The sequence below is a fragment of the Pipistrellus kuhlii genome, unplaced genomic scaffold (genome assembly GCF_014108245.1).
Source record: "Pipistrellus kuhlii isolate mPipKuh1 unplaced genomic scaffold, mPipKuh1.p scaffold_m20_p_9, whole genome shotgun sequence".
Taxonomy (NCBI): domain Eukaryota; kingdom Metazoa; phylum Chordata; class Mammalia; order Chiroptera; family Vespertilionidae; genus Pipistrellus; species Pipistrellus kuhlii.
This window is the reverse complement of record NW_023425595.1, coordinates 26,305,399-26,882,114: the sequence shown is the minus strand read 5'-3', so window position 1 is coordinate 26,882,114 and position 576,716 is coordinate 26,305,399. Positions and strand designations below refer to the sequence as shown.

The window sequence follows — 576,716 nt, the reverse complement described above, 5'->3', positions numbered from 1 at the left end:
ATCAGCCCGTACAGAAGAATGTAGTTTCTGAATTTGACTTTTCCTTTTTGTAGTTTCTTTCTTGAACTTCCTATTGAGCTTATTATGTTTTAATAAACTTCATTTTGAGAAAAAAATCATGAAAACCTCATATGTACTAATGACAAAGGAAATTACCTACTAGGTGCCAGATGTTGTGCAAAGGTACTGTAATGAAAAAGGCAAAAATAGTCTTTGCCTTCATGTAGCTAAAAGGTTTTTTTTGGAAGATAGAACTAAAAAAGAAATTAAGATGTGCTATATAATGAAAAAGAAAGTACAAGTTGCTATGGGTATTAGTGGAGAGAGCAATTAGACAGAAACAGAAGAGAAATTCTCTGGATAGAAATCAAAAGCCAAGATAAAAACTAAGAACTCTCAGGAATGAGTGGGAATAGACAGATATCATAAATCCATTTTATTTACTTAACTTCAAGATTTTATTTTAAATCCATTTTATTTACTTAACTTTAAGATTTTATTTACTTAACTTCAAGTGGGTTGAATATTTCAATTAGTTAAGAACTGTGTTCTTTTTCTTTCTTAGCCTTTGTCCAGAGAGTGGGAGCATTCTGTAAGATTTGGTCTGAATCCAGATTCTTTTATTATTTTTAGGAATTAATTTAAATTGTTATACACAACAGTGAGATGGAGCTATTGTCTTGAAGAGCTTATAGCCTGGTTGGAGACACAACATATAACCAGAAGAAATAAAAGAGGGCCGTTAAGAGATTAAAATTGAATAAAGCTTTATAGGAGGTACAGGAAGAAGTTGATATGACCAGGAATGATAAGGGATGACATCATGATGGAAATGTCTTATTTTGGAACTTATTGGTGAGTTACGGGCTGGGGTTTAAAATTAGACCAGGATTTATTAACACCATCACTATTGACATTTTGGGCCAAATAATTCTTTGTTGTTAGAGGGTGTCCTGTGCATGTTTAGCAGCATGCTTGGCCTCTCCCTGCTACACACTAGAGCAACATTCCCCCCATTGCGACAACCAAAAATGTTTCCTACCATTACTAAATGTCCCCTGGGAGGCAAGAATCCCCTTCAGTTGAGAACCACTGCATTAGACTCTGCCATCACATTAAGCCTGGCTGGTGGCAGAGGGAGGTTCAGCAATATAGGAAAGATTCAGTAGCCAAAGATGGGTCAATCTACAGTTATGATGAGATACATAGTTGGCATCAACATTACTATATATTCTGGTGTCTAGAAGGGGGTTCTTGAATTTCAGATTGCCAGGTGAAAACTTCCCTTTTAGCATAAGATATAGGGGTAGGTTGTTAAGACTAACTGTCCAATATTCAGGACTAGGACTAGATAGCTGTTTCTTGGACAACTGAACAGGGAAGATAATTCAATTCTATTCAAAGGGAACATAAAAATTTACCCAAAGAAGTATCTAATAGGAATCTAAGGTACAATTGTGTCAACATATAAAAGATGATCAGGTTAAGCCATGAAGAGCTGGGGTAGGTAAAACAGATGTGAAACTTCACTTTCTTTAGTTTTGGGCTTATTCATAGGCATTACAGAGCTGAACTAGATAATTCTTCTAACTCCAAAGTTATAGGTATAAGGGAAGACATTTTAATACTTTAATGAATACCACATATCCTAAACAGGAATACAATTTTGTCCCTGTTCTTAAAGAACTCTCACTCTAATATAGCAAATACAACTAAAATTTCTACAGTATAATAATAATATATATTTAAAAAAATTTAAATTAATATTAGAGAGAGGAATGGGGTGGGGAGAGAAAGAAACATTGATTTGTTGTTCCACTTATTTGTGCATTCTTTGGTTGCTTCTTGTATGTGCCCTGACTAGATGGAACTTGCTAGCTTGGTGTATTGAGACAATGCTCAAACCAACTGAGCTACCTGGCCACGACTACAGTGCAATAATAATATTTGATATAAACAAAATTATATAGGTGGTTGATGCTCAAACCCTTTCTAATCTGAAAAAGTTAAAAGGCTTATAAGTGATATTTCCCAGACTGCTTTTTAGTTAGGACTCCAGCTATAATTCAGTTTGATGAATATTGTGCTAAATTAGTAAAATGTAAGCCAGAGACCATATCTACTATCACATGGAGCCTCCCTGGGAATAAAGACAACAGAGGAAGGTAGAGCTAAGAGATGGCAAGGAATGGATTCTTATTTACATGGTTTGAGTCCGTGAATCCAGGTCTACCCATAGATTTTTCAGTTACATGAGAAAATATATCCCATTTTTGCTTTAAAAAATTATCATCTGGGGTAATCTGGAATAAAGTGCCTATTAAAAGTAAGGCTTTGATGAACCAACTAGTCGCTGAATTAGACCAGTATAAGAGGCACAAGGAATGAATAAAAGTGCAGGTATTGTACTGGTTGTTTCTAACTGTGCTAGAAAACTGAAGAAAATTAAAGGTTCCAAATTTTTAGCATAGGGCATGTTTAAGGAAAAGCAGGGGTTTTCTATTATTGCCCCCAAAACATATTTTTTGTAGCCGTAGGTCTAACACACCAAAAATTAGAAGCAGAGCCCTAACCGGTTTGGCTCAGGGATAAAGCGTCAGCCTACGGACTGAAGGGTCCCAGGTTCAATTCCAGTTGGGGGCATGTACCCAGGTTGCGCACTCAATCCCAGAAGGGGGCATGCAGGAGGCAGTTGATGGATGTTTCTAGCTCTATTCCTCTCTCTCTATATATAAAAAAATCAATAAAATTAAAAAAAAATTAGAAGCAGAATCTTCTTTAGTAAAACACTGAACTATTAGGTCTAGTAATAATTAATGTCGTTTTCTAATACTTTTTTAAAATGGAATTTATTTAAACAATACAACAAAATTTAATCAACAATATAGTTGCCGTTGTTTTCTACTACTTGTGCCCAACACTCAGGAAGCATTTTAATCCCTCTGTTGTAAAATTCTTGTGATTTTGATGCAAAAAATTCAGTCAATGGATTTTTGAGGCATTCTTCATTATTAAATTTTTTCCAAGAAGAAAGTTTTGCAAAGAACGAAACAAATGGTAATCGGAAGAGGCAATATCAGGAGAATATGCAGGTTGAGGGAGAACTTCCCATTCCAACTGGCGCAGTTTTTCAGCAGTGATTCTTGCAGTATGCGGTCGTGCGTTATCGTGGTGAAGAATTACGCCCTTCCGATTACGTAATCAGCGCGGGTTCTTTTTCTCTTAAAGCTTGGGCTAACCTTTCCAATTGGGCACTATACACTGCACTTGTAATGGTTTGGTTAGATGGTAAAAGTTCATAATGAAGAATTCCTTTAAAATTCCACCAAACACACAACATCACTTTTTTCCCATGCAAGTCAGGTTTTGGCGTGGGCTGCGGAGCCTCATTTTTGTCCAACCATTGAGGCCGCCTTTTCAAATTAACATACAGAACCCATTCTTCATCTCCGGTAACAATTTGCTCTAAAAACGGCAAACGGTTTTGACGAGAGAGGAGCAAACTGCAAATTGTGACTCTTTGATTACGGTTGTTGTCGGTCAACTCATGAGGAACCCATTTTCCAAACTTTTGGACTTTGCCAAGTGCATGCAATTGATTGGAAATTGTTTTTTGTGAACAATTTAAAGTTGTCGCAAATTCTTGTTGGGTAATTTGAGGATTTTGCACCAAAAGAGCTTGAAGAGCTTCTTGATCAAAATTGGACACACGGCCTCAACCACTCTTGTCATCTAATGAAAAATTTCCCTCGCGAAATTTCTCAAACCAACGCTGGCATTTTCTGGCGCTAACTGCATCTTGACCAAGAGCACTACAGATGTTTTTTGCAGCCTCACTTGCTTTTCTTCCTAATTGGAACTCGTAAAGCATGCAGTGCCGAATATGCTCTTCATCCGCCATCTTCTTAGCCCTAGTTTTGCAACAAAACCCAAACCAAACACAAACCTTTTCAAGCAAAACTTGTTAATTGCACTTCACACGTTCTGTAGATACCACGTGTTTGAAGGTTATGTCAATACAAGTCAACGCCAAGCAAGATTTTAAACGAATGTTTAAAAACAACATTAATTATTACTAGACCCGATATTAGAGGTAGAATTAACAGCCTCACTTGACCTCTGATGTGGAAATGAGGGTACTGACTGTAAAAGAATGATACAACAAAAATGGTACCCTGTGCTGCCAAACTCCAATGAATGGCCCTTGCCTGCAAAAGCAACTCCCTTCTTCCCCTAATGAGGCTGATCTCACCTTTCTTGAAAACACTATAGAAATCTTGTGGTAACCAATCTCTAAGAAGGCTCTTAGAAAACTAGTGATTTGCACCTCAGAGAACACTTACCAGATGTTTTGGACTTAGTGTATGAGTTTGGGTACCTAGGAGTGGTCTGATTACACTCACCTGGTGAATGGAGCTTTAATAAAGGTGGGTTACCATACATTTCTTGATACAATGTTGAAGACAAGCTCCAAAGGTTTGTGAGAAAAGCAATACTAAAGGGGGTTGTTATTCAGATTGAATTTTCCACCAAAAGGGCCTAGAGCACACTTTCCATCACCCTATAGCACGAAGAAATTTATTGGTGAGAACAGCACAGCGTGCCTAAATATTATGGTAATGGTTGTCTTCTGGGGACAGAGGTTGCATATGTTGCCATTGAAATGGGCTTTCTAATTTCAATGATGTTGAAGGATCCTGAGATGCCAGATAACAGAACAACTGCCAAGGACTCAGTGGGCACAATTTCCAAATGGTAATTGAAATGTTTGACCTACAGAGATTTTTGGTGGCTAATTGATCTTAAGAGTTTCCAGTACTAAAATAGATGGGTTGCTCACTAAACTTACATTTTTATGTAACTGAACAAATTCTAGGTTTGAAAAAGAGAGACACTATTAAGAACAGCCTTCACTCATTTCCTAATCCTGGGAAGTTTGCAGACTCAGAGGCTCTTGAAAAAAGAAAGCAAAACTTTTCTCTAGGTACCTTTGAGAAAAGACCATGTGATACCACCAAAAGTATGTATAAATTACCCAGACAGAGTGACTCAGTGGGTGAGCTTTGACCTATGAACTAGCAGGTCACGGTTTGATTCCCATTTCCAGTCAGGGCACATGCCTGGATTGCTGGCTGGATCCCCAGTAGGAGGCATGCAGAAGGTAGCCAATCAATGATTCTCTCTCATCATTGATGTTTCTATCTCCCTTCCTCTCTGAAATAAGAAATATATATTAATAGAAAAGTATGTGTAAATCTTTCTTTCAACCTTTCCCCAAAGGGATATACAGCTATTTATGAGTGTAAAACTATGTAGGCGGGTGGAGATAGGTGGTATCTTGACGTTAGGGATTATCAGGCAATGGTGTTAATCCCTGTTGACCCAGAAGCAAACAAGACTCACTGGTTTTACTGTATAACCCCATCATCCAGTAGCAGCTGGCTTTTAGAACTCTAGAATGGTCTTTTGAAGACTCCATCCCAGTGCCAGCAGAGAGGTAACACTTTGCAAAATTAGAGTTTTATCCTATAGCAGGGATTAGCAAATACAGTTTGAGGGCCAAACCTGGCCTATATCCTGTTTCTGTATAGCCTTTAAGAATGGCTTTTATGCTTTCTAAGCGTTGTGAACCAAAACAGAGTATGTGACAGATACCATATGTAGTCCTTAAAGACTGAAATATTTACTATCTGGCCCTTTACAGAAAAGTTGCCAACTCCTGTCTTATAGCATTACATACTGTGAAATAGCCACTAAAGTAAGAGTGCTGCTTCTCCTTTATTTACAATACTGGGGTAAGATAGAACTTCATTATACACAGAGATCTACCCCTAAAATGTTTTTGTTTTCTGTTTCCACAAGTTTGAGCTTTGCCAAATTAAACAGGGTGATCTACTCATAAAATGTTTTGCTTTCTAGTCTCACAGGTTTGAGCTTTGCCAATTTAAAGGTCCTAGTATCCTGCCGAAACCGGTTTGGCTCAGTGGATAGAGTGTCAGCTTGTAGACTGAAAGGTCCCGGGTTCGATTCCGGTCAAGGGCATGTACCTTGTTTGCGGGCACATCCCCAGTGGGAGGTGTGCAAGAGGCAGCTGATCGATGATTCTCTCTCATCCATGTTTCTAACTCTCTATCCCTCTTCCTTCCTCTCTGTGAAAAATCAATAAAATATATTTTTAAAGATCCCAGTATCCAAGGGAGGAATGCTCTTTCCAGAAAATCCAACAATGGTTCTATTTAACTGGAAGTTTATACTTTATTTTGGGCTCTTTGTAACATTGAAACCATAGGGAAAAAAGAGGTTACAGTGAAGGTTGGGAAGATTATTCCTTGATATCAAAGGAAAATCAGATTGCTGCCACATAATGGAGCAAGGACGAGAATGTCTGAACCCAGGGGATGCTTTGGATCACCTCATAGTATTGCCATATACACGTGAAAACCTCAACCAGCTGTAGATGCTGGCAAAATGAAGATGGAATTAGATGATGATGGAAGGATGTTTTTGTTAAAAATATATTTTATTGTTTTTTTTACAGAGAGGAAGGGAGAGGGATAGAGAGTTAGAAACATCAATGAAAGAGAAACATCGATCAGCTGCCTCCTGCACATTTCCTTCTGAGTATGTGCCCCCAACCAAGGTACATGCCCTTGACCGGAATCAAACCTGGGACCTTTCAGTCTATAGGCTGATGCTCTGTCCACTGAACCAAATTGGTTAGGGCTGGAAGAATATTTTAAATAGAGCCTCAAGACCAGTTGTTGAAATAAGGATGTATTCAATAGTAGCTACCCATCTCCTTTGTTCTGTTTTGTACATACAAAATGGGGCAAAAGTAGGTTTATAGCTCTTTGTATGGAAAATAATATAATCATTAATACTTTATAATTCAAGAATAAATCCTGTGTTTTGCATATTTACAAGTGTATGCCTAATTTAAAAAGATATATATTTTTATTTATTTTAGAGAGAAAGGGAAGGGGGAGGGAGAGAAAGAGAAACATTGATCTGCTGCCTCCTCCTTCAGTCTGCTATTGGGAATTGAACCTGAAACCTGGGTATGTGCCCAGACCAGGAATCAAACCAGAGACCTCTTGGTGTATGGGACAATGCTCAACCGAGTTACACCAGTCAGGGCTGTGAACCTACTTTTGCTCCACCCGGTATCATTCCCACTGACTTGTTTTTCCTTCTAGGTATATTCATAGTTTAGTTAATAATATTGTACTAAAGTTAATTTATTAATTTTCTATGGTTATATGAAAGATTAACATAGGAAGCTAGGTGAAGAGCATTTGTATTATTTTTGCAACTTTTCTGTGTCTAAATTTCAAAATTAAAAGCTATTTTAAATTAAAATTAGCATGAAAACATAAAAATATATAATTTAGAAATACATAAAATAAAGTGATGAAGTTTTAGATGCAACCAGACAATAAAAAATAAGATACATTTATATACTGTTTGATCTTTTTTTTAAAAATACAAATGACATTAAGAATTTTTTCTGAATTACACTAGTCCAGCAGTCAGCAAACTGCAGCTCTTGAGCCACATGCGGCTCTTTGGCCCCTTGAGTGTGGCTCTTCCACAAAATACCACGTGCGGGTGCACACGTACAGTACGATTGAAACTTTGTGGCCCATGCTCAGAAGTCGGTTTTCAGCTCTCAAAAGAAATTTCAATCGTTGTATTATTGATATTTGGCTCTGTTGACTAATGAGTTTGCTGACCACTGCATTAGTCATAACAGTAATTTTTCTTCTATCATTTTTTTTTCAATTTTGCTGCCCTAAAATTATCTCTTATCTCTTCTTTGGAACTATGAAAGAGATACTGAAATCTCTGAATTTATCTTGTTTCTTATATCACCCCCTCCCCCATATCTGTGTTCTTTTGGTATAATTCTTCAGTTTATTCTTCCAGTTTCACTAATTTGCTATTCATCGAAGTCCACTTGCTGTTTAGACCATCTTTTAATTTGAATAATCTTCAATTCATCCTTTTATATAAAAGTTAGATGCAACATTCTCTCATATTCCTCTGGAGAGATTCTGTATAAGAATTAAATTTAAAAAATACGTGTAAGATGCTTAGAACAATGCCTAACACTACACCCAATATGCACTAAATAAATATTATAATTATTATTTCCAATATCCTCCTCTGTTTACTCTAATAATTATTTGCTTGGGTATTCTTTCTTTTGTTGATTGGTACCACCCTTTCATGGTATTGGTCTTCCTTGGGTATTTAGTGGTTTTTAATTTTGTTCTCATCTTGGTATTACTTGTTCTGTGCATGATGCTATTTCTATTATCATAGTTTTCTCTGGTGATTGTGAGGGAGGGATAATATGTAATCTTGAATAGGGCATGCCAGTGGCTAATATTCTGGGTGTGAAATTAGGCTTCCTTTTCTAGATGTAATCACCTGAGGTACTGCCTGATGGGAAACTGCCCCAAGTTTCCAGAGTCACTATGTCAGCCTACGGACAAATATCATTCCAGGATACCCTTAGCTTTGAAGGGTGAGTGGAGGGAGAAGCTAACTCAACCAGAGGTTTCAAATTCCATTTCCAAGTTACCCTTTATGGTTGCTCTAAGTCTAAGACATTATGTCCTTCCCCTTCCCTGACTCTCCCAATTTCCTATATCCATTGCCTCTTAGTTTGAAATCTGATTCTTGCTCTGCTAATCTGATCCTATCTGCCTTCTCACTTTCAGGGATTCTCAGTTCCATATCTATTGGTAATCTTGGGCTCCAAAAATCTTGGGCCATGCTTTTAAAAACAAAACAAAACTCTGTGCCTAGGTCATCTGGTAAATTCAGATTCATGCTTCAAGACTCAAAGAGTATTTTTTCCTCTTCTTTGATTCATAAGTAATCATATTTTTCTATGAGTTTACATAGCTTCTGTGTATACCTTTATTGTTCATTTACAAATGGCTATGTTCTCCCCTACTAAACTGTGAATAAATTAACAAGTGAAAGATATGCTTTCCAGGTTATTAGTAACACTAACGTGTCTATCAGGTTATTTTTCTTATGGCCTTGCTGAGAGATAATTTACATTTTATATGCTTTTTATTTTATTATTTATTTGAGAGAGAGGAGAGAAGTTGGGAGGGAGGGAGAGAGGAGAAACATTGAATTGTTCTTCCATTCATCTATGCATTCATTGGTTGATTTAAAAAAAAAAGTTTATTTATTTATTTATTTATTTATTTATTTTTTATTTCAGAGGACAGGGAGAGAAAGAAACATCAATGATGAGAATTATTGATTGGCTGTCTCCTGCATGCTCCCTACTGGTAATTGAGTCCACAACCCAGGCATGTGTTCTGACTAGGAATCGAACGTGACCTTCTGGCTCATAGATTGATACTCAACCAGTGAACCAGACTGGCTGGGCCATCAATTGACCCTTACATGTGCCCTGACTGGGGCTGTATTCACAACCTTGGTATATTGGGACATTTTAACCAACTGAGTTACCTGTCCAGGGTAAATTTAAAAATAAAAATTCTGATATTAAAATTTGAAATTGATAGTACCATGGACCAAAAATGAAAAAGGTTTAACTTGTTCTATTGTTACCAGATAGGGGACCTGGCCCTAGGGTCAGGCCAGCCAGTAGTGTATGTGTAGGAAAGATTTCACAGCATGAATCCAGGTGATGGAGAGTACATTTACTAAAGCTGAGGGCAGTGAAACAAGGAAGAACTTAGCACAGAAGAAACAACAGGAGAGCTGATGCTGGGTTGCTTTAGCTCACTGGGAAGTCAGAGAAAAGAAAGCCTTGAAGACAGGTTCAGGGAATAGCCTGGGACAAGCTGCTGCTGCCCTTTGCTACCCTGGTTGCAAGTCTTGTGATGACCTTTAGAGTTTAGGATATGTGTGCTTGTTGGGGCAGAAGAGGGAGAAGGGGAAGGTCTGGGCTTGCTTCCCAGAGGGAAAGGGCATGAGCTGGCTCCTATATCTTGATGGTTTTTATATGCCAGGCAGGAATTTTAGGGAGGGCTTCAGCAGGATATTCATCAGTTTTCCAGGTGTATCCTTTCAGGGTGGTGGTGGTCTCTACTGATTGGTCAGTGCCAGGGCAGGGGCTATCTAGTCATTGTAGCTGGCCCACCTGGTTTTGCTGCTTTTCTGGGCCTGGAGCTGAAATACAACTGAAGCTTAGGAGGCTACATTCTGTATCTGGCTGTAAATTGCTTGATCAGTTTTTTCAGCTAGCTGTCTGTTTCCCTATTCCACTGGTACTGGCTTACTGGTCTGTCTCACTGTCATTACAAAAATGATTGGGACGAATGATCCTAGGAAAAACAATTAAGAAAGAGATGGCTTTATTCCATCCTAGAGAACAATTAAAAAAAAAATCCTTATCCAAGGATATGTTTATTGATTTTAGAGAGAAAGGGGGGAGGGGGAGAAAGAAACATCAATGCGAGAGAAATAATCAATTGGTTACCTTCCATACTCGCCCTGACTGGGCATCAAACCTGCAACCTAGGTATGTGCCCTGACTGGGAATCAAACCCACAATCTTTTTGGTGTATGGGCGATGCTCCAACCAACTCAGTCACCTAGCAGGACAAGAACAAAAAGGCTTTTAACACTAGATTTATTCCAGACAAGTTTATGCTAATTTGACATTATTTCTATGTATGCATTGGGAAAGAGTAATAGGTAAAAACACTGTGGGCTTTGTAAGTCAGGCAGATGTGATTTTGAATTTCGGTTTGCTACATATTAGCTTTGTAAAACTGGATAAGCAACTTGAACACTCTGAGACTGCAGGAGGCAGGCAGCCTTCTAAAATGGCTCACAGTGATGATCTCTGCTTCCTGGTATTCATGCCTTTGTATTATACCCTCTCCTCCTGAGTGTGGGCTGGATCTAGCTATCCTTAAAAAAAAAAAAAAAAATCAACAGTTTATTTCTCTGTTCTTTTGGAGACTGAGAAGTCCAAGATCAAGGTGCCAGAAGACTTGATGTCTAGTGAGAGCCTGAATCCTGGTTCACTTAAAGGGACCTGTTTTTATTTATTTATTTATTTATTTATTTATTTATTTATTTATTTATTTATTTAATGTTCTGTTATTTTATGTTAACAATTACTCATTTCTTTTTATTTTTTTATTTTATTTTTTAAAAAAATATATTTTATTGATTTTTGTACAGATTGGAAGGGAGAGAGATAGAGAGTTCGAAACATCAATGAGAGAGAGTCATTGATCAGTTGCTTCTTGCACACCCCCTACTGGGGATATGCCCGCAACCAAGGTACATGCCCTTGACCGGAATCGAACCCGGGACGTTTCAGGCTGACACTCTATCCACTGAGCCAAACCGGTTTCGGCAAGGGACCTGCTTTTAATTAACAGAACACAAGAAAACTGGTGGGATAATTCTTCCAAAATTAGGTTATAAAAGTTTGTGTCTTCTCTCTTACTGGCACTCTCTGACTTGCTCACTTTGCTAAAGCCAGCTACCATGTTGTAGGCAGCCTCATAGAGGTCAGATCTATAGCATCTCAGACAGAGTAGCATAGGTGACCTGAACTTGCTAATGTCATGTTAAGGAGGTAGAAGGAAGGTCACAGACACAACTTTATTCTCTTCTCAGTCTTGTAGGGCTGAGTCCTTAACCAGGTAGACAGTGTCAGAATTGAACTATAAATTGTAGGCCACCTGGTGATTGGAGGTGTTAAAAAAAACACCTACCCCCCTACTGGAAAAAGAGAATAAATTATTCCTCATTTACAGATGAAGAAACTGAGGGCCAGAGAACTTACATATTTGTCCAATATTTCACAACTAGAAAATGTCAGAGCCTATATTCAAACCCAGTTCCCCCCATTATGGCCATGTTAATAACAACCCTTATTTAATGAACAACTATTAGTTGCCAGGCATTACCCTAGGTCCTGAGAACACAAAGGTGGATAAATCAAGATCTCTGTTCTCATGGAGCTTATTCTCCCTCTTTCACTATAAAATCGGATATAAGAATTTAAACATTTTATTCTGGATTAATGTTTTTAATGTTTATTCTGGATTAATGTTTTTAATCTGACTGGGAAATGCAACATTTACTTTATCATCAACTTTGTCCTAATTTAAGTAAATTTCACTATCAGTGATATAATAAAAGGCAGAGGCATGGTTATGTGTTTCAGTATTTGACTGGCTACTAGATAAATGATACAAATAATTTTTCATTGATTTTCATAACAGGGTTTGTGTCTTGAACTTCAGGCCTTTGTTTCATAAACTCTATTCATTTCTCATATTTTGGTATAAAGTTTAGTTTATGAAAGCCTACTTTTTATCTTGACTACAAAATTAAGCAAAGATAGACTAGGTACAGTTTATTGCTGTTGCACAATTTAAGGAGTGCTGGACTTATTTGATGCTTGCAGGAATACTGTGAGAACCTAATTGGTTGTCAACTTATTGTGAAATTAGTAAGACTTAGAACTTCAAACCCACAACAGACCAGAACTCTATATTGTATCTGACTGAACACTGAAGCCATGAGAATAGCTTGTTTTATAGAACAAATATACATCTGACTGTCAGAAAAAAATGTTTCCAAAGTCCTCCTGAGAAGCGGTAGTGACTTAGTTCCTGATATAGCTGTGTGGTAGATTTATGGTGCATTGATATATTATTATACAGTAGTCCTCTTATCTGAGGTTTCACTTTCTGCAGTTTCAGTTACCCATGGCCAACCACGGTCCAAAAACATTAAATTTCTCCAACCATCAACATTGTCTGCTCCTGACATCTAACCATCAACATCAACCATGGCTCCATGATCCAAGATCACATGAAGATAATCTAATAATAATAGCCTAATGCTACATCACAATGCCAATGTCATTTACCTTACTTCATCACATATATGCGTTCTCTTTCTTTTTTTTTTTTTTTTAAGAATTGACTTTAAAAAACTATATATTTTATTGATTTTTTAAAGGAAGGGAGAGGGATAGAGAGCTAGAAACATCTATGAGAGAGAAACATGGACCAGCTGCCTCCTGCATACTCCCCACAGTGGATGTGCCCGCAACCAAGGTACATGCCCTTGACTGGAATTGAACCTGGGACCTTTCAGTCTGCAGACCGATGCCCTATCCACTGAGCCAAATTGGTTTAGGCTACATATGCGTTTTATCACTGCATATCATAAGGTGGGAATAGTACAGTATTTTGAATGAACACAATTAACTTTTCCTACCGTTGTTATAATTGTTCTACTTTATAGTTAACATCTTGTTATAATTGTTCTACTTTATTATATAGTTAACTTCTTGTTATGCCAAATTTATAAATTAAACTTTAACCAGTATATATAGGGTTCAGTGCTACATATAGGATTCCAGGTATCCTCTGGAATACTTAAAATGTATCTCCCTTGGATAAGGAGAGGGGGGACTATTGTATGGATATTTAATACAAGCTGTGACAGGTACTTGAAAAATGAATTGGTGTTAATATAGGTGTATTCTAAAGTGCTTCTTGAAATAGGTGCTAGGTTGAGAAAAAAATGGTGAGTGAATGTTGCTGAGTGAAACTGGGAGCCTTTTAAGAGCTCTAAAAGCATGTGAGGCTTTGACAATATACCAGGACATTTTACTTATTATAAGATAAGTCTAACCTTTTCATTTTTAGATGTAGAAAAACAAAAGTAACATTTTATATTTCAAAGGTCCTTTTCTAAACCCTAAGCAGTTCTTAAGAGTTAAGCAATTAATTCTTCCATAGCTGTGAACATGGTTATATAACCTACTGCAGAATTGACTGACACCTTCGCAGTGCTCTGGAAATGGACATCCACAGTGATTTTTAAGATACTGTTTTAGTAGCATGGAAAAAAGCCTTGGAATAAAAATCATTATCATTCTAAGTCAACTCAGTGTTGTAGTATTCAGACACTATTCTTACGTATTTAGGGCAGTGAGCTAGGGCTACTTCTTTACATGAAATCTTGAAATCACCTGGTGGAGGAAGTTGAAAAATTAAGTGAAAAAATAATTCCAACAGTGAAATTTCCCACTCACTAAGAATCAAGGGATTCTCTTTGTTGAGGGACAGGGGAAGGATGGGAAAAAGTTATGGCAGCAAAAAGAACATGGTGGAGCAGTCAACTGGAAGGGTTACTAAAAGAGGCTTGGAGACTCAACATTCACCCCTTTACTTAATAAAAACACACTGAAAGCCAAATCTGGGATTTTTATAAATCATGGGCCTTTGTTTAATTAATTAATGTAATAATTTCCTTATGTCAAAAGATAAATGCCATTAAATTTTTCCTGCTCCCAAATTGATTTTTTCTTTTCTTTCCTCCCAAATTTAAATGGTTGTCAAATTTGTGCAACAAAGCAGTGCCACAAGGAGTCTATCGTGGTGCTATATCAGATGAAAAAGGTCCAATGTATGTTCCCTGCTCTTAAAAATGTAGATGGAGGAGCTTTCAACCAATATGTACATTTTTAAGTGCAGTCTCTAAAGTTCCGGGTCTCCTCAGCAGTAACGAAGACCCCAATATCATCCAAACTTTGTGTTCTTCAAAGGAAAGGGCCCTATGTGGGTGGATATTCTGTTTGTACTAATTGATCTAAACCACCCTTATAACAGCTCTTCTCTCAATGCCCTCACACATTTATAAACACCTCTTGGAGGTGATAACCTAACCCACACCCCCTTCTTCCGTTTGAGATACACATTGCTTCCCATTGTACTTGAAGTAAAAGCCAAACTCCTTATGTTAGCCTCTAATAACCTAAGTAATCTGGTTCTTTCCTCGTTTCAGCTCAAATGTCACTTTTTTGAAGATACCTTCGCAGATTAACTCAGTTAACACTCTTCCTTACTGACATTAACCTGTTATATTTTCTACATAGCAATTAATAGTTTGTCTTTCCCATTTTGAGAGTTATAACACCTTTATTCCTCTTTGTTTTGTAGTATTGCTATGGATTTAATCTAAATTTGCCATTTCTTTCAGCATGTCAACAGAGTTTTTGGGAGGTAAGGTCAAATGTATGCCTTTAGATCACCACCTTAAACTTGAAGTCACAGATTGTTTGGGGAATGGTTTATTTTGCTCAAAGGTATTTGTAAAGAAAATCAATGTTAACTCCTTAGTGAGATTCTGAGAAGTTAAAATAATCCGTTAGGGAACTCATTTACCTCTTTGACAGAAAGCAACTTTTAAGATAGAGGACTACTCAAACTATTTCTGGCTGACTTTTTCTCCCACAAAGCATGTGATTTATTAAACCTTTAAAAATTCCATCATATTTACCACCAGGGTCGTTTACAAAAAGGGAAAAAACGAACAGATTTGTTTTCAAAGTTAATTAAAAAAAGTTATTAATTTCAGAGAGGAAGGGAAAGGAAGAGTGAGATAGAAACATCAATGATGAGAGAGAATCATTGATCGGCTCCCTCCTGCACGCCCCACATTGGGGATTGAGCCTGTGACCTGCACATGTACCCTGACCAGAAATCAAACCATGATACTTAACCACTGAGCCAAGAAGGCTGGGCTCAAGGTTAATTTCTAATTTGAATTATATAACTGATCCATAAGGAATCCATCCCAAGCTACTAAGTAAAATCCATATATTATCGCCGAAACCGGTTTGGCTCAGTGGTAGAGCGTCAGTCTGCGGACTGAAAGGTCCCAGGTTCGATTCCGGTCAAGGGCATGTATTGTACATTGGTTGCGGGCACATCACCGCTGGTTGGTTTCTCTCTCATCGACGTTTCTAGCTCTCTCTCTCCCTTCCTCCTCTCTGTAAAATATCAATAAAATATATTTTAAAAAATCCATATATTATCAAGTTGTTCCACTGAGAGAAATAAATGGCATTTGATATAAAAAAATGTCAAAGTGTGTGCTGATTTAGCTTCTGGTCTATAAGATATTACCAGTGACAGTGTTTTGATTGGTAACACTGTGGTAGATGGCTGAATAACTGGAAATCAGATAATCTCAGTTAAGGATGGAAGCCACCCTTTAAAAAAAATATTTTGCTAATACATGCTAGTTTACTAATATATTCTAGTTTTATAATGCTTTCATTTTAGACCACTATATTAGATGATTTTGCTTATGGTAATAGAAAATCCAATATAAAGCGTCTTAAACATAAAGGGCAGTCATTTGGCCTAGATAACAAAAAAATTAAAGGCAGAATAGTGATCAAGTGTTGTTCAATCAGAGTTCTGGTTTCATTTCTCACTAATTTTTTGGCTCTGTCCTCTTCTATATGTTGGCTTCACCCCCATTCTGGTAGCTAGAGAGCTGTAGCAATTCCAGGTCTTTAAAGTACACAGGACATTTATTTCTTCCTAAAGAGGGAGGACACATCTTTTCTCAAAGCCCCTACAATATTGCCCTTGCTTTTCATTAGCCTGTATTGGGTCACATACTATTTCTGGACCAATTCCTGTGGCCAGAGTAATACTATGTCTTAATAGGCTTAGACCCAAGTTCCTGAACAATTTTTGTAAGGGCAATGGCATTACATTCACCCATATTTTTCAAATGGTGGTGGATCACACAACCCAAGAATGGGTCATAAATTTAATCTTTGGGTCCTAATTATTTTTTAACAACTAGATTTGAGATTGCATTGCACATATGAAGTGTTAGTTTTATGACTTTGGTGTTCATACATATATTATACACACCTACATTATAATGTAAAATCTGTTTTTTAATGTGAATTGGAGTAAAAAAAAATTTGAAAGCTACTAGCTTAAGACAAAATTCCTCAAGCTGGAGAGGAGTTGGCTTTTGCTTACATACATGGATTATACTGGTATAGGGGAAGAATAGACACTTGAAAGAAAATGAGGGAATTGTTTGAGAGAGGAAAAGAGATGCTGGGGACATAGCAATTTCCACTGCAGCCTGTCTACCACTTTAATTATTATTTAATCTACATTGGATTTCAATATAGTCATAATCAAACATATTTTAGTTTTTCCAATGCTTTCTAAATTTCAAAGTGCATCTCCCTTCTGAAAAAGCACTTCATTCCTTCTGTATATTAAGTATTCATGAGGAGGCAATTTATACATCTTATAATTTGATTGTTGGAAAATATTATGGTAAAAAGAGTCACTGAAAAAGCTTGGCTTCCTCTTGGTCAGCAAGGCTTAGTGGCTGGCATGGTTGAGCATTGACCTATGAAACAGGACATCACAGTTCGATTTCCAGTCAAGGCACATGCTCAGGTTGTGGGCTCGATCCCCAGTGTGGGGTGTGCAGAAGGCAGCTGGAATGATTCTCATCATTGATATTGCTCTCTCTCTGAAATAAAAATATTTTTTAAAAAAGGTTGGCTTCCTAGAAAACCACCATGTATTTTAACTAACTGAGCACATCTTACCATTGTGCTAGCCTTTATTTAGGTTTAAATTATGATCTTATTTGACAAGAACTTAGGGCCCATTCTTATCCAATCCCTTTCATTTAATAAACGAAGAAACTAAGTTCTAGAGAGGATGAACTTATCTAAGGCAGTTAATTAGTTGCAGAACACAAGTCTCTTGATACCTGCTTAGAATTCTTTCCATTGTACTAATGAACTGTGCAATTACAGCAGCTTGAAAAGATGAAAGCAAATAAACATGCTATATTTCAGAGGCATCTAGATGTTTTTTCCCCCAAGAATTATAGGTAGCCCTAGCCAATTTGGCTCAGTGGATAGTGTCAGGACTTACACAGGAGGCAAGTAATCATTTAGTTTCTGTCTTTCCCCTCTCTCTAAAATTTAATGGAAAAATATCCTTGGGTGAGGATTAACAACAAAAAAACAAAACCAGGCTTGGGGCTGGGCGGGGTGCAGGGAGAGTCGTCAATCAGGGAAAAAGGAGGCATGTAAAACTTTACACAATAAAAAACCCCACAAAACAAATAAAAAAGCTGAGTTATATTTTGGGGAGTTAAAGTGCATTTTTTTTAAAGCAACAGGGGGACTTATTAAAGAAATGTTTTTGAAGTCTTCAAAAGGCAAATAGTTACTGCCTTATCTGTTTTAGTGAGGCTAAGGATTTTAAGGCTAATTTTCATGTTATAGTATGGATTGTATTTCTCATTAATACTTAACCCTTTAAGCTAGGGAATTCAATTCACCAAACACTTTTTGTATTAAAGTTCTGTGAATGATCCAAAAGAAGTCTTAGCTAAAAAAAGTATAACTTGTATATTTACATATGTACGGTAATAGCACAAAAATGACATAGGAAATAACCCTCATTAAGAAATGAAGACAATTACAACTACTAGAAATATAGATATTAAAAGTGGGAAAGTCCTTTTGGGTTGAACACATTAGGAAAATTTTACTGTTTCATGAACAAGCTTGGAAGGGTAGCTGTCATTTAAAGACAAGATGAAAATATGCAGCTCTTTGGCCCCTTGAATGTGGCTCTTCTACAAAATGCCATGTGCTGGCACACACATACAGTGCAATTGAAACTTTGTGGCCCATGCGCAGAAGTTGGTTTTCGGCTCTCAAAAGAAATTTCAACTGTTGTACTGTTGATATTTGGCTCTGTTGACTAATGAGTTTGCTGACCACTGGTCTATACTAATAAGAGTAATATGCTAATTAGAGTGGATGTTCTTTTGGACAAAGCCATGGTGGTGGGGCCGAGGCGGTTAGGGGTGATCAGGACGGCAGGGGAGAGCAGTTAGGAGGATCAGGTTGGCAGGCAGGTGAGCAGCTAGAAGCCAGTGGTCCTGGATCATGAGAGGGATGTCAGTCTGCCGGTTTAGGCCCAATCCATGTGGCAGTTGGATGTCTCCTGAGAGGTCATGGATTGGAGAGTATGCAGGCCAGACTTGGGCCTCTAGTATTATTATACAACAAGTGAGCAATTGGCTTCAAGAATAAGGTGACCAGACATCCTGATTTTTAACAATTTGTTCTGTGTCCCACAGCATCTTAAAAAAGTCCCTTTTTTTTTGAAAGAAATTGAGACTTTTTTAAAACCCGTGGGACAAATTGTTAAGAATTGGGACTGTCACCTTAATCAAGAACCAAGTTGGGGAGGATTGGGATTGAAGAGATTTAGTAGCAGATAGGAGGGTTCCAGTCAATAGATAAATTTAAATGCAGGAATCTAAAGTCTCAGAAGAGGTTAGGGGGAAAATTATAAAGCACAAGAGGTCTCATTTGTCAAGAGGCTGACATCCTGGACAGATGACATAATCAAGGGCTCTGGTTCAGCAATCATAGAAGGGGTCTAGTTATCAGACTTGAGGTATCCGTAAGATATAGACATTATGGCATCATACATGCTTCTCAAACTAGGGTAGATTTAATCCTGGGATAAGCAAACAAAAAGTATTGCATGTGTTATGACAATGAATCTTTTTGAAAAATAATTTTACTTGATAGCAATGTAATCCGTTTATATATATATATATATATATATATATATATATATATATATTTAAAATAAGCAGTAATACTTTGAAGTAGCTAATTTTGGACAAATCTAGAAAAAATAATACAAAATTTCAAAGAAATGTTCAGATTTTAGTAGGATGTTTTAGGTATCCAGTACTTCCAATTCACTCTTTGATGCTATTAGAAAAATGTGAAAGGTAGTAACTGCAAAAGTGCTGGTAGTGACATGGGAAGAGAAGCCTAGAGACAGGAATGTCAGAAAATTTTCATAGTATTCTAAGAATAAATTGATAGAGGTTTAGAGTCTCATCATCTTCAAGTACAGTCAAGTCTCATTAATTTAGATTACAGTGTATGGAATTTGCAAAACCAAGTTCTGGCCCAAACCGGTTTGGCTCAGTGGAAAGAGCGTCAGTCTGTGGACTGAAAGGTCCCAGGTTCAATTCCGGTCAAGGGCATGTACATTGGTTGCGGGCACATCCCCGTAAGGGGTGTGCAGGAGGCAGCTGGTCAATGTTTCTCTCTCATCGACATTTCTAGCACTCTATGCCTTTCCCTTTCTCTCTGTGGAAAATCAATAAAATATATTAAAAATAAATAAATTAAAAACAACAACAAAAAAACCAAATGCTGGCATTTATTGTGTGACCATGACCAAATTAAAAAATTGCCTAATCCTTTGGGATTGTTGTAAAGATCATAGGTAGGATACAAACATCTAGTAAGATACCTATATATAAACAGCTGCTTAATTATGTGACAAAGGGGAAAAAGCAGGGGCTAGAGATGCTTAATCTTGCCGCCGCAGATGAACTCAGTTCCTGTCACCTGAAGGGCTGTTTGCATAGAGAATAAAAACTCAAGACTAGAAGTGTGAGTGTGGAGTGAAATTTAACTGAGACATAGTTGTATATGCAAGGAACTAATATATGCTACATATCTATTCCTAATCACTCGGTTCTAAGTTTTTTATGCATTCTCATTTAATTTGAATAACCCTTCACAGAAGAAATAAATACCAGGGGTTCAGGAGGCCTCAATTGCCCAATGTTAAGTAGAGGAGTAGGAACCTAGATCTAGCGATTCTGCCACATCCTGCTCTGATGAGGGAAGTTACTCCTACTCCTCAAAATGGGAGACAGGTTTGAGTAAGTGAGATTAAATAAACAATGGTTATCTGCAGTAGTTCTTGATCATAGTAGCTCTTGAGTTGGTGATCTGTGTTGTGTGGTGTGACATGGGAAGAGAAGCCTAGAGACAGGAATGTCAGAAAATTTTCATAGTATTCTAAGAATAAATTGATAGAGGTTTAGAGTCTCATCATCTTCAAGTACAGTCAAGACTCATTAATTTAGACTACAGTGTATGGAATTTGCAAAAATGTATATAGGAACTGAGAAACAAGGTATCTGAAAATATTCTTCATATTTCCTCCCATCTTCCCCAATAGTTCAGAGCCATATCATTCTTAGTGACTTTTGCCTAAGAGCCATCCTGAATTCTAGGTAACAGAGCAACTGAGCTAAAATCACAAAGGGTAGCATTTTGTAAATATAATCCACCACACCCTATTCCATTTATTGTTGTTTACCTTCAACATTCCTTCCTTTATTGAGCATCACTTCAATAAGTCCTTTTGCCAATAATGAAGACACAGAGCTGGATAAGACCCTTTAAGAGCTCAGTCCAACTGGGAATCATGAGACTTTCAAACTATCACAGTTGAGACAGATATAAAAAATAAGGCCAAAATAGAAAGATAGAGAGAATGAGAGTACCTAAGATAAATTCAGTCATAGTGCTGAAAAGCAAATAGGAATTTGTCAGGAAGCAAGAAGGGGAAGGAATAGTTTTTTGAGACCTGACAGCATGAAACAATGTGATGTTTACGGAATGGCAAGAAATTCCATGAGACTGGTGGGCTGCAGGATAGACATGGCTTGAAAGATTAGACCCTAAAGAGGTATGTTATGTTAAGGAATTGGGACTTTATCTTGTGAGTCAAGATAAGAGTTATAACCATGAGACCCTTTGAAATTATGTGAAGAAGAAATACTCATAATACATATTTAAATTTTTGTTTCTTTTAGTTTTCTTAAAATCTAAGAAATATAAAAAACTTGAATAATTTTATTTAAAATTCCAAAATGCCAGATATAAAGTAAATCATCTTTTATTTTCATCTTATATTTGGTTATCATGAGACATGCAAAACCCTTCAATTTTAATGTGAACAGTGTTTTTGTGTCTTTTTATCACATATCCGCTTAATATTAGGTGAAATGTTGCTAAGTCGGATCCGCATGTGAGGTGCAGCATCAAGCCTTTTCCGATATTTTGTTTTTGTTGCAGCATAATATGAAAATCCTGTTTCACACAGGTGCATTGTAGCAAAAGGAAGAAGTACCCGAACTGCACGTGTTGCAATGCTTGGGTACTCTTGAATTAGGCTACTCCAAAAATCATTTAGGGAAAGTTCACTGAAATTTTGTTTCACTTGAGAATCAGATGTTAAATCAATCAGGCTCTCATAGTCCCGTGCACCTAATGAGGCTGGTTTAACAGATACTGTAAATGGATTTCTAACCCAAGCATTATTGTCATTTGTTACAGGAAAATATTTTAACAGAGTAGAGCGCAAACCCCGTAAGTGCTGCACAATGGCACTGCATATATCTTTATCAACTGTAGAATTAATTTCGGTCAAAAAGTCACTTAGTGTAGGAAAACAATCAAAGTTTTCTTCTTCTACAGATGAGGCCCAAAACGCCAATTTTCTTAACAATGATGACATTTTATCAAATACTGTAAACACTGTCACATTTTTTCCTTGCATTGACAGATTAACTTCATTTAATTTAGTAAAAATATCTGCAAGATATGCAAGTCTTAGGAGCCAAGATAAATTTGTTAAACAATCAGACAGTTGGAAAGCAGAATCCATGAAAACCAATAGTTCACGACGAAGCTCAAAAAGTCTTACAAGAACTTTACCTCGGGAAAGCCACCTCACCTCTGTATTTAGAAGAAGTGCTGTGTGCTGGGCACCCATTTCTTCACATAAAATTTTTAATAGTCTGGATTGATGTGGTCGAGCTTTAATATAATTGATGATTTGTACTGCTTGATCTAGCACATTCTTTAGAGATGTAGACATTATTTTAACTGCTAGAGCATGTCTATATAATAGGCAGTGACTACTGGTACTTTCCGGAGCCACATACTTTATCAAGGCAACAGCCTCAGCAATTTTTCCATCCATTGCCCTAGAAGCATCACTACAAATATCAACACATTTCCCCCATTCAATCTCATGTTTCTGCATAAAACTGTTGATGCAGTTGAAAATTTCTTTACCAGTAGCATTACTTTGCAGAGATTCACATAAGAATAGGTCTTCCTCAATAGACTTATTAAACCGGTAACGAACAAACACAAGTAGCACAGCAAGTCCTGAAACATCAGCTGATTCATCTAGCTGCAGCGAAAACCCATCACAAATTTTCAGTCTACAAACAAGCTCTTCTTCAATGTCAGCAGCTAGATCCTTAATTCGGCGTGCAATAGTGCTGTTTGATAGTTGCACAGCATCTATTTTTTTACTGTATTGTTCATCAAACATCCGCATCACAACATCTTTTGCGCAAGGCTTGATAAGCAATTCTCCAACAGTATGAGCCTCTCCACTCAGGGCTATGTGGTAACTTACATTGTACGATGCCTCTGTAGCACTTTCATTATCTGTATTGACAATTTTAGGTGGTAGGGGTTTGTTATTTTCAGGTGAATCAAGATGTTGCTTGAAAAAGCTTATGTCTTTGTCCTTATATGCAGCATGTTTAGTTTCCAAATGTCTTCGAAGCTTACTAGGGGCCAAAGAGCTATTTGATAAAATTTTCTTACATAACACACACTGAGCATGAGGTGCATCTCTATTTCCAAAGTAAGTAAATCCAAAAGACAAATAACTTTCATCATATTTTCTTCTTTTTGGTTTCTTACTAAATGTTATTTTGTTGGAATTGGACATAAATTGAACCCTGGAAAGCTCATCTTCTGATTTTTTAGAAACTGATGGCTGCAACTGTTCATCGTCACTTTGTAATATTCCAACTTTTTGATCATGTGATTCAGACACAATTTGATAAAATGATTCTACTTCTTGTTTAAGACTTCCTTGTTTCGGCAATAGATCCATAGATAATGTATTTGTGGTACAAAACATGGTTAGTTTAAAATAAACATTGAGTATGACAAATTTGTTGAAATTATAAGACAGGATATATAGAAGATGAGCAATCATCAAAGAGATGATATATAGCAACACATCAGTTAATTTGTAAATGCTGCCTATGCATCAATGCGCAGATGGAGCATCACACGTTCGTCTATCAGGTGATCTCTCATGCGAATTCCTGGTGCTCTCAGGTATGGCACACCTTTTCTTAAAGGTAGATTATCACATAAAAATAAAAGCTATAGAAATGAGTTTAGTAGTCTTAAACTTATATCTTAAGATGAACTATTAAAAAATCTACTGTTACCATTACCTTTTTTTCTCAGAATACTTATTAGAGAACATTAATATTCTATAAAACACAACTATTGGGTTAAGAAATAATAGAATTGATAAGCATGTTTTTAAAGGAACTTGAAGAATCTCCCATGCCATGGGTTGGCAAACTTTTTCTGTAAAGGGCCATATAATCAATATTTTTTACTTGTGAGCCATATAGACTCTGTTGTAACTCCTCAATTCTATACTTGTAACATGGCAGCACAATACATAAAAAATGGGCACAGTTGTGTTAAAAAAAACAGCATAGGGCATAATTTACCAACCCCTTTTCATGGTATCTTGGAATCTCTCTTAGCTTTCTGATGCCTGTTGCCATTAGATACATTCATTGTTGATACTATTATATATCTGAAGGCTCCTTTCAGGGCTAATAACTATGAAGCTGTATTAAAAACACACAAAGAGAATATAATAGAATCAGGGGCATAGAATGGGAGGGGACTGATAATTCTCAGGGGGAAAGGGGTGTCTGTATTGGGGGTACGAGAAGAGACTGGACAAAAATCATATACGTATCTATGGATGAGGACAGCAGGGGGTTGAAGGGGTGTGTGTGGGGGGTAAAGGCAGAGGGTGGAGTGGGGACCAGGGGGAGGGAAGCTATGGGGGGGGGGGACAAATGTAATAATCTGAACAATAAAGATTTATTAAAAAACACACACACAAAGAGTTCAAGTTTTGCAAGACATGGAATTCTGCTATATACTAAATACAGTGTTGAAATTGAAAAATAAACTATAGACCAAAAATTAGCTACTATTTCTCTGAACTTAAGATTACATATTTACATTATCCAAACCGACTCATTCAAAATGATGTATATTTTACTGATTACTCTGCATCCCGTTATATTATAGATGAATACTTAACCAAGACCTAAAAACATAAATTGTAATTTTATTAGGTTTATTCCTTATACTTTTTTAAAGCATAAATTAAAAGGGTAATACAAATTTTATGACCTCTAAAGAATAAAACTAGCTTCATAAGTTAAGATATAAGATTTTAGTATCTATCCAAATATAGCTACTCTTGATTTACACTTTATGACATGGCTACAGAGTAAGCTTTGTAGTCTCAATTAGATCTTAAATCAAAATGGTTTCCTATTAATAGCTAGAGGGTAAGATACCTGAAATGAGGAGTACTCCCCTTCTGGAATCACATTCTCCACCTTGGCAGCTTGAAATACAGACTCTTCAAAAGAATAAAATTAAGGGGTGGGATGGAAGGGGAATAATCAATAGCCTAGAATGAGAAAAATTTAAATTAGAGATTGTAAAAGCAGCATTAACTACATACCTCTGAATTGACCACCCATTACAATTTATTTTAGATCCTGGCAATGCAGATCTTAGACTGAAACATAAATGCCCATAATAAATATGCTAATATTTTTGTCCTATTTAATACCCTGGTAACTTCATTGTTTTGAGATGCTCTTCCATCCAGTGACTTCATAGAAATGTTCAAAAACTAAACCTAACTTTTAAAAGTATAGCCACACTTTAATTGTCTCTAAAACCAAGCACTAAGAGTCATCTAAAATGGAAGCAACCTATACATGGAAGTGTTACATGAAATATGCCTTTTTGCTATAACCATGGGTCCCCTCATTAACCAATCTCCAAGGTTACCAATGCATACTGAGTGGTCACTGTTCAGCCAGTAATTGCTAAATCCCTTACAGAACTCATTTCATCCTTAAAACAAACCTCAGAGCCAGGGACTATCAATAACGCCACTTTAGTGATGAACAGACACAGAGAAGTCACCTTTTAAGTGAAGAACTAACAAGAACCCCAAAAGTTTGAGTGCAGTACCTTACATGCCTCGCCATTACTTGTGTGTCCCTGAATAATCAAGCACTAAAATATCTGCTATCAGAAGTTGGGTGGTGCAGGGAGACACGGGTTACAACTGCCAGAAAGTTGAGGACCTCAAAAACTGGCAGCAGCAGAAAGCACCACTTCTCGATGAATGGGAGCAAAAGAGCAGATGTCCTTCCCATAGTCTCTTATTTGGATTTAGCAACAGAGAACTTCGGGGAGTTGCTGGCGGATCTAAAAGATCGGGATCCCTCTCCTCTGCTGCCGGAGGGCACAGCGGGGCAGGAAGCCTGCTTTCAGGAAAGTGGGCCTCAGCCCCACCTCCTCAGCGGTGCTTCCCCCACACTCTCGAGGACGGAGTCTGCACTCCCTAGAGAGCAAAGTTTCCATTCCGCTCTCAGAAAAGGGCGGCTCCCTCATTTTTGTTTTTTGTTTTGTTTGTTTCTTCCGGTTACACTGACAGGCAGCACCATCCCTTCACCACCGCCCTCAGGCGTTTGAACAATACCCTCAGGGACAGGAGGGCTCGGGAAGTGTGCAGGCCATTCAGAAAAAAGCCTGGGAAGGACACCCCTACCAACACCGAAATGCTTTCAGCAATGGTCCCCTCAGCTCTCCCCTGTCCTCGGTGTGCGAAGCTCGCAGGCCGCCACGTCTGGGGTCGCTCCCTGTCGGAGCCCACCCTCGCCTGCACACATCTCCTCTTGGGGCCCCGGACGGCCGCCTCGGCTCACTACCACATGGACGCGCCTGAGCACCCCATGACTAGCTTATCCTACTTCGTCCCCGCCAGGGATGGAGAGCACGGTCTAGCGCGGCCAGGCCGCAGGGCAGCAGAGCTCGCGGCCGCCATCTTAGACAGACAGCTCCTGGCGGCGGCCATTTCGGGGCGCACCACCAGCCGCCGCGGCCGCGCGGGTCCTCACCTTCACCGAGGCCTGGACAGGGTCAAGAGCCAGTCGTCGCGGACTGGGGGGTGGGGTGGGGGAAGGAGGCGAGAGGAGGGAAATGGAAAATAAAACAGGGAAGGAGGGTTGGGGACAGGGTGATGCTCTCGGTTCGGGGGTACCGCCTAGGCCACCTCCACAGAGATCCGGCTCGCGGCTGGCGCGGTCGCTCTTCAGAAGATAAATTTAGCACCCCGGAGCGCCCCAAATCACAGTCTCCCACGAGCGACGCCTCCGCTAGCCAATCAGCGCCGCCCTTGCTCCTCGTCACCAATCCGCGCTGAGCAGGGGGCGGGACTAAGGAAAAGGTCCCGGCGCGGTGGGCGTGGCCAAGCCGCCGCCGCCGCCGCCGCCGTGGTGCTGGGCGAGTCGTGTCAGTGAGGCCGAGGTGCTGTCAGGCTAGGGCGAAGGTTTTCAAACTCCCCAGGGCCCGCGTCAGCCCGGACGCTCGTTTGGCATGCAGATGCCCGGTGCTGCGGGACGGAGTCTATGGTCCTGCAGGCCCGGGCTGGGTTCGAGAATCCTCAAATTCTCAGCTCTGGGGACCCGATAGAATTCGCTGGACCGCGAGGCGCGCGCGGAGGAGCGGAGCGCCTCTGGGCTTCCACGGCCTCTTTGTTCTCCGAGCCACACCCCAGGCTTCGATTGCATTACCGCCCCCTCTTTTTCTGATTTTCCCACTGAGATCTGGGTCGAAAACGCCCTTCGCCTTCCCCGGCCATCGCCCCCCAACTCCCTACCCCGCTTCCCGGAGCTGGTGTGTCTGGGGCCCCCGCTGGCTCCGGCAGAGAGCTGAGCCTTGGGGCGCCCCTCTCACCAGAGCTCTTGGCTGGTGGTGACCCCAAATGGGACCGGAGAGGCGCCGTGTGGGATGGGTAAGGGATAGCGGCGTCTCCGCGGTGTCCACGGGAGAGATGAGAGTCGGCTCGCTGAGTCTCGGCATCTCTCGCCCGCTGAGCCCCTCCCCAAGGAGCGCCCGGCGTTCTCATCCGCCGGCCAGTCCCCAGAACTGTTTGCGAGCCGCAGCTTTCGGGTTTTTCAGCCGCAGCCCTACTCCCTCTCTTCTAAAAAACAACATCGCAAAAGCCTGCGGGTTGTGTATTTTCATTTTGTGTGAGATCCGTGCAGTTGGTTTTTCAAACTGGCACTTGGAAATATTTACATTTTCTTGGGGGAAGATTGTTAAAGTACATTAAACAGTAGGTCCCAAATGTTTGCGATAGTTTAGCCTTTCGAGGCCCGGTAGAAATAGCTAAATGAAAATTGGATCATGTTTACAGGCACTGCACCAATGACAGAAAGTATCCAACTGGTAGTCAAAAGCCAGGGCAGTTCTTATTTTTCTTAAATATGCTCCTTTGATATGTGAATAAATTTCATAGACATTGAAAAAAAAAGCTCAACCCTTAATTGAACACAATTTTCAGGACTGCTTGCATAGATGATTTCCTAGGATTGATAATAGAAGCAAACATTTGCTCCTAAATTAAAAAAAAAGTTTTTATTTATTTCAAGAGAGGAAGGGAGAGGGAGAGAAAAGTATCAATGATGAGAGAGAATCATGGGTCAGAAAATCATGGATAAGCTGTTTCTGTATGACCCCCACTGGGGTTCAAGCCCACAACCTGGGCATGTGCCCTGACTGAAACCCAAGGGTGACCTGGTTCATAGGTCCAGCTCAACCATAGCCACAGTGGCCAGGCTGGTCCTAAATGTTTGTATATTTCAGAGGAGAAGGGAGAGAGAAAGAAACATCAATGTGAAAAGGAAGCATCAATTGGCTGCCTCCTGCAGGATCCCTACCAGGACTCTGCACCTGGGGCGTGTGGCCTGACATGGGTTGAACTGGCAACCTTTTGGTGCACAGGACAATGCCCAGCCAACTGAGCCACACAAGCCAAGGCTGTTCTACACACATTTTAATGTAATAGCTCATTTACCCACCAGAAAACCCTAAGATACCTTGCCCAGGTACCCTAAGATACCTTGCCCAGGTTCCCAAAGGTAATTGGTGATGGAGCTTACCTAGACTAGATACAGTGCTGGTTGTGGGAACTTTAAGCCATGCATAAGTATCTGGGGTGTGTGTGTACATGCAAACTTAGGTAGAAAACTATTGTGGATAGGGCTACAGTAATATTTTGGCTAAGCAGGTAGGCCATTTAAAGAGTAACTTGACAGAAAGAATGTATGCTATGTTCATAGCAGCACAATTTACAATAGCTAAGATTTGGAAACAGCCTAAGTGACCATCAGCAGATGAGTGGATTAAAAACTGGTACATCTAGCCGAAACTGGTTTGGCTCAGTGGATAGAGTATTAGCCTGCGGACTGAAGGGTCCCAGGTTTGATTCTGGTCAAGGGCATGTACCTTGGTTGCAGGACATCCCCAGTAGGGGGGCGTGCAAGAGGCAGTTGATGGATGACTCTCATCGATGTTTCTAATTCTCTCTTTCTCTGTAAAGAAATCAATAAAATATATTAAAAACAAACAAACGAAAAACTGGTACATCTAACTCTAGCTGGTTTGGCTCAGTGGATAGAGCATCAGCTTGCAGACTGAAGTGTCCCAGGTTCAATTCCAATCAAGGGCACATGATTCTCTTCATTGATGTTTCTATCTCTCTCCCTCTCCCTCTCTCTTCCTCTTTCTGAAGTCAATAAGCATAAATATATATTAAACACAAAAAAATCTGGTACACCTACACAATGGAATACTATAAAGCTGTGAAAAAGAAAACTCACCATTTGCAGCAGCATGTAAAGACCTGGAACATATTATGCTAAGCAAAATAAGCCTGAAATAAGCCAGTCAGATAAAGATATTACATGATCTCATTCATCTGTGGAATCTAATGAACAAAAATAGATCCAAAGACATAGAAAGCACTTGATTAGACTGTCAAACCTCAGAGGGAAGGCAGGGGAGAGTGGGCAGATGGGAAGAGATCAACCAATGAACTTGAATTATATGCATAATCCAGGAACACAGATAATAGGGTAGTGAAGGTCTGGGGCAGAGGGTCGGGGTAATGCTGGCAGAGGTCAACGGAGCTGGAGGGGGAAGGGGCTTATGTAATATTTTCAAAAATAAAGAGTAATAAAAATATCCCTGAATAAAAATAAAAAGGAACTTGGTTTGTTTTCTCGGATTCAAGTAAAATTATCACTGGAAGTAGTGACAAGAATTTTGACTGATACTCCCCATTTGCAGCTTCAGTCAGTTGTAAGAGGTATGAGATGGTAATTCTGTTCATGTTGGTTGCATGAGTTCATTTGAGGTGCAATTAGGTTTGCCAGAGCAAATGATGAGACAGGGAGCTCTGGAGCTAGTATTGTAGGTCGGAGTGTCCCACAGCCACCCAGCCTTTATACTCCTCCCTTTGCTGGTTAGCATATATGGGCCCTGGGAGGGACAGGACTGCAGCTGAGGCAGACCAAAAGTGAGCTAACAGTTGGAGGCCATCTGCTGTGCACACTAGGCCCCCTGAATGGGACAGCAAGACCTTTTTTATTAAGTATATTTTTACTGATTTCAGAGAGGATGGAAGAGGGAGAGAGAGATAGAAACATCAATGATGAGGGAGAATCATTAATCAGCTGTCCCTTGCATGCCCCTACTGTGGATTGAGCCTGCAACCCAGGCATGTGCTTTGACTGGAATTGAACCATGGCCTTTTGGTTCATAGGTTGATGCTCAACCACTGAACCACACCAGTAGACCCCTTTCCCACATTTTAAAGGAAGAAAATAATGAATCCCAGAGCTATCACATGACTAGTGTCACATAGATAATTGGTGACAAAGTTGGAATAAATCTCAATGTGTATGGCACATCCCTTAAAATTCCTTTTTATCTCCCATTGTACTTGATGTTAAACTATTTATTTGATAGATAAACTGTAAATTTTTGTTGATATGTAAATTAAGCCATCTCGCAACTGTTTAAGAATTTGCCTGTAGAAACCTTAATTGTTTCTATAGTTACTAATTATTCTAGTGATATTTTAGTGCCCTATAGTTTCTACAGATTAATGATTTGGTCAACTGCCCAACTACCCACCTTTTAATTCAGCTCTGGCTCTGATTAGGAAAGATTATGTGAGAATCAGAAGCTGAAGGATGTGGTAATTCACTCAGAAAAGGACTGAGGCAGCCATTGCACTGAGTAACATTCTAGCATAATTCTATATAATAAAAGGCTAATATGCAAATCAACCGAATGGGCAAATGACCGGTTGCTATAATGCGCACTGACTACCAGGGGGCAGACACTCAATGCAGGAGCTATCTCCTGGTGGTCAGTATACTCCCACAGGGGATTGTTGCTCAGTCAGAAGCCAGGCTCACAGCTGGCAAACACAGTGTCAGTGACAGGACTTCTCCGGCCTCTGCAGTAGTGCTAAGGATGTCTGACTGCCAGCTAAGGCTCACTCCCTCCAGGGAGCGAGCAGGAAGTGAGCCTAAGCTGTCAGTCAGACATCCCCTGAGGGTTTCAGGATTGCGAGAGGGTGCAGGCTTGACTGAGCACCCCCCCTTGAGTGCATGAATTTCATGCACCGGGCCTCTAGTTCTCTTTATAAAAGGCCTAACTCACTGTCACTTTAAATTGTGACATATTGCACAAATAAATGCCACACATTCCTTTTCTAGACACTGCAGTTGAGAACTGTTGGTCTTGAAAAAAAATAGGCTTCTAATTGAGAGGCCTTGAATTTGGCAAATCAGATGTTTTCTCACATTGGGATGGGTGGGAGGCAGGAATTATACTTGTATAAAGAATTCAGGTTCCTGCCTGGCCAGTGTTGCCCAGTGGTTGAGCATTGACCTATGAATGATACCATTCAGGGCATATGCCTGGGGTGTTGATTGGATCCGCAGTGGGGGGCATGTAAGAGGTAGCTGATCAGTGATTGTCTCTCATCATTGAAGTTCTATCTCTCTTTCCCTTCCTCTGTGAAATCAATAAAAGGATATTTTAAAAAAGAATTCAGGTTTCATACATACATAATATTTTATCTGGAGCTTCAGACTTTATAAAGCACCTTCAATCTTTTATTTGAACCTCAAGACAATTCAATTAGTTAAGCTGGGAGGAATAAGAATACCTTACAAATAAGGAAGCTGAGGTTAGGGGAAGTTGATTCATGTCTTTTAAGCTTCCTTTTCTTTAGAAAGTTTTCATAATTAGGATAATGCATTTTAGAATATTCCTGCTAAATTAATGATTTTAGGCTAAATAGTATGATCAGAACTGTTATTTCAAAAAGCACAATATTCTTTTAGGGTTGTCTTTTTATAGAAGGTGAAAACTAGTATTATTCTCTGACTTTCCTAGGAAGGTTAATGTTAAACTTTTAAAAGTTATTCCTTTAAAAAGAATGCCAGACATAGACAATTTTTAAAGCCACAGTGAAGGTTTGCACATCATTTAAACACTCAATTACTTGGGGAGAGACTGAAATGCCAGGGATGGGGTTATTTATGGTGCCGTGCTGAGAGCCAGCACGTATATATTTATTCGTACAAGAGTGGAATCCTGGCCCTCTATCATTTCCCGACTTGTTCGAAAATCCGGGCAAGTCATTTATTATGTCTGTATTTTGGAATTATAGCCTTGCTTCAAAGGCGTGTTCTGTGAATAAATGAACCTCTATTTTGTAAATCTTGTTTAAATTTCTCTGATGAAAGGCGTATCAGTGTTGATAGTTATGAAAGGTAAGGATGCTGATAGTAACAACAATGTCTTGGATTAATGCCGTATCATTTCTCTGAGAAGCTTTGAATTGACTTGGGTGAAGCTAAATGTCCAGGTCTTTCTAAGCGAGCAGAAGCTCTCTCTTCTTATGACCTTTTCTTCTTGAAGGCTCTATAATCACCTTACTTAAGGCAGTTACTTACAAGGGGATGCTTATTCCCTTTAAGGCCCATATTAACTGTCCTTTATTTCCTAATCTAGATCTAAACTAGAGTTATATCTTAGCACCAGAGGCTTGGTGCATGAAAATTCGTGCACTCAGGGGTGGGGAGGTCCCTCAGCCCAGCCTGGTCCCTCTCGCAGTCTGGGAGCCATCAGTTGGACATCCTTGGTGCTGCTGAAAAGGCAGGAGAGGCTCCTGCCACTGCCGCTGCGCTCACAGCCATCAGCCCAGCTTGTGGCTGAGCAGAGCTCCCCCTGTGGGAGCGCACTGACTACCAGGGAGCACCTCTTGTTGTGTGTCTGTCCCCTGGTGGTCAGTGCACGTCATAGGGACTGGTCATTTCTGGTTGTTCCGCCGTTAGGGTCAATTTGCATATTACCCTTTTATTATATAGGATGCTCAAGGACAAATGAAGATTCTGACCTGGGAAGAAAACTGATTATATGTCAAAATAACTGCAGGAATTTGATAATTCATATAAGTAGAAACCCAGGAAATATGTGTGAGGATAGATTATAGGGTGTGCAAAAAGTACAGACTATAGTTTTGTAATATTGATATAGGTACACTTACCAGATATTTTGAATTTAATGTTTTAGCTAAATCTAGAAATGAGTCTCATAGCTTGAATGACTAAATTCTGGACTCAATGATGGCCTACATTCATTGAAATTTGGTGCCAGAACTTCCTTCACATAGCATATGGAAGGATTCAGAGTAGGTGGGAATGTTGCAATAGATTTTAATGTGTGACCTGCTGTGATAATTGTGATTTATAATGTAAGATATGTATCTGGTTTTCATTTTCATTTCTGGCATAGAATTTCCTAAATGATAAGAGCAATAAAGATATCTTAATATATAACAAAACTCTTCCAACCACACCTGAGTTTATGTTAGTCAGGTGACTTTTGGAAAGCAACTATGGATTATGCTAGTTGCCAGGGGAACCAAGAGTGTTATTAGAGGTTTGGAACTTTCAGTCTCACCCACAGATGTCTGAGTGAATGAATGACAGAGTGAGCCATTTTTTCTAGTTCTTTCAGGACTCATAACTCCATCAATAATGTGCTTTTTAAAATGTCAAATTAAATCACCAGAATAGGAATAGAAAAAGGAGCTAATTTTATAAGTCTTTAGAAAACTACATTGGATAATTTGGGAAGTGAAGTCATTTCATTGATAATTTTAATAGAATGATTTTTTTGTGTCCTCAGAATTATTGAAACATCAATTTACTGAACTACCTTATTACTGATTTAGTAATAATTTCCTCACTAGACTGAGAATAAGAAGTTACTTCTAAAAGGAAAAGAGAATGTATGCCAGTCTGAAAGAGAGTGGACTTTGTAGCAGATCCATTTATATTATAAGTTTACTCTAAAAACCTTTTCTTAGTGGTAAATGCACTAAGTCTTGGTGAATACACTTAACTCTTGCTGATTAAATACACAACTGAGTGCTTAACCATGATCATCTGTGAGGATCTGAATGCTTGTTTTGAGGCTTTGCCTGTGCCTTGAATCCCTGGATATCATCAATTCCTCATCTTTACAGCCAGGCCAGGGATAGATTATAGGGTGTGCAAACTTCCTAGAAGAAGAAACTGCCTGTTCCAATGTACAGACTCATAGTATGGCTGCCTAAGACAGGGGAGTCAAACTGAAACCAGATGTTTTTCTTTTCTTTTCATCACAGGTTATTTATTTGATCCTCTCACTTTTCTTCAAATACGTATGAGACCAGAGCAGCAACCCCAGGTATGAATGAGTTATATGGAAATCCATCCATTGGCCTTCCCTAACCTGTTCTCAAACTGCCACTTCTAGTCATTACTGATGTATGGCAGAGATATCCATGTTCCCTCCAGGACTTTAGTCTCATGAAAAATATGAGGAGATTTACCCCCATGACGCCCTGTGGTGTGTCTTCCTCCCTCCCATTTTCTGGTTGCAGTTGGGATACTATCAGTGTCCCTCCTCCATCCCCCATGCCCCTCCCCCCATCTTCTTTTTTACTCTGGAAGGTAGAAACCAACTATAACAAATGTGAAAGTAAATACAGCACCGAGTCTCCAAAATTTTGGTGTCAGGACTAATGTATACTTTTAGAAATAACTAAGGACTTCAAAGAGCTTTTGTGTGTGAGGGCTATCTATGGATAGCTCTTGTGTTAGAAATTAAAAATAGAGAAATGAAAACATATTTATATGTTTTAAATACAAATCCACAACATGTTAATGTAAATAACGTATTTCATTAAAAATTACGGTGTTTTTCAAAAAAATTTAGAAGAGTAGCATTGTTTTACATTTTTTACAAATTCCTTTGATAACTTCTTTCTCTCTTTCTTTCTCTCTCTCTCTCTCTCTCTCTCTCTCTCTCTCTCTCTCTCTCTCTCTTTCTTTTTCTTCTTCCTTTCTTTTTTATTTTTTAAATTCTCCCCTAAGGATATTTCCTCATAGATTTTTAGAGAGAGTGGATAGGAGAGGGAGAAACAGAGGGAAATATTGATGTGAGAGAAACACATTGATTGGTTGCCTCCTGCATGTAATCAACCAGGGCCTGGGCCAGGGAGAAGCCTGCAAGTGAGGTACATGCTCTTGACCGGAATCGAACCCGGAACCCTTTTGTCCACAGGCTGATGCTCTATCCACTGAGCCAAACTGGCTAGAGCCCTTTAATAACTGCTTAATAGAAGATAGGTTCCCACATCTGCTTCCGTAGTCAATCTTTTGTAATATAATATACTAGGGGTCCCTCAGCCCAGCCTGCACCCTCTCACAGTCTGGGAGCCCTCGGTGGATGTCTGACTGCCAGCTTAGTGTTGCTGTGGTAGTGGGAGTCTCTCCAGCCACAGCACTCACCAGCCATAAGCTTGGCTTCTGGCTGAGAGGTGCTCCCCCTGTGGGAGCAAACTGTTCACCAGGGTGCAGCTTCTGCATTGAGCGTCTACCCCAGAAGGTCAGTGCTTGTCATAGTGACCAGTCGTTCAGATGTTCAGTCAATTTACATATTAGTCTTTTATTATATAGGACTAGAAGCCCAAAGCGCGATTGAAATTGAAACCCCAGCCTCCCGCCATGTGAGGAGGCACCCCACGGGGTGCCAGGACCCATGCCTGACTTGTAGCGTTGGCCGCCGCATTGTGTACACTGGGGTGAGGGCAGCTGCTCCTGTGTGTTGTGCCTCTACTCTGGCCCGTCCCCTGCCTCAGCCTCCCCCTGGCCGTAGGGGCTGGGGTGGCACGCAGGCCCCTCCCACCCATCTGCATACACAGCTCCTTCTGAGTGATCCTGATGCAGCCTCCTCCTGAGCAGTCGTGACCCCTGGCTAATTAGCATATTCCCTGTTTATATATATATATATATATATATATATATATATATATATATATATATATATATATATATATAACTTTGGTTGAAGTATATGAATAAAATCCAGTATCACATAGCTATGTAATTGGAAAAAAAGAGGAGTACTTTAATAACTTGTTTAAATAAATATGAATAATCTTCTTTGATACTACACCAAAACTTGACAAATTTCTTAAAGGATGGTCAAATGTGGAATCTGAAATCTTAGAGATGAATTTTGTATTCTATTATGTTTAAATTGAGTCATCTATTTTGCACTTTAACATTTTTTGATTATCCATGCATGATTTTGTAACATCATACATTTGGAAAATATTGGCTCATTGCATTATGCAGATCTTTCAAATGTTGATACCTTTAATTATACAATATCAATAAATCAGACTTATTAATAGTGCTACTCATATAATCAAAAAAGTCTCAAGTAGCCGAAACCGGTTTGGCTCAGTGGAAAGAGCATCAGCCTGCGGACTGAAAGGTCCCGGGTTCGATTCCGGTCAAGGGCATGTATCTTGGTTGTGGACACATCCCCAGTAAGGGGGTTTGCAAGAGGCAGCTGATCGATGATTGTCTCTCATCGATGTTTCTAACTCTCTATCCTTCTCTCTTCCTCTCGGTAAAAAATCAATAATAATAAAAAACGTCTCAAGTATTAGGATGATGTCAGGCTTATGGAGGTGTGTACAAGTTTTCCAAAAATTTAATTTTCCCTTGAAAGCTAGAATGCTATCATTGGCAACAAATACTGCCAGCTATTTTCCTTGCAGTAACAGGCTCATTTCATTTATTTTTGAGAAAATATTTTCCAGATACCCAATTCTCAATTGCTATGGTTTGTCTGTTGTTCTTTCAAGAACAAATGGTATTCCATGAAAAAAAGTAACCAACTTAAATTAATTGTACACGTGCTTTTTTCTCCTTCAAGATAACCATCATATTTTGGTATTCAACAAAAATGCTTTATATGTACTTCCAATTTTTCACAATATTTTAATAACATAAATCATTTTTATGGCTTAATCAAGAGTATTCTCATGTAACCCCCACCTCCCAATGTCTGGTGATTAATAATACAATGACTACTTGTACCAGTTAGGTGCCTAAGTTACCCACAATTATTTTTGTTCCATCAGGACAAATGCCAACAAATAATATCTTCTTAATATTTTGAAAATAATTTTTATTTCACAGGCCTTACGCAATAACTGCTGGATTTTAAAATTACACATTGATTTATAGTTATCCTACCTGCTTCATATCTTCAGCAATTCATCAACATTTCTTTGGTGGTAATAGCATTCCTCTCGATTTTCCTAGTACCGCTATTTGTGTGTTCTTTTTCTTCTTTTTAAAAATATCTTTGTTTTTTTCAATGGCATTTATGGAAGGAGAAGTGGAAAAACTTTGGTTTCATTTGTCAATTTCTTAAATCCAGAGGTATTCCTTGTATTTGGAAATAATGGGATTGAGATTTTCCACCAATGGAATCTTTTCTCCACTAGGCTGTCTTGAATAGTGAGGTTTTGGGTGCTATATGACTTAGACATGTACTCTTTATCTTATTGTCAACTTTGGCTATGCTGCCTCAATCTAGAGTTCATTTCAAGGGCAGGGAGGTTATACAAGCTAGAAATGTTATGGTGTATCAGCCTTTCTAAGTTGGCTCAATCTCAGAACAATGTTCTGTTCTTCAAACAATTCTTCATTGCATTTGGCAACAGGCATTGGGCCTGGCTCTTAAGGTCCTGTTTAAAAAATATCTACCCTTTTCAGTATGCTTTCATGACTTCATATTTCCTGGCATGAAATTAAGATAAAAGTATATTTCTTTTCACCAAGTTGTTGTTGTTGTTGTTGTTGTTGTTGTTCTTCTTCTTCTTCTTCTTCTTCTTCTTCTTCTTCTTCTTCTTCTTCTTCTTCTTCTTCTGCTTCTTCTTCGGTGTAGCTTCTTCAATCCACCCTCAACACTTCTTAATGAAACAAATAGGATAGCAATCTGGGGGAGAGATATTTATTGAAAGAGGGGTCTTAGCACGAGAGAAGGCTATGTGTCATCAATTGACTGAGTGATGCAGAATTCAGAATAATGTTATCATTCGCAATCAGCTTTTTTATGTGAAAATATTAGCAAGATCTTATGAACTAGGGAAGATTAGACTTACTGTATTTATATAGGGTATTTTTTACTTCAACAGAGATAAAGTTCACTAAGATTCCTTCTGAGGGTTGAATTTTTCAACAATAAGTTAAAAATTCAGATGTCAGAGGGATTTTCCTTTTAGAAAGATTTTACAGAAAGGGTATATTAATTCATTTCCTATTGATAGTGCCAGATTTATTTTTTTGCTTTGACATATATACAGACATTTTAAAAAAAAATTCTATTTGGTACAAAAAGAAATTGTGTTGAAACAAAAATTCTTGAGGTGATAATGCTACTGAGTTAAGAATACATTAGTGCTGAAACCGGTTTGGCTCAGTGGTAGAGCATCGGTCTGCAGACTGAAAGGTCCCAGGTTCGATTCCGGTCAAGGGCATGTACGTTGGTTGCGGGCACATCCCCGGTAGGGGGTGTGCAAGAGGCAGCTGGTCGATGTTTCTCTCTCATTGACGTTTCTAGCTCTCTATCTCTCTCCCTTCCTCTCTGTAAAAAATCAATAAAATATATTAAAAAAAAAAAAAAGAATACATTAGTAAGTCAATGGTTATTGAATGTATCAGGTAAAGTAGTTTTGAAGAATTTAACATTTCTATATGGCTTTTAATAGTTACAAATACAGAAAGAAGATGAGTCTTAAACATTCATTTCTAATACAACCAACATCTATCTAATAATAGAGGAATATACAAATTAGCCAGGACACTGTAATGTCATGACTGAAAATAGGAACCTGAGGCTGTATGGCACCTGGCTGGGATGAGGGACCTCAGGTGCTGAGGTGGGGGGGAAAGGAAGGAAAAGGGGCTCAAGCTGTGCCCCCCCCCCCCCCCCCCCACCTGGCAGGCCTTGACAAGGGGACCTCAAGCCAAGCCCCTTGCCTGGCAGGGTTTGGCCGGGGGCCTGAGACCAGCGCTGGGCCAGGGACCTGAGGCTGAGGGGCTTGATAGGGGTGGGGGAGGCCAGGTCTAGGTCTCACTCAATGGGGTGGGGCTGGCCAGGTCTGGGTCTTTTGCATTTTTGAAGCACGTGCAGGTGGTGGGTGGGGACTTTACTCTAGGTCCCACGAGGCACTCCAGACTCTGACAGGAGGGAGATTTTCATATACATTTTACTAATTTTTTTTCATCTCTGGCACTTCTATTATAGAGAAAGGGCAATATTAAAATATTTCCTCTAATTAATTCTCTTTTAATGTGCACTCATTTCGTGCACCGATACACTAGTGGTAAATAAGAAGACATTATAATTCAGCATCCACAGTAATAATGCCAGCACCATTTTTCAAAGTTTTTCTCCAAGGGAGCTGAGGAAAAGTAGATTATTGTTCAGCAAATACTCATTCCTTTCCCTCCAATTATTATGGTAGGGGTAAGTATTCTTCCTGTTTTCACTGATGTTGGACTTGGTTGTGTGATTTGCTTGGGCCAATAGGTACATGGGCAGCAGTGATAATATACAACATGTAAACCTAGGCCAGTGGTAGACCAAACTCATTAGTCAACAGAGCCAAATATCAACTGTACAATGATTGAAATTTCGTTTGAAACCCAAATTTTTAAAACTTAAACTTCTTCTAATGCCACTTCTTTAAAATAGACTTGCCCAGGCCATGATATTTTGTGGAAGAGCCACACTCAAGGGGGCCAAAAAGTCGCATGTGGCTTGAGAGCCGCAGTTTGCCCACCACGGGCCTAAGGAATTATGTGCATCCCTTCATTGCTCTGGGAGCTTTTGTTCTCTTGTCATGAGAAGAAAAAGACCCAGGTAGCTGTTGCACCTTCAGTCTGAATATCTCAGCTTTCCCTTAGACCTGCAAAAGCAGGCTATTCTAGCCAACCTGAATACCTGTATGAAAATAAATGCTTATTGTTGCATGATAATTTTATGGTGGTTTGTTATTCAGCAAAAACTGATCTGTATAGAAATTCATAGCCTTTCTTATACATTAGACAATTGCTTCCTCTGAGATATTAAGAAACTGGCACTATAATTAATGGGATGCTAGGTGAGGCAGAATTTCCAAAATTTTTGCCTGGAACTTCTTTGACCCATTGATTGTTAGAGTGTGTTTAATTTCCATATATTGGTGAATTTTCCAGAATTCCTTCTGTTATTTATTTCTACTTCCATGCCACTGTGGTGGGAAAGAAGATACTTTGTTATTTCAAGCCTTTTAAATTTATTGAAACTTGTTTTGTTGCTTAGCATGTGGTCTCTCCTGGAGATCGTTCCATGTGTATTTGAGAAAATGTGTATTCTGCAGTTGTTGGGTGGAGTGTTTTATGTATGTCTGTTAGGTTTAGTTGGTTTATGGTGTTGTTCAAGTCCCCTATTTCCTGTTGATCTTCTGTCTAATTGTTCTATCCCATTCAAGTGGGGTGGTGAAATCTCCAACTAATATTGTAGAATTGTCTATTTTCCCCTTCTCCAATTCAATTCTTTTATCTCTCTCTTGCAGGCAGGAATCATGGGGGAGGACGCAGGGGAGAAACTCAATAGAATATTCATCGGTTTTCCAGGTGTGTCCTTTCAGGTTCATGGTCTTTACTGATTAGTTGGCACCAGGGCAGGGGGTATCTGGTCCAGAGACAGTCATGGTGTCGCTTGTCTGGTTTTGCTGCTTTTCTGGGCCTGGAGTTGTGCTCATGTTTGTCTAACGGTCCACCACAGATCTAGATAATTCCAGCAAGAAGTTTTTCTGTGGAAGGTTTGAGGAGTAGCTGGTAATGTTCTCCAGTAGCTGGCTGGAGAACGTTGTGGGATTTAAGGCAGTTTTTCTTTTTTTTTTGTCTTTTTAAAAATGTCTTTTTATTTTATTTTAGAGAGGGAGAGAGAGAGAGAGAGAGAGAGAGAGAGAGAGAGAGAGAGAGAGAGAGAGAGAGAGAGAGAGAGAAACATCAATGATGAGGATCATTGATCGGCTGCCTCCTACATACACCCTCTGGGGATCGAGCCCGAAATCCGGGCAAATGCCCTGATTGGAAATTGAACCGTGACCTCCGGGTTCATGGGTCGACAGTCAACCACTAAACCACTGGCCGGGCAAGGGAGTTTTTCTTTTTAAGTAAGATACAACACAATTAGCATCCCTGGCTCTCCCTTAATGCCAGTATTGTCCCTGGTCACTGTGGCAACTGAAATGCAATTTGTATTCCTTTCCAAATTCTTTTTAGAAAGGAAAATCTTGCTTTCCCCCATCCAGCTATAGTATGTTTGTGTAACTATGCAAATGACTCGGTAGGGAGTGAGAATTTGGGAGAGAAAAGGCTTAATTGTAGGAGTAAAGACAATGAAAAAGGGATGGGATCTAGATGGGGCATGTATTGCTTAGTGTAATAGAAAGGAAGCAAAAAAAAAAAATGTCTATTGAGTGGGTAGGCTGGTGTTATGTTGGTGGAAACAAAATATTGGTTGAGGGTGACCTGTTAGTTGCTTTAAAAAAAACACACCAACCTGTCTCTTTTGTTGTACCTGCAGCAGCTGGTATGGTACCTGATACCTAGTAGTTACTCAATAAATATTCAATTGTTTACTAATGCTCCCTGTTGAAGCTGTTCTCTTAGATGATACCTGTTTTTTTTTTTTTTTTTTTTTTTTTATAAGTGTCCCATATTCCTTGCCTTCCAGATATCTTTAACATTCGTTTAGTCAATCATTCACTCAATCACCTCTGTTCTAAGCCCTCTGTGCCTTCTGCAGGTCTTATGCTACCCAAGTGGCACAACCAGGACACCACCCCACTTGCTCATAAAATTGCTGTTGATGATTTTCTAAGGCTTCCACTGTGGATTACTTGTCATTTACTATGTTCCCTTGCCATCATCTCCTTTAAACTCACATATTTCCTAAAGAGCCCCCAGCTTTTTGAGTTCTTCCTCTCCCCCTACTTTCATTAGCATAGGCATCCTCCACTTTCCAGTTATCAGCTTGTTCTCTCCTGGGGGATTCCCAATATCCATAAGACACACGAGGATTTTACAACTTCTAATTTTTAAAATACAGGTATAGTACATGTGTAGTTTATTAAATAAGAAAAAAATAGACATGAAACCAGGGAAATGACCTTCAGGCTTAGCTGCCTGCCAATATAAAAGTCAAACTCATGAGACGAGTGCTTGTGAGAAGTAAAGTGATTTATTCAGGGGCCAGCAACCTGAGAAGATGGCAGGTTCATGCCTCCAAAACCATCTATTTAAAAAAAAAAAATTTTTTTTTTTATTGATTTCAGAGAGGAAGGGAAAGGGAGAGAGATAGAAATACCAATTATGAGAGCGAATCACTGATCAGCTGCCTCTTGCAAATTCCCTGCTGGGGATTGAGCCCAAAACCAGGGCATGTGCCCTGCCTGGAGTCAAACTGCAATTTCCTAGTTCATAGGTTGACACTCAACCACTGAGCCACACCAACGTGGCTCAAAAACCGTCTTAACATCTCAGGGCAGGCAGAAGTTTTTATAAGGAAAGAGGGAGGGTAGAACAAAGAGATCAGGGGAGGGGGGTCAGTGTAATTTCTGGCAATATGCAGTCTTTGCTCAGGCTCATTCTTTCTGTATCAAAGTTATTTTTCAATGTGTGTTACCTGGACATCTGTGGTTTAACTGTAGGCATTGGCATTCCTTGTTCCTGGGACAGGCTGTTAAACTGTAAGGAGAATTTGGCCAGAGGTGAACAAACTGGGTTTAACACTTACAAAGATTAATGTGGGTAGCTTTATATAAATTCCTTTTAAGTTTACTTGTTAGTACATTTTAATTTAAGTTTTATTCTATGGCTAGTCAGACTAGTATAAGTAGTATAGCATATTCATTCCCCATTACAGATACAGCATCTCAATTCCAAAAATATCTTTCTTAAAAACCATCTGGTAGATTGCATTGATTGCCATTTTCCCTAGGAAGATTATATATTCCTTCCCTATGGACTTTGGGCTTTGCCATATGGCTTGATTTGGCCAATGAAATGTGAATGATATAATTTATGCTATGTCTGAGCAGAAGTTTTAAATGTGATTGTCTGATTTGGCTTACCCATTGGAATTTCTGCTCTTTCCACAGCACAACATATCCCAAATGAAAGATAGTCCTTCTTCCTGGATCCTGGAATAAGAAGAAATGTGGAGGAGACCCAATCCAACCCACAGCCTGACTCTCTATGTGATAAGAAATAAGTGTTTATATTCATAAGCCACTGAAATTGTATTTGTGTTGTTTGTTATTGAAGCAAGAGCGAATACACATTACTTCCTTCAAGAATTGACTTTCAAGCTCAATTCTCTCAATCACTACAGCAGAGATGTTATGCCTGGTGCCAGATCCTCTTCTTGTGCCCATTGACGAGGGCATTCTTTTCCATTGAGCTCAGATAATGAGCCCAAATATGACCTCAGAATCCTTTTGAATATAGTGTTCCAGGGAAATATTACAAATCAAGCAGAAATGGCTGGTGAGATGAAATCTTTGTGGCATGCTTCCACTACTGTATTCTGTTCTCTAAGTTTATGATGACTTTTGCTTAGAAGGGTCCTTTAAAGTAGAAATGTCCTTGGAAATACTAATCAGAGGTACCTGGGCTCAGAACTTATTTTTATTTTTAATGCTTATCAAATCATTAGTGTCTTGGAAACAATAATACTAGATAAAACTTAGACTCATAAAGGTGTGACTTGCTCAAGGTTATATACTAGGACTTGAGCCTGATTTGTTTGCCACTAATGTTCACAGACTTTTCATTATACCCAATGGGCCCAAGTGTGGATTTCCTTAACTAGAGATTAGATTTCTTCTCTCTCTTGGATCCAAACTCTCTGTTTCCTAAACTCCAGAAGCACTGAAGCAAAGGGATCCTTTAGATCCCTCTTTTCTCCAAAGAGCTGATATTAAAGTGTCTTTATGGATTAAGAGAACTGTGGTGGAATCGTATCACAAAGGAGTTATTAGTGGGATGAGGAGAGACACACAAGTGGCTCAGGAGGCCTGTCCTCCAGGCAAATGCATATTTCTGAACTCCAACTAAAGCAGCATCTGAGGCTGCATTGAGAAAACCAACAAAGAAAGCCAAATAGCCTCAGCATGTCATTGAATGCTAATCTGCTCATTAAAAAGGCACATTGGAGCCTCCATCAAAACATGGTGTTGGGGATGAGGTAACTGACATCAGCACTAATATATATATTGATTTCAGAGATAAAGGGAGAGGGAGAGAGATATATAAACATCAATGATGAGAGAGAACCATTGATCGGCTATCTCCTGTACACCCCCACTGGGGATGGAGCCCACAACTGGGCATGTGCCCTTGACTGGAATCAAACCTGGGACCCTTCAGTCCGCAGGCCCATGCTCTATCCACTGAGCCAAACTGGCTAAGGCAGCAATGCTTTTCTGAGTAGTGGTAAAGGTCTGAGAGTCATTGAGGGTAGTGGTCCATGGTTTTACCTGCAAGGTGACTCATCCATCACAGTGCCAGTCATTATAATGGCAGCTAGCCATATATAAAAGGGATTCCTTGCTAAGATATAGGGGTTTTATGTGGCATCAGGCTAAATGTTCTTCTAAGCATTTACTGCTCTGTGATGAGGTTGCTATTTTCCCATTTTATGTTTATCCTTCAACTGATGTCATTTCCCCCCGAAGATTATGATTTTGGCCTTGTCGTTTCTGCTACTAGGCAGCTTCCAAATTATCCATTCTTGGCAAAGTTTAATGCCCTGTCCTCTGTCCTGCTGTCAGGGGCAGGTCATTTAAGTTGCCAAAGGGCCTGCTTTATTGCTCAGCCAGCTAAGGCCTATGCTGCTTTATGATATTTCAAAGTGAATCGATGATAGAATTTCAATTTGTTCCAGGAGAGAGTTGTCAACAGACCCAGAACTTGGAAAATGAGTGGCTATTGGTTTGCATGTACATGGATGAAAGGCTGTTTCAGCATGAATTTATTCCCTGAAATGTATCCTTATTTCCATTTGGTGCTGCTTCTGAAGAATGCTTGGGTTGTCTAACACAGATGATTAGAATTCCTCATTATCTACTTTGCTAAATGTAGTGATCATAGGTTGTTTTTGTCTGTCCGTTTGGGGAACTACTGCTCCTCTACCCTCAAGAACCGTGGCTTGGATGGAGCTGATTTCAGCCCTTTGTTTCAGGGGTAGGCATGTGACTCAGGACCGTCCAAGAAACATGGATTTTATTCAGGGATGGGCATGTTAGCTAGGATCCTGGAAACAGATTAAACTCTCAGATTGGGTTATCGACCTTCCCACAGAGGTATGGGCAGAGTATGGAAAAGCATAAGAGATAGTGCTATTCCTGAGGTTACTTATACCTGGTTCCATTGGGTCATTGGTACCACCCAGAGGTTGTAGAGGCAAGATTGAGGAGCCATTACTGGCACTAAAAGAGGGAAAGCTATGTGGAAAGAGCTGAGGCAGAACCTGTGATTATTGGCCATGAGACACAGCTAACTCTTCCAAAGGGATCTGGGTAAAATGAGCATCTTTATTTGTCTCTCTTCCTGCAGTCTTCTGCTGGTCTTCTCACTGAAAATGCCTAAAGGAAGGCATAAGGAAAGGGAACCATTGATGCATCAACGCAGGTCAGCCTCCTAGCTACAAAGGCGGGAAAAGGGTGGAAAGGAGTCAATTCAGGCTAATGGAGAGTCAGTTCTGGGACTTTTGATGGGACAACTGGGAAATACATAAAACCCACTAGGATTTCTGTGGAAAATAAGCCCAAAGCTTCTAGAGATTATCTTGTCATCACTCTGGAGAGAGGAAAGCAAAGAGATGGGAACACATTCCTGATGATTCCATTTAAACACTTTGATCAAATTACACTTGAAGAGTACCCTTAGAATGTCCAGCTAGGAGCCAATAAATTTCCCTGTGTTCCACCAGTCAGATTTCTGTTACTTTCATCCGAAAGAGGCTGATGTGTGCATGGTCTGCAGATCTCAGCTCACAGAGTCGTGCAGATGATCTCTGTCATACCCAGCAGGGGCTCCTAACTCATTCATTTCACTAAGTCTGGTCTCTTTGGTCTATGCAAGTTCCAACCCTTGTTTTTCCATAATTGCCTTCATCTGCAGCCTGTTCCTTGGTAGTTCTAACTAAGATATCCAGGATGTCAGTGGCCCATATATATATCATTAGGCAACATCTGGAATTTTATTAATTCAGTGTGTTTGAGAAAGACAATTTTCAAAATATGAAGGAAAAATAATACAGGACTCTTGGTAGGGAAAAAAGGTTAAACTATATTCTGAGATTAGATGATTTATTGAGATTTTGAAATGTGTGCAAAAGTTGGTAAATGTTGGGCCAGATCAAATAATGCCACGAGAGAGCTATTTTATTGTTATTTAAAATATATATACTTTTATTGACTTCAGAGAACAAGAGAGAGGGAGTGAGAGATAGAAACATCAAAGATGAGATAGAATTAATGATTGGCTGCCTCCTGCACAACCTCTATTGAGGATCGAGCTCGCAAAACGGGGCACTGGCTAGGGTGAGAGAGCTATTTTAACATAAGGACAGGACCAGTACATGTACTCAGGTTTCAGTAATATTTGTTCTGAGAGCTATTTAGCCTCAAGGGACATCTGATAAGTCCTTGATCATCATCTTTGATAATTGTGGGTACTTTATTTACAGAGAGCCCTCTCCTTGGAGAGAAAGAGAGAGAAAGAGAGAGAGAAAGAGAAAGAAAGAGTTTAATATTATGCTTTTCACCAGCAAGAAAGAAAAAAGAAATGGTGTATAGGCAGAGGGCGAGAAGGATCCAGTCGCCTTCAGAACAGACCTTCTCCTACCCCCATCTCCAGCATTCCCTTTATCCATAGAGAACTGAAGGTGAAAAATCTCATCTATAATTTCAGGGTTGGGGATTGGGGAAGGGGTGGAGCACTATGTGACAGAACAGATGGAGAATCAAGTTGGACCCAAATTTTTCTACTCATTAGCTGTGACCTTGGTTTAATCTCCCCAAGTTCCTGTTATCTCTATTGTAAAATGGGAATAATAATATTTCCTTCAGTGCATGCGTTGTGATGATTAAATTAGATTGAATGAACAAAGCTTCTAATGTACTGCTCGGTAAATGTCTTCATAAATGGCCAAAACAACATCAATGACGACAAATCTGGATCGCAGCACCTCAATGATTCAATACTAAGCCAGCATTATGCCTGATACTCAACAACAAATGCTAGTCCTTTCTCCCTCTTCCTGCCTTCCCCACAGTGTTCATCCCTCAAATGCATAGAATCCTCCACTAACTGAGGGGGGATGCATGCAATTATAGCTTCAAATAGCCTCTGTTTGCCTCCTGGGCCCAGTAACTGCATCTCTGAGAATTAGACTAAGAAATAATTTAAAGAAAGAAAAAGTTGCTTGTGCTGTGATGTTTACCACAGAGTTATTTATAATGGTAAAAATCCACCAATATCCAATAATGAATTCAATTCAATTATGGCAATTCAATTAAGTGGGTGCTATTCTGCAGTCATCAATGATCATTGTAAGGACTATCCAGCAACATGGAAGCTGCTTACTATTTAATATTAAGTCACAAGATTCATTCAGATTTGTGTCTATACTATGAGGCAGAATTAGGTTCAGAGAAAGGGTACTGTCAGGAGTCTCTGTTCCCTTAGTGTTTTATTTTTGTCATCTTCACACATTGGATTTGTGTTCAGATGGGAAATTCTCTAACCTTTTACAACTTTATTTATTTATTTATACATAACAGGTATGGATATTTATTAAACATAAACCTTACCAAGGCCAGCAGGGAGAGCACCACAAAAATAAAAACAATTAGATTCTTTGGAGTCACAGGAATTATGACGACTTGGTAACACCTTTTAACCACAGTTAATGAGCACAATAATCATTAATGATAATTTAAATTAAAATTATGGATTGATCCTTCTGCCCCTGTTTTACTTTGCCTAGGAAAAATGAATTATTGGAGGTAAAGTATTTGGAACAAGGCATAGAGTAGGGAATCCATAAATGAGTAGCATCAACATCTATTCCATGTGAAGTACCATTTTTGCACTCCTGAACTCATAATCCTCATAGCAATGCAGAGAGGGAGGAATTATTAGTATCCCAATTTCTAGAGAGGGAGAAACAGGCACAGAAACATAAATCACTTGTCTAGGGTCATGTGACAGAGCTGAAATGACTCTGGGGGCAAAGTCTTGCTGCTCACCTTTCCAATGTAGTGCATGCTCATTACAGCTGCTACCCAGAGGGCTGATGGAAAAGAGAACCAGGGGAGAATTAACAGAGAAGAGGTATTTGGGTCCCTGGGTCTCCAGGGAAAGGGCTGATGAGGGCTGGAGAGGAGGAAAAGGGGAGCAAGGGCTGGCTCTGGTCCTTGTTTTCACACCTTCTAGAGTGGAGGGAACAGAGGTGGGGGAATCCCAGGTGGGCTCATTTGCTCACTGGTGGAGGAAGAACGCCCATGACATGTCCCTAAAGTTAGACATGGAGTCTGGTAGGCAAGGAAGAGGGCCTGAGTCATAGGGGCCACTTTTAACTTCCAGGTTGTGTGAGGTATCATCTGGAACAAAATGCCCCCCCTTTAGAGAGTAGGAAATAAGGGCCTGAGATGGCAAATGCCTTGCCGCCTGCCCTCACTTAGGCTTTTCCTCATAAGTAACCCCCAAATCCCTATACAAATGTGATCGCAGAGTCAGGGGTCCACCTGAGGCAGGGTTTCCCTGTCCTCTCACACCCCCACTCCCTCAGAGGCCTGGCAGTCTTCCCTACTCTGGTCTCAATGAGACAGACGGGGGAGTGGGCCTGGTGTAACCTGGGCAAGGCCAGCATGAAACGGGGAACTGAGCCCAGGATAGAGCTGTCACAGGTGAGGGAGGGACTCTAGGGATCAGAACCCAAGTTGGATCAGGGAGCCCCCCACATGCTGGAACTGGAGGGCAAAGCAAGGCTGAGGGTCAGCAACAGGCAGAGACCATAGACACAATCCTCATTGCCTGATTCCAGCTGAGGGGGTGCCCTGGGTTGGGCTGAAACCTGGAGTCCTCACCTGAGCCTGAGCGGGAAGCCAGCACTGCAGGAGCGAGTTGAGTCAGAACCATGTGAGAAGCTCTGATCTAAAAAGGGAAGTCCAAAGGGTCACCAAAGGGAAGGGGCCAGAAGCAGTTATGGCAACGGATATGGAACCAGGAATCTGAGAACCCAGGGAGGGGAGAGCAAAAATAGTAGGTCAGGGTAAACAGAATTGGGTTAGAACAGGTGCTTCGGTGGCTCACTCCAGGGGGGCCAGCCGGGCCTGGTGGGAGTGTGGGTCTGTTAAATTTAAAGGGCCGGAACAGGCACAAGTGCCCGGGAACCTGAATTCAACCTGAGCCTCTTATAATGGCCCAGGCTGCATCTGAGATGGTCTGGGCCCAGTTTTCCCTGAACCTGGAACTGGTGGACCAGACTGAGTCTACGGGGCAGGGGAAGGCAATGTTGGAGATTTGGAGATCAGTCCTGATGGGCCTCTGAGCGCTAGGGCCTCAGCACGATGGGGCCTGCAGGAGATTGTAGGGCAGCGGGAGAGAATGGCTGATGAGTCACAAGCCCCAGATGTGGAGCAGATGCCGCAGACAGCTTTGGGCTGCTTGCCAGCCAAGTTGGCCATGCCTGGAGCCACTGTCAGGCCCACTGGCCTGTTCCGAGCACAGAGAAAGCCTGTGAACTTTCTGTGCGAGCATTCCCTCTTTGAACCGCGGCCTGGCCCCACAGAACCGCATTTGGGTGTGCACATGGATTCTCAGAGCCAGGATTGACAAGCTGACTTTATGACACATCTAGGCAGAAGGTGAACCATTCCAGTCATTAGCTCACTTCCCCTTGTGGGCGAATTCTGCAACGAGCTGTTCATCTGAGCCGCGGAGCGAGAGCCTCAGCACACACAGACCTGTCTGTCAGGGAACATTTGGCAATTCGGGCAAATCCCTGGCACCTCCGAGGCTGTCCCTGGCTCACCTCGGAGGCCATGTGCTTTCTCTTGGCAGCAACTTTGCCAGCTGCTTCCTGAAACAGGCCGGGGACACAGAGATGATGTTCCGTGGACAGGGCTGTGCTGTGTCAGACGGGGCCTAGAACACACATCTGGATGATGAATTCCCAGCGTGTGATGGCAGCCAGATGGCTTACTCCATCTTCTGCCATGTGTCTGTTCTTTTAAACGCTAGCCTAATGGCCATGTGTTTTAGGTGGCTTCTATCATCCTAAAATAGGGATCGGACCATGTGTCCAAAGGTGGGTTCCTGAACCAAGCATGGTGGGCTGGATGCCAAGGCTGGCAGAGGGAGGCACCGGACTTGAAATAAACGCAGGGCGTTCGCTTACAGATTCTCCGCCACCGCATCGCGGGTGAGTCAGATGCCTTCTCACCTCAGAGCCTCTTTTTACCACTTTCCTACTCAGAGGCGGGGGTGGCAGGATTTTATAAAGCTTAAAATACACCCCCAAATTATATCCGTTCAGTGTAGCCTAGGGATTCTTTCATTCTCTGACACATTCATTCTTGGGCTTTTTTCAGTTTCATTCTGTTTTAATTCATAGTTGGTTGTTGGAAAAGCAGTAGGTAGTGAGTCAAGAGAAAGGGTCAAGTCTCTGCTCTGCTTGTTGGGAACTGGGATTTGGGGCAAGTCAGTCCGTCTGTCTAAGCTTCAGTTTCCTGTCTGCACAATGGGGTGTCAGTTCCCCAAGGACACGGGGAGCATTCCTGGGGCAGGGCCAGTTCCCCCTTTCTCTGTAGCCTGGGAGTCTGGACTCCTGCTCTTTCCCATTCACCTCCCAGGCTTGTTACGACAGCGGGTTAGATCACTCCTGCAAGAGCTTTGAAAATGAACATGCTACGTTCCTGAGTGGGGTAACTATATTACTAAGCACCAGTGATTTTCAACCTTTTTCATCTCATGGCACACATAAACTAATTACTAACATTCTGCAGCACACACACACACACACAAAGTTATATTGTTTGCTGATTTGCCAAAAGTACAGATATAATTTTGATTCATTCACACTGGACTGCTTTTGTTGTGTTGGCTGTTGTCACTTCGTTATTTGACAACCTAAGGGAAAAGAAGCCAGTGCCCCTGATTAAAAGGTCAGGTATTGCATGTTTTAAAAATTCTTGTGGCACACTGGTTGGAAATTGCTGTCACCAAAAACCATGCAAAAAAAAAAAAAAAAAAAGTTTCTCTTCCTCTAAGCTTCTTCACCCTCAACTTAGCCTTCAGCAGAAGTACTTCTCCGGTATCTCAGGAAAATTGCTTCAATCTGGCCTCCCGAGGCGGGACAAACATCTTAACTCTTTCATTCCCAACACCTTTGTTGCCTTTTTTTTTGGGTGGGGTAGGGGGGAGAGTGCTCCGTAAGTTCTTGTATTTTTTTTTTTTGTAGTAAAATATACATAACGTGAACTTTACCTTTTAACCATTTTTAGGTGTATAGCTCAGTGGCATTAGTTATTGTGCAGCCGTCAGCACCGTCCATCTCCAGAGCTTTGTTCATCTTTCTATCATAAAACTCCGCGCACATGAAGCAGGAATTCCCCAGGGCCCTGCCCAGCCCCTGGCAGCCACCATTCTACTCTCTGTCTCTATGAATTTGACTACCGTAGGTACTTCATGTAAGTAGAATCATACAGTATTTGACTCTTTGTGTCTGACTCATTTCTCTCAGCATAGTTTCTTCATACATGTTTTCATCGAGCTAAAATTCCCAGAAATGTGTCAGCAATCGATTAAAAACAAACAAACAACAAACAACAACAAAACAGAACCAACGCTTCCTCCCAGAAACTACTTAGGGAAGGAAAGGCTGAATGGACATATCTACTTTTTGGTTTGTGTTGTGGTAGCTCTGAGGTTACAGATGTAAAGTTACAGTTCAAGTTGTGTAGTTGTTGTTGATAGCTCTATACTTACTTTATTAAGTAATAAATAAAATACATTGTGTATCTGTACCCGAGTCTCAGCTGGGCAGGAGCTGAGAGAGACTCCAACACCTGTTTCGTGTGATTGGGCAGCGACTCTTCCACCCAGTTGATCAATTAGATCTGATGATTTACCTGGTGTGCTGAGGAACTCCTCAGAGAGGACACTTAAAACCGTCTCTGCCAATGGGCTTCAAGCAGATAGCGTCATGGCTGGTACTTTGTGGGGTTCTGACTGAAGTCAAGCTTCAGGAAGGCTGTTTGTTTTCTTTTTGGATAATTCACTGAAAGGGAAAATGTACGGTGAGCCTGCGCATGCTCAGGGCACAGCAACAAGTCTCCTGAGCACCCTGGGAGGAAGGGCCAGGTGTAAAAATGGGAAGACCTGTTAGACTAAACTCTGTAAGGCTTTGGGGCACAAAGCACATCTGCCAAGGGAAGTAGTAGCGGCGGCAAGGTAGCCATTCTCCTCTTGCCCGTGGCAATGACGGGGGAGCAGAGTAGCACTGCTGTGAGCATCAGTGAGGGGGCCTCTGCCCAGCTCAGCAGAGTCAGTGCAGTGACAGTGGTGGGCCTTTAACCACTCCGATGATGTAAAAGGAATAGGAATCCCAGCTCTCTGGCTGGTGGAGGGCGCTTGATCAGCTCTAGTTTGCATGGACAGAGACCAGCAGCATGGGGATGCCTGAGTTGATTCACATCCATGTGCAAACCTCTTTCCCCCCCCCCCCCCCCACACACACACACTCTCCACCCCAAGATGGTTGGAAAATCCTAGGGGGAAATTTGTAAGATACTGTAATTATTATTTTTTAAATATGTTTTTTAATTGAATTAGAGAGAGGAAGGCAAAGGGAGAGACAGATGAAACATTGATGAGAGAAACATCTATCAGCTGTCTTCTGCACACCCCCTACTGAGGACTCAGCCTACAACTCGGGCATGTGCCTGACTGGGAATCTAACTGGTGACCTCTTGGTTCATGGGTTGATCCTCAACCACTGAGCCACACCAGCTGGGCGAGACTGTAATTCTTGACAGACTGGAATCAGAGGCTGGGCCAACGGGATACAGATACTAATGTGAATGTAACCCTAGTTGTAGCTATTGGCTGTTAAAGATCGGCAACCTTTGGATTTCTTAATTTGTTTGGACTTGTTAATAACATAGTTATTATCTGGTTTATTCTGATGATGACTAATTTATTAATATCCTTTAATTTAAAATCTTTGTTTCAAGCAGAGCTACAAATGCCAACATATAGGGACTATATAGCTCTTGCTTTTGTTTATGAAACTCAGGAACTTTGAAAATAAGTGGAGTCATCATTATTACCGTCTGTTTTGTGGCTTTAGCCACAAGTACAAGGGGTCAAGGGGTCAAGAATGAAGGGTGTACCTCAGCCTTCCTGGAGGAGATGAGCTAAGCCTGGAAGGATGAGCGACACCCACATGTCATGTGGTGAGAGAAGCCCTCCTGGCTTGTTCATTGTGGTATTCCTCGCATCTAGCACCTGGTGGGCACTTAAAACAGTGAATTTATAAAAGAAATCTCAGCCGAGGAAATGTTATAAGCACACACACACACACACACACACACACATATGGGAAACAATAAATAGTTCAGATTTGCCAGAAGATTAACCCCTACCATTTTGGGGATCATAGACTTCTTTGAAAAACTAACAGAAGCCATGAAACTTCTTCTAGTAAAATAACACACATTCAAAATTTTATGGATGATCGTGGAGGATATAGATATCTCTGATCCCCATCCACATTAAGTGACTCTGTTGTAGGGAATTGGGAGCATTGAGTTTTTAAAAACCTGTATTAATTTTATTTTGTTTCATTGTAATGAAGGGTAATGACATAACTGAAGATTACTTTGGATGCATTGTGAAGAACGCGTCCAAGGGAGATAATACTGGGGGTAGGGAGGTCACTGCAGAGGCTACTGAGATAATCTGGGCGTGTGAGTTAGCCTGAATGAAGGGCGAGGTGGCAGGGATGGAGAAAGAGAAGTGGGGTCAGGGAATGACTTAAGCGGTAAAACTGGCAATTGTTGGTGTGTGATTGGATTTGAGAGGGAGGAATAGGAAGCCGCTAAGGATAGTTTTTTTTTTTTTTTTTTTTAAAGACAAAGGTCTTAAAAAAAAAGTATTTTATTGATTTTTTACAGAGAGGAAGAGTGAGGGATAGAGAGTTAGAAACATAAATGAGAGAGAGACATCGATCAGCTGCCTCTTGCACACCCCCCACTGGGGATGTGCCCACAACCAAAGTACATGCCCTTGATGGGAATCGAACCCGGGACCTTTCAGTCCGCAGGCTGACGCTCTATCCACTGAGCCAAACCAGTTTCGGCTAAGGATAGTTTTTAAGCGTTTTGGATTACCTGGTGGATGGTGGTGCTACTGAGGCAGGAAACATAGAGAAACACGTTTGGGACAGAGTGTGAGGATGAAGGGGAGCTTCAGCAGGAATGTGAGATGCAGACAAAGAATGAGGACAGAGGCTTCAATTCTGACAGCTCTCTGGTTTCTACTTCTAGTCCTAACCACCCTTCTGCCCTTGAGTTCTGTGACACGCCACTACCATCTAATGCATCTAATAATAAATTTCCGCTTTGTGTTAGTGCCCGATAAAGTGGGTTTCACTGACTTGCAACTTGAAAAGCCTTAACCGAGCCACTAACAGCACATTATTATTTTAGCCCAGTAAACTTTTTTAGACTATGGAGAATGGACATGCAAACCAGGTTCCCAAGAGAATACTGACTTATTAATTTCCATGCAGAGTAACTGCCTGTGGGACCTGAATACTCTTGCCCACAGGTCAGCTTGTGTCTCCCAGGAGGGAAACCTACACGGGAAAGCCAAATTATAATGAGAAGGCAGCTTGGTGCGTGCATAGAGAACCAGGTAATTAGGGCATCTGAGCAGACTGTCTCCAGGCCAGGGTGGTCAGAGGTGCTTTTCTCCAGTGTCAGTATGTGCTGAACCTGCCACATGGCACACAGATGTGCGTATGTGAGGGCATGCTTGGAAAATAGGCCAACTCACTGAAACCAGTTCACCCTCAGCTCACGAGACATTCACCTACAATTAGCATCTGTCAAAAACATTTCATACGTGATGGGATGTTTTTTCACAGCTTTCTGAATACTTTCCCCTAAAACGACTGGTTTTATATTTTTGCCCTGGGTCTAAGATACACCTCCTCCCCTTTGCTCCCCACATCTCCTAGAGCCCAAGACTGGAAGTTGGGTCTTAAGAGATGAACTAATTAAAAGCAGATGTAGTGCCCAGTGGAGGAAATGGGTGGAGCAAATCTAAGCTAGAGGGTGGGGTGGGGCAAGTTGGAGGGGAAGTTGAAGGCCAAGAGCCAGATGCTTCAGGTGACTTGACTTACTTAAAAAAAATATATATTCATGTGAGAGAGACACATCGATTGGTTGCCTCCTGGTCAAAGCCTGCAACCGAGGTGTGTGCCCTTGATCGAAATTGAACCTGAGACCTGTTGGTCCATAGTCCGATGCTCTATACACTGAGCTATACTGGTTAGGGGTCCAGGAGACTTTAAACACCAAGACCAAAGCTACAGAAGCAGGATTGTCAACTTGAAATCAAACTTGGAGTCCGGATGGGATAGGAGACTAGATTGAGGGAAGACAGGCTGAAAGCGAGTGTGGAGATAATAATAGCTGTGTATTTTCATTGCCCATCAACTATCACATACTTTGCAGTTTCTTTAAAATTGTAGTATGTGGCTTTTGGAAAAGGTTGTGCAATGCTGGATTTGCATAAATCTGGTGTTGCTCAAGTCAGGGAGTGTTTTGTATATGATTCATCAAATTTATACTTTTTTTTTTTTTTTAGCTTCTCCTTCCTGCTGCTGATTGTCTGCTTTTCAGATTTTGTGTACTAGATTTCAATATTAAGCAAATTACCCTAAATCCAATGTTTATCACTCTGTAGTGCAGCATTTCTGTGTTGTCAGGCAGAGTGAAAAGATGAGACATGTTGAGCAGAAACATAGGAAGCTCAATTGCAATTTTGTATTTTGTGATATATAAATGATGAAGTAACACTGGACTATAAATATTAACCACACATTATTTTTAAAGCATTTTATAACCAAATAAAAGACACTTCTAACCAAATAAAGGTTGTTTTCACTGTAAAAATGGTCTATATTTAGTTTGTTTCCTGTTGCTGCTATAACTATTTACAACTTAGTGATGTAAGACAACACAAATTTATGATCTTACAGTATTGGAGATTACAAGTCCCAACATCGAGGTGTTAGCAGGTCTGCATTTTGTCTGGAAGCTCTGGGGGAAAATCTGTTTTTTATCACCTTTTGCAGCTACATTCCTTGCCTCATGGTCTCTACCGCCATCTCCAAAGCCAACAGTGCTCATCTTCAAATCTCTGTCTCTGACTACAACCCTTGCTTCTGTCATTGTGTTGCCTTCTCTCTCTGATCCTCCTGCTGTCTTCTTATTAAAACCCCTGTGATTACTTTGGGCCAGATAAGCTCCCTATCTTGAAATGATTCATTTAATCATATCTGCAAAATCCCTTTTATCATATAAAGCACATATTCACAGGTTCTGGGGATTAGGATATGGACATCTTTGGGCAGTTTGCCACAATATTCATTTATATTATTTGGCCTACCATAATACTCATTCATAAAGCAGTAATAAAATATTGTTTGGAAAGTAGGAAGAATAAAAATATTAGTCATGGTTTGACTTCTAAAAGATAAACATAATGCACATTTCCTTTAATCTTTTTTTAATTGAACAGTGATTGCATGGTTAGAATTTGCACACAATTTGAAATCCCGATTTTTCACTAAATATTATATCAGATTATTTTCCATGTTAGCACAAACATTTTTATTGACTACATAATATTCTATTGAGTGAATATACAACATTTTACTTAAGCCTTTAAAAAAAAAATCTTTATTGTTCATATTATTACAAATGTTCCTCATTTCCACCCCCCCTCCATTGCTCCCCTCCACCAGGTTCCCACCCCACCCTCTGCCCTTTCCCCACCCCCCATTGTCCTCATCCATAGGTGCACAGTTTATGTTCAGTCTCTTTCCACACCCCCCCCTCCCTTTTGCCCTAAGAATCGTCAGTTCACTCCCCTTCCATACCTCTGATTCTATTATATTCACCAGTTAATATTGTTCATCAGATTTTTAAAATTCCCTTGGTTTTTAGATTCACTTGTTGATAGTTACATATTTGTTGTTCATAATTTTTATCTTTATCTTCTTCTTCTTCCTAAATAACCCCCTTCAGCAATTCATATAATTCTGGTTTGGCGGTGATGAACTCTTTTAGCTTTTTTATTTGTGAAGCTCTTTATCTGGCCTTCGATTGTGAGTGATAGCTTTGCTGGGTAGAGTATTTTTGGCTGTAGGTTCTTGCTATTCATCACCTTGAATATTTCTTGCCATTCCCGTCTGGCCTGCATGGTTTCTGTTGAGAAATCAGCTGACAATCGTATGGGTGCTCCTTTATAGGTAACTACCTGCTTTTCTCTGGCTGCTTTTAATATTCTCTCTTTGTCTTTTGCTCTTGGAATTTTAATTATGATGTGTCTTGGTGTGGTCCTCCTTGAATTCCTTTTGTTTGGGGTTCTGTGGGCTTCCTGGACCTGTAAGTCTATTTCTTTCCCCAGGTGGGGGAAGTTTTCTGTCACTATTTCTTCCAGTATTCTTTCGGTATCTTGCTCTCTCTTCTTCTGGGATGCCCATAATTCTGATGTTTGTTCGCTTGAAATTTCCCCGAGGTTTCTTACACTATCTTCAACTTTCTGGATTCTCTTATCTTCTTGCTTCTGTGGAGGAGTGTGCTCTGGCTCTTTGTGTTCTAAATCTTTGTCTTGATTCTTGCGATCTTCCAGTCTGTTTTTAGGACTCTGTGTAATATTTTTTATTTCAGACAATGTTTTCTTCATTTCTAGTTGATCCCTTATTATTTCTAGTTGCTCCCTTTTCATATCCTCATAGGTCTCATTTATTTTATCGGCCTTTTTTAGGATACTCTTGAATAATTTTATAACTGTAGTTTTGAACTCAATGTCCAATCTTTTCTTTTCCTCCATCTCCTTCCTTTGTGTCCTGCCTCTTGTCTGCATTTTAGTTGTTTCCCTGATTTGGTGGAGTAGTTTTGTGTGCTAGGTGTTCTGTAGAGCCCAGTAGCACAGCCTTCCCAGTTACCTACGGTGGAAGTCTTAGTGTAGCCCTTTGTGGGCTGTGTGTGCAGTCTTGTTGTTAAGCCTTGCTTATTGTTGGTATCACTGGGAAGCGTTGATCTCCAAGCCAATTGGCTGTGAGGATCAGCAATGTCTCAGCTAGGAGGGCTTCTGTACTCCGCTTGGATGGGGTGGGGTCTTGGGGTGGCGCAGACAATCTTTGGTTCTCTGTCAGTCTCGCCTTAGAAAAGTCCTGTTCACAGTGAGTTTCGGAAGATTGGTTATAGGCGCACGCACCTCTTTGGTAAAGGCACAGACAAGCTTTGGATTCTGACCAGTCCCTCCTTAGAGAAAGCCAGCCTCTGGGAGAGCTTCTGTGTTCAGCTTGGATGGGGCGGAGTCTCGGGTTGGTGCAGACAAGCTTTGGTTTCCCTTTGGCTCCTTTCCAAGTCCCGCAGTAATGGCTTCTGGCTTCACACACCTCCGAGAGATCTCTGCCCACTGCCTGACAGTCTGGCCTCTCCCTGACTGGGGCCATCTATCAGAGCAATAGGGTGATTCTGTTTTCCTCTCTAACAAGAAAGCCAGTTGCATGTTAGCTGTCCACCCTCTCAGTGCGCTGGGAGTAAGCCAGCAGCGAACTCAGCCGGGCCCTCCCTCTCTGCGTGCCGGGAGTAAGCCAGTGCCTTTTCGCGCGCACAGTTCTCTGTACCTTCACAGTTCCTGAGATTCAGCGTGCCTTCTCTCTCCTTCCCATATGGCAGAGCCTCCTTTCAGCTAGCCACCCGGTGCTTCAGGGCAATGCCTCCCCTGTTTTCCAGTTCTAAATTCAAATTTGTTGTGGTAGGCTGCATTTGGGTGTCTACCCTATAGCACCATCTTGGTTTCCTCCTCATTTTGTTTTTAAAATTGTATCTTAATATTGATTATAATACATGGGGACATTCAAAGTTTTGAGTGAATATCTAAATAATATAATTTAATTATATACCATATGTCTCTAAGTGATTTCATGCAAGTGAAAGGGTGTAACTGGATGTATCAAACAGGATGGGCTTGGTTATGCTAAAGTTAGGAACACACAAAAGTCCATTTCTCACTCATGATCCAGTGCAGTTCAGAAGGGAAGTTTTGTTCATTGTAGACACAAGGTGACAGGCTGACAAAGGTCCAATCTTAACCTTGTTTCTAGAATCACATAAAGGAGGGCCTAGTAATCATGTTCTGATTCTTAAAGCCTTTCCCTCACCAAATACAGGTGCTTTTGCTCACATTTTATTTCTCAGAGCAAACCACAAGAACACACCCAACTCCCAAGGGAATAGGGAAGTACAGACCTGTCATCAGGAGAATGGGACTGACTATCCCTGAACTATCCTAACGACTGGAGGAAAGGAGCTACTCCCAGGTACATATTATTATTTAAATGTCACAGATAAGAGAACTGAGATGTAGAAAGTTTAAGAAATAGTTCAAGGTCACTTAGCTTGTAAGAGGCAGTGCTGGTGTAATTTAGGCCAGTATGACCTAAAACATACGCTCTTTGTACTACATTATCTTCTTCTTTTATTTTATTTTATATTTTTTGATTTTTTACAGAGAGGAAGAGAGAGGGATAGAGAGTTAGAAACATTGATAAGAGAGAAACATTGATCAGCTGCCTCTTGCACACCCCGCACTGGGAATGTGCCTGCAACCAAGGTACATACCCCTGACCGGAATGGAACCTGGGACCTTTCAGTCCGCAGGCTGATGCTCTATTCACTGAGCCAAATCGGTTTTGGCTACATTATCTTCTTAAGGAGCATCTGCAGCATTTCCAGGTTTTGGGACTGTACTGGGGGGGTTGTGGGGGTGGGGGTGGGGAAGCTAGCTTCTCCCTTCTACTCATGCAAAACACATCACTTCTGGACAGCACATGTATTGGTTTCTTCCCCCACATTAAACAGTTCTCTGTGACACTAGGCTGGTGTCCTATAATTTAACTCAATTCTGAGACTATCTACTTGGAGATGGCGTCAGATCCCACAGGATAAGGGCTCAATCCCACAAAACTGCCGCCCACGTCAGGTGCCAGTTGCAAGTAGTAGGTCCTGAGGTAGCCCATAACTTCATTCCATCTTGGCTACAAATCAGAGATTCTCATGACCTCTTCCCCCGTGGATTTGATTATTTGCTAGAAAAGCTCACAGAACTCAGGGAAACACTTACATTTATCAATTTATTAAAGGATATGCTAAAGGGTACAGATGAGCAGCCAGATGAAGAGTTACATAGGCCCAGGTCTGAAAGGGTCCCAAGTGCAGGAACTTCTGTCACCGTAGAGTTGGGGTTCGATACCGGCCTGGTATGTGAATGTGTGCACCAACCTGGAAGCTCCCTGAACAGCACACTCCTGGGATTTTTATGGAGGCTTCCTCTATAGGTCTGGTGGATCATTAACTCCATTTAAAGCCCTTCTCTTTCTCAAGAGAATGGGGGTGGGCTGAACATTCCAAGCTCCTACTCACAGCTTCATCTTTCTGGTGACTAGCCCTCATATTTGGAGCATTCCAGGAACCCACCAAGAGTCACTGCATCAGAGCAAAAGACACTTCTATCACCAAGGAAATTACAAGGATTTCAGGGCCTCTGTGCCAGGAATTGGGGACAGAGGCCAGTATATGTTTTCTATGATCTCGCCCCAGGGACTTATATTTCCTTGTAGTCATGTGCCAATGTGGGTCCCTTGGATTCTCTGGGGCTGTTTTCATGCTTCTTGCCTTCACAGCCCATCAAATACATCACTGGGCCTAGTCCATGGTAGGCCCTCCTGCTTTCCCTCTGACAGACTCTGCTCAGGGTCAGCTGTCCTGCTGTGGCAGGTGTTCTGCAGAAGTGCCCACTGTGATGGCCTCCTCCTTTGGTCCATCACTTGTAAATATAGCATATTTTTTGAATATAGAAATATTTTTTGTTTTGGGGATGTTTTCTTACAAGTATCCTATGCTTTGATCATGTTTCAGTTCAAAACATGTCCAAAGAACATTGTTTTGGACAACTGTGAAGGTTTTGATAATGGATAAGCATCTTATTGGTGTGCATTTTTATTTTTATTTATTATTATTATTATTTTTTATATTTAGGGAAAGGAAATGAAAACTTGTTGGAAACCCTCTGGGTGTCAGGCATAGTTGTAAGCATTTTGATGTCTTTTTATCCTCATTTATTCTTTTATAACAACATTCTTAAGGATGGGTTATTATTGAGGAGTATAATTATTCAATCAAAGAGGAGAAGGTAAAAATAAGGAGACATCTGACCTCAGGTTTCTAATAGGGGTGTTAATGCATTCTTTAACAGGCTTCCCTTACTTACTCTTATGGACAGGTTTTCAGCCTCTGCAGAATATTTATAATTTCTAAAATGTGTGACCATCCCTATAGAATTTGGAAATGGGTATGGAACTTGAGAGCATGTTATTTAGGATTCATTTGAATGCAAGCAACAGAATACTCAACCAATTCTGGAATAAGCAAAAAAGGAGAGGATTTATTGGCTTCTACAACTAAAAAGTGCACGGTAGATAGGAATAGTTTGATCCAGGAGCTAAAACTAGGTCCAAATCTCACTCTATTTCTTGGCACTAGTTTTCCTTATACTGGCTTCATTTTCAGACTCTACGTGGTGGCAAGAAGGCTCTGACAGCATTAGCCTTTTGTCCTCCCAGACATAAGTCTAATAGTCAAGATCATATGTTTTCTTCTTAGCAATCCCCAGAAGTTCTATTGCATATCATTGGCTGTGATTAAGATAAAGTCTATCCTTTAAGCAGCCACTATGGGCTGGGGGGGACCTTGATGCTGCAATTGGTCAGGTCTGAGGTAATGGCCATCTCTAGAATTTGCCTGTGGACTTCATTGGAGTGAGGGTGGGAGTGGTTCCAAAGGAAAATCAGAAGAAAGTCAAATGGAGGCTGCACAGTAAAAACAACTGATAGTCAGTACAGACAGTATTTTAAAATCATCCCCCCTTTTTATAGTTTACAGTATAAACATGTTTTCATGTTATAAAGGCTTAACTCATGGATTTACTGTAATGATAAAAAAGGGCTCTTTAGAAGATAAACACTTGTCCAATAATTATTATGAAACATGAAAACTTTACATTTTCCTTAGCTTCAGAAAGCTGAAAGCTATCTTAGTGTTCAATTACAGAGATGCTGCTTCCAAATTTCTTAATACAGTTATTCATCTCATAACCTTTTATCCTTTAACAATATATTGTGAATGTTTTTAGGTATTACTGTACATGACTTTTAATGACTGCTTAGTATTCCTCCAATGGATGAACCACAATTTACTTACACATTGTTCTAATAGAATATAGCAAGGAGCATCTTTGTGTAGAGATGCAGTTAATTCCGTAGGATAAATTTTAGAAGTGGGTTTGTTCTTGGAAAGGTGGTACCAACATATTCATGTTTTTCATAGAAAGTAGAGAAGTAAAAGAAATATCAGTAGTATATTGCTATTTTGCACAAGTACACTAAGCTACAGTTGAATACATTTAGTAGTTTCTGGGAAAGGTCAGTTGGTTGACAGTTGAGTTGTCCTTGAAAAGTCACTTGGCAGTTCTGATTTCCCATCTACTTTCTCATCTACTGGGCAAAGGGCATATTTCCCCCCCTCCCCCCCCAGATAGAACTATTACTATCCTATTTTGGAGTTGTATCAGGCCATTAATGCCAAATGCCTAGTGCTTAGAGGGAGTACCCTATCAAAGCTGGGAAAATAATCAGGATACAAGTCAGGGCAGACTTCCTGAAGGAGGCAGAGCTTGAGGCAGGAACTATGTTTGGGTAACATCAGGAAGAGGATGAGTGGATTGTATATAGTTTGTAGGAACAAAGACCATTTGGGGCACCTTGCCAAAAACCAGTGCACTATAAAACCATTGGTACACAAAAGCACAAAACTAGTTAAACTGAAAACCTATCACCTCTCAACATTCATAATTCCATTTCCCAATCTATTAACCAGAGAAGTTTACCCTATTAAGAAATCTCTATTTAGGGTCTTGTTAATATCAGGGATGTACCTTCTCTGGGCTAGCCTGACCTACATTCTTTTTATTAAGGAATGAAATGGATATTTTAGGTCACAGGCGTCTTCAAACTTTTTAAAGTGGGGGCCAGATCACGGTCCCTCAGAGAGCTGGAGGGCCGGACTATATGAACTACTAATTCCTACTGTAACACCTCGGCTGCGCTCACTGCCCAAAAAACCTGGCGGGCCGGATCAGACTCCTCTGCGGGCCGCATGTGGCCCGCAGGCCTTGGTTTGAAGACGCCTGTTAGAACATTAAGAGCTAAGACGACTCAAAGAAATATTTTTTGTTTACTTTTATTCTCTATGAAAGGCACTACCATGAAACATTCAGTTCTTGCAGTGCTTTACCAAAGGCGGGGTTGTTCTGGAAGTTTGAATAGTCTAGCACCCCCTTGCGAGAACGGTTCACTTTTTGTAAGTAAAAACAGAAGTCATTTGCCTACAGGTCTTTTTTGTTTGTTCGTTTGTTTAAATTTCTTTATTGATTAAGTATCACATATTTGTTCTCATCCCCCCATTGCCATCCCAAACCCCTCCCCACACACGCCCCCACCCCCCTGTTGTCCTTGACCACTGGGTAGGCCCATGTGTGTGCACACAAGTCCTTTGGTTGATCTCTCCCCTTTGTCCCCAATTGCCTACAGCTCTTGGCCAAATAGTCCCTGTGAGCACTATCAAGCTCCTTTGGTCCCCTCCCCTGGGAAGATATTAGAATATTCCTCTGTTTGAGGTGGGCAGTCTCAGTGGGCAGACTTTCTCTATCCTTAACAAGAATACTTAAAGTGTTAGTGAATGTAATTTTTGGACCTAGATAAATTATTACAGAAATCTTATACCTACTTCATGTTCCATTTGTTGCAAGAAGTATAATCTTCTAGGAGGGCACACACAGACCAGATATGACATGAGCACAGGGTCAGTCACAATGGCCTAATCCCACTAGTTTCTCATGAGGAAGAAGAAAATATCACTAACTGAATGGGGAGTGTCAGGGTTATTTGGGGCCCTTAAACAGAGGTTGTCCAGGGCCTTCCAGCCCTTTTATATTAGGTTAAGGCAGTAACTGAAAAACACCAAATGCTTTCACTCGCTTTGGAATGACTCTGGAAATATGCTACTAGTGAGTCACTCACGGGCGTAGCCATAAGCAATTCCAGACAGGTGGTAAGGAGAGGTTTTGAATTACTCCCCTGTTTGAAGTTCCCCTGAGATAAATATCTAGCATGGGATCAACAGCAGTGGCACTTGGCCCTGTGCTCCGGATTTTTGTAAGATCCGGATCTCAAGAGGTAACTTGGTCCAACACTGAGGCTCTCAGGAAAGATGACACCTGGAGGTAAACGCGAACAGCCTTCAAAATACATCCTCATTTGTCTTCGAAGTCCTCATTCTAAGGGCAGGACCCCTGTGCTGTTTATTCCTGCCCCAGCATCTGGCCCACAGTAATTATCAACATCTGCTGGCTGAACAGATGGGTGAATGAGGTAGGCTAGGACCAGGCCCAGCTGCTTCCAGTCCTGCCTGTGGGATCTTCCTTCATGCATGGGCACGCCGTGCTGTGCCTCAGCAGTGGAAGATGATATCTAGAGGCCGCTGGAGAGCAGGGGCTACGGGCTTGGGAGTTGGAGTCAGAAACATCCAGGCACTAACCCTAGCTCTGTCACTTGTTAGTTGTGTGACCTCAGACCAGTTACTTGATCTCTGAGCTTCTGTATCCTTACCTATAAAATGGATATAATAAAATATTTCTTATTTGACTATCAGAAGAATAAAATAAAATGATGCCTGTGAAATGTTTAGCTAGGTCCCTGGCACACAGTAAGGGCTCGACTAATGGGCCCATCTAGAATTCTGTGCATTTATTTGTAGATGCTACAGACACAGAGAGGTGGCTTGGGAGGAACAGCACTCATCACCATTTCCAGAGTAGGCGGCATCATGGATTCTGGACCCTGCGGTGTCAGGATTATTGTGTCAGGTGCATGGGCCATGAATCATGAGGAAAAGCTCTGAGGTCACATGTGTTAGGGATGAGATCAGGGTAAGGCGCGTGATCAAGTCACCCGGGGCCAGAAGCAGCTCTGCTTGATTCTCAGGATAAGAGTTATGGTTGATTTCACAGAAGATGAGTGACGGGAAGGGCACTTCAGCCGGAACTAGTCTGGGTCTCAAATTTGAATGGACTTTCTATCAATCAGGGCATGCCTCCGCTCAGCAGGGATGGATCCTCCCTGCCAAGTGTTTTTATGGAGCCATCATGACTGCTAAGTTTGTTTCCAGCAAGATGCACCACTGGGCAAATATTACTGTGAGTTCTATGTGCCAGCAACATCTACGGTCTGTCATCTGAGAAAGCCCCAGAGCATGGAGACAGGAGCCAAGCCTCTCCCTCTAAGCCACATGGGTGATGATTCAGTTAGTGAAATGTTAATTGCTCAAAAATGACTGATGGTGCTGTGGGTGGTTACTAAATTACACCTTTGGCGATCAGTCATTCACTCAACAAAAATGTGTTTCCCTTCTTTGCTTTCCTCTGAGGTGAAGCTGGATCAGGGAGAGACCACTTATGTGGGCCCATAACGTGCCAGGAGCGTGGCATGCTTCCGTGCAGGTGTTTTTATCCTATTTGCTTCCATAGACAAGTGTCTCTGCGTATGAATCCCAGGAGGTGTGGTGACTCTTTAATAATTCCCAGAGCCACCTGAGTTCTGGCACAAAGGCTGGATGCAAATGCTGAGCAGGAACACTTGAGAGAAGATACACATCGTAGCTGGTGCTCAGTGTTTTCATGCATTAACTATTCTCATGATCAGAAAATGAAATATTTAGATATCAGTCACTGGAGGAGGCCCGAGGTGTTAGCAACAGAATTCTGTTACATCGAAAAGCTACTGAACAAGTCACCCTCCTTAGTCTATAGCTATGGCCACTCAGTGGAGCTCTCAGTAATAAACACACTTTGAGATCAAATCCCAGTGTCCCTGGTGTATGGGGCACAAGTCTCCCAAGGCTGCTCTTACTCCGAGGAGTCAGCATGATGTGGTGAATGCTGAGCTCTGACCTGGAGGTGGAGATATTGGGGTTCCAAGTTCTGGCTCTGGCCCTTATCTGCCAGATGACTTGACTCTGTGTGGGTTGCTGCTTCTTTGTCTGTAGAATATGGGGGTGATCTCTAGAGTCACTCGCAGTTCCAACATTCTAGGAGGCTGACGGGCCATTCAGAAATCTAGAAACAACATAATGCTGCTGGAACTGGTGTATCCTTGGTAACTCTGAGCAGGGGTCACAGACATTGGGCGCTAGAGAGTGATCTCAAGGCTATGGCACTCCATCAGATGCAAAGTCCCTACAGCTACTTAATTTTCACTGGTTTATAATGGAAAATTCTTCGATAGATAATTTCACCACGTTTGGGAATAATGACTTTTATTAAGGGACTGATTTCTCAAATTTACAATCATATCCTAAAAGTATTGCGGGTTTGGTGCCAGACCACTGTAATTAAGCAAATATCGAAATAGTCACACAGACCTTTTGCTTTCCCAGTGCATATAAAAGTCATGTTTACACTGTATTGTAGTCTATGAAGTGTAGTCAATAGCATTTTATCTAAAAAATAATGCGCATGCCTTAATTAAAGAATACTTTTGCTAAAAAAAAAAAAAATGCTAACTATCACCTGAGCCTTCAGAGAGTCTTGACCTTTTTGCTGGTGGAGTGTTTTACGTTCAATTTGTTAAAAACTCAATATCTGCGAGGTGCAATAGAGTGAAGCATAGTGCCATGAGGTATGCCTGTATTTGCAAACTCCAGTCTGCTGTTATTTTTTTAATTAGTAGTGGTAAAAAAGAAAAGCATCAGCCCTGGATGGTTTTGCTCAGTGAATAGAGCGTTGGCCTTCAGACTGAAGGGTCCCAGGTTTGATTCTGGTCAGGAGTATGTACTTTGGTTTTGGGCACATCCCCAGTGGGGGTGTGTGTATGTGTGTGTGTGTGCAGGAGGCAGCTGATGGATGTCATTGATGTTCCTAACTCTATCCCTCTCCCTTCCTCTCTGTGAAAATCAACAAAATATATTTAAAAAAAATAAAAGCATCAATCATACTGTATAGTCTATGCTTGTGATGGACTAAGCACTTTTTATGCTGTGCTAAGCATTATCTCATTAGATATCCCCAATAACTTTATTATTGTCCCCATTTTACAGATGAGAAAACTAAGGCACAGAGATGTTCAGAGGCTTTTTCAATGTCACATCATTAGTAAATGGATGCACTATAATTTATTCGGGCTCACTCTGACTTCTGAGTCTAGGCTCCTCTCTTATGGCTAGAAATTCTAGTGTTTTGTATTCCATATGACCAGCATTATTATAATCAACACATATTTGTTGTCAGTTGTGAGCAGAAGGCAGAGGAGGAGAAACTGAATATAGTCCTTACCTTTAAGATCTTCAAATCTAAGTAGGAGACAGAGTATCTCTGGAAGTGATAAACAGCAAAAGGCAGTGAATGGTATTGATAGTTAGAAGTGGAGGGGCTCAGAGCAGGAAAAATCCCTGAGGATTCTTCAAAGCTTGGGGTTTCATTGGGATCCTTAAGAATGAAGGCTGGAGAAAATCTTGAGGAGGACAGAGGGAAAAGGAAAGATACTGGAGGCAGAGAGAAGGGTAGGGAAAAAACTTGGAGATAGGGTATACTTGGTATGTTTTAGTTGGGTTATATTGGTTTGTTCTAGATGGGATATACTTGGTATGCTCAAAGAACATTGGGTAGGTGTGGCTGCTTGACACTAGCAGAGGGTTTGGAGAGCAAGAGATTCATTTGGGAAGGAGCCTTGGGTCTTGGCCACCAGGTAAGGGGTGAATCTCTTCTGTGCAGACAGTTTGCTTAAGCAGCTACACATATTCTGGGTGTGTCTTTGTAAAGCAAGAGTGAATGACTTTTATAGATATACTAGAGGCCCAGTGATGACATTTGTGCACAGGGGGAGGGGGATTAGAGGAGTGAGAGGCGGGTTTCCCTCAGCCCAGTCTGCACCCTCTTGCAATCCAAAACTGCTGGCTTCTAACTGCTCACCTGCCTGATCGCCCCTAATTGTCTCTGCCTGACTGCCTGATCGCCCTTAACCACTCTGCCTGCCTGCCTGATGCCTCTAACTGCTCACATTGCCGCTAAGGCTTCATTCGGAATGACATCTGGAAGGTCATTTGGCTATCCTGTCTAATTAACATATTATGCTTTTATTATTATAGACTAAATAATAAAATATGAAAAAACTTAAAATATGTTTCAAACATAAATATGAAAAAAACAGCCCTTAGAGAGCATTTGTAAATCCTAGTAAAGACTCTAACCTTCTCCTGGCCACACCCATGGAACACGCTAATGGAGCTGCCTTCATGCTGCCCATGGTAAGTGCTCATGCATTTACTGACAGGAACTGGGAGGGAACAAAGGCACTAAAAGAGTTGTGTCAGGATGGTGGCATTATGGGGGACTTGTTTCCTCTTTAAAGTTGACTTTAATATTACTCTTAAAATATTAATTGATATTTTAAGAAAAGAATAGTTTACTGATTTTTAGAGAGAGGAAGGGAGAAGAGAGAAGTATCAATGTGAGAGTGTAACATTGATGGGCTGCCTCCTGCATGTCCCCTGCCGGGGATTAAGCCCACAACCCAGGCATGTGCCCTGACAGGGAATTGAACCAGCAACCTCCTGGTCAACTGGCTGATGCTCAACCAACTGAGGCACACTGGCCAGGGCCTAACTGATATTTTTTATGGGACCCTCCAGCTCCCATGCTCAATCATGATGGGATTCTAAGGGAATTTCTGAATTAAATATAACGAAGTTATTTGTAATTTTTAGTGACCAGAAATTATCTCAGATTTTAAAAAGCTCATTGGAGAACAGATTTACAACAAGCCAAGGGAGACTGCACACCCTAGCTCTTGGCATGGATTGCCTTTGTGCTGTTGGTGCTCCTATTCATCCTTCATAGGCTAACCAGGCTTTGTTTTCTTCTTGAAACCTTCCCAGTCCACTTTGTCCCCTTGCATCCCACCCACCCTCCCACAGAGTTTACCTGTTGGTAACTCTGTTTCCCCATAGCACCCACTATATGCCAGTAGGAAGGAGTAATTTGGAGTCAATTAGGCATTTTAGAACACTTGCAATGATTATTTAATTGAGCTTCAATTTTCTCACCCATAAGATTGGGGTAATGATACCTTTTAAGCCGATAGGATGGAAATAAAATAATGTATGCAACATGCTTAGGCTAGTTTATGGCATTTAATATGTGCTCAAGAAATGATTCCTTTTATAATTATCCGTTTCTGTGATGGCGTCTGTCACACCGTGTTTGCTGCTTACCTGTGTTTCTCTCTCACCAGCCCCTCGAGGACAGGGACAACATTCTGCTTATTTCCGGTACCCAGCACCCGGGACACACATCAGGCTGCCAGCTAAGTGTTTATTGAGGAAAGGAACCTGGTGAACTGTTGGAAGGATTTAGGACATGGCTCTAAAATCCCCACTATTCCCCCACAGCTGGCTCTTGACTAGTATATGCACTTGCTAAGCCCCCTCTGGGCCCACCATCACCCCTAAGCCTGTCAGGAATCTCCCTGTCAGCTTCTGCCCAGGAACAAAGACTTCTGCCAGCAGCTCCTTGCAGGCCGGAGGCAAGAAGGCAGGAGCAGGAAGGAGTTCCCTGCAGATCTGGGCCTTCTGAGAAGGCTCGCTCGCTGCTTCCCAGGCCCCACCAAGACTGGAGGGCAACACCCCTGGGCCTCAGCAAGCCAGTGAGGCCCCGGCCCCCCCCCCCCGAGGGAGGACCTGTGGCACTGGAGCCAACCTGCGGCTCAGAGATGCCTGGTGGAGCCTTAGGAACTGCTCTGGAGCTTAACCTCTGTCAGCACCCGCCCGCAGGATGGATGTGGAGGCCCCTCCACCCCTCACTTGGGTGGCTTCCAGATGTGAAGGGGGGCCCCCCTCTGGCTCCCGCTCCAGGGTTTCTGGTTTGTCTGAGGCAGCAGAGGGAAGGGTGGGGGCCGGGCCCCAGGCCAGATTGGCAAGGAGCTGGGAGCAGGGCTGTGGGGCTGCTGGGGGAGAACAGCCCCACCAGGGAGGGCCAGGGCGGGCCCCCAGAGGGAGGTGGGGCAGGGTAGTCTGAGGTGAAAAGGCGGTAATGAGGACTCAGAGGAGAAAGGGGTGGGGGTGGGGTGGGTGGGGAATGCAAGTGGAGAAGCCTGGAGGAAGGGGCCAGGGCCCCCAGGCCTGGAGGCTCTGACGCAGAGAGCAGGCAACCGGCATCTAACTGACCTCCTTTGGGGACTGTGGGAGAAGCCAGGAGAAATAGTGCTGAATTTGGAGAGAGGCAGGGAGCTGAAGGGGAGGGGAGAAGAGGAAGGGAAGGGGAAGAGGATAGAAGAGAGAAGCAGGAAGAGAAAGGGAAGGAGAGAGAGAGAGAGAGAGAGAGAGAGAGAAACGCAGAGAAAGAGCAGCATGCACACACAGATCAACAGAAGGAGGGAGACAGAGAGACACACAGACACCCGCAGACCTCACACACATACAATAGAGAGAAACACACACACACACACACACACACACACACACACATCAGGAGGGAGGGGAAGAGAGAGGGAGAGAGAGAGAGGAGGAAGAAGGAAGATGAGGGAGAAGGAGAAAGACAAAGGGGGAGTGGAGGGGACAGAGAGAAAGAGAGGGGGAGGAAAACCTAGAGGGAAGTGAGAAGGACACAAAGGAGGGAGGGAAGGGGTGGAGGAAAGGTAGAGAGAAGGCAAGCTGGGGGCACAAATGGAGCCTGGATAGAGACTGAGCTGGAGGGAAGGGGGAGCAACTGTGAAGGAGAGACTTGGCCAGAAGCCCCCAGAAGGAGACTTTGAGGAGGCAAATCTGGCAGCTGGGAGAGGACTCTCCCTATACCACCCAGTGAAAAGGCTCAACAAACTGGAAAAGCACATTCCTTGCTGCTCCTGTCAGTTAACCACTGACCACGGGAAGGGCAGGGCGGGGAGGGAAGGCTGTGCCCAGGGGCTCTGCATACTCTCTGGAGATTCCAGCTGCCCCCGCTTCGGCCCTCCCCAGGAGAGCAGATGGCAGGGGGAGAACAGGGAGGACAGCAGAGGAAGAGGGCAGATCTGCTGCCTGGGCACCACTGGCTGAGGGTCACAGATGGAAGAAGGTGGTGTTTGTTTATTCCTTTATTCATGTGACAGATATTTACTAAGCAATGGCAACATGCAGGTCCCTGGCCCAGGCTCCAGGGCCACATAAACTTCAGCCCCTGGATCTAGACAAAACACACAGCCCAGCAGCGTTTCAATGGCCCGGTGACTCAACTGCTCTATGCTTGGTTTCCTTATCTGAGGCCAGGAGGAGGAGGGGTGACTAGGAGGACGGTGGAGTTAGAGTGATGGGCATGTGAATAACCTGCAGTAGCATCACCCTGCGGAAGGGACTTGCTAAATATGTATTCAGTCATGGGTACCTCCTCAGACCAACTAGATCTGGGTCTTCCGGGAGGGCCCAGAAATCAGTATTTCAGCTGTTCTGAGCTTCCTAGATCAGGCCTTATTGCGTTCCACATACCAGTAATAAACAACTTTCTTTTTTCTTTTTCTTGTTTAAGAAAATATATTTTATTGATTTTTTTTACAGAGAGGAAGAGAGAGGGATAGAGAGTTAGAAACATCAATGAGAGAGAATCATCGATCAGCTGCCTCCTGCACACCCCCTACCCCCTGGTACATGCCCTTGACCGGAATCGAACCTGGGACCTTTCAGTCCGCAGGCCAACGCTCTATCCACTGAGCCAAACGGGTTTTGGTAATAAACTTTCTAATGGATCCAGCTGCTTTAGTGTCGTGATCTGTAACCGGATCCTCCTTCGGTGGACATCGCACGTCTCCTCTGTGAACCTTCTTTGAGGGTTCAGGAGGCATTATTGGCCCACTTCTCCATCCCCACTGCACCTGGAACGTCCTGTATTCTAGCACTTACGAAACCATCAGCATTGTTGATATATGTGTCTGTCTCTCCCTCTGCCTGTCCCCCCAAAAATGATGAGCCCTTGAGGACAGAAGCAGGGGCTAATATATCTGTTAGCCTCTGGTCTGGCACACAGGGGGGCTCAGGAGGACTTGTTCACCAGATGGCCACCCGGCTTCCTGTAAGATGCCAGGGAGAGAGAACCCCCTTGCATGCTCTTCCTGGGGGGGTTGTCTCTGGGTTTCCCCCTCTGTTTTCTTCTCTTCACTGAGGCTTTCTTGGCAGCATGATTTCCTGTAGAAAGAACTTTCAGAGCGGAGTACATAGTGATCTCATGCAGATATAGGCCATGTTTTCCTCGGATGAATCTTGAGTGCCTTGTGGAGTAATTGGTTCTGGAGAGAATCCTAAGCTTGTTCCACATTTCTGAGCACACGGTGTTTTGGATGAAGGCGGTGGTGGGTCATCTCTTTCCTTCTTTGCAGGTGAGGAAGCTGGGGCTTGCAGCCCCTGGGAGGAGCTGGGGCCAGGGACATACAGCTCGGTCGTGAGGTAGTAACGCTGAGGAGTGGGGACAGGGCAATCTGGCCTGGAATCCCATTCGCCAGATCCAAGGTCCTAGCCTCTGAAGTCTGGGCTGTCTCATGTTATGTTTTCTCCAGCTGTGAGTCAACCCACAGTTTTGCCGTTTTTGAGGGATCCCATCCAGGAGAGGTCTTCAGCTGGCATCAGTTGTGATGTTTCCAGTGGGGATTCATTTAAAAATGATAATGGCAAAAAAATAAGTAAATAAAAAATAAAAATGATAATGGCACTGATATTTGGACTATGGCCGGGCCCCATGTAGAGGGACTCCTTACACTTTGCTATTTAATTCTCATCATAATCCTATATGGTAGGGAATATTCTCCCCCCTCCTTGTTTGACCAATAAGGAAACTGAGATATGGAAGGGTTAAAAAACATGCCTAAGATCACGCAGCTAGTAAGCAGCAGAGCTGGGTTTTGAACCCCTGCCTGCGTCTCTCCAGAAATGGAGCTGTTAAACCACATGCGTCCCAAACAATTCAATGCTTTTCATTCCATTTCATTGCACTACTGGGGGCCCCTGACACCTATTGAGGGTCTGCTGTTGACTATCAGTGAAGAGAATGACTGCGAAAATCTGGAGTGAACATGGAAAACGCCAATGATCCGATTCCCATGGTGAAGAGCGAGGGGTGGGTGCCGTGGTTGTGATTGCCAGAAGATATTTAAGAGTAGAAGCAGATGAAAAGAATTCTGTTGGCATAATTGTGGGTTCTAACTTCAGTTCTATTTTTATTCTCAAAAACAACAGCAGCCTCTGGCTTGATTGTCATACCAGGTATGGCCACACGGTGTCCCTCCAGCTTAGGCTAACCCTTCAAGAACCACGAACACCAGCCTGTGCCAGGCTGAGTGGCAAGGCCAGGGCTACTTGATGCTGAGCGGACCCTAAGCCGCCGCAGTCCAGGCAGCTTCTCGCTGCAGGCAATGGAAGGGCTGGCTCTATGGCCTGTGGGGGCTCAAGGCACAGATCGTTTCCTAGGCCAGAGGATGGTGATTTGTTTGCTTCCAAGGGTCTCAGAGGACTGACATTGAAATTTCAGGGAACTGGAAGGTTTCAGATTTGCCGAGTAGGAGTGCCTATTCCCAGGGAGTGGAATAACTTGAGGAAGGACAGGAAGAAGGCTGGAATGAGGGCTGGGAAACCGGAGGGGCGGGATTTTTTATGGAGGGACTAAGGGTCAGCAGTGTGGTTAGAAGGAGGGGTTGGAGATTTGTTCTGAAGTCGTGTTTGCACAAGAGGCACACCATGTCATATGTCAGCAGGGGAAAAACTCTCAAGAGGCCCCAGTATTTTACTTTAGTTTTCCTGGCCCTGCACACTGACTTTTAACCTCCATCTTGGGCAATTGCTATTTTTGGTTTGATGGCATTTGTCCCTTGGATTTTCTGAGGGGCCAGTGGTTCTCAAACTATAATAGTGTGTCTCACGGTCACCTGGAGGGCTTGTGAAAGCCAGGTTTCTGATTCAGGAGGTCTGAGGCGGGGCCTGGGCATGTGCATTTCTAGAAAGTTCTCAGGTGATGCTGATGCTGCTGATCTGGAGACTGCACTTGGAGAACCACCCCTGTAAAGGAATTACTTTCCTCACAAGGTCTGCCCTTACATCCTCCATTAAAAAAGCCAAAGATCCAGACTTCAAAGGGTTTACTGGTGCTTAGGGATAGCCAGGGGGTGGGCTGTGATCTCAGCTCAGCCAATGGGGCTGCTTTTTTCAGCGTCCTCAGAGCTGTTGCTGGGCAAAGTTGCATGGGTGGGAGGTGGAAGGGGCAACAGCAGCCTCCCGCTCATAGGGCTGTCAGTCTGTGTGTCGCCTGGATTTCCCGCGGCTGGGAAAAGAGGCCTCCGGTTTTCTGATGTTCTTGTTTTCAGACGCGAAGTAGTGCCTTTGGGGGTCTAAGCACCGCAGGCCACAGGGAGTTGTAACGTTAAGTGAGGAATTTTAAGACTGACTCTGGGTTCTGTCCTGCAGACAATACTCACTTCGCCCACAGGCCCTCCTCATTTTTACACACAGGCCAGGGAATATGTGTATATTTAGTCATATTGTGTGGGGGACACTATAGTAACCACGCATGCCACTTAGATGCATCATCTCACTTATTCCTCACAACAATCCTGGGAATCTGGTACTAGAATTTTCCCATTTAAAAATAAATATATTTTATTGATTTTTTTTACAGAGAGGAAGGGAGAGGGATAAAGAGTTAGAAACATTGATGAGAAACATAAATCAGCTGCCTCCTATACACCTCCTACTGGGGATGTGCCCACAACCAAGGTACATACCCTTGACCGGAATCAAACCTGGGGACTTTTCAGTCTGCAGGCTGACACTCTATCCACTGAGCAAAACTGGTTAGGGCAGAATTTTCCCATTTTACAGGTGAAGAATAGCGACTTATTTTGGTTGCATAATGTGACCAGCATCTCAAAGCTGATGACAGGCAGGATTCAAGTTCAGTCATCTGAATTCAGATCTTGTTCTTTGACTACCCTGCCTTTTGCCAACAGATGGGGTGTGGTGAAGATGCGTTGGATTTGGGGGGAACAGGCGTGCCGTCTCTTGAGGACTGAGAGGAACAGGTCCACCCTGCACAGTGCAGTGTCTACCCTCCAGCCCTGACCAGACTCAGCCTACCCAACACAGAGGCGAGGAGACCTTGGTCTGGAATTGCTTGCTACTCAGGGCCCTGATAGTTCACATGCCTGGGGAAACACTGAGACTCCAGAGCCCACCACGTCAGAGCTCCTTCCCCCACCTCCCAACATGGCTTGTCCTTTGTCACTGAATTCTTCCTCCTCCCCTTCCTCCCCTTTCTTCCAGCCCCTGCTTTTAATCAGCATTGCCCGCATCCGATTCTTTGCCAGGATGTGGATGTTTTAGGCTGGGTTGGGAGTCCTGCTGAGGCCTGAATCAGCCACATGATTGGGTCCTGATTCTCTGCCTGATTCTCCTTAGAGAGCTTGGTCCTTATCTCTGGATCCCCAGCCCTCAGCAGGGCCTTCCTGAACGGGCTCATTGCTGATCGCTGAATTTCACGTGGCCTTTGGATATGGTTCCTGGTGGCCCTGCTGCTCCTTGCAGGCCTCTGTCGCTGTGTGTTTTTCCATCTCTGTCCTGATGCTGCCACAGATTCTTTTCCTTCCTTCTGCAGGGGAAGCTATTTAGCTTTTGTGCAGCCAAACCAAAGCCAAGTGATTCCGCAGAGAGAATGGATCCAGCTCCCCCGTAACACAGACATTTGGCCCTGCCTTTCGCTTGCGCCCGGCAGGACTTCGAAGGCTTGATTAAAGTGATGTCTGCGCAGGTGTCCAGAGATTCTCTATGAATACAAAGCACCGGCTCCTGGGCAGAGATCAGTCGCTTCTTTATTATCTCAATTCAGAATCTGCACATTAAAACGCACTGTCCCCAGGGGGTGCTTTAATACTCCAGCGAGCCTCCTGCAGGTCGCAGAGGACACGCACTAAATGGCCGTAGGCTAATTAACTGGGGATTTGGATGTGGAGCTGATTTGGGCCAGATGGGCCTGCTTTATAGTCGCTGTCAACGGCAGTAGAAGTCTCTTTGCAGAAAAGGAAACCAGGGCCCTGAGAGGAGAGTGAGGCTAGATGCGTATTCCCAGGGCCTGACTCCCTGGCTCAGGCAGCCATGGAGCAGGGTGAGGGTTCATACATAGTCAGGACGGCTCAACAGAGAAATGGCCGACCCTGCAGCCATGGTGAGCCAATGTGTATATTCTCGCAGGACCAGCAGACAGAATGTCCCTTTGCTTCGCCTTCCAAATCCATCGAGGGAGACTAGACAGGGAAATACATGCTTATCTTTTAAGGTAAAGAACTGCAGTTGTTCATTCATTATTCCTCAAGCAGTGGTGGAGAAGCTAATGAGAGGGGTATGCTGTGGGCCTCCAAGATATAATATATTGAAGTCCATAGTTCACCGGTACCAGTGAATGGGACCCTATTTGGAAACAGAGTCTTTGCAGACATAATCAGGTTAAGGTGAGATCATTAGGGTGGGCTCCAATCTAATATGACTGGTGTCCTTATAAGAAAAGGAAAATACCATGTGAAGATAGATACACAGTGAGCCCGCCACCCGGTGACCGAGGCAGAGACTGGAGTAATGCCATTGTGAGCCAAACAATGCCATCACTGGTGATGAGCTGGCTGTTTTTTGCATGGCTTCTGATGTTGCTGTCTTTCCTCTTAATCTCTCGCCATCTTGTTTTTCTGCTCAAATAATTGTTGAGCTGGCGTGGGAGAAATTTTGTTCCCCAAATACTATTTATTATTTTCTATTATGCTCTAAAATGAATGACCTTATTCTCATTTTATAAAATAACCCAGCCAACACGTCAACCTCCATTTTACTCTTTCTTCATTGGGAGGCTTAGGGCTATTTTCTCTACGAAGCTTTTGCTGATTCTCTTCTCCCTTCCTCAGTCAGAGTCAATATCCCCATCGCTTATTCATACCTCTGTGGTTTGCATACATTATATTGTATTAAAATGTTCGGTTTCTGCATCTTTCTCTCCAAGAGCCTCAGGGGGTAAGCACTGGGTCTGGCTTATTTAGATACCCCTAGTTCCTAATGTAAAGTAGATGCTCAGTAACACTTGATGAACTAAGGTCGAACAGCCCATAGCTCTATGACTTTGTTTAATATCTGTTGTAGATTTGCAGAGATTTCTCAAAACTTAGAACCTAGGAAGAGAAGACCAGTATTTTTTTCTGGAGCTTTTGGTCTTGTTCAAAGGATTTGTAGATTATTTTAGGCATGTCAGGAGGAAGATACTTTGCATTTTTCATTAATAATTAGGATGGAGTGTGCATCTATGTTCCATCTCATACATCAGCTAAAAAAAAGTTGGCTCTTTAATATAACAAGGAAAATTTGCGGAAACCGGTTTGACTCAGTGGTGGAGCGTCTGTCTGCGGACTGGAAGGTCCCGGGTTCGATTCCGGTCAGGGGCATGTTCGTTGGTTGTGGGCACATCCCCTGTAGGGGGTGTGCAAGAGGAGGCTGGTCAATGTTTCTCTCTCATCGACGTTTCTAGCTCTCTATCTCTCTCCCTTCCTCTCTGAGAAAAATCAATAAAATGTATATTAATATAACAAGGAAAATTAGAAGCTAGTTTAGCTGTCATAGTCTGAATAGGTGCGTCTTTCTGTTTCCACTTAAGTTCTGATGGCAGTCATTACCCACAGGAGGCTTCCTACCTCTGCCTGGCCCACACTCAGGGACCATTCTGAGTGTGCTTCCTGTCACGCAGGTCCGACCTGAGCTCCAGTAAAATGACCTGACAACACTCAAATGGTGTATGGAGCAGCCAGGGACATACCAGCCAGGTCTTTGCAGCACCAGGAGCTGCTGGCTGCTGCTGAGATGGATGGCTTTGGTTTAGGACAGGGGAATTTCCTATCCTGCTCTTGGAGGCTTCTGGTCCTGAGCCATGCTGGTCCCAAAGATGCTCCCTGGGCCCTCTCTCCCTCCCTTGCTCCTCCAGCAATTAGACCAAAGTGCTGATCATCTGTGGAAGATGATTCTGGCTTTCTTCCCTCTCTGGCTCCTTCTCTTGCTCCCTGAGCCCAGCAGGGCACTGCTAGGAGGTACAGGGGTGATTCTGTTCCGGGAGTCAGGCCAGTATGACCCCCCTGTCAGCCCAGTACCTTCACCAGCACCTACCTCTTTCTTTTTTTAAATATATTTTATTGATTTTTTACAGAGAGGAAGGGAGAGGGATAGAGAGTTAGAAACATCGATAAGCTGCCTCCTGCACACCCCCACCGGGTATGTGCCTGCAACCAAGGTACATGCCCTTGACCAGAATCGAACCTGGGACCTTTCAGTCCGCAGGCCAACGCTCTATCCACTGAGCCAAACTGGTTCCGGCCCAGCACCTACCTCTTGCCTGTATGAAGTTCAGAATGCTTCCCCTGGTCTAGTCTGAACTGTGGCTTTTGGTTCAGGCCTCCCTTCCAACAGCCCCCTCCCCTGCCTCACTAACAAGCACCACCCACCCACTGCGATCACCAGTCTTAGGTCTCAGCTGTGGGACTCGAACACATGCTTACCCATGGGGGGCAGGCGCCATTGCAGTAGTTGAAGAGCCATTTCACGTATGCTCAGGAAGCATCCTCCAGTTCCACATAGGCAATGCCCTCCATAAAACCCTTGTTCAGCCACTGTACCAGGTACCAGAGCAGAAGGACTTAGAATTAATCGTGATTGGACGGTCCAGTTATTTGATTAAAAGGTGCGAAGAAGCGGGTTGTCTGGGTAATCAGGGTGGCTCTAAAATGAGCAATGCAGTAGTTCAAATAAACCGCTCAATAAGAACTGAGCATCGCCTGTGCAGAGGGAAGCCATAATGAGGGAGAGTTACCCGCCAGCCACACTGTCTTTACAAGGCCACCTTGGAAACCTAGCACAAATGGAGGAGGAGGTTTAGGGGAGGCTGAGTAATAGTTGTTGCCACTTTAAGACTTAATTTTGCAAGAGCCACTGGTTGTATCCTCTAGGAATCCATATACCATATTGGCACTTGTCACAGGTGAAATTAATGCCTAGATATAGTTACTGAATTAGTGTTTTAACTGAGAGATAGCACCTGGGATATGATCCCAGGTAGTATTGCCCAAATTTTGCTGCATCTCAGAATAACAAGGGGAGTTTAAAAAAACTGCCACGACCATGCTGCACCTAGACCCGTGGTCGGCAAACAGCGGCTCTCAAGCCACATGTGGCTCTTTGGCCCCTTGAGTGTGGCTCTTCAACAAAATACCATGGCCTGGTTGAGCCTATTTTGAAGAAGTGGCTTAGACGAAGTTTAAGTTTAAAAAATTTGGCTCTCAAAAGAAATTTCAATCGTTGTAACTGTTAATATTTGGCTCTGTTTTCTAATGAGTTTGCCGACCACTGACCTAGACCAATGAAACCAGAACAATTGGGGTGTGGGACTTACATAGGCATCAGTACTTTTTAAAGCTTCTAGGTGCCCGACAGGAGGTCATGGGTTTGATTCTGGTCAGGGCATATGCCTGGGTTGCAGGCTCAATCCCCAGTCGGGGGTATGCAGGAGGCATTGATCTATGATTCTCTCTTATCATTGATGTTTCTATCTCTCTCTCCCTCTTTCTTCCTCTCTGAAATCAATAAAAAATATATTTAAAAACAAATAAAAGCTTTCAGGTGATTGAAAGCACTGGTCTAGTCACAATTTCTCCTTCAAAATCCTATATTAAAATAATTTAATTGTTATTAAATATACACAAAATTATAATTCAACATTAACAGCTAGATACCATGTAGAAATTCTCTTGTGCTAGACTTCGATAGTTACTGATTATTGCTCTCTTTAACCCCTCTTCCTTTATTCTGCTTTATGGAAAAATCCTAACCTTTCTCTCACTTTTACTCTCAGTGCTAAAATGTCCTAGGCCATTTCTGAGAAACTGGCAAAGTGCTGAAAGCTGAGAAGGAAATTCTACCTCTGGAGCAGAGGTCAAAAGTGAAATGCATGCTCAAAATTTAAAGAAAACACTTTGAGTTGAAAGAGCTAGAAAAGGCGATAACAGATGTGAAAACTCAAAGACTAAGACGTGGTTCAGCACCTGCTACAAAAAGTATACAGAAAACATTTACCTAATTTTAAAAAATCCTGAAATTTGGGATTAACCATCTTTCAATTATCCTATTCTTTGACAGTTTCACAGAGTTGAAGCAAAAGTGATCAGCTAAAACCAACACTGAATTGTTGGCATTGAAACCAGATGGAGACTGGTCTGGTCATTCAAGACCTGCCTTGATGACTAGACCCACCTCCCCTCTGTGAAGCGAGGCACATCCCAAATTTCCATCACCTGTCACTTTTTTAAAAATTAATTTTTTTAGGAAAGCATCACAAATATGTAGTTTGAAAAGGCAGAGTACTATACAGATGATAAGAAGAAGCAGCAGTTTTGTGACCTGCCCCCAGGTCTGATTTCTGCTCCCAGAGACACTTTTGACTCTTTGTCTGTATCTACTGGTGTTAATATCCAGATTTCTAAATAATAAGCTTATACTACTACTTCTTAAACTTTCAATTTAAGACATTCTCCATTAACTTTCCACTATAAAATTATCTTTTAGTTTTCTTATTCCTTTTCTTCTTTACCCCACAGACTTCTTTCCTTCATCATCCTCCCAATATAGTTATACCATAATTTTTAGTTAAATCAACATTAAATATTTACTTGCATATGACCATTTAATTATATTACAGCTAGCCAAGAAGTAATCTATAAATACATTTTCTTCTCTTATGCCATTTTTCTTTTTTTTATTTGAGTTAAGGACTGTCTTAGTGTGTGTGTGTGTGTGAACTCATTCCCAGGTCCCCAATCTCCCCCAAGCTCTTCCGCAGAGTGATAAAACACCTCTCAGAAAGGTCAAGCAGCACACCAAGGAACCCCGCAGTTCTATTTCTTTCCCTGAATACATCCCTCCCACAGCCCTGTGACCTGCTCCAGTTGGGGCTCATGGGTCTCTGGGTCTCAGGACCAGCTGAGCCTTGATTGAATTTCTTTTCTTCTCTCCCATGTTGGATTGAATTCACTATCTTATTCTCTCTCGTTTATTCTGTTTTGTTGGAGTATATCCTCCAGATTCTTTTTCAGAAAGGGTGCATGTAGCTACATCTCTTGAGATCTTACCTGTCTGAAAAGGTCTGAAAAGGAGCAAAAGTGGGGAAGGGGAAGTTGAGCAGGACTAGGGCACCAGGGCCTGGGGAGCTGGAGGCCCAGTACCACCCCAAGGAGGCAGAGAGAAAGTCGGAGACAGGACTGTGCTGAGGATTCAAGTACTCTTTTGTGGTGGTAACTTGAATTTTAAAGAAACAGGTTTGGGATATATATTACATAGGACAGTCTTGACAATGAATGATCACTTAGGGTGGTCTTAGATGTCACATTTGGGGTTTTGCTTAGACTTGGCTTTATACACAGGCAAAGCATGGCAGCTGTTAGGGGTTGGCGTGTTATTAAGATGTATAATATAAGGCCAGGGCCCAGGAATTCCTGTATCCCAGCAGCTGAAATTCCTAAGGGAACCTGTATGCACAAGACAACACTGCAAATATTCATTCAGCAAACAAGTATTTGTTGAACACTGGTTACATGTTGAGCACTGTTCCAGCTGGTGGGATAATGAATGTAGTGAACAAAATTGACAAAAATTCTTGCCCTCATGAAGCTTATGTTGTGGTGGAGTAGGGATAGAACACGAGGGGTGGGGGGCAACTAGGGGACCAGGATGGAGGGAGAAGGGCACAGTTTATGTCACCCCAGAGGCTGACTCGGCACCTTTCATAGTCACGTGGGCCACCAGTCCAGATGGCTCTGCTGCAGTGTCATTTGGAAAGACAACGTTGCTATCTCATCTGAGATTATGTATAATCGTAGCAATCAGCATTGAGTATGTGCTGCATGCCAGGTACTGTACACTACCTTGGGGTGGTGGTGGTGGTATTATTACCCTTATTTTACAATGAAAAACTGAGGCACAGCAGGGTTAAATAACTACAATGCCCATGCAACTCTAAAGATGTGCTCAAAGCAGTGCCCTTTACTGCCTCTACCCACCTTGGGTTGGGAGTGCCAGCCCCGGATCAATGCCAGTACACTTGTGCAGGAAAAAGGAGAGGAGGCCAAGCATAGGGGGTGGCATGAAACCGGTTTACATATTAAAGTCCTATTTAACTTACTCTTTTCTGCACCAAGGCTACCAAATAAAGACCGTTTATAAAACAAAAGAACTCTCTTATAGAAGCAGCTGGTAACTGGTGGCTGGTTGCTAAGTGTTGCTAGGGCAACTTAGCTGGGAGTCTGGTAGTGAGGTAATTAAGCAGGGTATATAAATTACCTCAGCTGGTTTTCCCTAGAATAGGCAGTTCCCTGCACAAAAGGAGGCAACTAAATCCCCTCTTTTCTCCTAAAAATGGGAAAACTTTAAAGGGTGCATAGAAACATTGTGGTAGGATGGGTGAGCTCTTCTTTTTGTCCTATGGGCCAGCTGGGGCTGGCCAGGGTGAGAAAAGGGATGTCCAACGGTGGATATGGGCAGTTACCAGCAAAAGCAGAACTGGGCCCTAGGAATGGGTTGGGAGTCAGGACAAGAGGCAGAAGTCAGGACCAGAGCTGATAGAAGCCAGGGAAGAATGGGCACACTAATAGGAAAAACCCAAAACTAGCCTCAGGAAATCAGACCTCTTGCACTGGGTTGAGGAATTATCAGAATGTACAATAAGATGAAATGCAGTAACTTCATAGGACTTAGAAAGGGATTCTAGCTTTGTGTTATCAACTCTTCTACTCCTAGTCTTAGCACCAACTCTTACTGAGTAAGGTGTCAGGGCCAGTAGTAAGAGGCTATATAGATTTAAGGTAGGTAGTATTTTATAGAGGAGGGACTCAAGAATGAATTATTTATCTTGTCTGAGGGCAATCAGCTGGTTAACAGGCACCAAATGGCTCAAAGCCCATTTCTATCTAGTTCCAAAACAGAAAACTTTAACCACTCTGCTAATTTGTAGTTACTCCACTTTTGGAGGCTTCCATGTCCAGCTTGATTTGAGAGCACCAAGGGACCTCTGATACTACCTCTGACACTTTCTGGCCAAGAAACTGTCATGGACCAGGTCTGCAGGTGTAAGCACCAGTAAGGTCCAGCTGTGGGTTTCTGGGAGAATAACAATATACAAGGTGTTAGGCAGGGGGACAAGAGCATGCGTACAGCTGATGAAAGAGACTGCAGAACATGAGCAATTCTGTGAGAGATGAGACAGTGCTTAGGGGTTGCATGGAGGAAGGAGGGAGTGAGTAATGAGTGGCTTGAGGCATCCCTTTGACATTTTCCTCCAATTTCTCTTGTTTCTTGGCCAGCAAGCTGTGCAGTTGCCAGAGATCTGTCTAGCTTGTGGAAGGCCTGAGCGAGCTTCTGATCTCCTCACATTCACTTCACAAAACCTCTGGAGTCTTGCTGTGGAGGTGGTAGTCATATTGACTTTTAAATATTTGGGAGAAAAAGATTTCCCTCCATAAATATGATGATGAGAATCAAGAGAAGTCACAGTGTGTATTAATTATCTATTGCTGCATAGTAGATTGCCCTCAAATTTAGCAACTTGAAACAACAAATATTTTTTATATCACAGTGTCTGAGAACCAGGAATTTAGGAGCAGTTTAGCTGGTTAGTTCTGGTTCAGGGGGTCCCATGAAGTTGTAGTCCTGATATCAATCTGGGCTGTGGTCTTATTTGAAAGCTCATCTGGGGCTGGGTATTCACTACCAGAATGATTCACGTTCATGGCTGGTGGCAGGGGGGCCCTCAGTTTCTCCTTTGGAACTGTATGAGTATGAGTGGCTTCTTTCAAATGACTGGTTTCTCCAGATTGACTGTGGAGAGAGAGAGAGAGAGAAAGAGAGAGAGAGAGAGAGAGAGAGAGAGAGAGAGAGAGAGAGAGAGAGAGCGCAAGCGCATTTTTGGACCTTATCTCAGAAGTTACACACCACCACTTATGCCTATTCTATTTTTGTTGAAAATGAATCACTAAGTACAAGGGGAGGAAAATTAATCTACACCTCTTGAGTGGAGGAGTCTCAAAAAATTTGGAACATATTTTTGGAAACCACCACACAGTGTAAACAAAGACCTGCTTGAAAAAAAATTACATGACCAAATGAAGCGGTGGAGAGTGGGCAAAGATCCTCCAGGGTGGCTGCTGGTGCTAGGCAACACACTTGTGTTTTGCACACAGGGGAGAGTGTGCTTGTGCTAGTCTCTGACACCATTACCATCCACAAGACGATTCATCCCATTTTCTCTTTATCAGGAGAAAGATCTCATTTGATGCAAGCCAAGCTGTTTATGGATCTTTCTATCTATTCACCCATTCATAGGGGACCCAGGGCATAATAAACAGCTATTCAAACTGTGGAGTTAATTAGATAGAAAAGTGTATACACCAGCTATCTCTATTTCAACTGAGAAATCTGGCCGAGGTACATAATTTGCTTCAATGTCATCTGAGTCAGGATTTTGAAAGAATGGCAATATATCACTGTGTTAGACAAAAGATGTGGGATAAAAGGAGAAGGAACTAGTCATGGTAACATGGGTTTCAGGATATTAATAAGTGCAAATATTTGCTTCTCTATGGAAGTATTAAAGCTTCCTTCTCATTTCTTGATTCTCATGCCCAAAGTTATTTGCTTTTTACTGCTGACACTGAAGTAGAATATTAGCTCATCTTTTGGCTCTGAAATGTAGCTTTTATAATGGGCAAGTGCAACAAACAATCTCAATGATGATGTGATTCAGGGAGTTCTATAATGAAGAGAAATGATTGAATGCCAAGTGTGATATTAAATAGGCCACAGAGGGAGATCTCCTAGCTGTCACTTTGAAACTGCCTCTTTCCCCTCTTCCTCTATGGTAGAGTAGATGACCCCGTTGTGTAGGGAGAGGCCCTGGTGACCCTTTTTTCTTAGCACTGGAGTCATTGGTCTTGCCTTCATGCACCCTGATCCTCTGTCTCCGTAGTGCCTTGGCATATGGCTCTGACATCTCTCCTGTGGAAGATGAGGAGACCAACACTTATGATGCAGTCAGAACTGCTTCCCAAGTAGAGGAGGTGATGCAGGCTTCCTGTGACAGGGACAAGGGCACTGTCCAAATTTTCTGGTGACTTACGCGATGAACAGGACATGGTCAGGGAGGGCAAATTTCATGTAACCAATTGTGTGTTATGTAGATTCCTTTCCACTCATTAGAGAGGGGTAGAACTTCTTTCTAGGACACAAGTATTCCACAAAAGGGAGAATAGACACTGATGTCCTCTCCTCTTTCCCTTATGTATCCCTATCAAGAGGGAAACATAACTTTATATTGATGGTGAGAATTTTGAAGAAAACCAGTCCTTGAATAGTGAGATGCTTCACATACCAGAGGAGCAGCCATCACCCCTCAGAGGAGGAGACCTGCCAGCTTCACAGCACCAGATCCCACCTTCACCCTCCTCTCCCAGCCAGGGAGGTCAGTGGCCTCTGTATGAACTTGATGAGAGGAAACCATGAGCCCATGTTACCTCTCTCTAATTTCTAAAAGCCAAGTCAACAGAGAAAATGGATGTGAAATTGCTTTTACATAGAGTGGGATCTTGATCAATATTTGTTGGACAAATGAATGAATAATCACTAAGGTGGTGCAGAAGTACAGCAGCATGGATGTAGCTATTTATTCCATCATCAAAGCATGAAATAGCCTGGGTTCTTTTAGAGAACGCTGTCCTGTTCCCTCAGCTCCCACTCCAAAACCAAGGGAAACTCCAAAACAGGAAATTCCTCTCACAGTGGGATTGCCCATGCAAGAGATCAAGAACCAGCTCAGAGATTCAACAGAGGAAGGAGATACAACTTCTGCCAGGAGAATAGGAAGCCATCTGGGAGGAAGTGGCATTTGAGCCAGGAGTTGAGCAGGTCATTCATGCTTCAGCTCAATTGAGTTTAAATTCATATGTTTTGTATACGAGCAGCCATTAGATTAGGGTAGGAAGTCACACTACTCTAATAATTATTATTTTATTTTGTTATTATTTTTTATTGATATCAGAAAGGATGAGAGAGGGAGAGAGAGATAGAAAAATCAATGATGAGAGAATCATTGATCGGCTGCCTCCTGCACTCCCAACACTGGGGATCAAGCCTGCAACGCAGGCATGTGCCCTTTACTGGAATCATGGGACCCTTCTGTTCACAGGCTGATGCTCTATTCTCTGAGCCAAACTGGCTAGGGCCAACATAGGGGTTTAAATAAAGGGTTCCAGACAATGTCTGGATTTGAATCCTGAATCCTCAATTACTGATTATAATTTGTTTAGATTCTATAATGTTCACCTTCCCAATTTATAAAATGAAGTTTCTAACAGTACCTTTCTTAGGGGTATTGGAAAGATTAATTCAATGCAAGTGTGTATATAAGAAAACATAGCATAGTATGTATAGATAGTGGCTTGGAACACAGTCTGTGCCAGAAAGCCTGGCTTTGAGTCTGGACTCTGCTAATGAACTTGGGTAAGTTATTTAACCCTTCCATCCCTTAATTTACTCAGCAGTACACTGGGGATAATGTATTGTGGGGATTAGATTACATAATATGTATAAAGAATTATCACAGTTCTCGGACACAGACAACAGTAATACTTGTTAAAGAGAAATATAAAACATTTGGAGCACAACCCCTGAAACAGATTGCTGGGTGCAAATCTCATGTTTGCCATTCACAGCCACGTGTCCTTGGTTAAATTCCTTAACCTTTCTTTAAAAATTAAAAAAAAGAAAGTATTGATGTTAGAGAGAGCGAGAGCAATTTGTTGTTCCACTTATTTACACAGTCATTGCTTGATTCTTGTATGTGCCCTGACAGGGAATCCAACCTGAAACCCTGGAATACCGGAATGATGCTCTAACTAACTGAGCTACCTGGCCAGGGGACTTTCTTTGTTTTCTTAACTGTGAAATAGACACGGTAATAGCACCCATTGTGTAGGGATGCTGCGAGGATAAAAATGAGTTACCACACGTAAAAGAGCACCGACAAGTGGGGGCTTATCACTATTGTACCAGGTTTGGCTGTTTTCCATTCATTTGTTTTTTTCTAGTGCATTCTAATACCCGTGGGAGATTCTGTCTCCAGTGTGCCTCACAGGTCACATAGCGAGGATGCTCTGGAGACATGAACTGAACCCAGCCCCGCGTGTTGAAGCACCTTAACTTATCACAGGCCACTCCCTCCTCCTGTGGGAAAACTGAGGATCAGGAGTGACCTCTGCGACCATCGTGGAGGAGGTGGCAGTTGAGCCAGGTGCTGTTGTTCATAATCTGTTCTTCCTGCACCTGCAGTGGGGGGAGGCCTTGTAAGCACCTGATCTCCCCCCACCCCCACAGCAAAGGCAGGGCTTCTGGGCCCTCCTAAGATATTGGGGGTGGTGGTGGGGAGAAGCAAGGCTCTTCTGAGACTGTCACCTGAGACTCTGGCAATGACAGGTATGCAGCTCAGAACCTAAACCGAAGGCTGTGCGGACAGGAGGCTGCAGTCATCACTCAGTGGCTTGATAATTGGATATTTCTATAATGACAAATTGCAGCTGTTTCTCTTGTCATCGGTGTAAAGCAGTTCCGAGGCGGTGATTTCCCAGGAGGGCCGTGGTTGTTATCCAGTTAAGACTATGGAAATGCTCAGTGGAGGGGCCGAGTCGCCCGGCTGAGTGAGCAGCGTTTCTGCACTGCTGGCTGCTGGGTAGTCAGCCCTGGCGCTTTGTGCAGAGAGATCAGCCCCCTGTCATAATATTATCACTGTTAATTCTGCACAAGCGTCATGTTCAGATGGGCTTGGAGCCTTGCAATTTGTTATTTGGCTCCAATCTCTACTATTTTTTAATTTGACCAAAGGATATCCCAAGACATAGAAATCATTGGAAAGTCTAGTCTTCCTTAGCTTAAAATAATCTTGAAGAATCATCTTGGAAATGTTCTCAGGCCACTGGCCTGCTACCTGAGTCCTGGGGTTCAGAGTGGAGTGAGAAAGCTTCAAAATGTCTGCTTTGGCCTCCAGGAAGTCAAATCTCTGCTGTTCCCACACCTAGTTCTCATGGACAGAAATACTGGAAAATGGGAAGAAGCCATCCTTGTCTTAGGGCTTCAAGGGCCTCCAAGATAAGGAAGAAAAACCCTTGAGTAGAGAAAGCAAAATGTGTCATTCAACCTTTCTGAGATGAGCCTCCATTAGCTCATTTGTGAAATGGAGTTATAGTGAGGACTGATGAATTAATGCAGGTACAATACTTAGAACATGGTACAGGCTACCTGTAAGTGTTAGCTTTGAGATATGTGTTTCAGCACTCTTGGAGTTCGGGCCCTTTCTTGGCCTGAGAAATACTGTGGAAATGAAGAAGCAAGTCTCTCCAAATGGTCACATCATTCTCCCTGTCTTCCATGTTTCCCTTGGTAGATCTCCCATCCTGGCAGCCCCAACCTTCCCCAGTCTAGCCGAGCTGCTTGCAGGAAGACCTTCTGCAAGGGTCAGGCCACCCAGTCTCTGAGCTGGTTCTGACTTATGTCACCCATTCACCTAACAATGGTACTAAGCTAGTTTCTGGGTGTACAGAGAGGGAAGAAACAGGCCTTTGTCCTCAGGAGCTCACAATCTGGGGAGCAGATGGACCTGGAGACAGAACTGAGCCACTTGGAGGTGGAAGTAGGGACAGGGTGTCAGAGGAGAACCGAGAAGTGGCTGCAAGGGCCACTGAATGGCCCAGGCACTAGATTTCACCCAGGATGACCCTGTCACCAGTGACCCTGTGACTAGTTCTCACAATGGAGTGAGTGGGAGCAAGGTGTATCACCTCTGGTCCAGCCAGGGGTTTTCAGAAGAAGGTGTGCCTTTGCTAGTTCCTCTTACCCTTCCGTCAACCAGATTCAGAAGATTATGGAGCCGAAAGATGCGTCCTTGCGTTGAAAAATTAAAAGACCATGGGGAGGAAAGCTGCTTGCTGACCAGGAACACCTACATTACTCTATCCTGGAATGAGAACTAAACTTTGATAGAATTAAGCCACTGGAATTTAGAAGCTTATTATCTGGAATTAGCCTATGGACACAATGCCAGAAAGAGCCCAAACTCTACAAGCACTGATGTCTGATCTAACTGATCGGGCTGGTAAGTGGCAGAGTCAGCTTTTGGATTCAGGAAGTCTAGTTCCCTGGCTATGCTCTCAGCAACCGTGCTGTTTCTTGTTTTGTATGTAGCGTAGTGTTCCAGTTAGAGTCCTTTCTGCACCCAAGGACTCAGGTAGAACTTCCTGGACACTGAAGCCAGGATGGATTGATTGCATACACAGTGATCCCAGTTTGAACACTGAGGCCTGGATTCCTGGTTTTCCCGTGCAGGGAGCTGTTCTCTAGTCACTCTACAGCCAACCCCAGGCTTGCTCTTTCTTAGCTTCCTTCATTACCCTCCTTCTCCCCTTCCTATCGCTAGGACTCAGCATGAGGCTGGATGCTCATGGGTTAAGACAGCCTGGGGGCCCTCCAAAGTGCAAACACCAGGACACTTGTCTGTAAGTGTAAGGAAGGCCACACAGCCAGTAAAGAGTTAAGTGTGAATCCAAACCCAGGTCTGTATGACTCCCACACCACTTCCTTTCACTGTTGTCTGTGGCCACCCCTTTGGAGGTCAACATTCGATTCTCAGGACGCCAGGAGGAAGTCCAGAGCAATTCTCACTGGTTGGCAATACAGAGTAAGAACTCCAATGCTCTCTAGCCCCGCACTGTCCTCGGGGACCCCGTTCTCCTGGCGTGAAGTAAGTGCAGCAGAGCCCCGACTGGCTGCCCAGGTGAGCACCGCCCGCTGAGCTACAGCTCACAGACTTGGGCAAATCTGTTAATACCTTAGGAGCTTAGAACAATCCTAACGAGATGCAAAAATCAATCGCTGCGGGAAGAGACAAAGCAACCTTCTGAGCAAAATGTGGGCGAGGAGAGTTGCTTTTAAAAGACCCTGACAAACTATTTGGTGTGCAGCCTGTACAATGGAGAGTAAATAGCTTTCTTACATTGATTCGTATTTTTCTTTTCCAAGTTGGAAAGAGGAGAGAGGTAATGGGCTGGTGGGGGAGAGGCCCTGTGGGCCTCGTACTGCCAAGATAATTATTGTTCAGTTAGAAGCGGAGGCGAACTTTTACTTTTCCGAGGTACAGAGGGAAACGGGGCTGAATTGGGTTTCCATGTGATGGAGAGGACAATATAGGTCAATTAGCCGTGATGGCGGAGGCTGGGAAACAAGCATCTACACCCAGAACACAGTCGGTGCCCTCCCTCCCATCCCCTTTGTGCCCAGCCCTGGGGAAACAGGCTGAGCTAGAGGGAGAGACAGCCCTGCTGGGGTAGGCAGGAGGGGCCCAGCGGCCTGGCACACGGCCTGCCTGTGTGAGGGCCACTCTGTGAGCCTGAGTCTAGGCTGCAGGCTCAGGGCTGAGACGCATACCAGCCATTCCTGAGACAGTGCTTCAGCCCTCACCCGCAGAAGAGTCTGGGTCACGATTGCCATCCTCAAGTTCTTACGAAGGCCCAGTTACGTCAAAGGCCACCTGTGGCTGGGAGCCTGGGGGCCTTGGGGCAAGTTTATAGAATCTGAAGAGCCCAGAGTGAACACCTACTAGGTCATTTGTGACCTGCCTCTCCACCCCCTGGCTCTCTCTGACCTCATTTCAGTTGTTTTTCATTTTCTCAGGTACAGACATGCTGGCCTTCTTGCTGAGCCTTTAACATGGCACATGCTCTCTGATGAGAACCTTTGCTGTATTTACTGCCTTTGTCCCAAATGCTCCTCGCTCAGATATTTCTATGGCTTAAAATTTTACCTTGAAATTTTATTGATATTTTTAGAGAGAGGGAGGAAGAGGGAAAGAGAGAGAAACATAAATTGGGTGCCTCCTGCAATCTCCCCACCCACCTCCTCCAGGATTGAGCCTCTCCATGCACAGGGCTATGTCCAACCAACTGACCCACACCAGCTAGGGCCCTCCCTTAAGCCTTTACCACTGAAATGCACCTCCTTTGTGGAGTCTATTCTACGGCCCCTATTTCAGATGAAAAGCAACCCCTGGTCCACATTTTATTTTCTTCTTGCATCTGCCTCTCACTGAGTGAGAAGGAGTTTAAAGGGCCAGAGAGGCTCACACACGTGAGCAGAAAGAGGCATTCTCTCCCTTTTCCTGGGGGCGGGAGGAGAGGGGACCTGCTCCCTGACCTGTCTCTGCTGAGTGTTACTGTGCACATCGCCTGTGCCTTCAACGTGTAGTCAGGCTGCCTTAACGGTTTCGACAAGAAGTCTTTACTTAGGAAGCTGTAAAGACAACACACAGATTAGCTAAGAAGTGAGCCCACTGCATTTCGTTTACTCAATATTTAGCCTAATTATGATTGTACTTACATCAGCCACGTTCAATACGAGGCTCCATTTCAGAGGGAGCTGTGCACTAACTGCAACTCTGCTCCCCAGGGCGATGTTGACCTGGTTAGATACAAGCAATTTAAGTACCATCCAGTCCCCTAGTTGCCTGCCTTGTCCTGATTCTGCAAAACCATTTCTGCTGCCCATGCCTGCCCATGACCTGCACAGTGCCACACTGGTCATTTCCTTGTTTCAGAAAAAAAAACACCCACTCTCCCAATCTTGCTTCAAGGGATCAAAGTTAGTCTTCAGATTACCGAGTTTTCATTACTGTGTTTCTGGGTTTCTATTTCTATGTGCTACTGCAGAGACTGATGTAATAGGGAATACGTGGAGGTTTGCTGTTCTCCCATGTGAAGTGATAATGGCTATTCCCAAAACGCAGTGTCAGCTCAGTGCTCACTTGAGCCCCCTGAGCCAAGCCCAGCAGACCAGGCACCAGCACTGACTACAGTCAATGCAGACCCCACTTCATCTTCCTGTGATGTCAGGATGACTCCCGTTGCTCCAGGTCATTTACTGGGTAGGGCTGGACAGATGCATACTTTAATATGTCATCCTCCTCTCTTGGGCAGAGGGTTCTCTGACATCAATCCTGCTTGGTCATTTTCTTGTTTTATTTCATAATAGAGGCCTGGTGCACAAATTTGTGCACATCAAAAGGAAATTAATTAGAAGAAATATTTTAATATCACTATTTGCCCTTTCTCTATAATAGAAGTGTCAACCAAATTCATGATCTTCAATGACAGATGGAAACACGCATGTGATTGACACCGGTGAGAGCTTTATTTATACAGATAAACTTGCTTAATTAAACTTGCTTTCTAATTTAGCTAAACTTTTTTCAGCTCAGTGAAGCATCCCAACTTCTCTTTCAGGTAATTGTCAGCAGCACAGCAGTAAATAACACAAAGCACATTATTATTGTAGGTTACACAGGGAGAACCAAGGGTAAAATACTTAACTGCAGTAGTGTTTGACTATATCCTGTGCAATAAGAAAACCTGAGGTCATTTTCAAGGTCCACCATTTCTTATTCTTTTCAGTCAGGTCAAGTTTCTAAACTTTCTAAATATCTGTTTTCTGGTAATGAAAAGAAAATAGGATTCTACTGAATCTCCTATCTACCTACTCTAGGACTTCTGTGAGGATCAAATGAGATGAGGGATGGGAAAATGCTTCACAGACATTTGGTTAAAGTGTAAAATGTTTGCACCTGGCTATAAAGCAAGTCATGTTCCTGGGTTGAAGAAACTCTAAGGAGGCTAGTCACTAGGGAGAGGAAGCCAGGTATTGCTAAGTGATGTCATTACCTGGTGCCCACAGTGACTGTTTCTGGGCTGGGCTGGGCTGTGGGCCGCATTTTGCACTATGGGGTCTTGGGCAGCATTGGCAGCAATTTAGTGGGGTGTTGCTCTGGGGTGGTGGCAGGACCTTTGTCCCACTTGGGGGGAGCTGAGTGTTGCTTTGTGGGTGCCAGACCATGCTGCCATTTCTTTGTAAATGGCCAGTGCATGTCACAGCAGCTCCTGTGGGGGTGGTGGTGGGGAGGTGTTCTAAAGCCTGGCCTGTACCCTCTCACAATCTGGGACCTTTCAGGGGATGTCTCACTGCCAGTTTAAGCCCCATCCTGTAGATTGGGCCTAAACTGGCAGTTGGATATCCTTCTTACAATCCAGGACCACTGGCTCCTAACTGCTCCCCTGCCTGCCTGATCACTCCTAACCACTCTGCCTGCTTACCTGATCATCCCTAACCACCCTGCCTTCCTCCTGGATCACCCCTAACTGCTCCCTGGGGGGCAGGGCCAGCCAGGGTAAGGGGCTATGGTGTTCTGGTTTCTGGTTCTTCTGGTCATTCCACTGTTTTGGTCGCTGGGCTTTTATTATATAGGATTGCTTTATTTCATTCTTTTGACATTCTGTTTTATTTTAGAGGCTTGGTTGTTTTGTATCCAACCTCCTGCCTGGCTCTCTGCAATTACTATTGATCACAGCTGTAGTCCCAGGGAGGTCCTATCTCCAGGGTGTCTGGGAGGAAGAGGAGCATATGTCAGGGTGGCTGGAAAGCTGTCAGAAACCTTTTTAAAAAAAAAATCTGTTTAATGTTTTATTAGAGTTCATGTAGCAATGTACGTAAAGCAAGTCCCATGGTGGGAAAATTCAGAATAAATTGCTGCCTGCAGTTTCCTGGTGGGCATTAATCTTGTAGGCTGGATATGCAAGTAGCATGACATTATTATGCCAACATCAGTGTTGAAGGTCCCGCACATTCCTCATGAATCCTGTGATGTTGGAGCCATGAGCCTTGGAGACCAGCCAGTGGAACCCCACATAATATGAATGAGGCTCAGAAACACGGCAAGGCCCCTGGCCACGTGGTGAAGAAGGACGTGATCTGGGCAGTGATATCAGTTTAGTGTCAGCATCCTGTGGCATATTATAGATTTGAATGGTGTGGAAAATTGTTTTAAGGAAGCCAAAGCCTACTATTCCTGAGGGTTCCCATCAGAGCAGCTGGCCTGCATTCTCTCTTTCTGTCGTTTCTTAATGTGTATTTAGGCCTAACCTGCAGGTTCTCTGGATTCTTTGATTTCTTTGGCAGCAGAAGGCAGCTTTGACAGAAGCAGAAAGTTCCCAGGGCCTGACAGGCAGTTACCCAGTGGAACTCCAGTTTTATTCCTCTGTGATATGGGGATGGTAATCTCCGACCTGCCTCTGCCAAAGCCTGGGGGCAGAGCTGGGGCCACTGGGACCAGTCCCATCCTGCCCCTAGTCAGCTCTGACACTTCCAGAAGGATCTCCAAACTCCTACATGGTCCTGCCAGTCCCAAACACCCCATGTTGCTTATGTTCACATCCTTGTTCACGCTGTTTTTCCTGCCTCACCCTAGTCACCAGTCTTTCAAGACTCAGCCTAAGTTGCTACTGTTCCTTTGTTGTCTGCAACTCCCCTGACCAATCAAATTCATCTCTTCTCAGTTACACTAATACTCAGTTATAAAGATTTGCAATGCAATTACCTACCAGATGACTGGGCGAATTTACCTGCAGTGACTTTCAAGAATGTAACCAAAGTATCAGTCCTATAAAAAGTTTTTTTAAAAGGCACTTAATTGCATTTATCTGATCTCTGTTAAATGCATCACTAACTTTTTATTGATTCTTAAGAAAGAGAGACTGAGAGGAATCTGTGCTACCCACTGGGTGCCAAATGAACAAGCAGCTGGAAGTTAATTACTCCCAGATATTCCACTTGCTTTCCAGATACCCCATTGGGTTTCAATTCAATCCCAGCAGTGCTCAATGAGGAGCCTTGGACCTGATCGTACAGGCTGGGTGTCTGGGAGAAAAGAGAAGCTGTCCCCCTGGGCTGGGATGACTTAGGGGCCTGGTTGGAGAATAAATATGGCCTAAAGTCAAAGGCAAAGTCAGTCCTAATATCCATGTACCTGGCCTCAGAACTGGGCCAGGAGGGTGCACATAGGGTGGCTGGGGAACCAGAGTCCTTTCCTGGAATTTTCCAGATTGGAGCCTGAGAGAGAGAGAGAGCTGTCTTCTTCCTTGGATCATGGCTTTGGAAGGGTGAGAGGCTGGAGGTGGTCATATTTTCTCTCAAAACATAGGGGAAAAGAGCAGAATGGGGAGATAGAGAGTGAGAATAAGCTGATGGCAACTAGATCTCTAGGTCAGCTCCTGTGCTAGAGCCTGTTGTGTGCTGTCCACATTCTCCTTCAAAAAATCAGCTTAGTCGCCTTGATCTGCCATAAAAGTAAAAACCACGGACTGGGTGGCTTAAGCAACAGAGTTAATTTTCTTGGTTCTGGTGACTGAAAAGTCCAAGATCAAGATGCCAACATGGCCCTGGCTGGTGTGGCCCAGTTGGTTGGAGCAATAGGATAATGCACTGAAGGTGGTGGGTTTGATTCCTGGTCAGGGCACATGCCCAGGTTGCGGGTTCAATCCCATTTGGGGCATGTGCAGGAGGCAACCAATTGCTATTTCTCTCTCGCCCTCTTTCTTCCTCTTTCTAAAATCAGAGAATTAAAGAAAAAAAAAGATGGCAGCATTATTGGGTTGTCTTTAGGACTCTCCTTGGCTTGCAAATAGCTGCCTTCTTGCTGTGTCCTCACATGGGGCGGGGGGGGAGAGAGAGAGAGAGAGAGAGAGAGAGAGAGAGAGAGAGAGAGAGAGAGAGAGAACTCTTGTGTCTTTTTCTCTGCATAGTAGGCACCAGCCCTATTATGACCTCAATGACTTCCTCCCAGGCTTTATCTCCAAATACAGTCACATCGGAGATTAGGGCTCCAGCATATATACTTTACAGGGGGATACTCACTTCCAGTCCATAACAGGAATCAAGGTCTGTTGACCTCAAGCAGCATAAGAGCTGCTGGCTGAATGCCCTGAGCTGCCTGTCTCCTACAAGCATTGCCTCAGCTGAAGAGAGCTGCCCTGTGGGTTATCAATGCCTCAACTCAGGACAACTGAAAGCATGCAGGGAGAGAGGCTTGGCATCTTCACCCAGCACAGAAGGATCACCCCAGCTTCAAATGGCCTGGGCATCTGTCAAGCTGACACTCAAGTTCTCCCTCCCCCCAGTCCTGCTTCCTTGCCTTCCACTGCCCTCCCTACCAAACTTCCTCCCTGCTACTCTCCACCTTAGAGTCCGCTTGCTGGAACCCCTATGGCTCCTGAAACTGCTTGCTTCTTTATCTTCATCCATTCTGGGAGATGATCCAGTAATGTATCCTTATTTATTTATTTATTTGCTTAAATGTTTATAAAATCAGAGCTTTATATTAGTTATAAAAAAATAACCCTCCAAACCCAAACCCACCACCAATGGTCTGAGCCGCCTGAAGCACTGATGTGGATGAAGCACTGATGTGGATGATTCACAGGGGGTGTGTGTATGGAAGCCACTGCAGAACCTCCTGACTGCACCTTCCCAGGAAGCTCACCTGCCTGCCAATGCCTGCAGCTCAATCATGGCTTCTGTTTCTCCCCCACCTTCCAAATCTTGCAGGAATGTCTCTTATGGGTGGAATAAAATCTAACACCCTGCTGGCACAGGATCTGGGAAATGTAGTCTTTTGGTTCCCAGCAACTGGTGATACAGGAGGAGCTCAGGAGAGCTGGGAATAGCACTGAGTGCTAACAGTTAGTGTCCAGCACAACATGCATGTGGAAATTAGAAAAACATACCAACAGAAAAAGCCCTGGGAGGTGTTAAGGAGATAACAGGTGTGAATTTTATTTGACAAGGAATATGTTTGGTGCAAATATAAGGTATTTCGTAGCCAGAGAGGGTTTAGAATCATAGGTAGAATGTTTCAATGAAACAATGCATTCCCCCCCCCCCCCACCGAAAAAACACACAAAATCCAGTAAGTGACAATTATTTTTTGTTTTAATTTTCTGAATGATTATTTCAAAATTCTTGTTTTAAGGGAGTGACCATATTTATGTGCATTTGTCAGAGAGCATCTGTTTATTGTGTGATGGTTTTGCAGTTGCAATTTTGTTTTCTTTGTGTTTGTGTGAGAGTCTGAGTGAGAAAGCCTCTCTCTGTGTCCCCCACCCCTGTGTGTGTGTGTGTGTGTGTGTGTGTGTGTGTGTGTGTATAAATCTATTTTGGAGTGTCTCTGTATACATATTATTTGTGATTTCTGTTGATGTTTCTGTGTGTCCACTCGAAACCTTAGTAAGGATGTGAGAATCACCTTTCTCAGCACACTTGAGTTCCTTTTATCACCTTTATTTTGGCCATACTCTCTGCTTTCTTGCCCAGGAGTGGCTTTTAGGCACCATGAACAAAGGGTCACAATTTGTGAAAAGTTGAAGAAACTGAGACCACAGAGAGGGACTATGATTTAGCTTGGTTTGAGCTAGCCAACAAAGAAGATCTTATAGCACAGCCATGTCAGTAAAAGGAGGTGGAGCTGGGCGTGTGAGTGTGTGAGTGTGCATGTACATGTGTGTGCACACACCACTGGGCTCAGGCTGGGACAGTGCTAATAAAGCCTATCTATCTATCTATCTATCTATCTATCTATCTATCTATTATCTATCTATCAGAAAATTTGCCCTATTTCTGCAGCACCTTTGAAATCCAGGCTAGGCCCCTTCATTACCCTCCTGACTCCTCTTGCTCTCTGTCTGCCTAGAATGATGTCTCCATCCCCATTGCCCTGCCCTAGTGCATTGCTCCTCCTGGTGTCTGTAGCAGTCTCTCCAGATCATTTCCCTTCTATCTTCAAACTTACTCTTTGACTTTTAGAAAGTTCATGTTTCCTGCATATAAACTGAACCCTTGTTTGCCCCTCCATGGCTCACTGTGTGTAGAAGTTATTCCAGGAGTCAAATGGCTTCCACAAGGAACCCCACTATTGCATTCCTGCAGTGAGCAGAAGTGTGCAATTCATGTCTTATCATTAGGTAAGTGCTAACTGAGGAGGGGCATGCCAACCTGATTTGAGTCTTGATTCACTGATTTGGGTCTTAATTTCCAGGAGGAGAGGCATCAAGACTCCTGATTGGGCCTCTTCCCCGTTCACAGTCCTGGCTGCAGCTGCCATGGGAAGGCGCTGGACACTCTGGGCCACAAGGTGGCTCTTCCGTGGCAGGGGCTTAACCCAGCTCTGTGGGAGGGCAGGTTTCCCCAGGAGAGTTTTTTTATTGCTTGAGACTGGCTTTTTTGACTTCCCAAGTGAATCTGGGGAGGACAGGAATTCATCCTCTCAGAGCAGAAAGTCACCCTGCTTTCTAGGCAGCTCCTAAATCATTCCGAAAAGCAATCGACTGCCATCATTTGGGCAAGGGCCTTGCCTCTTCCTTCTCCCCCTTTTTCCTTTGTACCATTCGCTTCATTATGAATTAGCTCCATGAGGTTGATCTGTCTGACATGACCTTCACTGTATCTCTGGGTGCCAAGAGACAGGCAGAGAACTGACGTTCAGTATTTTGTCATCATGTGAGTATGTCAGGTACTGTGCTGATCCTGGGATGCAAAGATGAATCAGATCCAGACCCTGCCCTGGAGGAGGACAGAGTCATGAAAACCAACAATTAAAATGCAGTCAGGCCAGGGCTATGTCAGAGGGGAATGCAGGCGATAAGGGAGCCTCGAGGAGTGGCATATGATTCTGAAGTCAGCAAGTATTTCTTGGAAGAGATGACTAAACTGAGATTTGAAGGTTGTAGGAGTTTTCTAGGTGAAAAGTGGGAGACAAGCATTCTCGGTAGAGAGAACAGCTTGGGCAAAGGCACGAAGGAAGCATGAAGTACCATGATGTGCTCAGGGAATTATAAAGTGTTTAGAATGGCTGGATCATAGGGATAAGGAGGCAAATGGTGGGATATAGGCTTGTGGTGGTGGTGGGGGGTGTCTGGTTGTGGGGTCAGGGTGTGCAAGTATGACTGTGCAGGCTGTTCGCTTTACAAGGGCACCCAGCTGAGATGGGGGGATGGGGGCAGGTGCTGAGACAGAGCTCTGGCTTCACTTAGTAAGCAAGTGCTGGCAGCTACATCCTTCCAGAGGAAGCTCTATTATAATTTGCACAAGGCTACTATGGGCCAGCAATGTCTCTGTGGAGGGCCTTGCAGTCTTGCCCTAAGGGTTCACCTCTGTCTGGGGCAGTAGTTCTCAAACTCTGTGCTTCACAGCCACCTGGAGGGTGTGTTAAAACAGATTGCTAGGCCCCACCTTGAGGGTTTCTGATTTAGTAGATTTGGGGTAAGGTCTGCGAATTTGCATTTCTAATATATTTCAAGTGATGCTGCTGCTGCTGGGCCAGGAAGCATACACTAAGAACTTCTGATCTTGGAAGTAGGAAGCCATTGGAAAGGATTAGGTAGGAGAAGCAGAGTCAGGGCCCCAGGTTAGGAGGATCTGTTTTCTGGGATTAGGATTTTCCATTCCCCTGTGAACAGTTGGGCAGCTATATATATATATATATATATATATATATATATATATATATATATATATATATATATATATATATATATATCTCAAGTCAGTGAGTGCACAGTACTCCCCATCTTGTCCTGCCAGGTCAAGTTTAATGGCTTTGTTAATTCAAATAAGAGTTCTACCCAATCATGCCCCAGCTTAAGGAAGTTTTGCTCACAGATCTTTTAAGGAGTGGTCATAATATTACAAGAAGCTCACCCCTGAGGGTTTAAATAGTGAGCTCCCATGTGATTTAAATATTTGTTTACCCTTTATTAATTACTCCCTGGAGAAGCTGGGGACAAGAGGAACCTAAATCCACCAACTAAAAGATGAGTCATACCTAATTGTTAAGCTTCCTTGAAAACTTTTATTATTTTCATAAAGTGTGTGTGTGTGTGTGTGTGTGTGTGTGTGTGTGTGTATGTATGTCTGTGAGTGAGCGCTCATGCACACACTTGTGAATGAAGAGGGAAGGGGGAAGGAAGGACTTGAACCACAGAACATCAAGACCTCACACACAAAATAGTAAATGTTTGCTGAATGAAGATGTGACAAGTGGCCTGAGCCTGGTGATGGGGAATCTGGGGACAGTGAGTGGGGGACTGTGGGCTGCCAGGAAGCTGCCAGGTGGTGTCTGGCTCTGGCTAGGGTTCAGAATTGGGGCTTGGGAAGCCAGACCTTCCAGGAGCCCCACCCTCTTTTGTGGCCCCTGAGCCTACACATAAGATAGAGAGAATGGCTGCGCCCTTCCTCCCCTTGGGGCTCAGGCCCTGCCTGCCCTTCCATCGGGGCCTGGAGCTGAGAGGAGGTGCGGGGAGAGGAAACCCATCTGCGATAAACTAACATGGAGAGAGAGGTGGGGAGAGTGAGTCCTGGGAAGAACATCCAACCCGATTATCTTCTGCCCATTTCCAACCTCAGCCCAGCCTTTCGGAGAGCGAGGGCCGCACAGGTGCAGCGACATCTCTATCATTCACTGATTTAGGTTGCCTATTAGGGAGCCTCATGCTGGCCAAAGGGCTGTCATCCCCAACTAGCTCAACTGTTTCCAAACCAAGACTGTCAGCAGTGTTATTGGGAGAACGAGAACCTTGTCAGAGGCAGCCGATTCTGCCTCCAGATGTCGAGGAGAAAAGGGGACGGGAGGACGAAGAGAAGAGTCTGCTCAGAAGCTGCAGTCAAGAACAGGTTGTTCTTAATTAAGACCGCTCCAGGCAGTACATTTTCATAATCCCCCATTAAAGAGGTCCTAATGTCTGAGTCATTGAGGGAGCTCTGATCCCCTGAGTCAGCACTGTTCCGTGTCTGAGGCTTCTCAACTCAAAAGGCCGATCCATTTCAATTGCTCAGGCTTTCTGAGCCACCTGAGAGGTGCCCAGCTCTAAGCCAGACATTGTACCAAGTCTAGAGAGGAACCCGACTATGAATATGGCGTTAGCCTCTGCTACCCAGGGCCTCAGCTAGACCCTGACCTTGGAGGAGAAACGTGGACCCAGGAGCACTTGGTGTAGAGCTATTCCAGGTGGGCTCAGTCTTTTTGCCATGGCCAGGAGGCAGTGGGACAGGGGGAAGCTTACTGGGTTTAGAGATAGGAGGACTGAGTTTCCTTCATTTAGCAAAATGTTGTCTCATGGCAACTTCTCACAAAATAGGGGGTGTTCTGCAAGATAGAGAGGTGGATAGCAAACAGCCTGTGACAGTTCCTCATAAGACACTGCAATTACAGCCATGTGCTTGGAAGATGACAGGGTGTTCGGTAAAGATATAGGTCAGATAGTGGAGAAGCCTTGCTTACGTGACCTCTGTGGAAATGTGTAAGGTCATTACACTGCCATGCAGAGCTGCTCCTCCCACAAAGCTTCGGAAAACTGTGGTAAGATAGATAATTACTTCGAAAAATGTATACTACAAAAAATGACTCAACAAGAATCAGGAAAATGGACTAGATCTACAACTATTAAATGAACTAGACCCGTGGTAGGCAAACTGCAGCTCAAGAGCCACTCTTTGGCCCCTTGAGTGTGGCTCTTCCACAAAATACCATGGCCTGAGCGAGTCTATTTTGCAGAAGTGGCATTAGAAGAAGTTTAAGTTAAAAAAATTTGGTTCTCAAAAGAAATTTCAATCGTTGTACTGTTGATATTTGGCTCTGTTGACTAATGAGTTTGCAGACCACTGAACTAGATCAATAAACAATAATCTAATTTAAAAGCTACCAAGCATAGATGTTTTTATAGGAGAATTCTAGGAAACATTAAAAAATCAGATAATCTCTCTTAAACTAAGTCAGATAATGTAAAAAGAGAACACTCAACCTGATTATCTTCTGCCCATTTCTGGAGAGGGGCCAGGGGATGAAGGGGTGGGGGGAAGAGGAAGGACTAGAAACACAGAGCACCAAGTGGTTCTAGTCCTTCCTAGAAAAGAGAAAAAGCTATCCTGCTTAGCTATTTAATAAAAATGGATAAAGATAAGAAGCAGAACATAGGGCAATGATATTAACATGGATGCAAAAATCCTAGGTAAACCAGTTGCATTAAGAAAAATATTACACCCAAGTAGGACTCACTCCTGGAATTGAATGACAGCTCAATATTAGAGAATATGTTGGTGTAATACACCTCACTAACAAATGAAAAGTCATACTTTTTTTAATACAGAAAAATCATTCTGTAAATTTATTTATACATCATTTATTTTATATAATGTATTATATGGAATTTATAATATCAACATATTGTCTTTTATTATAAAATTATTAGAAAATTACAAATAGAAAAAAAAAATCATGATTAGAGGTAGAATACCAAAAACCCTGAAATACACCTGGAAGAGCAGACCTAAGGTAATTTTGAAGAAGAAGCAGGTTTGTGAAGAAGTGATATGATAATTCTCCACCAGATAGCCAGACTTTTTCTAAAAACTGTGTATTCCCAACAGAGGGGAGGAAAACAGACCAATAGGAGAGCTCAGAAACAGCCCTGTATGCACATGGAGTCTTGAATATGACAGATGGGGCATTAGAAGTTGGTGACAGTAGAAGGGACTATCAATAAACTAATTACTCCTTTATGTAGAAAAATAAAATTATATCCCACCTTTCACCAACTGCAAATATATACTCCAGGAAGGCTAAAGATATAAATGGGAAAGCAAAACTATAAACATTTTTGAAGAATATATGAAGAAATATTTTTATGTCTTTATGATTAAGAAGGAATAGCTTAAGTTATACAAAGCAAAATCAGAAAAAGATGTGACAGTGTGGACCACCTTAAAGTGGAAAGCCACACCATAAATTAAATAAAATGACAAGACTTAAATTGAAAGAAGGCTCATTTCAGCCCAAGAAAAATTAGCATTCAGTATATCTAAAGGATCTATTTATTTATTCTTTTTTTTTTTAAAAGGACCTATTTAAATCAATAAGAAGGAAAAAGCCAAAAAATCAAGAAAAGAATACCAGCAGTCAACTATAGATGAAGGAACCCAAATGACCAATAAACATATAGAAAGATGCTCATGCTCATCCTCACTGGAAAAAATTATAAAGCAAATCACCTCAGGTTGTGGAGAGAATTTGAAGAAGTAGGAACTCATGCACAAATCAGTGGGAGCGCAGACTACTCCAGCGACTTAGGGAGCAATTTATAGACTGTAAAACTGAAGATGTGAATTGTATCAGTCAGTGGTCTGGCTGGAAACAGGTGGCACACTCAAATTTGATAATGCGAGGAAAGTTTAATAATGGCACTATTTAGAAAATTGTGGACAAGGAGCAGCAAAAGCACAAGGAATAGGGTAACCCCTAGGGACAAGTGTTAGTGAGATGTTAACCCCCAAAGACCTGAAGGAGGAAGCTGACTGCAGTTACTAGAAACTGAAGACCAAGATGGCTGTGAGGCGAAGGCACCTGTGACCTTTAATGGAGGAGCCTATTCAGCCCGCTGCAATCCCGTAGGGAGGGTCAGGGGAAATGAATACCCTGACCCTTGATTTCCTCCCCCTTCCAATTTCCCTTGGGTCCTCTTCATGGGCCAACCACAATGGGAAGCAGAAGACAAGGAAGCCTGCTGATTAGTCCACATAATTCAGCTTCCTGGAATCCACAGCAGGAAAGAAAACATGCAGAATGGCATCGGAAAGAGTAGACAGAGGAGAATGACTCATACTCATGCCCTTTGTCCAGCTATTACACTCCTAGGAATGCACCTAGAGAAATTCCTGCACTTGTACGCAAGGAGATGTATACCAAGTCATTTACGACAGCACTGCTAGGAATAGAGAAATTGCATAAGTTGAGGTAACAGTACAAAAATGTCAAAAGGAAAATAACCTCCAACTTCAAGATAACGGCAAAGGCTGGGGTGGAGGGAAGGGAAAGAGATAAGACCACTTCAGCTGTATTTGTACTTTCTTATTTTCATTTCTAAGTCAAACTGAAACAAATGTGGTAAAATGGCAACATCTGCTCAATCTCAGTGGTATGTGAGTTACTTACTACTTAGTCAATTTTATGTATGTTTGAAATATCTCATAATTAAAAATTTAAAAACAATAATGAAAGAAAACGTGAAATGATTTGAGATATTTAGAATGTGAAAAAGAGAGCTAAATGTCACTCAACTAAATGTGAAATGATTTGAGAGATATTTAGAATGTGAAAAAGAGAGCTAAATGTCACTCATCTGACAAATTTTATTCTTTAAAGGGCAAGCTAGTTTCTCACAACTACTCAATATTGGTGTTGTAGCATGGACACAGCCATAGGCTGTATACAAATTAGTAGGCTGGCTGTGTTCTAATAAAGCTTTATTTACAAAAACAGGTGGCCAGTGGATTTTATCCAGAGGCCCTAGTTTGCTGAGCCCTGATATAAAGATTTACTTATCAGGCATGTGCCTTTCCCCAAGAATGTGCTTTAAATAAGGCTCCGTGGGAGAGCTGTACTCCCAATCTGCAAAGCTACGGATTGACTGACAGCAGTTTGTTGTTCAGACTCTCCTCACCACCAGGCAAGGTATAGCGGCTGAAGAGCGGGCTCACATGCATCTTCATCTTTGTTTTGCTGTGGACATTAGCGGCTTTCCCAGGTGTCATGACAGCCTGTTTGTATGTATATCTTGGAAGAGCTGAAAGGAATTCAACCCTAGAGTTACCTCTGATTCATGCTAAGCAGAATGAACTAAACAGTGAAGCATTAACACATTTTAAAAACACTCAGGCATCATGAGCAGGCTATTATGACTTGAAAACCTGGCATATGATTGGGATTATATAGTTGGTTTTATTTTATGGGCTTAAATGAAGAGAAGCTTATGCAATAGTTAGGGACATGTACTTTTGGCTGATATAGAACCATAACCTGTCTCATAGGGAACCAAAGCCTGTGTCAGTTGTGTATTGCTCCGGAACAGTGGCAGCCATCGGGGCTATGAAGATGAACACAGTGAATATACATAGAGTTCTTCACCCTCCCTAGTGCTTGGCATAGAATAAGTTCTATGTGTGTTTGTTAAAGAAACATCCAGGGAGCCTGGCTGGCATAGCTTAGTGGTTGAACATCAACCTGTGAATCAGGAGGTCACAGTTTGATTTCTGGTCAGAGCCCAGTCAGGGCACATGCCCGGGTTGCAGGCTTGAGCATGTAGGAGACAGCCAGTCTATGATTCTCTCTCATCATTAATGTTTCTATCTCTTTCTCCCTCTTCCTTCATCTCTGAAATTAATAAAAAAAAGAAAGAGATTTGAACTTTCAGTTGTTCAGCAATCTGTGATGGAGCCACAGCGCAGGTCTCTGTTAAAGGTACTGGAGACGGAGAGTGGGGACAGAATCGGTGTCTTCTGCCAGCATTGTACAACTGTGGCAGACCTATTTGTTAGCTTGCAGGTAATTGAAATCTCAGACCCTTCACATTCCTGGACACCACTCAATAGGACATGTATTATTCTCTGAAGAAACACAAGATGACTATGGGTGTGTGTGACTCAGAGGAAGGACAATGGATATGCTACGGGATGCACGTGTACGCTTAGTGAGAAGGTCATCAGAGGAGGCATCGTGGCAGAAATGACATCGAGCTGGGTCTTGGAAGGTGAGTAAGAGCTTTTCAGGCAGACTCTGTACGGAAGGCACTTCCTCAGAGGAACAGAAAAGTGCAAAGGCCCAGAGGAACCTTTGGGAAATGTGGTAGTTTGATAAGAGTAGATAAAGAGGCAGCTCCAGGAATCCTTCCCAGAATTCCCAAGTTACCTTTAGTCATGTGTCCTTTGGCAACCTCATATGGTGACGCAGAACTTTGAAGTCAGATGAAACTGAGTTTGAATCTTAGCTCTGGCATGGGTCCTCTGTGACATAAACTAAGCTATTGAATTTCTTTGAGCTATAATTTCCTCATCTGTACAATGGGATAATAATATCTTCCTTATACAATAGAAGTAGCTAGAGATGAAATGAAATGATGTAAGAGAAAGCACTTGATGGTGTGCTTGGCATGTTGTGGGTACTTGAAGACAGTAAATGTTACTCTGTACAGAGCTTCTCTGAGGTGTGTGTGCACACATGAATACAGGAAGATAACAAGCACACAGCAGGGTCTTATACATGGCAGCCCTCTTCCCCCTCATTGCTTAATACCCCGTCTTTGATATTGAAATGGGTTGTATCCCAGGGAATAAAATAAGGAGAATTAATAAAGAGTAGAGACAAACGTGGATCCTAACTATAGCTCTGTCACCACCCATATGATTTTGGCAAATTACAACCCTTCTCTGAATCCCCATTTTATTATCTGTAGAATGGAAAGTATTAAAACCTAACTCGAAAGGTTGGTATGAGGGCTAAAGGAGGATAATAAGTCTAAAGTGCCTGGCATAGATTTTAGGAGCTCAAAAACAGTTATTGCGATGTGAAATTGCTTTGTTTGGCATAAAACACTATATACTGTAAGAAGCTATTATTTTATTAAGGCAAAATTCATGGTTCCAAAGGTTAATGGTGATTTCAAGCCAAGGTTTCATTTTTCTGCTGACTGTTTGTTTTTGGAGATGGAGTGGTGGAAGAACAATGCCTTCATTTCCTGTGCTATCTAGGGACTGGCATTGTTCCTCGTACTCTGTAGCAATTGGACTAGCCACAGAGCAGCCTGCTAATGTCCAAGAAAATTTCACAGGGTTGGGTCTTGATGTCCCAGGGCAAAGGACATGTTTGTAATTGTGTGAAATGTGAAGGAAACACAGACAGTATGGGAAACAAGTTCCATTAACTGAAAAATGATTCTAAGATAGCTTAAAATTTGAAATTTTCTATGGAAACCAAAAATTAGAAAAATTATGAGCGCCATCTTGTGGTAAGGTTCTATTTAAATGTCATTGGAGAAGACTAGTACTCCTTCCCCTATGAAGACCTCTTAGAAGGCAGACAGCATTCGTTGATCCATCCATCCATCCATCCATCCATCCATCCACCCACCCATCCATTTGTCCATTCATCCATCTAATAATCTACTCAATCACTCATTCATTTGTTGAATACTTTCTATCCTTTGGTCTGGGAGATGCCAGGGCCCTGTCTGGAAGGACCCCACAGATGGTAATAGTAGATATGGACAAACCACAGTGCTAGGGATCTTTTAAAAAATATATATTTTATTGATTTTTTACAGAGAAGAAGGGAGAAGGATATAGAGTTAGAAACATTGATAAGAGAGAAACACCAATCAGCTGTCTCCTGCACACCTCCTACTGGGGATGTACCCACAACAAAGGTAAATGCCCCTGACCAGAATTGAACCTGAGACCTTTCAGTCCACAGGCCGATGCTCTATCCACTAAGCCAAACTGGTTAGGACAGGGCTGGGGATCTTGATAGAGGGCACTCAACCCAGTTCTTGCTGTTGAGATAAAGGAGGTAAGCAGCGAAGGCTTCCTAATGGAAGTGGCACCTTCACTGAGATCTGAAAGACGAGTAGGCATGTGCTAGATTAAAAGGATGTCTCCTGTATTCATTTCCCTTTTGGGGGGGCTACATTTTCTACACTGTATTGTACATTGTTGGCCTTCTGACCTCCACCTTAGTAGTAATGACAAATTGGAAGGTGTCCAGGAGATGTGATCAGTGTGGTGAAGGACTTTTAGAGAAACCGAAGAAGAGCTATGAAATGAAGTGCCTGATAAAGGGAACAGATTCTATTACATAAGATTAATGCTCCCTATTAATATTCAAAGGTATTAATAGTTGCCATTATGTTGGGTTTTTCATTTAATAGAATTTGTTATACCCACATCAGCAGAGCTGTGTTAGTGTGGGCTATTGGCCAAGATGTGGGAATGGCCTCATTATATGTGGTTGAACACATAATAGTGTTCTGCTTCAGGAATTTGCCTCTGTTATTTGTTACAGGTTGTTAATTGATAAATGTATTATAGAAAAAATGCTCTGCAGCAAACTGATCACATTGATAAGTGTTCGTCCCATGTCCGAAGGTTGGATAGCCCTTTAGCAGTCATCCGCCGTTTCCCTTACAGGCTCCTGAGATTAATGCTGACATTTGCCTTAGCAAAGCACACAGAAGCTCATCAGGCCCGAGTTTAGTATGCTGCCTTCTGATAGAATAAGTGCTCTCTAGTTGGGCACAGTCCCCACCATTCCCAATCGCCTCTTCATTTTAAACCGTTTGTCCGTTACCTCTTGCATCACCTTTTTGCTATTGTTCTCCTTATGATAGAGAAGTACTGTCTTTCCATATCCATGTCTTTAGTAACACAAATGAAAGGTTGACCAAAAAGGGGTTGCTTATTTCATGAAAAATGGTGGAAAGCATCTTTCTTTGTGGGATTAAAAAAATACTCATATGCATTTAATATATAAAGTATGTCTGAGTCTTAGAGCTTGTCCATCTTTTCCAATCATATCATGTCCTTAGACTTTGTATTTGCTTCAGGATAAGCAGGGGCAGCTCTGGGCAGTGTCCCAGAGCAGGCATTGCTGCTGTTGATTGCCATCCCCTCTCTAGTAGCACCTCCTCCCCCAATCCCAGCACTGTCCATCTTGGCCATAGTTAAGGGGTCATGGATGGAACTTAAGGGCAAGACCTTAACATTTCAACATTTTTTTCTCATGGATCCTTGCTTTCCTTCTTTATTGTAACTCAAGTCTGAAGTAATGCGATATTTCATTGCGATGGCCTTGGTGTTTCATTGTGTACAGTTAATTATGTTTAACACCATTTGTTTTCTCTGTGGCCAGCAATCGATTTGTGAGTTCACTAATTTGGCTCCTGCCTCCCAGCCCTGACCACTCACAACTGGAGAAAATAGATTTCAACTTCAGGCTCAGTCCTTCCCATCCTCCTTCCTCCAGGATCTAGAGCTAGACCCGGCTTCAGTGGTGGGGGTGCGAAGGGATGAAGAAATCCTGGGGATGAGCATTAACACTGTCCTGCTGCCTGGGTAGATCTAACTCTTACCCAGATCTGGTGCTGGGCTTCTGCTTTGTCCCTCTGACCAAGATGGGAAGATCCACAGTTTCATAGCTTGGACTTCACTTAATTTGGAAAATCTCATAACTTCACTTAATTTGGAAAGTCTCTGGCAGCTGAGGTCCCTCTACGCTCACTGGCGATGACACTGAAGACACAGCAAAAGTGCTGTGTCCTGCCAGTGGCTACTGCACAGGGAAGTTAGAAGGAGCCTCAGGCCATCTCTCCTTACCATAGCTGAAAACATACAAACACATTTTATTTTTTGTCTCCTTATTTCTGAGTCAGTTCAAAAATAGCTTGTTTTCTGGAGCTTCAGGGAAGCTCAGATGGACATGTTAGCCAGGAAGTCATGTGCTTTCTTTCTGGGTTGGTCGTCCACAGTGCATTCAAATCCAGATAAAAATATGGAGGGGTTTGTTCAAAATCTATCAATTGGTCCATTTTCTCAATAACAAACAGATGGCTCCTGTGAGTTATTCAGAGGGAGAACATTCCCCCCCCGCCTTTTGTTCATCTCAATTTTTATAGTTTGAAAGAATTAGTGTTTAATCCCAATTCCAAATTGTTAATTAGTTTGTATTTGCTTCACTAAATCTGTTACATAGATTTTTATCCCTTCAGCTACATCTCCCTGGCAGCATCTGGTGTCAAGTTTGCAGAAATAATGTTGGTTTTACAGCCAAAAAATCAGAGGTTAAACCTCCAGGACTACAGATGTGACAGCATTAAAAGAAAATTCATCACCCCAAGGCTTTCATTCCCATATATTTTAGCCCATACACTTTCCCCCCTTTCATTCTTTGGGAGCATGTGGCTCAGTTCCTTCTTGATTTATGTGTGTGGGTGTTGATGAGAGCTCCCAGGGAGACCTCTGCCCACCCCAGCCATAGTCTTGGAAAATTAGCAGAGATCTTCTAGCTCAATCCTTTTTCTGTTGCTTTCAGGAGCTTGTATCCCAGGCTAGGGCTACACAAGACCAAGGCAGTTCATCAATTCAGCTGATAAAGGGTGTTCTAGGAAAAGCAGACAGACACTGTTCTGTAACTTTACCTACAGTTAGGGGCCATGATGGAGCAGAGCAGCAAAGGGAAGGCAGTGTCTAGTATTGTAAATGAACAGTTTTGAACTTGAATCTTTTTTGGGGAACAATCGGGTAAAAGCCAGCAAATAATCCTGAAGACTGGGGGTATAATAGGCTGTTCGACAGTAATCGATCTAGGTATTTGTGACTACTGCACAGGGAAGTTAGAAGGAGCTGAATAATGGCCTTGGAAGATATCCAGGCTCTTACCTTTAGAACCTGTGAATGTGACTTTACAAGGCAAAAGGGACTTTGCAGAAGTTACCAAGTTAAGGCTCTTGCAATGGTGAGAGCATCCTGGATCTCCTGGATGGGCCCTAAATGTGATCACAAGTGTCCTTAAAGGAGGGATGCAGAGGGAGATTACACAGAAGAGCAGAAGGCGAGGTGATGGTGGAGCAGGGATTAAAGTGATGCCCTTTGAAAATGGAGGAAGGAGTCACAAGCCAAGGAATTCAGGCAGAAACAAGCAGCTGAAGAAGGCAAGGAAGTGGATTCTCCTTGCAAAGTCTCTAAATTCTAGAGTCTAGAAGGAACCAGGACTGGCAGCACCTCGACTTCAGTCCAGGCAAGCTGATTTTGGGGTTCTGACGATCAGAATGGAAAGAGAATAAATTTGTGTTGCTTCAAGCCACCACCTTCATGGTAATTGGTTACAGCAGCTGCAGGGAATGAATACAAGTAAAATTTCCTTGCCTAATGCCAAAGAGGTTCCCTCCAGCAGGTATTTTATAGGGGCCAGGAGAGCTGGAGGGGATCCATCCATACAATGCACTCACTTCCTCAGGAAGTTTCTACTTGGTATAGGTATGGGCAGCTGCAGCTGGAAGCAGAAATGGAAACAGAATAGCAACTGTGAGCCCTGTGTGGTTGGGGAAGAACCTTTGTTTTTTAAAATCCTCACCCGAGGGCATACTTAGAGAGAGCATGTGCTGTGACCAGGAATCCAACCGGCATCCCTTTGATGCACAGGATGATGCTCAGCCAGCTAAGACACTCCGACTGGGCAGGGAAGACTATTTTTGAGCATCATGGAGAGTAGGCAATAGTAGACAGACTGAGAATTCTCAGCACTTGGCATAGTTGCATAAATATTCAGAAAAGACCAGTAAAGCATGGAGAGCACAGGCCAGGGGAAGTTGGAGAGCAGAGGTGACTAGAAAAAGAATCTAGACAGGGATGAAGCCAGAGGTGCCAGCTAGGTGCATCCAGGGCTCCTGTGGAGAGAGGTGGGCAGCGAACAGTCCAGCGTCTGTGGTCCTGCCTCCAGGTGTTGCTCTGGAGGGCAGAAGGGGATCTGAGTGTGCAGGTCTCTGGATCCGCCGATCCTGTTTCATTCAGAATAACTCTGAGTTTTTATGTTGGACACATCAAGCTTCCAGGTGGGGATTTCATTTAAGAAAATATTCCACTAGTAAGAAAAAAAAAAGCTTCTTTTGTGACTTTTAATTTTGATATGTTTAAATGCATGAAAAGTTGTTGATAGTACAAAATAGCCTTCATCCAGATTCATTTTGCCCCACGGGCATGAGGATTTGTTCTCTTTCTAAGTATAAACATGTCTGAATCATTTTAGAGTAAGTAGGCATAATATCCCTTTATCCTTAAATATGTCAGTGCATATTTTATAACAACAAGGACATTTTGTAAAATTTTTATTACAGCACAGTGATCAAAATTGGGAAATTGACAAAATGCTGTCATCCAATCCACAGTCCAAATTCAAATGTTGCCAATTGTCTTTATAGCTTTTTTTTTTTCCTGGTCCAAGATCTGATCCAGGTTCACACATTGCATTTAGGTGTCAGGTCTCTCCGTCTTCTTCAAATTGGACTATTTCCTCAGCTTTTGTCTTTCACAGCCTCACCATTTTTGAAGAGTTCAGGTCAGTTATTTTGTAAATTACCCCCAATTTCAGTTTGTATAGTTTCCTCATGACAGGATAAGATCATGCATTTTTAAGTTGTATACCACAGAAGCGGTGCTCTGTCCTCGTCAGAGCATTGTATTGGAAGGGATGTGATATTGCTTTGTCAAAGGTTGGTGACCTTGACCCCAAGGTTAAGGTGGTGTCCTCCAGGTTTCTCCACTGCAAGTTCTCATTCCTTACTTGCGATTAAGTAATTTGTGGGAAGATACTTTAAACTATATAAACATCTTAGTCTTTATCAAATTATCACCCATTGGTTTTAGCATCAAAATGTTTTGTTTTGTTTTTTAACTCCATCATTCCTTCTACATTAATTAGTTGTCATAACTCTGTAAGGAAGCTCTTTCTCTTACCTCCCAATGATATATTCATTTATTTAATTATATCTGTATGCACACATGGTTCTTACTTAATTCAATGGGTTATAAGTCACTATTATCACTATTTATTTTTATGCTGACATGCACTCAGATTTGATAGTGGGAACTCCATCAAATTGGCTTCTACATTTTTTGATTTGTTCCTATAATTTTCTGAGCACTTCTTTACTTTCTGTAGCAAAATATTCTAGGTCCTTCTTGCCTCAACCTTGGAGTCAGCCATTTCTCCAAGGAACCTTTGTTATTATTATTATAAGGAATAATATTTAGAAGATCTGGGTAGTAGGAGTATTCATTGCTACTGGTGTATTAATTGCTTCTAGGCCCCTTCAGCTTATAGATCTAAGACAACACACACACACACACACACACACACACACACACACACCCCTATCTGTTTTCCCCCTATCTCTAATTCCAGTCCTACACCACAGGTTCATCCTAAGCTTCTCCCATTCCATATTTGTAACAGCTGTTGCTCCCAGTGAGAAACCTGGCTCCCACAATTTCAATTTATTTATTCATTTGCTCAATCCTATTTGTCACAGAAAGTAGTTTCAGAATGGCTAACCCATACCACTGCAAAAAACCTCCATACGAAAACAGAAACAACAACAATCTAAAACAAAACAAAACCACACACACAAGAAAACATGTCTAAAAGTAGAATTATTTATTACAGTTCTTTTTTCTTTAGATTAAAGGTACCTAGTCAAGGTTCTGTGTTAAAAATTACTTAGGTTTAAGTTATAAATAGGTTCATTTCCCCCCCTATTTATTTCAGAGATTTGACTTAATGTTTTTAGGAAGGTGTTTAAAACATTAACATGATTCCACACTTCAAACTATATCAAAAGTTAATCTCAACGAAGCATCACTCCTTTATCCACTTGTTTCCCCACCTCCAGCCTTGTAGATAACCATTCTCTTTAATTTCTGGTTTCTTTTCCCCCCAATTTTCTTTTGCAGTGAAGTAAGGGAGTATATAGAATTTTCTTGTTTCCTCTTCCCTCACCAAAGGTATAATACTTTAGCCTTTTGCAGTCTCCTTTTTTTTCACTTACAAAATATGTCCTGGAAATCTTTCCTTGTCATTTAATAGAGATCATCCCTGTTTTCTTTTAGCACTGCATAATGCTCCATTGTGTGGATATAATTTAGTTTATTCAATACATTTTTTATGTATGAGCATTCGGGTTATTTCCAATATTTTGCAATTGCAAATAATGCTGCAATGAATAAACTTGTGCATATATAACTTTATATGGTTGCAGGTGTATTTTCAGCCTAAGTTCCTAGAAGTGAATTTCTGGTACAAAGAGGTAAATGCATATACAGTTTTGTTAAATACTGCCAAATTCCCCCCCATAAGGCTGTACCACTTTGAATGCCTATCAGCAATGCACGGAAGTGCCTGTTTCTCTCCAGCCCTTGCCAACACAGTGTGGTGCCAAGTTTTTAAATTTTTGCTAATTTGATAGTTGATAAGTGGTATTTCAGTGTGGTTTTAATTCGCATTTATCTTTTTATGAGTTGAATAACTTCTCATAAGCTTAACTGTTTTTATCTTTTTCTTGGGGGGGGGGTAAATTGTCTGTTCATGAATTTTGCTCATTTTCTGTGTTGTTTGGTCCCTGTTTTCTCATTTAAAGAAAAGTTCTTTATATATTATGGATATTAGACCTTTAACTGTGATATAGTTGGCAAATCTATTTTTGAAGAAAGTTTTAATGTCACTATTTTAGTTGGTCAGGAGCTAGCTGTAAATATGTATGTTTATGTTGACTGTTAACAAACTCTATGCTGTTTACTTGTTTGTGTGTGGGGAGATATTTGAGGGTAGGGATGATTATAAATATAAAATCTCTTCAATTTAGCTTAGATTAAAATGAAAGTTAAATAGCCTTTTCAACAAATGGTATTGGACATCCATAGGCAAATAAAATGAACCTTGACCTGAGTCTCAAGCTTTATACAAAAATTAACTCAAAGTGGAAAAAATTACCTCAAATGTAAAACATAAAACTATAAAATTTTTAGAAAGAAACATAGGATAAAATCTTTGGGATTTGCACTAGGTAAAGAATTCTCAGACTTGACATCAAAAGCATAATTTGAAAATGGGCAAATTAGGCCTCATCACAATTATACACTTTTCTCATGTAAAGAAGGTTAAAAAAAATCTGTAGACTGGGAAAAATATTTGCAAACCAAACATCTGACAAACGACTAGTATTTAGAGTATATCAAGAGCTCTCAAAACTCAACAGTAAAAAAGTCCAACTATCCAATTAGAAAATGGATGAAATATATACAGTGCCAGAATAATGGTCAGCCATTCTGGGAAACAGTTTGCAGTTTCTTAAAAATAAGATGCAACTCCCATAGAACCCAGCAATTGAACTCTTGGGCATTTATCCTAGAGAAAAGAAGACTTACATTCACACAAAAGCCAGTGTCCAAGTATTTATAGCTTTATTTGCTTTTTAAAAAAGACTTTTTATTGATTTTAGAGAGGAAGAGAGAGATAGAAACAACATTGATTGTCTGCCTTCTGCACGCCCCCTACTAGGGAAATGAAGCCCACACTCAAGCATATGCCCTTGGCCAGAATTAAATCTGGGACCGCTGACACTCTATCCACTGAGCCAAACCAGCTAGAGCTGTTATAGCTTTACTAGAGGCCCAATGCTTGAAGATTCATGCAAGAATGGGCATTCCTTCCCCTGGCTGCTGGCACCACCTTTCGCTCCTTCAGGAGTGGCCTTTCTGCCTTCGCTCTGGGCCAGAACCGCCTTCCCGCCTTCACACACCACACAGGGGCTGGGAGCAGCTGGGGCAGTGCGGAGCCCCTGTGTCCAGCTCCACCCCTGGCCGCTTGGCGCCTGCATATGCAAATTAACCCACCATCTTTGACTGGCTAATTTGTGTACTCACTACTGATTGGCTGGTGAGTGTTGAGAAGGTACGGTCAATTGGTGTAGATTTGTAATAGCGATAAGCTAGAACCAGTCCAGATGTCCTACATCATGTGAATGGTTACACAAACTGTTTAGACCAGTGATTCTCAATCAGGATCCATATTGCTTCTTTGGAGTGTGTTTGAAAATATCTGGGAGTGTTTTTTGTGTCATATTGACTGAGAGGTGTTCCTGATATTTAATGGACAGAGCCAAGAATGCTATATATCCTGCAATGCATGGGGCATCTTCCATAATGGGAATATTTTTTTCCCAAATCCCAGTGGCATCCCACTAAAAAATATTGGATTAAACAGCTAAAATCTTAGCAACTTTTTATATATATTGTACTCTAAAATGAAAATGAAATCTATAAGTTGAATTTCCAAGTTTGTTTATTAAAATGGACAGAATTTTCCTTCAATATTAAAAAATTTTATTGTTAAGTTGCGAGGATTTTTAAGCTTGAGATTCTGAAAAAAATTTTAAAATATGTTTTGAAATTTTGTTGCAGGAAACAAATATTTATTAGAATGTTATTAGAATAATTAATTAGAATAAAAGGACAGTGTAGATGATTTTGAAGTAGAAAGATAGCTATAGATGTACCTTTCAGTTTTATTGAGGTATAATTAACACACAGCACTGTTTAAGTTTAAGGGGTATAGAATAATGACTTGGCTTATATATATTGTGAAATGATTACCATAATAAGTTTAGTTAGCATTTATCATCTCATATAGACAAAAAAATGTTTTTCCTTATTATGAGAACTTTAGATTCTACTCTCTTAGCAACTTTTAAATATACCATATCTATAGTCATCATGTTGTACATTACATCCCCAGTAATGATTTATCTTATAACTGGAAATTTGTTCCTTTTGCCCACCTTTATCCAATCCCACCCCCCTCCCCCACTTCCAGCCTATGGCAACCACAAAACTGATCTCCTTTTCTATGAGGTTTCTTGTTTTGCTTTGTTTTAGAGTCCATATATGAGTGAAATCATACAGTATTTGTCTTTCTGACTTATTGTGTCTGACTTATTTCATTTATCATAATACCCTCAAGGTCCATTCTTGTTATAAATGGCAGAAATTCCTTCATTTTTATGGCTGAGTAAGTATTCCATTGTGTATATAAATCACATTTTAAAATCAATTTATCTGCTGATAGACACTCTGGTTGTTCTCATGCTTTGGCTGTTGTAAAGAATGCTGCCGTGAACATGGGGGTGCAGATAGCTTTTTGACATAGTGATTTTATTTTCTTTGTATAGGTTCCCAGAAGTGGAATTTCTGGATCATACGTTCTAGTTTTTTTTCTTTTTTCTTTTTATGTTCTTCCCCCCCCCCCCCCATTTTTTTATTCAATTATTATCTGTGTACATATTTTAACATTGCCCCCATCCCATACATACCCCCCCTCCCCAGAGTTTTGTGTCCATTGGTTGTACTTATATGCATGTATACAAGTCCTTTGGTTGATCTATTATCTCCCCCAGATCTCCCTACCCTACCTGCTGTCATTTGACAGTATACTTGTTGCTTTACTGTCTCTATATCTATCTTTTGGTTCATCAGTTTATAACGTTCTTTATTATCCATAAATGAGTGAGGTCATGTGGTGTTTCTCTTTCATTGACTGGCTTATTTCACTCAGCATGATGTTCTCCAATTCCATCCAGGTTGCTGCAAATGATAATTACTTCTTTTTTATGGCAGCATAGTATTCCATTGTGTAGATGTACCATAGTTTTTGGATCCAATCATCTGCTGACGGGCACCTAGGCTGTTTCCAAATTCTAGCTATTGAAGATTGTGCTGCTATGAACATAGGGGTGCATATATCCTTTCTAATTGGTGTTTCTAGTTTCTTGGGATATATTCCTAGGAGTGGGATTACTGGGTCAAATGGGAGTTCCATTTTCAGTTTTTTGAGGAAACTCCACACTGTTCTCCACAGTGGTTGCACCAGTCTGCATTTCTACCAGCAGTGCATGAGGGTTCCTTTTTCTCCGCAACCTTGCCAACACTTGTCGTTTGTTGATTTGTTGATGTTGGCCATTCTGACAGGAGTGAGATGGTACCGCATTGTTGTTTTGATTTGCATCTCTCGGACAATTAGTGACTTTGAGCATGTTTTCATGTGCCTTTTGGCCTTCCTTCTGTCTTCTATGCTCAATTAATATTTGACAAAGGAGGCACGAATATATAATGGAGTCAAGACAGTCTCTTCAATAAATGGTGTTGGGAAAATTGGACAGATACATGCAAAAGAATGAAATTAGAACACCAACTTACACCATACACAAAAATAAACTCAAAATGTATACAGGACTTAAACATCAGACGGGAAACCATAAAAATACTGGAAGCATCCATAGACAGCAAAATCTCAGACATATGCCAAAAGAACTTCTTCACTGATACTGCCCCTAGGGCAATGGAAGCTAAAGAGAAAATAAACAAATGGGACTACATCAAAATAAAAAGCTTTTTTACAGCAAAAGAAACCATCAACAAAACAACAAGAAAGTCCACTATGTGAGAGAACATATTTGCAAATGTTACCACTGATAAAGGTTTAATCTCCAACATCTACAAACAGCTTATACAACTAAATAAAAGGAAGATGAATGATCCAATTAAAAAATGGGCAATGGACCTAAATAGAATATTTTCAAAAGAAGACATACATTCTACTTTTAATTTTTTAAAATTAAAAGGAACCTCCATACTGTTTTCCATAGTAGCTACACCAATTTACATTTTCACTGACAGTGCACAATGGTTCCCTTTTCTTCACATCCTCATCAACGTGTGTTATCTCCTGTCTTTTCCATGATAGCCATTCTAACAGGTGTGCGGTGATATCTTATTGTGGTTTTCATTTGCATTTCCCTGATGATTAGTGACGTGAAGCATATTTTCATGTACTGGTCCGTCATTTGAATGTCTTCTTTGGAAAAATGTCTGTTCAGGTCCTTTGCCCATTTAAAAATTAGGTCATTTGTTTTGTTTGCTTTGTTTTGCTATTGAGTTGTATGAGCTCTTCATATATTTTGGATATCAACTCTTATCTGGTATAATTTGCAAATATTTTTCTAGATTTCACAGGTTGTCTTTTCCTTTTGCTGACTGTTTCCTTTGCTGGGCAGGAGCTTTTTAATATCATGTAGTACCACTTGTTATTTATTTTGTTGCTTGTGCTTTAGGTGTCATATCCAAAAAATTATGACCAAGACCCACATTAAGGAGGTTTTTTTAAAAAAAAATATATTTTATTGATTTTTTTACAGAGAGGAAGGAAGAGGGATAGAGAGTTAGAAATATCAATGAGAGAGAAACATCGACCAGCTGCCTCCTGCATACCTCCCACTGTGGTTGTGCCCACAACAAAGATACATGCCCTTGTCTGGAATCGAACCCGGGACCCTTCAGTCCTAAGGCTGATGCTCTATCCACTGAGCCAAACCGGCTAGGGCCTGAGGAGCTTTTTCCTTATGTTTTCTTCTAGGAAGTTATGGTTCAAGTTTTACATTTAAGTTTTTAATTCCCTTAGTTAATGTTTGAAAGTGGTGTAAGACAGAGATCTAGTTTTATTCTTTTATGCCTGACTATCCAATTTCCCTAGGGTAGCTTTAGGAAGGAGAAGAGACTGTCTTTTCTCCACAGTCAAATATTTGTTGACTGTACATACATCAGTTTATTTCTGGGCTCTCAATTCTTTCTGTTCCATTGGTCTATGTGTCTGTTTTTTTTTTTAATTTATAATATGCCTCACTTTAAAATGTATTTTACAACTAAAATATAGTGGATCTGATGACCTAGAAAACATAATAGAGAATTTAAAAAATGCTTTCTCTTAGTAAATTGCATGAGGGCTCCTTTTCTTCACAACCTCATCAACATGCGTTATCTCTTATCTTGTTGATGATAGCCATTCTAACAGGTGTGCAGTGATATCTCATTATGGTTTTGATTTACATTTCTCTGATGATTAGTGATGTTAAGCATCTTTTCATGTACTTTTTGGTCATTAAAATGTCTTCTTTGGAAAAATGTCTATTCAGGTGTGTCCGTCCCCCCCCCCCCCCCCAATCTTTATAAAGTTCGGAGATAAAGGAACTGTTTTCAGAAGGAACAATCCTGATGGCTTTTGCAGTCACCATCTTAGCACCTGGATTGAACGGAAAGATGTTCCTTTCAAAATGGGCCACAAATAAAGCTGTTCCTGTTTGATCATTTATTCTTTACCCAGACATAATGTGCAGAAGCCCAGGGTGACAGGGTGGCCTGCTGTGCAGAGATGGGCTGCCCAAGATGAAATCACTAACAAGGGGATTTTGACAGACATGGGAGAGATATACAGACTCAGTGTAGAGACAAAGGTTGAGGAGACATGGTTTGCACAAATATTGGATTGTAGAGACCCGGGCTTCATTGACAGGGGTTACAAAAGCATATTGTGCAGTTGGGTTATTTAGATGCAGGTTGTGTAGTATAGACACTTGCTCTGAAGGCATGGATCGTAGAGACACAGCCTGTGACAAACACTTCTGTCCTGGCCTTAAGGCAGATTGTGCAGCATCCGTCCAGTGACAGCTGCCTGGACATGAGCTGGACAGGGACATTGATGACTGCACAGAAGGTCAAGGGAGGTAGGTGGCTCTGAGCCACTCCCTGCTCTGAGCACTGGCTTTGGCGCTTTCCTCCCAACTCCACTCTCACCTCCAAGGGACTCACTTCTCTCTGTCTTTTCTTTGATATTCGGAACAGAGAAAACTATCAGAGGCACTGCTGCCAATAGGATCTGCTCATTAGCTCATCCACCAACATTTCCCAAAGTGAGGCTTTCTGCCAGGCATCACCCACCTGTAACCCATGTCCTAAGGACCTTAGAGGCCGGTAAGTGAGACAGGTGTGCACACACCCTCTCTGATTCCAGCTGGGAGCACAGAGGAAGGTACCATTCATCCCTGGCTTCCCTAGGGTAGCTTTAGGAAGGAGAGACATTTTAGGTTGGCCTTGAAGGTTAAACAGGACTGTGAGGGGCAAAATAGGGGAAAGTATTCCAGGAAGAAAGAGCGGTATAAACCATGGCATGGAGCCCTGAAAACCCCTGGCCTGCTGGGGCACAGAGGTGCCTACGATGGCAGATCAGCTTTAACACAGCATAGGGAGTACGGGTGGGCATGTAATGGAAGTGAGACAGGAAGGTGAGAACAACCTCCTTTAGAAACGGACTAAGGGGCTTTAAAAGATTATGAAACAAATACTGGGGACTATTTCCTCAGTGAATTTGCATAATTGGGGGAGTGAGCTCTATTTTACATTCATGTTGATATCTTATCTCTTTATTTGTTCTCTCATATTGGTGCCTCGATTGAGACGAAAGTGAGAAGAATCTCATTCTAATGTGTGATTAACCCTGCATTTCCGAGGGATTGGGCATCTCATGAGAGAAGGGAGGGATAAACAGAAAGACACATATATGGAGACACATAGAAAGACAGAAAGGAAGAGAGAGAGAGAGAGAGAGAGAGAGAGAGAGAGAGAGCGCACTTGAGACAAGGCTCTCACGGATGGATATAGGAAAGGTTGGGCTTCAGCTGGGCTTAGTGACCACCAGGGGTCAGTGTTGGGTTCTTCAAGAGGAAGCCAAGAGGCATTTGCTAAGCACTGGTTCTCACCTGAGGACCATTCAGAGGAATATATTCCACTTTAATATACTATGAAGTTAGCAGCTTTGAAATTCTTTACCACCAAGGGGCCCTTAAAACCAATGGAGCAGGAGTCTCAGGAATGACCCATATGTCAGGCTTGCTTGTTTATAGCCCTCAGGGCCATAATAAAAGGCAATTTTAATCGCCGGATGGTTCTGGGCTTGTGGGGCCCAGATGTGTGAACCCATCCCTCAGGCCCAGGAATCTGCCCGAGTTTGGGAGGAAGGGAGTTTGGGCCCCTTGAAAAGCCTCAGACCTAGGCCACATCCAGGGCTAGGTTGGCCTGGGGCTGGGCCAGCTGGGATTTTAACTTTGGTGTCTAGGTTATCAGCTTTCCTGTTGTTGAAATCAACTTCCCAGACTCTGCCAGGAAAACAGAGCTGCCAGCACAGCTGTTCCTACAGGAAGCTCCCAATGCCCACATCCCTCCAGTCCAGTGAGGAGATTGATTTTAAGCTATTCCCACTCTGGGACCTGGGGCTTATCAGCAGGAAACAGGCTTTGGGACTTGAGGGACAAATGTTCTGGTCTCTGTCTTGGCCAAGCTCATCATTCATAGGTGACAGGGATCTCAAGGGCCTATCTCTCGTTTCTTTTGTTTGAGTTACATATACTGGTCCAGCAGGGCAGGGGCGACATCCTTTGAGATGTTCTTATCTTTATTGGCCATGGCTGCCTGCTCTCTGGGATACACGAGTCCTTGTGAGGCCCAGGCAGATGACAGTGGGCCGCTGCCAGAGCACCTGTGGGAAACAGGGCAGGGCTCTCTCTTTGGTTCCCATAAATGGGCCTTTGCCAGATATTGACATCACAGATCATCATCATCATCATCATCATCATCACTAATTATAGCTCTGACAATTTCCAAATGTTATTGCAAATAATCTTTTAAAAATATATATTCTATTTATTTATTTAGTCATTTTTTACAGAGAGGAAGGGAGAGGGATAGAGAGTTAGAAACATTGATGAGAGAGAGACATCGACCAGCTGCCTCTGGCACAGCCCCCACCAGGGATTTGCAAGCAACCAAGGTACATGCCCTTGACCAGAACTGAACCTGGGACCTTTCAGTCCACGACACTCTATTCCCTGAGCCAAACTGGTTTTGGCACAGATAATCTTTATAGGCCCTATGAGGTAGGCACATTGACTACACCATTCATGGAGAAGGAAATGGAAGTTGACAGAGAGGTTAAGTAACTTGTACAAAGTCACACAGCCAAAACATGGCAGACTCACATTGCCAACACTCTGAGCTACTGTAGATGAAGGAGACCATTTGGCCTTTGAAGAGCTTGTGCTTTAGTGGAGCCCAAGCCACTGACACGCACCAGAGTCGCTGAGGTAGGCCAGAGAGCTGAGTGGGGAAGGCTGAGGGGACCTGGCAAAGTAGGCAGGAGGTGTTGGGGAGACACCTATCCCCCACTTTGGATGTGCCCTCCATGTGGAGGACAGTTTGGTACAACCCTCCTGGCTTCTGCCTGGACGGGTGGGTTTGGGACAAGGCCATGGGCCCATGCTGCTCAGCGCTTTTCTCCTATGGGGAGCTGACTACCGGAGTGGGAGTGAGGAGGCACATTTTTTTGGGGGGGGGGGGCGCGAAGGGGGGCAGGCCTCTGTGTGTGGGACTGTGTTGCCCAGTGTTGCTGTGACTGGGGCAGCCAGTCTGGGCTTCAGTACCCGTCAGGCCTTAGCTGTGTACCTGAGCCTTATACTCCTGTATCAACAATTTGAGTAATAAAGCTCCAACTTTCATCTTATCATGCAATAAGAGATCTCAGTAGGAAAAACGGTCATTGCCATTGGGGGAAAGGGGCGTGGGAAGGAGGGGCCCTCAGGTTATTTTAGGCACAAAGTAAATTAGCAAGGTCCAAGAAGCTAAGCGTGGAGCCAGCTCAGCCTCATCCTACCACCACCCATGGGCAGTGCTAAGCCTCAGGAAAAGGCTATCAGGAATTTCCAACTCTTCTCCTAGTTGTCAAGGCTCAGCTGGTCAGCAGCATCAGAGCTCTGCAGCTCGTCTCTCTTTCTGAACAAGCTCTCAGCAGGCTTTTCCTAGCACATGTGTCAAACACAAGGCCCGCGGGCCAAATCCGCCCCGCCAGGCCTTGCAATGTGGCCCGCACCGCGCTGTCATCACTGCACTCCGCTGCGTTTCCATCACAATGACAGTTTATGACTGTTCAGTAAACCATTCGGCCCGCGATTTAGGCTGGATTTTAGATTTTGGCCCCTTCTCTGATTGAGTTCGACACCCCTATTAGGGGAAGAAAGGCCTTTCGCGCAGCTGAGATGACTCATCTTCCTGCAGGGAGCCTGGAGGAGCAGGCAGCAGGGAGGGCCGCACACCCCAAGCCGTCCCTCTGGCACAGACAGGGCAGGGATGGACCCCTGTGCAGTGCCTCAGAGCCTCCTACCTCTTCCCCCAGCCCTTCCTGATTGCTAAGAGGAGGTGGAGTGGGGTCTGTGCTGCGAGGAGCAGAGCTCTCCTGGGTCCTGCCCCACAGTTTCAGGTGACCACGCAGATGGGTGGGGCCAAAGCGAGGTCCCCTGTGCCTTCTGGGGCTTTAGGGCGGCCAGGGGTGCCTTCCCCATCCTTGCTCTGAGGGATCTCAAATGCAGATAACCTCTGTAAGAGGAACATTTATTTCAAGGCGCAATTCACTGGCTTGTCAAGAGCAGTTTAATATCGATAGGGAAGGCTAGGCCCAGGTCGGTAATGATAACAAAAACAACAAGGTAAGAATTGGTGGTGGTGTTTCACCAATTATTGAGAATTTACTACGTGCCAGGTGCGTTCTGAGCACTTGGTGCGCTCATTTAATCCTCTTAAGGATCCTCTGAGATAAGTACTAGTATCATCCCCACTTTACAGAAGAGGAAACTGAGGTGTACAGAACTAGGTGATTTGCCCATACTCATCCAGCTGGTCAATGCAGAGCTGGGGTACAAATCCGGCACGCTGGCTCCCCAGCCACGCTCACAACCCAGTAGACTGAATAGCCTCACCTGAAGCACTTTTGGGGACCCTGCATGCTAACTCTCTGCCTGTGGCTGATGGGGACACTGAGGCCCGGAGGGTGTGATTAACCTAACCTACGTCACATAGTCAGGAAAGTGGTGGAGTTGGAACCCAGACCCAGGGGTCCTGTCTCCCATCCTAGAGTGCTTGTCACAGTGAACACCATTCATGCCTCACATTATTTTAGCTAAAGCTCAAGCTTTGTGCTGACTGACTGGAAAGGACTAGGATCCTACAGTGGTCTCCTGGCCTTATGGGGTTCAGTCTTTCATAGCTCGACTCAGGGGCTAGCAGCTTGCCGGAGATCAAGGCCACATGAAATAGCCCCTCTAACCACGGGTAACCTCTGACTGGGCAGGGCCTCGGCCTGGGTCAGCCAATGCCCGCCCGCCTGTGCTTCCATGCCGACTTCCAGGCCAGGTGAGCAAACACCGCATTCCTTCCTGTGTGTGGGAAAATATACTGCTTTCTTCCTCCAGGCAAACAGGCTCCCCTCAGATCACAAACTGTGACAGGTTTTTCATGGGAGGCGCGGGCTGTGACAGGAACAGAGAGCTCTGGTGTAAACAACCCTCGGAGAAGCAGTAAATCATGTCTTGAAGTGTTCTTGGCAGCTGTTCACTCACTAACAAAAATACCCTGCTTGGCATAATTATGGTCAGCTCAGAACCACTCCAGGGTCCTGGCCGTTTCCAGGGTGTGGCTCTGCTCTTGAGGAAGGTCTGGGCGGCGGGTGGGACTGGGCGGTGGGTGGGAGAAAGTGCGGGGTGTACCAGGCCCCCAGAGGGAAGGCATGGGGTGGGGATGCCCAGAGAGGCTCTCTGAGCTGAGCTGCGGCTGGAAAGTAGCAGCTGGAGATCAATAGCGTCTTGTTCACCAGGCTCCCAGCAATCAGCACGATGCCTTGCTCGGTGGATGTTTGCTGAATGGAATGGAAGTCAATAATGGAAGAGTCCTGAGTTGAGATTCAAAATAACAAACCTGTCAAGTGTAGGAAGGGGAGAGCTGGCTTAGCTGAGGCCTGGCCCAGAGCGGCGGGGAGCTGTGGCTGAGGGAGCACGCCCTCTCAGCCAGTGTGTGCGCCATCAGCGTCCATTCCGGATCGGAGGGGAGATGGTCCTCCAGGCTTGGCTTTGGTCATGCATCAGCCCAGATCTGAAAATCTGTGTCTGTTTCTGGGCCGCACATATTGAAGAGGATTTGGGCAAACTGGAGCATATTCAGGGAGGAAAGATGCAAAGATTTGAAGCCATGGCATCCTGACTGACGGAGGGGCTGGGACTGTTGGCTACAGAGCATCAGCCTGGGGGCAGGGATGAGGGGGGGAGTGGGAAGCTGGTTTTGAAGCTGTGAAGGGCTGTGTGGAAGAGAGAATTAGGAATTCCGACTTGGACTGGAGGCAGCAATGAGTTGGGTAAAGAGCACAAACTTTGGAGCCAGACAGACTTGAGCTCACACACTGGACCCTTCACATGTCCCTGGTGGCTACAGGCAGGCCACGTGACTTCCTCAAGCTTCCGAACTTAATTGATAAAATGGGGGAGGAAATGCTTCTTTTTCCGCTTTTGTGGGGATCACATAGCATTCAGAAGAGTGGCGTGTCATTGCAGGGGGTAGGGGGCAGGGGGCAGAGGGCAGGGGGCAGGGGGCAAGGGGCAGGAGCAAAGTAGCAGCCACAGCTAGCTCTGCAGGCTGACTTGCTTTTCCTGTTGCTCCATTTACATTGGTGTTTTTCTCCTAGACGAATGCTTTAGCTACTATTTCCTTTCCCTTTGGCCTGCCTTGTCAAATTTCCTAATATTAATTATTCAGCTGCCTTTTATCTTTTACTCTTCAAAAACGAGAAGCAGAATGCACACGTACAAGGCATCTAGTCCTCACAATTGATTCTATGCAGCCGGGGGCTGGCTGTCTTTGGTGAGTAGCTTTAAAGAAGCCTTTTTAAGTCTTAAGATGCACTTTCCAGTCTGGAGCTGGATGACCCACTTGATCTTTTTTTTTTTTTTTTCCTTTTTTAAAATTAAACCATTTTAATGCTGACATTATTGCAGATGTTCCCCATGTTCTCTGCCCACTTCTGCCTCCCCTTCCCTTGGCCTCCACCACACTATTGTCCCTGGCATGTCTGTTCTTTAGCCAAGGCCTTTACCTTCTTTTTTCCAGTCACCCCACTTCCCTCCCCTCTGGCACCAGTCTGTTCCACTTTGTTCATCTTGTTCATTAGATTCCACATATTAGTGACATCAGATGGCATTTGTCTTTCTCTGACTGGCTTATTTCACTTTGCACAATACCGACCCGTTTGACCTTAATGCCTTTAGGCGGGGTTGCCTTCCCATCCCTGGAGCCTCTGTCCTGAATCCTGCAAAGGGTTAGAGGCCAATGTTGCTGATCTGACCCTACTGAGAGCTAACTCAATGGAGAGATAACTTTGGGGAGCTGTCAGCACTCTGTGAATGTGTGAGTGGAAAGTCATTGTCCAACTCATTCCTGACTTTTGATAGGCGAGGCCTCGGTCATGCTACCCTGGTGGGCACAGTGTGGAGCCTCCGCCTGTCAGATTCCTGGGAACGAGGCACCTTTGGAAGCCCATGTGTAATACCCATCAATAAAAGCAGGCCACGACTCACTGGGACGTTCTCCGAGTCCCTGGAAGATGGCTGGGCAGAGGGTGGATGAGCACAGTCAGGAGAGTGTTGGACTCTCTGGGTGGCACCAATGAGCCCAGTGAGCTGAGTAGTGGAATGTGGGGTTTGGAGACTGAGATGGGTAGTGCAGTGCCATTTACCCAAGGCAGCGTATGCATGGTAGCGTGGGTAGAGGAAGGATTGGATGGGGAGGAAAGGGGAGCCAGCATTTTAGTGGAAGAGTAGTGCTTAGCATCTTTGGAGGGAGGGATGAATGAACAACGAGGTTTAGCAGCAGGGGAGTGATGAACAGGGTGAAATAAAGGCCAAGGAGCTGGACACACAGCTCAGCACTGATGCCAGGAACAGTGGGAGGAGCTAGAGAGTTCAGTGGAGGGGAGAGATGGCTGATTAAAGGTCCAGGGAACGTGGAGACTGGCCATGGCTCTCATTTCAAGACGTCTCTCCAATAGACCTCCATTGACCACTCAGGATGGGAAAGCCCTGACCTTGGTTGGAGCTTGGAGCATGGAACATGGTCAAAACAGAGGCCTGTCTAGATGAGGGCTCTAAATAAGCTCCGTACATTGCTATTGCTTGATATTGCTTATGTCTAGGCCCCCCTCCTTTTTTTTTTTTTAAGGACTTGTTGAAGAAGCTGAACCTTTTGTTCTCTAGAGTTCCCCACGGTCTGAATTTTGCCGTTGCCTCTCTGTGGTGTCATTTCACACGTTCCTCTGCCTCCTAGGTAGGTAGCATTAGAGGTTTGGTAGATTCAGGTTTGATTTTTGACAAGGATATTTATAGGTGGTCCATCAGGAGGTACATAATATCTAGCTGCTTCTTGTTTTGTGGTGATGTAACTATTGACAATCACTGACTGGACCTATTCATTCATCATGGATTCCAAACTGGTGATATTCTACCTCTATCATTTCTTCTTCATTTATTAAATTAGAATTCTCCTACAGGAAGGCATTTCTCTTCACAAATTGTTTAATTATCCTGACATATAGTCATATAGAAAATCTAGGAATAACTAAATTTCCCCCCTTGACTTACAAATTTACAATTTGTAAACATATTTGATGCATCTCAATCCATTGTAGTGTTTATCCTTAGTGATGTTCATGTCATCCCATCATTGGCCAGCTAGGAGGGACTTATTTAAGTGGCTTCTCAAGACCCTTTGACACAAATTTAGTGGTATTTGATAACTTCCTTTCTTACTTGTCTGACAAAATGTTCTAGGCTCCTTTTGTACATTTCTCACCCCAACTTAGAACCAGCCATTTCTCCAAAGGGCCTTGGGTTTTTTAAATTTTAAAGTGGCAAATGGTTTTAATTGGCCATAGTTTGTGTGCTAGAGTTTTCATTAATACTGTTCCTAATTATTATTTCCAGTCATGTTAATTATTGTTTCTAGACCTTATAAAGGGATGAAGCTAGAAAATAAGTATTTATTTTTAAACATTAGATATTTAATGAGTGTTTTTTATGATGTTCTAACTCAAATGCAACATTATGGATTAGGAAAAAAACCCCTCCTCAACCTAATATCTGTATCTCTTTTTCACTCATGTGGAAAATACAGGCTTTCAATGACAACAACATAATTCTTATTGCTTTACACTGCACTACACATACAACAGTCTCAGAATAGCAGTAACAGCCCTACCTCTGATACTGAGAGCAGGTTAAGATTATTTTCCATTCCTTTTGTTGTTAGGGTTGGCTGCACCAGGAAAGTGCAGTTAAATTATGTTTTAAAGTCACTTGGAGCAGTTCTCTGTGTGATTATTCCTTCAACATTAAACACGTTTAGGCTTATTTGTTTCATTTGACTTTCAATTTTAGGGAGTACTTTTTGAAATTTAATTTTGTTTTATAGTTATATAAAGTATGTAAATGTATCAAAAGTCAAGTCTAAAATGTAAAATACAGCCATGCAATCTAGTCTCTATTTCTATTCCCTCAATTCCTGTAAGTAATCATTAACTTTTTCTTAATGGTTTATTTTTTGCCTTAGTTAGGATCCCCCCACCCCAAGCAGACTATGAGACAATGAGTGTGTGCAGGTAATTAGGTTTTGGAGTGACTCCAGGGAAAATAATGAGAGAGAGAGGGGAAGAGGGAAACAGAAGGAAGGAAGATCAATCTAAGAATGTGTTACTGAGCTGATAACTACAGAGGACCACGGAGGAACCATGCGCCTCGGAATTATCTGCTCAAGATGTGGAAGATGGTAGGATTGATCCACAGCCTCTGTACTCTTGTTCCCTGTTGGTCAAGGATTGTCTCAGGAGTGTTAACTTTCTGGAACTTTCAGGTGTGCTTATGAACCAAAGTGGTTGCCAGCTGTGGCCGGCACATCTCAGAGGAAAATGTAAGAGATCTGCAGCGCAGCTTGGTTAGGACTGTGACAGGTTACAGCTGTGCACAGCTGCTTGCTGCAGCAATGGCTGCATGGAGCTAATACATGAACTATGAAACAGTAAGTGGGGCATAATGAATCCAACACATCTTTGCATTGTGTATTTTAAAAAAATATATATAGTTGGACTCATATACACCTACATATACAAATACATATGCACAATTAACCCTTGAATAACATGGAGTGCCCACCTCTGTGCAGTTGAAAATCTGTGCATGACTTTTGACTCACCAAAAACTTAACTACAGTCATCCCTCGGTATTCACAGGGATTGGATTGGTTCCAGGCCTCCTGTGGATATCAGAATTTGTGTATGCTCAAATCCTTTATATACAATAAAAACAAACAAACAAACAAAACGGTGTTAAACAATGCACCCAGTTGTCCCTCCATATCCACGGATTCCCAATCTTGGATGTGAAACCTGAAAATACAGAGGGCCTACTGTGTATTTATTGGGGAAAATCTGCATATTAATGAAACCACACCGTTCAAACCTGTGTTTTCATGGGTCAATTGTATATGTATCAGTATATACTCTCTTTCTTAGACAAATGATAAAATATATTATATTCATTATTCCAACTTGCTTTTTTCTTTTTTTCACTTCACCTTGTGTCTTAGGGTTATGCCACAACAGTAGAGATCTTCCACATCCTTTCCATAGGAGCATGGTACTCTTTCAGGCAGGTGTGCCAGAGTCATTCAACCACTCTCTTCTTGCATTTGAGTGGTTTGTAATCTTTTGCTTTTATAGATACTTCTACAATAAGTACTTTCATTCATTTATTTTTTTTCCCTTTAGAATAGACTCCTAGATGCCGGCTCCTGGCTTAACAGGTGAATACATATGTAACTTTGCTAGGTATTGCCAACTGTAATCTTTTGCATTCCTACCAGTGCTGCCCAAGAATGCCTGTTTCCCCACAGACCCAGCAACATAACTTGTTGTCAACCTTTTGGATTTTTGCCAATTGGATGATGAGAAATGATACCTCCATAAGCAGAAGGACCTGAGCCTGACATATAATTGTAATGTTTATTTCTTTTATGGTAAGTGAGTGCACATTAAAAATCATCTAGGTGAGAGTACCCACATTTCTTTTTCTGGGAACTATTGTTCACCCCTCTAGCCCATGGCTTAAAGCATTTGTGTGCATCAGAATTACCTGGAGGGCTTATTGCAACACCTACGCTGGGGGTTGCCGGGCACTTTAAATTCAGCCTGTGTTTCAGGCTACCCCCTTAACAGCAGTAGCACAGCAACCATGAAACAACAACAGCAACAATAACAACGGCTGCTGCAAACACATATGGTGCTTACTTCCTCCCAGGCATTGTTCTAAGGATGGAGATTACATTAACTAATTCAATCTTGTAAGAATATATTATTCCATGTTCATGTTTGAGATGAGATAACTGGGGCACACTAGCTCAAGATAATCAGTTGAGCTAAGGATTTGAATCCTGGTAGTAGGGGCTATAAACTGTGATTGCTTCTTGCCCCAAAGACAAATTCACAACCAAGAGTCATTCGGATGGACATGAAACAAATCTTGACTCCCTGCGACTGGGCTGTTTCCAGCCTCCACATCAGTGGTGGAGATCACTTAGACAACAGGGAGTTTCACAGGGAGAATAAGACCTAGGCTCCCAGCTCTGAAGGATAAAGGAGGGAAGTTTAAGGAGAATGTCAGCATCTGCCCAGGTCCTGCTGTATTTTCTGGTTCAACTTCCAGGCACCCTACAACAACTTTCCCCAAGGACCAGCCTTGGATTTAGGACTCAGAGACAAGGAACCCAATACCTTCCAAATTATTGGTTCCCCTGCTTGTTTTGCCTGAAATATGGAACAGAAAGTCCGTCTCTTCTCTCCTCAGAGAGGGTACTTTAGTTCCTATCCCTCTGGTAGGGAAATACTGTTGTAGTTGATTTTCGATTGCAGTGCATCTGATCTGGTCCACTCCAGCCTTGAAGGTGGGGGTGGGGGACAGAACAGAAGGACCTGGGCCTAATTGGGGAATCAAAGGGTTAGGAATGCAGTGAATAGCACTTTAAGGCTAACAAAGCACGTTTGTATCCATTCAAACTTCACAGAAACCTAACAAATGGGTATCATCATCTCCATTTTATAAGAATCTGAAGCCTAGAGCGATGAGCAGGGGGTGGAGGTGGGACTTGACACTGTGTCCCTGACCTCAGAGCCTGTGTCCATTCTGATCACCATGATGTGAGAGAAAGAGGGAGGAGAAAAAAAGGGGGGTGCACCCACAGTGACATGCGCTATGGAGTCCAGTGTCTTCTGCACACTCCCCTTGGGGAAAGCCACAGCCTGAAACTCAGGGATGGCACCAAGCAACCATTCCCAGGATTCGGGCCAGTTCGAGTGGGGAAATAAATGAAGTTTTGGTCACACCACCCTCTGTCTTTATTTCTGCACCTGAAATAAGACCCTGGGTCTCGGCTTTCACTTTGAGCTCCATTCCACCTGGGCTTTTGCCTTGCAGGGTGAGCTGTGACTTTGCCAGTGGAAAGATGGGGAGCATTCAGAGACTCCTCTGTGCCCTCAACATCACTTCTCTGAGGTCTAGAAACCGAAGGTCAGTCTCAGTCTGCCTGGGAACCAGTGAAAAACTATAATAGTGAAAATAGCGTTTGTAGGATTTCAGATGAATTGTGTGATGATTTGATCTTCTTCAATAATACCAAAGAAAGAGGCAGATTGGAAGGTGGTAGGTTCAATAGACAAGGGAACTTACTTATGAGGCTCGCTTTGGGTGGCCTTGAGATAAGTAGTTTTCTGCACCAGCCTATACATCTTAAAAGTTTAGATAGAGGCCTAATTGGGGGAAGTCATGTTCCCAGGGGGCCTTAGCTGGTGTAGTCATGAACCCAGTCTAGATGGTCTCATCACCACATTCCTATGACAAAGCTGTGTCCTGGGCAGCTTCTAGCATGGGGAAGGCGAGCAGAGAGTACATTCCAAGCACTGGGGAGGGAATAGAGAGCCTCCAATTGCCTGGGTCCAGCAAGGGGTCGTGTCTTCACCGTGACCTTCTTCAACAGGGGTTCTTTTAACCTCTGAGGTTGAGAGACCAAGTGACCCACCCAAGGTCACACAGCTGGAGGGTGGCGGAGCTGGGCCTCTCATTCAGGCTTGTTTGATTCAAAAGCCCTGGCTCTCTCACTGCAACAGAGAGAGCACTGGAGTTTGATGGGTGCTTTGCCATTCAGACCGCCAAGTGGCAACACTGCAAGATGGATAATGAGGAAGTAGTTTTTCAGAGGATCGATGTAGATGAAAGACTGACAGAACCCTTCCAAAATTGCTGCTGCAGAATCCGGGTTAGTTTTCAGGAAACTGAGAGCACCAGGAGGACAGAGAACATTTCTTCTAGAGTAAAAGGCTCCTGGGAGAGGAATAGAAGCTGTTCCATGGGCACTGGCCTCAGGCTCTGCTCATGGATGAGGTGAGGTTCAGAGAGGACCAGAGTGGACATGTGATGAGCCCCTCCTTGTGTTGGTATAGCTATTGTCAGGTGGGAGGTAGCAGAGAGTGCAGGAGGAGGATTCTAGAGTCCAGAGAAAATGACGGCATGGCTAGGTCAGCAGCCATACTGTAGCCTTGAAGGCTAGGCTCAGGATACAGGCAGTCCCAGCAGAGAACTGGCATGCTGGGAGGGAAATGAAGAGAGGAGCCCATCCCATAGCCTAGTCTATGGGTCACTGTGATAGGACTTTGGAGGAATTGACAAATCTGAGAACATGGAGGCCCAGAGCTCCCTTGGACCATGCATACTAACAGAGCTGAGACTCCCAACCTTCTCCCCATCCTGGTTCAGGAAAACCTCAAGGCTCCATCAGGGCTGAATGTATAAATGTTTGGCTTGAGCATCAACAGCTGGGAGGAGCTGGCGAAGGCAGAATCTTCAGCTTTCCTGATGCTAAAACTCATGTCTCTCTCTCTCTCTCTCTCTCTCTCTCTCTCTCTCTCTCTCTCTCTCTCTCTCTTTCTCTCTCTCTCTCTCTCTCTCTCTCTCTCTCTCTCTCTCTCTCTCTCTCTCTCTCTTTTGTCTTGTCTTGTCTCCCCACTACACCCTAAGCACTGTGCTTCTCTGGCTGGGATCTGGGCTTGTGTTTTCTTTCCTTACATTGCCAACTTCTTTGCACCCACACAGTCTCCTTTGGTTAACAGCCAACAGAGCATCTTCTAACGGTGATGATGCTCTCAGGGTTGAAACGTTCCTATTTATTCCAAGGTATGAAACATCTCAAGCTGCTGATCATGTCTGCTGTTGAAATGCTCACCTCTGGGAAGTTGCTAAGGTGGCAGAGCTCTGAGGTTCTCCGGAAGTCCAGAGAAGAGGGAAGAAGAATGCGGGCTTCATCCTCCAAGGAGAGAACTGATTGTGAAAGCATTGGACACGCAGACAGGGCAGGGATGGAAATGAGAGTCACACATGGGGAATTGATTGCAGGTTGCTCCATGGCAATATGCAAGATGAGGAAATGTGTATGCAGAGCACGGAGACTCCCTGCAAAAGGCTATGCATAGTGATTCATTCGTCCAGCTGATTGTTCTCAGCCATTACTCTGAGCCACAGTTGGGTACTAGGGACACATAAATGAGTAAGAAACTGTTCTTGCCCTCCAGAAACCTGCAACCTAATTACAGAGTTGGACCAATAAATGAGCACTTTTCAAATAATGGGGAAATCATGGAGTATTATGGGAGTGGAAAGGAGGGGTGTAGAGGGATGGAGGGTAGTGCGAAGAAGGGTCTCTAGAAGATAATATGGCTGAGTTGCTTTTATTTATTTATTTTTTTAAAATATTTTTTATTGATTTTTTTACAGAGAGGAAGGGAGAAGGATAGAGAGCTAGAAACGTCGACGAGAGAGAAACATGCACCAGCTGCTCCCTGGACACCCCCCACTGGGGATGTGCCTGCAACCAATGTACATGCCCCTGACCAGAATCAAATCTGGGACCCTTCAGTCCACAGACCAACACTACATCCACTGAGCCAAACCAGTTTAGGCATGAGTTGCTTTTTAAAGGTTGAAGAAACAGCAACCTTTAAAGGGGGAAGGGCATCCAGGCAGAGGAGAAAGTATGAGTAGAGGCATAGAGGGGAACTGCGGACAACTGCAAGGCATTTGGTGTCTCAGAGAACATAGTAAGAGGTAGGGAGTGGAAAGGCAGGGATGAGGAGTTTGGAGATATCCAAGGATTGGGTGTCTGGCCCTGGACAGCCACAAGAGAGCCAAAGTCCTGGAAGAATTGGACAGGCACTGAAGGAAAGAGCTCATTGATGAACGTAACACAGAGGCAGGGAGAATCCAGCTGGTAGGCTAAGATTGTCATGAGTTTATATCAGGGGTTGCTGGACAAACCTGGCCCACCACATGTTTTTGTATATGAAGTTCTATTGGAACATAGTTATGTTCATTTGCATGCTGTCTATTTTTATGCTACAAACTCTGAATTGAGTGTTTGCAACAAATGAGACTATTTGGCTCACAGAGTGCTAAGGATTTGCTATCAGGTCCTTTACAGAAAAAGTTTGCTGACTTCAGGTTTCAAACAAAGACCAGCTGGATGACAAGGGCAGGCAGGACAGCAATGTGTCTTGCAGGTGAGTTTATAAGACCATCTCAGCTCAGGCCACTGTGATTCAGGCTAGGCTTTCACTGAACTGGCTCTAGCTGGTTTGTTGATGCTGATGCTGAGTGGAGTTGCTCCAGAAAGCTTTGCTCTAATGGCAGTTGGACTACAGAGCCTTTTACTTGGGACACTATTGCTACCCAGTGCCCTCATGGGAGAGCTCCTTGGGCTCGCCTCAGCCGAGGTTTGCTCCCCCTTTAAGAGTTTTCAACATGATACCTGGGTCTGAAAAAGAAGCAAGTATTTGACCCTGAAAAGTTCTCTCGAGTTGGACACTATAGGCTGTCATGATTCCTGAGTGAAGACCCCACCTGCATCATAAATCCTGCCTTCCAAACAGTTTTGATCTCTAGCCTGGCTTCTTACAATCAGAATTAGTGCTGCAAGGATCTGTAGTTATCTATTCTGGTTCAACAATTCTTCTAAAAGTCTTGAAGTTAACTAAGATTCCAGCCCCCAATATTCCTTTCAAAGGACCATTCTGTTACTAATAGAATGATGATCAAGAGATTAAATGACTGAGTAGTACAGGGCCTAGCTGGCATCCATTCAAATTATCCAGACTCACACACATGATGGGTGGGCGAGCAGAGTTGTCCAGTAGCTACATTATGTGTGGACTTGGGAAATCTTGATGTCAACCTCCTCTCCCCTCCCACCAGCCCTGTATATTACATAATGGTCTGGCTCTGTCAGTGCCAGCTAAGATGGACTGGCTTCAGACTCACAGCATAGCAAATGTCCTTAGATATCCTTGACTTTCTCCTTCATCTTTGGCTCAGGACAGCTGGTCTCTCCTGGATCTGATTATAGCAGGAGGGCCAAATATTCAGGGCTCTGATTTAAAGATTTAGAAACCCATTAGGTAGGGAAGAGAACCAGGTGGTAGAAGGAGCTGGCTCAACACTTTTCTTTTTCTGAGCTCTGTGCAGACATACATCAGCTAATAAAATAAACTTATTAGGCAAAGAACATTGGAGAATTCTTTTCAAGAGTATGGATGTCCTCTGAAGGAAATAAAACTCTATGACCAGGAGAGGAATTCAAGGATCTCTTGGGGAAGCATATCTTTTCTAAATGGTTTCTTCAAAAGTGAGAGGGTACTATTTTCCAGTAGGCAGTTTCAAATAGGTTATCTAAGTTAAGTCTCATGGCAAATGGATGGTTTAGTCTCTGTTATCAGACAAGGAAACAGGCTTAAAGAGGTTAAGCAATTTCTTGGAGGTCACATAGCTGGCAAATGGCAGAGCTGTGATTTATGCCCTAGCCTGTCTGACTCCAGAGCTCATGCTTTCATTACACCACCATTTGGCTGGCCTAGAAGGGGAAGACCAAAGGGATAATTTCTTGGAGATTTGTTTTAGAGGCACCAGACTTAGGAAGGTGAAAGAAGAAAATAAATGTATATTTTTAAATTTTACCCATATTTACCAATTTCAATGACAGGGAAGTTGTAGTGGAACTTTGGAAATCTGTCCTCCAGGTCGTCAGGGAAGGATGTTGATCAGGAGTTGTCTTGCTTGAGGCACTCCACTAAGACACCAGCTGAGGGAGCTACTGGGAAAGCTGCTGGCTGATTATCCTGTCAGGGAGGAGTCAGGTTCTGGAGAAGCTGGGATGAGATGTCAAGAACTGGAACTCGGAAGGAAAACTCGACAATGTCTTTCCAATGCCCTTTATTGACGAAGCTTAATGTGATGCCAGCTGGCAAAGGAAATGTGTTTCAAGAGTCCATCTCTACCTTGCAGAGCAGAAGAACAAATTTGGAGCCGAGCGATAATACATTGATAATTGGCACAGTGAGGGTCACCCACCTAAATTTTTGTCTGGAAATTTCACCCCCATTCTAGGTTGACATTTTTGCTGAGTATACAATTTATTTTTTTCTCAGCACCTGAAGATATCATCCCATCATTCTTTGGTTTTTATTGAGAAGTCACCTGTCAGCTTGATTGCTTTCTGTTTGTCTCTCCCTTCTCTCTTCCCCCACACCCTCCCCGTCCCCCATTATTTGACTTCCGTGTATTGCAGATTCACTATATTTAGAAGTGAATTTTGTTTTAATTATTCTGCTTGGAATTTGCTGAATCTGAAAATTAATGTCTTTTTTAGTTTTGAAAAAGTCACGGCCATCAGTTCTTCAAATGTTTTCTCCTCTTCTTTTGAAATTAGTTAGATGTAAGTTAGATTTTCTCACTTTAGTTCTTTTTCACATAATAAAAATTATTATTTTTTACTTCTATGCTACATTTTTGGATATTTTTTTCATATTTGCTTTAGAGTTGATTAAATTTCTTTTTAGGTGTGTCTAAGAATGTTACACTCATTCATTGGCTTTTGATTTCAATTTTTATACTCTTATTTTTCAATTCTGTTTGTTCATGTTTGTAGTTCTTCCTACTCTTATTTTTATTTCTAAGCATATCAGACCTACTTTGCATTTGGTGTCTGTTAATTCTAATATCTGAAATCTTTATGGGTTATGATGAGCTGATGCTGTTTCTGCTGGCTTTTACTTATGGTGTCATGTTTCTTTGTGTGTTATGGTTTTTGGAGTAGATTACATATTCTTTTCATTGTTACCTGTAGAAATTATTGTAGCCTGGGTTGAAGATGAGTTTCTCCAAAAAGGATTTGTTTGTTTCTGACAGGCTCCTGGGGGCACTATTAAATAGGGGTATCTTTAAGTGACAGTCTCAGCTTGGGATTTTGTGGACAATTCAGATAATAACAATTTGAGCTTCATATCTTGATTGTGACTTGGTCTTGTAGTTGTAATTCTCAGAAGTCTTTTTCTTTTTCATCTAGAAGCCAAGATTTGAGGTGGTCAATTTTTTTTTTTTTTTTTTTTTACCGACCCCTATGGTGAAGGGGTGGGCTATTATTTCTACTTCACTCATGAGGATACAGTGCTTTGAGTTCCTAGCTTTATATGGAGTAGGGTGGAGGGGGGTTTGGAGTGGTTCTCCTGTTTAGTTCTCCATTTTGGATGGGCCATGAGCTTGTCTCTTGTTTTCTATAAACTGCTGGGCCATACATACTGAAGCTCAGGGCCACCTGGGTTTGCCAAATGCCCACAAGGGAAATTTGGTTTCAGTGTTCTTTTAGGTTTCCAACACCTATACCTAATTTTGGGCTTCTGAGAACTTTTTAAAAAAATATATATTTTATTGATTTTTTTTACAGAGAGGAAGGGAGAGGGATAGAGAGTTAGAAACATTGATGGGAGAGAAACATCGATCAGCTGCCTTCTGCACACATCCTACTGGAGATGTGCCCACAACCAAGGCCCTTGACTGGAATTGAACCCTTTAGTCTGCAGGCCAATGCTCTATCCACTGAGCCAAACCAGACAGGGCTTCTGAGAATTTTTTACTGTCTTCTAATTCATTTGTTCTCATATTTTATTTAGCATAATCGGGATGTTTCTTAGAACATCTAGTTTGCTATAGTGAGAAACAGTAGTTTGAACTAGGCTAGATATAGTGCCACATCTAGTCATCACTAGCTGGGATTATTAACTCAATTTATTTTGGCCCAGGAAGTCAAGGCTCAAGGCTTTACATTGATAGCATGCAGCAGTCTTCAATCTACAACTTCTGGTCCTACTTCATTCTTTTTCTCCCCATCAGCCTACTCTGGCTCCCTGGTTTTCTCTTTTCATTTCAAAAAATTCTAGAACTCTTTGAGGTTTGGGCTATTTCTTAAGTCTACAGAATTGAGAATTCTAGAGGAGTCTTACTTGATCAGACGCAATCCAGCTTCTCTTAAGAGTGTCCACTTTAATTATGGTGGAAGACTCTGTCAAGACTGTTCAGACTGGGAGAGTGGGGATGTCATAGTCACAGTCCAAGAGTCCTTGGAAATGTGTTGGGATGAGGGAGTGCACTCCCTTCTGCAGGGTATGGTTTATAGAATGTGCTCTGGAATCTTGAGTCCCCTTGAGAAAAGTGTGCTCTGTAGGGAGCAGTCCCTTTGTTTGAGGAGTCCCCGCCCTTTTCTCTTTGTCTGCCTCTCCCATCCAGTCCTCCCTGCCTCTTACTGGGAAATTTAGAATAAAATCCAGGGATTGAGTATTTGTGTCAAACAGACTTCTACATCGGAAACGTCAGAAGTACACACTGTGCACTTCTTCCAGACTTGGAAAGAACTGGGACCAATTAAAAGTGAACTTTTAAGAGAAATGAACATCTTGCATGCCAGGTTTCAGCTGAATGTCACTGCAATTGCCTGAATTATAACTATCAGAAAAAAATGTATTCTAATTATGGAAACGCCATTAGGAGGAGTTCCTTCTGCCTGGAACCAGCTTAAAAAATGACTACCACCCACCCCCTACCTCTTCTTTATCTCTTGACAAAATCTCTATATTCCAGAGGGGGAAAAAGACTATGTATTATAGCAAAAAGAAAATTTGTAGCATACAGGTGTCTTCAAACTATGGCCCGCGGGCCACATGCGGCCCGAAGAGGAGTCTGATCCGGCCCGCCAGGTTTTTTGGGCAGTGAGCGCAGCCGAGGTGTTACAGTAGGAATTAGTAGTTCATATAGTCCGGCCCTCCAGCTCTCTGAGGGACCGTGATCTGGCCCCCACTTTAAAAAGTTTGAGGACCCCTGATAGAACCTGAGTTTGGATCCTAACTCCATCATCTATTGGCTATTCGAATTTGGGCAAAACAAATGACCTCTTTGATCTTCAGTTTCCACATCTATAAAATGAGGATGAGAATACTCCACGAGGGTGTCAAGATTAAATGAGATCACATATATGATGTGTGTAGGTGTAGGCTGGCATATAATAGATTGCAAAATTGAGTAGGTGGAGAAGGAGGGGCAAGGACAATTATCTTAAGACTGAAGAGAGAGCTTTGATACAAATAATAACTGACACAGTTACTAATTTAAACATTTATTCACTCCAGTGATCTCGACATATTCATTTAGATGTGGGGAGTCACACACTCAATTAGGTATTCTTCTTTGGTGCCTGCAGGCATGGGTGGCAAAATCCAAGGAGGAGGAAATGAAGAACTTGGAACTCTCCGGGGGGATTTCCATTCCCTGATCTTGCTGATTATCTGGTTTGATCTCATGAAGATCCTTCTCAGCCATGGCAGAGTATCTCCCCACTAAACCCCCCAACCCTGGCAAAATCTGGATCCACCTTTTCCAACCAGAGGAACTTGGACCCTGATGGCTAAGAAAAGTAGATTTATTGCAGCGTTTCACAGATCCGTACACTCACCAAGCACTGCTTATAGACAGGTGTATCTTGAAATTATGTATTCATGTATGTTGCAAATATGTAGATGCACTTGTGAAAAAGAAAATACCTCAAGGCAGTAGTAGATTCAGAGGAGCCTCTTGGAATTACGTTCTCTCAGTCAGTAAATACTAAGAATACAGGCACTGTGTAAGGTTGTGGGTCTGAGAATTTTTTGCATTTCATTTGAAAAGGTTGGAAATGACAGAGAGAGAGAGAGAGAGAGAGAGAGAGAGAGAGAGAGAGAGAGAGAGAGAGAGAGAGAGAGAGAGAGAGAAACATTGATGTGAGAGAGACACATCAACTGGTTGCCTCCTGCACGCACCTGGACCAGGACCAGGGATGAAGCATGCAACCGAGGCACGTGCCCTTAATTGGGATTCGAACCTGCGACTTTTTGGTGCTTAGGCTTTGTACCTATGTTGTGGCATCCTCATCCATTTAATAACTCAAACTAGAAAAGAACAATCAACCCTGACTCCTTGCTATGAACTAAATTGAATGTTGAAGCCCTAGCCCCTCCCTCATACTACCATATCTGGAGGTAGGGTCTTTAGGAGATACTTCAGGTTAAATGAGGTTATAAAGTGTCAATCTGTTAGGACTGTGGCTTTACAAGAAGAGGACATGTACTGAAACAGCAGGAAGTCGACTATCTGCAAGCCAGAAAGAGACCTCTCAGCAGGATCTGACCCTGTACCTTGATTTTGGATTTCCAGCCTCCAGAGTTGGGAAAATAGGCTCCTGCTGGTTATGCCACCAATCTATGGTATTTTGTTATGGCAGCCTGGACTGACTAATACCCCTTTTAATTTTCTCCCCACAACTAGAATATTCTGTCAATCCTAAATAGTCCCTTTGTTTAAAGTTTTAGTTTCTTTTTAACAGTGCTAAATGGGACCATAGTTTGAGCAAGTCCTTTACAAAATTACTGCAGTCCCTGCCCCAGGTCACTCCACCCCATCGAGTCCCCTCTCCTTTTGTGGTTATTTTAGTACTTACCTCCAGTTCTGAATATATGTTCATACTACTACTTCTTGGTAGCTCACTGTCAGCCTCATTTGTTGACTTCTTCTATGGTGGTTGAGCCTTTAGTTGTTCACTCTTGTCTCTTCATGTACACACACCACACATTTCTGCAACTCCCTCACTCTCCCTTCATATTCATATGATCATTTCAGTTTGCTCAAGATTCATATTTATATGATTGTGACTGTAAAATTTATTTTCAGCTTAGTTATTACTTATCTCTCTTTTTTAGTAACTATTCTTTGTGGCATTTATAATTATCTCCTATTAATATTTTTTCCATTGTGTTCTTTGTATTCATCACTAATTCAACTTCTAAGTATTCTCCCAGATGTCTCAATTTCCTCTCCATATGTTTAAACATATTTGTAGTTTATAAACATTTTCTTGAAGAAATTGCTTATGAAGCCTGCTGATCTTTGTGCTGCTGCAGAGACCATACTCATTCATTCCTTACCAGTGAGCTAGGGGCCCTTTGCTTCTCACTTGTGCCAGACCCCCTGTTTCCTGCATCTCCTATCATCTTCTTCACTTACTTCCTCATTTTGGTGTGTCATCTCCTCCAGCAACTTTCAGAGAAAGTTGGCAGTGATACATATAATTTTTTTTTTAACTTGGCAAGCCTCTAAATGTTTCTATTCAACTATTGCATTTGAGTAAGTATAGAATTCTGAGTTAAAACTTGTTTTCCCTCAGTATTTTGATGCCATTGCTTTTTTTTTTTTTTTTTTTTTTTTAGATGTCAGAGTTGCTGTTGGGAAGTTTCATGTCAATCATATTTTGACTCATTTTTCCTGGTAATCTCTTTTCCCCCTTTTCTCTTCAAGTTTTTAGGGTATTTCATTTGGCCCCTGGGGTTCTGAATTTCCCTTCCATGCTTTAGACAGTTTAGAGTGACTGTTTTTATCCATTGTGCTGGTTGTTCATTGGGCCCTTTCATTATGTAAACTCCAGGATATTTTCTTTCTTTCTTTCTTTCTTCTTTTTTTTTTCTTTGCTGCAAAAAAGCTTTATTGTTTCATTTGGTCCAATGCATGGGAAAGAGCTTCAGGGTGGTTAAAAGAATGGCTAGTGGTTTCAGGGAGAGGCTCAGGTAAAAGCCAGACACCAGGGGAATGCAGAGGGACCCCTCAAAGGCCTCTGGGCTCCAGAGGCTCCTAGTTGTGCTTGAGAGTGAGCCTTACTAAGAAATACTCGCCCAGCCCAGCCTTGGAGTTGTCCAACCTACAGAGGTTATTCAGCTGGTCGCCCATCTTCTTGATGTGTTTCACCCCCTCATCCAGGAAGTGTTTCTCCAAGAAATCACAGAGATGAGGGTCTGCATGAGCAGAACCCAGGGCATGCAGCTCCAAAAGGGCTGGTTCGGGTTCCTCTCCAAGGCCAGGGCAGCTTCCATGGCATCCTGAGGTTTGCTTCACTCATCTTGGGAAGACTCAGCAAGTCTTGGAAGAGAATGTGGCCACCATGCTTGTTTTGCAACTTTAAGAGATGCTCAGTGTCCTCAAGTTTCTTCTTCGCCAACTGGGAAAAGAAGTGGCCCACACCCTCCAGAGCTACATGGTCGTGGTCGAAATAGAAGCCCAGAGAGAGGTAGGTGTGGGGGGCATGCAAATGCAGGTTGGCCAGGTGGTTGACCACAGCCTCCACCACGGTGAATAATTCTGACAAATTTGGGAGCCTATTGTTGTTCAGCAATAAAGAGTTAAGGTAGAAAATAACAATAACACCAGTGTGTTGGCTTGTCTCAGAGGTGGTTCTGATGGTGATGACTGGATAAGACATAGGGGAGTGGCCAGAAGCTGGAAGAAAGGAAGTCCCTGGGTCTGTTCTGTTCAAACACTGTTGAAGCAACAGTCAGATCTGGGGTCACCGAGGGTACTCTGTTGTGGGGTCAAACCCTGGAGTCAAAATAAGACCACCAGAAGCTGCTAATTGATTTAAAAAGCAGGCAAGGATTTATTGAGTTGGCCAGCGACGGCCTCGAGGGCACCATACGCAGGTGGAGTCCACACTCACGACTAGGCCGTTCCAGGTGTAGGCAGTTCTTTTTAAAGGTCTAAACCACAAAATTTTCCTTTGTCCTATATTCCACGAACAGCCTACAGGGCCATTTCCCTCCAAGCCACATTCTGCTGGATGTTGGAATGTGGACCTATCTTGCAAAAGCAGATTGTACAGAAGCAAAATTGAGCAAGTTAATAATCTCTAAAGGTCATCTACAGTCTCAACTCCTGGAGTTACTGAGTCAATGGGAATCAATCTTCTGTGGTTCTGGTCCACAGGCACAGGAAAATTACTTTTGTGATGTGGGTTGGATTTCTGTGAGTTTCCAGGTCTCAATCTGGAAGCTGAGGTAATTACCATATTGTTTAAGCAAGTAAGTGCGTGTAGAAGCCAGAATAGCAGGGTTAAAATTCAAACAGCAGTTTTTACCTGAGATGAATGTTCTTAAGGTCTTATTTCAACTCCAGGATATTTTCTTGAAAAAAAGCTTTTTCTTAAATGTTTCCCTCCCCACCATTTCCTCCCTTTTACACTAGAATTCTTATTTTTTTCAGCTACTGGATCTTCTGATCTGACCCTCCATTTAGAAAATATATTCTCTCCCATTTTCCATCTCCTTATCTTTTGGCTGTACTTTCTGGGAGATTTACTCGATTTTATCTTCTCTCCTTTGTATTGGATCTTTCATTTCTTCTCATAGGTTTTTGCTAATTTCCAAGAGCACTTTTATTGTTGCTGTTTGTTTACTGAATGTTACTTTTTAATAGCTTCCTTTTCTAATTCAGCGGATTCAAAATCTTCACCTGCCTCTCTAATGTAATTATCAATAGACTAGAGGCCCAGTGCATGAAATTTGTGCACAGGTAGGTTCCGTAGGTCTGGCCAGATTCCCTGCCTTCCTGCCTCCCCACCTCCTTCCCTTGCTCCTTCAGTACCCCACAGCTGCTGCTGGTCACCCACCATGTTCCACGCCTCCCCCTGGTGGTCAATACCTGTCATAGTGAGTGATCAAACTGCTGGTCTCCCACTTGAACTCCAGAGGGAACACTTTGTATATTAGCCATATATAAATGCTTTCTTTTTCTTGCATAATCTATTCCCCTCAAATTGCTTTTCCCCATATATTTTCATCTATCTTTGGGATAGAGGCTTTTTTTTTTTTTTTTTGCATGTTTGGTGATCATTGTCTGTCTGCTTGTGTCTCACTGATTCTGGGACTTAATATAGGGTCATTTGCTAGATTGTTTAGGTGGATCCCTTGCTATCATAGGTTTGTGCCTTCCTCTTGGACTGGTCCAATTTCCTGGAGAAGAATCTGCAGCCTCCTAGATTAAAAGCAATCACCAGAGTCCATGTGGAGAGGAAGAGTAGAAGTCTCCACGTCCTTTAAGTAGATACTCTGTTTTAAGCATACTGCCCTTTGTGTCTCAGTCCAGAGATCCTATCCTGTGCTGTTCAATACAGTAGCCTCCAGCCACATGGAGGTGCTTAAAATGTGCCTATTATAACTGGGGGGGCTACATTTTTAATTTTAATAAATGTATTTTATTTTTATTTATTTTTAAAAAAATATATTTTATTGATTTTTTTTATAAAGAGGAAGGGAGAGAGATAGAGAGCTAGAAACGTCGATGAGAGAGAAACATTGACCAGCTGCCTCTTGCACACCCCCCACTGGGGATGTGCCCGCAACCAAGGTATATGCCCTGACCGGAATTGAACCCGGGACCTTTCAGTCCGCAGACCAATGCTCTACCACTGAGCCAAACCGGTTTCGGCTAATAAATGTATTTTAAAAATGACACTTTGATATTGGGAAATGTTAACATATTGTACAACAATTTGAATTAACTGTATATTTTTTAAACTGTATATTTTATGAAATCTAAACACAGATCAAGTATTTCTGATGAAAACTTAGTGTCCAAATTGATGTGAGTATATAATAAAATACACATTGTTTTTTTTTTGAAAAGTAAGGATGTAAAAGAGTTCACTAATACTTTTTAATAATGATAACATTTTGAATATACTTAGTTGAATTAGCTATATTTCTTTTTACTTTTTAAAGATAAAAATACTAAAAAAATTTAAATTATGTATGTGACTCACACTATTTCTATGGGCAATGCTATCCAAGAGGTTAGAGATGATGCTCTAGTGCGGAGGGACTGGGTCTTTAACTGCTCTGAAGATAAACGTTCATTCAGTGTTCCCCTTAAGCCCCTGTCCCCCTCCCTTGGAGAGGTCCCAGTGCTGCTGGGGCCTTGGCCTATGGGCTTATATGGTAAAGTTCAAGTGGCACTTAGTTTTGCTCATTGCCTGGCTAGAATCTAGTTCCTTTATCCATTATCAATTAGTTGTCTTCTTTCAGTTTCCAAAATTTATTGCTATTGATTCTTTATTCTTTTTTGTCTTTGGGGTTTATACTGTAAAAATAAAATCATTTACTGTTGTTTTAGTGGGAACTTAGATAAAAATGCAATTACATATTCAATTCACCATCTTAGACTGAAAATCCTAAATATCTTTTGATATTTGTCTTATGACCCATTCCACTTTTTGTTCCCATCATTTCTTAGAACATAGATTGGTTAGTCTTCTACCAGCTGACCCTTCTTCCAGCCTCTCCCCAGGCAGAGTTCTTTTCTAGGTTGCAAATCTGATTATGTTGCTTTTCTGTTTAAAACCCTCCAACAGCTTCCAACAGGCAAACAAAACCACATAAGCTCTTTAGCCGGACAAAGAAATATTCCCCAATAACTGACCCTGTGTACGTCCATGCCTTATCTGCTACCACTCTGCTCTCCAGATCTCATTATTCACCATCCTTATGATAGAGTTCCTCACATACAACATCCACTTTAATACGCCTCTTCTTCCCCCATGCCATTTTCTCTTCCTCCCAACTTCTCCACTTGGCCAACTCCCCAATCCTTGGTAGCTCAGCTCAGCAAGCCTTCTGCAAGCCTTGCCTTTGGTGGTGGTGGGCGAGGGGATGGGGCCTAGACTGGGTGCCCATATACTATCACAACAGGAAGAGCGAGCAATATAGCAGATAGCAGGCACTCTTTCTGGGGATTTACACACTTTAGCTCATTTTCATTATCCTCACTTTCTAAATGAGAAAAGGGAGGCACAGGAGGTTCAGTGCCTTTTCCAAATGAGTCAAAGAGCTGGAAACGGAACTCTGGAGTTTCCTGTGTATGCCAAAGGCCCTGTGCTTTCATCATGCTGTAGCCGCTGGAGCACCAGTTCGTCACCCCCACTAGACCTGAAACTGCCTGAGACTGGCTTTTTCTTTTCTTCCTCTTTTTTAAATCTCTGTATCATAAATGCCCGACACAGGGCCGGGCATACAGTTTAAAATGTATTTGTTGAACGGACCTGCTATCTTCTAGTCCTTGTATTGTGGTCCCTCCCATTTCCCTTCTGTGCACTTTATAGTCCTACAGGCTTTTAGGTCTGTTTCCTTTTCATGCTAGTTATTCAGAAAACCATGCTTATCAGTTCTACTTGATAGTGGAAAAGAAGAACCTATGAGCAGCTTTCTAGGCATTTATTTAAACATATTTCATATACTTTAAAAATGGCATTATTATTATTAATTTATTTTTAAAAATTCACTGGTTTAAATGATCACAGAGGTTTAATGATGTGGAAAATTCTAATGATGCTCCTTTGATGAAAAGATTTTTCTCTCCAGATGTAGCATAATCTCCCTTTGAATTATGCCAGGAAATCTTAAAACCTTTATTTTTAATAAAGATTCTTAAAATCTTTATTTTTTTTCTCACTGCAGTTCTCCTCCTCTTGGATGCCATGCCAATGAACCGAGGGAAAGAAAGCCTTTTGCATGCCTGACGGGGTGGCTCTGCAGAGGGCAGCTGGATGCAGAAAGCTCCCAGTGCCTGGGGCTGGGGAGCTGGGGACCTGGAATTGAGCTGCCAACCACGCACGAGGCACAGTCTGGTGAAAGCTGTCTTGGCCACAGAAGATAGTCCTGGGGAGGACAGATGTTGGGACCAGGAGGCCACGGGGTGGGCAGGTTTACCTGGGAGTGGTGCATGTGTGTGAATATGTATGTGCACGTGTGTCTGTGTGTGCACACATCCCCCTTCAGGTTGATGTAGGATGGAGCACGGGAGCTTATACTGGTCCCTTTTCCCACATACCTCTTCCAGCCCCCAGAGAACCACTGTTTGTTAGAGGCCACATTTGAGGCCTTAGCCTGGGAGTTAATACCCTGGTAATAAGAACTGTAATTCCCAGCTTTCTTATAGCGTCCTGGGAAATGGCCCAGGCCAATGGTTCACAAACTGCGGCTCTGTTGACTAATGAGTTTGCCAACCACTGACCTAGACTCTCAATTCCAATTATTACAGGCTGTTGTTGTTGCTTGTAATTAAGCCCCTATCCCGGTAGTTGGCAAACTCATTAGTCAACAGAGTGGCAAACGGTGGCTCGTGAGCCGCATGTGGCTCGAGAGCCTCAGTTTGCTGATCACTAGCCTAGGCAATGCAGTCAAACTTGGCTTACAAACTGGATGCACTATTTTCTAGCTACATGCTTTCCGGCGAGCTTCTTAGACAAGCTGAGCCTCAGTGTCCAGATGGGGATAATAATGCTGCCCTCACACGGCTGACATGAGGATTAAACGTGTGATGTATGGGCAGCCATCTGGTATAGAAGCACAACCAGGTGCACAAAAAGAAGGGGTGAGTGCCAGCCTGTCTTGTTTGCTGAATTCTGAATGGCATCCTTCATGGGGTACTGAAGAAACAAATGTAACTGCATGCTTGGTTTAGCAGGTTTCGCTTCTCATTCTCCCAAAGAGCCCAGGTTGGTAACTACAATAGGCTGCTGTGTGGTGGGAGGGAACAAAATAACACATGTGAGTATCTTATAAGACATGCTCTGATTTCAGAAAATTGTGCATCTAAGACTAAGAAAATGCAATATAACTCTTAATAGTTTTCACTGATTGAATGCTTGATTCTTTGCATAAATGACCAGACTGAATCTTTACAATGTCTCTATGAGAGTGGCACTAGTAGGATTCTCACTTGGCCAATGAGAAAAATGAAGCTCAGGAAGGTTAAGTAACGTTCTCAAGGCCACACAGCTAGCAAGTGATAGAACCAGAACCTAGAACCACTTGCTGATGCCAGTGTATTTGTTCTTAATCCTTCTGCATCATCGCCACTCCAAATTAGGGTACCACGTTCAGCACTGGAATGGCCACCCACATTCATTATACATTTCAAAGCCCACTTCTCCTGTTAGAGGCACATATTATTCCATTAATGTAGACATTACTTTTAAAAATAAGATGTCCTTTATTTTTTCACCCTAGCTGGTTTGGCTCAGTGGATAGAGCATTGGTCTGTGGACTGAAGGGTCTTGGGTTGTGGGCTTGATCCCCAGTAGTGGGTATGAAGGAGGCAGCTGATCAATGATTCTCTCTCATCATTGATATTTATCTCTTTCTTTCTCTTCCTCTCTGAAATCAATAAAAATATGTTAAAAAATATTTCCTTTGTTTTCAATACAATATACTTTCTGGAAAGAACCTATTAGCCATGTATATTTTAATGTGTATTCAAATTATAAAATCACATAATCTTATAGTGACAAGAGGCCTTAAATTGCATTTTAGCTTTACATCCCACCAAACACAGAATTTCCTAAGTGGTGCCTCTAACATGACCACTAGCACCTCCCGGGACAGGGAGCCCACTGCCTACCCTTTCTCTATACCCGCAGAGCTCTGATCGCTAGATTCTGTTGAACTGAAGTCTGCTTCTCTGCTGCTTTGGGCCAGCAATCCTTACTCTTCTCTCTGGAGCGATTACAAATAAATCTGCTTCCCCCTTTCCATGACAACCTTTCAGATACCTTTGATCTCTTCTATCTCTTCTCTTTTCCAGGCTGAATGCCCTACTTTCTGGATGTATTCCCCAGAGGACTCGTTTTGGATTCTCTCACTGTACTGCCCTTCTGGGTCTCTGCACATGCTTCAATTAAAAAATATATAGAAGGACCAGCAGGGCCCTTCTGCTATGGCATTGACAGGCAAGCCTGACCTTCCCTTGTTGGAGTAGAGAGGCCTTTGTTCCCTGGAAAAGAAATTTCAGACACTGACTTCCAGCTGGAACAGGCACTCTGTACAGTGCTGAGCCACTTATGCATAACCACCCACCACACAATTTATATGCTTTTCAATCTGTGGGGGACAATCAGCATGTCACTCAGGTCTTCCCTGTGAGGCTGTAAGTTTATCCCAAGTGGGCATCACCTTTGGTCATTCCCGGGTCCTTCCTAAGAGCCTGCTGTGTTGATCTGCCTCCCTTCGACTGCCAATACAACCAGTTGATTTATGGGTTCACTGGGGCCTAAGAAGTCATTTTCTGCTCTGGCGCATTCCAGAATCCAGCTGGGTCCAGGTGGAGCCAGGCCTCTGCTTGCCTCACTCCTCCGTGAACACAGACCTTGGTCTCATAGCTTGCCCATGCATCACAGGATAAATTTCACATTGGAGCTCTGCTCTCTTCTACTGGGGAGAAACCAGATTCTGTGTGAAATGGTACATCCCAATCTGCAAAGAGCCCTGGAGCACCCCTGCCCCTATCCTTCTTTTTATATTTATCTGCCAAAGCTCAGGGAATGACAACCTCCCAGGCATAGGCATATTCCAGGCCTGCCATCCCGGGGCTGGAGAAGGGGGTGATGTATCAAACAGATGTTTCCAATTGTATTTTCATCGGGCCTCTCGTCTCCTCTGCCCCTCCTGGCCCCTCCCTGCCCCTCCTTCCTCTTCCCTGAAGTTGACTATGAATCAAATGTCTCTTCCTAAAATTATAATCACCAAAATAAGGTGGTGATTTATAAGGAATTCTGAAATACCAAATAGTCAGCCGAACACTTCAATTTAATGGCAGCAATAAGTCAAGTGCCTCCACGCTCATCTCGGGAGGAAGAAGCACGTCGGTCCTGGTTGTTTTGAAATGACAAATGCTCTTTTGTGAGCTGTAACAAATCAATTACCCGCATGTTGAAAACTGAGCAACTCCCTTTTAAGATATACTTTTATGGGCACATTAAAAACAACATCTCAGGGAAGAAGGTACCAGAACTCTTCAGTTTTTTTTTTCTTTTTTTTCTGGCATAAGGAAGCTAGGGAAATAATAGCTCAGAGCAGAAAGCTGCCGGATAGGCATCAATCAGAGATACAGGTGCCCCCATGCCTACGGAAGGTGCACACGAGTGCTCGGGGTCTGTTTTTCATCCGGTCTGAGCAGGTGAAAAGGAATCTGCTTCTACCTGCACTGGCATTTTCAATCGAACCTGCTGGCTCCCCAAAGAGCCCTGTGGGGGCATTCAATCCTCCAGCTCTCCTTGGGCACATTTGTCTGCCTTGTATTTCTCATCTCAAGGAAAATTTCTTGTTTCTTCCGCTGAAGTGAAGTCACGCCTCAGCAGCTGGCCCTGAGATTGGAACCGGTGTTATCTCATTATGCACGGCCCCATCTGTTGGGGTCCTCCACAAAGGCTCCTGCCCTCGCCGGGGTCTATTTCCCTCTTCTCCTGCCTAGCATTCATTTGCCAGACAATGAATTACAAGGGCGTTTGCTGTAACCTCTCCTGTCAAGGCAGGCGGGGGCTCAAAGCCAGCCCAGGCTTTCTCCCAGGCGGTGAGCTTGTCAGTTTCAATGGCCTTGAGGAAGAAGGTCATGCCATCACAATGCCAAATGTCACTCTTGTCCCGTTGCATGGGGCTTCAGCCACATCTGGGGCCGTGGGTGCTATTGTGGGCAATACCCTGCAAAGGGGAGCTTAACAAACTGCAAACCGTCCTGGGGGGTGAGTGAGCAGACGGTGGTGGTGTGACTGCTGTCCGGTGAAGAATGACTAAGGATGATTAAGAATGACTATGAATGCTTTGAGTAGAGAAGAAAAGACTGACTGCGTGGGAGTTGACAGACAGCAGATGCTGGCAGTAAGCACCGGGTCCATTGCTGGCAGTGGTAGGCAGAGGAGGATTGGGTGGTAGGTAGCAGGTCCCTAGGCCTTGCATCTCAGGCTTGGATGACCCTGTCCCTCTGAGTAGTGCTGAAACCTTTGCTGGCACCTGGCCTGCAGTGCAGCTGTTGTTTTGCTAGGCTTTCTCTGCCCTGCTGTCCACTGCCCTGCCTGGCCTGCTCGCTGCCTTGTTCACTCTAGCCTAGCTGCACTGCTTGTCTTCTCTTAGGAGTCTTCCTGCCCTCCCACCTTCTTTCTTTCTTCCTTAAATCATAACTTGTCTCAATTACTTTCTCTCCTTTGTATTCCACCCTCACCCTTTTCTCAATGCACAACCTACCTGGGTTGGTTGCTCTGTGGATGACTCTTTTATGACCCATTCATGGGTATTTTCATTCAACAGTTATTGAGAATGCTTTTTATGTGTTCAACAACTTATACTTATGTGATGGGTAATTTTATGTGTCAATTTGGCTGGGCTGCTCAAATAGCTGGTAAAAGGTTATTTTTGGGTGTGTCTGTCTTTCTGGAAGAGACTAGCATTTGGGTCAGTAGACTGAGTAAAGGAGATCAATTTCATCAATGAGGGTGGGCATCACCCACTCTTCCAAGGGCCGGAATAGAATAAAAAGGAGGAGAAAAGCTGCAGTTGCTTTTTGCTTAAGCTGAGACATCCGTCTTCCCACCCCTGGGCACTGGCACTCCTTGATCTCAAGCCTTCCGACTTGGACTGGGACTTACACCATTAGCCCCAAATTCTTAGGCCTTTGGGCTTGGACTAAATTATGTCACCCATTTTCCTTGTTATTCATCTTGCAGACTGTGGAGCAAGGGATTTCTCAACCTCTATAACCATGTGAGCTAATTCCTTTAATAAACTACCTGTACCTGTACCTGAATCTGTACCTATACCTACCTATACCTATATCTATACCTATACCTATACCTATGCCTACGCCTATACCTACATCTGTATCTGTATATCTCCTGTTGGTTCTGTTTCTCTGAAGAACCCTCACTAATACACATACAAACAGTTATACTTTGGGATGTTTGGACTGAAACCTGAAAAATGAAGAAACATTCAGATGTGATCCAGTAAGGGAACAGAATATGCAAAAGCAGAAAAGAGCCTTGAATATTCCAGAAGCCCAAGAAAGAAACCCCCAGGATTCATTATTAATTATTATTTTTTTTATCACAGAATGAATGCACGACAGGACCTTGCCCACCTCAGCACCTTGAACCCTGCAGTGCCCTCTATCCGAGAAGCTCTTCCTCGGATGACCACGAGGTGGCGGGTTCCTTCCCGTGTCCACGTCTCTGCTTAGTTGTCACCTCCTCCAAGAGGCCTTCTTTGACCACCCGTTCACACTCACTCTCCCTTATCCCACTTTGTGTATCTAGAAATTTATTTTGTGGCACCTATCACTAAATGGAATATTGTTTATTTGATTACTTTTTGATAGATGATCTCCCCCCATTAAAATGAAAATTCCACAAATATAAATCCTGTACTAATAAGCTGTCACATTCCCAGCACCTGACAAACAGCAGGCACTTAATAAATGTTTTGTGAGTGGATGATGAATGACAGGCTAGAGAAATAAGAACATTTGTAAGGAAATGTATTTCCATTATAATCAGGCACCCAGAGGACAAATGCTAAAAGGAAAGAGGAGAACGTGTCAGGGATCCATGCCAGGACATTTTTAAAGAGGTGGGAAGACGTGTAATGAGCATATTTATTACATGAATGTAAAGGCCAGTACTTAAGCTCCTTGCTCTTAAGTAGGCTAACATTTCTGTTGTTTGAATTTGCTTAGCAACTCCTGTCACCTTTATGATAAAGAAATACAGACACATTTCTGTACCACGTGTTCTTAATATGCAAGCTTCTGTCAAGCCTCCAGTGAGGCAGTGCTTGCCACTGGTTAAAACAGATGTTCTGTAGTGAAAGGCTCTAACCTACTTTCCATGGCTGTGCCTTCCCAAGGGATCACGTCTGGTGGCTTAATGCTAGCGCAGTCACAAGGGGATGAACAGGAAAGCCGACCTGAACTTTGGCTATTCATAGTTCTTTGTTGAGTCTTTAAGTAGCAGTCACTCATGTATTCCCTTCTGCTTTTCTGTCGTGATATTCTAGTTGCTATTTATAAATGTCAACATAAAATAAAACAAAAAACAAAAAGATCCATGAACTTGGAGGACAAAATAGGTTGGACAGTGGAATGGCTCCCTGGGTAGATGCTTCGATGCAGGGAATGATGGGGAGAGCGAAGTGGGGATGATACTTGATATATGGCTTGGATGACGTGTAGATGGTTGTATAAACCAGAGTTTAATCAGAGAAGCAGAACCATTAGGAGAGCTATTTTTTTTATATCTATCTATCTATCTATCCATCTATCTATCTATCATCTACCTATCTATAAATATAGATTTATTGTAGGGGTTTGACATTTTGCAATATGGGAGCTGGTCAACAGTTGTGTAAGGCTGTTCCTTTGTGTCTGTGGGGCAGGCAGGAAGGAGAGGAGGATGGGTATGATACTGAGAACTCAAGACAAAAGGGAATCTCCAAGGATGAGCCAGAACTCATGAGACTGCCCTAGAACCTTTGGTGACCTCTCACCTCCTTTATACTTTCACTGCAGGAGAGGCTGGTTACCCTCATCACAGAACTAATCTGCAGCTGGCTCAGCAGCATGAGGAGCTGCAGAGAGTGATCCAGTAGGAGGAGCTGCCGCCTGGCTGTTGGCCTTACACTGTGAGAAGGGCCAACAGGTAAGTAGTAACAGCACCTGTTGCCCTGTAGCAGCTTTCTGAGAGCAAAACAAAATGGTCCCTGCTTTACTTCTCCCTTCCAAGTCTCACCTAAAATGTCTCTTATAGCCCAGGAAAAGGAATTAAGGGAAACAGAGTTCCTGCCTAGCCACATTGACAAATGCCCCACCGTGGAGACTGACGAATCCTGAGGATAGAAACCTACTGTAGAGCAAGAGAAGGAGCAGAGAGTCAGGGGAGAACCTGAGGGAGGCAGGGCTGAGTTTCTGAGCATAAATATTTGTGAGAGTGTGGTCCTGTTCATAATAGTGATGACAAGGAGGATGGGGATAATTAGGCATGATATTGAATTTAATGGCTGGTAACTATGGCACTGACCAATCAGAATGGATGCTGGAGGAGGTCCCAAGGGTCCTGTGGGAAGGCCACGTGGTGATGGTGGTGGTGGTGGACATTGGGTAGGCGGGGTTGGTGAAGCAGATATTTACCCTCCTGCAGGGGAGTTTTCCACATTTTGAAAACTGCTATGCTGTCTGGATGCTTATAAGTGGGATATCAGCCCTCCTGGAGGCTAATTGAGTGCCTACTGTATGCCATGTCCTCAGCTGAGCCCTGTGGTCTGTGTGATGTTGGTGTTCTCTCTGGAGTGCTTTGCCCCATCCTCACTGGCTCTGGGAGACAATCTTAGATCCTGGCAGAGCAAGTTGTCAGGCCCACTGTCAGCAAACATCTGCTGCCACGGCGTGCACACGGCATGCACTGCTTTCGCAGGAGGATGTGTTTGGGGGAGGTTGGATAGGCCCTTCTCCATTTGGGGGAGAACAATTAAACACGCTGCAGCTGTTAACGAGGGCCATGCTGTTAATTAGGACAGCCTGAAGAGGAGCAGCTGCCCGCACAGTGGTGGTTTGGAGTGACAAAGGCGGCATCATCTAACTGTTGGGAGTCCTGGGGTCTGTCTCTGTGAGACGAATCCTGAACTAATAGGAAAGATCCAGGAAGACTCATGGATCATTAACTTTGGAAGTTCTTGGCTTGAGTGACCTGATGTGACTGTCCACACAGATCAAACAGCCGAAAATCTCCAGCGTGCCATTTTGACAGGTGGTTTATGCAGATAGCTTCTGGTGCAGTGCTTTCTGAAGAGACTGTGTATTCAGAAGTCACCCACTTTGGCTTTATCCTTTCCCCTGCAGCATGAGGAATATGGCTCTTTTTATTTTGTTTTATTTTTTTAAATCATATTTTAAATTGATTTCAGAATTGAAGGGAGAGGGAGAGAGATAGAAAGGGAATCATTGATCAGCTGCCTCCTGAACACTCCCTACTGAAGCCCAAAACCCAGGCATGTGGCCTGACCAGGAATTGAACCCTGACCTTCAGGTTTATAGGATGATGCTCAACCACTGAGCACATGGGCTGGGCAGGAGTATTGTTCCTAATCTGACTTCTGTCTTCTGATAAGTCAAGGCTGATCTGCCACCTTCCTATTTCTCAGAGAGAAACTTTGAAGAGGTGCCAATATATTATTTTAAATGATCAGGGCATTTGTATTAACACTACCAGACTGACCAAGGGACATATGCCCAGGATTGTCCCATTCTCAAATTGTGTGTTGCCATTTTTTTGGCATTAGTTAAGGCTAAGAAGAATAGGTTCAATTCACATGAGAGCGAGGCAGCCTAATGTTGGCCACACTCTATAAACTAGCCCACAGGCACTGGTTGTCTTTGATCTTTGGGACTGGAGGGAGAGTGAGCTCATTGGCCCTTTCACCTCAGCCACTAGGGGCAGCACAAAACACATGCTTTATTAAGAGTTGGTCTGAGTGCCACTTTGATTTATGGAGCATATCATTTGACTACGCAGTCAGTCTGTTTCTTCCCTAGTATTCCCTGCATAACGAAGGAAATCAGCAAATGGTGGCAAATTGGATTTAGCATTGCAACTTTCAAGCTTATTCATCACTGCAAAGACCTGAGTTTGCAATATGAGTTTCCTATCAATAAGTCGCAGTGTCTTCTTAGTCTTTTGGTATGAAATATCTGGCTCTGTAGCTACAAATGAGAAAAGAATTCCAGGCAGAGACAATGACACAAGCAAAAGTGTGGAAGCTAGTGTTTGGGAAGGAGTAATGAAGACAGCCATGGGCAGGTTAACTGGAGGGAATGAAGTATAAGCAAAGCTCTCATTAAAAATTTTTTAAAAAAATTGATTTCAGAGAGGAAGAGAGAGAGAGAGAGAGAGAGAGAGAGAGAGAGAGAGAGAGAGAGAGAGAGAGAGAGAGAGAGAGAGAAGAGAGAGAGAGAGAAGAGAGAGAGAGAGAGAGAGAGAGAGAGAGAGAGAGAGAGAGAGAGAAACATCCATGATGAGAGAGAATCATGGATTGGCTGCCTCCTGTATGCTCTCTACTGGGTATCGAGCCCGCAACCTGGGCATGTGCCCTGACCCGGAATCGGACTGCAATCTCCTGGTTCACAGGTCGACGCTCAACCACTGAGCCATGCCTGCAGGGCACAAAGCTCTCATTTTTATTTTAACAGCTTCAAAAGAAAGACTGGTAGCTAGTGTTTCAAACTCCCAAAACTATAAACTGAGATTTTTAATTTGTTAGTCAACAATGGGGTTTAAGCAAAGAAAAGAAGAAGAAAAAAAAAATATAATTCATTTTGTTTAAGAATAACTGAAGTTTCTACTAATAATTACAATTTCCAATGATTACAGCTTCCAGTTATGACTTCCTATGACTACCTAAAACATGTTTCCCAATTTGTGATGTTCACATGCATTTCAGATGGGTAAAAACAGACCTGTCAAAAACAATTGGACAGGAAGACAGTCCTTATCTCTTTTTTATAGAAGGGTGCTTGAGAAATTTGTCTCTTAGTGGAGCATAATCCAGTTAGGTTTTACTTGGGGACCTTGTCTCAGTCTGATTTGTAAGCAAATAGGTTCTTTAACTACCCAGGTTGTAAATAATCTTTATCTTCCAGCTTCTCTTATCAGCCAAGAAAAGCAATTTACAGCATAATGCCTAGGTAAACAAAAGTACTTTCAAATCCAGGTGATTTTCCTCAGTTCCCTTTAATTAAAGTCGATTCCCTTCTCAAAAGGTGATTCATTTCTCATCGCAAAATTTTCTTCTCTGAAAAGGGGACTTCTATGATTCTGGGTGCTTTTTTGTTTTGTTTTTGTTTTTGCAGAGATTAGTACCCTTTTCCAATATCCAAATTCGAAATGGCCTTCCATAGAGTTAAAATCCTACAAAGCTCTGCTCTGGTTTTGCCTTTTGATCCCCACCGCCAGCCCCACCCAGTGCCTTTCACTACAGCTCCACTGACTCACTGACCTCGGTCTCCCAAGCATCTTGCTCCTCTCCACTGGCGATCTTGGGAACATGCATATCCTTTGGCCATAACGTGCTTCTGTGCTATCTTCCTTCATCAACTACTACTAGCCACTTATGCTAAGGAAGAGAGCAGTGGTGAGATTTGAGAGCAGTGGTGAGATTAACAAACAAGAATCTCTAAAATGTCTGGGAGCAGGACAGCTGAGGGGCAGCCTCTGAAGGCCCCAGCTCCCATGTTGTGGCACCAGCACAGTGGCCTTTAGGGGCACTTTCCTTTCTTCTCCCTTTAGCCTGTGTAGGGACACATCCTCTTCCTTCTGACAAAGCCACAAATGATCTGAAGTAGGATTCCTCCAAGTGTGGGCCTCTGTTTACCTGCGGGGCCTGTTAAAAATTCAGATCTCAAGCTTCATCCTAACCTACTGAATCTGGAGCTCCCTGAGGGTGAAATTTGGTATCTGCTTTATAAACTATCTCCCCAATGATCCCTTTGCAGCCAAATTCGGAGCCTCGCAGATCTAGAGCCTTAAAGGGGATAATTTTACTAAGGCTCCAGAGGTAATCAAACAAATAAGTAGATGTAACCGGACCAAAAATGGCAGAGTTTAGGGTTCTGGATACATTGGGATCCTGAACAGACACCCGAATGTTCTGCTGAGGCCCACCTGGCTTGGAAGAACTTCCATCCTCTCAGATCCTTCAGCGTTCTTCTATCTTAGGCTTTGAGTCTAGTCACCCCTATGACTGCAAATCCTATCCTGACCGGATACCCCTGATGGAGACAGAAACTTCCATAACAAGCTGGCTAATTCATTGTCCCCAGGAGGCCAGTCCTGGACCCTTTATGCTCCTTGTGATCCATAATCTTCTCATTTTCTAAACACGTTGCACCTTTTCCCTCTCCCTCCCCTTCTCCATTTAAAAATCACAAACTGGTTTGGCTCAATGGATAGAGCGTCGGCTTGGGGACTGAAGGGTCCCGGGTTCGATTCTAGTCAAGGGCATGTACCTTGGTTGTGGGCATATCCCCAGTAGGGGGTGTGTAAGAGGCAGCTGATCGATGACTCTCTCATCGATGTTTCTAACTCTCTCTCTCCCTTTCTCTCTGTACAAAATCAATAAAATATATTAAAAAAATAAAAATCACAAATGTACAAGCATGTACACACACACACACACACACACACACACACACACATACACACACTGACATCCACAGAGTCCAAAGCCTCCATAATTCAATGAGACCAATGCTGGGCACAAAGTAGGTGCCTAATAAACGCCACTTCTCTTCCCCGACCACCTTCCGTCTTCCAGCTGCTCCGATTGAGTGCGAAAATATCCTATAAAAGAAGAGGGATGTAGAGAGGGGATACATGATTACTAAATCCCCACATCTAATCGGAGCGTGGGGCTGGCTGCCGGGCTGCTGTGCCTGCATACCGATGAAGCGGCATCTGGATAGTTGTGCTCATAAACCACGACCTTCATTACCCATGAGGCGCCAGCAGCGGCAGTCCCTGTAGCCATCTTTCCCAACCCATTGGTGAGGACAGAAGAGGAAACAAGACTCCACCATTTGTCTCGACAGCACTAACAAATGCTTTCCATTGTGTTGTGCAAAGTACACCCTTCCCTTATTTTTTTTTTTTCTGGCTGGGATAGACTTTTCTTCCAAATTAAAAATTAAAATAGCTGCTGAATTTTTATTCATTTTTGGGCCTGCAACTCCTGCTCCATTTCTCACAAGCAGCCTGCATTATCATGGAGCTCATCTACTCACATTGCCTCCTGGAAAGAGCCGCTTAAATCACAGCTTGGTTAAAAATGGTTTCCTCATGCCAGAGCCCCAGAAGGCAGTGTCACATGAAATCAAGTCAACCAAGAGTGACAAGAGGCCATGCGGCTCAATCCCTTTTCTAGGAAAGAATTCACACAACGCCACCTCATGGGTTGTCTTGCCTCTTCCTCCGCAGCTTTGGGGTTGGGAGTCACAGTGAGCAGTTTTAATTTTTAGAGAGTTCTTTACATGTAGCTATAGTTTGCATTCCTGTAGTGTTCATTCCCCATTCTTAGTTCTGCCCTTTGAGCCACACAGATAAAATCCTCTACAAGAGACCTCTTCAAATATACGAAGACAGTCCTCTTGATTTGTGTCACTGGGTGAGATAAGCTGAAGTCTTAAACCCCAGTGCCTTAGATTATGATCTTATTTGGAAATAGGATAGTTGTCAATGTAATTAAGGTCAAAATGGAGCAGGAAGGGCCCTTAATCAAAGATGACTGGGTTCCTTATGAGAAGACACACAGGCACACACAGGGAGAACTGCATGTGAAGATGGAGGCAGAGGTTGGAATTGTTACAGAGATCCTGAACAATGAAACAATGCAGGAGGAGAGTTTGGAGAGACTTACTTTATTCATCGCACGATGAGCCTAGAGAAAATGAATTCAAATTCTAAGCAAAGGTACAAGCAGAGCTTGCTTTTAGTGGTTATCTCGCTGCTGTCTTTGAAAACAAACACAGCTAAATTTATGGGCATACCTAGTCTTGACCTGCAAGGTCAGACAGCTAATTTTATGATCCTCATTTTACAAGCAGGCTAGAAAGCAAACATTTTTAGAATAAGAGGCCATCTAAGAAAAACAGCAGAAAATTCCAAACAGTAATTTATTTATTTATTTATTTATTTATTTATTTATTTATTTATTTATTACAAAATAGAGGCTTTCCTTCTCAGAATGATGCAGCGAGGAGCCAAGGAATGCCTCCAGCTACCAGATGCTGGAAGAGTCAAGGAAGGATCCTTCCTTTAGAGACTTCAGAGGAAGCTACTGTGAGCCCCTTGGCATTAGACTCTGGGTCCCTAAACCATGAGATAATAAGTTTCAGTAGTTTTAAACCACCTAGTTTGTGGTATTTTGTTATGGCAGCTTAGGAAATGAATACTCCTTCTGACACTTCCCTGGGCTGAACATGTCTAGTTTCTTCAGTTGTTTCTTATATGACATAGTCTCCATCCTATCCTTGATTTCCCTCCTTTGGGCATATTTCAGGCACCAAGCCAGTTACCGTAGAGGTGGTCCAAGCAACACACCCTGTTCTGGGACCATCACTTCCCACATTTTTGGATTCGGTACCTCAGAGCACAGTTGCTTTCTTGGCAGCTTTTTCGTACCTCAAATTCCGACTGAATTTATGGCCAATTAAGACCCATGATTCTTTTCCAGGTGCACTGCTGCTAAATCACATCTCTCGACTGGCATGGGAAGCCTGTGAAAATCTCCTATCATCATATAGATGATGGCTCTGCCTTCTCCAGATAGTTTGAATCTTGAGTCGATTGATCCCTGCCTATTCTTATTTTATCTATTTCCCCCAGAAATCCCTTTATGTTTCCATTGAATTATTAATCATGATGAGCTGAGGATGGAGAACTCTGGTAGATTATCATACTTCTCTGCAGACTTCCTGTGAATCCATACATTTGTTCACTCAATAAATATTTGCTGAGCTCCTTGTGCATGCCAGACATTATTCTAGGCCCTGCAGGTTTGGTGATAGATGAGACAAGTCTTGGTCTTCATGGAAATTAGTTTAACACATTAGTCAACCTCTGGGATATACCTGACCATTAGGGGCATGTGTGGATGACCAAATGTACTGAACAGGGGCCTGGAGAAATGCCTTTCCTGAGTGGATGGCTGAATGGGAGGGCTGGTCTTTCCTGCAAGCAAGAAGTTCTTGCCTTCTCTGTGGCCTGGTGTAGTCTCTTACATCTGTGGTCAGCGAACTGTGGCTAGGGAGCCACAGGCGGCTCTTTGGCCCCTTGAGTGTGGCTCTTCCACAAAATACCACAGCCTGGGCAAGTCTATTTTGAAGAAGTGGCATTAGAAGAAGTTTAAGTTTAAAAAATTTGGGGGGTGGAGAAAGGGTAGAGGGTGGGGTGGGAACCTGGTGGAGGGGAGCAATGGAGGTGGGTGGGGGGGGAATGAGGAACATTTGTAATAATATGAACAATAAAGGTTTATTTTAAAAAATTTGGTTCTCAAAATTTCAATCGTTGTACTGTTGATATTTGGCTCAGTTGACTAATGAGTTTGCTGACCACTGTCCTAGGCATTTCTGTCTCATTTTGACACTTTTCTTTCCTTTTGTCCTTCTGGCCATCAGAGCAGCTTAGGGTTGGGTGGGAAGAGCAGGGAGAAGACGGAGTTCCAACTTCACCCCGTGCCCCTCATTTGCTCTTTATACTTTGTCAAGGCTAGGCATGCTATTTTCTTTTTCCAAATCTTAGTAATGTTTTCTCCCTCCTTGAGTGCCAGGAAAACTCTTATTTATGTTCTGAACATATTGTAGACATCACCTTCTCTGGGAAGTCTACTTTGGTAACCACCTCTGCTTCTGCCTCAGGGCTAATCACTTTTGCCTCTGTGCATTGTACACGATGCTATTGTTGTACTTATCATGCTATATTAGACTTTCTTTTTAAACATTTCTTTCTCTCCTGCTAATTTGCATTCTTAGTCCAGGAGCTCTTTGTAATGCATATTTGCAATTTCAGTATTTACCACCAGTGGCTTGATAAATGCTTGATGGAAAAAAAAAATGAGTGAATGAGGAAATGATTGAGAAGAAGATAAATGAACCTATTATATGCCATGCTCTGTACTAAGGGCTTTACATACATTATCTCATTTAATTCTCACAACAGGAAGATAAGGAAGGGGAGGGCCCCATGGAAATCTCAAGGTCAAGCGGCTAATAAGTGGTGGAATTGAGATTTGAGTCCTGGACTGTCTGATTCCAATGCCTTTGTTCTTTTCACTGAATTAGCTGCTCCTGTTACACTGATTATACCACTTTTCACTTGCTAGAGTCCTCACTTTAGCCATGCAGAAACGCCTTTTTATTCATTCATTAATTTTAGAGAGAGAAGAAGGGATAAACATTGATTTGTGGTTCCAGTCATCTATGCATGCATTGGTTGGTTGTGTATGTGTTGACCAGAGATTGAACCTGCAACCTTGGTTTAGCATATCAGGACAATGCTCTAACCCAGTGTTTTTCAACCTTTTTTGGGCAAAGGCACACTTGTTTCATGAAAAAAATCACGAGGCACACCACCATTAGAAAATGTTAAAAAATTTAACTCTGTGCCTATATTGACTATATATAAAGTAATTCTCTTGAATAGGAATCAAATAAACACAAAGAAAGTATTTTATAATTACTTTATTATGAAATATTAAGTAAACAAAATAGTGAAAAATTATAAAATTCTTGTCTTGTCTGCACCTATGGCACACCAGGCAACATCTCGCGGCACAACAGCGGTTGAAAAACGCTGCTCTAACCAACTGAGCTACCAGGCCAAGGCCAAAACTCAGTTTCTTTCTTTTTTAAATCTTCACCTGAGGATATGCTTATTAATTTTATTTTTAGAGATAGAGGGGAGAGAGAGAGAGAGAGAGAGAGAGAGAGAGAGAGAGAGAGAGAGAGAGAGAGAGAGAGAGAGAAGGAGAGAGGAGAGATGTGAGAAACATTGATCAGTTGCCTCCTATATGTACACTACCTGACCACAGATCAAACCCACATCCTAAGCATGTGCCTTGACCAGGAATCAACCCGGAACCTTTGTGGTGTCCTGGACAGTGCTCCACCTGGGCTGGGCAAAACTCCATTTCTTTAACATGACCCTTTCTCCTTTCTGTGTGTCCATGCCCTTCCTCAATCATTAATCCCAGAATCTGGCCAGTGCAAAACTGTTGTAATAATATATAGAAATGTTGAAAAATGTCTAAAAATGTTTTAAAATGTTTGAGTTAATTTTCCCGAAACCTAAAGCATGATATTAAGGACACATATCCTACTACCCTAATCGTGTGTATCCCATAGATAAGGACTTGAACTTTGATTACTGACTTAGAGTGACTTGCTATGATGCCATATGTGTGAGTGATGTACTTTCCCCAGATATTCACCCATGAATGCACATCCTGATGGATAACCACATGTAGCCCCTCACCCTGTTAAGATTGACATGTGTGCATTGATGTAATTCATTGATAGCCACCTGGACTGCTGCTGGTACAAACAGGCTTTGAAAATGGGTCCTGCTGAAACCGGTTTGGCTCAGTGGATAGAGCATCGGCCTGTGGACTGAAAGGTCCTGTGTTCGATTTCTGTCAAGGGCATGTACCTTGGTTGTGGACACATCCCAGTAGGGGGTGTGCAAGAGGCAGCTGATTGATGATTTTCTCTCATCGATGTTTTTAACTCTCTATCCCCCTTTCTTCCTTTCTGTAAAAAAAATCAATAAACTATATTTTAAAAAAAATGGGTCCTGACCAGCTGAAAGTGCTCGCCTGTCGAGACAGCCACAAAGGCACACCCTGCCAGTCTGACAGACGGCGCCACACTGTTCTGCTCTATGCTCCACTCCCTGACAGACAACAGGAGAACAGCTAATACCTCCTGACTGAGCCGAAACCAAGCTCTTTGGTGAGGAATGTCGCCCCCCTGCATGGGACCGGACCAGCCCAACTGCTGAACCCCAGAGGACACCATCACCGGGATCCCGTTAAGCCTGTACCCGCAGCATTAGGAATTTTATGAGAAATAAAATGCTGTGTGATTTGCAACTGCATATGTTTCTATATGGTGTAATTCCTTCGGCAGTTAATTAAATCACTTTGTGTATGCTTGAAACTGAAACTAAGCTTTTTGGTCCTAAGCCTACTCTTGGTCCTGCTTGCATAGAGCAGTCTATTCCCTAGCAACTACTTAAATGTTCCAACCCCTGCATGGTTAAGCTTATCTCAAGGGATGCCTTAGATAACATCCTAAATCCTTTTCTGGGATCTACTTGGGACTTAAACTGTCTTAAGAACAAAGCCTCAGGTCTGACCACAGAAAGAGAGTTTTGGTTAAGCTAAAGGTAACATCTTACTCCAGTTGTTTTTCAGCCCCAGGCCCATGAAAGCAGATCACCCTACGGACCACATTCCCACAAAATCAGACAGAACGATGCCATGGCTGACATCAGGACCTGATATAGTGATAAACTACTCCCTACCCTGACCCCAATCAGGACCCCAAGTCATTTAGCCACCATGATTAATAATTTTCCCTTTGTAACCCATCCCCTATGGAAGCCATCATGGAGCCAGGTCTTTAGCACTAGCTTACCTATGACTCTGGGCTTAGCACCATTTTCTAAACTAATAACATCTACTTCCTTTGCTACAAAATCCTGCTCATGTTTGACTAGCACGTGAGCATACCCCTTTAGTCCAGTAACATCAGCACTCCTGCCACTCATTCACAAGCAGCTGAGTCCTCTTCCTGTGACCCTCCTTGCCCCTTTAAATGATGCTTCTTGGTTATGGTTGATCCACCAACCATGAACCTGCTTCACTCATTCAAACGTCAGTCTTTATCTCACTAGCCGCTCCACAGGTCCCAACAAGACACCTCATCAGACTGCCTGGAAGCTCAGACATATGCTCTCTACTTGATTTCCCTCGTCTGTAGCTCTAATAACCCATGAAAAAAGGAAAAGACCTGCATTGCCATTACCTGTTCTTTGTAAACCCGCACTGGCTGCTGGCACTCACTGCTTCATTGCTGAATGTTTAGGAATTGATTAGGCACTATTCCCAAGTAGGAATAGAGGGTGAGCTGCAGCTTGGAATTTGGAGCTGCAGCAAACTAACCTCTCCAATGAGGAGAGTGATATGGAGAAAAAGGCAAGGGCTTTAGATTTAGACAACAAACAAAAACAAAACAGTATGTATTTCTTCCTGCAATTAACTCTGCATGTTCTAGTCTAGTCTATCCTATCTTGACCCATCCCATCCCATCCCATCCCATCCCATCCCATCCCATCCCATCCCAGTTCATTTAAAAACAAAAGTTCTGGTTGACCTGAATTTGTTTTCTCTTTGCTTATTGTAAAGCAGGGGTTGGCTATATACAGCCTGCAGGCCAGATTCTACCTGCTACCTGTTTTTGTAAATAAAGTTTTATTGGCAAATAGCCACATGCATAATCTATTTACTACCTATGACTTCTTTTGCACTACATCAGGAGAGGTTTTTTGTTTTTTTAATTCATTTTTTAAATGGAGGTTACATTGGTTAGCAACATAAATTTTAGGTGTACAGCATTACAATTTCATATCTTTATACTCTATTGTGTGCTCACCAGCTAAAGTCTAGTTTCTATCTGTTACTATATATTTGACTCCTTTACCCATTTTCCCCCTCCCTGTCCCCCGTCCCTCTGGTAACCACCATTCTGTTCATTGTCTATGAGGTTTTTGTTTGTTTGTTTGTTATTACTTTTTTGTTTTATATTTCACATACGAGTGAATCTTTTTTTTCCCCTTTTCTGACTATAACAGCAGAAATGAGAAGTTACAACAGAGTTGGTAGGTCCCACAAAGCCCAAAATACTTATTATCTAGCCATTTACAGAAAGAGTTTGTAAACCCCTCTGGTTACTCATGTTATGTCAGGCTGAATCTTTAAAAACCTCTTTTCATGAGTAGAGTATGACGATGGGTGGAAAGGAGTGAAGAAAGGGAGAGAAAGGCCTCTAGGCCCTTAGCCAGCGTGTGCTTTCAGAGATTCTGGCTATTAGGGGGGAGAGCAGAGATGGGAAGCCGGGGGTTCTGGGTGTCCTTTGCTGTCCTGTCTATACCTTGTAGTCTTCGTAGCCTCCGTTTTTGGGTCCATGGACCCTGTTGAAGGGCCACAGAATGCAGCTTCTGAATGAGTGCTGTGGATGGAGGGGGAAAGAGCAGGACTGTAGCTGGTTTTCAGGCTCAGTTCTTACAGCTGGGACCCATGGAGACATCTGTTAGTGAATCACTGATTAGCAGGTCTCACTTTGTACTCTCCCACCCCTACAGTTGTTGGTGGAAATGATGTGCTTTTTGGCTCTGTTGGACTCTGCTTTGACGGGTGCTGGGGAGCATTGATCCCCTGGCCTGAAGCCTCATTGATCCATGACAAATGGGAGCTACCACTGCATTTGCAAGGCAGAGATCTGGATCTGTCCTTGGCACCATGGAAATGTGATGACACCTTTCTCAAATGAAACATGACAGGCAGCACCTCAGTACCTGGGATTAGGCTTGGGCACTAGGAATAAGTGAGACAGATTCTTTTTGTTGTTACTTAGGAACAAATGTTCCTGTGTCCCTTGTTCAGCTCATAGAGATAGTGGTATGGAACTGTTTTGGGAGGTGACACAGTTGGAGTTCTATTTGAGAAGCACATGTCTTTGTGCAAAAGCACTTATGGAAATGCATTCAGCTCGGTTCCTGTCACATATTACACACACAGATTGTAGACTTTGATGGCATGTGTACTTAGTGCATACATCCATGAGTGTGCATTTACTCTATACAAAATATAAGTCATAGCTACAGGTCACTAATGTCTACAGTAGGAAAATATATTGGGCAAGTGGTTGAAGTATGCTGCTATTTGGACTGCTGTTGCAAAGGCTTTTTTTTTTTTTTGCTTCTTCTTAATGATGATGATGATGGTGATGGTGATGGTGATGATAACAACAACTAGTTATTGAGTACCTTCTATATGCCAGGAAATGCTGGATGCTATAATACTTTTCTTTTTCATTTAACCCCCCTGCAAGTCTTTCAAAGTAGATGTATTCATCTCTACTTATCTCAGAGGAGTGACCAGAGTTGCCTGAAGTCACCCAGCTCCACACCTTCCAACAGAAATAAACTGTAAGGCATCAGTACAAGCCACATACGTAACTTTCCATTTCCTGGTTGCCACCTTAGCAAAAGTAAAAAAAAAAAAAAGGAGGTGAAATAAATTTTAGTATAATATTTTATTTATGTCTAAAATATCACCATTTCAACATGTAATCAACATTACAAATTATCAATGAGGCATTTTAAATTCTTATGTTCATACTAAATTTTCAAAAACCCAGTGTGTATTTTATATTTATGGCCACATTTCAAGTGCTCAGGGCCACCTGTGGCTAGTGGCTACCATGTTAGTGCCACATTATAAAGTCTCTCAAAGAGTATTTTTGCAATTGTAAAAACCCATGAAATTCAAATGACTGAAATCACTGATCTAATGTAATTGTCTTGTTCTTCCCAGAAAAATTTAAAAACTCTGACTGTGCTCCACATAGCTCAGCCAGCGCCAGGTGCAAGGGATGCCCCCGTACTTCTCACCACCTCTGCTTTGGTCTTGAACCTCAGACCTTAGCTGTGTGTCTTGCTGACCTGCGGTATGATGGGGACATTGTCTAAGAAATGCCAAGCTCCTGTTCACAACCTTGGAAGGCCTGATCACTGAGCACACTAGGACCTCACCCACAGGACCAGTAGGGATGAAGGGCAGCTGGCACTATGTGGTCTGGGCACTGGCACATGGCCTGATTGTGACTCCTGTGCTAGTTGGAGTAGTGGCTATTCTGTTGTCCAAAGCCAAGAGGTTTGACATACATGGGTATAATATAATACACATCCATGTCAGGAGCCAGTTAGTGGGTGAGGTCAGGGTCACCCAAGTGGCAGATAATATGTGAGATCACATGGACAGAGTCTCAGTAAACATTTCAGCTGCAGGAGGATCCAAAGAAGAAAGAGAGTATCTGGTTGCAGAACACAGCTCCTGGGAGGTGGTGGTGGGAAAGAGGCAAGGGTCAGTCCCACTAAATGGGATAAGGTTCAGAATGGGGTTTAAGTCCAAGTGCAGAGAAACTGGGCAGAAGCCCAGATGCAAGAAGTGAGCCAACCTGGGGTGAGGGAGAGGTTCAGAAGCAAGAGCAGGTTGTTTTCAGTAGGCCTCTGGGAGTCCGGGTGTTGATTCTTTGTCTTTATGACCTTTTCAAGAGCCCCCTGTTGGGGATGCTGGATGCAGAACTGGGCTGGGCAGGATGTCAGGTAGAGTCCTCAGCATCTGGAGCTTGAGGACTTGTGTTACAGAAAGCTGTTCCCACAGTGAGTTCCCTACAACACAGTGGGCAGAGGCATTTGGCCAATTCTGCATACTCTGTCTGCTCCCAGCATACATGAATGGATTCGAGGTCCCAAGGAGTCCTATGCCAAATAGATAACTTGGCTAAAAATCCTGCATCCCCCAAATGATCACAGCATAAGACTTTGTAAGCCCCAAGCCTATGAACCTTTCTTGACATGAATATTGACAGAACACCATGTGGGAAATGCTGCTCCAGGTACCTCAGATGGACCTTGAAGCCATCCACATCCCTCATGAGGCGTGTGTGTGTGTGTGTGTGTGTGTGTGTGTATGCATGTGTATGAGAGAGGAGAGAGAGTGAGAGATGGATGAATCTTCAAATCAACCATAGAAATTGCATAATAATGTCACCATCTGCTATCTGAACTGGTCACCTTAAATGGGCTCTGACAAGAAACTGAGCCTTTGCTTTGCTTTGGGTCCCTTCATTTCATTCCCAGGGAGGGTCTGGTCAACTCAGTTTGACAGCAAAAATATGAAAAAATCAGCAGGACAGATTTCCCATGACAATTCTGTGACTCCTGTTTCTTCCCAGTGTCAGGGCAATTCTATTTCAATTTGCTTCTTATTTTTTTTTAATGGGATGTATTACCAGCAGGTGCTCCAGGATGTGGCAAGGCAGCCTGGCAAGCATGCACTCATTGTGGTGGCAGCCCATCCCTATGCAGAGCAGGGTGAGCTGTGCCTAGGAGGGCTCTGCTTGTTAGAACAAAACCCCCGAGTTGGTCTCTGCTCTCAAGGGGGAGTATTTAAATTACAAAGTATGTCTGCTGACCACAGGTGACCTGGTTTCCTTGAGCCTCACCTTCTTGGAGGAGGCAGCATTGCTCAGTAGCCTAGAGTCTCTGTGGCCTTTTGAGAATTGTTCAAAGCTGAGGAGTGGGGAAAGCTTGACTCTTAAGTGAGGACTGGAAAAAAAAAAAAAAAAAAAGGAAGTTCCCTTGGGAAGGCTATGGGGCTATGACAGGCACTTCTTTCAAAGAAGGGAGAGGCTCATGCACATTTATAATGCGTGAGGAAGGAACTAGTAGAGAGGGGAAAGTTGAAATTATAGAAATAGTGATTGATGGAACCAAGTTCCTTAAGGGTCCTTCCCTTCCTGGGAAGGGTCTGGAGACCCAGATTGAAAGTTTAACTTTAGAAAGAAAGAGGGACATCTCTTTCATCAAGGAAGGGGGTGGAGAAGAGAGATACATGCAGATGCAGGTAAGCTTGAAGGGAGTTGTCTGGATGGCTTGGGTTTCTTTGTGGGAGAAGGAGGAGGGTTTACTTGATGAGATGAGGAGTTTGAAAAGAGGGGTAACAGTTTGGAAGAGTGGCTGAAATGGGGGAGAAAGCTGCCAGGGACAAGTAGAAGATTTTCCAGCAGCCAAGAAGCCTTAGCATTTGGAATTGGATCTATTGATACATGGGGCAAGAGAGTTGAGTACAATGAAGAGGGAATGCTGTTTATCATGGAAAAGAAAGGAAGCTACAAGATGACAGACAGATTGGGAGACTGTCTGGTGTGGCCAGTAGACTGGAGGTCTCTGTTAGGTATGCAGTGGGAATAAGAGAATGAGAGATTTGCATGTTGGTATTTGAAGATGGTCAGAAAGTAGGACAGGATGGTAAGATTACCTAGGTGGAAGTAAGGCAAGGTTCTAGATGTGTTTATGGGTGTCTAAGGTTGCTAAAATAGATGACCAGGAAGCTTCTAGATTTAAAAAGGCCAGGAATTATAAGGGGCAGAGTCTTGGGGTCTTGGGAGAATCTTCTACATCAGTGATTCCCAATTTTAATGTCAATGTGGATCACTAGGGGATTTTGATAAAATGCAGATTCTGATTCATGAAGTCTGATGTTGGACCAAGAGTCTTCATGTCAATAAGCATCCTCAGAGATGCTGATGCTGTTGGTCCACAGACCACACTTAGAGGTGCAATATCCAAATGACCACTGAAATGGCCCAGGATGAAGGTAGGTCTGGGGGTGGAGAGGAAGTCCTTACCTGTGGCCTTCCTCAGTAAGAGTGCTTCTGACTTCTGTCATGGAGGGGAGATGGAGTGGGACAGGAGCGATGGAGGAGGACAGAGGGGAGCCAGCTCCTTCTTGCATGTCCCACAGCATCCTCCTCACATTAAGAGAGAAGGCTGCTAATTGGCTAGCAATACTTGATATTAATTAAGTCAATAGAATCGTTCCCCTGAAGCCTGTTCTGCATAATTAATGAATGCTTAGCTAAAAGCTGCTGAAAACACTAAAGCCAAAGTGTTACAATTTTCCGATCAGCTAAGCAGAAACACCACAATCCATACTGTTTGTGGACACGGTGAAAAGCTTAACTTGCTAATCATTGAGATTGGCTATAGAGCCCTTAGCTTTGCCATATCTTAATAGGCGAGGCAGGGCTGGACTGAGACACATGGGCACCCCAGGCAGATTGATAATTTGATGCCTCTTCAACAAGATATTCTTTAAATATTTCTTCAACATTTAGCAAGAGAAGCTGAGTGAAGCCTTGAGGAGAAGCAGAATCAAAAAATGCTGGTCCAGGTGCAGTTTTTTTCCCCCTGTTATTTCAAGCAATTCAGCTCTGGCCCAGACTTTCCATAACATGATCAGTAAAATAAGACTGTAAATATAGGCCCACCCTCCCGAGGGAGCAGGCTTGCTCTTACCTCTGAAGATGAGTGGAGATGCCACTGGGTGGTCCTGCCTTCTTTCCCAATTCTTTCGTGGAAGGATTCTTTTCAAGAGGTCTTTCAACAAATAGTTGTGGTTTTTTGTTTTGTTTTTGTTTTTTTACCTTGTTACATGTCTAGAGAAGTTTAGCTTCACTTTTCAAATGGTACCATGGACAACTGCTCAGATGGCAGTGCCTTTGGCTCTGGGGGATGGTGCTGGGATAGGTCAGTCTCCTTAGCATTCAACCAGGGCAGAAGTTAGTGGGGAGAGCCAGCTCACTTCTATTATTTATAAAAAGTTGCCTGGCTATGGGTAGGTAACTTCTCTAAACCTTGTGGATCAGAAGACTTAATATTGTTAAGATGGTACTTTCCCAAAATTGGTCTACAGATTCAAGACGATTCCTATAATCCCAACTGTCTTTTTTGCAGAAACTGAAAAGCTGATCTTATAATCATATGGAAACCCGAGGAGTCATTACTAGCCAAAATAATCTTGGGGTGGGAGTTGGGGGGAGTTGGAAGACTCACACTTCCTGATTTAAAAACTCATTACAAAGATACAGACAGTTTGGTATTGGCCTAAAGATAAACATGTAGATCAATGAAATAGAATTGAGAGTCCAGAAGTAAACCCTCCATGGGTTTATGATCCATAGATTTTTTTTAATTTTTAAAAATATATTTTATTGATTTTTTACAGAGAGGAAGAGAGAGGGATAGAGAGTTAGAAACATCGATGAGAGAGAATCATTGATCAGATGCCTCTTGCACACATGCCTTTGACCGGAATTGAACCTGGGACCTTTCAGTCCACAGGCTGATGCTCTATCCACTGAGCCAAACCATTTTCGGCATGATGATCCATAGATTTTTGACAAGGTGACAAAGCCGTCCAATGGGGGAAAGATCATCTTTTCATCAAATGATTGTGGGACAGTTAGATATCCTGATGCAAAAAAAGGCTTGGGGGGGTCCTCATCATAACACACAAAAACTAATTCAAAAATAGATCAAAGACCTACATGTAGGGATAGAAACTACAAATTCTTAGAAGAAAACATGAGGGAATTTATCCCCATGTTTCATGATCTTTGATTAGGCAGCCAAAGAAAGCCAACTTTGTATTTAGAGGTGCCAACTGAAAGCCTACCGGTTTACCAGGATCCTGCCCTTGCTGGAAGAAAGTGTTAGCCAGGAATCGACGAGCCCTCACAAGGTCTACAGTCAACTTGGAATCACCGAATAACTGATTATAATGAAAGGTGACTTGCCAGAAACCAAAGTAAGTCCTCTCTGGAGTAAAGCACCAGAGCCATAAATTATAGCTGCAATTTGTCAGGCACAATATACAGCATGCAAATACAAGATAATCAGAAATGCAAGAAGACAAGATTTGCCTAAAAATATAAGGGAAAAAAGCAAACACACAAAAAGACATATTCATGAAACATCCTGACAGAGTTATTGCACACAGAGTTAACAATAATTATAATAATAATTTTAAAGATTAAATATCAAGGCAGAAAAAAATTGGCAGCTATTTAGAAATTGTCAAAAAGAATTAAATTGAAATTCTGGAACTGAAAACTCCTTCCCTCTTAAAAAACCATGAATTCTATTTTTTTTGGGGGGGGGGAAGGGTCATTCAAGCTGTGTGATTTCAGACAACTTTGCCCAATTCCTCAGCCTCTCAGTCATTGCTTTTGGAACTGTCCCTGCCTCTAGAGACCCCCAAGTTCTAGCCTAAACTCTCTTGTTTTTCTATTTTATTCTTACCAGGCTGAGTGTTGGTTTTTATTTTTATATATATATATTTTTAAATAATGTTAGGAACTTTCCTATGCCTTCAAACAGATTTTCAAAATATTTTGTTTAGATTGTAGAATTGTTTTTAGAGAGAGACTTGGCTGAAACAACCTGGTCTGCTGTTGCCAAAAGCAGAACCCACCACAGAGTTTTTCAAGCTGCCACCTGGGCTTAGTTTATGATGCAAAATTAGAATTTAAAATGATGTCTTTCTGTTTCCTACAGAAGAAAGAAGGGAAATGCTCACCAACCAGAATTTGGATGACCACCACATCCTAGACTTTTGCCTTGAAAATCACAGGCTTTATTCTATACCCAAAGTATAACCTAAGATCACCTGTGAGAACTGCCTTATGGTCAGCAAGGCAGGAGCTTATCTTTTGACACTAATGTAAGGAAGACCTTATGATACTCAGGGGAGGTGAGGGGAACCTAGGAATACTATGTTAGGGAATTCAAAAAGTATTTGTAAGAGATGCCAATAACACATAAGACATGTTCAAGCCTGTAGTTATTTTTTCTAATAAGAGTTTATTTGAGTCAAACTGACCATATATGCCAGAGAACAATATCTCAAGTGCTCTAAGAGAATAATAGATATTGTAGCTTCTTTTATGCATTTGAATTTAAGGAAGGAATTAAAGAAGATTACATGGAGGTGAAAGAAAGCAAGGTGAGGACCAGATTATAGGATAGTTAACAAGATTATGTGCTCTATCAGTATTTGATAGAAAGAAGGCATTTACCATTTTCCTCTAACCCAGTGATCGCGAACTCATTAGTCAACAGAGCCAAATATCAACAGTACAACGATTGAAATTTCTTTTGAGAGCCAAACTTTTAAAACTTAAACTTCTTCTAAAGCCACTTCTTCAAAATAGACTTGCCCAGGCCGTGGTATTTTGTGGAAGAGCCACACTCAAAGGGCCAAAGAGCTGCTTGTGGCTCGAGAGCTGCAGTTTGCCGACCACAGCGCTAGTCACTTCTCCAAAGGGACTAGAGCTTCTCCGGAAAAAAGCCAATCTCATTTCTGGGAAGCTCCCCTATCTAAACAATTACTTTGGCTGAAATGTATGTTTTCCTTGGAGCCTGCTGATATTTCCCTAAATTGTGTACTAATGTGTGGAGAACTTCCAAAGTGGCTGTCACCACGAGTGGCAAAATTACAGACTGTGTACGACCCCTTGGTAAGAAAATGGAGAAGAGGAAAAATCAACAAGATTAAAAACAGCACCTGGAGATCATGAAGGAGGTCATGCACTCCAAGAGCACAGAACTGCTCTGTTTTCCAGGGGTGAGTGGAAAAAAGAGGAATAGAGGGAAAAGTTCCATGTTGAATCCAGGGGAAAGTTTGTCTTCCTCGCTCCTCTGATAGTCAGGAGAGTAATGATTAGAGTGAGAAGGGGTTGCATGGAAAAAACTGGGCTTTAGAGAAAGAAAGATTCTGTCTCTACACTTACTCAGGGCCTGCTCTGAGAATACTACTCACTTTGCAAACTTATCTGTAAGACGGTGATGATCATTCTTGCTTCATTGGGTTGTTGCAAGGATGACATGTGGAAACCAATCTGAAAGTGTTCCATTTAGCACTATTAGATAGAGAAAAAGAAAAGCCTGGTGTGGTTAGTGTTGTGGTTAAATATGTAGGTTGTGGAGTCAAAAAGGCCTGGGTTTGAATCCCACTTTCTGCTTCCTTGTCTGTCAGGATTAAATGACATGATGCATGTACAATGTTTAGCATAGTTTCTGCCATATGACAACTGCTCATGAGGTACAGGTTATCTGCTATTATTGTTGCTATTTTTGTATTGGTGATGATGATGATGATGGGGATCTGCTTAGGTCTCCCATGTCCAAACACTGCATGACATTTTAATGTAAGATCTGAAGAGGAAAAGTGGAAAAACTGGAAGAGAACGTCAAAAGAATTTCTGGAGAATTTCTGAACTCATGCTGTAGGATGAGAATTATATAGTGCATGCTACCATGACCAACCTGAGCATAAGTATGCATAGCTAATTATAAATGACCTAGAAGGCATTCTGATGAAAATATCTACCAGTTCCTCATGATGGAACTAATGAGCACCCGTTATAGAGAAGTTATGGGATATGTTTGTTCTGGCCTGGAGTGGAGTCCTCTTGGTAGATTCTAAAGATTCCCTTTTGTACTTTTCAAGGCTCCTTTTCTACAACTGTTGAGCTGGAATCTCACTTTCTCATATGCCAGGAACTTTATCACAGTCAACTCCTTATCTTCTGAGGCCAGACTGGTTGGATGAGCAAGGTGTGGCAGGGACTGGTCAGTGCTCACCTTCCCAGAAGGGCTTGGACAGCAGGTGAGTTGCCATTGACTCTCCCTGCCTTGGGAGTGGGAGAGGCAAGACAAGATCCCAGGCTGAGCAGGAGGAAAGGCTCTGGTGTAAAGGAAATTACTTGTTGAGACATAGTAGTTGGTTGCCCATATAAAAACAGTGAATTTTATTTTTAATTAATTATTCTCTCTTGCATTCACACTCATTTGTCATATCAGATGTATTTAGTTTTATTTCTGTCATCTGCTTTCTACTTTATGCTTTTTCAAATTCTTTCTTGCTGGGAAAAAAAGAGAACTCATGATCATGGACAACAGTGTGGTGAATGCGGGGGTGGAGAGGTATAGAGGGGATAAAAGTGATGGGAAAAATTAAATTAATTTAATTTAAGAATCATTACTTGCTGTTTTCTAGGTGTTTTTTTTTTTTGTGTGTGTGTCATTTGCTATTGTTGTCATTTTATATTTTCTGCTTTGTTATTTTGGAAGATATACAGCCTGTTTTCAGCTCTACTACTTAATAAGTCGGCATGTGTACTCAAATAACACTGTTAAACATATTTTCAGTCTCAGATTCTCAACTTTATCTATGAAGCCATATCTATACTAGATGTATCTGTTAATAATGCATATTTTTTCAATAGATGGAGCTACACATATGTTGATATATATGTGATTTGATATGTATACAATTTTGTTGTATTGACAAAAAGCTTCAAAACTTCATATATCAAATTTGCTGAAGGTATCAACATCATATTTTTACACTTAAAAATGTTGAATTTCATGCCAAAAAAAAGAGCATTTGTGGGAAGTTTTAATTTATTACTTTATTTTGAAGAAAAGTGCTGTTGAATACTTCAGGAAGCTTATGGTGAACATGCTCCATCTCAAGATACTTGTGAATACTGGTTTAAATGCTTTAAAAGTGATTATTTCAATGTGAAAGACAAAGAATGTCCAGGTCAAACAAAAAATTTGAAGACCAACAATTACAATTATTATTGGATGAAGATGCCTGTCAAACTCAAAAACAACTTGCAGAAAGACTAAACGTTGCTCAATAAACAATTTTTGATTGTTTCCAAGCAATGGGAAAGATTTTAAAAGAAGAAAAATGGGTGCCACATCAGCTGAACAAAAACCGAAATGGAAAACCGAAAAGTCATCAATAAAATGTTGCTTAGTTTAATGGCATGAAAGAAAGATTATTATTTTTTGTATTGAATTGTGACTGTGATGAAAGGTGGATTTATTTTGAGAATCCCAAATGCACAGAATCATGGGTTGATCCAGGTCAACCATCAACATCAACTGCAAGTTCAAATTGCTTCGGAAAGAGGACAATGCTCTGCATTTGATGGAATCAGGAAGGTGTGGTGTATTATGAGCTTCTAAAACCAGGTGAAACTGTTAATACTGATCGCTATTGACAGCAAATAATTTGAACCATGCTTTGATCTTTGAATGACCAGAATGTACCAGAAGAGATGGCAAAGTAATTTTGCTTCATGATTATGTACCATTACACAATTCAAAACCTGTTAAAGACACTTTAAAAGATCTGGCCTGGGAAGTATTAACCCACCTGCTGCATTCGCCTTCAGAGTACCACTTGTTCTGATCGACGGCACATGCATTTTCTAAGCAGCACTTCGAAACATATGAAGAAGTGGAAAATTTGGTCTCTGAATGGTTTACCTCAAAATGAGAAAAGTTCTATTGGGATGGTATTCATAAATGAACTGAAAGATGGGGAAATGTGTAGCTAGCAATGGACATTATTTTTAATAAAACACTTTTGATGTTTCTCTTGAAATCATCGTGTTTTCTTTTATTACAAAATCCACTATTATTAACTGGTACACCTAGTAGACAGCCCATGAAAGAGGGGACAAAAATTAATGGACACACTTTCTTTACACATTTCTATTTCCAATGTTTTATTGGTATGGTCTGTGATTTTTGTTCTAGTTTATAATGTATATATTTTCCTAAAATGGTTTTCATTTCAAGAGTTATAAATTTCACCTCTATTTTGTAATTGTGGTTGCTTTGTTTCTGAGACTTAAAGGCTTACATGGATTCATTGTTCTAGAGAACATGTTGATCTGGGGCCAGACTCTGTCCCATGACTGGATTCTCCCATCTTTAGTTAGTTCTCTCTGCTTTGGGGTTAACTGGCCATGTTTGCACAAAATCCTAGAGGTTCCTAGCTTTTGGATTAAAACAGCCTTGTTAAAATGGCCTTGTTATTTCTATTCCTGCCCAACTGGGCCTTTTGTCAATTATCCTTACAGTAAGTTCTCATTTCCCTCTCACGTTATGATTGGGAAATCAGGTACATTGGGGAAAAGGAGCTCTAGGCGGAGCATTGCACATTCCCTCTGTCCACTTTTAGCCCTGATTCCCAGTACTCCAAATTGGATTGAGTGTGAAAAGGTGAATATTAGTACAACTTTAAAGAATATATATATATAATCTCCATGACTTTGTTTTGCACTCTCTAGGATAATTTCAATAGTCAAATACTGTTTATTTCAGTTTAAGGATTTCTTGAAATTTGTGGTGTGAGATTCAGATCCTGCTATAGTTTCAATGTCAGTGGTATATTTGTTATTTACTTCTTTTTGCTTACTTAAGTTTTGGACAATATCCTATATAATGAAAGGCTAATATGCAAATCGACTGAACAGCAGAACAACTGGTTGCTATGATGCACACTGACCACAGGGGAAGTGCCGCTCAGTCAGAAGCCGAGCTTTCAGCTGCTGAGCATAGCAGTGGTGTGGGAGCCTCTCCCATCTCCACAGCAGCACTAAGGATGTTTGACTCCTTGAAGGCCCAAGTCAGTTGGACATCCCCTGAGGGCTCCTAGACTGTGAGAGGGCGCAGGCAGGGCTGAAGGCCCCCCACCCCGAGCACACAAATTTCATGCACCAGACCTCTAGTAGTTTTATAATTTTTCTCATGTACTGCCACCTTTTTCTGAATATATTTTTTTATTTTTTTTTAAATGATAAATATTCAACATTTTATCTTTAATTTATCTGGTACTTATTTTTTCTATGTGGTATAAGGTGGAAACCTGACTTCATTTTGGGTTAATAGCTAGTGTTTTGTAACAAATAGTTTATTGAATAATCATAGTATCCTCAGTCATTTGAAAAACTACCTCTATGGTAAACTAAATTCTCATATATACTGGGACCTAAGTTTAGCTTTCTATTCTGCTGCACTGACTTTATTGGTTGTTTTTTCATTGTTCTACCTCTCAACTCCCTGCTACCCCAAACTCATTCGTGGGGCTTGATGTGTGACGACCTGAGCCAATGACCAGGTTTGAATCCAATGTACTCTTTATTTTTCCTGCCCTTTGAAAGCCAGGTGTATGCTCTCCTTCCTGTGTGGCCCCATCAGGGTCCTGGACTCAGAGATTTTTTAGAGTCCTTAGAGGTTACTGATGAAGTGTCCTGCTAACCTCTCACTCAGTTTGTATTTCAAAGGGATCAAGGATGAGAAGTCTGTTACCATCCATAGTCCTGAGGAAGGAGTGAGTGAGCTTTGCAGGGCGCAGATTTTCATCTAGTTCCAGCCCACAGGCCACTGACTCCTTCTTTAGACCTCCAGTGTGGCTACTGGGAGGCCCCAGCCCTTCTTATTTCATCCCCCACAAGTTCTTTTGTGTACTTTGTAGAGCTCTGAAACTACACTACTACTGTGCATCTGAACTATTTAAAATTTGGGAGTAGGACTGTCTTCCCCAATCCCATGAATATAAACTCCACAAGCCTCCCCAAGAGTACAGAACTGAAGGCATACTTTAATATGTGTGACTGTTCAGAGCTGCACAAGGACCCTCAATCTTTGAGCAATTTCAACTTTTCAAGAATTCTAAACCTACTCGAGGGGAGACATTGACAGGAATATAACTTTTCCTGGTTCATTTAAAAAAAGCAATTTTAGGGAAAATTGAAATTTATGATAAAGTTTTTTTAGTACTCTGTAAATCTGAAGCCATCTTGATAGCTGCAGAACATAAAAATGTATTATGGATAACTTGGTTTGCCCGTAAAATGATCATGTTTGGCATATTAAATGTCAAAGTATGGTTTATGAAGATGGCGATTTTACATTTACTAATTGAATTGAAATTCAAATGAAACCTGGTTTGTAATAGACAGAATGACAACACAGTGGGGTTTAAGGAGCTGAGCACCTCAGAGTACTCACAAAACAGCACGTTTCTTTCTGCTTCTTTGCAGATTTCATGGTCAAGTGGAACCCAGTCAAGAATTTCAGCTTCTTCTAGAGAACCAAGGTGGCGGCATAGGTAAACATCTATACTTGCTGTCTTTCACAACCACATCAAAATTACAACTAAAAGGCAGAACAACTACCACCCAGAACTGCGGGAAAACTGGCTGAGTGGAAGTTCCACAACTAGAGAGGTGAAGAAAGTGCATTGAGACTGATAAGAGGTGCGAGGTGCAGAAAGTGCTGGCACCTGGATGTGCTGCTCTTTTAACTGGGAGGGAGATACAAGCTCCCACTTGCTCTGAAGTCTAGTTCTGTGTAAGACTCTGGTGGACCCAGACACATATGTAGAGAAGTTGGACTGTCTGGCATCGGGACAGGAACGCGAGAGCAACGTTCTCTCAGAGGTGCTCACAGAGATCATTGTTCCTGCATGGGGGCATGGGATGCAAAGACCTGGGGACCTCTCAAGTGCAGGGCTGACTGGCAGCCATTGCTGTTTGTTTTGCCCTGGTGATTCTCAATTTACAACCCCACCCAAGTTGGGGGCAGAGGATTTTGCATATGACTGGCTTGTCCTTTTTTTGTCTAAAACCTGTCAAATTGCACCTGGGTAAGAGAGCCCCAGAGCTTCCAAAAGAAGGCCCAAGGCCTGGCAGCCACAGCCTGCCTTGCTTCACAGCTAGGCCTCATCTGAGCACTTCTAAAACACAAATATAAAGAGGAGAAATCTGCAGATGTCTCTGTAGCTCCTACGGGGCAGCCCCAGAAAATGGCTGACCTTGCACCTCCTTGGAGATCCAAGAACAAGGGTACCCAGTGGTCAGAGTGAGACAATACTGTATTGAACTCTTCATATCCATAAGAGACACACTCAAGGGTCAGACTCAGTGAGCACCAAAGCCCCACTGAAGCAAGTTCTTCCCCATAAGGGTTTCTCCTGTGAAACAGATCTTCCAGTGTAGACACAACTGGTCATCACAGCCAATTGGCCTGGAGGTCAATTCCTCCCAGTGATACTAATAACAATCAAGGATTAACTATAATAAGATTGTGCAAACAGCCCACAAAGGGGTGCACCAAAAGCGTCTACCTCAGGTGACTGGAGAGGCTGAGCCACTGGGCCCTATAGGACACCTACCACACAAGGCCACTCTGTCAACTCAAGGAGATTTAGCAGCTACCCAATACACAGAAACAAACACAGAAAAGCAGCCAAAATGCAGAGACAAAGAAATAAGTCACAAGTGAAAGAAACTGATGAAGGCAAAATACTGGATATACAGTTAAAAACCATCTTTATGGTTATAACATTACTCAAGAATCTTCTAGGAGCATTAGGGAGATCCAAGATGGCTGCGCCCAGGTGAACACCTAGCCGCAGCCGCACACAACAATTTCAATAAAATACAACTAAAATATAAAACGGACATTGCCCAGAACTACAGGAAGGTTGACTGACTAGAAATTCTACAGCGAGAAGCAAGGAGAAAACCAGAAGGAGGTGCGGAGGAGCTGGAAAAGCCAAGGTACGGAGACGCGGAGACGCGGCGCGCAGAGAGGACAGAGCCGGAGAGGAGGGAGGCCGAGTGCCTGGCGGGCGTTCCCTAGCGGAAAGGAGATAAAACTCCGACTGTGCTGGGCCCCCGACTGCTCTGAACCCCAGTTTTAAGCCAGACCCCGGGGACTCAGGCTCAGCCATAGGGAGCCGGGCTGTAAGGCGGAACCCGGGGAGCAGTGAAAGGAGGTCCCGGCGGCGGCGCGCACACTGCGCACAGAGAAAGGACGGTCGGCTGTGCCGCGGGATTGCCCTGACGGGAAGGAGACTGGGGCTCCAGACTGCTCTGAACGCCACCTCCAACTCCACTTCCAACTGAACTGAACCCCAGTTCCGGGCTCATTGGGGGAGAGCATAGACTGTTTGGCAGCAGGCGAAAATCGAGGGCACCTTTCTCTCAGAGGCGCCGGCAGCGAGCACTGAAGGACCCGCATAGGGCGGGGCTGACAGAAGCCAAGGCTGTAGGCTCCACCCTGAAACCCCGCCCCATCTGTAACTGCGAAATGCGACAACAAAATAGATCACAAATGAAAGAAATGGAGGACAAAAAGCGTCTGGATATAGAGTTCAAATCTACGCTTACAAGGTTTTTCAAGAATTTCCTAGAAAAGATGGATAAGGCCTATGAGGATATGAAAAGAGATCAACTAGAATTAATAAGGAGTCAACAAGAAATGATAAGGGATCAACAAGAAATAAAGAATACATTGTCTGAAATAAAAAATATTTTACAGAGTCCTAAAAACAGAAGGGAAGATCGCAAGAATCAAGTCAAAGATTTGGAACATAAAGAGCCAGAAGACACTCCTCCACAGAAGCTAGAAGGCAAGAGAATCCAGAAAATTGAAGATAATGTAAGAAACCTCTGGGACAACTTCAAGCGAACCAACATCAGAATTATGGGGGTCCCAGAAGATGAGAGAGAGCAAGATATCGAAAACATACTGAAAGAAATAGTGATAGAAAACTTCCCCCATCTGGTGAAAGAATTAGACTTACAAGTCCAGGAAGCGCACAGAACTCCAAACAAAAGGAATCCAAAGAGGACCACACCGAGACACATCATTATTAAAATTCCAAGAGCAAAAGACAAAGAGAGAATATTAAAAGAAGCAAGAGCAAAGAAGGTAGTAACCTATAAAGGAGCACCTATACGATTGTCAGCTGACTTCTCAACAGAAACCATGCAGGCCAGAAGGGAATGGCAAGAAATATTCAAGGTGATGAATAGCGAGAACCTACAGCCAAAAATAATCTACCCAGCAAAGCTATCACTCAGAATCGAAGGCCAGATAAAGAGCTTCACTAATAAAAAAAAGCTAATGGAGTTCATCACTGCCAAACCAGAATTATATGAATTGCTGAAGGGGGTTCTTTCAGAAGAGAAGGTAAACAAAGATAAAAATTATGAACAACAAATACGTAACTATCAACAAGTGAATCTAAAAACCAAGGAAATTAAAAAAAAATCTGATGAACAATATTAACTGTTGAATATAATAGAATCAGAGGTATGGAAGGGGAGTGAACTGACGATTCTTGGGGAAAAGGGGAGAGGGGGGCGTGGGAAGAGACTGAACATAAACTGTGCACCTATGGATGAGGACAATGGGGAGAGGGGAAAGGGCAGAGGGTGGGGTGGGAACCTGGTGGAGGAGAGCAATGGTGGGGGGGGGGGAAAGGAACATTTGTAATAATATGAACAATAAAAACTTATTAAAAAAAAAAAAAAAAAAAAAGAATCTTCTAGAAACCTCTGAGAACTTTAGTGAAACCCAAGGATATGAAAAAGGACCAATCAGAAATTAAGTATACATTGACTGAAATAAAGAATAATATACAGAGATCCAACAGCAGACCAGAGGATTCCCAAGAATCAAGTCAAAGATTTGAAATACGAAGAAGCTAAAAAACACCCAACCAGAAAAGCAAATAGAAAAATGAATTAAAAAATATGAAGATAGTGTAAGGAGCTTCTGGGACAACTTCAAATGTACCAACATTCGAATTATGGGAGTGCCAGAAGAAGAGAGAGAGCAAGATACTGAAAATCTATTTGAAGAGATAATGACAGAAAACTTCCCCTTACCTGTTGAAAAAAAAATAGACTTACAAGTTAGGAATACAGAGAACCCCAAACAAGAGAAACCCAAAGAGGAACACACGAAGACACATCATAATTAAAATGCTAAGAGCAAAAGACAAAGAAAGAATATTGAAAGCAACAAGAGAAAAACAGTTAATTACCTACAAGGGAGCACCCATATGATTGTCAGCTGGTTTCTCAATAGAAAATATGCAGGCTAGAAGGGAGTGGCAAGAAATATCCAAAGTGATGAACAGCAAAAACCTACAACCAAAATTACTCTACCCCACAAAGCTATCATTTGGAATTGAAGGTCAGATAAAGAGCTTCAAAGACAAAAAAAAGCTAAAGGAGTTCAGCACCACCAATTCAGGATTATATGAAATGCGGAAGGGTATTCTTTAAGAAGAGGAAGGAGAAGAAAAAGGTAAAGATTAAAATTATGAACAACCAAGTGACAACAAATATGTATTTATCAACAAGTGAATCTAAAAATCAGATGAATAAAAAACCTGATGAACAGAACAGACTGGTTAATATAATAGAATCAGGGGCATGAAAAGGGAGCAGATTGGCAATTCTCAGAGGGAAGGGGTTGTTGGACAAAGAGCTTACATCTATGGACGAGGTCAGTGGAGGGGGCAGGCCTGGAGTGGGGTGGGAACCAGGTGGAAGGGAGCTATGGGGGGAGGAGAGGGAAGAGGAACATCAGTAATCTGAACAAAAAAGATTAAAAAAAAAAAAAAAAAAGAATTTCAGCTTCCAGAACATGAGCTCTTTTCTTTTCTGTAGCTCAAGAGGCAGGGTTGTGTAGTGGTGAAGACCATGGTCTCTAGGGCCAGATTGCTGGGGTCTGAATCCCAGCTCTGCTACTAACCAGCTGAGGGACCCTGGCCAAACCTACCATGCTTCAGTTTCCTCATCTATCCAATAAGGATGATGAGGGATTTCTTCAAAATACAGTAGTAAGGATTAAATTGGCATATGTAAAGTCTTTAGAAGAACTCTTAGCATATAATATAGATTATGGAAATGGTAGCTATCATTACTGTCAATACTTCACAATAATTTTCCTGAATCTGTCCCTTAGTAGAAGCAAATGGATGCAGTTACCCCAAAGTTTCTTAAGGGAAGGAATACATCAGTTTCTAGTTTAGGGACATGAGTTTGTGGCATTGGGAAAGCAAATTTAGTTTACAGATGTGTTTTGTTTGACTTGAAAGCATTTACAGTTTTTGAACTTGAAGGCCTTTGGGAAGGAAATGTATTCCCCACTTAGCCACAGTTTCCCCTTTCCTATTACTTTTTTTTTTTTTTTTAATTTTTACTTTTTTAGGAAATATATCTTATTGATTTTTTACAGAGAAGAAGAGAGAGGGATAGAGAGTTAGAAACATTGATGAGAGAGATACATCGACCAGCTGCCTCCTGCACACCCCTTACTGGGGATGTGCCCACAACCAATGTACATGCCTTTGACCGGAATTGAAACTGGGACCCTTCAGTCGGCAGGCCAACACTCTATCCAATGAGCCAAACCAGTTTTGGCTCCCTATTACTTTTTGCCTGGCTAAATTTATTAATTTGTGTTACCTACCTGGCTCCTGTAGGCATTTTATGTAAGCCAACTAGAAGACATCTATAAGCAAAGAGAATATAAACTTCTTTATTCTTTTTCCTTGGCAGAAGAGATGTAGTTACAGAATCAGCTAATAATAGGAACAATCCCACAGGGGAAAAAGATATTGAAATTATCAGATAAATTTAAAATAACTATGGTTACTATGCTCAAGAGAATAATAGAGAAGGTTGAAAATCTTAAGAGGTATCTGGAAACTCTAAAAAGAAACCAAATGGGAATTCTAGGTGTTAAACTACAATAACTGTAAAGACTCAAAATCTCTCCCTACACTCAGGTTATAGAGGAATTTGCCTGTGTTTTCTTCTAGTACTTATATAATTTAATTTTGTATATTTATATGACTGACTTACTTCAAGTGTAGTCTTGTATTTGGTACAAGAAAAGGATACAATTTTTACAAGTGGCTCTCATTTTCCCACACCATTTATGAAAAAGTAATTTTTGCCCCAGTGATTTGAGATGCCACTTATACTTTATACATGATTTCCATACAGACTTGGATCTGTTTCTTGACTTTCTGTCCCATTTGTACAGTCTTTCTGTGTACTCAGGTGTCAGTACCACTATTGTAGTTATAAAGGATTTTTAGTATGTTTTATTAGCTGGTAAGGCTCGTTTCTTCTCAGAGTTCTCACTTTTCAGTATTTTTCCTAGTTATTCTGTGTGTATATTTTCCATGAACTTTAGTATCCACTTGTTTAGCTTCAGAAAAACAAGTTTTTCACCTAATAAGTTAAAACTAGAACATTTTTTCTAATTTACCTTATGCTGGGTCATAAAACAAGTTTCAACACATTTCAAAGAACTGAAATCACCCAGAGTATGTTCTCTGTCTAAAATGCAATTAAACCTGAAATCAATAACAAAGGCCTAATAATACATTTTCTACATGTTTAGAAATTTATAAATACATTTCAAAATAGCTTGTGGGTCAAAGGAGAAGTCACAGAGATATTAGAAAATTTTTTGAACTGAATAATAGAAATGTCAAAACTTTTGTGTCGGTATGTGAAGAAGAAAGTATCTTTATACTGTGATAGTACAAAGTAACAAATCAGATTTCTTCTTCATGAAGTTAGAAAAGGAATACATTACTAGCAAAGAAAACAGTAGTAAATGAATAACAAATATTGAAGTATATGCAGTAATTGAACTTGAAGGCCTTTGGGAAGTAAATATATTCTCTAATTAGCCACAAAAGAAAATACAGCAAAACCCAAATTTAGTCCTTTGAAAAGACTGATATCCTTGATATACCTCTACTTACTACAGCAAGAAGAAACAGGTTCCTTGAGAATAGTCAAACTAGGAATGTCCCCAAACTAAGGCTCAGAGAGATGCAGTGTGTTGCTTGGACCTTAGAGCTTGGGTGGGTGGGGAGATGAGATTTGTACCCATTCTGTACCATTGTAATATCCATGGTCTTTCCATCATATACCACAAAGGATGCCTCCTGGTTGTTGTTAGACATGAAATAAATCAGGAAAGAAGAAAAACAGCCCAATCTTCAAGCATTTTAAGGGCATGTATTCAGCCCTAAGTTTTAACAGTACATTTTCCTCCAGAATTTAATAAAATAATGCTTACTGAACCATGCTTTGAGAAAAGGTTTTCAGGACTGGGGTGGGGGAGGGGGGAGGGAGCAGGGGCTTGGAGGGTTCGGGGAATGGGACTCTGGAAACTTCATTTCTACAATAGTAACCTACATAGTAACTTACATTGTAGTTACACAAGGGACCCCACCTTCAAACACAGGTTTGAGTCCAAAGCCAGTGGAGGCCTGCGGGTGATTGATGGCTTTTATCATCCCCCCCTCCACCCCATAAACCTCCCTGCATGCAAGCCATTTGAATGAAATGGCAGGACTGGCCCGGCCACTCATTCCTGGTGGAACTTGTTTCCCCAGACATAGGCCCAGAGTCCCAAATGAAACAACTGCCTTTTCCCAGCATCAGTGAAGGCAGAGAGGCCTTCCCAGGTTCTGCTTTGCTTTGGCAAAACCATTAATGCCTCTGTGCTCAGCAGCTTACAAAGTGCAGATAATGGAGCAGATTAACCTGCCTATTATTACAATTACTGGTGACCCGGTACACAAAATTTGTGCACATTAAAAGGGGATTAATTACAGGAAGTAATTTAATATTGCTATTTGCCCTTTCTCTATAGTAGAAGTGTCAGAGATGAAAGAAAATTAGTAAAATGTATATGAAAACCTTCCTCCTGTCAGAGTCTGGGGCACACCCCGGGACTCAGAGTCAAGTCCCTGCCCACCCAAATCGTGTGAGACCCAGACCTGGCTCCTCCCCTACCCCCCCACATTGGGCTAGATCCAGACCCAGCCAGTCGTCCCACACTTGTCAAGCCCTGCTGGGCAGGGGGCATAGCTTCAGGTCCCCTGGCCCAGTGCTAATATACTGGATTTTGGCATCTGACAGACATAAATTCAAATTCCAGCTCTCCCTCTTGCCTGATTGGTCACGTTGGACAAGTTATTTAACCTCTCAAAGATTTATGTATAAAATGCACAGTTGTTAAGATTCAATGAGATAATAGATACAAAAGATTGAATATAGCATCGGGCCTTTGGATACAATGGTAGCCATTGTTATAGATGTTTAATTCCTGGTATCCATTATTATTGTTATTTAACGAAACACTAATTTTATCTTTATTGACTGGACAGATTAGGAGGGGCCAGGAACAATAGGGAAGGTTTATGGAATCTGTTGGTGTTTAGATGGCTGGATGGTCTAAGATATTCAGTTAGTAGAAATCTGTGCTGAGCCTCTAACCTCCCCCCCTCCCTCTGCCCTTCCACCCACCACTCACCTTCCCTGGACTGGGGCCTCAGCTGCTCTACCTACCAGACCTCATGTAGCCCCCATCCCCCAGCCCCCAGCTGGGCGTGGTCCCTTGCTTATTCCTAGAGCTCTGCCTGTCATTTGTGCTCCTCCTGACCCGGGCCTCAGGGCAGCAGAGTTTTCACAGACCTCTGGTTTGATATTCAATTAGTAGTAATGTCATTAGGACACAGTAAGCTATCTTTTCCTCACCAGCCTACACCTTGCATATTTCCGAAGTCACACTGTTCCCCCTCTTCTCCTGGTGGCAGGGAAGGGCCTCTGCGGTGCTGTAGTTTTTCTATTTATTATAACATTTTCAAGCCCACTTACAAATTCATCATGTGGTGCCGATGTCACAGAACTGTCACCCTTCTTTTCTCACTGCATCTTCAGAACATGCCTGTGAGGTTTGTTGGGAACTAGTATCACCCCCACTTTACTGGTGAGGAAACAGGAACTCAGAGATTAATTTATGTCCAGGGTGAGAGGCCAGATCTCCTGGGTGTATGCGTGCACTGCTTCTCTAAAGATGATCATTATACACTATAAACAAGACCATTAGTCATAGCTGCAGAGGGTTGTCAACTCATGGGAAGCCAGTCCCTTTAAATTCCTGTACCTAGTCTGGGGCAGGCCCCAGGTGCTATGTAGATAGAGGGTTCAGATGAACCTCCTGCATTTGCAAACTTAGCTTCTGAACCTATGTGTCTCCAACTGGGGCCTTCCTCCACATTCCGACCTGCTTAGCAACAGCCCTCACCTGTCCTTCGTTCCCTCCTCTGCATCCATCAGCTCCTTCCTGCTTCCAACCTCTGGCTTTATTTCTTGGCTACTGACACCTTTACTTAAACTTGTGGAGTTGACACACAATATTATATTCAACAATTTTACTGACACCCACAATGGGAACGAGTTAACAATTCTGATCAGGATGAAGTAGGAAGCACCATTGTCTACATCTTGGAGTCGATGGGCCCAGCACAGAACCCAAGACTTTGCTTTGCTACTTGTTGAGAGCACAGCCTTGGATGATTAATTTCCTCTTGGTGAACCTCAGTGTCCTCATCTGTCAATGGGGACAATGCCCCCCATGTCCCAGGGCTGCCGTGAGCCGTGCTTGAGATCCCCACGGGAACACGCTCTGTGTGCTCTCTACTCTGTACCCAGAGGTCAGGCCCCTCCCCAAGGAGCAGACTTGCCCGGAGGGTCCCAGCTTCTGGGCAAGCAGCACGTGATTTGCAGTTTGAATTCAGTTTCCCTCTGATTCTTCTTTTTGTATAAATATAATAAAAGTGAAAGAGACAGATGGCAAGACTTGATTCACTTTTACCAAATGTTTTTAGGGTGTGAATGTAAAACTGAAAATGAGGGGAATGAAGTTTGGCCTCCAGGAGAAGGCAGAGCCAGGCTGTGGAGGCCCCTGGCGTGGCCGTGCCATCGGCCTGTCCTCCCACTGCCCTGGCCACCTAGCCACTCTGGACACTCTGCTGTCAGCGAGGAGCGATGGAGAGCATAGGGGCTTCTGCCTGAAGGTGGTACCGTCCCAAGGCAGGTCATGAGAAAGCAACACACCGTACTCACTGGTGACAAATCTGGGGCCAGACCTAATGATGCCACCTTTGCCAGAAGAGCAAGGGCAACACTTAAAGGTTCATCTGAAACATCCCGTTAGGCCAGGGATTCTCACCCTCAGCACAACAGGCATCTTGGGCTGGATAATTCTTTGCTGTGGGAGCTTCTTGTACATTTTCATGTTTTGCAGCAGCTCTGGCCTTTACCCTACACAAGTCAGTAGCATCTTTCCTCCTTCCCTGAACTATAAGAAGCAAACCATTTGCAGACAGTGCCCAACACCTCCTGGAGAACAAAACTGCCTGCTTACAGCCTTTGGGTGAGGCCATCAGGTAGGCCTGCCCAGGTTTGCCCTTCTCATGGAGTGGGTAAGGCAGAATGCCAAAGGCAGAGTTATCCGACAGTCCCATGCTGGGTACTATTGGGTCATCTCTCCCCTTTCTTCACCCTGAATAGAGGGGCTTCCACGTTGGCCAATGTCAGGCGGGCTTCTCCACTGCTCCACCGGGCCTGGGGTGACCGAAGCTCTGTCCCCCTCGCTGTCACGGCCCCAGGGTGCTACAGGCCTTGGTCAGCTCCTTATGTTGCCTGCACCTTCTAAGCTCCTCTCAGGACCCAATTCAAATGTGACTTCTGCTGTTGAAACTTCACTCATCCAAATATATCGTGTGACCTTTAAAAACCATTTCCACGAACAAGTATTTGTCTTTTCTTGTGTTAGTTCATTTGACCACTCACTGATGCAGTGCATTTTTTTTATTTTTTATTTTTTTTTTTACATCTGCTTGTTCTGGGCCAGGCATGATGCCAGGTGCTGGGGGCACAGACAGGGATCAAATGCAGTCCCTGCCTAAAGGGCGCTTACAGCTGGCAGGGGAATCAGATGCGTGGGTGGTTGTGGTCGGAAACAGGTGTTCATACCTCCCGTGAGAGGGCAAGGGGAGAGGGCAGTCCCAGGGAGAAGATGCTGGACCTCCCCCAAAGATGTCATGTTATCCAGTGGCTCTAGGAAGAAGTCCCCAGACTCCAGCAGTGGGTCCTTGGAAAACAGAGGAAGTCTCCAGGCTCCCCTCTCTAGCTCCTGAGGACTATGTCTGGGAGCTATGTCAGGCTCCCCTTCTCCCAGCTGTCAGCCTCTCCTCTCACAGGCCCCAGAGCACAGTCACCCTGAGGCCCTCCAGCCCATGGCTGCCTGACATCTGACTGATGTAAGGAAGAATGAGAACATTCCAGAAGCCTGAAGTCCCTCCCTGCAGCTGCTGCCAAACAGGCTCCAGTGCCTCCTGCCTACTTCCTGCCCACCAGCCCTATGGCAAGGACGCCATCTCCTCCCAGCGGTTTTCTTCTGGACCCTGAAATAAATTAAAATATTGATTGATCCTTAATATTCTTTCAAATCTCTCAAAATCTCTGGGTCTTATATAAATCAACATTCCAGTTACAGGGACTTATTCAATAATCTGCAAAGTATCCTGGTAATTACTTTTGCTTTCATCCCACGGCAGAGGCTGGCCACCTTTCCATCATTTTTGGGGGCCCTGGGTACAACAATCTATCAGGGGACCCTCATGTCTTATGTAATGGCTGGGCGTCTTTGGCACGGTGCCTGCCCAGCAGAAGGAAGCCCATGTGTTGGCACGACTGTCGGGCAGACCTGAGTCAGGAATTTGCAAACTCTGCCACCTCTTTGCTGTCTTGTGGGCCTCCTCCCCTGCTCTTCCTCTGCCTGTAAATTCACTGTCCTTAGCTTTCTGGCAATGACAGATGAGAAATTAATTTAATAGCACCTCATTTCCCCAGATTAAATAAAAGAGCTTGCTTATGAGGGAAAAGCTGTCTGCAAGCCCCAAGCACATGGGCACTTCTGATGGTGCCCTGGGCAGCTGGCTGGACCTGGGAGCAGCGGTGGCTGAGGAGGAGGAGCAGGGAGCCGGGCCATATGCCTCCCAGAACAGCACTTGCTTACTTTTCGGTAAGTTAACAAGGCGACTGCCGCTCAGGAAGGGGTGCACTCCTAAGAGAGCCGGAGATGCTGCTTTCTGCCAGGTCCTTCCCAGCTGCTTCAGAGCCTGGTTTTCTTCTCTGACTCCTCCCAGGCCGAACGTCAGCCAGATGGATGGCCAGCCGTCCCTGGAACATGCTTTGCTCTTTGGCCATTTTTCACCTGGGAGTTTGTTCTCTATCCACCTGGGATGCTTTCTTCTTCTTTCCTTCACCCGGCAAACTCCTGGCCATCTTTCAAAGCTTAGTTTTTGTTTTGTTTTGAATTTATGTTTTCTCCCTCATTGACCCCTGCCACCCTGCTCCTATCCTCCCCCACCCCCCCTTGCCGGGCCTTAACCACACCATTGTCTGCGGCCATGGGTTATGCACATATGCATATAAGTTCTTTGGTTGATCTCTTCCTGCTTCCCCCTCCCTTCCCTCTGAGATTCATCAGTCTGTCCATGTTTCTATGTCTCAGGATCTATTTTGTTCATCAGTTTATTTTGTTCATTATGTTCATATGAGTGAGATCAGGTGATACTTGTCTTTTGCTGACTGGCTTATTTTACTTATTCAAACTAGTTTCCATGTGCACTCTTGTGGGGAGCTCAGTGTCCCACCATATGCTGTGTTTTCCTCTGTAACTGGGAATCCAGAAAAGGCTCCAAGGCATTTTCAGACATGTCTGGGGGGGCTGGTTTCCCGTCACCTTAGAATAAAGCACTGACAGCGACCTATGAGGTACTGGGCTATCCGCCTCCCACTGCCTCTAAGCTCATCCCCAACACCGTGAAATACATCACCTACTGGCAATGTGGTCCGTCCAGGGCTGGGCGTACAGTCCTGTAGGGCCAAACAGTTTCCCTGACAGCCTGCTCTGGCTTTGGAGAGCCAGCTCTGAGGACAGTGACTCATGTCTACCAGGGTCATTTCCCTACCACATGGAGAACATCAGCTCACAGAATAAAATTGTCACCTGGGTGGAAGCCAGGCTGAGAAAAAGAGGGAGAGGCAGCGTCTTACTGGCTCCTTTTGAGCTCTGGTTCTGGCTAAGCCTGTCAGTTCCACTCCAGGCTTCTGAGGTCATAATATCCAATAAAGCTCCTTTTGTTGTGGCTAATTTGAGCTAGATTTGTCACTTAGAACCCAGATGTCTTGACCAACCCCAGTCAGTTCCCTCTCCTCTGCAAACCACAGGGCCCCAGAGCCCAGCCTGGGAACAGCTGCAGGAGAAAACTGGGAGAGCTGGGGAATCTTCTCCCAGAGCTCTTCTCCTTCTTCCAGCCCCCTCCCGCCCCCCCGCCCCACCCCACAATGCACCTGTGCACTGAAGGCAGTAACATTGGGCTGGTACTTCAGCTCAAAGCATCTTGCACATTTAGTACCTGCTGCCCTGCCCTTTCTGCAGCCAGCTCTATGGTTTTTCTTTTTTCTTTTCTTTTCTTTTTTTTTTTTTTTTTTTTTTTTTTTTTTTGTCTCACAGCTCTAAATTCTCAAGAGAAAAGGTGTGGAGCATTGTTGTAACCTCATCCCAGGTGAAAACTTAAGGTTTAAGACAAAATGTCTACTTGAGAGAAACCGGGGGCTAGTCTAGCACGGGGGCTCCTGGGGCCTGTTTCTGCATAGAGAGCAGGGGTCTCCCAGTAGGACAGTGGGAGATGTCATCATAAGCCAGAGCTCAGAGCAATGCAGAAAGCTGAGGTCCAAAGGGCCAGGGATTAAGTGACTAATCTGATGAGGCCAGAAGAAATGTCAAAACTGGGCATAGACTCAGAAACCTGGGAAGCAGGGAGACCAGCAGGCCCAGAGGTCCAGAGGAAGTGAAGGGCCTTAGGACAGTCACTGCAATAGGTACAGTCAGTTGTTAACTTTCACCGAACCTCAAAGGTGCAATGGGTGGGGCACCATCACCTGGGTGGTTGATGTCTATGGCCTTGGTCGGTAAACCGCGGCTGATGAGCCACAAGCGGCTCTTTGGTCCCTTGAGTGTGGCTCTTCCACCAAATACCACGGCCTGGGCGAGTCTATTTTGAAGAAGTGGCATTAGAAGAAGTTTAAGTTTAAAAAATTTGACTCAAAAGAAATTTCAATTGTTGTACTGTTAATATTTGGCTCTGTTGACTAATGAGTTTGCCGACCACTGGTCTATGGGAACCAATAGCTTCTTTCCTAGGTTTTTTTTATATACAGGTGAGCAAGAGTAGGTTTACAGTTGTAACTACACAGAGTTCATTCTTGTATATTATTATTATATTTTTTATTTGTATTACAACTGTGAACCTACTTTTGCCTATCCCAGTAGTTGTTTTCTTACTTTCTTTAAGCTAACAAGGGATAATAATTATTAGATTTTTTTTTTTTCTGAAGAGAAGTCAGATATGAATTTATACATCTTTGTCATTTTCTCCTTGTTTCATCCTTGGCAACCAATATGCCTCTGATTCTATATTTCCTTCAAGGAGACACTTTCAAAGATTTTCACTTCACTCACCCCAGGGAATGCTGGGACCTCAGCAGGGACCTAGGACTATGGAGGTGTAGCTCCTCTCCTTTCCAGATGTTCAACCTCGAGTATGTCACTCACTCTCTGTGGGCAGTTTACTTCATTTTTAAAGACCTCTCAACTCTGCTATTCTGGAATTATGTAAGTCTGTCTTCCTTACAGATCAACCGCTGGGACCCCACCCAGAAATGCCATTCTGAATTCTCACTGGTGAGCAGGTGTCTGCCCACAAACCCTGTTTCCTGGATGCCACGGGCAATTTGAGAATTATATTTTTAAAGTCACCACAGATGGAAGACTAAACTGAATTGAGACTTGTTTGAAGCACTGCTTTTAGCATTTTAGCCCCGTCTCTTCATCCCTTATTGCATTTGGCTTTGTAGACGGCTGCCCAAATAGCCACCGATCATCCTGATGGCCCAACACAATCTCCTGGAGGAGAGCCTGGGTCACTGCCGGCTCTGCACCCCTCCTGCCTACCACCCCACAATTCTTATTTCAGGCCATTGCAGGGCTATTGAAATCCCATATGATCAGTGTTATGGCCTCTTTAACAGCCTGTTATCTGCATAAACATGGACAGATTTGCTTTTTCATTGTGCCCTGGAGCTCTATAACAGCTTCTAGTAGCTTTCCTATCAGATTGGTCTGTAACCTTAATCTAACTTCTTGGCTCTGTTGGGTTCATTTTCATAGGTCATCTTTTTATCCACATAGTAATGCTCTTCTGCTATTTTCCTCGCCTGGAATCAACCTCTCTTCACATGATATCCCCAGAATCGAGACATTTTATAGCTCTAAGAAAATTGACCCTTGTTGTTCCAGGGAATGGTCTTTCCTTGGGGCAGCCTGGCAGCGGGCAGAGTCTCAGGCTGGCTGAGGGTGAGTCAGGAGTCAGGCCATGAGGCAGATATGGGCCGGGGTGCAGGCGTGGGCAGCCTGGGAGTCAGGATAGATGGAATCAAGGCAGAGAACTGCAATTCCAGTCTCAGGAATTGAATAGAAGAAGTCACGGGTGATGGTTGAATCCAGAAGTTGGCAGACTGAAACCCAGGGCAGCTGAGCCTGATCAGCAAAGGAGACAGACTTGCTGCCTGGGAGCCCAGGTGACATGGCAGTCCAGGGCCCAGACAGACTTCAGTTGTGGATCTTGCATGAAACTTTGGAGCCAGACCATCTAGGTTTAAATTCTGGCCATGCCCTTACAATTGAATGACTTGGGAGGAAATTATTTAACTTATCTATGCCTCAGTTTCCCCATCTGTAAATTGGGTGATTATACTATTAACTTCCTCATGGGGTTAAGTGAGTTAAAAAGTTCTTGGAAGTGATACTTGGTCCATAGTAATATCAAATTCAACTATTACCTTTCATTTTAATTTTAATTTTTTTAAATATATTTTATTGATTTTGTACAGAGAGGAAGGGAGAGAGAGAGTTAGAAACATTGACAGAGAGAGTCATCGATCAGCTGCCTCTTGCACACCCCCTACTGGGGATATGCCCACAGCCAAGGTACATGCCCTTGACCCGAATCGAACCCGGGACCCTTCAGTTCCCAAGCCGACACTCTATCCATTGAGCCAAACCAGTCTTGGAGTATTACCTTTAATTTTTAAAATAAATGAAAAAAAAAGCTAGATCATTTTGCATTTAGAGAATTCTACCCCAAGGGTATGTTATAGGTTCTGATCAGCATCTGATGCTGCTTGGGGATCTATCTCCAACTCAGGGAAGGTTCGGCTTTGGTTAGCATGGAATTCAAGTCCTAGTTCTTGCTGTCTTCCTGTGTTTATTGGTTGGGTAATTGCACAGCTATCCATCTTTATTTTGAATTAGAAAATAAACACAGTGTATTTCTTTATTTTTATAAATATATTTTCATTGATTTCAGAGAGGAGGGAAGAGGGAAGGAGAGATAGAAACATCAATGATGAGAGAGAATCATTGATTGCCTGCTTCCTGCATGCCCTCTACTCAGGATGGAGACTATACATGTGCCCTGACTGGGAACTGAACCATGACCTCCTGGTTCATAGGCCAATGCTCAACCCACAGGGGCTGGGCAAACACAGAATATTTCTGAAATAACCAGAGTGTGGGCTTTGGCATTAGTCAGTCCTAGTTTCAAATCCCAATTATTGTATTCACTTGTCACATGACATTTGGCATGTTTTAACCTATTTGCATGTTGGTTTCCTTCCTCATCTACACAATGGAGGTGCTGACATCACTCACAGAATGAATTCGAGGTTCAAGATAAAGTGTGTAAAGCACATGAATCAACTCCTTTTTTCTTCTTTTCCTCCAAAGAGTCCTTGTGCCAGCTGAGGCTGCAGTCTGACCTGGTAGTTAGTTCCACTGGAAGGGGACCCACTTCTAAGCCCACTCCCATAGGTGCTGGCAGGATTTGGTTCCTCAAGGGCTGGTAGATGGAGGGCTATCAGCTGGCTGCTAGCTGGAGGCACCCACAGGGCCTTGCAGGTGGGTCTCTCCATATGGCAGCTTAGGACACAGCAGCTGGCTCCCCGTAGAGCAAGAGAGAGCAACAGAGGGTGAGCAAGATGGAAGTCACAGTGTTTTTGTAATCCAACATCAGAAGTGACATCCCACAAAACTATTCATTAGTACCCTGCACTCAATGGGAGGGGCTACATAGAGGGGTGTAAATACCAGCAAGTGGGGATCACTGGGACCATCTTGGAGGCTGCCTCCTTTACTCTGAAACTGCTTCTCCTCCCCATCCCCAACCCTTCTCCCCTCTTCAAGGGCACTATTAGCCACAACCTCTGAGTCATTTTTCACTTTATCATCTTCCCACTCTCCACCAGCACCAAACCCCACATCCATCGAGGTTGTCCATCTTTGAGCAAGACATTTACCTTAATAGAGGCTCTTGATAGAGTAATTCCTATTTTCCACTTGAAGATTTCTCCTCCCCTCCCCACCCCCGCCCGCAGTCCTCTAAGGTTTCCATTTCTTTTAACAGAGAAGGGACAGCTGGCCCTTCCATCCATCCTCCAAAAATTGTAGTGGCCAAACTCTGTCTTAAGCCGGTGTTTTACTGTAGGATATTTGAAATCGTCCTTTATCTTGTATTTGGAAACCTTCTAATTTCAGTAAATCACCTTTGGCATGGCTCAGATGGGAGGTATGTTTGCTTCTGTGAGGATGGATTAGCCCTGCCATTTGTGCCAAAGCCAAGACACATCTGTTCAGAGTTTACTGATTTCTTCTGCCAGGGCGTCAGTAACAGTCAGGTTGAAAAGAAAAGAGTGAAGAGATGCTGAGATGGGAAAGCTGATAGCAAAGCGTGACCAGCCCTGAGAGGAGGCAGAGAGCTGTGGGATAGAAGAGGTCTGTGAGCAGTTAGTCTTGGTGCTCAGCTATCTGTGCCACAACCCTAAATCCAAGCCACGGGTCAGAGTTCAAAAGAGGTTAGAAGCAGCAGCAGTAAAACCAGCAGCTGGAATAACTCTGGAGACTTTTTAAAGTATTGAGAGGTAGGCACTAGTATTAATGGAAACTTGAGGCTCAGAGAGGCATAGCAGTTTGCTCAGGGTCACACAGCCTTGAAGTTGTACCATATTCCTAATTCCCCTTTCTTCAGGCTGGGTCCAGAACCCTGGTCCTGGGAGGGGGAATCTGACAAGTCCAAGCCCTTCATTGTACAGGTGTGAAAACAGACCCAGCAAGGGAAGGGACTTGTCGAAAGTCACACAGCAAGACAAGGGCTCAGAGTTCTCTTATACAGTATATGCTACACTATTTCCACTAAGATGTATGGCTTTCCACTGTGAGAGACTGCATCTAATCCAACCACTTTTCCTGAGCTCCTGCCCCTGCCCCTGGTCTTATTTCAGTGCCCCCAGACTTCCCATCACCATGGATACCTTCTGTGTTGTTTTCTCCCTTGAACTCCATGCCTTGGAAAATCCTATCTACCATGTACTCTTTGCTTGCAGATAATAATTGTACTTTCACAGTTTTAGTCATTAAAACCAGCTATAACTGCCAATCAGAGCTTCTGATCCATAAGAAATTTCACAGCTGGTATAAATATTGAGTTGATATTAATTGAAGCTTATAGCTTTTGTGTGTGTGGGGGTGGGGGTGGGGGTGGGGGGTGTTCTGGTTACAGAAATCACATACAGTTTCCACAAGTAGCTTAACATTTTTGCAAATAGCACATAGAGATTGATGACTGCTACTACCGTGGAAGTCACACAAGACCCCGAGGCCCCACCCTAAACACAAGCTCCCTGCTACTGGGGCCTAAAGGCAACAGCTCCTCCAGCCCCAAACCCTCTTTCCTGGGCTCCAGGTGCCCATGGGAGCCTTGTGGACAGGACTGGATGCTTTCTCATTTAGGGGAGACCTGGCAGGGCTCTCTCCCTTATGACCCCACTTTCTGGCTCACCTTTCCACCATCACAGCTCTATTCTTTTTATGAAGCAAATACCCTTGTGAAGGCGGGCAGGTGGGCACAATTGGAGCTATGATTAGCAATTTACTCCTCATTATCAGTAAGCCCTTTGTAGAGTTTCCCGGATAGCTCCTTAAGCCAGACATCCTGCTGATTCAGCATCTCAGCAAAGCCCCTGGGAGGTAGTGAGGGCCCATGGTGGCCTGGGAAGGTTCCCAGGCCTCCAAGTCCTGTGTCTGTGGACAGGATGTATCTAGGCCTAACAAACAGGTGGGAAACCAGGTCAGCTGTTGGGACTCCACTCAGCACACCCTCCCTAGCCCAGACATGCTGACACCACAGAGCTGCCTCTGCTAAAGGGTCAGGGCCTGAGTGTGAGGTGGAGACACTGGGCTTTTGGAAACCACACCCACTTACTCTTCATAGGTTGGCCACAGGAGGCACAGTTTTGGGGTTTTATGGCAGCCTAAGGGTTTATCCAGCTCACCTTCAAGATGCTGTTGGCAAGAGTGTAGGCCTGGGGGTGTGCCAATACAAGGGGCAGAAAGGTGGTCTCCATAGGGATTGGAGAGAGAGAGGTGCCCAGGAAGCCTGGCTCAGTCTCCCCCACAGTTCCGTGTGCTGAGGCCCTCTCCCTGCCCAGTGCTCAGCAGACTTCCTACTGCTCTCCCCAGAGCCACCCACACTCTCCTGGGGTCTTCACAATAGACCTGGGCATCATGAGGAGGGTGACCTTGCAGGAGGAAGGCCATGGCTCACAGAGCTGATTTCTCATTCTCCAGGGAAGAGTGAGATGAAACTGGCCATGACCCTGCTCCAAGGGACCCTCTGGGAGGGATTACACATGCCTATACTAGAAGCCAGATTGGTTTTATTTTCTAACAACAACAAAAATATATGGCAGGTAAACTTTGCCTTCTTGGTAAATATATCTATTATATAAATGTATATTTGAAAATATATATGCATTTAATGTTTATGAAAGGAATCATGAAAGATGTGCATGATACTTTCAATGAAATTTAAAATACTATAAAGGTTTTACTGCCAAAGCCATTTGGCTCAGTGGTAGAGTGTCAGTCTGCGGACTGAAAGATCCTGGGTTCGATTCCAGTCAAGGGCATGTACATTGGTTGTGGGCATATCCCCAGTAGGGGGTGTGCAAGAGGCAGCTGATCGATGGCTCTCTCTCATAGATGTTTCTAACTCTCTATCTCTCTCCTTTCCTCTCTGTAAAAAATCAATAAAATATATTAAAAAAAACCACTATAAAGGTTTTAATTTAATGAGAGGGACTGGGAAACCTAACTGAAGATTCAGGTTAAGAAAGCTGGTGGAATGGTTTTGAGATGAGTGGTTGAAAGTCCATAAAAAGGTAAATAATGGGTTGAAAAAATCCTCATCTTTTAACAAATACCACAGAAAAGCACAAGTTTATTTCTAGATAGTCTGATCTGGGATGCCCAATTGTTTAATAAAAGGTAGCATATTATAAGAGAAAAACATAAATCACTGAAAAATAACAGTCATAAATAAGACAAACCCTGTAGGAAAAAAAGCTGATCCAAAGGGAATCGTCCAGGAGCCTTCAGAGAGAGCTTAATACATGCATTTTCCAGCACTTCTAAATGAGGCCAGGCTCCTGTAACCCGGAGACCTGGTTTTAGGGATATACCAACACCTGAATCCTGAGCATTTACAACTCTGTTTGGGTTTCTTCCAGGCCTGAAGGCAATACTTCAAATGTCTCTTTGACTTCTTAAGCCATCCTGATTTCCAGAAGCTCAAGCAATGCATCCCTTTTCATGCCTAGAATTGAAATTGGCTTCCACAGATACTTTTTTCTTTTCTTTCAACTCCTAAAATACTGCTCCAGGGCAAGCAGCGAGCCTGTGCCATCCTGCAAATCGATCTGTGGGGCCAAGGGCAAGGTGGGAGAGGCAGGAGGAAGGGTCATCTTTGACCTTGGAGGAGGACTGCTTTTAGTGCTGGCTTAGGAGACAGTGGGGCTTCAAAGGACCCCAAAGAAAGGAATCCCAGGTCTTTGGCTCTAAAGCTTCTGACAATTCAAGAGACAGCATTAAAATTGGTAAAATAGGTCAGTAAGGGCCTTTCTTCTCTTAAAACCTTAAAATTGTTCTAGTTGGTTTGGCTCAGTAAATAGAGCATCCAACTGCAGACTGAAGGGTCCTGGGTTCAATTCCAGGCAAGGGCACATGCCAGGGTTGTGGGCTCGATCCCCAGAAGAAAGCATGCAGTAGGCAGCTGGTCAGTGATTCTCTTTCATCATTTGATGTTCCTATCCTTCCCTTTTCCTTTCCCTTAGAAATTAAGAAACAACAACAACAAAAACCTCCTCAAAATTGTTTCTCAAACTTCTCCATAATAAATCCTACTGACTGTAGGAGGTGTTCTCAGGTGACTCCCACAAATAGCTCAAACCTATTCTTTCCCTAATAACTGTGTGTGTGTGTGTGTGTGTGTGTGTGTGTGTGTGTGTGTGTGAATTTGTGCTGACTGACAGCAGTCTTGCTGCCCTGACCATAGCTGACTGGTTCAGATATTGGACAAGAGAGAAGCCACCGCCCTCTATGGGGTATTGACATGAAACCCCTTAATGGTGCTTCATCAGCATAACCAATAGGAATACTGTTTATTAGACAGCAATGAATCAACTTAATCAAACCTTCAGTTTGGGAAAGAGTAAATGCAAGCTATACACAACAGAGAGTGGCATTTAGTTGAATTCCAATTGTACCCCAAAATATAATGAGCTAAGGTTTCAGTTCTCTGGGAGAGGCCAGAGTGCTTATAGAGATGGGATGATGGCACCCATAGCTTCTGGCTGCATTAACAAATTAGCACCAACTTGGTGGCTTAAAACAATACATTTATTCCCCAACAGTTTGGGAGTTCAGAAGTCTAAACCAAAATGTAGGTGGGGCTGTATTGTTCCCAGAGGCTTCAGTAGAGAATCCATTTCCCCGGATTATTTTTTAGCTTCTAGCACTGCCTGCATTCCTTTAGCTTATAACCTGTTCCCCAAATCACTCCAATCTCTTGTTTCTGTTGTCTCATCTCCTACACTGTCTTTGACCCTCCTGCCTCCATCTTACAAGCACTCTCGTGATTACATTGGGCCCACCTGGAGAACCCTGCACAATCACCCCATCCCCAAATCTTAACTTATTCACATCTGCAGTCCATTTTGCCATATAAGGTAAATGTATTAACAGGTTTCCAGGATTAGGATGTGGACACCTTTGGGGGCCATTGTTCAGGCTACCGCTCCGCTTTGCTATGTATTCTTTCCACTTGCCTGCATCACTGATGGCAATCATCTATACAAATCTTTATTATTTGGACTTCAATGTTTGCCCTCCTCACATCCTCCTGAAGGGACAGTGCACATTTCACATGGCTCCACCCTCCTTAGCATGGCAACAGCTGCTGACTAGCTGATCTGTTTCCTGGTTAATGACCTATTGTCCCATGGACTTGCCTCCTACTAGCCAGTGATTCATTCAATTCTAAAGAATTTGAATGAAGTTGCACAGGGACTGTAGCCAGTAGATGGTAGTTTCTTTAGACTAAAAGTGATCTAGAGTCAGGATTGGTTAGTGGCCATGGAGGGCCAAGTACAATATGGATAAGCAGAGGAAGCCGGTTGAACAAGAATCGAGTGGAAATGGAATCAGAGAGGCCATAAGGCCTCAGTGAGACTGAGCTATTCTCAGGTCTAGACCCTGAGGGGCCTGGCTGTGCCTCCTATGCTGCCTGTTTAGTTTAAGTTTCCTCTGTGCCACTGCAACAAGCCATGTCTCTGCTCCTCAGCCAGTGGGAGTGACATTTGATTCATTTCATTTGTTGCAACAGAAACAGTCCCAAATAGAATAGTCTTTCCCTCCCCCCCTTTTTTTTTTCCTTGACTCTTTAGAAAGGTGACTTACACAACCCCTTAAACCAAAGATCCTGTGTTTGGAAGGGGCTGTCGAAAATGTCAAGAAAAATGATGGGGAAAAGATGGATTATTTCTCCTCGTGGTCTCCTGATGTCTGCGCCCTCGCGGGCCTCCCTCCCCACGGTTAGAACAAGGTTGCAGACCCAGGTTCTCCAACCCTGAGCAGCACCAGGTTCTCTTGCCAGATCAGGGGCTCCTCTCATTTTCCACCAATAGGTGTGAGTGAGAACCCCGCCCCGCACGCTCCTTGCCCTTTCAACCTGTCTGAGGTAGAAGGCTTCAGAAATCACCTGGGAATCCTGGAGCTAGGGACGAATGCCTTGCTCTTTGTTCAGCGGCATGCATTTTGTGCAACAAAGTATTAATGGGGTCTCTGCTGTCCCTAATGGTGCCTTAGCTGTCAGGGAAAAAATGAAAAGGGCCTGAAACTGCTGAGGAGCCAGCTGGTGATTTAATTTTTCCTAATTTTCCTACCTCTGGGGGAAATGGCAAGATTAATTGCCATCTCCTGATGGCGCAGACATCAGGAGACCTCTCAATTCTGCAGCAGCAGGTGGGTGGTTGCCCCGGGAATGCAGTTCCATGGACTCAGCTGGGAGGTCTCAGGCACTGTGTCCTGTGTTCAGGGCCACCTGGGGGTCCCAAAGCAGGGGTTCCCTCCCCCTGCTGCTCTGCCCACAGGATCCAGGGCACATCCCAGAGGCTGCTCTTCAGTGCCATTTCCTTTCTCCTGGTGGCTGTTTCTACTGACTGTGGAGCTGGTATTGTTTTTCTTTAATTCTTGGGGGATTCCAGACAGGACCTGGGTGTGTAGACAGAAACCCAAGGTGCAATACATTGATTTCCTAAGACCTGAGCATAGAGCTAAGAGTTCTGCCGTTGGCATTGTAGCCCAAGATGGGGTTCATTTCTCAGCACTTCCCAACCTTGTTTGGTTTTGGAACACGTTGGAGCACCAATTAACATCTCCCTCTAATAGCAGTGTTCAGTGGAACACATTTAGGAGAGTGTTATTCTAATGTAAGATTTATCATGTTGTATCGCAATGAGTTATTTGCATGTCTGCCTTCCTCTCCAGGCAGTGATTTCCTAAAGGGCGAGAAATGCATCTTATTCATCTCTTTATCCCCAGGACCTAGCACAGTGCTTCTTCAGAGAGCTGGTCCCCTAAATAGCTCTTTCCAAGGTCACCAACAACCTTCCTCTCTGTTCTTAGGAACATTTCAAATTCCCAGGAATATTTTGCTTCATTGGGCACTTCTTCCTACTTCCAACACTGTCTTCTCTTGGCTCCTGTGACCCCTGCACTTTCCTCGTTCTCTTCCACAACACCAGCACCTCCATTTGGTCCCCTTACTGAATCTTTCTCCCCACCTGTTAACTAAAAAGGAAAGTGCCCAGGCCCCTTCCTTGGACAGTTTCTCTGCTTCAGCTACCTTCTTTCCCCAAGTGATCCCAAGGCATAAAACATTTCCTATAAGCCAATGATTGTCATGCTTGGATCTCTAGATGTGACCTTTCTCTTGAGCCCTAGATTCATATCTAGCTATCTCGAGATCTCCTCTTAGATGTCAACATTCAACAAGTTCAAACTTTTGCTTTTATTTAGCAAACCTGTTTATTTTCTGGTCCTTCCTGTATTAGTAAATAGCATTCACAGCCACTCAGCTGTGCATATCCAAACTCAGAGTTATCGCCTCTCTTTTCCTTCCCTTTCAATCCACCAGGATGTCCAACCAGTATCACCTCTGTGATGTTTAGATTATAGTTTAGCAAGTGTTCCCTTCCCTTCCCCTCTCTGTAGCTTATACTCCTCTCCTTCCCCCATCATTGGTAATTGAACTTGGTTAGGTGACTTGCTTTGGCCATTGGGATGTTGGCAAATGTGTCCAGAGCCGAGACTGTAATTGTGTTGGAAAAGTGTGGGCTGGCACTTACATCCTGTGTCAGTTATCAATATATTACCTGTCAGCTTCAAATTCACTGTTTGTTGCCTGAACTATGGAGAAAAATAAGAGCCCTTTACAACCCTTTTCCATTGCCAGCTGGCATAATGTTAAGCTTTGTCAGTAGAGGGCACTGGATGTGTCCGACTCCCAGATGTGCACACCTCCCCCCAGCCTGCTCCCAGATGGGTACCTGCTTGCCCGACGAAGGAGCCGCTCTGGCTTAGGAACCCAGGGAACTTTTCTGACATCCTATGTCCCTGGGACTAGTTTCAGAGCCTCATAATTGATCTTCTTTTTTCCATTCTGGCTACTCTGTAGTGTATCTTTCTTTCTTTTTATTGAACTTATTGGGGTGGCATTGGTTAATAAAATTATATGCGTTTTAGGTGTATAATTCTATAACACACCATCCTTATATTGTCCTGTGTTTACCACCCTGCAGTATATCCTGATCCCAACTGATTAATTATGCTTCAGTTATTGCACATTAAGTTTTAATATGCAGCAGGTTCTGTTTCAGACTAATTTATCCTATTGTAGCCTATTGATCCATCTATTTGTTTATTTTGTGCCCTTACACAATATATAAATTATATCTTTTTTATTTATTTTTAACTTTTACTTCTTGATTTTGAGAGAGAAGAAGGGAGAAAGAAACATCAACTAGTGCTCCACCCATCCATGGATTCACTGGCTGATTCTTGCATGTGTCCTGATTGGGGATCCATTCTGCAACCTTGCTGTATCACGATGACACTCTAACCAATGGGGACACCTGAGCAGGGCTTATAATTTAAAGTATCAGCTACTTCTTACTGTTCACTCTTCCATGTAAGTTTTAGAATTATTTTGGCATTTTACAACCCCTTCCCTCCCAGTATTTCAAATTCCTTTGGAAAAATTAACATTTTTAGATTATTGAATTTTTTTCTCATCAAAGAGCTTGGCATATCTATATTTAGTTATATTCTTTTACGTCCTCAATAAAGCATTCCATTTTTTATTACATAGGCCCTGTACTTTCTTTGTTAAGATTAGTTGTAGGGCTAATAGTCAGAGAAATGCAAATTAAAATCATAATGGGATATTATTTCCACCTGTCAGAATGACCATCATCAGTAAATCCACAAATGGCAAATGTTGATGAGGATGTGAAGAACAGGAACCCTCATGCACTGTCAGTAGGAATGCAGATTGGTGCAACCACTGTGGAGGTTTAAAAAATAAAACTGCTTTTATGACCCAACAATTCCACTTCTGGGTATTTATCTGAAGAAACCCAACACATTAATTTGAAAGACTATTTGCACCCCTATGCTCATTATAGTTTTCTTTACAAAAGCCAAATATGGAAGCAACCCAAGTGCCCATCAATAGATGAGCGAATACAAATGCTATGGATATAATGGAATGTTACTGGGCCATAAAAAAAGAATGAAATCTTACCATTTGTAACAGCATGAATGGACCTAAAAGGTACTGTGTTCAATAAAATAAGTCAGACAGAGATTTTACTTACATATGAAATCTAAAGAACAAAATAAATGAACAGACAAAATTGAAACAGACTCATAGATACAGAGGACAGATGATTGCCACAGAGGAGAGGCGTGGGGGACTAGGTGAAAGAAGTGAAGAGATGAAAAACTACAAATTAGCATTATAAAATAGTCTTAGGGATATAAAGTACAGCACAGGTGAAGCATAGTAACCTCCATCTTGTATAAAACTGCTGTTTGAATTCTCTGCTATTGTTAGGTAATCCCTTGTTCTGTAAACTGTCGTTTTTAGATGGTCTCTTATTCTGTAGAATAACTGTTCTAGTTTGAATAATAGAAAAAGATAAAAACCTAACTGTTTGACCTTGCAAGGTAGCCATCTAACGTAATGGACTAATACTGATAATATTTTCCATATTCTTATGTCAAATGTTTGTTCTTTATGTATCCAAGATTATAAACTGTCTGTAACAATAACTCATACAGAACCCTTTGTAAAACCTGCAGACAAAGAAGCTCAAAAGGTATAAATACGAAAACTTCCTGTGTGACTTTGCTCAGAGATTTGGAAGAGACACCTCCCTCTGGGCTGCACACAATGAATGACATCTAATTAATTGGCTCATTAAGGTGCCTTGTATCTCGCTCGCTGATTTATGCTACAACAAGGGAATATAGTAAATAATATTGTAATAATTATGTCTGGTGCCAGGTGGTACTGGTAATATCAGGGGGAACACTTTTAAAGTATACTAGGGGCCTGGTGCATGAATTCATACATGGGTGAGGCCGTTGGCCTGGCCAGGGTTCCAGGCTGATAGGTGTTGTCTCACCCAGTCTTGATCAGGGCTAATAGGGGCCAGCTGGCCAGGAGGGACCCCAGGAAGGCTCCAGGGTGTGCCCAGCCCATCTTGCCCAGTCCTGATCATCTGGATCCCAGCAGCAAGCTAACCTCTCGTTTGGAGCATCTGCCCCATGGTGGTCAGTGTGTGTCATAGCAACTGGTTGAAGAGTTAACTGGTTGACCAATAGGTTGGATACTTAGCATATTAGGCTTTTATATGTATAGATTATTGTCTGACCACTATCCTGCACATCTGAAATGAATATAAAATAATATTGAATGTAAAATGAAAAATAACATACCACACACAAAAAGGATTAGTTGTAGGCACTGATGTTTTTTGTTGCTATTGTGCATGGGATTCTTTATTTTTCTACTATATCCTTTAAATAATTACTGCTGTTATATTGAGAAGTTATTGGTTTTTGCATATTCATTCTGTAATGAATCATTTTATTGAATTCTCCTTACTAATTCCATGTGTTTTCAATAGATTCTCTTGAGGTTTTGGGGGCATGAAATCTTGTTGACTGTAAATAATGGTTTTTCTCCTCCTTTCCAATAATTTTATCTCTTATATTTATATTTTACTATGGCAACCAGGACATCTAGAACTATGTTACATAATACTATTCTGGAAAATTTTTATATTTATATGTAAAAATGAATCCTTTTCTCACTCTACTTACAAAATTTAACTCAAAATGAACCACAGATTCAAATGTAAGAGCTAAAACTATAAAATTTATAGAGGCAAGAATAAGAGAAATAAATTCTTTGTGTCCTCTGACTAGGCATTAATTTTTTAGGTAGGACACATAAAGCATGAATCATAAAACCAAAAACAAAAAATTAAACTTTATCAAAATCAACCATTTGCTTTTTGAAAGACACCCTTAAGAAAATGAATATATAAACCACAGGGAGAAAATATTTGCAAAACAAAAATCTGCTGAGGAACTTATATTCAAAACATATATAGAAATATCAACAATAAGATAAACAACTAAATAAAAAAATAGGTGAACAGTTTGAGCAGACACCATGCCTCCCCCCACAAAAAAAAGACATATTGGTGGCAAATAAATAGATGAAAAGATGCTCGTCATCATCAGTTATTAGAGAAATAAAAATTAAAACCAAACCAAGATACGGCTGTATGTTTAGTAGGCAGCTAAAATTAAAAGACTGATAATACCAAGTGCTGGTGAGAATGAAGAAGAACTACAAGCCTCACAAAGCAATGGTGGGAATGCAAAGCAGCATAGTACTTTGGAAAATAGTGTGGCAGTTTCTTATAAAGTTAAATATTTATCCAATGTGATGCAGCATTAGATATTTATCCAATAAAAATAAATGTATATGTTTATATGAAAACATTTACGGGCCACTAGTCTATAATAATCATCATTATGGTCTTGGCTGTCATCCTTGTTTTGCTCTTTGTTCTAATAGGAAGGTTATTATTTATGGAATTTTTTCTTTTTGGCCACAGGTTTGAAGAAAAAAGGAAAAAAGACATCTCTGGCAGGTGTGGCTCAGTTGGTTGGGGATCAACCAGTGCACCATAAGGTTGCCTGTTGGATTCTAGTCAGGACACACACCCATGGTGCAGACCCCATCTCTAGTAGGGGAGGTGTAGAAGGCAGCCAACTGATGTCTCTCTCTGATTCCCTTAAAAATTAATACGCTATTCTTGAAAAGAAAAGAAAAGAAAAGAAAAGAAAAGGCATATTCTTTTTATGTTAAAGAAATAGCCTTCTGAATCATTAAGATTTCTTCACTGCCAATAGCAGAAATTGATTCTGGGTGATTTAAGCAGAAAAGGAATTTATTGACAGGATCCTGGGCAGCACAGAGACTCGCCAGAGGGTCAGGCACAAAGGGAGCTAGAGCAGCTTGTGCCAAGCTCAGATCACAAGGCAGACAGAGAGTACGGCTGCTGTGTCTTAGAATGGGGGAGCCATAGCCAGAAACGCCAGCACTGCGGCCCCAGCCTGGAGGCAGCTGCTGGTGCTATTGTTACATTCTCCTTGCAAACAGATGTTGCTGCTGTTACTGCAACCACCATAACAAATTCTCTGTTCTCAAAGAGCTAAAAAAATATATATATATTTTTTCTGCTGCCTGTCTTTTTTGAGCCACCATCTGAGCCTAGGCCAAGTGCCTCACTGTTGTTGCAAGGGTAGAACCATGCCCAGAACTGTGAGTGTCTGTTTTCTCCATTTCTGTAGTGGGAAGTCACTCTGTCTCCCACCAGAACCTAGACAGTGAGGACTTCCCCAGCCTAGGGAGGGGGTTCAGATGTGGAGTGCCCTCCCACCATAAATCCCCACAAATGTCCACTGTACATCTATTCCTAGTATTTTAGAGAATGTTCCCCTTAGGAATCGAAGTTGAATCTTCATAAATGATTTTTGTGCTCCTATTGAGTCATATGGTTTCTCTTATTTAACCCATCGATGTGTTCTGTAAACAGATTTACTCACATTAAAACAGCTTTGCATTCTTTGCGTAAACCCTATTTGGTTTTGGTAAATTATTCTTTTGATATACTGTTGAATTCAATTTGCCGCTGTTTTGTCTAGAATTGTCACCCCTGAATTCAAAAGAGATTGGTTTTATTTTCCTTTATGCTGTCTCTTTGTCCCCTTCAATGACATTTTGGACTCCAAGCTCCCTGTTTGGGATTGAGCCCTGAAATCTTTTTCATAAACCACAGCCTTGACGAAAACCCACATGGCTCATCAAGTGTTAGGAAATGGTGGGGATGGACGTAGATATGATGGAAAAGTCCAGATGCCTGAGGTGCCCCTTAAATTACTCTGAGGGTGCCCATGTGCCAGCTGCTCAATCATTTAAAGCTTAGCTTAAATAAGCTTCTCTTGTGTGGGCAAATCTGTAAATGGAGAGGGTAAGAGGAGACTTGAAAGACCATCTCATCTACCTGTGTTTTATGTCCAGGGAAAGGAAGCCCGAGGAGGGAAGAGACCCAAAGTATATCCCGGGCTCTCCCTGACTCTCTGAGCTTTGCTCTTTCTACTTCTTCATAGATAGGGCAGCCAAAAGACACAGTCAGACCGTGGGGAAATATTTTCACCAGCAATGCTGGGCAAACTAAAGTTCTCAACACAGTGAGTATTCATATGCAACATAGTTAGGCCCTACACCCCCTCTAGACACCAGAGCCCCAGGAGTTTGCACAGCCTGCCCACACCTCACCAGTCTCATCGGCAAGTCCAAGAAGCATCACACACAGCTCAAGCGTTTGGGGTCAGGCTGCTTGGATTCAAACCCCGTGTCTACCACATAGTAGCTGTGAGACCTGGGGTTCTGAAGCCTCAGTTCCTCGTCGGCAAAATGGGGTGAGAGTGTTCAAGGCTCAACCTGTCCTGGGCTCAGAGCAAGCCCTCAGCTATTTCTACAGGAGCTACACATGTGCCACATGGCAAGGAGGCGGCAGCGGTAACTAAGACTCAAAGTGATGCATGATTGTGATGCAGACACCTGTCTGTGCCCTGTAATGGAGCCATGGAATTCCAAACGACACACCTCTGTAACTAGACGGACCTGTCGGGTGCACCTTGCTGAGGCTGGGCAGCCAGCCAGTGTGGGAAAGGCTGTCCTCTGTGGTGGGGCCCGGCAGCAATGCTGTGGACTGCATTCTGAGGTCCTCAGGCAGCGGGGAGGTACCAGCAGAGCTGCACAGGCACCCTGGGGCTGACTTGTGCCTCTCTCCAGAGCTTGCTAGAAATGGGCAGACCATTCACCTGACGTCAGCCACTAGTAGGCCTGCCCAGGATGGTCCAAGCATCTCTTGTCCCCAATTCTCCAACTCCCTATGTGGTGACAGGAAGCCCACATCGTACCCTGTGCCTACACCCTCCAGACTTCACCAAAAAGGGAGTGTTTATTTTGAGAAACTGTGTTAGGTTCTTGGGGTGGGGATTGGTGATGCGTGTGTGTTTGTGTGTGTGTGGGTGTGTGTGTGTGTGGGTGTGTGTGTAAGGGATGGTGAGCAAATAGGCACTGTTTTTACCCTACAGGAGCTTACTGCCTAAAGCAAAAGGCAGGTGAACCTACTCTGTGCTGTGAAAGGAAGGAAGGAACAGGGACTGACATGGGAGGTGGTAGCAGGAGACTCCAGGGAGGCCTCGTTGAGGAAGGCTGCTTGGATTGATGCGTTATGACAACCAACGTTTCTGAGTGCTCATGATATGCTTGGCACAGAGTGCTGTCCACACACCCTCTCATTTATTCCTGTGGCTGCAGGCACTGTGACTGCTTCCTTTTACAGTTGAGGAGACTAAGATGCAGGAGACTTTTGTAAATTACTCAAAGTCACACAATTAAAAAAGCGCGGGAGCTGGGGATGTCAAGCCAGACTGTCTGCCTGCAGGGACTGCGCAGGTGACCACTAACCACAGCAGATGGTAAGTGGGCAAAAGTGGGGAGATAATGACAGGAGTGAGGGGTGGGAGAAGGCACCAAGGGGAGGCCAGGCTGGCTGGAGAGGACTGGCGAAGCAGGAGGCACAGCCAGATGCAAACTGAGGCCTGGGCTTGTAGGCGCTCGTAGGCCGCATGAGGAATTTTATTCTTCATCTGCAGCACGATAAGTAAGAAGACATGAAGGAATTTAAGGACAAATACATAATCAGGATTGCATGTTTTTAAGAGACCATTTTGTTTGCAGAATGGAGAACAGATTGGATGGGGGCAGGTGTGGATGTGAGGAGACTAATTTAGAGGCCACTTCTGGGCCCCCGAGGAGAGATGGTGGCAGCATGATGGAGGAGACAGTGAGGAAAGAGAGAAGTGGGAGGGAGGGCTGGAAAGTTCCCTAAGAGGTGAAACTGAGAGTGTTTGCTATATAGGGTGCTGCAGGAGGGGGGCGTCAAGGAGACTCCTCAGATTCTACTTGTGCCACTGGAGAGAGAGAGAGGGGCCATTCACTGAGACAGAAGATGTGGGAAGGACGTACCTATTTTCTATGATTGTCCCCACATTTTTGTCTGTGAGACTCAAATTCTGAGGGCAGTTTTACTTTGAGGAGGTGAAGAGGAGCTGTGTGTAAGGGGGTGGTCAATGCCTCTGGGAAATGACAGCATGTCAGCTGGTCTCTCCTGCTACTTATGGGCCTTGTGCTGTGACTTGGAGGATGGCACCAGGGCCCACTACCAGCAAAGGAAAAAAGTGAGGTTCTTGGCAGTCTTTCTGAAGGCAAAGTCTCAGCCTGGCTTTCTAGATTCTCTCTGTGGGAACTCAATACTACCTCCTAGACTTCCACATTCCCCATAACCCAGGTCCTGCCAGGGACGCCTGTGTCTGAGGACATGCATGTAACAACATGTAGGCCTGGAGAAGTTGAACAGAACATCCCAAGGAAGCCATGTGAAGTTCCATCTCCAGCCACTGGAGCAAAAGCCAGATTCTAGGTCCCAGTCCTAAAGGGTCCTGGGTACCAGGCATCAAGGCTACCTAATTTGTAGTGCTCAGTGCAAGAGGAAAATGTCCCTTGTTCAAATGACTAAGAATGTCAAGACAGCAAGGGCAGAATCTTAAACCAAGCGCCTGGCCTTTCTGGGCGTGGGGCCCAGGGCCCAGGTGACTGCACATATGGTAGACCCAGCTTTGGGGTGGTGATCAAGTCCGGCCCTCTTACTTGGACCAGACCAGGTAGAAAGGGGCAGAGTCCTGCTGATGCTGGCTGTCCTCCGGGCCCCACCGGGCAGCCCCACCACCCCCTTGAATAGGCAGTGCCAAGAGACTGCTTAGGCCAGTGGTAGGCAAACTTGTTAGTCAACAGAGCCAAATATCAACAGTACAACGATTGAAATTTCTTTTGAGAGCCAAATTTTTAAAACTTAAACTTCTTCTAATGCCACTTCTTCAACATAGACTCTCCCAGGCCATGGTATTTTGTGGAAGAGCCACACTCAAGGGGCCAAAGAACCGCATGTGGCCTACCACTGGTAGGCCAAGCACACACAGGTAATGAGGAACCGGGCATTGGATTTTCTTTTTATCCATTCTTCAGGTTACCAATTCTGTTTTTAGGGACCCGGCCTTCCAATGGGAGAACGCCTGAATGTTTTACTTACCTGTTATTTCAGGAGTCAGGCTGGGTTTGAGTCTAAGAGGGGAAATTTAGATTCGTTAAAGTTGGGGGTGTCTGAGCCAAGCCTATAGCTGATAACAATGGCAGCAACAATAAAATAACATTACCGAGTAGCTTATATTCATTGAGAACAAACCACGTGCTAGAATCAGAACTAAGCACTTAATAGTCATTGTCTTACTTATAACTGTCTTTAGTTGAAAATTATTAACATTAACAGCTAATACACATGTGCCAGGGCTTCCTATCAGTGATTGTATTATATATTAACTTATTTAAAGTCATACACAATTTTTACTATTAATTTTCACAAATTATCTGGCATAAAACTTTTAATATCCCTATTGTAGGCACTACTATCACACCTATTTTACTGTCAGTGGGCATCGCCAGGGGTTTGTTAACATGTAGATTCTGAAGGCTGAGAAATATTCACTACTTGCCCATAATCTGTCTGGCTCCAAAGTCTGTGCTCTCAGACACTCCCAATTGTGACTAAATTGGAACAGGTTGGGTGATGGGCCTTACGCTGTGAGTTGGAAGATGGCACCAGGCCTCACACTGAACAATTTACAGGTGAGAAATCATTTGATCCCTATGAAGCAGTGCTTGGTAAAGAGACCGAGGCTCGGAGATGTCCAGTGACTCATCCAAGTTCATAGCCAGTAAACGGAAGATGTGAGGACTGGGGAACTTGAGCTCTGTGAGTTCTCTATTGCAGGGATGATAGGATGGGAACGTTTGAGGATGCAGGCATTCGGATGAGTTCAGGAGATGGCTCTAGAGAAGGGAGAAGTCCAGGGACAGAGCTGGGTGTCAAGTGCTCCCCAGCATGGCCTTTCCAGCAGCAGGTGCTGGGCTTCTGCTTCCCTGGGAGGGGTCAGGGTTACCCCTTCCTGAGGACCTTCCTCTGCCTTTCTCAGGGTCAGACAGGCAGCAGCACACCTGGCCGAGAGGGGAGGCTCAGATGCTCGGGTGGAAGATGGACTCCACGTCTCACTGGCAGATTGTCCTCAGTTTCAGTCTATGGAGCTAATACTTGTGCCTCCCTGATGGCTGGCTAGGATGAAATGAGTTGATCCATGGGAGCTCTGAGCTCTGAGAATAATGCCTGGCCCTTCCTCCTATTGATGGTGTGATCTTCCTGCAAAGAGCTCTCAGCTCGGGATGTTGAGTGGGGCCAGCAGTGGGTTCCCCTGAGCTGAGGGTCTGGGCTCCCTTGTCAGAGCAACTGTCAGACTTAGTTGTGTTGGCCAGGCTTTGCACCCCATCCTCTGCCCTTCTCCAGACCCAATTCTGCTAATGTTTTGGGAAGCAGCTCATGGTTGAGATTTCCCCCCCCTCCATCCATAGGGAACATATATAACCTGGAAAGAAATTGAAACACCAATGTTCTCTTTGAGTGCAATAAAATAGATCAAATTGGGTCAGGGTCAGTAGGTCTTGGTCTGATCCCAGCTGTGCCATTGGGTAGCTATGCGATTTTAGAAATACCGCCAAAACTCTGTGTCAGTTTCCCCATATAAAGAACAAAGGTTGTGGATTGAATTTAATTTTTTTTAAAAAGAGGCTCTGAGCTCCCACTCCAAGCTGGGCAAAGTATGGAGACCAGAAGTAAAATCAAAGAAGTGAAGGCACCTGCCCTCAGTAGACTTCCCCCGAGGCAGAGGAACACTCCGTGGTGGGATGCATGATCTACTAGCTATGTTTGGCATTCTAGAATTATTCCCATCCTTGTCCTTGACTCCTACCAATGGCAATGCTGGACTGAGCAGTAAACAAATAAATAAGTCTGTTGCTAGTCCTTGCTCTTTCTAAATTTGGACAATCTAAGTTCGGACCCACTGCCTTAGGGTAGCATCTTCACCCAACAAGGTCCTCTTACTGGTCCAAATCCAGTGGCTTCCCAAGTTCAGATGCAGTGCTTTTATTTATTTATTTATTTATTTATTTATTTATTTATTTAAAATATATTTTATTGATTTTTTACAGAGAGGAAAGGAGAGGGATAGAGAGTTAGAAAAGTCGATGAGAGAGAAACATCGACCAGCTGCCTCTTGCACACCCCCTACTGGGGATGTGCCCGCAACCAAAGTACATGCCCTTGACCGGAATCGAACCCAGGACCTTTCAGTCCGCAGGATGACGCTCTATCCACTGAGCCAAACCGGTTTCGGCCAGATGCAGTGCTTTTAGATGTGACCTTGAGGTCTTTGGGTTGGAGAAGACAGACCCTGGGTAGTGACATTCTCCCAGCTCACCTGTGCCCTTCCCCAGGAGGCCCCTGGCTGGTGCCTCAAATCAGCAGGCCTGGAGGCTTTTGTCTTCATAATTCAACAAGTACAGCAGCTGGTTCTCCCCCCGCTGAAGATTTAATACTTGTCATTTATCTGTGTCAAAACTGCAAAGGAGCAAGTTTCCAAAGACAGATTTATTATGTGTGCTGAGTGTCTCAGGTGCAGCAGTGCATGGAGACGGGCTGAATTCCATATTTTTCTTGGGTTTTTGTTCTATAAAAATAGCCACTTTTACTTTGCATTCAGACAAGTGAGAAATATACAGTCTCCAGCGGTAAGTCACCACGGGACACTCACAGAAAGCAACATTATTGTCGAACTGGGCTCCAGCTAGAGGTTTCAGGGTCAGCTGCCAGGTTTGCACACGTGCTGGCTTATGCAAGGAGCGAGTTGTCACCAGGACTGTCTACATAATTTGAGGCTCAGTGAAAAATGAAAATGTGGGGCCCTAAGTTTAAAACACAGAAAAAAGTGCTGTTACAGATAAAGCTTTTTTCTTTTTTCTACTGTCTCACTTGACAGAGTGTTTTTCTCTTGCTATTGAGTGTCATTCACTTGCTAAAGACAAATGAGTTTTCTTTTTAAAAATTAATTAATTAATTATTTTAATTGTCTAAAGTTTTACATATGTCTCCTTTCCCCCCAACTGACTCCCCGCACCCTCGAGCCATTCCCACCCGGGGCAAGCCCCCACCCCTCAAGACAAATTAGTTTTCAATTATTAGCATGAATTTTACTGCCCAACTTTATACGGTGCAATGCAAATGTAAATGCAAGTATAAGAGCATATATTTGCATTTACATTTCCTATTTTGTAGCTTGTCCCTACAGGGTACCTTGAGCTGGCCAGAGAGACAAACCCAAGCCAGGCTCCAGAGTAGAGGATCCCCGAGGGATGGAGCTGGCTTGGGGACACTCAGGCGTGGGGACACTTATAAGAGAGTATGTATCTTTAGCTCTTTCTGGCCTGAAGCTGCTGGCTTCCCTGCCTGCCCGCCCTGCTGTCAGCCTCAGGACTAGGGTTCCTGCAGGCACTGAGGGTCTGGAGAAATCAAGCCAGGCATTTCCCCTTAACCATGAGCTCACCACCCCAAAGCACAGCAGATGGGTTCCCCCCACTGACTTTACAATTCCATGCTGGGACCCCTGACTGATGGCTCAGTGGCAGTGTCATCCCACACACCAAAAAGGTGCAGGTTCGATTCCTGGTTAGGGCACATACCTAGGTTGCAGTTAGATCCCCGGTTGGGAGCATATGGGAGGCAACAGATACATATTTCTCTTTCATTGATTTTTTCTTCTTCTCTCTCTTTCTCTCCCTTCCCCCCTCTCTCTTAAGTCAATAAAAACATATTCTCAGGTGAGGATTAAAAAAAGTTCATGCTGGCATGTTATGATATCTGAATTTGGGGTAGATGAGAGGTTCAATCCCCAGGAGGCCGTGGCCTCTGGCTGGCCATGCACCAAAAGTGTCATGGTGCTGCTATGCCTCACTCCATGATGCTGCGTGTAGGGTGTGTGCTGGACCCCAATCCTCCCTGTGCCCTGCCTGGGGTAGAGGGCAGTAGTGTTATGTGGTGGGGGCTGGGGAGAGAGAAACTCTGCAGGCCACCCACTCCTCGAGAATGGTTTTGGAGAGGTAGCAGGAGGCAGGACGGCAAGTGACCCGAGACTCTCAGCTCCTGTGAATGCCCCATTGTCCATCAGATCGCACTTAGCAAACACATATTCAGAAATAACATTATCAAGAATTCCAAGATAAGGCCACAGAGCATTAAAACCTGAGCATGAGGAAGCAGCCCTGTAGGACTGCACTCCCCCCGCAGGCTGCCCTGGTCTAAGCCTTGATCCACAGCATGGCGAGGACTGACACTCCATTGCCTGGAAATCCAGGGGGCTCTGGCCCCTTCAGGACCATTAACCAGCAGACCAGTGGGTGTTGGGCCACGTGGTGGAGCCTGACAGGCACAAACGCAGCATTCAGAGGCAGGAAGCCTGGTCTCTAGGCCTGCTTCTGACCCTATTGTCTGTGTGGCCTTGATAAAGTCATTTCATCTTTCTCTGGATGGGTTTTGTACCCATAGGAGAAGGACGATGATGTCTTCCTTTCTCCTTTGCCTCCCCAGGATACCACACGCAGATCTCTGACTGTAACTTAGACAAGTGTCTTCAGTCCTTAGGAAGCTCATGTCAGAGAGTTGCAGGGATAAGAAGAAACTGGAAGCCAGCTGGGTCAGTTTCCTGCCTCAGGCTTCAATTCCTTCCTCAGCATTTTTACTGAGAGGTCTACTCGCCTCTGCTTGAACATCTCTTGTGACAGAGAACTCACTACTTTCCAAGGCATCTCATTCCATGGCTGGGTAGCTCCCATTGCTATAAAGTACCTAGAATAATCCTGGCACATTTTCGGTTCTCAACAAATATTTGTTAATGATCAAAAAAATTCTTTATGCTGAGCAAAAATCTCCTTTTTTGTAGTTTTCATTTGAGCTTTTATTTCTTCTTTTCAATGCAGAATAAGAAACAGAATCCATCTTCATGGTATTCAGGAGATTGAAGAGACTGCTCTTTCTTAGCCCCCTCCCCTATAACCTACTTCAATTTAAACTGGTATTCCTCAGGGGAGATGGTTCTGAGTCTACTGACCACCATCAGAATGCGGTACCCAGGATGAGACACAATGTACCTGACATTCTCTACTTGACCTGTTTCTCCCCAGTAGAGCATAATAGGCCCTATTGACTATGGTTACCATTCTCCTATCTGTGGAGGACACTGTGGAGGAGGAACTAGCTTCTCCTCAGGACTTGAATCATCTTACCGCTTCCCTTGATGGCTACTTCTGACCAGGCAGTAGTGACCTTTCACCTCAGGGTATCAGCTCCTGGTGGCTCACCTTGCTCACTCCTGCTGTCCCATGAGCACAGAGTCATGCTGAGGAATCTTGTACAAGCAGGTGTTCGGTGATACAGTGAGGATAAGCATTGGCACTTCCTAACTGACACACACTCAAGCTCTAAAGGCATGAATCGGAATCCCTGAATTCTTCTGTGGAGGTGAGCAGTCTTCCTCAGCTGGGAGAGTGACTTCAGGTCTCCCCGTTTTCTTATGCCCATCTTTTTGTCTGGAATGTTCTTCCTGTCATCCCTGCCTCAACCTTCAAGATTTAGCTCACAAGTTGCTAATATATAAAACCCCAAACCAAAAAAACATTCTTAACTTATAGGTCACACAAAAACTGCTGAAGATCAGATTTGGGCTGTGGTTAGCTGACTCCTGATTTAGGAACTACCCAACAAGAATATTCTTTTGATGAATCAGATGGCATTTCCCAAAGAGATTTATTCTGGCCTGACTTTTGTTTAATTAATATCTCAAAGTCCTGCTACTTCTTTTCAGTGATTAAGATACCAGGATATCACCCTTTTTTATAAAAAATAAAGGGTGAGGGGGCTTCACTTATTCATAGATACTGTAGTTTAGATTCATGAGCCTTACTAGATACTTACATATTATCTAATTAATGTTGTAAAGGACTACAGATCAAATGCTTCTAAAAACAAAGTCATCATTTTGGCTAGACAGCCTCCAACATTAAACTGACTTATGGTCAATAACCCTAAGGAACAAGTTAACTAATTCAGTCACATAGTCATATATTTTGAAAATAATTTAGCTTAGAGAGGGAACCAGGAAACTATATTTCTCAAGGTTAAATGTTCCTTGGGTGTTCATAGAGATGTTTTATGAACAAGATGTGTATTTGGTTCACCTGTTTTAAATTTCTTCCAAGCAGAAATTATGGCTGTTTGTGCTCAGATGGAGAACTTTTGGAGCTTGACTGCCCTTTTGTCTGCACCAGGGTGCATCCCAAATGCTTCCGGAGGAGGATCTTGGCCCACCAATGACTCCTACCTGCTTCTTTGCTTCCTATTCATGCACATGTCCTTGCTAACCTCCTCAAGCTTTCAAAGGGGACACCAATCCTCACCGGGCTAGCTGACTCCTAAGGCAGATTTGCTCAAGTCTGAAACATGGCGAGCTGTATCACATGCCAGGTGACCATAAAAGTGTCTACCTGGAAGCCCAGTTGGACACTGGAGAGACTCCTGTCTGATTAGAAAATTGTAAAAAAAATTAAAAAAAAATGAGTCAGCCCATGAACTTGTTTTTTCCAGTGAGGGGGGGGGGGCGGGGAGAAGAGAAGGGGGGAGAAAAGTTGCTTTAATTTCAGGAGTCCTAGTGTAAACAGCTGTTCCAAATACTCCACGCCCATTCTGAGAAGGACCGGGGCAGCAGAATTGCTTTGTCCCACCCTGAGAAGGTGTTTCCCTGGATGCTGCTTTGGGATTATCAAAGGGACACTTTAGGGACACTTCAGTATTTAAGGATATTGTTGAGGACATTGTATAGTGCATCGCACATGTCCTGTAAATGAGGATCCACAGGGGGAATTTCCCTCTGTGGCCTCAGCACCATTCCTGTACTTCTCTTAAGGAGTTGTTTTTGTTTGATTCATTATTTACCTTTATTTCCATATATTTTGATTATAAACTCTCACTCTTCACCCTGGCCACACTTAAACTCATAAGAGAACTTTTGCAATATAAAGATGCCCATCCAGACCAATAAATCAGGACCTCGGGGGCAGAGCCTGGGAGTGTTTCTCGGAAGCTCTGCGGAGTCCCTCATGCAGAGTCAGGGTTGAGAGCAGCTGATACATAAGAACCAACCCTCATGGCATTTGTTGGCTGATGGCAGCAAACAGAGGGTCTTGCGGCTACTGTTGGTATCATCTTCTCTCTCCTGACACCATACTAGCCATCAGGTCTCATTTTCCATTTTGTTGACACATTTCAAATGTGACTTTATCTTGTTCCAATGAGTTATATTTTAATTAGAGACTGTGGATAACCCACTTGAGCTAGCTTAAGCTAAAGAATGCAGGAGGGAGGAATTATACTATTAGAGGAGTTATCTCCTGGACACAGGGGAGGAATGGGCTTGGGCCAAAGGAGGGACAAGAACCAGGATTGAGAGACATATCAGAAACCAAGGCGTCCTCTCTCCCAGTCTCTCTCCTTTCTCTTTCCCAAACACCCCGTTTGTACTTTCTCCTATTTATCTGTTTCATTGTCTATCTCTGTGGACCAGCTTTCCTTTCTTCTCTGTGCAAAAGGTAGGTTGACATGGTCGCAGTCAGCCTGTCAAGTACCAATTTCAAATTCTCAGGAGAAAGATTGCAATGGGTCCAGCTTGGGGCAGTCATCTCCGCCAGGTCTATTCACCCTGGAACAGTACATTATGTGGAAACAAAGTGAAAATGTGGCTTCCAGACCCACTACTGAGACCTAGAGAAGGGAGCTCACAGGCTAGGCAGCAACCCCTAAAGATGGCTTTGAACCTTTCTGGAAGAAGGAGGGAGAGTGTAAGCAGACCAATGAATGGGGGTGCTCAACATGAATTACATCTGAATTTGTCTGAGAATTTGTCATAGGACCTTTACAACCTAGGGAGACAATGAAAAGCTTCCTGCAATTGGCAGATGGGATCAGGATGTACTAAGGAGGCAGGGAACAATGACATCTTGGCATCTCAAATTCTATTCAAACACATCGGCTCCTGGAGGAGGCCACGTGAATCCATTTCTGAACCTGCCTGGATAATGCACCTGCATAGGAAATCTGTGTCAGACACGACTCTAGAGATCCATAGTCATTGCCCTTTCAAGGATCTATATCTCACCTGCCAGAACTGCTTCAGAAAAATGTTCAAAGTGGAGAGAAATGATTCCATATTCACAGACATTACTGTTCGTGGGGTTCATGTCTGATGATGCTCAACATCGCTGCACACATTTAGACAAATTACAAAGTCTCTGCAGCAGAGTCAGGGCTGGATAGGGCCCCATTTGTCAGGCTAATGTCACGCATAGTAAAATGCAGCAGGTAGCATTAGCTATAGCCAGTATTCATAATCTATATATGGAGCAATAATCAGTGTAGCTGTGATATTTTTTGGAGCTTGAGGAATTTTCACAAACGAAGCACGCACAAGTAATCAACCCCAAGATCAAGAAACATCCTGACCAGTACCCCGAAGTCCTTGTTTGTGGTCCCTTTCAGTGACTGTGCCCACCCAAAGGCGACCATCCTCCTAATGTCTAACACACATTCATTTTGTCCATCGCTGTAGTCTACATGGAATAATAAATAGATACTCACTGGGGTCTGGCTTTTTCCATTTCATATTATGTTTTCTGGATTTCATACACATTGTCGCATGCATGTCCATTATGTGGAATATATAATACTGTATTCCATTATGTCTCAATTTGTTTATCAGTCCACTGCTAGTGCACATTTGGATAATATCCCGTTTTCTCCTTGTTACAAATGGTGCTGCTATGATCGTCAGAGCACATACTGTTTGGTGGATACATGAGTGCATTTCTGCTGGGTGTACAACTAGAAGTGAAACAGCTGGGTAATAAGGCATGCAGGTGTTCAGCTTTGTTAGACATGGAAACAGTTTACTGGAGTAATTGCACCAATTTACATTTGTGCCAACATTGTAGAAGAGTTCACTTTGCCCCACATTCTCACCAGCCGTGGTCTGGAACTTTCTGACCTTCTTTTTTAGCCATTGTGGTGGGTGTGGAGTGGTATACTGTGGCTTTAATTGAATTTTCTTGATGGTTAATGAAGTTTATTTATTTTATGTTTTTCAGTTACAGTTGTCATTCAAGATTATATTAGTTTTAGGTGTAGAGCATAGTGGTTAGACATTTATATTATATAATTTGTGAAGTGATCCCCAAATAAGTCTAGTACCCACCTGGCACCATACATCGTTATCACAATATATTGACTGTATTCTCTATGCCATACTTTACATCCCTGTGACTATACAGTAACTGCCAATTTGTGCTTCTTAATCCCTTCACCTTTTCCACCCAGCCCCCTCTCCCACCCTCCCACAAGTTCCATTCTGCAAATTAAAAATAACAACAGAATAAAATGCATGAGATTTAAAAGAAAAGGTAAAAGGCTATAAGCCAACAAAATAAAAGTCTAAGAACTATCAGTTAATTCTCTGCATCTATGAGTCTATTTCTACGATGATTAATGAATTTTAATACCTTTTCATATGGTTGGTTTTAAAAAATAATCAGAATAATAATAACAATATTTTGTGACTCATAAAATGATAATGATATTTATGTTTCAGTGTCCATAAATAAAATGTCACTGGAATCAGCCATGCCATTTGTTACATATTGTCTGTGGCTGCCTTCATGACACCATGGTAAAGCACAGTGGTTGCAACCCAGACTGTATGGACCACACAGCTTTTCTCCTGCCCCATACTTTCTGCCCTTCTGTAGAAAAAGCCTGCAGCCCCCTGTTCTAGATGAACATACACAACATACACCGAGCCTATGTAACTCTGTTCACAGATCAGACCAGGGAAATGTCAAATGCCTCCAATGATCTTATACTGTTCTTAGATGTTTCCCCATAGAAACAGTGCAGCAGACAGTAGTAGAATAACTAATATGAAGCACTGGCTTGAGAAACTTAGGTTTAACTTTTTAAAAAAAATATATTTTTATTGATTTTTCACAGAGAGAAAGAGAGAGGGATAGAGAATTAGAAACATCGATGTGAGAGAATCATCGATCAGCTGCCTCTTGCACATCCCCTACTGGGGATGTACCCGCAACCAAGGTACATGCCCTCGACCGGAATCGAACCCAGGACCTTTCAGTCCGCAGGCCGATGCTCTATCCACTGAGCCAAACTGGTTTTGGCTTAGGTTTAACTTTTGATTAAAAAACAGAGAGCCAACGACATATGTTTAGATGAAATATCTAAAAATAATGGGACAAGAAGTCATATCTGCTCTTTAAAATGGCAGATATGACTTTTCAAGGCATTTACTTAATTATTCCAACAAATATTTATTGATAAATTGTTGTGTGCCTAAATAATCATGCCGAGAACAGAACCAAAGTCCAAAATCTGATCATTGAGACTCTCTTTGAGCAGTTCTGGGCACAGAAAATTTTATTCCTGTGTTTTATTTAGCTTGAGGACTTTGTTTTAATCAACTGTATAAAATGAGTGATTATTACCAGGCCTGCCAGGAAGTGGACTGGGACCTTCAAGGTTTGAATAGTTGACCTTGTTTTATAAAGTAAAAATGATATGGCCCTTCCCTCAATCACCAAACACATGCTTCCTGTAATTATTTTCTAGAATCTGATCCCATTGCTCGTTGCTATGGCCTGAATCAATTACACTGATGGAAGCTTGGAATATGACGGAGAGCCGCCAGTGAGGGTTCTCTCTTCCCCAAGGTTACTGTTTAACCACAAACTGGGTGGGAAGGACTATATTGCCTAGGATACAGCATTGGCAGAAATGTATTTGAATAATCAGCTTTCTGTTTGGTAGGAAGTTGGAGAGAAAGCATCTCCCGAGAGGCAATGGCAGCAAAGCTTAGACAGAAACTGTTCCCAACAGGCTCTTAGGAACTTAGAGGTGAAGGATTTAAAAACAGAGAGTTTCTTATCTGATACTGGAGGACAGGAGATGGTCAGCACAGCACGATTCCTCCGTCCAGTCTGTCTCCTGTGCAGGGAGTTAGAATTCTGGAGGGTTAACGTGGATTTCCCAGAGGTTTGTGGGCTGGAGTGGAGTAGAGACTCTTGAATAGGAAGGGATACTCTCCGCTATTCCTTATAAGAACTGGGTGGAGCTTTTAGGACAAAGGCAAGGAAGAATGGCCCTAATTCCCTCTCTCTCTTCTCCTCTCCCCCACTTAGAGTGAGATTTTCTCCTGCAGTCACAGCTATGGCCACACATTCTGGTTGGCCATTGTAAAAAGAAATGGAAAGGATAACATCTATAAGACCAGGGAGAAATGAATAAGATTATTTCAATCATGAGAGAGAGAGTATGGAAGGTTATAAGGAGATTGAAAAAACAAGAAAACCCCCCACACTTTTAGAGATTATAAATCATAATGAAGGTAAAAGGTTAGCAACTTAAAAATAACAATAGGATAAAATGGATGAGTTTTAAAAGAAAATGTAAAAGGCGATAAGCCAACAAAATAAAAGGCTAAAATCATAAAAGCAAATGAGATGAAAGGTTAAGATAAAATGGCTAAAATATAAGGTAGGAAGCAGAAAAGCAATACAAGTAGATGGGATTTAAGGGTTAAAAAACCAAAAATTAAACTGTAAAGGTAAAAGAATATAAAGTCATAAGAATAATAACATTAGAGAAATATCCTAATATATAAAAACCCAGGGTCCCAATAACCAACCGAAAGCTTGACCAAACACTGGAAGTCAGTCTTGCAGTCAGTGCTGGGTTGCTGTGGCTGACTGCCAAGGGGTCTGCAGATCAGGCCCAGAGAGAGGCCCGGAGAGAGAGGCAGGGTCTGATCCACAGCCTCTGTGGCAGCTGTTGATCAGCCATTGCCTCTCTCTTTCTCTCCAGGCTTTGGCAGCAGCTGAGCCTCTGTTTCTCTCCTGGCCTCCACAGGGACTGCTGATCAGACCCACCTCTCTGATCAGGCCCAGAAATAGGCCTGGAGACACTGACTGGCACAGAAACTAACCAATCAGAACCAAATCTGGGTGAACTGTGAGGCTGCCTTGGAGGCAGAGCTTTTGACGCTAACTGATATAGAAACTGACCAATCAGAACTAAATTGGCTGGCAGGGAAGGGAAGTTGGGGGCAAGAACAGGCCAGCAGGTGAGGACAGCTAGGGGTGAGTTGTTAGGAGCCAGCGGTCCCAGATTGCAAGAGAGATGTCCCTGTGGAATCAAACCTAAACTGGCAGTCAGACATTGCCCAAGGAGTCCCAGATTGGAGAGGGTGCAGGCTGGGCTGAGGGAACCCCCTGTCTGTACAAGAATTTCATGTACCAGGCCGCTAGCCTGTAAATGATTTCTAAATGTTTATAATGAGAACAGGAAAACCCCCCAAAACACACACACACACACACACACACACACACACACACACAAACACACACACCAAACAAACAAACAACAACAACAAAACAAAACAGTGGGGAAGGAACCAGCTATAAGAAATAAGAAAAAGTCCTGGGAGGATCTCACTGGTGGATCAAACATTCTAGAGAAGGGCACTGAAGGGAAAGTGGTGTCTTACAATTTTAGAATCATCTCCCACCTAGAAAAGAGCACTGTGAGAGCCAGTCTAGTGTTCTGCTCTCACCTATGATGAGAGGAGGTGTGGCTCCTTCACACGGACAGCTAGGGTGTCAGGGGCCACCACGCCTGCCTTTTGGCAACTTTCCAGTTAGAGTAATCCTCTCAGGTGGGTATTCACATCTATGGTCCAGGCAAATATAATTGCTTAAAGTCAGGCAGAAGAGCTGAGATTTTAAGCAATTATAAAATCTCAACACAGTCTTCATTACAGCTGTGTTTGACCTAATGCCTCTGAAGTCTGGTCCTCAATTGGCAGACTCTGTTCTGTTAGTTTTGAATGCTAACTACTAACTCCCAGATATTAGGTATGAAGTAATTTTTATCCTACCATATTTCACCATCTCTTCTCATTTCTGCATTGTTAGAGTGTTTACTATTTACATCCTATTAGGTCACTGTTATCTCCACACCTGTTTTTATTTTGGCTCTACAGTTAAATATATTTACTGCTCACTGACAAACTTTTTTGCCTCCCCTCTCCCCCAAATCATCTCATTTGATGATATATAAGAAGAGCCACCGTTTCACTTCAAGTCTGAAAATAGGGAAAGACTAATGTCCCTGCTTGAACAGTCAGGTAGGTGAAATTCCCTTTTATTTTGCTTTAGCCAGGCCTTCAGCTGAATGAATAAGGCCCACCCACACTGGGGAGGGAAGTCTGTTTTACTCAGTCTATCACATCTTATTGGAAAAATGCCTGCTATTCTGTCTTAAACTGGGCTTTAAAACAAAAGGAACATCCAGTGTTAACATTCCCATACTGCATTAATATTGTTTGGCCAGAGCCAGGAGAGTGGGGAGTGGTAATCAGGGATTTGGGTAATAAGTACAGCCCAGGTCTCCACAGTCTTATCTAAAAACACCACTGGGATCAAGATTCCTTTTTGCTTTACAAACCTTTCTCACAGAACTTAAAACATGCGCCTCCTCCCCCAGGATCAGAAGGTACAAAACTATCCTATCTAATAAAAGCCTAATATGCAAATTGTCCCCTCCACGGGGAGTTTGACCGCTCACTATGACGTGGGCTGACCACCAGGGGTGGCACGGAACATGGTGGGCTTGGCGGCGTGGTGCTGACAGTGGGCAGCAGTGGAGGAGCTGCCAGCCCCGATGGGTCCTGATGAGAGTGGGACCTCAGGGGGATAGTGGAGCAGGTGAGCAGATGGCACCAGGCCAAGATGAATGCAAGCAGGGCCTGATCGCCCCACTGACCACCACGCAGATGGTGGCCAGCAGTGGCAGCAGTGGGCAGGGCTGCCACCAGGCTCCCAGGTGCTGAGGGAGCCAGGCAGGCCTGAGGACTCAGGCAGAGGGGGGAGCACTTGGGTCTAGGGGTCCAGGTGCTTCCCAGTGCCCAGAGGTCAGCTGGGCCCTGCTCTTTTACACCAGACGCTTTCGCTTTGATTGCTTAGGGACTGCACCTGTGCATGAATATCATGCACCAGGCTCCTAGTGTTAATAATAATAAGAAAAGACCCTCTAATGTTATACTTGTCTATTTATCTTTAGTCTACAGACAAGAAATGTCAGGAAGGATGGACAATGACTATCATAGCAAAGGGGGGAATTCATGTTAGGATAGAGAAAAAGAGTTTTATTTCCTATTTTAATGATTTTAAAATATATGGTGAGCTTATACATGATTTTTATTTATTGTTTTAAACATATTTTTCAAATAAAAAATAAACATAAAATTTACCTCTTCTTGTGACAGCCAGTGTCCTGAGCAGGGCCGTGTGCCTTCAGCTCCTATGTTGAAGTGAGCTTCCTGCTCTCTCTCCCGGGTGCTAAGGCAGCCTTAGTCCCTTCTTTTTTGCAGGGAGTCCAAGGACTGGACAGTTAGGACCAACGTCCCCAATCCTGTTTCTCTAGTCTAGGACATCCTACCAGCTCTCACTGATAACTCAGGGTTCCTGGGCTCACCTTGAAAGTTAACCTCAGATTTTAAAAAATGACCAGGAGCCATAGCAAACATAAGCAGTTCAAAACAAGCCCTGATTTGAGTTGTGAGCTGGATTTGGGACCAGGGGCCCTGCCTTGGGATTGCTTATCCCACATGATTAGCAACCTGTGATTCTCATCTGAGCCAGTGTCCCTGTGTGTGCCTGGCAGAAGAAAGAGAAGCCTTGGTTGCCTGTCTTCGGTGGGAAGCTGAAGGTGTCCTGAAGCTGAAGCTTTGTTTGCCCCCAAGCCCGGGATGTGGCTCACATGGATGAAGGACCATGGTGTGTGTTGGCCTCAACCAGAAATCCAAACATGATTGACGAACAGGAGGACATGTGAATATGGTGGGGGCTTACCTACAGATTCTTGGACATTTCCAAAAAGTTTCTCTAACATCTCAAACTTGCTATTTTATTATATATAAAAAAAAAGAAATAGTTTTTTCATTTGTAGCAAAACTCCAGAGACACCTCCTTGTCAGATGAGACGCTATTGCTCCTACAAATAGAGTTCATTATTTTGTCAAAGTGACTTGGAATAGAATGTCACTTACTGAATGTCACATTTTTGGATTTGACATTGTGCATAAAAGGTCCTTAAAAAAAAAAAATCTGAAGGCTTGGTTGGAAGCTCACTTGAAAAAGAAATAGACATTTAAAAAAATCCCACTTGGGATTTATAAAATTCCTTTCCAGTGTGACAGTCTGGTAGAAATCAAGTAGATTTTAGTTTCTAAAATACAATTTTGATTAAAATTTTATAAAGCTATTTGAAGAAAAGATACAATATAAACCGAAAATAACTCTTATGGGTTCCTTAGAGGGAGAAGCTGGGGGATTTCCACTCTGAAGTGGTAAATAGCAATCACTCCCGCACAAATACCCTGTTGAGTGTTTGGAGGGAATCTCTCAAATTACAGAGGTTCATGCTCCTGTGGTGGCTGAGGATGACCAGAGCCACTGGAGGGTGACAGGACCACAAGGACTGGCTCAACCCGGGTGGGCTGGGTGGCCCCTTGTAGGACCTCCAGTACTCAGGGGTCCATGTCTTCCTCACTTCAGATCATTTCCTGAACAATTGAAAATCATCATCTTCATCGTCTAGTGACAGATAGAAGTGGGCAGATAAAGTGAAGAATGTTTTGTCTTTACTTGTGCCCACGTAAATCCTCTTGACATGTGTCAGAAACATGTGAATTAGAAATTATGGGAGCCATGGGCCCATTGCCACATTGTTGTACCTAGTTCTCTCTCCTATTTTTACCTACCTCCTTCTTCACTTGGTGAAGTAGTCTCACTCAAGTATTCTTTCCCCAGCCAATATTCCCCCTCACTTCCAAACAGGGGCAATCAATCCTAGACTCACAAAATACATTGTATATCTCTGTACTGTGGAATTTAAAATATTCTAATGCAATTATGGATATAAATGACTAATCCATTAGACTGTGATTTCCTTATGATTAGAATTTTGCCTTACTCAATTCTACAATATATTCCCAACACATAGCAGCGTGGTACTTAGCACATAGGAAAGGTTTGTAGAATAAATAATTAGTTAGATGGACAAATGAATGGGTAAATAAATGAATGAATGATTGAATAAATGAAAATACAAGTGAATAAATAAATTTAAGAATAAATAAATAAATATGAGTGGACCAATGAATAAATTAAATATCTATTCTATTTCTTTCTTTATATCTATCTATCTATCTATCTATCTATCTATCTATCATCTATCATAGCTTTACAACACATGTTATTATTTACAAATGGCCAAACTGAGGCACTGTGCTATCAAGCAGTAACTTGCGCATGTTCCCCCATCTAGTACCTGGCAGAACTGAGATTTGAACCCTGGGAGCCTGGCCCCAGTGTTATCACCATCACGTCAAACTAGCTACATTGTGGCTAGGCGAGGGGAGGACTATGTGGGATAACATAGGCAAGAAATCTGTACTGCTAGAGAGAGACTTTCATTAATAAACTGAGAACACATCCAGTCACCCTCATCTCAGCTCCTTCTTGATGCTCCTTCTTGGGCAGGTCCAAGGGGTCATACACATGAAGACTCAGAATGGGCACCAATAACTTTGGGACACTGTTGCTCCAGTAGATTCTGGCCCCAGGGTTTCCTGGAGCTCGCTCAAGACCTGTGTTCTGGGTGATTGACTTCTCTCCCAGGGCCACCATCTTGACATTCTTGACATCAGTAATCCAGCCCCTGTGAGGCTGCCACAAGATTCATTCACATGCATATTAGATAATACCCATTAGTGATACCCATTAATTAAGCACAGCAATTTGTTTATAATTAACTTGAGAAATTTATGACTGTAGAAAACAATTACAGGAGCTGATATAAACACATTAGGTAGTGATAGCAATGCCATATTTAATTGCTTTCACGAACCACTGCTATGAATGCCACCGCCATCACTTGTCATGTTTGACAGCAGCTTGCAAATTCATCAGTGCATCTATGAGCCAACACCTTAGGCAATTTGGAATGGGGAACTTCAGCTCTCAGACTCTGCTGATGACACAGCACTAAGTGAAAAAAGCAAGTTTAAAAACTATACACGGTAACTTCTCAATCTGGCAAAAACATCTTATTTATTTATGTTATTTATTGTATTATATATATACTAGAGGACTGGTGCATGAAAATTGTGCAATTGGGAGGGAGGGTCCACTCAGGTCAGCCTATGTCTTCTCACAGGCCTCCTCCTTGTGGGCCTACGCAGGCAGTAGGACATCCTTAGTGCTGCTGTGGAAGGAGAAGAGGCTCCTGCCACCACCACTCACTCGCCAGCCATGAGCCTGGCTTCTGGCTGAACAGTGCTCCCCCTGTGGGAGTGTACTGATCACCAAGGGGCAGCTCCTGTGTTGAGTGTCTGCCCCCTGGTGGTCAGTGAGTGTTATAGCGACTGGTTGTTCTGCTGTTTGGATTATTTGCATATTAGCCTTTTATTATATAGGATATATATATACACACATCATATATTTATGTGATACACATATTTATGAATACTAGTACATAAGCGTTGAATAAGTTTTGGTAGTTTTCCATAGATAATGGGATTACTGACTATTTTTATTTCTTTATGACTTTTTGTATTTTCCCAAATTTTACAGGAAGAATTTTCTCCTTTCATACCAAGAAAAAATAAAGGGTTATTAAAAGGGTGTAAATAGAAGAGAAAAGAATAAAAATATAGATATGTTTTCTTTTTCAAGTAGATTAGGTATTTTAAGATAATTTTCATTTTTTTGCATGAGAAAATAACAAAATAAACTCACCATATTCACAAACTCATCACTGGGCTATTCCTGCCCTAGTTCTACAATTGGGGAAGAAAAGAAGCACCCTTTAGTTTTTAAAAATATCAACTCATGAAAATACAAAAGAGTCTATTGGCCCAACTCCTACACTGTAGGTGTCTGAAGATTCATGATAAAACACACCAACCAGTCATTCTAGACAAGGACAAAAATCTCAGAAGATCCTTTGAAGAAACCTCCTGCTGACAAGCATGTGTACTTAGAAGAGGGGTGAGGACCCTCTTGCCCTATGATTCATCTTCCCAAAATGTCACAAGGGAAGAAAAGGGCATTTGCATGCCTTTTGGGTAAATGCACTCCTAGAGTGTCAGAGGTTATCTGGCCCCACTGCTCCCCTTTCAGTTGAGGGGAGAGTGTGTGACCTGTAGGGTCATTTGCCAGCCAGAGACAGTGCTCATTATGAATGCAGATTGGATCCCCTTTCTGTTAACAGTTAATGAACACTGGCAGGCGGTGACCTCTCATTTTTTGTATTGCAACACATTTATAATTACAATTCAGCCCCTGCTTAATTAAGAGTTTTAAGCCCATGATCTGGTGCTCCCCAAAGTGTAGTCATTGGGACATTCATTTGGTTAAGACAGTCCTAGGTATTCCTTGAAAGAGATTCTGTAGTCCAGAAAGTTGGGGAAACCCTGAGAATTCTTTTCTTTCTTGAAGAATTCCTAAGACATCAGCTTATCAAAGCCTGAGAGGAGCCCCACAGTATAGAAGCTTGTTTAATATAGTTTTTTTCCCCCCAAACTTTTTTTGGGCACAGTTTACTTTTGGTCCCCTAATAATCTTTTAACAGCTGAAATTAGTGTTCCTCAAAAAACAGTGTGGGAAAAGTCAGCCAGTTCACTTAGTTTGAAGATGTAGAACAATTGCATTTAGGACTGTACCCACCGGGCAAGGTACTTCCTCCACACCTCATTGGTTTGCTGACAGAGTATACTTCACACAGAATACAGCCTCAACAAGCTTCAGTGGATTGAGAGGAAACCATGAGGACCAGATCAGTGAAGCAATGGGATCAATCACGAACTCACAATCAAGGCTCTGTTTCATTTTTATGGAGAGACATTCCAGTGTCAAATAAAGCAGAAATGTTGTAAAATTTTATTCATTTGACACTGAGTACATTCTCTTGCTTGGCTTGGAAACAAAGAATGGTGGATCTGGATAATACAACACACCATGTCATTTTAGAGGCAAAACTGATGCTTACAAAGCCACATGATTTGTCCGAGGTCATGGAGTTATTCAGGAGACCCAGGGCTTCCAATGAAGTCTCCTTATCCAAGTTTGGGTGCTTCTTGGGCTCCAACTTTTATCCAGCTCTCATTGCCCCAGCGCCGACACTCTGAATGGGCATAATGTAAATAAACAGGGCCTTTTAAATGAGGCAGATTTGAAATTTTTTATTATTAATTTTTTTATTATCTCAGAGAGGAAAGGAGAGAGATAGAAACATTAATGATGAGAGAGAATCATTGATTGGCTGAGGTAGATTTGAATTTAAAGCCTACACCTGTAAACCAGCAGTTGTGTGACATTGGGCAAGTGACCTAAACTCTCTGTGCTTCACTTTTCCCATATGCTCAATGACAACTATAATCTCTCCTCAAAGTCATTAAGAAGATGAAATGAGATAATGCATTACAAAAGCACTGTCATAAGCTCTGCAGGTATGGGATCAGTTTTATCTCCTTTTTATTATAATTTTGAAGAGTTCTTGATTACATTTTCCCCTCAGAATAGGAATTCAAGTATTTTTTCTTCTTCTTCTCTGTGGCAGTTTGTCACTATGGAGTGGTCCTTTGTATTTGAGTAATAAGAACCTTTCAATGTTAATAGAAGAAAAATTGAATTAATAACTTAACCTTATTTTATATTTCTCTCCTCTCTGCTTCCTTTGCTCCAATCATATTGAGCTTCTTGACATTTGTTTTTTTCGTTTCATACCCAATTATTTTATGTCTCTAAGTGGCTGTTTCATCTGAATGGCATTTCCCCCTCTTTTGTACCTTCAAGACTCAGCTCAAATGTCAACTTCTTTATGTCACTTTTCCATACTTGTTAGAATTAATCATCTTCTCCCTTGGATTCTCACACTATTCCTTTAACACTCTTCATGAACATTTATAAAAATTTTCATTCTCCCCCATGACTTTATGAGCTTTTTAGTGCTGGGCCTGTGGTTATTCAGTGCCAGGTGCATAGTATCTGCTCAATAAATGGATGATGGATGGATGAATGGATGTGTGAATGGATGAGTAGATGAAAGGAAGGAAGGATTGATTGGTGAGTGACTGTGTAGATGTGATAGGGAGAATGTACACCAAATATATTTAAAAGCTTGAAGTCCACCTAAGGACAACAGTTTTGTCTGCAGTGAGGAGGTTGCAATTGATTTTGTGATAAAACAAAAGGAAGTTGAAATAGGAAATAGTCAGAAAAGGAAACTTTTATTTTCTCTCTCAAAAAGTTTGGACTTCAGATAAATTGTAGAAATAACAGAAGAATAGGGGCACCAGAAGTCATGCTGTTCCTGCCAAGACTAGTGGGACAGAGAGGAAGGAATCAGACTGGAATAAACCACCGAGGTAGAAAGGTGAGTAAAGGTCCAAACCATGGAGAGGGATTTTGGTATCTATCACTGGATTGCCCAGAGTCCAGCACAATGGCTGGCATACAGTAGGTGCTTAATGAATGCTTACTGAACAAATGAGTAAGTGCATGTGCAAAGCACCTACAGAATCCAAGCAGATATATTTTATCCCAGGAGCAATTAGTGATCTAGAGAACTTGTCTCTGAGCATCACTGAGACAGAATCTGTGATTTTTATGAATACCATAAAATGTATACGAATGGGCTCAGGTAATACTGGTTGACATTCTCTTATTCATTTTTTTGTTACTATTATTTTCAAACACTGAATGTTTGCAAATGGATAGCTCTGGGCTGTTGAGTATGGAGGCAGGAGCCAAGAGAAAGAAGTCTATTTTCCCTGATGGCAGGACCAGAAGAATTGGACACTGCACTACAATTGTGTTTTACTGGTCCATGGGGAATGTTAGGTATTGAGGCTCTGAAATGGGAATGCAGCTTCAATTTTAAAGAATTAAAACAACAAAATGGGAAGTGAGACTAGGAAATTTCCTTACAAAAGTTTTCCTGGCTGTTGAGTGAGGGATATGCTGTGCTGGATGGATTCAGTTGCTAAAAGATTCAGTCTAGCTTAGATAATTGGGTCTATGATTAGAAAGATAACCAACATAAAATTCAATTTCTATATCCTTCAGATATGGGAGAAAAGGGATTTTGAAAGACTTGTCCTCTTTATTATAGGATTCTTTAAGTCAAGAAGGTATTTCTGAAATGTTTGCTATTTGCTAAGAACTGAGTTAGACATTGGGGGCCCAGAGATGAAGAAAACAGCCTCTATTCTCAAGGGGCCTCGTGGGGGGAAATATGTGCCAATGATCAGTGGCAGTACCATGTGATCAGTATTCAAATGGATGTATGAGTGCCAGGGTCTGGGGCCCTCAGTGGAAGTTATTGTCCCTCATATTAAATCGGCGAATCCTCAAGGGCTTCACAGGGGAGGAAGGCTAATGAGGAGAGAGCGTTTGCAAGATGGACAAAAGAAAGAGGATATTCTAGGCAGATGGACTAAATGTTGGGGCAAGACCAGTGCAACTACACTAGACCAGTGGGTATGTGTAAAAATAATCCAGATGTGAGATGCTGAGAGGAAGTTTGAACTTGAATGATTGTGGCAAGGATGGCAAGATGTACACAGATTTGAGATATACATTGGAGATGGAACTGGCTGGGCTGGATGAATGATTGGGTACCAGAGATGGAAGGAGGGTATCAAGTGTGACACATTTCTGGCCTGCAAGACACCTTTCACAGGGATGGAAACCAATGGGGGAGAATCAGACTTGAGGGCTAGATGAAGAGGACAGATTTCAATGTGTGAGTCTGCTGTTTACGGGCCACTCCGAAATATCTGGGTAAATGGATATAGAGCTCAGTCCAAGACTTTGTCTCTTGGACCATGGAAAGAGCTTACTACGTCAGCAATTGAGACTCTCCCTGCATGCCTCCTTTCCCAGCAATTGCAAGCACAGGGTTGTGCCCTGCCCATCTTATCTCATTCCTCACCTCTCACCACTGATGGCTGCCCTCCACAACTCTCAGTCTGAGGTGGGAGGGTGGAAAGTTGGGGGAGCTGACACCCCTGGGAGCAGCCCTTAGCCCATGGTGGACAATTGGAGGGTAAACACCACAGCTCCCTCATCCCTCAGGAGGGACATCCCTGAGGTGTATTGTGCACTATCAGGTGTCCCCATTGAGGTTTCCCTCAGTTCCCCACAGCAGTGACCTATTCCCTTGTTCACTCAAGTTGACCCTCTTTCTGTCCCTATTTCACTCCTCAGTGCCTTAAAAGCCTAAACGTTCTTGTACAAGTTGTTTGTACTCAACTCTTTCTTAGCGTCTGCTTCTAGGAGAACCCAACCTGAGACAGGGTCCAAAAGCTGATGTTCTCCATGGCTCTGACTTCCACATGGCTCCTTTTCAATGGGGTTGCAGTCCCCAATCCACCCCCTGCCCTGTCCATCTGCAGGACTCAGTGCACATGCCAAAGCTCCAGTGAGTATGGGAGAAAAAAAATTTTGTTTCACATAGTCATCTGTAATGGAAACAAGTTATGGAGCTAATAATACTGATATCTTCAATAGACCGAATTAAATTATGCTTCCCATCTTGTATCTTAATTAAAGGGATAAAAACTGTTTCACATTTTAATTAGTAAGTACGTCTCAAAAAGACTTAAATTAATACAGGAGTCATCGCCATAGGAGAGCAGCCTTCTGCCAAGATTCACGAGGCCAGAGGGAGCACGGAGAGCGGAATGGGGTTTTCGTTGTCAACCAGCGCAGCCAAGGCTGGGACCCAGAAACCTGGGCTCTTCAAGTTTTCTAAAAGGATCAGGGTAGGAGCTTGGCGTGCAGCTGGGATGCATGGCCATTGCCTTTTCTGGAAGGTTCTACCCTCCACATGTGATTCTTCTTTAAGACGTCAGAACACTGGGTCCAGAAAATGTGAGGTAACAAGGACCCTTTTAATGACGATGTTTGCCTTGGCTGTCTTCTATGAAGAATGTTCCTGGGGTTCTGGAAGCCTTGTTGACAGAGCCTGGGAATAAGAGGGGCCATGCCTATGGGCTGGGTTGGCCTGGCTGGCGTCCTGGTCAGGTGCCAGGGGTGGGGGGCAGGCTCCCAGGCTGTGTGCTGTTCCCCTGTGCACAGGAAAATGGTCCTGGTGATGCTAATGGGCTCCTGCTGGCTATGTAAGTCCTGGTGCAGTCACGTTAGCAAACTTTTTACATTTTATTCCTACTTTTCACAAGTAATACATACTTGTTTAAACATTTAGAAAATATATATAAGCAAAAAAGAATACCAAAAATGTATGTCCAACATCTGTAACACAAGGTAGTTTCCTCTGGATTTTCTTGGTGGCATCTGCCTCCTGGCATCCTCTTGGCGAACATTGCTGAGGATTCTGGGCACTGAGGGGCGGTGAAGACCAGTGCTCATGACTGAGAGGCTCTGTTCTATACTTTTGCTGTTGTCACCATTTGCAGACCCTTCTCACTGTCTTCCACCGCTCTGTTAGCTATTCAGCTTTTTTTTTGTTCACTTTATTTCAACCATGAGCTACTGGCTCCTCCTCCTTCATTTTCCACAGGCTAGTTAACACAATGACCTGAATTAAAGGGTTTGGGTCAAATGGGATTTTAGCATGGAGAAAGGGATAGTAAGCATCGTTATTCCCTACTTGAGGACTTTTTACTGCCTCTCTTCTTGGCCCAGGATCCTGGCTGGCCCTGCTCTCTCCTCCTAACCTCTTCCCCATCTTCTCCCTTCTCAGCTGCCTCACATTTCCCAAAACTTTTCTCTTGAGTTGCCAGGGAGGGACCATTCTAGAATTCCTATGACTTTGTCATGCTAGGTGATTTAGTTTCTTTGTTGGCTGCATCTCGCACATATGGGCTAGCCCAAAGCCTTCCTTTCATAGCCAAAAGACCAGGAATTTTCTAAATCAGACAGTCAATTACTCATGAGATGAATGTGCCATTCCTCTAGGAGACAAGCAGTGGGGGTGTTATTTGGTTTATTTTATTTCACTTCACTGCACTTTATTTCATTTATTTTCTCCTTCCCCTAAAATAAAGTTTTAATGAATATTTTTTCAGTTACATTGGAGTGGGTTGGGATGGGGAATGTGTGCAAACTCTTAATCACGATTTTAGACATAGTTCTTGGAAATTAAAGACCAGGTCAGGAAATGGGAACAAGTTCAAGGTTATTGGTTCATTCTGTCCAATTGCAACCCCACACTCCCCTCAGCACTGCTGTGTGAGGCTCTGGTTCCCCTATCCTGGCCAAATTGGTACAGTATATCTCAGAGGGGAAAGAATGAAACATTTTGATGGGTGAAAATCACACACACATGTTGATATAGTTTCAAAATTGGTTCCTGAGCCGTGCGGGCAAAGCGTGGGAAACAGGAGCCCTCTGTGGGAGCCCCACAGGTCACCTCTTTGACACCAAGCTTCCAGTTGGAATCTTAAGCTCTGCTTAGCCATTTATCAAAGGATTTTCAAATGTCACTTTCCAATTTGCATTGGAACTTTTCTACATATTAATGCAATTCTGTTACAAATGTATGTATTTTTGCTTCTTTACCTTAAATTTGCATTGGAAACTAATGAGGCTACAGAGTGAGCCAGCCCCCTAGGGAAAAAAATGATCCAGTTGCTTCCCCTTGTGGTCTGTTCATGAGGTTGTCCTCAGAGGGGTAATACGGGTAATTCAATCAATTGCAGAGCCCTGCCCTGAATTATGGCTGACAGGGCTGGATCCTCATCCTTGCCCAGCTTCCCCAGGTGCTGGGACCCTGGACAACCTTGTGGAGCTCCAAGCATCACCCATGTCCGAGGTCCTCCAGAACTTGAACTTTCCAGAAAGTACAAGTACAACTAAGGAGTTGCAGACAGGAAATACTGAATAAATGCTCTTTTTCTCTCCTCCTGAAACCCTAATTCTCAGCCCTAGCTTCTTCCTTTGCACACCAAACCACCACTAAGTCAAAGCTGAGACAGCACATAGATCTAATATCCCACCGTGCCCTGTGTTTTCCCCAGGAGTGATTATCCCAGGGTCATGGGTGCCAACCTCAAGGCCACAGTTGTCATGGCTGGGCAGGAAGAACGTTTAATGCAATCCACAGCTTGGCTGATAATTGCCTGTGGGCTGGGGCTTACAGCGGGGTGGGGCGGGTTGAGAATGGGATAGGGGGGAGAGTGTGTTTAAGTGTAGTCCTTGGCTAGTTTAATTAAATTGGAGTTTACCTTTGATTATGAGTATCACACAGAGCAGATTTGCAATCTTTTGTATTCTAAGGCAAAATGCAAAACTGCAAAGTCTTATCATTTTCTGACAGTCACTACAGATTTCTGTGTACCTTTGAGTCTGGTTTAAACAACTCACAGTTGACATTGAATATGCAAACAGATGTTAATTAAGGCTTTTGCCTATCTTCCTATTCCATCCTGTATTAGGCCACATTTGGTCTTGTTAGGGTACCCCTCCTGTGCCCAACCCTGAGCTCCTGCTGTCTTGTCCCCAGGTAGTCCTCCTCAACCTCCCAAAACAGCCTTCTGAATAATTAACTGACTTTTGCTGAGGACCTTTTTTTGAGGATAGATGAGGGATAGAGAGAATGTAGCCCTTTAGACTCACTTAATTAAGCTGGATGAATATTAGACTCCTAAGCAACTGGCTGGGCCTCAAAGCTGGCCATGTGGCATATTTGCACTGTGTTTGCATGTTTAAAGTGGCACTGATCTGTCTTGAAGATGCATTAGTCCACATCGACACGCCCTTCCCTGGCACAGCCAGATTAGGGGCTCCCTGCTCCTAGGATTCCCATTCTAGATAAGCTGGGGTTCTATTCAGACAGCTAGGCCCAATGCTGAGATTCTACTATTCAGAGAGCTAGGCCATCCCCCAGCCCCAGGCATTAACTTCCCTGCACTTCACAGCTGTGCCTGGTGACTCAGAGAGGCCAGTGGCAGAGGAGAGAGACCAGGTGCTGGGAGTGAGGGCTGAGAACAGTCTTTGTGACACAGGTGAGCTCAGGTGGGCTGGAGGGAGATGGTATGGGGCATCCACAGCATCTGGTATGTCCACAGATCCAAAGGATGCCAGCAAATAGGAAATGGCTTTCACTGTTGGTGCTGGTTCTCCTGAGTGTGTTTTAGGTCATGTCCAAGCACAGGGTAGTGCTCAGCTTCTGGGAAACTCAGGATGACTCCTCTGCTCTTCAGCCACAAAATGCTCCTGTCTGGACTTCCCACTCCTCATTTCCTCACTTTTTGGGGAACCTCTGGAGCCTCTGTGGTTGGGGGAGACTTGCTCGTGGCTTTAGTGGGAAATGCCACCCCTCTCCCACGGCTGACAGTCTCCCCACCTCCACTGCCCCTACCCTCACCCCAATCTGAGGCTGGCACCTCTGCTCTGCCAGAGGGCCTGGTGGCGACCATCTGACAGATACAGAACATTTTAATTTTGGGAGCCATTGATTTAGAGCACATTAACAAATGGCACCTGTCAGTCCAAACATTGTTTGCCATCTATCTTGACTTATCTGAGCACCAACTGCATCTAAATGAGAGATATGTTAGTCCTGAGGGACAGACTGTGGGTAGGGCACTCCATCCCACCGGCCCCACAGCAATAGTTCTTCCAGCCTATTAGCAACAAGGGCAGTGACTCTGAGGATGGCTCAGAAGCCAAGGACAGGAGAAAGCATCAGGAATTGCCTGGGTGTAGCCAAGCACAAGGTCTCTGCCTCCACTATAAGGGTAGTCTTCAGCTACACTTAAGTGGTTAGTTGAAGAGAGATAGACCGTTACCCCTTACAGATATCAATAAGCAGCTTCATTTATATAAAAAGTGCTGGGCCAGGGGTTCATCACAGGGAATTTGCCTCTGTCCAGCTGTGGAGACCTAGGCCCATTGTTTGCCTTCTCTTTTCTTTCATCACACCACCCCTAAAATAAGCATAGAAGTTTGCCCTGCTCCATTCCATTAGGCTGCTGGGCAGAGCTGAGGCAGGACAGCACCATAAAAAGTCAAAGGAACCACGGGAGGCAGTTTATTCATAAATAAATGTGGATGAGTCAAAGTCAAGGAAACCTGTGTGGGGTGGGTGAGGCTGGGCAGAGTGACTCACCTGCAGCTCTGGATAGAATTGGTGATGATAGAATTTACTCTCTTGAGTAAAGATAGAATGAGCAGCAGAAACTGGGCTTCATAGAGGAAGGGTGCCATCCTACCCCCAGTCCTGCCCTAAAGACAGGTCTTCTGCTATGGCAGAGGGCTATTTCCAGATTTTTATGGAAAAAAAACCTCCCCACTTCCTAATATTCCTCTTGCCTTATTCTGATGCACCAAACAAGTCTCTAAAGAGTGTTTTGGTGTCCTCAGGGCTGTAAGGAGTGCCCTGGTAAAGCGAGCATCAGTTGGTTTTGCTGCCTGGCATTGTGGTCCACATGTCTAACTTCTCTCTCTTTCACCTACTCTCAGCCCTGAGCTGTGGAGGATGCACCAACTCTTGGTTAGGGATCAACAATCCCTGGATTCCTAGGTGATCTAGGTATAGGCTGTCAGAATATAACATTCCTCTGTTGGCCATGAAGATTAGCTTGGGATGGCTATAGGACCTAGATATCATCCACAAGATGCAATGAGATGCTTACTGGGGCTTCCAGATTCTTTTATTCTTACTAGCTAGACTTAAAACCAAGATGATGGGATCCCAGATGTCAGGAAGCCATCTTGCCACCATGTGCAGTGGAAGATGGAAGATGGAGAGGAAAAAATTGAGTCCCATGGATACTCTTTTAGCCCTGAATCCAGTTGAAACCCAAAGCCAGACATCCCTGGGATTTCAGCTTTCAAAGCCAATGAAGTCCTTTGTGTTTTAAGTCATTTTGAATTAGGATTTCTGTCTCATAACCTACAGGGCATTACCTGAAACACCTGGACGAGGGAGAGCTCTGGTCATCTTCTTCAATAGTTCAGCTGCTAGTCTCACTTTGCACCAGTGATTTTTAAGCCTGGATTGTAGGTGTGTGTCCTGAAAGACTGATTATTTTGGGGTGAACTGAGAAAGTCTGCTTTCTGAACCTGATTGGCTGAGAACTTGGCCAGGATATAACCCACCGGTGAAAGACGCTTCCTGCTGAAACCTGTTTGGCTCGGTGGATGGAACGTTGGCCTGCAGACTCAAGGGTCCCAGGTTTGATTCCAGTCAAGGGCATGGACCTTAATTGTGGGCACTTCTCCAGTAGGTGGTGTGCAGGAGGCAGCTGATTGATGTTTCTCTCTTGGATATTTCTAACTTTCTCTTTTCCTCTCTGTAAAAAAATCAATAAAATATATTAAAAAGAAAAAAAGAAAAGAAAGACCCTTCCTGAGTGACCATCTCTGGCACTAAATGATCTCCCTATGGGTGGCATCTTATTTGTGTATCCTCCACCCACCCACATGCCCCAGGGACCTCCTTCCTTGGTGACGAAGCTGGGAAGATAGCAGGTGCCATCCATCATTAGATAGCTAGGACATCCATCATTCACTCCTTTATGCATTCAGGTGTTCTTTAATTCATTCAACAAATAAATAAACAAGGGAACGGTGAACAAGAAGTCTAGTAGAGTTGACTGAGGCAGGAGTAGTATTCAAAATATTGCATTGAACAATTCTGCTGAACCTGTAGCTCTCAAAAGTGTCCATGCAAGGGTTACTCTAGGGAATACTGGTCCATGCCAAGGCCTCTGCCCAGCATACACCTGCTGGGGAGCCAGTGCGAAATGCCATCAGAGGCACTGTCTTTCCCACCAGGGTCTGGCCAGAAGCCAAGTGAGCAAAGGAGGTTGGCTGGTGAATGGCAAAGGGTCATCGAAAGAGCACAGAGGTATTTCAATATTGTAACAGTTTTACTGGTGAGCACCAGCTGCATCTCAAGCCTGAATGGAGACTAGGTTTTGAAGGACTTTGCATGCCAAGTGGAGGGATCTTTGTTTGACCTGAACACAATGGAAGCCATTGGGATCCCACTGAGATTTATACACCATGCTGTCTTCTTCAGAGCTTGGAAGTACTAAGGAATCCAGCTTGACCAGATTTGTGATTTTAGGAACACATTTCTAAGGATGGTCCAGAAGATGATTGGATGAAGGACTAGAGACAGGTAACCTGGAAAAGAGGCTGGTGACAGTGATCCAGGCAAAGATGGAGGTCCCCATTAGAACAATCTTTTCCCCATTAGGAGCTTCTAAACCATGTGATTTGGAATTACTTGGCTTTGTGTGGGTTAGTTAAGTTTCTATAAAACTCGACACTTTTTCTGATGTGTGGGGTGAAAGCTGGTTATATTTTGCTGTTCATTTCCTATTGTGTTTAGGAAGTTCCCGAACCCTCCCAGGAAACCTGCCCTTGCCAGATATCGCCCTCCATCCCTTAATGTGGGTGCTCCATGGGGACTCTGAAAAGCTTCAATTTGCTGATATTCATCAGCAGGAGCTGCTGAGCTGTGTAATCTTCCACTATCTCTACTTGAAAGGCCGGAGATAAAGTTTTCTGAAGACTGCTCCTCCTTCACTGCGGGAGGGATGGGCCCTGAAGTGGCTGAGCCCTCAGCCAGTCACCCCACCAGCAACCCTGCAGAGTCCCTGAATATTAAACACACAATTGGAAGTGAGTGGATCATCACTTCCGGGAAACTCACGCTTCAGACATTTCCTAGTCACTCCTATGTACTGGGCACTCCACCCCTTTCACACCAAACACTTCACCAGCCGACAGATGAAAGAGGCCCATGCATACCCAACAGCCCTCTTTGGTTTCCCCTCTGGGCAAAGCCCGCTCAGTCCCTGGGCAGTGTACGAATGAATGTAGGATCTCCAGGAACTGGCCCTTTCTGGTCCTCCCATTTCCCTAGGGTAATTCTTAGGTGTCCGAAGACAATGGTTCTAACAGGCCATGGGTCATGGGTCAAAGCAAACCCCAGTATGGCAGGTTACCTCTGTCATTCTTTTATTTATTTATTTTTAAAAAAATACATATTTTATTGATTTTTTACAGAGAGGAAGGGAGAGGGATAGAGAGCTAGAAACATCAATGAAAGAGAACCATTGACCAGCTGCCTCTTGTACACCCCCCACCGGGGATGTGCCCGCAACCAATGTACATGCCCTTGACCAGAATCGAACCTGGGACCCTTCAGTCTGCATGATGCTCTATCCACTGAGCCAAACCAGTTGTGGCACCTCTGTCATTCTTGAGTGTTGGAGAGTAACGCTCCCACCGAGATCCCCTCTATTGCACCATGGTGTCTTCTGCAGAACTTGGAGTACGAAGTAGTTACAGGGCCCCAAGCTGCCTCTTATCCAAGACCAGCCTTTGGCCATGGGGATGGCTTTGCAATTAAGTATGCAATATGGTTCTCTGCTGATAATTCCCTTGCTGCAGCTAGGAAGCAGATTCAAAGCTGCTTCTCACTGGAGAGCTTTTTTAAAAAATTCAAAACTGGGCTCTTAAAGGAGACAACGAGTTCTTTTTGTATTGAACATTCAAAAACTGCCATTGTAAAGGACAGCTTTTGATACAAAAGCTGTTCCTCACCTAGACTCTTGGGATAGCCTGTCTGATTTGCTGTGGGGGTAAGGAGGGGGAGCAATTGTTGGTGGTAGAAGGAAATAGAGAGGAGGAGTCCAAGGACAGAAGAAAGACGAGACAAACTCAGGGAGAATCCCAGCTTCAATCCCAGTTTCCTGAGGGCTAACCTGTGGGTGGGCACAGAGGGGTAGAGAAACTCCTCTGAGGGCACCCAGAGATGCCCAGGAACCTAATGAGTAGAATCTGCTGGGATCCTAGAGTAGGGCTAATGCGAATAACAGCTTACATTTCTGTTGTACTGTACTTAGGATGCATCAGGCAGTATTCTATGCTCTTTGTGCATATTAATGTATTTAATCTTTACAGCAGCCCTAAGAGATAAATGCCATTATGATTATGATTGTTTCTCAGATGAGAAAAATTGAAGCATAGGGAAGCTGAGTAATTTTCCCAAGTCACAGAGCTGGTGAGGATAAAGCAGGGCTGGGGAATGAGCTCCGGGGTCTGTGCTGAGAACCTCTGTGTAAGGAAGGGTCTGGGGAGTGGGCTGCACCTGCACCAGCAGGAGGACCCAGGGTAAGTTACTGGGACCCTTGTTTTAGTCACCTAAAGCCTAGGTCCTAGGCATTGGGGGAAGGATGGGTAATAATGAGTCATGGTGAAGGGCAAATGATACAGCCTGAGGGAAATGTGCTTTGTGGGCTGGAGGGCTCTGCACACATGTTCAGTGAGGTTGCTTCGTTTGCTCTTAGAGTGAGGCTAAGAGATTGGCTTTCTAAGGAGAACCCACTGACAGCCCAGAAGACTTTGGGATTCTAGGAGGCTAGAGAGGTGGTGAAGAGGCAGGAGAGAAGGACTTCGGGAGGAGAATAGAGCCTGGCAGCCAGCCCTTTTCTATTAAATAGATGAGGGATGGGGAATCTTTTTTCTGCCAGGGGCCAGTTGGATATTTATATTCATGGGCTGTACAAAATTATCAACTTAAAAATTAGCCTGCTACATTTAGTCAAACATTTAATTAACTCACCCCTAATGCCTTGGCAGGGCCAGACCAAAAGATTTTGTGGGCCTTATATGGGCTGTGGGCTGGACATTAGATACAGAGAGAATTGGAGAGCCTACTTCATGCAAGACCCCATCTGTGGAGCCCTCTTGGGGTTTTTGAACATCCCACTGGAGCCCAGCAGAGGGGCTCCTAGAGCTGACCAGGAGTTTCCAGGTGCTGTCATTAAAACCCTTCCTCTATCCCTCTTCCCTCCTTTCAAAACTCTACTCGTCTCTCAAGATTCTGCTCCAGGCTGCGTCCTTCTTTAAGCTTCCATGTAATGGGAGGCTAAAGAAAGCTCAGCCTCCTCTGTGACTCACAGCACTGTGTGTTCTGCCTGCTTCCCTTTGTCGGACTTAATTGCCTTTGTCTATGTCCTGTAAGCTCCCTGAGCACGGGTAACTTGTTCACTCCCAAGCAGGCCCTGGACACGTGTTTGTCGAATTGAATGGAGGAGCAGTCAGAGTGGCCAGAGCTCTCTTGCTAGCCCTACCGTGGTACTGTAGGTTAGTCACGAACCCTGCCTGAGTCACGGGGTCCCTGTCTGACGAGGAGATGGTTGGGCCAGATCATTTTGGGGGTCCCTTTGGCTCCCACCTTCCCAGTGTGTCAGGAACAAAGAGCCACAAAGTGGGGCAGCTTTGGGCAAGGGCTGGGTAGCCTGCATGTCTGAGAGCTGCACCTACCTTCCCGGGGGCCTCCAGAGATCAGACCCTGTGCCCACCCCCTATCTCTGATGCCCGCTGGATCTTACGGGTGACTGTGAGAGGGTAGAATTAGCACTAACTTTTATTCACCCAGCAACAAGAATTGGTTGGCAATACTAGTAAGCTGCTTTGCCAATGAGGACCTAATCACTTATCTTCAGATTACTCCTCACGATAGCTATTCTAAAATCCTTTCTGGGGATAATCTGAAGGGGAAAAAATAGATGCAAGGATAATGAACTCCATGAAGAACAAAGATACTGAGAGGCTTTTCTTCCTGTAGGGAGACCCAGGCAGGAACCCGAGGTGGTGAGAGCTAGCTGCTCCCCACAATACCACTCCAGGGTTGTGCAAAAATGGATTTCCAATCCAACTCCACCACACATTTCTTCATGGGCCTAGCAGGCCCACACCTGCTCTATGAGCTCAGTAAATCCCTGCTCACTACCCTTTCACAGTTGTCCATACCTGCATGACAGGATGAGGCAGAAACAGCCAAATTCCAGATGTGAGATTCTGTGCTTCTGGTCAATACCAGACAAAAGCCTCCAAGACTAATGGTTAGGCTCTGAACCCATGCCGCAGGGGTCAAGGGCATGGGCCTCCCTGGATTCTTTTGTCCTGTTCAGGCAAAGGCAAATATTGCTTACAAAGTATTTTCAGCCAGTCCAAATATTGCTTACAAAATATTTTCAGCATCCCTCATTCCACCAATACAGACTCATTCCTGATTTTCATCTTCCTAATTACAATAGAAGGTCACTATTTTTACCAAGAAATCCCATTTCTGATACGAGACACACCAATTTTCAGAATCTCATCTGTTGATTGAATACAAACAACAGAAGTACTTACACATCTGACCTAATGTACACCTCTGGAGGGTGTATGTTAGTGGATGACCCCTGGTCTGTGGATTCCCTAGTAGGGTCAAAACTGTGAATTGAGTCCCCCTCTGTGCTATAGTATGTAAAAGCAAATTATGGCCATCATAGCAAGGAACCACAAACGAGAGACCTTGCGACCCTGCAAATAAGTGAGTTTGGAGAGTCATTTAGTAAACCTTATTTCTGGCAGCTTCTATTCCTGGCTGGAGATTCGGTCACTGACTGAGTGAATCCTGACCCTCATTACTAGCTGACCTCTGATCTTGGCTACAGAAGGAGCTACCTAACTCTCCAGAGCCTGGAACCCTGGCCCTTAACCCGACCATGGAGGAGCCTGGTACGGATTTTAGGACAGTTGTGATCATAGCTATTCAGGTCACAGGCTGAGCCTATAAGCCTGAGGGTTCATTTCATAAATTCAGCTTGGTTTGAATTTTATGTCAATTGCATCCCTAGGAGAGAAGTGGATTTTCACTGCCTTACTATACAAACCACTAACTCAGGCCTCTGGGAGTTATTTTGTGAGGGGTTTTTGCTTCCTCTAAACATACTACCTAGATTTGGGGCACATTTGGGGACTCAGTCAGTTTAGCATTTTAAGAAAGCTAAAGAATATGTAAAGCATCCTAATAAAAATATAGTTAGAGCCCAGGTGGGAGGAATAATCATTACATTAATGCTCAAGCTCATATTCCCAAAGGCGCTTTTTCTTATGTCAAATCTTTCCCCCTCTGGTTACGGTTCTCAGGAAATGGCAATGTAGTTACATTTCCTTTTTTTCTGAGGATGTTGGAATTTCAGAGTCTGTTTTTTGAAGCTCCTCCACTGTTTTATTTATGAAGCATGGTATTATAAAGTTTTGGACTCCCTGTGTGCCCATTACAGCTCTGCCACTGGCCAGCTGTGTGAATGTGGGCTCTTAGCTTTAACCTTTCTCTGCCTCAGTGTCCGCATTGGCAAAGTGAGGCTAATAAAACTTACCCTATTGAGGGTCATGGGATGACTAAACTAATGGGTGTTTGAAAGTTCTCATCGTTTAGTAAGTGCCCAGTTAAGTGGTTGCTATGAGTCAAGGCCAACCCAACAAAGAGGCTGTGTACGGACACAACATGAGGAATGCTTGCACTGGGTGTGGTGAGTGCTTCGATTCGGAAGAGAAATTATTTGTGAGCTTTAGTGGAGCTCAGCCCTGGATGGTGGGGAGGGTCTCAGATGAGGGGTACAGTGCACATAACATTTGGTCATTGGGACCCCTCAATAGGATCCAGGCCTGCAGTCATGGAGTGGGAGCCAGAGTGGGCTGGGCAGCTCTCCGGGGTTGAAGGTTGACTTCACTTCCCACGGTGCCTCTGAATCCCTTGGGGAGCTTATAAAGCAGATTCAGAGGCAGTAGGTCTGGGTGAGGCCTGCCAGTCTGCATGTCCAACAAGTACCCAGGTGATGTTAACTTGGCCCATGGACCAAGTCTCAAATAGCAAAGTTTCAGAGCAGAGGTACTCAGCCCTGGCAACACATGATAGTCACCCGAAGAGCTTTGACCACATCTACAGAATACCTTTATAGCAACACCCAGATTCGTGCTTGATTGAATCACTGGGCGATGAAGCCTAGTCAAATTCACATATAAAATTATTCACCACACTTGCCAATGAGTCACTCCTGTGGTTACTGAATGCCAGTGCTGTAGATGGGGTGTGTGTTTGCCTATGTATCTATACACACAGATGTGTTCTGGTGTTCAGTGTGTAAAGTGGGCATCAATGGAGACAGAAAGAGACTCTCCCTCCCCTTCCCCATCCCTGGCCAAGTTCAGGTCCCTGCCACCTAGTGTCTGGACCATTGCCCCAGTGCCCTAACCATCGCTTTCAGCCTCTTTTTCAGCACAGTTGTTTTTCTCTGCCACATCACAGCCAGAGGCATATTCTTAAAAGACAAGTCTAATCAGCTCAGTTTCCATTTCCTGGTGTCAATTAGTGATTGCCTCTTGGGCCTCCTTTGGGTTGATCAGCATCACATTCTTTCTCTCCACCAAAGGGCCAAGCTGAGGGGACCAGGGTAATGCAATTGGTAGCACAAAGGTGTTGAGCATTCACTACATGCTGAGCTTTACCTGGATTATTCTATTGAATTTTTCACAACTCAGACAAGTATTTTTAATATTCCCACTTTGCCAATGAGAAAACTGAGGCTCAGAAAACATAGCTAGTAAGGGGCAGAGCTAGTAGTTGAACTAATTCAGAGTCCATCCTCAACCCCACACTATACTGCCTCCTGAGAAACATACAATTTGGTTGAACAATTTGGTGTAAATAAATGCATTCAGACCACAGTTTGTTTTAAAAATAATATTTCCACTTTTATCATTTACAGGTAATATCCATGCATGATGAGGTTCCTCCTAAATTGTTTATTTTTTCATTGAGATGTAACTCACAGATCATAAATTCATTGTTTTTAAAGTTGACAATTCAGTGGCTTTTAGTATATTCATGAAGTTGTGCCACCATCATCAACCACTATCTAATTTTAGGACTTTTTTTTATCACCCCAAAAGAAACCACATACTTATTAGCAGTCACTTTCCATCACCCCACCCCCTACTCCAGCCCCTGACAATCATTAATCTACTTTCTGTCACTATAGACTTGCATATGCTGGACATTTTAAATAAATGAATTCATAGATTTTATGGCATTTCTTTGCACTTTTTAAATTTTGTCTAAGTTGTAGCATATATGACTACATCATTCCTTTTTGTGGCTGGATAATATTCTATTGTATCGTAGGCTGAATAATGACTTCTAAAGATGTCCACCATCTTAAATTCTAATCCCTGAAGTGTTACCTTATGTGGCAAAAGGGACTTTATAGGTGTGATTGAGTAAGGATCTTGAGGTGGAAAAATGATCCTGGATTATCCAGGCAACTGTGACCATAAAAACAGAGACTGGAGTGTTGCACTTCAGAGATAGAGGAAGGGACCACAAGCCAAGGAATACAGGAGGGCACTAGATGTTGAAAAAGACAAGGAAATAGATTCTCCCTTCAGAGCCTTCAGAGCCTCCAGAAGGAGTCAGTCTGGCCAATACTTTGACTCAGATTAAGGATTTGAAACAGATTAAGGACTTCTAGAGTTGTAAGAGAATAAACATATTCTCTTACAGTTTTGTTTTAAGTCACTAAGTTTCTGGCAATGTGTTATAGCAGTTATAGGAAGCGAAAAATATGGATATACCATGCTTTGTTTAATCACTCATAAATTGATGGTTATTTGGTTTCCCCTCCACTTCCTGGCTGTATGAATAACGTTTCTATGAACACTCACGTACAAGTTTTGTGTGGGCATATTTTTCAGTTCTCTTGGTTATCTCTAGGAATAGAAATGCTTGGTCATGTGGCAACTCTCTGTTTAACACGATTAGGTTTGTTTTGCAGGCTTCTGCACATCCTGAGAGGCCAGTGCAGTGTCTCAAACAGGGTGAGCTGATTATCATGCGAGACCCTGGGGATGGCAGGCAGTTCGGAAGTTCCATTTCTAAAAAAGAGAATTTCTAAAACCCAAGCTGCCATTTCACGCATATACGGCCCTTTCAGAGTGCCAACTGGAATGGGGTTGCAGTTATTTTATTTGGTATGGATTTGTTTGAAAATAAAAGCAGGTATGTTATTCCCTAACGCTGGTGCTGAAACAGTGTAGATATGACTAATCTGGTAAAAATAAGCCAATAAGAATTTCACAACAGGAACACATAAGGGCTATGTTTGTCTAATGGATTCAGACAAAACATATATTGCCTGAGTAGCTTAGGTGAGCCTTGGGCCAGGCCCTGGGATGAGCTATTGTTTATTGGTTTTCAGAGTTACTTTTCACTAGAACCCTATTGGGGAAGTATTACTTTCCTCCATGTGTAAAATTGAGGATGATGTGGAGGCTGAGAGAGGGTGTCTGCCCAGGTCACAGAGCTGTTACACGATGGAATCAGAATCCAAATCAGATCTGTCAGCCTTGAAGGACTTTTATTGCAATGGAAAAGGAGGACATTTTCTTCAAGGTACTTGTCTGCATTTATGAGTATACATACTGAGAGATCTCCAGCAGTCACTTGATCTAAAACTTCTTCGGGTGACTTTGCAGTGGGAAGTTCTTGTGAGGGAGACGAGGCAGGAGCTGAGCAGGACAGGGGTGTGAGCAGTCTGGCGGTGTTTTGTTTTGTTCTGTATTTTTTGTTTCTTGAGGACTTACTACAAGACAGGTTCACCTTTTGGACCTGAGGAAGGGTATAAGGAGAGGTTAATTCCTAAGATGATACAGCTGGTAAATAATAAAACCAGGATCTGAATACAATTTTACTGCTTTTTGGTTTGAAATCTAAGACTCAGAAAGAAAGGATTCTTCATCCCAGCAAACATGGTCAGTGAACTCAGAGAACAGAGAGGCCCAAGTAAATGTCCCAGAAGCTGGCAACGGCTTCTGAATTGGTGTAAGTTTGGGAAGAAGATGTAGATGTGCCAAGCTGGGGTGGACCAGAGAGACTCACTGGGTCCAATACTGAAGGTCAGGCACGTTGGGTAGATGTGCAAAGAGCACGTGCTGGGGACCGAACCTGGTCCAGAACTTACCACTGGGCACACCGGGCAAGTGATTTAATCGAAGCCTTAGTCTTCCCATTTAAAATGGGGATAAGGCCTTGGCTGGTGTTCCAAGTGGTTAGAGCACCAGACTGTGCTCTGAAGGGTCTCAGGTTTGATTTCCAGTCCAGGGCATGTGTTTGGGTTGCAGGTTCGCTCCCTAGCCCCAGTCAGGGCACATGTGGGAGAGGCAACCAATTGATGTGTCTCTCTCACATCGATGTTTCTCTCTCTCTTTCTCTCTCCTCCCACCTCCCTTTTTCCACTCTCTCTGAAAAACAATGGGAAAAATATTAACAACAACAACAACAACAACAACAACAAAAAGGGGGATAAGGGGCCCAGTGAAATTTAGAAAGATCCAGTAAGATGAAGTAACCCAGCAGGTCCCTTTTCCAGGCCACATTGCTCTAAGACAGTGGTCGGCAAACCACGGCTCGCATGCCACATACGGCTCTTTGGCCCCTTGAATGTGGCTCTTCCATAAAATACCATGACCTGGGCAAGTCTATTTTGAAGAAGTGGCATTAGAAGTTTAAGTTAAAAAAATTTGGCTCTCAAAAGAAATTTCAATCGTTGGACTGTTGATAATTGGCCCTGTCGACTAATGAGTTTGCTGACCACTGCCCTAAGAGGCGAAGTGGATGGACACTCCCTGGTGGGGCCATTCTTGCAGGCTCTTCTGAGACATCTGAGGCACCAGAGGCCACAGGGTTTTCCTTTTTCTGTCAGTGATGAGAGGCTGAGTCCTCACCCAATGGCTCACGGGCCCCGCAGGTCACTGACAGCAGGGCCTTGGGTGGTGGTCAGCATTCTCGGGCAAAGAGCTTTGCAGAGTCCGGAAATCCAATGCAGCTTCCCTCAGCCCACCTCCCAGGAGACCCAGCAACAAAGCTGGAGCAATCCCGCTGGCGGCTGCTTGCTTGTTGCTAAGAGACCAAACATTTGATATTAAGTTCCTGTTGATGAAGCTAATTGCAAAGGTTAATTGTCCTCTGAGAAGAAAAACGCTCCAGGGATGTATTTAAGAGCTGGTCTCTGTGAACTTCTGAGAGAATACACATTTTTGAAAAAATGTGTATTTTGGATGGAGATGGCATCAGCACTTTGTTCTTCCTGCTTTGTTCATCCCTGAGGGCAGAAGTTTTCAAACTTAGAAAAGGAGCCGTTCAAAGGGAACAGCTATTTGGAACTAACTTTATGGAAGAAGATCATGGACAGCCAACTTGGAGAGGGTGAGGTGGAGGTTAGAGCCCCGCTCATGGGACACGCCCACTGGAGCCAAGCCCACTCGGAGCCCCTCCTCACTGCCCAGTCCCCTCACCTAGTGGCTAACCTGTTGTGCTACTTGCTGGTTTCCTGTCTGCCTCTTCATTATTAGACTGTAAAGACCTTGAAAGGCAAAGCTGCGCTGTCGACTTCTGTATGCCGAGTGCCCTCCATAAAACCCGATACAGTACAAATGCATAGCAAATGCATCTCTAACAAATGACAACCTTATCTGCCATGGACCAGGCTGGGCCAGGTGAGTGCAGCTAGAATATTTGATTCAAATACTGGAAGCCAATACTGTTTTGGTTGCTGGGCTATGGGTCCCTAGGGAAGCAGGTCAGGGATGTGAGAAAAGAGGAAATAATACCACTTATTGGTTATGTGACCTTGGGCAGGGGGCTCAGTTTCTTCATCTTTAAATGGGTATGATAAAGCCACATTGCATCTCAGGGCTGTTCTAAGAGCTGGTAAAGTAGGAGGCCCCATGCCTGGCCCAGAGCAGGAGCTCAACAAACGGCAGCATTTTCCTTATAGCTGTTGCTGCTTTCCAACAGGAGGCTGAAGTAGTGGCTGTGGGACAGCCTGCCTCCAGCAGAAAGGCAATCCCGCTGTCATGCACAGGAGGCCCCAAGGACAGGCACAGCACCCAAACCCAGGGGAGGAGGCAGGGGCAAGAAGGAGCAGGTGTGCTCTCCAGATCATCTCCATCTCACCAGCGAGGACTGAAGAAGGTTGCCTTCCAAGAAGATGCTGATCCTCTCATTTGGGAGCTGCGAGTGGTGCTGGGATAATGATGTAGAGACCTGCCACTGGTCTGTCTCAGCATCACCCATGAGACCGCTCTGCAGTTGGCAGCATCGCCGAGCCCAGGGGCTTCCCAGGATCTGGGTGGGGCTCAGAGCCTGACAGCGGGGCTCCTGAGGGGTCATTCTTTCAGAGGTGACATCCACTCAGGTCTGCCGCATGTTTACTTACCCCCTCATCCAGCCCATGTTTCCAGAGCCCCATCATGTGCTGAGATGAGGGGGCACAGAGATGGAAGGTATGAGCCCTGCTTCAAGGAGCTCATAGTCTAATGCAGAGGCTGGCAAACTTCTCTGAAGGGCCAGCTCATGAATATTTTTAGCTTTGTGGACCAGATGGTCTCTGTTGCAATCACTCAACTCTCCACTGTGGTGTGAAAGCACCATAGACAATATGAAAACAAATGGACACAACCATTACAATTAAACGTTACTTAAAAAATTAAGTGTGGCCTACGGGCTGTATTTCACCAGCCCCTTAGAGAAAGACAAAGTGGTAAGTAGATCTTTACAGTACAGTGTCAGTGGCAGATGTTTTATAGTGCGATAGGGATCCAGACGAGGAAGGAAATTCCTTTTTGCTTGAGAAACTTCCTGAAGGAATCAGCTGGGTGCCTTTGGGAAAGTCACTCTCTACATTTTGGTGTCTTTAATGGGATATTATAGAGATCACAGGGTAAATATGAGGGTTTATGCACCTAATGCACTACCTGGGTCATAGTTACCTCCAAAAGCCAACTCAATAAACATTAGCAATAATAGTAGCTAATGGTTTTGGGGGGCCTTTTATATGCTGGGTAGTCGTTCATGCATTTTACATATATTATCTCATTTAAACCTCATAACTATACTAGGAGAGATCTATGATCCTTTCTTTCATTTTATGTATGAGAAAACTAAAGCACAATGAAGTTAAATAATTTACCTAGTAAGGGCAGAGTGAGGATTCAAAGGTAGATTCCAGAGCCACAACTCCATCCACTATACCCACAGTTACCACTGACATTATATTTTTGGCCCTGGTAAAGCCAGGAAAAACAACTGCTAGTCAACAGACCTGTTTCTAGGGCCAGAGGGTTATGGGGCCTCACTGACTACCCTTTCATAGGCAATCTGAGACCAAGTGTCTGGGTCTGGCCAGAGATGGGTGATGCTCACACCTTGTTACCATGACCCCAGGGGGTCATTCCAACTATGTCTGCCTCTAGAACCCAAAGGCACAGGTATGTGGTGGTGTCTTCTATCTCTCTGTACCTTGCTGTAAAAAATAACACACACACACATACACACACACACACACACACACACACGTTGTTTCTGCTGGAGTCAGAATCTACATGCAAAGAGAATAGCTTTCTTACAACCACATCAATGTTTCTGTTTTATTTTATAGAGAAAGCAAGCTCAGAGAGGTCAAGTAACTTGCCCATGGTCACAAAGCATAGTAGAGGCACAGCTGGAATTGACACTAAGGTTTCCTCATGTTAAGTCCAGTGTGCTTCTCATCTTATCAAGCTTCACCTCCCCTTGCTCCTCTTATTTCTACTCAGCAGCTACCCCCCAAAACAAAGAAAAGCATATGCAGTCCCTATTCACCATTCGGAGCCATCTTTTTAGAGTTTAAATTCCATGCTATGCCTACAATAGGAGCAAATGAGCCAACTCCATCAAGAAACAGAGCCACAGCACCGCGGGCTGAAGATACCTTTGTCTGCTTCTTGACTGATGGCCTCCCAGGGATCCGGCAATCTGACTTGCCATCAGAGCTTTTAGCAGCTAATTGCATTTCTTAACTCTGCTGCCTCGGACCAAGTTACACAAAGCACCATTCCTGGAAGTCTGACACAGCTTGTCAGAGTACAGGGCAGAGCCCATCTTACTGGAAATCTCCCTTGGTTTCTGGAGGGGGTTCGTACAGAAACAAGCAGGAGCCCCAGGCCCCCGAGAACTCCCAGGGCTTCTAATTAGAGGTGCCCTTGAAGTTGAGGTGTGAGTCAGCCCAGGTAAGCCTGTTACAGACAGCTTTTCTCTGTCTGGGTCCTGTCTAAACAATGTAAGCCCTGTAGAGAATGACTAATCTTTGGCCCAAGGTCAAGATTCAGAGTACCGGATTCCAGGGTTGAGGTTCAATGTCCAATGATTAGTGTCTATACCTAGCTCATAATGATAGTAGTGATAATAATCACAACAATAGACAGCACTGATTGAGTTCCTATGGATCAAAAAACATGCTTGCAACACTTCTCAGCATCATCTTTCTCTATTACAACTCTGTGATGCATCGTGCTTGGAGAAGTTCTACATGCTAACATATGAAAGACCAAGTAGGGGGATGGTCTAATCTGTGCTGGCTGTGGGCCCCTCTTCTGCGGGCTGTAACTACCCTGTTTCCCCGAAAATAAGACAGTGTCTTATATTAATTTTTTCTCCCAAAGTTGTGCTAGGTCTTATTTTCAGGGGATGTCTTATCTTTCCATGTGCTAGGTCTTATTTTCGGAGGATGTCTTATTTTCAGGGAAACACGGTAGCAACAATTTGACTTAGTGGTCACAAATGAGGTGTGGCAGGGACAATGCTAATGTGGGAACATAGGGATATTGTATTTCACAATTTCCCTTGCTGTTATATGTGGCCTAGGAGTGGGTTCTAGCCAATGGGTTGCAGCCAGATATATATATGCTACTTTAGCCCTGGCCATAAAACTGTGTTCATTTGCCCACTCTTTCTCTTTTTCTCCACCTAGCTTTGGAGGAAATATCCAGTTAGGCAGAACTCATGATGAAAGAAACTTAATCCTGGACACCCAGGTAAAGCACCTATCCCATGTCAGACTGGGTTAAGCCACTGAGATCTGGCTCATTGGATCTCAGCTCACTAAAGCTAACCGAGCCGAGGGACAATGCTCTTCCAGCCCTATTGCCCCCAAATCACCCCTGATGGTAAGGAGCAGTGTGTCTCCTCCCTTGGCACCCATGTCTTTGCCATCTGGATCATGATGGAGGGATAGGAAGGTAGTTTCCGAAGCGCTGTATCCTGCAGGAGGAGCAGAGTTGGTAACTTACCTTGATCATTTCCTGTGGGTGCGGAGCAAGGGCCTAGCGAAGCAGCCTGCCAACTCCAGGCCTCTTTCTTGGTTTTATCTACTGCTCTTTCAAGACTACTGGGTTTTGGTCTCATCTTTGGTTCCTCCCAAGTAGATGGGATTCCACCTCTCACATCCTTCAGGTCTTGTAAACTGGAGTACTTCAGAATTCCTTTAGGCTGATAATGGTGTCCATTCTGCTGCCCCTGGGAGGGAGGGGTCAGGGGGCCTGTGAGATGCTGCCACAATCTCCCTCCCCTCCCCACCCCAAAGGGCTGAGGCTGGTTTCCTTATGGGCTTATCTGAGGAGCAAGGGCACCTCTCTACTGGAAGCACCACTTTTTCTCAGAGACAATCCAGTGCAAACTCATTAGGAAAGGACATTTTCTTGGTAGGAAGTTTTGACTTCATCACTTTGCCAAAGATGTGTGGGGCATTTGGCTCTTGTCTGGGCCTGGCTTTGCTTGTAAAGGCCACCAACTGAGCAATAAGTAGCTTGCTTTATTGCTACCCAGAAAAGATGATAGCCCCTCTTTTGGGGAAGGATGATTCCCAAGTTATTCAAGACTTTTGGGGCTTCCCCAAGTTATTCCCATACACTTCCCCCAGATATATGTAAATATGCACATATACACACACATAACCATAGAAGGTAGTTCACTTTATTCCCAAGCATAGCATACTAGGCACATTTTCCACCACAGGGCCTTTGCACCTGCTGTTCCTGCTGCCGAGAACACTCTTTCCTCAGATCTCTGCCTGGCCCACACCCTTCATTCTATTGCTCAGATGTCATCTTCTCAGGGAGGTATTCCCTGACCAGCCAATAAAACTGCATTCCCCACCCTCAGGCATCTGAGCGCTTTATATAACTTCACAGCGCTCATCACATTCCAACCTGCTACGTATTTTACTTGTTAGTTCATTGTTTGCTTCCCCTGAACAATATGTAAACTCGAAGAAAACAGGGGCTTTTATCTGTGTTGTTACCCGCTCTATTCCCTGCATCTAAATCAATGCCTGGAACATAGCAGATGCTCAATAGACATTTGCTATATGAATTAATGATTCCCTTTTACAGAACAAGAAGCAAAGTCTCAGAGGGGGTAGTTAGAGTGAGAGAATGTCAGGAAAGATGTTAAGCCCAAGAATTTCTGCTTCAAAGCATTTTTATTCCTGCTCTGCCATCAGACTTCAGGCGTGTGCAATGTGGCCACGGGCTGTTATTATAAAACAGTGCAGCTGAGAGGAGATTATCTGCTGTGTACTCGCCACCGGGCACCAGGCACAAACGAGCTCACTGCTCCCTGTTGGCGGTGTTTCTGTGCTGCCCACAGAGGCATGCACCTTGTCAGCAGCAGCTGTGGTCTTCGGAACTGCTTCACCTCTCCATGGCTTTCCTTCGGCTCCCCACCTGCACATGTTGCCTTCGAGGTTTCCAAGCCCGCACTGCTGTCAGGTGTCCTGTGACTTCGTGGGCAGCCACATGTTTCTCACTGGCATGTTGTGTGTGCCTTCCTTCCCCAGGTGGCTCGCACTCCACAGGAGGCGACTTGGATTAGCTCCTCACATTCAGGATTTGAACTGCCACAGTCACCCTCTCTTTTAGCCATAAAGCTGTCCGCGGAAGAGATCAAGTCCCGCCTTAAATCAGCAAAGGCTTCCAATAACGCTGATGCCTGCATGCCACCCCAGAGACTCCGGTTCCCTTGGTCTGGGCATTGTAACTGTTAAACTCGCTCCAGGTGGTTCTAAACGTGCAGCCAAGGCTGGGAGTGCTGCTTAGGTGGGCTGCAGAGCCTCGTGCTGAGAGGAGAGGAAAGGAGGGAATACAATGCACCTGAGGCAGAAGCATTTCAGAAACAGTCACATCTCATCCCCGAACTGCTGTGCTTTCTCCTCTGACATCCTGGACACTACATTCTCCTTAGTGCAATCAGGTCAAACTCACAGCCAGTGGGCCAAATGCCTAGTTTTAAACGAGTTTGACATGCTTGCTATTGTCACGACAGAAGGCTGACATTTCTGTTTTCTAGATGCCTTTCTAATCTTACTACAAATGATGGCAACTCTGTGAGTATGAAGACTCAACTCTGTGAGTCTTCCCATTGACGACACATGCCTTCATTTTCTCATCTATGCCTAGTAAACTAGGCATAATAATAGTAGAATAAGTTTGTTGAGATTTTAAAGAGCTAATGCATGTAAATTAGTAGTTAAGTGTCTGGCACATGGGCATGTATGGGTCGCCTATTATTTTTGCTATTAGGCATCTTGCTCATAGAATGCCTTCTCCAAAGCCCATTGCTACAGATGTCGTATCAGCTCCAATGTAACCTTTCTCCTAGATCTTGCACTGCTCTTTAAGGGCCTTTGGCTTAGCCATGAATCTAGCACACCCCAGAGGTGTTACCAAGTCTCTTTAAATCTAAATGTCAGTATCACAAATCTTGGGCCCCTTGTTGAGAGTTTTCTGCTTTGGCACGGGCCAGCCTTACCTGCGTCTGGATCAGCTTTGTGGACCTGATACCATAGTGGTGACTATTCAGAGGGTGGCTGTGACTACACATGCTGCACTCAGGACCTTGAGGCCAGCTCTGTGGCCCAGCTTTGTGCCCCCAGGAAGGACTCTGGAGCATCAGGGGCCAATGTGGGCCCAGAGCCTCTGTGAATCATGGCCCAAGAGCCTGGATAGGTTTGAGCCTGTGGGTGGGAATCAGAAGCTTAGCAACTGGAACCATTGTCAACAGGGGCAGGGCTGACACGGTAATGAAAAAGACATATGGTCCATTCAAGAGATAGCTAGTTAGTGAAAAAATTGCCCTGGAAATAGAATATTTCTGAGATGGATGCAGAATTCACAGGCTTTAACCATAGATCACGTCATGTTTTCAAACACATTTCTCTTTGTCAACAATTTCACTTATTCTGCAGCTTGTGCCCAAATCAAGAGCCATAATTCCTGCCAATGAGATGGAGCTATGTCATTTGGGTTCTCAAATTGGGTTTGTGTATTGCAGCTAAAAGGCCGCCTTGTCGTTTAGCAGAGTTTGAAGATGCACCATCAGCACAGTCAGGATGACAGACGTCTGGCAGGGCCTGGCCAAGCAGAGCTGACTGTGCACCTGGAAGGCCCTGGCCACACCTGCTGGTGATTCACTCATGTGTGGCCTTCTGATTTGGGGGTGCAGGTGGGGACTAGAGTCAGGTGCTGCCTGGAACTCCAAGGTCATCTCTAGTGCCTTGGACAGCTGCTTCCAAGGTTTCCTGAAGCCACAGTTCACAAGGACCAGCAAAGGACAGAGGCCCTGGGATGCCCTGAAACCCTGGAACCTTGGCTATCTGTGTGAGGCAAGGCACCTGCAGTGACAGGAGCCTGGCAGAAGCAGGCTCCATGAGGCCACAGAGGAGACACGCACAGACATGCTGCAGGGATTGAGTTATTGCAGGTATACAGGAATGTAGGAATGAGAGGGTCAAATTTGGCCATGTGCCTGCCTCTCAGAGGGCTTGACTCTCCAAGAAGGTAGGCAGCAGGTGCACAAGTTGGACAAGTAACATTTGTCCCTTTCCCCCATTGCTTCTCCCAGGTCCATAGAAGGAGGGGTGAAAGCACAAGCCAAATACCTCTCCTTACCAGGAGTTCTGGGTCAGGTTTTTAAAACTCTGCCAAGATTTTCCAATGGTCATTCAAAATTTTTATGTATTTTGGGATCAATTTAAGTAACTTGAATTATTCTAGAAAATCATGTACTTCCCCTAGGATTTTAGAAATATTGATGAAAATGTCTCCTCCCCTCCATTTCTGGTCCAGCATGTAGGGAGCTTAGAAGTCACCACCCTGAGAAGTGGAAATTCAACAACTCCTCTCAGCTCCACAAGGAGGGTGAGATTGTAGGACAAATTGCTGCCCCCAAACTGGAGAGAGCAACAAGTGAATCCAGAGTCACAACTTACAGGAAAGAAACCCATGAGCTGAAACCTTCTTGGGAACAGTGTGAGGCAGATGGAAACCTGAACTATAATTGCTGAATAAAGATCAAGGCAACAAATAGAGCACAGTAACCAATATGGTAGCTACTAATCCAACTACATCAATGACTGCTAAGTGAACCAATTAAAAGATTGTCAAAGTGGATTAAAAAACAAGACCTGAGAAAGCACTTTAAAATAAAGACACATAGATTAAAACTAAACGGACAGAGAAAGCTATGCCATGCTAACACCAATAAAAAGAAAGCAGGAGTAGTTATAGTAATTTCAGGCAGTGAACTTCAAACCAATAAAAATTATCGGGGATAAAGTGGACATTACATAATGATAAAGAGGTCAATTCTCCAAGAAGACACAACTGTCCTTAATATGTACGCTCCTAGCAACAGAGCGTCAAAGGTATTGCCATCTAGTTGTTTGTCTCTTACAATTTTTTTGTTCCTCTTAACTATCCCCACACTATTATCCCCCTGAAACCACAAGGGAATTTGGCTATTCTCAGAGCTGTCAAAGGTCTGAAGATGTGATTGTTCAGATCCAGGGTTGAAACAAGGGGTTTATACAAGGAATTAAGGGATGAAGCTTTGGCCTTTCCAAGGGGGAGGACTGCTTTGTATCAGGGCAACATGCAGAGCTCAGAAAGTCAACAAGAGCTAAAATGTGAATGTTCTTGTTGGTAGTTCAGGGGAACAGGGGAGAAGAGGTGAATGGTAATTCAGGTCAACTACAGCTCATGTCTGTTTCCTCCTCTCCTCCAAAGAGGTGCTGGGGCCAGGCCTCGGGGATGAGCTAGACAGGGGCTATGTTCCTTGGGAAAGAAGGGATCCATAAGTACATCTTTAACAAAGGCTTCTAATATTTGTGCTGGTTTCATTACAGCCTTTGCTGCTATGCAGACCTGCATGGGAGAGAAAAAAAACTATAAAGATGTTAGCTTAAATATGTTTAGTTCTACCTTAAATGGCAATTCTCAGCATGTCACAGAGGCACTGGTTAACTTAATAGGGTAACAGATGGAGCAGATGAGCTCAAAATCATGGTTAATATTTCATGAAGATCCATTAGGTTCATAGGAGCAAACTATAGATGCTATTGATGTACTTTGGTGAGTCATCCATTCTTCCATCCATCCTGGTGTACATATAGACATACTTGTTCCTTTAGATAATGAACCGCTAATGCAGAACTTGTATTTTATTTTTCTGTTTCCCTGAAAGCCTGCATGTATTGAATGCTTAAAAGCTGTGTTTAAAGAGACTAAGCTTGTTTATTTGGGGTGTTTGGCTCCTTAGAGCAAACTAGCCCTAATTGACCTTTCACCTGGGACACCTCACAGTGACGAGGGTTCTGTGCTCTGCTGTGAAGCAGGAGAGTCCGCCTCGCTCCCCTTCCTGTCCTGAGTGATGTTAGCAGCCAAACTGAAGAGAACACACAAAGTGAAGTCAGGAACTTCCCACCTTCCCCGTTCTATCTCACTCACCCCTCCACAGAGAACGCACTTGGGCGTTTGGTGGGGCTGAACCAGGAGACTATTCTGACCGACAGACATCAGGCTCTCCTCAGAATCCGTCCTGCTGATTAAGGTTTTCTTTCTGAATCAGTCTGATGTACTGAATTCCTCATCCCTTAGCGTTAGTTTTCTCCCAGGAAACTCTTCAGTACCTCCTCTAAACAGCCTGCTATATGGCCCCACCAATCCAATGGGTCCAATAAGAAGAATAGCAGCTAATGTTTATCAAGTACTTACTATATGCCAGGCACTGTAACTTTGTGTGTACGTTAGTTGTCTCAATTCTCAAAATAACCTCACTAGTCAATATTGTTTTGGTTGCAAATTACAGAAAATCCAACTAAAACTAGCTTAAGCTGCAACTGCAATTTATTGGCTTAAGTAATAGGGAAGCCCAACACAAGCACACACCCAAATTGCACAAATAAGATAGGACATGGCTCCTTCGGGTGGGTCTTAGACACTTCTCTTTGTGTGTTCCTTAGGAAGTACTTTCCATTTACTTTCTCAGATAATGTTCATTACTATTATCACCTCCATTTTACAGTTAAGAAAACTGAGAGCTCTCCAAAAGATAGCCGGTTGAATCCGTGACTATGCAATCACTCATGACTGCTGAAGAGGAGATGAAGGATTTTTTCAGTTTAGCCAATTGGGTGGACTCTAGATGGACTGTTCTTGTTTGAATCCACAACTGAAGCAGAGGAAAGATAATTTTTTGCTCCTCCTATGCCTTTGTCCATCTTTGTGATCTCCCTTGAACCATCAATCATGGAGCTACCCGTGAGCCTCCCTGACTATGGTTCTTTGGGTGAGCATGTACGGCTATGGGTCCAGAGCACCGAGCATCCTGCCCTCTGCTCACACTTCCCCCAGGCCTGCCTCTCTCCGGGGCCCCGCCTGGCTGTCCTATTGTTAACATCAAAGGACAAATGCGGTGCTGTATTTCAAAGTCATTGGGCAGATCTGATTAATTTTAGAAATAAACAACATGAAGATTCATCACGAACTTTCAGGTATGAGCAGCAATAAACAAACCCCGAGCATGGAGCACTATTTATTTATTAAAACAGTAAATTGAAGGGAAATGGGCTATTTATTTTGCACGATGTCTTCCACAGAAATAATTGGCTCATTAATCACACTCTCACTGTGGTCACGTTTGGAAGGTCAAGCTCATCAGGAAACTGAAATGGGGGCAGTCTTTACAGCCATCTCCTGTGGAGCCCAGGGAGGCTGGGTGCCCACGGCCTTGGCACCACCTGTGGATCCCTTATCACACAGAGGCAGCCAGGTGGTTGGCAGGTGGTATTGTTCAGTGGTTAACACCACAGCCTTAAAGCAGGGGGTCTGAGTTCAAATTCTGGCTATAACCACTAGCCAGCTATATGACCTTGGGCAAGCTATTTAACTTCTATGCCTTGTTTTCTTCATCTATAAAATGATGCTGAGAATGGACCCTGTCTTGAGGGTATGGTGAGTTGGCAAGACCCTAGTACAGGTCTGGGTCAGGTCCGGTGCTCCTATAGATGTTAGTGATCCAGGTATGGCCTCAGGGTGGAGCACTGGCATCAATGCACACTTTGAGTGTACGATTACTGTGGGGTTCCCAGGGTCCCCCAAGGGAGGCAGAATGGTGTAGTAGAGGCTAAGAGAACAGGCCCTACAATCAGCCTGAGTTCAAATCCAACCTCTGTCTCTTATTAGTTATATGTCCTTACAGAATGATTTGGCCTTCACGTGACTCCATTTTCTTACCTATAAAATGAGGGTGATAATAATAATAGTTGCTTCCTGATGTTATAATGAATATTAAATACATGGAAAGTATTTACCTCAGTATCTGGCCATAGAATCAAATTTTGTTATTATTGTGATTATGTTTAGGACCTTCCTGGCCTGTGACTTTCCCCAGACACCAAGCATCCGGTACAGGTGAGCAGGCACACTGAACTTCAGCCCTCTCTCCTGGCAGGGATAGTGAGGGGGCCAAAGCCCAAAGTGGGAAGGACTGAGGGAAGTGTGCCTGCACCTGGAGGGTCTTCACAATCTGAGCAAGAGACTGCAAGCTGCAGGTGGGGGGTCTGTGGGGCAGGACACAGCGCCAATGAGTAGGGAGCCTGTTGGCAGCAGTACCCAGCCAATGAGGGGCTCCAGAGCCCCCGCCCAGTGAGCTGAGGCCCATGGAGAGGTGCAGACCCATCTGGGAGGACACCTTCTGGAGCAGCACAATGGAGTGGGGTGGAAGGGCAGATGGAAAGGCCAAATAGGACACCATGTATGCCTTGCCTGTCTCTGGCTTATCCTCTCCTGTTCTCTTCCCTATGGAAGCCAGGGACTCAAAATCTTTCCCAACACATCATTCCAGGCAGCCCTGACCAACCAAATACACTCACATGGAAGGGATCTGTTAGCTAGGCCAATGCACAAGGTCAAGGCTCTTTTACAGCATCGAGACCAACTCCAGGCCCCCAGAGATGGTCAGGAAGGTCTGAGGCTGAGGCTATTGAAGGAGGCCTGAGTATTGATGATCCTAGAGGGACTGGAAAGGAGGAAGCAAGGCTGACAACATCCTTAGGGACTCAAGCTGGAGGTGGGGAGACCTCTCTCCTTTCTCCTCTCTCTTTCACATCAGTAAAAGGAATAGCTAAACGGGAAGCACGTGGTATGGTCAGATTCAGTGCAGGAGGCATTCAGAGGCTGAGGGAGAGATGTGGCTAGGAAGACGGGAGAGGCAGTGAGGTGGCCTGAAGCCTTTTCTGGCTGCCCCCTGGTCTGCTCTGTAGACCACATCAGTGGCTCCTCCACTGTCTGCCTCCAGCTGGTTTGGCCAATATCTGACAGCAGCTTTGGTCCAATATCTGACAGCAGGAGGAAGGAGACATGGAGGTGTTTTCCCAAGCCCCCTAAAGGGTCCCTCTTGGCTGGGCTGTGGGTTTGCCGTGGGGGTTCCTCCTAAGTTGACCATGGGTCTTTTGGACAGCCCACTTCCATGAAAGCAGCTGTGAGGGGGTCTGGAAGCACCCCTCCTTCTCTGTTCCATTAGCTCCCTCTCTTGCCATCTTTGGGAGTTTCACCTTACCCTGCACACACTGCTATCTCCCTCATCAAACTCTTCCGTTAACCCCGGAGTGTGCTAGTTGTGTCCAGCCGAGGTCCTGACTCATATGCTGAGTACAGAAGGGTCTTTTTTGTTCTTGTCAGGAAGGGATCAGGTATATTAGGGGCATTTCACTGTCAGGAACTGAGGGTGACCAGGTCTGTGGAAAACTGTCACTAGAATATCCTAGGGGAGCAGAAAGTATTGGGGGGAAATGACTCTGAGTCTGTCTCCTTGATGTGGGGATCATTTCCATGGAGTCCTCTTTGGTAGCTCAGTCCCTTTCAGAAATCCTGATGTGCCTCACCAAGGAACGCAGGGGTAGGATTTGGACAGAGCACAAAGGGAGTACAGTGCACCCTAGGGGCTGTTGTGGGGGTGGCAGCGCAGCCCTGGGAACTGGACCCAAAACTTCTATGTTGAAGTCCTCAACCGCTGTACCTTCGAATGTGACCTCATTTGGAGATAGGGTCTTTCCAGGGGTCATGAGGTTAAAAATGAGGTCACTAAGATGGACCCTAATTCAATACAACTAGTGACCTTTTAAGAAGAGAAAATTTGGAAGCAGAGACAGGCATGCACAGAGGGCACATGATGTAGAGACAGAGAGAGGACAGCCATCTGTAGGCCCAGGAGAGGGGCCTGGCACACTTCCTTCCCTCACAGCCCTCAGAGGATCCAACCTCCTGATTCTAGGACCTTGGACTTCTGGGCTCCAGAACTGTGAAACTGTACATTTCTGTCTTTTAAGCCACTACTCCGTGGGACTTTGTTACAGGAACCCTAACAAACTATTACATTCCTCAAGAAAAACTTCTGAGCAAAGGAACAAAGACATGGGACATGAACATCCTGGAGGAGAGGGCTGCCGATGTCTGGTGGGTGTGACTGCCAAGAAGCCAGGGCTTCTCACATCCACAGGCTACCCTGTGTCCAAAGTCCCCAGCCTGGATGCTTTAGACACAGCCTCTGGACCTGCTGAAGGAGAAGCCTCTGAGTCCGGTGCCTGAGTTATTCATTTGCCGTTTTTGATGAGACCCACTGAAGATTTTAGGCCAGGAAGGAATGTGCTATATTTGCATTTCAGAAAGGACCCTGTGACTATTGTGTGTGGAGGACAGATGCGGCGCAGTGTGGGAGAGACTGGAGGTGCGTCCACGTGAGCGATGAAGGGGCCCAGGGAATATTACCGAGTTGTCAGGAGGCATCACTGCCTGTGGGACTGAGATACAGGTGGGAGGCTGAGGAGGAAGGGGGTTAGGGGTGAGAGGAAGTCTCTGGCTTGAGCACCTGGTGAGGGTGGTGTCACCGGGGTAGGCCTGAGAGGAGGAGTGATAGGTCTGCTTTCAGCACATAGGTCAGCATTATCCGAGGGACAGCACCCAGCTGCCCAGAGCCCATCAGCAGAGGGGGATTAGACCTGGGGTATAGATGTGGATTTTGGGGGCACTGGTGTTCATGGGGGGGGGGGGAATTGTGCAGGAGGAGTGGGAGTAAGCTGATTTCCCAGTGGCAGCCCTAGAGATGAGCATTTGGGAGAAGGCAGCACGGGGAAGGAGAGGGGAAATGAGACAGGGAGGGGGGAAGAAGAGGGTGTGTCAAGGTGGGCAACTGGGGCTCAGTCCCACTGGGGACCTTTGAGAGACTGGAGGCTCAGACTTCCCATGTATTCCTCTGGAGGGGCAAGAGGTCTACCTCTCACTGGTGGAAGATTGTTCCTGAGAGATAAACTCTGTCTGGTATTTCCAGTCTCAGCATGTGCCTGGGGCCAGAAAAGGGCTTCAGTCAGGGACTCAGGAAGCTGCAGGAGCTGTAGGCAGGTGACCTTCAGGGCCAGTCAGGATATGGCCAGGCCACTGATGGCTTACGCCACTCTTTCTGCAAACAGTCATGTCCATCTTCCTGTGGGGAGAGAGGAGGCATCTCCTTCAGGAGCTGTGGAGCCGAGTTGTAGGCCAGGCAGCAGGGCTGGCTGTCAAGGGGATCCTGTCACACGGGGCTAAAAAGGCTTTTCTAGTATCAGCAAAGGCAGTAGAAACAGGAAACAAAAGTTGTTTAATGTGCAAATCATTAAAAAAATAATGATCTCACCCCAGGGTGTTCAAGAGCCCTAAACAGCTGTTAATGAGCTTACAGCAACAGCATGGAAAGCAGCCAGCTGAGGCTGGGGTGGGCTGGGGTTGGAGTGGGCTGGGGCTGGGGCTGAGGTGGGCTGGGGCTGGGGTGGGCTGAGGCTGGGGTGGGCTGGGGCAGTGGTGGGCTGGGGCTGGAGTGGGCTGAGGTGGACTGAGTCTGGGGCTGTGGTGGGCTGGGACTGGGGGGGGGGGTTGGGGCTGGGGCCTCCTCACCCTCCTGCCTGCCCCACACCCATCCAATGCCTCTGCTTTGGAGTCCCATGGCCATGGACTTCTGACCTTCATACCTCCAGCATATAGTGGAGCTTGGACTGGACACATAGTCTCCACTCCAAGGAGGTCAGGGCCCTCCAGGCCATCTCAGAGCCTTCCACCAGGGCCCGGGCAACTGGGCCCAGGCAGATGGTGAGTGGTATCCCAGGAGGGAGCTGCCACGTCTGGTTTAAACTGCCCCCAGGTTAACTTATGAGAGAGGGCGCCACTCTTGGGTTTTCTTCTGGGGTGATGTTGTTGGGAGTGGTTGATGTCGGGGTGTCCCTGATAAGAGAGCAGGATGGGTGGGATTTGCAAGGGTTGGGGGAAGGTGGTGATGGGTATAAAACAAAAGCCTCCAGGCAGGTGGAACAGACATGAGTGGGTGTTGTTAGTGCAGGTGGGGAGGGCTATGGATGTCGACAGGAAGGGGAAATGTGGGTGTCGGTTGGTATAAAGGTGTGGATATTGGTGACAGTGACTGGGCATCAGGATGTCAATGGATGAGATTATAATAGCTCAGACTTTAGAGCACCTATTATGCTCTGTTTTACATAAATGTACTCATCTCATTTTTATAACAATCCCACAAAAGATACACTATTAGTACCCCCATTTTTAAGGGGGGAATGGAGGCACAAAGAGGTTAAGTATCTGCTCAGGGTCATTCAGCTGGTAGATGGCAGGGATGAACAGGGCTGACTGGCTCCAGAGCCCATGCTCTTGGTTCTTCCGCTGGGATGTGGTGTGGCAGGCACGATGGGAGGTGGGTGGGCTGAGGATGAGGACACTCTGGATGGGGTGTGACGTCGAGGTGTGAACGGGTGGGGCAGTATGAATGGATGTTGCTGGGAATGAGGCCTGGGCCAGTACAGGAGGGAGGGCGTGTGTGCACTGGCTCAGGGCAGTGCTGGGCAGTCATTCCCAGGCATTAGCAGAGAAGCAGAATCACCTGGAGGGCTTGTTTATGGTTTGGGAGGTCCAGGTGGAGCTTGAGAAGTGTTTTCCTAATACCATCCCAGGTAACGCTGATGCTGGTGGCCTGGGGAACTGACTTGGGAGTGCTGGGACCGAAACACGTATGAGTGATGGCGAAGAACAGGAAGTGGTATTTGAGGGAGAGAGGAGGTGGGTAGAGTGAGACTAGAACTGAGAGTGACTTTAGAAGTATGGGATGTTGCAAAAACCGGTTTGGCTCAGTGGATAGAGCATCAGTCTGGGGACTGAAAGGTCCCAGGTTCGATTCTGGTCAAGGGCATGCACCTTGGTTGTGGGCACATCCCCAGTGGGCACATCTCTCTCGTCGATGTTTCTAACTCTCTATCCCTCTCTCTTCCTCTTTGTAAAAAATCAATAAAATATATTTGAAAAAAAGAAAAAAAGAAGAAGTAGTATGGGATGTTGCAGCTATAGGAAGAGTTCCACCGGTATGAGAGCAGGCATGACATGCTTAGGTAGGCAGAGGGTAAGAAAGGGATGCCTGTGGCAGTGGCCTGGGAAGCTCCTCCGGTCCCTCTGGGTGGATCTGGTGCTAGATGGGGTGCTCGATGTGCAAAGGTGGCGAGACAGGAGGCCCCTCTTCCCTTGGGGTCCCTTAGGTACAGGAGGTTTCTCTATGTTATCAGCTTTTCAGCTATAAATTACTAGTCTCTGCAGGGCCCAGAGAACTTGAGGGGGTGAATGGGGTTGAAACCTGTCAAGAAAGGGTTTCCTCTCCTAGTTCAGTCTAGTCTGTCACTCATCAGAGCTCTAGTATGAACTAAAGTGTAGGAGGTGGTGTTGGGGGGTTCAAACGAAACACAGGAACCCTCACCAGAGGACGGTCTCTTGGACCGGGACGAGAAACACTCAGGAGAAGCTGCTGGAGGGACAGAGGATTGGACAATAGGCTGCAAGAAAGACAGTCACCAGTTTCCCCAGGCTGAGCCTATGGGGGTGACCCTAACTGACTGAGCCATGCCCTGGGTTGAGTCGTGTCCTCCCACAAAGATGTGTCCTCAATCCCAGTGCCTCAGAATGGGACTGTATTTGAAAAATAGGGTTTTTATAGAGGCAATCCAGGGCAAATGAGGTCATTAGCATGGGCCCTTAGCCAACGTGACTGGTGTCCTTAAAAAAAGGAGAAAATTTGGACACAGAGACGAACAGAGGGAAGACGACCGAAGACACCGGAAGGAGATGGCCTTCTGCAGGCCCAGCAGCGCCTGAGCCACCAGGGCTTGTAGAGAATCTCCTCACAGCGCTCAGAAGGAACCAATGCTGTTCACACCTCGAACTCAGACTCCCGGTCTCCAGAACACTGAGAGAGTGTATGGTCCTTTGTTCCAGCAGCCTCGGAAGGGAGCGAATGCACCACAATTCACAGAAGGAGCCAATGGGATGGCACTAATGACTGGCAAAGGCATTTGCTGTGGGTGGTGTCACTGCTGAGGGGCTGAGCGGTGGACAGCCCTGGGAGGTGACAGAGGCGACCTCAGGAGAAAGGAGTGTACTGGAGTCCAGCAGATGGCCATGGGAGGACGCTCCAGGGGCCAGTGAGCACTCCTGCTTTCTCTGGGGACGAAGAACAGAAGCTAAATTCCAGACAAGATGTCCCCGCGCTCACAGTGGCCTCCTCACCACTCTGGGCCTCACGAAGGAACCTGGCGGCTCTCACCACACGCTCCTGCTGCTTGTGGGGCCCTCGGGCCTCCTTTCTCTGGGGCTCGGAGTCGGCAGGGCGAGCAGGGATGTTTCTGTGGCTGTGAGGACTCCAGGTTCAGAGGAGCCAGGCATGCATCTCCCCCAGGCAAAGAAGACTGCAAAAACCCCCTTTTCTTAATAATAGTATTTTATTGACAGTTATAAATATTTTCCATTTGTCCCCTATTTACAATTGCAAAATAGTTTATGATATTCACTACCTCCACCCACCATTCAGCATCTTTCTAGAAACTGCATGAAAATTGAATAGGAAATAGAAGCTTTTTAAGGGGGAGAGGGGCCCACCAACCTGGTTCCAGGACTTCCAACCACCCACAAGGACAGCAGACAACGTTGCACCAGGTGCTACACAGTAGCAAAGGGGCTGGCGGGCGGGCGGGGCGGGTCCCGGTGGGTCAGGACGCCAGGCTCCTCAGGACGTTGGTGATGCTCCAGTGCTGGCCCGAACACTTCTGCAGCACCAGCTGGAAGCCAAACTCTGAGTCGCTGTTCTCCTGCAGCTCCAGGCAGCGCTTGGACTTGAGGTTCTGGATGGCGCCTCCCTAGGAGCCAGGACGGAGAGTGGAGTCAGAGGGTGTACAGGCAACATGGGGAGGTCTGGGAGCCTGAGGCCTGGCAGCTGGTGCCGGCTGGGACTACGTGTGAGTCTAGATGTCTGGGATCCAATGAGGCTACGGGAGGTCTGGGGCCTGCATTCCCACGAAGCCTGGGGCTCCCATCTCTATGTTGGTCTTCTCCCTGAGAATGAACTTTTATGTAAGTGTAATTCTTCACACAGCCCTAGCTTTTCACTAGAACAGAGGTACCCCACCCCAATGTCCATCTGCACAGCAGGGGTACAGCATGCTGGGTTGCTCCTATCTGGGGGTCTAAGCCCTACTTCCCATAACCATAGACTGGGGCCCTGCTCTGAAATGCCTAGTTCCTTGGGACCACCCCATGATTGGCCTGAATTTCAGTATCACCAGACCTCCTGCTTTTAGGGTCTGTGCTCCCAACTGGACCTCTATCAGTGCTGGTCTCAACCAAGTTCAGGCTCCTGAATTCTGTCTATAAGGCCACTGGGCTCCCTCATCCCTGGATATACATGGTTTCCCCATGCTGCTGATGTTCTGGAATGTTCTGTAGTCATGCACACTCAGTTTATACCCCAAACACCCTGGGGCTTTGGCTATATGTTAGGGTGTCAGCATTTTGAGAATCTCTGAGTTATACTGAAAACATGCTCAGCTGGGCTTCGGCCTCCCAAATGAGTGGAATTGCTTGGGCTGGGTGGTAGTCCATGTAAGTGGGCCCCTTGTAGCTTAATGGTACTTGAGCATATGCTAAAACTCACCTTTTCCCCAGAACCATATGTTACTCATCTCAAACATAACCAGGCATCGTTATGGGAAAGCTGGGCATTCTCAGTATATGTCCCTCTCTCCCCAGCATCTCATTAGGCACCGATTCCTGACAATTCCACCTGCTTCAGGCCTCGTGACGGTCTCCTTATCTCTATCCTTTTATACTTGCCCTGATTCAGGCCACCATCTTCTCTCCCCTGACAACTGCATCAGCCTCCTCGCTGAGCCCCTTCCCACGTCAGGAGGCAGCGGATAGTGATCCTTTCAGATGCACATCTGGCCCAGAAGACAGAGCCCGGCTCTGTAGCGCATGCTCATGGCATGGTGCTGCGTCTCTCTCTGGCCTGGTCCCCCACAACTTGCACACTTTGAACTGCAGCGATACCAAACTCCGTGTAGTTTGCCAAACCCATTTACATTTTCTCAGGATTCCTAGACTTTGAACAAGCTGTGCCCTGTGCCTGGGGTCCTCTCCATGCTCTGCTTCAGGCAACGCCATACTCACTGAAGGCTCGGCGCCTGCTCCTACCTCCAGAGGCTTCTCACCTTCCACCCAACCCCGCCTCCTCCTCCTCCTCTCCAGTCCCCTGGCTGGAGCGGTATTCTCCATCTCCTGCTTTCTCCCGCTCAGCACTTACTGAAGTATAATAAATGTTCTTATTTACTTATCTTTCCCCCCACTGGACTAAAGGTTTTATCAATTTCTGTCTCTCAACATCCAGCAAAAAGCTTGAATGGAACATGACAGGTGATCATTAATCTGGCTGTCATGACTTATAGGTAAGAAAGGAATTGGTCACAGGACTGAGTGATCATTCTCAGGTTCACCCCGGGCGGGCCCTGGCAGGCCTGGCAACAGGGAGAGGGAGACTCTGAGCCCATCCCCCACTGCACTCAGGTCTATCCTAGTGAACTGTGAGTGAGGGAGAAGGAAGTCCTTTCTGGAAGTCATCCCCAGTCTGCCACCACCTCCCCCCTGGTAACAACTGATATTGCAAGAGCACATGGAGACTCAGTTCTCACACCTCCTAGAAAATGGGCAGTATCTGCCCCAGCTGAACAGACACTTCCCTGCTACCAACAACTGTACCTATAGCTGTACAACTAGTAGAAAGGTGTGCACCGCAGACAGGCACCCAGGTGCCTTCTGAAACATGATTTGTAAAAGCTCCAATCTGGAAACAACCCAAACCCCCATCTATAGGAGGGCGGATAGCAAACAGCAGTGACTCACATCAAGGAATACTATGCAGCGTCAAAAATGGACACACGGGCGCTCTGCTCAAGAGGGGTGAGTTTCACAAATATAACGTCAGCAAAGGAAACCAGGCTGAATATATACGTAATCCTACTTCTATAAACTTCCCAAGCAGGCAAAATAAAACCACAGTGTTCAAGTCAGGGTGGGGTTACCTTTGGGGTGGAGGGGGTGGCAAATGACAGGAAGCAAGAAGGGGGCTTCTGGGGTGCTGGTGGGGTGCTCTTTCTGACCAGGGTGGTGCTTGCATAGGGATTTGCTTGGTTTTAAATAATTGAGTATTTATTTTTGTACGTATATCTGCATGCTTCTGTGTGTATGTGTTGTTCTTCAGTTAAAAAAATTAAAACAAAATTCCAGCTCCTAGGAGAGACTTTGAGCAGAGAGGGTGAAGGAGGCGGGGAGTGAGAAGCCAGATGGTGAAGGGCTCAGGATCCGTGTTTGTGTGTGTGTGTGTGTGTGTGTGTGTGTGTGTGTGTGTAACTTTCTAAGATCTCGGGTATGGGAAATGGCCTTGCAGACAGCAGCAGTGAGTGAAGCATCTCCGCCCTGCCAGCACCTTCTCTGAGGAGAGCAATGACTCACTGCCTGCCCCTAGGATCACAGAGACATCAGAACAAAGGGGTAGCTGAAACAGCAGGGGCGGTGGGAGGTGCAGCCAGAGAGAAACCCACAAGGTCAGGCCCTGACAGGACAGGACCAGTGGCCATGAGACAGGGGCTCAGAAAGGACTCATGTGGGAAGAGTCCCCATGTGGGAAGAGACTTTGAAGCCGATCCTCTTGTTCTCAACTGCAACCTGAGTGGCTCTGTACTTGGGCCTCGGGCCCTTTAGCTCTGCATGTCCACCTGCAAGGACAGCCCCCAATCTAGCACTTTCTTTCCCCAGCAGCTCCTCCTAGGAGCATTCTTCTCCCGGTGAACTAAGATCCTGTCTCAGGGGCATCCAGAAAGGGGATCAAGAACACAGCGCAGGGTCCCGTACTTGGGTCAGCTCCTGCTTCTCCACCATTTCCCTCTGACAGGGGAGGGTGGGGCCCATGTCCCTCAGTTCCATGCTTTTCCATGTTGAGTTTTTTATGGAAGAATTTTGTATACTTTTCCAATCTGGTTGCCCTCCTTTTGTTTTGTGTCACTCAGAACTGACCACAGAGCACAGAACACCTCATTTCCACTGGACGATAAATAGGCTCTTGTAATAGAGCCAAGAAATGGGCACTGTTAGTGGCCACACCACAGTCCCGAACCATGAACCACGCTGGGACTGTGGAGGACAGCCTCAAGTTGTCCTCTCAGAGGCTGTGGTCCACCTTGAGGCCACATCCTGTCCCTCAAAGGCTGGATTTTTGGACACAGAGGCATCCCAGTGATATTTGCTCCAAACAAGGATAGCCCATGGCTCTGCCTGGCCCAGTTTCTATGGCTTCTGTGTAAAATCTCGCAGCCTTTAGGCTGAGCTCATCTGCTGCCCACCCACAGGCTGGGCCATGTGGCTGGTGCTTCTTGGCGAGACTGTATCCAGCTTCTCCTGACGCTCCAGCATCCGGCCAGCCCGGTGGTCCTACCCACTGCTGGGAGTGCAGTGCAGGCAGGGCTGGATGAAACCAGCCATTTCTCTTATTCACGATGGCTGCTGGGGGTTTGGCACTCCAGGGAGTGAGATGGAAAGGGGACAGTGCTAAACTTCTTTTCTGGTGGTCAGCTGTGTGGCCCTGGGCAGCCGCTCCACTCTTATGATTCCATTATCTCTAAAGTCAGATGATCACTTCTGTCCTGATTACTGGAGGATGAGCAGGACAGATGGGAAATCCCTTTATCAGCTACAAACAACAAACGGATATGAGGCTGTTCATAGAATCGGGTGAGGGCTCCAGAGAAAGTGCACAGCAAGCAGAGGGGGCCAGACCAAGTGCCCTTCCATTCCACTGGAGATTTTGACTGCCCAGCATGTCCTCAGGGGCTGGGCCAGCCCAGGCCTTGCCAACAGTGGGGCTGCTTCAGCAACCCCTGAACCACGGAAGCTTGGAGGAACTGGTCCCAGACAGGAGGCCACAGCCCCCTCCTTTCCCACCAGCCACTCAGGAGCATTCTGAGCTTTCTGCAGGGCTCTGTGCCAGGGCTGAGAGAGGAAGACAGGGGCAGTCTCTGAGAAGTAAAGTGTTCCTTCAGAGACTCAACTATGACATTTCCCAGGCCCTACCCTGGCCCAACCATGCCCTCGGCACCCTAGGGACAGGAAGTGGGGTGACCCTAGGGCAGAAACAGCCAGGGTGGCCTCTGGGAAGAATGTGGAAGAAATGGAGTGAGGCCAACAGCAGTGTGGGGTGTGGAGAAGCACAGCCTCTGTGAGAGTGTGTGGGGCTGCAGGGAGGGCAGGATGTGAGGCCAAAGAGAGATCCCTATCTGGAAGCTCCGAAAGGAGAATCTTCTACAATGGAGTAGTCAGGCCACCCTGGAGGTCCCAGTGAGCAGAGCCCAGGCATGCATCTTAGAAAGACATCTGGAATAGGGGGAGAAAGGCCAGGCCACCCCTTGGTACTAGAGCTAGCACTGGCCCCTGGCACTATCTCCCTCGTGTCTTTCTTCTCAGACCTTGGCCTCTCTCACTGAACAAACTCTGGGTTCTTGACTCTCTCTGGGCAAGTTCCATTCACTGTGATTGGAAAGGAGCTGTCCCTTCCTGGTGAGTTCAGCCCCCTTGGGAGCAGCCTGGTGTTGCTACCAAATGCACCTCTACATACAGGCTTTGCACCTGGGATAAAAGTAACAATAAGTTAACACTTACTTATCATATGCCCAGCACTGTATCCAATGCTTTGCATGCCCAATCTCATGTATTCCTCACAATAACCCTGAGAGACGGAAATGCTAATTATCACCATTTTATAGAATTGGAGACTTGCCCAGGATCATACAGTTAGGAAGTGGTAGAGTTAGGTGGGGATCTTGGGAGCCAGCCCCTTTTTCTGTTCCCCACCAGAATAACTGGCCAGCCCACCCACCATTTATTCTACTCCCTGCCTGTCTCAAGAGAGTGGACTAGACTGACAGCTGTTCATGCTCCAACACCTGGGGTCTTCTTGGCCAGAAAGGAAAATCACCTTGACCTCCAAGAGGCTCTGAAGAGCCAGTCTGATCTAGTTCTTTTGAAGACTCTCTGCAGAGACATGTTTCATCCATTCATCCATCCATCCATTCATCCATCTGATATTTAATGAATGCCTATTATGTGTCAGGAACATCAGTGACCAAACAAGAAATAATCCTTATCTTAGTGAAAACTATTCTAGGAGGAGGAGCTAACAATAAATTCTATAGTGTGTTAGAAGGTGATAGGCAGCACAAAAATGTAGAGCAGTGTGTGTACATGTTTGTACCCTCCTCAAATTCATGTTGAAGGCCTAATCCCCTATGCGATGATATCTGGAGGTGAGCATGGTACACTCATGAATGAAACACAAGAGGGATGACCTCTCTCTCTCTCTCTCTCTCTCTCTCTCTCTCTCTCTCTCTCTCTTTCTCTTTCATCTCCCCCTCCCCCCCCCTCCCCCCCGTCCCCACGAGGACATTGAGAAGGCTGCCACATGCAAACTGCAAAGAGGGTTCTCACCAGACACTGCATCTGCTGGTACCTTGACTTTGGACTTCCCAGCCTTCACAATAAATGTTTGTTGTTTAAGCCACCTAATCTATGGTCATTTTGTTATAGCAGCCTGAATGGACTAAGACAAGCAGGGCAAGAGGGTTTGGAAATCGTGGTGAGGCAGGCTCCAATGGTGAGAGGTGGTCAGAGTGAGCGTCACTGACAAGGTGAGACATGAGCAAGGCATGAAGGAGAGGAGTTAGCCCAGGGGATATCTGGGGAGAGTCCCAGAGCCCAGAGAAAAGCTCCCACACCAGCAGAGGCCTGGTGTGTTTGGAGAACAGCACTGAGGCTCAGAGTAGGCATGGGGGTAGACGTCCGAGATAAAGCCCCAGAGGTGAGTGTGGGGCAGGTTGTATGGGGCCTTAGAGCCACAGAATGGACTTTGGCATTTTACCTGGTGATGGGGCCAGCCACTGCAGAGTAGGGCTGACAGGTTACCCATGTCACTCTGCTGTGTTGAGCATTAAGCGTTAGAGGGAGGAAGGAATCGGGGACCTGTTAGCAGGCTCTTGTCCTCACACCCAAGGCCAGCCAGCAGCCTCTGGGCCAGACCCAGGGCTCTGAGGGCTGAGGCTTGATGCAGAATGCCCACCCACCCCCGCCCCCTGTGGAGGGTGCAGTCACTTGGTTTACTAGTCCAGTCATCTAAATTATTTGTGTAATACTTACAACTACAGGATCTGGAAACACATAATACTTTTAATTAAAGAATTTAAATAAGGGCAATTAAACCTGGCAGGAGAGATGCTGTGGCACACAGAGAGCTTAATTGGAAAAGGAACCAAATTAAATATGGAAACAGCATTAAAAAAAACCCTAAAGCTGAATGTACAGACTTAAGCCCAATGATAATCCCTAGAGCTGGGAGCCCAGCCCCCAGCCTAGTGCCTTCTCCTTCGGGGCCTCGCTGGAGTGGTGACTAGCATGGGCATGAGAGGCGGTAGGAGCGGAACCCAAGGACACGGGCCCCTGCTCCCAGCCCTGCCTCTGGGTCTCCCTGGCCATGACCCTGGCTAAGTGCTGGTCTGGGCTTCAGTCTTGTCCTTCGCAAAAGGAGCCAGATCCTGTCTCCACGTGGAGCACTGACCGTGTCCACAGCCTCATGCGAATCTATGGTCATACATCAGTCCCTGGGACTGAGGCATTGACCCCAGATTGCATGGCCATGCACTTCCTCCCTGCCTCAGTTTCCTCAAGCGTGTGTCTGTGGCAGCTCAGGGTGGAACAGCTAGTACCAGACTAAGCAACCTGGCTCCTCCTGGAGCTGTAGGCTGGGTAGAAGGGTTAGAAAGAGCTCTTAAAAGGCTTGTTAAACCATAGGTCACTGGGCTCCACTTTTCTGATCCAGTAGGTCTCCAACGAGGCTCCAAATGCATTTCTTTAAATTTCCCAGTGCTGGTGGGGGTGGTGCTGGTCCGGGGACTAGAGGGGACCTCAAACACTTTCACCTTGTCTCGGGAAAGGGCTGGGCCCAGCTGGTCATTGGCACTGGCCTCCCTGAGGAGCAGCATTTGCAGCGTCTGCCCTGAGCTCGTGCCGGTCTCACTGTTGTGATCGCCAGGAGGTCGTGTGCGGACTGCATCCTGTATGCTCTGTTTATTTCAGAGCTCCCCTTCCACTCTCCTTTCTAATTAATTTTCCGTGGGCAAGTGGCCAGGCGAGGCTTTGGCTTTCAGCACAGTGGGCACGGGTGTTTCCAGGTTAAGCCGTTTATAATCAGTAATTAAATACTTGAAAGCATAGGTGGGATGTTAGTGCTGGTCACAGACACCTGAGATGAAGCCATTTTGGAGGGGAAATGAATAGCCAATGCTGCATTGACTCAATAAGCTCTTTGGTGTTTGTCTTTCTTCTAGGAGACCTGGTGCCCGAGGGAGATGGGAGATGGGCCTGGGGTTCGTGGTGAAGCTCCAGTGGACTGTGGATGGCACAATGGCAGTGTCAAGTGTGAATGGAAAAGCGAGGCGGGGGTGGGGTGGAGTGGAGGGATGAAGACAGCAGGACCGCAGAGGGAGTGTGCTAAGGTGGCGGGTCCAGCCAGTTCAGGTGCACCTGTGACATGGCTTGGCAGGGAGACCCAGCCCGGAACTGCCATAGCTGCCATCCACTGGCTTTCCAGAGGTGAGACCAAGGCAGTATGGGCCCCACATTTGACAGAATTCCCAGATTTGACCTTGGAAAAATTATTCAATTCTTCTGTGCCTCAGTTTCCTCATCTGTAGAATAAGGATAATTAAAGTACCTAATGACATTATCATGGGGATCAAGTAATCTTTATAAGTCAGTTACAAGTTGGTCCGAAGGTTGTGGGTTATTGTTAAGCTGATTAATATAAGTCAGTTACAATAGTACCAGGCACATAGTAAGCATCATATGACTGCTTGATAAATACATTTCCAAACCTCCTCGAGGTCTGCGTGGTGGGGATCTGAGCCATCGCACTTGGTCCTGGCCCCTCATCTCTGTGGGGTGAGCAGGGGGAAAGAGGGAGTGCTGACTGCCATCTGCTAACGATAACTAAGAAAACAGTCAAGGCCTGAACAGAGCTTCGCCAGTCCCCAAACTAGAGTTCCAGATTTGCCCCTTTATGTGACATGGAAATCAAAAGCTGTTTTATTCCAAAGCCACAGTGAAATACCCGACTAGAGTCTTTCTGCTCAGCACAAAAGGTCCTCAAAGTTTGTTACAGTAGAGGGAGAAGTGCACATTGGCCCTGTGACTTTGAGCACCCCACTTAGTGGCAGTGGGAATCACTACCACTTACAAGTGTTTTCTGTAGGAACTAGGGGATTTCCAACTGAGCAGGGCGCTTTGACTTTTACATTGAAATGTCCTTGAAGTACAGTTGCACTGCTTTTTGTTTGTCTGTGTTTTTATTTTTATTTATTTTTATTTTCAGCATGCATGCAAGGAGGACCATCGAAGGATTTTGTTCATCGTTTGGTCTCCCACAAACCTAGCTCCTAGCACATGAAAGGCCTCTAATTAATATTTGTGAATTGTTAAATCGGGGACTCCTTCCTTCGATCGATAGCACACTGGATGTCTGCTCTGTCTCAGGCTTCTCGGGAGGGACTGGAGGTCCTGAAAGTGTAAGACAGCCCTGACCTTCCGTCTACTGGCTGACAGAAGACAGGGGCAGGGAGCAAAATAACAATTCCATAAAGTGGGGTAAACATGACCCTCACACAAGAAGCTCAGCTCATTTCCAAATGCGTGCTGCTTTTCACTAAAGCAGGCCCGGTGGGGCTTAGTAAAGGTGGAAAAGCCCTTCTCAGGACTGCTGTCTAACTTCAGCTTAGAATGACAGCATTTCAGGGGTGGCAGGCCCTTACAGCCATCTAATCCAGCTCCATTTAGAGCTGTATAACCTCAAATGGCCTGCCCAGTGTTCTCTCTTCTCTGAATGACCAACCTCATGTCAGGACAACTCTGACTCTGAGGAAGCTGTCCTGGGGTGGCCTTGGATTAATAAGCCCCCTTCACAACTCCCTTCACTTACCCCATCACTACTTCCAATAGACTTACAATGACTCTCCAAGTCCTCCCAACAGCTGCCTGGCTCCAGGCCCCCATGCCAACCAGTCACCTCTTCTCTCACGAGGAGAATGGAACAGTCCCTTAGCCTGCTTGCCTGTCTGCAGCCCCTTTTCTTCAACTCCATGTGTACTCTGCTGCCAGAGGGACTCAGACCCCATCACCACAATCCATTGCTTAAGAACCTCCCTTAGTTTCTCCATTTCTCCTTCTCCCTTTGCTTTTAAGGTGAAGTCTAAACTTCTTAGCATGGCAACTGATGACCACCATTGTCTGCTCAAACTAACTCTTAAGTCTCATCTCTCTTATGCCCCATTGAAAACTCTAAATTCCACCCACACCAAACCCGATTTCTATTTCTCAAGTCTGCTCTACTTTTTCTTGCCTCTGCCCAGGTGAAGCCTCTGCTTGGAATGTTCTTCTCTCTTTCTACACCTGGGAACTGTCCCACAACTTTCAAGATCCAGATCAAACAAGCCTCGAATGTTTCCTGAGTTCTGTCAGCCTGGGGTCCCAGAACACCCTCCGCCTCCTTTCTGCTCTCATCACCCAGTGTGGTGTGTGTCTACATGCCCATGATCTCCTCCAGGGCAGGGGCCCTGTTTGACTCACATCTGCATCCCTGTTGCCCAGACCCCTGAGCTTCATAAATGTTTGATGAATGACTGAAGGAAAGAATGTTTATTATTGGAAAATTGCTCCTCAGAGCTGTGTGTGTCTGTGTTGCCAAGAGATGTTTTCGTCAAACCTGGTTTCTCGGTGTCAGAATCGAGCGCCGTCCCTATTCATCCCGAAGCATTGGAAATTCCGAAGGGCTTCCCAGGGTTAGAGGGAAGGCATTAAACAGAAAGTCGGGGTATGAGATGGAACACTAAGATATGCAAATGCCTCTCTTCTTTGTAGGCCAACGGGGGAGAATTGCACTAGATTATTTTGAAATTAATTCAGCCTGAGTGTCTGGGGAGTTTAAATGCAGCCCCCAGGGGAGTAAGTAATGTAGACGGTGCAACGGGAAAGGAGATTTAAAATGCACAACTAAAAGCTCCTTTCAGCCCAACTTCTGCACCGGAAAATTCTAGTTGGTAGGATCCCCATGAAATGTGCAAAGATTTAAAAACCTGTTGCAAGAAAACATGTCTAAGCACATGGCTTTAGTTATTTAAGAGTCTCCCAACATCCTCTGGCCTTGTCAAGAGCAGCTCTTAAGCACGGTGGCCTTGGGGATAGATTCCAGGTTGCTTGATAAATATTGATGATTTTGCCTTAAACAAAGATTTCACAAATGTTAATTTCAAAATATCAAGTAAGAGTAGCTCTCTGGATTTGCAAATAGGAATTTAAAAGTATCATTTTCAAACAGTTTCATTAGGAGAAGGATCAAAGCTGTGACTGCCAAAGCATTTTGGGAATTTCAATTAGACACCTAAGTGGCCGAGGACTGCCCTGTCCCCATGTGCCAACATGGCCTGCTTTGTTGCTCAGTGTGTCCCTTCAAACAGGAATCGTGCGGGGCTCCCTGTTCAGTGCCATGTGCTGAGATGAGGGAAGGAAGGAGCTGGATTTTGGAGGGTCTGTTTCGAGGACACCCATTGTTTTGTTCCTTTCTCTGTCCCAATCACAGATGGAGAGATGAGATGAGGGTTAGAGAGGGGCACCAAGGCATTCAGATCTGCACAGATGAGCTGAGCCATCCAGTCCACAATCTTGGAGCATATGTGGGAAGGCCGGCTGTCTGTGAGGGCTGAAAAGGAGGCAGATGGGCCTGCCTGGGGGGCTGGAATATTGAAGCAGCCTGGGGTCAGATCCAGCCTGTCCGCTAGAACTCCAGCTCGGCCGCACCTGGGCTGTGTGATCTTGGCCAGGTGACTTAATCTCTGTCACCTTTAAGATCGAGTCTCCATGCTTATCACCATCAAACTTCATGAGGCTGCACACAGAGAGGCCGGGCCATACAGATGGAGCTCTATTTTCCTGATGATTCCAGAGCCCCTGGGAGGAGCAAGGCCTCTGAAGGGGCCAGGGAGCTTATTTTATTATATTATAGTTCAAGAACCTTTGTATCCGGGTGACACAAAGTCCCTGAGTGGCAGGTGCTGGCTGGGCCATGACCTCTAGGACAACTCCAGGAAATCCTGGTACCTCTCTGCTGCCTCTTCGCCAGTGAGTCAAAGTAGACTGAGCTTTTCAAAATGTCCCAAGACACTGCCCTGTGTGGTTACCTCATCCCCTGAAATGATCCCTACTGGGAGGAAGGCAGAGGGGTCAGAGATCAGAATGGATCCAGCACTGTCTACACTTGGGAGGCTGGGGCTTCATGTCCGGAGAAGGAGCTTATGTAGAAGAAATTCAAGGGTTTAAAGTCAAGAAAACCCAAGTTAAATCTCAGCCCTACTTAAAAAAAAAAAAAATATATATATATATATATATATATATATATATATAAATATATAAATAATATATTTTATTGATTTTTTTATAGAGAGGAAGAGAGAGGGAAAGTCAGAAACATTGATGAGAGAGAATCATCGACCAGCTGCCACCTGCCCCCCCCTACTGGTGATGTGCCTGCAACCAAGGTACATGCCCTCGACTGGAATCCAACCTGGAACCTTTCAGTCTGCAGGCCGACGCTCTATCCACTGAGCCAAACCGGTTTGGGCTCAGCCCTACTCTTACTGTGGGACTTGGTTCAGGTGACTCCCAACTCTGAGCCTGCTTCCTTACATCGACAAATTAAATAAAATTGTAATAAAACAGCAACAATGACAATATAATAACAACAACCCAATGAGCTAATGTTTGTGAAACCCCTGGCATACAGTAAGCGCTCAATAAATCCCGAGAGTTGCCTGGAGCCTCCCTCTAGCCACAGCGTCCCTCTCCTCCCAGGCCCTCCTTGGCTCCTGGGCCCCTCCCCATTCTCTTTGTTGTGCCTCCTCCTGGGGGCTCTGGGCTGTTACCTGAGAGAACTGCCAGTGAAGCTTCATCCTCTTGGCTTTGGCGTAGCTGCACTCGATGAGCCGCGGCCGGCTGTTGACGTCCACCAGGCACCGGTTGTCGTCATCGTCAACCGTGGGGCTCAGGACGCCCACGTGGATCTGCTGCCCGCTCGTGTAGTACACGTTCTGGGGGTGGGGGGGAAGGAGGTTACATGCTGACGACCGGAGAGGTGGGGAGAGTTAGCTAGGTGTCTCCTCAAGCATCTAGCAAAGGGATTGCAATCCAGTGGCCTTCATATATTTTCTATTGCAATGGACTAGAAGACATCCTTTCACATGACGACCCAGTACAACATCTGGTCCACATGTGCAACTGAAACACGGTTTTTCAAGAAATGAAACTTAGCCTCCTTACGTGCCAATGCTTTCTATTTTATTCTTCCACTGAAAAGCATTGGTCAAAACCTTTTAAACTGATTTCACCACCCACCATTTAAAAAATACTTCTTGAATCCATTATTTACAGGCTTGCTGACTTCCTCCCTCCATAAATACTTTATGCAAGATACTGTGCGTGGCCAGTAGCTAGACAGCAGGAAACCTAGAAACTCTTAGGGGGTTCAGGGTCTCGGGGAGATAGGAGATATACAACTGGTAACTTCCATCCATCCTAGGACTGTGCACAGCAGGGGTTGGCAAACTTTTTCTTAAAGGGCCAGATGGCAAATACTTTTGGCCTTGCAGGAGTATGGAGAGGTCCCCAGGACCAGCCCCAGGTTCGATGATTCACTGACTCAGGACATTGCACATGGCTGTACTCACGACTATGATTTATCACAGTGAAAGAATACAAATCAAATCAGTGAAGGGAAAGGGCACATGGGGTGAAGTCTGGGGAAACCAGGTCTAAACTTCTAAGGTCCTCTCCCGGAGGTCACACAGATCATGCAGAATTCCCCCAGCAAGGAGCTGAGACAGCCCGCATGAAGTGCTCTTACAGATCAAGCACCCAGGGTTTTTTGGGGGGGCTCTTCACATAGACAGCCTCCACCTGGTATGTATGCAAGTTCTGGACTTCTAGAAGGAAAGCAGGTATTTAGCATAAACCATACGGTTTATACAACCAGTGTAGGCACTGTGAGCTGCTCTTAGCCGAGTGGGAATGGTGGGAACCCTCCGGAAATCCAAGTTCCTGGATGCCAATCAAGGGCCAGCCTTGTAAGAGTAAGAAGTGGGCTTCGCCTGAGCATCCTGACACCATCCCTGTGGATTTCCGGTTGACCATCAAGAACAGTTGATGAGCTGCTGTGCCTTCCAGGTGATTGGAGTTGCTGGAGAATTTAACTGATAAGATTTAGGAAATTAAACAGATGCAGTTAAGCATCTCACCCAATCATCGATCCAACAACAAACAGCCTCCAACGTGGTCCCGAGAATTGAGACCAGAAAGCTATGACCCCTGTCCTGGAAGACCTATGGCCACATTAGGGAAACTAACATATCAGGAAATAACGGCCCCAGTCACACTAATATAAGAACTGTCTCTTCTTTCTTCCACTCGCCTACCCCGACTCTTGCTATGAGGAGAGCAGAAACAAAAACTCGGCACCTCCAGAACTTTCCCTGAGTGTGCAAAAGTGGGTGGGTGCGGGGGCAGGGAGCGCCTCAGCCTTCTGCCTGGGCTTCCTCCCAAAGATGCACAGCTATTTCTGTCCTTGGGTTGAATGCACCATGCTCTCTCCTCAGGACACAGTGTAGCTCTGAATCAGCTGGTGTGCCAGGATCCAGGTTTCCTGAGGCTCAGGAGCAAGGCAAGGACAATCAGGGCACTAGTCACTAACGCCCTGTCCTCCACCCCTGTCCTTCGGGCCTGGCTCTGGTCTCCAGGGCAGGCTCCCCAGACACAGCGGCCGCCCAGGTAATAGCTGAGATCAGTTCTACCCACTTAGCGGCTCTGCAGTGCTTAGGGAGATGCCTGAGTAAGTGTGCACTTACTACCGGTACGGCTGTTATTGGAGCTGTTTATTGCTCCAGCGTCTGGGAAAATCATAACAGAGACAGACAGCTGTTATTTAAAAAGCCAACCACGAAGTGCATCCTGAGCAGTACAACCTGGAAACCAGAGGATCACAGAGTGAATAGGCAGAGGATTCGCTCAGGGCATCACCGGGACACCTCAGGCACCCAGCCGGCGGTGGACTGAATCTCACACAAAAGAGGGGAAACTGTTCAGCGCAGATGCCCCACATTAGCCCCCTCAGGCCCAGCAGGCGCTGCTGTGTTTTTGGAGCCTGGAAGGTGGTGCCGGGAAGAAACGATTCAGAACTGTGGTTGTCAATGGGGGTCTGGGGGAAGTTTTGCCAGTTAGGGATATCTGACAATGTCTGCAAACGTTTTTGGCTGTCCTGGTGGGGGCGGGGGCCGGTTGCTACTGGCATCGAGTGGGTGGAGGCCAGAGCTGCTGCTCAACATCCTACGATGCGCAGATGGGCCCTCACCGCCAAGAACGACCAAGACTGAAGTGTCAACAGTGCTGAACTTGAGAAGCCCTGCCTTCCACCGCTAACAATAAAAGCAGAAACACTTTTAGTTCCTACTATGAGTCAGATATAACACAAAGTTTGTGCTTTATCCCAGGGAATACAAAGAACTACTCCAGGAGATAGGTGCTACTGCTATCCCCGTCCTGTAGGGGAGGACACTGAGGCACAGCAGAAGAAAAGAACCTGTCCAAGGTCACACAGGTGGAGAACAAGAGCAGAGATTCAAACGTGGCAATGTAACTCCGGAGCCACGCGTGACCTCTCACCTCACTCGCCTCCCTCCCTCGGCTCATTCCGGGTCTAGCCGGCAGGCTGGTGTGAAAGAGACTGGGAGGCTGGCTTGGAAGCTTCCCTGAGATCCATTTGAGCCATGAGGGGCCGGCACTGAGGCAGCAGCAGTGGCCGGAGGGGACTTTTACTAAAAGGCCCATAACACACGGTGGTACGGTGATATGTAGTGCTAAGAGTAGCATCCTTCCTGTAACTCACGGCAGAGGCTGGAGGGCAGGGTGTTACCCAGTCTGTGGATATTTTACAACCCCCTGTGCAGGAAAATGACATACCCAACCACACAGCTCCCCCTCCAGTGCCAATGATTGATTCAGCGCCTTCTCCACACAGCCCATACTGCTTGGCAGGGCGACAAACCCCAGCTCTGCCTTTCATTCTGACGCTCACAAGAGAAAGAGAAAAATCACAGGCAAAGTGAAAGAACAAACATCCAGAGGCCCTTTCCTCTCTCTCAGGCCGAAGGCAGAGGGGATGACTAATAGCTAAGCAGGACAGCCAGCCGGGAGCCCACAGTGGGCTCCCTACCCCTCTACATCAATGCACACTTCTGCCCTCGGGGCCTCAGAGCCAAGGCCAGGCACGGACCCTGGAGGGGGGGGCTGGGGGGGTGTTGAGGTCCCTCAGCATCCCTCCTCCTTCTGGCAGAGACTCTCCCCTCACATGTATCCAACATCACCTCACTGCCAGGCTCAGCCACTGGAGAATGCAAGGACGTGGAAGTTGGAAACAGGAAGTTAAAGCCATTCATCTGAGTGTTTACAAACTCCCTCGGTGGAGTATAAACTAACGAAGGTTTACTAAGCCTTAATGCTCCCTCCTGGGCAAAGGCCTCTTGTTTTAGACAGCACTTTTCACATTATGCAGCGGAAGTGGAAAACCAGCCGTGTGAAGGAGACTTAGGGAGGAATGTAGAGGCCACACCTAAAACCCCCCGAGTCTCAAGCCTCCCTCTCACTGTGAGGGGACAGCTGGGTCCTCCATCTATTTTTATGACTTTGATGAGGGTGGCCAACAGGTTGGGAAGCACCAATGTTTAGGACAATGGTTCTCAAAATTTGGCCTCTATCACCTGGGGACTTGTTAGAAATGTACATTTTGCACCGGTTCCTATAGACCTGCCAAATCAAAAACTCTGAGAGTCCAGGGATCCGTGCTTTAACAGGCCCTCCGGGTAAGCCTGGCAGAGGTGGCTGGTCCAGGAGAAAGGTGGCCTGCTGGAGTAGAGAGCGTGGGCTTCCGGGTCAGGTGGGTCTCCATCCTCACTTCCCGGCTGAGAGCCAAGCTGGGCCTTGGTTTCCTGGTCTGTAAGGAGCAGCGAGGACTGAAATACTGACTGCTGCTAGCCTGGCCACAGGAGCTGCAGGGCCAGCACAAGGCAGCAGGGACAGAGGTGCTCACAGGAAGGCAAAGAAGACCCCGAGGGGAGGTTCAGCGTGGGAGATTGGGCCCGGTCCCAGGTATGACTAGCAATGTTTCCAGTCCCAGTATCCACCTGGTTCTATGGTCAGAAATAGCAGGCAGGGTGACGGCATGGTGTGTGTGTGTGTGTGTGTGTGTGTGTGTGTGTGTGGGCGCGCACACGCAAGCGAGTGGTGGTGGGGGGTGGACAAGCATAGCTTTGCTTATTAAATCTCATTAGTGTGGTGGCTGTGACACATATTATGTGCCAGCAGTGGGTTCTTCGTCCTCCTTACCAAGAATGAGCTACTGCAGGCCCCCTGCATTCAGGACGGGCTGATTTAGGGGCTTAGTTTCTGGTCATTGACTCCTGAACACAGAGGTTAACTATCATGCTGAGGGCCAAAGGGCACTGATGATAAATCAGGAATGAAGGGGAGTTATTTCCCAAATGATCCATGCTCACTGACCACAGAACCAGGTGGATACAGGGACTGGAAACATTGCTAAACCTTCTGCTTGCTGTGACTATGAAGGAGCAGAAAAGTGGAACCAGGCCCTACCTCAGCGCTCCCCACATATGAGCCCGTTTCCCTGGTGTGGGAATAGACAAGGCTAAGCACCAGGCTTGGGAGAGAGGTTTATAACTGGCACTCAGCCCATGGTCAGTGGCGGATCCAGCTTAATTCAGCAAACACTCCTTTGTGCCCTCCAGGGTGCAGCCGGAGCTGGACACTGGGGAGCAGAGAGGAGCCAGACATGCCTCCTGGAGGAGCTCTCAGCGTGGTGGGAGACAGGCCTGCAGAAGGTGAGGGACCAGCCTCAGGGCCAGGCTTAGAGCAGACTATGGGGGTGGAAAGACGGATGAAGAGTTTGGATAGCACCCTTTGGAAACAGGAGCTGTGACTTCAGTTGTGACTGTTCCTCCTCTCAGTAGCACATCTGAGAGGTTCTCAGTCTTTTGAGTCAAAAGCATGTAAGGGTCTTGGAAAGTCTAACTTTTGTTTAAGGGCCCCTGGAAATGTCTAGGTTTTGTTTACAAGGTAAGGAAATACCTCGCTCACTCACATACCAGTGTGCTTTCTTCAGTGGGGGAAAGCTAGTGAGGCTGGGGCTCACATAGTCTTGGTAAGCCCCGAGAGAGGGTGAGTATGGAAACCTTAGCCAGCATTTGGGTATAAGAGGATGAGAACTGCAGAGAAAGCTCTAGTTATGGGGAGATAACATGGTTCAGGATACGAGCAAGTGCCCTGGCCTGGGATCACTGGCTGAGCCCTATTTTTCTGCAACCTCTGTGTCTCTCTCTAGGGGGCAGTGCTTTCTAACTGCCCCCACCTGGGCCTTAGCTCTCATCCTGGCTCTGTTGCAGCATCTGCCCCTCCCCGCACCCATTCCACCAGCTCTTTGCACTCTGAAAGATCAACCTGGCTGCCCGACATTGGGGCTTGTCTTGGTAGCTCTCTCCAGCAGAGCCCTCTGACAAGCCAAGGCTATTCCAGAGAGACCTGTGCCACCAAGGGAGGTCGCAGAAAAGGCCCAATCCTGGTGATGGCCAAGGTGGTGGGTCAGGCCCCAGCCGCTGAGAACTGACCTCATCACGGGGAAGAAGGTGTGCACCGATGGGTGCTGCTGTCAGACAAGATGAGAGGGTGCAGACCAGGGCCTGGGGCAGGTGCTGTGAGGTCATTGCACTTGGCCTTTAATATTTAACAATGCCCATTACTTCGCAGGATGGCTCTGACCAAGAGTGGGCCCCAAACAGTTTGTATTCTGTGACTTTACACGCCCATTGGTGAGAGTGGGGCTATAAGAGGCCAAGGCTCTCTCCTCCCATGAATTTTTAACATGAAATCAAGAGAGACAGAGACGAGGCCGCTCTGCAGCTCAGCCATGTTCAGCTGGACAAGATCCATGAGCTTTCGTGCAGAGGCAGCTGAAGCTGACCCCTCCTGCCTGCACCAGCCAACCCTCCCTTGGAGTCTCCAAAAGGTATTGCCCCAGGTTTCCTCTTTGTTTTTTAGCATAAGTTCCCACATTTATTTTAGTTCTTCTGGTTGTCAACCCCTCTCCTGAAATGACACATTCATTTCTGTTCCCTGGTTCATTGGGAACGTATCTTCAAGAAACCTCACACACCCACTGTCTGCCACTGGCTCCCCTTCGGGCCCCTATTTTGGAAGGTGCTGCTTGGAGCCCTTCAGAGCTGCCTGCTTGTTTGCTGCCAGCTGGGTCTATGCCCTAGCACACAGCGAAGACCGAGCCTAGCAAGTGCAGGGAGGAAAACATGCTCTGACATCCCTCTTTTCCAAACACAACAGGCTGCCAAGCCGGCATCGATGTGACAGCTAGTGAGGGCTCCCTGACTGATCTGAGAGATTGATCCACTGCCCGTCCCAGGAGGCCCTTCTGAGCTCCCCTCCTGACTGAGCTATTGCGCGTCCCACATCTCCTCTCCACTAGTGTGTGACTTGGCACTTGTGTCTTTAACTGTGATGTGTGAGTGGGAGAGACAGATGTCATTTCCGATCAGAAGCTCTGAGAGCTCTCATGTGATTGACTGTCGGGCTGGAAGTGTCCCAGATGGGGACTGTGCCTTTGGGCCCAGAAAAAAGAGGAGACACAAGGCTGAAGCTGGACCATCTGACCACGAAGAATGAACAAGACATAAGCTTGACTTGTTCTAAGCCACTGTGACTTGGGGATCATCAGTCTGAGGCTTAGGCTCTAAGCTGATGATGAAGAAATCGATTCTAGAGGAGGAGTGGTGCCAAGCCTCACACTGTGGGACATGGATGTTGGGGATAGAAACTCGGTGCTGTGGAACCATCTCTGAACGCCGGAAAGGTGGTGACCTCTGTTATGCAGGAGCAAAACCATTGGCAAAGCTGTTGCCTGCAGTAACTCCGTAGGCTGAAAGCATGGCAAATGAGCTGTGCTTTCGATGACGAGCATGCCTTTGGGACTGTCGCCTGCTTTGACAAGGCGCTGCAAGAGGAGGATAAGGTGGGGAAACACTTGGGCGCGTCACGTGACTCAGAAGTGTTTGTTGCTATAAGCCACTTGGATTTTGAGGTCGTCTGTTACTGGAGCATATTGGAGCCTAAACCAATCGACCATTTAGCTCTGCTCCCTCACCAAATAATCCACAAAATAGAACCACAAAACGGGATGCATGCTCTTAAGGAAAAGTATGAGGGAAATGGGAACTACAGGCCAAGGGGACTTGACCTCGTGGGGGCAGAGGGAAGGGGGTTGATTCAAGAGACTGACTCTGGATCTAAATTGCCTAATTCAAGTCCCCACCCTCAGTCATTTGCTGTGTGACTAGGGACAGCTACTTGGCCATTCATGCTCTCAATGTTCTCCTCTATGAAAGCAGGATACAATGATGGTCCCTACCTCATAGGGTTGTCAGGGAATCATACAAACTTAGTGGTGGTTAGTGTTAGCTTAGTAATGTTCTTTTAACACTGGTCACTGTCCACTAGGCTCCAAGTTCCAGAGGGGAGGGACCATGCTTGTCTTGCTCACTGTTGTATATACTATATAACCCACTGTTTCATGCAAACATATACTCACAATGTATTGGTTGATTAAGTGAATGTGTGAACAAGCTATACCAGGGACACTGAACTTCAGCTCAGAAGCCCATCCAAGCTCCCTCCCTGGTACCTGTTTCATACCTCTTACTCTAAGACTCCTTCTCTCTGCCCCAGGTTTGGGCCAGTATTTTCGGCACCACCTTTCCAGGGAGCCCCAGGGATTAACAGCTTGGATAGAACAGGATCCCTCTCTGCTTTACAAGATTCTTAATATTTACCTTCAGGACACAGTCTGTGCCAGGTCTAGCCCCGTGAGCAATGAGGAGGCTCAGTGTCTTGCTGGCACATTACAATTGTTATTCTGCACTGAATTAAGAAGAGCTTAGCCTGGCTGGTGTGGCTTATAGCTGAGCGTCAACCCATGAACCAAGAGGTCACCTGTTTGATTTCCTGTCAGGGCACATGTTGGGGTTTTGGGCTCAATCCCCAGTAGGAGGAGTGCTGGAGGCAGCTGATTGATGTTTCTCTCACATTAATGTTTCTCTCTCTCTATCCTCTTTATGGATGTTATGGACTCAGAGCAATGCCATATGGCTGCGCTGTGACAGAGAAAGTGCTAGAAAACTAAAGGACATTCTTTTTAGGGATTCCTTTTCTTGCCATATCACAAGGTAGGTGCTCAATAAATATGTTTGGGTGACTAAATGAATGAATGAGCGAGTAAATGAAATAATACAGTGTGAATGTAATAGGGCATTATGATAGATTATAAAAATGGTCCCAGAGTTCCCCGTCTTTGCATGCAAACCACTTTGCAATGTAATTACTCGTTTCAAAGGACCTACTTTCTGTCCTCTGAGTCTGGGCTTGACCAGGTGACTTACTTTGGTCAATGGCAACATTTCCATAGCAAATGCGACACAGCAGAGACCTGGAAAGCACTCACGCAGTAGTAGTGGCCCTTTTTTGCTGCCCTTAGAAACCCCGTTCACACCATCATGGGAAGCAGCCTGGGTGAGCCTGTCAGCTGATGAAGTCCAGAAGTTCCCTCACTGCAGCTGACAGCCAACCTCCGGAAGCCTCTCAACGCTGACCGGCAGCGGCTACCGATGCCCAAGCCAGCCCAGCTGAGACTGGCAGAGGAAGGGCCAGCCCAGATTGCTGACCTATAGACTCTTGAGCTAAATAAATGGATGTGTCGTAAGTCACTGTATGTTTAGGATAGCTCAGCATGTAGCAAACGTGTACAGTTGCAGGTGGTTCATGTCACAGGTATGTTTGTAAAGTATAACGTTCAGGGTGTAGGTACTCAGAAAATTGCTACAACCTTTCCCCACACCCCCATCCTAATTGAAGAAAATAACATAAATAATTATAATAATGATAATATTTCCCATATAATGAGCTATTACTAAATGTCAGGGAGGCTAAATGCTTTATAAATACACTTACTTAATCCTCAAAATAACCCTAAATAAGTGTGTGTGTGTGTGGGGGGGTAATATGATCTGCCTCTTTAGATGAGGAAACAGAGTTAGACAGAGGTAAATGAATGGGGAGCAAGTGGCAGAGCTGGGAACTGAACTCAGGTCATCTGGTTCCAAACCCAGCTCTCAACCACTACAGTACCTCGCTTCTTACCAAAGAAAGAAAGGATCCCTCCCCTTCTCCCTGCGCCCCCACTCCTGAAGAGCTCTTCCCACTCTGCCTTTACCCCACACATCCTGTGTTTCCTTTAAGGTCCAGGTGCAGCACCTCCTCCAGGAAGGCCGCCCTGACTTCTCAAAGTCACCGTGACCCAGCTTCTCTTCTCTTTGGCAGCAGGGACTCTGTTCCCTTCCCCTGGCAGGGTGGAGCTTCCAGAGCCCTGGGGATCGTGGGCTGAATGCAGTGGGGCGCGATGGGGAAGCAGTTCAATGGTGAGGACACAAGGAGCTTTGGAAGTGGTTGCTTTGTCCTGAGCACAAAAGCTGGGAAGCGCAGGTGACTGCAATGGCTGCGGTACAAAGATAAGTGGTTCCTCCAACCGGATTCCACCACCTCTTTTCTCCCAACCTCCCAGTTCCCATGGGCCCCGCTTGTGTACATAACATCTCCGAACTCCTGGTATGCTTTGCTCTTTCCCTGGCTCATTTTCCCTTGCTTGCCCTCTCTGATGAGCCTTCCTTTGAGTCTTCCGAAACTGCCCACCAAACTCACAGTATCTTTCAAGGACAGCCCTTTCTCACCAAAAGGGACTCCTATCCCCGCCGAAATGGCTCTTCCTGGAGGACACTGCCACTTTTGTGTGCCTTGAATCTGCTGACTCAGCCATCGGGGACACAAATTGGAGCTGACACTCTCCTCTCCGTGTTGCACCCCTACTTCATTCACCTCAGCTCCTCCATCCCCGTATACAAATACCTTCTCCTTAAGCCTCAGATGTCAGACACCACTGCCCTCTGCCCGCTCTGTTCTTCTCACCCAGTGTGTCCCAGCCACCCTGCCACATCCAGCAAGGTCTTCGGCATCAGGCTCAGAGTGTCCTCTACATCCCACTGGACAATACTTCAGGGTCGCAGACAATAAATGACCTAACCTGCACCGTGGCTTCTATGCCAGGGAGGGACACTGTAGCCACCCACATGCAGGCCCCAGCTCTTAGTGCCTGGAACTGCTGGGCCCCTGCAGTCCCACCCTTCATTCCCTACTTTTACCCAACAACCTATGAACCTTGCCTGCTCAATCCCTCACTTCCCAAATGCCTGCTCATCAGAAAGGCCTTTGGAATAACAACCTTTTCTTCCTTTCCTCCCACACTTTCACCTCCCTCTGGCACTTCCATGTCCCCAGAAAGGCTGCACCCAAATTCCTTCAACTACTCCTTGCCAGTTCCTTCAAGTCTGTAATTCCTAGTCTTTCTGTGTTCGACATCTGTAAACTTCACCTCTGCAGCCTCGTTGGCTTTCCCCACACCCGTTCCCTGCATTGCTCACCAGGAACATCAGGAAACTGGGCAAGTTAGACCCACCACAAACTCCTGTCTCCAGCTCTTTCTGGCCCCTCTACACCCCCTCTCTTCAGCCCGCACAGCCTCTGCAGAAGTCCATTCCCCTCGGTGGGTTCCTAAAGCTTCTCTCCTCAGACATAACACATCCCTCAGGATCTACTTGCAAGGCAGCCTGGGAACCAGTTCCTCCCGAACCTCTCTCCACCCAGGCCTCAGAGGCAGAAGGTCCCACTGGGCTTGGACCACATTCTCTCCTGTCCTTGCCCATTCGTTTTCACCCCCAGACTATCACTTCATTCTCTCCAGACCTCCTTCTCTACTGACTTCTTTCTCTCAGCTTTAAAACATGTGGAATGGGAGGGGGATGGAGAGGAGTCTACACTCACTGACCCCACTTCCTCACTCACCTCTCTGGATGGAAGTGCTCTTGCTACCCTATCTTCCCAGACATTCCACAACACCCCACATATCATGGACGAACCTTGCCACCCTAGCGTCCCTGGAAAGATGGAAAAGAGGAAGACGGGCTCAGTCCATCTTGTGACCACTTAAAAGGCTTTACTTTGCCATGAATTTACTCATTCCTTTATCCAACAGGCATTTATTAAGCATCTATAATGCCGCAGGCAAATATGATTCAATGACTTCTGAACAGCCCAGAATATTCCGAGGAGCCAAAGACGTAAATGTATCCTGTAGCCTAGTTCTACAAGAATTAAGACCACCATGTCCTTTTTCCTGCAGAAAGAAATGTTATAAAATTTTCTTTTTAAGTGTGTCCTTCACCGAGCCAACCTGCCCTCGCACATGTGTTGCCGCATTTAATGGTGTATTTCTGAGCAAGAAAAAAAAATAAAGCTGTTGTGGTGATTGATTTAGAGGGTCCAGCACCACTAAAATTTCTAATCTTACAGTGTTAACCTCAAGGACTCCGCTAAGGTGCTATGCTGGCAGGACTGACACGCAGCGAGAAACAGATTTCAGCAGCTGGGGCAGAGGCAGTGCGGTGACAATGGAGTTAGATGGGAAAATCAAATCTAAGAATCCATTTATGCCCATCATATATTCTGAACACATCTACTTAGGAACTTCCTTGAAATAAACAAGCACATCCTTAAACGGCCCTGATAGAAACTCCATTCAGACGTTCCCCCTCCAAGCCATCAGCCACTCCCAAATCCCAGATCCTGTTTCGTAGGTGCATTGGTTGTCACATTCTCAGCGAGGGGTGGTACCACCTCCTCCAGGGCACCTTTGGAAATGCGTGGGAATGTCTGGGTCCCTCATGGACACTACGGCTGGTCTGGGTCCTGGGATGCTAAACACCTTGCAGCGAGTAGGACAGTCCCTCACAACGAAGAACTGCCCCACCCTAAATGTCACAGACTCCCTAGTGAGAAACAGCAGCCAGGGGAGCGAATAGCACAGCCCACTTCTTGAGGGATTGTGCTCTGTGCTGCGGAGCCCCCCCTCGTAGACTTTGAGGAAACCTTCCCACTTCCTGCTCCAAGTAGATAAAAGAGGAGGTACTTTGGTGGGGACGGGCACTGTACCTACACTGTTCAAGAGAGGACTCTCCCCTAAGACACAATGTTACAATGAATACTCTCTCACTGGCTCACTGCTCTTACCCTGGGCTTGCCTGGAGGCAGTTTTTCCAGACCATCTTGAGTGGAGAGTGAGTTACAGAAAGCTCTGTAGGTGTGTGTGTGTGGGGGGTGTCAGTCAATGTGGCCCTGCCCCTAGGAGAACTCTTGGAGGCTGGGGAATTCTCTTACCTGGGAGTTGGGTAAATAAAAAGGCAGGCCAGCCTGTGTGGCAGCAATCCTTGGTGTCAGGAGAGGCCCTGATGGAAGGAGGTGCCCTCATTCCTGCCTAACTGCCCATAGCACCTGGCCCCGGGATCTGCTTCCATCCCAGTGGGGGAGGGCACATAGCTCAGGCTCCCATCCCCGGGGCTCCATGAAAGAAGATACTGGGTCTAAAGGAGGAGATACAGACCCCAAAGGCAAGAGGCACGTGCAGACCACCCTCGTGAATCACGAGAGAGCTGACCCGCCTGTGCTGAGTCCTGGCCCAGGGTGGATGGGAAGGGCAGTGTCGATAGGGTAGTATTTTTCAAATCTCCTTCAGCCCAGTCTCGGGAACCTGCCATAAGATCTTTCAGGGAAAAGACTGCAAATTAGACTGAGCTTTCTTAGGTCCTAAGCAGAAGAGCATGCCTGGTGGTTGGCTACATCAGCTACACCCTCCCCCGACCTGTCATGGCAGGCTTTGTCCATTCAGCAAGTGTGCTCTGACCCCTCCTAGGGATCCAGCCCTCATCATTCCCCACTGCCGCGGTTTATTGTCCTGTCTCCATCCAGTGAATGTCCTGGGAGCAGAGGCCCAGGATTTAATGAAACCAGGGAGGCAGCGAGAGCCATGGCTTTGAGCATGGTCTCTGTACTCAGGCAACCAGGTCCTCCCACTTGATAAGTTTGTGGCCCTGAGCAAGTTACCTAAGTGCCCCGAAACCCAATTTTCTCCACTGTCCTCGTGGGTAAGAGCAGTACCTATTTCCCAGAGCTGCTGAGAGTATTCACCAAAGCATTTAGAAAGATGCTTAGGAACAGGAAGAAAACAAGTGTAAGCGGTTGTCAGTATTATTATCTTCAGGCAGACTAGCAAGCTCTCACAAAGGGCTGAGAGGCTGCCCTCATTAGAACAAGAAACTAATATCGCTGAGCCCAATGCTGTGCCAGGCTTGGTGCTGGGCACGCGTGGGTGTGTCATTTTACTTAAGTCTCAGCACCCATGCCATCTTCCTGACTACGAAGCTGAGACCCAGAGAAGTGGAGTAAGTAGTCAGAGAGAACAGAGCTAAGTCAAGATCTGAATTTAGCTCCCCTGCCAGAAGCAAAGCTCTCCAAAGAATGGTGAGTGGAGGGCTCAGTCTCCCTCTGGGTAATGAGCCGGGGCCATCTTCCCCAGTGTTGGCCCACTGTGATGCTTCTAACAGCCGCCTCTTCCCAGCCTGTGGGAGCTTAATAAAAGTCAGGCAAATCTCACCACTTGCCACTCTAATTGCAGAGTTTGGATGTGACGTGAAGAACATATCATGTGGAATGAATAACAAATCAGGCAGCTCCTTTTTTTAGCCCTGATGCTCGGGGAGCAGCCCAGAGTTCACCATCACTCGGTGAAAGAGGTTACCCCTGCAGCACCAACATCTGTGTGCCCAACACATCCGTCCTCTCCCTCCCTGGACCTGCACTCCCTGCTGAGTGATGCACTGGGGCCACCGGCTCTGCTCCGTGTGCAGCTACCAAAAGGGACATGGAAATGGGGTGCTTTCCAAAAGCAGGTGAGAAATTACCCGGGTGAGCACCCCATCCACAGGCACTAGCGAGATTAAGGCACTTGTCCCAATCACAAGGGGGTGTGGGCAGAACTGGGAGAGCTTCAGAACTTGCCTGACCCCAAGCTGGTGAGTGCCCTGTCACTGTCCTGGGTCCTCTGGAGCAAGAACTGCCCCTCAAACATCCAGCCTGCACTGTGAAAGTGGAAATGTGACCAGGAGGAGCTGACTGACTGCTGCCCAGGGGGAGGGCAAAGAGCAGGGCCAGGGCTGGGCAACCACTGCATCACCTTGCTCTGCACCCCTTGCTCTGCATCTTGAGGGGATGATGGCCCCTGGGAATGATGGGAGCCTATAGCGTAAAGGCCAGTAAAAAAAAAGATCCAAGTAACTCTATCTGGATTAGTCCCCAAATAGTACAAAGGTGGGGGTAGGGGTGGGGGTGGGGGTTCCAGCCAAATTTCGTCAGCAGGCACCAGGGCAATACAGCTCCACACAAGAAGTTGTGGAGGGCACAGTTTCATCCCATCAGAGCAAAGAAGTAAACTCTGGGAGGTTTTATAAAACCTCACAGCCACTCAGTGCCTGGCTCTCTAGTTTATTTATAAACAAAAATCACAGAGAAGTGGGGAAAGCTCCCAAAGGCCGCAAGGAAGGGGCTGGCGATTTAAATTCTTGGCCCACCAAGTAAAACCTTTTCAATTGTCTCTGAGATGTGACTTGAAACATCTGGAGATTCAAATAGAACCCATGAGAGGCCTCTGACGTCCCATGCATGGCCGCCGGATAATTGCCAAGTAGGGGAGGGGTGATGGTGGCATTATGACCCCATGTGGGGATGGCAGTTCCTAGAGAAGTAGCATTCAGACAAAGAAATAAGCAAGTTTGTTCATCTCTCTCTCTCTCTCTCTCTCTCTCTCTCTCTCTCTCTCTCTCTCTCTCTCTCTCCAAGTAAGAACTTTAACAAATGAAAAAGAAAAAAACATTCACAAAGCAAAGGTACCGAAGTCCACCTACAATTCCACACTTTTCTTACTTTTATTAAGCACACTACCTGATCTAACATGGGTAAAAACAGAATACTTCTTTCAACTCAGCTCTCATCTTTATCCCTTGAGTCAAAAAGCACTGCCTGAAGCAAAAAACGTGGCAGCATCCCTACTCCAGAAACTTTACAAGGAATTCAAGTTCCTTTCATCTTCCTTCTTCTATAGCCAAGAATTCACCTTCCCCTAGGAAAAGCACTGTCTTTTTCTCCCAAGTCGTTATGGTCCAGAAGATTTAGGCAGAAAGAATGAGAGGAGTCCCTAGACATGGTATTGTCCCACAGTCTCTTCTTTGATGGGCTGAGAAGGTGGTTTGGGGCAGTAGGTTGCAAGTGGTTGCACTGCATAAACTTTAATGATCTAAGGATCTGCCTCCCTCTCCAGACCACGGGCCTGGGAAAAGCTGCCTTTGTCACAATTCTTGGCATAAAATAATACTCAGTGCATGTTTCTTGAATGAGCAAATAAATGAGTGAGTGAACGAGTGAATAGAGAATCTGTAGGGAGACCCCATTATTATATTTTTCCCAGCAGAAATTTTCCAACTGACACATTAATTAGGACTAATATTCTCAGTTATTTTGGGGACTGCTTGAAATTTGCTGCTAATTTAAATAAAATGGCTACATTTACTCATTAATTAATTAGTATGCTTTCTATCAGCTTCCCCTCACCAATTTGGTTAGTTATATAATACCTTTCTCCTACCCAGGGCCTTCCTTGAGATCTGGGTATATCACAACTATATCAGAGTGAACTTTTTAAACAAAATTTAAGCAGAATTTCTCAAAGGGTTTAGACACACATGAGAACTCTGCCCCACTTTCTAGCCCTAGGTCCCTGGTGTCTTTGGGCCTGTAGTGGGCCATGTGACAAGTTGCTCTAAAAAAAAAAAAAATTCCTATCACTAGACCAATTTATTCTTCAGGGGAAATGAAACTTTCTAAAATATGAGGACTTCCTGAAAGACAAGTTCTCATACAGTCAATGAATAAAACTGAAGGAAAAACTGGAAGTCAAAATATAGGCATCCTTCCTGGTCCTGTTTTTGCCAGGAACTGTGTGGTGTGACCTAAGGCAGGCCAGTTCAAATCCCAGATGCCATTATCTTGTTTTCTTACTTATCAGAGGTGGAGTTGATTTAGAAAATACTTAAAGTCATGTGTAGAGACCAGGCTTCTTGGGCATGCAGGAACCCATAACTTCCCACGTTCTCTGCTGTTAAGCATGGCCACGTGACGAGCTCTGGCCACAGAAATGAGAGAGGAGGTCATAGGAAGCGCTTCTCAGCCAGGGCATGAAAGCCAGATTTCCAGTCACATTCTTCTCCTCTGGGGGTGCTGTGCTTTGAATAGTGTACCTCCAAATTTCCTAGGTGGAAGTCCTAACCCGCTACCTCCAAATGTGATCTTATTTGGAAATAAGGTTGTTGCAGATGTCATTAGTTAAGACAACCTAATTGATAAGGTAAGCCCCTAATCAATATGACCGGCATCCTTATGAAAGGGGGGAATTTGGGCACAGACATGCACACAAGGAGAACAGCACCATGTGAAGCTGGAGTGATGCTGCCACAAGCCAGGGAACTCCCAGAGAGTGGAACAGAAACTTCCCTAGTGCCTTTAGAGGGACATGGCCCTAATGATACCTTGATCATAAACTTCTGGCCCTCTGGCACCGTGAGACAATACAATTCTGTTGTTCAAGCCACCCAGTCTGTGGTTCTTTGCTACAAATGTTCTAGGAAATCTGGCAAGAACACACAGCCCATCTCCAGGATGACCCAGGCCTCTTTGGCTTTCCCAGCTCACTAGGCAGGCCAGACTCAACAAATTCCTGTCGCAGCAGAGTCCCTGTACCTCCCTAGGAAGTGATCTGAGGCTGGTTTTAAGCCTCCTTACCTCTGGGTACTGACAGCTCTGCCCCTTGGCTGTGGGCCAGGTGGGAGAGGGCAGTAGGACTCAGTGTTCCCTTGGAGGCCCAGTTACATGAGGCTATTGTGGCTTTGAGGAAGGGGGATGGGGACCAAGCATTTGAGACTTGCTATAGCTCACATCAGGATGCTGATTTACAAAGCATTCAGGGCAGGCAGCTCCCCAAATTCCTCTCAAGCACAGGACAAACTCACAGATTCCCAGACCAAGTGAAGTTCAGAAGAAAAGAATTCAAAGTCAACAGATTGTCAGAGATGGTGGAGCTGGGCCTGGAGGTGGCCAGTCCAGTTTCCTTGTTTGCCAACAAGAAGACAGGCCCAGATACAAGGATCCAGCAATGCTGGAAATTAAAATTGTTGTTACTTTTGGGTGGAGGTACTGACCAAGAGGAGGGAGGAGGAAGCCCAGTGGGAAGATGGTGACGGCACAGTGTCTACAAATGTAGAGATTCATTGAGCTATACACTCTGGACTGGAGAGTAACATTATATTTCAATAAGAGAGTAAAACAAAATAAAGGCCCAGAGACAGGTGAGGTGATAATCAGGAATGGTGCCTGCTCACAACTGAACAGCTCCATGGTCCCATCTTACAGACTTGAACAAGTCCAACAGCCTTCCTTCATCCAGTCTCACTGTCTCATTAGTTCAAACTGACTTATATAACCTCACCTCTATCTCTGGCTTCTGCTGCTGCAATGGCTGAGTAAGTCCATAAGTCCCACCCATGATCTCTTAACCAAATGGTTGCATATATTGATAGGCTGAGAATTTTCCAAATCTTCAAGTTAAGGTTAAATGATATCATAAAGGTAGAGCCCTGATCTGATAGGATTAGTGTCATTTTAAGAAGGGACACAAGAGAGCTCACTCATTCTCTCCTTGCCATGTGAGGACATACTGAGAAGGTGACCATTTGCAGGCCAGAAAGAGAGTTTCTATACACTCTGTTACATCTTGATAGATATAAGATTTACATAAAATAGTCACCCATTATAAATGTCACACCATTGTAATAATGAAGAATGAGCTGCCATATTGAGTGGTGTGGGCACAGTGTGACATGCTGACCTGGGTTGACCAGAGATGTCACAGCAGTTGAGCAACAGAACAGACGAGGTGGTGGAGATAACCATGGACAATGTGGGGAAGTCCCACTACATTACATTGAGGGGCACATAAAAACATCCTTTGGTTGTGTATTTAAATACTAACTCTTTTAAATACAACTCTTTTAAATAGTAACTTGTAATTACACAAATATACATATCTTCTATACTAAAATGTCTTTTTTAAAATCATTGGGCACTTCTGGAGGTAAGATAGGTAAACTTTGAAAGTGTTGTCAAGTGGGAACAGTTAGCCTATGGAGTTCTCCTTCAATGATTGCTCATTACACTTTGTTGAATAAACCATTTCTCTGGCCTGTGTCCTCAACATCCTCTCTGAGTAGCTGAAGCTATGATGGGAAATTTTTCAGGGATAACTTATTTTCCTGGTAGCTGCTCTTCCCTGTCCACCAGAAGAATGTGCTAAGTGCTAGAAAGCGTCTCATGGCTATACATTTTGGGCCCAGCTGTGACCTACTAAAGGACAGAGCCTGGAGGCTATGCAATGGACCTCTGAAGGGACTCTCAGGTGCCAGGAGTTAGGGGGAGTCCTGGGTTTCCTCCTGCCAGGGTGGGGCATGGCTGCCAGGAGGAGAACTGTGATTTACCCATCTCTCCTGGGGAGGCAGGTGCCTTTCTAGAAAGATATGGCCTTCTTCACTCTCCATAATGAAAAACCCTGGCATCCCAGCATCCCTGCCTCCTTTCAGGCAAGGCAGGCCCGACTCTCCCTTTTTGCTCATTGGGACACCTCCTAAAGAAAAGCCCCAAGGCCCCGGGGCCCAGGATACCCAAGACAGAATTTAACTATTCTTCCCCCCAGATACCCTGGTGCAGTGCAGGGAGCTCTCAAAGTACTCACCTGGGGTGTCATTCCATGGCAGATATACACAATGGGAACATTCTCTGTGTCTGGACCCTGATCAAGACACAAATCGGTCTTCAGAGAGTTCTGCAGCTGAACACCAGGGCAGGGGCGGCCACACCAAAGAGAAAGGAACAGAGAAACAAATACATTAAATCAGGAGAAACAATCTTTCTACAGACACAGGCTCCATTTCCATAATTAGCCCAAAGACTCTTGAATACTGGTACTATGGAAACCAACAAGCTCTTTTGCTTTGCACAAAGGTGCTAAGGTTAAGACCAGCCCCTTTGAAGGCGAATCATTTACATGTTAAAGAGCAAGCTGGGTCTGGAGAGCTGAATAGGTCTAGGTAATAATAAAAGATCCACCTGCAAGCACACACACAAGAGGGGCATCATGGCCTTCAGAGGTCTCTGGATAGGCTTCTGTTTTTGCTCTTCAGGGTTGGGGGAAGTGGGCAACATTCTAGCTGTTTCGGGGACCTGGGACCAGGCCCTCACTGTCCAGCATATCCAGCAGTGATTTGACCAATCCCCAGTGGAGGCCCAGTTGATGAGAGTTCTCCATGGTGGGGTATTTTCCAGGTGAATAAGAGAGAAGAGGGCCAGGTGGGAGCAGGAGAAGAGAGGTCATTCTTACCCTACCTACAAACACAAGACAATCAACAGGACAAATGTGGTGGCCACTAGGATCTGGGAGTGGGGGATCTGTTGGGCCATGTGCAAGCAGAGAAACCCAGCTGATCAAGAAGGGGATGAAGCATGAGGCAGACAGAATTAGAGACAAGAGATCATCCGGCTACCGTTGTGGTTTCATGGCTTCCCAGCTCGAGTGCCCACATCCAGCTGTTCTTCAGCTCCTGTGTCCAGCACCTTTACCCACCTTAATTTGAGTTAGTTTAAACAGTTTTTCTCAGCAATCAAAGCACTCTGTTTAGAACAGAAGGCTGGAAATAGACATCCAGGGGTGGACCAGGGCAATGGACCACAGGTGGGTCATCTATTGGGGAAGACCAGCGGCAGGCAGTGGCTGACCTTTGTTAGTCCTTAGGGGTTGTGCAGGCATTCAATGATCCTGAGTAAAGGATGTGAAATAGAACAGAACCAAAGGTGTATGTGTGGTCTATGCATATACCCTGTTCTTGACGGGGACAAGAAACAGAGTCAAATTATATTTTCTTTTGAGCTTCCTTTCTTTACTGGGTGATAGCAGCTCAAGCTTAAACTTGTGGTTTGGAGGTTCTGAAAAAATATGGACACGTGCCAGCTCCCTAGGCAGGGCCCCAGAAGTGTCTATGCAGCAGATCCTCATGATAAACGAACTACTTGGCTGGCCTGTGTGGGAGGAGCATAGAAAACACTCTGGACTTCTCCCGCAGCCCAGGGACTTGTGGGTGTCACATGTGAAGCCCAGCACTGAAACCATTAGTGAGACCTACTTACTGTGCCTACAAAGAGAAAGGACCAGAGACTTCTGATGTTAGACTTGTTCTCCCTGAGATCTTAAAATCAGCCTCTGAGTGAGGGGATGGGTGATGCCCTTGATAAAGTCCATGTTGGCTGTGCCATCACTCTCCCATTAACAGGTGGCCTGTTGACACAGTTGGAGAGACAGACTGGGATGGAATCCTGACTCCAGCTGTGTGGTCTTGGTTAATGCAATGTAACTCCTGGGAAACCAATTTATATGACTGCATCTATGGGCTCTCATTATCCCACCTAATCCTCAAAACAAGGAAGTATGGTACAGTAAGAAGCTCTGCCTCACCTCTCTGTCTGAAATCTACTCCCACGGATGCCCTGCTTTGGTCTTCTCTTTGCCTGACTAAATCTTCTTCTTCCTTTGGCTCTCAGCTTCTCTGTCACTCTGGAAGCCTTTCCTAACCCAGTCTGTGTGCGAGGCTGTGGCTCCATGTTTCACGAGCTCCTCCACCTGTCTTATGGGAGCACTTAGCACACTGTATTCTTATTGCTTCTTCTCTTGCCTGTCTCCTCTACTAATGTCATCAGAGTAGGTCTCAGGCTTCCTCACCAGCCAGCTGGTACATAGTAGATAGTAAATACACGTGCAATGAATGAATGATGGAAATGTACAACTAAATGGCATTTCTAAATGAATGGCGTCATAGTTGGACAAGTGGCAGAGCTGGAGTCTGTCTGTCTCTGAAGTCCAAGGTTTTTCCATCAGGTAAATGGCGACAGTCCTGAGACTGTGAAAGATGCCCCCTGAAATGATCTGACTAAGGTTTTGCAAATTGTGGAGTGATTAAGTAGCAAAGTCACATTCAGAAGCTGGGCATATCTGTTTCCAGGTGCTGCTCCATCTCCACTTTCAGCAGCAGAGCTGGAATAAATCCAAAGCCACTCTGTCTCCTAGACGTGGAGCTCAACGATCCAGGGGAAACCCAGGCCCATACAACGGGTCCAAAGCCCTTCAGTCTGCAGGAGTCATTAATGGGACCGATTAGTGGATTAATGGCCTGATATATATATAGACTTGATAGTGGCCAACTGACAGTCCCAGGGGCTTATTTGACCTGAGCAAGGTAGTTTGGCATGGGCTGGAAGGGAAAAAGGAATGAGAAATGCTATGTCTGAAAAGAATCTGGCCTCTCCATTTCAGAATAAAAAGAAAATTACCAGGAAGAACATTTAAGCCCCAGCAAATTCTCTTGTTCTTGCGGCTGCATCCAGTCTCTCCAATTTTCACCCTATTGCCCCCACTGAGGGCTCATTATGTTCCTTGACAAGCAAGCGTGTCTCTGCTCATGTCAGAGCCCAGCCTGTGGAGGAGGCAGGAATGGAGGGAGGCTGGCAGGGTCCTAAACAGTGTCTGGCAGATGAGCATATAGGGGTCAGAGGCCTCTGTCAGCTCCAAGAACTGGGTGGGTGTAGCACTGAGAGGGTTTCATGGTCAACCTGCTGTATGTGTTTGTAAGAGGGGACACTTTTGCTTGGAAGACAAGAATGCTCTTGGCCAAGACCCAGAACTGCAATGGCTGCATGCACACACCTCCACTGTTACTGCTTTCCCTGCATATTTGGCTGAGTTTGGCTACTACTGTTTGGCCTGGCTCACAGAGGTTTTGGGCCAATTGTTTCTCTGAAGTCATATTTGCCTAAATGTCCTTTTTGGATGGGATCCAACAATAGGCAAGCAGCACATGTAACGTGGTGTGGGCAGTGTGAGAGCACCAGTAGCAACTGTGTCCTCAGAATTGTTCTGGGGAGGGAGGCAGGGCTAATGGGCACCTCATAAACTTTAATGTGTTTCCATGGTGATGACAGGATCTGGAGTCTCAGGTAACTGCTGGGCAGCACCTGCTGAGTATCCTGATGTTGGAATTAGAACAGCCTGAGAGTAGAGAGGCAAGAGGCCCCTGGGTGGTTCTCTGAAGACATGCCAACCATGCCCATGGCAACTCTTGTGGGAGGATCTGCCCCCTCCTACGGGCTGGTCTCCAGGACAACAGAGATCCTGTAGGAGGTAGGAAGAGGAGCTCCTGGGATCTCAGCTCTGTTTCCGTAAGAATCCAAGGATGTTAGATTGGGAGGCCCACAGAGCACACTGAGGCCATTCTCCCACAAGGATTCCTCCCCTCCCAGGCATATGCTGAACCCATCATGTTTCTATCAAGGCAGAACTCAGTTCTGACAACAGGTCACCATCAAAGGGAGAGGGTCTTAGTTTACCTTCAACTTTCTGTCCTGGAATATCAGAGAGGTCTGAGGGGACACTCTTCAAAGAGAGGAATTGCAGTGATATCAGCAGCTGATGTTTCAGACTCAGTATTATTATTGATTACCTGTGTCAATTTGGGCAAGTCATTTTGCATCTCTGTTTCCTCATCTGTAACATGGGGTAAGGTAGGTAGCACTTAACTATCAGTAGAAAAACTATGTGTTTGTTCAGTCAGCAAAAATCAGGTGAGATAGCCCAAAATCAATTAGGGATCATTTAAAATACCATAAGGATTTTATGGTCCTGGGATATTGGAAGAATAGTATTTTATCCTTAGATAAAAAAATATATATATTTATATATCTTAGACTTTCTTTTATCCCTTTACTGTATGAAAAAATTGAAGCCCATAGACATTAAGACACTTGACTAGGGAGTGTGCTGGTTAAGACTGGAATCAGGTCTGCCTGTGCTCTGACCGTCCATCCTGCTGCATCCAACAGGGGGACCAATCAATGAGCAGTACAAACCCCCCTACCCCCTCTCAAAATACAGCAAACTCAAGGTTATATTTCCCAGAACTCCCTTCAGGAGGCTTTGTGTGTGAGCAGAGTCATGGAGGCTGGTTGATAGGTCCTTAGGCACCCACTCCTGGGGAGCAACGGGTGTTTGTCATGTGGCCTTGGGATCTTAACCTAACTGTAGGTTTTTGTTTTATCAAGTGGAATATGCAGGTTTGTGCCAGAGCTGAATTGCATAGGCCTAGCAGAAGCGACTAAGTGCCTCTTCTAAGGGACTGGGTAGGTTTGGGCTATGAAAGCAAAGGCTGCCTTGCACACAACTCTAGAAACTAGCATCTCTCTAGTCTTGTTCTCTGTCTGTGACTGAATGGAATCCCAAGGGGCTGGCTTCTTACCACCCCGTAGGCGATGATGTCTGAATACATCCTCATCTCTGGGTACACGCTGACCAGGTACCACCGGAAGGTCTTGCACTGCAGCTGCTTCCTCAAAGCCTTCCTTGCAGTAATGTCCCCGATGTCGATTCCTGAGTCCTACATGGGGTGCAAACGCAGAGATACAGCCACCACCAGGCCACGCTTCTCCCCAGGCCTCCCCAACCAGGATTCCTGGAGACTTTTTAATAAAGGGAACACAACTCGATTTTCCCTCCAGGAACTTAACCCATAGCCATCCCCACTTGGACTATGAAACAAGGTCTCAGCGTTGATGGGGACTGTCATCAAAGGCCTTTGGAAATAAAGATGGCAAATCCTTACATTTTAAACTAAAACAACAACAACAAAAACCTGTAGTTATATTTAAATCCATGAAGTAGCACTATCTAATCCTCATTTTACAGACAAGGAGTTAAGACAGAGAGATTCAGTGACCTCTTTAGTGACTTGCCAGAGTCCCACCATTAGTAAATGGAGCTGTGAGTTGTGTACTCTTAACCTTTCCCTGTGAATCTGCAAGGAGTTGCCCTTCTGCCTCCTGAGGCCAAGTCCCAGGGAGAGAAGCAGACTCTCTCCTTAAGCTGGGGGTCTTAGCATTGACAGTAACCTGTCCTCCACACTTCCCAGGTAGGTCAGAAAGGTGGCCCCCGAGCCACCACAGTGCAGCAACAAGGAGTGGTATTGGAGGCATGAATGTGTCCTTGAGGGAGGGGGAGAAAGAAGCCCCCATATTTCTTGTGGTCCCAGCACAGAGTGGAGAGAGATCACAGAGAGTCCCTGAGCCCCACACCAGCTGTTGACCAGGGCACAGAGTGGCTGAGACAGAGCTGAAGCTATAGCAGAGAATGGAGACTCAGTGACATCTCAGAGATGGCACCATGGAGCCAGGAACCTTGGCATCTCATTACATAGCAGCCCAGAGCGGGGATTGAGGAGGATGGGGACCACAGCTCTCCCACCGGCACTGCGGCCCACATGGTTGCTGTGTGAATGCCCGGTCTAGATCAGCGCAGAGGATCAGCAACTGGGGTTGGAACAACAGTGAAACTGACAGTGTTTAAGTCCGACATGTCTGAGAAAAATCACAGACGGCTGCTGATGTGTCTGAACATGATCCTAACAAGCTTTTGACATCAGACAATGGGGGGTCCAGTGGGAAAAAAAGTAAATATAAAAGAATTACATTTATTTTTTGTCCAACAGAAAGCAGGTAACATAAAAATGTGAACCTGCTACAGCCTGAGGGTTTGAGATCCAGAGTCCTAGGGAGGAATTTCAGCGAGGATCTGCCTTTTGAATACTTCTCGGTGACTCCTCTGTAATTTGTCTAGTCTCTGCTCCCGATGGCCTCTCTGCTGGACCCTGGCTCCCTGTGGTCAGGAGACATGTTTGGCTTATCTCTGTGCCTCCTGCCTAGATGTCACTTGAACTACACTAATGAGCCTGAGTGGAGACAGTGTTTATGAAGTGAACACAGCAACTGACAATAAATGTGACCCCACCCAAGGCGCCTGTAAAGTACTAACCCTTTAAACTTGTCTGCATTTTATCTTTATATCACAAAGCTATTTACCTGGACCCAGATCTCCCTGCTACATGCTATAATTGCCTTCAAATGATGGAAAATTAACACTATGCCTCAGCTTTTAGCAGGAGCCATTTGTCTCAGGAAGGTCTCTATGGTTTTCTAAAATTCTAGTTCCCATCAGAAAAGTTTCTTACTATACTCAGGACCTGGGGACAGTTCATCTCCCTCCTTCTGATGGAATCAAAAGTGTGAGAGATATAGCCGGTCAGGGGCCATCAGACTTCTAAGAGACTCATGAATCAGAGCTTTCCACGGCTTATGTTTCTGGATGTCATGACCCTTTTATCTTCCTGTTTATTAACCGACTTAAGCCTTTCCTTTTTAATGGTTCAGCACTTCTGCACCGTGTGTTTACTGTAAATTGTGTGAAACTCTTTCAGAGCAGGGGGCAGAAATTGAGAAATAAGCAAACTTTCTCAGAGAAGTTCACCTTGGCCCTTGTTATTAGAAAACAATGAATGTACCTTTCTTACCTCACTGAATACTATCATGGTGGAATGGATTGAAGAGTGTCTCCCTACCCCAAATTTTTGTCTATCTGAACCTCCGAAAGTGATCTTTTTTGAAATTAGGGTCTTTGTAGATGTAATTAATTAGAGACCTTAAAGTGAAATCATTCTGGATTTAAGGTGAGCCTAAATTTAAAAAATATATATTTTTATTGATTTTTGAGAGGAAGGAAAAGGGAGAATTAGAATCAGTGATGATGAGAGAGAATCAGTTTGGCTGCCTCCTGCACGCCCCCTACTGGGGTTCGAGCCCGCAACCCGGGCATGTGGCCTTGACTGGAATTGAACCTAGGACCCTTCAGTCTGCAGGCTGATGCTCAATCCACAAAGCCAAACTGGCCAGGGCTGAGCCTAAATCTTTATAAGAGAAAGGAGAGGAAGGTTTGGACACAGAGACAGAGGTGGAGTTTGGAGTGATGTATTATATTTATAAGCCAAGGAGCACAATGGAAAGAAGGATCCTCCTCTTGAGCCTATGGAGGAAGCATGGCCCTACCTGCACTTAAATTTTGGGCTTCCAACCTCCAGACTGTGAGAGGATAAATTCCTGTTGTTCTAAGCCTCTCTGTTGGGAGTAATTTGTTTTGGAAGCCTTAGGAAGCTAATACACTTAGCCACACACAAAGCTGTCCGGTATTCCTGCCCGTGTGTACAGCCACACACAATTCCTTGTAGCCAAACCTAAGGAAGAGCCATTGCCCAAGCACCATGGTGAGTCACCCCTGGCACTCAGCAGGGGTCAGTCTAGAGTTCATGAACCCCAAGTAAGAAAATGTTGCACACTGACTTTCTGTTTATTGATAAGAAAACTGATTTTCAATTCAAGTAGAAGGAAGCAAGAGCTGGAGGCTCCTCTAGCCTTCTAAATGCTTGAGACTGGACGTGGTGAGGGAGCAGGTGAGAGTCTTTTCTGTTCAGTGCACAGCCTGGGAGGACTCTGCATAGAAGGCAGCAGGAGAAGTTGAGTGCCCAGCAGGGGCATTTTAAAGCTGGGGTGCAAATGCAGAAGGCATAAGCAATAACAGCAACAAGAGGTAACACTCCTTCCACTCGCCAGGAGCTGATCAGTGTCTTTACATACATTAACTTATTTAATTCTCAAGACAGACACTAGGCATGGTTGAAGCATTCCAGCTCCACATTAGCAGCTGGGATGCCACAGAGGAAAGGTTAAGTAAATAGAAAACAGATGTGCTTTTGACTGAGCTAAAGATACAGTATTGGGACGTTACCACATTAAGGGCAGGTGGGCAACCAGGGAGGCCATGGAGCATCTATACTGTCTCTTCTTTGTTTTTTATTCAGCTCATCTTTTCTGAGTGCTTAGTACCCTGTTTTCCCGAAAATAAGTGTCTTGTATTAATTTTTTCTCCCCAAGTTGCGCTAGCTCTTATTTTCAGGGGATGTCTTATCTTTCCATACGCTAGGTCTTATTTTTGGAGAATGTCTTATTTTCGGGGAAACACGGTAGGTGTTAGGTGCTGCCCTAACCACTGTGTATTCAAATAGGAAGAAGTCACAGTCTGCCAGAAAGGAGAGACTGGAAGATCCAGACATATAAACAAATTCTCTACACACAGTGTGAGCATGGAGGGAAGAGTGATAAAGTTCAACAGAGGAAGGGCCCTTACTCCATCTCATAGTGTGGGGCAGCCAGGAGGGTGGGAAAAGGAAGTAAACACTCAAGAAGGCTTCCTGAAGTAGGTGATGCTAAAGATGAGTTTGGAACCTGACTGCCCCAAACCAGCACTTGGAGAGCTTCTTATAGATTTTGGCACCTACACATTTAATCATCAGAATCTCTGAGGATGGGACCCAGAATTGGTGTTTTTGTTTTTTTTTTCTAAAGCTCTCCAAGTGATTCTCCAGGTTGGTTTGCAGATCTGCTTTTAGGGCCAAGGGAGGAAGGGATTGAGCCTAGGACCAGCAGAATCATCTGTTAATAAACATTAGCAAGGCTTCACTGAGCTCTGACAATGTGATCTACCTTGTGCTAGTCATGGTGACACAAATATGAATAACACAATCTGTCCTCAGGGAGCTCATGGTCTAGGACAGTGGTTCTCAGGTGAACATTAGAATCCCTGAGGGTTTTTTTTTGTTTGTTTGTTTTTTAAGGAATCTCTGGTCCCCTTTCACACCAACTGAGTAATAATCTCTGGGGCTGAAGCCCAAGTGATTTTCAAGTCCAGCCAGATTTGAGAGCCACTCGTTTATGAGAGAGAGACCTTCAGATAACAGAACAATCTTTTATAGGGTGATGATGCAAGGAAAGAGACATCCTTGCAAAAAGGAGCCTTCTTCCCAGCTGGCACTGAGTCTAAAGGAGAGAGGGGAGTCAGTAAGGGTGGAAGCTGGGGAAGAGGTTTTGAGTATGGAATTCCAAGCAGAGAGGACAAAACTGAAAAACATACAGAAATAAGAAACAGCAGGGAGCTAAAGGACAGTTCTTACAGTCCAGGCAATCTGCAGACTTCAAAACAGGGTAGGTGGGCAAAGGAGAAATCTTTAATCTGTGTCAAACATTGGAGGATCATTTAACAATTTTAAGAAGGGCATAACATTGTCACTGAGATGTTTTTAAGATATAACTTGGGGTAGTATGAAGAGTAGATATGAGGAAAGGAGGAGGTAAGACTTAAACTAGGGAATCTAGATGGAAACTTTTGCAGAGGAAGAGACAGGCCTGAACTCCAACATGAGAAGAGGCAGGAGTGGAGAGGAAGGCTTGGTGATGGACTGGGAATGAGGCTTGAGAAAGAGGAGGATTAAAATAAGATGCTCAGTTTCAAGCTCTTATATCTGGGCAGACAGTGGAGTGGTATCATGAGCTGAGGTAAAGAATAAGAACTAGAGCGGATTTGGGTGGAGAGCTGTTCTCAGTTTTGGTCAAGTTCAGCCTGAAGCACCATGGGAACATCCAGGAGAAGCTGTCAGGTGTATGTCTGAAACTAACAGCAGAAGTCAGGGCTTGGGATATCAATCAGGAAGTTGTCAACAGATAGGTGAGTGCATGACCGAAGAATAGATAGGACTACCCAGAGAGATGGTGCACATGAGAGCAGGGGGCCAAGGATGGATCCCTGGACACACTTACACATCCAGTGGAAGTAAGAGGAGCCTAAAAGGAATTAGGAGCAAGTGGAGAGAGCTGAAGACATTCTGAGGTGTGGGATCACAACAAGGGAGCACAGAGTTACAAGGGAATGTGGGACCCTGCAGGTTAAAAACTAAAATGTCCATGATGACTGTCCAAAGCAGCTTTCATGGAGTACTAGGATGTGACTTAAGATGTGAATGGGAAGTGAACAGGTATTGACTCTGTAGTTTGAAAAGAGATATAAGAGGGAGTTTGGACATAAAAGGGAAAAAGGGGGTCCAGAGACAGACTTGTAAGAAACACACTGACCCCCCTTCTCCTCTGCCTAAGGCTCTATGCCAGACACTCCCATGTCTCATCTGCCTTTCTGGGATTCACCACCTCTGCCTACCAACCACCTTTGCTTAGTTTGAGTACAACCCTGAAGAGTCACAGACAGATACTGAATTTCATCATTTTCCAATTATTTTTAATTCAGTTCTCATTGGAGTTGCTATGGTTTCAATATCTGGCAGGTGCAATTGGGGGAGATTTGTAGCTTTGGGGTACAGAGAGAAAGAGAGCAAGAGTATGAACAGGACTCCAGTCCTTTAACAGAGCCCTTAGCAACGCCTCACTGGAGAGCTCCTTGGAGTTTCTAAGTGTTCTTAACATCTTTCTATTAAAGGACACCCACATGGGACTCAGCATGCTTCTCAGAATACTGTGATCCAACGCCCACAGCCCCAGATGGGTCCAGAAAGTACCACCGTTTCCTTAGAAACACGCCTACTGTCAGAGATGCAATCCTGGGGTTGATCCATAGGGTTGAACACACTCTGACTGGTACTCATTGGCTTCTCATTCTTACTCCCAAATTCTGAAATCTCACTGGCGGTGGGAGTATGTAACCCAATTCAAGTCCCTCCCGCATCGTGGTGCCAGTGGTGGGGTGGGAAGCTGCCTAATAGCTTGTACCTATAACCCAACCTACTTTCTCAATCACTCAGCCACTAGCTTATGAGAGAAATCAGGAAACAGAGCCTTGAAACTTGAAGCAAAAATCAATCATTTCCCAGTTAGGAAGGGAGAGCTGTGGTATTATAAAGACTCCCAAGGGAAGCCATGGCCTTGGGAGGAAAGGAGGAGGTCATGTAATCAACAGCTCAGTCACACATAGAATGCAACATAAGCAATAATCTCCAGGCAGACAGGTTGCTAAGTGGGTTGGGATACTGTGGCTGGCATCTGTTGGGTTCTTCCAACTCAGCAGTTCAAGGTCATTTACATATGACACATGACAAGGCTGTATAAATTGACTAGGGAATCATTTTTTTTTTTTCTTGTACTTCTTAAGTGTAGGTGACTAGAGGGATGGAGGTTAGTGGCAGGTCAAATTCTCTCATTTGAAATAAGGACACTAAGGTCTGGAGAGAAGTCCTCCATCAAGCATGCTAACCAGGAATGGGGATGGGGATAAGTCATGGCATAGCACCTCATTGCCAGCCCCCTTTCTTCAACACGTAGTATATTTTGGAGCTAAGAGTCCACTCTAGTACAGTAAACAAGACTCTGACCTATGGGAAGAGGATTAGTCCCATGTTTGTTTTTTGTTTGTTTTTCCCCACCAAACCCCAAGAAACATATCCCCTTGGGAGCTCCCTACCTCTTGGGGTATGTTCCATGCCATGTACACATGGCTTTTAAATTCATCCATCCAGACTTCAGCCACCCTGAGGGCGTTCCTGCGAACGTGGGCAGTGAGGTCCTCGGTGTAGGGCTTGTGGGCTCGCTCAATGTGGGCAATCCGAGAGCAGGGCAGGACCTCCACGCTCCCACCACACTGCCACACCTGCAGAAGACACAGAGCCACTCATCAGTGCCATGACAAAAATCTGTGCATCTAAACCAGGCCCCAGGTAACTACTCAATGTAAGCACAGACAGAGCTAGCTCGCTTCACCTTGTCTCACCAGACCACTGTCTGCAAAAGGAGTGAGCTGTGCCTTATTTCTACTCCTACCCAAGGAGGTTAATGAGTCATTAATTCGTGTCTTGTTTTTCTTGCTGTGTAAATAATTAATACACTTTCTCCATCCCATTCACTCCTCCAAAGAAAAGACATGACATTTTGTGATCAAAGATCTGAGTTCTCCTTGCCCCAAAGGAGAAGCTAACAAAACCCTGATAATGATCTCTGAAGCAGTGCTGCCATGGAGGGACCAGCAGGCACTGCCAGCAGAGATGTCATCTTTACAGGGGCCACATGGACCTGGACAAGGATTAGTGGTTACCACAGGGAGAGAGCAGACACCCTTCTCCTACTCCATCTTTCTTGGGTCCTGAATTCTGATAGAACCCAAGAGAGAGGGAGCTGAAGAAAAGGTCCATGTTAAACTTTTCAATGACCTTGGTGAGTAGGAGCTTGAACTGGATGCAATTTAACTTTGAAAAAAACTTTTAAAATGACCTTGCTTTCTGAGCACTAAGGGACAGTGTTTTGGAGCTGTTGCCACAATCACTCCAGCCACTCTGAACTTTCAATGGTCCAGAATGTGCTTTTGTGCCTTGAGGCTTCTGTCCATTTGTAATTTTAGAATGTTCTCCCCATTCCTCTAGCTGAAAACTACCATCTCGCAAGACCTTGGTCACATTACCCCTCTGTTGTGGGGGCTCTTTGCTCAATTCTTGAGGCAGAGCCAATGCTTCCTCCTCTGGCCCTCAAAGCTCTTGATATCACAACTTACCTGCTGATAGGCCAGCCTCCCTCCCTCTCTCTGAATTCCTAGAGGGAAGAACCCATATTTCATTCATTTCTCATTTCTAGCATCTAAGATGAGGTCTGGTACATAGAGGTACTTTGTAAGTACTTGTTGAATGAATAAAATATTTATGCTTAATCAGTCAATCAATCAATGTGAGGCAAATCTGAAATGCCTGGTCAGAGCTGATAAATGAGGAAAAGTAATCAAAGTCTCTTGGTGGACAGTAGTGGACACTTGTCAGGTATTGTCAACTAGATGATGTGGTGGATGATGTTTACACTTACAGCTTGTGCCCAACAAAAACCATATGTCTTCATCTAAGATAAGGTCAGCTTTCAATTTAGCTTAATTTCCCTTTGCTAGTTAGAAAGAGAATTCCCCCTCTCCCATCAATCTATCTCACACCAGTTGGTCCTCCACAGGCTGTTAGAGTTGGAAGGCAATTTATTGATTTACCACTTTCTAAGCTTGTCCTGCACTTCGTATATTATTTAGGGCCAAATGAAGAGTAAATAAACATCCCCACTGAGCATCCACTATGTCCCAGGCCCTGTCTCTGCTTGTGGGGTGGCAGTGTAGCATTGGTGGTTATGAGTGCATGATTTGGGATCAAATCCTGGCTGTTTCTTACTACCTACATGACCTTAACTAAGTCATTGATCTCATTGTGGTTCAGTTTCCTCATTTTAGAGATCATAAAAGTGCCTCTCTCATGAAACTATTGAGAAGATTAAAGTTATTGTCTGCAAATTGTTTAGGAAAATATCTGGCACATAATGCTCAGTCAATCTCAGTTATTACCATACAAATTATACAACAGACTCTTTAGAATGCCCTGTGAGGTAGTTGTTCTTGCCTCTAATTTCAAGTGAAGAGACAGACTAATGACTGTCCCTTACCCAAGACCACACAACTGGCACTGAAGACAAAAGGATCTGACACCCACCAAAGCCAGAGGAGGACCCATGTTCCCTCAGAGTGACGCTGCTTTAAAAGTAGTTCCCACACCCAGAGCGGTCCTGTGCATCTTCATTTTTCTGTGACCTATCCATCCTGGGAATTGTGCTCCTGTTCAATTCACGTGGGTTAGATTTTCCATGAAGCCTGTTTATACTGTGAATATGTTATTGACAACACAGAGTCAGGGTAATTATTATTTTTGGAACTGCAGGCTATTACTTGACATATTTCAGTAACATAGTACAACATAATTCATAACAAAGCTCTTCTATTATGAGGCCTGTTTCTCAAAGAGTCAATTCCCTATTCGCCTAAGAGTGGGTGGTTCTGCTGGTTGTAATCAGAAGGATGGTGGCAGCACCTCCCATCAGGCCCTTAGCCACACAGTAAAGGGAGCGTGTGAACTCACTGTGGAGATCTTGATCCTCCCCAACTCTACCCTGCTGCCACTGACCTCTTGCAGACTAGGCTTGTCTCCTCTGGGCTCTGCAATGGCCTCCAAACAACTGATTCCCTCCTGCCTTCCTCCTCCAGTCTCTTCTCCATGCAGCAGCCAGAGGAATCTTTGGAAGGTGTAAGCTAGACCAGAGGCCTCCTGCACCACACCCTCCCCAGCCCAGCCCCTGTCCACTCCCCAGCCTCCTGCCTGCTTCCCCCGACACTCTATGCTACAGACATGTGGAGATGCATCTACCTCCTCTGGAGTGCCAGGGTTTTCTCTCCCTTCTGGACTTCTACACATGCAATGACCTGCCCCACCCCTACCTCACTTCCCCCAACTTATCCTCAGGGTGTCAGTTCAACATCACATCCCTGCACCTCTTCAGCTAGGTTAGCGTGTTGCTCTGTGGTCCCTGCCATACCTTACCACTCGAGCACTCTTGCACTTGCTCTTTGATTACCTTCTTCCTTTCAAAACATTCTTAAGTTCTTCACAGATCCTACGTGGACATGTGCTAAGCGGTGCTCAGGATGGATGATGGGTTTCCAGCAGGGGGTGGGGAGTGATGCCTGCTGGGAGTAGCACACAGTGACCTAAAGCACAGTGTTGGAGACAGAGCGGGAACTGAGCTCTGGGGTTCTGCCTCTGCCGCCTGCTGGCTGTGTCACCTCTGGCAGGTGCCTCCTCTCAGGGGAAGAGGGAGATGAGGTGAGGCTGTCTGTTAACCTTGCACCTACCTCAGTGTGAGCAATGCATGGGGTGAGGCAAGGAGGTGAGGACAGGACATCTGGGTCAATTCTAACCCTGCCGTGTGCTGGCTGAGTGGCACCTTTAGGCTACCTAACCTCTCATCGTGAAACGCATATGACAGTGGTCCCCACACTGGGCGGTGGGCTTGGGAAGCTCCTGTCATCATGCTGGGAACTCTGTGAGCCCTAGTCTGCACCCATTATTATTGCTTTAAAACAACCATTATAACTGCTATTTGGCTCCTCCTGAACCTCGTCCAGCACGGCCAGGAGTGAACCCAGCTAGACTATAGGCTCCAGGAAGACAAGGGTCACATTGTATACACCAGGCACCTAATATATGTGCAATATCTGTTATTTGAATGAGTGATTCCAGCAATCCGAGAGCCCTGACCTTTAACTATACAGATAGGTGGTTTTAAGTCACTCAATGAGATCCCCTAATAAAGGCGATAAACATAAGAGTCAATAAACATTTACTGAACACAATGACTTCCTTCAAACCCAAGCGGTTTTTCAGCAGAGTCCTGACATTTAAGTGCGCACTGCTGCAACCGAAAAGACTTACTCTGGCTGCAGAGCTTAAATTAACGTCGTAAAACCTGGGAAGTCATCAAATGAGCACGGGCGATCGCAGGCGGCTCCTTCTTGTGGAACCTGAACTCCCTGCAGAAGGCCCCCAACCTCGCCAACGCCTGCTTTCTTTTGCCCCCAGAGTAGCTTCTGGACCCCAGTTGTGACCAAGAACCCGAAGCAAGTCCCACTCACCACCCGCCCTTCCCGGAGCACCCTGGTTGTGAGATTGCTTCTGCAAAGTCTGGGGGAGGGCTTAAGTCCTGTCTCTGCTGCCCATTAGCCTTTGATTCGGATGTCAGTTGCCTTTTTAAGGGGAATAATAAATAACCTGGGAGGTTTAAAAGAGATGTTCTATGAAAAGCTCCCACTAGCAAAGACAGGCACATAGTGGGTTCCTAGGGCAGAGCACATCCTTTCCCTTCCCAGGGCTGGCAGCTGCAGGCACAAGGTCAGGGTCACAAGCCTGAGATTATGCTTGCCACGTTCCCCTTTCATGCCTCAGGGTCCCCCAGCTGCCAAATGGAGGCGCTGGACTCAGTAATGTCTTAGGTCCTTTCTACTTCTTTATTTTTACTTTTTTAAAATACGTTTTTATTGATTTTTAGAGAGAGAGGAAGGGGAAGGGAGATAGGAACATTAATGAGAGAGAAACACCATTGATTGGATGCCTTCTTGCACACTTCCACTGGGGATTGAGCCTGCCATCTGGGCATGTGCCCTCCCTGGGAATCAAAAAGTGGCCTCTTGGTTCCTGGGTCGACGCTCAACCACTGAGCCACACTGGCTGGGCTTTTTTGCTTCTTTCATTGTGTGAGGCTAAGTTTTCTTGCCACTACCTCAAATGATATCCGTATGTGAGACACAACCGGCAGAGCTGTAACTGGGATGTATAAACTGGGAGGCGCTGGAGGCAAGGCAACAGGACATACTGTGACCACCTCTCCTACTCAGAGATCTGTGCCCACTGTAATCTGTGGCCACTCAGACTTACATGTCTCCTATCAGCCACTCCTGTGTTAAATCATTTTGCTTATTAATGTCCTTCTGAAGCTCTGTGTTGAGATGGATTTGAACTCCCTCCCCACCCCAACCCCGCCCGGGCTCAGTGGAAAAGCCTGCCATAATTTATTAGTAACGTTTATTGTGGGTGAGGGGTTGGGGGGCAGGGGAGGTGACACCTGAGCATTGTACTTCATAGCCATGGTTCACAGTTCGAGATCACAAGTCCTTTCCAGCTTTTATCTCCTCAGGACTTGCACTGAGCTCTTTGGTCTTGGCAAAGTGTCCCCACTGTTCCCTTGGCCCGGAAAGCCTCTTTCCTGCTCCCCATCCATCCAGAGCCAGCCTGGCCCCGTTCCTCCAAACTCCCGAAACATGATTTGTACCACTCATGTGGTCTGCATTTCTTGGCTCATGTTGTTAATTATCTTTTTATGTGTAGCTGTTTCGCCTAACTTGGCTGTGAAATGCTGAGACAAGAGTAGAAAGCCAAACCAGGCAGGCTGGGGGAGAAAGATGAGGAGGATAGAGGCTGAAGCAGAGGCCTGACAATCACTGGCAGACCACAGTGATCCACAGAGTGGCTGTGGGGTCAGACATGCCACAAAGACATGGAGCTGGGCTGGGCAGAGCGGTCCTTCAGTTCTATGTCACAGGCACCTCACTCATTGCACCCCTATCTGACCCTGCATGGAAATAAGAGGGGAGAGAAGCCTGGCCAGTGTGGCTCAGTGGTTGAGCATCAACCTATGAACCAGGAAGTCGCAGTTTGATTCCCAGCTAGGATACATACCTGGGTTGCTGCTCCATCCCCAGTAGCCAATCAGTGATTCTCTCTCATCATTGCTGTTTTATCTCTCTATCCTTCTCCCTTCCTCTTTGAAATCAATGAAAATATTAAGAAGAAGAAGAAGGAGAAGGAGAAGGAAAAGGAGAAGGAGAAGGAGAAGGAGAAGGAGAAGGAGAAGGAGAAGGAGAAGGAGAAGGAGGAGGAGGAGGAGGAGAGGAGGGGAAAGAGGTCAAATTTGGGCAAGGCTAAGGCAAAAGGCAGAGGCCATCAGCAAGCTGAGTCAAGGGTGGGAGGTAGAGGAGCAGCTGGAATGGGGATGATGTAAGACGAGGAGTCAACCTCCTCCCAAATGCATCTCATTCCAGCACTTGCAACCTTTAATCTCCAGAGAAAGATCACAGTCCTTCACGTGATTTGCAGGATCTCTGAGATCTGGATCCTCCTATTCACTGTAGCTTCATCCTTTACCCCATACTGTCCAGTTTCACCACCTTCTCTTAGTTCCTTGGGCAGAACTTGTTCTTGGCTTTCTCCTCACCCACCCTATGCCATTCCCTTTATTGGACTTTTCTCCCACCCACCACCACCTGCATTTATTTGCTAATTCCTACCTACTTCCCCTACTGCCCTAAATTTGGTTAAATACCACTGCTATGTATTCCCATAGCACCCATACTTCCCCTTGCACAGCACTTACGATCACTGTGTGTGTGTGTGTGTGTGTGTGTGTGTGTGTGTAAAGTGTACACATGCAATTAAAGACACATAATACAGGTGTTTCCTTACCACCTGCTTAAGAAATAGTACTTTGGCAAGAACTCAGAAATCTCTGTATGCCCCTCCTTACCCCCAGAGGTAATCCATTATCCTGAAATTTGTTAATAATTTCCTTGTCATCAACCCTAAACTACCTGTTTAGCTTTCGCTTTGGCTGTTTTTGAATGCTATGTGAATGGAAGCATACTGCCTGCACTCTGCAACTTGTTCTTTGCTTCATTTCCTTTCACCACCATCAGTTTCCATTGTATCAATACACAGCAGTTTGCTTAGGCATTCTCCTGTTGGCTGGCTGATTCCAGTATGATGAATAGCGCTTCTTGGAACAATATTATATTTGTCTCTTGGTGCCCAAGAGCGGGAGTCTCAGTGTGTTTACGCTACAGAGGGATTTTGGAGGCATGGGGCACACGCACAGTCAACTTGCCTCGGAAAAGCGAAACTCTTCTAGAGTCAGTCCCCAAGTTCCACTCCCACCAGCACAGATGAGCACTCATGTTGCTTCACAATCGCCGCCAACACTTGGCATTGTCCAACGTTTTCATTTTTGCCAATCCAATGGGTATGAGATTCATTCTCACTGTAGTTTTAATTTGCAATTCCCTGACTTCTAGTGAGATAGAGCCTTTCCTTCTGTTTATGGGTCCGCAACACCCGCCAGTAGAGGAGGCCCTGGCCCCTTTGCTCTCATTAAGGACCCCCCAGTGCCTACACAGGATCTGGCTCATGACAGACACTTAACTGCAGGAATGAAAGATAGACTGGGCTTTAGTTCTGAATTATCCCCACTGCACTTTACTTGGTACTCTCCCAAGTTTCCAAGGGTAGACATTTTGTTATTTTAAAGCATAAAGAAACATTTTTAAAGTCTGACACTGCTTATTCTTTCATCAGACTCCGCTGAAAAACACTCCCTGGGGATACAGCTTCCGCCCTCCTCTTACAATAGACACCATGGAAGCGTCTCTGGACAGACCACTGCTTGGGGAAACTGGGGTGCTTTTTCTTGGAAGGTGTTCCTGATGGGGTCTGGTTTTATTTATTTAAAGAATTTATTTTTCTTTAAAAAAAATATATTTTCTTGATTTTTTACAGAGAGGAAGAGAGAGGGATAGAGAGTTAGAAACATCAATGAGAGAGAACCATCCATCAGCTGCCTCTTGCACACCCCCTATTGAGGATGTGCCTGCAATCAAGGTACATGTCCTTGACCAGAATCGAACCTGGTACCTTTCAGTCTGCAGGCTAACGCTCTATCCACTGAGCCAAACTGGTTTCTGCTAGGGTCTGGTTTTAGATAGACCCTACAAAGCACCCAAAGCAGCTTCCCTGTTTGGAATGGATTCTTGATAACTATCAGAAGGCGGCAAGGGGAGTCACCTGGCAGAATTCCAAGGAGGGACCAGCTGGGCTGGCATGTCTGGACGCTTTTCCTGAAGAAATCGTTAAAAGGCAGTTTCACAAGGACTGGAGCTTTGTTGAAATAGCTGCTTACCTACAGGAAGCCCAGGGGCAGAGATGGCACCACACTCAGCTCATTAGTCCATCATGTACAGAGGATCCAGCTCTTCCTCGGACCCTAATGCTCTGACTATAAAGACTGGGGCTGTGGGAGTTCACTTCCTCATGGGAGTGTTCATGAAGATCTCTTGACAAGCATGGTCATTGAGCTTGCAATGCATTCTTTCATGGTTCCAACCAAGGAGAGTTTATTCATGATAATCTCAAATATCCTATCAGCCAACAGCCAACAGGCCTTATTAATACTGTCCAAAGTCAGGCTAAGTTGAACTCAAGACAAAAAAATGAAGAAAAGAAAGAAGTCAGGCCTGAACATACTGGAGTTAGAGAAGCAGAGACAGGAGAAGGGTGGTCCACAAGGGTGTGGCAGACTCCTGTCATTCATTAATACCTGCATGCTCCTCTACATCTTCCAGACTCCCCTGCAGTCATGAGAGACCATGTGAGCAACTCAGACCAATGGAATGAGAGAGGAAATGACAGCTGTCACTTTCTGACCAAGGTGGGTAAGTATCTAGTGTGGAAAACCCGCAAGAATTTCTATCCCTTCCCCTCCCAATTTGCTGAATGTTTAAGCCAGGATGACCTTGAAGTTCAAAGATAAGGAACACACAAAGGAAGCAACCAGAGTCCCTTGGTCACCACTTGGAAAATAGCTGCCCAGGGACTGTGATATGAGCAGGAAATGAATTGTCCTAGGTTAAGCCTCTGGGGCTTGGGGGCTGCTACTGCAGTGATTATTTTTCCCGATTACTTTAATCTGCCAGTGTGCTAAGAGCCAAAGTGACAGAGAGGCTTGGGTTTGGGCCCTGTAGCACTGGTACCAGGGATGCAGTCTGTTGGGTGGGACTTTGTGGTGGAAGGTTCCAGGCTTGAGAAGAGATGGTCCAGAAAGTGACAGCTCCTCAAATCCAGGTGATGAGTCAGTTCAGAGCAGGATCTCCTAGAGGCTGACTATTTAGCTGGCTATCAGAGAGCAGATTAAGTCCCAAGGGATGAGAAAGGAAGCTGCCAGAGTAGGAGAGTGTTAGGACCCCATTAAAACAGGCTGCAGGTTGGAGTCTGGTTCAAGTCCAGAAACAGGGCAGAGGTCAGAAGACCTGGAAGAAGTCAGCAAGGAGGAAAAGAAAAGGCCACAGCTTGGAGGTCTTACATGGCTAGGGGTTCCTCAGGCAGCCACATTCAGCAGCTCTACCATCTCAGAATGAGCAAGGAAGGTGGAAAGACTGGCTAGTCCCCATCCAGGCATTGCCATGGAAACAAGACTATAGCAGTCCCAAGAGGCAGAAGTATTGGCCAAATTCTACTGATAAATCATGGTCCCATGGACCTATGTGCAGTTTACTCTAATCATGTATTTGTTTGGAACTAAAACTCTCTGATCCCATGACCATCACTGATGCTATTAAAGAATGGTAATGAGCTTGAATGTAACAGGGACTTGGGGAGCAGTTTTCTGAAATCCAAATAAAACCCTTCCCATCTCTCATCTGAGAGTCTTTTCCATTTCCTGAGGAGTGTTCAGATCCCTCTCTGGTGAGTTAAGTCCCTTTGAATTGCTGTGAACACACCTTCTTTGTGGCCGCATTCAGAAAAGCTCGCTCTATCAAGCTGCTGCTATTCAGATCTGGTCCCCTGGACTATGTTTAATTTATACTTTTCTATATGCAAATGAACCACTTACTCATTTAAAGTGTTTCCTCTTTATGTCTTTAATCAGTGTCTGTTTCTTTATTCTCTCAGAAGTTTAATCTAATCAGACACAAATCCCACACATATCAATGGCTCATTAGCATGTCCCAATCAAATTCAAATGGACTGCTCATATCGGATGTCCCCTCAAATTTGCAACACTGGCCCATCATAGTTCAGGAGGGTCTTTTGTGAAATGCAGGAAAACCAAGAATCACTATTCTGTCACCCCAGCACAGTGGGCCATCTACCAGGTGGCAGGTAACAAAGGTGAGGAACTGAGGCAGTCTGGCAGACTTCTGGTGCAGACATTAGAGGAAGCTATGTGTCTGGCACAAGCATTACCCCCACATTCGGCTCCACGGGATCTTTGAGGTTATCATTCAGATGATAAAAATGAATCTGAGATGCTGAGCAACCTCTCACTCAGAAATTATATTTGTTCTATGGAGCTTTCCTCTTACTCCATTGGAATTCAGATGAAGACAGCTGGTGTGCTGGGTCCTTGCTTAAAGAGATTTGCCCTTTTTATACACATCAGAATGAATTTTCAGCTTGGGTATCATCTCTGAAAGGCATTTATAGAAAACTCACATTAAACATTGCAGTATCATAGAACTATAGAGGACCTGATATCACCTCCCATCCTTTCCTGGGTGAGGAAATTGAGGTTCAAGGTCACATGCTAATTTAGAAGCAGAATAGAAAATGCCTCCAAGACCTCTGCTCCTTGGAAAACAGAAAGTCGTTGTGGTTACAAGTACAGGTTTTGGGTTCAACAGTCTTGGTATCAAAGACCACATTTCCCATTTGCTGGGTTGGTGACTTTAGGCAATTTATTTCACCTTCTAACATCCAGTTTCCTTGTCTGTGAAATGGAGACAAAAATGACACATTGCAAAAATAGATGTTTTGATAATTCAATGAGGTAATGAATGCAGGAGGTTTATTTGAACACCCGGTACAAGTTTAAAACTCACTAAGTATTGGATAAAATTATTATCACTGTAAGATTCCATTGATTCACCATTGCTATAATGAGAGCTTTTTCAGGCAGGGGGAAATACTACCTTCCTCTGAGCTGAAGATTTATATATCTAACTGCCTACACGTCACCCTCTTAGGCACCATAAACTTACCTTGTCCACAACCAAGTTCTTTATTTTCTTCCCTGCCTGCCCATCTGTCCTTTAGTCTTCCCCTCATCCACCTAATAGCCCAAGCCTATACATAAATATTGTAATTCATCCATAATTATGTCATCTTCCTCTCCCTCCACATCCAATTACATCACCAAATGCAGTCAGTTCTACCTCCTAAATATAGCTAATTTAATCACACCTCTCAATCTGCACAGCCAACATCCTGGTCCAAGCACTATTATTTTTGTGTGGACAACTCTATCAACAGCCTCCTAACAAGTCTCTTTGCTTCAACCCTGTTGACCTTCAATCCATCTCCCAGAGTTATAAATCAGATCATGTCATTTCTCTGCTTTAATTCAAGCCAACAATTATTTATCGAGCACTTACTACGTGCCTGGCACTGTTGTATGAGATAGGAATTTTGTCACAGAAGAAAACATACAAAATCCCCGACTTTCTAGAAGTTACATTCTATGTTTTCCATTGCAGTACTTGCTATGAACTAAATTGTGTCCCCCTCCAATTCACATGTCGAAGCTCTAACCCCCAGGTGACTGTATTGGAGAGAAAGTTTAAAAAGGTGCTTAAGGTTAAAGGAAGGTATAGGTGGAAATGGCATCCTTTTAAGAAAAGGAAGAGACACTAGAGTAGGGGTGTCGAACTCAATCAGAGAAGGGGCCAAAATCTAAAATCCAGCCTAAATCGCAGGCCGAATGGTTTACTGAACAGTCATAAACTGTCATTGTGATGGAAACACAGCGGAGTGCAGTGATGACAGCGCGGTGCGGGCCACATTGCAAGGCCTGGCAGGACGGATTTGGCCCGCGGGCCTTGTGTTTGACATATGTGCACTAGAGCATTCTCTCTGCCACTTAAGGGCATAGCGAGAAGGTGATCTGAAAGTCAGGAAGAGGGCTCTCACCAGAACCTGACCACACTGGAACTCAGACTTCCTGCCTCCAGTATTATGAGAAAGTCAATTCCTATTGATTAAGCCACCTAGTCTGTGGTATGCTGTTATGGCAGCTCGAGTTATCTATTGTAATACAGCACTTACTGCAATTTGTAATTATATATTTATTTTTTTATCCCCTTTTATCAGCTATCTGTCTGTCTCATTGTACCATTTGCTCCTCCAAGAGGAAAGGGCTGTGTTTACTTTCTAAACATTATTTGCCCATGTTAAACATTGTATACCCAATGCCACACATGGTAGGCACTTAACAAATAATGTCAAGTGAATGAACTGCATTAAATGGTCACATAAAATTATAAGTTGTGTGACCATATGTTCTGGTTTGTCCATGACAATACTGGTTATACCTGTCGTTCCAGTGTAATTATTAATAGAAACCCCTTTCACTCTCAAAAGTGTTCTGGTTTGGATAATAAGTTGTAATGTATTTATATATTTACTATTTATTAAGATATGCCAAATGTTTTCAGAAACATTAACATCCAAAATAAGTATCTGTCTTGAAATCGCAAAATTACTATTTTCTCCCTTCTACTCCACGACTTCTTTACATGGCTGCAGTGAAAACTAAGCAAGTCATCACGCCCCTCATGCCCTTGTGAGCAGAATCTGAAGTGGACGTAAAGAAAGAAGTGGGGCAATCCACCACTGCTGGGCGGTGGCCCAAGGAGGGAAAGGGAGACCAGGGGCCTGTCCCTCAGATTGTGCCAAACTAGACACACACACACACACACACACACACAGAGAGAGAGAGAGAGAGAGAGAGAGAGAGAGAGAGAGAGAGAGAGACCTAAAGGAGTAAATATTGTTCACTGGGGTAGTTCGCCAATAGTTAACTCTTTATTTCCAGGATTCACTTTATATTCAGGTGAGCCTTGCTCAATAGAAAACTTGTATGTAGGGATAATTATTGAAAATCATCACTGACAAGCACCGGAAAACTTTCCTCCTAGGGATCCCCCTCACCTCCAGCTCCCTCTCCCCCCACACCCCCACCCTTGCATGACTTTACAAAGCAAAGAGCATTCCAAATGGGAATAAATGCTTCTGCAATTTCAGATATATGAATATCAGGTCTTGTCAAAAGAAAACCAGTGTCTGAATGATGATGACGATGACAATGATGATAAAACAGGAGGAGGGGGGAAAAAGGGAGGGGGTAAGAGAAAGAGAAGCCCAGGCTCAGGTTCTGTCAGTCATTTTGAACAACTAATTCTGGCCTTGCCTGGTGGTCCTTCCTTGGAAAATTCAAACCGCCATGTAATGGTAGCAAAAACCTCCCTTTCAGGACATGACACAAAACAGCGGGCAGGCTCAATTAAAGAAAAACAAACACAAAAAAGAAAAAGAAAAAGAAAAGGAAAGGAGAAAGTGAGAGAGAATGATCTTTCAGAGCTTTAGCATACATTGCTGACTCCCATCTTCATTTATTTATTTGCTTATTTCCCTCCCCCCCCCAAATAAGGAAATTCAACACAGACATATTACTTTTATCTAATTTACTGTCTAGAGTCAAATTTCATTAGTTGTCCCAATAATGGCTTCATTGCCATTTCCCCTCCTTGGTCCCAATTCTTTAAGGAAATAAAAATTTCCTTCAGTTTGAGTCACAAAACTCTTTATTATTACCTCTCCCCGGCAGTTTATTAAACTTCCTTCTCCTGTGGCTCCCTCACTGAACACAATTTAAAAACCTATCGTGAAGCCCCTTCCAGAGCAAACTTCTCCATGGTGTGCTCCCGCTTCTGCTCCCCGCCACTCTGGTGAGTTGCTTCATTTTGTATTTTTTAATTGCTTTGTTCTTCAGGGATTAATTTTGAACTTATCTTTACTCACCATAAAACTTTTATAACGTACTGTTAAGCTGTGTCTGTTTGGTGGCTGGTCTGTAATTGTGGAGAATGTGCAGGAGATAATGTGCGATGGCGGAGACGCCTTCCTCCCACGCTCTCAGGCGCCTTTGCTGCCGGGCATGGCAAACTAGTTGGTTCCTGGCTGTTGGGGCACCAAACTTCCCTCATCCATGGAGATCACAAGCAGGAAAGTTCCCCAAATCTCAGAGGTTGAGGCCTCATGGGCCCCAAGTTGCTGAGTGCTCAAGAGACCGGGGAATTTCAGGCCCATGATCCCAGGAGGCCATGCCTAATGGCACACATTCTAAGAGAGCAGGGCCAACTACAGCTGGCCACCTAGAAGGACACGAAAATTTCAATCACTCTCTCAAGGTCAAGTTCATACTTTCCCATGGCCCTACAAGCAAGCACCGAGTTATTTTCAATAACTCTCTCTCCCTCCATTCATGGTCAGGTAAACTCTCTAAACTCTGCCTCCTTTCAATCCATCGCCACTCCCTGCCTGGCCCTATGAGTCTCTCTGATGTTACCAACTATTGGCTCTATCTCTGCCTTCAAAGGGCTTCTCCCAGCTGCATTGGTATGCCCCTTCTCACTCACACTCTCTGGGGATTAAGAGGCTTTGTCACCAGACAGACCTGTGCTCAAAGCCAAGCTCCACCACTCTTTCCCTGTGCAACCTGGGCAAGTGGCCCAATCTTTCTGAGCCTCGGTGTTTGTATCTGTAAAATGAGGATAATAATTCTAGCCTTTGGAGAAGTAAATGACATACAGCATAAAACTCACTAGAATGCAAGCTCTCTGAGGTACTGCCTAGACTCTCCTGTTCATCACGGCACACACACACTGTTCAGCACTGTACCCGACATTAAATAAATAAATTCACTGAGCAAAACTGTTTGCTCAACAGTAGCTCTTACCATTACTATTCATCTTAGAATGGTTATTGTACTGCCTTCCCTGGATATCTGTGATTTTCCAGCAATCTAGCTCTTATCTTTCCAGCCAATTCGTCCCCATAATTTGGGCACCACTCTGCCCCTGTTCTCCACGTCCTATGCCCACACTCAATTCTAAAGTCTCTTTTCAGTTCAAACTTTCACCCTTATGGGGCTCCTCCATCCTTTTACCTCCAGTGGGCACACAGAGGGCACCAGCTCCCCTTGTCTCACATCTGAGTCTTCTCTTTACCTTAAGGTATGTATTTCTGACTTCCTGTTAAAGTCATGATCCAGATACTACATTTAGGATACATTGCTCTGTATCCTAATGCCAAGTTCATAGCACAAACAACATAATAAATGTTCACTTTAGGAGCAAAGAGACAGATGAATAACGCAAGCTTTTGATTATTTCCATTGCTGTTTTTAATATCAAACTTGCTCTCCATTTCCCCCTGCTCCCTTAACAAGTCTCTATCCCAAATACCCCTTTCTTAGCCAATGGCACCCCTAAATCTCCCTTCATCTGGACTTGGAATTTCAATGCCGTCTTTGTCTGACCTTTAATAGCTCATTTATAAGGACCAAGAAAGGCTAGGTCTTGACCTTCAGTGGTAACTGAAACCATTATTAATTAATATGCAACACAGTGCTGAGGGAACATGTGGATGACACATCAGCTAAAACTTTGAGTCACTGGGAAATTCCCTTAGAAAGCATAAAAGCCCACAAACTTGAAAACTGTGCTGAAAGCCTTGGCCCGAGAAGACCGCACAGAGGAACACTTACTCTATTGTACAGTTGTCAGCTTCTGAAGGTTTCACCCCACGACAGCAGCTGAAGGACAATGCCAGAGCAGATGCCAATTCATGATAAAATGATACAAAACAGTGGCAGGGCTCACTGTCTTCACCCCCCCCACACACACACACACACCACACACACACACGCACACACACACACACACACACACACACACAGGGATGTGTTATTCCAGGCTCTCAGGTTATTCTGAACTCTAGTTCCAGCTAGCTTAGACTAACCCTAACATTTAGAAGCAACCAAAGACTAAAATCCAATGTAAGGTGCTTAATTTTCTCTGTCTCGGGGATGGGAGAACCTGTTTGTGGCCTTTCTATGAGATGTTGCATCTGATGGTTTCCTGAGACCCTCTCAGCTGAGCAGGGATGCCAGTGCCCACACCACTTCAGACTCTCTGACTGTGCTGGCAGGAAACAGCTGATTTACCTGAAATGGTGACAGCCAGTGTTTTTAATCATCTTCCTCAGCCATGATGCTAGCAGTGAGCTGGTATTACTGAAACCTCCAAGTCCAAGATCACAGCAGGCTAGATACACACGTTAACCAGCCAGAACCTTTTTTACTGGTAATTTTAGCAAAGTCTCTAGCCCTTTAGCCCTAGATTTATTTTGTAAAAAGTCTCAAATAATAGTGATGCCTGTTCTAGGCAGTTGCTACAAACCCTGATTTGCTTCCTTTTCCTCCTCTGTGTCTGTGGCTCCCGGAACCCAGGTTTCTGACTTTCTGTCTGTTTCTGGCTTCTCTCTTTTGCCAGCTCCTCAGTCTACCTTTTTTCTGACTCTGGACTCTGGCTTTTTGCTCAGTTCTTGTCTCTATCACCAGCTCCAGTTTTTGTGTGTTTATTTTTCTTTTTTTTAAACTTTGCTTTTAGTTTCTTTCTTTCTTTTTTAATATTGTTATTGATTTCAGAGAGGAATGGAGAATGAGAGAGAGAGAGAGAACCAATGATGAGAGAAAATCATTGATCCATCGCCTCCCGCAGGCCCCCTACTGGGATTAGAGCCTGCAACCCAGGCATGTGCCCTTGACTGGAATCAAACCCAGGACCCTTCAGTCCATAGGCTGATGCTCTGTCCACTGAGCCAAACCAGCTAGGGCACCAGCTCCAGTTTTGAAGTCTACTGCGACCTCAGGCGAAGACATTTGTGTGGTATTATTGAATCTTGGCTCCAGCCCCCATGAGGGATTTGGGCTGATTAATTGGGCACTGAAACAGAACTGTGACCATTTCCCGAAGCCATGTTGGCCCAGGTTAGCCTGTAAAATTGAACATGGATGATTTCAAACCCTGAAAGTAGAGGTGGATAAGCAACATGACACAGTGAGAAGGCATGAGCTTGGAAACCAATCAGGTTGGTTCTAATCTTGAGTGATCTTGGGAAGTGTTTAATCCTGTTACCTCCAGGTTCCTAATTTACAAAATGGGGATAACAACATGGAGTTCACAGGGCTATTATAAAAAGTACTGAGATAATATATACAAGGTTATGGGCCACTAGTATACAATAACTGGAAGTTCCTGTTATCATCATAATCATCATCTTCATCACTATCATCATCATCATCATCATCATCGTCATCATCATAATCATCATCATCATCATCTTCCAGACTATGGCCCAATACTTATAACTGTGAATATGTATCTGCTTATGAAATAATAACCTCTTTTTGTTGTCCAAGAGTCATGTCACTAAGCCAAATCTTAGATACTTCAGACTTAGAAATGCATGCCAGTATTAGTGCCCAAGAAGTATCTGAACTCTCTTGGCCCCAGGTCATCTATCATAAGTACACATTCTTCCTTTTATGGAAGTCACTGATGAAAATGTTGGACAAGCTAGGAGGAGCAAAAAGCCCACCAAAGGCTGCCTTCTGGCTGCCAATGACCAATCCTCTCCCCTCCCACCCCCTCATTCTGATAGCTCTGCCTCTTCTGTCTTCTGTCTCTACCCTTCTGCTTAGCCCCTGTCCTGATACAGAATCTAGTTTCTAGCCATACATTTAGCCAGTCATGCTCCTCTCTGCTGTCAATCTACACATTACCCTGACTCTCCGGAGTGCCTGTCCTTTTTCCTGCCTGAAGATCACACACTCATTCCTTGGCACCTAGCTAGCCTAACTGCCACCTCTGCTGTGACACCTGAGCCAACTTCCATGTGTCCAATGATCACTCTGGCTACTTCAATATATACAGGTGCTTTCATCCTTACCATTTTGACCCTGAATGGGTTATGCCATTTGAATATAATCAAAACTATATTCACAGCCCAGCCAGTGTGGTTTAATGGTTGAGTGTTGACCTATGAACCAGGAAGTCATAGTTTGATTCCCAGTCAGGGCACATATGTGGGTTGTGGGCTCCATCCCCAGTGTGAGCTGTACAGGAGGCAGCCGAGCAAAGATTCTCTCTCATCATTGATGTTTTTTTTTTCTCTCTCTCCCATCATCTCTAAAATCAATAAAAAGCATTTTTAAAATAACAACAACAACAAAAAAAACTATATTCACAGTGATAAATTTCCATCCAGAAAGTATTTTCTGGAGTAAATGTCACTAAGGCAATTTAATATTATTGGTCAACTTTCTACATAATGTAATAAAAATACATTTCTTTTTATAGTAATTTTCAGTTTTATTTTACTTGATTTTTTTGCATTGATTTAACAATTAAGGTATGATTCATCCATCAGTATTTTTAAATCCACATCACATTTTACAATTATGGTCCCCATCACAGAGATTTCTTTTATGGTTATGATTTCAACCAAGTTTTGTTTTCCTGAATCAAATTTTGCAGATGAAAATGATGCTATTATTCATTTCTTCAATCAATTTTTCCATTTTAAAAATGTTTACTGTGTTCATTTTTATTTGTCACTTTAATTTGTGTTGACTATCTATTATTATTCATAGTTTGGAAAAAGGATAACTGCTTGCTTTAAATATATTTTTAGGAATATTGCAAGAAAAAGTGTGAACATATTTTCGGGGTTGTGTATTTACTACAGTTGCCATTGGTGGATCAGTAGTCAACATGGAAGGAGGGGTCGAAACATCCTGTTTAAGCTCATGAGATTTCTATAATCTTCCATTCGACTGGTACTTAGAAAATGGTAGGGTAGTTGTCTCTCCAGTTAGATAGACAGCCATTGAAAGGCAGGGTTTGTGTCATTCACCTTTAGCTTCTCAGCGCCAACAAGTGGTATTTAAAGAATAAATTACTTAATGAATAAATAGTAAATATGTGAATGAACCCACAGGAGATTATGAGAAATTTTGATTGCCACTGAAGGCCACTACACTATGCCTACCTATGTAAGGCACAACATTTTCAAATCTCAGCTTTACCATTTACCAGTCATTGGACATAGGTCAAGTTATATTACCTCTTTGTGCTTCAGCATATCCAACTGTTAGTGGGGATAATGTAAGTACCTGAATCACAAGGTTATTGCAAGGAGTAAGTTAATACATATAAAGCACTTAGGACAGTAGCTCACTTATAATTACTGCTACATTACTATGAACTCAGCATTATGAGCATAAATCTCATCTGTCTTTGTAGTAATACAGAGAGGTGGCCATGCCTTAAACAGGTTCAATTATAGGAAGCTCACTGTCCCATTAGGCATTCTTTTTTTTAAAAATTATTTTAAGATCTGTTTCTTGAATTGAATTGATAACTACATCCATTACAGCTTCCGTTCCACTGTTTGTAGCTCTAATCTTATAAGATATATAGAATATATTGTCTTACATTTGACTGGCATTCCAATTCAAAACCTGTTAATTATTATACACAGATACTATGTTCCAAGTATCAGTATGAAAAAAATTAAGTGCCCATATTGCTGACATCAAGTTTGTAAAGTCTAGTCAGGAAGCAAGAGGGAAAGATGATGTTTGTATCTCTTACACATTTTCTCCTCCTCTGAATTCATGACCTCCATGGTACAAACATGGAGAATCCAATTTGCAGACATAACATAACATAACATTCAAACATTCGTAAGTTTGTACTTACAAATATAACATAAAGCCCATATAATTGATATTGTGTGATATTAGTAAAGGAATACATGAAAATATATCAATGGAACCAGAATATAAAATCCAGAAACAGATTCAAATGTAGATGGTGATTTAGTGAATGATAAAGGTAGTATTACAAACCAGTGAAGAAGAGATGTTATTTAAATAGAAGGTGTTAGGATAACTGGATGGCTATACAGAAAAATAAGACCTTAGGTCCATTCCTTAGACCAGTGTTTTTCAACCTTTTTTGGGCAAAGGCACACTTGTTTCATGAAAAAAATCACGAGGCACACTGCCATTAGAAAATGTTAAAAAATTTAACTCTGTGTCTATATTGACTATATATAAAGTAATTCTCTTGAATAGGAATCAAATAAACACAAAGAAAGTATTTTATAATTACTTTATTATGAAATATTAAGTAAACAAAATAGTGAAAAATTATAAAATTCTTGTCTTGTCTGCACCTACGGCACACCAGGCAACATGTGCCGCGGAACAGCGGTTGAAAAACGCTGCCTTAGACCATACATCAGGATAAGAATAAAACAGAGATTACAATGTAAAAATTATCATCATACAAGTGTTAGAAGAAAACCTAGGTGAATACCTGAATAACCTGATAGTAGGTAAGTTTTTCTATGACTGGATTCTGGAAGCAAGAAGGAAAAAGACTGGTACATTCGTATGCTTACATTAAAAAGAAAAAGCCTTTGCATGACAAAAACACCAGAAGCAAAATAAAAAAATAAGTCACACAATGGGAGAAAATATTTGCAATATATATGACATGCAAAAAATTACCACCCCTAATGTTAAAGAGATTCTAAAAATAAAGAAAAGATGAACAATTCTATAGGAAAATGGGCCAAAGATATAAAAAGTTCATAGAAAAAAAATGTAAATGACCTTAATCATATGAAAAGCTGCTCAACCTAGCTCTTAATAAGAGAAATGCAAATGAAAACTACTCTGAAAGCCATTTTTTCACCTGTCAGATTGGCAAATCACTAAATATTCAATAACATAGGTTGGTTGGCTGTGAGGAAGCAGGCCCTGTCATCACTCCTGCTAGGAAAAAAAAGTATTGCCCATCTGGAGAGATATTTGATGAGGGCTAGCAAAATTACACATGCATTTGCCTTTTGACCTCACAATTCCATTTGTGGGAATCTATTAAAATGATAACCTAATAAAATGTGGAAAATATATTCACAATACTATTAATCATAGCATATGTCCTCAAAAAGGAAACTGATAGCATAAACTACAGAATGGTCACACACTGGAGTAATATGCAGCCACAGAAAAGCAATGAGAAACATATCTTTATACTACTATATAGTGATCTTCAGAAAAAATATACATCTTGAAAAAAACAAGGTAGTGAAAAGTGTGCATAGTATGCTACCATTTATCTAAGAAAGAGCTAGATGACTACTTATACATATTTTCTTATAGAGTCATGCGCCACTTAACAATGGATACATCCTGATAAATGTGTCATTAGGGGATTTCATCATTGTGTGCACATCATAGAGCGCACTTACACAAACCTGCATGGTACTGCCTTCTACACTCCTAGGTTGCCTGGTACCATCTATTGCTCCTAGGCTACAAGCCTAAACAGCACGTTACTGAACAAAACATGAGATTAAATCAAGCACAAGAGAAATTGATGCAATCCTACGCCACCTAAGACATATGACATGAGGCTGCTGACAGAGTATACAGAAACATTTTTTTATAAGTAGAAAGAGTATACTCTAAGATAAAGATAAAAAGAATAGATTAGCATACACATAAAGCAGGAACAAAGTTGTTCATTGTTATCATTACCAAGTATTATGTACTGTACATCACTGTATGTGCGATACTTTTATGTGACTGGCTATGCTGTAGGTGTGTTCACACCAGCATCACCACAAACACATGAGTGATGGGTTGAACTATGACATCATGGCTGCTATGCCACTAGGCGATAGGACTTTTTCAGCTCCATCATAATCTTATGTGATCAACATCATTTATGTGGTCCATCCTTGACAGAAAAGTCAATATGCCATACACGACTGTAGTTTTTAAAGTACAAAGTAAAACATAAAAAGTATTTTTTACAGGTGGTAAGGAAACAGGATGACAAGTGATAAAAGGTATATTTTTCTGAAGACACTGTCTTTTACAGATTTCATTTTGGAATTATGTAAGTAATAGTGACAAAAGGTTAAATATGAAAAAAAATCTATTTCTAAAAATCAAGAGCAAAATGAGACAAATGGACCTGCGTGTTTGGTCGGAAAGATAACCATACAGTGAGGAACTATTCTGGGTGACTTTAAACTGTCATTTAATAGTTTATCTCTAGTAGAATACAACCTAGACAAAAAGAAATGCAAAAAATATTAAATTGTTCGGAGACAGTTGTGTGCATACTGAGGAATAAAACAAACAAGTAAATATATTGGTATCATTAAAATGCAGAAATGTTGGCATGGGAGAAATGAAATGTAGAGACAAGATGGATAAGGTTAAGTAACAACCCAGTAGTTCTGAATTTGCACCAAAGAAATCATCACAAACACCTGGAAAATTTAATTTCCACAAAGATAATTTTTAGCTCTGACTACTGAAAAGACCTAGAAACATGGACCAAGCCAATAGCAATATGCAGCCCTGGATGGAAGTTGTAAATACCACTGCTCACTCGAAGAAAGCTGGGCTCCTTAGGGACCTGGCTGACCACTGGTCAGGAGCAGGAACTGCACAGGTGAGCCTGAAACACCTCTGCTGGCAGGGAAGCTGATCAAGAACTACTCAGAACTACTGTCAATATTCTCAATGGCCAAAGGTGAAAATTTGCAAAACAATAAGGATGTTAAATGTAATGAACTGAGATACATCAAATATATGACGACACTAAAAATGCTAAAAATGAAATGTTTCCCTTGGGAAGGTGGTGAAAAATCAATTCAATACTTTGAAAGCTGTTATAGAATTATTTATTCTGATGTTTTTAAATGAACTTGGTCGTACTTCCGAGCAACCAAAGAATAGGTGATTATGCACCAGCAGTTATTCCAGCTGATAAATGAGGAAGAAGTAAAATGAAAATGTCATCATTTTGCCATCCCTAATGAATTGTTGGATCTGGGCAATAATCAGCAATGACGGTCAGCATCACAAATGGGTAGACAGAGAGGCATCCTGTGCTATGTGATGGAATTACGAAAATACTGCCTATAAAATATTCTTGCTGCGCAATTGAACCTACATCTCTAGATATAACTACTAATTTAGAAGAAATATATGGGACAGAAGGACATGTTAAATGATGTTAGGGGAACACAATTGAGAAAATCTAGACCGTGGGAGTCTCTATAGGACAAATGGCCTGATCTTTTAAAAAATAAATTACTAGGGGGAACAAAACATGTGGAGGAGAAATACAGTAGATTAATAAACACTTGAAAAGATATGTTAACAACTGGATCTTGACTCAAGAAAGCAAATTGTATAACCAAACAAAAACTTAGGAGAGAATTGGGAAATGAACACTAAATATTTGATAGTATTAAGGAATTCGTTTCAATACTTTTAGAACAAAAATAGTGTTGTGGTCATTTTTTTTAAAAGTTCTCATCTATTTTGGATATAGATTAAAGTACTGTTCCATGATATAATATCCGGGGATAGTTTCAAAATAACTGGGGTTGGGGGAGGATTGGATTAGAGTAGAGATTAAATCCAACAGGCTATGAGTTTTAAACTGTTAAAACTGTGTGACTGATACAGAGGGATTTGTTACAGTAATCTTTCTATTTTTGCATTCATATGAAATTGTCCATAATAAAGAGGTTGTTAAAAAAATTCACTGATGATAAAATATCCAGAATATAGAGCACATTATCCTAGATATTACATTACTTGTTGTAGAGGACACTTAAACACATGTTTAAATCCCCTTCCTGTATTAGGGACCATGTAATGAGTAATATTCTTGGGCCTCTGGAAGCTGCAAGGAGGCATATATGACCAGTCCCTGTCCCTTAGAAGCTAAGGCATGGATGTATAAGTGAGGTTTAGCCAAGAGTAGGCTCTCACGCAGGACTCAGAATCCTGGTGAATATCACCAATACCTGAGGAATGGTGCTCAGTATCCAGAGGTGGGACATCTAATCATGGCAATAGTCTATTTGTTCTAAATAGACCATAGTTACCACTTGGCTTCGGCTATGGTTCCTGCTATCTAGTCTCAATTTTGGCTTGATTTCAGCATCAGCTTCTCCAGACTCCCCATTAATTATTTGAGATATCCAAGGGCCTGCGATAAATCCCTTTTCTCTTTCGGTTAGCCTGAGTCAGATTTCTTTGCTTACAATATATTGGGGGTAGATTCCTGAGTGTTATCTGAATAAAAAGTTCAGCAGGACCATAATAATATAAATTAAAGAATGTTTTAAAAAATAAATCACTATATAAACTGTATGATAGTGTACTTATACAACATATATCTACACATATAATAGATATGATCATGTTTTGTATAGTATAGATAGAACACTTCATAGTGTGCAAAGCACTTAAATCACATGTGTCAAACACAAGGCCCGCGGGCCAAATCCGTCCTGCCAGGCCTTGCAATGTGGCCCGCACCGCGCTGTCATCACTGCACTCCGCTGCGTTTCCATCACAATGACAGTTTATGACTGTTCAGTAAACCATTCGGCCCGCGATTTAGGCTGGATTTTAGATTTTGGCCCCTTCTCTGATTGAGTTCGACACCCCTAACTTAAATAGATTTCTTGTTATCTTTACTGGTAAAATAATGACTATAATATTGTGATAATAAAGTATGAGAATGAATTAACTTTTTTGGTCCACATAAACATTTTTAATCTTAAAACATTATAGGGTAATGATATCTGGCTTGCCTATAGCACTTGATTGCTGTGTGCATTTAACAGGAAAACTGTAGAGAAATATTTTTGAAAATATGTATGAAAGGCATTGCCATTGTTTCTTAGTGGATAGAGGAACCACAGATGAACCTAGTCCAGGGACTAAGACATCTCTGATCCCGGTGACTATGAAGTTTGTAAAATCTACTCCTCCCACTGTGTCCATACCTTCTTGCTTCCTTCATCCCTCAGGCCCTGTGCCATGGCCTCTGGCATTTTCCCAGGTCATGCCATGTAGAGATCCTAGATACTCCAGGGCTGTGAAAGAAGACTTTAGACAGGGGATGAAAACCCGCAGACTAGGACAATAGAAAGATGTCACCGATTTAAAATAAAGTCACTCTCTGAGGTATTGAGAAATCTCAACTGCCAATCTCTGTTTCATTGAGCTATTAGATAGGGATACCCAGATGAAGAGAACCTTTAACAATTCCTTCGTGACCACAAGGTCAAGTGTGGAGCAAGTCGGCTGGACTTTCCCTTGTGCTGGACATTGCTCAGCTTCATAGGGTGTCAGGGCAGAATCATTCACAGGGAGCTGTCCTCCACCCAGTCAGACTTATGGTGAGGCTAGGCAAGAGCAGCAATGCTGGCACTAGGACTTGGGTAACATGGGTGAGCCAAAATAAAGAGAATTATCCAGCAGATTGTAAAAGGTCATTCAGCTTGGAGGGTGAAAAGCTATTTAAAAAGCATTATAATAACAGACCATATTCTAAAGAGACAGATGATAATAAATGTTTGAAGACAGAGACTCTAAAATGCCAAGAACCCACAAGTAAGTGAAGCATAGATATCCAAAGAGTCAGTGACTTGTAGATATAACCCAGTGGGTGTCCAACAGAGAGTCCCATCTGGTCACTCTCTTCTCTGTGATATAGACCAAAGAGCCCAATCCAGTCAAGATCCATCTACATCTTGGGCAAGATGGGGAGGAGGGTCTCTTTTGTCTGAATGCCTGCTCTGAACACCAGGGTAGGCCACTGGCCCAGTTGTGATGCCAGGTTTTCCCTCCCCCTCCTACCTCTATGGTTTCTATTCCAGAAAACTGGAGACAGCTGTTATTTATTTTAAAAAAATATTTTTTATTGATTTTTTATAGAGAGAAAGGGAGAGGCCTAAGAGAGTTAGAAACATAGATGAGAGAGAAAAATCGATCAACTGTCTCCTGCACACTCCTTACTGGCTATGTGCCTGCAACCAAGGTACATGTCCTTGACCAGAACTGAACCTGGGACCCTTGAGTCCAACACTCTATCCACTGAGCCAAACTAGTTAGGGCAAACAGCTGTTGTTTATACAAAATAATTTAATTTCAAGGAATTATAAATAAGGTAGGCCAGATCAGTTTTCCTTTGTCAATTCCACATAACTAAGGAGTTGTCTCTTTCAATACCTCAAGTTTAACAAGTTTTACATTTCCCAAAGAAATCTTTATATATGTATGTGGATCTTTTGTCTTATTGAACAGATTACACAGAATACAATTTAGACTTTTCTTTATGACATGGGACTGTTATTAAGATCAACTATTGCACTGTAAACCTGGGAGTCTGCCTGGATGTTTGGTTCTGGAAGAAAGATATATATGCATATATGCATAACCCATGGGCACAAATAATAGCGTGGAGAAGGTCTGGGTTAGAGCCATGGCTCAGTGGAGAGGGAGGAAAGAAAAGGAATGGGGGTGGGGGTCATCTATAATACTGTCAACAATGAGTAAAACTAAAAAAAAAAAAAGAATTAAAATTTAAAACTGCAAGCAAAATAATTGCAAATAAATTGAGAGGGATGAATATAATAAAGGTGTTCTTTCTTCTGGGATCAAACATCCTCTTATCCTCTCATTTTATCATCTCCATTTGGAATTCTAAAATATTAGGCCCTCTACCTCAATTTTAAATGTTTCTCAACCTTTCTTTTTCTTTATCATCCTAGGCCAGTATCGGGCAAACTGCGGCTCGTGAGCCACATGCAGCTCTTTGGCCCTTTGAGTGTGGCTCTTCCACAAAATACCATGGCCTGGGTGAGTTTATTTTGAAGAAGTGGCATTAGAAGAAGTTTAAGTTTAAAACATTTGGTTCTCAAAAGAAATTTCAATCGTTGTACTGTTGATATTGGCTCTGTTCACTAATGAGCTTGCCGGCCACTGTCCTAGGCCTATTCTTCAGGTCTATTTTCCAGATTACTAATTTCTTTCCTTTATCATGTCTAACTTTTTAATACATCCATTAAGCTTTTAATTTTACGTTTAATATTTTTCATGCTTGAAATTCTATTTTACCTAATATGACTCATCTTTTTATAGTCTCTTGCTTCTTATTCATATTTTAAAGGTGTTAAAATTTTTATTTAAATATATTAAACAACTTATTTTATATCATGTGCCTGATAGATTCAATATATGAAGACTTTGTGGATCAAATTTGGCTGTCCAATGCTTTTGTTGGTATTTGCTCTGGGTGCTTTCTTTTATCCCTATCTGTGTGTGTGTGTGTGTGTGTGTGTGTGTGTGTGTGGTTTTAAGTGACTGCATATCCCTTGGAACTCTAGCTGTGGGAAGTCTGTGGCCTGAGTTAAAGGGCTCTTTCCCCAGAGAGGACTTATATACACTTTGCAGATGCCTAAGAATTTCCAACAACATTAAGCTAAATACTATTCTTGAGGTTTTCTGGACTAGGAAGTATTTTGATTTTAAGTTATAAATCCCAGGGAAAGATTCATAGAGGACAATTTTTTCCTATCTTCCCAGCAGAAGATTGAGAGGGTGAGGATGGGAGTATCTCTAATTCATCTTTATACTGAGATCATTGGCCTATGGAATCCCAGCTTCATGGGAGTTGTGTGTGTGTGTGTGTGTGTGTGTGTGTGTGTGTGTGTGTGTGGAGAGAGAGAGAGAGAGAGAGAGAGAGAGAGAGAGAGAGAGAGAGAGGAAGGATATGTTGTTACATTCTTTATCTTGGGAGAACCTTAGGCTTTGTATTCTGTTCCTGTACTATATGAAAATGAGAAAACAATCCTGAAGTCACCAGATTCTTCAAATAGAACAGACTCAGGCTTTCTCTCGGTTCCTACTTTCCCTTAAGTACTGGTCTCTGTATTAGTTTCCTTGGGCTTTGATAACAAAGTACCATAAGCTGGGTCACCTGAAAACCCAAAAATGTATTCTCTCACAGTTCCAGAGGCTAGAAGTCTAAAATCAGGTATTGGCCATGCTCCCTCCAAAACTTGGAGAGAAGAAACCGTCCTTGAAAGAAGGATCCTTCTTTTAGCTTCTGGTGGCCTTAGGCATTCCTTGGCTTGTGCCTCCATCTTCTCGTGGCCACCTTCCCTGTGTGTCTCTCATACAAACCCTGTAATGTTGGATTAGGGTCCATCCTAAATCACTTCACCTTAAGCTAATTACATCTGCAAAGTCTCTGTTTCCAAATAAGATCATATTCACAGGTACAAGGGGTTAGAACTTCGGCATATTTTTAAGGGGGTGCAATTCCACTCATAACATTTGCCTAACAATTTCTTAATTCCTTGCCAGTCCTCAAACACTTTCTTATATATCCTAGCACTTTCATAACCGTCACTTATATAATCGTTATGAATTCTACACAACATCAGCTCTTATTTCCCACTCTTTTCATTCTGCTTGGCCATAGCAGCTCTTTGCCTTCTCCCACTAAGTTGTGGACTTAAAAATCGTAAGTTTAAAAAAAAAACATATCAGAAATGATTGCAAGGTAAGAATAAGGCTTTAAATGGGAACTCAGCAGACAGGATAATGAATAAAGTAGAAGGTAATTGCTGCAAGGACATTGTAATACCTTTTTTTTATGTTATAAGGGCTTTTATCTCTAGATCTCTGTGGTATATCTATCTAGCTTTTCAAATAATAAAAACCTGGGGTTGAACCCTTTCTCTACATCTTAGAAATTGTATGACCTTGAGATGATATGTAAGCTCTTAATTTCACAATTTCATCATCTGAAAAAAGGAATATTATAATAGCAGCTACTTCTGAGAGTGTTTTATAGATGGATGGCATAAGTAAAGTGCCTAGCACAATCGCTGGCACAAAGCAGGTACTGAATAACTGTGCAAATGACACTACTTCTGTGTTTCAGATGGGTAAGGACCTTGAATAATGAACTCTGACTAAATGAGGTGAGAAAAGCAATGTCTGTCATTTTCATACACAATCCTATGGGGTAATTGACGGGAAATCCTAGAAGAGGAAAGTGAGGTTCAGACGTGTTAACTCATAAAACATGAAAGAAAAACACTAACGACCACCCAAAATGTGGAAGTCTATTTTAGAGATTCTCAGCAGTTCTGTATTCTTCTTCTTCTTTTTTTTTTAAAAATATATTTTATTGATTTTTTACAGAGAGGAAGGGAGAGAGATAGAGAGCTAGAAATGTCGATGAGAGAGAAACATTGACCAGCTGCCTCTTGCACACCCCCTATCAGGGATGTGCCCGCAACCAATATACATGCCCTTGCCCGGAATTGAACCTGGGACCTTTCAGTCCACAGATCGACGCTCTACCACTGAGCCAAACCGGCTTCGGCTGTATTCTTCTTTAAAAAAAAAAAAATTTTATTGACTTTTCACAGAGAGGAAGGTAGAGTGATAGAGAGTTAGAAACATCAATGAGAGAGAAACATCAATCAGCTGCCTCCTGCACACCTACTGGGTACATGCAACTAAGGTACATGCCCTTGACCAGAATCGAACCTGGGACCTTTCAGTCCACAGACTGAATGAAGCTCTATCCACTGAGCTAAACCGGTTTTGGCAGTTTTGTGTTCTTTACAAAGGGAACTAGAATGCAAATGAACTAGCCCCACCTTTGTTCTCAGCTCTGACAGCTAACAAGTTGCTGGGTCCATGCTTTAAAAGCCACCTTTCCTTCAACTCCGATGATACTTCATCTCCATAAAGTAGGAGGGAAAAGATGAAGGAAAAACCAGCCAGGCAACATTTTGCACTATATTTTACACCCTGAACACGGAAGCACTCAAAGATTTTTAACAAGTATTTGAAAGGCTTACCTAGGCCCATGCTCAGAACAGCTTTATAACCTAGGCAAGGGGAAGCCTGAAATCTCCAATCACTCCCATTGACTCACCGACGTGTTGGAAGCAGAGTTCACAAATCTAATTCCTTCCTCCGTTCCAGATATTTTTACCCAGAAAGCATATGTGACTAGAGGCTAACCTGCTCGCTCAGCCAATTCCTGGCAGCAACTCCTAGTGAAAAATATAATGTTTGGGGGCAAGCACTTATCCAGGAGTGATACTGAAATGAGATGGTAAGGACACAAGTGGTGGATAAATGACCAGTGTAGAGAGAGCTTTAAAAATGAGGTGATTATGCAGGCACTGTCCCCTCTATGAATATATTAGCTCCCCAATAAGCCCGTGCATTTGACTGCCTCTAAAGCACTGTCTCAGGCTCAGGGAATACAGTTGTCAGGAAGTGTTTTCTAAGCTCTTCTTCAGAGAAGCTGCTCCTACTGCCAGGCCTCAAAGTCCTAGTGTTCAGTCTGGGCAACAGGTTCAGCTCACAAAGTGCCTGTCAGGCCACTGCAGGTGATGTGAGATGCCCAGTCTCCCCTCAGGGCACGTTGGAGGATGTGCAGGGCCAGGAGACTGTCCAATGGGTGGAAGGGCTAAGGGGGTCAGAGTTGAAAAGGAAGGTATGTCAAAGCTGGAGTCCTTGAGTGGGAACTGAGTATTAGAAACTGGAGATAACAGGTATAGACAGACACTAAGGCCAAAGGTGTCAGAGTGGATCACCAGGTATCGGTGCAGTGTGCATGGGGGGCTGACAGTGAGGAGGTACATTTTGATTGCCATGAACACTAGTAGGTCTTCTCCAAAGACTGGCAAGCTTGCAGTGCATGGATGTGTCAGGCTGCTTAAAGATCCCCATGGAGAGGACAGTGGGGACCAGTGAAGGGACCAATCACAGCTTGAAAGTTGGTTTTTCATAGGACCACAACCTAGATAGAGACATGGGCCTTCCCCTAGGACCAGGTCCTGTGTTGTATCCATCATCCCATTCTTGCCAACCATCAGGGGACCTGTGCATCCCATCAGACATGGGGAGGGGTTCGTTTTGGAATTATCTTTTCATGGGCCAAGGAAAGGGGAAGAGCCCAGGAAATGTTTCTCTAGGACGAGAAATTAAATGGTGTGTATTGAGGGTTCACACCTTGCAGTGATAGCTATGAAGGGCCCTATGCTTTGAGGTGGGATTGGGGCCACCTTCAGAAAATAGTTTGAGGCATGAACTGGCTTGAGGGTCGACCAGCATGGAATGTTTTGCTGTTTATACTCCATGAGTTTATTTCCCTGTAGCTCTCTCTTGACAAAGTCTTTAGGAAAGGTCTGTAGGCCACTATGAAGGAGACAGAGAACATCAGAGTGAGAGATCCCAAGGGGAGGTAACTCTGAGGGTCAGTCTTGTTCATCCAGCCTTTGATGCCTGCACCTGAGCACAACTTTGCTCACCTCGGAGGAGCATATGTTTGATTTTAACAAAGAGGTTGTTCCTTTGAGTTGGGAGCTCAACTCTTCTATGTCCACACCCCTAACCATGAAGTTTCTGATGTCATTTTCTTCCTAAAAATTCTGTAGATCCCATCCTGTGTCTCTATCTCATTCCAATCAGCGTTGATTGCATACAGATAGACCAAGCATAGTGAATGGACATTCGGAATCAGTACATGACCCTCAACCTTGAGCCCCATTTCTCCACCAGCTAGATTCATCCACCCTTTGGGGAGCTGAGCCAAGCCCTATGGGTGAGAATCCCTGCTCACCCTGATCCCGAGCTCGACGTTCTCGCCTCCATAGACCTCCATGCCTTCGTCCAGTAAGCCAATCTCCTGGAAGTACTGGCGGTCCACAATGAAGCAGCCAATGAGGGCAGGGCTCCTGCAGGGGTGAGGGGAGATGGGCCAGGTTAGTAGAGGAGCTGTCTCATGGTTCTGCCAAGGGAGTGAGAGCAGTGGTACCTTACAACTAGGAGGAGCTGGTCCTTTTCCTTCCTTTGCTGCCAAAGCTGGTGCAGAGATCATTCTCTGAGTGACCCTCCCAGGTCTACCCTCACCAGCTGCCTCAAGGAGGCTATTTCAGCAGGGTTGCAGCAGCCAGCTCCTGTCCCAGGACCAGCCATCAGTCCCCCTGGTGCTTGCATTTGTGTTAGCACACAGAAGTGGTGTTCAGCCTGCCAGTCTGAGTTGAACGTCTGTATCTATAGCTGCCTTGGTCCCTGAACTTTGAACTGCACAGCCAGTCTCTGTTTTTACCCGGGTACTCTGCCAACTTTCCCACCCTTCCCCAACTTGGGTTCTGCATGCCAGCCTTGGTCCACTTAGAAAAGTTAGCTGGGGCTTTGGCTAGCATGGTAAATAATTTGGATTTTATCTATAGATAAAGGAGTGTCCATGAGAAATTTTAAGTAGACAGTGATATGAGCAGATATGAGTTTTTAAAGATCTGTGTTTTAATCCTCAGGCAACTGAGGGAAGTCAGGTTGTAGGAGACTGGATGGAAATTAGGAATCCAGTTAGGAAGCTTGTTGCTATATCCAGGTAGCCCTGGAAATGATGAGGACCTGGGCCAAGAGTGGAGATAGGGATTGTCTAAAGACATATTTTACTATAAAATCAGCAGAAATTTGAAATAGATAAACTATGAAGGTAAAAGCAAGGGAGTAATCTGAATGGCAGCTGGCTTTCTGGCTTGGGTGATGGTGGGGTGGGGTCACAGAAAAGAAGCTGGCTTCAGAAGCAAGTATTCCTTTCTGGGAACACTGATCTAATGTGCCCGTGGGACTCTGCAGAGAGACATCCAACAGATAGAACACCTGGTCTATCAGAATTCAGCATGGTTCTTAGGCTGGAGCTACACACCCACAGTTAGTAGGTCCAGCAGCTGGAAGGACTTTCCTTGGTGAGCATGAGCGTGGGCTCACCGGCTGTGTGTGGATACCCAGCACGGAACTTTACCAGGAGTGACCCATGTTAGGTCAATCAGCATGAGGGTGTGTGGGCTGCTTCTCTGCTGGGAGCAATGACTCTGCATTGTTCCACTGCACACAGCTACCATTTCTAGTCCTTGAGTGGCAACCTATCAGCTGGTGGCTGAAGGATGCGGAGGGAAAGAGAAAAAAAAAGAGAAATGAAGACTCTTCAGCAATGAGAAAACTGGTAGTCACATGCAAATAGACCCATCTTTGAAACTGGAAATTCATCCATGTGAGGACACAGCTATTTGGAGGGCTATGTCTTTGGAGAAGACTGATGCCAGAAGCTGCTCAGGTGGAGATGGGTATTTGGGGGTCGCTGCCCCTCTTCCTTTCAATCACAGCATTTTATTCTGACTGGCTTCACTGTCCCTAGATCACAGGTACTTAGGGTGGTCAGTCCACCTCAACCACTTCTCCTAAAGCAGAGTGAGTTCCTGCTCCGGTGGGAGATGCTTGGCCCTGGCCTTGGAAGTGAGTGCCTTGGAAAAAATCCCCGTTATGGCTGTTTCTTTGAGAGATGATCCCTAGCCTCTTTCAGCCTCTGATTCCATATCAATGAAATAGAATCAACTCTATAACCTCACAGGATGAAATTAAGTATTGAAATCCTCTGGAACATAATTGGTACTCAAAAGATCTTTTTAAAAGATGCACTTGCCCGTTACAAAAGCCCAGAGAATCCCCTCTAAATCATGGTGACATAAGACATCAGCCCAGCAGGTGGGCAGAGTGGGTACTCAGCTTTTCCCTGAGCATTCCTTCAGTGCTGAACTGAGCTGGCACTGCTGGACATTCAGGACGGAGCCTTCCCCATCTGGCCAGACCCAGTGAGGGAAAGAGCACAGCCACCTCAGGCAGTCCATTACCTATTAACCAGCGGGGGTATTAAGTGGGCTCAATCAGTCTGAAACTTGTATTGATTTATACCTTGTCTCATTCCCCCCCAAATTAGAAATATTGTAGCTTACAATAAAAATGTAAAACACAATGGAAAAGAAAATAGATAAGTGTCTGAAAAGATAAAAAAAATTCATCATGAAGTTGGGGGCTAGTTAGAATGCATGTGCGGCATTAGGTCCTTCTTCACGGTTCGTAAAGTGGATCCACAAAGTAGATTCTGAGCTTCCGGGGGGGCTGAGCTGAACGTGAACATACCTGGTCTTAGAAATAATATTTTCAGGCCCCATGTGGAAATATCATACTAATTCCTCAGGGATAGAAAGGCTTTCTTTGACTGGCAGTGAATTTGAAAGAAATCTCTTCTGTCAGTCTTCTTTAAGAGGTCAGTCACTTCAGGACGCAGTGAAAAGCCATCTCAAAGACACACCTGCAGAACGCAACAGAAGGTACCTCTGGGCCCTTCCTGCAGCTTATGCCGTGTGTGGACAAAGCACCGAAGTACAGCCCAAGGACACAGGGGCCCAGGTGGGCATGATACATTTATATAACCCACAGCTTTCTGCCGGGCTGTCTTTATCTAAGGATAAAACCAGGAATGTTTTCTCCACTAATATACTTTCTCCCAGCCAAGGTCTTGCTAAGAAGCAGGGAAAGGAAAATTGGAGAGTGAGACGCTATTTTTTGTGTGTGAAGGACCTAGAATGTGCATTTCCAGAGACCAGGCTGAAGCGACTAACACCGGTGCTGGCTTCTGTAAGAATGCTTGTTACATGGTGGCGTATTTCCCTCCAACAGTCAACAGACCTGGGGCAGAATTCAGCCATCGCAGGCCGGAGCTCAAGGGTGGGGGACTATGGGGATGACAACTAGGCATGGGATTGAACTGACCTGGGTTTGGGTCCTGGCTCCACTGGCCAGAGCCTCTGGCAGGGCCATTCTCCTTGGTCAGCCTTACTCTCCTCTTGTGAACCAGGGATGACACAATGAACCAGGGGTGTCACCAGGTTATGGTGAGGAGCAAATAAGACCATGTGGGTAAAAGGTCCTTGCACACAGGGGCCTCCAAATAACACAAAATTGTGGCAGGGGCCTAACAGATAGGTAGTAGAGATGAGCACAAGAGAGCCAGGTGGAATTCTCTTCCATCCTGTTTTAATTATAAATATAATGTGTGTGTTTTCTTCTGGCAATCACGCTCTCTCAATTACATTTTTCATAATCTTCCTTCCTCATGTAATACAAAGTGACATCAAGTGTCTAATCTCTCTCATTCCAGGTACTGTCCCCTAGGCACCTTCTGGTGTGTCTGTGCATTTAACAGGCAGCCCCTTTGCAGGGAGCACAAAGGCGCCTGATCTGTGATTAAGCAGGCGGAAACAAGGGCTTGTGGGCACGGCTGTTTCAGGAGTCCTGATTCATAAAACAGGCTGCACAGGGGAGTCATTCGGGGGGTCTGTGAAAGTAGCAGCAAAGGCTGAAAGGGTTTGGGACCTTTGAAATGCAGTTTGAAGCTCCTTTCTTCTGAGTCCTGAAGGATAAGCTCAAACATCAGCAAGGCTCACTGGGTGCGGTGAGGTCTGCTCCTGCCCCTCCTTCCCTCCAGCCTCGCGGCCTCAGGCTGCTCCCTTTGAACCTGCTCTGTGCTCAGGAACTCACTCTGCTCCCTCACATATGGATGCCTCCGGCCTGAGCCTGCGATCTCCTACTTGCCCTTAGAAACAAGGGCAGATGCTACACTCTCAGCGAAGGATTCTCCCTACTTTCCTTGCGGTTTCCACCAGTGTGGTGGAATAATTTGTTATTCCAATTACTGTGTCTGTCTTTACTCGACTTCAGGATTTTGCTGGCAGGAATTGAATCTTAATCATTCTGGATCCCAAGCACCCAGCGTAGATAGTCGTTGGCTCCCAGCAGGTGCCCCACAGTGATGTGTTGGAATGAGTAACTGTGAGCCTCTGAATGAATCTGGGAGCCATGGCTCTTTGAAAAGAGACCACAGAGCCGGTGAGCAGTGACTGGAGGTCACCTGTAATTCCTTTCCACCACTGCTCATCTCACTCTACCCCCAACTCCCCAAACCCATAACGGGACCGGAGTTTGGGGAATAAGGGTTGTGCTGGGAGGGGAGCTCTTGCCCTGGAGGACGAGGCAGAGAGATCACAGGTAAGGATGCCATACCTGATTGGGGCAGTGGAGTTCTCCAGCTTCCACCATGCCTTGGGGGGGTTTAGGTAGCGGCACCACAGCTCCCAGTCAAAGCCCTGGGCTGCCAGCGGGTACTCTTCTATCTCAAAGTTGTCATACTTGATGTTGTCAAATGATGGTGAGATGATCCGCTTCCGGTTCTCCTTTATGCGGGTAAGGACAGGTTCGGCCCTGAGCAGGAGGATGGGAGGGAGGGGTTACTGCCTCCAAGGTGAAGAAACACCAAATTGACAGCTCCTAAAGCTCCCTCCCCTGTGGAAAGAGCGCTGCTCTCCTCCTGGGAAGGGGCCCTAACAGCCTCCCACCCCATGCTTCTGGGCTGGCAAGAGGCCCAACCACTTCTCTAGCACCTTCTGGGCTGAGCTGAGAGATTCTTAGTGCCTTACATCCTTGGGTCTGCTTGCTTTCATTTTTTTTTTTTTTTCACTAGAAAAAAAATCAAGACCTAAAGAAAGAAGAAAGAAACAGATCTGAGGTCCCCTGGGAAGCTTTCAACATGGGCTTTGATTTTGCTCAAATTCAGCGCATTAACTAGGAAACTGAGGCAGATGAAGATGGTAGAGACAGGAATGAGAACAAACATCCTTCATGCTGCCTGGATCCTTCCGTTTGTGTCCCCGCAAACCCCACCCACCCCACATGTTTGCCTCTGCTCAAGGAGAGGTGGCAGGTCTGGCTTCCAGGGAGCCAGAGGCCCCCTTATGGGCAGCACACAAGTAAAGTGTTTGCAGAGAGTAATGATAAGCTTCTCATTAATAATGAATTGTTGCATAATTGTTTATTTAAATCAGCTTGAAATAGTAAGAGTCCCACTCCTCTCCTGGCTATAAATCCAACAAAAATGCCTTATAAATAGTCACAAATGGCAAGCAGGGACTTCAGCTGTGAAAAACGGCCGCATTGCAACCTTAATTTGGCCTGTTATGTAAAAGTCTGCCTAAACCCAGGCATGCTGCGTGCACGCCCGGCTGCTCCTTCCTGCTAAATGGCCCTCTTCACCCCACTCCAGAGCGGCAGGGTGGCACCCGGAGTCTGGGAGGAGAGCAGACCCAGCGCCATCAGGCATAGTGGTCAGGAGGGGGGTACCCTCAGCCATGCCCAGTGCCTGGTCCTCCCATGCCCAGGCTCTCTGCACAGTCACACACAGTGGGCCACAGACACCCTCTGGCCTGGAGGAATGTCAGTAGCAAGTGCTCCACCCTGCTCGGATGACTCTATTGAAGGCTTGTGTGTGTTCTCTTCCCCCTCACAGCAGCCCTGACCAGAGCAATAAAGGTTTCCTGAGACCTAGTATCACCAGGAGAGAAAATCTGCCATACTGAGCTACCACTGACCTAGCTTTTGGGGAGCTGAGGCACTGGCAACATCAAACCACCTTAGCTCCCTCTGCCCACTAGGCCTTGGCTTGTCGGTGTGGTTGGGCTTCTGTCTCATGTCTGGTCCAGCTCTCACTTTCCTGGGAGTTGCAGCCCTGTCCCTAGCCCTTTGCCCATAGCATTTACCCTTCTGCCAGGTGATGTCCCTGCCATCCAGAGTCAAGCCTCATGTCACCATATCCTTTAGACACTGTGTGTTGACCCTATTGACCCTTGGCCCTCCCCCACTCTGAAGGGCAAGCCCTTGCCTAGTCACTCACACACCCACATCTCACCTGTTCCCAGAATTCTCTGCTTACCCCCATATGATTGAGATCTCAGCATGCTTTGCACCCCTCTGAGTCAAAGCTCCTGGACCACCCTCCTCTCCTTTTGGGCACTTACCAGCCCACATTGAACTCCACATGGGCATCGAAGAGTGCCACCACAGGGGCAGTGGCCGCCCTCCAGCCGCTGACCCGGGAGCGGATGAGGCCCTCCTGTTTGCTGTGGCGCACGACTTTGATGAAGCCTGGCTTCTGGCCATTCACCTTGTCCACGTACTCTGTCAGCTTCTCCTTCAGCTCCTCTGTGGGGGAGAAAATGTATTGTTAGCATAACGGGAACGATCAAAACATTCCCCCTGTTGTGGAGAAATGACCCCCAGAGAGAGGGTCCATTCCTCTCCGGGTCTTCCTTGGTGTTCCAGTGCAGCTCAGATTTGAAGGGTAAAATAGAGGTGAAAATAGCATTTATGGATCCCAGCAACTTGCATAGAATCGCATGCCTACACACATTGACGATTTAATCTTTACAAGGAGCCCATGGGAAAATAAGGCTCAGAAGGGTTTATGAACTTCTCCAATGTCAATGAGAGGTAGCGTGTGCTTTTAAGCAGGCTCTAATGGTGGCAAAAAATACATTCTTCCCACCAGCTCCTTCCCCCAGGGACCTCCACAGTCCTCCCCCAATCCCTAGGGAAAGCTGCATCTTCGGAGATGGCTGCCCAAGACCCACTCCTGCTAGGTCTCCATCTCTCCGGGACGTGCATGACCAGGAGCTGTGCCCTGTGAGCAGCTGCATTGGTTTGCTGCCTGCTGTTGCTGGGCCTGGCTACACATCAAGTCCCCTGCTTCTTCATAACTGTAAATGGGGCCTGAGCAATCGAGCAGGGCCCCTCGCCTCTCCACTGGGGAGAGCACAGCATCCACGTCCATTGTGTGCTCCACAGCAGCGCAGGCAACAGCTTATGAGGACCCTGTTCCCCCAAATGATGACCTGAATGGGCCACATTCTCCCACCTGTGACCACAGCTCCTCCCCAGAACTTGAAGCTCACTCTTTTCCTGTGTTCTCAGCACCTGCCTCTCAACGACCCTTCCTCCCATCTTCTCAGCCAGGCCCTGGACAGACCCACCTGGGCTGAGCCTCCTTATCAGAGAATAAATGGTAGGAGCTCCGTGTCCCTTGGTGCCCAGTCTGGGCCCCTCATGTAAGCAGCCCACTAGGCTTGAGAAAAGGGCACAAAGCAGCTGGCAGATGCATGGTAGGTATGTCCCATGGCAGCAGCAAAGTGAAAATAGTCACAAAAATTTGTCAAACAATTTTTTTTAGTAGGACAGTGGTTAGAGTCAACAACACCGCATTGTATGTCTGCTTTACTAAACCAACTCTGGATGTCCTTGAGGAAGTTTGGGTGGAGTGGGTTTATTAGGTCTAGTAATAATTAATGTCGTTTTCTAATACTTTTTTAAATCGAATTTATTTAAACAATACAACAAAATTTAATCAACAATATAGTTGCCGTTGTTTTCTACTACTTGTGCCCAATGCTCAGGAAGCATTTTAATCCCTCTGTTGTAAAATTCTTGTGATTTTGATGCAAAAAATTTGGTCAATGCATTTTTGAGGCATTCTTCATTATTACATTTTTTTCCAAGAAGAAAGTTTTGCAAAGAACGAAACAAATGGTAATCGGAAGGGGCAATATCAGGAGAATATGCAGGTTGAGGGAGAACTTCCCATTCCAACTGACGCAGTTTTTCAGCAGTGATTCTTGCAGTATGCGGTCGTGCGTTATCGTGGTGAAGAATTACGCCCTTCTGATTAATCAGCGCGGGTTCTTTTTCTCTTAAAGCTTGGGCTAACCTTTCCAATTGGGCACTATACACTGCACTTGTAATGGTTTGGGTAGATGGTAAAAGTTCATAATGAAGAATTCCTTTAAAATTCCACCAAACACACATCAGTTTTTTCGCATGCAAGTCAGGTTTTGGCGTGGGCTGCATGCAGAGCCTCATTTTTGTCCAACCATTGAGGCCACCTTTTCAAATTAACATACAGCACCCATTGTTCATCTCCGGTAACAATTTGCTCTAAAAACGGCAAACAGTTTTGACGAGAGAGGAGCGAACTGCAAATTGTGACTCTTTGATTACGGTTGTTGTCGGTCAACTCATGAGGAACCCATTTTCCAAACTTTTGGACTTTGCCAAGGGCACGCAATTGATTGGAAATTGTTTTTTGTGAACAATTTAAAGTTGTCGCAAGCTCTTGTTGGGTAATTTGAGGATTTTGCACCAAAAGAGCTTGAAGAGCTTCTTGATCAAAATTGGACACACGGCCTCGACCACTCTTGTCATCTAACGAAAAATTTCCCTCGCGAAATTTCTCAAACCAATGCTGGCATTTTCTGGCGCTAACTGCATCTTGACCAAGAGCACTACAGATGTTTTTTGCAGCCTCACTTGCTTTTCTTCCTAATTGGAACTCGTAAAGCATGCAGTGCCGAATATGCTCTTCATCCGCCATCTTCTTAGCCCTAGTTTTGCAACAAAAACCAAACCAAACACAAACTTTTTCAAGCAAAACTTGTTAATTGCACTTCACACATTCTGTAGATACCACGTGTTTGAAGGTTATGTCAATACAAGTCAACGCCAAGCAAGATTTTAAACGAATGTTTAAAAACGACATTAATTATTACTAGACCCGATATTTTGCATATGGGAAGGACATGAACTTGGAGTGACTATAGGGTGAACTGTTATGGGTTGAATTCTGCCCCTCCCCCCAAAAATATGCTGAAGTCTAACTCCCCGTACCTCAGAATACGACCTCATTTGGAATTAGAGTCTTTGCAGATTTAGCTAAGTTAAGATAAAGGCATTAGGTCCTAATTCAATATGACAGACGGGTACGGAGTTAGGCATGCACAGAAGGAAGACAGGTGAAGCAGACACAGATAAGGTGCCATCTGCCAGCCAAGGAACACCTGAGGTCACAAGGCACTAGGAGAGAAGCCTGGAACAGACCCTTCCCTACCACCTTCAGTGGGAGCATGGCCCTGCCTACTTCTCTAGTGTGCACTCAGGACTGAGAGACAATAGATTTCCGTGTTCACAGCCACCCTGTTCGTGGTGCTCTGTACTTTGTAGTCCTAGAAAATTAGGTTGTTATGAGGATTAAGTGGAACTGATGTATGAAAAATGCATAACCCATAGTAAATGCTAAAAAAAAAAAAAGTTAGCTCCCTCCTTCTGTTTCCATCACTGGGAGTTGTAAGGGATGGAGATCCATCTCTGGTTGCCAAGGCCTTCTTCATAATCCCTCACCCAGAACCATCTCTTCCTCCTCTGCCTTGACCCCAGGTGAGACGTCTGCAAGCAACAAGGCCATGGTGGCCAACCAGAAGATATGAACGTGCGCAAGGGCCTCATGCGAGGAGGACAATGAGGCATAATGGGCACTGCCAGAATGGTCAGCCTTCCTATAGACATAGACTTCAAATCCCTTTGCACATGAAACTGCCCAAACCAAAGGCCTGGATGGATAGTACCCCTGCTTGAGCTATCAGCGCAGAGGTGAGGAAACTGGGCATCCAAGGCAGAAATGCTGAGAGGGAGGCAGGAGACTCTGTTCCTGGACAGCTACTAACCTGCTCTGTGACCTTAAGCAACTCTCTACAAATCCCAAAACCTCAGAGTTAGTTGGACAGAATATAAAAGTTCGTTTTGAACCAATTACCCATCAAAGGTGTGAACCCCTGTCTATCCTGATGAGCGATCCTCCAGCCCATCCAGTGACAGGGTCATTCCTCATGGGGCTACTCCAACTATGAAATATTCTCTTTTTTTTGCCCTCAAGTGCCAGGGTAAATCAACCTTCCACTCATTTGCCCAAGCCTTATTTTGTGGCCACAGAGGGCAGACCACGTCCCTCTTCCATAAGACAAGCATTTTGAGGTGAAGACCACCCTTCAGGTCTTGCTGAGGATTTCTTTAGGTCAAACATCTTTAGTTCCTCCTCATATTTCCTCATATATCATGAGTTCAAGGCCATATATCATATTGAACGTCCCACTAAATATGTTAGTTTTCTCTAACATCTTTAATCTATGCACCTAGAAATTGGCCTAATACTTCTGGAGTAAATTGGGCTATACAGAATAGAGGGAACTAATCACCTCATATATCCCAGACTCTATGCCCCTATCTTGTAGTTTAAGGTCACCTTACCTTTGCTTACTTCAGACTGAAAGTGAGTTTACTGGAAACAAACACCTACAGGTTCTCTCCACATGGTGCTGCTAAGTGAAGCCTCTTCATCCCATCTCTTCATGTGTGGATGGGAGCATGTATTCATGCTTGTGTTTGTGTGTGCACATGCATATGTTGAACCAAAACATAGGGTTGTATGTTTACTTCTATTTAATTCACTTTCAAAAAGATGGATATTGTTTATCCAAAGTCAAAATGTTTCCCTGCCTGATTCTGTTATCCAATATCTGCTGTCTAGCCCTTCTATTTTTCCAGCTTCCAAAAGTGATGAGCCCATGCACTTAATTCTCATTCAAGTCATTTTTTTAAATGGTCCAGATCTAGGGCCAGTGGGGGCTGTCAGGCATTCTCATTCCAGCCCAGAGAAAATCCAGTTGACTTTTGTGCTGCCACCAACACACTGTACAGCTCACTTTAGCTGATTTAAAAATGACCCCGTGATCTCGGATTGAACAGCTGACAGGGAGGCCCGGGAATGCCACTGCCTCACAAATGTCAGGAAGTTGGCCTCAGAGCAGCATAACTCAGTGTGCCCCGTGCATCCAGGTCTTCATGTATGGTTGACAGGAGGCCTCTTAAAACGCTATGTCATCACTTCAAAGTCCACCCCTCATATGTCCTTCTTGAGAACGTTAAATAGAGAGCTCATAAAGCCCGATATTTAACAGCTCACAAAGCCTGATATTTGTAGAATATTTGGAGTGAGAACTGGGTGGTAACTCACTCCACAGGTGAGAGTTGCTGCCTGTGGGGACCACTTCTATGGGACAGCACTCTGGATGACTGCCCCCAAATGACCCCCCAAGACCCCCACCTCTCTGAATTCAGAGCTGTGCGTAGCTGCCTCGCACACTGACTCTGGGCTGACCGTGTCACAGGGTTCAGCAGGAGGGACCTCCTGCCAGTCCCAGGCCTTGGGAGGCGTGTGGCTTCTGCTTTCCTTCTCTGGCTGCCCTAAGTGAGGAAGCCGGAGCCAGGCTCCTTGTGGATGAGAGGCCCAGAGAGGCCCCAGCCATTCAGTACCCCACGGAGGTCCCAGACATGTGAGTGAGCCACCTCGGATCTTCCGGCCACGGGCTGTCTGTGAACATAGGGAACCCGGAGGACATCTCATAGAGCAGAAAGGAACTGCCTTTATTGCAGAATAAGGGCTCCAGCCTTATTGCAGAATTCTTGCTATTGAATGGTTGCTGTTTTAAGCCATTAACTTCTGGGGTGGTTTGTTAGACACAAAGGCTATCAAAACAGCATCTATTGTTCTGGTGTGAGGCCGGGGTTAAAAGAAAATTGTGAACTCCTGAGGCACAGGAAATGAATCCAGACACAGAAGAGCCAGCTAAGAAGGTGGCAGCAAGAGATGAAAAAGCTTTGTTTCTCATAGGAGCTGCTTGCCCCTTTGTAGCTCTGAGCTCTGTCAACAGTGAACTAGAATAAAAGTTTCTGGTGCATCAGCTAGAGAAAAATCCTGTTCTCAGAGAGCTACATCCCAAACAGGGGCTGCTGATTAGAAGAGAGATTTCCCTTAGCTCTAACCAAAGAACTGGCATAAAAATTTTTTTAAAGGCCTATAATACCCTGGATAACACTGGCTCAGTCTTTTCAAAACACCTTTGCCTAATAAGGTTTCCATTTTTTTCCTTCAACCTTTGTAAACTGCCAAAGCAAAAAAAATCTCAAGAGTACTTCTATATTTGTTAGAAAACTATTGTATAAGATATTGCCTATTACATATTATACATAATATGTGATAAATACTTCTCAGAACTTAACTCAAAAAGCATATAAAAAACTTTACTTACCTAAACTCAGACTCATAACCCATCATATTTACCTTTTTGCCAAGGCTGCCAGGAAGCTCAGAGACAAATATAATGACTAATCACAGGGTTCTATGAGCATTTTTGCTTCTCTAACTTTGCTAAAGATTTGATTTTCAAGTGGTAGTCTAAAAGCTACATTGTCTTTTACCTTTTTTTCCCCCTACATAAACTACCTTTCATTATTTTTGAAATATCTATAAATAACTTTTAATAAAATCTCTTCGAAGAACATGACAGGGGTATAATTGTGGAAAGAAAGGGAAGGCTTTATTTCATGTTTGTTTTAATGTGTTGAGGAAAGGGGAGGTGGGAAGTCTGCTCTCTGTGACTTTGCCAAATTTAGAATCAATGGCAGAGCTGTAGATAACACCAGCTCTAACAAAGAAATACAATTTGTGCCCTGCATGGGGTCAGGTGTTATTCTGTTTATATCGCTCCTCCAGCCCTCGCTTGCTGTCTACAAATCCCTGTTCTGCTGACATCTGGATGATGTCTGTAAATCAGCATGCTCAGGAACACTGTTCACCTCTTCGGAGGTCACAGGCCACTCCATCATCCCTATGAGGTGCCTCTTCCAGAGCCAGCTGAGTGTGGGCTTGCTTGCCTGCTCCCTCTCCTTCAGACTTAGATGCAAAATAAAAATACAAAATTCAAACAGAGCCCTTTCTTTCCTCCCTATATATGTCTCTTGTATTGCTCCCATAAAAAGCAATTAGCTCCACGAAGTCACCCTAAAAGGAACAAACTGCAGGCTGAGCAGGAGAAATCTGGTACCAATGGCTGTTAAGCTGATTAGTAAACACCTAATGAAGTACCCTTTATCTCTCACATAAAGGAAAAAGAATCAGGAAATGGATGCCCTATGGGGCTTCACTCTTTGAAGACAGCTGCATGGGCATCTTGTAAAACAGCCTACCCGGGTTTGCTATAGAGAACCAGGTTCCGCTCCTGTCCCTTCCTCACTAGTCAGGTGACCATTTCCCAGGCTTGTTTCAGGTTTGGGGGAGGCAGGAATGAAGGGAGAGGCCACCCATCATTCATTCATTCAGTCATTCACTCATTCATTCAGCAAATAGTGGCCATTCATTATGTACCAGTTACTGATCTAGATGCTATGGCAATACTGTGAATAAGACAGTCCCTTTGAGACATTAATTCTAATGGATGTTTAAAAGGTATGTGATGTACTCCACTGAGGTGGGTGAGAGATGTCAGGGAGAGAGGGAGAAGGAAAGATGAAGGGAAAAGAAAAAGAGGGGATGGAGAAAGGAAGAGAAAGAGGGGAGGAGGAAGAAAGGTGGAAGAGTAAGGGAAGAAACAGGGAGATTTTTGAAAAAGAATATCAGAAACCAATTCAGTTCTTCCAGATAATGAGGCCTCTTTTAATTAATTAATTTTATTGATTTCAGAGAGAAAGGGAGAGGGAGAGAGAGATAGAAACATCAATGATAAGAGAGAACTATTGATCGGCTGCCTCCTGCACACCCCTACTAGGGATTGAGCCAGCAACCCGGCCATGTGCCCTGATTGGGAATCAAACCGTGACCTTCTGATTCATAGGTCAACACTTGACCACTGAGCCACACCTGCTGGACAACACTGAGTCCTCTTAAATGACAGGCCTCTGGGCCTGGAATGCAGTGCTTGATGCACAACTGGGGGGATGCTACTAGGCATCAAGGCTGATGAACACCCTCCAGTGCACAGGACAGCCCTCCACAATACAGAATCACCCAGCTCACAATGTCAGCAGCACTGAGCTGGAGAAACCTTGCACAGCTCTTACACTAGTTCCTCCATACCATAGAGGATGCATTCTAAGACCCCCAAACCAACAGGCCTGGGTGGACAGATAGGATGTGGCCCTAGGTTGCTTTTTGTACCCCTGCTTGTGTTATCATTGAGGAGATGAGGAAACTGGCATCTGAGGCAGAAATGCTGAGAGGGAGGCAGGAGACCCCCAGTGGATGCCTGACACAGGAGATAGTACCAAACCCTACCACTGGATCTGATGTCTTAGACTATCCCCTATAGTTTCCAGGTGCCTCCCCCTGATACCCCAAGGCACTGCCTTTCGTCCCCTCTGCCTCCCCCGTGCCAGGCCAGTCTTGCCCTTTAGCTCAACCTGAATTAGAGTTGTCACTCCCTCCCTCCAACTGCCTGGGAAGGAAGTGTGAACATCCCCGTTGAGAAGTGCTAACAATTGCTTGCCTCCAATGGTGCTGATTTAAAGATTAAAAGCACAGCACATTTCTGTTTATTTCTCTAAGAGGGAACAGTAGCTGGTCTTCCCCAGAACAGAAGATTAACTGGCTTTCCTCTAAAGCCATTTGGGCCATTGAACACAAATGATATGTCAACACACTTTAAAGAAGAGATTATTCATGAGAATGCAATGGCTGTTGAGCTCAGCTGATCATCCACTCACCTGAGAAGCTAAAATATAAATACATGTAGATGCAGCCAGACCCCCACCTCTGGAGGATCTGGAGGGGGGTGGGGTGTCTCTGGACTCAGGTGGCCCTGTTGAAGAATGATGGTGAGCTGGGATCCAGACCAAAAGAGACCAGCCTGAGTCCTGAGCCTGGGGTTGGGTAGGGGGTAGGGGTAAGGGTTAGGGGGAGGACAGCTTTGTTTTGTGCATTCCCCTCTAAGATCACTCCAGACAAGCTGTCAAGTCCTGGGCAGTTTACAAATGTCTCCCATGTAGTTTATTCTTCTGTCCAATGCGCCTAACAGCTGCACTGCTGTCCGGCTCCTTTAATAGCTGCACTTCTTCAAAGTCAATTGATACTGAAGTAGATGTGAAATGGCCTTAAACTGTTCTCCTTACTCAGTATTTGGGGAGAGGAAAGCTCTATCCAGGAGCCCCACAGATGGCATATAAACATGGCTACCAGACCTAAGCAGAGTGGCACACTTTCCAGGGAAGTCCAAGCATTAGTTTAGTCTTAGCAAGTTAGAGAAAGTCCCAGAATCACCACCTAGTAGACAGCCACCTCTCTCTAGGCCTACACTTTTGTGATGTAGACAGGCAGGGGTGACCACAAAAACCCACAAGAAATATGCACTCCTTGCTTAGTGGTCTCCAAAGCCAGGCTCTCAGCATCTACTAACACCCTCTTACCTGCTATAAAAAGGACTTATTTTCCAAAAGGCCCTGTATTCAACAACAAAATGGTCAGAACTGGTTTCTGAATGATATAAATATGGCTCCCTGGCCAGTCAGAGATGTATTGATTGGGTGCAAATCTCTCTCTCTCTCTCTCTCTCTCTCTCTCTCTCTCTCTCTCTCTCTCTCTCTCTCGGGTTAGGCTGCCAAATGCAGCTTCTTTTTTACTATAAGGCTGATACAGAGCATTCACACAGAAGTTCCAGTTTCTCTGGGATACAACTCCCAGAGCAACAAGATCAGAATGTGACGGAAGAGGGCCTGCATTTGAGCAAGAGTTTCCCAGAGTACTTGTTACTCATCTTTGGGGTTCACAATACATCCTGCAGGGAAATCCATCCACTATGGGCCCAGGACAAAAGGCTGCCTGAACCAATCTGAGTGCTCACAGGTCCACCCGTACCCTTTGGCTCCAGGCAGGGGATTCTGAATGCTTACTCCCTCTTTGCTCCCGACACCACCACACCCCCCCAACCCCCCCGCACCTTGCCCAAGGTCACAGAGCTGGTAATCAGTCCCCCCCAGGGAGAGAATCCAACGCCCCTTCCCCCAGGGCCAGAGCTCCAGGATCTCCATTTCACTGATGTCCACAGCGAGTAATTAAAGAAATGAAAATGAGAATAATGGACTAATAGAAATCAGTTGTCTTCATGGACCGAATGACCTTGGAAAAGAGCCAGCTTGCCTTTGTGCCCCCTGGGGCCCTGTAAGGAGGAAACTCCTATGAAGTAAAGGTGGGACTGCAGCTGTGAAATTACCTAAAGGGCATGAAATATTCTGGTACTCTGATGGTTTCCAGCAGGAATTCTAGGACTTACTTAAAATCCATGACGGGTGCATCCAGGCAAAGTGGATTCTGCTGCAGCCCAGTCCTTCCAACACTGTAGGACTGGGCAGGTAAGTTACCTCCAGGGAAATGCTGGCATCAGCATTTAACAGCAGGTGAGCTCCAAGCCTAGAACGAGCCCTCCTAGTATCCCATTAGGCAAGGGGATTCCAGGAGGCCCAGTCCTTCCTATCCCCAGTTGCCCTTGGCAGTTAAGCCAGGGGTCAACTGGAATTTTTATGCTAAACTTATTTTGTGCAAGACTTGGAGAATTCAGAGTGTTGCCTAGCTTAGGAATTGAATGACCCAAAAGCTCATGGCTGAGAACAAAAGGGTTTATCACCTGAGCCCAAAAATTTCCCCCCCTCCCCACTTCTCCCCCTTACCCCCACCCCCTGCCATGGCTAGAGGGAATGATGCATCTTAGAGAACTCATAGAGTCTGACGAAACCAACAGTACAGGTCTTTTCCCCTGAAAAAAAGCATGCACACAGAAACACACACACACACACACACACACACACACACACACACACATGCACACACACACACACACACCCTTTTATCTATTTCAGGAGGATTAGGAAATCCCTAAGAGCAACCCTGATTCTCTTGGGACTATGTTAGTTCTGATTAAAACCCTTTATTTCCTTAGCTCTGGCCTTTGAAATTGTCATGCCCACCTCAGAGATCTCCTCCTGGTCTTTGCAGGGCTAACTCCCTGGGTTCAGTTTCTGTTGGAACAGCACAACCTCAGAAAGGCTTTCCTTCACCATCTCATCACCCCATTCCTCCAATCCACTCCCCTCCATCCCTACGAGTTCTATCACCTACTCTGTCTTATTTTCCTGCAAGGATTTTTAACTATCTAAAAATTATCCTATGTAATAAAAGGCTAATATGCAAACCAATCAAACCATAGAACGACTGCTTGCTGTGGTGCATACTGACCACCAGGGGGCAGACACTCAATGCAGGAGCTGCCCCATGGTGGTCAGTGGGCTCCCACAGGGGGCGCACCACTCAGCCAGAAGCTCTGAGGCAGGCTGACAGCTGGCGAGGGCAGCAGCAGTGGTGGGAGCCTCTCCCACCTCCTCAGCAGTCAGACATCCCCTGAGGGCTCTAGGACTGCAAGAAGGTGCAGGCTGGGCTGACACCCCTGCCTCCCAGTGCACCAATTTCGTGCACCGGGCCTCTAGCATTAATCTTTATTTGTCTATTTTGATGTTGTTCTAGACAAGTATGCAACTGAAATGTATGACCTAGACAGGCATGGGCTTTTTCTCTCTACTGACTTCTGGTGCTGAAACAATGCTCAGTAATGGTACAGGAGCAATAAATATTAAAAGAAACACCTTTGCTCTTATAATCCTCATCAACCATAAAGAGCTGGTAAAGAGCTTAGAGTCCTTAAAATACTGGGAAACCTTGGGGGAAATGTCGCAGTGCCTGTTGGAGAGGGACAGGCTATGTGTACCCCAAGCCTGGGCTTCAGTACACAGATTTCAAGGAGTAGATGGGAAAGAAAGTTGTGATTTCATGGATTACAGGCTTTGGAAGGCGGCCCTCAGGACAAAAATTCTGCTCGAATAACCGGCAATGATCCAAAACAGGGAGAACATAGTACAAAATCTAGAAACATCAGACCGTGGAGAACTTTTGAGGGAGCTCATATTTTTTTAAAGGTCATGTAGAGGAAGCAGAGAGGAGATTCAAAATTGCAGCTGATTGAAATCTGTAAGAACCGAATTAAGATAAGTAAGAAGGGGCCAATGGCATATGGTATGAGGACCGCTGAGAGAAAGCACAGCTCCTCCTGCAGTCATTGCCTCTACACCCATGAGAATAAGGCCGGATTTGAAGGGAAGAGGAAGGAAATTAACATTTATTAAATAACTGCTATGCTCTCGCACTAAAGTGCTTCACACATTACAGGCATTATTTAATCTGCAAAACAACCCAAAGAGGGAGCTTTTGGTATTTGCATTTCAAAGATGAGAACACTGAGGTATGGAACATGTTCAAGGCCGCCTTCAGCAGCAGAGGCTGGACTCAGATCCTTATATGCCTTTCTTCAAAGTGAGTTCCTCCCATGCCCACTAAGAGTCCAGGGTACTTAATGACTTGAAGAGGAGATTGCCTGTTCCCATGACACTTCAGTCTCCTGGCTGCGAAGACCCCCTCTTAGGGCACTGGGACCCACGGGAGGTAATATCTAAACCAATGTGGATAAGAAAGGGGCTGGATAACCAGATACACGGGTGGGGTTTCAACCCAAGCAAAGGGAAAGGATTGTTCACACCACAGGCAAAAAGGGATTTCATATCACACAGGCAAAAATCCTGTGAAGAGGGGAAGGAAGATGACCCAGGCACATAACCCAGCCTGTGCAAATCTCCTGGAAACAGAAGGAGCGTGGTGCTTACAATGGGCTGACGCCCCTGAAGCCAGCGGGGAGGGTGCCAGGGTGGAGAGGAGTGAGATGGAGTGAGAGGGTGGGAGAGGCGAACCCGGAGGAAGAGGACCTGAAAGTCATGTTCAAGAGATTTTTTTAAAATATATATATATATTTTATTGATTTTTCTTACAGAGAGGAAGGGAGAGGGATAGAGAGCTAGAAACGTTGATGAGAGAGAAACATCGACCAGCTGCCTCTTGCAACCCCCCCTCCGCACTGGGGATGTGCCCGCAACCAATGTACATGCCCTTGACTGGAATCGAACCCGGGACCTTTCAGTCCGCAGACCGACGCTCCACCGCGGAGCCAAACCGGTTTCGCGAGATTTGTTTTTATCCAAAGAGCAAGGAGCAGGATTATAAAGGGGTGGGTTTAATCGTAACTATAATGTAACAATAAGGACCATAAACCATAGTAAACTTTGAGGGTCGATGTAGTATGATGGTTAAGTGGATAGATTTAAAAAATATATATATATTTTATTGATTTTTTACAGAGAGAAAGTGAGAGGTATAGAGAGTTAGAAAAATCGGCTGAGAGAAAAACATCAATCAGCTGCCTCCTGCACAACCAAGGTACATACCCTTAACCAAATCAAACCTTGGACTCTTCAGTTCATAAGCTGATGCTCTAGCCACTGAGCAGTTGGGGCAAGTGGATAGATTTTTGAAACTATACTAGCAGAGTTCAAATCCCATTTCTCCACTTGCTCGTGTGTGGACTTGGCCGAGTTGTTCTTCCTCACTGGGCATGTGATCTAAGCTGTAGAGTTGTTGTGAGGTTAAAGAGTTAATACATGTCAACTTTCAGAAGACTGGCAGGTAATAAGTAGTCAGTGTTATCTGTTATTATGATTATTATAAGAAACATTAATTACTTACTCTGCATTAGGGACATAGTGCTAAGAGTTTTGCATGCCTTATTCAATCTGATTATGACAGTTTTAAAAAGTATGTCCATAGGTCTTTGATATTCCTCTCTTTAGGAAATGGAGTTAATTCCTTTCCCCAGAGTGTGAGCTGGAATTAGTGACCTGCACCAAATGAATAGAATGTGGCAGAAGGGGACTAGGCCGTAAGAAATACCACAGCTTAGTCAGTCTCCCCTGGATCATTCACTCTGGGGGAAGCTGGCTGCCATGTCCTGAGGAAAGATCCATGCAGGTCCTCCAGCCCCAGTCAAGCATTCAGATAAAATGCAACCTCAGCCAACATCTTGACTACAACCTCAGGATCCAGAACCATCCAGCTGAAGCACTTCTATAGTCCTGACCCTCAAAGACTGTGTGAGATAAATACATGCTTGTTGTTTTAGCCTGCTACGGCTAGGATAACTTGTCACACACCAATAGATAATTAATATAATGATGGTTAGGCAAAGTCTCCTTTCATATGTTTTAGGAAGATTGCAAACTCAAAACATCTGAGTCAAGTAATCAAGGTCTGTAGTAAACTACAAGAGAGCATGCCTAGTTAACAAAGGCATCTGCCACTCAATTCCAGCTGATCGTTAATATTTCTCAAGGGAAGCCAGAAATCTGGATATCTTGGTGAGGGATCTAATTTTTAATAAGAGTTTACAATTTTAGAAATACTGTACTGACCAAACAAAACAAGTTGCCAGAAAACCACCACTTTGAAACATCTGGACTGGATGCTTATATAATCAAGTGAAATAGCTACAAATTGAATGACTATGTCCAAAGGGATTAATTTATGGCTACATATCAGTGTAAAAGGGGTTTTTAACAGCAGGCAAAAAGCACTGTCTTTAGTCCCATCTGGATGTATATTTTTTCTCAGTATCTTAGACAAAGATAGAGAAGGTAAGCCCATCAAACTTTGTAACTGATAAGATGGTGGGGAGGGGTGGGGGGAGAAGATGGTAATAGATTTTTAAAAAATTTTAAGAGACCCGGGATCGGTTTGGCTCAGTGGGTAGAGCGTCGGCCTGTGGACTGAAAGGTCCCGGGTTCGATTCCGGTCAAGGGCATGTACGTTGGTTGCGAGCACATCCCCAGTGGGGGGTGTGCAGGAGGCAGCTGGTTGGTGTTTCTCTCTCATCGACGTTTCTAACTCTCTATCCCTCTCAATTCCTCTCTGTGTAAAATCAATAAAATATATTAAAAAAATTTTTAAGAGAAAATGATGTGTCAAATTTAACAATATATAATTTGACAGACATAAAACTGGAAGCACAGACATAAGCCTGTGCCCCAAACTCAAGTGCACCAGATAGAGTGGCAGCCAAAATTTACATGTTGGCCTTGAGGCAGCCCATATGGAAGGGATAGGTGAGATATGCCCATTAGCCTTGAATGGATGGAGAAGGTTCCAGAAGCAGAGAGGAGGAAGAAGATGGACCAGACACATGTAGTCTCAAGGGAGCCTGGCAACAGGTGAAGGGCTGGAGGTCCTTCCAGTGGTCAGTATTGGTGGTCAGTATGAGTTTGCATGTGGTATCTGGGACAGGTATAGATGGATCCCATTCCAGGAGGTGTATAGACAACAACTGTTGACAATTCAGAGATGGACTTCCCAGCAGAGAACATGGCCCATCTATCTGGACTGGGGGCCAGGGGTTTGGACAAGCAAGAAATCAGTTACAACTCAGTTACAAAGGCCAGCATCCAAAAAACAAGTTGGAAACACTTGCCACTGTCATCCTCTACCTCAGGGGTCTTCAAACTTCTCTCATTATGAGAATCACCTGGTGGAGGTGTTAAAACACAGATTCCCGGATCCCAACTATAAGAAGTGCTATCAGGAATCTGTGGTTTAACACCTCCACCAGGTGATTCTCATAATGAGAGAAGTTTGAAGACCCCTGTCTACCTTATGCAGGCGTCTTATGTCATTAAGGTGCAATGGGAGGGGAGGAAGAGAAGGAGACCAGATTAGGTCCATGATGATGGGCACCTGGAAGCCGACGGAGGATTCATAGTATTTGGCACCTGGGTAGAGTTCTCAGGCTTCCATTGGGTCCATTCTTAAATATGCTTCTCAACCTGGCTTTGATGTCACCAGGAATATCTGTGCTGTCACCTGGCTAATCCTGACTGAGAGTGGCTGGATGACCATGGATGGAAGAGGTCTCAGCCCTTTTCCCATTCCTTACTAGTTCTTTTGTAATGGAACCATGTGATGAGTATATACCACCGAGTTACTGATCTACAAACCTTTAAACTTTCCCAAACTCAGGACAGAATTGGCTCCAGTGCCTGCAGAGGGGCTAAGCACCCACTCCTTACTGGTTGGAGGTAGGCTAGTTCTTGGATACAGGACACAGGAAGGCAGTAGTAGTGAGCTGAGCCCAGAGAGGACTGCTGGAGTGCAATCATGACAGATGCAAAATGGGTTGGGCATCCTGGGTTTAGGCCGTCACATAATGGGGGACAGTTCTGAACAGGGGCAAGACTCTTCCAGCCATGGGGTGTATCCTAGGAAATGGGGACACAGGCTGGAAGTGGTCAGCTGTATACTCATCTTGGAGATGACCAGTAAGGGCAGCAGAATTCCCACAAACCAAAGCTTTCAGGCCACTTAAAGTAGTCACAGGACACTTAAGCTCCCTTTTCTCTTTTGCTTGTCGAACACCTAATTTAAACTCTCAGAAAGTCCTCCCTCACTGAGCCTAAAAAGACTAGGCTGGAGGCCCTTCCCCTGAAGCCAGGTGTTTCCCAGTCTGTCTCCCCCTCTGGACGGTAAGACAAAGACACCTGTGCCCACAGCTTGTTGTTGAGCTCCAGTACCCTGCACTGAACATAGCGTAGAGAATGTGACCCAGAAAGGCTTTGTGAAAAGAAAGAGGAATGGTTCACTCTTGTCTCTAGGAGGTGAGTGCACCTAATTGATGAATTCTTTCTATTGCTTTTATCAAAGGCCTTCTTTGGAACCACTTAAGGGACCACTGGCAGGATTGGAGAGCTATTCACATTCCTCCAGGTTAACACCCACATCCCCTTAAAGTGCTGATTAAGTTTGTGGGAAATAAACAGCAGGTAGGCAGACTGGTCTGGCATTCTAAAAGAATCTCTGCCTGACCCACTGCAGGTCTCCAAACCCCTTACAGTCAGGGAAAAGGGTGCTTCCAGATCCTCTGCAATCCAGAAGAAAATCAGGAAATCACAATGTGCTTGACCTCAGAGATTCAGGGTTGGGAACTCAGAGCAAAGAAAACTTAACTCCCTTTCTAAGTGAGACATGAAGAAACAAATACATCAACTTGGACCAACCTCCTGAATGTGGCAGATAGAGGGGAACCTTGCTGTTTTTGTCGGGGAGCACAGTGAAGATTTAGGCTGCAGGGTGAACTCCCTGCAGGCTTCGATGCTGAGTGGCCTCAGCTGGCCTGGTCCCAGCACTTTGTCCTGAAGGCTCAGACCCAGTCCTAACTGGGCTGCCTCTTGTAATGTTGGGAGAGGCTGCGTGGGAGCCACTCCGGCCTCCCCTTTGACATTAGGAGCATAAAACACATCTTCTAGGAACAAGAATACTGGTGTCCCTCTACTAAGGAATAGCTCCTCTTGTTGAGCAAATATCTCATGTTAACATGTTTAATATCACCATTTAAAAACATAAACAAGAGGACCAGTTTGCTTTGTATACAATAGAAAAAGCACATTGAGCAAACTTATTGAGAACCTATTAAATGCCAGGCACTGTCCTAGACACTGAAGAGACAGTCTCAAGGAGTTCCCAGCCCAGTAGGAGACAGACAACAGCTAAACAGACTCCATTCTAACTGGTAAGTGCCACAATAGAGGTAAGATCATGGAATTCCCTACAACGAACTCTTCTTGAGAAGAAGGAGGACTTTACAGAAGAGATGGCATCTCAGCTGGGCTTTAAGGGATGAAAAGGAGTTTGGATAAAGGTGAGGACACCCTACTATATGGAGGAGCAGAATGTACCAAAGCCGAAGAATATGCAATGAATTTACGTATTGAGCAAATGGCATGTAATCACAGGTGGCTGGCACAGAATCTTCCATGTGTAGAGAATTAGGCTGAAAGGCTGGGAAGCAAATTGTGGGGCAACCAAAGAGGCACGGCATCATGGTTGTTTTATGTCACCATGGGAAGGCTACCTTTCAATGCATCTATTGATGGAGATTGCCTTTAAATGACCCAGAGGCAAAAAGGCAAATGGGCTCAGTAAAAAGATCAAAGTTGATCTTTGTCTGGGAAAATATCTGGGACATGACTACCTACTATAACCTGTTAGATATTTAATTTTCAAACCATCTTTTGTGGTTATCTTAGGTCTCTGGGTTTGCAAGACTGCCACACAGGCCTTTCCTGAGCTTGTCAGGTTAGCATGTGGCTTTTTTCTTTCACAGCTACATGCACAGAGAAAGACACATATGCAAGAGTCTAAACCACAGGGTTAAAGAGACATGCCCACTCAGGTAAAAGTCACGTTTCTTTCTTAGCAAATAGCACTCTTTACCATCACTACTGGGTGAATCTTGCCTTTTTCCTCTGGGGAAATGTTAACTTTCTCTCTCCACTCTGATAGCTTCCAGGCATTGAAAAGACTTTTTCCAGCTCACAGATTGGGTCGAAGGAACCCTCAGAGGGTTTGCACTTGTGGTCTTTCTTCAGTGATTCTCTCTAATTTTCCTAAGGAAAAAAGATGACGCTTCCCAGTTCTGCAGACTCAGACGTGCATGGTTTTTCTTTTCTTTTGCATGGTTCTCTCTGCTCTGAGGCTAAGAAGGGAGAAGCCCCATACCAAGGCGTTCTGTGCACAAGTCCCCCTCACCCCGAGCCACTGAAACCTGCCTCACTCTCTTGACTGTCATCATGTTCCTTCCAAAGTCCAGCCATATCAAACTCACCTGAAAAACTATTTATTTCACTGGTCTCTGTGGAGGAGATAACCATTGTCTTAGTTTTATCTTAAGAACATTTTAAATACAAGTGGAACAAAACCAAATGATTTTTAAACAATGATACAGTGATTTCCTCCCATGTCTCCTTCATAGCCTAGAAAATGAGAACAAAGAAAGGGAATACAAAACAAAGGAGATAGTTTCCTGCATTCCCCTCACCCCGACCATCTCCCATCACAGAGCAGGAGGGGAAAAGAGTGATGGCCAGTACCTGCAGCCAAGTCTCAGGACTGAGGACACAGAAGCAATAAATAGCCAAGTTAGTCTTTTACTCTATCACACCTCTTTAAGGAATGAGAAGGTTTCTCTTTGAAATGCACCTGTGTGGGGAGGGTGAGTATGGGAGATGAAGCACAGCTCCATAAAGTTCTGTGGCTCAGAGTTCCTTCCACAGTTAGCCTGGGACCCCTTTCCTCCTCTGCCTTCTGCGATAGGCCTCAGGCTGGCAGTAGAGTGAGGGTCCGCTGAGGGCTGGATTAGGCCGGATGTTCAGGTTGAGGCCAGAGTGGTGCTGAAGTCATGGCTGATGGAGTCACCAGGGTGTAGTCAGGGTCTGGATCAGGTTGGGGGGGTGGGAGGAGTCGGGCAGATGGTTGTGCTCAAGGAGAAACTAAGGTCAAGTTGAAGTCAGAGTTAGGTTGAGGGATTAGAGCTAAATAAGGCAGAAGTGCACTTGAATGGGAATATGGCTTTGGGTAGTAGAGTTTGAAAACTGGGTTAGGTTTGGATAGCGCCATGGTTCCAGAGGGTCAGATCCACCTTGCGCCTCTAACACTAAATGTTTGGCCCACTCCCCTCGGGGCTGTTTGAACCTTAACTCTCTCAGGGCCCAGGGCTCATGCCAAGGTTTGAGTGTTTCAGTTCTTGCTCCTGTCCCTCCTGCCTCCCATATTTCGCAGGCATTAGCTTTTCCCTTGGGGAATAAAAGTAGCTGAGTTGAATCCAGCAGGTACAGCCACTTGTCTTGCCCATCTGCAGATGGATGGTGCTGGCGGAGGCCTGGGCACTGACGCCGAGGGTCCCCTGGGAACCCAGTGATCAATGCCGCCCCATTTCCCGGAGCAGAAATAATTGGTTCCGTGTTGTGCATGCATGCACTCCTCTTGACACTCACTCCATTCCAGAAGGAAAACCCATCTTGTAAGGAGCCTGTGAGAAATGGAGCATTCTCCTCCTGCTCCCAGGCAAGTGGGGGGCGTTAGCTAATCATTTCCCTGGCGTCTCTGGGCACGGGTTCCTTGGAAGAGCCAGGCTGCCTGGAAGTGACTCTGAATGTTGTTTTCTGGGTCCTGCCCACCTCACACCGCTCCCTGGGAGGAGGGGCCAGGAGTTAGGGACAGAAGTCTTCTACCCCACGGTGAGCAGTAGGTTGCAGCTGCTGGCAGCAGGGTGGGGTTCTGTCCATACCATCCACGGCCACTGGACTAAAGGATCATGAGCAGCCTCTCCCCTTTCAACAGCATGAGAGCACTGTGCCCACCAGACCTATTCTAAGCAGCCATGCCACTGCTTAGATGGGCTGTTGTCTGCTGGGCAAGCTGTCCTCCCCAAGTGCTGGGCAGTAGGCCGGATCAAAGCCTTTCTCTGCCTTGACTGAGGGCAGGGAAGGAGGGGGTATAATGCCAGGTTATGATTCCATTTGGAGATTTCCAGAAAGAGGAAGTTCAGAGAGGAGAAAAAATGTGATCTGACCTCCTAGCAACAAGGGGTGACACATGAGGGTGGTTGAAAGACTCAGTAGTTTCTGCTTCCAGAAGGGAAGATCCAGAATGTCCAAAGCACTTCACAAACCAAAAGGCAAAACTTGGGACTAGTGAGTAGAAATGACAACAAGGTAGATTTCTTCTTTACTTGAAAAGGCACGTTTTTGTTTTTTTGTTTTCAGAGCCATTCAACGGGAGAATGAGCTCCTTTGTGAGGTACTGAGTTTCCTCTGACAGGAAATAATCAAGCAAAGTGGGAACTAACATAGCAGAAGCATGGTGTCCAGGATTCAGGTTGTGGTGAAGGATTGGATAAACTGACCAGTAAAGGCCCTTTCTGTGGGACAGTCTGAGAAAGATGTCCAGATTCAAGGTCAAATGCTTGACTACAGGTCCTACTTGGCCTTCTGCTTACTTCTCCATTGTTTTATGTCACCATGGGAAGGCTACCTTTCAATGCATCTATTGATGGAGATTGCCTTTAAATGACCCAGCCTGGTAAAATTAGATTTTGTTCCCTCTCGTCTATGACATGTAAGCAACACAGTCAATATTCTCAGAAAAACTAATAATTGTTACTGGGGGCACAGGCATGTTTTAATCTGTGATGACAGTGTGTCTCGAATCCTAAACGGCTCGTATCCTACTGGACCAATCTTCAATGGGAGGCTGCTTCTTCTGGTCAGCTGCCACGCTGAGAAGAACTTCACAGCAGGGGGAAGCAAAACAATGAGCTCCTTATGATGAGGTGCCCACCGGCCTCTACTGGGCACATGGAGTTATATGTGAGCAAGGACATTGCTGAGAGGGATTTCGCATGACCTAGTCCTCATCTTCATGCATTCCAAACACACTTTGGGGAACTAGGTTAAGGTGACCAGACGTCCAGCTTTGGGCGGGACAGTCCTGATTTTTAACAATTTGTCCTGCATCCCGTGGCATTTTAAAAAAGTCCAAAAGATTCAGCTGAGACTGATTTGGCTCAGTGGATAGAGCGTCGGCCTGCAGACTGAAAGGTCCTGAGTTCAATTCCTGTCAACGGCATGTACCTTGGTTGAGGGCACATCCCCGGTGGGGGTGTGCAAGAGGCAGCTGATCGGTGATTCTCTCTCATCGATATTTCTAACTCTCTATCCCTCTCTTTTCCTCTCTGTGAAAAGTCAATAAAATATATTTAAAAAAAAAAAAGTCTAAAAGATTCTTTCAAAAAATCGGGACTTTTTAAAAATGCCACAGGACAGGGGACAAATTGTTAAAAATCGGGATTGTCCCGTCAAAAGCGGGACATCTAGCCACCTTAAACTAGGTGACAGCCCTTTTCCAAGCGTGCAGTCTGACACCCTGATGCACCTGTCTTGTGGAAGCAAGAGAAAGAGGCTGCAGAAGAAATGGGAAGATGTGAAAGCCTGTGTAGTGCCGATGGCATCTGACAAGGCGTCTCAGGTAGGTCCTAGTGGGCTCTGGGAATGGTGCGATGCTTATTTCTCTTTGGAGGTGGCACAGCTCTGGGAGGTGGGTGCTTCTCTCTTCCCTGCCCCAGGCATTCCCCCAAGGAAAGTGATTCTCAGAACCAGGAAATAAACATGGTCATTTAGGAAAAATCATGTTCTCCTCAGGGCAGAAGAGATGATTATGCTCAAACATGGTATGAGGGAGATGATAGGATACAAGGCAAGAAGTAGGGGCCTTTTTGCCTCTAAGATAACATATCTGTGAGATGTCTGGGTAACTTGTAACTTCCCTTTTTCCAGAGCCCCTGGGGAACAACCAAATGTGGTGGGCGCCAGGACAGATGCCTCAAATTCCTTCTTTATCATGTTAATTGTTCCTGCACTCACCTGAGTATGAGTCCATCATTTTACTTTGTATCCAATCCCAGGAGTTTCCCACCACTTTGCTTTCTCCCGCCTCCTTACTCCATCACCAATGAATTTCATGTAACCCACCTATGTCCCTCCTTTAATTTCAGTGTATAAATAGAGAAATGTAACCCGCCATTCTTTGGAGCATTATGTCAATCCGTTGAGGTTCTGCTTCCCGGCAATTGTCGACAGTAAGGCTCAAATAAACTCTTTAAAAAATTCTTTACAGGTTTCAATGGTTTTTTCGTTAACATAGCTTTACTGATGCACTAGCCCTAGCCTGATTTTTAGCAGCTTCAGTGTGGTGCTCTGCCATGTGCAGGTATCACCAGGCCTGCTTAGTATCTCATCCCATAGAGATTTCTACTAGAGAGAGGCTATGAAGGTCCCAATGAGCTGTGAGGGGATAATGCATTTCCCCAGGATATGGCTCCCTATTTCAACTTTCTCATTGTGAGTAACTGTAATTTATGTTGTCATTTTAATAAAAATTGCATCCATTAGAGAAGTAAATCAGTCATTGCATTTTAAAATAATACCCACTATTTACTGAGTACCTGCGATGGGCCAAGCGTCTAGGCTGGATTGGCAGCTGCTGGGATTGTTACAAAACAAACAACCCTCCTTCATTAAGTAGGAGGGTAATCGTCATGATGTCTGCAGCCTCCATGACATTACAGTCTATCATAACACAGCAATTTACTGTACCTTTTCTGATTTTCCATGCTGATATCCGGGACAACAATAAAATATGCAGGTAAAGATTGAAATATTCTGCCTCCATAGGGCTAATTTTTATACTAAGTATACTAAGCTAGTTGACATAAAAAAACACTGGTATTTCCAGCTCTGTTTCTATCCCCAAAGTCACTTACAAAAATGGTCCAATATCTATATACTATTTCAACTGTGTTGAAAGCTGGGGAGAGGGAGGCGGGGGTGGGAGAGTGGGGGGAGGGGGGCACACGGAGAGACAGGTGCCACTGTAGAGCAATAAAAGGAAAAGTGAACATAAGGGGGCCATGGAGTTAATATGTCATAAAAATTGGAACAAGGATGCCAAATAATTTCAGAATATGACTGAATCCATATTCTAGAATAACAGCCATCAAAACAAATATGAAAATCCAAATTATGGAGAATGCCCGAGATAAAAGCCAGCAGAAGAGAAAGGACACGAGAGTTCTCAGACATAGTCCAGGGTCATCTCCTTGGCCAGTGGGTGTTCCTATCCCTTCCTTTCTAAAGCTCAAGGCCATTGCCATGGGTCCTTACCTGCAGGGTAAACCCAGAAGGAATATTATCCATGGGGGGGGGAATGGTGCTGAGGAGAGGGTCCTGGGAGCAGGCTAGACCAGGAGGGCATTTACCTAAGAGGGCCTCCAGTAGCATTACTGGGGAAGCATTCCTAATCAGAGTCAGGGAGGGAGGCAGGCGTAATGCCAAGGTGCTTGGATGTGAGCCAACAGATTCTCTAACCTGGGGACTGGGAATAGGCAGGGATTCTGCACATATAATGGACTGAGAGAAGGGGCTTGTGTCAAGGCTGCAGGGGGAAGGAGTGTGGAGGATGGCAGTGCATAGGGTTAGCTGTGGACTGCAGGGGATGGCTTTAAGGGCTGCCACCCAGCCAGAAGTCATCCTCCCTTTGCAATTATGTGGCTTTCTGACAGACCAAGAGAAGGGCTGGAGCCGAATAGCTAAAAGCATCCTCCACTCAGATGAGCAAATTGTCCCTGGAGGAAACAGACCAGGCAACTTCTGCAATGAAGAGGCAATTAGGGAAGCTGCCTTCCCCCGAGAGAGCCGCCACCCCCCCTCCTGAGACGTAACCTGCCTCCCTTAAGCACACACCTCTCTGCTCTGCAAAACCAGAGATGAACAGCAAAGGCCACTGAGCTCCAGCTCCATTTATTATTCTTCAGAAATAGCACTGCAGAGCTTTCTCAAAGTCAGTGGCATGATGTGGCCAGCCAGTGCTGCACGACGATTTATGGGACGGGAGAGATCTTCCCAGTGACCGCTACTGTCCAGACCCAGTCAGAGAGCACTGCCAGACAAGAGCATGCACAGCTATATTTGGCCATTGAACTTAAACCTAAAAGGAGGGCAAAGTAGAAGGAGGAACAGCAAAGGCTTGCTAGGCTAAAGGAAAAGGGATCAACTCCGCCCCCCCCCCCCCCCACACCCCCCCCCAGGAATTTGAGATCCATGAGTATAAAGTTGGAGGCCTTCACTGGCTCCAGAGAGGAGAGGGGAGACAAGGTTAGTATGACCAATTGCCCATGAGGCACACTGAGTGGAGGCCCCCACTCAGCCATTCGCAGCTTTAACAAGTGTGTCCTGGACATCCTATGGGAGAAACTGTATCTAAGACATGGCCCTCTTCCTGAGGACTTTACAATACAGCTAGCCAAAGAAAACACCTGACAAAAAGCTAAAATGTATCTATATGCTATGTCGCCTAGAGGACTGCTCCCTCAATGGGCAGATGGTAGAGCACCCAAGTTCTACATAGAGAAGGCTCTGGAAGGAGGTGCTCCAGATGGGAGAAGCATATGTACACTAAGTCAGACTCTCCTTTTGAGAATCGCCTTCTCTTTGGCATCACCCACGGTGATCCCTACACTCCCCGTTAACCAAATGTTTCTACAATAAACAAAAAGAGTCCATTCTCTCATACTTATTAGTGGCTGGTTAGAGACCCATGCCCTCATCCTCAGCATAAGGGAGAGGTCTAATTTTGCTAGGTCCTAGCCCTGAGCTGCTGTGCTAATAATCTATAACGGGCCAAAATGAGTTTACATGGCTTCTCCGGCCCCCATCTCCACCCACTAACCTTGAACTCCTTGAGGACAAGGGCTGGCATATGTAGCCAAGGAAATGGCAGTGCCTGGGTCAGAGCAGGGCTTCTGAGGGAACTGCCTGATTTGGGTCGGTTACAAGCTAGATTCCTAGACAGTGCTCAAGGCAGACACAAGAACTCACACGACCAGGATTCAAATGGCCAAAACAGCCCTGCCCCACAAACAAATCTGCATCCTAATGCCCAGTCTGCCATTTCTGACCTGGTGGTGAGGCACTGACCATCACTACGATTCTTAGAGGGCAGACATTTTCAATCAAACACAGTCCTGGTACCAACCACAGGCTGAAGGTGAAACCAGAATTTTCTTCATTCTATCGAAAGGCCTCTCTCCCTTGCTGAGACATGGGCAGCAACGGTGGTAGCTCTCTGGATCCTGCCCACCCCTCCCAGCTGTTGGCTCATGGGGGGAAGCTGAATGCCCTTCTCTTGAGCTTGGCTCCTTAGGAAGGGTGAGTGGTCACCAAATTCCTGTAGTTCAGGCTCCCCAAAGGCAGTCTGTAACCCCTGTTCTCCCCAAGGGCAAGCTCAACGGGGGTCACAGAGCCAGAGCAGCCCCTGTTTCCAGATAGTCTACTCTAGCTGAAGGGCACGGCCTGGAAAAAGCTGAGGCCACCAACTGGCCACAGTCCTGGGCCTCATCAGCCCTCAATCTCCACCAGGGCCTGGCCTTTATGTGCTAGCCAAGGTCCTCTGGGAGACCCTAGCCCCAAAGTGAGGCTCCATGGGGACATCCCATCCCCAGAGAGCTCTTCCTTTCCTCTGTGTCCACGCTCATCCAGCTCTGTCCTGCTGCTATCACCAGAGGCAGCTCCACCCAGGAATCTCAGATCCCAGCCCTTCCTAAAGACTGCCACCTCACCACACCCTGCATTTTATCCAGCTCTGAACTGGGTTCTGGCTTTGTCCCTAAATCCCAGGAGGATGGAGGAGCAAGTACAGAAGTGAACAGGACACTTGGATCCTTTGGGCCTCAGATCCTCCTCTGACATCACCCTGCTCTGTTAGTCTCTGGGGCTGACTTCTGAAGACTGTTCCTTCTCTTTCTTTGTTTGAGGGCCTCTCTATTCCTCCTGCAAAGAGACTAACATGCACTGACAAGGACACAACCAACCATCAGAATTACACCCTGAGCTGCTCTCCATTGTGAGGGTCTGTCCTACAGCACTGTTAGCTGGGACAACATGGGGTCTGGCCCTGCACCCTCCATGCACTCCCACCATCCTCTGCCCTCTCTGTGCCCCAGGAGGCTGACTGTGGGGAAGGCATCAACAGGCAACCATGCCGGACAACAGGAAATGAGAGAGAAGGGTCTATTCCCCCTGCACCTCCCTGTGATACAACAAGGCCGGTTCCTGCCCAGGTCCCTTCAGTTCCATTGGGCTCCAGTTCCCTTATATTTTCTGCCCCTACAGGTCTTGCACTATTTCTTGTGGCTTCTTTACATGCTGCTTAAACTTCTGTAAATAATCTCTATTATTAAACTGCGCCACCGGCTTCCTGCCAGGATCCTGCCTTCTGATCCTGTCGTCAGAGGACTGAGATTGTCAGGAAAATAGGAGGACGGAAGAGTGAGTGCAGAAGAGAACCTATGTGAGCCCTGACGCAGTTTTACCTTCATTACACTCAAACAATGAGAACCGCACATGAACTAGAGAGACCATTAGTGGTATCTTTACACTCTTAAATGAGTCATTGTGGCACTGTATAATTAATTTCCATTTACAACCTTTGTTCGCTGAAACCTTTTCCAGATTCCGCTCTCCTGCAGTTCTCATTGACACACATGAAAGTCTGCTTTGTTCTGAGGCGGAGAATATGCACACAGAGCGGCATTTCTCTGGGTCTGGAGTTCCCGTTAAATGGTCGCCATCTGTCTGACTTTATGGCTCAGAGCTGGTGGCTCCTGCCTCCTGTCCTCCGTGGCTCCAGCCAGGCAGCCGCACATGGCATCTCAGGTGCAAAGGCCTGAGCCACCTTCATTTAACTCGGGCTGTTTGCCAATGTGTCTCAAGCCTTCCCCAGTATAATAGCAGTTCATTGAAAAGTAAAATTTAAGAAAAAAAATTTTAATGAGAAGTTATCTTTTTATTTTTATTTAACTGATTTCAGAGAGGAAGGGAGGAGAGACAGAAACATCAATGACGAGAGTCATTGATTGGCTGCCTCCTGAACGCCCCCTACTGGGGAATTGAACCCACCACCCAGCCATGTGCCCTGAGCTGGAATCGAATCCTGACCTCCTAATTCATAAGTTGATGCTCAACCACTGAGCACACCAGCGATCGAGAGAATATCTTCAGAATAAAAAAAATTATGTGACCAGCCCTCTTCCTGACAGCTTCCTACTGGGACGTGCTGGAAAGGGCGTCCTGGGATGGCTTTTTCTTTTCTTTTTTTTTTATATATATATATTTTATTGATTTTTGTACAGAGAGGAAAGGAGAGAGATAGAGAGTTAGAAACATCAATGAGAGAGAGTCATCGATCAGCTGCCTCTTGCACACCCCCTACTGGGGATATGCCCGCGACCAAGGTACATGCCCTTGACCGGAATCGAACCTGGGACCTTTCAGTCCGCAGACCAGCGCTCTACCACTGAGCCAAACCGGCTTCGGCGGGATGGCTTTTTCTATTCCTCTCAAAACAGCCCAGGGGAGCAGAGGGCTGGGGCTATTTTGTTTGTTTGTTTATTTATTTATTTTTGCCTCAGTTCCTTCATCTCTCCCAGGGTCATGTTGCCAAAATACCATCATCTCCCTTTTCCTCGTCCCAACTGCCAGTCCCTTTTTTCTTTTATCTGATACCTAACCACAGGGAGTGGCTAAAATGTACTAGAGGTACAACAGAAGGAAAAGGCTTATAGAAATAAACCCTTGCTTAGTTGAATTTCATGGAGGACACTTTTTTTGTGTTTCATTTTTTATTCCCCACTGAATCTAGCACAGCTCTGGACTCACTCAGGAACTCAATTCATTCTAACTGAGACACTGACCAGTTTGCTCAGAAGAGTCCAGTTTGGCATGACAGAAGGGTTGGATACCCATCTCTTGCAAACTTCTTCCCACTTAACCTGGTGCTAATTCCCTAGTCCATGCAGTTCAGAAGTCTTACATGGGATTCTTGGGTGAGTAGTTTAAACCGAGGGCAGGCTCTGGAGTAATTCCTGGTAGTGAGTGGAGGGGAGCAGGTTAGGGCAGGGGAAGAAGCCGGCAAAGATCTGAGTCCAGCTGCATTGAGACTCAGGCTGCTCCCACCGGAAGCTCTGCAACATCAGGGGCACCTCAGGGTCATCCTGTTTGAGGCTAGGGGTGGGATTTTAGACTCCCACACCAACCAGGCTCTAGTTCTGGGCCATCCCTGCAAGAGGATTCTCCCAGCATATCTAGTTGAAAAAACTCTCCAAATGGGGCCATTTCAAAGAGGAGGGTACAGCTGAACTGCTGGCCACCAGCACTCACAGAATCTGGAGGACAGATGAACTGGCCAGGAAAGGGGATCTGGGTGGGCACCAATAGTGTCTACGCACCGACCAGGGCTCTGGCCTGGCATCTGAGGTGCCGAGGAGTGCCCTCAGCACCTGTTGCCAGTGAAGCTGCAGCTCCCTCCTGCTTCCCTGCAGCATACTCAGGGCTTACAAGTGTGGTTCTACCTTGGTTTTCTGGTTTGCTTTCTTAGAACTAACCTAAGACCCTTCTTGCCACAGTTTTCCCCAAAGATCTCCTGGCTGGGCTTGTGTTTCAAAACTGCTGAAGCTGTGGCTCTCGGATCCCTGCCCCTGTCCGAGTAAGTCTCTACAATCCCAGGCCACCACTTCCTGCAGGTGCTCTGTCCACTGGACGGACCCACTGGACAGAGACATAAGAGGAAACAGAGCCCCGGGTCTCAAGGCACAGTGGGCACTGCCTACAGGCAGCAGGTCAACCTCACAGGGCATGAGACACTGTAACCCTGGTCTGGCATATCCTGGGTGACAGCTTCAGAGGTCCCAGCATGCCTTACAGCTTGGCTTATGAAGATTCGGAAGGAGTCAGTATCTCAAAGCTTTTAAAAACACAGTTTCTAAAAGGATCCAAAACATATGCCTCCTGGCCCTTATGGCCGGTGCTATGGTTGGCCTAATCATACACTTGCAGCTTCCTTCTCCCCCCCTCCACCCCCAATCTTTAATTTTCTTTAGATGTATGAGAGAGAGAGAGAGAGAGAGAGAGAGAGAGAGAGAGAGAGAGAGAGAGAGAGAGAGAGAGAGAGGGAGAAAGAGAGCACAAGCAAGCTCTCGGGGGGGGAGAGAGTTGTCCCACTTATTTATGCACTCATGGTGGGTCAAATGGGGTCAAACCTGCAACCCTGTGCCTGGACACTCCAACTGAGCCTCCTTCTCTCAGTGTTCCTCTCTCCACCACCGCGTCTTAAGGCCAGAACCTCGCTCAGGGCTTTATTCAAAGCCACAGAAAACTGCTCTGTCCCAGTATATGGAGGGTTGACATGCTAGAAATTAACATTCCTCAAGAGCAGCAATGAACAACTAAGGGGAACCAACAACAAAAGGGAGCTGGTATGTTAATTATTAAATGCCCCAGCCCCCTCACCCCTCAGGGGTGATCATTCTAGAGCTTGCTTTTCACCACCTCCAGTTTCAGTTTCCCTGTAGAGTTCAGTTCCATCACCCTCAGCAGTGCCTGACCTGAGAACATACTCTTATTGGCTGCTTCCCTTCCTTAGCTTAACTCCCCAACTTCATGGTGTTTCTCAGATTTCCTAAATAAACTACTTGCTGTTGAATCCGTGTCTCTGGGACTGCTCCTGGGGAACAGCCCCTCCGAGGCAAGGTGGAGAAGCCACACCGGACCTGCCACGCGGCCTCTGTCAGGAGCCCCGTGGTCAGTTCCCCGAGGGAGCGGTCTCCACAGCAGCCTCTCCCGCAATGAGGGGCCCCGGGAGAAGGAAGAGGCAGTCTTGCCAAACATCCTTTAGGAGTGGCACACGCCCCATTAGGATTCAGAGGGACTCTCTGCTTCCTCTAGAGGCCACTTGACCCTGGGAGGTGATTTTAATCAGGGATTTGATCATCCTACCTACGATTCCTTGTTCACGCTCATTCTCCCCGTGCTCCCTCAGGCCCCTTAATAACATTAGGCTGCAATTGCAGGTTTATGTAATGTGGTACCCGATGCACCTTGCTACTAGACCAGAGCAACTACACAGCATCTCGCTGAGAGGTCAGCGTCACACCGGAGCCACTCCATCCCAGGACGCACTACTCTGGCGTGTGGCCGCACCAGGCTCAGCAAGGGAACGGCAGGGCCAGAAGAGTGACTGCTTCAGAGGTCCAGGCCCGGGTCTTTGCAGCCTTGCTGTGTGGACCCGGGCACTCTGCCACTCTTCCAGAGGATGATCAAGCCAGGTCAGCAGGTCCTGATGTTCTTGAGCCAGGGCACCACCCCCGCTCAGCAGTGCCCACCTGTTCAAATGTCTTAGATATCCGACATTCAAAACTTAACTCACTCTGACTTACTCCCCAAACCATCCCCTCCCTCAACCCTCCAATTCTGTCCTTCCCATCTTGGTAAGTGGCATATTCACCCCATTGCTCAAGCCACAAACCTGAACTTCACCTTGGATTCCGTCCTTTCCTTCACTGCCTTCATCCAATTCACCAGTAAATCCTGCTGGTGAATTATCTGCTTCTCTCTCGCTCCAGCCAGCATATTTGGAACCACCCTCCTTTCTGGCCTGCAGTATTCTGGAGGCCTTCCTAATGACTTCCCTGCTTCTACTCCTACCCTTATCCAAACTGTTCACTACAGGGTACTCCGAGAGATCTTCCAATAATGTCAATCAGATCATCTCTCCCATTCAATGCTCATTGGTGCTGCCCATCGCACCAAGAGTAATACTCTGCAGGTCCTACATGACCAGGCCCTGCTTAACCCTTCAACGTTATCTCAAGCCAGTCTTTGCCTCCCTTACCACCCTCCAGCCACAGCTGCCTTCGTGTGACTGAAAATATGTCAGGCTCTATCCCACCTCAGGGTCCTGGCATATGCTGTTCCCTCAGCACTGTTCCCTCTGCCTGAAACACTTACCCATGGCTCTTCACATGGTTGACTCCTTTCATCCTTCAGAGTTCAACTCACAGAGACCATCTCTAGTCATCTAATCAGAAACACATTCCCCTCCACATTTCATGTCATCATATTTATATATTTTACAGCATTTTTCACAGTCTGTCACCATTTGATGATGACTCCTCTATCTAGCACCTCAGGCTGTGAGCCCCGGAGGGCAGGGACCATGCCAATGCCACATCCCCAGGGAGAGCACAGGGGCTGGCACTCGGGAAGCGACTGTCTTGGTATTATGTTACTGTGACAACATACCACACATGTAGCAGTTAAAACAACACAAGCTGATTATCTCACAGTTTCTGTAGGACCCTCTGCTCAGGGTGTCACTGGGTGAAATCCGGGCTGGCCAGCGCCTCAGCTCTCATCTGGGCCTCAAGGTTCTCTTCTAGCCTTACTGGTTGTGGGCACAAGTCCTTTCCTTGCAGTCATTGTAGGACTGAAATCCATGTTTCCCTACTAGCTGTCAACCGTGCCCTCTCAGCAGACACCACCTTCAGTTCCCTGCCCCTTGGCCCCTCAGGCAATTCACAGGGTGGGCGGCTGCTTCCTCCAGGCCCCCAGAGTGGGCCTCTGGGCCTCCCCTTTCTGCACTGGCCAGAGGAACCTGCTTGTAAAGAACTCACATCACTAGGTCAGACCTTCATTCCATCCACAGAGCCCCTTCGTAGCAGTGCCCAGATTAGCAGCTGACTGAATAACGGGAAGAGGCGGTGTACACCGGGGGCCAGGATACTGCCAACACGGCGATCAATAAATATTTGCCGAATGAAAAATATAGATCTCCTTCTGGCCACCTATTTGTATAAGCAGTTCATCCAAACCCACGTGGGTCCATTTCTAAGTACAGGGCAGGCACTAAAAATATAAAAGCCTTGTAGGCAATAACAGAGAGATAAAGAGGGACAGACATACTGAATTTGGAATTGAGAAATATGGACTCAAGCCCCAGCTCTGCCACCATCTTTGGTGACTCACTACCTGCTCTGATCCTCAATTCCTTCATCTCTCAAATGAGCATAAAACACCTATGTTACGGAATGAAATAAGATTAAACCCTTTTATCCACCTACTGACCCACCCATTCATCTGTCTCCCCATGTCTCTCCCTCTCCTTCTCTCTCTCTCTTTTCTCCTCCCCTACCCTCTAATGGATGCACCTGGAATAATGTGAGAGCCCAATAACTGGGACTTGCTTTCCCAGCCATGCAGAATTTGGGAATTCAGTAGACAGTGGACATTTACCCAGTGATGGACTGATGCATCACAGGAATGCAGAGTACATAGATCCAGAGGGCAGCAGCTGGCCCCCTAAGCTTCTAGGAACTCACTTCAGAAAGGTTAAACAACAACCTTCAATGTTCTTTTCAGAGAAAATACAATCACTTCAGCCAATATCTTAGCCTCATGACTGAGCAGCCCTGGTCAGGAGCACGCAGCACCCAACTTTGTTTTCTTCGATTCTCTGCGTTAGTTCTCATGTTTAAGCCAAATGAAATTTGACAGCACAGATAAGCTTGCAGACACACTCAGTCCACGGGACTTAGCTGGAAACCTCTTTCAAACCAGGTAAAAATATTCCTTTCTTCAGTGCCTACGCACCTTAGGGAAGATACTACTTCAATAGTATAGGGAGTCAGTGTGGTCGCTGCACAGCCTGGTATGAAAACGTGCCACTTGGCTGAATTTTCTGTTGCACCAGTAAGTGCTGATTGGTGACAAGTTAATTCCTCCCCACTGTTAAGGTAGAGAACCCTCTGTCCACCTCCTGAGCTCATCAGCAGGATCCTTTGATCAATTCCCTTCCCAGACCTGGCTGGGATGCTCTGCCAAGGCACGCTGGAAGCCTCACCTTCGCCATTAACTCTGTCATGGTCACTCGTTTTAATTTCCATTTGGCTCGGAACCCATGTAAATGCTGAGCCCTGATCTAATTTCTAATTCATTTCTGTCACTCCATCAAATTCGCCAGGTGAGGAAGGGTTTAAAGGTTTGGGTTTGTAGAGTTCGAATTCATACTACTTTCCCCAGAGGAGAGAAGCATTTTCCTGGGTTATTCACTCCCAGATGGCAACCCCCCCAGCACCAGCCGCAACAACCACAAGCATGCTCCATGACCATCCGTTACAGCTGCAGTGCAAGAAGAGGAGGGGGATGCAGAGAGGAAGAACTAGGTGAGCCAGGGTGAGCCCTGGTGAGCAGTGGCACATCCAAATCACAGCCATCCATCATCCACATGGAGTTGGTTCACATGAAGGCCTGAGCTCTTGCCCCCTGCCCTGCCTCCTATCCTGCCTCTTGCCCTGGGAAAAACCCAATGAGATGAGCCTGATGGGACTGACACGCTACTGGGAGTCTCCCAGAGTCTGTCTCCTCTCAGCCCAGTCAGCTTTCCTGGGTGCTGGTCACTCCCCTCTCCCACACCTAGCCTGGCACAAGGTGCCCGATGCAAGGGGCTTCCAAGGTCTCAAGATCCACGGATGTGACCAAGAATGGCATCTGAGCCAAAATCTGTTTGGCTCAATGGATAGAGCGTTGGCTTGTGGACTGAAAGATCCCGAGTTTGATTCTGGTCAAGGGCTTGTACCTTGGTTGTGGGCACATCCCCAGTAGGGGGTGTGCAGGAGGCAGCCGATTGATGTTTCTCTCTCATCGATGTTTCTAACTCTCTACCCCTCTCTCTTCCTCTCTGTAAAAAATCAATAAAATATATATATTTTAAAAAAATTGGAGGAAAAAAAAGAATGGCATCTGAGTCTACAACGTTCTGGCTCACTGATCCGATATTATTGTGGTTTCTTTCTGGTCAAGAGCCTCTCTCCTTAAAATTCTACCTACATCTTGAGCTCATGAGATAGCTGCTTCTAACAACCACCAGACACGAGGCAGCTCATTTCCGTGTCCCATGAGGGCTGTAGGGTCTGCCCACCGGTCTGCTGCCATCCCCCACAGAAGCTCATCACAGGCAGGTACCACATCGGGTTCACCACTGCCTCCCGGCACAGAGCTCTGAATGAGTCCTGGGTTTGCTGATTGAATGCACGTGAATAACAGTAAGAGCCAAAGAGGTGTAAGTCCCCATGGGCCTAGCAGACAGGCGAGGCAGCCTCTGAAAAAAAAATAAAAAGTTTTCCCCCAAGTTAGGGCCCCTGAGAGCAAATTAGGACCCTGGTAAAACGGAAAAATGAAAACCCGCCCTCCCTGCACCCTACCTCCACAGCTGACATGGCACTTGGGTGGGTCCACACACCTGTGGGTATAGCCTCATACTTTGGTCATTTGTGCTGGCGTCCCCACCCCAGTGCTTTCCCCAGCACAGCCTCCCGCCCTGACATCAAACCAGGGGCATGCTGGTCTCCTGAGAGCTTGGAAAGCTCATTTGTGGGACAGATCTGGGCGACTGTTGAGATGACTGCAGGCCCCAGCTCTCATCCACGCACCTCCTTTTGCTGAGCACCTGGTCCCTGGAGCTGCTGGAGGACACCTGCTTCCCTGCTTGGTTTGGGGCAGCCTTTCAGAAACCAACCCCCCCCCCCCCCCCCCCCGGAGGCATCCCATACTCCTAATAGCTGATTTGGAGGATGGATGTGGTGGGTTTCAGGCAGTTTTCCATGCCTGCGAAAGCAGAGGAGGGGCTTGGCTCATCAGCGGTGCCTGCATTCAGCTCCACTTACACTGTCAGCCCTGGTTTGTCTTTTCAAGCTGCTGAGCAAGATAGGCCGGGAGCCAAGAGGGCACAAGGAGACCGCTCCTGCTAGCTGCGCTGCTGGCTCGGTCCTGGCCTCTTCCAGGGACGACCTGACTCCCAGCTGCTGGCTGCAGGCCCCTCACCTGAGGGCAGGGGACACCTCTCCTGGTTCCCTCCCACACTCCGCTCAGAGCTCCAGCTCTGGGAATCTCTCTTTCGCCAAATGGTCACACAGTTGACCAGAGGAAGAGGCCTTTTGTAATTGGTTCCTGTCAGCTTTGCTAATCAAACACTGGTCCCCCTGACAGGTCTGTAAAGCAAAATGATCCAACCCCGTGGCTGCAGACTGCTTACAGGGAGCTCCTGAGCTTTTTTTTTTTTTTTTTTTTTTTTTTAAGGCAGTCCCGAAGCTCTCTAGGCACTATTCTTGGTTACAGGGAAGTATGTTGGAAAATTCCTGATTTTCTAAGTCTGTTTCCTTTTTTGGTAAAGGATCCCAAAAGGAGTGAAGAACTGCCCTCACTATTGCCAGACTCAGGCCTGGTGGGCTGTGTGCAGTGCTGGGGTCTCAGCAGTGGCAGGTGAGGACAGAGGAGGCTGGTAACAGCAGGGCTGGCACTTGGAGAGACTGACCTCTGGGCTGGTCCACAAAGAGGCAGTATCCCCAGGGGCGGGGCACATCCGGGCACCACATATTAAGAGTCCTCATTTCAGGGGAAGGGGTCTATCCGTGGGAGGTCCCAGCCCTCAGGATGCAGGAAAGCAAGTGGGTCCAACCAAGGAGCAGAGTCCCATCTCTTAAGAAAGGGGGTTGGCCAGGGCTGTATGGAGAGCCAGGACCCAGCTTAGTAGATGAGGGGCATCTGAGCAAGGCTCCATCCCAGCAGGGAAGTGAGGGTTGGTGGAGAAGGAACTCAGGAGGCCAAGTGTAAGACCAACTCAGAGAAGGTTGAGGAAAGTGGGGGTTGGAGGGCAGCAGGTGCAGGACACACCACAGGCTGCAGCAGCTCTGTTAGGCCAGGTGCCCACGGGCAAAGGAAGACCGCTGCTCTTCTCTGCAGAGACCAGGGCTGCTGGGCCACAAGCACATGGCACCTTTCTCAATAGGCATCCTAGACAGGCATCCCCCTGTCTAGGATGCACATCTGAGGCAGACATGTTGCAGTATGCATGGGTTAGCAAATGGAGAGCATGGGCTATTTTATCTCCCCCCCTCCCACACACACACACAAGTGCTCCTTGTCTGGGTGCCTCGGTGAAGGGCACAACCTGCAGAACCCTATGAGGTTTGCTCAGAAGCTGACACAATTGAATGTGCCAGAGATATTTATCTGATGCCCTTCCTCACAGGCTGGGCCCAGCCCTAGGGTCAGGGCTTGAGTCGGCAGGGAGGACTAGGCATCTGCCACCAGCAGCTCAAGAGCCACCCAAACCATTTCCTCAGGAGAGTGATGGGCAACACCAAGGACATCAATATGTGGCTGTGGCCAAGAGCAACCCCCAGGCTGGCGATGAAGGATGAACTTGGCAGGTAGAGGTGGCCCCAGGCAGAAGGAGCGAAGGTGAGAGTCTCCAGGGCTCCTGCAGAATTCAGTCCTTCTGGCTGCCTCATCTCCAGGTAACCATGCCCAATCTTGTGGGTGGGCCACTCTAGTCACACAGGTCAAAGGAACAGAGGTGGGTGGTGACAAAGAGCCTTCAGCTGAGAGAGCTGACAGCCCGTGTGCCTGGCTGTATAAATGCCCTCAAGCTGCCTGAGGCTTGGCTGTAATTAGATTAGCTCTATGGGCTTCTTTAAGCTTCATAAAGCACAATACTGTCTGACCATTTTTTCCCCCCTCTGCGTTTTTTTATTTTTGCAATTATTCCAGCTGCATGCAAAGCTGTTGGTATTTTTACAGCCCGGAATGCGTATCTTTTGTGTAGGACAGTGTCTTCGAAACATTAAACAATGATTAGGCAGGCTCTGGGCCAAGGGAGGGTGGAGGCTGTGCAGACGCTTGGGGGTGGGGGCCCAGCAGCTGGCGGCAATCTGGGAGCTCTGAATCTATTTCGTCACTACACTGTGATTTTCATACCAACAATTAAAAATAACAATGATTCACAGTTGTGCAATTACTTGTCATTCATCGGGATTGTGAGGGTGGCTCCAGGTAGTGATGGGAGAGGCTGAGCTGCTGTTGGTGGGACTTGCATGCATATAACTACTCACACTGCACATAAAGCCCAGTGCTATGGCATGGATGTGAGTGCCCCCAAATTCATAAGGTGTTTGGAGGTGGGGCCTTTGGGAGGTAATTAGCGTTAAGCGAGGTCATGTGGATAGAACCCCAATGAGGGATTAGTGCCCTTATCAATAGAAAAAGAGACACTAGAGCTTGCTCTCTCCACACCCACGAAGGCCACGTGAGGACACCCAGAGAAGGCAGCTGTCTGCAAGCCAGGAGGCAGGCTCTCCATAGACACTGAATCTGCTGGCACCTTGATCTTGGAATTCCCAGCCTCCGGAACCTGAGAAGTAAATGTCTGTCGCTTCAGCCATCCAGGCTATGGTATTTTGTTATAGCAGCCCAAATGGACTAAGACACACTGTTTACACATGTTCACACAGCATACATGCACACTCACAGGTTCATTCATAGTCACTCTCACACCCTTGTTCAGATGCACACAGGCAAACACATGCACACATATATGCACACACACAGGTATATCAACTTCTCTCTATTTCAAAGGAAACAGGAAGCTCCCCACCCCCCCGACCCCCCACAAGGTGACCTAGAGCATGACTGCCAACTCTTCAATTTCCTGTCTGTCCCAACATGAGCCAAGAAGCTTAGTGGTAAATGTCTCTCCTTATTTGACCCGGCAAAGCTCCAGCTGAGGCAGAAGCACGCCCTTCTCTTAAGTTCCTTCTTTGCTTTCTTCTTCACTGGCCTGCTGCCCAACGTCTCTCTCTCCAGAGTGGATGGAGGAAAGAGTGAGGACGACATTCAAAAGTAAGTCTTTTGGCATCAGGAAGCTGTGTGCACCTGAGGCAACCTTGTTTCATAATCCAGGGTGTAGGCTCCGAAGCCAGACAATCTAGGTTCAAATCCCAGTTCTGCGTGACTTTGGACACATTCCTAACTGCTCTGTGCCTGCTTCCTTGTTATAAAAATGGCATTGATCATCGTTCTTACCATTGTCCCAGAGCACCAGTTAATTTCTATAAAGTACTTAGATTAGTCTCTGGCACATACTAAGTGCTCACTGAGTGGGACTCTGACTTGGAGCACTGGGAGTCACGCTGATCCGAGGCCCAGGTCTGGAGAAGTGGGACGCAACCCTGGCCCCCTACCAGGCAGTGGTTTAGTCAAGGGCCTGGAAGCCAGCCTGGGGACCCCCTGTGGCCATGCCTGCCTGCTGCCTTGCACTGAAGTGGATCGAGTCCATGAACCTAAGAGGCTATGGAGGAAACTAACCCACAGGCCAGCCTTGTGAATGTGTGTGTGTATCACATTGGCTCTGATTTGCCCTCACCAAGAAGCAATGGGGTGGTTGGCTATCAGGGGATGTCCACAAAGGACTGAGCTTATATCCACACATCCCCAGGCTTCTGGAAGTGTGGTGAGTAGCAGAAACAGGTTCCAGGGCCAGAGGACCTGAGTGTGAGTTTCTATACCATCACATCCTGCTAGTTACGTGACCCTGGTCACTTTTTAAATTTTTAAACAATTTTTATTGTTTTTTTGTTTGTTTGTTTGTTTTTACCTCTCTGAGACTTAGCTTCTTCATCTATGATATGCAGGTGATAATCATGTCTACTTCCCTGTTCTCTTGTCAACAAATTTTATTTAGTGACTATTCTGTGCTGGGCACTGGGCTAGTTGGAGGGACACTGAGATGCCCAGCACTGTGTCCTTCTCACACTGGCCAGCTTGGCTACTCTGTATCAAACAGCTCCCCATAATTTAGTGAGTAAATAAACAGCTCAAACAGTGTGAGGGAGGAAGCTTGGACATGTGTGTGCGCTTCCTCATTCAGCCGGTGGGGAGGGGGATAGTGCGGAGTGATGGAAGGCTTGCAGGAAGCAAGTGGAGTCTGAAGTTGGAGCTGGACAAAGGGTGTAGAGTGTGAGTGTGTGTGTGTGTGAGTGTGTGTGTGTGTGTGTGTGTGTGTGTGAGTGTGTGTGTGTGTGTGTGTGTGTGTGTTGGGGGGAGAAGGGTGGTGGGGGGCAGTCATTCCCAGGAAAGGATATCTATAGGCCAGGAGAGAATCACTTAACCCCAGCCTCAGGTGTGTGAGGGGTTCAGACATCAAGCTGGTTTAGGTTGGGCAAGTCACTGCCAACCAGGAGTAGATTAAAACCTCCAGGGGATGGGATTCTTAAAAGAGTATTTAATAATGCCATTGTTTTGATGTACTTTTAGTTACAAAGTTCAGATTTTGACCGGCCCTCAAAGGAGCAGGAAAGAAGAGTGTATGATTTTTAAGTTTATCAAATAAGAATATGAGTTTAAAGAGGAAACAGAGAAACTGAGTACAAAGGAAAAAAAAAAATTGGAAGTGGGAGTGGCTAGATTGGGGGAAATGGTGTCTCTGGACAGTTGATGAAGGAGCCTGCCAGGACTCATTTCACTGAGCACCTGCTCTGAGCCATGTACTGGAACACCTGTGTCACATGAGTGAGTTTACAAGGAAAGGGAGGGGGTGGCTTAGCCATGTGCCAACATACTTGGCAAAAATTATATGGCCAGCAAAGACCTGTTGAGGAATTGAACACATGAATGAATGAATGAACAAGTAAATGAGTGCCCAGATTCAAAAGCAGAGATGACTCTATCAGCTGAAAATCCTGGTGCTTCCTCCCTCTGGAGGTCTATGAAGGTTGAATCATACAGCCCCAGCTGAAGTCATTGGCCCACTGGGAGTCACTGCAAAACACAGTAATTAAAACCAGGAGGCTCGAGTGGGTTCCCACCATTTCCTTGAGACAAGGAAGAGGAGCCAGGGAGGGGAAGCACTGCCTCAAAGTTGCAGGGAGGACCTGCAAGGCCCCCACTGTGACGAATATCTTCGAAGGCAGAGGCCCAGGGTTGGCCACCTGACTCTGTGCAGAGGACTTCCCTGGTTGGGGTAACAGCAAGAGAAGCTCCCCCTCCTGCACTGCGTTCTACCTGCCATTCACACCATCTCCCTGGGATGAGCAGAGAGGTCCCAAGACCCCACTGCAGGAAGAAATACTCCACCCACCTTGCCCACTTCTTGAGGCTAGCCCTGGGGGAGCTTGGGTGCCTGCTGTCCCAGGCTCCAGCTGCAGGACAGATGGAGGACAGCAATGAGACTGTCCCACTGCATCAGAAAGCTCTGGGAAGCATATTAAAATGCAGATGCTTAGCGATTGCCCCAGGCTTACAGAATCAAGACTCATTCATTCTTTCCATAGAATCAATATTTATTGAACACCTACAAGTACCAGGTACTATTCTAGGTGCTAGAGATACAGCGACAAACAAAACAAATCTCCCTGTCTTCATGGAACTTACATACTAGTGAAGAGAAGATGTCCAAGTCAATAAGGGAAGTAATTAAGTGAGTACAGTATGTCAGGTGGTGATTGGTTGCTCTAAAAAGGAAAACAAGCAAGGAAGGGTGAGGAGTAACAGAGGTAAGGGCTCCCATCTTAAACAGGATGGCAAGATGGTATGTGAACAAAGGTCTGAAGAAGCAAAGGAACAAGATGTGCAGGTATCAAGGGGCAAGATCATTCCAGGTAGAGAGAGCAGCAAGAGCAAATGTCCTGGGGCAGCAAAGTGGCTGATCTGAATCTCCATATTTTCAGTCAAGCTCAAACACTAAAGTCTGAGACCACTTTAGTACACTGTCAGCACCTTATACAAGAGCCAGCCCCTGAAAGAGTGGTGCTCATTTAGGAAATTGCTTAAGAAGCAAGAGAACAGGAACTCAGACTCCTACACAAGGACCACCTGCAGAGCCTTCAGCCCTGGGTTTCTGAGAGAGAGCTAAAGGTCCAAAGGGCCTGAATGAAGAAAGCAGCCATCCATTGCCCCTTCCCTGTGTTTATGGAAACACAGCCTAACCCCAAAGCCAGGGCCTGCAGAAGAGGCTACAAGGCACCAGGACACACAGAACCTGTGACAAACGCCTGGGAAGGAAGGCCTAGCAAGGGATTCATTCTGAAAGCTCTGTACTCCTGCTTCACTTACAGTTTTAAGCACCAATGTCCCTTCCATCCTGCGTTATCTCATTCAAGCTTCCGAACAATCCCCGAGGTAGGAATTATACATCCCAATTTTATAGATAAGGGAAATGGGGTTCACAGAGGTTAAAAACTCACAGCTAGGAAGAAGCTAGAAAGAGCTGGAACTGAAAAGTTGGCCTAATGACAAATTCTTTGATCTTCCCACCAGAAAAGAGAGAAAGGCAGGGGCTGCCTCTAAGCAGAGGCTCCATGCCAGCTATTATTGTTGTTAATGTTGCTATTTTTATTATTGTCATTTAACTCACTCTTAGAACCACGCGGCTCATGTGGCACTTTCACTCCCATTCCCTCAATTTAATCTCAGTGACTATGGTATAGACAGGGCAGGGCAGGGCCTGATGTCCCCACATGGCACATAAAACAAAAAACAGCCCAACTGGTGTGGCTCAGTGGTTGAGTATTGACCTAAGAACCATGGTTCGGTTCCCGCCCAGTTGAGGCCTATGCCTCGGTTGCAGGCTCATTCCCCAGTTGTGCAGGTGACAGCTGAACAATAATTCTCTTTCATCATTGATGTCTGTCTCTCACTCCTTATCCCTTTCTCTTTCTGAAATCAATACAGATGAAAAAAAAAAAAAAAAAAAAAAAGCAAAAGACTAATGACAAGGAAGTGAAAAGCGAATCTTGTTACGTTTCATCCTTATTTTACATTTATTTGCATGACTCCCTGATGTCAGGGGCTATATCTGGTCCATCATTTCCTCAGGCCCTTGGCCCAGCGGGGCACTCTGTAAATGCTTGTGAACTGACCACAGAGGCCTGATGTGAGGTAAATGGCAGTCATGTGTTGAGTGAGATGGTGCCAATAGAAGCTGGATCAATAGAGCCTGCCCAGAACATGGCCACAGCCGCCCTCACACAAGTCAGGCAGGACCAGTTCAAAGGATCCTTCAGTCCTCTGCTAAGTAAGGCCGGAGACGGCCCACTTCCTCCAAGAGCTAGTCTCAAGTGTCCCTCCTCCCCTCTTAAGAGCTTAGCTCAGGCTGCTCTCAGGGAATAGGTCCCTCCTGTCCTATTCCACAAGGGGCTCTCCAGATTGGCACCAGACCCCTTCCCACCATGCCCTCCACCCATGCAGTCTTGAAAACCAGAGGGTGCTATTGCTCTGCCTCTGCACCCATTGCCACACTCCTCATTGCCTCCAGCTATCTCCCTATTCACCCATCTGATCCTCCCGAAGGGCAGAAAAATGGGCCCTTCCTTCCCAGAGGCAACCCTGGTTCCTGTGCCCAGGATCCTGTCCTATCCTCCCTCCTCACAGGTCCTGCTCCACCTCTTGGCTTCAAGGAATTCAGGTATCCTCATGCCGAGCCAAAGCCACAGGCACCGGCTCCTCAGACACATTAAATCACCAGGGCTAAGGGATGGCCACCTGGACTTCTTAAAAGTTCTCCAAGCAATTCTCATCTGCAGTTAGGGTCTTTAGAACAAGTTGACTTTCAAATAAGGGGAATATACACAATACAATACAATACAATACAATACAATACAATACAATACAATACAATACAATACAATACAATACACCCAGGTAACACAGACGAGACTATAATAGAAAATAGCATGCTTCACCCATTATAAGGGTAACTATTGTTTCTTAAAAGTTTTGTTTCAATAGCGTATAGATACAATTGGGTGTGAGTAGGCATGCCATCCTGGGTCATGATATAAATATATTTTTTGCTATTGGTTGTGGTTAATTTTTTTAAAATTGTTTTTTAATTAGATTTGTGTGTGTGTGTGTGTGTGTGTGTGTGTGTGTGTGTGTGTGTAAAACTTTGCTTTAATTCCTGTCTTAGCTCCTAATTCTCTTTCACAGTTAAAATCCATGACAGAAAAGTCTACCTCCATGCCTCCACCTAGCTTCTACAGCTACATCCCAAGTCTTCAAAGCTTCTTGCTGAGGTTTGCATGCTCTGAACCGTCCAAACCCACTGGCTTCTTCCCAGACTTTGTGTCCTTCCACCTGTCTGTGGGTTCATTCAATCATATGACTCTCATTCCTGAAATTCTCTGCCCTCCAGTTTCTCCTGCTGTGCCTTCCCTGTCTCTCACCAGTCAGCCTTTTTCCTCCTGACTCCTATGTGTCTTGCACTCAGAATTCTCTCAACTTCTATTTGCTGTTCTTCTCACTTCTCTTTGCCAACCCTCTCCTCCCAGTCAACAATTTCAATTACTCTGTGTACACAGCTCCAATTCCACGTCTACTGTGGATGTGGTCAGGGCAGAGGTCAGGGCTAGTTATCTCATCACACTAGAATGTTGGAGAGAAGAGAGGAAGGTTGGTAAGACAGAGCTTGGGGACCAGGCCTCAGTGGGATGCAAAGTGGGCACACCTCTGAAGTGCACCTTCCAGAGAGCACTCACGATCATGAGTCTCTCATCACTGAGACAACATCCCAGAGCGGGAGCAGCTACAGAGAGCCTTGAGAAAATGAGAACCCCAAGTAGAGGCTGACCCCTCTGCTCAAGGGTCATCTGAAGAGCAAGGAGCTTGAACACTCACCGTTACTGCTGTTGTCATCCACCAGGATGATCTCCTTGAGCAGGTGTGAAGGCGTGCGTTCAATGGCTGAGTGGATGGAGCGCAGAAGTACCGAGAGGGCTTCATTGACAAAGATGAACACGATGCTCACCTCCGGCAGGCTGGCAGGGAATGAGAGGTTGCGGCACCTGGAAAGGAGAAGAACCTTACATCTTTCAGGGAATCCTTAGGGGCACTCCAGGTGCTGGTCCACCCTATGTCTTGGCTCCAGCTTTTCTGGAGGGCTCAGGAGTCCTGATCTTCCCAGGCCTCTTCTCTGATACAGTAAAGCCAAGCTTCAGGTGTGCAGCAGACCAGCAGACAACCATTAACACTATTTGCCCCACAACAGGATTTGAATTTGTCGATCACTATCGCAGCTGAATAGCTGTGTCCTTAGTGCAAAACCTGGACCCAGTAGGTGGTCACTGAGTGTTAATTGTAAGAATGAATCAGCATTTCGAAAGCCAATAGGACAGAAAATACAACCAAAGGAGAGTCTCCGTTTTTCCAAGATGACAGCCAGTGCCTAGGTGAGACTGGACCTTAGATGCTCTGCCTCAGGAGGGAACCACATGTCCCAACAGGGACTTCTGCAGGAATCCACCCTGGCTCCTCCAGCAGGCATACTGCCTGGGCCTCCCTGCCCTTCCTTCATCACAGGGGCTGGCCTTCAGAACCAGGTTGGAGTCAGAGTCAGAGTCTCTACATGAATGAAGGAGAGATGGAAGGACAAGTCCAGTCTCATTTCACAGATGAGGACACTATGGCCCAGAGAGGCTGAGTCCCCGCCAGGAGTCAGCTGCATAGAGAGAATAGCTATGCTAGTCTTCTGATATCTACACCAGGGTTTTTTCTTGAAGAAGAAATAATTGTGGGAAAGACTGCCTTTAACTGCCCATTTCCCCCTCGCTTCACTGAAACCCTGAAGCCATTTGGAGATCTCTTACCCAAAGGACATGAGGCAAATGGTGAAAGTCTGCATCCCATTCCCTGTGGGAAGAGGAACACATAATCCTGAAATCAGATGCCATAAAGAGGCCAAACAATAAGTGTCATGGTTGACAGACATGTCCAGTTCCTTCCCTGTGAGCATTGCCTTAGTAGGCAGGGAACCACCGCTGGTGCCCTTCTCTGGATGAACTTAAATGCTGCCATTCCAGAGGCCGTGAGATCCCATCTTCAGGGGCTGAATGGCAGCCCTGCCCCAGGCCCTGGGCTCAAAGAGGAGGCTTCTCACTCCCACCACCAACCACTGAGGGCTCCATGGTCAGGGCTGGTGACCACGTTGCACTGCTCCAATGTGGACGCACAGCCAGTTTAGAGCATGCACTAATGAGCATAATAGCACAGGGCTCCTGCTCGTCAGTAATTAAAGTGCTGCTGGATAAGAATGGGCCTGCCTTCCTTAATGAGGAAGTCTCTGGGATAACCAGCATGGAGCAATTCGGAGAAATCACTGTGGAGCCCCTGCCTGCTTAAGAGAAGGAGATTAATAAACTAAAATCACCGTCTCTATGGTTACCAAAAATTCACAGAAACTTCTCCATTTTATTTCAAGCTCTCCTTCTCTCTCACCAAAAAGGGGTGGGGGAAGGGAAAGAGTAGAGTCTTTTCCCAAATCTGCTTCATACTTACAATTTTAATAAAACCCTCAGGTTTACAGATTGGTGTCAAATTCATTCATTGTTATATTTAACTAGAGGCATGGTGCACAAAATTTGTGCATTGGGGGGTGGGGTGTCCCTCAACCCAGCCTGCACTCTCTCCAATCTGGGACCCCTTGGAAGATGTCCAATTGCCGCTTGAGATTGGGCCAGTTAAACTGGCAGTCAGACATCCCTGCCTGCCTGATTTCCCCTAACCGCTTCTGCCTCCAGCCTGATCACCCTCTAACCACTCCTCTGCCAGCCTGATCGACGCCTAACTGCTCCCCTGCCAGCCCAGTCACCCCCCACTCCCCTCTCCTGCCTGCCTGGTCACCCCCAACTGTCCTCTCCTGCTGGCCAGATTGCCCATCACTTCCCTTTCTTGCCAGACATCTTGGGAATCCATCTTGTGACCACATGGGGGTGGCCATCTTGTACATCTTGTGTGATGGTCAGTTTGCATATTACCTCTGTATTATATAGGATGGGATCATTGTGTACTGAGCTTCTTCTACAAAGAAGTTCTGCCCTGAGGATGCAGGGGAGTGTGGATAGAGTACTTGTAACTGTGGAGCTTACACTTTGTCTGGGGAAACAGGTAAACACAGAGGCAAACAAATGACAAGATTTGTTTAAGTGCGGAGATGGAAAGTAACAGGTCAGCATGACGCCCTGGCCACTGTTCTAGGAGAAGTGGTCAGGGAGGGGCTCTGAGAGGAGGAGAGATTTGATCAGAAACTTAAATGTCACTTAAGGTGAGCCCTACAAAGGCCCAGTGGGGAGAGGGAACATGCTGTGACTGGAGCCCAGGCAAGGGAGGCAAAGCAGCTCCTTTAACTGCGGTGAAGGGACAAAAGAGAGGGGAGGTGCAGGGAGGGACTCGGGAAGGAGGGAGACTGGCGTGACTCCTGAAGCTCATTACACCCTTTTTAAGATCTTTCACTGTTGTGAAGACGATTTCTGTGATAGCAATTAAAAGGTTTGTGGTTAACAGTCAAGAAACTCTTCTTGCCTGTGCTTATTTATGACTGTCAAGGCCAACAGCTGGCCTTTCCGTAGGTGTGGAAACTGAACTAAGCATTCACACACAACCCACTTGCAAATTGCATTTAAAAAATAGTCATGTACGGTCAAACTACTCGCATGTGACCTTTATTTTTCTTCTCTAAAAGTGTGATGAACAGCTCCAAATAAAACCAGTATATTGGGACTAGCTCACTATCCTCCCCATGGACCCCACCAGCATGAGGAATGTGACCCTCCATCTGCTTGCCCCTCCACACAGGTTTCCCCTGAGTTCTGAGGCCTCAAGGGCCAGAGCGGCAGGTGTTTCCAGGTGTTTTCCAGAGTTAGAGGGTAACTGCCTTCCCCTGCTTTCTTCTCTTTCTTCCCTTCTTAATTCTCAACATAACTACTCCGTGTCCTGCTCCCCGGGAGACCACGGTGACGGTCTCCCAGCAATGGCCCTGCGGGTCCTGATGGTTTGAGGCCCAGCACTTTTGAGAGGCCTCCTCATGGCCTTTCTCCAAGCAGAATGGAAATGTTGTCTCCATTTTACAAGTTAAAGTCTGCTGATCACTATTTTCATAGGAAAGTCTCTTTCAGACATCAGGTTTTCATATGACAAACCTTTGAACATAACAGACACCTCGTCTAGTACATCACTTCCCTGTGTACCATCTGTCTCCCTCTACTGTGAGGATGCTCCCTGAGAGCAAGGACTTGACTTTGTTACTGTGTTACCTTCTAAACTTAAACCAGGGACTGGCACCTACCATGTTTCCCTGAAAATAAAACATCCTCTGAAAATAACAGGTTTCCTTCTGAGTGAAATATAAGGCATCCCCCCGAAAATAAGGCCCCCCTAGGCTAAACATGAGAGATTTGGTCCACTGATTCTGAAAGAAATGAAGTCACAAGAAATTCACCAGGAAATTCAGGAATTGGATTGTTATGATGATGTTCCAGAAGATGATGACATGATTGTCATTGAATAAATGAGTAAATTCTTAATACTGTAGGATTCACAGTTTGTCTGGTTTGTGTTGACAACTACTGTACTACCGTACCGTATACAGGTAATAAATTTCCTTTATTTTCATTTAACAATAAATGTGTACCGTATTCTTCTTCATGGAAAAATAAGACATCCCCTGAAAATAAGACCTAGCACATTTTTGGGAGCAAAAAAACACTGTCTTATCTTCGGGGAAACAGGGTAGTAAGTTTCTGGAATTGAACAAAACTAACAGGTTTCTGTATTTGTATTTGTAGAAGGCCAACATTTCACACGCAGGCTACTGATCTCAGCATGTTCCTTCTTCTTACAAACCTCCTGCAGGAGAGTCGGCCCCACCCTGCTCCCCTGCTGAACTTGCAGCTTTAGTCAGTCCCTCAGGTTCAGGCTCAGCAGTGCTAAGTTTGTTGTAATTAAGTGATCCCCCCGACCCCCACCCCAAGCCAAATGTCCTGATCTCTTTAAATCTTTCCCTTCCCTTCTCTCCTGGGAGCTGCTCAAGCCCTCCCAGCACTTGTTCTGTCTACAAACCAGCATTGATCCCCACTGAGTGCTCTGCCTCTCCAGAGACACTGTGTTATCCCAGTACATTGGCCTTATTGGAAACTGTTCATCACACTTTTAGAAGGAGGGCTAGACCTCTCCAGAATGCATATCAAGCAGAATATGAGCTTGGTCTATCTGTCGACAAACAGGAGTCACCCTGTGGAGATGGCCTCTCCCAGCACCTGGTCCTCCAGGTCTGGCCATGCACACCCTCCGCTCCCAGGCCCTGCCCTCCTGCCTGCTCTGGGCATCTTCCTCACACACAGTGCCTCTCCAGAGAAGGGCCTGGACATGAGCTTCAGGGAAGCTACAGAGCTGTGCCTGGTCCCTCCCTAGTGACACTCCTGGAGAGAGTCTGACTGCATGAGACCAATCCCTTACTCATTTTGAGAAGAGGCACCTTCTCCTATAAAAGTAAGCCGCAAAAGTTCCCTTTTTATTTTCACTGTTGTTCAAAGTCAAGCCATTTTCCACAAGAAAAAAAAAACACACAAAAAAACCACAAGGCATTTCTGAGAGGCGAGTACTATGGCTGTCTAATCAGGGAGAATTGATGGTCATGATAAACTTGACTTTATCAATCTCTGCACCCAGAAGGCATTGTGGGGAAGGGAGCAGCGATGTAGGAAGCCTCTCAGCAGAGCCCCCCAAGACTGTTTGAGCTATTTACGAGGCAAGTTTATATCAAGAGCTTTGGTGCCATTACTATGAGATGCCAGGAAGCAGTGCAGATTGAATGAGGCCAAACCAGACTCCTGGCCCCTGGGTCTCACCCAAGGCAGCAGCCAGAGGCCTCCGGATTGTATTTCAGAATCTGCCCTCCCTGACCTCAAGCTCCCTGCCCAGGGAGCCGCCTGGCCTGTGTGGAAGGAGGGCTAGACCTTTCCAGAATGCATATCAAGTAGAATACGAGCTGGGGTCTATCTGCCAATGAACATGAGGAACCGGGTCAGGGTTCTGGGAGTGAAGGTGGGACCTACCTGAATCAAGCAGTGAGAAGATGATACTCCCACATACCCACTCCCCCACATGCTCCCCGAGAGACCCTTCCAGCAACTGTGGTCAGCACAGGGGGTAAAGCAGAGGATAATGGTGTCAGGGCCTTCAGGGATCAGGCAAGACACCGCCTCTAGCTCGGATGTGGAGGAGATGTTGGACATCCAAGAATGGGGAGTTTTAACAGTCTGTAAGGAAGAGAAATGGGCCAGCTGATCTAGGAACAGAATCCAGCATGGGAATTGCCAACAGGGAAATTACTAAGTAGATGTGATCATCAAGATATCCAGCTTTCATCCAGAGACAAAAGTTCTGCCTGGCCAGTGTGACACTGTGGTTGAGTATGAACCAAGAAATCACTGGTTTGATTCCAGGTCAGGGCATGTGCCCAGTTGTAGGCTTGGTTCTCAGTGGGGGCATGCAGGAGGCAGCAGATCGATGTTTCTCTATCATCAGTGTTTCTATATCTCTATCTCTCTCCCTTCCTCTCTCTCTGAAAGTCAATAAAAACATGTTGTTATTGGTTTTTGTTTTTTTAATTCTACAAACATCCTTTCAGATGACTACCAATTTAGAGAGAGAAACTGCTATCTCAGATATGGATTGCAAGTAGGACAATAGGGAAACGAGTCATCTACTTAATAAAAGAGTAATATGCTAATTGACCATACCTTTGCAACGGACACCAGCCAATCAGGAGTGAGTATGCAAAATAAACCAACAAAGATGGTGGGTTAATTTGCATACATGGGTGCTTAATGGCCTGGGGCGGGGTGGGATGCTTGGGACATCGCCAAGATGACAATGCAGGCATTCTGCAGCACTCCAGCTGCTCTGGGAAGGCAGAAAGGTGACTGGCCAGAGTGAAGGAGGTGCCAGCAGCCAGGGGAAGGAAGGCCCATTCTTGTATGAATCTTCGTGCACTGGGCCTCTAGTTTAAAATATAAACAGTCAACAGGAAGTGGGGAGACTATTTGTTCCTACATCTTAGAAGTGCAGGGAAAATGGGATCCCTGGGCTCCATGGACAGCCAGTCACTCTCAGGGCACAGAAGTCAGCTGGCGTGGTGGGAAAGCCTCACAGGGACACAGTGTCTCCATGTGGTGGGTTTGTTGGTGAGCTGGACAGGTTTGTGCAAGGAGAGCTGAAGACTGTGGGGAGAGGGAAGGTGGGCACTGTGCGTTAGGAAAAGGAAATCCAGGCTGGTTTCAGCCTCTGATGCCCAGAATGTGGGCGGGGGAGAAGTCCCTCTCCGGGGCCTCAGTCTGGTCTTTCTTTTAGGGCTGCTTAGCCCTCCTCTCATCCAGCCCCCGGGCAGGTAGCCTGTCTGTGGGCTCCTTGTCCACTAGTGGTCCTTCAGGTAGTTAGAGTCATGATAGCATCCCCCATGACATCTCTTTTACAAATCAGAGACCCAGGTACCAAAAAGTTAAAGAGCAGTTACTACATGTCAGGCTGTTCTTAAACTCTATGTATATTACAATGTCATCTTTGTATTACTGTCCCTAATTTACAGACAGGAAAACCAAGGCACAGAGAGGCTAAGTAACTTGCTAGAAGTCAACCAGCTTATAAGTGAGAGACCTGACCTTGGAGCCCAGGGAATCAGGTTTTAAATATTACTCTATAATCAAAGCAGAAGCTTCATCTGCTTGTCATGTTACCCAGTTCTTCTCCTAGGTTGTCCTGTTCTGAACATACTCTACTTTCTTTTTATCCCTTACACTCCATTTCTGCAGTTGTGATCTGAGTAGCAGAGTAAAACAAAACAGTCACCTCCCCTTTTAAACACAGTATACCTCTACTAATATAGCTCAAGCCCTGGCTGGGTAGCTCAGTTGATTAGAGCATTGTCCTGATATGCCAAAGTTGTGGGTTTGTTCTCTAGTCAGGGAACCGATGAGAAGCAACCAATGAATGCATAAATATAATAAGTGGAACAACAAATCTCTCTCTCAAACAATCAATCCATAAAGATTAAAAGAATATACAGCTCAAGATTACACCACCTTTAAGAACAATCACAGGATACTACTGGCCCCTAATGAGCTTAACATTTACTAAGAACCAGAAACATTTTTTCCAGACTGCTTTAGTTAATGAGTATTTTCCCCCAAGGGTGTCTGTGCAGTTAGCATTTTCAGTGCAATAGCAGAATCATTCCCTAAGGGTGTTTTAATTTACCCCTCTGCCCTGAGGCTGCCCTCATGGAGCCCACTCTTTCCACAAACTTCTGTGTCATCTCCACAGAGCCAAGATCCCAAACTAGAAAAGCTCACCTGAGCAGAGTGAGCCACGGGTGCTGAGGTAGTGTTTGGAGACACAAGACCCAGGTAAAACCACTCATTGCCACATACTGTCTGTGGGAACTTAAACAAGTTCCTTGACCTTTCAAATACTCAGGATTCTACTATATAAAATGAAAACAATAACTACCTCAGTGAAACACACATATACACACACACACACACACACACACACCAGACTTTAAGCAGTTTTCACAGCCCCAATACCTGGACCCACCTCTGCTCCCCCAGAACCAGCTACATACTTTGTGGGGCCCAGCGCAAAAAAAAAAAAAAACTTTGGTGGCCCCTGTCAAAAACTTATTCAGAATTTTAACAAAGTAAGCAAAGAACTTTAAGCCAAGTCCTTGCAGCTTTCTTGGGCTCCTGTTGCATGCTATATTAGTTTCCTAACACTAATGTTGCTGCTGTAAGAAATTGCTACGGCCTTGATGGCTTAAAGCAACACACATTTATTATCTTATCATTCTCGAGGTCTCACTGGGCTAATATCAAGGTGCCGGTAGGACTGCAGTGTTTTCTGGATGCTCAAGGTGATAATGTCTTTATGCACTTTCTCCAGTATCTATCTAAAGGCTGCCCAGACCTTTGGCTGGGTAGTTCAGTTGGTTAAAGCACCATTCCAATACACCAAGGTTGTATTAAAAAAAAAAAATCAACTAAAGACTGCCCACATTCATTGGCTTATAGCTCTTTTCCAAATTCAAAGCCAGCAGCAGTTGGTCAAGTCCTTCTCACATTGCCATCTCTGCCTCTTCCACCTCTCTTCCACTTTTCAGTGACCTTGCAATAACATTGGGCCCATCTAGATTACCCAGAAGAATCTCATTTTGAAGTCGGTGCATTGGCACCTTTATTTTCATCTGCAACCTTCATTCTTTGCCACATGACACACCATATTCTCAGGTTCTGGGCATTAGGATATGGACATCCTAGGGAAGCCATTATTCTACCCACCATATACACACATAGAGCCAGTCCTGTTGGCCCCAAAACTGAGCCTTAGATATCTACCTAGAGACCATGAACTCCAATCCATACATGCAAACCTGTGGGCACACCCAGCCAGGGTGGTGGTAGCCAACACCCAAGGCCACCTTGGATGGACCCTGACATGCTCCAGAGGGAGTCCCTGGCTCCAGGATGCATTCTCTCTGCTATTATCCTGTCCTGTTCCTTTCCTCTTGGATGTTCACACACGGTCTCTCCAGCTCAGGGCCCAGGCTCCTTTGTCGGTGTGTGGGTGTGGATCTGTCCCAGCTGCTCCCACCCGGGGCTGCAGAAAATAGTCTGTCCTTTAAAATCCCTCATGCCTCAGCTTCAGGCCCTAACACACCAGTCAATCAAAGAGCCAGTCCACCCTACCCTCTGCAAGGGAGGGAGAGGACCTCAGGGGACTGCAGGAGAGAAAGGTGACATCATTTACTCAGGAGCCTCTGAGGATCTGCCAGCAAGAGGCAGGAAGCAGCACCTGCCTGAGGCTCTGCCCTGAGCTACCTTGGAGGAAGGCCAGAGAGTTGCCATGGCAACGTGACAGCCCTGAAGCTTGGCACTGGAAGGCCCCTTCTCCTACTCTCCCCCAAATGCCCCCGGGCTCTGTTTGGAAATAACAACCACTGCCTGTAGGAAAAAATTCAGTGTGCCTGCTGCTGTGGAATTGTGGTCACCCACATGCCACCTGCCTGAGCTGCTGTCACTGGGGTGGCAAGCTGGCTTTAACCACCGCCACCCCCATCATCATCCTTCCCCACAACCACAACTGTCTTCTCAAAACCCTCGGCCTCTCAGAAGATGTCTCTTCCATCCTCCCCCTCCATCTTTTAGGCAAAGGACTTCCCTGATCTCTTTCTCACACCCTCACTTTAAAAAAAGCACACACACATACACACACACATCCCTGATAATGAATTTACATGCAAAAATGCACACATCTTAAGTACACAGTTTGATGTGTTTTGACAAATGATATACCTATGTAGTCCACCCGCCAATCAAGGCTTGTTTTTTCCTTTTTCTCTTTTGGCTCCCAGGAGGTTACTTTGGTCCCTACAGATAAGGAGGAGAAGGGTGGGTGCTGGGAGCAGGAGCCACAAGAAGGTGTGGAGCTTGGACTGGGGCATGAGCAATAAAGCCAAACCCAGCCAGGCTGAGATGCAGCTTTTCTCCCTTCAGTCCTGAGGTCCTGATATCCTCTCAATCCAGGAAGCAAGCAGGCAAGCCAACCCTCCTCTCCCCACCAGATCTGGCAAAGCCTTTCATGGGCTGAGGTCTAGGAGGCTTACCAGCCATACAGCCCATGTCCAGTGTCCCCAGGTTTTCCCACCTGGATGGCCAGTGGTCTTGTTGCAACAACACAGGGAGAATGAATGGCCCTTTCATTTCCCCAAAAGCAAAGTATCCTGGTGCCCAGAGAAAGTTTGTCCTCTCTCTGTCCAAAGAGCCTGGATGTGGCTGAAAGAGCTGCCGACTGACTTCCTGCTCCCCTGTCCTTCCTCTTCCAGGGGAGGGGCGTCACACAGGTAAGAGGAGGCTCACTGCAGACACCACGCTGCGGGCCCCGTCTCTCTCCACAGAAGGGCAGGGTTTCTCTGCCATCAAGTCCAGCCCCTGACTTAACTAGACACTTGCAAGGGTGACTCCTCCCCATGGAGGCCAGGAGATTGTGGGCCGGTTTTCTGATCGCCTGCCTTGCACTCTGGATTCCCACTGCAGTGGAAACTCCTTGAGGTTTCCCTGACTGATGCTTACTCGGTGCCTGGAACACACTAGGTGCTCAATAATGGTTATTGGATAAATAAATTAATGGAGTCTAGCAACCAGTTGGATGGACAGTTTTCCTTCTGGTTTTGTCTTACCCTATGTATAGGGCACTGAGCACAGAGCAGTCCTTTCTCAGATAGGAGGCAAGGTAAGTCATCTTTCAGAGAGAGAGAGAGAGACAGAGAGAAAGAGAGAGAGAGAGAAAGAGAGAGAGAGAGAGAGAGAGAGAGAGAGAGAGAGAGAGAGAGAGAGAGAGAGAGACTGGCCAGAGGTGAGGAGAGGAAGGATGGGGCAGGATCTGGAACACCCACTTTCTGGTCCAGGAATAAAGCCAAGAATAACGTCAAGGTTAGAACTTGGAAGAGCAAAGCCAAGAACACAAAGAGCAAAGTGCACGTTCCAAGGACACCTCCGGGGCAGATTTCCCCAAGGGTAAAGCACAGGTAACAGGAGGGAGGGCAAGCAAGAGTCACCTGGCATGATTCTCCTGGAGACTGGTTTCCTGCCCAGATGCTCGTACCCTCACCCACTGGCTCCAAATCCAACATTCGCCCTAGCATGGCATCACTCTCCACCCAGATAACAAGTTTGATGTTGACTAAGACATTTTTTCCAGTACTGAGATGCAGACCTTCCCAATCAGAAGAGCTGATCAGCTTAGTACTCTTTTAAAGCAGCAAAGCACCGTGACAGTCACAAGCACAAATTCCTTTGCCAGACTGGCTGGGTTCAAACCCCAGCTCTGCCAGCAAGTGACCTGAAGCGGATATATAATCTTTCTGTACTCAGTTTCCTCTTCTGTAAAATGGAGACTAATAATGCTACTGTAAAATTATAAGAAATACACACACACACACACACACACACACACACACACACACACTAGAGGCCCAGTGCACAAATTTGTGCATGGTGAGGTCCGGCCAGCCCCTATTGGGGCTGATTGGGGCTGGGCCAATCAGGAGGAGGATCCCGTGGGAGATTAGTAAGCCAGCCTGCTCCTAATTGGGCCAATCAGGACTGGGCTAGCTGGGAAGATTGACCAAGGGCGATTGGCCAATGGACCTCACCCCCAATTGGTATGTGGGGGGGCCCTATCAGGGGCAGAGCTGGATGGGGGGAGGGTCCATGGACCCATCGGGGTGGTGGGGGCCCATTGGGGGTGGGGCCACCCAGGGGGAGGGGCTGCCAGAGGTTGACTGGCAGGCCCCACCCCCTGATCTGTGGTTCGCTGGCAGCAGTGTCATGTCATAGTGACTGGTTGTTCTGGTCTGGTCATTACAGTGTTTTGGTTGCTGGCTTTTTATATAAATAGATATTAAGCTATTTCTGTTCATATTTGGTCTTTGACCTTGGTTCCTGATACAGAGCTCCTAAAACCCTTGGGATTTCCTGGACAGTAATAGCAGTTTCTGACCTAATGAGGTGACTCCTGGTGGGCTCCTTCCTACATGAGGGCTGGTTACCTGAAAGACCAGCTAAGAAAAGAGGCCGAGTAGCAGTTTGAAGCTTTCAGCCCTACTTCCTATCCTTTGGAGGGAGGAGAGGGGCTGGACAATGAGTTAAGGATCGATCATGCCTATGTGATGAAGCATCCATAAAAATCCCTAACCTGTGGGATTTCGAGAGCTTCTGGGCTGGTGAACACATCCACTTACTAGGAGAGTGACCCACCCCAACTCCACAGAAGGTCCTGCTCTTGGGACTTCTTCATCGGACCACTCATCAGAGTCCTTTATCATATCCTTTATAATAAACTGGTAAACACAAGTGTTTCCCTGAGTTCTGTGAGCAAATTACTGAACCCAAGGAGGGATTGTGGGAACCCCAACTTATATCTGTTGGTAAAAAATAGATGCCAGTGACAGCCGGGGACTTGTGCCTGGCATGTGAAGTGAGAGCAGACGGGGCTGCTGAGCCCTTAACCTGTGGGATCTGATGCTAACCAGTGTTGAAATGAAATTGAATTGTAGGACACCCAGCCTTGTCAGGGAATTGGTTAACTCAGGGAGAAAAACTACTCACCTGGGGCCAGAAGGATTGTGAGTGTGAGTAAGGAAAGGAGTAAAGGAAAAACGTGTGTTTAGCATCTATTACAGAGGTTCCTCTGGGGAGTCAAAGAGTTAATGTAACCAAAGTGCCAAACTTGTCCCAGAAAGCATGGGTCATGCTACGTAAATATTTGCCAGCGTGATTTGAAATGGGATGATAGTAAGAGATATGGAAAAGATGTTTCCAAACTGAGGTAAGCAGGATAAGCCCAGCAAAGACCTGTGACAAGGTGAGGATGTTTTTATGGAAACTAACAGAAGGAGAGGCACTGTTTTACCTCCGCACATGCTTGCTTGGAGTGGTCCCCAACAGCTCTCCTGTCTGGATGTGTCTGCACGGAGGCCGTGCACAGAGCCTCTAAGCACTTGTGCGAAGAGAAACCTCGTGGATGAGCCACTGAGGGAGCCCTCGTGGAGGAGCAGGAAGCTCCCTCTGCCTCTTCTCAGAGATTGCGTTCTCCCAGCTACGAAAAGGGGCTGACGAAAAGTGGGGGAGGTATGGAAACTCCATAAACTGAAGCTCTGTATAGAGGGAACGACTTTCTTTGTGATGTCTGCTCCTTTCCAGCGGTTCACAGGGAAACTGTGGGGTCTGACCACCTGGAGTCCTGCAGGGACGCTTTCTCAGTCCAGGCTGCCTCTGTAAATGCTCCCTCTGGAGAGGAACTTGCCTGCCAGGGAGCCTGCCCTTCTGAGAAAGGCCGCATGGCCTCCGGGCCCACCACCCTCCAGCTTCCCGTTGCTCTCCCTCGGGAATAGAAAGAAACAGCCTGCAGGGCACCACCCTCAATGAAGGGTGATGGTGTGACCTCGGACAGAACTCTTACTCTTTCTGCTCCTCCGTTTCCATGACTCTGAATGGGAAGAATAGACCAGCCTTTGCTGCCTTCATTGCAGGTGGGCGTGGTCCAAATGGAGGGGCATTCTCGTTGAGTCAAGCCCTGTGTGAATACCCCTCCCTGTGATAGCCATGCTGTAGTCTGTAAGATCCACCCTTTCCTTGGATTCCTTCTTATTTCCCTTTTCATTTGAAACAAACACGTGCTTTGCATCAGAGGTGGGCCTGTGTTTTGTGTCAGAGCTAGCAGCAGCTCCTGTGCTGGCCGAGGTCATGGCCAAGACCCTGCGGGAGATCTGGGGCCCAAACTCCTTTTGGGACACTTTCACCAGAGTCTCTGGGTTTTGCTCACATCAGATATGATTCTCCCCAGCCCCAGGTGTGGTCTCTGCAGCACTCCCAGAGGGCGAGATCCTGTGGAACCTAACTAAAGTCACCTTCAGGATATTCCCAGAATCCAACCTTATCTCAGCATCTGCCCCACTGCTGTCATGGTCCAAGCCATCACCGCCTTTCACCTAGATTTCTGCAGGAACCTCCTAACTGGTCTCCCTGCTTTCACCCTGGCCCCTTCGGTCTGTTCTCAACACCACAGCCAGAAAGGCGATTGAAAATGACAACCGAAGCCCATTATTAATCTGCTCAAGCTCTTCCCACAGACCCCCATCTTAGAGAGTAAAAGCCGCATGCCTCGCAGCTGCCCACAAAGTCCTTCTCTGCCATTCTCCACGTCGCCTGTCTGCTGAAATTACCTGAGAACTATAAACAATATGGATATTGAGTGCCACCTCTGGAAATGCTTATCTAATTAGTCTGGGTGAGCCTGGCCATCAGGAGTATTTTAAAGCTGCCAGGTGAGTCCAACACGCAGCCAAGATGGAGAACCACTGCCCTCTTTGATCTGTTGCCCCTCCAAGCCTGTCTCTACCTCCAGCCTTCTTGCTTGCTCTGTTCCAGCCACATGAGCTTCCTTCCTCTTCTTCAAACGTTCCCAGCACACTTCTGCCTCAGGACCTTTGCACTTGCTGGTCTCTCTGCCTAGAAAGTTTTCCCTCCAGGTATTCACATGACTTGCTTCTTCATCTCTAGGTCATTGCTCAGGTGTCACCATCTCAGTGAGGCCTTCTCTGACCACTTCATTAAAACGTCAACCCCTTCTCCTATTCCAGCCTGGCCCTGTCTCTCTTTCCCACTTCATGTTTCTCTGGAGCATTTACTGCCATCTAACATCCACCTAGATGACGTATTGGTTTTGTTTATTATATGTCTTCCCCCAACTAGAGGGCAAGGATTTCTGTCTGTTTTATTCACTGCTCTATCCCTGTGCCTAGACTATGACGGCACACAGGAAGTGCTCAATAAACATCCTTTAAGTGAACATATACCCCTCTTCCCTAGTAGGTCCTCAGTGGCCCTTGCATCTCTAGAACCCGGCCAGGTTCTCTCTGAGCCAGGAAAAACCATACAACATTACACTGCACACAGCAGCTGCTCAATAAGTGTCCACAGAATTAAACCGAACTCCCCTCCCCAAAAGAACACAGTCTCCAAAACCAGCAGCAAAATCTTTCCTAAACGCTCTAGATATAAGCTCACGGTCATTTGCAGCTTTAAGACCATTTTTTAAATGAGGAGGAAGAGGGGGAAAGAAGGTGTGGGGTGAGCTCACAGAAGTTAATGAGATTTTCTCAGCTGTGGTACGTGCCCACATTTTTAATAATTAGGAGCAATAAAAATTCTAACTGAACCTTAAAGGAACATCTTCTGTAACAAAGAGAGAAGTCAAGATGGACTTCTCTGTCGGGTGTAATGACTTGTTAGCCCTGGAAGATGGATGTACTTTAAAGAAACTAATTTATAGAAAAACATAATTGTTCATAAAAATGCAACAATTGGGTTAAATTTACTTATTAACAGGAATTTTTAATTCCTGTTAAAAACTCAAATAAATCCCTGCTCCACTAGATGATTCTAGTGCCCTTACAAAGTAAATTAGGTGATTAACTCTCAAAATCTCAGATGGAAGGAAGCCTTCCCCCTGCTTAGCAGAAGGAGAAACTGAGGCTGAGGAAGGAGAAACGGAGGGCGACTTGCCCAATGCTGGCCGAAAAGGACAGACCCTGGCTGAAGCAGGGGAAGGACACCGGAGTCCATGCCCAGTCCTGGCTCTGTGCCAGTGCTGTGGTGACCCCGTCTCCCCACAGGTCAATGAGAGCCCAGCCACTGACTCTGCTCACCCACTGGGTCTGAGGTCCGGCAGGGGCCGGTCGAGGGGCAGGCGGTCACTGAGATAGGCGTTGTAGCCGTAGTACTGGAACTGCTTCAGGGCCATGCGCCGGCCTTCGGGGCTGAGCTCCTGGCCCCAGTGTGCAAACAGAGAGGAGTCTGTGAAGGGCTCAGCCTCGGCCTCCTCGGGCTTGGCGGGAGCCTCTGGAGAAAGAAGGGACAAGAAGACAGTGGGTCAGAGCGCACCCCTGCATATGCCATGACAACCCCTTTCCCTTCCTCACCCTTTCTTTGGGTAAACTTTCTTAGCACCATCTTTGGGGGCAGAAGGAGGAGAGACTGGGTTCTTCATGTTTCATTGAACTCATTTATCCATCTATCCATTCATTCATTCATCCATCCACCCAATATTCACTAGGCACGAGGGATATAGAAATATACCCACCGGGGTCTACTGGGAGGCTGATGGATGCGACCCTGATGCCCAATGGCTTCAACCTGAAACCCCTCCTTTCCCAGTCTGATTCCCCGCCAGAGATGTGGTCCCAGCACTACAACAGGTTTCTGCTTCTCTTTCCCCAGATTGTATCTCCCCTTTCCCTGCCAGCCCTAAGCCTGCCCCACACCCAGGTCCCCCAGCTGAGGGTCTGCTCCCTTGCCTGGTTCTTACCAGCCCATCTCCCTCTCCACTGTCTGATCCTGCTGTGAGTTGCCTGGCCCCCCACATGACATTCACCAAGGACCCCCAGCCAGACTGCCTCCTGCTGCTTCCAGACTCTGCCCACCATCTGTGGCACCAGGGATAGCCAATCCACCCACACTCTGGCACTGCTTATGGGGCCCCTGGTAGACTTTGTGGGGGCAGTCCCCACACCAGGTCATGGTTTGCATGGAACATTCCAAGAAAACAGAGGAGGCATTATTACCGATAAGAGCAGAGGTTTTGAATTCACATAGACACGGATTCAAATAAATCCCTGCTCCACCATTCTCTGCCACAGGGCCACAAGCAAACACTCAACCTCTCTATGCCTGGACTTCCCCACCTGTACTGCAGGAATAATAATACCCACCCACCTAGCCCTGAGATCTGTGAGGATGACATAAAATAATGAACCCAAAGCACTTAGACCAGCGTATGGCTCAGAATAAGTGGTAATTAAGGGTGCTATAGCAAGGGACACCTGGCAGCTCATTTACATTCCTCTTTCATGGGGGTAATAGGTAGGTCTTGCCAGGACATAGGCTGATGGGTCAGAACTTTGACATTCATTCCAAGGGGCAGGTAGTCAGATTAAACCATTCAAGGTCAGAGATCAGAGAGACTGGACAGAGATGTCTTCTGTGCTCAGAAGCATGATGTAAAAGAGAGAGAGAGAGAGAGAGAGAGAGAGAGAGAGAGAGAGAGAGAGAGAGCGAGCCAGAAGCTGGAATGAGACAGGCCAAAAAGAAGAAGCAGCAAGTTAGGAACAGCAGAGGCAGACTGGGGACACTTGCCAATGTCCCCTCAGGTGTCCACATAGAGCCAGCAGGTGCGTGGCACAACGATGCCAGGTAACTATAAAGTACAGGCTGGAGATAGGCAATGGGCTAGGATTTCAGGGTCTTCAACGCTGGGTGTCTCATCTTGGTTACAAGTGAGCCTTACAGAGAGAAACTCGGGCACATTAACTAGATTAGGACACATTACAGAGTAAAATGCAAACTATGGGTGCATTTCTATGACAAAGCAAAAGTCTTTGGTGCGGTGGCTGCTCAAAGCTCCATCCCAGAAGTGAGGGAGCCCCTGTTCTCCCCTAAGAGGCTTATTTGAAGAGAAGCATGGGGCCAGCGTGATCTTGGAGGCCCTTGTTATCTCTAAAATGATGTATGACTCAGACAGTTGGAATGGCGGGTAGTAAAAATCTAAATCAGGGAACCAATTGAATCGTATAATATTTAACAGGAATGGAGTTTTACTGCTCTCACATACCTAAATGGATATTACCTACTAAAATGAGATCAGCTCATGGAAAAATTATGATTCTCAATTAGCCTGTGTTGTGTAATGTTGCATTATAAACACATTAAAGTCCTGAGTCCTATCCGGAGCTTCTACCTTTATACTTGAGATTTTACTCAGCAAACTTGAAAGCAGTGGGTCCTGAATGATGATGTGGGGGCAAGAAAATGTATGTCTTGTTCCCTGAAGTGGGTTGGCTCCCAGCACAGGGAGTAGCTCTTTCAAGAGATTCAATACATCATATTAAAATAAATTAATGAGTAGTACCCCGTAGTGGTTAGTTAGTGGACATGAGGAATCCAACGATAAAATGGTTAAGTGACTAATCCAAAGTCACCTAGGTGTCTTGGATAAGAAAGGTCTGGCTTCCTCCAAACCTCACATTTTCCTCTGCACCATGAGTGGCAAACTATGGTACAAGGGCCCTATCTGGCCCACACCTGTTTTATACATAAAGCTTTATTAGAAGAGTCTCAGTGCTACAAGGGCAGAGTTGAGTAGGTACAACAGAGACCGTCTGGCCTACAAAGTGGAAAATACTATATCTGGGCCTTTAAGTGTGCTGTCCCCTGCTCTACACCTTACATTTGACATCTCTTAGGTAAAGAGGCTTTGCCTCTGCTAACTCCATCTCTTTTCCTTTCCTTTCCAATAACTGGTTAAGAGCACTGGCTACAGAAACAGAATTCTGGGGTTTGCACTCCAGCTTTACCATGTACCAGTTTAGTCTAGCTTATCTTACGCCTCCATTTCCTCATCTGTAAAATGGGGTTGATAATAACAGCTCCTTCTTCCTAGATCATTTGTGCATATTCAAGAGATGGTGCCTGTAAGAAGCCCAGCATGGTGCCTGGTATATAATGTTAGCTCAATAAATATTGCTGCTAAGGCCCCATGAAGCCCCACAACCCCGCCTGGTGCTTTTCCACCAACACCTCCTGAGTTCAGATGGGGAAGATGGCACTGCCTTGAGGTCCTGACTCTGAAAGCTGCTGCTGCTGTCTAGTCCCCAGATGAATGGTCTCTGTGTCCAAAGAGAATTAGCCTGCATTTAACCCATCCTAAATTGACCCCCTTCCCTCTCCGGTAAGAAATCAGACCTACTTGGCTATCAGCTAAAGAGGACCATTTTTAACATGCTGAGGTGGTAAAGACACCTCAGGCAAGTCCCTAGGCTGGGTACTCTGCATGCCAACAGGTGTCTGGACACCTGTGGTGAAGGGCCAGACCCCTGGATCTCTCTCCTCCTGGGAGTGGACTCTGGCTGTGGCCCCCTTCTGGGGTTCAGACCTATTTGGGAAAACCTGACCAAAGGTGACTCCAGAGAAGCATATATCCAGGGGGCTGAGGATTGTCCAAGGCAGAGGTCATTCATTGAGCAGGGCACAATGAACTCTGCTCAGAGCTGAGCCAGAGAGTTTGGGGGGGTGGGGCTTCTGAGTATAATGGGGAGGCTGTCATCACAGCCCATTCTGCACCAGCCAGGCCTTTGTCTGGGACCTAGGAACAAACAGACTGAGAGGGGAAAACTGAATGGCCATTTCCCCAGACAGCCACGCGTGGATCTCAAGTGGCACGTGTAACACACAGACAGAGGAATTCCTCTGCCTACTTCAACTCACCACGACCACGTGAGTGGACAGGAGGGAAGCCCCAGCAGGGCTGAGGAGACCCACAGGCTGGGGGAGACACCACCATGCCAGGCCCTTCTCTGTGAAGAACCCCCTAATGCCCATCTGTCTCCCTTGACATGAAAGACAGAGTTTCTCCTAATGCTTTCAAGGCCCTGGGTGATGTGAACCCCAAGCCCACAGAGCTCACCCCCTCCCACAGCCCCCTTGGCGCATCTCACCTCAGTGCCTTTGGCGCTTCCCTCTTCCCTCTACACCTCGTGCTGACTCCCCTCATGTCTTTACTCCAAAGCCACTTGCCCTGCAAGGCCTTCCCCAAACATTCAATAGGCAGCCTCTCGCACCTGCCTATGTACTTTTCTATTAATCTTGCTGTTTCCCGGACTAGAAGGTGAGCTCCAGGAGGTCAGAGATTTGCTTTGTTCTCCCTGGACCTCCACTGCTTACACAGCGCCTGGCACCTGCTGGCAGCAGGTCATGGGGGGCGCGGGGTGTGTGTGTGTGTGTGTGTGTGTGTCAGTAACTCTTCTGTCTGCTAGGGCCCCCTGAAACCCTCCAGAGGGCGCTGCAGGGCACCAGTGCTGTGTCAGCGATGGGACCTCCAAGCCAGGGAAGGTGTGGCCAGGACAAACACCTATCTAGTTTACATAAGCAGAGCCATCCAAGAGGAACAGTATGGTTGTAGGAGCTTCTCAGGCTGTTCCATGGAATGTGATTAATGGCAGACAACCTCCACCCCCCACTGTGCATGACCTGCTTTCTAGAAAGTTCTGCCAGTGCTCACATGAGGCATCTGGCAAGGCCACAATATGGTCTCAGAGATATGCCCACCGTGCCTGACTCAGAGCTCACCAATGAGAGCTGAGAATTACGGTGCGGTGCGGGTCCTGACAGCCTCCAGGCTAATTCCTGGAGACAGGAGGGAAGTGGGGCAGGAAAGCAGCTCCCAAAGCTTCGAGCAATTAATGCAACAAAAGCAATTATGCATCTCTAAGCGCTGCCCACAGGCTCATCAGCCAGGTCCGAGAAACACATCTGGACGTCCTGCCAAGGCTTTTGAGGTTCGCGAAGTCACTGATGCCTGAAGGATACTGCCTGAGGATGGCTGCTTCAGTGAGCAGCCCAGATGAGGGCTCGCCTGGCTGCTCTTGCTCCAGGGTCTTGGTGCTGTGGAGACTGTGCAATGGAGCAGATAGGAAATGGGTTTGGGAGTAAAGCAGACTCTGTAATGCTGCCTAGCCCTGTCCTCTTCCAACCGCCTGTCCTCTCCTGGACCGCATTACTGGAGATGTCCATCTTTGGAAGCTGACCCATTGCCAGCTCCTGCCATGCACTTCGGTGACAGCTCTGAGGTGCCGGTGGCTTCTGGAAGAGCTGCAGGGGAGGTTGTAGCCCCGATCTCTTCCTGAGCAAAAGGCCAGCACCATCTCGGCTCCTTGGATTTTAGGATGAATCCTAAAGAGCATTAGGAGGGTAACATTGCATGGTTGCTGCTGCAGGTCAATGTGGTTTGGGGCTCCCACCTCGGGGTGGGACAGAGGACTGGTCGAGCCCGGCCAAGGGGGCACACAGAACCCACTGGGACCTGTCTGTCCAAGCCTCATGGGAAGTGGCAGCTCTGCTTCTGGTCCTTCAGTCAGGGTCCCTTCAGGAATATTTTCTGAAGAAAGAGGTGGAGCCTTCTTGTTTCTGTGGGTTACTCGGTTTGTTGTATGTCTCTGTTTCAGGCAGAGGGGATGGCTAGAAAGGCTTCATGGGTGGGAGGAGAGGGGACCCAGCTTCTGCCCTGCAGCCAGTCCGACAGCCATGGCTATTTTGGTTTCTCCCCTCAGGCCATGCTCAAAGCTGACGCTTTGGGTGTTTGGTGATAAGATCCTGAACCCAGGGATGAGGAGGCAGGAGAAACTGGGACAGGCAAGCCTGACCTTAGACACAGGCCTGTGGAGCTATGAGCCTGTGTCTAAGGTCATCCAAGGAACGGGCACAGATGGTCCTGTCTCTGGACCTCCCAGCAGAGCACTCTGGGGGACCCCTTCTCTCTTGGGTCTGCTCTCACGCTCTCTGGTCAAGCCTCACAGCCCCTTCAGGCCTCCGTTTCCTTCCCTTGTGAACAGGAACGGACAGTCAGGCTGCCATCAGGAGTGGCTGCGAAGTCAGCTTTGGAAAGATGAAGGCTGAGCATGAAATGGTGGAGAGAGCGTTGCTGAGAATCCCTGAGAAAAGTTCTTAAAGGATGCTTCCTTTCTTCCACTCGTTTTATTTTTAAAAATCAGTTTTATTCGGGTATAATTTACATACCACAAATTTTACCTTTTTCAAATGTACAATTCAATGATTTATAAAATTTTCTTCCACTCTTGAGGTGCACAGTTGAATGTTTTATTTGGGGTTAAAAAGTAAAGGACTTATTGAATTTTCTGAAATGTACATTTCTCATCACTTTCAGTAAACTCTGGCCTGCTGGTTCCCTGCCCATGTGAGGTCACCATTACCCCCACTAAGGAGGCTGATGGTTGGGCCTCCCTGACCTGGAAGCCCAGACTGTATTTGTAGAGCATCAAAGCTCATTGGTGGAGCCCTGCTGAGGAGGCGGGATTCACTCCCCAATACAGGGAGGGATTTCACCCTGAGCAGCAGGCCACCCTGGCTGCCTCTTTTGCCTTCTGTCTCTGCTCTGTGTTCCCCTTTCTCCTCTTCCAACACCCAGTCGAGGGCCAACACCCAGCCACGGTGCCTGGTCCCAGCCAAGGCCAGGAGCGAAGCAGGCTGGCCTGAGAAGCGGAGGCCTTGGCCAGCCCCACCTCTAACACTGGCAAACCCACAACACTGGGCCTCTATTTCTCTTTTGTAAGATGACTCCACTGGTAGTTGGGCACCCTGGATGTGCTAAGAGCCCTAACACTAAGAAACCATGGTATTCTGTCTCCCCTCTCCCCTCCTTCTGGAGGGGCGTTAATACACGAGCTGAAGGTCTTTTGCCAGCAGCCCCCCACAATTACACACTCTCTTCCAGGAATCCTCAGAACCGGGAAGAGAAAGCAGTGGAATCTGACAGGGAAGGGCTTGGAGCTAATCAGAGGAAAGGAGCCCTGACAGTCTCCGGTCCGACACCATTAAAATCTCTGCACAGCGATTTTATTCATCGTGGCATAGGTGAATCCGGGAGAGCTTCCTCTGGCACCCGGAGAGTGTTTTGAAGAAGAAGAGAGGCTTCTCCAGAATGTCTCTTGATAAGGCAGGGCCAGGGCAAAGGGCCACCCGCTGCAGGGGCTTGAGTCTTCTCTGCCCTTCACAGCTCTGTGTGACCTTCATCGAGCTCCTGAACCTCTCTGAAGCTCAGCTTGCTCATCTGTTGAATCTGCTTAAAGGACCCACTAATATTTATCTCTAGCTCATTGCAAAGATTAAGCGAGCGGGTGGATGCCAGTCAAGTTCTTTGAAAACTATCCAACTCATGGTAAATATTAATTTCCTGTTGCTGCTCTAACAAAGAAACACACATGTAGTGGCTTAAGATAATACAAATTTATTGTCTTGTCGTTTTTGGAGGTCAGGAGCCTGACGGGGTCTCACTGAGCTAAAATCAAGGTGTTGGCAGGGCTGCGTTCCTTTCTGGAAGTTCTAGAGGACCATCCATTTCCTTGGATTCTTTTTCCTTTGTTAATGTATTTGTTGTTGATGATAGTATTATAGATACTTGAATCCTTGAATCCTTATTTTCAGCTGCTAGCGGCCACCTGCACTCCTTGGCTTGGAGCTCTCTTCCTCCGTGGCCAGTAAACAGTGGGTTGAGTCCTTTTCACAGGGCATCACTCTGCGCTCCTCTCCTGACACCCTTATCTACTGGTAAGGATCCCTTATGATAACTCTGGATCCACCTGGATAATCCAGGGTAGCTGATCAAAAACACAATTCCACCTGCAACCTTCCTTCTCCATTGTCCTGGAAGGTGACATACTCAAAGGCTCCAAAGATAAGGATGTGCACATCTCTGGGGGGCCGCCATTCTGCCTGCCCCAGTGAGGGGTCAGTCATTGTGATGTTGGCCATCTCTAAAAGGGAGGTTCGAACACTTGGTCTTCAGGGCTATAGTGAGGCAAAGGGACGAGAGTTCACAATTGTCAAGAGCCCACCATGCCCCTGCACTGCTCTCAGCACAGCCACACACTCATCCCTGACCCTCCACCACTGAGACTGCACAGGTAGGCATGCCCAGGACAAGCAGGGCAGGGCTGCCGGCCAGGCTTTCCAAAGAAGCAAGCGATATGAGGCCAGCAGGTGGCCAGGAGCTTTGGAGGGGGCACATCCCTGACCGTGAAGCCACACTGGTCCAGCCTCCGTTAGATGCCAAGCAAGGCAGGTACTGTGACCGTCACACTCCCACCTCTCTGTGTGTTCCCCACTAGCTCTGATGGAATCGTTCCACTTGCCAGCTGGCTCCTGATCTCTGCCTCTGTCTCCTGCTGCTGTGCTTTGGGCTGGGGCCGGCACTTGGCTACCCCAAACTCTGCTTTCAGTACTCCCTAAAGCTGTAGTTCTATTGTTTTGGGAAGGTTCTCATCTAAGAATCTGATGAAAACTGTGACCATTCCCCAGGGAAATGCACATTGGCACATGCATGGAATAATCTGCTTTCAAATTCATGGAAGTCAAGTGCAGGAAGTAGGAAGTAAAACAGAAGCTGCAAACCTTTTCCTGTAACGGACCAGTGTGACTAGTTTAGGCCTGGCTGGTCATGTGGTTTCAGTCACAACTACTCAACTACGCCTGGGAAAGCAACCATAGACAATCCAGCAGTCCCCTTTACCTATGGGGATGTGTTCTAAGACCCCCAATAGATGTTTGACATCACAGATAGTACCAAACTCTATATATACTATGTTTTGTCCTATACATATATGCCTTTGATAAAGTTTAATTTATAAATTAGTCACAGTAAGAAATTAACAACAATCCTATATAATAAAACCCTAATATGCAAATCAACCAAATGGCAGAACTGGCTGAACAGCCAGTTGCTATGATGTGTACTGACCACCAGGGGACAGATGCTCAACGCAGGTGTTGCTGCCTGGTAGTCAGTGCGCTCCCACAGGGGGAGCATCACTCAGCCAGAAGCTGGACTCACAGCAGTGGTGGCAGGAGTCTCTCCCACCTTCCCTGCAAATGGGCGGTAAGAAGTGAGGGGTCCAGGACTGCAAGAGCCCTGGACTGTAAGAGGGATATCTGACTGCTGGCTTGTGGGGGGGAGGGGGGAGGGGGGCGGATCAGGTCTAAGCCAGCAGGTGGATATCCCTCAAGGGGTACCAGACTGCAAGAAGGGATAGGTCAGGCTGATCCACAAATTTTGTGTACCAGGCCTCTAATAACTAATAACAAAACAGAACATGTGTAACAACATTCTGTAATAAAAGTAGTATGAATGGCTTTGGGGCCACTATTAAGTAAAATAAGGATGATTTGAACACAAGCACTGTGATACCATGTCAGTGGATCTGACAACCTCGACAACTACTAATTGACTAACAGATGGCTAGTGTCTACAGCGTGGATAACACTGGGCAAAAGGATGATTCATATTCGGGTGGGATAGAGCTAGATGACATGAGATTTCATTGCTACTCAGAATGGCACGCAATTTAAAACATATGAATGGTTTATTTCTGAAATTTTGCATTTATTATTTTCACATTTCAGTAGATCATGGGTAACTACAACTAGAGAAAATGAAACCAGGGCGAAGAGGAAACTAATGTACATAAATGAGTGGGTGTGGCTGCATTCCAAGAAAACTATTTCTACAGCAGGTGGCAGGTCAGATTTGGCTTGTGGGCTGTAGTTTGCCAACCCCTGGTGTAATGGTAGCACACACTGTGGATATGATGGCTTCTCTGTTGATGCTTACCTGCCTCACCTGCTTGTGTGAAGAATAAAGGAGTGAATCTGAGTTAGCTCTCGGAGTAGTGCCTTACACCAGGTTAGCCCTGGGAACGTGTTAGCTAGGCTCTACTTGCTGGTTATGGGCCTCTGCCTTTGGTCATTGGCTTTGATACACCTCTTTGCCTTGTTCCACCGAGGACCCACACTGAGCCCTGGTACTGGCTTCATAGGACACAGCCTTAGCCCACCTGGCTTGGGACAAGGGTGGCCAAATCCAGCCCCAGTGGGAAGGACAAAAGGCAGTTATTCAGGATGTTCAAGTTATTGAGAACAAGACCGTAGGTAAGGGCAAGGTTAGAGGAATCAGGCTCCTGGTTGGAGTTGCAAGGGTTAGAGAGGGCATCCCCAACCAGGTGGGCTAGGATTCAGTAATGGTGGCAAGTCCCAGCAAGGAACTAGAGAATGAGTCAGGAATCTAGGGAGGAGAGCTCAGTCTTTTCTGCCTGGGCTGACACAACAAGCAAGGAACAGGAGTTCTGACTCTGGGAGACAACTCCATATACTGCGTGACCATCTCTGGCAGCCAAATCCCACCCACTCCTGTGCAGGCCTGGGAGTGCCTGTCCTCCCCGCCAGCCTGGCGTGGGCCCTGGGCCTGGGTGTGGCTGAGACTAATGGGCAGGCAGGGGCAGCCAAGCTCGGGGCTCACACAGCCTCGTGGAAATGGAAATGGACTTTGATTCGAATTATGCAGAATGAAAGCTACTATTAAAAACCCAAGTTTTTATGCTTAAGCCAACCAATATAAAGAACATGTAAAAAACAAAAAAAAAAAAAACCAAAAAAAAAACACCTCATTTTAGGGAGTGACAAATGTCCGTATCTTAGGAACCAGGATTTATGGAAGCCATTATGTGCTATTTTAAAGCAGCCCTTTAAACCTACGAGTCTGCCTAGGAGATATAATGAACTCTGAAGCACATACCATCATTTTTCCCCCCTGAGAGCTGACAGCTGAGCACCTGGACACCTAAATATACACCTTGCTGTTCACACATAAAACACAGTGTTTCTACACATCCGTTTCTTGGAATGACTAGCCGGCCAACCCTGCTGATGTGAAAGTGGCACACTTCTCCTGGCACAGATGGGAACAGCCGGGCTCAGCTGGGGGAAAGACGTGGCCCTTTGCTGTAGGACAGCCTGTGGCCGGACCAACTTCAGATGCCAGCTTGCAACAGGAACCGCCGACACAGAGCCCTCGCACTGGGAGACCTGCAGCCTGGCGTTAGCTGGGAAGAGTGTGTATACCTTTCCTCTGTAATGTTACTCTACCCCTTTCTTTCACTCCAATCTCTCAGGGAAGCCTGCTGGTTTCCAATGTCTTTCTTCTGGTCTTAAAGGGGCAGCCGTGTTGCTATATTTTTCCCAAATGTTAGCAAGCCTTAGACTTAACCAGTGAGGCCACAAATTTCACAGATCACCGCTGGGCTCCATCCCAAGGTCTGACTTAGCAAGTATGGGGTGCAGCTTCAGAAAGTGCATTTCTAACAGATTCCCTAGGGAATCGGAGGCTGCTCATTGGGTCCCACTCTGAGAACCAGGGGAGGAGATGATAGGGAGCCACCCACACTCCTGGGGCTTTGGGCAAGTCCCTCTCTCCCTTTAGGCCTCAGTTTTCTCGTGGGTAAAAATGAAAGGGGCGGACCCAGATGATCTCTAAGAACCTTCCATGTGCTAAAATGCCGTTGTTCTAAGTTGGTTCAGATGATGGATTCTGGCTCACACAGGGACTGGTGGCTTCCACTTGGAAACAAAATGTTCAACGGAATCCTTATACTTCCTATTCAACTCTTATAAAGTTTTATAAATAAATGAATTCAGGTCCAGAGAGGTTAAATGACTTGCCGAGGTCACACAGCTAAGTAACAGCTGATTCTTGGACTAGAAAAGTAGACAAAGGCCCCAGGTGCCCTCAATCTCTGCTCAGGGCTCCCTCCACCCCCCAGGGGGTTCCTGCAACATGGCTCTAAGAAAACGCAACCTGTTTGACCACCCAGTGTTTCCAGTCCCTCTGAGGCAGCCAAACCACACAGCCTGAGCCTTGGGCCAAACGGCTAATCCTTCCTCAGAGACCCTTGCCAGTGTGGGTACCTGGGTCTGATGTACAGAAGCACCTGCAACTATATGTCAGGCTGACAGGTATGAGGTGCTCTGCAGGTGTTCAGGGAGAGGGCATTAATCACAAGATCCCAGGACTATTAACCCAGGCTCCCAGAGGACTGCAGAGCTCCTGCTTTCTCAGTTACCGCCAGCTGCATCCTCACATATGGGCACACACACATGCACACAGAGAGCCACAGCACCCACAAAGGCTTGTCCTGAACACAGATGCCTCCCGTCCCAAGTAGCTGCTCATGTAGAAAGACCATTAAAAATGTGTTGTTGTTTCCAAAATGAGAGGGGAACACTTGTAAAGACAAACTTGCATGAAGAAATGTGATGGGGCTCCCTCTGGTTAAACAGCCACATCTGAACCTCTCCTGTAATTCACAGCGAAGAAGGATCACTAGGAGCCAGGGTGCTGGAAGATCTGCTCACAGGCTCCTGAGGGCCCAACTGTGGGGGCCCAGGGCCACGCCTACCATCACTCCCAGCAGCTGCTGGTTCACCGGCATCTTTTCATTACTGTCCTCCGTCATCAGTCTCCCAGCCCTGGCAGCCACAGCTGGGTTTTGGTGAGAAAAAGTGGATTTGCCCTTTGAAGAAAGTTAACAAACAGACCCTCCCAACCTCAAACCTCTGCAGGACCAGGAAAAGCTTTGAATCCATGTCAAAGAAGCCATCCAAAGAAATAGGCCATTTTTGAATAAAATCCATTTCTGGCGCGTGACGGTGAAAATATTTATCATATGAAAGATGTGAAAACCTTTGTGGTGTCTCAGTGCTTTGTATTATGAATGCAGCATGTGTCCGGCTGAATGTGTGCCCCCAAAACAACAACAACAGAACACACAGACACCAAAAATAAAGCCCCAAACCCATCATGACTATAATTTTGAAAGGGGAAAAATGAGTCCTTCCCATCTGGTAAATTCTTTAGCAACCAGTCGTGCTGTACAGGCACCTGTGGCAGAGGAAGGAGGTGGGCCCAGTGATCAGCCACACCGAAGTTGCAGACAAAGAAAGGCTACATGTCCGGACACAATGAATAAGCGGTCCCTGGTTATCTAGCTCCATCAGCCATGGGCTTTGGAAAGTAGCCAAACTCACATCTCGCACACAAGGTCAGACAAGGCCACTGAAGTGGACCTCAGGATTATCCCTAACTTCCTTCAGGGACCTCCAGAATCATGAGTGTTTGCTTTACAGAATGAATTTTCAAAGTGCACAAGCAAGTCTGTTCCTACGCCCAGAAAGAGTCACAATGGGGCGAGATGGCCTTCCTGGGAGACCTGGGGCTCCAGGCTCAGATCTGAGGATAAGAGCTCTGCTCAGAGACCCTGTGTGACTAGGGGACACTGAGGCACAGCCTCTCATGGGCCCCTGAGCATGTCCCGCTTTGTTCAGGAAGGAAATGGGCCCAGTTCTCATGCCCTTTCCTCTGGGTGTGGGGGAGGGGGACCCTCAGACACACAACAAAAGACACATTGGCTTGCCCTACCTATTCTGGATACTCACAGAGAGGTGAAAATTAAACTCCATGCATTTGAAGTTACGAACGAAAGTTAAATCATTTTTTCTATGAATATGCATTGAGATGCAGCTGGCAAAGAGGTAGCCTAGCCTGGTAGGCCTGGCACAAGTCCCTCAGCCCCTCCATGTCTCAGTTTGCTTATGTGGAAAGTTGGGGAGAATCATAATATTGCTCCTGCATGGGGTTATTGTGGATTGAATAAATTAATAACAATGTCTCTGACATTCTAGGTGCTATATTACCATTGGCAATTGATACCAATGTTAGGGGTCAGGTACTGTGCTGAGTATTGGGAGTAATCAAGGGGAGACCTGGAGCCCACTTCGTATACCCACATCACTTTCCTTGTATAAGACATACCATGATTAGCTCCCTGGACCATGGATTTGAGCCAGATTGGCCCTCTGTTAACCCCCATGCTTCCTGCCATGTGCCAATAGGAGGAATGTTATTGTTGGACATTTGTGGAGTGCTGGGCTCTCTCAAGGGAGGGGCTCAGCCCACCCAGCTGCCTCCCTGAGCCCTCAGCCCTCTGCATTGCTAGCCAGCACACTGCTTTGGTCAGCACAGTGGGTTGAAGGTGCCCAAATGCAGACATGAGGTGAAGTCAGAGCCTCAGAGAACAGCAGGGACCACCCACTCAGACCAGCTCTTGGCTCCTTTCGGTCATGACCCACAGTAAGAACTACATTTTGCATTAGGTCTATCTAGCACATGCATGCAAGCAGGCATAAGAGAAACCACAATGTGCGAAGTAGTATTTCATCTTACTATGTGTGACTAACTCTGGTTCATTCTATTTTATGCTATAATAGTCTGTCAAGAAGGAAAACTGTTCATGACCTAGAAAACTGATGTCATGACCTATTAATGGGGGGTAACCTGCATTTTGAAAACCACTGATCTGGATCAGTGGATTACAACCTTTTATAAATCATTGTCCTCTTTTCATAAATGTTAAAATCTCAACCCACCTTTCATATTGCTTGAAATTTGAAAATAAAAATTAAATGTCACAACTGAAAACCAATAAAAACAGTGGTTGTTTGGAATAAGCTTTTTTGAAGTATGCGTGCCACCTCACCCTACTGTCTCAAGAGTCTGACATGGACCCCCACTCCATGGAAGGAGGGAAGATGCCCTCCACTGAAAATAACTTAGCTAGGACAGTGCTTTTCAAAAGCTTCTGTGGAGCCCCCCTCAGGGAAGGTAGACCCTGAGTGGAGGGTAGGGAGGTCTGAGGCCTCTTGTTCCCCTTTTACCAAACAGCCTCTAATTTAGTCTGTTTATTTATTAGAATTTTGCATAGGAACCCCTTTAAAGAACAGATCAATGGCTAAAGAAGATGTTTTGAACCTGTAAGCTAGTGAGTTGGTGAGTTTCTCTTGTCTCATTTCCTGGGGAGAGAATGAGACCGAGTTAATCCTTCCATCAGACAGCCTCAGGGACTTGCTAAAGACGACACAGAGGCAAAGTTGGGACAGAAGTGAGAGGGACATAGGACAGGAGGAGGGACCTGGGCCCGAGGGTCTTCAAACTGTTTCCAAAAGGCCTAGCTATCGGGCACAGAGAGATCATTCCTAAGCTTCGCATTAGATTTCTAGAAAAAAATGGGAGTCAGGAGCCCTGATTAACAGCTACATGTGTCTTTGATTAATAAAAGATGGGAGATGAATTGATCATCTATGAATGGGGGCAGTGTTTTTAGAAGAGAGCATCTTCCTAACCTGGGGTCCAGCAGGCAGGAGGCCTTGATGGAGAGAAGACAGGCATCCATCCCTGTGTGTGTTCGCTGGCCACACACACTGTGTGTGCCCACAGTCGGAGGGTGGCGGAGGGCTCTGCTGGCTCCTCCACCGACATGCAGAACCCACTGCATCAGGTGCTGCTGTCCCAGGCAAGGTCGCCTTGATAGTTAAAACCTCCCAGGACTGACTGGTGCCAGCTGCAGCTGCTGCCCTTGCTCCTTCAGAGAGGCTTTCTTACCCACAGCCAGATGGGACAGGCAAGACAAGACAACAGAGGCTCTGCTCTGGGCTCCCAGCAAGAATCAGAGGCTGCTGTACCAATTAGATGACCAGATAAAGGCATTCAAAGGGAACCACCCCAGTTCCCAGCCATAAATGCCTGATGTGTGTGTGTGGGGGGGGGGGGGGGAGGGAGAGGGGTTGAAGTCAGCTTAGGAAACACCCTCCCACACACACTAACGTATGGATGGGGCACAGACAGGCATCATCCCTGAGGCCACAGCTAAGCCTGACTTCCCAACCCTGGCTGCACATTAAAGCCCACGGGCACAAAACAAGAATAAAAAACGACAAATGCCCGAGCCCAACCAAATCAATCTCTCAAGATGGGCTCCAGGCTCATTGTTTGGTCTCATTTCATTTTTACCTCCCCAGATGATTCCAATATGCAGCCAAGATTTAGAACCACGTGGCTGGGGAAACATTTCCAAACGTCAGTGTGTACACAAGAAGCCACCTGGAAAGTCTGGTGAAAGTACAGATTCGCCCCCAGTTGGGCCATCCCCAGAGATGCTGGGCTGAAGTTACTAAACAGGGTAATTATTATCAAATCCCAAGAAACTAGCTCCTCCCTGATCAACAAACTCACTTCTCCAATAATAAAGCAATCCTGCATCCCCTGAACAAATCCTGGGAGCCTTCGTATACCATAAACATGGTATTGGACCAATAGTATGCCTTCTCTCAGGTACTGTTATCATTACCCTCTTTCAGTCTTTTGATGTTTAATAACTGAGAACATCATGATGTCTCATTTTCCTACCTGAGCATCAAAGGCCCTTTCTCCCCAACGCAAATCGTGAAGGGCTCTTGAATATATTCGGGTTTAGAAAAGGAAATCTGCCAAGGACCCAGGCTTTGGTGGACCCCGGTCCTCAGCTGGTTAAGTAAGCACAATCCCTCTTCTGCCATGCAAGTCTTACAAATAGCCAAGTCTTCTTATAAGATTCCGAGTCTTTGTTCTACACAACCAAGTCTTCCAGTGTTTCTGATGCAATGTTCCCTGGAACACACTTTGAGAAACAGAGAAGCTGAGGTTGAGCTGCAGAAAAAGCAGCTGAGGAATCAAAGCAAGGCCAGGTTGGAGTATGGAGGACCCAATGGGGTCTTCATTGAGACCCAATTCCCTGAGTCACATGTAGGCAGGATTCTCAGGACTGGGGGATTTTTCAAAGAGGACCCCCAAAAATCAAAGTGCAGACCAGGGTATCCACTGCTGGGCACCACCTGATGGAGACTCAGAGAGAGGGATCTGTAGGACTTGGGGCCAATGCCTAGAATCTCACTTTGGCTCAGGGCTGACCCAGGGTAAAAAGGATAGAGTGATCACATGGAAGTGGAGGTGTATGAGGACAATCTTTTCCTCTGGCCTCATGTATTTCTCAGGGCTGACCTTCTCTGCCCCCAGTAAATCTAACTGAAATCAATTTTAGTTGGGTCCATTTAAAGAAGAAAGAGGGAGAGAATACTAAAATGTTAGCAGTTATTTATGGGTTGTTCAGTGGATGATGATCATTCGTTCTATAATGAGAAAACAATAAATGTGCACTGAGCGCCTACTGAATGCTCAAAGAAGAGCAAAGATATTCTTATATACTGAGTCTAGCTGGAGTGCTGGTATTAAAATGTAAGTAGAATGAATCCAGTTATGCTATGTTCATAAAACACTAATTATGTGCCAGGCATTGTGTATATATCATTTCATCTTTTAAATGAAATTAATATCTCTGTTTGAGAGTTGAGGAAATCCAAATTCTGAGAAGCAGCTTAGACAAGATGATACAGTAAGTAGGGAACAGGGTACCAACCATGTCACCCAGTTGGGCCCCACTGCCCCTATATACAACCCCCAAACCCACCTGGTCCCAAGCGAAATACTCTCAACCCATCTGGGACACAAAGGCCCAGATAACTCTGCAGAACGTTATTAAATAAAATTAAATAGAAGTCAATAGGGCTACTGTCACTTATTTGACTATCTCAGTGCAAAATACTCTGAGGCAAGAGCTTGGATGAGTGAAAATGCATTTACTGTGCAATCAAATGAAAGTGCTCAAGGCCCAGAATATGCTCTTGCAATATAACTTACTTTATAAATACAAACCCAGTCTTATTCAAAGGTTTCAAAAGAGAGATTTGCCTTTCAATGGAAAATCTGCATTTTAACATAAAGGTGTGTTAGTTATTCACCAGAGATCAGAGATCTGATTATGCCACATATTTAGCATTTAGAAAGCCCTGAGGATTCCAGAAAGCTCATTGCAGGCCTGAAGGTGGCAGCCTGCAGACAGCGCAGAGTGAAATATGTGAGCATCACTTTCAGTATCATCCTGAATACCTAACTCCTAAAGAAAGTCTCCTGGGAGCCCTGGCCAGTTGGTTGGGCATTCAAAGGTTGCTGGTTCCATCATAGGCAGGACACATGCCCAGCTTGCAGGCTCGATTCCCAGTAGGGAGCGTGCAGGAGGCAGCTGATCCATGTATCCATCTCACAGGGATGTTTCTCTCTTTGTCTCTCTCCCTCTCCCTTCCTCTCTCTCTAAAAATCAATAAAAAATCTTAAAAAAAAAAAAAAAGGAAAGAAAAAGAAAGAGAGAAAGAGAGAGAGAAAGAAAGAAAGAAAGAAAAGAAAAGAAAAGAAAAGAAAAGAGAAAAGAAAAGAAAAGAAAAGAAAAGAAAAGAAAAGAAAAGAAAAGAAAAGAAAAGAAAAGTCTCCAGGGACAGCAGCATTTGTGCTGTCTTTTGGCAAAGCCAACCAGTGTGTGTGAGGGGGGGAGGGGGGAGAAAGCAAGTTCACTCCTGAGCCATAACTGAACTTGCCAGGCAAATCTGCCAAGTGGAGCCTGCATCCTATTGATAGAGACAAACATTATAAAATAAAGCAAGAATGGAGGCCACTGCAGATTGTATAATAACAATTGCTGTGAAGGGAATCAAAGTAGCATAATAGAGAGGAAGTTGGAGGGGAGGCATAGCTTTAGACAGAGTGGTCAGCCTAAGTCTTACTTGGGGACACATTCAAGTTGTTACCTGAAAGATAAGAATGAGACACAGAAGAAAGGGGGACGGCAAGTATTGAGTCTCGTGGCCAGAAAGAACTCGGGGTGGGGAGGAAAGGGAGAGGGGGGTCCAACGAACTAAAATGAGACCAGCATGACTAGAAACTAGGGGAGAACCAAGCAGGACCCTGTAGACACACACACTGATCCACCTTCTGGGGAAAGATATCACACTCATTCGACAAACAAAAATAAAGGAACTACTAAATCCCATGTACATTTCAACATGTAGGTCTCAACTTTCTCCCATTTCAATTTCATAACAACAAAGAGAAGAACGAAACAAGATCGCCTTTCTCTTATGATTCTGCTACATATCACTTCTTGGTGCTTTCTATCTGCACAATACATTTTAATATCATATTATAGTCACTGCATCACAAATAGCTGATCATTATCATATTTCTAGAGCCTGTTAACATCCACTTTCCACAGTGATATTCTTCTCAATCTCCATGCGTGTCATTTATTTCATATTTTCATGAAGATCACAGGTAGATGCTCAGCGGGAAAAAATAATTAACCTCATTAAAGCAGCAGGATAAGAAGCTGAGGGCATGGCTCCTAACAGCCTGAGAGTTTAGAGTTGCAGCTCCCGAAACCCCAAATGAGTTTTGTTCCTTTTAGTCATAATGAATGTAGAAATCCAAAAATACACTTTAAAACGGTCTTTGAAACTTCGCCAGAAGCTGCTGGATCCTGTTGTTTATGCTGAGCAGAGCACTTAATGATACTGCTAAGCAGCCCTGAGAGGAGTTATGCAGACAGTTGCACACGTCCAGTATTTACTTATCATATTTTCAGAAGATGCCCAGCCTTGAGCAGAGTGACGCTAGAAAACCTTGTAAGTGCCGATCTAAATCTCCCATCCTCAACACACTCCCATAGGAAGCCTGAGTGGAACAAGTCCCCAGGGGTCACAGTCCACACTTATCTGCCATATGGTGTCTTGAATTCACAGAACTTCAAACCATGCTGACCCCGAGTCCACTGTCTACACAAGAGGAAGCAACAGGCACCAAATCTAGGAATAGAGTTGGGAAACCATGGTTTTCATGACCGATTTCTTTCTTTCTTTTTTTAAATTATTTTTTTTTAATTTGAGAGAGAGAACGGAGAGACAGAGAGAAAGAGAAATGCTGACATGTTGTTCCACTTAATTATGCATTCATTGGTTACTTCTTATATGTGCCTTGACTGGGATCAAACCCACAATCTTGGCATATCAGGACAATGCTCTAACCACCAACAGTTCTCATGATCCATTTCATTCTCTAAGTTCAACATATTCCTTCCCATACAGAAAGATGGCTCATATGACAGAAATAGGTACATGGAGAACCCAAAAGTATCTTCTCTGTTCAGCCTTCCCTTCTTCCACTGAAGCTATGATATTTCAACATACTAATTCAAGAATCATATTTTCCCCTCATATCTTCCAGCCATGTCCATGAACATCAGAAATCAGGTAGTTTAGTCCTCCCCTAAGCAAACTGATAACTCTAGCTTAGTGCAAAGGTTCTCACAGATTGCAGTGAAATTGGGGGTCATGTAAACATCAGTAAGAACATGAAGAGATGGCCCTTCAGTCATGTCCCCTGGAATTCCAGACTCTCCCCCTTGCCATAGCTGACTGATGAGAGCCAGGAACTGTTCAGGCGAGGGATATTATTTCTGTTCTCCTTCTGTGTTTTCTCTGTGGTTATTCAGAGATACTCAGAGCCAAGGAACGTGATTCCTCGTGGGTAAACAAAGCTAATTGGACACATTCAGGAGGGAGGACTTTCTCCCAGAGCCTATAAAATTAAAGGCAGTAAATAAGCAAACAAAACGTGCTTCCTATGGCTCTGGAGGTGCTGTGGCATCCTCCTTTATTGGCTCATAAAGCATCGCCCAGCACTCTCGCCCTGCTATCGACAGCTCCAGCGACAAGGCTGAGCCATCAGTGCACTAATTGGAATGTCCTTTACCAGGAAACTCTCTATCTGAAGAAATCAAATTTGCAGGCCCCCCTCCCTGGCTTTCCAGGAGCCTGGGAGAGGATATCTAATTGCTCTGAGGTGATTAGAATATTCGAGTTGTCTATTTCATAGAAATGTTGGCCTGATGTGAGGAAGTATAACGAAAAGGCAGATTCTTGAAGATGCCCACATAACAAGAATGCTAAGCTGGGAATGTTCACTAAGGTACCCAATTGCCCAAGTGAGTTCTAAGACAAACCCCTGTGAAACTTCAAAGTAGGTGATTGGAATTTGATTAGAAATTCATCCAGTCTTAGGGGATCAAGACAGGGTTGTTAAAAATTAAGGAGAGGATTTGTGAAGAGGATTTCTGGGTTGGGGGTCTCACCTAAGGAGAAAGGTTAGATGACCTACCTTTCACCCCAAACTTAGTGGGAGAAGCGTCACTGGAACTACCCAAAGAATTGCTAAGCGCTCCCTGAAGTTGGTGGACACAGGAGTCTCAAGACTGATAGTTCAGTCCTGAGACAGCTAAAGCCACCACTAAAACCCCCTCCTGGAAGGACGGTAGAACACAGATATGGAACCCCAGGTGAAAACATCAGCTTGCTGTCATTGGAGCAGGCCCCTACCCAAGAAGGCAGCTGCCAGGGCAACGGATCCTTCAGAAAGCTTCTGTGGGGCACCATCAGGACGGGAACATTGGGAGGACTAGGAGTAGCCAGTTAAAGCTGAGGTACTGTCTCTGTCAAGGACCTTGAAGTTACCTGGCTCAGCAGGTGTCTTTAGAAAAAACAGATGGCACAAAGCCAACTTAGGACAGTGTCAGCCAAGTAAGACCCAACCTGCCCTAAACCTCTCCTGTCTCCTCCTTTTTGGAATGCAGAGAGAGAACAACAAGCAAATTGGGAAGGAGGAGCAAGAGAAAAGAGAGAAGCAGGACCACACTCCTCCTCCTTGGACGGCAGAGCCTTTGGAGCAGAATTAACATCAAATCAAGTTTGAAGTTTTGCTGATTACATAGCACGATCCCTCTTAATGACAAAATTGAGACTGTGTATGGTTTAAATTAATTGTATGATTTATTGTTGTCTATCAAAGGGAAAGAACGTCCTGGTTCTGTCTGAATTTTCATCCACATCCAGGGGGCACTGACTCCCATCCAGTATGAACAGTGTTATCAAAAATAAAGATGCTTTTATAATTACACCCCACGGGTCCTGTTTATTCCAAGCGCCAGATACACCCAGTCAGAGCAGCGAGGAGCGGCTTCACTTGATCGCCATGGTTGATGGCTAATTCTGCCAGGAAGTCCTACAATTAGGAACTGAGTCCTTTGGGATATCACGCTCTATCTACGACAAAAGCTTCAATCCCCCTGGGCCTTGATATTTCCCTCACTGTGGAGGGACTGGCTTTCTGCACTCAACAAAACAAATCTATATATGGGGTTCTTTGTCTCAGTTGCAAGGATAATCTGTGGATATAGAGAAGATACTAAAACTTCCAAAGAGAAACACACACACACACACACACACACACACACACACGAAACAGGTCATATATAGAGGAGGAAAAATTACTGGATGGTACCAGATCTAAAAAGCAATACTGGCAATTAGGAGCCAAGAAACCCCCAGCCCTTCAAAACCTCCAAAAAAAACCAAAAAACAAAAACAATGTTTTCAACCTAGAGTCCTAAAGCCAGCCAACTTGTCAATCAATGTGAGTGTAGAATAAAGACATTTTCAGACGTGCAAAGGCAGACCATCTATTTCCCAAGGCCTCTTTCTTGGGGAGCTACTGAGAAAGAGGAAGCCATGGCATTAGCACAGGGGATTCAGCCCAGGATTGAGGATGAGGGACTCCCCGGGATGAAGGTGTCTTGAAACCCCAGGTGGCAGCATTGAGGCAGGCCTGGAGCAAATAGCCCCGACTGGAGTGGAAGAGTCAAACATCCAAGAAACAAAATGAAATAAGTGAATTATATGAAATATTCAAATATTTGAAAAGTAATATCAAAGGTATAAAAAGATGTGATAGAAGCACATTGAAAAAAATCACTGCTAAATACTTAGGTAATTATTTTTCATAAAAAGGGCAATATTACCATGAGTGTGCCGGGTAGTAGTTGCCTATTTGTTCTCATATCCATTTCTTGCTCTTCTCCAACCTGTTCTGTATGATGGGAGTTAGAGAGGGGAGCGGGACATGGACTCCTGCAGGCTGCCCTTGGCTTGCCAACCTTCAACAAGGCAGCAGGGTCCTGCTGATGCTAATTTCTGGTCTTCTCAGGTTTCCTGCTTGTCCCCCAGCTCTTTCATCACCTGTGCAACCAATTCCTGAAATCATTCCCTTTCTATTAAAATGCTTAGTGGTTTCTTACTTAACAGTGAGCAATACTTTCATAGTGTATAGTGTAAACACCGCCTACTGTTTTAACCCAACATATGAGGGTCGGGGGAGGGAAGAGTGTGTTTGGGAGAAGTGGAGAGCATAAGGAAGCCAAACCCTCATCTACTAGAACAGGAATCCAATATATACAGTGCCTCATATTGCGAGTCAGGAAATAGTGGTATAAGCATGTAATCTCGAAATGTTAGTGGCAAAATATGAGAAGAAGCAGCTAAAAGAATTAAACAGAATTCCTTTAGAGGTCAGGGCTGGGAAGATGAGTCTGGTGAAGTAGAGAACTATTTTATTTCATTGTAGATGCTACGTGAAGTTTTCGTTTATGTAAAGAATTAATTTGGCAAAATTAAAAAATGATTTTAAAAATAATGACTCCTTTCAGTGGTTTGCTGAGAAATGACATTAAATTCACTAACCCATAGTTTACAAAGCTGACCTCTGCCCCGCATGAAAATCAACACATTTATTTATCTATGGTCTGAGGCCCAGTCCTACACCCCATCACACCCTGAAGCTCCTGGCTGGTGAACCAATGTCTTCTCCTGTGAAGCTTCAATTCACAGGGTCAGAAACATAAACTCATTTAGACAGTTGTGTTTCGTACCGTGATTTCTAAACTCAAGTTATACTGTGGATGGGTAACATTCATAGATGCTCCCCTCCCCAACCCAGGAGTTGGGGGAGAAGAAAAGTGAGGTTGAGAAGAGGGGAGCAAAGCTATACCACCCTCCCTCCCCACCGGGATGCTGGAGAAGAGAGATGGGAGGCAGTAAAAACTACCTCTTGAGTTTTAAAATCTAAGTGGGGAAACACTGTTCTTTGTCACCCTTCCTATTTTGAGCTTCGAATTTCTTTGGTTCAATGACCTCCAGTCTAAAATGTTACCTCCCAGAGGAGGTCACTGGTGATGACCACAAAATAAGTGAAGAGCAGAGTTCTTCTTCCCTCCCTTCTTTTCTTCCTCCCTTCTTCCATCCCTCCCTCCCTCATTCTATCTTTCTCTCTTTCTCCATCTCTCTCTCAGCCATATGTCATAACTCACCCTCAGTCACTGTTATTTGGTGTGGCATTTTTTTTGTTTCTCTTATTCCAGATTTTAGTTTATCCCTCTGATAATGGTCTGGATATCCTGTATTCATTCTTGATTGTCTGTCCATCTTTCATTGGCCTAATGGGCTGAATTAGTTCCAGGTAGTGGTTTCTCTCATCTCTCCAGCTGCCTTCTGAGCTGCAACTGTCTATGATGCACATTATAAACTTATTAAAACTATGCTTCTAGTCTCTGGCAGAAAAAGGCTCCAGGTATCTCCGGCCACTACCTGGTCCCAGTGTTGGTTTTGTGGTCGGACTGTGGACCACTGTCCTCCATGCCTGATAGAACTCACTGACAGCAGAAGAGTGACCTTGGAAGCCAGCTTCTGCCCTCTATTCCTCTCTGACTCTCCAGGCAAGTCCTCCCAGCATGCTCTGCAGAACCTTTCTTCTGTGCAGTTACTAAGTGCTGTGAAATAGGTTTCATGGTCAAATGACTATGGAAATACTGGGTAATCCTGGCTAAGTGAAAAAGAATTGTGTGTGACTCAGGACTTCTCAGGCCTTTGATGTACTCTTGGGACCTCCAAGAGTGAAGTGTAATTGCAGCACAGGGCAAGCTCATGTGACCAGGGAGCCATCCTTTAAAGGGCAAAATCCTGGACTGATGCTCTATGGAACTTGCTTTGGGAAATGCTTTCATCAATAATCTTCACCAAGTAACTGAACACTGATCCTCCAATCTAATGGAATTTGCTCAAGTTGTTTCCAGAGGGAAACTCCAAGGGATGGCAGTGCCAGGCTTTCCATGGGTTAGAGAAGCTACCCGAAGAAGCCAGGTGAGTGAGCTCAGGACCAAGAGGGTGCTAGAGCCACCCTGAGGAGTCCCCCTAACCCAGCATGAGAAGATAGTCTGTGCCACCCCTCACCCCAGCTACACCATAGCACCCTCAGTCCCCTACACACCTTACACTCCCACACCTCTCTGCTTTCACACATGCTGCTGCCTCTTCTGAAACATAGATCTCTCCTTCTCTACTTTCAGGGTAGGTTTTCCCAAAAGCCAACCCTGAGATGAGCACTACAGTCTGAGTGGGAGGTGAAGAAAATCCTGGTAAGAAAGAAGAAAAAGACAGGGAAGGAAGGCAGACAGTAAAGGGTGCTCCATCCTGCAAGTGGGTGACTGGGGCTGAATCCTTCTTAGGAAATTCGGTATAAATCTCACACCTCAGAGTTGACTTCCCAAGGGAGAGACTTAGGGTATTTATACACCATCTCCTGCCAGGCTCTGATTGACAGCTGCTGTGACAGGCAGGGACATTAATTCCCTCGCACTCTGGCCTATCCCAGCAGGGTGGACATCAATGGAAAAACACCCAAGCAAAGAAATGGAAGGGCTGATGGTTGAAGTTGGGCCAGTATGCCCTGAAGGAACAAGGTGAGAGGATTTGGGCAAGGCACCTGCTACATCTTCCCAGGACGTGTTTATCTCCCGCCCTAGGAAGCCCTCCAGGCACAGGCCTTGTTTCCAGTCACAGCTGAATCCCACTTTATAGCTCAGCGTCAGGCTGCATAAGTATGTGTAGGATGAAGGGATCCCTCTAAGCACAACTTAAGTACATTTCATTGACTGTATCCATCCCAATCTATGGCCATACCACCCAGAGTGTGCTTGATCTCATCTGAATTTATCCATCCCATGCCACAGAATCATTCACCCCTACCTAGTTCCCTGTAGTCCCCAAGCTCCCCTCCAACCACACTGACTTGTAATTGTCAAAGTTCTTTTCTATTTTCAGCTGTTGACTTCTTGAGAAGAAGGAACCTTGTTTCCCCATGGCCCAGGCCCATGACAGGTGCTTAACATGCAATTTCTAAACTGGATTGCATAGCACAAACTTCCCACCAGAGCCTTTGGGATGGAGACACCAGGGTGAGAAAGAACAGAATGCCATAAAAAGTGTGTATTGGTGGGGGGTCGGGGGGGGAGGGGAGAGACATTCGGCTCCATCTGGACTGCTGAGGAGCCCAAGTACAGCCAGGTTATGCCTGAGGGTCAGGTGGGGCCCCTGGCACCCTCCCTAAGCTATGCTGGCCCCATGCAATCAGCACACCTGTACTGGGTACGTGGCTCCACCCTGGGGCTGTGCTTCCACACTGCTCACAGGGCCCATTATTAAAGCTCTCTATCAACTCACAGCCTACAGAGCCAGTGGGAAAGGGAACGAGAGGACTCTGGGCAGAAGGCCCAGCTTAATCTGCTCTGCAGCGAGGGAAAACGCACAGAGGCGGAGAGAAGGAGAGATGGCATCACTGGACTCACTGAAAGAGGGGGTGTTCTTCCCCAAGGGTGAGACCTCAGCCTTTTATGTTCAGATAGAAGCTCTCGGGACCCACACACCAGCTTGGGTTTCCACAGACAGAGCAGTCTGTCTTCCTCATGGAGGCTCTTGCCCTGTCCTTGTGGGAATTCAGAAACATGGCTACAGAAGGCTAATGTCATTAAGAAGAAGATAAAAACAAATGAGTATCCTACATATTATACTAAGGTGGTGAGCTTGTGCTTTGGTTAAAACGCCAGTCCCTCAGCTGCTTCACGAATTAGCTAAAGCCAAGCTTCACTCACCATCCGTGCATAGTCCTAGCAGACAAGGATCGAAACCCTCCATGGTCAGACACTGGGCTTGTCCTGCCTGCTTCACGTCTATTCCTTGCTACTCAAAGTATGGTCCGTGGACAACCAGCCTGAGCTTCACCTAGGAGCTTGTTATAAATGCAGACTCTTGGACCCCAGCTCATACCTACACTGAGCATAATCTGCACTTACCAAGCCCCAGGTGATTCACATGCACATTACAATCTGAGACACTTTTGCCCAGATTCACTCCAGTGGCTCAGAGTCCTCTTCTTTAAATCAGGAAAAGCTTATAGGTTTGCTAGTCCGAAATCTTGTCTGCCTTGCCTCCCAATCAGTCCAATCTGGTGCCCACCATTGTGCCTGAGAATGCCATGTCCCCTGGACTGTGTTCTTGCTATTATTCCTTTAGTCCCTAATACCCTCCTTTTCCCAGTTCCATTTTTAGCCTGGTTAAATTTCCTCCAAAGTCCAGCTTCCTGGAATCTGTGCTGATTGATCCTCCAGGCGGGGAGAGTGCCCTCTCTGGTCTCCCAGGGCACTCAGCACGGTCTTAGCAAACACAACTAAAACATCTTGGTTGAAGATGAAGAATGTCCACTGGATGTTTCTCTGAGGGTAAACCTGCTCATTCATTCTGGAGAAGCCCATGGCAGGAGGGATCTGAGAATGCGCCCCAGCCTGCTCCTGGACTCTCACACTGAGCTCCTGGAAACCAAGGCCAGCAGAAGATGTGAGAAAGGTCAGGTATCCCCCCACAAGGCCAGTCTGAAACACACATTTCCTCTCAATCAAGGCAAGAGTTCAAAAGGCAGGAGGCACTACAGCCAGCTTCAGTTTCACTAATGAGCCGCAGGAGGGCAAGTGGATGCAGGCTGGGCCCAAGATGCATCTAAGTTTCTTCAATAAATAACGAGCTCAATATCCGCAGGCAAGTTGGTATTTAGGCTCCTGCCTGCATGTTTTTTGGGGATGATTAATGTGGCTCTAAAAGAGAAGCCGTGAACTATGTGTGGGCAGATGCAGGTTGAAATGAAGGCCAAGCAAAGCAGCCATTGCTAGAGAGGTTGGGTCCAGTGTGTCACCTTCTCTCACCGCAGGAAACAGCATCTACTGTGCACCAGAGCCTCTCCACTCATTTCCTCACTCAGTCTTCAGTGAGATTAGATGAGCTCAGTGAGATGAACTACTAGCTGCATTTTACACATAAGGAAGCAGAAGTTCAGAGTGGTTAAAAAGCAAGATTACCTGAAGTCATAGAGCAGGTGAGTGCTAGAGTCGCGATGGCTAGCTGAGCCGGGTCACCTCTAAGGACATTTTGCAGAGCTCCTGCAAAATGCAACAGGCCTTCTGAGGACCACTGGAACCAAGGCTTTGCTTCAGAAATAGCCGAGTGAAATGTTAATAAAGCACCCCAAGGGCTCTTTGCTGCCTTGAAATGATGGAATGGGTATAGGACGGAGCGTGCATGGTCACATGGCTTACAAGGATGACAGTCCTGGGGATTAGAAGGACAGGCCCTCAGCAGCCCCGGCAAAGGGAAGAGAGAGGAGCTAGAGCCAAGGCCAGGAGGCATGAGGAGAGACTGGGCAGCTGAGCATGGTCCTTGAAAATGCCACTCAATGTGAGACATTGGACAAACCACTCAACATTTTTAAGCCTCGGATTTCTCATCAGTAAAATGTGATCATTTTGCCAGTCTCAAGGTGAGCCTGATATCGGGATAACCAATGTGTGTTATGTTAAGGCCACAGCAGAATTCCTCCTAGCAAGAGAAGTCTCCAGAAACCAATTTGATGAATGCCAGGTAGAAAGACAGCATACACAGCCTCCCCCCAACCCCCACCCCGGACTAGGGCACCAGCTATGGCTGAGGAATCACAGGAAGGAAGGGGGCCTTCCTGGGCTAGGGTGTAGGCCTGGGAGTTTGCTCCTGAAAAAGAGAATGCAGGACAGAGAGTGCCAGGCCAGCAAGATGATGTGAACCTGGGTGAAATGTGGGGGGTGTAGTGAGGGGGACTCCATGAGGTAAAGTGGCCAGCTGAGGTTTTGATCTTGGTTTCTGGAGACAAAACTGCTGCCCTATGAAGTCTTCTCTGGGAAAGCCTCCTGTGTACCTGACCCCTCTGTGAGTTATCTTTGTGAGACTCCCCAACTCTGAGTGCAGTGAGCACACCCCAGAGGTAGTCTCTGGAAAGGAGTCAGGGCAGCCTTGGGATCCTGGGAGTGAGCAGGAGTCTGCAAGGAGGACACAGTTCTCCCAGCAGCTCTGGAATCACCCAGAATGATGTGCAGATCTCGAGGGGTGAATGGGCCCCAGCTGACACCGCCACATTTGTCAGATGCCTTGACCATCCCAGGTGCCTTGTGTCTCTGGCCCTTCCTGCCTTCCTTTTGCTTTCATTCATTTCCCCCCAATTTCCTGCCTGTCACAAGGCCCTCTGAAGGTCAGAAATCCATTCCCCATCAACACTATTCCCATCACTGGAAAGAAAACAAAAGAAACATGGGTATTTTTTATAAGATAAAAGTCCAAGTTCATTGGGTGCCTCAGGACACTGGTACTTCTGAAAGAAGGGACAGAGCTGAGGAGTAGATCTGAAAGTTAAATAACTCCAAGTGGGTTTCATCATCCCCTTTTTTCTTTTTTAATAATTCACAGTACCAGACAGGTTGACAATTTATTGAAAATGGTTCCTCACCTGGAAGGTGCTTATTGCTTATAGTGTACCATCTTTATTACATTGATACTGACATTTATCACTCAATAAATCTCCATGGGGATGTGCCTGGCAGCCAACAGGAGTTCCTGCCTGTTCTCTATTCTCCAGCATGGTTTTGGTATCAACAACTATGCTCTGCTAGCAGGTCCCTCAAATCCAAAGCAAAAAAGCAGTCCTGGGATGTCTTTGTCCAAGCTGATGGACAACCCAACCCAGCCAAGACGCCCTATCTGCTGAGAGTGGCTGGTACATGTTTGTAAAGGGAGTTGATATGCGTTGAGTGAAGGAGGCAGGGAATGAATGCTCCTACCATGCCCCAGCACATGACCTACTATGACAGCCAAGGCCCCTCCTAACCCAATCTCCTCTCACCACCACTCTCCTGCCCAGGAATAACCAGCCATCATCCCCCAATTAGCCCATGTGCCCCTCAACCTCTGGGCTTTTGTTTATGAGTTTTCTCTGCAAGAATGCCCAATCTCCCTTCAAGTTCAATCCTCTCCTCTGCATATCCCACCCAGAACTCACTGTTTTCTAGCCTATGCCCTGCACAACTATGTGCAGATTGTTAGATTGCATAGTTTCACTCAACACACTGCCCGTTACTCTGTGAGATTCTCCAGAGCAGGGGCTGGTCTTACTCATTTCAGTATCTAACCCTGGATTAACCATATGTAATGAACTAATGAGTGAATGAATGAATGGGCATGTCAGTTTCTTTCCTACCCTTTCACCCTTCTTCCCACTCTCTCCTTACTACCTCTACCTCTAACTGGTGGTTCCATGGCTCTACTTTCTCTGGTGTTGCCAAATCCCTGAAAGGATAGATTAAGGTGGGTAATCTTTGGGGCTCTGAAGTCAGACAAACCTGTCTTTATGGCCCTGCCCTGAAGCTTGCCAATTTTGTGGCCTCCTAACCTCTTTGGCCTTAACTACTTCAAAACAGGAAAATAATATATACCTCATCAGGTGGCTGGAAGGATCAAATATGGTGCATGTAAAATGTATAAGGAGCCCTAGCAGGTTTGGCTCAGTGGATAGAGCATCAGCCTGCGGACTCAAGGGTCCCAGGTTCAATTCCAATCAAGGGCATGTACCTTGATTGTGGGCACATCCCTGGTTGGGGGAGTGCAGGAGGCAGCTGGTCAATGTTTCTCTCTCATCGATGTTTCTAGCTCTCTGTCCCTCTCTCTTCTTCTCTGTAAAAAATCAATAAAACATATTTTTTTTAAATAAAATAAAATGTATAAGGAGCCATTCTTATTCGTGATTCTCTGCTCTGGGAAGACAGAGTCCTCTGTCCTGGTTTGCTCAGGTGATATGGGTCAAGGCAGGCCTGGTGCCCCAGTGGCCTGGGGTATAGGAACAACTCAGGGTAAAGCCAGTCCAGACTGGCAGAAAACCAGGGCATTTGCCTATTCGTAGAGAAAAGCAGAAGTGTCCCTTCCAAGGACATGTAGCCAGATGCATGTGGAATTGTGTATTGGTCTCTGATTTGTAATTAGAGCATCATGCAGATGAGTTTTGCTCCAAAGCCTACACACATTTCTTCTCTACAGGGTTTTAAACTTCTCCTTGCTGCTTCAAGTAGCATATGCTGTACACCGGCTCAGCAAATGTCATAGGCCTCTTGGGCTGTGCAGGGGCAACACAGAGCCCAGACCCTCCTGGGATTCTCACTCCGGGCCTTTTGCTGTATGTGGGGGAAGAGTGCCAGGAGCCCACAGGTCCCTGGCTACAAAAGGATGGGTAGGGCAGACTTCCAGGGTAAAAGGGGGGTACACTCTGCCGCAGGAGCTCATCAGTGACTGGACAGCTGTCCTGGGGCAAAATACCCTTCTGGGATACACAGTTTCTGGCCTGCACTGAGTTACTCAGCGTGTGAGGCCTCAGCCCAGTCTCCAGGGACCCACAGAGATTGATTCTGTTGTTTCCATGTGGCTGATGGTGTGGCGGAGTTACCAGGGAAGGCAAGCCCTCTGCGAGGCCATCCCTGACTCGTGTTTCTGAGACAGCCCTACCCAGAAGGTCCTTCCTAGCAGTGCAGCCAAGAAGCATTGTGATGCTGACAGTGGTCTCTTCAAACCATGCTGCGTGGGGGCTGGTTCTCTCCAAGGAAACGGAGACAGCTCAGCATGGACTGTGTATCCAAAGTGAGATGAGGCAGCCCAGCAGCGCTATCTCTCTGGTACAGCCATGCTCACCAGACCAGTCCCTGAAGGAAGGCTCTGGAAGATACTGGGGGATGAGGAATAGTGGCAGGAGTGGGGGAGTGCTGTGACTCAGTGCAGGACAGAAATGTGACCCCTGGGCAGGTAGGAGCACCCACAGAGACCATATCTGGGAGCCCAGGAAGTGTCCAGGAAGAGGTAGTCCTCTCTGGTCCATCTCACTTGTCTCCCTGACCTACATGGGCCATCATCACCGGGAAGGCCCATGATGCAGGTGGTACTCCATCGGGTGCTGTGTTCATACAAGGACACCTTGCCCCTCTGTCTTTCCAGGAACCCTGTGAATAGGCAGATGTAAAATGTATCTTAAGAATCATTGGCAAAAGTCCTATGGCAGACAGGACTCACGGTCATCAAAGAGCCATGAGCAGTGACACGCACAGGCATGAACGTCTCTAGGCCTCCTTCCCAGGCTCAGAGCACCAATCTGTTCACTGGATGCAAGGAACAATTAGTCCTGCCAGATGGGGAAGGTATTGAAAAGGCCTCTCCCAGGGCATAAGCAATTAAAACCTGAGTTTTAAAAAGCCAATTGATTCGCTCAAAAGAGCAAACTGCAAGCTGTGGGGGCTCTTCCATTTCTGCACGTTTCCCAAAGTGGACCTAACGCCTCCCGACAGGCTTGGTTTTCATGTGGCTCTGTGCAGAGTCCGCTGATCAGCTCTATGCTTCAAAGCACTTGCTGGGCATTATCTGATGCATACGCGTTTAATCATGCGACACAATTTCACTTCCCTCTTTCACCCTGGAATCTGAGCCCTGGGAGGAATGTTGGCAGAGTGCTGGGGTAGCAGATCACATGGGCCAGCCATTTCTGCTGGCATGGTCTACAGCCAGCGCCATAGAAGCAAGCACCACAGAAGCAAGCATGGAAGGGGGCCTCTGAGACATCACTCCCCCGTGAGCAAGACCATCTTCCTTGGCATCCACAGCCACACTAGCCCGAGGAACAAAGCCCGTCCATTAGAGGTGATTCAAATGGACGGAATCGGTAATGAAAAGCTCATCTCTCATAGAAGGAAAGATTATCTGTGATCCGTTTAGCATTGACTCAGAATTTGATTTTTAAATTCTAAAATGAATAATGTGTGATGAGTTTTATTGGCTGAACCAGAATTAATAAGTTAATGGAGGGGAAAAGAGGGGAAAAAAGTCCTTTAGGGCCAAGGAAAATCATTCCAAATTGTATCCTGGTGCTTAAGTAACACCAGGCATCCTGCTATCAGGACAGAGCATTTTAGCCATTTTAGCATGCATCCGGCGGTAGGCACACAGAAATGAGTGGGCACTAGGCACCGCCTCTCAGGTCATGTTCCTACTCATCTCTCACTGTCTCGCAAGAGGCATCTCTGTTTCCTGGTCACTGCCATGGAAGCCAAGCATGCTGGGAACAGAAGGACAAAGTAGCCTAAGTAAGCAACACACAAAAAAGCACACGGTTAGTAATGAATCTGTGCTCCAAAGCTCCCGAGACCAAGTCACTGGCCAGGACTCTCCAGTCATGGCTTCAACAGGGAAGCTTTCCCTCAGCTGGATGAATCTTTTTATTTTGCTTCTCTGAACAGCTCAACGCCAGAGTCCACTCCGGAAAAACAACCCCACGTTCATTAAAACCTCGTGGTTTTGCAGACGTTTTTGTACACAAGCTCAACTTTGGTGCATAAGCTTGGGAAGTAGCTTAAGCCCAGGAAGCCTCAGCTTTCTCATCTGTGAAAGAAGATACTATTGGCCAATTGAAGAATTGTTAGAACTGGGGATAAGGTTAGAAGTTTCTAGTATGGTCTCTAGCACACAGTGGTGCTGAGTCAATGGTTGTTGGTTACAAAATGGCAATGACGATATCTACCTAAAGCTCTTTTGTTTGGTTTTTAAATATATTTTTATTGATTTCAGAAAGGAAGGGAGAGGGAGAGAGAGATGGTGAGAGAGAATCATTGATCGACTGCCTCCTGCACACCCCCTACTGGGGATTGAGCCCACAACCCTGGCATGTGCCCTTGACGGGAATCGAACCTGGGACCCTTCAGTCCACAGGCTCACTCTCTATCCACTGAGCCAAACCAGCTAGGGCTACCCCTCAAGGTTTTTGAAAGAGCACATGCCAAACATCCACCACTGGGGCCTGCTAGGTTGGTAGCCACAAGGCATGAGTAGGAATTTCCAGCCTTTCCTTCTCCAGCCCGCTCATATCCCAGCATGTAGCAGAAAACCAGAGGCCACATACCGTATTTTTCGGACCATAAGACGCACTTTTTTCCCCCCAGAAGTGGGGGGGAAAAGTCCCTGCGTCTTATGGTCCAAATATAGCCTACACATATACTTTTAAAAAAAAAGTTTTTTTACTTGCCCGGCTCTGTGTGGTCTCTGTGTGCTTGCCCGGCTCTAAAATGGTTCTAAATGCTGCTGTTTACTTTACAGGGTTGATTACATGTGTTTATGACTGTGATGTTGGGTTTTAATGCACATAAAATATTTTAGGACACTATTTGTTTCAGAATCTTTTTTTCTTCATTTCCCTTCTCTAAAAACTGGTGCGTCTTATGGTCCGGAGCGTCTTATGGTCCAAAAAATACGGTAATAATGGCTCAGAGCATGGCTCCGGTATCAGCCTGCTTCAGTTCCCATCCCAGGGGTGAGTTACATACTCTCCTTGGTCTCTGTTTTCTCATCTATAAAATTAAGTTGTAGTCAATAAAAATAAAAATAAAGTCAGAATACTGCTGCAAGGATTTAATGAGACCATAATAGAACATATGAGCATGGTACCTGGCACATATTAAATGCTTAATAAATGTTTATGATGTGTGTGCGTGTGTTTTACACACCAAGCAATTTTCCAACAGAAGCTGGGTATCCTTTAATTCCACTCATTTCTATCACTACCTGTCAGATCTTACAGGTTAAGGGCTCAGTCCTACCAGACTGTTTTCTACCTCATTCCACTTAAGACGCCATTTGAAAGTCCAGGTTGTCGCCTATATTTCTGAATACCTGGTTTTAAATTGGAGATTCAAACGATCCCCTCTTCAGGTTTGATTAATTTGTTGGAGTGGTTCACAAAACTCAGAAATATTTTCCTTACTAGATCACTGGTTTATTACAAAAGGATGTAATTCAGAAACAGCCAGATGGAAGAGACACGTGGGGCAAGGTGTGTGGGAAGAGGTGTGGAGTTTCCATACCCTCTGAGCTCACCTCTCTCCCTGAACCTCACTTTGTTCACCAACCTGGAGGCTCCCTGAGCCAATCCTTTTGGGTTTTTGGAGGCTTCATCACTTAGGAGCGACTGATTAGAGAATGAGTGACTGAACTCATTCTCTCGCCCTCCACTCCTCCCAAGAAGTCATCGGTAGGCACTGAAAGTTTTAACCCTTTAATAATAGGGTTGGTTCTTCTGGTGAACAGCCCCCATATTAGGTGACTTAGGGATGCTCCAAAAGACACCTCAATAACAGAGACATTTATGGCTCTCCACACTTAGAAAGTTGAAAAGGTGTAGGAGCTCTGTGCCAGGAACTTAGCCAGAGATCAAATATATATTTCTTATTATAAATCACAACATCATGATGTTAAATACTATCATTATCATCATGATCACACAATTAGGAGGAGGAGAAAAAGGAGAAAGTCTCAGGAGTAGGATTTGAACACAGGAAGATGACATTCAAGTTCCCAACAGAAAACTAATGGTGTTTAGGGGCATCATAAACAAGCCAGACACTTGAGCCTAGGATCTGGGTCCCTCCCCCAGCACCTCCAGTCTAGGAGCCCATGTGATCCAGAGAGTCTGTTTCCTCATCCTCTGTATTTGTCCCTGGTCACCTTGTCTGACTCCAGGGGCCATGCTCAGGGCTACCATGGCCAAGATGACTGGAACCATCTCTGTGCCTTGCAAGGCTCAGTTCACACATGCCATCTCCCTCTCAACACCCAGACTTACCAACATGGCCACACGGGAGGCACTTTGCAGGGTGACCTGGACGCAGAGTTATGCCTCACAATTGGTCAGTTTCCCTTTTCCCTTCTGTAAGTTGACATGCACACATATCCACACAGCCACAGTCTTTTTTTGTTTTCAACTCTGCGAGGACGAGGGTAGATTTGACAGCATTTCCTTTTCCATTCTCTCAAAACTCACACTCATCTTAGTGCATTCCCACGATAGCCAAATCAGAGAGATGAATCTAGCCCATGGTGCCACTATTCAAAGCTGGTCTAAGACGAATGTTCTCCTTGGAGGGTAAGTATTTTAATCTTACAACCCCAACCATGATCATCTGGGAGTGTCACAAATCAGACGCCCAATTCCACCAAAGGAAAACGCAATAACATGGAGTTATAAGCCAATCATGTTCTCTGTGGTTTGAGCATATGAATGTAGAAGCTCCCACATGAATCTTCAAGATCACCTTGGTTTTGCCAAGGGAAGGAGGAGAATGAGGAATGTCTCAATAAACTCTGAAATTACATCTTAAATAAAAAATCTGATTCAGCCCAAGAGATGTTAATGGAAAGGTGTTAGAAATCAGGTCAGCACTTTCGTTAGCAATTTGAACTTCTGGACTGAGGGTTTGGAGCTTTAGATTTCCAACTTTGATTCCTAAAGTCAACCATACAAAATAAGATGAGAAGAAATGTTTTCTGAAGGGAGATAGGAATGGTAAGTTACACAAAATTAAACTTTATGGAAATGATATACTTCTCAGAGCCTTGACTATGCTGATGATGACTAGGAATCTTCAACAAGGGACTTAGACTTAGTATGCAAATGTCCCCCACAGGAATTTATCATTTGGAGAAGGATGACTTGTGGGACTAGCGTTCCTCAGGCCACCAAGAGCCATCAAGTCAAGTACCAAGAACTGCACAGGCAGGGTATAGGCTCTCCAGAGGAACCCAAGTGAGCTCCTTCCTCATCTTTTCTAAGACCCCCAAGTGGACTATGTGCCAGATACTTTGCAACATATATCACATTCATCCTTGCATCTCATCTTCATAATCCTGAGAGGTATGTGCTAGTAGCATCCTTATGTCGCAGTTGAAGCTCTAAGGACATAAAGCAAGAAATGAACCGGGCCCTCATTGCAAGTCTGTTGAATGAATGAATGAATGAATGAATATCCAGAAGGGGTCCTTAAGAAGACTCTCCCACATAATTTAAAGGGTTGGTATAAAATATAGCAATAACATTTTGATGACCTTCCAGCCTTGTTTGAGTACTAGACAGTCATCATCTATTTGGAAAATGGCAGGGCCAGCTAACTTCCAGCTAACTCTGCAGGGCTGCCCTTCCTCCAGTACAATCTTTCCTTCCTCCCACCCTCTTTATAATAACTCTTCATCTACTCCTCTGCAGTGTCTATGAAAACCCACTAAAGACAGTGAGATTGTACTCAGAAAGATTGTACTGTTGAAGATTCCTAGTCGTCATCAGCATAGTCAAGGCTCTGAGAACGATGTCACTTCCACAAAGTTTAATTATGTGTAACTTATCATTCCTATCTCACTTCAGAAAACACTTCTTTTCATCTTATATTGTAAGTTGACTTTAGAACCAACTTGTCACCTTGAAACCTGGGATCTTCCCCACCCATCAGCAATGCTCCAGAGAAAGCCATACTGAAAACTAGGTCCAATCTCAGGGAAGATGAGCTATTGCCTGGTTCAGTTGAGCCCAACCTACAGCTCCTGGGTTTAGCCACAAGCCCTCACTTACCCAGCAATAGATTGCTATCAACTTCAATAATGGAGCGTGCCAGGAAAACAAAACAGGCTACTTGTCCTTGTGCAAAAAGAGGTTTGCTTGTCATCAATTACACTTTTCTAAAGAAGAGGCAGCTCACTGTCTTTTAGCGGGTTCTAATTGACACTGCAGAGGAGTAGATGAAGGGTTATTATAAAGAGGGTGGGAGGAAGGAAAGATTGTACTGGAGGAAGGGCAGCCCTGCAGAGTTAGCTGGAAGACACTGAGTTTCCTTGTGCAGATCTCATACTATTCTGACTCGCACCCCTCTGTCTCTGCTGTTCCCACTGCCGTCTACATGCTCAGCACTTCTGGCCTGAATCTCTGCACTGGCCCCCTAGTTAGTCTATCCACTTCTATGGCCATCCCTTCACCCTCAGCAATCCATCAGCCACCAAAGCCAGAGTAAACATTTAAAAACATAAATCGAATTCCGTCACTCCCTCACTTAAAATCAACAATAGCTTCCCTTCTCATTTAGTATAACATCCATATTCTTCACTCTGGTCTCACCCAGGAGCCTCATTGCTCCTGTTTTTCTCACCCTTCCTCTCTCTCACTCACTATGCTCCAGCCTCACTGGCCTTCCTGATTCCCGGCTCATTCCTACCTTAGGACCTTTGCACTTGCTGTGGCCCCAGAAAGAGACCCTTCCCGTCATTTATGTCTCAGCCCCTTTGCTGTCTGCTTCAGAGAGGCCCTCTCTGACCACCCATACCAGTACCCTCAACCATTCCCTCGCCAGTCACTCTATTATAACGTTGTGTTTTCTTTGGAACACTTATCATTACACATAATGGTCTTGTTTATTATTTGTGTTCTACCTCCCTCCTCCAGCACATAGACACAGTAGCAAGTACTTCCATGAAAACAGGGACCTGGCTTGCTTTGTTCACGCACATCTCCAGTATCTGAAACAGTGTTCTGCACACAATAGCTAATGAATAATATTTTTTCTGGATGAAATACTACTCCAAAGAGGTCTTTATAATATAAATGAGATAATTATACATTATGCATCTTGCAGAGGCCTTGGCATATAATAAGCACTAAAACACAGTATTTCAAGTACCAACTTTCTTATCTAACATAATAAGGCCCAGTGAATCAATTAATCAAAAATGAATAAAGCAGAGATCACTAAAATTATACATGCATACTATACAAATATTTTTTTAAAATATGTGTTTTTATTGACTTTAGAGTGAGACAAAGGGAGAGGAAGGGAGGGAGGGAGGAACTGAGAGAGAGAGAGAGAGAGGCATTGATGTGAGAAACATTGATCAGTTGCCTCCTGCATGCACCCCAATGTTCAACCAAATGAATCACACCAGACTATACAAATCTTAAATACTATTCCAACTTAAAACATTTTTGCTAACCTTTTGATAAAGCAAAAAGGCTACTACTAGAGTTTTATATTTATTTTTAATAATTCATAACCTTTAGATATATTACCTGTGATTTCCAGATTTTACTTTAGAAGAGAGACATAACTTAAACTCCCAGATGAAACATTCTAAGTGTTAAATTCTTCTAGGATTATATACAAATTTCTCTAATCTATATCAGCTTCCCTGCCCATATTTCATCTATCTGATAGCCTTCATTGTTATTGATAGACTTATTGAATCATTCAATAAATGCAACTTGGTTTTCCTTTAAAAAAAAATCTCTTTTTACTCACATTTCATTGGATCACTTAACACATTGCGGGTGGGTCACGAGCATTCTCATGTTTTCATATTACACAGTGTTTTACATAAATTTAAAGGCACACCTTAAAATTAAATACCCATTGCATTTTTGAAGTTATTTATTACCTGTTCTTACAAGCTAATATCTTTTTTAAAGTATGATACTTTGTAAAACATTTTTTTGTACTTGTTCAATAGAAACTTATCTGGCCACTGGATAAAGCTAGCAATGAAACTACTGGTGTGCAATGTGTTAATATTTAATTCAATTACATTATTACAATAACAGTTTCATCCAGCATGAGAAGGATAAAGAATGAATGCAGTTCTCTGATCCTTGTAAGCATTCACCCCCGTGGTGAGGGTAGATGCTCATAGGAATCCCGGGTGTGCCTGGGAGCTGTGAGTGCCCAGTGGGCCGTGGTCCTCAGCCATGGGTTTTACCGAAGGAAGGGGCTGGAGAACATGGATGAATTTGTGAGTTGGTTAGTAGGAATGGGCTAAGAGAGATTATACTGTGGTAGGAGCACTTGTTAATAGCAGTAATTGTTGTTGTAGTCCAAGAAAATTAAAGGGAAAGATGCCAAAACATTTTCTCTGATAGATGGTAATTTTCCTTTTAACAATTTCCCATATCTTTCAAATTTTGACAACATCATAAATAATATTTCACACAAACAGGGAGTAAATTGCACTCTTGGCTGAGTCAAAGTATGCTGCTGACAGTTACCACTGCTAGAGCTCCTGCTCCATGCCAGCAATTTACCTATGACACCTCTTGTCGTCATGATCCCTCTGAAGGCAGGTGCTGTGATGCCCAGCTTTATGACTTGTGTTCACATAATAGATCCAAAATTGGGGCCCTGGTCTCTGTCCCAATATTACATCCACTCCTCTGACCCATAAAACACCCAACGCAGTCAGCATCCCCCTGAGCTGGCAGAGCATAAGTCCATGAGTCATCAGCCTGACCAAATCCTCTCCTATGTCACTGTCCTGCCCTCTGCTTTGCAATTTAATTAGAAATAAAGTCTTTCTTCATCATCTCTGTCCTCCCCTCACTGCCCTCTCACCCTAGCTGCAGCCTGTCACCCATATACCTCACCTATGGCTCAGGACCTGCATCCTGGGACAGATGCAGCATCACCAGCACGTCCATCCTGAGGCTATGCCTGCAACACTCTGTCATGCCTCCCTTCTGGGGGGCTGTCTTTCCTGGATTGTGTACTTCTTCCTGATCTGCCCTCTGCTGGCTCCCTCTGCCTACCCGTAGCCCCCCACTCAAGACCTGACCTCAAGGAACTCTAGACCTGCCCTCCAAGAAGCACAACCCATCAACCACATGGCCTGTCCTATGTTCAACCGTGTCTGCATGGTTCCCACAGTCAGGCCTTCTATCCTGGCGACCCAAGCTCTGGTCTGAACCAAGGCCTCAACAGCCATGTACCTAGGCCAGTGGCAATGTCTGGAGTCATTTTTGGCAGGGGTGGAGGGAGGCACACCACTGGCATCAATGGGTAGAAGCCAGAAGCCAAATGCTGGTAACACTACCCTGTTTCCCCGAAAATAAGACAGTGTCATATATTAATTTTTTCTCCCAAAGTTGCGCTAGGTCTTATTTTCAGGGGATGTCTTATCTTTCCATGCACTAGGTCTTATTTTCGGAGGATGTCTTATTTTGGGGGAAACACGGGTAGTACCCATCCCACAATGAACAGCACAGCCTCCACAACAAAGAACAGTCCAGTTCAGACTGTCCATCATGTCAAGGCTAAGAAACTTTTCAAAGCCCAGAATAGAGATCAACAAGCATTAGGTCCCTCCCCCATCCTCTCCCTCTTCCTCTTTCTGGACAGAGCATCTCATTAGGCCAGGGACCAGGGACTGCTTTTCCTTCTATTTTCCATACAAGTGGAGAAGGTAAGATACGGAGCACAGGGCCCAGCTCCCTTCACATCTGGGAGTTCCCTCCAGTCTCCTGTTCCCACAGAGCCATGCCTCGCTGGCAGCCAGGTACACAGCAGTGGTGCACAGAAGACAGATTTGTTAATTGACTGGCACCGAGGCCTCTATGCAATACCAACCTCAGCCTGGAAATTGGACAGAAAGGCAGATCCAAGGAGGCTGAGCTCAGAGAGTGAGACTGGGCCTGGGCAATACGTCTGAGAGGACCCCTTTCCCAATCCCACTCACAGAGACCAAAAAATGACTATCCACTTGGATCCAGATGCACTATTTCTCCCAGACTTGATAACAATCTTATATTCAGAAAGCAGAAGTCGGAATTCACTCCTTCACTCAATTATTCAACACACGTTGGTGACATACTCTGGTGTGCACAGCACTTAAACAGACTACGTTAGAAAAAAGTCTGTGTTATTATTTTTCCAGCACTGTAACTATTTAACTGAGACACCAATGGGAATGAATAAGTAACCAAGGGAAGGAGATGTTTAAATCTCACAGAATCTTGGACCTGAGTAGCCTCATTTTAAATGGTGAAAAAAATAAACACTTGATAAAGTGGTAAAAGCTAATGTTATTCTATTATTCACTTTCTCTTTATTAAAGCATCAGAGATGATCTGTTGAGTTTCTAAAGCACAGTATTTTTTTGTGTGTATGTTATGCTCTCATGAACAAACTATTCCAAGACACAATCTGCCGATATTATATAATGACGAGTCTGCCACAGAGACAGCCAATGTGAAGCCACTTATTTCTCATTCCTAAATTCAAAAACGGCCTATTTATGCCTTGTCTGAGGATGTCAGTGAACACATGGGAAAGTGCTTTGAAAGCCAGAAGGCCTGGTACAAATGTGGGCCCCTATTATCAGTAGCAGCCATCCTAATTTTCAAATTCTCAGGGGGGCAGCACGAGTTGCGTTTCTCGAGCCTGGACTCCAACTTGCTAAGATGCCTGTCCTTTCTTCCACTTACTGACTCTCTAGTCCAGGGAGGATAGGAGAAAATGCAGCCCAGGAAGGCTTGAGAGCTTGCTCCCTCCATCCTGCTCCCTTGTCTGCTGCCCCAAACACTATAGATCCCTGTCAGAACCTCTGTAGGGGCCTCGAACCAGGCGGCTTGCTGCTGGCAGGATGCCAAATGCCCATCCGGCCTACAGCAGGATGTCTGCAAGAACACTCCCACAGGCTATGTGTAGAGCCTGTCTGAGGATAAAGTGTTTTCCCCCTGAGCTCAGCACCTCATAAAGCGAGGCTCCTGCTGGGTAAATAAGGTATCTCTCGGTGAGCTGAGGTTTGCAGGGGGTGTGGTCTCTGAGGCCCCTTACAAAGGAGCTTAAACCACCAGTACTCAACTCTCCTCTCTTCTGTGAACTAACGGCCTTGGCTCCACAGGCTGGAATAAAAGGTCCCTGTGTTTGCCTCGGGTAGTTCTAGGTCATCCCACTAGGTGAGCAGGCCAGCAGGCAGGAGCATGTATGGCCTTTGAGAGGACCGGTCCCTGGGCCCCTCTGGGGCGGGACTGTTCGGGAACACGGACAGGAGCCTCTAACTCTCTGCTGGCTTCTGTGTAAAGGAAAACAGATAGAGCGCCAGGAAAGGAAGAAGAAAGGAAAGTCATTTATAGGAACAGCCTGGGCAGAGAAGCCAGATGTGGGCTGGTGTCAGCAGCAGGGACAGCCGCTGCATAATTCATCCATTGTGATTGTTTATGTGTCTGTTTTAAAGGTTAATCGTGTGTTTGTTTGATTGAGACCGCCTTCTCTGATCGCTTCTGTTAGCACATGAACAGGATGCTTGGTAGGAAATGCAAACATCCTCATTTGGCAGAGGCAGAGTTTGCTAAATTATTCTTCCAGCTGCAGATAAGTTATGACATTTGTAATAAGTTTGCCAGTCATGAGGGGCGCAGCACATCCTCAGAGGATTCACAGCTGGATTTCTTAGCAGCTTCAGGCCCCAACTCCCTCTGAAGGAAGTGTACTTCAGGAGGCAAAGCATTTGAGGTGGAAGCATAGTCGCTCACTCTGTGGACTCTGGTCTAGCCCATGTGTGGTCCCCTCTCCCCCCACTGGCCCGGACTCTGGTCCCCATTAAAATGTTTGCAAAACACAGGCTGGGCAAACACAGGGAGAAGAGGAGTATCTGGTCCCTACACACTGACAGCCTCACCTCTGTCCTCAGGGCAGAAGCAAACAGGCCGCTTTACCATTTACCAGCAGACCCCTTAAAGAAGTAGACCGATTCTAGAAATGTACAATGCCAGGACTGGGCCAGACACGAAGGTATCAGAGGTGCTATAGGAGAAAGAGCAGGGCTTCGGAGTAAGAGAAGCCAAATTTCAAAGGCCACCTTTGTCCCATGCATTAGCTCAGTTTTCTTGAACAAGTATTTCATTTTGTTGAGCCTCTGTTTCTTTCAAGTTAAGTGGGGCTGCTGGGAAGCCAAGGGAGGACATAGTGGAAGAACCTGGCACACGCACTGGAGTTCTCAATAGAGAATAGTTATTGCTGTCATCATTGCCAAAACAAATCCAATCAGGTACCCATCTCTGCTGCGATTTCTGGGCAAACCTCTAACTGAAGCCTCACAGTGATGCTACAGGCTGCAGGGTGCCACCAGTACCATCATTTCACAGTGCTGAGGTGCTGATCGGCTCAGCCCATGCCCTGGGCTAGGCACCCTGGGCTTAGCAACCAATCAAACAAAGCTGCTGTTCTGTCCCATTCCCTCCAAAGCCGAGTCCATCTGTGGGTGTCTCTGTCAGTTAGAAAGAATTATGTGCTTTTGAACCCAAACTATCATAATGCAACAGTACTCCCTGTGGTTGGAAAGGATTATGAGAACACTTCGCTACCTTCTACGATTGTTCTAACTTATTTCCAGGCATCACCTTCCTTCCCTTTTTTTGTGGATATGTGATGTACACACAGAAAAGTGCACCTGGCACAGAGTAGAGCCTGATGAACCTTCATGAGGGGAGCGCCTCCATACAACCGTCACCAGAGCGTGTTCACCCCAGACCCCTGGTCCTCCCTGACACCAGCACACAACCAAGGATGATGATGCTCAATTCTGGCTGTATACAGTCATTTGCCTGTTCTACTATTTTGACATTATCTTTAAAAATTTATTTGCACTGGCTTCCTCTCTCCCCTCATCTGCTTTCAAGTAGGTGGGGGCATATAAAGACAAACAATTGAAAGGTTTCCTTTTATATCATAAGGTTCTATCATTACATAGTTTTCTTTTCTAATGAACCCCTGGGGGCTTGGGCCTATGTCCCCAGAACCCACCAACAGTAGGTGCTCAGTATATGTTGAGTAAATGAATGATGACATTGGCTCCCTCAACAGTCTCCATGCCTGACCAAGAGGGGGGTCAGAACTGACAGGTGCAGGGCAGTGCATGTGGTGATGAGGTCTTAGAAGGAACTCTAGATTAGACGCCTCTTTTCCAGGTCGTTGGATCCTCTGGACTGGACAGCCCTGGACCCAATCCCAATTCATAGACGTCCCATTGAGTACCAGGCATTTTTGTTTTATCCTCAAACATATTCACATTTTCCTTATTAAAGAGAAAACTGACCACAAATAAATCAGGTCATCAAACATTTAATGAAAGCCTATAGTATGCTAGGCTAGAGAGGCAATTTACCGAGTACCAATTACGTACTTGTCTTCGATGACTCAGAGATGAATCAGACCCCCATGATGCCCACAAGTAGCTTCCAGAGAAAAGAAAAATGCAGGCACATAAACAACTGCAATACTAAAGTGTGCAAGTGCTACCCGGTATAATCTTGATAGGTACTGTGTGTCCTGGGGACACAGATAACGGGGCAAAGTCTATAGGAAATGCTACCCTGAGGAGATGACATTTAAAGACTGCTTGAAGAATGATGGGGTTCACTAGATCAACACAACGAAAACACACTGCAGTTCAGTAAACAATACAAGCAACTGTAGGGCTGAGATTTGGTGGTACATACTGCTATGGGCACAATGGTTGTTTACAGCTAGTATCTGCTCTGATTAGTCATGGGCTGCTTGTGAGATATCACAAGTAACAATACTGAATAAAAATAGAGAGACAAGAAAGGGCAGGCCATGTCAAGGGAATGGTGATGAGTAACCAGTCCCTTGAACATCTTATCTCTGATGAGGATGGCACATAGGGGCCAGGCATGCCAACTATGCCCACGCTTATGTCCACCTCAGACATTAGTAATCAATCATAACACAGCTACCTGATTCCCCCAGAAGCAACCTTACAATTCTGCTCAGCAAACAGCTCTAGGCAACACTACAAGTAATAGGAGCTGGCATCCTCCGGGGTTGCTCATTATGACTTCCATTGCCTCACCACCTCCTCCCTCATAAATGCCACAGAGCCTGGCTTCAGTCCCTGACACTCCACTGAAACTGTTCTCTCTAAAATTTCCATGATCTTCCCCCTCGCCAGATTATACCGAAGAGTATTCGTGTCTCAGGCTCAGGCTCCCCAGAGGAGGCCCAACCATGAATCAACTGGCACTATTGATTCCTGTCACTGCTATTTTCTGTTAGAAAGTGGGGCACTTATCTTAGATTAATTAAAAATGAACTAGGAGAGAGAAATGTGTTGCTAGAAAAGAGAAGGCATGTGAAGAAACATTTAGGATCATGCTGCCTCCAGGTACCAAATGAACAAAATGACTAGCCAGTGGGCAAGAAAATGCTCAGGAAATGGGTGGCAGGCCAGGGTGGGATGACGCCAGCGATGCCCTGGTATGTCCTTAGAGATATTTAGCTACAGAGAAGGGTGAAGAGCAGGTCAGTAAAATGGCCTGCTGTCCTGGCTCAGGAAGTTGGACAATCCAACATTCCTTCCCAGGCCACACTTTAGCTTTTTCATTGCCCTCACTAGGAAGATAGAACAAGGAAAAGTACAGGGTACATCCCCTCCCCGCAAGGTTTCCAATGGAAAGGGCACCTGAAAGAAAGCCTCTCCCTGGCAGAGGCTATTCCCCATTCACTGGGAACCTGAAAACAGGGACAAACAGCAGTGTGACCTGCCACTCAGGGCTGACTGCCTTGGCATTGTTATTCAGGACCACGCCAGGGGCCCCAGTGTTTGATGGATGAATGAGGTGAACTTTTCCATTAAGAATGTCTACTTGTGCCGAAACCGGTTTGGCTCAATGGATAGAGCGTCGGCTTGGGGACTGAAAGGTCCCGCGTTCGATTCCGGTCAAGGGCATGTACCTTGGTTGTGGGCATATCCCCAGTAGGGGGTATGCAAGAGGCAGCTGACCGATGACTCTCTCTCATCGATGTTTCTAACTCTCTATCTCTCTCCCTTCCTCTCTGTACAAAATCAATAAAATGTATTTTTTTAAAAAAAAGAATGTCTACTTGTTAAAGTCTCTCATGAACTCAAAACAAAAGGTGAAATCCTTGAAATAAACATTTATTAAAGACTTATTTTATACAATGAATATTTAATTCTCATAAAAACCTACTGAAGAAGACACATTTACCTACCTAATAAATAAGGAAGCTGAGTCTCAGAGAAAACCCCCAATATATTGTGTTTATATTCTTTCCTTTTTTTTCAGTTCAAAGCATTATCTATTGACTTACCTAATAAAAAAAATAGAAGTTTAACTTTTATAAGCATATTCTGTCTCTCCTTCCCACCCAATTCCAGCTATTTATTTCTGAAAGCAACTTTATTCCATATTTATACTTAATTTAGGTGATTTCAAGTTGAAAATCATTTTCCCTCAGTTTCCAATGTTGTTTTTGAATAATCTGAGGTCATTATCATTTCTAACCCTTTGACTTTTCTGTATGGGAACTTACGGGAGCTTTACTTTGTCCATAGCACTCTTAAAATTCACTTCATATGCTTTTATATAGGCTTATTTTCTTTTTAAAAAAATATATTTTATTGATTTTTTTTCAGGGAGGAAGAAAGAGGGGTAGAGAGTTAGAAACAGATGAGAATCATCGATCAGCTGCCTCTTGCACATCCCCTACTGGTGATGTGCCCGCAACCAAGGTACATGCCCTTGACTGGAATTGAACCTGGGACCTTTCAGTCTGCAGGCCTATGATCTATCCACTGAGATATATGGGTTTATTTTCATTTATTAGGAGAGGTACTCTGTGCAACCTTCCAATTTGGACATGTGCTTCAGGTTAAGGAAAATTTTCTTGAGGTAACTTCTTTGTTGATTTTCTTCCTTCTTGTCTGTCCCTTCTTTCTGTCTGGAGCACCTGTAATTTGGCCCTCTAGGACTGATGCTCTACTTACTGCCATTTCTCTTACTTTCCATAACTTTGTCTTTCATCTTGTCTCTACTTTCTAAAAGATAATCTCAATTTTTAGCTTCCAACTACTTTGCTGAGTGTTTCATTTTTGCTAACCTGTGGTTAATTCCCAAGGACTCTTGATTGTGAGTTAGCTCTTTAAAAACCATCTTCTGCCCAGCCAGCGTGGTTGAGCATCAACCTATGCACCAAGAGGTTGTGGTTCAATTCCCAGTCAGTGCACATGCCTGGATTATGGGCTCAATCCCCAGCATGGGGTGTACAGGAGGAAGCCCAATCGATGATTTTTCTCATCGTTGATGCTCCTATCTCTCTCTCCTTCTCCCTTCCTCTCTGAAATTAATAAAAATTATGTTTAAAAGAAAAGCTGATTTTCTAAAAGTAAATAAAAAGCATCTTCCTCCTGGAAGCAATGTATGATCTTATCTCTCTGAGGATACTGAACAATTTAAAAATTTCATTTCCCTAAATTCTCTGTTTGTTTTAGGTTACTTTTTCTTATTTGTTTGTTTTATGTCTGTCTTTCACATTGTTTCTTGCCATTCATTTTGGATGTCTGGTGGTTCTCAACCATCTCCTCTTATCTAAAGTTGGTGCACTAAAAGGCTTATTGGAAACTGTGTATGGCTTTGTGACGATCAGCTTCACAGCAGAGTATTCTGGCTGGGCCATTTTTAGGGACAGTACCTATTATCAATATCTTGGGGGTTTTATTGAAAGGCTAAAACCTCAGGTTCCCCAGAGAAAAATCTCCTCCTCCTCCTCCTCCTCCTCCTCCTCCTCCTCCTCCTCCTCCTCCTCCTCCTCCTCCTCCTTCTTCTTCTTCTTCTTCTTCTTCTTCTTCTTCTTCTTCTTCTTCTTCTTCTCTCTCTCTCTCTCTCTCTCTCTCTCTCTCTCTCTCTCTCTCTCTCTCTCTCTCAGAAAAATCTTCTTATGGCCTAACTAAAATGAAAAACAACAACAACAACAACAACAAAAACTGGCTATTCCTATTCTAGGAACCCACTAAATCAGTTGTTCTCAACCTTTCTAATGCTGCAACCCTTTAATACAGTTCCTCATGTTGTGGTGACACCCAATCAGAAAAGTACTTTCGTTTCTACTTTATAACTGTAATTTTGCTAAAAAATATCTGTAAACACAGATATTTACATTACGATTCAGTTATGAAGTATAATAACAAAAACAATTTTATGTTTGGGCATCACCACAACATGAGGAACTGTATTAAAGGGTCACAGTATTAAAAGGTAGAGAACCACTGACTAAATGAAGGACAATGTCTGGGGAGGTCTTCATATACACTGTGAGAAAGGCTTTTACTTAATCTGCTGTTTTTTAGTATAGTGCCCCATTTAGTGCTGGTTGTCCCTCAGCTCAAAATCTCTATTTTACTCTCCTAAGAGAATAATTCTCAGTCTCCTGGCAAAATTGGAGGTGGGGAACAGTATTGATTTACCTGACTCTATGGAGTACAAAAGGATCCTGGGGGTCAAATACTCCTTAAATGGACCTTCAACCAGTCCTGCTGCTTCCAGCCCTGATCATAGCCACACATTCGGCAGTAGCTGCTAGTGAGACAGCACTGGAGGAAGCAGAGATTACAAAGATACTTCTAGAATTGTGTCTGTTGGGAAGCGTGTAGGAATGAGATCATGAAGAAGCTGATGAATGAAAAAATAGCAAAGGTGTGTTTGAGGGATCTCAGGTTCAAAGGAGAGGTTCAGTATTTGTAGCCTTGTGAGAGTTTGGGAGGACAAGAGGGTAGGATCCAGGAGAGCAGACTTGGGGTTTCAAATGTTGTCCATGAATCAGGACCAAATGAGGAGGGAATTCCAATAAGAGGATTCTCTCCAGGTCCCATCACCCTCTGGCCCCCAGGACACTGTCTTTTCTCCTTTGCTCTCAGGTCATTCATGAAGACAGAACCCCTGAGGATAGACAAGAGTGGCCAAAGATTCTACAAAGAGAAAGTGACACAAGACTACACAAAGTGCAAACTCAGCCTGTGCTCAAAGCACTGAGTTCTGATCTCCCCCCCAGCAGGTTCCTCAACACTTTCAGCTTCCATACCCTAATTCCATCCCCATCTATTATCCGCAGGTTTTCGGGAGAAAACTACTTAAAAGACTGCCCCCAAATGTGTCCTCTATCTGCTATCATTGCCTGAACTTCCTTAACGAGATAAAGCCCTCCCTATGGCATCTAGACATCAGTGTATCTAGCCAGTTTCCCTGGGAAGGTGGACACACTGGAGTCACCAAAGTTTGAAAAGTACTCAGGCTTTGCCGTTGGACTGGCAAGGTTTAAACCCTGGTTCTGCATTTGTCTCCAAGGATGTGACTATGGCAACTTATTAGCTTTTTTGAGCCTCAGTTTCTATACTTGCAAGATTTAAAGAACAACATTCACCTCATAGGATATTTCTTAGAATTACATATATAATGGTTAAGTACCTACTATAGTTTCTGGTATGCAAAATAGACAGTCAATAATAGTAAAAGTAGCAATAACTAACAGTAGAGTAACAGTAAGTAATAATGTTGTTAATGACACACACATACACACACACACACACACACACACACACACAATAAAACTAAACAAAAACAAAAAGCCATCTTCCTAATTCTATTAGTTTCTCTATGCGCTGGACTTTGAATCTCTATCTGCCCCAAGACACTGTGGCAGGACTGTGTGCCCTTCACAGCAGTTACACCCATGGCCTTAAGTTAACCACAGGTGCAACATTAATTAAAAACCCAGAATTACAGTTTTTCTAAAGTATCCCTTGGTTTTAAATAAAAATCTTAGTTGAATTTTAGTTTACAGAATTGATAAGGAAAAGTACTGATACATTTTCTAGATCACAAAGCCTCAGACTCAGAAAATTTTAAAGTTGCTGATCAGTGACACTTACTGGCAAACTATGGCATAGCAGCCTAGCTCTGTTAGACACTGTGAGAGGGGACAACTGTCAGAACAATGTCCCAAAGGCTGAGCATTATTAATAGTAAAAACATTCAAGCAGAGCAGAGCACATTATCTTAACAGGAATAAAGTGAAGAAAACATGAAGGGAAGCAAGACATGTAATAAAAAAAAAAGTCTTCAGAACCCTGAAATGCCAAACACACCTGGAATAGCAGTTCATTCCAAATCCTTTTCTAGCAAACATTTTCACTTCAACCTATTAGAGATTATCCTTCATTGTTGCAATTGGAATAGATGAGAAAATAAGATTAATTGCCATAATTAATTGTGTAGTAAGCTTATAGTACATATTTCTTTTATTAAATAAGAGCATGGCTCAGTGGTTGAACATTTGGTCCAGGGTAGCTTTACAACACATAGTTAATTTCATGACAATCTGAGGTCACAGTCGTAAATGCATACATTATCCTATATTGCTGTTGCTTTGGAATTACTGTTGTAGTTAGATAATTAAAAAAAATTCAAACCTTAGAAAAGTTAAAAGAGTAGCACAATGAATATATGTATAGCCTTCATCTAGATAATCAGTTATTAACATCACATTTAAGCATTCTTGTACATTAATATATCATTATCATAGTCAAGAAATTGAACATTGATAGAATAAACTATTATTTACTATACTTTCCATATTAAAAATGTTCCAATTTCCCCAATAATGTCCTTTACAGCTCTTTGTTCATTTTTCTAAATCATGATCCAATCAAAGATCAAGTATTACATTTGGTTGTCATATCTTTTTAGGTCTCCTTTAGTCTAATAGAGTCCTTTTGCGCTCACACACACACACACACACACACACACACACACTTTTTCAAAACACTGACAGTTTTAGAGTCTATGTGATTTGATTTGAAGAATATTCTACAATGGGAAGTGTCTGATTAATTTTATTTATTATATTCAGGTCAAAGTGTTTTGGCAAGAATCTATATATATAAAAGCCTAAGTGACCAGCCAACAACAATAGCTATGATACACACTGACCACCAGGGAATAGATGCTCAATGCAGGAGCTACTGAGCTGTGGTCACTTGTCAGTGGCGGTTCTCAGGTAGTGCACCCGGAACCAGAGAAGGAGTCCGATTCCAGGGTGTGACACCTGAGAACTGCCCTCTCACAATCTGGCACCCCTCAGAGGATGTAGGAGAGAGGGTTTCAGCCTGATCCCCACAGGCCAAGCTGAGGAGCCCTACCTGTGCGTGAATCCATGCACCGGGCCTCTAGTAGTATTTAAGTGTCCTGGATGGATGGCTCAGTTGGTTGGAGTGTCATCCCATATATCAAAAGGTTGAGGGTTCAATTCCCAGCTGGGGCACATACCTAGGTTGTGGGTTTGATCCACAGTCAGGGCCTGCAGGAGAGGCAACTAATTGATGTTTTTCTCTCACATCAATGTGTCCCTCTCTTCCCCCTTTACCTTCTCTCTAAAAACCAATTTTACAAAACATATCCTAGGGTGAGGATAAAAGAAAATAAGGAATAGTATGTAAGTGATGCTGTGTCCTTCCCAATGTACTCCATCAAATCCACATTTGTCCCATTATTGGTAATGCTCCGTGTGATCACTTCAGGTCATTTCTGCCATATTTCTCCATTACAAAACCACTTAGTTCCTTTGTAATTAATAAGTAATGTGTGGGTGTTAACTTTGAGTCCATGAGAATATTGCTTCCCCAAATTGCTGTTGTTTTTTAATCGCTGTAATTATTGTGCTCCCTCCCCAGCAGAATTGAACAGTAATGGGAGGACAGAGACATGGTCTTCATTCACTTCCCTATCTCTGTAAATCCCATTTGGCACCGGTTAATGATAATGAAGCCTTTGGCACTTTTTCCTATGGATGCACTTAGAGGCTAGAACTTCATTTTAAAAATGCATTACACCAAAGCACATTGAAAGCAATTGCCAATACTCAATTACTCAGGCATCACTTCATCACTGTAGATACTCTTAAAGGCAATGCAAGGGGGTTTTGAATATCCTGAAGGTGAAAACTCGTCTACAATAGAAGAAGCTCAGAAACCCTCAGTGACTCCCAAGAACTACTTCACTACAATCCAAACTCTTTCCCCTGGCATTCAAGGCCCTATGGCAGTGGTCCTCAACCTTTCTAATGCCACAACCCACAGGTTGAGAACCGCTGCTGTAGAGCCTAAGACCATTGGAAAACACAGATCTTTACATTACGATTCATTAACAGTAGCAAAATTACAGTTATGAAGTAGCAACGAAAATAATTTTATGGTTGGGGGTCACCACAACATAAGGAACTGTATTAAAGGGTCATGGCATTAGAAAGGTTGAGAACAACTGTCCTATAGGATTGGCCACGTCTTTTATCCTGTCTCCCATGACTCCCTTTCATATCCTCTCTTCCACAATCCCCATGCTTTGCCTTTGCTCATTCTAATTCCTCTGTCCTGAATGACCTGATCTCCACCACAGAACTTACAGACTTCACTTAGCTTTGCAGTCCAGGGCCAAATGTTTGCTCTTCCACAAGCTTTTGTTGGGAGAGTAACCACCCCCTTCCTGAGTTCTCTCAGTCTCTGACACTTAGGGCTCCTGGTACATGTTGTTGTCTGTGTGTGTCTTATCTCCCTAGAAGGCTGAGGTCAGGACTGCAGCATCTGAACAGCACACTGGGCATGTATTTAAGACATCAACAAAGTTAAAGCACCAAAATACTTTTGAAACGATTGGATATATTAAGAAAATTAAGCACTTAAGTAGTTATCATGAGAAAAATCAAAACTGACTGGTATTCCTCATAAATATTTATAATGTAATAAATTTTTATTTTGAATTACATATAGTGAAGAGGGGGAAAGAGCTCTACAATTCTTAGGGACCTATATATCTTAATCTGGTCCTGGCTGAAAACTCCAAGAACAGAATTCATGTAACTTCTTCCTTCGCCCCAGGCCCCGTGCAATGTGCTATGCATGGTAATTGCTCCATAAGGAGGTGCCTGATGATTGAGAGAAGACTGAGAGCTCCACCAATTTGAAGATGGAATGACTTTCTCCCACTCTTCTATCCCACCACCCTTGGCACATCTTATCAGAAGAAAGAGACCAAAGCCCTCTGTGGCTAACCACTTTCAGAGAACAAAAATGTTCTTTCAGACCTCTGACCTTCAGCCACATGCTGGCACATTTGAACTCAAAACCTTCCCTGGCCTGTGGTCCACACAAGGGCAACTCCATCATGTGTGAAAACTGGAACGTCCTGTAGATGATGACAACTGGAGGGCACTCTCATTCCGTTGGCCATGCTTGGGGCCACCGGGCACCACTCAGGAGATATATTCATATACAACAGAGCCCGAGTGGTCATGTCCTCCGGGCAGCTCAATTTCCAATCAGGACTCGATCCCCAGTAGGGGGTGTGCAGAAGGCAGCCCATTAATGTGTCTCTCTCATTGATGTTTTTATCACTCAATCCCTCTCCCTTCCTCTCTCTCTAAAATCCAATAAAAATATTTAAAAATAAATCTGATTCTGGATTTTGAAGTCCTCCATTGCCACAGAGTCTCCCTATTTCAAACGTGTGGGTCATAGGTCCCACATTCTATGAGAGGCCGGTGGCTGGCATATCTCAAAGTGGCTCTGGTGATGAAACTGATAACAATCCATCTCCCATCAATGCAAAGCCCACCTCAACCTCCACACCACCAGTGCACTTGTCTTCTCTGCTGAGCCTCCAGCTCCTGCCTCTCAAAGTATCTAATCTGTTTTGTTCAAGACAAGGGACAAGAGGGCTTTAAAAATGGGAAGTCAGCTAATTTCCTAGGACATTTACACATAAAACAATGTGCGTCTGCAATGACATTTCTTCTAGGGCTGCTCACAGAGAACATCATTTACTTTTGTGTAGAGCTTAAAAGGTGGTTGTTCTTTTGCTGTAAGTGGGACCGAAAATGTGTTTCTAGACACTTACAGGCGCCCATTTGACTAATTCTGGTGGAACTTTTAGAAAGAAAGCATCAAGCTTGAGTGGGGCAGAGATGGGAAATAAGACCAATGGGGCTGGTGGGCCAGTGGGCAGCTCAGACCCTTAGCATTGTCCTCAGCATGGGTTCAGGGAGGCCGCTGAGTGTGAGGGGCCTCTCCCTGGGAGATCTGTGATCGCAGAGGTGGAATCAAAAACAGGAGAGGGAGTTTCCTAAAACAACTCACTCAAAGAGAATCTTGGACTCAAATCTGCTCGGTGATTCCCACATTGCAGGAGGGGAAACTGAGGTCGCTTATCTCAGGTTCCTCAGGGAGTAAGTTTGGGAGTGTGGCATTGAAACAGCGTTAGGTTCCTGGCACTCCCAAGCTCACTCCTGCAGTTGCCTGCCCCAGGTTGACCATCCTGGGAAGTGACTTCTGACTTGTAGGCTGAGGCTCCCCACATGGGTGGCATAGACCTGGGTCTTCACAGAGCAGCAGCCTGAACTGTCCCCCAGGAAGGAGCGTCCATGAGCACTGCTTTTGCAGTGACAATGGGTGGCAGGTCTCCCTAGTGGCCTAAGAGTCACCGATCCTGGCATTTCTAAATGTGGATGAGAAAAAGGCCAATCACACTGAGAATCTGTTTCCTAACAGTGAAATGTTACATTTCCTATTGTTTGTCACTAATCAGGCTCTGGCCACAAGCCACCAGTCCTAAATCCCACTCCCGCTCTTACCTTATAAATAACAAACTTGAAAAAGCTGTCAAAAGACTACTAGACATCCACCCCAGGGCTGAGCTTGGTCCCATCTCCCAGAGATGCCAACCTGGCTGCTGGAAGTGGGACTAAAGAACACAGAGATAGAACTATGGCCACCCAGAACCCAATAAGATGCCGGGGGTAAGAGAAAGCCAAAATCTGATTGCTCATCGGACAGGAATCCAAAAGGAGGCCTAACCCCAGAAAAGAATTTAGCCATGGGAAAAAGCAGATCCCATAAAGTGAAAAGCTATCATTTATTAGGGGCATTGTCCAACAAGCGCAATATGCCATGTCTAGGTTCAGATGCTGTGCTCAGGTTCTAAACCTGCTATTTCTTAGTTGTGGAGTTTTGAGCAAGTCATGTCACCATTCTATCTCGGGTGTCCTAGCTATAAAAAAAAAAAAAAGAAAAAAAGAAAGAAAGTATGGTCCCTTTCCTGGGATGTCACGAAAATGAAATGAGGTCATCCCTGCAAAATGCTTGGTCCACAGATGATAAGTACCCAATAAATGTTAGCTATTATTGGGAATCTTCACAATAGTCCAGGAAGGCAGAATTAGTATTCCCATTTTGCAGACAAATACACTGGATGCAGGGAGGTTGGACTGTATCTGAGGTCACACACCTGTAAGAGGCAGACAGTTTGTAATCAGGGTCTCTGCCTGCTCACAAGCCCTATGCTCATTCCATGGGAGAGCTACCCCTCAGACCCAGTGAATAAAACCAACACAGCCCCTACCCTCACAGACCTAACATTATAGCAGGCAGAGAGACAGACACAGAAACAAACAGAAAACACCTCGGAGCGAAAGAAGCTTCGGTTTAAATTCACAGCTTTGCACTTAGTGTCACTAGAAAAGCTATCCGACCCCTCTGATCTCCATTTCCTATCAGTAATGAGATCCACCCTCAGGCAGGGGTGAGCACCCAGCATGCACTGACACACAGTAGGCCTCAGTAAGCAGTAGCTGTCTCCACTACCATTGCAGCATATAGATGAGCTAAAGCCTTCAGAGACACCAAGGCCATGCCTGATGTTGGCTGACCAAGCTACATGTCCAGGCAAGGTCAGGTCTATAAAACAGGCCACTTGAAGGTCACTGTGGGACAACTGGACTGCCCAAGTGAGATCTGAGGTACGGCTTCCACTCACCCAAACCTACTGGGATTGCCAACCCTGTTAGCGTTAACGTATCATTGCATGGATGTGTGAGAATGCTTTTTTTCACCCTGGAAGAAATAAAGAGGGGGGATGTATGCATACATATAGATCCATTTTATTCAAATAAATGAGTATTTGTGGTGTTTTAATTATCCTCAGATAACTAATGGCCAAGCAGGCCCTTACATACAGCTCTGTCTTCCCTGCTGTGGGGCTGCACAAATACTTCAAAACCAAGCAGTCACTCCCTTCTCCATTTCCCTGAGCGAGGCTGGCTACCTGGATGAGGCTGGGAGTCACAGAGCTCCTGTGGCAACCCTCAGTCCCAGGCCTGCCCCCACTGGGACACCCAGAGTCCCTTCTTCTCACTCCCTGCGATTCCTACCCCCAGCTCTTGAGCTTCAAAACTTACTGAGAAGAAGGCTTGACACTATTCTCACCAAGGTGAGAACACTGGTAACTCTGCAAAGGGAGCCTCCTAAGAAAAGAAATCTCACTTTCCCATGATTACCAGCTTCAGCTAAAGGGATTCTGCAGTGAAAGTGGGCTGGAAGGCATCCTGGGAGAGTCAGGCTTGCCCAGGCCCAGTACCCAGTCTGGCCTGGTTAGCCAGCCCTGCTCAGAAAGGCTGTCTCCCTCTCACAGTCCCCAAGATGGCAGAGCCCCAAAGGTGCTGGCAGAAGGTGCCACCTTCCCACAGGATGCCAAGTTCCAGAGAACTTCCCAGGAGCCATGCCACACCAGGTTGACTTTGGCTTTGGTTACACAAGATCCTGCCTATCCCAAGCTGGAACCCCTATTGCACCAACCAGTCGGTCAAAAGCCCTTTCTCTGCATTTGTCCAATACAAACACCAACTGTACTGCATGGCTGAAAACACCAGTGGCGGGATACGTAGTGTTTGTTACTTAACTAAATTGTAGAGGAAATGATGTGTGAATGAGAAAATGCTAACACAACGTGGATCATTTCTGACAGCTTCCATTACCGTTTTGTTTAGTTAAGCACTTGTGCATTCTAATGAACTGTCTCGTGAAATTATTAATTGGATTTGGGTTTCCAGGGGTTTCCACTGCCCTGAATCCTTTATAACACAGACAATGTGTCGTTGGGCGTCTGGATTACAAAGGTTGGTTTTCTACTCAAAACTGCTGGGGCCAAAGCCCAGAATCAACTAGATCCTGGTGTCTAAACTGAAACAGGGAAAACAGCTCTTGGTCTTCCCATAAAGTTGAAGACACAGAGAAGCAACTTCTGGAAAACACAGGAACATAGAAGAAGACTGATGTAGGGGCACTGTGGTCTGTGGCTTTTATTAGGAAAGGCCTCCCGTTGAGAAATGAGCCTGAAACAATAGATCGATGGTCCAGGAGCAGAGCATCAGTCATTCGGGTCAGGGAGGGAGCCCGGGACCCATCAGCATCTTCTAAACACAGGCCAGGAAAAACTGGAAGGAGCTCCAGGCCCATGTCCCTCAGAACATCCTAGGGCCTGCTCTTCAGGCTTTGATGGTATCAGCGGTACTGCCAGACTCCTTCTGCCCATTCCCTCTCCAAGGATGTTGTTACAGCAGCTAAAAGATCCTACCAGCTTCCCTGATGAAACCAAACGCGGATTTTCTGCTACTGACAATGGAAGGGACACTCCACACAGAGAACAAAGAAGTCCCATATCCGGCTTGTGTGGCTCAGTGGTTGAGCATCAACCCATGAACCAGGAGGTCATGGTTTGATTCTCGGTCAGGGAACATGCATGTGTTGCTGGCTCAGTCCCCAATGTGGGGTGTGCAGGAGGTAGCCATTCATTGATTCTCTGTCATCATTAATGTTTCTATCTTTTCTCTCCTCCCTTCCTCTCTGAGATCAATAAAAATATATTTTAAAAAATAAAGTATCGCCGAAGCGGGTTTGGCTCAGTGGTAGAGCCGCGGTCTGCAGACTGAAGGGTCCCAGGTTTGATTAAGGTCAAGGGCATGGACATTGGTTGCGGGCACATCCCCGATGGGGGGTGTGCAGGAGGCAGCTGGTCGATGTTTCTCTCTCATTGACGTTTCTGGCTCTCTGTCTCTCTCCCTTCCTCTCTGTAAAAAATCAATAAAATATATTTTTAAAAAATAGAATAAATAAAGTATCTTCTTCACTAGTGTTTTTGCCTTTTATAAAACATTTCAACTCTCTGTGCCAGCTGTGACTTGAAAGTGTCAAAGAAAAGTGTCATGAAGGGAGAGACTGAGTCCTATTCATTGATGCATTTCCTTTTCTTAGCACAATGGTTGGCAAACTGCGGCTGGCGAGCCACATGCGGCTCTTTGGTCCCTTGAGTGAGGCTCTTCCACAAAATATCACGACCTGGGCAAGTCTATTTTGAAGAAGTGGCATTAGAAGAAGTTTAAGTTGAAAAAGTTGGCTCTCAAAAGAAATTTCAATCGTTGTACTGTTGATATTTGGCTCTGTTGACTCATGAGTTTGCTGACCACTGGCAGACACTGGTGTGGAGTGGTTCTCAGTTTACATGGTATCAGTTAGTTTTGCTGTAACAAATGCTCACCACCACCCCCAATCAGTGATTTAGAAGAAGAGCATTTATTTCTTGCTTATATTAAAGCTGCAGGATGTGTAAGTCAGTTGTAGTTGCTACTGAACTCTGCTAGATTCTGCTGCTCCATGTGTCTTTCTATTCCAAGGCACAGGCTGAAGAAGCAACTCCTATTTGGGCCGTTTTCCTGGGAGAGAAAAAGAGCAGCAAGAGTCTTCTGCGCAATGGCTCCAAGGGTTCTACTAGGACACAGCTTACATCGCATCCCAGGGCCCAGTGGCAGTGTTGGCAGTGCTGGGGGTGGCCCTCCACTGAAGGAAGACGTGGGGTGAGGTACATAACTGAGAGCCTGGCCCTCTGGCCCTCTTGGAAATGCCAAGGGCTGCCCACTCTTTTCGAAATTCTCTCTGATTGTATCAGCCGGTGCTGTTGCTGTTGCTGTTGTCCTGGAGCATTTACCAACTTTCCCAAGGAAGCCATGTATAAGGTTGTTGAGTATCAGCTTTGAAACTATACTTCTTGGGTTTGATGACCTCCAGCTTTCTGTTACCACTGTACAGGCAATCCTCGGGTTACGTCGGACTCAATTTATGTCGTTTCATGGTTATGTCGCCATCTTCCATTTATTTATTTATTTTTTTTAAAAATTCCATCATTTCGATGTATGTGCTTTATGTTTTTTATTATTTATTTACCACAAGTAAAGATCAGGAATTGTTATCTTTCTTTTAAATTTTTTTAATGTTTCTCTTCATTACTGCTGTGTATGTGCTCCATGTGAGTGACGTAGGTGCCTATGTATATGGGTTCCGACTTACGGTGAAAATCGCGTTATGTCATGCTGTAGGAACGGATCTCCCATGTAACCCAAGGACCTACTGTACTTAGAGCCACCTGCTTAATTTCTATAAGCCTCAGTTTCCTTATCTGCAAAATGAGAGTGGTTATAAGAACTGCCTCATAGGGTTGTTACAGTAAAGGAGATAATTCAGGCATTCACTAAAGGGACAAAATGTTGGAAGCAAAGAGAACAATGGTATTCTAGGCAGGGTATCAAGCACGTACAAAGCCATAAAGGAAGCATGCAATCAAAGAAGAGCAAGCAATGGATATGGTTGAAAGGAGCGAGACAAATATGTGATGGCTTCTCTTAGGTGACATTTCCCCACAATCCACGGGACTGGTCATGAACTGTGGGTAAGGGAGTGTCAGTGTGATAGTGACATAGTATGATTTTGTGAATAAATTTGCAGATTCTTAAAAGTAGACTCCTGAGGTCCTTGATGCTACTTTACAAACTGAATTGTTGGTCCATTTATAGTATTATGGATACTTCTTTTTCTTATTGTCCTACTGCTATAAAAATCAGAATGTATCAAGTTATTCACAGAAGTAATAAATGCTGTATCATTCTTCCTTTTAAAAAGCATACTTGTCAGGATAAACTGGATTAGAATGCAGTAATAAAAACGTAAAAACACCCCAAACATCAGTGGCTTACACAATGAAAGTTTATTTCTTCCTCAGGCTACATATCCATCAAGAGTCAACCAGGAGCTCCCGTGTTGTCACCATCAACCTCCCACAGGAATCCAGGCTGATGGAGCACCTGCACCAGTGACCTTGGGTCGATGGCAGAAAGAAAAAAGAACAAGGTGGAGCACAGGCTAGCTCTTAACACTTCCACCTGGAAGTGATACATGCCATTTCTGTTCATATCTTCTTGGCCAAAATAAGTCACATGGCCACACCTGGTGTTTGGGAGCAGTGGGAAGTATAACCCTCCAACAGGAGCACATCAGACCTCACTGAGCAGCAACATGGCCTTTGGACTTGCAACCTTTTCCTGTACAGGACGATGCTCCAACATGGCCTTTGGTATACCACACACTAAACTGGCTAGCTTCTTCCACGTCTGTGATCGTGTTTCACCTATAATATGGCAGCTCTCATTTGATGTAGATACCTCCTCCCAGAGAGAGTTCAGCACAAGGATTAGATTTTCTCTTTTAGAAATGGATCTCTCAGCCCTGGCTGGTGTAGCTCAGTTGGTTGAGCATACCCCATGCACTAGAAGGTTGCTGTTTCAATTCCCCATTGGAACAGGTGCCCAGGTTTGATTCCTGCTGGGGGTCCTGTAGAAGGCAGCTGATCAAAGTTTTTCTCTCACATCAATGTTTATCTCTCTATCCTTCTATCTCTCTTTCTCCCTCCCTCCTTTCTCTCTAAGATCAATAAAAACATTAAAAAAAGAAAGAAAGAGAGAGAGAGAAAGGAAGGAAGGAAAGAAGGAAGGAAGGAAGGAAGGAAGGAAGGAAGGAAGGAAGGAAGGAAGGAAGGAAGGAAGGAAGGAAGGAAGAAAGGAAGGAAGGAAGGAAGAAAGAAAGAAAGAAATCTCTCAGGTTTTGGTACCAGATTGCCAATGACTTCAGTGTTCCCAGCCAAGAATGCTTCAATCTGTGTCTGAATGCCTTGCATTACTACGATCCTTCTGAAAGTCTTAATTATCTTGGAGATGCCCCCACCCTGGACTAAGGATGAAGCCAAGAAGCATCTGCTTCTACCTCCACTTTGACTCTTCTCTGCATAAAGAAAAAAAAAAAAACTGGCAAAGAATCTCTATTTTATTATCTGAGGCACTTTTAGATCAAATGTCACTTATCATCCGCTTTCTATGCCTGCAGATAACTTGTTTGCCTTGCAAGTCTCCAGTCTGATGCAGCCAACTCATTTCAGCACCAAACAGAAACAACAATTATTATTCCTAGAGGTTCTGCAATTAACAGATTTTTCCTCAGTAAATGTCCTCAGAGCTTCATTCACCTGAACTGTAAACAGATGACACAAAGCGCTGTCTCCGCCGCCACAGTTCACTGGTGAGAGGTGCCAGGCCATGAGCAATGACACATAAAATATTTAAATATACACGCACATATATTTTTAAACCATAAATCTAGAAGTACTTATAAAACCAGATTTCATTGCCTCTGTCCTATTTTCTCACACAGAGCTTTCTGGGCATAATAAATACCCTCCCCACAATTTTGCCTCACCCCATCAAGCCAGGCATCTGCAGTGAGACATTTCCTATTTACTGCTAATGGACACCGAACATTCTCTATCTGCTTTACCTGTGGGTGGTAAAAGCCTGTCAAACTCCAAGACAGACAGCAGAGTCCCTCTCATGGCCACCATCAAAACCACTAAAACTCTAGATGCCAGGAAGGCAGATGGGTGGAAATTTACTGGGCACCACCTATATTCTTGACACTGCAGTAAGCACTTCACCTGGGTTCTCTCACTTAATCTCATGGCAACCCCATGAAGCAGGTCCTATGATTACTCCATGTCACAGAGGAGAAAACTGAGACCTAGAAAGTGTTACAGAGAGACTACAGAGAGTAGGAGGCAAATGAATAAAGTATTAAAGGATAATTAGGAACTAGCCAGAAGTTCAAGAAGAGAGACCACCCAAACAAACTGAACAGGGGGATAAAGGCATGGAAATGAGAAAGAATACTGTGTGTTTGGTGAAAGGTCTGCACCAGGGTTTCTAAAGCACAGGGTGCTTAGATAGAACTGGCCAAAAACCAATGTGGGAAGGTTAGCCAAAGTCAAATTGTAAAGGGACTCAACTGTTACACTGAAGAGTTTGGCCTCTGACTTCAGGAACTGAACAAGCAACAAAGGAAGGAGGTGAGCTGGTGTAAGACAGTAGGAGTGGTGAGGACTGTGGCAAACTGGAAGGCATACAACTTTCTATTGTAAAGGCATTCAAATTATTATTTTTTAAGAGTGAGCTGAATTTGGCCCTTATGGCATCAGCTTGCAAACTCTTCTAGGAAGTCAGAAGCTGATGAGGGAATTGAGAGGGCAGGGTGGGGCGAGGATAAACTCCTGACTCCACTGTGGGGCAGGGTGGAGTTATCCTCCATTTTGTGTAACTGGACCCTAGCCCAATCAGGGTCAGCCAAAACAGTGACATCACCACAGGAGTAAAACTCCAGGGCTTGGCGAAATTTGCTCTCTCTTCGGCCATGCTGTCGGCGTGAGTGGGACAGAGCCCATGCTAGCATGGAAGAGGCTCTTTTGTTTATTGCATCGGACTCAGCTCCCTGGTGGTCCCTGGGGATCACAAAGTCTGGGCGTAACAGGAATTAATTAGGGAACTACATGGTTAGGTCTCTTTTTGGCAAAGTTGATGGCAAAGCTCTAATGTTTCTGCCATTGAAAGAAGCCCACAGGGCTTTGTTATATATTCATGTCTGGATATAACAGCCTCTGCAATGTCACAGGAATGACCAACAGCTCCAGGAGGTCCTAAGACTGGTGCCTGCCCCCATGCTGCACCAGGACACCCACTGATGCATGAGGTCACTAAGTACCAGGTGTGATGGTGAATTTTGTGTCAACTTGACTTGACCATGGAGTGCCCAGATACTAGGTAAAAAACCTTATTCTGCGTGTGTCTATGACAGTGTTTCTGGATGAGATTAGCATGTGAATGAGTTGGCTGAGTAAAATAGCCGGTCCTCCCCAGTGTGTGTGATCCTTATCCAATCAGCTGAAGGCCTGAATAGAACCAAAAGGATGGTCCTCTTGCAGGTCACAGGGAGCGCTTCTTGCCTGCCTGCCTGAGCTAAAAGATCAGCATTTTCCTGCCTTTGGACCAGAACCAAAATGCTGGCTTTTGTTGGGTCTCATACCTGCTACTTTCAGAATGGAGTTCCATCAGCACTCCAAGGTCTCTAGCTTGCCTACTGCAGATCTTGGAACTTGTCAGCCTCCATAACCATGGGGCAGTTTCTTATAATAAATTATATATACATATTACACATACACACACACACACACACACACACACACACACACACACACAAAACACACACACGCGTGCGTGCATTCACTAATACACCAGGTCAAGAAGAAGCAGGCCAAAATCGAGTCCCTTCAACATCAGAGCTGGCAGGGAAGCTCAGGCAGCATGGGGACTCCCCTGTGTCTGAATAGGACTGGTTCTCTCATATAGGTTGAAGTTGTCCCTCAGCAAGGAAAACATAAAACAAAGGCAGGAGAAAGGAGCTACCCACTTATTGAACACCTACTGTATGCCAGTTACATAGCTAGTGTCTTTTCATAATGTTGATTTAAACCTCAACAATTCTAAAAGATAGGCATGAATATCCTCACTTCACAGTTTAGATAATAGGTTCGGGGCTTTGACCTGGATCCCATAGCTAGCCTAGCTGCAACTGTGGTTCAGTCTGACCGTAGAGCCTGTGTTTTCTGCACCCCTATCCTGCTTCTCTGGCTAAGCACCTCCAATAAGGACAAAAGAACAGTCATGAGTGGGGAGAGGACAAGTTTGATCACATCATGCAAATTCCAGTGTATGCAGTGCAGTCTCAGTGTCTACAGTCACTAGCCCTTCAGGGGAAGTGAGCAGCTGGACACAGGCCCATTGAGGGGCATGATTTAGTGTAAAAGATGCCTCTAACCCTTGCATTTGAGAGTCATGCCAGCCTGGGATTCTTTAGGGGGCTTGCTGCTCTAGAAACAGCCAACCTGGCCCTCATCCTTAGTATTTCTGTGATCCTGGGGGCTCTGGCTCTGGGATGTGTGCCTCCAGCCCCAGAACTGGCTGGGTACCCAGGGCACAGAGTCACAGCTTTGTCCCCACTTTGTGCTGAGCAATTAAGTCTAAGTTGTCCAGAAGGGGAGTTAGCTGGGAGCTGCAGATACGAGCAGCAATCTCCTTGAATAGGTTTACCTGTTCTGACCAAACCTGATCTGTGTGTGTGTGTGTGTGTGTGTGTAGGTGTCTGTGTCTGTATATGAATGTGCATGTATAGAGTATTGTGTGAAGCAGTGTGTATTGTGAGAGAATGTGTATGGAATAGAGAGAGCCTGCATTCAGGTGTGTGCATGTGTGTGACTATATGTATAAGTGCATTTACTGTGTGTATTTGTGTGTGAATGTGAGTATGTAAGTGTATGGTTGCTTAGGGGTGCATGCTTGTGCATGAGTGGGTACATGTGTGCAGCTATCCTGGGATTTCACACTCAGTATGCATCTTCTACAGAAACACTCCTGGACCTGAGGAAGTTCTGACCCGGGCCTCACCACTGCAGGACTCTTGGACAGGGCAGCTGGGCGAGGGTTCAGGTAACACAGATCTACCTGGATCTTACAGCGGCAGCTTTTCCTGGAGCCAAGGCCTTCCTCATTCCCCAGAGCTGGTGTGCCAGGCCCTCACCCGCTCCTCCCCACACACTCATGCACAGGCATGGGCTTGCAAGGCCAGGCTAGCCAGGGAGAAGCCCAGGAAACAAAAATTCCTGGCCTAAAATGGTCAGGGAGGGTAACTAGCTCCCTGCCATCATTAACAAACACTCAATAGCTTAAGGCAATTTTTAAATGAAGTGAATTAAAACTCTCCCTCCACAGGAACCCAAAGGCACATGTGTCAAACACAAGGCCCGCGGGCCAAATCCGTCCCGCCAGGCCTTGCAATGTGGCCCGCACCGCACTGTCATCACTGCACTCCGCTGCGTTTCCATCACAATGACAGTTTATGACTGTTCAGTAAACCATTCGGCCCACGATTTAGGCTGGATTTTAGATTTTGGCCGCTTCTCTGATTGAGTTCGACACCCCTACTCCACAGGAACCCAAAGGCAGGGCCCTTCCCTGGGCTGCTGACAAGGGTGGGAGGGTGGGGGCTGTCTCTGCCTACAGGAGAGGCAGCCAGGCACGAGGCAGGTTCTATCAGCAATATCAGGGCAATACCATCTGAACCAAAATTTAAACACCCCTCTGGGCAGACATACCCAACCTGAAAATGGGCACTTTTCATTTGAAAAGGCTCAATAGCTTTGCTACCCTGGGTGCATTTTGCAATTAATCCTTCTGGAAGCCAACCTGCTCGAAACAGGTGTGGTGCTGCATCCACTGAGGAAAAGGGGAGAACAGAAAACACGATCTTATAGTTGTGGAGCCCTCCCAGGCCACACCAAGCAGAGAATGGAGACCGAGCTCCCAACCACCATTCACCTGAACTAAACCCTTTGTGGCATCCCTCCGAGTTCCCATCCCAGGGCCACTCTGGTCAGCTGTGTGACCGACAGAGAAGAGCATTAGAGATTTTCCTCAGCCAATAGGGCAGACTTATTACTGTCCTGGCCAAGGTCCTGGCCAAGGAAAACAGGAAGAGCTTCCTGATGAGCTTCTTCGAGGCTGGCCAGGTCAAAGCCAGGGGGGGTGTTAAGTAGCAGGACAAGGGCTCTGTGATAGGCTGATGCACGGCTGAGAATTGAAGCAGCAGAAGGGCTGACTAGCTAACAGCCCTCAGCCAACCCTCCCTCTCAGCAAGGCTGAGCAGGGACTCAGACCCTGATCACTTGCAGTCCGTGTCACTGATAGAAACTGAAATGCCAGCTAAGTAGATGGCAGTGTGGGTGTTGCATAATTGTGCAAATAATAATAATAACTAGAACAATAACTAGACACATCCTTCAGAAGGTCAGATGGCTCAACATTTGGGGTCTGCTCAGGGCCAAAGCTGGGCCTGTGCACACTTGCACCATCCTGATGACCAGCATGTCGCCCTAGACCCCTGCTTATCCCTGCTAATCCTCGGCCTTTAGGTAACCTCAGGCCCATAACAATATTACAGTTGTCTGGGTTCAGAAATACCTGCCTATCTTGCCAAAGCTAGAAAGACTCCTGTTGAACTGCCCTCAGGAACCAGCTCCAACCTCACAGCAACTCATCCATCATGTGTCACTACCTGCTGTGTACAGGGCAAATGGGGCCTGGCCAAAGGCACCAACGTCCACACAAATGGCAAATGATAGAGTGGAACTCAAACCCAGGTCTTCTCTGCTCTAAACCGTGCTGTCTTTGCCATACCCAAGAATACCAATGTCCCCAAGCCCATTCAATGCCACAGTGCTCCTTAGCCCCAATGCTGAAACACGTAGGTCTCCCTGAGGAGCCACCAGGAGTGAGGTGAGTCACTCAGAGACAGACATGTGTAACATCTTCAAATCAGAGGATCTGGGGTCCACAGCACTGAGTCTCACTGTGGGCACCCCCATCTCTCCATGCTGCCTGCTCTCCACAGCAGGTATTTATAAGCCTCATTTATACAATCATAGCATTGCATCTGACTTTTTCCCTGCACTTTCAGTAACTAAGTCACAGATGAAAGAAACAGAATGGAAATGTTATCCAATCGTGGTTTTGCTCCACGAATGTCTGTGCATCCGATAGTTTCTCCCATCGTTTCTGATGGACTCCTCTCCTCTCTGCCTCATTACCTCCTGCTCTCCTTTGTGCTCCTAAACAAAAACAATGTGGGCACAGCCCGGGCTTGCTCACTGCCCACCTGGCAGAGGGAGCAAGAAGGGACCTATCACTCCCCAGGCCCCTCAGGGCATGACAGTACAAAGACCTAACATGGACTGGGCTCTTACTAGGTGCCAGAACTATGCGCTGTCTCAGTCCTCAGCACCCCTAGTGCTATCACCTTACTTGACAGTTAAGAAAATGGAAGCCTGAGAGGCCACACATCTGGAAAGGGATGAAGCCGAGACTTGAACTGAAGCACCCAAACCCTGGCATCCAGGCCTTTGACCACAGCCAGTCAGCACTAACCACCGCCAGTGGTGATCCTCATCACCAAGCTGATGGCTCCTGAGGCTAATTTCAAAGAGGCAGAGGATGACCATGAGGCCTCCCTGCAGGCCAAACCTGGAGGCAATGGAGACCATGGTAGGTGTAATATGAAAGGAGGGGAGAGCTACTGACCAGATATTCGGTCTTACCCTTACCTTGGGTAATGGTTTTCAATCCTTCATTCAGTGAGTCATTCATCAAACATTTATTGGATACCTGCTCCATGCCAGACCCTGTGCTGAGTGCTGCTGATGCAAAGGTAAATATGACACAGTACTGTCTTCAAGATCTTAGCCAGTCAGCCAAACATATGAGAAGGTGGTGGCTGAGCCAAAGCCACCAACACACCCGCCCACTGAGGTGCAAGTCTATCCCTGCCCAACACATGGCTACCCCTCCTGCCATTCTGCGTGACCTGAAAACTGTAGCCTTTTCCCCAATCCATCTTCTTCCCACTGGCGTTTCCCTTGTTTTAATTAGCAGACAAACAGAACCTGTGCAACTGTTGCCAGTTTCTTGATGGGTTCTTCATGCTGTGTTTACAAATGCAACTACAGACACAAATTACTCTGGCCACCTGTCCTGTGAGATATGCCGGCGCCTTGAATGTTGATGCTGCTGCGGTTCTGTATGCAGCATGGCCCATAATGAGTCTGCCCACGTGGATTACAGCATGCGAGGAGACATGCAGCGGGAACAATGGGGGCAAGGAGCCAGCATACCTGGCTTGACTACCATCTCCCAGTGCCCCAGGCAAGGCTGTTAACCTCTTTGAACTTTCAGTTCCTTATCTTTAAGTTGAGGGAACTGGACAAGGAGCTCCATCAGGTCCCTGCCCAAGTCCCATGGTGGCTCTCAGTCCAGAGTGTGATGCTTTTGATAAAACATGAAAGAGCAAGTGTAAAAAGCTATTGGGGAGGCAGATATTGGGCCCTGGCTGCCTGGAAACCTAAGTTCTCTAGTGTCTGGGTCAGAGCATGTGATCTGAACGAGCAAGCCTGGCAATTCCTGGTTCTGGGCTGAGCAGCTCCAGGCCATCAGTTATTCATCAGTAATACGGTGGTGATAATACTTTCCTCCTGGGGTTGGTGGGAAAATTGAGACAATGTGATTTTTTGAGCATAGTAAAGCTCTAGGTGCAGTCTTCTGTGTTATTTTTCTGTACTGCCTTTGTTGTCCTTTGGGGCCAAGTTCCAGTCTCCTAGGGTTGGCTCCACTGTTTCCATGGGCTCCAGTTTCCAGGGCTGGGCTCTGAGCTCTGAGCTCATGCCACTCCCTCCCAGCGAGCAAAGACCTGCTCTGCTGCCAGCCGGGTGACTAGGCCCAGCTAGGCCAGGCCACCTGAGCTCAGGAAGCCTGCCCTGAGGTCTGCCTGCTGACAGGCATGCAGTGACCTCCACCTTGTGTTCCGCCATCTCAGTGACCCAAGTCCACCCAGTCTGCACAGCGGGTGCATTTCCTGCAGGCCACACCCGCCCTTTGCATCTTAGGGACTAGCTAAGTCCCCACCCACTTCCTGTCCAAACACACACACAGTAACTCAGGGGCTGGCCCAAGTATACTGTCTTTCAATCTGTGTTTTCTTGCTAGCTGTTCCTGACTGTATTTTTAAGGAGCCTCTGAATTATCAAGACATTAGCCTAGATTGAGTGCATGGAAAAGACTACTCAGAAATAATAAAAATGAAAAAGCTTATTGAGTTCTAGGTACCTTATATACATTACCTTACTGAACTTGATGCAACAACTCAGTGAAGTAAGTACTATTATATTATTATCTTTATCCTACAGAGGAGGATTAGACTGGTGAGCAAAGTTCCCAAGACCACACAGCTAAAAGGTGCCAGGTCTGTTTATCCCAAGGCCCCTGTGCGAAGCCCCATTGCTATCGTGCCTGCCAAAGAAGGCAAAGCTGGCTCTGACCTGCAGGGAGGGAAGCGAAAGGGAGGATGCGGCTTCCCTCCCCTTGTCTTTGGTCATCACTGAAGGTCAGATAGACACTGCCATTCTGGCTGTTGCTAATTCCTCCCTTTCTTTCCTCAGATTCTTCCTCTACAGCTCTGTCATTGAGGAAACCAAGACCTGTAGCAACTCCATATCCTAGAAATAAAGACTGAGACAAAAATTAGTCCCCTGGCCCCTGCATGCTCCCCTAGATCACAGCTAGAATGATTCTGCAAAGAGAAGGCTTTTGGAGTTTGCTAATGGGGTTTGACCAAAATGACATTCAGCTTCACACGTGGTGGCCACAGACATGGCTTCTTCTACCACTACAGTGGCTTGTTCCTTCCTGCTTCACAAAGTGGTGGTTCAAGGCAGAATTTTATGTCGGGAAAGAACAGGGCTCGGCTGAAGACAGTCAGCACCATTACGTAGATTCTTATTTAATTTCCTGGAATGTATGAGATGCCCGCACTCCCTGGATATGTCCAGGTTGTGGCATGCAGCTACATTTTGCTCTCTATAATGAAGGCACTCTCTAAGTGCTTTATCTGTATTAACTCAGCCAATCTATAGGATAGGTGTTATTGTTAGTCCTGTTACAAACATGAGGAAATTGAGGCTCAAGATCACACAGCTAACAAAGGGCAGAACTATAATTTAAACCCAGGCTGCCCAGTGCCACAGTCTGTATGTTTAACTACTAGGCTACCCTACTCTGCATTTGCTACGGAATCTGTTCAATAGAACAATAAAAGCAAATACAGTGCACCGTTGGAACACTTTTACGACAGATTCCCAAGTCAGAAAAAAAACACACCAAAAAACTCTTCTCTAACCATGTTTCTTGGGAGAGAGTTTGAAAAATGTGGTCGCTGGGAGACAGGTGATCATGTTTTATAAGGAGAAAAGCTTTTGTAGGTCAGCATGGTGTCTAGACAGGGAGCGAGGAGAAAGGATTTGTCCGCATGTCTCCAGGGCTGCCCGGGAAAAGGAGCCCGATTTGAGGTGACAGCTCCTAGTGATTAGACAGAAATAGCCTGGCCATGGCAGCCGCGGAGGAGAGCCAACCATTAGGTCGGGGCCGAGGAAAACAGCTTAGAAAGCAGTGCTGCCCAAAACATTGCCCTTGGACTTCCTGCAACAGAACCACTTCAGAATCTTATTAAAAATTCAGAATCAAGATCTCACTCCAGACCCATGAATCAAAATCTCTGGGGAGAGAGGAGAGAATGGGAGGGAGTATAACCCCCACACTTGAACCTTTCTGAGCTCCTAGGTGGTCTGATGACAGGAAAGTTTAGAATCTTCTGCCATATGGTCTCTATTGGCTGTAAGTTTCCTCGCCCTGTGCATTCTGGGGAAATATGACTCAACTCCTGGGGATAAACTGTGACTTACAGCACAGATGATGACCACATTTCATCTGATACTATTATCCTATATGATAAAGAGGTAATATGCAAATTGACCATCACTCCAACACACAAGATGGCCGCCCCCATGTGGACAAAAGATGGCCGGCAGGGGAGTACAGTTATGGGTGATCAGGCCAGGAAGGGAAGGCAATTTGGAGGGACCAGGCCTGTAAGGGAGGGCAGTTGGGGTCAACTAGGCCTGCACAGGAAGGCAGTTAGGGGTGACCAGGCCTGCAGGGAAGGACTGTTGGGGAGGACCCAGGCCTGCAGGGGAGGGCAGTTAGGGGCAAATGGGCTGGCAGGGGAGCAGATAGGTGTCAATCAGGCTGGCAGGGGAGCAGTTAGGGGTGATCAGGCTGGCAGGCAGAAGCAGTTAGGGGCAATCAGGAAGGCAGGCAAAGGAGCAGTTGGGAGCCAGCAGTCCTGGATTGTGAGAGGGATGTCCGACTGCCCGTTTAGGCCTGATCCTCGTAGGAGAGGGTGCAGGCTGGGCTGAGAGACACACACTGGCACCACCACTTATTTCATGCACTGGGCCTCTAGTAATATAACAACAATCAGAATAGCTACCAATTACTGAGCATTTACTAGATGCCAGATACTGCAGAGTGCTTTTCCAGTCTCATTTGTGCTCATTCTCGTCACAGTCCTGTGCCATTGTTACGGTCAGCCTCATTTTGCTCATGATGAAATTATGGGAGTCTGGGAAACTGGCTTAGGGCTGAAAAAAGAAAGCAAGCTGGAATTCAAACCTGGTGTGTCACCTTGACCACACTGGCTCTGAGCCCAAGGCAGGTGCCGTAGGCAGCAAAACCCACCCCACCACCACCATCCCAGGGCCACAGCTGGAGATGGAAGGCCGCTGGGGGAGAAAGGCCTGATGTCCTGCAGTAGCAGCCAGGTGGAGCTGCTCCTCCAGAGGCGCTTCCATTTCAGCCAACACCCTGGGGCACCCATCTTATTTAAACACCAGCCAACTTGCTGGGCTGAAGGGTGGGAGCAGCCAGGGTGTCACGAGCACCTTCCCATGTTAGCAGTTGAGGCAAATATGTTATTGCTGGAAACAGTGACCCTAGAAACTGGGGCCCTCCTCGCGGGACCTCACAGCTCCCCTTCCCAGTGGAATGATGTCCTCCTGACCTGAGGGGAACCCTGACTTCCAAGATGTGTGCCTTGGGCAGGCTGCTCACCCTTTCAGCAAATCTATAAATGGTGATCACAAAGAGGGCCTCGCTGGATCTTTGGATCACAGGAGACAGCATACAAAAGGCTTCGGGACCTTTACCCACATGTAGGTATGCGGGTCTCCCCTCCAAACTCCTGCCTTTGCTCTCTTTAATTTCCTGGCATTGTCCCATCGAACAGCACTGCCAGACCACCTAAGGCCAGAGGTTCCAATAAATGCTGACCTCTCCTCCATTTTCCCTTCCTCCCACCACCAGAGCTCTGGGGGCCTTGCTCCCAACTGCTCACTCAGCCCCAGGATGTAAGCTTCCAAAGAGAACTACCTTGTTCTCTTGCCATATCCCCCAGCTAGACAAGTGCCTGGCAGGGAGCAGGCACTCAAAACATGCAAAATGAATGAATTCAGTCATTAACAAGTGCGTGCTGTGTAACCAGATCTTCGTGGGGCCTGGTGCTGAGGACAATCCCATCTGTGGCATGTGGTTCTGCCCTCAGCTCTGACACCCAAGGCTCCCTCTCAAGGGCTCCAGATGGACCTTCTCATCCCTGAGTACCTCTTGCCTGCAAGTGTGTCTTAATCAGCAATGGAGCCATGCTCTTTTCCTCCCTGCTCCTCCCTTCACTTTTGTCCTGGGTACAAGCTTCCTGGAGAGAGATGCTCAGACCATGTCCTCCTTCCAGAGCTTTCCTTAGAAGCCCAGAGCTGGAGCCAAGCCCAGAGGCCTCTCCTGAAGAGGCCTAGTCACTGCCCCAAAGAGCTATTCTGACACATGCTCACTGCTCACAACCTCCTGCAGGGAGATCACAGGCAAGTCAGATGGAGATACTGGCTCCACCAAGGAGAAGCCTCACACCCTCCCCTCAGCAGGCCCCTGAGGATTGAGCCTCAACAGTCCTCAAGCAGCTGCAACAGTGGGTTGCTGGGAACAGAGGGAAGCTGGCTACGGAGGGGCTGGGGGGGGGGGGTGTCTGCTGAAGGTCCCAAGTCCCCTGGCACCCCACCAATGAGCTAATGGATCCATCTCAACTACTTAAGTTTGTGTACTGATCATTAAAGATTTAGCCCTAAGTCTGGAAGAAATGCAATGTCTATCTCAGGAAGCAAAACAAAACAAAACCTTAGCACCAAAGTGTCGAAAGATGCTGCAAAAGGATGGATGAGAAATAAAGAAAAAAAGAGCCTCTCAGACTATAAAGGAAGTCAGTGGGACAGGAATTTACTTTGCACAAAGGTGATGTATGGCTTTGAGATACAGCACCTGGCAGAGGTGAGGGGCACCTGTATTCCAGTACCAACTCCAGGGAGAGCAGAAGAGGACCCTGGGCTAGGGACCAGAAAGCCGGGATGGCATTTGTGGCTGGGCAATCATGGAGGAGGGGCTTCACCTCCCTGGGTCTCAGTTTCCTTCATGAAAACTTGGCTCAGTGGATAGAGCATCAGCATGCAGACTGAAGGGTCTTCACTTTGATTCCTGTCAGGGGCATGTAACTCAGTTGCAGGCTTAATCCCTGAACTTGTGTGCAGGAGGCAACCATTCAATATGTCTCTCTCACATCAATGTTTCTCTCAGTGTGTCTCTTACCCTTCCTTCCACTCTCTCTAAAAATCAATGGAAAAATATTATCAGATGAAGATAAAAAAAAAAAAAGAACCTCTTCCCCATCTTTCCATGTCAATATTTCAAAGACAGAGATAGTCAGTTTCATCATCTTCTCCACGGCTTAGACAGTGTCCTTATAACCTTGGCAAAGGGCCCTGGAAGGTTTGAGATCAGTTTCTCTGCCTCGTTGCTATGGAAACTTGAGACTCCTACATCCCTGGTGCTAGGACAATGGTGTGCCCAGAGTAACTGGGTGGTTCGGGTTTGCTTTGTCCACGTGCATTGTATGAACACTGAAGTGTTCCAAGAGCTGAAAGCGATGGTTTGCTGATATGAGTCGCTGCCATTCACTGTTTAATTGCAAAGTTTTGTTAGGAAGCTTGGGGTTGTGGCAGTCACATTAGCAGTTCTGGGATAGCATGATGGGCTCAAACAATTGGCCTTGAAACCTGATTCTCATCATGGCTTCTGCAGCCTTCCCTGGCCTGCTCTGTGACTATGCCATGCAGCTTTACGACTCTCCTGTCACCTCAAAGGAAATGTACATTTCAGAATGGTACCCTCCTCAAGCACTGAAAGGCCTGGCAGCCCTTCTATGGGACTCTTTCTGATCATGACGACATATCAACTCAGAATGTGTCAGAAAGTCAGTCTTCAGGGCCCAGACAGAAACTTGTAATTGGCTGAAAGGCCAAAATGGGCAGTGCTGTCTACTCAGACTCTGAACTGGTAGACGGGAAACGGTTGGACAATTCTCCCAGTCTCTAGTAACCCTATAAAATGCATCTGATTGGCTAAAAGGTTTGTGCCCTGGTACAATTCTCTTTTTCCAAAGAATAGATTGTCACTTTGGGAAACAGAAATGTGGTCATAGAGAGAAACTCCTGAAAAAATGGGCTAACTGCAGGCTTCCTTACTTGCCCACACCCAATCCTAAGGCTGTGATGTCCCCACTGGCTGAGATTAAGGGTGTGATACAGTGGCTGCCAATGTTTCTCACCATCATCCTCCCTCTCAAAACAGGGGCAGCCTCTCTTCCCACCCCCATCCCCAAGTAATTGCCTGCATTTCCATGCATGCTTCACTCAAAATCATCACCACTCCTCCATCTCTCTCACCTTCCCCACCTAATCAATCACCAAATCTTCCTGGAGCTGCACCTCCATTGCCACTGTTACTTTGCTAGTTTCCACCTACAGCCTTTCTCATCTGCGTTGTTCCAGAAGTCTCCCAATTAGGCTCCTGGTCCTTAATCTTACCCTCGCCAAGCCATCCTCCACCAGCGTGGTCTTTCTAAGCCACAGACCTCCTCCTGCTACTCCCTACTTAAAATTCTTCCCTTCTTTCCAAGGCTTGCAGGATCAAGTCTTAATCCATTAGGCTGACATATAAGGCCTTCCTGAGGTGGCACCCACCCCCACCCTACCACCGTGGAAACAGCTCAGCTCGTTGAAATCCACCTCCTATCAGAGCCTTCCCTCACGCTCTCTATCCTACCAGATAGGCCACCTCGGTGCTACCATAGCAACCTGGGCTTCCTCTCCTTCACTCTCCTCCCTCCGTGAAATCCTATCGTTTCTTTATATATCTGTCTCCTCTTCAAGCCATGAACTCTTCATGGGCAGGGACCCCGTCCTAGTCATCCCAGCCAGGAGCACTGTGCTTGTACACACTGAACAATTTTTCAATGAGTGACTGAATGAATACATGAATGAAAGAATGAATGAATACAGGAATGAGGAAAGCACCCCATATTACTTACTCTTCACATGCCAAGAAATAACTCCTACCACACTCCAGTTATGGAAAGCAGTCAAGCCAATTTCAAAGAGAAGGAGCTGGGGTGTTGAGAAGAGATTATGGCGTAAACTGGTTGAGAGTGAAGCTGTTGGCGTTCAAATCCTCCCTCTGCCACTTTCTAGCTATGTGGTCTTGGTCAACTCTCTTCCCCTCTCTGAGCATCTACTTTCCCGCCTGTAATATGGAGGGAGAGGAAGTAAACAAACCTTACTCAGGCTGTTGTGCACAATAAATGTGTCAGTATATGTATTGTATATTTTCAAACACAAAGGTAGCTTAGCCTTTACTTTTAAACTGATTAATAAGATAGATAAGAATAATCCTACCTGCACTGTGGAGCTGGTGTGAAGATTAAATGAGAAAAGGTACAGAAAGTATTTAGCCCTTTGCTCTCCACAGTAGGTGCACAATAACCGACAGGCACTGCTGCTGGACCCAGGCCCTAGGCGTGAGACCCTTCCAGTGGGCAGAACCCAGGAACTCCAGCCTCTCCTGGTTCTGGGGGAGACAGATCTTTTCCTGAAGGCTGGAGGGCAGCCACAGAGGCCTGCTGGTGCCATTTTAGGCTTGGGCAAGGCTCCAGGCAGTAAGCGATGGGAGAAGCACTCAAAGCTCACTGCAGATAATGAGGCCTGGGGGACAGGCACCCAGATGGCTCTCCCAGCAGGAGCCGCTCAGCCTGAAGGCCTACCGCTCTTCTCAGCCAGCCTTTGGCAGTGACCATGACCCAGACCACTGCATAGCTGCCAGGCATGCCTTCCACTCCAGTAACTAAGGAAGGCAACGCTGTCATCTCAGGCTACAGGGAAGCTCTCACCAACATCTTTTTGGAAAGTTGCTCCATAAAACACATTCCTGCTCATCCAAATAGCCCTCCAGCCCCTGCTCCATGGTCCTTAGGGCCGTCTCAGGTCTCACGGCATCCATAGACTCTAGCCCCTCTTCCATGCTGCAGCCAGGTGAGCAGTATAAACACAGACCTGATCTTCTCCCTCCCGGCCCACACTCCATTTGCTTGAGGCTCCCCACTGCCCTCCAGAGAAAGCCCAATTCCTTGGCATGGCATCAGGGCCTTCGCAGCCTCTCATCCTGCCCCACACGCTCTGCCTGCCACCCCTGGGACACACGACGCTCTCTCACACTGGAAGGCATCTGCACGTGCTCTTCCTCTGCCTGGAACACCCCCACCCCACCCCAGAGTGAATCAGCGGGCGGGTGAAAGCCAGGACTCAAGGCCCTTTCTTCCAACTCTGAGTTCCAGAGGAAGCCCAGGGTGCTCCTTAGGTGGGAAGAGCTTGGGGACCCCCGCCCCATGGTGCTGAGATGCCAGTACTGACCTTTTCCATTTCTGACATCCCAGGTCGTCAGAAGTTGCCCTCATTACAAATCACCATGTGACTGGTTGCAGAGGCTGCAAGCTCCAAGGATTTGGACGGCTCAGCTACAGAAGAGGACAGAAGCTGACCTTGCCAATTAAGCTGGCTATTACTCCCAGTCACCATGCACTGAGTGGCACACCCTCCTGGGACTGCAAGAGGCAGCAGTCCAAGGAGAGAGGCAGTCCTGACTCCCCAGGCCACAAGGGAGCACCTCTCCATCACCCACTAGGCAGGACACCAAGAGCTAAGACAACACCGTTCCAGCCACACACACTCTTGTCCAGCTAGCCCCCTGGTCCCTGCCACTCTGCTCACAGCAGCGTCTCTGCAGCCTCCTGTTCTCTCTGACATATGGACCTCCTGGGGCCGCTGGCCCAGAAATCTCCCCTTTGACAGGAGCAGGTTCCTCTGAAGCCTCCAGGCCATGCACACAGAACCGTGGCTCCTGCCATTAATAATGATTGCACATCTAAACAAGTTTTGAATCGTAATAAGTGGCAGGCACACAAGAGTAAACACATAAACAACTTATCACTTTCCCCAGCTCTGCTTTCGCATGCTAAAAGTCTCCTATCCAAGGCAGTAACTGTAAATTCAATAAACAGATCTCGATGCTGAGAGCAGACGAATCGACACAAATACAAAAGCATTTGGCTGATCATGATAGATGTGTTCCTGGTAGACAACCGATGCTTCATCTATACTCTCACTCATGCTAATGTGCTTCATAATAGCTCTTGTGGCAGGGATTTCCAGCTAGAACACCCAAACTATGGCTGGGCACATGACTATCCAGAAAAAAAAAAAAAAAAAAAAAAAAAAAAAAAAAAAGACCGTATATCCCAGCTTCCCTTAAAGCTAGGTGTGGCCATGTGACTACGTTCTAGACAATAGGATGTATGAGAAAGTGCTATGTGTGACTTCCAGGGATTGTCCTTAAAGGGAAGGATATGTCCTTCTTCTCCTTCCTTTTTCCTGCTGGCTGGAGCCAGAGCAGGCATTTTGGACCACAAATGGGAAGGCTTGTGTTGAGGATAACGGCAATAAGCTACAAAGAGTCCAGGCCCCGGATACTGGAACAGCAATACCAGCCCCAGACATCTTAATTGTGTGAGAGAGAAACACACTTCGGTCCTGCTTACGCCACTGTTACCCTGGATCCTCTGTCAACTCACTGCTGAACCTAATTTTAACTGATAGATCAGGTGACCGCAAATGGCTTGATTTGCTTTTTTAGGCATCTTCCTCTACGTCAGTGCCAAACACTGCATGTGGGACTACTCTGTCCCGTGTGTGTGTGTGTGTGTATGTGTGTGTGTTTGTGCTCCTTTAAGAGGCTGCTTCCATCTAAATGGAACATGTGATCCCAGTTCTGAGCCAGAACCTGACACTGGCAAAAGCTCCCTTTCTTCTTCCCTCTCCTTTCCGCCCTGACCTTTCAATATGATACCAACTGGCCAGGTTCCTGGCCTACAACTCTTTCCAGTGATTCCCAGTTCCCTCTCCCTGTTGCATACATGTAGTGTGTATTTCACAGGATGGTTTCCAGGTCACTAGCTTCTCTGAACTGCTCAGTTTACAAACCCAGGGAATGGGTTGGGACACACGCATCGCCCCTCCCCCTGCCCTCCTCTTGTAACAGAGCCAGAACACATACATATCCTATGGACTCGCCTTCCTTATTCATTCTACCCTGTAGCATGGTGGGGAAACAAGGTAAGGACCCGTCTGGCTGAGTTGCCTTCTCAACGTGCCCAGCTCACAGCCAGGCCAGATCTGGGTTAGCTGGGGGAGAGGAAGACTCACACAATGTAGCAGGGGATGTTACTGAAAAGGCAGGCTTTACTGACTGGACAGGACTCTGGTGGCAGCCCGGGGAAGCAGGGAATCAGCTACATTATAAGGTAAACAAGCCAATATGCCCTACAGCAAAGATGCAGAAGCAGGGAGTGCTCAGCTCTCAGCCCCCAGGGGCAGCCGCACAGGTGTCTCAGCCCAGGTGGGACCACAGAGTGCAGTGCCTCGAGTCTAGACAACAGAACAGTTTCTAAACTTTCCTGGGCCCCAGTCACCTGAACAAGCAGGTTGATGGTGCCTGTTGCCCCAGGGACTACATGCTTGGGGTCCCCTCATAGAAAGACATGGGGGCCTCACAGCTTTCCAAGTAACACATTATTTTTGGCTTCCTGCAGTTGGGGAACCCTTGATTAACCTCTTTGTCATGTGGTGCCTAGAACTGAGCAACCCCCAACCCATTCTCTTGTCACACCTCCACACAGATCTTCTGGAAGCTTTCTCCTATCTTTCCCTCCTTTTCCTTTTCCCTGCCTGCCATCTCTCCCTCCCTCCCTCCTTTCCATAATTTCGAAATAAAGCATTTCCAATTTTTCACTAGATTCTCAGATTCCAGGTGTATGGAATATTTCATTACACAAGACAAAGATGGGCATGGCACACCCGTGAGCATGGGAATGGACAGTTTGAAGCAGAGTGGTTCAACAGAACTTTCTGAAATAAAAATGTTCTGAACCTGTGGCTTTGAGAACTTGAAATGTAGCTAGTGCAACTAAGAAGCTGAATTTTTTATTTTATTTTCGTTCATTTAATTTGAATTAAATTAGCCCCATGTGGTTAGTGGATGCCATCTTGAACACTGCAGAACTAGAGAAGTCAGACAAATAAGCAGAGAGCTGTCCTAATAAAAATGTAATTGTTATTAATTGCAATAAATACCATGGAGGGAGTGCTTAGTGGGGATGGATGATGGGGGGATTGAACCTTTACTGGGATCGAGGGAACATTTTGGAGGGTGGCCCGACTATACGCATAAAAACAAAACTCTATACCAGGGGGGAAAACCTGAAAGGAAATACTCCAAAAATCTTTTTCAAATGCTCTATGATGAATTCATTTATTTATATAAAGAAAAACATAAACTTTTTTTTTAAAAATGGGTCAGCTCAACACTGTATCTTTCTCTCTGAAGCAAAGTAAACTAAATAAAGTTGCTGTTTATTTATATGTGGGCCAACTTGGTTCTTTTTTCTTAAGCAACAGAGTCTGTCAGAGAACAGCGTGTTCCTGCCACGTCCTGGGGAAGAGGGGCCGCTGGCCTCAGGACCACTGCCGGAGCCTGTCCTCTGCTCGCGCCAGGCCTCGACTTCCACCCGGAGAACCACTGGGGCCCGAGGTCATCACTAAGGCAGGGAGCCCACACTTCCAAAGCCCAGCAGTTTCCAAGACCTCTTCAGGCTTCCTCGGAATTAAAGGTGCATCAGCCCATGCCCCTGGCGAGGACAGAGCAGGCTGAGGGTGCTGGAAAAGTTGGTGGATATAGTTGCCATGACTGCTCATTTCCTGGACTGAAACAAGAACTTCTGAAAAGGAAAAGGACATATTTACAAATCCAATCACCAAAAAGGAGGAAAAGGAGAAAGCGGCCTCTGGCAGGAAGTTGGGGCTCAGGAGTTTCTGAGCGGTCTGTGCCACGTGAGAGCTGTGGCCACTTGCCTCACTCTCCTGCCAGAGCCAAACTGTGGCAAGGACCCTGGGACCTCGAGAAGGTTAGCCAGACCCCCTCTGGCCCCACAACTCTTCATTCAGACGCTCACAGTAATGTCAACGTGGTGTGTGTACATGGGTGGTTACGCTTCAATGATCTAGCCCATTAATCGGCAAACTCATTAGTCAACAGAGCCAAATATCAACAGTACAACGATTGAAATTTCTTTTGAGAGCCAAATTTTTTAAACTTAAACTTCTTCTAATGCCACTTCTTCAAAATAGACTCGCCCAGGCCATGGTATTTTGTGGAAGAGCCACACTCAAGAGGCCAAAGAGCCACATGTGGCTCACAAGCCGCATTTTGCCGACCACGGATCTAGCCAGGCCAGAAGCTTCCTGAGGGCCATACTAATTCGATCGATTGCAGCAAACTGAGCCCAGCACAGGGCCTGATGGACAGGAGGTGGGAGTCAACAACTGTTGGAGAAAGGAAAATGGTACGGCTGTGAGACCTGGGCAAGCTACTTAACCTTGGAGAGCCTCCTAGTTAGAATTAAATATGAGGAAATGATTTAGATGCAGCCTGGCTCCCAGCAATGCCAAGGGAGGAATGCAGAGGGCGGGGGCTTATTTTGGACAGAACTGGAGAGAGCTGAGATCCCATTAAACACAGAGCAATTCCCAGAGACCCCTCACCTGGATTTAGAGAACTTGTCTTTGGCCAGAATTGGACCCAACATTCTAGCTTCCACCAGATTCTGTTGGCTTTTCTCAGTGAATACAAGAGCCTCCTTGATTAAATACCCAAGTACAAGCTTCACTCATCCCCAGACCTTCACCTCCACTTCGGTCCCGGTGCTCTAACTCATCCCTGAACCATTCCTGAGCCAGAGCGGCAGCTTCCAGGGACATGCTCCCCACCCAATGGCCTTCTGGGCAGACAGGCAGCTGCCTCCATCATCAGCAGCTCCAAAGCCAGCACAGCGCCTGGCGTCTGGGCTTATCCCCCTCCCCTCCAATCAGCTCTGTGCTTCGCCTACTCATAATAGTTTAGAACAGTTAGTTCTCAAGCTATTGACCCAGGACCAACAGTATCTGCATCACCAGGGAACCTGTTAGATACACAAGATCTGGAGCTCTATTTCCTGCCTAGGCAACCACAAACTCCAGGAGCTGGGGCTCAGAAACCCATATTTTCAACAGGCCCTCCAGGGGATTCTCCAATTTGAGAATAAGCCTGAAGTCCTGCCTGGTTCTTCTTTCTTTTCTTTTCTTCTTCTTTTGAAATTTGTTTTTATTGATTGATTTATTTTTTATTTTTATTTTTTTTTAGTGAGAGAGAGAGGCATGGAGAAAAACATTCATCAGCTGCCTCCTGCATGCACCCGGACTGGTAATCACAACCTGGGCATGTGCCCCGACTGGAAATGGAACTGGTAACCTTTTGATGCACAGAATGAAGCTCAGACAACTAAGCCACATCAGCCAGGACTTCTCTTTAGACCTCTCTTTTTTATATACCTCTTCTCATCCCCAGATTGGGGGCTTCCTCCTATGCCCCAGCCAGAGCTGGCACTGAGGTCCTGAGCAGGCCCTCTGTCTGCTGCCTGGATTTCAGGCTGACCCCATCTATGTATCCTTTGCCTGCCTGACCCAGCACCCCGGGCCAACCACTGCTGGAATCAATAAACCACCCCACTAAACCCACAGGCACAGCCCCAGAGCGTGGCTGCAGCCAGGGCCTCCATCCCACTTCCCTGCCTGCCCCTCCCAGAAGCCCACAGCCAGAGGATCCACAGAGGAGATAGGAGTGATGGCTCAGGGATGGCAAATGCCTTTGAAAGTCACTGAAAAAAGAAATGGGAGAGACCCATGGAAGGCCCTTCGCAGAAGGAAGGCAGAGGGCTAAGTAACAGCAGGGCCCTGCACTGTCTGCCCCCAGGGTTCCGCTCAAAGCGGCCCTGCTAACCAGCTGCCCCCTCCTGAGCCCTTCTCTCAGTCCCCCTTTTAAGTTTCACTTTCTGCTCAGCTGCATCCACGCGCCGCTGGGTGCCAAGGTTGCCTGCCATGTTCCTGATTGCAAGTCCACAAATGTGGCCCAGAAATCCATTTAGCTCCTGGAAATGCATGAGCACATCCCTAAGGGAGCACTGGAGAATTTGCCTCACAAGACACAGCCGGCTGGCTCTGCTTGCCTGATACTTTGTAATTATACATTGATTACAGCTCCCCCTCTGCACTGTTGGCCCCTGCTCCTTGCTTCAGAACCACGAAAGGATCTGTTGGAGAGGGGCCAGTGGAAGTCATCTAAGGTGAGTGGATTTCTCTTTTTTTTATACCTCCCCTCTGCTGATACCACCTCTGGCCCCTCTATTGGAAGAGCTACCCATTCCCTGCCACAGCAATATCTCGCGAGCTGAAGCTTGTGGCCAGGGCTTCCATTCCTGCCCTATGCCCTGCCTTAGGTATCTTCCCTGTCAGCTTGCTCTCCTCTGCCCCAACCACCCCCAAACGCCACCTGACTGCCCATCAGCCCTGTCTCTTTTCTAAGAGCAGCTGGATTCTAGGGGAAGCACAGTCTCTGTGAGGAGAAGGGGCTACAGAGATCTGGGGGTCAGCAGTGAGTGGAGGACAGAGGTAGCCTCAGGGGTGCTGTGGTCTAAAACATCTCAAGAAGGTTCTCCGGGTGGAAGTCGAGGCCTGGCATGAGCAGAGGACAGGCTCCGGCAGTGGTCCTGAGGCCAGCGGCCCCTCTTCCCCAGGACGTGGCAGGAACACGTTGTTCTCTGACAGACTCTGTTGCTTAAGAAAAAAGAACCGAATTGGCCCACATATAAATAAACAGCAACTTTATTTAGTTTACTTTGCTTCAAGAAGAAAGATATAGTTGTTAAACAGATTAGAGACACAATCTGTGTCTCTTAGCAGGTGTTATACTTGGGGTGGAGGGGGCAGTTTGGGATCTTCTGTGATCCAATTCATTTGGGGCAACCCTAGAAGAGAACCAGGCTTTCTTACTGTAAGGTATCATAGAGCCTTTAGTGTGGTTACTATAGTTAGGTCACCCTTAAAATAGTATTTTCAAATGTATCTACCCTCAAAACTCCATTGGTGTTCCATGGGATGCACTTTGAGAACGGGAGCTCTCTCAGCAGCTGTGTTGTGAGAAGTGTGGCTGGTTCCCTCACGTGGCTTATCCACATCCACCTCTCCTGTAGACTCCCTCGACAAAGATGGTGTTAATGGGGAGGCAAGAATAGCCAGACTTGGGGCCTGTACTGTCCTGTCGCCCACAGTGTTTGTCTGAGCCTGTGGTCCACGAGCAGCGGGGTGAGGGCTATGGAAGGAGCAGGCAGTAAGGAGGGAGCAGCCTGCTGGTGAGGAAGGTTATAACCCTTGAACCAACTCTCGCAGACACCTTCCTAGGCTCTTTGAAATCATTGGGCATTAAATCCTATCAAAAACCAAGTGAAATGTACATTATCATTGCCATTTTACAGATGTGGAAACCAAGACTCAACAATGCTTAGAGGGAGCTGCTCTCAAAGACCTCTTCTCCTAGGGGGAGTTCTGGCTGTTGGGGAAGGCAGAGGCAGAGTCGAGGGACTGCACCCCTTTAACTCCTGCCCACCACACCATCCATGCCAATCAAATGCCAAGGACATGGCTCCTCTCTGGAAGGAAGGCGGCTGCAAGGGCCTCGTTTATCAGATTGAACTCACGAGCATTTTCCTGACATGGTGTAAACACTGCCAGGAATAGGCAAATCTTATCTTCCTGCACCGCAGCGTAAGCCACGCTCCAGTGCCTGGAAGTCAGATGGCAGACTGCGATAGCATCGTCCAGGAGTGGGCATGTAAAAACGTGAGTCTAGCAGGCGTCCCCTGTGACAAAACTCACCGGGGCTCTGTGTTCTGACTTAAGCTTGCTCTGTTTGTTTGGGGGAAATCCAATTATTCGCTGCAGTGATTCCTGCACCCCATCGTTTCCAACAGAGTTCATCTCGTGTGCCTGGCAAATACATCCAGGGGCAGCTTCTGCCCCTCCAAACACTTTCAGGCAGAAATCTTCCCAAGTTCCCAGAGGCCTGGAAGGCCTATAAGGAAGAGAGGAAGCGGGAGAGGACATTCAGTGCAGGAGGGAGGAGAGGACTACTTGCTCTGGACACCCAGAGCTCAGGGCCTGCTGTAGGCAGTCCTTTGGTACATTGCCCCATCCGGCCACAGACTTTCCTTTAGCATCTACCAGGTGCCAAGGGAAGGCTTCAGAAGCTTCCCTGGTCAACCACATATGCCTGTCTTGTGGAGTCTTACTTATAAGTGATTGGACCTTAGCTAGTATTTGTGGGCATCAGCTATGTGATACAATGTACTTCACTGAATCTTCACTAGAATGCTATGAGGTGGGCAAGAGTACTCCCTTTTCTCAAGGGGAGACCAAAACTCAGGGAAGTTAAATTACTTGAGGGGGGGGGGAAATCACATATCCATGCTGATCTGTCACCAGGATTCAACCTCTTTCCTCCTCACCTGTCTTCCTGGGCTCTAAAAGGTTTAAAAGCACCAAACAGCCTCATGTTGAATAACTTCCTTTGTCAGGGGCATGTCAGAACAGATCCTTCCTTAACACCAGCTAATGATGGTGGCCCTGGGGACCGAGAGGAATCCTTAGTTAGCTGTCAGGAACTCCGGTGTCCCCATGGTATGGAGTATATAATCTCCTTACCTGAGGAGTGAGTATATTTTTCCATTGAATTTTTTTTAGAGAGAGTGGAAGATAGGGGAGAAGGAGAGAGAGAGAGAGAGAGAGAGAGAGAGAGAGAGAGAGAGAGAGAGAGAGAGAGAGAGAGAGATCAGTGTAAGAAAGACACATCAATTGGTTGTCTTCCACTTGTGCTCTGACCAGGGTTGGGGATTGAACCTGCAATCAAGGAACCTGCCTGGAGCTGGGAGCCACTGGATTATGAAAACCCTGTTCTAGACCCTAATCTAATGCTAAGCATTGAAAAAAACATTGGCATGGGAGAGGATTTCCCTCCCTTTCCTATTTTCTTCCCCCACCTCCCATGACTCCTCTTTCACAGGGCTTATCACTGTTTGACAATGTATCACCTCTCTAAGTCTACTTCTTTAGAGGCTACAACCACCACGGACACAACAGCTTCCATGCTCACAGCAGCCCCAGGGCTAGCACATGCCTGGAACAGAGTAGGCTCTTAATTTCTGTCTGTTGGATAATAAATTCACAGAAGCCCAAGGTGTTTGAAGAAAATGCAAGAGGGCTCTTGGCTATATACCCAAGGCACATCTCCTGCCCCAGATGAATTCAGGGCACTGGGAGAATGTGCCAGTGAAGGTCCAGACCCTTTTCAGTGGTCTTTGAGAGTCCTGGAGAACAGGAGAGAAGTCAAGAGATTGGTACCAAGCATCCTGCAGTTCTAAAGAGAGTAAATAAAAAGATTCTAGATTATAGACCTGTGGTGGCATCCATGAGAGATTCCAGGAGAATGACACCAGCAATGATTTGAGAACTGGGAGCCCAATTGGCCCACTGTACTGAATTGAATAATGTCGTGTCTCTCCCCCTGCCCCACCCCCGCCCAAATCATGTCCATGTAAAACATTAGAACATGACTTTATTTGGAAATAGTATCTTTGCGAATGTAATTAGTTAAGATGGGGTCACACTGGATTGAGGTGAGCCCTAATCCAATGACTGGTGTCCTTAAAAGAAGAGAAAGCAGAGATGAAGAGACACACAGGTAAGAACATGTGAAGATGGAGGCAGAGAATGGAGTGATGCAATTACAAGCCAAGAAATACCTAGGACTCCTGACAGCCAGAAGCCAGGAAGAAACAAGAAAGGATTCTTCCCCAGAGGATTGTTCCCTAGAACCAGTAGGTATGGCTCTACTGACACCTTGATTTTGGACTTCCAGCCCCCAGAACTGTGAAAGAATTTCTATTGTTTGAAACCACCCACTCTGTGGTACTTTGTTACAATAGCCCTCAAAAACTATCACATCTGCCAAGGACAGGTCCTGACTTACCTCATTTCCTTAACAGAATTATTAGCGCATAAAGGCAACAGTGACTGCTTCCTGCAAGGGAATGCTTACCTCAGCCAGAGCTTCCTCAGATCAAGGCATAGGCTCCATGGTCAAATGAAACGCCTAGTTAGAGTGACACCTACGCTGGACTAAGTAGACCCTTTCTCAAGGAGATGGGCTCTTCTCCAAAGAATTCCAACTTATCGAAGTGAAGGCTAAGATCTGAGATAACTCAGAGCAGGACACCTGAGCATTAATCTGGTTTACTTTCCTGTCCTTGCAGCCCTATAACCTAGGTCAGACATAAGCCAGAAACAGAAATCAGCAGACCATTCGTGCCACATTCAAGGATAAAGCAAATCAATCACATGTAGTTGATGGAACCTATAAGGTCACCTTGTCTTAACACTTTAGGTTTAAAGGAAGAAACTAGGACTCAAAGAAAGAGGCATTCATTGCCTAAGGACACACAGTGAGGTAGAAGGTGAGAAGGACCCAGGATTTCTGCTCCCATGCAACTGGAGTAAATGTACAAAACAAAGCTGAGACTCCATCGTGTGGTTATGAAGTCAACTATCTGAGCAAGCCGTTGTATGCGCAGGAGACAAAACTGCACAATTCACATTGTTGCTTGCTCCTGGAATTGCGCAATATACACCCCACACTGTGTACATGGCAGTCCTGACAGTCTCCTGGATTGCCACCTGTGGGGACTGCAAAAGCATGAGTACCTCAGCAATGTGGCACCAGTTAACTGGGGTTCCCATGAGCAACTATAGAATAGACGTAAGTGGTAGAAAGTGATGTCTGTGTCAGTTCCCTTGCAGAAAAAAATAAATAAAGAAGCCTTCTCACTGGCCCTAGCTTGCTACCTCCACTGAGTGTTTTCGCAATTTGCACGTGGAAGTAGCGCCATACAATGGAAGTAGCGCCATACAAGTGCAGACAGTGCCACCCATTTTGCACGATGCCAGCTACCAACAGCCTGAACTTGGCGGCAGCAGTCAATGGAACTTCCAAAAGAAGTAAAGCAGAACACAGTGCTGTTTGCAGGGAACGAGCATTTTATGATGTGTCAGTGTGAGCCACCACTATCTTTAGCGAATATGACTGACTGGGGCTCTCCAGTTAGGAGTGACAGGAAAATGTGCGGTAAACTACAGTTCCAAGTAAGTTCAAAAGTTAAGCTCAGGGAATATCATAACCTAAAAAAATAAAATTAAATTAAATAAATAAAAAGTGTACATATTTTATTACTAGAAAATCGGTTTCTCTCTGATTCCAACAAATAAATATTGATTAAATATTTCAAAAATATTAGATAGAAGAGGTGCCACATCGTTAGCCGGCTCCAGCGGGTAAGGGGTTTCAGTGAGGGCCTGGTGTTCGACCCTGTGCCTTTCCCTGACAATCCCAGGATGTTGGCACCAGATGGCCCTTAAATTTTGCCCAGTCTAGCTGTTTCAAGGACCCCAGAGAGGTTCCTCCAGGTCCCTGCAAGCAGGGCTATGTTGGCTTTTTTAAATGAAATAATTATTGCTCTAGCCTAGTCCCCTCATAATTAATGAGGGCGTTGTGTTACAGCATGAACACTTTAACCAGAAAATCTGGATTCAGCTTTTATCTCTTCCATTTACAAGCTGTGTGACTCTGGAAAAATTACTTAACTGCTCTGTGCCTCCATTACTTCACCTGAAAAGTGGAGATAATAATAGAACCTAACTCATAGAGTTGTCGTGAGGATTAAATGAGCTAGTATTTATAAGACATGTAGAATAATGGATAGCGCGTGCTAAGCACCTGTATGGTATATGGTCACATGGACTCCTTCCCATGCTCCAACTCTCCCTCCCTCCCTGGGGGAGTATAGTGAAGGCCATGGGTAAGCAGACTGGGAGAACTTGGAAACCTGGCCAGCAAATTGGTCCAAGAGAAACTGTTTCTAGATATGAGGCTGGATTGTAAACAGCTCGTGTTTTGATCTCACACATGTGCCCCTGCCCCTGCATGCCCTGTTTTCTATACTCTGTAACTGTATGCTGGGGAAGTCTGGGTGGCAGCAAAACAATAGGAATAGCTGGCCCTGCTGGCGAGCACGTAAGTCCTACTAAACCCGTCTCTCACAGCCAGTCCTCTAGGTTATTTCTTTGGAATCCATAAACAATGCAATGAGGTTTTCTGGGACCTCAGCACTTTGCATAACAGCACTCAGGAACTGTTAGCTGCTATACTTACTATTTTGCAAACTCACGACATAGAAGGAGAATCTGGGACACAGGGAGGCAAAGCAATGCATCCGCAGTTGCCCGGATTAGAGCTCAAGTCCCTTGACTCAGAGGCTCCGAGGGCACAGTGCTTTCATGTCACCGCAGGCTCCAATTACCACTGGTCCTCCAAGAGGATGCGCCAAGGTTCCCGGTGATCACAGAGGATCCATGCAATCACTGAGTTTGACACTTCCCAGCTTGAAGAGGGAGCTGATTATTTGTTAAACTCAACTGAAGAATGAATTCAGCCAAAGTGGGCCTGCATGATGGACGCTGGGTGCAGCCGAGGCAGACTGGACAGATGTGGACCTCCACCGGCTGCCCTGCCTCTGCCAGCCAGCACCACCCTGCTCCTGGCTGGGCAAGCCCCCCAAGTGGATGCCCTCACACAGCCACAACAGCTTTAGAAAATATCATGTTCCTGAGACTCTCAGATGCTCATTTTTTTTTCTTCCATTTCAATGTTTCTGAAATGTCAGTCTTACAGTCATGTGTACATTTAATGTGGTAGTTTCTTCTTTTTCCTCTGAAAAACTATGATTAAATCAATGATGAGTCTTATAATTGGTGACATGCTAAAATTGAGAAAAGACCGTACCTTGTAACAACAGATGAGATGAGATTCTCAATTTTCTCTGGGAAAAGACAAATGAGAAAAGGATGGCTAAGTCCTGCTGTTAAGAGCTGGCAAACGCCCCAGCTCATGTGTTTCACATACATCCAAAGTGTCAGGCCGGGTGAGACCGAGCTCTGGATGGACACAGCACTTGTCCCTGGGGATGGAGCCTGGGTGTGCCAGAAATGGCCACGCATCATGCCTGGAGGCGGGCAGCATTTCCCATCCTCCTCCACATACGGCAGCGATGGAAAGTCCAGCCCGAGCTCAGAGTTTCCTGGCCTGGAGCCCCAGCAGCAGACAAGCTGCTGGATTCCCCCAGCTTGCCTGGCAGGAAAGCACACTGGAGGTGGAGGGGGGTGACCCTGGTTCCTGCTGCCCCACTGTGACACCGAGGGTGCAGAGCGTGGGTCAACGAGACTTCATGGAGAAAACTGTGTCTGCATGACAGGAGGAGTGAGCCCTAGAGCCCCAGATTATAGTCCGCATGATCAAGGACAACGCCACGTCTCACCGCTGTGCTACAATGTCCCCCTGCCCTGCCAGAGCGGTCACAGGGCATGCAGAGGAAAGCACAGCCTACCTGGGCTCGAACCCAGCTCTACCACTAACTGGATCACTCTGTGCCTCTGTTTCCTCGTTTGGAAAGCAGAGGTGATGATGATGAGAAGACCACCCCAGTCTCAGGCTGTTATGAGGAGTGAGTTGTAATAGGTAAAATGCCAGGAGTGTGAGCCAGCGCCTAGCATGTTCTACTGAAGCTCTAGTTGAGTGGTTTGCTGTCTGCCTGATAAACTCCTATTCATCCTTGGAAAATTCAACCCAATAATCACCTTCAAGAAACCTTTCCCACCCTATTTTCCCCTCCAGCTGCTTCTGATCCTTAGATGTAATGTGTGGGAGAAGGGGGGGAGGTCGGTCTCTCCTCCAACTGTCTTCATCACACTGTGATTGTCCGCTCATTTCTCCTGTTAGATACAGAGCTCTGTACAGGCATCAAGTACAGTCTTGATACAGGATCTGGAACTAGGTACACCCTCATGACGGTTGCAGGGGTGGGGAACCTTTTTTCTGCCAAAGGCCATTTGGATATTTATAACATCACTCTCGGGCCATACAAAATTTCCGCTTAAAAATTAGCCTGTTGTATTTGGTTAGACATTGAATTAACTCACCCATAAGCCTTGGCAGGGCAAGTCTAAATGATTTCTCGGGCCTTATACAGCCCTGAGGCAGGATGTTCCCCACCCCGGATTTAAAGCACAGAGAGGAATGGGATGGAATAAAATGGCACAGCATGGAATGGGGTGGGATGGAACAGGATAAGATGCAATGGAATAGAACAAAATAGTTGTAACAACATCCTTTCAAATCACAGCAGAGACAGTTGCTTAATATAACCTTCTATTTTAGTATGTTTTTATTTCTTTCAGAGAGGAAGGGAGAGATAGAAACATCAATGATGAGAATCATTGATCTGCTGCCTCCTGCATCCCTCCACACGGGATTGAGCCCACACCCTGGGCATGGGCCCTGACCAAAATTGAACTGTGACCTCCTGGTTCATAAGTTGTGGCTGAACCACTGTGTCATGCCAACAGGGGTGCTTCATATCACCTTGACCTAGAAGGCAATTCATCAACTGGTGCCCAAGGTCTTCAAGGCCTGGCTAAACAGGTCTTCTTGGGGACATGGACTCCTGACAGTCCTCTGGACCCCTCCCATGGGAGCAGCCTCCTTCAGAGCCAGCAGGGAGCTCAGCTTCTGACCCTCTCGGGCTGCAGGCTCCATTCAGGGCACTGACCCGATCAAGCAGCCACCTTGCAGGTGCTGACACCATTTTCCTGGGACCTCAGACCTGATTGAGTCTCCAAGGAGCAGAACTACTGAGATTCCTGCCAGATCCCTCCTGTAGCCTTCTTGCTGGGAGAAAGGTGTTGTTGGCATCACATTCCACAGCTCTGCCACGGGGGAGCTGACAGGCTCACAGCTCGGCTGCCCGAGGATCCCATCCTGCGGAGGCCCTTCGGTTGACACTTCTGCCACGAAAAACTCGTTTCATTTAACCTTTCTTTCCGTTCTGGCATTTTAACAAAAAAAAGTCACTTAGGGCTTGGAGTGAAAAATATATGTTACTAAAACAATATATAACCCAAATACCAATTGCCTTTTCTTATCAACTCTTGGCTCATTTATCATCTTTATTAAAAATCCATGAAGAAACAGCAGCCTCAGAAACTGCCCGGTGCCTCTTTCAGGGAGGTGACAGGGACATCTGGGCTCCCTGAGAGCAGCCACTTTCTCTTAACAGCAGCTCTGGAGAGTCTTCTCTACTCCTGCCTCCACCTGCAACCCCACCTACGCATCCCCACACTCTGGGGCCAAACATCAATACTTCTCCTCTGAATGAAGCACTGTGCTGTAGGGAAAGGAATCTTACAGTTCTAGATTTGAATCCTGTGCTGCTCTTTATAAGCCAGCTGACTCGGGGCAAGTTATGTAAGCTTTTCAACACTGTTTCCCAGTCTGAAACAGGGGAGAGGGGATCTGCCCATGGTCACACAGTGAGTAAGAGTGGGGCAGGGTTCTGGCCAGGCATCCAGGCCATCTAAATGCCTCCACAGCCCACACTCATAATACTTCCTCTAATAAAGATGTTGGGGTCACTCCTCTAGGCACTACATCTTCTAGAAGGCAGAATTGGGGCACTAGGAGTTGTCCTGAAAATACCCCTGTCTCTGCCAAGCTAGCCCCTGTCCCTCCTCAATCCCACAGCAAACAGCACAATTTCAAAGCTCCATACAAGGTCCCATATGGACTTTTACAAATAGCAAAATAAGTCAGTAGATGAGCAAATAATGTATTATCCTATATAATAAAAGGGTACTATGCAAATTGACTGAATGGCAGAATGACCAGTTGCTATGATGTGCACTGACCACCAGGGGGCAGATGCTCAATGCAGGAGCTGCCCCCGGTGGTCAGTGCACTCCCACAGGGGGTGCACCATTCAGCCGCAAGCCAGGCTGACAGTTGGCGAGCGCAGTAGCCTGCCTCTGTGGCATCCCTCAAGGGCTCCTGGACTGGAAAAGGGCACAGGCCAGGCTAAGAGACCCCTTCACACGCCCCCCCCCCCCAAGTGCACCAATGTTGGATACTGGGCCTCTAATTTATTATTAAATTCATGCAGAAGAAGAAACAATCACATATTAAGTACATCCAAATACTAAGTGCCATGCCTTTAGTCCCCATTTTGATGATGGGCACTTTGAGGCTGAGGGAAGCTATTTAACCTGGGTCATGTGGAATAAAGTAGCAAGACAAACTTGACCTTGGTCTGCCAAGCTTGGGGCACGGGCTCTCTCTCCACATCACTCTGGCTGAGGCTTTGTTCGCTCCCCTGTGGCGAAGATGGAGCTGCTGGAGCTGCCCGCTTCCTCTGTGTGCTGGTTCTCCCCCTGCCTTCTACAGTTTGCCATCATTTTCCAGATGTGTCCTGCTTAAGCCTCCCCCCTTCAAATCAGACCCCCACCCACAGCTCAGGAGCCGCTCCCACCCTCCCTACCCCCCCCCCAGGAGCAGAGCCTCAGGGAGTCCCTCAGGTCGAAGGAGCGTGAATGTCCAAATTGGTCCTCCTCCCTGGGCCTGGGGACTAGGCTCTTCCTGACTTTGCTCCCACGGTGCCACTTCAGCTCAGCCTGCAGTCTGTTCTTTCCAGAAGCCCAGTTCCAGTAGTCGAAATAGGGCCCCCTGGTAAAGGAACAGCCAATAGCTGGAAGACAGGCTCTGCTGCCTTTAACTGCATCACTAAAGAATGCCTCTGGACCGCTCCCAGCTGGGAGCCCTACCATCACAGCCCGGGAGCTTCCAACTTGTGAGGCTGAACATCTAAGTCAGGAAAGGATTTAAATGCTCTGATTCAACTGACACAGTGTCTCCCATCTGCAGGCAGTGGGCTAGGCACAGCCGTAGGGGTTACCTCATTTGATGATCACTGTATCCCCATTTCCTAAATCAGGAAACTGAGGCTCAGAATATTAACTTGGCTTGATTGAGTGTGAGGGGTCACACAGCTAGTAAGTGGGATCCAAACCCAGATCTTCTGATGCCACGTCCAGCACACTCTCTCTACCCAGCCCTGCCTCCCAATACCACACTTTTGTGGAAACTATTCTGAGAAATCAAAAGCAACACTTTTTTTATCCAGAACTATAAATATCCAGAGACAGGGAGATGAAATGAGATGAGAAAACACATTCTTTCCCAGGACTTGAGAGCAAATTCTTGCAAAACTCCTAAATAGCACTTTGAGTTCTGAAAGCAAGAAACTGTCCATGCAGAAAAATTTTTTTAAAAAGAAAAGAAAAAGCAGAGTGCAGGAGATAAGCCTTATGCTGATTTGCCCTTGGGAGCATCAGGGCTTGTACCAATACCCTGAAACCAGCAAAGACCTATCCGATGCTGACTATAAGAGAGTCCTGTGCTAAATGCATGTTAGTTTGTTTAACCTTTACCACAGCTCCACGAGGTAGGTACTGGCATTACCCTATTCTACAGCTAGAGAAACCGGAGCACACAGGGGTAAAATACCTTGCTCAAGGTCACAGAGCTTGTTAGCTTTCACCCCGGGATGTGTGGCTCCAAAGCCCAGGTTTGTGACCACTGCGCTCTACTCACAGCCCAGCTTAAGAAGCAGCACACCCCACTTCCTGCCAGGACCCCGTTCTAGGTCCTAAGAGGACAAACATAATTCTGGGAATCTACATTCGATTGTCAACCCCCACTGGGAACCTAAACCCAGCTCTCCATTCTCAGTCCCCAGAAGGCTGGCTGGTGGGCAAGCACTTGGAAGAGCCGATTCAGAGTAAACACATAACAGCTGCCCTGCGTAGGTCCCTGGGGTCCTCTCATCACATCTCCCTTCCTTTCTTCCTCATGGCCTCATCCATTTTCTCCGCCCTGTGTGAGGGCTGGGAAATTCATTTATTTCAGATGTAACCCTGAGCTCTGGCCAGTGTGACTCTTTTGATTGGAGCATCATCCTATGCACTGGGAGGTCATGGGTTCAAATCTCAGTTAGGACACATGCCTAGGTTGTGGGCTTGATCCCAAGTAGGGGTGCCAATGGAAATCAATTGATTGATATCTCTCTCTCACAGTGATGCTTCTCTCTCTCACTTTATCTTTCTCTTTTTTTTCTTTCTCTTCCCTTCCTCCATCCTTTCCTCCCTCTCTGAATAAATAAATTAATTAAAATAACTATTTTTTTTTTAAATGTAAACCTGAAAACTGTTACCAATCGTCAGAGTGGTGACAATGTAGGCAGTCCCCATTCCAGAACAAACTGGTTGCTAATCAAGTTGTTTGGACTTTAATCCCAATTTTTCTATGAAAACCATGCTAACCCAAGGAGAAATCTCCAGCCAGCCAACCCACAGAGCACATTTACCCAGAATGGACTCAGCCGCCATTTCCTCCAGACTGCACACCATCCAATGCAGGCAGCCCTTTCCCATGTGGTTATTTAAATTTAAATATGCTCATTACAATTAACAAGTCACATGAGCCACATTTCAAGCATTCATAAGTAGCATGTGGTTACTGGATACCTTATTGAACAGAGCAGACCTAGAATATTTTCATCATTCCAGGAAGTTCTATTGGACAGCCCTGATCTGAATCCTAGCCCCAAACTCTAACACTGCCTAAGGCAATAAGTTCTTTCAGAGGTTAAACTTGAGGTGCCAGGAGCACACCATCCCCTCCATGGGAAATCATGGTCAACTGCAGGGAACAGGGAGGGAGTTTGTACTCACCCAGCTCCCAGTCTGCCCCAGCTCTAATGCTTCCTGACCATATCATTAACTTTCCCATGCCTCAGTTTCTTCATCTGGAACATGGGGACAATGCCCTCTTCCCATTAAGTGAGATGGTGCTCAGCACACGGTGAATGCTTCCTTTGTCCACTACCAATGCCCCCATAATGATGGCTAGGAACCCAACTCTAAGCAATTACCAATGACTGACACAGCCTGGCACAGAGGTAGTGAGGGTTGAAATGGGACTCCTGGCTGCAAAGAAGTAGTGCTGGAGTCAGGGAGCTGATGGGCTTGTGGCCTCTGTCATCTGCCCTGTACTCTTTTCATTTCAGTCCCTATGTTACAGTGGTTTAAGGACACGTTGAAATTACCCACCATGAGGGTAAATAACCCAATCACAGGCATTGGGAAGGAAAGGGCAGGAAGTCCCATGAGGTGACCCTGGGAATAAGGAAGAAGCTCTTGAGCCATTTAAGAATCTATTCATTCATTCAATAAACAAGGATTGCATATTAGGTACCAAGGAGGCCTCCACAAACTAGTGGGTGAGGCCAACAGACTGAGTCAATGCATTAGTGTGGTAAGTGCTCTGATGCTGGAAAACCCACTGGGTCTTAGGAGTTTAGTCACTTAGGTGGTGGGTAAAGGGGTCTTGGGAATGGGAAGTGAAAAAGGCTTGGGAGGCTCTCAGAAGGAGCTGCTTGCTCTAAATCTTCAAAGACAAAGTGTGGAGAGACATGAGGGCAAAGGACACTGTGGGAACAAAGATGTCTGGGGCATGAATCCTTCGAGTCACACATCAAGTGGCTCCACAGAGCCAGGGGTTCCAGGGAAGCGACGGGACATGGGGATAGAGAGAGCAGGACATCAGGCCATGGATCTGCTCCATACATTTTCTCCTTCCACAGCATGCTCATTTTATTGTGATTGAGAAGAATCACACAATCATATTTCACATTTCTGGGCAGACTTAGCTTCCTTCATGTCTGTTCACATTCCAACAGTGAGCTGCTTGTCATTGTGTGGAAGGAACATCCATAAGCTAGGGATCATTTACATGTTTTTCTAAACATCAAAAACATAGGCAAAGTATGAGCCTTGATGGTTACAGAAATGCTAATGCACAGGCTAGCACCCCTTTTCTTAAAGGGCCAGGTCATAAAGTATTTCAGGCTTTGTGAGACATACAGTTCCTGTCACCACCGCTCAGTTCTGCAGATGTAGCACAACCATAAACAAAATGGAAGTTTCTGTGTGTAGCTGTGTTCCAAGAAAACTTTATTTATGAAAACAGTCAACAGGCAAAACGTGGCCCCTAGAGTCGACCCCCGCTATAAAGAACATCCTTGCACCCAGCAGGGAAGTATGAATAAGAATCATGTATAACAGTATTGTAGTGGCATTAATTTTCCTGAGTGTGATCAGTATATTGTGGTTCTGCAGGAGAATGTCTTTGTTCTTAGGAGATACCTGCTAAAGTATTTAGGAGGCATAAAGGCTATAATTCTCTAGCAGTTCAGGGAGATCATAAATATACATAGAAAGAAAGATAAGACAAATATGAAATAGGAGAAATGTTAAGAATGGTGACACCAGGTGAAGGTTATATAGATGTCCTTGGTACTAATCTTGCAACTCCTTTATAGGTTTGAAATAATTCAAAGTAAGAAGTGTGAAGGAAAAACAAGGCAAGCCGCTTCAGGGGATCAGAAGGTCCCCTGAACAGACTGCCCTGAATGCCCTCAGACTCCAGAGCCCTCTGACCTGACCTGGCTCAGGCCTATCCTTCTGCAGAGGGTGCAGGGTTGCCTCTGATCCTGGGCCTGGCCTTCCTGGTTGCTTATGCAATGCCAGAGAAGGTTATTTGAATGCAAAAAGGGGTGCAGGTTCTTGGCTCCCTCTCAGAGCTCTTTTTGTTTGAATTCTTGTTTTTCTCACCCCACAGCCTGGAGACCAGCTTCCTGTTGACTGACCTCTGAAACAGTGGAAGAATAAGCAGCCCTGAGAGCCCTGGGCACTCCCTGGCATGGGAGTTCCTGCAGAAGATGCTGGGGGAAGCAGCCACTGACACAGGGAGACCCTGAGCATTGTCCCTCTGACCAAAGCCCACCTGGAACTCACGGGTGCATGGTGTGACCTTCTCTGCTGACCAGGAGCTGCTGACACTGTTAAAAAGGTTGTCAACAGCACTTTCCCAAGTTACCCAGACCCAAAACCACAATGACCCCACTGCAGAGTGATTTACTAATTCTTGACTTATTAGTAATCAATACCATGAAGAATACTAACACCTCCATTAAAGTAGCACCCATTGATTTTCATTGGGAAGGTAGAATTGTTTGAGGCCCAGTATCTTAAATTACTTCTGTTTTGATTTTTCATCTGTCAAAGCAATACCATAAAGTCCAGAATGTACAATTCCTGGGAGGGGGATGGGGAGAGTAGTGGGAATGACCACTCCAGGCCTCCTACCTCCTAACTCCCTGCAAAGCACGGCTTTAAAGCAATGCCAGTCAATGGTGCTCCTTGAGCCTCCCTGGGCACCAAACCTGGCCAGCCTCACCAAGCGATGCCCATCACTGCCTCTATAAGCAACAAAGGCCCTCCTGCTCTGCTGGGACAGAAAAAGGAAAACAGAAGTCCCTCATGAGGGATACATGGCATTGCTTGAATACCAGGGCTCTAAGACTTGGCATAGACTTTCTTAGCTCTTTTAATGGTTAGGATCCAGAGATCTTAAAGCATCTATCTATCTCCAAAGAAAATGTCCTACAGAGATAAGCACCCTGCATGTCTTCCACCAATTCCCCTCTAACCCTCTTTCTGGTAGACATCATTCACTTGCAATTACTCATCACCCTCCCCTTTGTCTATAAGATAATTTCCCCTTGCCTTGTGATTTATAAAGCCCCCCCCCCAATGCTTCATTATCAAGCTGTCATGTGACTTCTTTTGGCCAATGAAATGTGAGCAGATGTGAAGTATGCCAAGTCTGAGCAGAAGTTTTAAATGTGACTGTGCAATCTGGTTCAGCCTCTTGTTCTTCTCATCTGCAATAAAACGGTCACGTATATGGAGCAGAACCACAATCAATGCAAAACTCACATGCGACATGGGAAGAAATAAACCTTTGTTTTGTAAGCCACCGAGATTTGGGGGCTATTTGTTATGGGGCCCAACTTAGCAACAATTGAGTAATCACCTTCCGATACAGGAGTGGCAAGAAGGCTACTGGGAGTGTGCCAGCTCTTTACACCCATATCTTATGGTTCTTGTCTACCACCTAACAAAGCCCAGGCATGATTCTATCCTTACTGTGACTCTCTTTCCACTCATTTACATTGAAGACCCTTAAGGAGTGAACCTCCCAGCAGTGCTCTTTGTTCACGGCTCATTCTCAACGACTCTAGTCGGGAGACAGGAAGGCCTAATGTTTCAACACCACCATTGGGGTCTCAGAGTGAATATCCCCCCTTTTCCTCTCCTGCAGAGGCTCCACACCAAGGCTGCTGGACATTCAAGGTCTAAGACACAGAGCACGATATACGGGAGCAAGTCATTAGGTTGGAATGCTGGACTCCAGTAAGGGGAAGGCACACCTTAAACCATGAGTCTCCACGTCTCTCTCCCTGTCTCAACTGATCAGTGGTTTTCAAACCCAATGCTGGATTTCTCGGAGAAGTCTCAGCAGACAGCTGGGGTGAGAAGAAGCCTGTGGCCAGTGGGCCCTCATCTCTTATTTTAGCCAGATCATCTGTTTTGATCTGTTAAATTTATTAGGTTTCCAGGTAAGACTTTGTTTGACCAGAAATTCTATGACAACGCATTTCAAAACCCTTGACCATGTGATTAATGCACCGTGAGTCTTCCCAACCCCCAGCTTCTTGTGCATTCTGTGGTCACCCACCTCCTTGTCACTGTGGTTAAGGATTTACTAAAACCAGAAGGTAGCCAGTGATGATTGACTGATAAGTAAGAATATGATAGAATGAGGTACATTCAGAAGAACTCAACCAAGAGCTACAAAATAGTTGCCTGCAGTTCTGGACTTTGGAAAGCTAAAGAAAACTCAGTTCAGAGATGCTACTATGGAAGTATGCCCAAAGTCTTAGCTTTCCACTTGAGGTTTATCTTCTGCTTAGAGTGTGTAAGACCACCACCTGCCCTAACTGCAGCATCCCACCTGGAAAAGGGTCCTTTGCAGTAAGACTCATACCTTTAGATCACATTACACAGCCAGCGTGCCTGGAAACTGTATCAGGGTGTGGAACTTTGCTCGGGTATTTGTTGACCGGAATTCAGAATCTCACCTGCCACGCTTCCCCCTTTCTGTTTCACATTCTCTCTGAATTCTTTTTAAAAACTCTGGTTTCACCCTGGCCGGTTTTCCTCAGTGGTTAGAGTAGGGATGTCGAACTCAATCAGAGAAGGGGCCAAAATCTAAAATCCAGCCTAAATCTCGGGCCGAATGGTTTACTGAACAGTCATAAACTGTCATTGTGATGGAAACGCAGCGGAGTGCAGTGATGACAGCACGGTGTGGGCCACATTGCAAGGCCTGGCGGGACGGATTTGGCCCGCGGGCCTTGTGTTTGACACATGTGGGTTAGAGTGTCAGCCTGCACACTGAAAGGTTTCAGATTCAATTCCTGGTCAAGAGCATATACCTTGGTTGCAAGTTCGATCTCCAGCCCTGGTAAAAACACATGTGGGAGGCAACCAATAGATGTGTTTCTCTTACATTGATGTTTCTTTCTTTCTCCCCCTTTTCTCTCCCCACTTTCTTTCACTCTATCTAAAAGCAATGAGAAAATATTCTTGGGTGAGGATTAAAAACAAACAAACAAAAAACTCTGGTCTCAGGGAGCATATAGGCCATAGGGCCTCTCCCCAAGAGACAAAGAGCCTCCTGATTTCCCAAAGTCCCTGTAGGGGAACCACGTTCTGAGTCTAGAGGAATAGGTCAGAATCTTGACAGTCACAGCTTCACCACACCAAGGGCTACATTCAATCTGCCCAGGAAAACTGCTTTCTCAAATGACTGAATGATTCTTAATGGGATAAAAATCCATTCTTCCACCCTCCACAGATCACGGAATGAGGAGGGGTCTGGATACCAGTACAGAACCAGTGGTGACTGTGACCTACGTTCAAGTTGCTGATAAGTAGGCAAGCAGGGCAGAGATGAGAAGTGGGGATCAGAAAATAGGACATGAGGTTGCTGGAGCAGCCAGAGGAGATTAATCGAAACAGTCAGAAGCTGGTCCATAGAAATAGGAAACTCTCAGGAAAGAAACTCTGGCCAGGGAGATTTGCATAAGAGGGACATGAGCTGAGCAGGAAGGAAAGGGCCTGCTTGATGGGAAATGCAGCCTGGACTTTTCCTTGCTGGGGAAACGCACAGAAAGGACCTAGATTCCACCGTGAGCAAAGGATGTGTAATGAGTTCAGCTGAGTGTCAGTGAGGGTGAGCCTTGAACTGTGAATGGAAGAGTGCACCCCATCTCATGGATCAGTATTTGCCCCCAAAGAGCATAGCACTGGGCTGAGCACACAGTATGAGATTTAATATGTTGGACTGTGTCTCCCATGAACCACTCTAGCAGCCTTCCTTCCTGCTGCCTTCTTGCTCGCATACCCTTAGTCTCCACACTGAAGTTAATGGAACCTTTTAACACTGCTATTGTGTAAGTCTCCTCCCTCCTTACATGCCCTGGCAGGCCTAGCATTGCCCACATCTGCTTGCCTCTCCCTGCACCTCAGCCCCCCCAGGCCTTGCATGACCTATGCCTGCCCATAAGTCCAGCCTCATCTGGCCTCCTTCCCTTCACACTCTAGGTTTCCTGAATACACCAAGTTCTTTTCCTTCTTGGGGACTCGCATTTTACAGATGAGAATATCGAGGCTTAAAATAAATGTAGTTGCTTGCTCAAGAGCACATGGCTAGTGAGTGTCAGACACACTGATCCTTGACCCAAGTGTTTCGCCACCCTCAACACTGCAACATTGGGGGACCAAAGGGAAATGTCCAAGGGATGTGTCTTTGGAGAATCCACTCCTGACTCTGTGATGGAAGGAGGCAACCAAGGAGCCTGCAATGCCTTTCCCTCCATGTGCTGGGAAACAAGGTTATTTGGTGATAAATGTAGCTCTTCAAAATTAGTGCCACTCTCTGGGTCTGAGCCCTGTGCTTCCAGAAGCCCCAAGGTTCTAGTCTTCCTAATGACTGGGTCAGATCAAAGTCAGAGGAAGTGCCGGGTGAACTTCATGTTCCTCTGGTGACAGACGCCTTTTCCTCGGCAGAGAGAATGTGCTGTGGGTGGGAGGCTGCACAATTTCAGTTCAACCAAGTCCCCAGGGGCCCTTTGCAATGTGTGCTCTTGGGCAAGCAACTAAATTTGTTGGCTTTGGCAGCCTCTTGTCAATTAACTGTGTGCAGGCCAAACATAATATCTTAACAAAGAATGGTTCAATTCAGTTAAAATGAACTTTCTCCACAGAGCCCATAATACTTTAATGAGGTTATTCAATCTGGAAAGAAATCCAATGACCTGAAAAAAAAAAAAAGTGGGTGTGTGGTAAAGTGATCATTTTCTTACCTACATCTCCACAAGTTCCTACTTAACCTGTGGACGGCATGTTTTCCTGGGCTGCTCACGGTGAAGGTGTTTGTTCATTTTGGGGTCCCTGTCCATCTGTCTGTCTTGGGATGACTGTGACCCCAACACTGATTGGACATCAGAGGGAATCCCTTGGAAGGCACTTTGCAATACAAATTTCCAGGCTCCACCAATGGAGACGCTGACTCAGCAGATCTGAGGTGGGGCCCAAGAACCCATATTCCCCATGCAAGCAGGCCTGTAGAGCAGTGTTTGGACATCGTCATCAAGTAATGGCATAGACACTATTGTCATGCCATGTCTTGCAGGGATCCAGGCTCGGCCATTCCTTCCTGTGAGATCCCTGAGCATGTAACATCTCAGCCTCAGTTTCCTCATCCAGAAAAGGAGTACACCCTGCTTGGCCTTTGGGTAGCTCATAGGGACAAGGCAAATGATATGAGTAAAATAATAAAATAACTAACATTCATTAATTATTGACTATATGCCAGGCAACATTAACGAAGATTGTGGATATTTTTCCATTGTTTTTTTTAGAGAGAGAGTGAAAGGGAGGGGTAAGAGGGACAGAAAGAGAGAGAAAAGCATTGATGTGAGAAAGACAGAGGGAGTGAGGATCAAATCTGAAGCCTAGTACCTATGTGCCCTTGACAGGGAATTAAACCAGAGACCCTCTGGTGCACAGGCCAATGTTCCAACCACTGGAACACACCAGCCAGGGTCATTATCTCTATCTTAAAGATAGGCAACTGAGGTACAGAGAGACTAGGTAACTTGTCCAAAGTTGCAGAGATGGGGACATAAGTTCGGCCTCAGTCCAGGGTCCAAGCTCCTCTGGGGCCTCACCCATGGAACCCAGCAGGTGGTGCATGTGTGAGACAGCGGCTCTTCCTGCAGGCTTCCTGCCCATCCTACACTGACAGCATTAGGACGTGAAGTCTGAGCTGAGGAATGGGACAGGAGAAGCCTTGACATTGAACATGCTCAGCCCATGCCCTTCTGCAGGAGGACAAGGAACAGATGGCCCTGGGGTGACCTGCCCTCCCTGCCAGCTGCCAGGGGTGCAGAAGCAGGCACCGGTTTTTGCTGACAAGAAAGAAGGGAACACAATGACAGCAACAACTCTAACTGCGGCCCAGGTGGCCATTTTGAGTTCACCCGGCCAGAAGCAAACCATGGAGAAGAATTCTTAAAGCAACAGCCCCTTATGCTCATACATTTGACAAAGAGGAGATGGTTCTGCCATGTATTGAGTACCAAGGCTACACAAAACCCTTTCAAGTTATCTTTATTTTTTACCCTCACAGACTTTTCCTTAGCCTGTTCTCCAGGACCAGCAAGCAGTAGACACAGGGCATGACTCAGAAGGGCCAGAGTATTCCCCAGAGAGCCCTTCACGACAGTGAGAAGACTGGTTGGAAGGGGTTTCAGCCTTACCTAAGGTCTATGTGCCCACCTCAGAGGGTCAGGCCAAGATGAAAAGTCACAAATAACCAAGCACTACTTAATACCAGGTACTTCTCATAGATGATATCATTACTGTTCACCACAACCATGCCAACCTGGGGTTAATATCCCATGTTACAGAGCCAGAGCCTGAAGTTCTGGGAAGGAGAAGGTAATGAGGGAGGTGGGAGCACTATTCGGCCCCCACATCTGCCCAGCAACCTCGGTCTCCCTAGGAAGACACACTCACTTGTGTCTGCAAAAGGTTGATGGAGAGCAAGGAGCTGCTGTGAACAAAGCGTTAGACTCCGAAGGCAAAGCACTGGAAGTGAGGACGGACACAAGATCCTCCCTCAATTCCGAACCCAAGTTCTGGCTAAGTCCATCTGATACAGCCTCCAGGAGAAGCCAGTCAGTTCTGGCTCTGGCTGGCCTTTCACCCACAGCATTGTGGCCACTAGAATGCCACAGGAGGTTTATTTAGAGTCAAAGTCTGTTCCATGTCATGAAAAGTCCCACCAGCACCGACCATTGTCCAAGATAGCGAAAGGCACTCTGGGTGCAGGCAGGAGCCAATGTCAAAAGGAAATTCCTTCTGCGGGAGGAACAGGAGAGCCACACAAAACAGATGGTGCCAGCACAACGTCTCTCTCAGCAAAGGAGTCGTGTTCAGAAAGCAAGGACGAACAGAAGCATTAGTGTAAATTACTCGGGATGTGTATAAAGGCTGTTGCTCAACACTCCCGGGAGGCTAAAGAATTGTTTGCTCCAGCCTGGCAGACCCTAAGCACGCAAATTAATAGCTATGATTTATCATGAGGCTTTTCTCACTGGCGTTCCTGGGCCAGGTTTCTTTAAACATTTAGGTTCATCTATTTAGCATGTGCCCAGTCTAGTTACTGCTGCTATTATTTAAAAATGCATCATAAATCTAACATTTAACAGAGGTTTATTTAAGTTAGCCTGATGTCCAGGTCCAAACTCTTTACTATGAATACAATTAATTCCTGGTACGGCATTGGAGGGTAGAAGCCAAGGATGAAATGAGCCACTGAATGGTCATTCATGGTCTCTGTGGAGTCTCCAGGTTACCTTTCCCCTACTCCAGAGCCACTCGCCATCCCTGGCTCAGCCTCTCATACCTTGGAATTTACTCCCTGTGTAATCTTCTCTATGAGGCCCTGAGCTCTTCAAGTGTGGAAACTTCATCCCTCCCCATGCCTTCCCCAGCTCCAGCACAGTGTGTCAGGTCAACAGCAGATGCTACAAAATGATGGGACGGAAGGAGAATGAGAGGAAAGAAGAGGGGGAGAGAAGGGAGGAAGAAAAGAAAGCCACTCAGCTAAGTAAGGGATTCCATTTGTAAGTCACCAACCATTCCAGAGCAAACAAATGATCATTATGGGCACTCCTTTGAGGAGGAAATGTATTAATAATATCAACCTCACACGTTGAAAGTAATACCCATATTCATTAGGAACATAGTGTTCCCCTACAATGATACTAGGAGCAGGTGACCTGACCCGCATTCCACATAAGAGGAAACTGTGGTTCAGAAAGGTGCAGTAACTAACCCAGGGTCACCCAGAAAGACACAGAGCCAGGGTTTCAGGTGCTTCTGTTGAACCACCTGGCTATCAATATTCTGTTTGTTTCTGGAAGGCAAGGCAGCCTGGCATGTATTAAAGCCCAGGCGGGTAAATGGATGTGTTGCCCTTCTCTAGCCTGAGCTCCTGCTGTGACTGCATCTGGCCAGGTTCTGGGCACTGATTCCCAGGAGGTGGTCTTTGGTCAGGCTTCCCATCACTGCTCACCAAGCTGTGGTTCCATGCACAGCCTCATCCTGCTTCATGACTTGGGTTTAGAATAAGTAAGAGAAAAATCTGAACGATAGAACATCACATAATCTCAATAAATTTCCCCAAAGAGATCACCCTCAAGACGTTGCTTTATCAAATGTAGTGAGAAGAGAAGATAGAGGGGTAGGGCATGGGAGGGGAGAAGGATGATGATGAAGTATTAGTATTCACTGACATGTTCATCTACAATATGCAGGCACATGTTCTGTGTTATGCCAGCCACTCTATTGTGTGACCCCCTTTTAAGACCATATAAGAAGAGTTACTATCCCATTTAACATACCGAGAAACTGAGACTCCAAGAGATTAAATAGTTTTTTTAAGTTGACATAGCTGGAAGGCAGTGGGGCTGATTCAACCCCATGCCCGCCCAACTCAGAAGCCCAAGCTGGGGTCTGGGCCTGCTCCCTTAGCTGGGTTAACACATGTTACTAATGTGGTCAGGGCTCTGGGTATGAGTTACAAATTACCCAAGAATGATAATGTGCTTTGTAAACTGAAAACCAAATAATAATTTTTTTTAATTTTATTTGCTGTTGCACAAAGCAAGTATCTCTCCATTGGCACAGCCTGGGCCCCAGTTGTAACAGCGTGACTGTACCCCATTAGTTCCAGAGATGGAACAAGGTCTGTGTGTGTGTGTGTGTGTGTGTGTGTGTGTGTGTGTGGCTAGCTGAGGGCTCTATATACAGAAACCAAACCTCAGACTTCAACAGCTGTCAAACTAGCTTTGTAGCCTCTCAGACTGCCAGCCTCTTGCCTTGATGCAAGTCCACATATCTGCAGCACTGACTAGCTGTGTGGCCTCCCCTCAGTTTTCTCATCTATACAATGGGGATGATGATATTTACTTCAGAGGGCAGTGATGGGGAGTAAATGAAATGATAGATGTGTTACACTCAGCAAGTACCTGGCCCATACCAAGGACACAGTAATATTAGCCATTATTCTGATTATTACCATCAACTTCACATCTATCAGGTCCTCGTGGAGACCACTGTGGGAGTCACTGGACCACTCATCCCCCTAGACCACAGAATGCAGCTTAGCCCAGACAGGGCAACTCTGCTCATCCAGCCCTACTCCAGGACAGGTGCCCTCTGACCCTCCCGTGACCACGCTCTGGAAAATGCCAGGCATTTTATGAGTGAAGACTACTAAGTGCCAGGAAAGGAAAGCATTCACACACCCCCAAAAGGGAAAAGACCCTGACCCCTCCAGTTTCTTTTCATTAGATATAGTGTCACTGTTAAAGAGTGCGTGCCTTCTCTCTCCCCTCTGACCCAGGGGTTCTAAATGGAGCCCACCGAATCAGGAGGTACTGAACATTTTGGGGCAGGCAGATGGAACCTTTATCTTAGTAGAAAGGGGATGGAGACAAGTTCTCAGCTACCCCACCCCCTCCCTCAAGAAAGAGTGTCTTTGTCAGGAGGATTCCTGGTTTTGCAATTGCTTAAATGAAAGCAAGAAGACAGGGCCTGGGTGGTATTGGGGAAGCCAGGGCTTCAAAGGAGCAGGAAACTACCCTATAAAATGAGAGGAAAGACTGGCAATTTGGGAGGAGAAGGAGCAGGCAAGGCCTTAACCCTCAGGATGTGGCCTTCCCGTGGCCTCTCCAATATTCACTACAATGGAGGTGCTGTGCACTCCTCCTGTGAGCCTGCTCTAGGTAAGGATTTTCGGGCTTGGGTCCCTGGGCCACAGAATCAGGGACTGGAAGGAATGAGCCAAGAATACTCTAGCAGCCATGGAGTTTGTACAAGGATCTTGGGCAGACCCTCCTGCAGGCCACTGTCTAAGAACAAACTAAAGCCTGTGAGGAAGAACCAAAAGGAATTAAAAAAAAAAAAAAAAAAAAAAAAAAAGGAAGGGGGGAAATCTAACTCAATAAGCCAAATGATCTCCTCGATTTCTCCTTGTAACTGCTCCCCAATACACCTTTTCCAGGTGAAAGAACACTGGCCAATGTTCAGCTTTCTGAGAGGAGGAAAGAACTTCAATTAAAAAGTAAATTGCAGCTTGAATGCACCTGGTAATGTGTGCAATGGCCTTGAGCCAACTAAGAATAGGTTTCGCTTTTATTCTTTCCTTTACCATGATGGATTTATTGACTGTTTTTTTAGAAAAGAAAGACACAAAGCAACTAGGTGTCCCTGGAAGAGACCACATTTCCTGGAGTTAGAGGGCCAGGGAAGCATGTTGCAGGCAGGTCTGGCCTCCCATGTGCAGGACAAATGGGCCCTCCCATCTCCTTACCACCCACCTTCTCCCCGGACTCCTGCTGCAATGCAAAGGCAGTGATGAGGGAAAGAAGAGAAAGTACAATCCCAAACCTACCTTTCCCCACCATCTGTTTCCTAAAATTAGCCTTCTGATGCTTTGTGCCTTCTTAGAAATTGAAAGGGTTTGTCAACAGCAAAGATCTTGAGGCTTGGACCAAATGGCTCCCTGGAGATCCAAAAAGGATGGGGTGGCCTCTCTCTGCCCTGGGCCTCAGGAAGGAAGGAAGGAAGGAAGGAAGGAAGGAAGGAAGGAAGGAAGGAAGGAAGGAAGGAAGGAAGGAAGGAAGGAAGGAAGGAAGGGTAACACCACTGGACAGCTGGGAAAAGGACAGGCCACTTCCAGATCCGTACCCAGCCAGGAGGGCAACTTGAGTTTCCTGCCCAGTGACATCCCAGCAGACACGCAGGGTGGCTGGAACCTAGCTGTGGACAGACTATCTCAGTGGGGTGAATCGGGGGGGGGGGGGGGGGGGGGGATATAAGTCTGGGCATATGTTTGGCCAAGTGGTAGTGATGACAGAGGAAGCATCCTGCCCTGCTGCCAAGGCATAGGACCGCCCTGGTCTGCCCACATCTGGCTCTAGTGAGTGCTGAGTCAAGGCCCAGCTGCCGCCATCTCTCCAGGCTGTAGCAGGGCTTACAGGAGACAGGCAGCAGGCTACTTGGACAGGCTATATTGGAGTGGCTTGTTCACTCCAATGATTTCCAAACTTGTTTTAAGTATGAGATATGTGCCCAACCTAAAATATAGGTAGAACAGAGCCACTGTGGTGAAAGGTGGGGTTGAGCTAAGGTCTCTTTCCCTACCCTTACCATCAGGCCCGGAGCCCCTGGATCACTATCAAGGTCCCCATGGCCTCATAGGACATAAACAGACACCAGGAAGATTAGATGAGGGTTTTGGAATTGACACCCAGAGTTTCAATGTGGGAAGGGCAATGAAAAAGCTGTGTGATTCAGATTCATTGATAATCTGTCTCCTTCTAAATCAACTTGTAAGCCCATTCCTGTGTGCTCTGAAGCCATGCCAATGGGTGATTTTATAAATCAATGTGCTAAGCCCTGTAATGCTCAAGAACTAATTCCTGCATTTAACTCTGTTTCAGTAAGGAGAGCGTTCTGAGAGCGCTGTGGAAGGAGGTTGTCAAGACATAGCTTCGGTACCCTTGGTCAGAACCCAGCTCATAGCTGAGATGTGACTCAGTAACTTCACCTGAAAATGGCTTCCGAGGACCTGAGAACTCAGCAAAAAGGTGCTTCCCAGACCTTCAGTGATTCCTACAGGAATGAAAGGAAGGTCAGGATGGAGGGAGTTTGGAAGATGAACAACTCTGTATCACTCAAATTTGAACAAGAAAGCAAAAGAGAGAGTAAGTGGATTGGAGATAAAGAGACCAAGGATGGATGGATGGATGGATGGAAAGGAGATATCTTTGTAAAGTGGAGGCCAATATTCAACAATCAGATAAACTCTGACTTTACCACTAAACTCACTTTGTGAGTTTTTGATATGTCACATTCAGTGTCTGGTTCCGGGTTTCCTACACTGTCCCCAACAACAGTGAAAGACCTTTGAGAGAGTACCTTGGCAGGCCCAGGGCAAATCTCACCTGTTTCTGATCCTGAAGTCTGAGGAAGGTGCCATCCTGTTTCTTCTCCACCCTGAGGCCTAACTCTGGATTCTCCTTACCAAAGGCATTCATAAAATTGTCCCTAAGATGTTAACCTCTAAATAGTCAGGCTTTCTCATGCCTCTGGGCCTTTGCTCAAGCTGTTCCCTCAACTTAGAATCCTTCCCTTCACCATTCTGCTACTGAACTCTTACTCAGTTTTTCTTAAATATGTTTTCTTTATTTTGGGTGAGAGAGAGAAATAGAAATCTCCATGATGAGAGAGAATCATTGATAGGCTGCTTCCTGTATGCTCTCTACTAGGGATTGAGTCTGAAACCTGGGCATGTGCCCTAATAGGGAATCAAACCATGACCTCCTGGTTTATGGGTCAGAGCCACACCAGTTGGTCTCCTACTCATTTTTCAAGTATAAATGCCAACAGTTCTATGGCCAGGCAGTTCAGTCACTGGAAGTTACAGATTAATGAAACCTCCACACAAGAGTAATATGCAAAATATTTAATAGTATAATAGGATGGGCACCGCCCAAACAGAACACCCAACAAGCCAATACAAAGGGCTACTGATCAAGATGGCCCATATGGCCACACCGACATGTTTCAGTGTCCATCAACCCTGTCCCCACCTACCACCACCCAATATCAGCGCTGTCTCTCCCTTGACCTAATGTGGGCCTAACTCACTCCTAGGCTCAGCCAGAATGAGGGTCCAGGGTGAGGGCCTCTCTACATGCTGATAAACATCTCCAAGAGCAGTCCATGAACACAAGACCAGGACTTACTTCCATCCTACCCTGGACGGGACAATCACATCAAAAGATCACATTGGGGTTTCTGCGACTTTTCCCTTCCTCCAGCACAAGGCCATCCCAGCAAAATGACACCAAGGATTATTAGTGCCACCCTGAAGCCTGCTTTGCAGCTTCCTGTGGTCCTTGGAGAGAGAGACAGTGACTGTGCTGATGAGGGCAATTTATGTGCTACATGAGCTTAGTCTATTTGCTGGTGTCCCAAGAGAAGCAGGCTTGCTGAGCTCCAGCTGCCACAGCTGGAAAGGCCTCATCTTTCCTAAATTGTTCAGAGGCACAGGACAGAAGTGCCCTGAGGCCTGAGGGGCGGGGCCGAGCTGGAGGTGGGGACATGGGGAGCACAGCCCACTCTGATGCTGCCTGAGTATGAGCACAGGGCAGAGAGAGTGGATACAGGACAAGAGATAGTTCCCAGGTGGGGCTGGCTTTCTGGCTGTTCCCTGGATTCAGAAATTGGTGCATCCCACTGGGTCTGACTGACATGACAAATTCCTTTTTCATCTGGGTGCAAATGGGTTCTAAATGGAGCCAGGTGCTGGTCATGTGTAATTCATGCCTTCCGGGGGTGCCCACCAGGATGTTCTGCTTTCCTTGCCCATCTATAATAGCTGTTGACTTTCCTGCTACTTTGGATCTGAACAGTGATGCAAGCAGAGACAGGAGCAGCTGTGACCCCAGCTAAAACTGGATGTGCATATGGGGAAGAGCCAGCCTCCCCCCTCTTCTCCCCGCCCCCCCACCCCCGACACTGACCTGACCCCAGCCACAAGCTGAGGTCATCTACTGCAATCACACTGAGCAGTGATGCAGAAGGGGTAGCTCCTTGTTAATTCAACAGGGGCTGCTGCCGATTGGATGCTTTATAATGACTGGATCCATCTAACCCCCTGGGTAGACTAGCAGATGAAGGGGAAGTCCCCTTATAGGCACATGTGGCTGTTGCATGCTCAGCAGGACAGGAGCATTGAGGCTGGTTGGAGACTTGTGATAATTCACAAAGGGGCTGCTAGAATAGGCGAGAAGTGTGTCTGCTTTGGGACTGTCTTGATTATCCTGTGGGTGAGCAGCCATTCACTCCACATGTATAATTGAAAGCCCACCAAATGTCAGGCACATGGTACAAGAGATGCCAAGAAGAACAGGACCAAGTAAGTCCCTGCCCTCATGACAGTTAAGTCTATGGGAGGATAAAGACAACAAATGAGCAGAGAGAGCAGGTATCTCAGGTGGCTGTGTGTGTACAAAGGAAAGCAAAGCAGAGGCAGTGGCAAAGAGGAGGACAGTTGTCAGAAAAGCCATCTCTGAGGAGCTGAGATCTGGGCAGGGGTCTGAATGAAGTGACAAGGAAGCTTGCAAAGATCTGGGCATTCTGGGCAGAGGCCCTGAGCTGGTGTGTTTGAGGAACCGCACACGGCTGATGGAGCCAGAGCAGGGTGAGAGGCCCAAGAGAATGGTAGAGAGGAGGATGGGGCAGGGGTAGGACCAGAGAGCAAAGGGCCATTGTGGGGGTGTGGGAGGGTTGCTATTGCTCCTTCCTGTAAAGGGATAAAACATGCTCATCTATTACCCTGTGACCTGCAGTGCTATGCACTGGGGACTACATACCTGGCCCCCCAGGGGGTGGCTGTCTCACCTGCGTGGGCCAGGGGAATGGTATGAGCAGAAGTGATGTCCAGCACCTTGAACTGAAGCTCTAAGAGCCAGTATGATGTTCAGGCATGGCTGCTTCCTCAGCCTCGATCTAGGAATGAAGGCGGCCTGTGAAGCAGGGCTGACACTCCACGTAGGTGACAAATACAGCTTTGGGGATGAAAGCCTTCACAATGTTACTACAGCCCAACCTCCAGAAACTCGCTGATACAGCCTTGCAGGCCCTGTTAAAGGAGGTGCAGTTTATTCTTTGTATAATGAATAACTATTACAGTACTTTAAGAAGAGTGCCCTGAAGTGACTGTGTTTTTATAAGACTACTTTGGCTGCTAAGTGGAGAACAGACACACACTCACCCATCAGCTGTACCCGCACCACCTCCCCCACCCTCACCCCAGCCACACACCTTCTGCAAACGTAGCCACCATGGGCCTGCAGGAGGAAGAATCTGAGATAACCTGAACCATCTTATCCCCCATGTTATCTTATATCTCAACCTGGAAGACACCGGCCTCTCTTTAATGCCTGCCTGTACATGCCTCAGAAATGGCGTTCACTCACTCTTCTGAGAAAGCAGTGAGGGACATAGAAGACATGCTATTTTCCAGTTCTTTACTGAGAAGTTGTGCTCAATTTGTCACCATACGTGAGAATCTTTCCAAACCAACACAGACCCAGGCTTGAGATATGGGTCTCCCACCCAATTAGTGGTCAGGGAAGATACAGCTAATTCCTCTATGCATCTCTTGGGTTCTTTTTCCTGGCACCTGTCCTCCTGGATGCTCATTCTCTGTGCGCATATATCACACCCCCTGATAGATGACGACCTACTCCGTGCCTCTGCATCCTCCAGAGCATTTCACACAGTGTCTAGTACATAGTAGGTGCTCCATTAGCATTTTTAGAATGCACATGACTAAATGCACATGATCAGAATCCACGGGCCAATAAAATTCAGAAGGTGAAAAGGTTGCTAGCTCCTGTTTTTTGGCTGAAAAGCACATGAAAGCTGAATTTAATCAATAAATGAAAAAGGTTGTAGCTACTAAATTCTCTCCACCTGGCACCAGCAAAGGACACATTTACATCTCATTCCCCAAAGGCATTACATCCAAAGACCAGAGGTCCGTTGAGATGTCACTCGTTCAAATGCAGACCTTCAGTGTGGTGATGGAAAATGTGGAAATCTTCAGCTCCTTTCGTGAAGCCAAAACCAAACTGGCAGCTAACACGCTATCAGTCAGCGGTGGTTGAATCCTCATAATGTGCCAGGTGTTGGCGGAACTGGGAGGGGGGAATAAAGTTGTCCCAGGCATAGTCCAGTCCCCAAGGAGTATATATGGTCTGGGCATCCATATAGGACCCAAGTACTAGTGAGTGAATTTTGGTTTGGGGCAAGTTACCTCTCCACAAAAGAAAAACACAGGGTCACACAACAAAATCGAGATGAACCAAATTCTCATGAGGACAGAATTCAGAAAGAATTGGCAGTGTGCGCTGTCTAGCTAGATACCGTTTAAGCCTTGAAGAGTATAATCAGGCAAAGAAGAGAAGAGAGGACATACATAGAGTAGCAAAAAGGGGCATTAGGAGAAGTGGCCCCTGAATTCCAGGAACTTGATTCTAAAAGGAAGCACAAGTGAGGCAATAAAATTAAATAAAGCAAAGTGTCCTTCCAACAGTTAGGGACAGGAAGCTCCAGAGTAGACACAGTGCTGTGCCAGGAAAGTCCCGGAAGTTATGTTCAGGAAAGAAAACAACACACAAACACAAGGAGGCAGCTTGTATTTTACACTCTTAAGAAAATACATCAAAGTAAACATGAACCTTGGAGACATCAGGTTACCGACGGAGGGAAATGATGGCAGATGCCACGAGAGGAGCGGTTCCTGTTCTCTGGGGCATCTCACGTGGCCGTGAATGGGTGGGAGAGTGCCGAGGAGCACTGAACATACAGGCCAGCGGGAGGCCTGTGTAGAGTGAAGCACCCACAGAATCTTTTCTCCTTGAGATTCCTGGGGAGTCAGAGTACAAACAAGCAAAACCAATGAGCCATAGAGGAAACTATTCCTATTATTCTGCAATATCTGTAAACAAGCATATCCATTAAGCACTTCTGCTGCCATTTAAAGTGTGATGGTCCTCTTGAGAAAAAGCACTTGTGTGTTTGCCATTCGAGCTGAACTGGCCACTTTTTTTCACGGAACATTCTTTTTACTTGAAAGAGCAACTGATTGACAGACCACAGTTACTCCAAGTCAGGAATTTGTCAGGCTTTGTCAAAAATAAAACACCTGACCTAAGAAACATTTCTGAGAGTATTTATCCCAATGATAAAAAAAAAAAAAAAAAAAAAAAAAAAAAAAAAAGAATGTAAGCTGTTAAGCAAAAATTAGAATTTTGGAAAATTTGTTTACTTTGATTTATTTTCTTAATCCACCACCAGGAGCTTAATATTTTCCCCATAGACTTCTGATGAGATAAACAATATTAGCAAAAGTAATCATTGATACTGGATGATAAAATCTATCAGCATTTAGATTCCATAAGTCAGTGAAGCTACCTTTTCCAAGTGCACAGTGAAAGTGTGACAGAATCATGCTTGGGTAGAAAATATAAGAATAAAAGTACAAGACAGATCAGGGATTTTGATGTAACAGGTACAAAAGTTTATTGGTACAGTTTCATAGTCCTCATGGCAACCAGCATCTAAAAACTTACCGTTTGTCCAGTTTGGGCATAGCATCAAAGGAGAATATCACGATGATCTGAAAATGCTATTAAATTACTCCCCCCTTTTCCATCTACATATCCATGTGAAGAATGTTCTTATACTACAAGGACAATAACATACTGCAGCAGAGTGAACGCAGAAGCAGATATGAGAATCCAGCTTTCTTCTACCAAGCCAGGCATTAGAGATATTTGTGAGGAATACAAAACAGGGCAACTCATCTCCATAAAGTCTGTTTTGTTTTAGAAACTATCTTTTTTTTTTTTTTCATTTAAAAAATGTTATGTATGCTGAAATATAATTGGGTTAATTATTGTCATTGGCAAATAAATTAACAATTATTTTTAAATTTTTCTGTTTACATTTATAATGTGGTAAATATTGATAGATGTAACTTACATGAACAAAAGCCCTTTGGGGTCCTAAATAATTTTTAAGAGCATAAAGGAGCCATGTAATCAAATACTTGAAAATAACATGTTTAAATTATTGTTTAATTACTGTTAGAAGATAGTAAATTATACTTTTCAGGGCCCAGTATCCATAAGACTCAGGCTCGGCCTCCTCCAAGTCCCAATGGTACGATCTTCCCTGATTGACAAGCAGAAGCCAACTGGAACCTTTCTGCTCAGGCTGTCAATAGTCAGGGTGAGGTTGATAAAATAATGTGTTTCAGGGTTGGCATTTAACTGGTATAGACTAGTCTCGCCACATCAATTCTTACAATACTAAAACAATGTCTTACCATTTGGTAAATAGTTACTGTCCTGAGTCACTTCAGAGATAATCTCCCACCAGTACCACCCACTATCCTGGCCCCTCCCTCAGTACTCCAACCTCCCTCAAGGAACAGCAATTAAACAGTAACTGTCCTTCACATTAGGAAGTCTCTAGCACCCTGCTAGAAAGTGCTATAGCCAGGATCGTTTTGATTGGAATTGCCAAATGCCATTATCAGTGGCACAAAGCTCCGAGTACCAACCTCCCTTGTCTCACTCCCTAAAGGCTGAGAAAACCTGGATATAACTTGAAACACGTAGCTTGGGGAAAACATTCCAGAGGGATGAACACTGGCTGGAAACACCATAATGCCCAAGTCACTATGCCAGGTAGATGGACTCTATCAGCCAAGCAGGCTCGCCTCTGAAGAATGAGTTATATGCCAAACCAAGGAGAGCTGCAAGAGGAGGCTGTTGGGACTTACAGCTTCTCTGTGAGATAGGAATGAGCAGCAACCACACCTAAGCTGGGGTCTAGGAAGGAGCTCCCTGGTGCTCAGCCTACTCTCTGAACCGGAGCTCCAAACCCAGCTCTGCAGGACCAGCCACAGTCACACAGGGGAAATAGTCTAAAGTGGGGAAAAGCTGGAATTTTAAAATCTAATGTCCTCACAAATTCTGTTTCAGAGATTTTATCCTAGCAGAGTAAGGCCAGTCATCAAAACCAACCTGGAATAAGGATAAGTAATGGGCAATGTTTCCCTTTGACTTTCCCTGGTAGGTGCTCACAATGAAAGAGAGGAAAGTCCATGACTAGTGAAGGCAAGGTGAAGCCACACCCACCCTTGGCCCCGCCTCCGCTCCCATTTCAAAGACCTCTTCATGGTCCCAAAGATTAATATGGACCCAAAATGCTGAAATCTGAGGTGAAAGAGAGGGAGAGAAGGAGAAAGCCTTTCCTCTAATTCACTGAGAGTGGTATATATCCACTAACTGATTATAGGTGAGGCATTTCACAGATCTCCATTTTTATTCCTAACTTCCACACCTTTATACATATAAGTCCTTATGCCTTGAGGCTCTTAACCCATTTCCCCAACCTTTTGTAGTTAAATTCCAACCCATCTTTCAGTGATCCGTTCAGATACCCCTTTCTCCATGAAAATTTCCAAACCTACTCATACATCTGCTCACCTGTAAGAGAGTGCACCCACTGCTGATCTTCCATCACACATTCCTGTTGCTCCCTTTCTTATGGCACTTATCACATCCTACCTGGGGACTGGATTACATCTGTCCATGTCTCCACCCATATTGGCCTATGAACCTGTAGGCAGGCACTACATCTCCCTAGCATAGAATCTGGCACTGTCAGTTGACCAAGTCAATGGATGCATGGATAGGTAGATGAAGGAAGGAAGGAAAGAAGGAAAGGAGGAAGGGAGGGAGAGAGGGAGGGAGAGAGGGAGAAAGGTTAGTTATGCCTTCATTCCTGCCAGGTGGGTCAATTCTTACCTCTGCCTATGAATTCTCTCCCTGGATCAGGCAGATGCTGGGCTTAGCAATAATATTCTTTTATCCCTATCATTCAGCATCAGCCCAATCCCATATACTTCCCCCAAATCGGGCAGATGCCATGAAGCAAGACGAGATTCATCTGGGTCAGCTCTGGGCTCTGGAGAAATTTAATTCTGTTTTTGATATTCAAAGAAAATACTGCAAATACCCTATGCACTTGGGCAAACAGATTGCACTCTTGATCTCAAACCCCAGCTCCAGGATTTATTGAGAGTGACTTGTGATTTGTAGTTTGCCACTCTCCCTTTAGATGAGAACAGATGTTTTTTGTCTCCAACTCCCCGACACCTGGAACTAGGGAAATTCTCAGTGCCCACTTAATCACCATCCAACAGGCAGTGCCCATTAGGACTCTTTACTTCCCAGGCCTGTTTCTGCCCAGGCCTGAGGGAATGGGATCTGCTACACCAGTGACTACAGTGACTGGAGTCAAAACTGGCATGGTGCCCCGAGCCTTTGTTTTGGGAGGACTGCACGTGTGGAATCACCTTCCCAAGTGATAAGACACTAGGAAGGGCTGCCGAAGCCCTGAGTGAAGGGATAAAGTGTTTGAACTGGTGTTTAGTTGTGAGCCCCTCTCCTGAGAGTCCCCGTGAGAGTGGAGAGAGAGGCTTGAAGGAAGAGAGTCCCTCTAACTTGAGACTCCTGTGAAGGACCAGTGTAAAAATGTGGGAATAGATGGTAAATCTGGCATTTTTTTTTCCAGGGGACAAGCACACTTAGGAAACCAATAGCTCCTTCTGGCTCCTTCAAATAAGCAAGGTCTGGAGCTCTAAAAAGAAGCAAGCCATGCCCTTTGCCAAAGATAGGAGATGCCCACATTCCAAGAGCATCGTAACATTTAGCTACATTGCTGAAAATGACTCCAAACTATGCCCCCAAAAGAAAACACTATACCATGGCTCCCCTTTTGCTGTCCAGTCAGCATGGACACTCATAGGAGCTTCAACCAAGAGAGGCATTCGGCAGATGTTGTTTTTTAAATCTCTAAACAGCTGATTTGTACAAAACTCAGAGCCTTGCTGAATGCTAATGACAGCCTGAGCTCAGCTGGGTAGTGACACAGTTTGAGTGACACAGTTGGTCCATCGTCTCTCACTCCCAGCATAGCAACTGAGCATCATGTGTAAGCTGGGAGCTTTAAAGACCTGACTTGAGTTGGCTGCTCCCCCAAATTCCTAAAAACGTATTCTCAGATCCACGACCCAAATAGTGCTAGAAAGGGCACAGGACAGGGCATTGATGAAACAGGGACAGCGACTCAAACATCTACATGACGTGACCCAAGAAGGCAAAGACCACATGGTCACGTGCAGCACCCACAGAATTTGATCCAGCCATTAGAGGAAAATGAGAGAGGCTGCAAAACATCCAGATCTGTGGTTACATATGCTGGCTTTCTGAATTAACCTAAAACTCCAATATACAACAACCAGTAGGGCATGTACATGTGGCAGAGACTGCTATGTGTTCACTAAAACTCATGGGCAATCAGCCAGACTACATTTCCCAGCTTCCCTTGCAATAAGGGGGTGCCACATGACTAAGTTCCTGCCAGTAAAATATGGTGGAAATGATGTGCTCCACTTCTAGTCCTGGCCCATAAAAACCTCCCAAAAGGGTCTCCATGTTCTTTCTCTTCCTCTCGGTCATCCTTATGTAGAGGGTCAAGCAGAAGGCTTCAAGACTAAGCCAGTATCTTTGGATGGCAGGAATGTCTGGCTCACCCTAACCTGGCCATTGGCTAAGTGAGGAATACAGTTTTACTAGTCAAAGCCACTGAGGTTTGGTAGTACTACAGTTAACTTTCTTTACTCTAAATAAAATAGGTACCAGCCAATCAGAAGGACCCAGTGCACCAGGTATAAGCTAGTGGGATATCAACCCCCAACTTGCTTCTGAAGTCTCTATTTCCTCACTGGTGAAACAGGGACCTTGAATCAACTGGGTTATTATGAGGACTGACTGAGATCTGTACGTAAAGCATCTAGCGCAGGGCTTGGCCCATGGTTGACTGAATTGCACAGCCCTCAGGGAGTTCTTTCTCATCCGTGTCTCTCAGGTTCATCATTTGAAACTGAAAATTATTCCAAACATTCCCTTTCTACTTTATAGGTGAGTAGTGAAGGAGGCCCTGGCAGCCCAAATGTTGTCTTCCTTGCTTACATTTTCAACCACAGGAATGCAGTCCCCCAGTGCACACTGCTGTCATTTTAAAACAACTTTATGGAAATGCTCCTTTCTGGGTGAAGGTAGGGGCTCAAAGGAGGCTAAGACAGTGATGGAAGTACATTCTCTTTAGTGCTGGACAGAAATACATTGGGCCCAGCCATACAGAAGCTCTTTGAAAGGACCAAAATACACCAGATATGAGGTTTGAGTCCCTGAGAACACACCTGTAATCATGAAAGCCAGCATCTGCCTGCAATTACATAAGGACTAAAAGGTTCTCATTTGGGAAGAAAAAAGGTTAATTGTCAAGGGTTCAGACCCCATTGTCTGGCCACTTGAAGTCAATTCCTTTCCCACCATGTGCTAAGTGACCCTGGATACATTATTTAATGCTTGTGAGCCTCACTTTTAATATCAGAAAAGGAGGGTAATGAAAGTATCGATACCTATCGCAGACTGTTTCTGTGAAGATAAAGTGAGATAGTTTGTATGTATCAGCTCGCATGGTACCTGGCATATAGCAAATACTCAATAAACATTAGCTACGAAAGTCTATTCAGCACAGATCAAAACAAACTTTTCCACCAGTTAAGGAGACTCCTAGTTCTCTAAGCAAGTCCCTAGAAATACCATCAATTCATCTCCAGCAAGCATTTTACTATTTAATGACTAAAGAGAGAGGAAAGCTTTAATCAATTACCGGAAGTAAAATGCTAAGAAATTGCATGCATAGTTACTAGAGGGGGGGAAAAAAAAAAAGAAAAGACTCAAAGCTGTTTCCCAGCACACAAAACATATTGATATACTGTTCCTGCGAGGAAATGGACTGAGTTTTCCAGATAATATTGAGCCATTAATTCTTCCCACTTCTGTTTTCCACTTTCCAAAGCCAAAAAGAACCTCCAACCAAATAAGGGGCACCCTCCCCCAAGTTCCTACCATGGTTCCCTGGAGGAACCATGCTCCCTCCCCTTACGGGCGCACAGCACACATCCCGAGTCAGACACAAGCTCAAAACCACATTAAATTCAGAAAAAGAATATACATCACAGTTCTTTCTTAGGAAGCCAGAAAAGTGAGAGACGGGTGGGAACATTCTGCATGTGAAAACTCTACCAATCTCCAAAGCACATTTGGGAGTTCCGACTCTTTGAAATGCCAAAGGCAGGGTAAGGGCTCATTTCCAAGGAAGTCTGAGACCCATCTTGGAATTTTTTCATGTAGCTCCACTCTGCAAAAAGAAGACACAGTACCCTATGAAGTCATTTCCTTCTCAAGGCCTCTGATCGCCCCCTTATATACATAATGTCAGGAGTCAGACCAGAACAAGGGCCACCCAAGCTCTCTTTCAATATGTCCACTGCAGCCACCTCTAGGCAGGACATACAGTGTCCATTTTTCTGTCATCCCCAAATGTTCCCTGTTATATTATAACAAGCCCTTTAATATACCTGCCTGGCATTTGAATTTGCAGCCCCTGGACTAGAGGATCATAAAGGATGCTCTACCTTTGTCAGCTCATGAGCTAAAATATCTATGGCATGAACAGTGCATACCAAATCTGTCCTTCAATCTTTCAAATTTCGTTTTTGTTTTTTTTGGTGGTTTTTTTTTTTAAGAAACCCAGTTTTTCATTTAATCAAAAATATATCTATTTTTTACTACATTCACTATTTCCAAATTTTTGAAAGGCACTGGGAAGCTTGGCCTTTTTTCCCTGGAAACATACTGATGCTAACAAAAGACTTCTAAGATGTGCAAGGAATTTTGTTCCCTTTCCTCCACATGAAATATCTCAAAATACCAGCAAGATAATAACGTAACTGGACCAAACCTGTTGTGTTTTTGTTTTGTTTTGGTTTTTTCCTACAATCTCCAAATGATACTATAAGTGAATTTCACCTTCTAAAAATTTCCAGGCTTTTCCAAATCCACTCTTGAATTCTGTGAATAAGATTTCAAAGATGAGCCCCATGCTCAATGAAACATGATTTCCCTGTGCTGCTGTGGGTTTTCAAAGAACTGGTCCTCACGTTTGTACTATGGGGAGTGGTAGATTTTTTTTATTTTTTTTTCTTTTTTTTTTTTTTAAATTTATTTTTTATTTTTTTAATAAATTTTTATTGTTCATATTATTACAAATGTTCCTTCCCCCCCCACCATTGCTCTCCTCCACCAGGTTCCCACCCCACCCTCTGCCCTTTCCCCACTCCCCATTGTCCTCATCCATAGGTGCACAGTTTATGTTCAGTCTCTTCCCACATCCCCCTCTCCCCTTTTCCCCAAGAATCGTCAGTTCACTCCCTTTCCATGCCTCTGATTCTATTATATTCAACAGTTAATATTGTTCATCAGATTTTTTTTAAATTTCCTTGGTTTTTAGATTCACTTGTTGATAGTTACGTATTTGTTGTTCATAATTTTTATCTTTATTTACTTTCTCTTCTGAAAGAACCCCCTTCAGCAATTCATATAATTCTGGTTTGGTGGTGATGAACTCCTTTAGCTTTTTTTTATTAGTGAAGTTCTTTATCTGACCTTCGATTCTGAGTGATAGCTTTGCTGGATAGATTATCTTTGGCTGTGGGTTCTTACTATTCATCACCTTGAATATTTCTTGCCATTCCCGTCTGGCCTGCATGGTTTCTGTTGAGAAATCAGCTGAAAATCGTATGGGTGCTCCTTTATAGGTAACTGCCTTCTTTGCTCTTGCTTCTTTTAATATTCTCTCTTTGTCTTTTGCTCTTGGAATTTTAATTATGATTTGTCTTGGTGTGGTCCTCTTTGGATTCCTTTTGTTTGGAGATCTGTGTGCTTCCTGGACTTGTAAGTCTAATTCTTTCACCAGGTGGGGAAAGTTTTCTGTCACTATTTCTTTCAGTATGTTTTCGATATCTTGCTCTCTCTCATCTTCTGGGACCCCCATAATTCTGATGTTGGTTCGCTTGAAGTTGTCCCAGAGGTTTCTTACATTATCTTCAATTTTCTGGATTCTCTTGCCTTCTAGCTTCTGTGGAGGAGTCTCATCTGGCTCTTTATGTTCCAAATCTTTGACTTGATTCTTGCAATCTTCCATTCTGTTTTTAGGACTCTGTATAATATTTTTTATTTCAGACAATGTATTCTTTATTTCTTGTTGATCCCTTATCATTTCTTGTTGATCTCTTATCATTTCTTGTTGATCCCTTATCATTTCTTGTTGATTCCTTATTAATTCTAGTTGATCTCTTTTCATATCCTCATAGGTCTTATCCATCTTTTCTAGGAAATTCTTGAAAAACTTTATAAGCGTAGATTTGAACTCTATATCCAGTCGCTTTTTGTCCTCCATTTCTTTCGTTTGTGATCTATTTCTTTCTCGCATTTCGCAGCTACAGATGGGGCGGGGTTTCAGGGTGGAGCCTACAGCCTTAGCTTCCGTCAGCCCCGCCATATTCGGTCTCAGTAATCCCCAGGGTCCTTCAGTACTCGCTGCAAAGCGCCTCTGAGAGATAGGTGCCCTCGATTTTCGCCTGCTGCCAAACAGTCTATGCTCTCCCCCAATGAGCCCGGTATTGGAGTTCAGTTCCGTTGGAAGTGGGATTGGAGGCGGCGTTCAGAGCAGTCTGGAGCCCCAGTCTCCTTCCCACCGGGGCAATCCCAGGGCACAGCTGACTGTCCCTTCTCTGCGCGCAGTGTGCGCCGCCAGGACCTCCTTTCGCCGCTTCCCCAGGGTTCCGCCTCGCAGCCCGGCTCCCTATGGATGAGCCTGGGTCCCCGGGGTCTGGCCTAGAACTGGGGTTCAGAGCAGTCGGGGGCCCAGCACAGTCGGTGTGCATATAAGAGAGAGAAGAGAGCAAGATTCTTAAAGGAGTGTCAGATCCAAATGGCCATAGTTCATTGGTAGCTGTAGTTTCTCTCCAGGTGAATCTCATTCCAGAAATAAATCTTATATGAAGAAAAGCTCTCCTCCACCCACCAACACGGGAAAAACACTAGCCTAAATCAGATCTTAACATTTAATAACTGACATAATTTTCAACAGTTTTACCTATAATAATAAAAGCGTAATAAGCTATTTAGACAACACATCCTTCCGGATGACCTTCCAAACGACCTTCCAGGTGATGCGGGAGCTGTGAGGGAAGCCTAAGTCCCAGGTGCCAGAGGGAAGCCTGTGCTGACAGCCAGGGGGAGGAAGGCCTACTCTTGTACAAATTTTGTGCATCAGGCCTCTAGTTAATATATAATCCCCATACCATTCCATTGGCCCATTTAAAGGGTACAATTCAATTGTGTTTAGAGTATTCACAGACCTGTGTATATCCATTACCACAATCTAATTTTAGATTATATTCGTCATTCCCACAAGAAAATGTACCCATTAGTAGCCACCCCCCATTTTCTACTCCCACTCACAGCTCTAGGCAAACAGTAATCTACTTCTGTCTCTATAAATCTGCCTATTCATATATATCAAATGATACATTATAGAGTCTTTTGTATCTGTCTTCTTATACTTAGCATTTTTTCAAAGTTTATCCATGTTGTAGTATGTGTCAGCACTTCATTCCATTTCTGCCTGAATATTTTATTGCATAGATATACCATATTTGGTTACCATTCATCAGTTGATAGACATTTAGATTGTTTCCATTTTTTGCCTGTTCTGAATAATATTGCTGTGAATTTTCATATATAAGTTTTTGTGTGGATATGTGTTTTAATTACCTTGGATACATACCTGGAAGTGAAATTACTGGGTCATATTGTAAGTCTAAATTTAAAATTTTGAAGATTTCCTAAAACTGTTTGCAAAGTGATTGTACCATTTTTTCCCCCAACAGCAATGCATTCCAATGTCTCCACATCCTCACCAATACTCATTATTATATGTGTTTCTTATTAAAGCCACCCTAGTAGGTGTGGAGTCATATCTCATGGTTTTGATTTGCATTTCCTGCATAATCAATTATGCTGAGCATCTTTTCATATGCTTATTGAAGGTCTGTATATCTTCTTTGGGGAAATGTTTGTTCAGACACTTTGCCCATTTTTTAGTTGGGTCATTTATTACATTTTAATTGTTATAGGTTTTTCATATTTTGGAATTAATCACTTAACAGATATATGGTGTCTAAATATTTTCTCCAATTTTATGGATTACCATTTCACTCACTTGATAGTGACCTTTGATGCATAAAACCTTTTAATTTGATTATGTTCAATTTATCTTTTTCCTACTTTATCACTCGTGCTTTTGATATCATATCTCAGGAGACTTTGCCTAACCCAAGATCATAAAGATTTATAACTGTTTTCTTATATGAATGTTTTAGTTTTAACTCTTATAATTAGATCTATGATCCATTTTGAGTTAGTTTTATGCATGGAGTGAGGTAGGGGTACAACTGCTAATTTCCCTTTTGATTTCTTCTGTAATTCATTAATTATTTAGGAGTGTTTTATTTAATTTCTACATTACTTATGAATTCTCCGGATACTCTTCTCTTATTTGTTCCCTATTTAATTCCATGAGCTCAGTCCGTATAAATTTACCGAGGCTTGTTTTATGACCAAGCATATGGTCTACTGTAGAGAATGTTTCATATGTACTTGAGAGAACTGTGTGTTCTGTTTTTGTTGAGTGGATTGTTTTAGTAGTTATCTGTTTGGTCCTGTTGGTTTATAGCTTTGTTCAAGTCTTCTACATCCTTGTACTTCTGCCTAATTGTTCTACTCATTATTTAAAGGAGGTATTGAAATCGTCTTACTATTATTGTTGAATTGCCTATTTTTCCTTTCAATTCCTTCCTCTTTTGCTTCATGTATTTTGGGACTCTGCTGTTAGGTGCATATGTGTTTATAATTGCTATATATTGTTGATGGGTTAACCCTTTTATTATTATTTATTTTTCTTTAGTAACGTGTTTTTTATTTTAAAAGCTATTTTGTCTGATGTTAATATAGTCACTGCATCTTTCTTATGTTGTATCATTATTCATCCTCTCCCTTTCAAGTAGTTTGTACTTTGAATTAACTGTGAGTCTCCTGTAGACATGATGTAGCTACATCTTGTATTTACATCCAGTCTGATCATTTACATTTTGACTGGAGAGCTTAATGCATTCATATGTAATAATATTGTTGCTATAGTTGGATTTACACCAGCAATTTTACTTTTTGTTTTTTATAGGTCTCATCTATTTTTGTTGTTGTTTCTCTTTGCTTTCTTTCCTGCTTTCTTGGGCATTAAGTGAATACTGTACAACATTTCAATTTTTAAAATGATTTTTAACTACATTTCTTGAGTTATTTTTTAGTGGCTGTTCTGAAGTTTACAATATACATTGTAACACATTCAAATCCATTGACTTAATTTGGTGAGATATATCTCTCCTCTCCATTTTTGTGCCTCCTTTATGCTATTATGATCTAATATTATGTTTCTGTTATACACCCAACAATACTCTATGTTTTATGTAATTCTTTTTTAATTAGTTTATCTCTTTTCTCCAGATTTCACGGTATCTACTGATCTGTCTTCTTATCTATATCTGCCCAGAGAACAGCTTCTGTCTCTTTGAGGTGGGACCCAAGGAAGGAGCAGGTCATGGTTCCAAAGCCACAGATTGTTGCTGTTCTTATTGAGCTTGAGATTTCCTTTAATAAGTGTTTCTCTGGTTTGTGTATGCTCTTATAACAACCTCCAGAAACTTTAAATGGTTGGGTTTTAAGAATAATGTTCACCAGTTTTTGTGTTGTTTTTAACCGGGGAAAGCATCCCTTGAGTTCCTCACACTACCATTCCTGAAATGCCTCTCCTAATCCCATGTGATTTGCTGGGGGGGGGGGGGGGGGGGGGGGCAGGGAGGAGAATTATGTTGGGAACAGCTGGCTCCATGTACTAGTGCTCTGCTTACTTCATTGTGACCATATTGTCTAAATTAAAAATAATAGACATGGGGTCTGGCAAGGGCCTTGCACTGCTTCCAGGTATAGGGACCAATATGAGAAGTAAACTTTGGAAATACTAGAAGTTATGATTCCTTTAGATGGTCCCTGGAGACAACAGATCAGAATACCTGGAACTAAGTTGTCCCAGAATACCTAGAGATATATACAGGGTGGGGCAAAAGTAGGTTTACAGTTGTTTATATGGAAAAATAATATAATCATTAATAATTAGAAGAATAAATTCTGTGTTTTGTGAACTCACAACTGTAACCTTACTCTTACCTTAACCTGTAGTTGCTAAAACGCTGGTTCTCCTGGAAAGTCAGAAGAAAGTCCGGGGGGATCCCAAGTCTCCTTTGACAGGGCACAGTTCTAAGCTTTATCTTCCATCAACTATTTCCATTGGTGCTTGGTGCTTCTCCAAAGACAATTCATTTTGGTGGGACTTGAACATGGAGAGAACTGGGGTCTCAACAAAAGCCAGCCCAGACTAAGCTTTACCACGTAACAGCCATCCTCCCAGCTGAAGCAGGCTGCCTTGCTTCCTCTCTGCACCAGCTACCACCTCAGCTTTCAGAATCGAGGGAGTCCTCTCTCTCAGGAGACTTGGCAAGTTCTCAGCTAAAGTCTAGGTACATGGATGTAGGCAGGGGGCATGTGGCCTGGCAAAGGTGGGAGAAGGAAATAGGATGTCCCTGAGACCTCATCCTCAAATTTCCCTGAAATCAGGCCCCAAAGGCACCAGGGAAATATGGTTCTGAAATGATAGCAGCCCTAGTGCCCTCGGCCATCAAGATAACACCCTCCCTGGAAGTACACATCTGCCTAATTGCTTGAGATTGTGCACAAGCTGAATAGTCATGATGTTCTTGTTGTCACGAAGGCTATATTTTTAAATGCTTCCACCAATGTTTAAAACTCTTTTTCTGTCCTTCAAAACACCCATGGATTTTATTAAATCCAGTGCTATTGGAGATGCCTGGCTAGCTGGGGACTGCACAGACTGTGGGCCACAATTCTCCCACGGGGGGGGGGGGGGGGGGGGAGCAGAAAGTACTGGAGTGAGAACCGTTGCGAAGCATAACAACTTTATTATCTACAGATGGAGTAAATATGCCTTACTCATATTAGTGTATCCATTTTTCACAGATGTGTATTGGTTTGATTAAGAAGTTAAAAATCCATTTAAAAGCATAATTGAATTTCTGAGTATCCATTGTCATGTGTAGTCTCCACAGGTGACACCATGCTGACCATGCAATCCACCTGGTTGGGTCTCCTTTTAAGGATGAGTAGAGTGAGGCAGGCTTACTATGCAAGCAACACATTGTTGAGCCCACCCTGCTGGGGAGGGAGAAGGGACAGACAGGGTGGATGAGCCCTCCGTTTCCAGTCCTAGGTACTCTGGCACCCTCCAGCGACCTCACTCCAGTGAGTGGCAGCCCCCGAATTTGAACCCAGTGTATCTGACTCCGAAAATCAGCGCCTCATCTGAGCTGGAGGAGGCAGGGCTACTGTGGATCAGAGGCCACCTTTGGAGCCAAAACCCAGAGCACCACTTCAGAGCTTCCAGAAGCTTCCTGGATTTTGCTCCTGTTCTCTCAAACCAGCAGAAACCAAAGGCCTCCTCTCCCTAGGCAAAGGGAGAGAGCGACGAGGAGTTTGGGAAGCTTTTCTGCCCCAGGGAAGAATCAGCCTGGGTGACAGTTTGGTATTAACTAGCTCAGCCATGCAGGGCGGCATAATTAGTTTCCCAGCCCAGAGTTTCATTCCACTGGTCCCCCACACCTCCAGGGCTACACAATCTGTTCGGAATGAAAAGAAAAATAAAATCACTGCTCTCCTCGCAGACCCATCGGGGCTCTTGCTCCTGGCCATGGGCAAAAGGTGAGGCAGCCATCTGTCTAATGAGGTAAAAAAAGAATCCAATAGCCGTTTTTAAATGACATTTTCAATTTTCCCCCCTGTGTCTACTATGCCCTCTTCCACTCTACTGCTTAAATGACTCTTTTCAAATAGAAAATATCAGGGAATAATGGGAAAAGAAGAATCGTAGTAACCTGTGGCTCCTACTAAGGGGCTGCTCTGTCCAATGGGCTGAGTCCCCGAGGACCTTCTTCCCTGCCCACCTCCTGCCTGGGGTGCCAAGGAATTGACAGGGCAGGAAGGACAACCCACTCCAGACTCCAGAGATGTCTTGTCTGACAGTCCTCCTCCCCGCAGACAGCCCCACCCCCACCCCCAACACTTGTCCTGGGTGTGGAAGAGCAAGGCCCAACTCACTCCCGCCACCCACCCGCCAGCCATGGGATCCATCCTGGGGGTCTCCCAGGCGCAGCAGGGGCAGGAAGTCAAACAGTTGTCACCTCAGCCGGGAAGCCAGAAGACACCTTCCCTTAGCCCCAGGCCCTGAGGAATTCTCCACTCCATCCTGGCAATCAAACCATGCCTTCTCCTTCCTGCTGTCTCTCCGGGTGCCCGTTGAGATGACCTAACTCTGTCCTCCGCTCAGCTGCATCCTTTCGGGCATTATTCTCTGCTTTCAGTGCAGGTTTATTTTCCCCCTTCTGTGCCCACGAGATTGCTTTCGTTTGAAAGTGACCATAAGTGACAGCTTTATTAAAATACAGACATCAGGGGTCCCCTGAAGGCTTCATGCTCCTCTCACTGGCTGACTCCAGGGGAATCTCAGTGCAGGAAAGCAAGTTACACACACTCCCCACTGTGCTGCCGCTTTTGGAAAGCACAGGACAAGCCATGAGGTGCCGTGAAAGAAACCCCAGGAGCATGTGTTTTCCTGCCCCTGACCCCGAAGGAGGACGCAGTATGAGATCACTCGCAAGCCACCCCAAGCCTGAGGGCCGAGAAGCAGTCCTTCAGTCCCTTGACCTCCTTTCCAGACCCAAATACGAACCCTCTTACTAAGTGGTTTTAGGCAGGCCTGCCTTTTATTCATTCAGTAACTCAACAAATCCCTGCTTAGTTCCAGTGACATGTCTGCCACTGTGTGAAACCGGAAACTGGAAAACATAGGGCCCTGTCTCTACCCTGGAAGAACTCACAATGTGATGGGGAAAGCAGGTTAATAGTCACAGTGCAGTACGATTTTCTCCTCTGTAAAATGGGGCTAATGATCTCTCAGGCTTATTTTAAGGATTAAACACTATGAAGTGAATTAAACAAACATCTAGCCGGTGCCTGTTAAATGTCAATTCTCTCTCTTTTCCTCTCCTGGATGTAAAATCTCTGCTCCTCCTCCATCTGCACTGCCACTGGGATTTGAAAAGCTGGGGAGATAACTGCTCCCAATACAGACTCAGCATCATCAGGAGCTCCCACGCACTGCTTGGATCCGAAGTTAGGTCCTGCTCAACAGTGCTATGTCCCAAGCCTGAAGATGATTCCCCAACCCTAAAGATGATCCCCAACTTCGAAGATACTAGGGTGCAGGCCCCAGGGGCCCAGACATACAGAGAGAGGGGACTGATGACCCCCTTTAGCCTCATCCCCTGTGACCCCGTGTAAGGAAGCCTGCCCATCTGAAAACCTACCCATCCCGTGGCCCCTTAAGCATCTGCCTTCATCTGAGAATATACAACTAAAAATGTACCTTCCCATTGAGGAGATTGAGGGAAGCAATGAATGTAGAAGGAAACTTTCTAAACCTGAGTCAGGGTTCCTCCTAAAGACCCATCACAGAGTCTCTAGGACCCAAGGGAGGGCACTCAGGGTGGTCACCAAGTTGTGCTGAACCGTGGATTCCTCAGCAAACAAGTTTGTTGTTGTTGTTAATCCTCACCAAAGGCCATTTTTCCCATTGATTTTTTTTTTTTTTTTTTTTTTTTTTTAGAGACAGAGTGGAAGGAAGGAAGGAGGGAGGGAGAGAGAGAGAGAAACATTGATGTGAGAGACACATCAATTGATTGCCTCCTGCCCACACTCCAACCAGGGCTGTGAGTACACCTGCAACCAGGTATGTGTCCCTTGATGGGAACTCAACCCATGACCTTTTGGTGCACTGGCCGATGTTCTACGCTGGTCAGGGCAGCAAACAGTTTGAGGATGACGAACTGATGTTAAACTTATGGCTCTAGCATGCTCTGATTCTAAGTAACAGTCCTTCAGGCTAAAACCTTTACAATTGAGATTCGACATGAGAAAGCTCACCCTTCTTTGCTAATATATGAGAGAGAGGGAGGATTGCATTGAGCTGCACAACACAGTACTCTACATTTCTAATATGAGTCAGGGTGAAATAAGACATCTAGCTTTCTAGTTACAAAAATCAATGCACATTCTCTGTACTTCTAAAGTAATTACTAAATAAAAAATACTTATGCCTGTTTTGGTAAGAGCAACTGGCTATTGTTGAAAATATTCAAAATTCACACTTGTACAGTTTTAAGTAAATAAAATAATAATTTTATTGTTACATTAAGGCAATTACCTCCCTATTAATAAGTGACCAAAATCACTTATTAATCAAGAAACTTTGCTAATTTAAAAAAAAGGTTTATTGCCTGGGAAGTTTCAGAATGATTTACTACGATTCTCACTCGTGAAAAAACAAAAGCCAGCCTAGTTCCCTGCTGTCACTAAAGAGACTGTAAATAGATAAGTACAAAAAAAAAATGTAGAGTGTACCTTCCCAATGTGAAACTACATCTATCTGAGTTGTAAAGAGTGTGTACTGAAATTATATCATGCAACAAAATGCACATTTTGTAGAGGGGGAAGGAAAAAAGATTAAATTGAATCTTCCTGACAATTGTCTTAAATCACACCTTCCTGCCTGCAGTTGAAATTATAAGTCACATTGCTTTGAGCTAAATCAAATTCACCCTGGCAGGAAGACAGGCAGAGCGGCTCCAGTTCTCTGGGGAGGCCGAGATGAGGAAAACAGCGGTCTCTCCTCCTGCAGGCTCTCCCTCAGAAACCAGACTCTCCGCCAGGTAACTAGACACCTGGCATGGCTCTCCCAAAGGCCAAGCTCTCCACAAACACCACATTCCTCATATGGGCCGCTGCCCACTGCCATGCCAAGTGGTCTTACGAAATAAGTATTTGTCTGCAGCCAGGGGCGGTGCCCAGGCCCGCAGGCTCTGGATTTCAGAGGAGCAGTCAGGTCAGACAGACTCTCCAACGTGTCTCAGCTGAGAAGCCTGAGTCAGGCTCCCTCTAATCTCCCCAATGACTCTCTCTGGTGGGATTTGACTGGGGAAGTCCTGGCACACAGTGGCTCATGGCGCTGGAATGGCTTTACATCTGATAGGCCAGGTGGTACAACCAGGAAATGTATTCCGGACCATATTTTCTATTCAAGCTCCAAGAAGGGAAGGTAGTGGGAGTGAAGGAAAGAGGGGAAAGGAAGACTGAAGAAAAGGGGATGGGCAGGATAGGGTGCTTTCCTGCACGTCACCTCCTTTGCTCAGCACAACAATCCTACAGTGTTTACAGAGCAACTGTCTACATTTCTAGTTAGGGAAACCGAGGCTCTGGATCATGAAGTGACTTGCCCGACGTGGAAATGGCAGTGCTGATCCGATCTCTGTGGGCCTGCACACTAACCGAGAGAACCAGGCTTGCCTCTTCAAGGGAACTGTTGGTTTTACTTAATAGCTAACTTGCACTCGCTAATCTTCCCGACTACACTCCTCTAAATCCTCCTCGTTCTTCAAAGATGTGTCATAAATCCCAAGCCCTCCCTGAAGTCTATTCTGAGGAGCCACTCCTAGAATTCAGCTTTAACCTGTACTGCATTCGCTTACAAAGGAGCCTCAACCGTTTCTTGGGTTGTCTTCCCAGCCTATGATGAGCCTTTTAAAGAAAAGGACCACTGTCCCACGTATTTTGTCATCACCACTCCATACCTGGCACAGTGTCAAGACCACGAGAGGTATTCAGGAAGCTGCCAGAGAACAGCCCAGTTGATGCCTTTAAGAGAGGGTTCCAGTGGCTCCCCATTCCTCACAAAGTGGTCTCCAAGGCTTGCACAACCTGCTCCCTAGCAGCCCCTAGCTGCCCCTCCCCCAGCCTGTTCCCCACAGTGACTGTGCTCTGGCCCCAGTGACCACATCACTATTCCCCAGTCACACAAGGCACATGGTGCATTCCTGCCTCAGGGCCTTTGCACTGGCTGTTCCCTCCACCTGGAACTCTCTTCCCCCAGAGTTCCCACCTAACGTTCTTCAAGTCTTTGCTTCTAGTTGAGTTATTGACCACCTCACTTCATTGTAACTCCTTCATATTTTTGTGTTTGTTCCACTGACATATTCCCACCACTTCCTAGGTGCTCAATAAGTGCTGGTTGAATGAAGGAGGGGAAGAATGGGAGCATGTGACTAGCAGAAGGCAGGAATACATACATCCCAGGCCACCATCAAACTCTGGCTCAAACAGAGGAGAATAGAAACTGGGAGGCATGTCTGCAGTTTCTCCCAATCATCCCAGAGGCCCCGCAGGCCCCAATAAACAATATGAACCTTGGGGTCTACTTCCTACATCTGCCCACATTGCTTAGGGCCCACACTGCACCCTGAGTAACCCACCTCATTTAAATGGGAAGCTCTGGCAGACCTGGGCATGCCTGCTGCTTCCTTTGTGTGTGCCAGACCCCTCCACTGCCCCAGGCCCGACCCTGTCCTGTGCTGGAGGACCCCCCGCCCCCAATAAAGTGTGAAATGAATGAGTGGAAGAGATGGTCTTGTTCACACTAAGTCCTCTCCTGGAAAAAACAACAACAACACTGCTGGCTGCAGAGAGCCATGCTGGGAGGCTCTCAGCCTGCCAGGGTGCTCGCCCTGGCCAGCTCCTGGCACAGCTGTTCTCCTGCGTCTCCAGGAAAGGAGGCACAAAGCAGTCACTTTGTAACCCATGTAGGGCCTTGCTGCTCTCGTGAATCCTTCTTCCAGTCTCACCTGAAAAGTTTCTGCTAAGACATAGGGGTGAGCCTGTTTTCCCTTGATGGCATCACTGGAGCAGAAAAACAAGAGGGGCCCTAGCTCCTTTACTAAGGAGCATGGTAGAGGTAATAGATTTTTGTCTCCTACTCTCACTGCATAACCCGGGACAGTAAATGATAGGTGCCGAGCCTGGATTTCCTCATCTATAAAATGGGGAGCAGGGGGGAGTAAGGGGGGGCGGGGGGAGACAACACCTTCCATAGGGTTGCGTAACCCATGTAAAGCACTTACCACATAACAGATGCTCAACAAATATTTTTTTAAATATATTTTATTGATTTTTTTTTTTTTTTTACAGAGAGGAAAGGAGAGGGATAGAGAGCCAGAAACATCAATGAGAGAGAAACATCGATCAGCTGCCTCCTGCACATCCCCTACTGGGGATGTGCCCGCAACCTAGGTACATGCCCTTGACCGGAATCGAACCCGGGACCTTTCAGTCCGCAGGCCGATGCTCTATCCACTGAGCCAAACCGATTTCAGCTCAACAAATATTAATTCTCTTCCCCTTCCCATCTCCCAGACAGGTTCTGACCTATTTCTATTTCTCCTCACTGGTTCATTTTTTTCCAATTTTTGAAACACTGATAAAAATATCTTCTATCTACTTTCCACTGGCTTCCCCTTCTAGCATAACTCCCCAGATTCTAACAATTTTTTCTTTAAAGTCTGGCCCAATTATAGGCTTGGAGGGTCCACATCATAATTCCTGCATGTTATATTTTCCTCCATACAGTCTTTTAGAAAATAAAACAAATCAGAGGCTCGGTTTATTATTAAACTGAGATTTAGAAGCAAAAGAAACCAAAACATTAAAAGATTCCCTCCAAGGCCATGCAGAGAGAGGCAGGTCTAAAGCGTCTCCCACTCCCATCCTTCCGTGGCTCCCTCTCTGTCAGGGAAATAAGATGATTAATTAGACAAAGCCTGTCCCACTCCCCAAGATCCTTTGAGGCAGGAACCACATAAACACCAAGCATCGGGACTGCAATAAAGAGAAACCAGAAAAGCCCTCTGCTCTGGGACCCCCGCCGAGGCCCAGCTAAATAACCTGTAACAGAAGATCCAAAGGAATCTTCCACGTGGATAATGGAAAACATCACTAGCATATACAGGAAGATAGATTAGTTCAATAAAGGAATAAAGTCACGTTTGCGGGTCTCAAGCAAGAATTTTGCCTACTTTTAACTTCCTAGCGTGTAACTCACAAGGTTATGAATCCAGACTCCTACTGTTTGGGGCAAATAAACAGCTGCTGATGTTTTGTGCCCAAATCACTTTATTAGAACTTCCATTTACAGCAATTGTTTCTTTTCCCTTTCCAAATCCTAAGAGGCTCAGACAGCTAAAAATCACAGAGTGCCAAGGCGGAACTAACAACAAAGGGGAGAGGATGCAGCCTGGATGGGCTGGGGGGTAGAGGGTAGGTCAGGGGCTGCTGGGTCTCTCACTGTCCTCTTTCTAACTCTCAGACAAAGTCAACATTCAAGAACAGAGAGCAGAAGACACAGGGTGGTGCAATCTGTAGGGTGATTTTCCCCTGATGCTAGGAGCTACCACCCTCACTGGGAAGAAGAGGATGAGCAATCATCCAGGTCTGCCCAGGGCTGGGGGGCCTCCTTGGACCCGGGACTTCTAGTTTTAAAACACTGAGTGTCCTGGCCAAACAGGACTAGTTGGTCAATGTCACTTGTGCCAGTGCACAGGAGAGCACTCAGCACAGTGATTGGCACACTGGAGGTGCTCCAAAGCCACTGAATGAGCTTGAGTCTGCATTTGGTCCACTCCACTCTTTCTACAAGGTCAAGTTTCTGTGTGCCCCACAACACCCAGTGGATCCACAATGAGCCAGGAGAAAAGGCTCTCTCTTCAAGCCCTCATGACTGCCCCTCCAAAGCATGGTCTTCTCACTCCAGCATCCCGACCTGACCTCAATTATAGGAATCTGACCTCTAGGTTCCTTGCTTACACAAGGACAGACCAAGACATCTGCCTGGCTTCCTCTCCCACCTGAACCAAGGCCTCTGAGCTTCGACTCTCACACCGTCTCTGGCACAATGATCTTCTGGTCCTCTCTCTGTGAGAGTGTCATGTTGATATGTTTCTATTCGGTAGAGAGCACGGATGTTGGAGACAGTTACCTTGCTTGTACTGCAGTGAGAGTAGGAGACAAGCAAGTACTACCTATCAGTTCTGAGTGACCTTGGGAAAGTTCTCTAAGTCTCTACATCTTTATGCTCTCACCCCTAAAACTCTCCTTCACCATGCTCTGAAGATAAAAAGCAATATGCATGGACAGTACCTAGCCCAGTCCCTGACCCTCAGTGATAGTTCTTCCTCCATTCTTGTCTAATATAATCAATCTTCAATTGTTTATAGGCCTGTTATTCTTCAAAGAAATCAAGAGGTTGGTTAGAATTCTCATTTGTCACTTCTGTGGCTTCACATCTCTCCTGAGAGTCCTTATTCTCATAAGTCATTGGCTCGAGCAATGTTGGTGCTGTTCCCCTAGGTCCCCAGATGCCACTAGCATGACACTTACTAACCCAAGTTTCAGATGCTGTCCTGCCCAAGTCCCTGAATTACTACCTTCCTGCTCCTCTGGGATCTCAATGGCCTTTAACTCTAAGTCCCCAGAGGACAAAGATGGGCAGGTCGGACTGGTGAAGCCAAATGAGGGACCAGAGTTTGTTCAAATGCAGCACCCAACAATCTTAAATAGGGTGCTCACTCTGAGATATAGACTCTGGACACCGGTGCAATGAACTCATTCATGACTTCTTCAAGTTATCATTTCCCATTGTTCTCATCTTTCCCGAGGAGATGGGTGCAGATGCCACTGCCCTGGATCTTTCCAAACCCTGTACGTTTATGAGCTCTTAAAGGACAGTGATAACGAGACATAGCTCAGCGAAGCATGCTGGCTGGTTCGAATACCATTTGAGCCGTGGCATCATACAGGGAGCTTGTCACTGTCTCATTGGGGCTGGATATTTAGGGCTTTCAGCAACCTGATTCACAGAACTGAAATTAAACATCAGGCAGTGAAAAAGGACTACATATCAGAACTGCATAGCCACCGGGATGGTCTGTTCTCCCAACATATTTTAATCCATAATCATTTAGCCAGAAAAACTACCATAGCATCAGTGTTCACATAAGCAGGAATCCTTATGCTTAATGCTGCTATGGGCTACCCTCAGCTGGGTCGACAAAGAGTACATAGACCCACACAGAAGATTCCAGAATAGCAGTTGTTCCCAATCACTGCCACTGCAGACTATATGATGGAACAGTTGTTCAGTAATTTGTTATTAATAATAATTTCAGTACCAAAGCTTATGAATGATTAAGTTTAATAAATTGAAGGGATTTCAAGGTTATCACACTCTCTTGCATACTAATACGCTTTCTGAAGTAAGAGAAAAAGAAATAGAGTGAAAGTGAATGCATGCAGTGTGTTGGTACATACACCCTGACCTGGGGAATGTGCCCTGCATGTGAAGGTGTGTGTGTGTGTGTGTGTGTGTGTGTGTGTGTGTGTGTAAGGAAAAAACATCAAGAACTCCTGTGCTGAGGTACTGCCCTGGGGAATGGAGCTGGCTCTGACCCCAAAGGCAGAGTGAGATTTGGTAAGAGGACTATTGTAGGTGCCAGCAAATAATCAAATCTCTGACAAATTCAAGGCAGCACCTCTAGCCCTAGAGAGACATTCAAGACCAGAAAAGCAGTGAAGCCCACCAATCATTGAATCTGGATCATCCACCAGCAGACTCAGTGCCCATTCAACATATCTGAACGTCCACCTCTCCAGCTTCATGCCTAATCCTTTTTCTCCAAAAACCCTACCTTGTTGAATCTTGGCTACCTTCATCACTTACATTCAGCTTAGAGTTTTCTCAAAGGAACTTCTGTGCAGTAGCACCTCCAGATGGACCACCCTCCTATATGCTTCTCCACAGGTAGCCTACCTGTCCCAGAGGCAACAATCGTTCAAAGACCTTCAAGCCTCAGATCAAGGCAAAAGCACATTCAGCTTTTCAAGTTAAGTGATGTCAGAAATCCTACTGGATGGAAATGAAGACCCTCCAGTAACCTTGTATGTGGCTCTGAATCCTATTAATACCTTTGGGGAAACACAGACCAGCCTAACCCAAGCAACTGAAGCTGACCTTCGAGGCCCTCAAAAAGCAGAAAACCAGACTGTGGCTCTCCGACATTTCATTCTGAATTCTCCTTGAGATTCTACATCAGCTTACTTATGAAGGGCAAATAACAATTTATGTCAAGTGAGTGGGAAAGAATGTGGAACTCATTTATTTTACAACCTACACACTTCTGGATAAAAATGAAAATTTTTTGGCCATGAGAAAAAGTTGTATTCTTTGGCAAGGTCTTTCTAGTCCATAAAGATGTGGTCCTGAGCTATTAATAAAGGTAATTGGACTCAACTCTACATCCTGCTATTGAACGCTCTCAAAAATATCAATCACTGTTACTAATACAATTTCACAAGCCATAGTTCATTCTGAAGGACAAACAGCCTTACTGTTTAAATGACACACACCCTTTTGCCCTAGCTGGTTTGGCTCAGTGGATAAAGCATTGGCCTGCAGATGTAAGGGTCCCAGGTTTGATTCCAGCCAAGGGCACATGTCCAGGTTGCAGGCTCAATCCCTCATGGGGGGGAGAGGAAGGGATGCAGGAGGCAGCCAATCAATGATTCACTCTCATTATTTATGTCTTTATCTCTCTCTTCTTCTCCTTTCCTCTTTGAAATCAATAAAAATATATTTTTAAAAAAGAATGCTAATTAATAATAATAAATGACACCCTTTCTTCAAATAAGCATCCGGTAAACATCATATCCTCTTCATATCCAGCAAACATCCAACATCCAGCAAACATCATATTCTCTTCTTCACAACCCTGCCAAGTCAGAGATCAGACAAGGAGGACCACTCTAGGTAACATCTAAAAACTATAGATAGGAAAATACCTCCCAATCTCCAGGCCTAGAACATTTTCTGATTTTTAAAGACCTCATATGGTTTTAATCACCAGGAGCAACCTACTTTTACTGACTTGATATCATTAATATGCACATAATATGCCTAATACACTTTTAGGTAACAGAAAACAGTTAATCCATTTCCTATTGTTAGGATGATCTTGACTCAATGAAGTAAGATAATGGATTTAGAAATTAGTCATACAATTGTAATACATTATTAATCATGGTATGCAGGAGGGGGAAGAGATGTTATAAGAACAACACCAGGAATTCAATTTCCTTTTAGATTTGTTTACTTTCTTGAATCCTCTCTGCTACTATCATCCCTCACAAAAATGAGTCTGATCTTCCCTTTTCTCCCAAAACAGTGATTTTCTACATTTTTTTTTAAAAGCAGAGCCTTTTTTAAAAATGAAATCTTTTACAGAACACCAAATATAAGACAGCTGACAGAGGAGCTGCACTGGTTGAAGGAGCGGGGGAGGGGTCCAGGAGACCTCACTCGCCCCTTTCATTTCTTAGGACCAGATCAAACCTCCTAGAAGCCTGGGGTTCCTGGGGACAGAGTTTGAAAAACCATTGCCCTAAGGCAGTGGTCAGCAAACTCATTAGTCAACAGAGCCAGATATCAACAGCACAAAGACTGAAATTTCTTTTGATTGAGAACCAAAAACCGACTTCTGCGCATGGGCCACGAAGTTTCAATCGCACTGTACATGAGCGCCTACACGTGGTATTTTGTGGAAGAGCCACACTCAAGGGGCCAAAGAGCCGCAGTTTGCCAACCACTGCCCTAAGGCATCTCTGCAAAGCAAAAATCACATGTGTAATATAGAATATAGGTATTATTTATTTATGTGTAAATAGAATATAACTATCTAACACTTAAATCACAAATACTGATAGCTCAAGAGGAAAATTCAAAAAAGGACACCAATGCCAGGTATAATCAAACATAGGTATAGAGGGAGGATATTATGTTCTATAGTCTTCAGAGGAATGGAAATCAAAAGAATGGAATATTTGACAGGGATTGTATTTTCTCCAGAATATGTTGAATGATAACACCCAGTGCTGGCCAGTCTCCATGAAACCGGTACAATCATACATTGCTGGTGGCCATGTAGAGAGGCTTTCCTTTTGAAAAACAATCTTTCACTAAAATGTTTAAGTCTTCAGTAGAGAAAGACTGAATCAATAAACCATGTAGCATATCTTTGAGTCAATGGTAATCCCGCTTACTTAAGTCAAATGAAGAAAACAGTGAGGTGAAGATCTTTATTTCTGCATTATTTGTAACAGAAAATGGGAAGTTCACAAACAGGGAAATGGTTAAATCAATGATGCTCTATTAATGATGGAATACTATGCAGTCATTAAAAATACTATAAAAGTTCTCTTTAAAAATCCTGCACTGAATCATCTCTCCTGATTCAACATGCTTTCATTCCATCTAAGAAACAAACTGCAGGATGCCTTTGTCCCTCTGTGTCAGCTTTTTCTCCTGCCCCCACTCTAATCTCCTGCTAGCAATTGAGTCGTATGTTTACCAACAGCCCAACGGATCTGTTCCCAAATGTATAACAATGTAATTTAATTACATGCGATATGAACCTATGGAATATGACTACTAAAAAGATGAGAGTTGTTATTTCTAAGAAAATTAATTTAAATGCTTTGGAAAGACTGTATAAAGCTAGTCACTTACATAGCAGTCAAATTACTTGTGTGCAAAATGACTTGCAAAAGATCACTCAGAATCATAAAAATGTAAGCTCCTACACTGAGATTGCTTTATAAGCATCTTTAAGCTCTCAATGAATTTTACCAAAAACAATAAAAATTCAGACTCTGTAAACAGCACATTATGGGTGTGATTTATGCAAGGAAGAGGATCAGAAAGCACACGCTGGCCGAAGACAAGGCCTCACTCGGCCTTACATCCGAAGGCTGGTAAATGAATGTACCTTTTGAAGATCAGTAACATAAAATATTTAATACATGTAGGTAATATCTTGTTTTATTCTCCTCTTTCACCAATTGTTCTATTAACGGACTAAAAAACCCTGACTCTGTTTAATATGAGAAATTCTATTGTCCTTTAAAAACAAGTCTGCTATGACAGGGACCAGAAGTGTCTCGATTCACTTCTGTATCCAAACTTGCCTCCCCAGTGTCATTCCTGGCACATTTAAGTCTCCAGTAGAGAAAGACTGAATCAATAAACCATGTAGCAAACATGAAAAAAATGCTTCTAACAAAAAGCAAATTGAAAAAAAAAAAAAAAAAAAAGCAGAATAGGAAATTACATGTAAACCACAACTACACCTTTGCTTTCAGAGACAGATGGAGACAGAAGGGCAAGCTGGAAGGGAATGCTCACAAAGCAAAATGGCTGTCTGAGGGTAGGGTGAATAAATTAGAAGCACTTTCATACATTTTTTTAATATTTTCTTTCATATCGGCACATTCTTTTTCAGACTCAAAAAGATACCAATCAAGAAAAGGGAAATGCTGTTGTTGTCTCTTTTGGACTTCCAAATTAAGACGTGAATTAACATTAACGTTCCCTAAGCTCTTCAACACATAGACCTACTTCAGCACTCCTCTACTTTCTCCACCTCAAGCAACCTGATCTTTTTCCTCTTTAGACCAGATCTGTTCTAACAGTTATTTTGTGTTCCCAACCCATCAAGATGCTATTTTTTTTTTAAAAATCTGGAGTTATCCACCCTTTCGTCTGCCATCTATTTGGCTCAAAAAAAAAAAAAAAATATCTCAAGATTGCAATGTACATCCCCAAGAGATTCCGAAATACCATCTAATTAAATCATTCAATCAGAAAACAAATTAAAATGAAATATCACTGCCACCCTCAAGTGGAAAATAAACTCTTCAGTCATGACTAGAACAGACCTCTAGGGTGATGCTCCAAAGTCTCTTCTAATTGCAAGTCCTATGGAACATCCTGCAGAACATTCTGTGACATTTGCAGCTTCCGGGACAACTTTTCTTCCAAAGCAAAGAGGAGCCTAAGCAAGACTCCAGAGCAAAACATATTCATTTGCGAATGGAAATGTTTCATTAATGACTAAGCAGCGCACTGGGTGACCGCACTGTGTACTCATTCATTCATCCACCCATCCATCCAATACCTGCTCGCTGTGAATGCCAGGAAATGTCCTGGCTGTTCCTCAAACACTTTTTAAGTGAATGTAACCTCTCCCTCTCCGCATGAAACAAAACAAAACCCAGAGCTCCCTGAGTTTATTTAGGAAGTCTCCACGTTGGAAGGCTATGAGGCCGTCACGGGGCCACCCTCTGAGGTATCTCACTCTGATATCAAATCCCCCATCCAGAGGAGCACTGTTCCCGCTTTGATCCACTGGCCCTCTCAGGAGACTGTAGAGTATATAGTTAAGAACACAGACTCTGAAGTCACATTAGCTGGCTTTAAATCCCTGCACTGCTACACATCAGTGAATAATAGTAAAATAAAATGTTTTATGCATGTAGGTAATATTTTATTCCCCTTTTTAAGCAACTGTTCCATTAACTAACTAACAAACCCTGACTTTGTTTAATACAAGGAATTCTATTGTCCTTTGAAAACAAGTCTGCTGTGACAGGGACCAGAAGTATCTTGATTCACTTCTGTATCCAAGTTGCCTCCCAGTGTCGTTCCTGGAACATCTGAGGTAAGGCCAAGGCTTTGTCCTTGACCCTACACAAGTCATATAACCTCCCCTTCTGTAAACGGAGTTAATATTACCTACCTCAAAGGGGTGTGAGGATTAAATTAGTAAATATATGTAATGCCCTTCGAGTAGTGTCTGGCATGTAATAGATGCTGGGTAATTTTTAGCTATTACGACTATTATCCTTTATTTACTCAGCTCAGCAGAGTAAACTGGATTGCTCAAAAGTCTCCACAGACTACGGGAGACCTGACGGCGGAATGTACATAAAGGCCCATTTCATCAAGTACAAGAGTCTAATCCTGTCCTTTCCCATCCTCTGCCTTCAGGGCAATGCACTCGGCCAGTCACAAATTTTGTAGGTAAATCCCTAAATATGGTAAATCCCTAAATTTCCTTTTAACTTCCCTAAACCCCAGCTCAGGGATGGCTCCAGCACCACAGGAAGCTGTCACTTGTCATTGGCACAACCGTCCATGTGACCTCTGCCCTCCATCTGCCTCCTGTCCAGCCTTCCCCTGCCACCAATCCCTCCCCTCCCGTTCTGGGTTGTGGCTTTCTGTCCTGAGAACCTGGTCATTTCTGAATATCCACAGGAGTCATAACACAGGCAGCGCACACATTCAACAGAACTACACTAACACAGGTTTTAAGGATCCTGCTCCCTCTTCTTTTTCCATCCTTTCTAGTGTTTTCAGGTATAAAATTGAAAGTCCCAAACAATGCATAGTTATAAGGTTTCCTGGGAGGAAAAAAAAAATCACAAAGGCTGCTTTCAACTTCAACATTGCACTCCTTTTCGTGCAGAACCTTATAAACCATGTGACATGGTCCACATTTCCACATTCCGCATGGCAGGGCCCCACTTCGTGATGAGATCATGGGTTAAGAGTGTCTCCTTACTGCTCTTCAAAGTAGTATTTTGCTCACCTCCTCTCTGACCAGATTGGGAAACATAAGAGAATCATTTTCTGGGAATGAATATACACACACACACACACACACACACACAGAGGAGGGAGGGAGAGAGAGAGAGAGAGAGAGAGAGAGAGAGAGAGAGAGAGAAAATCTGTGAATTAGAAATCTCTCAAAATCTGTGGACAAACTGAAAATGTCAAAGTAAGGAATGGCCATGTCTCCCTGGGAACATTCTGAGTCACCCTGGGGCAAACATTGTACTTCCATTGCTGATGAATTGTCAATCCAAATCGGGGGAGGGGGGGAGGACAAGTCAAAAGGAGCAGCAACAGGCACCATCCGGAAGATAAATGGGTCTGCCTGCCGAGCCCAGTGCCAGGTTGAGAGGCAGAGGCAGGTGTGAAGGAGAAGCTGCCAACTGTCTCCTTTTCTGGGGAAGTGTCAGCGCCAAGAACCTGCTTTGAGGTCTTCTGTCAGGAAGCACCCGTGGCTATGCACACCTCGCCTGCACGCACCTGGAAGTCCCTGGGGAAGGAACTATTCTGGACTCTGGACGCAGTGAGGAAACACCCAAATGTGGACAGAGCCGCTGTCTCCACCCCGGCAGGAGCAGCAGGTGCAAGAGTTGGATCTAGACGCTCCATGTAAACAAAAGAGAGTGCTTCTGCGGGGTACAAGGGGGTGCTGGAACCAAAGCCAGGTGGGCCTGCCAGATTTACAGGTGAACTAGGCTCAGCTGAGCCTGCCCTTCAGCAGCTCACAGGCCTGGCAGAAAGCAGGGGGTGTGAGTGACGAGGAAAAGATTAAGTGTAAACGGAACGTGAGAGACCTGCCTGTGTGTGCACAGCCTGCGTGCAGACGGGTGCCTGGCGCTCTACACTCCCTGCCTCTGACAGCTCGCTGGACCAGGGCACTTGGATGGAGCGCCTGCCCAGCTCCCCACCCTCCCCTTGGCCCCAGCCCAGGCCGGGAGTGAAACCTCCCAGCACTGCCTTAGATTCCAGATCCACCCAGGCGGCTCTGTCTGCTCCACCCAGCCACTCCCTGGGCCCAGGAGTGGAGCTACCCAGGGGAAGGGCCTTCACCCAGCTGCCAGCGGCTCCGTGAGGAAGGCGCAGCCCAGGGCAGGGCGGGCTCTCCGGATCCTTAGAGGAGGCGCCACCGCAATACACAGAGCTCCAGGCGCCAACCTTTCCCCGGGTCCACACCTGCTCCTGGAGAGGGTCCTTGGAGCCAACGGCTGTGGTGGTGGTGATAGTGATGAGGGCAAGCAGCACCCCAACCACGGATCTCCCTGCGTTTCCCCTACAGACCGTGCACCGCGGGGCTGGGGCTGGTGCTGGGGCTGGAGCTATGCAACCTTCCCAGCTTCCGCTGGTCCCGCAGCTTGTGGGTTCTAAATGCATCTCACCGTGGCCCCTTCCAGTAGCCAAAGGAACTCCCTTGGTCACACAATCATGCACACGTACACACACTGAAGTCGGACCTCTATGGGATCCCGAGAGCCCTGTGCACATGTGGACACGTGTGCAGCGCGCCCCCACCCTGCCGGCGAGCAGCACACACGTGTGTCCTGGGGACGCGCGCACGGCCGCCGCAGACGCGAGGGTCCCGCACTCGGGTGAGAGTGTGTACACGCAGCCCCCCGGCATCCGCAGCCTGGGCCCCGGGGTCGCTCCTTCGCTGCGAGCCAGCACCCACGCACCCCGCGCTGCGCCGGGCACTCCCGGGCCTCACGGGCAGGCGGCCCAAGTTTCCTGGGGGCTCCCGGGGCTCCCGTACCTTGGATGTGCTGCTTGATGACATTCTCCAGGTGGTCCAGCCGCTCAATAATCTTCAGGGTGTCCCCTTTGTCTTCCTCCAGCTTCTTGTCGGGCGCCGGCTCCTGCCCCCGCACATACACGCTGGCGATGTAGTTGGTGACCCAGCCCACGTAGAGCAGGCAGATAATGTTGGTCATGCCGCTCAGGATCACGCAAGTGGACACCAAAGTTTTGGTCTTCCTGGTGCACACCATGCTGGGCTCCCTCCTCCATAGAGAGCTCCCGGGCCCCCTCCTCGCCGTGCGCTCCCCGGACTGCCCCGCGCTCACACCCCCTGGCCCGCCCCGGGCAGCGAGGCGCCCGAGCACCTGAGTCCGGAGATTCTGCAAAGCTCTGTCTGTCTGTCTGTCTGTCTGCTGGCTGGGGAGCCGCGGTGCCCAAGTTTGGCGCTCCCGCCGTCGGCCGCCCGGAGAAAGAGAGCCTGACAAAGGAACTGAGGTGGATTTTCCCCCAAATTAAAAATCTCCGAACCCTTCTCCGAGCGGTCACGGGCGGCCAGCGGCTGCGAGCCCCAAGACGCGCGCCTGGGAAACTTTGCCACCGCCCGGGTGCGCGGCCGTGCAGCTTCCCATCGCCAGCGCCCGGCTGCCTCCTGCTGCCGTGGCGGTTCCCCCGGCCCGCTCTGCTGGAGGGAAGGCAGCGGCGGCGGCAGCGAGAGCCGCGGAGCAGAGCGCCCGGCCCCCTCCGAGCGACAAGCGCCGCCACCAATCGCGCTCCGGCTCCGGAGCGGCGGGGCTGGTTGCTGGGCGGCGGGACCGAGGCTGAGGGCGCGGGAGGGGCGGAGTCCAGCCCCCGGGCCCCACCTGCCAGCAGCGCCTGGCTTCCGCCCCCCAGGCGTGAGGGTGAGCAACCACCCTCACCTGGCTGGTCCCCAGACCCAAAGCTGCTGGAGAGGACACACTGCCAGTCCCAACCCTTCCTCGGTCGGGTAGATTCCACCTCTAGGTAAATTCCACCTCTTGCTCATGCTCTAGAGAACTTCCAGTCTTTGGGGGTTCCCGAAGCACAGAGTCCCTCCCTGGCCCTTGCCTTGGGGCTCCTCGCGCTGGCCCCACCAGTCATTCCTGGACTGTTTTTCTGTTGCCAAAGACGCAGAGAGGCCAAGAAAGCATGCGTGGGATCGCCTGCCCTGTTTTGCCCTGGGTCAGGCCCTGTACAGGCCCACTACTTCCTTGACCTCACTTTGACCTCTACCCTGTCCGCTGACCTCCTGGATGTCTCCAAGCTTGGCAACTGTCAACGGAGCACAAGATTTTGGACCACTAACACCATCCCCCTCAAAAATTTTTGCCCTGCTGAAACAGGTTTGGCTCAGTGGATAGAGCGTCCCTCTGCGGACCGAAGGGTCCCAGGTTCGATCCCAACAAAGGCATGTACATTGGTTGCGGGCACATCCCCAGTAGGGAGTGTGCGGGAGGCAGCTGGTCGATGTTTCTCTCTCATCGATATTTCTAGCTCTCTATCTCTCTCCCTTCCTCTCTGTAAAAAAACAGTAATATATATATATTTATTAGATGTTTTTTGCCCTGACCTAGATTTTTTAAAAAGTCTGTGTACTCCCAGGACCACGTGGTGTCCTATATCACCCGTTGTCTCCATAGGGGACCAGGCTCATCTCAGTGCCTAGGGACACCCGCACAGAATCATCCCTGGAGAAGGAGGAGACAGATAAGCTCTCTGAAATGCACAGCCCCCACGCATGCTTCTTGTGATTGGTGTTAGGGAGGCCTGTGTCCGGCAGCAAAGGCACACAGCTGGACTCCTATGGTTGACACTATTTTGTTTGTTATTAACCAGATATTCATATTACCCCTTTCTGAGGAACTCATGTCTTCTCCGCACCTAAATAGAATTCCTTTAGACAAAGACTTTTGAAAACACATATTTCTTTCCTCTTCTCAATCTGTAGCATGCATGTCCCTGGCCTGAAGACTCAGGGAGGCAGCCTGCTGCATGCCCACCTTGTGGCTCCCTCAAGTGATGTCTTCTGGATTCAAAGCACTGGTCCCACAAAAGAGGGGGCACTTTATGACCATCAGCCAGGGGCCCTTCGACCAGTGCTAAACCCCTAAAAGATGCTGTGAAAGCAGACACCAACTAGGGATCCCAGAAGGTTTCTCTTTCCCCATGGCTAGAAGGGAGAACAATAGGTGTGAGCTGGGGAGAGTAGAAAAGGATAGTATGTGTCCATAGATTTGAAAGGAAAGAACACATGCTATTTGGGGGAGAGGGGAGATGGGAAACAAGGTATAGAAATCTCTACCTATGAGGGAATAAAAACTTGCCTCTCTCTTCTCTGGAAGTATAACCAGCTCACAAGATAAAGGGTCTGATCTTTCCTCTAGCTGGCTGGCTGTACAGGCAATGGCCTTGAGTACCACTAATGAGAAAGGCCTAGTTCTCCTTTCTGTTCTGCACGCTCCCAGGAGAAGCCTTGGAATTCCAGCTCCCCTAGCATCTCTCAAACCACCACAGGGCTAGACGGAGTAGAGCGGTACTCATTTTCACATTCTTGATGGAGGTGGGGGTTAGGGAGGAGGCGCCAAGTTTAAAAATAAGGTTCAAGGAAAAAGCAACGTGGATTGTGTGACCTTACGGCTGATCCTCTAATGTGTAACTGTGGAGGGATGGATGCAACAAAGAAGAATGCAGAGCAGGCTCTCCACTCTGAAAGGGCACAGGGTCCAGGTGACCCATTTAGAGATTATCAACCAGAGGTGCAGCCAGACTCCAGGTCTCTAATCCCAGATCCACTGCCTATTTGTTACATGAGCTTGGACAGGTTTCAAAGTCACCAGGGCTCAATTTCTCCATGTGTCAAATGTAAACAAGACTTGCTGAAGGGATTAGTTGTGAGGATTAAATGAGAGAAGGCACCAGAAAGGGCTTTAATTGGTTCAGGCCACATAATGGGTGCACAGGATCAGGTGAGTTTCCTTCCAGAATATGGTTCCTCCCCTTCCAGGCCAGAGCTCAAATCCATGAACCCTATCCTCCTATTTAGCAATACTTGGTTTCTCCCCAACCAGTATCAGTGCTCTCTCTCTCTCTCTCTCTCTAATGTAAGCTAACAGGAACTGAAGCTGCACTGAAGCAAGAAACTCAGCTTGCCTAACTGGGCTCCTGCACAGTGGTTTTCTATTCATAATGTCTGTCTTCACCATCAGTGGTACAGGGATCTGCATAGGCTGATAGGATGGTAAAAATGGAAAGCTGGGTTTTAGGGACTGTTGCCCCCAGTACCCTCAAACTTAAGACTCTCGACCCCTTGGTTATAAACAAATACATTGGAAGGGAGCACAAAAATTGACCCACAAAGGTTTTACAGTCACAGTCCAGCAAAGAGTTAGTCCCCATGTAATCTTTCTTATAAACATCTAGAGGCCAGGTGCATGAAATTCATGCACTTGGAGGGGTCCTTCAGCCCAGCCTGCACCCTTTCTCAGTCTAGGAGCTGTCAGGGGATGCCCAACTGATGGCTTGGGCCCGCTCCCCATGTGGAGTGGGCCTAAGCCGGCAATCAGACATCCTTAGCACTGAGAGTCTCCCACCACCAACGCTGTACTCACCAGCCTTCAGCCTGGCTTCTGGCTGAGCAGCACTCCCCCTGTGAGAGCACACTGACCACTAGAGGGCACTCCTGAGTTCAGCTCTACCAAGTGGGAATTTGTTCTTTAGACCTGGAGGGAAATATTTGTAAGACAGTTAACCAAGGATTGATATCCAAAATGTATAAAAATGTCATATAAACAAATAAAACAGAGGGGTAAAAATTCCCAAAAGGAAAAATGGAGCAAAAATATGAGCAAGCAATTAACTAAAGAGAATATATAAATATATGAATAGATGCTTAAACTTGTTAAAAACTAGGAAATAGATTTTTAAAATACAGATACCGTATCTCACCTTAACAGATTGACAAATTATATTAAATTATCATATTAGATAAGTTTTGAATATTAGAGAGAATGTAAGAGAAATAAGTACTCATGTGACCTGCTGGTGAAAGTGAAATTGGTACAATCACTTTGAAATGCAGTTTGGCATACATGATAAAATTAACAATGCACATACCCTGTAACTTGGGCTGAAAGTGTGGTCCATGCACCAGTTGCATCAGCATAAGATGAGTGCTTATTAGAAATGCAGAAGCCTAAGTGGCCAGGTGACCAGCTAGTTCTTATGACGCATACTGACCATCAGGGAACAATCGCTCAATGCAGGAGCTGCCCCTGGTGCTCAGTGTGCTTCCATAGTGGGAGCTCTGTGCCACTCAGTTGACCATTGGGTGCCAGAGGCTACCAGCAGCCTGTGGGGATCAGGTCAAAACCAGCAGTCTGACATCTTCCAAGAAGACCCAGATTTTAAGAGGGTGCAGGCCAGGCTGAAGGATCCTACTGACACATGAATCCGTGCACGAGGCCTCTAGTTCTCTAATTAAAAAAACAAAACAAAAAACCAGAGTCCTGTAGAAATGGCTCATGCTGGGACTAGAGTGGGAAATATATAAGATGAATCTAGTATACCTTATAGTGATAGAAAGTAAGGAAGTGCAAAAAAAAAAAAAAAAAAAAAAAAAAAAAAAAAAGAAAAAAAAAAGAAAAGAAACAAAGAAACAATCCTAATAAGAGAGTAATATGCAAATTAACCATCACTCCAACACACAAGATGGCTGCTCTCATGTGGACACAAGATGGCTGCCACAAGATGGACAGCAGGGGAGGGCAGTTTGAGATGACCAGACTGGTAGAGGAAAGAAGTTGGGGGTGGCCAGGCCTGCAGGGGAGGGCAGTTGGGAGGGACCCAGGCCTACAGGAGAGGGCAGTTAGAGGCAAACAGGAAGGCAGGCAGGTGAGCAGTTGGGAGCCAGCAGTTGGATTAGGCCTAAACGGGCAGTTGGAAATCTTTTGAGGGGTCCCAGATTGGAGAGGTTACAGGCTGGGCTGAGGAACATCCCTACCTCGAGCATGAATTTCATGCACTGGGCCTCTATTAAAAAATAAGAAATGTCTAAGAAACTGTTGTAGCCAAAAGGAGTCTACAGAGACATGACAAGTAAATTGATGTGGTAAATCTGGATGGGATCCTGAACTAGAAAAACCCATTAAGTAAAAGGCAAGGAAATCTGGATAAATTAGTGATTTTTCAACCAGTATGCCACACAAATTTTTAAAATATGCAAAACCTGACTAGTCAGGAGCACTACTGACCTCTTTTTCCTTAAATTGTTAAAAAAAAAAAAAAAAAGTCAATAGCCAACACAACAATAGCCTACCAGTGGGAATGTTCTGTCTTAAACCATACATACCTAGATCATAGAATAAAATTGCATCTTATTGGTCACATTACATAATAAGTTTGTGCCTGATTGCTTCATTTGTGGTAGAGGAATCCTTATATACAAATATAGTCCCTTTGGAGCTAAAAGAAGTAAGTGTAATTACTTTTTTTTTTGTAAATCAATTCAAATTATACTTATTTTTTTGGTCACACAAACAAAAAGTACAACTTTTTTTGGTGTGCTACAGAATGTATTTCTTTATGTCTGCCATGGAATGAAAAGGGTTCACCAACTATGTCTATAGAAAGGAAGGTCATTACTAGTCAAAGAAAAAGTTTATCCCTGTTCACAAATATACCGATGATGGTCAAACATTATTTTTAATACTGAAATCAGAATCTGCTGAATCAGAATCTGCAGTCTAACAAAATCACCAAATGAGTTATAGACACAAAAATTCTGAGAGGCAATACACATGGAATTGTTAACTATAAGCTTTCTTTGGGAAAAGGTCCATAATTAAGGATAATGACCAACTTCTGAACTTCTTACCAAGTTCATCTGCAATGACTGAATTTTTACAATGAATATTTCTTAATGTAATAACTATCTGATGTTTGAATTATTCTTTTTTAACTTTAAAAAAATAATTCATTTGGTTGAGTTAAAATTTGTTTCACATCGGTTGCTAACTTGCTTTGTGAGCTGAGCTAGTCTTATAAATATGCTAAGACCATTTCCTCATTGGTAAATGAGAGATAACTGTTATACCCAGCAAACAAATGGCCAGCCCAGCCTCACACATAGGTAGACTTTGAGCTCATCACACCAAATATAACTCAACCTTTACATTCATAATGACCATTCTTCTTCAACAGGGAAGTGGCCGACCTTTATGGTTTATGGCAAGAGAAGAAAGCAATTCCATAGGAGGAAGGTTTTTGGCAAATGCAATGTGTACACACATGTGTATTGCTGCACACACACATCCAATACTTAAGCTACTTATACTAGTTGTGTGTGTTTCCTAATGAAAAAAGTCAATGGAATCATCAAGGTACATAACCACTTTCACCATTTGTGAGAGCAGAAATGTTATCAACCACCACTTTTCTTTTATTCACTCAAAGCCATTTCTTAGTTTTGTATACTCTCCATAAATGACATTTTTAGGAGTTGACTGCTAGTGAATATCAGTAAAAGATTTTATAAATGCTTTGATTTTCTGTTCTCTAAAAGGATGCTCAAGAGGAGATATGTCAATTAGGAAAGCAGTAGGACATAGTGGTTACACACATGTAACTAGACAGACTTGGATTTAAACTCTAGATCTGCCATTTACTAGTTCTGTGAAAGTGGATAAGTTATAAATTTTTGTATCTCAATTTCCTCATGTGTAAAATGCAATATCTACCTCATAGGATTGTGAAGATGAAATGCATTAATATTTGTAAAGCTTGTTACTCAGTCTGTGGTAAGCATTTAACAATATTACTTTTAATAGTACTTAACACTTTTATTTAAATAAGAAATGCTTCTTCATTGCTAACCCCTAATTATACACATTTACAGCAAACTAGAAGCCCAGTGCACAGAATTCATGCATGGGGGTGGAGTGTGTCCCTCAGCCCAACCTGCACCCTCTCCAATCTGGGATCCCTCTTACAATCCAGGACTGCTGGCTCCCAACCGCTCATCTGCCTGCCTGATTGCCCCTCACCACTTCTGCCTGCCACCCTGAACACCCTCAAACCACTTCCTTGCCAGCCTGATTGACACCTAACTGCTCCCCTGCTGGCCCAATTGTCCCTAATTGACCTCCCCTGCCAGCCTGGTCACCCCTAATTTCCCTCCTCTGCAGGCCTGATCACCCCCAACTGCCCTGTCCTGCCAGCCTAGTCACCCGTAACTGCCCCCCCCCCCCTGCAGGCCTGGTCCCTCCCAAACTGCCCTCTTCTGCAGGCCTGATCGTCCACAACTGCCCTCCCTTGCCAGCCATCTTGTGGCAGCCATCTTGTATCCACATGGGGGTGAGCATCTTTGACCACATGGAGAGGTCATCTTGTGTGTTGGAGTGATGGTCAATTTTCATATTACCTCTTTATTATATAGGATATTTAAAAAACTAATCCCCCCCCCATCTCTCTCTGTGTGTGTGTGTGTGTGTGTGTGTGTGTGTGTGTGTATTATTTTTATTGATTTCAGAGAGGAAGGGAGATGGAGACAGAGATAGAAACATCAATGAGGAGAGAGAATCATTGATCAGCTGCCTCCTGCATGCCCCCCACTGGGGATCAAGCCTGCAACCCGGACATGTGCCCTTGACTGGAATCAAATCTGGGACCCTTCAGTCTACTGAGTGAAATCAGCTAGGGATATATATATATATTTTAATGTTTCATTACTTAAAGGTATGACTACCAGTTTTCTATACAATTTATATAAGTAAAACCAAGTAAATCTACAGAGCAGTAATATGTCTTGTTAGACCACCTACATCTGTAGGGTGGGTTGGATATACTAGTACTGTTCAATCTACAGACAACTGTTCACACATGTCTTGACCTTTACCACAAGCCCATAAGGAAATATTATTGATATTATTATACCCATTTTACAGATGAGGACACTGTATCTAAGGTCAAAAATTAATAAGTAGAAGTGGTAAAGGACTTCTAAGTCCAGTATTCTTTCCATATACCACAACCCTACTGGGTATCTGTTAAGGAATATCTATCTTCAATGAAGGAATTACTGCTTGACTCAGACTCAAAAGTGAGAGAGCTCTTGAAGTATTTTCAACTGTAAAGAGGATTGCTGAAAACAAAAATGCTTTCAAACCCTAACTGGATATTGTCCCCTACACAAGGAAAAAAGCTACTGAATCCCCCCTTTCCAAAAGAGATAGTCTGGTTGGTGAAGTGGAGGAAAGGGAAGTCATTTATGGAGCACCTAGGGAATAGCAGGGGTACATCACAGATTTCCACGTCCCCATAAAAGGTGCTTCTCTGGAAACCTGTGTGGGCTTCAGGAAGACAGAAAGAAGAGGCTCTGGGATAACTAAATGCCCCTCCTCTTAGGAAAATGCCTGGGGCTACCCTGATGCCTGGATAAAGGGACAGAAAGCTCCTTTAGCTGCTGCACAGCACAGAGCCCTCCATTCCAAAACCTCAGAGTAGCACAGGACCTGTGTGAGGGATTGTTGGTGCCAGCCAGGAGAAGCGAGTGGCCTTTTCAGGGTTGGTATATGATGGTCTGGGGCACTGTTAGCCCTTAAGTATGTTCTGTGCTTTGCTGCCAGCCAGATGGTAAATAAAATATTCAGCAAATACACAACCTTCTTACAACGGTGAGGTGACTGGCTTGTTCAGAACACAGTGATTTCTGTAGAAAGCACAAACTGTGAGTGGCAAGAAGCAGCTGGGAGATAGTCAACAATCTGCTTCCTGTGACAGAGCCAGAGCCCAGAGATGGGGACAGATTGCATTTTCAGCAGGCCCACAGGCCCTCCTCAGAGAACTGAGCTATTTATTATCAAAGAACTTCTCAAAACTTAGATCCAAGACAAATGCAGATGTACAAAGGTACAAAACACTCCAGATAACCTCAGCAGGTGCCAATAGATAGGTAGATGTGGCAGGATATGTTTACAGATATCAGTATAATCACTCTCTAACTGAGTCCAAAACCAAAGAAAATCTAAATGCTAGTAATTCTCCACTGTGAGTGGACTCCCTTATCCAAGCATTTGCAAGCATTATGAGAGAACTGACAGATTTTAGAACAAAATATTTAGGACCCAAGTAGTTTGAAAGACACGGCTAATTCATTGCCATCTATCCCTAACTTCATTGCAGGGTGACTGCAATGTTGAATGGATTGGTCCAATATTTTAAGGTTGTACTCATTCATAAAGCTTATTTCTGTAAGCCTTAACAGATAACATTCTTATGTGTGGCCTATTCTGATACCAAAATACAACAGTGCAAATTCATTTGTTTTCCAATCAATTATAAAAAAAAATCTCACTCCCCAATCTTCAACCATGATAATCATCTCCAAAATAGCTCTTAATAATGTTGTCCATGATTACAATGTGCTTACATCTAATAGCATTCATTTCTCAGTCCTCAACTTACTTTTCAGTAACTTTTGACAATTAAATATCTCTTCTTTCTTAAAAAATTCAATTTCCTTTGCTTCCAGGACAACACACTCTCCTAGATTTCCCCTTGCCTCTCCTCACTGCCAATCTATCTTTTTTTAATCTGGCCATTAAATGTAGCTCCTCTAGATTCCATCCAAGCCTCTCTCTACTTCCTCTGTTCTCTCCAGCCAATTTCATCAATTGCCAAACCAGCAATTACTCTCCAAAGACAGATGGTTCTAGCCAGGTCTCTCCTCCAAGTTCCAGACCAGTATACCCAATTGCCTTCTAACATCCATCCTTAAATAACTCAAAAATATCTCAAAATTAAAATGGCAAAACCAAACTCACAAGCATCCCCTCTTCTCTCCCTTCCTAACTCTGGTCCTCTTTCATTGTTCTCCATTTCAGGGAATGATAACATCCATCATTTGTGCAAACCACAAGCCCAGAAGTTATTCCTGCCAGTCCTCTCTCTGTTGTTCCTCATGCCCAATCCATGACCAAGTGGTATTGGCCTTACCTACTAAATATGCCACAAATCCTTGCACAATTCTCCATATCTTCCATCATGACCTTCACTAAAATGTATTCATTTCTCACCTGGACCCTTAACTAATAAACAACCTTAGTATATTAGCTTCTAGTGGGCAGAGATGGCTCTCTGAGTTTTACTCACAATAATATCCCCCAAACCTATCAGGGTACTAAAAATAAGCTGATGAATAATATTTCTACTTAAATTATGTGTCATCTGACAGTGTCAGACAACAATAAATCTGACATATAAGAATCTCCAGATAATTTAAATGTGATTTATTTGTTCTGCTATATTTAAATCAGTTTGAAAAAGAATCTTCTACAAATATACTTGCACCTTGCACATGTTCCTTTTTGCTTTCCGAAAAGATAAAAATCAAACTGTCATTATTCTGAGATGATTATATATAGAGATAACTCCAAATAAATGCTAATTTATTATAATGAATAAGGCACTTTAATAAGTTTCTCTATATAAAATCAATAAATAAAAATCAATTGTTTTTCTACATTCCTAAAAACAATTTGGAAACAATTCAATTACATGTATCACAGCAATAAAAAAATATGCCCAGAATTGAAGCTAGTATAAGTTGTGTAAGAAACAACACAGCTCCCACAGTCATACTTCCAATGGTTCTGCTTCCCAGCCAGAATGTCCTAACTGAGTAAAAGGTGAGGTCCAGGCTGGCCTCTCAGACCAGCCCAACTATCTTCTACTACATACTTTTTCCTAATGGGCCTCCCATATGGAACTCTAATATCTGGAGTATCTCCATGGAACCAAGAGTCCGGGATAGCTAGAGGAAGCAATAACGAATCTAAGTCTTTACAGAATGGAAGCCTGGGAGGCCTCCCCAGTCTTTGGACATTATTATTATTATTATTATTATTATTATTACTACTACTGTAACCTCTTAGATCTTAACCAAATAACATTTCTTAAAGTCTATTTTACTAACAACAACAAAATAAGTCACCTGAAATAGGAGTGGTGAGGGAGTCTTACATCTGCCCAGCTCCAAGGCCGCACTTATGACGGACAGGCCAGTGAGCCAGGATGAATGGACTAGGGAGACAGATAGCTGAACAAACTGCAGGGCAATTTACAGCAGATACTGAAGGTCGGTCGTCTCCCTGAAGATAACATCTAGGCCTCCGATATATTTCATCTCCAGACCCGGAAAAGCAGCAAAACCAGATGGGCGACACCAGGATCAGCTGCAATGACTAATGACCCCTTGCCCTGACACTGACCAATCAGTAGAGACCATGGTCCTGGAGGAGCACACCCAGAGAACTGATGAATATTCTGCTAAAATCCTCCCCTGAGACCTCCCCTGAAATTTCTGCCTGTGAGAAAGAGATAAAGTCTCAAGACAAAGGACCAGTGCGTGTTCTCATTCTGAGGAGCAGCCCCTGCCATTCCCTTGACCCTTTTCTTCCCCCAAATTATTCCCCCTAAACTCTAAGGGACCCCACCAGGTTTGCAACCAGGGGAGCAATGGGCAGCAGCAGCTTGTCCCAGGCTAGTCTCTGAACCTGATCCCAGGGCCCCCTTTTCTCTGACTTCCCAGAGAGCTAAGGCAGCCCAACTTAGGCTCTCCTGTTGCTTCATCTATGCTACTAGTAAGCCCTTTCATGGTCCACATCCTCAGCTTTAATAAACGTCCCCTCATAGTCATCTGGACTTGTGTTGTGAACTTTTTCCTGCTCAAAGTCAAGAACCCACACACTACCTACCAGCTGACCTTAGGCAAACCCGCCAAGGGCCAGGCCCCCTTTCCGGTTCCACTCACACCTCCTCCCACTGTGAAAGGTGGAGTGTGATCCTTGTGATGATAGATTGTGCCTGAATGTCTGAGTACCATGCTGGACAGCATCAGTCCAAGACTGGAGAACAATGAGTCTAAGTCCTTACAGCTCAGGGCAATGCCCATATAACCTTGGCTGGGCTCAGGAAGGGGCGGGAGCCATGTCCACCCTGGTAAAATCCAAGAGTCCAAGCCCTGAGGGGTCTTGTAGAATCTGTGCTTCTCTGAGTCGGTTCCCAAGCAGCTGCAATGGTTCTAAACCCTAAAGGCTGCAGCCATCTAGAAAGTGTACTGGCAGGGCTTCTGAAGGAGGAGGCCCAAGACTGTCATGTCACTTTGCCATCTTGGTTCAGCCCGTGTTCCAAGTTCCCTGACAAGAGTCAGTAGGCTTTGACCAGTGCCCAGTCCCTCCACTTAAGCAACCCTAGGTGGCCACCCTCACACCAGGGAGACACAGAGCTGGCCTTGGAAACTGGGCCAGAATACTTGTTTGGTGGTAATCTTAGGAGTTTCCACCCACAAGCACTTCTGGGAATGGGAAGTTTCCCTTATTTCCTGACTTTTTAAAGAAAGGTTAAGATCTCACTTTGTTGTTTACTCAAATTAATTACTAACTAAGGTCATCAAATACTACATAAAAATGTGAGGATGCCATTTGAGTAGGGCTATGTGTGTTTCCGTTGAATAATACTAACCTGCTGAGCATTTTATGTGTGTCTTTTCCTTAGTATCAAACTGCCACTTTTCACAATTGCTAGTGTTTTTTCACCTTCTGCACTCCCAAATTCTCTCTTAAATTGTTACTCTTAATCTGCTATAAATTGGGGAAACACACAGCTGAGTTATTAGAATTGGATGTAAATGAGGGAAGAAAGGCTTCGAGAGATGGGCTTCGGGACTCTCCAATGAATAAAGTATTCAAGGGTTTGACATATTTATTGGTTCACTTATTTCCTGCTTCTCAACTTCCTCACTGTTCCAGTTGCTTGCATTCCTGGCCCCACCAATCAATTGCCCCACAAAGCAGCCAGAGTGACCTCCTAAAAATGCAAAATTGATTCTGTCACACACACACACACACACACACACACACACACACACACACATACACACACATACACACACTCCTTTCCTCTTAGCTAACCCTTCAGTGGCTCCTCATTGAGCTCAGGATGAAGTCTAGTCTCCCAGACAAGCTTTTAAAGTCCTACCAGATCTGTCCTCTCCTACCTTCCTCCTTCACCACTTCTAGGCCACATCACCTTACCTCACCACATCACCCTAGTTCATCTTACAGATTTCACCTATTTTTATTTTAAAATAAAATAAAACTGGAGACATCTATAATACTATCAACAATATATTATTATTGATAGTATTATAAATGTCTCTAGTTCTCCCTCCCCTTTACCCTTTATCCCCCTCCTCCCAGTCCCTCTCCACCCTCCCAAAGGCCTTCACCACCCTATTGCCCTTGTCCATGGGTTATGCATATATTAAGTTCTTTGGTTAATTTCTTTTAACCCCATCCTCTAGAGAGCCTCCCTGACCCCCTGAACAAAGGCATGCATCCAACATTGACCATGGCCCCATTCACGTCCCCATCCAACCATTTACCAGCTGGATTGCTTTGGGCAAATTATTTAACTTTTCTAAGCTTCAATTTCTTTATCTGTAAGATGGAGATAATTATTTCACCCACATCTTAACCCCACAGTGAAGGTTGAGATGATACATATAGAACACTTAGCACAATAAATATGATTCCTATTTTTTGGTTCTCTATCTACCTCACCAGAATATAAATCCTGTTAGGTCAAGACTCATGCCTGTTTTTTTTGCTCATCATGGCATGCATAGCACTGAACACAAAATCTGAAACATAACTATTCAGTTATATGCTGAGTTTCTGTAGAATTAATAAATGTCAATATCTTGCCCCCAAAATCTGCAAACATTTCCATTTTAAACTTGAACACATTTCCATCCTTCTGCATGGCATCCTTCACTCTGTACCACCAGCAGCCTCCCTCGCTTCTCTCTACTGCAGCTTAAAAGCCTGTCTGATAAAATTCCCTTTACCTCCTCTCCCTTTGTCAAATCCTCCCTTCCAGGCCTGAGTCCTCCTTTCTCCAGGAAGCTTTCCTGTGCCTACTGTTCAAGTCTTCTTGGAACTCCTGCTTGGCATCACCCATTTTGTTCTGAACCTTTCCCCAACTCCTTTCACCTCTCTTCCAGATAATATACAGTGGCCTTGAAGGCAAGCTCTGTTCTTCTTATCCTTTTGTGCCTTACCCTCACCCCAGCCCTGACCAGGTTCTCTCTGCCTCCTACTCCTTCTCAGGAGCCACTCCTTTCAGTAATGTTCTCTCAAAAAGCACATCCTCACAGTGTTTACCTCCAAGTTCCTGAGCTTCACCACGCCTCATTTACTGTATTGACTTTTCAATTCCCAATAAATTATTCAGCAGCTCATTTTCAGCCAAAATCCTCTCTTCTTCAGTGCCCATTCCTCTCCAGCCACCATCTCAGGGCAGCCTTTACTCTAATGACATGATTACAAGTTGTGCTCTGCCAGACATTAAAGCAACATAGTGCACTCAGGGATTAAAAAAAAAAAAAAAAAAAAAAAAAAAAAGCCTTACTTGGAATTCTCAGTAGAGAGGAGGCCCCTACAAGAGTGCCGCTCTACTTTTTATTGAGAACAAAGATCTTTGTCTCCACTACAAAGGATCCACGTGCAGCAGGGTTCTGGTTCAAAGGCAGGGATTTTGCTGGAACTTTCCAAACCTCCATGAAAAACAGCCCAGCAGCTGATAGGCACAGCTGGATCTGATTCCATCAACTCTGGGCTGGAGGCCTTTCAGTCTCTGTGATATCAGGGTAATGTGATGGTGGGGAAGGGGGGAGTAGGAGAAGCGGGGGAAGGCAGAGAGGAAGGAAGGAAGGAAGGAAGGAAGGAAGGAAGGAAGGAAGGAAGGAAGGAAGGAAGGAAGGAAGGAAGGAAGGAATGGTAGAAAAGAAAAGAGAAGAGAAGAGAAGAGAAGAGAAGAGAAGAGAAGAGAAGAGAAGAGAAGAGAAGAGAAGAGAAGAGAGAAAAAGGAACCATAAATACTCCTTGATCAGGGACATCAGAGAAAGCAAGCAAACAAGAAGCAACACAGAATGCTTATTGTTATGTTTGGTTTCATTAAGATAGAGTCTTCCCATCCTACTCAAGGGACCACTACCAGCCCTTTTCCCAGCCCTTCCTGTCTAATGGTCTTACAGTACAAAAAAAAAGCTTCCTTTTTTCTTGATGTCTCTGACCATAGCACTCCAGCTTCTCTTATCTTTATGTTAACCCCCTGCCTCCCAAGCTCCCAGTTGGAGACCCAACTCACACAGCAGCTGCCTAACCTGAGTGTGTGTCATACCACAGGTCATTTATGCAGATTAAAGGCCACCATACACATTAAGGTGAATTTATATGGTCAGTAATGGGGAAAGATGGTGGGGACTCATTGAGGATCATGGGAAGGAAAGGAGACTCCCAATTGTCTATATGTTGCTAACTTCATTCCTCATAAACTACTTCATTCCTCATAAACTACTTGATCAACTAAGTCCCAGCCTGAACATTTATTCTAATGACTGCCTTCAAGGGATTAACCTGAGAAGATCAGGACTGAGGGGTGTGCCTGGTGAGGCAAGTGACAGGACTTCCTTGGATCCTGTCCAAACTGAGCAGATGTTCCTGGTGGCACCACAAAAGGGGTTAAATCAAATAATAATAAAAACAAAACAAATGAATAAAAAATAATCAACAAGAAAGACAATATATGCAATAGTCAGAGGATCAAAGGAAAATTGGTTGACTGGTAACCACTTTTGTTCTTCAAAAAACTCCCATCGTTTCTTCTTTGTCTCTTTCTCTTTCTGAAAGAAGGCAAAGCACGAGAGTCCAGGACACTGTGCCAGAAGCATCACACTCTCTACCTAGAGCAGTGTTTCCCAACCTTCTCTCATGATGAGAATCACCTGGTGGAGTTGTTAAAACACAGATTCCCGGATCCCAACTAAGAAGTGCTAAACTAGAATTTTTGGGAACATATAGGTAAAATTGTATACTTAACTAGTGCTCTAAGACAGATTTTATATACAGAGCACTAAGTTAGGTATGCAATTTTACCTATATGTTCTCAAAAATTCTAGTTTAGCACTTCTTAGTTGGGATCCGGGAATCTGTGTTTTAACAACTCCACCAGGTGATTCTCATCATGAGAGAAGGTTGGGAAACACTGACCTAGAGTAACCTCAGCCTCGGCTGGTGCATTCTGCCACCCTGCTTCTCCCACCACCATCAGGCCCACATCTGACAAAGCTGATTGAACAAGAGATAATACCTCATGGCCAGAGGTTAGCCCAATCAGATTCTTTCTCCCAGGACTTTGAGATTAAGGCACAAAAAAACAAATCCGTTAGCAGTGGGGAGTAAAGGAGGTATTGGCTCATAGTCTGGGTATAACATAATAAAATTTATAGGATATTTTTTATGTGGGTGACTCCCAAGTTTTGTGTTATTATTGATTTTCCAAGACAACATTATACTCTGAAAATAATTTTGGACTTGAAGTCAAGAGATTCCTGCTACAGACATATATTAGCTGTCTGACCTTGGACAAACTGTGTCACTAACCTCATCTACCTCATCTATAAAAGATAGACACTATTCACTATCCTGATAACTTCCCAGGGCTATAGTGGGGATCAGATGAGTCAGGAAAGGGCTATGAAAACTATAAAATGCTGTGTGAATGAGAGAGGCTGTCATTTACCCCCTCCATTTTGGACAAATTTTTAGCTAATAAGTATTTAGTGCCTGCACTGTACTCACATTGCTATAAAAAGCTTTGTGGGGGAAATGTAAGAAATAAAAGTGTTGGAAGAGTTCATAGTCCAAAGGAAGAATAGGGTGAAATGAGTCAAGTCATTCAGTTCCCGCTCTGGTCTGGGATGTCAGGGCCTCCTGTTGCTGGTTTGGGCCCAGGCATTAAGAGACAAGGTACAGCTGAGAAAGGACAAGGATTCTCCTGCTACAGATCACAGTTCAGTGAGCTAAAGCTCAGTCAACCAGCTAAAAAGAGGGGTTGTTCATTTGGGTGAAACCATGTACAGATAGCTGGTCTCACCTAGACCTATCTCCTGGGAAATCTTTGCAGGTTCCTTCTTCATTTTCTGGGATTTTCGAAGACTCACAGCCCATATGGGCTGGGATTTGGGAAAAGGAGAAGCCTTGGACACAAGCAGGCACAATCCCTGGAAGATATCTGGCCCTTAGGGCTGATGCCTTGGATTTGTCAATGGAGATTTCATTTCCCTGGGAAGTTATATCAACAGAGTCTGTCTTAGGCAAAGAACTAAAATTAAAGAAGCTTCTAATATGGGTCCTTATTTCTCAAAGAAAAGTGCTCTAGACTCCTCCTCCCCCACCCTTTAAAGCACATGTGTCCAACACAAGGCCCGCGGGCCAAATCCGTCCCGCCAGGCCTTGCAATGTGGCCTGCACCGCGCTGTCATCACTGCACTCCGCTGCGTTTCCATCACAATGACAGTTTATGACTGTTCAGTAAACCATTCGGCCCGCGATTTAGGCTGGATTTTAGATTTTGGCCCCTTCTCTGATTGAGTTCGACACCCCTACAAGGAGTCCAAGACATCCACAGTCCTGTCACTCTACAAATAAACTCGTTACACTCATCTAGCGTGGCTCAGTGGTTGAACATCAACACATGCACTAAGGGGTCATTGGTTTGATTCCTGGTCAGGGCACATACCCAGGTTATGGGCTCAATCCTTAGCGTGGGGCATGGGGTGTGGGAGGCAGCACCCAATTGATGTTAATGTTTCTCTCTCATCAATGTTGTTCTCTCTCTTTAAAATAAATTTAAAAAACATTTTAAAATAATATATTCATTAAAGATGAAAACATAGGAAACAAAGATCTTCATCTTCCTTTCCATTAGCCTCAAATTCTTCCTACAACTCTTCTCAGCTTCAGAAATGTGAGATAATGTGTCCCTCTAGCTACTTAAGTCTAATTTCTTAGTGTGCTTTTGATCCTACACTAATCTATAAATGCAAAAGGAGAATAAAATGCTACAGGCAGACAAAGGTGTTCATTATAGCAATAGCAATAAAAATTATATAAGTTAGAGTTCTGGTTAAATATAGCAGTTTGCTAGCATGTGTTATTTCTTTTTCATTTTGAGCTCCCACAAGTCTGCTAAAAAGAATCATTCTTAAAAACCACATAAAGAATGAGAAAGGGGACATCAGTCAGCACTGAAAGATCTCTATAGATTTTTCTAAAGAGTCTAAAAGTTGTTGGAGCAATAGACACTGATTTGGCAAAGGTAAAAGAAGTCAGAGGAGGGATGTGCAAAAAACAGCAATTTACTTCATAAAACCCTGGAAAGTCGATGAATTCAGTGAAGGCAGTACACCTAGATGAAGATATATGATACCCAGACCACTCACTTCTCCCCAGGCAAGAAGATCTGAATTTTCTGGCAAAATTAGCAGAAGTTCAGGGTTCCAACGCATCTTAGAAATGGCAGGCAGGAGTAATGACAAAAAGATCAAATGAAAGTCTATAACATTTAGAAATATTGAGAAGACATGAATAGCAAATGAAGAAATATTTTTAAATTAAGCAATTATAAGTTTGAAGAAGAATAAAAAACTGGTTTTTTTTACACAGCAAAAGAAAACATCAACAAAATGAAAAGACATTCCATTGAATGGGAGAACATATTCACCAATAAAACATCTGATAAGGGTTAATATACAATGTATAAGGAACTTATAAAACTCAACACACACACACACACACAAAACACACACACACACACACACACACACACACACACACAAACAATTAATCCAATTTTAAAAATGGACATTGGACCTGAATAGACAATTCTCCAAAGAGGACACACAAATGACCAAGAGGCATATGTAAAGATGATCATTATCACTAATCACAAGAGAGATGCAAATTAAAATCACAATGAGATATCACCTCACACCTGTCAGAATGGCTATCATCAATAAATCAACAAACAAGGTTTGTCAAGGGTGTGGGAAAAAGAGCCCTTGTGCACTGCTGATGGGAATGCAGATTGGTGTAGCCACTGTGGAAAGCAGTATGGAGTTACCTCCAAAATTAAAAATGGAAATGCTTTATGACCCAGTGATTCCACTTCTGGGAATATATCCTAGGAATCCTGAAACACCAAACAGAAAAAAATATATGCACTCCTATGTTCACAGCAGCATTATTTACAATAGTCAAGATCTGGAAATAGCCCAAGTGCCCATCAGTAAATGCTGTGATATATTTATACAATGGAATATACCACTTGGCTGTTAAAAGAAGGAGGAGGAGGAGGAGGAGGAGGAGGAGGAGGAGGAAGGAGGAGGAGGAGGAGGAGGAGGAGGAGAAGGAGGAGGAGGAGGAGGAGGAGGAGGAGGAGGAGGAGGAGGAGGAGGAAATCTTACCCTTTGTAACAGATGGATGTATTTGGAGAGCTTTTGGTAAGTGAAATAAGCCAGTCAAAGAAAGACAAATACTAGATGATTTCACTTATATGTGGAATCTAATGAACAAAATAAACTAACAAACAAAATAGAAATAGTCTTATAGATTAAGACAGACAGACAACATCAAAGGGGCGGTGGTTTGTGGGGCTGGGTGAAAAAGATGAAGGGATTAAGCAAAAAAAACAAAAATAGCCCAGCTGATGTGGTACAGTGGTTGAGTGTTGACCTATGAACCAAGAGGTCACAGTTTGATTCCTGGTCAGGGCACATGCCCAGTATGGGATGTGCAGGAGGCAGCTGATCTCTTATCATTGATGTTTTTATCTCTCTCTCCCTCTCCCTTCCTCTCTGAAATCAATAAAAATATTAAAAATTAAGAAAATCTTATAGATATAGATAAGAATGATTATTAGAGGGAAAGGGAGAGATGGAAGAGGTTATAGGGAGAATGAATGGTGAAGGAAGGACAATTGACTTGGAGTGGTGAACAAATAATACAATATACAGGCGATGCATTATAGAATTATACACCTGAAAACTATATAATTTTATTAAGCAATGTCACCCCAATAAATTTAATAAAAAGGTTAAAAAAAATGTGGGTTTTTTAAAAACAAGTTCTAGAGAGGAAACATTATGGTCCTATACCCATATAAAAAATCGTTATAGCTAAAAATATAGAAATTGCTCCATTACACAGACTGGATAGTACATGGGACTCACTAAAATAAGGTACTACTTGTAAGCCATTTTGATTTTCTATAAAAGAAATATGATATTGAGAAAAATATCAAAAATAACAAAATGAAAAATAATTAGAAATTTGAAATGAGACAGCCAGATTTTTTAGTGAATTTTCCAATAACCCAATGTCTAGTTGTTAAAATGAGTGTATTATATAGCAATTTGGAACATGTTCCTAATCAAATGAAGTTCTATTTATAGGTAGTCAAGTCCATGTGCATGTAAAAATACTGAAATTATTCCATGAAAAAAAAAGGAAGCAGGAACCAATTTTATGCTATCTAGAAGAAGCTCATTTTTAAAACATAGACATAAATAAGTAAAAAAGTAAAAGAATGCAAAAAGATATACTGTGAAAACATTAATCAAATGAAGGCTGGAGTGACTATATTAATACAGAGAAAAGAATTCAGTGCAATAAATATTACAAAATAAAAAAGGTATATTTCTAACAATAAATCGGTGATTCCATTAAGAAGACATAAAACACCTAAATGTATATACACTTAATAACAGAACCTCAAAAAACTGAAGTAAAGACTGATAGAACTGGGAGGAGAATCACACAAATCCACATTGTAGTGGAATATTTCTACACCTTTTCAGTAATCCAACAACATGATGAAGATCACTAAGGATACAGAAGATATGAAACAACTGAACCTACCTGACAAATATAAAACATTCTGATCAATGGCAGAATGCACATTCTTTTAAGTACTTGTGCACTACTTACCAAGATAGACTATATCCTGGGCCATAAAAAAAGCCCATAAATTTAAAAGGGTTGAAACTTTATGAAGCATTTTTTCTCGGGTCACAATGGGGTTAACCTAGAAATCTTTAACATGAAGATATCTGGGGAAATCCAAATGTTTGGAAATTAATAACATGCTCATAAATTACTCATTTGACGATAAAAGAAACCAAAAGGGAAATTATAAAGTATTTTGAAATTCAAATAAAGATATCACAATTTCTGGGATAAATGTAAAGCTTAGATGTGCTCAGAGGAAATGTCATAGATTAAAAGAACAGAGGAAATGTCGGGTGAGTTCCAGAAGTAAAATGAAATACAATTGCAAGTCAAAAGATGAAGGGATGCTTGACAAAAGCAATAGATGCTCACCGTACCTTTCCTCTGTTCTACTATTTATCAAGGTTTCATTTCATCTCTCCCCTCTCCCCTTCTTCTACGTGTTCAAAACATGGATACAACAAGACTGTCTTTATCAACATCAGTCATGCATCCTCTATAATGTTGGGAGACAAAAAGCATCATTATAACTGTACTGTTGTAAAAGAAGCATTCCATTGAGCCAGTCCCACTAATACAATAGCTTCACAAACTCAGCCCCCTTTGTCCAACCCCCACCAAAAAAATGCACGTGTGTACACACACACACACACACACTCCTAAGGCAGAATCGAAAATGTGATGACTGTTTGACCCAAAAGTAGCCAATAAGTTTGTTGGCTAGAAATCTGACTTTGTGTGACCTTGCACCAAGAGATGAGCAAGGTTGAACAAATTCTGTCTTGAGAATTTGAGATAAAACGTAAGATTGTTGGAGGTTGGTGGTGAGAAGGTCCTGTAAATTGAAAGTAATGACCACCATGTATGAGTTGGTGAGTAAAAGGGGGAAGCTGTTCCTCAGAGAAAGGAAGGTAGAGCTGACAAGATGCAGAGAAGAGAGAAGAGCCCTTGGCTCAGAAGAGAAACAGGGAGGTGGCAGCCAGCTGCTTCTGCTCCTCTCTGTCTCCCAGATGCTCATCTGAACTTTGCTTTGTGTCCTTTGATTCTGTGAGAACCCTGTGTCCTTGCAATAAACATCATTCTTTACTACAATAACTGTGAATTTTATTTTCTCACAACCAAAGGAGCCATAACTCCAACAGTTTCATGTGTCTTTTTGTCTCCCAACATTACATAGTAACTTCTTTTAAGGATAAGCAGTGTGTTTTATTTCATCTGTATAACACAGCTCAGTAACATGACTGAATTATATATGTGTTGATGAGATTAATAATGAATGAATTCATTACTCTGGTTGCTGACACCTCTACCACTATCAGAATAGTGAATCGCTTGTTTTTGTCTTGCCTACATCGATTTCTTTGTGAAACAGTTTTTTTTTCTCTTCTCCCTGTGGCTCTGGTGGGACAAAGAACCTCTTACATAAAAGGCAGCCCAGAAGGTTGGGTCCTTAACTTATACAAAAGGAGAGAGAAGTGGAGCAACGGACCCACTGAGACAGACATATGGCCCACAATATAGGCTTCCCCACGCTGGATTTTGAAGCTAAGTCATTGGATGGTAGTTGCCTAAAAACAAATAAATAAATAAAAATAATAAAAGATTGATCAGTTTCTGCAGTTGAGAACTCTGGGGCTCCCCTGGTTGCTGGCCTTTCAGGAGTCGAATTCTTCAGCTTTTTCTTCAACCTCAGGGCTATTCCCTTTCCTTCCAATAACTCCCCTTCCCTTGTTTAAGTAGTCAGAGCCCATTTCTATTACTTTCAACCTAAGGCGCCTCTCTGATATGCGTGGTTCCCAGGGAATGCCAGTTTCTCCCCTGGTCCATTTAGAATAACTGGAAGAAGTCTTTCTTTGTGGAAAGAGCAGCTATCTCTGAGCATACAGTCCCTGAAACAAATAAAATATTTCATTATTGATCCGTTGCTCCACTGCTCTCTCCTTTTGTATTAGTTAAGGACCCAACCTTCTGGGCTGCCTTTTATGTAAGAGGCACCATTAGTTCTGCCTCAGTTGTTTATATTCAGCCTTAGCCCCATCTTCTAAGGCTGTTTGGGAATCAAAAATATCACGAGCATCAATCTTTAAAGGAGTCACATGTACTTGGGAATCTGGGCAACAGAGGCTAACTTCATTTAGCCAAGTTAGCCCTCTTCCTACAGCAAGATCAAACAGACTTCCTAGCTATACTCTACCTGCCATGGCATCTTCCAGGCTTGAGCCTCGTCTCCCAGATTCTGATAACAAACCCACTCCTGCACCCACCCCCTTTTTTTTTTTTATTAGCGTCACTTCTTATAAGCCATGGGAAGGGTGTTGCTCCTCATTCTCCCAAGACCTCAAGTTTCAAGGCAGTTTGTCTCTTCTCAACACTCTGACTCATTGTACTGTTTTACTGAAATACTTAGAATGAGAGCTTTGGGGGAGTGCTCTGTGCAATTATATAAATGAATAGGCACATTTATTTTAAATGTTTTCAGATTTCCTAGAAAAAAATCTCATGTTCTTTCTCAACACTAATTTCTTAAAACTGGTTACCATCCTGGGTGATATCCTTGCCCAGTCCAAGGACCTGCATTCCCAAGACATTCTAAAGCCCAGTCAATAGGCTTTCATTTATTTTGCAAATCCTTGTTGAGCATCTACTGCATACAAGGCACTGGGTAAACAATGGTGAAGAAAACAGATATGTTCCTGCCTTCAAGGAGGGTACAGTCTAGTGAAGGAGACAGAAAAAGTAAGTAAATTAAAAAAAATAATAATCATAAATGAGATGAGGCCCAGAGGTAGAAAAAAGCTTCATGTGTTTGAGGGACTAAGTGGAGCAGGTAAAGAATAAAGTGAGAGCTGAGACCGGTTTGGCTCAGTGGATAGAGTGTTGGCCTGTGGACTGAAAGGTCCCAGGTTCGATTCCGGACAAGGGCATGTACCTTGGTTGCGGGCACATCCCCAGTAGGGTGTGTGCAAGAGGCAGTTGATCGATGTCTCTCTCTCATTGATGTTTCTAACTCTCTATCCCTCTCTCTTCCTCTCTGTAAAAAATCAATAAAATATATATATTTTAAAAAAAAGAATAAAGTGAGAAAAGGATGCAGAGGAAAAGTGTTTGGGCCATGTAAGGAGTTTAAGTTTTATGTTAAATGTAATGAAGATATAGTCACTTTGGAAAACAGTTAGGCAGTTTCTTTAAAAGTTAAACATAATTCTACTGTATAGTCCAGTAATTGCACTACTAATTGGGTAGCAATTACATTACCCAAGGGAAATGAGAACATATATCTACCTAAAGACTTGTACATGAATGTTCACAGCAGCATTATTCATAATAGCCCAACACTGAAAACAATTGTCATCAATAAAAGCA

General features: G+C 45.0%; 2 protein-coding genes, 1 long non-coding RNA gene and 1 pseudogene across 11 annotated transcripts; 1 reads left to right on the top strand and 3 right to left on the bottom strand.

Moving 5' to 3' along the window:
* Positions 1 to 21,601: 21,601 nt before the first annotated feature.
* Positions 21,602 to 27,105, bottom strand: ZBED5 (zinc finger BED-type containing 5). 5 transcript variants are annotated; one of them, XM_036427744.2, is made up of 3 exons: positions 26,779 to 27,105; positions 25,156 to 25,271; positions 21,602 to 23,920 (listed from the first exon to the last, which is right to left on the bottom strand). In XM_036427744.2, the coding sequence occupies exon 3, from the start codon at positions 23,745 to 23,747 to the stop codon at positions 21,669 to 21,671; it is 2,079 nt and encodes a 692-aa protein (XP_036283637.1). In that variant the 5' UTR covers positions 23,748 to 23,920; positions 25,156 to 25,271; positions 26,779 to 27,105; the 3' UTR covers positions 21,602 to 21,668. The 5 variants fall into 5 exon arrangements, with proteins under 5 accessions (XP_036283637.1, XP_036283636.1, XP_045433362.1 ...); XM_036427743.2 differs by having other exon boundaries at positions 21,602 to 23,888; XM_045577406.1 differs by having other exon boundaries at positions 25,156 to 25,220.
* Positions 27,106 to 34,376: 7,271 nt separating this feature from the next.
* Positions 34,377 to 43,446, top strand: LOC123651845. The gene is made up of 2 exons (XR_006740797.1): positions 34,377 to 34,480; positions 43,314 to 43,446. It is a non-coding gene; the product is annotated as an uncharacterized LOC123651845 (long non-coding RNA).
* Positions 43,447 to 142,840: 99,394 nt separating this feature from the next.
* LOC118713180 lies at positions 142,841 to 144,743 on the bottom strand (annotated as a pseudogene).
* A 125,087-nt stretch (positions 144,744 to 269,830) lies between these two features.
* GALNT18 (polypeptide N-acetylgalactosaminyltransferase 18) lies at positions 269,831 to 553,200 on the bottom strand. Of its 5 annotated transcripts, none has more exons than XM_036426685.2 (11): positions 552,446 to 553,194; positions 408,980 to 409,172; positions 393,562 to 393,728; positions 350,223 to 350,406; positions 348,436 to 348,633; positions 344,147 to 344,261; positions 312,986 to 313,171; positions 306,102 to 306,239; positions 301,499 to 301,594; positions 282,468 to 282,632; positions 269,831 to 270,263 (listed from the first exon to the last, which is right to left on the bottom strand). In XM_036426685.2, the coding sequence occupies exons 1-11, from the start codon at positions 552,678 to 552,680 to the stop codon at positions 270,117 to 270,119; spliced, it is 1,824 nt and encodes a 607-aa protein (XP_036282578.1). In that variant the 5' UTR covers positions 552,681 to 553,194; the 3' UTR covers positions 269,831 to 270,116. The 5 variants fall into 5 exon arrangements, with proteins under 5 accessions (XP_036282578.1, XP_036282582.1, XP_036282580.1 ...); XM_036426687.2 differs by lacking the exon at positions 269,831 to 270,263 and adding an exon at positions 272,298 to 272,345 and having other exon boundaries at positions 552,446 to 553,196; XM_045578124.1 differs by lacking the exon at positions 269,831 to 270,263 and adding an exon at positions 282,175 to 282,367 and having other exon boundaries at positions 552,446 to 553,198.
* Between the last annotated feature and the right edge of the window lie 23,516 nt (positions 553,201 to 576,716).

Excerpts from the sequence above, each read along its gene's own strand:
- ZBED5 (XM_036427744.2), bottom strand. The coding sequence starts at position 23,747 with ATGATTGCTCATCTTCTATATATCCTGTCTTATAATTTCAACAAATTT.
- GALNT18 (XM_045578124.1), bottom strand. The coding sequence starts at position 552,680 with ATGGTGTGCACCAGGAAGACCAAAACTTTGGTGTCCACTTGCGTGATC. Across the intron at positions 313,172-344,146 it reads ACGTCGAGCTCGGGATCAGG|GTGTGGCAGTGTGGTGGGAG; the intron begins GTGAGCAGGGAT and ends TGTCTTCTGCAG. Across the intron at positions 282,633-301,498 it reads GCCATGGAATGACACCCCAG|AACGTGTACTACACGAGCGG; the intron begins GTGAGTACTTTG and ends CCCCACCCCCAG.